The sequence below is a fragment of the Sciurus carolinensis genome, chromosome 11 (genome assembly GCF_902686445.1).
Source record: "Sciurus carolinensis chromosome 11, mSciCar1.2, whole genome shotgun sequence".
Lineage (NCBI taxonomy): Eukaryota > Metazoa > Chordata > Mammalia > Rodentia > Sciuridae > Sciurus > Sciurus carolinensis.
The window spans coordinates 64280636-64789007 of record NC_062223.1 but is presented as its reverse complement, the minus strand read 5'-3'; the positions used below and the strand labels follow the sequence as shown (position 1 = coordinate 64789007).

At 46.2% G+C, this 508372-nt stretch overlaps 3 protein-coding genes and 2 long non-coding RNA genes across 11 annotated transcripts; 2 read left to right on the top strand and 3 right to left on the bottom strand.

Annotated features, from left to right (window-relative positions):
• Positions 1-6789: 6789 nt before the first annotated feature.
• Dkk3 (dickkopf WNT signaling pathway inhibitor 3) lies at positions 6790-56266 on the bottom strand. The gene is made up of 8 exons (XM_047518564.1): positions 56109-56266; positions 55314-55546; positions 48903-49040; positions 46437-46520; positions 11368-11460; positions 10081-10225; positions 9079-9235; positions 6790-8257 (listed from the first exon to the last, which is right to left on the bottom strand). The coding sequence occupies exons 2-8, from the start codon at positions 55518-55520 to the stop codon at positions 8041-8043; spliced, it is 1041 nt and encodes a 346-aa protein (XP_047374520.1). The 5' UTR covers positions 55521-55546; positions 56109-56266; the 3' UTR covers positions 6790-8040.
• Positions 56267-134914: 78648 nt separating this feature from the next.
• Positions 134915-343856, top strand: Mical2 (microtubule associated monooxygenase, calponin and LIM domain containing 2). Of its 3 annotated transcripts, XM_047516541.1 has the most exons (36): positions 134915-135073; positions 158810-158880; positions 178811-179151; positions 215430-215637; positions 217970-218086; positions 219578-219679; positions 222655-222810; positions 225716-225816; positions 230032-230289; positions 231586-231701; positions 232504-232630; positions 233272-233362; positions 234437-234584; positions 235675-235874; positions 236219-236325; positions 243856-243924; positions 247005-247154; positions 248530-248652; positions 249634-249825; positions 250010-250111; positions 251273-251398; positions 262709-262816; positions 263724-263910; positions 265134-265222; positions 266523-266625; positions 281797-281977; positions 285762-285943; positions 291834-291908; positions 296445-296602; positions 297823-299146; positions 315100-315215; positions 319269-319361; positions 322388-322481; positions 336730-336829; positions 339185-339258; positions 341964-343856. In XM_047516541.1, exons 3-36 carry the CDS (start codon positions 178888-178890, stop codon positions 342146-342148), a joined length of 5826 nt encoding a protein of 1941 aa, XP_047372497.1. In that variant the 5' UTR covers positions 134915-135073; positions 158810-158880; positions 178811-178887; the 3' UTR covers positions 342149-343856. The 3 variants fall into 3 exon arrangements, with proteins under 3 accessions (XP_047372497.1, XP_047372496.1, XP_047372498.1); XM_047516542.1 differs by lacking the exons at positions 281797-281977; positions 285762-285943; positions 291834-291908; ... (6 more) ...; positions 339185-339258; positions 341964-343856 and adding exons at positions 269122-269179; positions 270222-270438 and having other exon boundaries at positions 134924-135073; XM_047516540.1 differs by lacking the exons at positions 248530-248652; positions 249634-249825; positions 250010-250111; ... (11 more) ...; positions 339185-339258; positions 341964-343856 and having other exon boundaries at positions 134920-135073; positions 266523-270438.
• On the bottom strand, positions 220910-227594 carry LOC124958486 (uncharacterized). Of its 5 annotated transcripts, XR_007103899.1 has the most exons (7): positions 226595-227594; positions 226069-226263; positions 225272-225497; positions 224077-224186; positions 223868-223961; positions 222901-222959; positions 220910-222794 (listed from the first exon to the last, which is right to left on the bottom strand). It is a non-coding gene; the product is annotated as an uncharacterized LOC124958486 (long non-coding RNA). The 5 variants fall into 5 exon arrangements; XR_007103895.1 differs by having other exon boundaries at positions 223868-224186; XR_007103896.1 differs by having other exon boundaries at positions 223868-224186; positions 225272-225481; positions 226595-227593.
• Positions 335658-357430, bottom strand: LOC124958487 (uncharacterized). The gene is made up of 3 exons (XR_007103900.1): positions 357274-357430; positions 341751-341957; positions 335658-335752 (listed from the first exon to the last, which is right to left on the bottom strand). It is a non-coding gene; the product is annotated as an uncharacterized LOC124958487 (long non-coding RNA).
• On the top strand, positions 356573-507032 carry Parva (parvin alpha). Its single transcript, XM_047516544.1, has 13 exons — positions 356573-356881; positions 451169-451258; positions 451340-451410; positions 454700-454802; positions 475040-475180; positions 479841-479956; positions 484044-484102; positions 486496-486515; positions 487635-487696; positions 488221-488289; positions 490699-490800; positions 491420-491492; positions 505166-507032. Exons 1-13 carry the CDS (start codon positions 356746-356748, stop codon positions 505240-505242), a joined length of 1119 nt encoding a protein of 372 aa, XP_047372500.1. The 5' UTR covers positions 356573-356745; the 3' UTR covers positions 505243-507032.
• The last annotated feature ends 1340 nt before the right edge of the window (positions 507033-508372 follow it).

Sequence of the window (508372 nt, the reverse complement as noted above, 5' to 3'; positions counted from 1 at the left end):
TAGTTGTAGTTCAGCTATTTCCCATGGTTATTCTTTTCACATATCATTCATTATGTACATTTGTGTACATTGAGAAGTTAGCAGTCTGTGTAAATGTAATCCTCAGTGAGGTTCCTCAGTGCTGGGTCCCATAGGATTGTATTTCCCTTTGTTAATGAGGTTTTTATGTTAAGTGGCTTCAGTTTTTTTTTTCTTTGTACATTTATTTTTAAAGATTTGCTTCAATCTTCTAGAATGCTTGTAAGTCCCATTTTAATTTTTAGAGTCAGTTTATAGTTCCATGTAGTTTAACTTTGGGGAAATGTCTTAACATACTGAGTAAACTTGCTAGTAAGGTCATCATCGTATAGACTGATGCAGTCAGGGGTTTCATTGAAAAGTCTATTAGAAGCAGCAAATTTTTGCTTTGCTAAATAAAACTATACAGTGACCACAATTCTACATAAATTTTGAAATACCATCTAATTTATAAAAATAAAAAGGTTTTGGTAAAACTTTTTCACGCAAGATGCTGTTTACAACAATGAACATGCCAATAAAACATTTGTTCATTCTGTTGTGTTATTTTAGTCATTAAGCTTTTGTGGATGATGAATCTGAGTTAAGAATAGATTGGTTATCTTTAAATATAATACTTCAAACATGTTGATATTTCATTGACAAGGTATAGTTACAGGTGAAGTTCTCGTAAGAGAGATGAAAAGATGCTAATACCTAACTTTGGGAATCCTACCAATATTTCAAAATCATATTTCGTACCCCTTTTTCCTTTTAAGAAAGATAAAATTAGAAAACAGTACTGGCACATGTTGGCTTCACAGTTTGAATATAATCACTGAGAATTCTAAAATGTCTCTTAGAATCCACAAAGGGAAAAATTTTTTTTCTAAGGTAGTTTTCTGGCTAGTTTTTATTCCATGTAAACTGTGTAGCATTCCGCTTACATTTAAAGTAATTTTCTGAGTTTGCCTTAGAGGGATTGGTGATGTTTCAGAGAAAAGTTTGAAGCATTTATGATAAAGTGTCTTTCAGGTCACTTGGATTTTCAGATATAAGGGGGCAAATTGGTTCTGAGCCAGGCCTGTTTACTTGGCACATGGAGTTAATAAATGGGGTGTCTGCTTTCAAGGACTGACTCCTGGTCAGCAGGGGGAGGCACCTTGAAAGCAAAATGGGCTTCAGAGTTGGGTTTGGTTTTGTTTGGCCTAGTGTTCATCAAAGAGTCAATGGTGAAATTCTTATTTTTCTGCTCCTCAGTCTGTGCCTTCTGCTCTGGTTTTGTTATCTGTTTTGTGTTTAACTGCTGCTTCTAATTGCAGGTATATTGCAAATACCAAGAGTAGAGAAAATGTTTTTCATTATAGAAAAAGAAAATAAAAGCTTGCTTTTCGGTGCCTGAAAGAGTGAGTGAAAACACAGTGTTGCACTTTAATAATTTCAGTAAAGAAGGTGGTGAAATTTTCAAAGTGAATTTGTGGAGGTAGGAAGAGTAGTTTACTTGAGGGTTGTCATTGGGCATCAGTCTCCCTCGGCTTCAGAGTCAGGTGAGCATCTGCAACCTATACCAGCACTGATGGTATAGATTGAGTACCAGAGTCTGTCTGGTGACGCTCATCTCCCGAGGCTGAGGCTTGTGAGAAGGTGTGATCCTGCTGCCACAGGTCATACAGATGTTTTGAAGAGCTTTTACATGGGATAGATGAGTGTCATCTGCCCTGCACCTACATGCACACCCTCTGAGATCCAAGTGTCTGCATTTCTGAGGCAGGTGCTTACGTTAGAGGTACATTCTGGCCAAAGAAACCAAAGCTGTGGTTTCAGGACCATGCCATATTTAGCTGGTCTGTACAGAAATTTGCCAGGCCCACTTTGCAAACTAAGGAAGTGTATGCAGGGACAGTAATCATGCTAGATAAAAATAGTGTGTGAAGGAGCTCTTTGTTAGAGTGTTTGTTGATCTCTTATAACACAAGGTACTTACGATTCAGAGAAGTTAGGCAGAACCTGTGCCCCAGCTAGATAATAATCCAACTATGTAGCCATTGGCTACCAGCAGTACTGTGGTACCCCGAGACTGAGGGGGCTGCAGCTGCACACTGTGATCCAAGCCAAATGAGCGCACAGCACTTCAGCATTGCGGTGTTTTTACTAGATCTGGAAGTGACCTGTGAATGTATGGAATACAATAAAATCTTTTGTTCTGGCTCATTTGCTAGTATTTCCTTTTCAATTGGATGTCATAGCTCTTCCTCTGAATGTGGTCCCTTTGTTCAGCATCAAAGCCCTAACCAACTCGTGCACACTTGTGATTGCAAATTGTAGTCTAGAGTACAGTATGTGGAATAGGAGATACTAATAATTAGCAGGTTTTTTTGTTGGCAAATAAAACTATTCCATCCAAACAATTCTGTGTAATTTTTGAAAAACAAATCACTATTGGGTCACAGATGAAAGCCTTATAAGGAGGCCATAAATTCTGAAGTCAAACTCAAAATTATGTGTGTGATATTCTAGGATGCTAGCAAATGGTTTTTATCAGATATTCAAAGGAGTTCATGGCCCAGAGGAAGCTCCTAGCCACCTAGGTGTAGAGTGAAAGAATACGCTTCTCCTGTGCAGTGCACGTGGGGAAGAGGAGGGCTCTCACCATTTGGTTAGACTCAGCCCGGTGTTAATTTTCATAACTTGGCTTTCAGACAAGAAAGCATTAAAGTGTGTGTGACCATGTGGAAACATGCAGCTTCCAGTAGGGCCCAATCTAGGAAGGCAAAAAAAACCCGTGACAGGAGCATGCTGCCTCCTTCCACCCTCAGCTGCCAGTCCTGTGAGAGAAGTCAATCTACGATTGGTTGGAACTTGAGAACTCAGCAGGCCCAGATTATTGGTGGACCCTATGGGCCAGCCTTAAAGGGAGGGACCACATACCACCTTCCTTCTGCTTTCTGTGCTCCTTACGTCCCCTTTCCCACACAGGGCCTCTGTTTAACCATTTAGCCTGCTCAGCATCAACTTGTGGAGGTGTGAATAAGCAAGCAGGGGTGGTTTTCCTGTCAACTGTACCAACTATCTTCTGTGAAATGCTCTCATCAAGGTCTTGGTGCAATCCTGTAACTTCGTTAACATTCCAGTGAGTCATTTGATTCACTTAACCCTTGTAGACTTGAAGACGGGTGCCCCACAGGTCGTGTCAGCAAAGGACTCGACTCCAAGCAACATGGCAGTCCCTTATGAAGCGACCATTTTTGCCAGTTTTCCAGCAATAGACCCTCCCTCGGACATACACCATTATCCCATGCTGCGTGGGTGCTACCAAGTCTTCCACCCCAAATGTCACCATTCTGACAAAACGATCTGTCAGAAGTCACTGGAGGGTCAAAAAGTGGTCCTTTCCCCTCTGCCTGGATGCTCTTCTGATGGCTGCTCCTTGCTCTCTGTGGGAGACGGGTGGTAGTCCTCAAGTCCCTCACAGCTTCTCCTCTATTAGGGGCCAGTAGCTCCCATACAAGGTTTCAGAGTGTTCCCCTTAGCGTTCTCAGAGGTTTCAGCTAAGGGAACAAGCCTCACTCCTCCCCCATGGGAAGTCGGGAGGGGAATCATCTGTTTCCCAAACACTGCACCTCCTAAAAGCATGCTGCACACGCGCTCTAGGCTTCTTCACACAGGGCCACTGTTGTGCTGTGGTGGCAGCTCAGCAAGCCCCAAGTGAAGGTGCCTCCCTCCCCAGCTGTTGACACAGAAACTCTGCCTGGCTATTAAAAAACTATCTTGAGGGCACAGTGGTACACGCCTGTAATTCCAGTGGCTTGGGTGGGCTGAGGCAGGAGGATCGCAAGTTCAAGTCCAGCCTCAGCAATTCCACAAGATCCTGTCTCAAAAAAAAAAAAAGTTTTTAAGGTAATCTCAAAATAAGCCACTTTCCACGGCAATCTGGAGACTACACAGATCACAGGAATCCTTGCTCCTTTCCTCATCCTGCCCTGTCCCCTTACACCACGACAGGCCCTTCACTTCTCTCACTCTCATCCAACTGCCCTAAAGCCCTTTCTCAGCTGTGTGGAAAGCCCCATGAACCCAGCTGCTGGGACTTTGTTTCCCTTGGTTGTTATGCACCATGCAAACAGCTCCTGCATCAGGAATGCCCTGGCCTTCAACAAGAGTCAAACAGCAGCTTTATATGTAACACAGAGATGGTTCACTTAAAAAGGTATCTAAAATGGTTGAGACTGGAACTGGTTTGTTCCTTAACATCAAGGACTCAGATTCTCCTGCCTCTGTGGTAGGCAGAACAATCTCCCCAAAATGCCCATGGCTTAATCTTTGGATCCTGTGAATATTTACATGGCAAGAGACACTGCAGAAGTGATTATGGTTAAGGACCTTGGCATGGGAAGATTATTCAGGTATGTCCTTAAAGTGAGACCCTTTCATTGCAGACAACCCGAGTGATAGCACTCAAGAAAGAGGGACCTGATATTGCTGGCTCTGAAGGACCCTGAGCCAAGGAGTCTGAGCCACCTGTAAGGACTACAGAAGCAAGGAAATGGATGGTTCCAAGGGCCTTCAGGGAGGATTGCAGCCCTCCTGATCACAGATCCCCAGACAACTGCGGCAAGCCAAATGCCACATTCTGAGTACCTGTTCTAGAAAGCAGAGAATGGGGGGGACTGGAAAGGGGAACTCCTTGTTTGCCACTTTCCTTTAGTCAGAACAAAAAATCCTAGAATTTCTTTGACAACTTTGCCTTTCAATTTCCTCACGCAGAAGAGCAGGCAGTGAGAGTTAAGAGCCACGCTCCACTCCACTCTTAACACATCTGTGAGTAGGCAGCACATCTACACCAAATGTAGACCTGTATATTGCAGTCTCTCATGTTCTATTTCAGTGGCTATGATAACAAAGTGGAGCAGGATTGTAACCAATATAAGAGCTCCAAGAGAGAAGACCTAGTTGTATCTCATTTACCACTGCCTCTTTGGCACCTAATATGGTAGGTGCTCAACACATTTTATTATTGGTCAAAATCATTTTCAGCCTCTTCTGCAAGCATGTCAGCCACTGCAAATGACGTGCAGTTTTTCCCTACTTGGGACTTCTCCCTCTTGCCATCTTCCTTCTGCCCATGGCCTGGAATGCCTTTCCTGTCCTCTCTGGCATCCTGATAAATTCTGACCAAGCCAAGCGCTCCACTAGCGCTCCTACAACACACCGATATTGGGTTGGCGCTCTTTGCTGTTTGGTTGCTTAGTTCAGCTGTATCTCTCTGTCCTTAGGCTGTGAGACTTTCAGAGTGGGAGGCTGTCTGGGTCAACTTGGCACCCCCAACACATGTCACAGCAGCTATTTCTGGGCAGGCATAGTACAGACCTACTGATCAGTACATAAAGAGTGATACCAATGACTTTTGACACTGAATAGAGAATAGCTCTGTATTTGATTTTAATAATCAGTATATTGTGATGTACTGTATTAGATGCTATTTTGACTGGGGGTGGTACCAGGGATTGAACTCAGGGGCACTTGACCACTGAGCCACATCTCCAGCCCTATTTTATATTTTATTTAGAGGCAGGGTCTCACTGGGTTGCTTAGCATCTCGTTTTATTTATTTATTTATTTATTTAGCTGAGGCTGGCTTGGAACTTGCGATACTCCGTCTCAGCTTCCTGAGCCATTGGGATTACAGGCATGTGCCACCTCGCCCAGCTCTAGATGCTATGTTTATCAGACTTGTAACTCCCCACTTGAATCATTTGGCAACTCCATTTTTTCGTTCATCAAATGAAGAAAATACATTGAAGAGGGAAAGAGATGATATAGGTGGACTGTCTAATCTAGCACCCGTCACCTATGACCTAAATGTATATACAGTGCCTTCACTCTTAGTCCTTGGAGATCTGATTGCTACGGCCTTGCTACAGATGGGTGTCCCCCAAAGGTCCATGTGCTAAAAAGGCTTGGTCCCAGGATGGCACTGCTGGGAAGCAGGGGAACCTTTCACCTTTAGGAGACGGGGCCTAGTGGGAGGACTTAGGTCACTGGGACGGGGGCTATGCCCTTGAAGGGGATTATAGGACTCCAGTCTCTGCCTCTCTTTCTCTTTCCAGCCATGAGATGAGCAGTTTGGCTCTACCACATGCTCCTACCATGATGTGCTTCCTCTCTACAGATCCAAAGTCAAACGACCGGGACTAGAACTTTCAAAACTGTGAACCAAAATAAAGTTAATTATCTCAGGAATTTTTTATAGTGATAAAAAGCTTATTAGCCTGCATTTGATCACAGGAAGCTTCTAAGAAAAAGACATTTCCAGGCTCAGCGGCACATGCTTATAATCCCAGTGACTTGGGAGACTGAGGCAAGAGGAGGACCTCAAGTTTGAGGCCAGCCTCAGTAATTTAGTGAGATCATGTCTCAAAAAAAAAAAAAGAAAAAATGTAAAAGGATTTGGAATGTAGCTCAGCATTAGAGTACCCCTGGGTTCAATCTGCAGTACCCCTCCCCGCCCCCTCCCCCCCCACACACAGACTCATATTCCATTTGTTCTTTCAGGAGACAGTGAAGCATTTACACTTCTAAGCCTAATTCTGATCCAAAAATGGTTAAGATCTCTTAAAATATCTGGATGTTAAAAGAGGTGTGCTTCAGATGTCTGGAAAATTTGCATCTATGGAAGAAAGCTTTTTTGTTTTGTATAGTACAAGTCATTTCTATTTTATTGTTTAAGGCTGAAAGGGTTTTATATTTATTCAACATCAGAAAGAAAAAAAGAAGTCCAAGAACACACAGAAGAGTAGTCGAAGTGATTATACTTGATTTCTAAATGTGATGTATTTATACATAATTTGAAACTCAAAGAAAGCATGCTTATACAATCATGTGCAACTTTAAAATTTAATAACTCTGGACAAATACATGATGGAAACAATTCCTGGCACCTGAAAATATCATTTGTGGAATGACATCCAGTTCAGTGTTCTCAGTTTGGATATTACAACCATATTTCACAGACCTGGCTTGGTCTGATTTTCTCCATGTGGTTGATAATGGCCTTCAGCTGCTGCTAAGTAATTTTTCAAATTTCATTAATTGTCTTGGCCATACCATTATCCGAGTGTTTTCTGCAAGTTAAATACTATAACTTCAAAATGACTAATGCAAATGCCCTAGGGGAATGTCCACACCACTGGTCTCCACCAGAATGATGGCTACCCCACATGGCCATTTCTAACAGAATTTCAATCTTAGAGAGCTATCAGATGTGCCCTAAAAGAAAAAGACCTCGTTCTCCTTCCTTTTGGAAGTACTGTTGGTGGCACTGAAGCTGGAGTGGGGTAGAGTAACTGGGAGAACACTGGGCTTGGAGTCACCCTTGGGTGAAACCCCACTCTGGTCTTCACTAGCTGTGTGACTTGGATAAGTAACTTGTGGTCTCTGAGTCTCCAAGATCCTTAAGAGACCAGGAGGACAATGCCCCCCTCCCTAGGCTGCGGTGAGAGGGAGTCGGTTGTGGGTATGAGAATGCTGTCCTGACACCGAGGTAGGAGCTGAGTGAAGCAGCCGCGTGGACGAGCACGTAAGCGGAGCGAGCTGAGCATCCCACCTGCAGCAGCTGCCTCTGCCCGTGGAAAAACTACACGAGACGTCACTTGTTGCATTTTTGCCACGTTGGTGTTTGCAAAAGCAGGGTGCCCTTCTCCACGTTTCCCCAAACCCATCAAGGGCAGACCCTACCTCATTTTTCATCTTCTCCCTTCCAACAGTTCTCAAATCAAATGATGCCTGCCAACCCGCAAGGGCCAAGGGGCCGGGTTCTGCCCTCAGCCTGCCAGGCCCCGTCTTTCTCAAGCACCAGAACCATGATGCATGGAGAGCAGCTGCGGGCAGCTGGACAAACACACAGCACCTCATTTTGTCAAGCCAGAGGGGAAGTTTACTGGGAAGAAGCCGTGGGGGAAAGCCTGGCCAGCCCACACCTAGGGGACACACCTGGGAAATAAATTAGCTATGTCTATTGCACGTCTACCCGCAACGCAGGAGCATCTAGATCTCCTCTCCCCCCAGCAGCTCAGCAGCAGCGGGCTCCCCGAGCACCATCTCCTGGGTCAGGCTCCTCTCCAGGTCCTCCAGCTCCTGGCGCACCTCCTCCATGAAGCCGCCGTCCGCATACTCATCAGGGGCCTCCCTGGGCAGCAGGCTCTCCCCGTCTTGGCTGCGGCTACCAACGAAGGCCGGCTGGCACACATAGACCAGGCTGTGGCTGGGGAAAGATGGGACTGGGCCTCAGCCGAGATTCTCCTCATGGGGGCAAAGCTGGGCTCTGAGCACGGGGGCCTCCATTTCTGTGCACCTTCCAGCCTCACCTGCACACCTCCTCTTCTCAGGGCTCCTCAACAGTCTCCACTTCATACCAACCTCTTACTTTAATCACGATGGCTGAAGTAAGGTCAACTGGGAGGCTGTCCTTGAGTGGCAGAAAACCCCACTCCAGCTGCAGGACTACCTTCCTGTGGCTGACTCTTGGATCGAGCAGCCCAGGGGCAGCCCCAAGGACGACAGGGTTTGGGAGACCCCAGCCACGGGGTGCCCTCTCAGGCAGGAGGCAGCCAGGCAGCACAGCATGGTTTGACTCCATGTCTGATACCCGCCTGGACCTCTGGAGGGGTTGTCTGCCCTGCCACCCTGGATTCTATGGAAGAAGGGGTTGAGTAGAGGCTGCTCGGAGGAAGGAAGGTGGGCAAGACGCCACGTCCGAGCCCTGGTGCATCAGTCTCTCCACAGTCTGACACTGCTGGTGTCCTCCACCGGGTGCCCACTCCTGCTGCCCCTCTGCCAGCACCTCTCTCCTTGTCCGTCACTGCAATGGGCCTGGGCTCCCTCCTCAGCCCTCAACTCTTCTCCACACCCTCTCCCGGGTCATCCATCTGTGAAGCTTCGGTGGCCATGGAGACCAGCCCATCTGTGCCTCCTGGACCTCCAACCTACTGCGTCCTCCCTCCGGATGACCCGAGGACACCTCGAGTTAAACCTGCTCCTGCCCCGAGTGCCCATTTCCCCTTCCCAGCCCGAGGGGATCCTCACCTGTGGGGCTGGCAGAGGAGGCCGCTGGCACATGGGCATCGGTCCAACGCTCCCTCGGGCTCCAGCTCCCAGGTGATGAGGTCCAGGAGCCGGCTGGCCGGGTCATGGCAGAGCTCGCCCTCCACGGGCAGGGGCGTGCACACAGGGAACAGCAGGCCTGGAACCAGCCAAGAGTAACCACAGGGAGGGACAGAGGTGGGGTCCCGTCGACCCCCAAAGTGAGCTTAGGATTGAAGAAGTGGAATGAGAGGAAGCAAGATGGCAATACGGGCTCAGGAGGAGTGAAGGGTGAGGACCAGGGGGGTTAGGGGAGTCTACCTGGAAAAGGCGAGCTGGGTTTTGAGGAAGAAAAGCTGGAGAAATTAAGTGGGGAACAGTGACATTCAGCCTGGGTATAGCACCTACAAAGGCCTGGGGTCAGTTCAGAGTGAAAAGGTGGCAGGGCAGCGGAGTGGGGGGTGGGAGGGGGCCATGAGCCTGTGAGTCCACCCGCTGTGGGAGGCGACAGAGCTACTGTGGCTCCCAGAGCAGCAATCCCCATAAGGCAGCCCTTCCAGAAAACCAGAGGCAGTAGGTGCTTGGCAGCCACGTGGGCTGGGGGAGGCAGAGCTGGGGAGGTGGCTCAGGAGGCTTCTGGCCCCACGTGTGAGAGCACAGGGAGCCTGAGCAGGCCTCACCCGGGAGGGACGCTGCAGATGGCTACCTTCAGGGCCTGGAGGGTGAGTGGGTGGGGAGGGGCTGCTGGGATCCAGCCTGCCTGGGGACTCCCTCTGCCTTGGGATCATGTGTCCTGAAAGAATTTAACTTTTCGAGGCATCAGCAGGGTGGAAAAAATGGTTCCCACTCAGGCTGAGTTTGTGGGGCTGGGCCGCACTGCACATTTGACAGCCTGCCCAGGAGGCAGGACGCTGAGAAGGTGTGGGGGGCATGGCCGTGGCCCCAGCAGGCGGGGCAGGTGGAATCTGGAACAAGCCCCCTGTCCCCGGAGGGGAACCCACCCACCTCTCTGGAAGGCACAGCACAGCCCAGGCTGGCAGTCCCTCTGGTTGTCACAGATAGTTCCGTTGCCGCCTCTGGTGGCCTTTTTGTTGCAGTGACCCCAGACGCAAAGCTGGTCTCCACAGCACTCACTGTCCCGGGTGCAGAGCTGTAGAGAGGTGGGAAAAAACAGGTGTGGTAGCTCACAGACCTTAGGGGCCTGGCTGAGAGACCAGCGTGTCGCAGAAGCCCAGCCTGCCCAAAGATGCCTCAGATGGGCCAAGCCCCCTACTCCCACTAAGGGAGGAGACTGTGGTCCCAGGTGGGTGGGCTTCAGAGAAAGTCAAGGAGCTGGCGTGGGAGTGTGGCTGTCAAGACACCAGGGGTCTAAACATTGGGAAAACAGCACCTAAGGAGTCACGTATGAGTCCTTCACAGCTTGAGACTCCGCCAGGGACAGTCAGCATTGTTGAGGTTCCTTCCCTGAGAGACCTGTGCCTTCGCCCTTTTAGTTAGGCCCCTAGGGCAGGAAGGAGGCTGGCTCCAGGCCTGCAGATGCAGCAGCTGCAAGATGCTAACAGGCTGAGTCCAAAGGCCCCGGTGGAGATGGCCAGGGATGCCAGGGGCTTGGAGCCACACACAGAGGGGCAGCTGGGGAGCAGTGTGGGGTGTGCGCTGTGCCAATGGTGTGGGGTGGGCGGGAGGAACAGCAGCAGCTGCCTCACCACGGATGGGCTGAGCAGGGTCATCGCAAAGGCCTATTTTCCAAATTATCATGCTGTGTACTGGAGAAGTGACGGGAGTCTGAGCCCCAGCTTTGTCTGAACGCCTGCAGGTGAGAGGAGAGTGTCTTTGCCGGGCCTCATATTTCTCAGTGGACCCTCCATGGGGGAACGCTGTGGCCTCATGGCTCCTCCTTCTCTCCTCTTACAATCTGGGGGTGGACTGCAAGAGACAGAGAGAGGCTGCCTCTCCCCTGCCCCGGGGTGTTGCTTGTGTCTACTAGGGTGAGTCATCCCAGGGGAAGGGCGCAGGGCCTCCTCTTCTCCCCTCCCGCCCCTTCTCTGCCATTCATGGGACAATGTGAGCAGAGATCCTGGGGCGGGGTAGGGGTGGCAGTAGGCCTGCAGATGACTTCCTGCCATCCCAGCCTGGTCACTTCCTGGTCATTCCGGAGTCAGCTCCTCTGGGATCCGTCCCCACCATCAAAAGGCTCTTCTGGACAGCCTGAGAGCCCCTGGGCCCCTGGCCTTACCCACCAGGCCCCAGGACCCTGGTGCTACAGCCCTGGAGACCCCTGGGCATGCTCACCGTCTGCTGCTCCCGGCACGGCTGGCAGGTGTACTGGAAGCTAGCGAACTGGCAGTACCTGGAGGGCCCGCAGTCCTCGTCAATGATACACTCCTGGGGAGAGCAGGGGGCCTCATCAGCGAGATGCAGGGCAGCAACCCTACAGAGCCCGGGAAGGCAGATGCCCCATTTTATCCCAGTCTTGGACGAAATAGGTCCAGGATGCTCAGGAAAGGTCTGCAGGCCTCAGTCACTCCTGAGCTTGCTGGCTGCTCTTCACCATCTGCCCTTTCGAGGTCCCCTGGAGCCCAGGATCCCACACCCAATTCACTCACTGCCTGCGTGCAGTCTCCGCCCACACGCCCAGGGCAGAGCTGAGACTCAGGCTGGCCTTCCACATGGAGCAGATGGGTTTAATAAAAAAGTGCTAATGAGTTCCAGGCCCTGGGTGGCTGCACAGGAAGGGCTGGAGGCCAGGCCCAGCAGGCCCTGCTGCCTGTGAAGTCGAGCAGAGACTGCGCCACTGGCCACCTGCCCTGGAGGCTGCAGCCCTGCCTGCGGAGCCCTGGTGGTGACCTGGGCCTCGGGTTCTGGCAAGAGGCAGAGGCAGCCGCCAGCTTGGACACCAGAGGGGGAGGGCTGGGGTCCTGCCTCCCAGGGCAGGTGCTCTCTCCTCGTGACTGGCAGCTCCGAGAGGCGGAGAGACGAGCTGGAGGAGGAGGAAGGGCACCTGCCTGCCCCTGATCAGGCTCTGCTCTCATCTTCAAAGCATAGAAAGGAGGGCAGGAAAAGGGGTAGTATGGTGCCAAGAACAACCAGCAAGCGCCAGTGCCACGCTGCATTCCACGGGTGACTCCTCCCAGCAGGTGGCAGGTAGAAATTGCCTCCCCTATGTTGCCAACTGGGAAACGGAGGCTCAGAGAGGCCAAGGGTTTCCCCCAGAGCACACAGCTGGTACAGGGTCCAGGGACACTGCCCACCAGCAGCTCTTGAGCAGAAGGGGCTCAGGGCTCCAGATGTTGCATCCAGAGGGCAGCAAGGCTCCCCCGAGGCCTAGAGTTCTGGGACCCCAGCACACCATCTGGAAAGGCCTTGGCAGAGAGTGGGACCTGCCTCCCCTCCGTTTCAGTGTGTCCCCCATCCTGTAAGCAGGTAGGGAGTGCATCTTGGAGAAGCCTGGATGGGCAGGCCTGGATCTAAGTGCCTGAAGCTGGTCCTGTCTACCCTCTGAGCTGAGGTGGCACTACCAATGGGCATGGACAGGCTCTCTAGATACCAGGCTCTCTAGATACCAGGGACCTAAACATACGTGCAGATTGGGGGTAAGCAGAGAGGTCATGGCCAAGTGGTCAAGGAAATGGGGTCCTATCATTGGGAAGGAGTTCTTGCCATTGGTCCAGGCCTGGAGGTCCCCTGGTCAACACTGCAAAGTCTGAAAAGGCAGGGTTTTGGTTCAGGGCAGCAGCATATGCTACAACCCCTGGCACCGACGCCCAGTGTAGCACACCTGGGCACGCCCTGCAGGCAAGGCTCGCCCAGCCGGGAAGACCACCAGACCACTGCACACCACCTTCCCACAGCCCCCCGGAGGATGGCAGGAGGAGGACAGAGCAAAGGCACCTAGGCTTGTTGGCGTGTCCAAGTCACCACCGTACACCAGAGGGTACTCACCAGGAGCTTCAGACTGACCTCCAGCATGGCTAAGAAGCAATTCTTTACTGCAATTTTTTAAAAAGTCAAAGGAGAACACACTGCCTAACAGTCTAAAAATGACCTAAAATTACTCTTCTGGACATCTCCCGTAGGTCCCGGTTATCTCAGCCCATCAGCTGCCACCAGTCCCCTCTGCCGCTCTGCTGCCGCTGATCAATGCTGCTGGCAGCTCAGCAACCAGGACTCTCCCTCCCAAACGGAGCAGGTGAGGCTTTGTGCCTGCTACTGTCTCAGCAGCCCTCAAATGGCAGGAATGACGCCATCGCTGATTTTACTGTGAGAAGCAGGCTTTGAGCAGGTGGCCCAAGTTAAGCCGCTGCACTGGGGACCGGACATTAGACTGCTGGACCCAGAGCCCCATAGCGGCAAGAGAAGTCCATGTGACTGTAAGTACAATCATCCCTTGGTATCCACGGGGGGATCAGTTTCAGGAACCCCACAGATACCAAAATCCACAGATGCACAAGCCCTTTAGATAAAACATGCAGAATTTGCATATAACCTGCACAAATCCTCCTGTGTACTTTCAATCATCTGGAGATTACTTATAGCACCTAATACAAGGTGAATGCTATGTAAGGAACAGGTTTACTATCAGGTTTAGGGGATCGCGCATGACAAGGAGGAAAGTCTGTACAAGTTCAGTGCAAACACAATTTTTAAAAATACTTTCCATCTGAGGTTGGTTGAATCTGCGGATGTGGAACCAGGGATTCAGAGGGCTGAGTGTAAGTCACAAGACACTCCTTGTCTCAGTCCACCACACCCTCCCTTACAGACTCAACGCAGGCAGTTCAGCAGGAAGCTTCCTGACATTTTCTCCAAAGAAGAACAGCAAGAGAATGGAGTAGGAAGGAGGATGACATTTGGGAGGAAGGAAGGACCAATAGGCTTTGAAGCCCTTTTGTGAATCTGGTTACATTTTGAGGCACTGGAGACATAAAGGGGGATGTGAAAAAGTCCCTGCTCTTAAAGAATTCATAATTCAACTGGAAAAGTGGGGGAAGGCAACATGGTAGAAAAGGAGACAAAGGGTGCAACAAGAAAATTTAAAGTAACAGAAATGTTTTTCCAGCCAGAAGCCGAAGTACATGCCTGTAAAGGCAGTGGCTCGGGAGGCTAAGGCAGGAGGATGGAAGAGTTCAAAGCCAGCCTCAGCAATGGTGAGGCACTAAGCAACTCAGTGAGATTCTCTCTCTAAATGAAATACAAAAAAGGACTGGGGATGTGGCTCAGTGGTTGAGTGCCCTGGGTTCAATCCCTAGTACCAAAAATTTTTTAAAAAAGAATTTTTTTCCCTCTCCAAGACACAGAAAAAGATGCTAAACTTCACCAACAGTCAAAAAGTGCAGTTGAAAAGAGCAAAATATCATTTTTTCACTTAGGACAGAAAATTTTAAAAGGTTGATCTCTGCAGGAAGCAGAATGTTCTGGAATCTGTGGATTGAGTGTTCTTTTTTTTTTTTTTTTTTGTACTTAGAATTGAAGCCAAGGGCACTTAACCACTGAGCCACATCCCCAGTCCCTTTTTAAAAATATCTTATTTAGAGATAGGGTCTTGCTGATTTCCTTAGGGCCTCACTAAGTTGCTGAGGTTGGCTTTGAACTCATGATCCTCCTGCCTCAGCCTCCCAAGCCGCTGGGATTATGGAATCTGTGATTGATCTGGGGAAAGATGGAATTGAGGTTGCTAAATAGCCAACCTGAAGACAGGGACTATATCCTGGGTTGTGAACAATTATAAAGGACTTTAGATGTGGGAAAGGGCGAGAGAAGAACAATCAGTGTCAGAGTGATGTTATGTGAGATGTCCCGGACGCTCCACTGGTCACTGCTGGGTTTGCAGATAGAAAGGGCCATGGTCCAGAACAGAATCTCTCTTACAGCCCCCAAAAATAAATGCAGCCCTGCCCATCCTGTGGGCTTAGCCCAGTGAGACCAGGTTAGAATGCTGACCTACAGAAATGTAACATAATAAATCTGTGTTGTTTTAAACCATCAAGGTTGTGGTAGTTTGTTACAACGTCAACAGGAACTAATATAATACCCAGGATTGGCAGTGGTTTCAGGGAATGAGTATTGCCAGGTGCTTTGAAGGTACTTAACATTGAACTAGATTGGGGGGGGGGGGCAGGCAATTCATCAGCATCTACCAACAAAGCTAATGCATGCTGTAATGTACAAAGCTGCTCCCCGCCCTTTCCATTGCAGCCATTTCCCCGCCTCCCAACTACTGTCAGTCTGTGAACATCGTGGCTAGCTATTGGTGCATCAGTCAGCTTGCAAGTATCCTTCTCTGTTATTGGTTCCCTGTTAGCCCAGTGGAATTCAACTGCTTAAGGGTAGCTACCCCGCCATCTTTTCTCTTGCTTTTCTCTCCTACACACTTGCTTACTTTCTCCTCCTCACTTTTTACACTCTTTCTTGTGCATGCCCTTTCTCTTTCCCTTTCTTTTCCTCTCATTTTCTCTCTTACCCTGCAGGGAGACTCTGTTTGCTTAATAAACCCCCTTATGTGATTTCCCATGTTCGGTGTGGTTTTCGTGGGATTCCTTACACATGCAATCAAGGTAATTTTCCGTCCAGGTGTCCACTCTAAGAACCAATGCAAATATCTGAATACAAAGATGTTTGAGGCCACACTATTGTATTCTTTATAATCCAGAACTAACAGAAATGCCCAATAAAAGGGAACTGATTATTCCAGAGTCATTTGTATGGAGAAGTGTCTCCAGGTTGACCTTAAAAATAATGGAGTAGCCTCTTTGCATAGTGATTTCTACAATACATCAGAAAGCATGCCCGTATGAGAATTGTTTAATCCCACTTTTCCAAAGCAGAATAGAATACCACCTGTGTGCCTGTGCCCAGCATGGCACCTGGCACATAATGGGTGCACAGTAAGAGGGTGCTGCATGGACGAGACCACGTGCCGCCACTGTGGCAAACAGGGCCTGTATGCGCATCCCTAGCAATGATTTGGAAACCAAAGCAAAGAACAGAAGCATTCCTCTTTGGCTTCCTCTTCCCCAAAACTCTTTGTAGACTTGGAACGCTCACCATGTACTATATGCTTCCTTTTCTAGGTCTTTAATCAAAAACTCAGGGGCTGGGGAGATAGCTCAGTCGGTAGAGTGCTTGCCTTGCAAGCACAAGGCCCTGGGTAGGCCCTGGGTTCGATCCCCAGCACCACAAAAAAAAAAAAAAAAAAAACTCGGAACTGCGACCCTTCCTATACCAGTCCCTGAGAGCCTGCTGTTCACAGTTACCCATCAGGACAAGTGCACGGTCATCCCCAGGAATAGCTTCCTTTCCCCAATGGGCCTCTGTGCGCAGCAAGGCATCCCCTGCAAAGCCACAGCGAGGCGATTGACTGTTCTCAAAGAATGGAAAAACTGGAGGCATGGAAGCTTGCCAGAGTCCTCTGAAAAATCCACACGCACTAAAGCCACTGGCTTCCTTAGCTGACACACGTGTGAGAGCGCCATAGGCGGGTCATGTGTGACATTCCCTCTAGAAAAGCCAGCGTTTGTTATGAGATAGCCTAGCAGCTTGCCTGCAGGAAGAATTATGAGGAATTTCTTTTCAAAGAATTATGCTCACACTAGAAACCTTGGAAAAGCCCAGATGCACAAACTTTGAATCCTGGTTTTGCCCTTAAGAGCTGCGTGAGCCTGGGCTGCTGATTCTCTCTCTCATACAAAAACAGGGCGATAGCAGGAGCTATTTCCAGAGCTGTTGTGTTGACGGAGGGCTCGGTGAATGGTGGTCATGGCAACAGTCGCTGCTCATCCTCCCTCGCCCCTAAGGGGTCTGAGTCCCTGGCACAGCCCTGCAGGGGCCCAGCTTGTGGCAGAAAGGCAGGTCTAAAACATCAGGGGCCTGAGGCTTCCTTCCACAGCTCTCCAGCTCTGTCCCTGTCAACACTGAGGACTGCACAACTCGCCCTGACTTCTTCCCAGAGGGGTCAAACGGGGGCAGCGGCCTGTTCGCCCGCAGGAGGAAAGTCCTGGGGCACAGTGGCCTCTCGCTGTCGAAGACAGGCTTTTCCTCCTGTAAGGTTGTTCCTACTGGTCTCTCTCGAGGCCTCCTTAGCAGCAGGGGCAGGTCCTGCCATTCCTGGTATAACCAATCTAGGGAAGACGCCAGGTCCTCCAACCTTAGCAGAACTGAGTAGGTGGGGGGGCGGAGGGCAGTGAGGAGCACAGCCAGGCCCAGAGCTTGGTAATCCAGTTCCTTTACCTGTGCTCAGGAGTGGTGACCACCTTTGAGCCGAGGTACTAAATAGGCCAGCACCCAGCTGGGCCCAGGCTGGCTGCTGGGCCGAGCTCTGAGGGGAGGGGCCTGGAGGCTCAAAGCCAGGTGGGCTGGGGCCGAGGGGGTGGAGCTCTGCATTCAGTGCCTCAGTCACCACAGCCTCCCAGGCCCTGGGACTGGAGGAGGGGCTCCACTCCACAGGAGCAGAGCCTGAACTAAAGGCTCTCACCAGGGGCTTCCAGGAGCTGACTGCAGAGGGAGGCAGCACAGGGAGCGTCTGCTCCCCAGAGGCTACAGCAGCCCTCCAGAACAACCGCACAGCATGGACACCGGTTCCCATCAAGTGGCAGATTCCCTCCCATCACCTCGACATGGTTATTATCCCACTTCGCAGATGCAGAAACTGAGGCTTAAGGAGAAGGGTCTGCCCAGACACCTGGCTTGTCAGAGGTGGCATGGGAAGTCCCTAAAGGCAGGCCTTGGGCTCCTACCTGACTTAGACGCTGTGGACGGCGGTGCCCTCCAGGAGCCGAGGGGCTGCAGGCACCATGCACATTCTCTCTTCAAACCTGCTCAACGGCTTCGTGAGGGGCCCCATTCTACAGATAACGGAATTGAGGCACACATGCTTAGAATTTTCCCAGGATCAGCTGGCTAGTAAATGAACCTAGATTTGAATCATGGACCCCAGAGCCTGTCTCACCCCCATGTGGCCTCAGGGACACTAATGTCACGCAGCCTCAAGTGACCCTGCAGTCTGGCAAGTGTGGCACTCATAGGGACAGGTGGGGGCCTAGTGGGGAGAGGTACATTCCTTCAACTCTTGTGATGTTGGCACTGAGTCCCCCCAACCGCCAGTGTGCCCTCAGTCCTGGGAGAATCTGGACCTCGTTCACTCCTCCCCTGCATCCCATCTGCTCGTCCTGCTCTCCAGTGCAGAGCAACCTCTTGCTCAGTCCCAGCTTAGCAGAGCCTGCTGGGCCCCACACATCCCCAGAGACAGAAGGCCAAGGCCATAGCCCCTGGGTGTCTGGGCCTACATGTCACTAGGGCTAGATGACAAAAGCCAGCCGCCGGGGTTTCAGGGCTGCTCTGCAGTCCCAGCCACTCCCTCCCTGACAGACAGCCCAGAAGCTGGTCATGGGGACTGCAGCCATTCCAGGGATGGCTGTTTTGTCCCAGGGAAGGAGCTATATTTAGTAAGTTCAGAAGAGAAGCCAGCGGGGGAGGGGGGCTGGGAAGGCAGCGTGGACTTGGCAGGGACCCTGGGCCTGGACACTGCCCCGGTGCTGCAGCACCATCACAAAATAGTGGAAAATGGCAAAGGAGCGGTTCTGCACCTTTGGTTTTCCAGCTCGGGGTTTATCAGAGGAGAGAGACTCCCAGGAAGCAGAAGCAAATTTGGGGGAGCTGGAGGGACCACAACCAAATCCCTCAAGGTTTTCCAAGGCATCTGTGGGGGCCACAGGCACAGGGCTTCTACGGGCCAGTCTCCACTTTGCAGATGAGGAAACCGCCTCAGAGCCCAAGATCACTGATGGAAGAAAAGCCAAGATTAAGCACAAGTCCATCAGACGCCCAAGCACTTGCTCTTTCCACTGCTCCTATTCCTTGAAATGCCCTGACATGGACTTTTGTCTCCCAAAATTCCTATCCTGAAATCCTACCACCTGATACTTAAGAAAGTGACCTTATTTGGAGACAGGGTCATTGCAGATGCAGTTAGTTACCATGAGGTCTGATATGACTGTTGTCCTTGTAAAACAAAGAAATTTGGACACAGACATGCACAGATGGTGGACAAGGTAAACAGACCCAGAGAAAAGAAGCCATCTAGAAGCCAAGGGGAGAGGCCTGGATACATCCTGCCCTCACAAGGAAACAACCTGCTAAAAACTTGATTTGGGGCTTCTGGTCTCCAGAACTGTGAGAGGGTAAATTTCTGCTCAGTGACCAGTGTGTGGTGTTTTGTTACAGCAGCCTCAGCACACTAATACACACTAATACATGCCCCTTCCCTCAAACAAGCCCATCACCCACACCGTCACACACATCCAGCTTGGCTCCTAAGTATCTAGCATCCTCCTGCTGGGACAGAGAACAGGCTAGTGGGGAACCATGAGCATATCTGTAAAGATGCTGAACCTCAGGGACAGAACGGGTTCCCTGGTGGAGACCTCAGTCAATCAGGAAGCCCTAGCTTCGGCAGTGACTCAAGGATTGGGTGGGGCTGGTTTTCTGTGGCTGGCCATTTCCTGGTGGGGAGGTAGCGCTAGGCCATAAATGCTCCCAGGACGAGCAGATGGGATGCAGGGGTGGAGTGAACGAGGTCCAGATTCTCCCAGGACTGAGGGCACACTGGCGGTTGGGGGGACTCAGTGCCAACATCACAAGAGTTGAAGGAATGTACCTCTCCCCACTAGTCCCCCACCTGTCCCTATGAGTGCCACACTTGCCAGACTGCAGGGTCACTTGAGGCTGCGTGACATTAGTGTCCCTGAGGCCACATGGGGGTGAGACAGGCTCTGGGGTCCATGATTCAAATCTAGGTTCATTTACTAGCCAGCTGATCCTGGGAAAATTCTAAGCACGTGTGCCTCAATTCCGTTATCTGTAGAATGGGGCCCCTCACGAAGCCGTTGAGCAGGTTTGAAGAGAGAATGTGCATGGTACCTGCAGCCCCTCGGCTCCTGGAGGGCACCACCGTCCACAGCGTCTAAGTCAGGTAGGAGCCCAAGGCCGGCCTCAGGAAGGCTGCGTGGGCCGGCGGAGCCCAGGCTGGGCCACTGGATCACACTCAGCTGAACGGGCTGGAGCTTGACTCAGGGCTCTCTCCCTCCTCACCACCAACTCCTGCTTCACCCCACAGCCCTCTGTTGTGGGGTGGAGACGAAAGGGAGGAGGAGAGTTGCACATAAGTGCAGGAGGGCCCAGGACTGGCCAATGCTGGAGGCTAGCCTCTAGATGGAGGCTAGATCCACCATCTCCATCTCATCCTCGGACCATCTCATCTTCTCAAGTGAGTAAAAGAAGCCCCACCTTCGTATCCTCATGGATTGTTGATGGGACTGCACATTGGTGCAATCACTCTGGAAAGCAGTAAGAAGATTCCTCAGAAAACTTTGGAATGGAACCATCATTTGACCCAGTTATCCCACTCCTCAGCATACACCCACAGGACTTAAAATCAGCATACTACAGTGACACAGCCACATCAATGTTTATTAGCTCAATTCACAATAGCTAAGCTATGGAACCAACGTAGGTGCCTCCAGTAGATGAATGGATAAAGAAAATGCGGTACATATACACAATGGAATAATACTCAGCCATAAAGAAGAATGAAATTATGACATCTGCCAGTAAATGCATGGAACTGGAGACTATCATGCTAAGTGAAATAAACCAATTCCAAAAAACCAAGGGCCATATGTCCTCTCTAATATGTGGATGCTGACTCACAGTCAAGGGGGGTTCACCAGATCAGACAAGGGGGAGTGGGGGGAAGGGAGGGAGGACTGGAGCAGGAAAGACAGTAAAATAAATCAGACATAACTTTCCTATGAAAGTTATGAATACGTGACCAGTATAACTCCACATTATGCACAACCACAAAAATGGGAAGTTACACTCCATGTATATATGATAAGTCCAAATATATTCTACTGTCATGTATAACTAAACAGAACCAATTAAAAATTTTTAAAAAAGGAAGCCCCACTTTCAGACAAAAAAAACAGTCAGAGAGGTGAAGTTGCTTGCCAAAGTCACGGTTAAGGGCAGAGCTCCAGCTGACCCCCAGCCAAGGCTCTCTGGAGATGAAGGCAGACTGGGGGATGGGTGGGCTGGGCTAGGGACCCAGGGAGGGAATAGGAGGTGGCATGTGAGGCTGGAAGGAGCTCTGGAGCTCCCGGGGAGAGGGCTGCCGGCCCCGCCCGGTATGGGAAGGCAGGGACCACCCGGCTGACCCTGGTGCACGGTGACTGGAAGGCGAGGGAGGGTGCCCTGAGGTGGGGTGGGAGGTGGCCTCCCCTTTATTCTAGGGACTTCTAAGTCAGATTCTCCCCGTTCCTGGGAGTCTGTTTTGTTTTCTTTTTTACCTTCAAACAAAGCCAGCTGCAGGCGCCTGTAAAATGCACGTGTCTGGAACTTGGCTGGGCGCCAGTCTTTCTGGACACCACACTGGAAACGGTCAGTCACTCGGGTGGCAGGCAACCTCCCCAGGCTTCTGGCCCACCCTGCACTGCAGAGGCTGTCTCGTGGAAACCTCCCGGAGGGCGCTGGGAAGGAGGCTGCTCTCATCCCAAAGTGCCAGCGTCCACAGAAGCCTGGGCGGCTCCGCCCCAATCTTTGTTCCTCAAGTCACACAAGCCAGGGAAGAGAATGGGCCCCGCTTAGGGACGGAGCATGTCCCCTTCCCAGCCCTTTAGGGCCTGGTCACTCGGGAAACACCCCTGAAGCTCTCTCCTCCTCCTCCTCTCCTCCCACCCCACGATATAGCAGTTCCTGCCCGGGCTCCCCTGAGGGCCTCCGCTCTCCATGCTCGGGGGCCCTTCAGGCCCAGGAGCTTCAGGGCTGGAGAGCAGCCTGCTCCCCACTCCAGGGCCCTGTCCTGCCGCCAGGCCACAGAGGGCCGCCCAGGCTCACAGGGCGTCCCAGCACATTCTTTGGATATTCCCCTGGAGAACTGAGCTCCTTCCAAGGGGGACTTCTTCACGTGCCCCAGTCTACCCAGCTGTGTGCCTGTCACCCTGCCTGGGCGGAAGCGGTGCAGAGAGGCCGCCCCGCTGGCTCCCCGACACTTTTCCCGGGTCTTTGAAGCTGCACAGCCTCAGCCCCCAATCCAGAGGCATATGGTGGGGGCTGCTGTGCCCTGCGTGGCTCCATCCTGCCCAGCTCACCGAGCACACAGGCCGAAGAGCAGGCTGGGACAGAACTTCAGGTCCAGACACAGGGGCCCTGCCCTGCAGCCCCGCCAGCACCCACTGGGCTGGAGTAAGGAAGGACACAGTCCCGCCCAGTCCCCACCCAACATCTGGTCTTGTGATGCATGGCACCTTAGTTTGGGAGCCTCCAAGTAGGATTGCCAGATTTCACAAAAAAAATATCAGACACCCAGTGAAATCTGAATTCCAGATTAAAAAAATGAAATGAATATTTCAGTATAGTATCCCCTAATTTTTACATGGACTTACAGTAAAGATCATTTCAGTATCACACAGTATGTTACCTGCCCACCCAGGTAAGCAGGGGAAGGTACTGCAGTGATATTTCTTGGAAGCCTTGGGCAGGAGGACAAGGAAGAGCCAGTGGCCACAGGAAAAAGGGCAGCCTCCAAAACAGCCATGGACCTAGTCACAAGGACACTGGGGAGCCCCCTCCTGACCTTGGGCCTTTGGCTAGGCAAGGAAGACCCAGCATTCCAAGGGAGGAGGCCCAGAAGGGTTGTCCCAGACTCTGGCCTATTCCTCAGGGGGCTTTCTTCAGTCACAGCTCCTGCATTTGGAGAAATTCTCTGATTCTGTTATGGCAGTGACAATCACGAAGCAATCAGTATCACAGCAGCCAATGTTTACTCCACGCTTCCTGTACACCAGAGCTGTCCAACAGCCTGATCCCCAATTCATGTAGACTTCAAAACAATCCAGGGATATAATTTGCTACTACTATTATTATTCCTTTTTGTTTTACAGATGAGAAAACTAGGTTCAGAAAGGCTAAGTAACTTGTCCAAATTCACACAGCTCGTGAGAAGTAGAGCTCAGAGGTGAACCCAGAGCTGCTGGCTCTTAACACCAGATCAGACAGCACATGAGGACCATAGGCCAGGGAGGGATGCCAGTCTGAGTGTCCCTGATGACTTTGCCTTCCCCATCAGACCTCTGTCCATGAGCTATTCCCTCTAGGGCAAAAATGATCAAGGGCACAAGCAACAATAAGTGTTGGCGAGGATGTGGGGAAAAGGTACGCTCACACACTGCTGGTGGGACTGCACATTGGTGCAAGCACTATGAAAAGCAGTATGGAGATTCCTCAGAAAACCTAGAATGGAACCATCATTTGATCCAGCTATTTCACTCTTTGGTTTATGTCCAAAGGACTTAAAATCAGCATACTACAGTGACACAGCCACATCAGTGTTTATAGCAGCTCAATTCACAATAGCTAAGCTGTGGAACCAACCTAGGTGCCCTTCACCACATTAATGGATAAAGATAATTGTGGTATATGTACATAATGGAATATTACTCAGTCATAAAGAAGAATGAAATTATGGCATTTGCTGGTAAATAGATGGAACTGGAGAATATCATGCTAAGTGAAATAAGCCAATCCCCATAGAGCAAATGCTGAATGTTCTCTCTGATATGTGGATGCTAACTCACCATAAGTGGGGAGGGGAGGGAAGAATAGAAGGTCACTGGATTCGACAAAGGGTAATAAAGGGAAGGGAAAGGGATAGGAATAGGAAAGACAGTAGAATGAATCGGGCAAAAGTTTCCTATGCTCATATATGAATACACGACCATGAAACTCCACATCATGTACAACCACAGGAACAGGAAGTTGGAAGTTACACTCCATGTATGTATGATAGGTCAAAATACATTCTACTGTCACACAAAACTAAAAAGAAAAAATATAAATTAATTTTTAAAAGCGCAGCCTCAGACGTGAGAAGCAAAATCCCCATCAGGGGTGCTTATAGTTTGGTTCTGGAATTTCCCCCAAGGCCCACATGCTAAAGGCCTGGTCACCAGCCTATGGCCGCTTTGGGGAGGTGGGGCCTAGTGGAGATGATAAGTCATTCGGTGTGTGCCCTTGAGGGGGACATTGGGACCCGGTCCCCACCCTGTCCCTTTTTCCTTCCCAGCCGCCATGAGGTGACTGACTTTGCTCCACCACGCCGTCCGGGCCATGATGCTCTGCCTCCTCACTGGCCCCAAAACAATGGAGCCAAGTGAACCTTTCCTGCTTATAAGTTGATCTCACAGCAACAGAAGGCTCACTGCCACCCAGCGAAGGACAGATTGTGAAAGAGAGAACCTGACTTTCCTCAGCTAGCAGGGCGCCCCTCCCCCACCGCACCCCTCCCCCACTGGTCTCCCTCCCCCACCAGCAAGCAGGTGCTGCCCCTCTGACACTGGGGTTCTCTTCAGGCACTGCAGGTCTATAGGGTGCTGCAAGCCCCCAGGCCTCCAGCGCAGCACGGAGGGTCACGCCCAGGGTGCCCACAGTTCCCCAGGTGACTTGCGTAGCAGTGAAGGCAGGTTTCCAGAGAACGCCTCTGGACCTGGGTCCCTGGAGAAGGTGCTGAGTGCCAGAGACAGCTGGCCTGGCTGCTTTTCTCCTCCACCCTCCGGGGGAGTCTCCCTGTCCCCGCGGAGGCCAGCTCCTGCTAGAGGTGGAGCTTGGGGGGGAGGTCTGCTGATTTGGGGGTCTGCCCTAAGCTCAGAAGTAGAGTGGGGCTTCCCTGAGGCAGCAGAGAGCTTTGTGCCCTCACAGACACCCTGCAACCCCCAAAACACACAACGTGGCAGTGGAGACTGGTCTCCAGCCACCGGCCTCCTCCCTGTAGCCCCAATTAGCGTGGACAGCACAAACCTGATTAGGCCCCTCCCTGACCTAACTGTTCCGACAGCCGGCGGCTGAGGGGCCCTGGGAAGGCTGAGGCTGGACTGATTCAATCAACACAAAACTGGAGGAGGCAGGCTGCCTTCCAGGCCCTGGGAACAGTCGGGTGGCATCTGTGATGGGGACATAATAAAATAACGTGACAGGAGGGAGCAAGTTAAAAACAGGCCTGTCCCCCAGGGACCAGTTCTGTCACTGGGGGATCCCCTGCCCTGACTGCCCCAAGCAGTGCCCGGAACCCCTGAGTGTCCTTCAACAATTTCCTCCCTTGGCTTTGATTCTCACCTATCCAGCAACCTTCAGAGCGACCTCACTTCCCGAGGATCTTGACGCCACGTAGGGGCATCCCGGATGGGATCGCCACATTCCTCCCCGGAAAAAGATGCTCCTCGCCTCTGCAGATTACTCACCCGGCTTTCTGGTTCCACGTTAGTGAAGTCTGAATCTACTTCGTGAGAGGGGCTGAGAATGTCCTGTCTCTGGATCTGCAGGGCTCAAGGGTCCTGGACTCCAGTAGATTCACCAAGGCTCTGAGTCCCCATACCATCTTCTTTCTGAGGGTGTCCCACTACCTGCTCCACCAGCCAGAACCTGGAGTTAACTCTGCATGGCCCACAGAGCTTTATAAGGTCAGTTCCCAAATGCTGACCCACCTGATTTTCTGACCCCTGTGAGGTCCAGATGGCAGCCCTTACTGCCTCGTCTGCTGATGCGACTTCAGGGAGCAGCACAAGTGTCTCCTCCAATCTGAAACCTCCCGTCTCCCTGCCCCGGGCAGCTGTGCCTTTCCCCTTGGTGCCTCCCTGGCCTGCTGGAACTACCCCGGGAAAAATGGGTGAAGGGAGACGTCAGAGATCGACAGGTGTTTATAAGCCTTGCCAAGACTCACCGTGGGGAAGCCCACATCCGGGTTGGGGACGGGGAGTGACTAAAGTGGCTATGCTCTCCGAGGAGTGACCCGTCCAGCAGCAGTCAGTACGACCTGTGGATGGCTGCTCAACCCAAGGCAGGATGTGCTCAGTCCCCAAAGCCCCCAGACTTTCCCTTAAGCCCCGGCCCCTTCTCTACCCAGAGCACTTTGCTAAGTGACCTTCTTTGAACCCAGTGACCTTCTCCAGAACAGGAGGCAGGAGGGGACTGGAAGGGCAGCATACCACCCCGGCCATCCTGTCCCTATCCCAGGAGGCACTTGGCGCTCATGACCCGCTCCTAACACACGGCATGTGGAGCAGGCGACGCAGCTGGACTTGCAAGGTCAGGTCACGAGGCAGTTCAGCTCGGCTGGCTCTCTCCCTCCTCAGGTGCTCCCCCTGAACCAAGGAACCAGGTCATGAGGGGGTCCAGGCCACATGGAGAGGCCAGCAGCCCTCCATAAGAACCTAGGCAGTGGCCAGCGGCTGGTGTGGCAGGAGCCTCCAGGTGACAGTCCTGGTCATGAGTCTCCCCTGGCTTCAGGTCTGAGGTCTCAGAGACAAACCATCCCAGGGCACCTTGTCCAGATTCCTGACCTGCAGAGCCCAGGAGCACAATGAGTGGATGAGGTTTTGGGGGAGCAGACCACCAGAACACAGCGCACCCCAGCTGGCCCTTTGCTCCTGTCTTCCTGCAGGGCACTGTGAAGGTGCCAATCTTAGGGCTCCACGGACTGTCAGTGCCGATGAGCAGGGATGGCTTCCCTGCAGGAGGCTGAGGAGAAGTGACCGGAACACGGCCATGGTGGGTTATGTGTCCTCAGCAACCTCAGCGCTCATTCAGAGAGAGGAATCTCTCTAGGCCACATTAGCGAGATGCCATTTTCCCTGACCGGGCACCTCGCCTCGCTGTTCAGGTTTAGGATGCACTAGGTTCCTATGAACCCCAGGGAGTCTCACAGGGGCCAAGCCCTGCTGATGGCCAGCTGACGGGGTCAGGGACTGAAGGTGGCTCCCTGGGGCCACGATGGTCTCAGGCACAGGCACCAACCCCCAGGCTGCAAGCCCATGGTGAGGGTCTTCATGCTTCTCAACAAAAACATTCCGGGCAATGGACAGTGGCCCTCAGAAGCCACATCCAGGGAGTGACACAGGCCCTCCACGGTTATCCCATATCTAAGGAGTCACGAGTGGCCCTTGGCTGCAGTGACTTGGGGATGTGGAAGGAGACACAGGAGGAGTCACATCCAGGGGATGGTGACAAGCTTCTGGAGTGTCACGGGAAGTCTCCAAGGAGTTGGCTCTGGGAAGTCACAGTGGGAGTGTCTCCCACGAGCTGCCATGTGGCTCTGGCTGGCGGGCTGCCCCTGATCTGCCCCTACACTCCCATCCACACGCAGGCACCCGGGCTGGTCTCCACCACCCTCCCCTTCCTCCTGTTCTGGTTTAGGGGAGAAAATAGCCTGGCGCGCGTCTTCATCCAGGTCCCGCGCCCCTCCCCCAGTCCTGCAGGTCTGGGCCACTCTGCGCATCACTGACGCCCAGAACAGTGGGTACACCCGCGTGGGCATCTGCCCCAGGCAAGCCAGGCTCAGCCGTGGACAGCAGCAGAAACTCCCTCCTGGCAGGGGTGTCCCAGGCTGTCACACTCTCGTGGTCTAGGAAGACCCAGGCTGACCTCTGGGCATGGGTCAGGAGGACGCCCTGACGTGGCAGGTGCAGGCATTCAGGGCCACCTGGGTAGCACAGCCCTGTGCCTCCTCCCTCAGAAAACCCCATATACCCTAATGAGTCACCTTTCTTTCACACCCAGCAAACCGTGGGGTGAGGCTGGACTCACACTGCTGACCTGAACCCGGCTAAGCCTGGAGTCGCTCACGCGACTGGTCCTGTGATCCCTTCATCCTTCATTTAAGGAAAGAATAAAGGGGAGCTGAAGGTTCAGGGATGGTGAAAGCCCTGCATGTGCTGTTCAGTAGTGACAAGAGCCAGGCAGAGGGCTCTGTGGTCAGTCACATGCTGGACTCGGGGCACTCCCACCACCTTGAGGTTGGACACAATTTCTCCACATTCACTCATCTGGTTTCTTGTTTACTGCTTTGATGAGTCAGTGAGCCGATGTGGCCTAACCCAAAGCCTTAATCTATTTTTCCTTGCCTCAGGAAGAAAGTAATAAATGTGTCATGCCCCTACATGCTCTGAGTACTTGGAGACAGTGTCTACCTAATATCGAGTTTCTCAGAGTGTGTACAGCTAGACTCGGTCACTAGAGAACCAAGGGGGAATGAGGACTAGCTCATCTTTCTCATCTTCATCCATCCCAAAGGCTTGGGGCTGCAGTCTTTGGTAGGGCAGGCGAATCTTCTCTAAGGACAAACAAGACCCCAGCAAGGGTGGCATGTGGTCCCCCAGACACATCAGTAACCTCCCCTGCATGTCACATATGCATCCTGGAGCTGGACTGTCAGGGAGACAGAGGCAGGAGATGCTTTGTGAGTTAGGTGCTGCAGCCAGAAGCCTGGGCCTTTGAGAGGTAGGTTAGTCCTCACTGAGGTTCCTGAGTAGCAAGTCTGTATGGCTCACCAGCTGGGCTACCTGGGTCTTGAAGACTCCTACATCTGAAATGGATCCCAACCCCAACACTCTCCAGGTCCCCCACAAGGTCAGTGGTCAGGAGTTTTTCAAAATTCAGCTTCCTGCAAATTGTCCTTTAGGATTCAAAGCACCTCAGTGGAGAAACTGGCTTTACTCAGGGAAACGGGTTAAGTCCGGTCCCCAGAAACAGGAGTCCACTCCAGTGAGAGAACCAGATAGACCCCCTCAACAACCTCTCTGCCACCCATGAAGCCACGTCTCAGTGACCAAGAGGCCCTTGGCAGCCAGAGGAAGGCCATGGGCCCCTTCTCAGAATAAAGCATTTGGATAGATAAAATGAAGTGCACAAGATTACAAAGAAAAATGATTGCATCAATGACAAGCAAAATATTTTGAGCTACAGTATTTTACAGGCTTCTTTATTTGTACACTGGAGAGTAAGATCTAGTGACAGGTTGACACTGTCTTAATTTCTAAGTAGTGATGAGCATACACACTATTTCAAGAATGCAAAAACATTAAGAGAATGCAAAAATATTTGTGATTAATATTGGCATAAAGGTAGAGCTGAAAGTACTGTGGTTTGTGGCCTATATTTAAATGTAATATATATAATTTAAAAGTTAGTGAAAAATTCTGAGTAGACAAGGAAAGCCATTCTGATGTATACCCAGGGTTAAGAACCACTGGTCTAGTGCTGCCAATCTAGCATCTTCTTTAAAAACACATTCCAAAGAAGGCTGGGGATGTAACACAGTGGTAGAGCTCTTGCTGAGCAAGTTCAAAGCCCTGAGTTTACCAGCAACACACACACACACACACACACACACACACACACACACACAAATACAAAAATTAATTTAAAAATATACATTCCAAATAATTCCCTCAATTTTCTTAAAAAAAAAAAAAAAAACTAGTCCTACACCTAGAAGATCCTAAAACTCCACCAAAAGACTGCTAGCACTAATAAACAAATCTGAAAAAGTAGCAGGTTACAAAATCAACACCCAAAAGTCAATTGCTTTCCTATAGACCAATGATGAACCTATTGAGAAAGAAATCAGGAAAACAATTCCATTCACAATAGCCTCAAAAAATCATAAAATACATATGATTAAATCTAACCAAGGAGGTGGAAGATTTTTACAATTAAAACTATAAAACACTGAAGAAAGAAACTGAAGAAGATCTCAGAAGATGAAAAGACCTCCCATGTTTATGGATAAGCAGAATTACTATTATTAAAATAGCCATACTACCCAAATGGATGAAAATGGAGAATATCATGCTAAGTAAGATAAGCCAATCTCAAAAAACCAAAGGAAGAATGATCTCGCTGATAAGCGGATGATGACACATAATGGGGGGAAGAGGGCAAGAATGGAGGAAGGAGGGACTATATAGAGGGAAAAGAGGGGTGGGAGGGGAGGGGGGGAAGGGAAAAAATAACAGAATGAATCAAACACCATTACCCTATGTAAATTTATGATTATACAAATGGTATGCCTTTACTCCATGTACAGAGAAACAACATGTATCCCATTTGTTTATAATAAAAATAAATTTAAGAAAATAGCCATACTACCAAAAACAATATACAGATTCAATGCAATCCCCATCAAAATACCAATGACATTCTTCACAGAACTAGAAAAAAATAACAAGTCTTAAAATTCATTTGGAAGAATAAAAGACCCAGAATAGCCAAAGCATTTTTAAGCCAAAATAGCAATGCTGAAGACATCACAATAACTTCAAATTATACTATAGAGCTATAGTAACAAAAACTGCACGGTACTGGCATAAAAACAGACACATAGACCAATGGTACAGAATAGAAGATACAGAGACAAACCCACACATCTACAGTCATCTGATCCTTGACAAAGGTGCCAAAAGCATACAATGGAGAAACAGGCTTTTAACATATGGTACTGGGACAACCAGTTATCCATATGTAGAAAAATGAAACTAGACCCTTATCTCTCGCCCTGCACCAAAATCAACTCAAAATGGATCAAAAACCTCAGAATCAGACCAGAAAGTAGGCAACTTCAACACTCCAGCTTTTAGGCACAGGCAACGATTTTCTCATCAGGACCCCTAACGCTCAGGAAATAATGCCAAGAATTGATAAATGGGACTGCATCAAATTAAAAAGCGTCTCCGCAGCAAAGGAAACAATTAAGAATGTGCAGAGAAAACCCAAAGAATGAAAGAAAATCTTTGCTAGCTACTCTTCTAACAGAGAATTAACATCTAGAACTTTACACCAAAAAAATCAAATAACCCAATTAATAAGTGGGCAGATAAACTCGAGAGACACTCCTCAAAAGAAGAAATACAAATGGTCAACAAATACAGGAAAAAATGTTCAACATCATTAGCAATTAGGGAAATGCAAATCATAAGTTCACTGAGATTTCATCTCACACCAGTCAGAGTGGCAGTCATCAAAAATACAAATAATAATAAGTCCTGGAGAGGATGTGAAGGAAAAGGAACACTTTTACACTCTTGGTGGGACTTTAAATTAGTACAATCACTGTGGAAATCAGTATGGAGGTTCCTCAAAAGACTGGGTATGGACCCCATTATACCACTCCTCAGTATTTATCCTGAAGAGCTGAAGTCACCTAACTACAGTGACAGGCGCACACCCATGTTTACAGCAGCGCAATCACAACAGCCAAACCATGGAACCAGCCTGGGTGCCCATCATGGATGAACAGATAAAGAAGATGTGGTGTATATACACAATAGAACTTTATCCATCTACAGAGAAAGGAAACGACGGCATTTGTAGGAAAATGGATGAAGCGAGAGACCTCAGGTTAAGCAAAATAAGTCAGACTCAGAAGGTCCTATTTTTCTCTCCTACACAGAAGCCAGAGAGGAAAAAGGAAAACATAGGTGGGGCTGGATCTCCTAAAAATCAAAGGGAGATCAGCAGAGGAAAGGGACCAAGGGGAGGGAAGAGGGGAGGGAGTGGAAGTGCCACATTGCATTGTTACATTGCGTTCACAGAGGACTACATAACAACACGCCCCATCCATCTGTGCGACTAGGAAGCACCAACAAGCAGTGTGAAAAGAACGACCACCTGTGGGCTCCTAAGGCTCCTCCTGCTCCTCTCAGGCAGGTGGACCTCTTCTCAAACGTTCTCCTTTTAATCACACTCTGCTCAGGAAGCTTCTCTTAAAATCTTCCAACGTCTCTCTCTCCTGTGTTTATCCAATCTCAAATTCCTACTGCTCATTTTCTTTCCTTGGTCTCCTCTCTCCATATTTTCACACTGAGATTCCAGTGTTTTTATTTCTTTCTTATTCCCACTTCAAGTCAACCAGAATAGCCACTCGGCTCACACCTCTGAGTATCATTTGACTTTTAACATGGCTAGCTTATCTGCTCCACCCGCCAGAGAGCAGACTTGACAAGAACGGGAACAACATCTACTTCCTCTTTGGATAACCCGTGCCTTCTGAGCACAGAGCCTAGCATATACTAGATGCTTAACAAATGTCTGCCAAGTGAATAAACAGATAAAATAATTTAATTAAATTTATTCTGTGCTAAGTTCTAAATAAAACTTTGTAAAGTGTTTTTTTTAAAAAAGTAGTAAGAGATGAAGAAAATGTAAAAGCAACAGAAGAAAAAAACCAAAGTTGTTTTCCTCTGTATAGAAGGATGTATGTTGGCAGGGCTCAGGGAGCGGAGCAGCCTGGCATAGACCCCAGGCCTCTCGTGAGCTTCCAAACCCCTCAGGCGTCTTTCCCGCCTTTAGCCATTATTCTTTCTCTTCCCTAACATTACCCATACAGTGAGGACCAAAAAGGGGAATTTTCAAACTTTTCAAGTTGAGCCATTTATGTTAATGAGCCTGGAAAAAGCCTAAATGTATTTCATTGGTGGATAAATATGTGCTTTGACCTCATTTGCTCCTAAGTGGCTACTTCATACTTGCTTCGGTTACATGGGCTGACAGAGAACATGGGGAGCTTTGGCTCCAAGAGGAAGGCCACATGCAGATGGTCCTGCCCGGGCGCTGGAGCCACTCTCCTTGGCTGCCCCTGGGGCTCGTGGACTGCAGCCAGGACCAAGGAAACCAGCCCCACCACCCTGGCTGTCCCCACTCTCCAGGGGTCTAGGGCCTCTCCCCTCACAGGGAGCTTCCCAGGTCTGCTTCCTCCCTGGGTTCTCCCTGGAGGCAAGCCTGGGCAAGCCACTGACCCCTCAGGCCACAGTTTCCTCATCTGTAAAATGGGAATGATAAACCCTAAGCAGTCCTGTTGCTAGAAAGACAAAGGCTAATAGTATGTCTAGAGAGGGTGGGTGCCAGGCATCCCACAGTTGTCATGACTGACCCATCCAACCCTTCGTACTGCAGTGCTGTGCACTTGGAGCAGGACAGGCTTACCTACAAATCCCACTCTGTCACCTCCTAGTTGAAAGTCACTGGGCTCCTGTTCTGTACAGTGGGGCCGTCTTAACCTGTCTTTGGGGGCTTGAAAGAAGTGAAGGATAGTGCCTGGCACACAGCAGGAGCAGCGGGTGTCAGCTCTCAAAGCTGGGGCAGGAGGAAGCTGCTCTGCCCGGGGCAGACTGAGCCTGAACTCTTGCTTCGACTTGGCCTTTGTTTGCCCTGGGGAAGGAAGTCCCCAGAGATGTCTTCGGGAGAGACCTGGCACTGAAAGCAATGGAGAAGGCACAGGCTGATAGGCTGGGACAAGTGACGTAGGGCCAAGCCTAAGCCCTGCTGCTTCACAGGCTTGGGACGGATGGAGTCTGCTGGCCTCTGCACACCTTAGCCCCAGGACCCCTGGCCTGGGGTGCAGGCCCTCTTCCATCTTTGAGCCTGGACGTTCTTCCATCCTGATAGCTACTCTCTCTGCCTCACTAGCTTTCTCTTCTGAGAGGCCCAGAACTATGAGATGATGGAAAATCCCTGTGGTTCTCCCTGTGGCTAGATTTTCCACATCACATCACTGAAATGTCAATGGCTAATGCCTCAGACACGGGCACATGCCACCCACTCATAACGCCCTGTGGCTGTGGTTGAGAATGTTCGCCCATAGCGGCAGCAAGTCTGATGCCCCATCCGTGCAGAACGACAGAGAGGGGTGAGAGATCCCACAGCCTCCTGACCATTTTCCTCTGATGCTTCCTCCCACCATCCCAAGGGGCTCTGTCACCCCTGGGAGGAAGACCCCATGTGCACAGCCATGAGGTGTCCTTTTGTGACTGTGGTTTCCCGTTTCAGGCATGGGGGATGAGTATTGTTCAATGACACTTGGTATAAATGACAGTCATTAACAGGTAGTACAAGACTAGTGACAACTCTTCAGAACCACCCAAAATTATGACTGTAAACCCATATGACCTCTTTCATCAGAAATATATTCTTTTATTGAAATAATCAAAATTTTTATCTGGGTTCATTTTCTAGTGCTACCACTTAACCATCTGCCATGACTTTTGATATTTTAAATTTCTCCAAACTCCAGTGTACTCGCCTGTAAAAATAATTTCTACTTCAAAGTGTTATAAGAATTAGAGAATAAACAGGAAAGACAGTAGAATGAATCAGACATTACTTTCCTATGTTCATATATGAATACACAACCAGTGTAACTCCACATCATGGACAACCACAAGAATGGGATCCTAATTAGAATAAGTTATCTTCCAAGTATATATAATCTTTCAAAATACACTGTACTATCATGTGTATCTAAAAAGAACAAATAAAAAAAGAATTAGAGAATGAAACATGTAAAAATACCTGGTACATGGTCCAACACATGGTGGGTGATTGGGAATGTAGATGAGTAAATGCAGGCAAGAGAAACTTTTTCATTCAGGAGAGAACCATTTTTTCAAACAAATAAAACTCATTTATATATTTGCAGCTCAAGAATTTTCACTTCTGTTTATATTTCCCAGTTAACTCCTGGGTCATATAGCTTTCGACTATTAAAAGTTTGTTTTTCTTTTTTAAAGCTGAGTAATATTCCATTGTGTATATATATATACCACATTTTCTTTATCCATTCATCTGTTGAAGGGCATCTAGGTTGGTTCCATATTTTAGCTAGGGTGAACTGAGCTGCTGTATATGCCCAAGTTCTAACCATGCTTTTGAGTTACCCATCACTGAATTTCTCCTGTATGTATATATAGCAATCAACTCCATTTTCCCTTGTTAAAAAAAAAAAAAAAGTTTGTTTAATTACTGGGCACCTATCCCACACCAAACTCAGAAATACAGAGGTCACACTCGAGGCAGCTCACTATCTGGTCACCAACTTACTTGACACCTCTCACCACAGAGGCTTGACAAGACCCTTTCCCCATTCCTCTTTGCCATCTTCCTCACACTAGGCAGCCCACCTTCCTGCCACTAATCCTCGGAGGTATGACAAAACAGGGGCACCTGAACCCTGCTTCCTCCAGCAGGAGACTCCAGGTCCACATGTATTGAAATCTGAGGTTCCAGTTCTGATTGCTGCATGATTTGGAGAAAAACTATACCTCCCACCCAGTTGTTTTCTCATCTGTAAAAACAGGGGTGGGAAATGTTCAAGTACAGTCCTGTTCCTGTTGATTGTCAGTGGCTTGTAGTGTAATGTTGCCTCAAGTGCTGAGGCTCTGTCTGGGCTTGTAAGGAAGGATTCTGCAGTTGATTAGTAATGTCTGCCACAGGTGTGGCAATCTGGGAATGGTGGTATGTGCACCTCTTGTTTTTGTTCCTGGTCTAGGGGAGCTCAATAGAACCTGTGAATTCTGCCATTTATAACTGCACAACACCCAGTGAATACTGCATTATCTTTGGTATAGGCCTGTCTTTCACATACATGAGCTTCTTCATCTGTTTGGGTCATCTCGGCTACTGTGTCACCTTCCGGAAACTTTCTCAGTTACTATGGTCAAAGCAACAAAACCTTGGCAACAAAATAAATATTTTTACTGATTTATGACACTCATATTAGTAAACTACTACTTCCTACCCCAATGGGTTCAGGAAATTAAATCAGAAAGGAGAATTTATACTTATGCAGCACCTCTTTCTTAACTGCCAGATACTTCCAAGCCATTGCCTCCTTTAAAAATACCTTCTTGGCCTGGGACAAGGCTGAGTGGTAGAGTGCTTGCCTAGCATGCAGGAGGCCCTGGGTTCCATTCCCAACACTGCAATATATACAAATAAAACACAGTTCTCCTCCTCTCAGAGCAGAATCCAGTGCTCAGAGAGGTGAGGGAAGCACCCACAGAGGATTCTAACAGGTGGCAGTTGGAATTCCAAATCCCGCTGTGCTGTGCTCCTCTGAAACATAGCCAGATGTCTCACTCATTCTCCTCCAGGAGGGGGAGGTGAAAAATGGGCAGTAGGTCTAGACAGAGCAATGAGATCTGGGCAAACACTTAGATGACTCAGTCTCCATCCATCATTGTCCCTTTAGTCTGCTGGGGATGTGATCGGGGTAGATATTTCCTGTCCGATTTGGGAGAACAGCTCAGCTTGTCAGATACGGGGCATGACTGTGAATCTCTGAGAGCATTCAGCATGTCCTTTGCATCCCAGATCCCCATCCTGACCCAGTTCCCTTCCACTATCCTTATGTCTGGTCCTAGAGGACAAGACATGACCCAGGCCTCTGCTGGCACTGTCCCCAGTCCACCTCCCAGGAATCTCTCCCTCCTGCTGGTGGGAATCCAAACACCATCACCACCACAAGACTTCTCCTTGGGGGCCTGAGGCCCTAACTGAGCCCCCAGAGCCTCAAGTCCCTGACAGGGAAGTGGGAAGGCCCAAAGCCGTGGGATTCTTTTAGGAGGCCCTGAGTGTGGGGTAGTGGTCTCATAATGGAGGGTGTGAAGGTGGCTCCAATTCCTAAATGGCCTGAAGAACAGGTCTTTGGATCGCAGAGGATATCCCTGAGGTGCAGCCTGATCCTGCCTATGCCCAGGCCTGAATTTCACCACACTGACAAGAGGCCTGGAGTGTGGGCCAGAGAAGCTCAGGTCTGTGGTCTCGGTCAGGCCTCAGACCTGACCACTGAGACAGACTGTCACACTGTGGGTGACCACTAGACTAGGGAAGGCGTTGCTTTATCCAAGGGCAGCAGAGACCAGGACGTTTTAGACAATTCTTCAGCTCACATTAGGCCCTGTGTCCCTAGAGCCTACAGTCATGAAAACTGAGCGGTAAAACAACGTTCCACGTTGTACAAGGGTCTAAGATAATGCAGCCACGGAGAGCAACAGTAGGGTGGTTTCTCGACAAAATCAGAGTAGGCTGACCACATGATCCAGAAATTCCACTTCTGGTCTACATCCCAAAGAACTGGAAGCAGCGTGTTATGGTTTGGATGTGAGGTGTCCCTCAAATGCTCACATGTGAGACAATGCAAGAAGGTTCAGAGGAGAAATGATTGGGTTGTGAGAGTCTTCACTCAATCAGCGAATTAATCCCTGAGGAGATTGATTGAAGTGGCAGAGTGTGGCTGGAGGAGTGGGAATTGGGGTGTGGCTTTGGGGTATATATTTTGTATCTGGAGAGTGGAGTCTCTCACTGTTTCCTAATCACCGTGATGTGAGCTGCTTCCCTCCGCCACCCTCTCCCGCCACAATGTTCAGCCTCACCTCAAGACCTGAGGGATGGAGCCAGCCTCCTATGGACTAAGACCTCTGAAACCCGAGTCCTTAAATAAACTTTTCCTCCTCTACAGTTGTGCTGGTCAGGTCACTGAGTCACAGTGTCTGGAAGAGACATTTGCACCTGGATGACACCGTGTTAAGTGAAATGCACCAGTCACAAAAAGACAAGGTGTGACTCCACCAGTAAGAGGAGCCTGGAGGAGCCGTAGTCACCGAGGTGGAAAGTAGAATATTGGTGGTCAGAGGCTGGAGGGAGGGGGACGGGGAAGCTGCTGTTTAACAAGTACAGAGTTTAAGTTTTACAGGATGGATCGAGTTGTGGAGATTGGCCTCACAACCGTGTGGATGTAGTTATCACCTACTTGATCACACCCTTAATGACTCAGATGGTAAATTTTGTTTATAAATAAATAAATAAATATATATATATATATATATATATATATATATATATATGTTTTTGTTGTTGTTGTTGTTTTGCTTTTTTGCGGTGCTGGGGATAGAACCCAGGGCCCTATGCTTGTAAGGCAAGCACTTTACCAACTGAGCTATCTCCCCAGCCCTATATATATGTTTTTAATCACACTTTTTAAAAATGTACCATGAAGAACCTGGGTTTTGGAAATTCTGGAGTGAATTAAGACCTCAGTGTTTTGTCTTTTTATTTCAGTAGCAGTTCTGCCACCTTCCAGTTCTGTTGTATAATTTTTCTGAGACTCAGTCTCTCCTCCCTGGGTGACTGTCATGAGGATTATGGGAGCAGATGATGGAGATCCCTAGCGCAGGGCCTGGCACCGAGGCAGGGGCCCCATAAAGAGCAGCTTTTACTTTTATCATCATCTATTACTATCGTTGTCTTTATGGTCATTAATCATTATTGAGGATTCAATCACATCACCAAACTAGGAGTTGGTGCAAACTGTTACCAGGATTTACCCTGAAAATGAGCAATGGGAGAATTTGGAGAGGGACTGGTTCATCTGGTCAGTTTCTGAATCCTAGTTATATAAATAATGGAATATTGGGGAATGTTGTGACCCTGGATGTTATTTTAAAACCAAACCAAAATGAATTCACGAGTTTTTTAGAATGAGGCCAAGGGGAAGGAAGGGCAGGGATCCACCTACCTGACAGTTAAGATGTAAAGGACCTTTGGTGAATGTTGTCCAGACTGGTCTGGAAGAATTCCCAGGCCCTGATGGCAGTGTGTCCCTCTTGTCTGCTCAGAGGAGCTGCCATGCTCAGCCTAGTCACAGGCAACAGAAATCTGCTTGCTCCTGCAGCTGACACCGTCAGCCTAATGAGATTTCAAGTTCAATCACTGTCACTTATCTGGCCTGTCCACTGGTACCAAACAAAATTAGAGTGCCCCATGTCTAAGTAAAGGTTTCCAGATTTCCAGGCCTGAAGTCAGGATTTTGCAAGGGTACAGGCTTTGCAGCCCAAAGGAGACCCAGGCCTCAAGCTTCAGCAGGATTGAGCCAAACTCTGTCCCCAGCAACATCTCTTTCATCCAAACCACATCTTCCTGGCTCTTTCCTCTGGAGCTTGCATGGTGTCTCATAACACTATGCAGTAAAGCACTTCAGATGCAGGACAGATTCCTAACTCAGCAAGTACTCCTAACTCCTTGGTTTGGTTCTCGAAGCTCTTGGTATCCAAGTCCCACCCCTCCCCAGCTTCAGTTCCTTCTCTCCGAGCATACCTCTAACTCTGGCACTCTAAACTAGTGTTCCTCAAATGTGTTCTAATTCCTGCATGCCTCCTTGATTTAAATGAAGAGTGTTTTTTCAAAGAATGCCCTTCCTTTCCACAACCGAGAATTCCTAGGCACCATTCAAAATCCAGCTCAACTGCCGCTTCTTCCAGGAAGGCTTTTGAGAGTTCAAAGGATTTGAGATTCCACTGACTTGCAAGGTGCCAAGCGAACCCACCAATTTCATAATGCTAGTAGAAGACACGAGCCTCCTGTGTCAGAGACAAAGGACTTTATTGGAGCAGTATGAGCTTCACGTCTGTGTCAGTTCCCCTAGCTCCCCAAGTTCCACATATGCACACAGAAGCCAAATTAGATGCTGCACATGTAGCAGGTTTACATCACACCTAAGAAATCTGAAGCTTAGCCAACCCAAATCTTTCAAAATGCACTGTAAGCACTCCATGAAGAAACAGTCTGAAATGAAAGGTCAGTTAGTGCCTCTGCTTACAGAAGGAGCAGGAACATGAGCAACCCATGAAGAATGGTCTCCCACCAAAGTCTTCCCTGGATCCCTGGCCTGCCCTAGCGCCATGTTCCCACCAGGCCCTGTACAACCTCTGCCTTAGAAATTACACATCCATATCGCAATGATCCGTCTAGGGTTTTTTGGCCCACCATTTGCCAGGGTACCTTTTGATGTTAGAGACTACCTTTTACTCTTACATTCCAGAAACATAATAGTAGTCAAAAGAACATGCAAGTGAATGAGTCAATACTGGGAATTTTGATAGGCATGGATTGGGGGTAAACAATAACGATGACAAATGGCTGACATTTTGCATTCCGGGCACTGTAGAGTGGTTTTAACCTGGATTATTTTATTTTATCCTCATGAAAATATCATATGAAAGGAACTTGGTTAACCCCATTTGACAGGGGGGAAACTAAGACACAGAGCAATTAAGGAACTTAATCAAAACCATACAACTGGTGAGTAACAAGGGTGCTGTTTGAAGTGGACCTGCCTGTGCCAGTCCTTAACTGCATCACTGAAGTGCTACTCCTGCCAGAGGCATCTAAACATCTGTTTGGAGGAGTCCGTGGAGATATAGGAAGGTGGAAGGAGGAAGTATCTGCCTTTTTTGTATTTACAGGGGTAGAGGCAGTCACCAGGCAAGTCACTGTCACCCTCCTCTGTGTGACTCATCAGCTCCCACAGACCCCGGACACTTGGCTACTTCCTGCTGGGACCTCCCACCTCTCTGATCCGCCCCATACCTGGGTAGGTGGTATTTGGTCTTGGGAACAGCCTGGAGTGCAAAACTGACCTTTCTCCCAGCTGCATGCCTTAGTGTCCCCCCATGTTAAATGTGGTTAACACAAGTTCCTTTCATATGGTATTGTCATGTGGATAAAATGAAGTAAGGTTAGCTTAAAGACGCCTCTGTATTGGCTACGACATGCAATTCCCAAACAGCCGGTCCCCTGGACCTGACTCAGAATAAAAAACATGAGTACAAAGAGGCTCTCCTTTGCTCCTGGACTCCCAGGTGATCACCATTACGGTCCCACTGCAGGTGAGGCTGGGGAAATAAGCCTCCAAAATTGCTGCAAAGAGTAAAAACCTAGAGCGAGTGATCTTCCGGTAGAAAATTGGGGAGGATCTCTCAAAATCGGATACAGGCTCGCCATTTGACATGTAGCAATATAACCCCTAGAATTTACACAATGAAATACTAGCAAAATTGGTTATATATATATATATATATATGTATATATATACACATATATATATACATATTTATTTTATATATATTTACATATTTACATATTTTATATATATATTTATACACATGTATATGTAAGTGTTTATATCAAACTTGTAAATACTTCATAAGATCTTTTAAAAATATCTTCAAAATACTGAAATCTATAAAGGAAAAATCTCTACAAATTTAAGATCCTCCAGAGATTCATAATATTCATGATTTAGCATATATTTTAGCAAGCTTTTATGCATACTTTTTTCTAAAAATGATATATTTTTAAACCTCACGTGTATATTTTGTTACCTCTATACTGTTCTTTTTTACTTAATGTTTTGTTAAAGATGTCCTTTTATACCAACTTATATGAAACTTATCTATTAATTCTATAATATTTAGATTTTGGTTGTGGAACCATTTATATTTAATGGATTTCTTTGAAGGATATTTAAATTGAGGAGTATACAACTTAATATCCCAGATTATAACTCAGAAAGAAATATCTTATCCCACAAAATTGCTCACTTACGTTAACTTTATTTGGGGATTATTGATCCATTTCTCAGAATGATATCTCATCCTTCAATTTTCCCCTGTAAGTTTTTTTTTTCTTCTTGATTAAGGAATGAAGTCCTTTTGGCTAGAAATCACGAAGTCAACTCAAAATATGAATCTAGAACCATAAGTATACTTGTTAGGTTATAGTTAGTAATGAGCAATGGAATGCTGATCGATAGTAAAGCAAGGTCACGGGGTTTCTTGGAATTGCTTCAAATGAACAATCAAGTGACTTATAGAACAACAGGTGTACTAACCCTGAGAATAAACCCGTGGAAACAAAGGAAATGATTAAGAAATAGGTCAGGAAAGAAAGATCAATGGGGCTAACTGCTCCTGACAGGATCTATTAGGGTCACTGTAAAATTAAGATTTATGGCCACAGGTTTCTTAATGTATTTCAGGAGAGAAATATCATTAACAACACAGGGCACAAAGATGAAGTCTGCCCCGTCATTGACCCCAGCACCCACATTAACACAGGATTGACTTGAAGATGAAGCCCCCCTGAGTAGCATGGCTACCATGTCAGTTCTGGAGAGGACCACCTAGGGTCAAAAACTCGCCCATCCAATGTGGAGGAGTTAAACATGTGACTGGTGAGGACTGCAGATGGTGAACCCCAGTTCTCCTGGCAGACATCAAAGTCCTAAATTTGGAAGTAACATTACATTTCCTTTGTCATTCTCTGCTTGGAGATGACCCACTCTCTCTCTTAAGAGGGTTCTTTACTTGAGCCTTACTTTCACTTATAATAAAATCCTCTTGCTTGGTTTTTCTATGTCTGACTTTAAATTTTCTTTCATCAGCACACAAAATCCAAAGCTTGGAGCTTTAGCTCCTCACTCACCATGACACATCCACATTCTTTGTGTGATTATGGGACCATGGAAACTGGACATTCACATAAGACTAACCACTACCCTGTTTTCTCCTACAGAAATGGGCACACACCCTGCCAAACCAGGACCTCAACCTAGGACCTGTCAGCTCTGGACCATCAGCACCTCTTGACATTCACACAGTCCTTCCTTCTTTCCATCTGTATTCCCCACAGCTGCCCCCTGCATACATCATGGGCACAAAGGAACAGCAGCAGGATGAGTCAACCCTGTGGCCAGGAGCATGTGGTTCCTGCAAAGCACTTACCCAAAGGGTGAGGCTGGGTACTGTCGAATGAAATGAGCCCAAGGCTACAGCATCAGGGGAAGAGGCCAGCAGAGGCTCACACAGCCTCAACATCCTGCCTAATCCATTCTTTAGCAGGAGATTGGTGGGAACCAAGGAAGAAGCCAATTAGAGCCCAGTTTTAATTACTTTTTGATAATAATGAGGCTCACACAAAAGCCTTTGTAAACCTTGCCACACACTTGGATTCTCGCTGGATCTTATGAAAGGGAAATGATCAGTCCATTTGACTGACAAAAGGAGGACAAAGCTCATAAGGGCCAAGCCAGGTCTGCCTCACTCCTTCAGACTTCTTCATCCCACCTCAAGATTGACAGGAAGAGAAAAGCTGCAATTCTGGGGACTTCCACCCAGTTCTCCTGGGCCCAGCAGGACCCCCCAGGAAGCAGTGCCTCTGGGAACTGACTCAGTTCCCTAGATGGTCTGCACCTGCCCCTGGTGCAATTCTGTAAAAATAACCTCCAGTGACTAGACATCACAGTACCTCTGACATGCATTAACTTGATAGACCGCAGGGTCAGAAACAGGGCACAGGGAGGAAAGAAAGCCAGCATCCACCTGTGTCTTCCCTCTGTGAGGAGTGAACAAGCTGGGGGGCAGGGAGGAACCTAGGGCCTGATGGGGAGAAAGGTCCTCAGATAAGCCTTCCCCTCCCACATTCCAGCTTGGTCTCTCTGTGCCTCCAGGGAATGGAATGCTTACTGCTCCATGGGAAGCAAACAAACAAAAAACCCTTCCAAAAGTTCTTCCGGTTTCCCATCCCACTCCGGCCAGGTGCCCACGTGATAACAAGCCAAGGATTCTCATAACAGGGAAAGCACTGGCTTCAGACTTGCAGAGAATTCCATGGGCACTGTTCACAGTCTGTCTCCAGTCAAAAGGGCAGATCACTGCTGGTCACTCTGGAACAGGGAAGTCACTGAGTCACTCAAACTTATACAGCTTGGTAATGAAATCCGTCCCCCTCTGTCTGCCTGGGAGCCAACGACCAGTATCTTGGAGTTGGCTGTACCTGAGAAAACTAGGCTGGAGCTTCAAACTAGGTGTGTTCTGGGTGGACAAAATAACTCAGTCTGTTATACCACCTTAGAAGGAGAACTCAGAAGCGCAACAAATACAAAATGTTGCTGTGAGCTGCATTTTAATTAGAGGGTGCATCCTTTCAAAGTGGTGCCTTGGGTAATTGGGCCGGACTCTTTTATAAATAAAAGCTTCCTATTCATGCATAATGGCCTGTCCACTCTCTAGCTAACACTCCACTTTCCTCCTAATCCCCTGCACAAAAGTAGCACAACACTGGTCGGCCTCTCCACTGACCCGTGAAAGGGACCCAGCTGAAGGCTCAGCACAAAAGTCCCCCAAAAAGGACGTCAGACCACATCACCATTGCAGACGCACCCAGGTGAACTAACAAGCCGGGGTGGCCTTCCCCCTCCCGTTTGAGTGTAAAACCAGACCAGCACCTTGCACAGACTGTGTGAAATTTCTAGACAGGCATATAGTGTTACTGTCTGTAACTTTCCATGAGCCTCCTCAGGTTACCATACATATTAATACACATACTGGCATTTAAAACAAGGAAAATATGGGTGCTTGGTGACTATTTTTAATCAAATTCCACTGGGAATATTAAATCCTAAACACCAAGCCCCTGTTTATGGTATTTTAAGGTTTGCATTGCATATGATTTTTGTCCTTTGGAATGGTGAACTTCCCTTTCCCCTTTAAGAGACAGCTTCTGCAGTGTGAAGGGTAGTTCAGAACCAACTGTGAAAATCATTAACCTGCAAAGCTGAGGAACAGGACAGCAGCGATAGTGCATGACCCTCTGCAATTCTTTGAAGGCAGTCTGATCTTCACAGCTCCCTGCTCAGTAAAAGGAGCTCCACGTTTCCCTAAAGACGGCACTTGAGCCCCAGCTCAACTGTATTAGGACAGCAGGGAGCCCAGAAATGGAAAGGTGGGTGAACGGAAGCATGCTGTGGACACACTGGGAGCTGGACAGGCCAGGTCCCTCTGACAATGAGCCAGGCTGGGCAGGGAGATTCACACGCCATCTCGGCCACACGCCAATCCCTTCACAAACTGCTTGAAGTCTCCAGTCTGTTCTCTAAAGCCCTGTGGGATTCGCCAAACACTGTTCGGTCAAGCATCAGCTCCTCAGGTCTCCCTCCTACACCATCAAACCTGCATTTCTTCTCACAGAGAAACTCAGTGAACTCACAGTTTGAGGGTTTGGGCAGAAATCAAGAAAAACTTGAGGAGTCTGTGCCTTCGAGATTTCTTGAATATATCACTCATCAGCATCCTGCATTCTCAGACTGTGGTGGAGAGAGGTTCGGACTATGTACCACACAAGGGTGCTGCGTTGGTGTCCCCATCACCATGAACATGAGACTGAGTGGGCAGGTGTGCAGATTCTGGACCCGCAGCTGAAGCCTGAAGCAGGGACACATACAGGCATGCAAGGCCAGGGGCACTTGGGAAACTGGCACAAACTCATGGTACACAGAACAATAGTGGAGACAGCTGTCACCTGTCCCAAGCACGCTCTTAGCATCTTTGAGATCTCGTCTCTTACCTACCCACCACTACCAGAATCTCAATTGCCCCTCACAGGGCTCAAAACCTGACACTCAGGGGCTGGAGCAAGAGTATGGGATGTGCCTATTGCTTCCCCATGCACACCTGGGTCTCCAGCAGGTGCAGCTAGGCTCACGTGCAGGCTGCCGCCCAGGGCTCTAAGAACTTCCTGGAGCAAAACTGAACCATCATGCAATATGTATTAACTTTTAGAAGACGTGAGAACAAAGGCTTTTTTCCTAATGCACAGCTCTGTGAACTCTGTTTGCCTAGCCTTTTCCACTCCATGGCCTCTGCACAGGCCCTCTCTCCCTCATCAAGGCCTAGCCCCAGATTCAGACCAGAAGTCCACTACAGCTTCCCCTGTAGGAGCCCTGATCACATCCTGAGGCCAGCTGCCTGGTTTTTGTTCTGCTTCCTTCTTAGAAAACTGGCCCCTCTTCCTTCCAGTCTAATTAAACCCATCTTTGTTTCATAGACCTCTGTACTTTCAGGGTTAAGAGATGCTGCAATCATACCTCACTTGTAGGCGAGGTGACTGAGGTGCCCCAGCTTGGACATGATAAACTCATGCTTCCAGCTTCCACAGCTAGTGAATAGTTCCAGCTACTGCCCACCAGACTGCCTTAAATGGCGGGTTACCACCCTCACACAGCCAACCAGACCCCCAGCCCACAGGTCAGCCCCTGACATTTGAGCACCATGACAAAAACAAAATTCCAACTACCAACCAAGACAACACCACCTTCTCCACCATTACCAGTCTACTAGCTCTCTTTCAGCAATAAGGCCAAGAGAGGTGGGCAAAACCCCCATGTCCTTGGAAAGCAAGGGGTGCATAGGGCATCTGGACACAGAGAGGCAATGGTCTTAGCAATAGGAGTCTCATTGTTGCTATTGACCATGTTCAAATCACAGTCTGCCATCTCAGAGACAAAGTGCAGTCAAGTCTCCGCTGGCCTGGAGGTCAGACCAGTGGCTCATCTCCTGACCTAGGTGAAATCACTTCCCTTTCAACTTTAGGACTTTGAAATTCTACAAAATCCATTCCACCTTTGAAACAAGCAAAAGGCAACCCACAGTGGAGCCAGAGCCTGAAGCCAGGAGCAGACAGGCAGCATTTGTCCTATAGGCCACTGGGTTTCATTTAATGCACTTTTACTCCCAAACTGCCTGGCCAGGGCAGGGATCATACAAGGCCTGAACCATTCCAGAGGCTCTGGGCATTTCACTGTTGGATGCACCAGGTCTGTCACCAGGGTCCTCAAGCAATATACCTGGTACTTGCTTGTTTTCCTTCCAACACTGAGATGTAAATGACAACTGAGTTTAGCTTCTCTGCCATTTCTGACATCAACTGCATGGAGGCCTGGCCTGTTACCAGACTGCACGGTCTGGTCAGGAACACAGGAACTGGGGAATCTGGGTAGAAATGAGGCAGGAGAGGTGCCCAGGAGTCAGCTCCCTTCAGGCAGGCTGACCACAGGCATGTGTGCCTTGGGGTGAGGGGAAAGCATGACTTACGTGGCTCCTTTTGCCTTCTTCATCTCCCACAGACGTAATCACTGTCTCCGAAAAGACCGTCTGTCCAGTTTGGTTGTTGGTTACCTATGGGAGAATAAGTGCAGTGAACATGAAATTGAAGGACGTCTGAGCAAATCCCACCCGTCTGTCTGTTTCATTCACTGAAGCAGGAGCACCAGGGAAAGCGGCCAGGAGACCCACCCCGCTGCTTTCTGAGCTCCTCAGTAGCCTGCCCTTGCCAGCTGCTAGGAGATGCTCACAGCAGCCTGGGTGGGTCACTAAAAGGAGGGCAGGACGTGATGCATGCCAGACCCTCAGCAGTGCCCTGAATGGCAGCACGTTCACTATTCTTGGTGCTTATCACTTGAAACTCAATGTCAACTTTCTTTTGACAAACTTCAAATCTGGGTGTCTACTCAAATGTCTTTCATGAGAAGCAAGCAAGTCTGGCCACAGCAGCCATGCTCCTGAAACTGAGAATGGCTTTCAGTTCATCAAGAAAGTGTTTAAGCCCAAGGAGGACTTGATCCTTATCCCTCTGTCTGTCATCTGCCTCTGATTCTGTGCCCAAGTGCAGGCATCCCAAAGCCCAGCACCACATGGAACCCAGGCCCTTCCTGCCCCAACGAAGGCCCTATGGACTAATAGCTGGGAGATCTGTGTTCTTTGCTGACAACCATCTAGTATGTGGCCTGGAACAAGTCAATTCTTTTCTCTGATTCATAGTCTCATTTCTACATCATCTTTAATGTCCCTGCCAGCTCTAATATTACAGAAGTCTGTCACCAGGACAAAGTAGAAACTCTTGGCCTTATGTGCAGTAAGGGATCAAATTCCAGTTCTGAGGAGTGAAGGACCATGTCTTCCCTGCCATGCTTTTACATTTTTACCTAAATAATTCCTGTCCACAGAAATGGCATGATGTCTTCTTTATCTATACCATTTTTAGCTATGGATTAACCAATATCATATTTTTTAAAAATTCTAGTCCTGTATATATGTATTGTAAGACTTCTCAGAGCTTTTATTATACCAACATGTATTTTTTTTTCTTCATTTCTAGGAGTATAAAGTGCATTCCAAATATATTTCACCCCTACTGAGCTCCTCTATCATAAGGAGTGCACAGGATGGGTGCTCCCCAGAACCTACTGGAGGACCACTGCACTGTGCTGGTAACACAACTTCACTATAAAATAACAACAATAATAAATAACTTTACAGTTTACAGTAAACTGTCATATACTTTAGGTCATCTGATCCTCACAGTACTATACTGCAGATGTAGATATTTTATAAATGTCATTAGGATAAATTTAATTTTTTTTTAAAAATCACTCTAGTTACTGGAAGGACTCAACATGCAGGTATTCTGAGATCTACAAGGAGTAACTTTAAGATGCAACTGAACCTATGGCCCTATTGTCATTCCTTCTGAATGACAGTATTGGTTTTAACAAGAATAAAATGATCAGTCTTCGATGAGCAATACCTAGGGATTCTGTTCCACTGGGGGGCTTGTTCATTTGCATGAGGATCATGCTCCATAGCTGATCCATCTAGCTGGGCCCATCTATATGCAGCAGGAGAAGAACCCCACAAAAGTCACTGTATAGTCAAGGCAATAACATTGACCCTGTTATGCTCTCTGGGATAGAAACCCATTGTTTCAACCACGTAATTACCTGGGCATTTCAATAAATGCAAGACTCTTTCATGGGAACTATCATGACCTTGCCTACAGGAATTGAGATGAGATGAGAGGTCAAGCTCCTTGATATTCACGACAGAATGTCAACTCTAGGGCCTCCAACAATGACCCTAAATATCTGCACAGCATCCTCTTCAGGAGAACACAGGTCAACATAGTTTGCTCACATCAACTTGGAGACCTCTCACTCTGTGAACAGGTGAATACTACATCCCTCTAGATTTGCAAAGCTTTCTTCCAGATCAGATGGGAAATGCATCTGCTTGTTCCTCATGCAAGATATTAGACCAAGAGACACTGAGGCAGGTGTTCAGATGGAAAAAAATCAGTTGCATTTTGAATGGAAAACCAGTAAATGAACAAATGTTTAAACTCATTGCAGCAGAGTGTTCACCTTCTGAAGGTGGAGTATCACAGCTGAGCCCCTCCTAGGGAAAGAGTGAGGATCCATTCATCATAACGGGTCTCTATTTCTACCCCACTGAGACATACACAAAACCTAAGAGATAAACTCCTCCTTCTGAACTGGTAGGAAGCCTAGCGTCAAATCTATTGCTTAAATGCAAAAGCAATTTAGGTCCCTGATACCTATCTCTTTCCTTTAAACAGTATTCTCACTCCTTCTGGTTTTTAATCTGCACTTTACTATTCCCATTTTCATCTTTGGCTGTGTCTCAAATATGTAAATAAGACCTCAGTTCTCTGACAGGACTGGGTGCTGCAGAAAGGAAGCAGTGCTGGCCACGCCCCCTTACCTTGTGAATTTCTCGGTGCACATGGATGGTGTTATTTCCCACCTTAGTGTCTGTGTTGGTCTCATTGTGATAGCTGGCAGGTAGGCTTGCCAGGTTCACTTCTGATGATGTCTTAGCAGCAGCTTCTTCTGCCTCCATCTGTTGAACCAATTAATTTAGTGAGCAAAATTGTTTTCTCTAATTACAAATAGGAAGACCATTAGGAAAAAAGAACCACCTCGTTCCCTCTTCTGCCATCACAAAGGATGATGACAATGACAGGTACTGAGTAACCCATTAGGACAAGACATTGCACCAAATGCCTTACCTGTACCACAGGTACCCTAGGTCATGGGGGTTCCCCATTTTACAAATGGGGAAACTGAGGCTCAGAGTGGTTAGAGGAATTCCCCAGACTCCCAGGGAAGGGTGGAGCTGGAAGGTGAGCATGCTTCCATTAAGCAATCTTGGCCCCTTGCTGGTGGTGCCTTGCCCATCTCCTGGTGGTCTAACCTGGAGTCCCCTGTGTTCAGTTCCCAGGCATGCCTACAGTCAACCCTCTCTCTCCCTGAGGGCATTCTCTGAACACAGAAGTGTGCTTGGTTTGCACAGACCCAATTGCTATGGAATTAACACGCCAGCAATAGGGACAGGCTATGGGGTAAATACCCCAGCTTTTCCCTGTGTAAGACAATTCTAAGGTATATAGAATCGAGTCTCTCTGAGGACCCTCAGTGGGATTGAACTCTAAATGCTCATAGCAGTAATCTGCTCAGGGCATGTCCTTTATTACCATTCTCTTTTCCAACTCACTTTCCCACTTCCTGCTAGTGGTTTTCTAGGATCACCAAATAAGTTATTTGCTCCCAAATCCTTGTTGCAGCGTCTGCTGGGGCTAGTGGTAATGATGGTGGAGACCCAAAATAAGCTAGTACTATATCTCCTGAAGGTAAGGCCACACCTGTGTCTCCTCCTCCATCCCACCTCTTGGGTACATACATAGGCTACCTTTGCAGGGGGACAGTCAGTTGACTAATTCCCCAGGATCCACACCTCCCTTGGCTCTTCTTGAACATTTAGTTGTCCTCTGGTATCACACTTCCAAGGTCATGTCATCAAATCCTCCAGTCTATGAGCTTCCATGACATCTTCATCAGGTATAACAGCCAACACATGTCTGTACCCAACTTCCCCTTCCAGATTTATCATCCTGTCCCAGCCCTGCCTGACAAGTGGGCAGGTGACAAGGTGACCCATTCACAGATGACTGGGTCTAAAGGCAGGCCACATCATGGACTAGTTGAGCCAATCAGGCACTCTCTAGGAATTTCAAATGACAGGCACAATGAGGAGTTCTGGTGGGTGGGGAGTAATCTATGACTCTGGGCTATTTTTATTCCTTAAAACTGATCCTCAAAATATATTTTCCTATTAATAAAAATCTGTACTCTCTCTCCTTAAGTACTGGATGAACCCCTTCTTTTCCTACCTCCTCCAGCCAGATTTGCCAAGCTGGACTAGACATGCAAAGAGATCTGCTGGGCACCGAAGCTCAACTAATCAGAGCAGAACCTGGGGGTGCCTGCTGTGTCGTAGTGCTGCGCTGACACTGAGATTATGCAGACATCTAACACTTGATCACTGGCTTCATTACAACAACTGTCATAATAACTACCTCCACATTTGGGGTATGGGCCACGTCTAAGCCATTGTACAAGACACCTTGAACAGGCCAACGTTCACAGTGACCCTATCACAGTCGTGCTATTTACCCCCAAGATGCAGGGAGAAAAAATGAAGTTCACAGAGGACATCACATCCTTAGGAAGTGGCAAAGCTTGAATTAGAACTCAGGTCTGTTTGACTCCAGATGATGCGTCCTACTGGAAGATAAGAGGATCTCATCGGAAGATGACTACAACCTTTCTTGTGTGGCTCTGCAAGCAAGTCAGGGGTCCGAAGAAAGGCGAAGCAAGGCTTCCAGGAGGAGGAGGCATATTTGGACTGGTTTAAGAGTGAGTAGGATTTGGACAGGAGAGGTGTGAAAGTGCTGCCGATCGCACGGGCAAAGCTGTGGCGGCCTAGACAGCACTGTGTTCTGTGGGCACAGGAGAAAGTGGTGGCTAAAGAAGTGGAGGGGTCCACAGGCAGATCCAAGGAGCAGCTAAGGCAGAGGATGTTGGCCTGGTTCTCAACCAAATGGGTACTTGAGTCATTCCCCAAGCTTTTATAAACATGCATACCTGTGCAACTATAAGGCACCAATAGATAAATGTGGGAAAAATACATATCAAAATACAAACAAACAGACATGCATACCTGGATCCCTTCCCAGACCTGCAAAATTGTAATTTCTGGAGATGGGACCTCAGATATCAATGAGTTTCTAAGATGATTCTGAGGATTCCCTTCCTCTCCAGCTGCCCCCAGTTAAGAATCTCTGTTTCAGGCAATAGGGAGCTACAGCAAGTTCCAGGCTAGTTGGAAAAAAATACAAAAACCAGGAAAGGAAGAAAGTAGAGTCAGGGCACTGGCTAGAATTAGGTCTCGAAGAAGGGAGCTCTATCTGCAGAAAGGACTTCTACATGGTAAAAGCTCCAAATAAGTCTAGAAGTACCAAGCCACCGAAAGATGGCCACAGGACTAAGCAAGCAGTTTTCTCCAGCATCATCAGACAGCAGTACAGTAGGAAATGTCAGAATTTTTGAGTTGTACAAGGTGGGTTCAAGTTCACACCTCTGCCCCAAAGTAGCCATGTGACCTTGGCAAAGACACCAAATCACTCCAAACATCAGTTTGCACATTTGTAGAATGAGGATGATCCTATTTTGTTGAGTAGATGTGATTATTAAGGATCATGAAATCTAAGTACTGGTACAGTACCTCTCACATGACAAATATGTAATATGTAGCTGCTTTTGTAATATTGCCCTGTGAGCAGCCTCAAAAGAAGCTAGTCTGCCAGAAATGGGAGGAGCAGGCAGTAGATACGATGTGTTTGAAGAGTTGCCCAACAAAATAGAGAAGAAATAGAGGAGAGCTAGCTGGGAGGGGAGACAGGATGGGCAAGAAATGACATTTTTTCCCCCTAAGCAAGAGACTCTGGCATATTTAGTGATGGAAAAGATATAGCTGAAAAGAGAAGGAGCCTAAAGATGCCAGACAGGATATACCCAGAAGGAGAAAGGAATATTTTAATGTTTTTAAAATTCTCACTGGAATCTGAATCATACAGTTTGGCTTGCAAATAATTGACAAGTTCCCAAATCTTGAGTTTGCTGTGAGCTGAGCTGACAGTCTTTTCATAAAACCTTCCCCCTCAGCTAGTGGTTGTTTCAACAGACTGAGCTAACGGTTCTTTAATGGCACCATGAACGAAAAGTACAGTTTACAATGGAAATTTCAACCACAACCATTACTGCCACCAGCAAGAGAAACCTAAGCCTGAAGCAATAGTTGTTTCATAGAGGAGGAATGTGAGCGCTGTTAAAAATGGCATTTACAGTTGGTTGAATCTGTGTCTGTTAAAGGGGCACAGTAGGCAAAACTGGACAGATAAAAACCCAGACTTGGCACTGGGGTTCTCCCTGAGGTGGTGAGGCAATAAGAACACTCGAAAACCTACCAGTTACGGATGTTGTAACGGGGGCAGGAGAAATGGAGTGGTTTTATCCTTAAAATGCATTTATTGGTAACATATACAATTACACAGGAAGACAAGAACTTCACAAATTGAAGCCATTCGAAGACTTGCTTCTCCAAATAATGATGCTTCGAGGAGAACGACTTTGCTTTTTCCCTTAAGGGTCATCAACAGCTCGAGGCAGCTGGACTATTTAAAACGCCAGGAAGTTACTTGAAAGCAGATTCACCATGCAACTATGTAAACAATTAATGCATTGGATTCAGGTCCTTTTTGTTTCTTTCCTTGGACAACTAAATAGAAAAGATCCTGTGTTTATGGGATTTAAGGGGCTTTCTGGTAGTTTCTTAGAAAAAAAAAAAAACAACAACTATTAGCTATTAGCCACAATCCATTTAATATTTATAATTTTCTGGGCTAGGGATATAGCTGAATGGTAACGGGCCTGCCTAGCATGCATGAAGCTCTAGGTTCATTCCCTAGTTCTGAAAAACAAGAAGAGTATTTGAGAATTATATTATTTTATTTTGGAATATTTTTTAAATGTTTTAAGAAATTAATATATATAAATATTCCTTAAATTTTTTTTAATATTTTAGGATTGATTTGATTTTTAATACTTTACATTTTCCTTTTTCTTTTTTGTAGCACTAGGAACAAAACCCAGGGCCTCAAGCATGCTAGGCGAAGCACTTTACCAGTAAGCTATACCCACAGTCCAAGATATTTTAAAAGATATTTCTAAGACAGATCTACTGAGAATCTATCAGACACTGATAGTATTTCCTACTATTTACACTACTTCTATTAGTATGACAATAATGATGCCCATTATTCACTGAGAAATGAGAATCTTTCATAATTCTTACAATGACCTCATGAGGAAGACACTTGTATTAGAGCTATGATATTTATCCTCATTTAAGATGATTGGGTAATCTGTTTCACTTAAATTCTCTTTTAATCTTCCTTTAGCCTAGGGTTAGACATTTTCCCCATTCAGACCCTGGATCCCACCACTAGGAAGTGGCAGAGCTGGGTCTGGATGAAGAAAGATTGGTCTCCATTTCTCATACGCCCACCATGAAAGTGTTCCAACTCTCATCCTGTCCCCACAGCCTGCAAGGACATTCTTTGGGAAATGACCATTGACTGGGGTAGATGTGACAGTCAGATCTCCTCTGGTGGAAACTTTTAGACTGCCAATCTGTACAACTCAAGCAGAAACAGGTCTGGAGGGAGGAAGATGGGAGTCCTGGCAAAACCCACTGTGGTTAACTACCACGGAGAAGACACAGCGTTAAGGTCCCACTGGACCCCACACTGCTCTGGATAAATGAAGATATGAAAGAGGCCTTGGTCCCATCAGGAGTGCATATCAGAGCACCATGCTGCAAACTTATTGAATGGTGGTGGGCATTTTTACACTGAATAAAAACGTGGAGATGACCTAATCGGTGTTATCAGAAATCTGTGTGCAGGAGGAAAAATCCTAAAACCTTGATAAGGAAAGTCCCACCCTGGAACCAGAAGGATCACAAGTTCAATTTGCTTTGTAGTTGTAGAGTAATTAGTCATTTGGCCTACCTGACTCCTCTCACCCTTTAATTGTTCCATGTCATGACTGTTTGACTGTTTTGTAATCAGAGAAAACAGAAAACCCCTGGGTCTTGGGATCTGGGTCTGTCCAGTAGATACTCAGGAGCCAGCATTTAAGACTGCACAAGGGAGCCAGCACACTGGAGATAGTAGGGATGTGGGAAAGCCTGATCCACCAGCCTAAACACCTGGTCTCTCACTGACTCCTTCATTGGGATGGCTGGTCTCTCTCCAAAGATAGGCTACAGTCAGATCTGGGCCCATCAGTGACCATGCCTACCTCCTCAGGCACCAGGGACAGCTCCCCACACCTGGATCAGGAAGGAAGGCCCAGGCAGCCTTCCCCATGCTTGGAGCCCACCATACAGGACAGAACAAGATTCCATCCACAGTGTCTGGATATGGAAGGTGATGGAAGAAAGAAGCCAAGCAAAGCTCTGCCAGGGTATTTGGTGTCTGATAGTACCTATTATTTGCCAGATGCCCAAATTAACATCATGGCATCTAATTCTCACAGGAAACTGAGGTTTAGTTTGTTAAATGATCTACACAATGTCACCCTACTAGTGAGTGGCAGAGGAAGACCCTGTTTGGTGGAGATGTGGTTGCATTCTTATCCATTATCTTCTAAGAATTTTCACAGTTGGGACTGGGAATTTCCATCTTTTTCTTCCCCACTGTAGATTAAAGGAGGCAAGGCAGGCCAGACAGACTGCCAGCAAAGCTCAGGCCCCTTTGTCTCTTTGTCCCCACATGCATCCTACCTGTATCTTGGGAAGATGACACAAGCTCAAAGCCCAACAGACAAGCTAGAACTTGGAGCTGCCTGAAACTGCCTGAGCCTCGCTACAAAACCACAGCGCTGAAATACCAGGGGCCTTGCGGGCATTGCTTCCAAATGGGAACTGCATACTGGACGACTGCAGCAGCCTGCAGCCAGGTGGGGACCCCAGGTAGGGTCCGGACTCCTTGGACAAGCTCAGACCCAGACCTTCTGGCAGGAAGGCAGAACGAGAGAGCGGGGAAGGAGAAGGTAAGAATCACCCTACCCTACGCAGCTCGGTGTCTGCAATCGGCCCTTTCCAGTGTCTTCGCCTGACGCCAGGTCCCTGGTCAGAGCACCGCCTCCCCTAAGCCCGCACCACGCAGCCTCACGCGTCCTCAGCCCGGCGCCCTCAGGGAGCACCCACCTCCTCCACCGCGCTGCGCAGTTTGTGCTGCGTGTCCTCCATCAGTTCCTCGACCTCGCGGAACATCTCATTGAGGGTGGCCTCCTCCTGAGGGTAGCTGAGAGCCGGGCCGGGCTCAATTGGAGCCGAAGTCGTCGTCGGTGCGGGAGCCGTGGGGACCGCCACTGCCAGCAGTAGGCAGAGCAGGGTGCCTCCGAGCCGCTGCATCTTTGCTTTGCGCCGGCCGCAGCCGCCTGTGTGTCGCGGAACGCGGTCAGGGGAGCGCGCAGACCACCCCCTCGCCAGTCCCGCCCCCGGCTCTGCCCGCGCTGGGGGCCCCTCTTCCCGCACCCGCACCCAGATAGGAAGAAACCTAGCCCCCTTTCAGGCGCAGCTCCTCTGGGACAGTGGCGCCCCCACCCACTCTAGCCCTGTGCTCTCTCAACCTCGCGCCTGGATCTCTACCGCACCCCTTGTTCCAGCACCTGGCGTGAGCTCTGCTCGCCGCCCCGGTGCTAGCCCTCTCTTCCGAGAAAAAGAACCTGGGTCCCCTACGGTAATAGCCGCCCCCCGCCCCGCATCACCCCAGCTTGGTCCCAATTTCGAGCCCCGTCCCCTCCTGGACTAGGTCTGAGCGCAGTTCAAACGACGGGACCCCCCGTCCCTCCCCAACTCTCCCAGTCTCCATCTAGAGTGGGCTGAGAGCACAGGTCAGCTTCCTCCCCTGGGGTCTTAACGAGTCGCACGCCCCGCCCCGCACCCACCCTGCGAGACTAAGCCGGGCCATCTCCACTCCCGCCGCCGCCCCTCACCCACCTCGACTGCACCGAGCTGCGACGCGGGAGGATCTGCTTGCGCCGGGCCGCGAGGCCGCCACTGAGCTGCGTGAGCCGGAGCGGTGCGGCTGGCTGGCGGCTGGTGCGTACACGCAGCGGGGATGCGGCAGCAATGGTACCGGAGCAAGCTGGCGCTCGGCCTGCCCACCAGGCCCCCGCCCCGCGGGAGGAGCCGCCGCCCAGCGATTGGCCGGCCTGGGCGCCAGCTACCCCACGCCCCAAGCCCGCCTCTTCAGCCTCCAAGACCCACTCCGCAGGAAGCCATCCCCTTCCCTGGAGACCTCTGCACCCCGCAGCATCCCAGGCTGCTGTCATCTCTGGTCTCAGGTCTTGCAACAGCTTTCCTTAGTCACATCTTACTGTCTTAAGTCTCCAAGATAACCTCCGCCCAGTGCACAATCCTGCAGGATGGAATTCCAGCCCCGGAGCTATCACAATCTAACCTTAGTTTGTCTGCATCTGTCGACGCCATGCTCCAGAGTAACTCACTTGTAGCTCCCGGAATGGGTCACCAGAATGTCAGCAAGCTCCCGGGGGAGATATGGCAATATTAAAACCAGAAGCCTACTGCCATCTCTGCTCCTTCTCGCCTTCCAACCGCGGAGGCCAAGTCTGTGCAAACCATATTTCTCTGTGACCAGTTAGCCTAATGTAAACGGGGTTATAGTAGTATGTGCACCCCCTAATTAACATGTACGATGCACTTAGAGAAGTATGGTAATGGGATATCTTAATGAGAGCAGAACTTTGTCTTTTTCACAGGACTCCTCCCTGTCTCTTCAGATGCAGTCACCCAAAACTCCCCATTTCTCCCCATCTCTCCTCTAGATTGGCCAGCACCCTAGGTTTCCATTTCACAGACCTGACTTGCCATTTTTGGCCCCTTTACCCACAGGGACCAGGAACTCCTTGAAGACATGAACTGACGCACTTTGTGACACCAGTTCCTCAGCCACAGATACTTGGTCCCTAAGATGTGAATGGGCTGATCATTATATCAACAGCTACTGATGTGTCAACAGCTAATGATGTGTGCATTATTATTGAATGTTATGTGCCAGGGGCAGGAATGAACTCATTGAATTCTCAACAACAGATCAAGGTTGCTGTGGCTACTTTCACTTCTGGTTTACAAATGAGGAAACTCTGCGAAGGTCCCACAGTTAGCACATGGTTGAACCAGGATTTGAACACAGGAATCTGGTTCTGGTGACTTCACCTTTACCTGACACCCTATTCTACACATCTGACTGGGAGGAGTCAGAGGTGACTTGAGCATATCAAAAGAGCAATTTCTATAGGTAACCATGTAGAATATGTTTGGGGACCATATTCCTGAATCCACAGCAAAGTGTCAATTGAGGAGAAAGCTCATATGGACATCCTTGGCACCTGGTACTGTGCTCACCACAATTCTATGAGAGAGGTACTCCCTCATCTCATAGGTGATGGCTCTGACTCAGAGCAGTCAGCCCAAGAGCTGGTGAGCAGCAGTCTAGAAGTAGACCCCAAGCACAGCCCACTCTAAAACTAATACTTAGAGGATTTGCTCCTTGGACCACCACACCTTGAAGAACTTTTTGTCAAATTAGGATTTCCAGCCACTCTCTTCAACTGTCGGGCCTCACAGCAGGGCCCTCCTGAATCCAAGGAAAGTCCCCTCGACAAACCAGCATCTCCTGCTGTATTCCCTGGGTATTTGGCAACCCTGGCTTGACTGTTAGTTTTTTGGGTGGCTGAGCCCACGAGAGGGACCTGGAGCTGAGTCTCCAGATGCCCACCTCATCCCCTGGGCACAGTGTTCTCTAAGAGGCTAAAGCTGCTCTGGAGGGTGTGAGTGGGGACACACTTAGGGTCAGACAAGGACTGGCAGCAGCACACATTTACAGAGCATAACACATGTTTCCAGTCCTCCATGTAGCTGGCCTAAAAAACAGGGAATTTTCCCAGATAAGGCTTTTATCTTCTGCTTCAGATCTTTTGCCATGAGGTCCAGTCTGAACATAGAGAGACATTGCTGAGCTGCCCAAAGTGCTGGCTGACCACTTGTATGTCTTATCATACAGAGTCTAAATTTTGTATTTCCAAATACAGGAATGTATCAGTAGTTCCATTAATAAGTGAAAGTAGCAGAAGGAAGGAAGGCAGGAAGGAAGGAAGGAAGGAAGGAAGGAAGGAAGGAAGGAAGGAAAAAGCAAATCTGCAAGCTCTCCCTACCAGTTTCATGTCAGTCCTACCAACAGCCTAAGATGATCCCAAGCAGACAGGAAAAGCATTGGGTCAATTGCAGAGATGTATCGCAATCAGATCCAGACATGGTCTGGGCTCCAAAGAACTTGGGGCAAGGGTAAGTGGAGCCTGGTACAATGGGGGACTGTATGCAGAAAGAGATCCAGTTCAGATGACTTTTATGAAATGAGGGTCCCAAGGGCACAAAGGAGAAAGGGGCCCGAGCTGTCCAAATCAATCACCTTCAGAGTAAAGAACATGCTAAAATTCCACAATTTCCGTCATATCACCTCTGACTAAGCTTTGCATCTATGAGGGACCTTTATTTTCTTTAGGGTATTAGAAGCATTTTTGAGAATCATTATTTTAAAATTCTAAGTTCTCACATTTTCTCTATGAGGAAGCTACCAAGTCATAAATGGGTCCCATTCATGGTTGAGGAAGTGCCAGCAGGGTAGTTGTCAATTGCCAGAAACAGCCTAAAAATTAGTGGCCACAAGCAATTTCATACCTAGCTGTTCATCCTCCAGAAACTCCTGACCATATGCCTAATATGACATGTATAAAGATGTTCACTGAAGCAATATTTGTAATAATAAAAATGTGAGGACTACTTAATGGTGTTTTCCAGCAGGAGAATGGATGAAATGGAATTCCTACAAACAGTAGAATACCCTGTAACAGTAAAAGTAATAAACAATATTTATAGGCAATGACATTGCCAGATCTCATAAGGTGGAGTGGAAAAGGCAATTTGCAAAATGAAACATACAGAATACTATCTACACCTATTTTTAAAACACAAAACAATACCATATATTATTTATGAATACTACACATACAACAAAAATTACAGACACGTGTGGGCTGCCTCTGAGGGGGAGATGGGGAGACATGGGGAACATCTGTGGTAGCATTAAGACATTTTATTTCTTTAAGAAAGAGAGTGTCCCAGCGTGGAGGATGCTGAGTCCAAATATTCACATCTGTTTGATCATCACATTTGATTTGCTGCATGTGGGTTACATGGGCATGTCTGCTTTATTATTTTCAGTATATTTGAAATATTTTGTGAATTAATTGGTCAACAAAAAAAAAAAAAAAAAAAAAAGAAAGAAAAGAAAAGAAAAACACCACCAAAGGAATCCTCTCACAGCAGAGCCAATTTCTTGTAGATCTGTTCTCGACAGAGTCACTAACGCTCCCAAGGCTCAGCAGTGGGTTCCATTGCTGTGTGGTGTGAGGGTCTACATGAGATGAGTGGAGGGGTGTTTTCCTTGCATAGAAGGCCCTTCTGTCTGCTTGAATGGTTGGGTGACTTCCTGCCAAAAGGAGGGGGAAGTTGGAGCTGAGTAGTGGCTCTATGCAGCAGAGGGGGCTCACCTGAGGATTTCCCCTCAGCCCCCCAGGGGAGGGAAGAGTGCTCAAACCAAGAAGCCTCAGGTACCAGGACACATAGACAGTCTAGCTACATGACTATTATTGACTGATTTTTAAAACTAAGCATTCCGTATACACATGGAAGGGTTTATCACACAGTTCCTTCTCTTTTCCCCCTTCTCCCTTCCATCTTAAATAGATCATTCTGAATACAATTTGGAACAAAAGTGGGAAGAGCTGTGATCAGAGATAACACATCCACCAGCTCTTTAGTGTCTGTTTTCCCTGCTGGAAGGCAAGTCACGTGAGAGTGCACATGGCGCTTGTCACCCCCACCATCTACAGCCTCACCCTGGGCCTTGACAGGGATGTGCTGAATAAATGCAGATCTGCTAAGCCACAGTGCATCAAAGAAACACGGGACAGTGACAAGATAGTACAATGGAGGAAAACCCAAGGAAAAATTGACAACTGAAGGAAGGTAGAATGGAGACAACAGTAAAAACCAACTCTTCAGAACACCTGTGAAGAATGTCCATTCCTGATTCAATCAACTGTGGTAGGATTAGGGGTCAGACAACATCAGCAGGGTGACCACCCTACTTAATAGGAGGCCAAGGATGGGCATCTGACTAAAGTTGGACCCTTCAGATTCTTGCTTGGATTAGAGGCTGGAGAAACCATTCAACTGAGGAAGAGAGAAACAGAGAAGAGTCCTGAGCCTGAGGGAGAATAGAGAAAGGTGACAGAAAGAGAGTAGCTACTCCATTCCACGATGCCTCTCTGGTTCTTGGTTCTAGTCTTTTCTGAGTCCTTCTGAGATCAAGCTGTACCATCTGTGCTTAGATTCTGTAAGATGTCTTTGTGTTCTTCCCAAATACCATCGACCTTCAGTATCTTTGGGGGATGGCTTCCAGGCCTCCCACAGTTACCAAAATCTTTGGATGTTCAAGTGCCATATATAAAATGGCATTTATTTGCATGTAATCTATGCACATCATCCTGTATACATTGTGGTTTCTTTCTCTTTTGTTTTTTGTTGTGTTGGGAATACAACTTAGGACTTCACACATGCTAGGCAAATGCTGTACCACTGAACTACACTCCCAGCCCCCACCTGAGTAAGATAAATCATCTCTAGATTAGTTATAATACCTAATACAGTGTAAATGTTATATAAATCATTGTTATACCTTGTTGTTTAGGGAATAGTGACAAGAAAGAAGTGTCTACATTTTCAATAAAGATACAATTCGGGGGACAGATTTTAGATCTGTGGTTGGTTGACTCCATTGATGCAGAACCACAGATATGAAGGGTCAACTATAACCCCCCTTTTTGGAGCTACTTAGTGACTTTCCATTACTGTTTATCAAACTACCTTAACTTAGACACCCATAATTCTTATAAAGCTCTGGGATGGGGCTGCCTATATGTTAATAAAGCAATTCTCTTGGAGGAACATTTGCTTTAAAGGAGGTTTTCCCTTTTGAGTTCCCTCAGAAACAGAGCCATCTGGTCTGCTGAACAGGGACAAGTCACCAGGAACACCTCCCCTTTGATAGCCAACTTCGGAACCGTGGTGCCAGTTACCAATTTCACAGAGCCTCCTCAGGACCTGCCTGTAACTTGTTATTGTTCTGAAGAAATTGGTGCCAAGATTTTTCTGAAAGGAAACTCCATCTGCCTTTGGAAAGACTGTCCACGTGGATTCAGGATTTCCATGAGTAACAGCCACGAATATCCAAAACATACATTTAATTTGCCAAGTTTCCATGGGTGGGTGCAAAAGAGACCCAGAGGGCCCAATTCCTGGCCATCATCCCTGGAATGCAGCGTGGTGGTGGGGTGAGCTTGAGCCTCGCTGTCTTGCTTTTCCACTTAGCAGGTGGATCTGTGTTCTCTGTATTCTTCTATGTGTCTGGAGTGGAGGATGACTAAGGAGCAGAGAATTTGGGTGGAACCATCACCAAAAGAGGAAAAACGAAGAATTGGTATTAGGAAACTATGGAGGGAGAATGTCTAGAAATGTGCTTCTTCCCAATTCTCTCCACTGCCCAGGGATAGAATGATGTGTTTATTTCTTCTGGAGAGCAGTTTTTGATGGTGGCTGCCTAATGGAGTCACATCTACATAAGTTTGTTTTAAAATGCAGATGCCTGGGGACTGCTTTTAGAGATACTGACCAGTAGGTGTGAGTTAGGGTCCCCATGGTGCTGTTGACCCAGTCCTGGCTCTGCAGGCCACAGGGAAAATCTTTGCTAAGGTTTTTGTTATCATCAGGCCTCTCTACAAAGCTCTCCACCCATGCAGTCAACCTCCTTGCCTTTGGAGCCATTTGGCCAGGCTCAGCACTGCTTGCTTCCCTATGGATACAGTTTGAAGCTGCTGGAGTCTTAGGGAGAAGACTGGACTTGGACTAGGTAGCACTGGGTTTGGATTCTGGCTCTGACCCTTACTGACATAACTTGACTCTCCCAGGGTTCTCTTACCTATTGGCAAGTTAGTGCCCAAACCCCTAGGTTCCTAGCTCCCACCAACTGACATTCAGATCATGCGGGAGGTTTCCAAGGGTCAAGCGTGCACCGGAGATTCAATCCTGCTTCCCATGACCTTTGCTACCACCATCTCCAGGACAGCCGTGCTGTCTTAAACATAGTAAACCACGACCTGACAGGTACCACTCTCAACAGCCTGGCAGGAATTTCCAGTGAAGTGGGGCAGCTCCTGTTGGATTTTGTTGCTTTAAGATCCTTGCTGGTCAGCAGTAAAAAGGAATGAGCTGCTTATATCCACAACAATACGATGTGTCTCAATGCATTTTGCTAAGTGAAAGAAGTTGGCTTCAAAAGGTTACCTACTGTTTCCATTTATATAATGTTCTAGAAAAGGCAAAACTGTCAGGACTGAAAACAGACCATTGACTGCCCGAGGCTGAGGGCGGGTTGGGGGCAGTGACAATAAAGGAACTCAGGAACATTGGGAGGAGTCTATGCCTTTATCCAGTTGGGTAGGTCCATGGCACTGGTATATATTTATCAAGTCTGAATTTTAAAAGACTAATTTTATGTATGTAGTTTATATCAAAATTAAAAGAAAATGGGGAGAAAGAGGTAAAATAACTTGACCAAGGTCAAAGGGATTCAAACACGTGTGTTTAACTCCTGAATCCTGATTTTTCAACTGCAACACATTGTAGCCACTCCAAAGCCTCAGCCAGCTCCAGAGGTGAGGAGGAGCACTTCTCAGGGAATGGGGCTTCGTCTGGACCAGGTGTACCAGACAAAGCAGCAAGCAGTGGGGGCGGTACGTAGTCAGAGCAGAATGGGGGTTACTGCCTCCGACATGTAATCTTGACTAAGCTAGTGCGTCTCTCTAAACTTTTCTCATCTTTTATGTAGTTTCTCCTTTGTTAAGAGAGTAACGAAAACTTACCTTTACCAAAAAAGAAAAAAAAAAATCCTCGTTGGGAGGCATGGCAATTACATCATAAAATCAGAGGCTGGGGCAATAGCAGTTCTGCATCACTCTCCTGGTGACTCCTGAGAACCTCTTTCTCACTCCTCTGAGCTCCATTCTCCTCATCTATAACAGGAAGGCAGAGATTTGTATCTATCTCATGGGACAGTTAGGAGTCTCAGAAGAAATAGTTCCTCAAAGCATTTAACGAAGTGCCTGGTGTGTGCTTTGCATCAGGAAACGGTAGCCCCTATTATACAATCTCGCTGTGGACACATTACCATGAGGCTCTGCGAAGTGGGCAGGGAACAGAGCCCCTTTGTGTGTGCTCAGCGGAGATGGGGGAAGGCAGGGTGAGGGGGTGTCCACAGCAAATGTGCTTAGACCACAGAGGGCTGTGGAGGGTTGGTGCCACCGCTCTTTCTGTTTACGCAGGCAAAACTTTTATTTGCCTCCTGCACAGAGCTGCCAGGATGAATGGGTCAGAAGTTCACATGGTTAGCAAGCTCCACCCCCAAATATGCTCGGTCCCCTTCTAGGGCCTGTCACTGGGACTGGCACATTTTAGGCAGCTTTTCTTTTTTCATGACCTCAGCATCTCCACATCTCCTTCTGCAATTTTATTTTCACTTAATGTGAGTAAGATTCCAAAGAAGGGACTTGTCTAGTGTCCCACTGTTAACTAAGGACAGATTTACCACAATCAGAGCCATTTGGATAGTTATTGCTACAACTGTGTCTTCCCATTTTGATTCCTCTGTCATTGTCATGCTCGGCCTGCTCCTTCTAGATTGGAAGCAGACTCTACAAGGGGTCTATGTACTTAATGTCTCAGCAAGACCATAGCCCCTTGCCCATTTGGTGGGGTTGCTTTGGGTGTCCACCCATTGGCCCTGAGGTTGATTAACATTGCCAGGAGCACGACCCAGCTTCTGGCATCTTCTAGCCCTGTGGTTCTCAAACTTCAGCAGGCATTAGAATGAGCTGGGTTCCCCGGGGCTGGTGGGTATTATATACAGGTTTCTGGATGAGGTCCTAGACTTGGCAGAGCTAAAAAGGTCCCTGTTTATTTATGATCCTGACAAGATTGTTCCAGGGCTCAAACCTTTAGAACCTCTATTCTTTTTTTTTTTTTTTTTTTTTAGTTCTTGTTCTTTTTAGATATACAGTAGAGTATATTTTGACATATTATGCATACATGGAGTGTAACTTAGGATCCCATTCTTGTGGTTGTACATAATATGGAGTTTCACCTATGGTGTATTCACATATGAACATAGGAAGAATCTCTATTCTTAACTGCTGGGGAGATTACAAACTTCACCTGGTGGTGAGACGCTGTGGATGGCATTGCTAGTAGAAGCTCCCCAGCTCAAGTAGAGATGGCAACCATAGATAAAATGGAAAGGAAAATTGAGTTCCTTTCTAAGTTTTGCATTCTGCTCTCAACCAGTTATCCCTGCACATTCTTGATGGGTCCAAATTATAGGACCAAGAAAGGAGGAATCAGTGACAAATCTACTAAAATGGACTGGCATAAAGGTTCCAGAAAACTGGTGAACAAGGAGTGATATTTACAGAACATAATTGATAATGCAGGGGGAGAGCTGAAGAAGCAATGCTGAATGTCACATCCGAGGCAAGCAAGGGAGACCATAAAACGCATCAGATTAGAAACTAGTTTGGAGATATTCCTGACAAAGTTAGAACAAGCAGTTCAGGCCCAGGTGTGCAAAGGGTGGACAGGTGGTGGGCAGTAGCTATCTATATGAGCTGATGGCTAGATGCACCCTAGAGTGGACTGCTGATAGGTTGGGGGTCAACTAGGATTGAGCATCACTTAACACTTGAACATTAGATAAGCAGAGAAATTGGGTAATTTTGTAAAACCCCAATGAGGTATTATTTTCACCTATGAGAAGAATTAGGCAAATCTCTGTATTCTCATTTATATATGCTACAAGGATTTATTAGGGATTCTATGTGCTGGGCTCTGCTGTAGAATCTGGAAAAGAGGTGAACATATTTTCATAGAGTTTACGTTCTATGGATTAGAGAAAGACTGCCAAACCACTACCAAAACTACTGTGGGAAGAGAAATAAATAACATTTGAGATAGTGATAAGTGTTATGAAAACAGCACAAAGAGAAGGATGTAGGAAAGTTGCTTCTAATATGAACCATGTTAGAAAACCTTTGGATAAAGTGATATTGAAGTGGAGACAAAGTGAGGGATGGTATCTGATAGGGTCTGGAAGCCTCAACAAGTAAAGAGCTCTTAAAATCCAAAATCAAAAACCCCCCAAAAAAAAAAAAATCAAAAAAAAAAAAAAATAGGCAGAGGATCTGAAGAGATGTTTCTCCAGAGAAAATAAATGAATGGTCAACATGCACAAGGAAAGATGCCAAATATCATTAGTCAAGAGAAAATGCAAATCAAAAACACAATGAGACACTACTTCATATTTGTGAGGATGTGTTCACAATCATAACAGGGTTGGTGAAAATGTGGAGAAATTAGAGCACTCATACATCATTGATGGGAATGTAAAATGGTCTACTCAATGTAGAAAACAGAAAATTCCTCCAAAAGCTAAACATTGAATTACCATAAGACTACAAGTTCTACCTTTAGAATTGGAAATAGGTCTCTGGAAGTTGAACTGGGAAACTCATGACTTAGCAAGACAATATCTAAATCATAAAAAAAGCAGGAGATGTAGCTCAATGGTACAGAGCCAATATTAATAATAAAAAAAAACTAACACTAAACCTATACCTAAACCAAATGCTACCACTATCACTACCACTAACCATAAAACCCTAACCTAAAATACTAACACAAATCATGACCTTAATTGTAAACACTAACCCAAAACACTGGTCTAAATCCTAATCTATCAAAATGAAACCCTAAAGCCAAACCCCTAACCCTATCTATAAATGTAACACAAACTGAACCCAAACCTTAGCCTGAATACTAACAATAACAAAGCATGGGCACTAATGAAATACTGTACATTAACACAAACACTAAACAGAAAACCTACCTCAAACCCAAAACCTTACAAAACCCTGAACCATGACCCTTTACCCGAACTCCAACTCTAACCACTAATCCCAAACCTAAACTTAACCATAACCAAACCATAAAGCAAAACTAACCCTAAGGCAAAACTAAAACTAACGCTAACACTAAGTCTATCCCAAAACCATAACCCTAACCATAGAACTAGACCCTAACCATAAACCACAAACCTAAAAAATAACACTAAAACCCTAACACTAGTTCACTACTAATACTAAAACAAATAACCCCAAATCCTAAACCCTTTAAAACAAACCCTAACACTAACCCTTGAAGTATAACCCTAAATTTGAAACACTAAATCCTAAAGATAACCCTAACCCCAATCAAAACATTAACTATAACTAACACTAAGCATGAATCTAACAGTAAATCAAACCCTAAGCCCAATAACAAAATTAACTTTAACCTTAATACAAATTTAAGTATAAACAAAACTCTAGCTTTAAACCAAACATCTTCACTCTAAATTTAAGGAGAAAACTAAACCCTAAACATAATCTAAAAAACATAAAGCTGAGATTTAACCTAAATCTAAACACTAAGCATAAGTCCTAACTCAAAACCCTAACACTAAACCTTAACACTAACTTTAATGCTAAACTTGAACACTGATCCTCATCCTAAGCCCTAATCCCTAACCAAAACACTAACCCTATTCCTCTACCCCTAGCCCCCTTGCCCTAACCCTAACCCTAACCCTGAAACTCTTACCCTAACCTTAACCCTAATTCTAACCCTAACCCTAGTCCTCACCTATACCTAACCATCTAACACTCTAACCTTTCCCCTAACTCAACCCCAACCCCTTCCCCAAATGTCACCTTTAACCCAACCTCTAACCTCAATCCTAAAATCAACTCTCACCATAACACTACCTAACTGCGGATGGCAGCAGCTCTCACAGCCTAGGGACGTAGGCCCTCAAGACAGACTCCTCTTCACTTGCCAAAACAAGTGGATATATAACATACTCATAGTATGTGCCAAAAGGTAGAAATAGCTCAGATGTTCACCCACTGATTATATATACAGTAATAGACATGTATACTATATACATACAATGTAATATTTTCCAGCCACAGAATGAATGAAGTATTGTACGTGCTACAATGAGGGTGAAAACACATACATGCATAAAAGGACAGATGTTATATGATTCCATTTATATGAAATATCCATAATAGATACCTTTGTCATAATTGCCAGAGGCTGAGGAAGGGAATAAACTGCTTCTTGGATGTGGGATTTTACTTTGAAGTGGGACTGTTCCAGAAGTCAATAGAGGTGGTGGGTAGACAGCATTGTGAATGTACTAGGTGCCTTCAAACTTCAAAATGGTTGGTTTATGTTATGTAAATTTCACTTCAATAAATTATTAGGAAAAAAAGAAGAAAGTATAGAATGGAATGATGCCCAAGATAAATTTCTAAGGCAAGAAATTAATAATAATAATAAAAGAAAAGAGAGAGAAAGGAAAAAAGAGAAAGCAAGAAGAAGGTGTGTTATGGGGTGCAACTTAAGAACAGACTGATCACCACTGAAAAGTCCAAATTTGAGAGTCTTTATTAAGCCGGCCGGCTGTCTGTCTCACACAATGCCCCCAAAAATGGCTATTGGGAGAACAGCCCCGACCACAGGGTTGTAGGGGTTCTTATACCAAAAATTACATTAATCATAAGTGTCTGTTGCTATGATTTGAAATTACACATTAACCTCATGAGATCATCGACAGAGGGGGAAGTGGGTCAAAATGACCCTTACCTGGGTACAAACTAAAGAATGGTTACTAACATCCACACAATCACTGTTCACGTGGTACATTGTTTAGGAGCAATAGGAATCAAAAGAGAGCAATTTTTCTTTACTGTATTGTTAAACATGTCACACTAAGTAACTGATGATGGGTACAGAGGTGGGGCGTTCCCATGGGAGAAGCTTATTTCCTACATAACATGGAGTCTCAGAGCAAAATGGAGTCTGTTCAGTCATTTCCCTTAGAGTCTGGCTTATAACATTCTCATGGAGCCAGATCTGTCAGCCCATCCCAGGTGCAAACAGTATGTGCAGTGATTGCTAGGTCTCTATCAGCATGGAGTCTCTACTGCTTACTATTTACTTTTCTGTACCTGATGAAATTTGTAAAATGTGCAGGTATTACTGTGGAGAACATCAGAAGTGCATTAATAAATTATTTTTGAACCCAGTGCTGATTGCTGAGTCAGACCTAGGTTGAAATCCTGGCTCTGCCCCACCCCACCACTCCCACCCAGCTGGTAACTTTGTGTTCCTCTGGTTCCCTTGGCCTTGGGTTCCAGGCCACCTGTAAGTGGAGATGTTATCTTGACCTGTTCCCCAGGGCTGTCAAGTCCATTAATAAGATAATGCGTGTGAAGAACACTGGACTGGGGTTTGGCAAGTGCTCAGCCGTGTTCATTCTTGACACTTCTGATAACAACTGTGTGACGTTTTCCACAGTAGCAACCAGTTTTCCACCACCCTGGACACCTACTGGGTGTCCTGCAATCTAACTTAATGCTGACATTGAAAACCTGGAGTTGCTGCAGACCCCACAGGTTCTGAGCTCAGTCTTACAGGACTGGCCCCCACTTCAGATGCCTGTTCAAAATTCTAGGTTGTCACCTGTGCTTCTAACCTTTGACCCACCTGCTGTAATTAAGGGTCCGGTGAACCCCTCCTCAGGTTTGATAAGTTTGCCAAAGTGGCTCACAGAAAAGCACTTATTTTGACCCATTTGTCTTACTTATTAGTACCAGGAAAATACTTTCCTTGCTGTTGCCAGTTTCTATGAAGGATACGACTCAGGAACAAAGAGGTGCAGAGGGCAAGTTTAGGGTATGGAACTTCCACGCCTTCTCTGGGCGTATCATTCTCCCAGAACAATTGTTTGCCAATCATTACAGTTTGGATCTTAAATGTCCCCCAAAGGACCATATATATATATATATTTTTTTTTTTTTTTTTTTGTATTGAGAACCGGAATGCTCTACCAATGAGCTACATCCTGGGCTTTTTTATATTGATTTATTTAATTTTGAGACAGAGTCTCACTAAGTTGTCCAGTCTGGTTTCAAACTTAACAATACTCCAGCTTTGGCCTCATGAGTGGCTGTAATTACAGGTATGTGTCACCTTGCCCAACTCAAAGGCCCATTTGCTAAAGACTTGGTCACCAACCTGTGGCACTGTGGGAGGTGGTAGAACATTTAGGAGGTGGGATGATAGCAGGAAGTAAAGTCATTGGATATGTTTTATTCAGCTTTGCTTTGCTGTGACCAAGATACCAGACAAGAACAACTTAAAGGAGGAAATTTATATTCGGGGCTCACAGTTATAGAGGTCTCAGTCCATTGATGGCCAATCTCATGACTCTGGGCCCAAGGTAAGACACCCCATCATGGTGGAAACCCAGTGGAGGAAACCCGCTCTTCTTGTGGTGGGTTCAGGAAGCACAGAGAAGAAGAGAGGGAAAAGAAGGAGAGAGGTGGGCATGTCTCAGTGACCCCCTCCAGCCATGCCCCACCTGCCTGTAGGTACCACGTAGTCAGTCCATTCAAACTAGGATTATAGCTCTCAAAATCTAAACATTTCAACCCTAAATATTCCTGCATTAACAGGAGATTTTGGGGGACACCTCATATCCAAACCATAATAGGAGGATGTCCTTGAAGGGTATGATATTGGGCCACAGCACTTTCTTTCTCTCTTTGCCTCCAAGCCACCATGAGATAAGCTGCTTTGCTCTCCCCTACGCTTCCTGCCATGATGTTCTGCCTCACCCCAGGCCTAAAATGCAATGGAGCCAAGTGACAACAGACTGAAACCATGAGTCAAAATAAACCTTTCCTCCACAGAGTCGATTACCTAATATATCTTGTCACATGGACAGAAAGCTACCTCATGGACCAACCCAGAAGTTCCCCACACTCTGTTTTTGAGGTTTTGATGGAGGTTCAACTACATACACATTATTAATTAAATCACTGACCATTGGTGAGTGACTCAATCTCCAGTCCTTCCTTTCTCCCTTGAGGCCAGGTTGGGCTCAGTCACCTTTGGTCTTCCTGTTGACCAGGCCTGCAACTGTCTTATGGTTCTGGTCACCAGTCACCTTATTATTATAAAAAACACTCTTGTCACTTTGGAGAGTCTGAAGATTTTAGGAGCTGTGTGCCAGGGACCAAGTTCTTAAACCAAATTTATACTTCCATGGTAACATAGGTTGTTATTAACCAGACCCTAAAGAAAGAAAAAAGCATGAAAAACACCATGTACACCCTGCTCCCCAAATTCACCATGCTTTTTCACTTTGATGGTGGAAAAGCCCTTGAAGTTTTGAAAAGACAAGGCCATGCATCCAGACTGCCCAGTCCTACATGCCAAGACTGAGTGGGGTGACTTCAGCTGGGTACTGAGCTGCCAGTGTAGGCTGGAGCAGGGCCACACCACAGCTGGGTGGATATGAATGATTTTTAAGAGACACTGAGAGAACCAGCCAATATTGCTCTAAAATCAACTCCATTTTAAGGGCATGCCCTTCTTTGCTGACCAGCTGGCAGCATCCTTGATGTCCGAGGAGGTGCCTATTGAGGCCAACCTGGGAAACTTAGCCAGATCCTGTCTCAAAATAAAAAAATAAAAAGGACTGGAGATGTGGCTCAGTGGTAAAGTGCCCCTGGGTTCAATCCCCTGTACCAAAAATAAATAAAATAAAGTAAAATAAAATAAAAAAGTCTGAGGAAGCTGCAGGTGGACTCAGGGGCCATCCTCTACTGCTGGATGTGCCCACAGCTTCCCAGCCACTGTTGCATGCTAAATCAGTTTCCCAGGGGTCACTAGGAAGAATTTAGCCTGTCCCTCCCTCCTGCTACCTGCTGCCATGTTCTGCTCTTGCTTCAAATGAAATGTCTGGGACAGGTTGACACATTTGACTCTATGGAAATGTTATAGGCCAGACTATATGGGCAATCACTAAACAGATTTCATTTTACCCTGAGACTCCATGTTATATAGGAAATGCTTCTCCCATGGGAACACCCCGTCTCTGTACCCATCAACAGTTGCATAGCATAACATGTTGGCAACACAAAATGGCAGTTCTTACAAAATGTAAAATTGTTCTCTTTTTGATTCCTATTTTTCTTAGATAATGTACCATGTCAACAGTGATTGTCTAGATGTTAGTAACCATTCTTTAGCTTGTACCCAACTAAGGTCCTTTTGACCCACTTCCCCTTCTGCTTATGATTTTAGATCTCATCATGTTAGTCTGTAGTTTTGAATCATAGCAACAGACACTTATGACTGATGTACTGACTTATGGTATAAAAACCCCTGCAACCCTATGGATGGGGCTGTTCTCCCAAGAGCCCCTTTGGGGCATTGTGTGAGACAGTCAGCCGGCTGGCTAATAGAGACTCTCAAATTTGGTGTTCTCAGTGGTGATGGGTCTGTTCTTAAGCTGCACCCCACAACTTGACTACTCCTCTTTTTGTGTTTTGGTGCTTAGCATTTTTTCCTTTGGTTTGTAACTCGATTTGTTCTATCACCCATGCTGGACTGTGAGCTTTCAGAGGGCAGGTGCCTTACCTTACCACTCAGAGACTCCTGAGCGGCACGGAGACCTTCGCCTCAGGGCAGCGTCGCCCTTGATGGGCAAGGATTCTCTGTTTCATATCTTACGTTGTATGTTGACAGCACACATGTACTACAGCATCACATAGTGTACCTGTGGCACTAAAATCACATGGGTGGCAGGTTGGAAATGTCTGAAAAGCCTCCTAGGGAAAAGATTTAAAAAACAAAACAACAACAACAACAAAGAAACACTGGAGCAGATAAAACTGTCAGAGTCTCAGTCAAGTTGGGTCACCCCTGAGGATGATCACAGTGCTTATGTCTTGGCCTGCGGTAACCATTAAATGCGACCATGGGTGTGTTCTGCTTGGGGGCTGTAGCATATGCAGGCATGCAATAGAGGCCAGATCCTTCCAGACTGGGTATTGCCTCAGAGGACCATCCTGCTAGAACTTGGCCCTACCCAGTCTCTTATGCAACTCTATCAGCTACCAGTCTGTCTCGGCTCACTACAAGCACAGGCAGGGTCCCATCACTGGGGCTTAATGGATTCACATAATTCACAGGAGAGGTATTGGTGAGAATGCAGAAAATATTAAATCCTCATACCCTGCTGGTGTGAATGTGAAATGGCACAGATGCTTTGGGAAAGTCTTGCAGTTATTCAAATGACTAAATACTGAGTTACCATATGAACCAGCAATTCCATTCCTAGGTATCTATCAGAAAGAAAGGTAAAACTCCACCCAAAACTTTGGAGTTGAGTTTTCATCATAGTATTGCTCCTAAGAGTCAAAATGTGGGAAAAAACCCAAATGTCTGCCAACTGCTGGATGGATAAAAAAGTGTGGTACGTCCTTACGATGGGACATCACTGGATGGTAAAGGAGATGGGTCTTGATACACACATAAATAAACATTATATGGAGCAAAATATCATGCTGCCATTTATACTAAGCAAAACATTTTGCAAAGGGAAAGAAGCCCATAAGAAAGAATCACTTCTTATATAATTCCACTTATACAAAATGTCCAGACTGGGCAAATCCAGACAGCAGAAGGTAGGTGAGTCATTGTTTATTGCTAAGAGCAGAGATTTGGAGGGAAATGAGGTATGACTGCTAATGCATGTGTGATTTCTTTGGGGGATGATGAAAATGTTCTAAAATTGATTATGGTGGTGGTTGTACAGTTAGTTCCACATTGCCGTCATTTGCCAAGCTCAGAAATCACTGAACTGCATACTTTATTTTTTAATTTTTATTATTATTTTTTGGGTACCAGGGATTGAACTCAGGGGCACTCAACCACTGAGACACATCCCTAACCTTATTTTGTATTTTTGATTTAGAGACAAAGTCTCACTGAATTGCTTAGTGCCTTGCTTTTGCTGAGGCTGGCTTTGAACTCACAATCCTCCTGTCTCGGCCTCCTGAGCCACTGGGATTACAGGCATGTACCACCGTGCCCAGCAAGCTACATACGTTAAATAGATGAATTGAATGATAAGTGAGTTGTATCTCAAAAAAGCTATTATAAAAGAGCAGGAAGCCATGTGGTGGCACATGCCAATAATCCCAGCTACTTAGGAGGAAGATCACAAGTTTAAGGTCAGCCCAGGCAACTTAGTGAGAAGCTGTATCAAAATTTAAAAAAATATATACATTTTTAAAGAACTGGTTGTGGGCTGGGGTTGTGGCTCAGTGGAAGGAACTGTGGATGATGTAGAGGAAAGTGGGGTGGGAGGGGGAGGAGGACAGAAAGATAGTAGAATGAAACAGTATTACCCTATGTATATGTATGATTACATGAATGGTGTGAATCTACATTGTGTACAACCATAGAAATGAAAAGTTGTACCCCATTTGTGCACAATGAATCAAAACGCAGTCTGTAAAAATAAAAAAGATTTTAATAAATTTAAAAAAATAAATAAAGGACTGGGAATGTAACTTAGTGGCAGAGAACTTGCCTAGCATGCACATATCCCCAGCACTGGAAAGAAGAAGAAAAAAAATAAAAATAAAAAAAGTAGGAGGAGGAGGAGAAGAGGGAGACGGGGCAGGCCCTGTGCAGCTGTCCTGGTCTCTAGAGACAAGTATACTTTAGCTTGGCTTCAGGTCAGCATTTGACTGACTTCTCTGGGGGCTGACTGACGCCTCTGGAGTGACGTCGAGTGTGAGGGTGTCTCCCCTGCTCTCTGCTTGCTGAGCAGAGCTGCCCTGGCAGCCCTGGTAGTATTCTGTGACCCTCCTCTCTGCCATTGCTCAGTGGCTCAGGGCAGGTACTGACCCCAACCAGGCTGAGTTCATTATCTTTCTAAAATTCAGGGAACTCCTGTGTGTGGCCGTGAAATCCTGTTTCCCCAGGTGCCCAGAGAAAGACAAAGCTAAAACCCTTGAGTGCCGGGAAGCAGAGCCAGACCCAGAGATGGCGCCCCTGGGTCTCGTTCCCATCTTCTGAGGTTCACCTGCCTCCCTGTCTCCTTGGAGTCTGTGAGGCAGTCCTGCCACTTATAATTCTCCTTTTTGCTTAAACTAGTTTCAAATAGGTTATACCATTTACAACTTAAGAGTCCTAGCTACACTTATGAAGAAAAAATAAATTATGTCATTTGCAGGAAAATGGATGGAACTGGAAAACATCGTGCTAAGTGAGATAAGCCAGACTCAGAAAGTCAGGGGTCATATGTTTTCTCTCACATGCAGAAGCTAGAGAGGAAAAAGGAAAGAAAAGTGACCTCAAGAGAATAGAAACCAGCCCAGTGGAGTAGAGAAGGGTGGGGGTGAGGAAGACAGAAGGTGGGGGATGAAATAGACCAATGAACGCGATGTGTGTTGCAGGTAGATCACAGCGAATCCCACTATTATGCAGAATTATAATGCACCAATAAATTTCTTTGAAAAAGTCCTAGCTAACAAAGAAAAAACCTTTGGCGACTTCTTTCCTTGTTCTGCTTAACCAAGGGGAGGGAAAGTGTCATGCAAGCTGGGACGGGCCAGGGAGTGGAGACAGGCATGTAGATCTGAAGGCTTCCAAATATCCACTTGGAGAGGCAGGGCTGGGTGGAGATTACTGGGGCCTCCAAATGCCAATCAAATAAAAATAAGACCAAGCTATTGAAAAAGAACTGGGAAGGGCAGGGAAGTTTCGATTCTTCCCATGACAGTACTCCAAAGCTCTAGAAAGTTCTTTGTTTTCTTTTTCTGACGCCTTCCTTCAGCCTCCCTGGCTTCTTGCCAAGGTTTGGGAGCCCTTGATGTGCCAGTGTGGGTCCTTCGTCTGGGTGTTTCAGGACCATCTCTTTGTCTGAGCCCCTGGATGTCCAGGGCACTGTCTAATTAATCTCTGTGATGCTGGTGCTGAGCTGAAAGGCTGGCACAGAGTACGCCCAGTAACTGTGGAATAAATGAATAAATTTGGTTCTGTGCTCCATCCCTCCATGTCAGAGCTCAGGCAAAACAAACTACCTTCTGCAGCCTGGCTCTGTCACATGTCCCTCCTCCCCACAATTTTCCCTCCTCTCTAGTCATGGGATAAGACATTGCCAGATGTGCTGCCAAGAGGTGACTTGGGTGAGAGAAGTGAGTGAGATGTTCTCCAGCACCCTGGCTGATGTCTGGTCACTTTAGCCTGCTTTCAGCAAGAGAGCTGTAGGTCATTTCAGCCAGAATCCCCTTTACCCTTGAGGTTTCCTGGTAGTAATTTTCCATTCATGACCTCCACTCTGCTCCTTGACTCTAAATCCCACTTGACCACGCTCACTTCAAAATCATGTGCACTTTGTCTCCCCCACTTCAGGACCCTGTCACAATGTCCCTGCACCTATTGCAATAGTTCTCCAGAATGCGGTCTGCCTTTCTGTTCTTTAAGAAGAGTCGTGAATCATTTCTTCTATAATAACTCCTAAGCCCTTCCCCAAATCAAAATAGTGCTCTTAGACATAGGCAACTGATCTTTCCACAGTCTCTTTAAAGTATAAATAAAGCCTCTTTAATAGCTTTCTTGGTGTTATTGCTCTAAGCCCACCACTAAGATGGCAGGTACAGTCCTTCACTGCTTCTGGGCTGCCTGGAGCCCTGGGAATGGACTGGGACATGGGAGATAGGTTCATCTTCCCTGTGGCCCCTTCCTCCCTCCCTCTCTCTAATTTCCTGCTGCCAGGAATGGAGCAGCACCCCTCCATCATGCCCTTCTGCCATGATGTTCTGCCTCACCTTGGGCCCAGAGCAATGAACTCTGCCAACCATGGACTACACCTGGAACTGTGAGCCAAAACAAACTCTCCATCCTCTGAGTTGTTCTCGTTGGCCACTTTGGTTACAGAGATGTAGAACTGACAGCACAGTTAAGGAGGTTTCATCCAAAATTCTGGTGATATGTATGAAGTGGCCATGGTTGTTGATATCAATTAATCAACCCTGGATGCATAATAGAATTTTCTAGACAGCTTTTAAACTATTCATGTCTGGCCTTAACACCCAGAAATTCTGTTGTAATAGTCCACAGCCTAGACTCTAGGCTCTCATTGTTCTCCACTCCCTTTTTTCATACTAACTCTTCAAAATCAAATGTGTGATTTACACTTATTCCACATCCCAATTTGGGCTCACCACATTTCAAGGGCTCAGGAGCCACATGTGGCTGGTGACTGCTATTCTGGACTGCACAGGCCTAATTGGTCACCAAAATGATGGTTCAACAAGGCAAAATAAATCTTTTTAGTTTTCCATTAAGATATTTAAAATATTTGTATACCCTTTGGCAAATGAATTCCAAGAATCCATTCTTCAGAAATATTCACATAAATGTCAAAAAGCACATGAACAACTATATTCATTGTAACCTTGCTGCTGAAAGAGTTCTGACTCTGAAGCCAAATGACCTGACTCTGGAATTCTGTCTCTGCCACTTTAAGAGATGCAAGACCTCAGTGAATTAGCAAATGCTTACCTTCTATTTCCTCATCTACGGTAGACATGCAGCAGTGGAATATTTGTAAAGATTAAAGGAGATAATCTACATAAAAGTGCTTTTCATTATTCCTGGCTCATAGTAGATGCTCATTAAATCTCAGCTATCATGTTACCAAGAGAGCAAATGTTACAACTGAATGGCCCAAAAATAGGAAAATGATTTATTAAATTATGGTACATTCATATGATTTAAGCTACCTGAGAGCACAGACTATGCTTTATTTCCTATTACATGATACTTAGCATCATGTCCAGTAGAGGGTAGTCACTCAGGTAGTATTTGAAGGATAGATGGCATAGTAAGTCTTTAGATTAAAAAGCTGTTCACTGTGCATTAATGTGGAAAGATTCTAGGAAATGTGTATAACATGATTACATTTCTATATGGGAGAAAAGGATGTATATGTAAAGAGAATGTGTTTGATTATGTAATCATTAAGTAAAAGATTGGATACATGGCAAACCATTAATGACTCTGAAAGAGCAGGTTTGCAATACTTCTTTTTAATTGTAAGTTACCTCATATTTCATTTATTTATGAGCTTATCTTGTATCATCTATCTGCCAAGATCTTTGGTGTGTCTTATTTGTTCTCATTTCCCCACTATTAGTCTATTTTGTGTCGCTATAACAAAGTACCTGAACCTGGGTGTTTTAAAAAGTAGAGGTTTATTTGGCTTGCAATTCTGATGGTTGGAGGGTCCAAATGGCATAGCACTGTCATCTCGGCAAGGGTTCCCTGGTGGCATCACAACATGGTAGAGAAATGAAAAGGGAATATGCAGAGGGGGCTAAGCACCTTTGGTGGCCTCTCTTTAGAACAGTCTGTCCCCACTAGAGCATTAGTCCCTTCTGGTGGTGCCCCCATGACCTAATTACTTTTCATAGGCCTCACCTTTAAAAGGATTCACCATGGCAACACTGCCACATGGGGACCCAAGCTTGCAGCACAGTGTGTCGCTGGGGTCACACTCAACCCCCATCCACAGCACAGCACGCACTTGCCCAGCACCTGTTCTCGAGCACACTGGGGTGCAGCAAATCAAGGTATTGAACTGCCAACCAGTGCTTCCTCCGCCTCGCCCACCTACCCGAGCTACTGCCTGTTCCGATCATACAGTCACTTTTCAATGTTCTCCTTTGACATCTACGTGTTTAAACATTATACCATCAAATGCTCTCTCTGACTTGTCTATTTACACCCTCCTCAAGACCTAACGCACAGCAGTCCTTAGGAGGTGGAAAGAAAATGTCAGCTAAATGAAAACTTCGAAAAACAAAATCGCGGCAGGAGCCCGGCCCTGTTGGCAGTCTGCCTTTTCCCAGAGGGACACTGCTCAGAAAGACAGGAGGGAAAGACCAACGAATCCCCACGCCGTGGAGCCGTCCATCACAAATGTCTATGTGGGTGATGGAGGTGGCATTAACTTGGGCAGAATTTCAGTGACAAGTCTCTGGAACCAAATGTCCTTCTTTATGCATCTTTGTCATTCGGTGAACCCTCAGCAGCCTGCCACCAACCAACTCTCCCCGGAGACAGAAAAACAAAGACAGGGTCCTGGCTGCAAGGAGGAGCAACTCTCTTTGTCTCTGTCCCTGAGGACCAGTACCTAACAGCATCCTCTTTTTTCTTTCTTCTCCCAGAGCATGACATTTTTTCCCTCATATTTTTTATTGCTGCATCATCTTTTTTTAAAAAACGTTTTCCATGAAGCTGAGCAGAAACTCAGCTCCAGACCATTGGACGGAACTGTCACGGGAGACATGTGCTTGTCTTCTGTTTGAGTTTCATTTTTATGGATGCACATGCTGTGTGTTCCAAAGTGAGTGTGCTTCTCTCTCTGGGCTTTGGTTCTCTTCAGGCAAGTGGGGTACTGACTTGTCCTGCCAAACTCTGGGGGGCACCGTGAGGGTCATGTGACTACAGGTGCTGAAAGGGCGTGGAATGAACTGAGCTGGGTACGAGTGCTGTGTTCTGCTGTTCCGCCCTGGGTCACAGTGATCTAAAGAGAATCTGGATCTGTGTCACAGAAAAGAGAAACTGTTTTTGGAAGCACCTACTTTTGGGGACTTTGATTTAAAAATAAAAATGTTTCAGAGTAGGATGTGCTCGTAAACAAGTCATCCTTGTCTCTGAGTCTCACTTTATTCTCCTATGAAGCAAGCCGAAGGACGAGGTCAGTGATTTTCAAATCACATTCCAAAGACTGCCTGGGGAAGAGATCCTTTCTACCCTCCTCTGTGAGCAGAGCAGCCGTAATATTTACCCTCTTCATTAGATTAATTTAAAAAAATACTGCAGTTAAAACAAAACCAAAAGCCAGACACTGCTGAATGACTGTCGGGCCGTCCTGCTCTGCCCTTTGTGTCGACGCACTGAGGCCCCGTGTGTGTTTGCTGGGTGTGTCTGCTCTTTGTTGTGTGTGTCAGGCGTGCACAGGGCCTCTAGGTGCAGAATTCCTTTGGGGTGAAGGTTTGGCCATGAGTCGACAACCTGCTTAACTGGGCGCACTCAGAGATGACCATGTTTCATGGCAGAATTCCTGAGTCTGAACAACCTTTGGCAACTGAAGGCGAGAAAGAAATTCACCAACCAGTCCAGGGAAAAACCTCTTCTTCCTAAGACTGGAATATTTTTGTTGGCAGCAGATTAAATGTGACCTGAGGTCTGGGAGTGGGTCAGGGTGTGTTGGGGGAGGGTGGAGGGCTATGGGAACAGCGCCATCTTGTGGTTCCTGTGATGGCTTCCCAGAGCTAAGAGCTCCTAGGTGGCTGCGCTCCTGGGACAGTGCCTGGATGGGAAGGAGAGCGCAGAGCCCAGGAGGAGTGTGGACAGATTTCATAGCAGATATGGCTGAGGTCAGGTGGGATAGATGGTGAACCAGGAAGTCCACAGAGAGAGGGCCGTATGGTAGCATCTCCTGTCCAGGAACTGCAGGACACGTGCAAGGAAGAGAAGACTCCACCCCTTACCTTATGCCCTACCCTAACCTGAGGGCCCAGTAAGCCCTCCTGCTGAGAGCAGTCCCACTGCCTCTTCCACCAGCACAGAGTCACCGGGAAGACACGATGTCAGAGACTAAGTACAGGGAAGGCCTCAGAGTCGCCTGTGTCTGTCCCCTCCCTTTCCTACTCTGTTGGCTTGACACCATTGAACTCAGGGCCCCGAGGAGCTGTGAGGTGATGTGTGCGGTAGATATGAGTCATTTACATGATTTTTATTTTCTAGTGTCCACTTTCAAAGAAGTAAAAAAAATAGATGAAATTGATTTAATAACATATTTTATTCCACCCAATATAACCAGTGTCTTGGCATGTTAACATGTAATTACAATAAAATTCAGAAATGAGATATTGTACCCAGTATTCTTTTTTTCCCTACATTTTTTCTTTGAAATTCTGTGTTTATTTTCTACTTACAGCACCTTTTTATTTGGACTTGCTACATTTCAAGGGCTCAAAAGCTAAGTGCTCAATATCTGCACAATCCAAGAGCTAAGAATAGTTTTCACATTTTTAAATAGTTGAAAAAGAATCAAAAGGATAATATTTCTCGACACAAGAAAATGATAGCTTTCCCTGTGCACAAGGAGTTCTGTTGGCACATGGCATTCCTTTGTGCTGTAAGAAATAGCATGAACTGAAGTCTGATCGAGAGTCCCCCACTGCATAAGCCTCCAGTCCAGCAACATATCTAACCCTCTGTGGGGCCCTGCATCACCTGTTCTGTGACTGAGAACCCCAGATTCTGCCAGGTGAAGAAGTCCATTTAACATGCGCTTGTCACTGGAGCCTGGTGGGACAGTTCTCACCCTGGGCAGGGGAACTTTTACCAAATGGCTTCATATCTCACTTTCTTCTTGTACCTGAGGCTCCGAACTGGTTAAGTCGGAACTGATGGAGACCGTAAGTCCACCACTTTATCAATGGGGAAACTGAGGCCCCCAAACAGAAGGAACATGCCAGATCACAAAGCAAGTCTCTCATCTTCATCCTGGGCCTCTCTCCTCCCTGTGCCCCACCAGACCATGTGGCCTATGCCCTGTGCTCTATGCAGGCTGCTCCAGATCTGTCACAGGCAGCCACGGACTCAGGAGCCCTGTAGACTTGACCCTGGGGTCTGCTGCATAAAGCAAGAGCCTGGAAAAATAGACTCTGCCCCTCTACCGGCTCGTCTGGGCTGCTTCACACCCCCCACTCCATTCGCCACTTTCTGGCCACCGTGAGCCACTTCACTGGACAGTGGACCGTCCTCCTGCTCACCTCCAGGGCTTTGCCTGCAGGGAGGAGGGCTGGTCCCTGCACACATGGCAACTGCCCTCTCCCCAGCACAGCCACTCTCCCCGCCCTCGGAGACAAGCCTGAAGGTCACACTGCCACCTCTGTAACAGCCACCACCAAGAACCACATCTGGCTTCCTGTTGTAAATGCAGAGCTTGGCACAGTGTGTATGTGAGAAATGAATGAGGGGCAGAGGCTAGAAGATCCAGACTGGGGAATGTCTCCATTCCAGACTCACAGTGCTTGGGCTGCCTCCCCTTGCCCTTCCTCAGCGCTGCTGGGAAAGTGCCTTTTCCTTGCAGGGAAGGGAGCTGACCCTGCTCCGAACCCCAACTGGGCTGGGGCAGGGGACTAGGCAGTCCCTTCTAGGCAGTCCCCTCTAGGCAGTTGGCAATGGCAGGTCCTCAAGGTTTCCTGGCTGATTTGTACTCACCAGAGCTCTGCAAGGTGACCAGGAGGTGGCGCCAAAGTGCTGCCAACAAGAACAGTCTCCCTGGTGGAGTCAGATCAAAGACTAGGGGTTGGCAGATCCCGTGTATCAGGGTCAGAATGGGTCTTGGTCTTCCATTAGTTCTCCTGCTGTGATGAGCATCCTGCTCTCCAACATTAACCAGGCAGTGGGATCCTTGGAGGTGAAGGTCAGGAAGGCTCCATAGTCACTACCAGCCTTCAGCGGGTCAGCCTTGGTCAGCCACAGATCTGCCCAGGACCAGGCACTGATTGTGTGGGGAGTTGACAAATGATGCCATGCAGAAACTGCCAAGGGCCTGTGCACTTCCCATGCTGGATTCTCACCATCTCCTTGACCTTGGTGTTCTAGGCTCAAAGGCTGGAAGCCAGCAGGAAACCTGGCCATGGTTAAGAGCTGGTATGCTCAAATGGTCTACAAGTCTTTTGAGACATTGAATCCTCTTCCCCTTGGGGAGGCTGGGTGAAGCCAGGAAGGTAGGACCCTTGAGCCAGTTGCCTTCAGCAGCAAGTAGCCCCAATATTATGCAATTTCTATTATTTTTCATGTTGACTTAACACAAACAAGTTTGGAAAGCACTGTCCAATATGGTGGCCACTTGCTTCCTGCTACAATTTGAATTTAAATTAATTTAAATAAAATAAAATTTAAAATCTAGTTCATTAGTTTCATTAGCCACATTTCAGGCATTCAATGACCCCAGGTGGATAGTGGCTACCATATCAGACACATTTCTGTCACGGCAAGCTCTTTTGGGCAGCAGGAATCTAGAGCTTACTGGGATCTCTTCTGCAAAGGTTATGCTTCAGAATTCCAGAGAGTCCTTGACCCTCTAGTGAACTGCTTTCCATGGACAGTTATCTCAAGGCTGAGAGGTAAAATCGTATCTCGGATTAGGCCCTGACTTTGCATCTCAGTACCATGTGGCCTTGGAGAAGTCACTCAACCTCGCTCCATCTCCATTTCCTCACCTATGAACTGAGGAGGGTCCCATGGTTATTATTTAGTGTGGCAGGGCAGATGCCTCACCAAATGCAGTGCTGGTCTGGTCTCATGGCCTCAGGCGCCCGCCAGTCTACCTGCATCCACACCTGTGTCAGGTTCTGCTGCTCACGCCAAGGGGGCACAGGTTTTTATTCATGGTGGAAACAGCAATGGAGGTGGGAAGGCAAGATAAATGCAGCCCAAAGCCACTCCGGGGCAATGCAGAGGGCAGCCTAGTATCGGGTGCTGCAGGTCCCCTGGGGAGCACTTAGTTTCTAAGGGGGTTCCACTGAGCAGGCCTCACAGAGAAGCAGGTGAGAACAGAACTGGTCCTGGAGGCAGTAGAGGGTTTGGATCAGCAGAGACAATGGGGAAAGCTAGCAGTGGGGAACAGGGTCGGCAGAGGAGCAGCATGAGCAGAGAAATGTGCCGCTGTTGGGAGGGAGGGGCTGAGCCAATGCAGCTCTCAAGGAGGGGAGAAACAGGGGAGTGCTTAAGGACAGCAGTCAGGCGAAGAAGCCAGGCCTGTTGCCTGAGGTGGATGAGGCAAGTGGTCTCCAGGCAGGTGGGAACCGGAGCCTGGAAAGAGGCAGAACTTGGGAAGATGGTGCTCAGAGCACAAGCAGGGAGGCCCATGGGGGAGATGTGGCAGTGACAGCAGCACCGGGGGCTTCCAGGGCCGCACACAACACCACCCAGAGAGCTGGTCACACCTTGAGCTCGAATTGCTGGTCCCAGCACTCCAGTGGAAACTGACTCAACTGTCCTGTGCAGCAAGTCCATGTGGAATCAGGAAGTGCTGAGGCCAGGCACCGAGAGGAAACGGGCAAAGGGCATGTGTGTCACAGTTGGTCAGCCCCTCAGTCGGTGAAGGCAAAGGACAGGATGAGGACTGAGACCAAGGGTGCAGGAGGAGCCAAGGGGAGTATCTACGGAGAGGACTGAATGTCTGTGAAACAAGGCTGAGTGTCAAATTCCATTCACACTTATATGAACATGTCTGTGCAAATAAACACACGAAAGTGCACACGGATAATCTTTCCAACTTACGTACTCAGGCCAACCAGGCCCAGAGACCCTTAGGGATGCGTACACACACACTCCCGTGCAAACGCATGTGCATTGCGGGCACAGGTCAGCACACATGTGCACATGCACGTGTTCTCCCTCCAGCCACCTTCCAAGGCCTGGAGCTGGGGTTGGCTCTGGACTCGCAGAAATCAAGCCAGAAAGCGTCTGTCCTGCCCCGAGTCCATTTCTGATGCAGGCTTCTCCAGACTTTGCTTGTAAACACGATTTATTTTGGAAAGCAACTTCTCCGTTTTCAAATAAAACGTTAGGACATGCAGTATTGGATTTCCCTGATCTGACATTGACCTAGAAAAATGTGCTGGCAGGAACAGAAAATGCGATGCCCCACTGTGTTGGCAGGCACAAGTGAGTCTCACTGCTCTTGGCTTTGACTGCAAAGATTAGGATGCAAGTGAGAGGGGACAGTGCAGCCTCCCCCAGCAGGACGCCCCTGCCGGGGTGCGAGAAGCTAAGGGCCCTGTTTGGAGGCTTCCTGTGACATGTGCTCCTGGCCTTGAAGGTGAGGGTGATCAGAGCAGCTGGGAGAGACCTCTGTATGGGGCAGCTTGTCATGGAGGCTGGAGACCAGGCCAGCATCCAGAGAGGGAGCAGCTCCAGGACATGCACAAGGTAGAGAGGGCCCAGCAAGGGGGTCCCCACAGTGGTCCTCAGGGAAATGGGCCATATGACTTGAGCCCTGGAGAGGTTTGAAGCTGGTTCCTAGCTCTTGAAGGACTGGTTTCTAGGAGGCAGAGCTCCAGGGTCCAGGTTTAGATGAAGGGCATAGCCCACTGCATGCTGGCGGGGGTCCTGAACACTAGTTGCCAGGGGTTGGGGCAGAACCAGGAAGCAGGGTCTGAGGCAGAAGTCATGGTGGAAACATGGGTACGTGTGGTCTCCTGGGGTGGAGAAGCACAGGGTCCTGGGCTCCTTGGCAGCAGAGGAGCACACTCAATGTCTTTCCCCACTGGGCCACAGCATCTCCAGAATCCCCTCGCTGACCCACCGCCTGAATGCTGTGCCTGTTAAGACCAGGGTCTTTATGTAGCCTCCTTCGTGGCCTCTGGTGAGGATGAAATGAGATCAGAAATGTCAAGTGCCCCACTGGGGCCTGGGCGTCTAGTACGCTCAATAAACTTGAGATCAAATCCTGGCTTTGCCAGTGACTAGCTGAGTAATTGGGGCATGCCCTAATTCCCTCATTTGTAGAACAAAACAGATAATAATAAAATGGGTCACATGGACCTGTCTGGGATTAAATGAGTTAATACACGCCAAGCGCTTTGACCAGCGCATGGTAACACTTGGTCATGATGTTAAACATTATCTCAGTGATGGAGTCAAGCTTTTCTTCACTTAAGTATTTGATGTGTCTTTATTTAGAGTGTACTATGTGCCGGGCACCTGGGTGCAGCAGTGAACAAGCAACACTGTGGTACGTAGAATGGTGACTCCCAGGTAGGCCGGTCTCCATCCCTGGAGTCACTGGATGTGCTATGCACGTGGCTGGGGGACCTAAGGCTGCAGGTGGAATCAAGGTTGCCAGTCAGCTGGCCAGGATGGGGAGACCTGCTCACACCTACCCAGGTGTGGTCAGTGTAATCACAAAGCTCCTTGTAAGATGAGCCGGGGGGAGGATGTGGTGACAGAAGCAGAGGGAGGTCTGAGTGAGTGACTGTGACTTTGAGGACGGAAGGGTCCTGAGCCAAGGTATGAGGTGGTCCTGGAGCTTGAAGAGGGCTAGAAACCATCCCCGGCAGCTCCAGAAAGGAAACAGCCCTGCCCTCCATCTTAGCCCAGTGAGAACTTCAGAACCGTAAGATGACCAATTTCTGTTGCTTTGAGCTACTAAGTTTGTGGGAATTTGTCATAGCAGCCATAGGAAGTAATATCAACCCTTCCGTGAGGAGCGTCCTTTCTTCATAGGGTCGGAGGGCAGGGGGCAGGGGTCGACCTGGCTAGACCCTGGAGGTCTGCCACCCCTCTAGCTGTGGCCATCCCCACGCCCCATGGCCCTCTGCTTGCACAGGGCTGAAGGGTGGGGCTACTCTCTCCAGGAGCTTCCAGGCTCTGGCAGGAAGCACACACCTCAGGCTCACAGGCTCCAGTGTGGGGAGAGGGTAGGTGTGCAGCGTCTGGCCCAGGTATGGGTATGGCTGTGCTAACTAGCAGGTCCCCAGATACCTGCTGGTGGGGAGAAGGGAAGTTGTGATTTGTCAAAGCCAAGAGAGAAGGCTGAGGTGAGCAGGGTGCCCCTGTGAGAGACTCCCCAGGTTTCTGTAATTACAAGCTCTTGATTGCACATAATAAGGAAAACCTAGACTCCTCCCATTTGGCCCTGAAACACCACTGGGCTTGGCTTTCATCTTTCATCTGCTGGGCTGCTTAGAGAAGCCTTCTTCTTTCATCTTCTAGGCCTTTAATTGGCAGGTCTGAGCCCAGGGAGCCACCTCGGGAGAGGGCTGAGGCCAGAGTTAGATTGCGCCTTCCCGACCCCTCCCTGTTCAAGTCACTGAAGTCTCTGCTCCATCCCTGAACTAGGCTGGAGGTCTTGAACAGCTCAGTTTACCAGCAGGTGGGGTCTGCTTCTCAGGGTGGAGCTCAGGATGGTGCCTTTTGGTCCTTGTTCAGGAATTCAGGTTGTACACTGCTTAAGGGCACTACATCTAAGGGGTGTTATCCTTGTGGTAGATATATTAATTTAGGTGAGAGAGCACTGGATGGCAGGCAAACTCTGGGCCTCCAGGTAGGTGACTTGGCAGATTTCCCTTGGACCTAAATTCACAGTGGCCCACAAGGCTGTGCACACTCTGGCTTACATGTGGGCACCCTGACCCCTGCGCTTCAGGAGCCTGATGTCCTTTAAGGCTTGATTCCCAGGACTGCAAGACTTAGAACCTGTCACCTGACTGGCACTTGTCAGGGAGTGGAACTGGGAACGAGTGTGTGAGTGTGCATCATGGCATGTGTTCTGTGGAGTCGGGATGGTTTACACTAACTTGACCTAGATTTTTCTTAATTTGCACAAAGGCCATCCGTGTGGCGAGAACTGAGCCTTGGTTTCTCTTGGTAAAATTTCTATTCTCCAGTAGCTGAAGTCCTGCTCCCAGGGTCAGCTGGATCTGACCCCTACTCACCTCTGGCTCCTACCCCAGGGCTGGACCCAGGGCTGGACCCAGAGCGGTTCCACTGCCTGGTGCCCACTGTGAACTAGCCAACCAGCTCAGCCTGCCTGCCTTGCAGCGTCCTCCGCCGGGGCTGGGCAGGAGAGGATCAAGTTGAGGAAGGCTCTCTGACGGCAGGCCTGGGAAGCTGGGGGGCAGGACGGCCTTCCTGGGGAGCAGCTGGCAGTATAAGTGGACATCCTCGGACACAGTGACCTCCCTCTTTGGAATCTGTGCTTAAGAGGAACCGTGCTCAGATTTTGCTGGAAGGATGTTCGTGGCCGCGCTGTTTGTGCTTACAGCAGTAAGGGTGACCTAATGTCCATGAAGGGGAGGGACGCTGACCCCCAGCAGCCTTCTGCCGTCACTCGGGTGTTCCTAGAAATCTGTCCCAGAGTCAGATGTTTGAAAATTGGACAGCAGTTTATTTTTAAAAACTGATGATAGCTTTTAAAATCATGAGAGATGTTTATATCCTGCCTACCGAAATACAAACATGATTAAATCACCAATTGATGGTTTTCCAGTTTTGTTTTTTGAGGTATAATTGCCAAATAAAAATTGTATATATTTGAGGTGGATAGCACTGGGTCTCCACAGACATCTAACTGTGGGATGATCACCACGGTGAGGCTAATGCACAAGCCCATCAGCTCCTCACAGAGCTGTCTTTGTGTATGTGCCGTGAGAATGTTTATGATCCCCTGAGCAAATTTCAAGGGATGGATACAGTACTGTTAATTGTGTTCACCATGTTCTCCAGACCTCTTCATCCAGCACACTGAAACTTTGTACCCTTTGACTGACATCTCCCCATTCTTCCAACACGGCCTCTGGCAACCCCCATCCTTCTAACTTTTTGACTTTTTCTTATGTTCCACGTATAAGTGAGATCATGCTGTGCCTGTCTTTCTGTACCTGGCAAGGTTCGTTTGGCATAATGTCCTCAAGGGTCATTTACATTGTCGCAGATCGCAGGGTAAAATCACTAACTGTTCATTTCTAATGAATTAATGAAATTACTAACTGTGCCTAACCTTTTAGATACAGTCGTTAACAATGCGTGTCTTGGTTTGCAGTTTACTCAGAAGTAACACCTGATACAAAAATTCAAATGCCCATCGTTGTTTTTTTTTTTTTAATTGTTAAAGATGTGTATTTTGATTTAAACTAAGAGACACAATAATTTCGTAATAACTATACAGGCTTATTTTGAACACCCCAACCCATCAAGAAAAACAGTCCCAGAGAAAAGCAGAAAAAAACTACTTAAAATTTTATTCTCCAGAAGTAACCATTCATAATTTTTGGTGATATATCTTTATGTACACATACATCAGAATGATGGATATGATAGTTGAATAAATAACTAAATAGAAATAATTAAGAATACAATTATTCTTTACATAAAATTTTACATTATAAAATATCCAATTTAACTTTTTTAACTTAAAGAAAAGCCACAAACACAAATTAAAGGAATTTCTCACTTTTCAATATGAGCTTATTCTTTCTAAGAACCATAGGTTTTAAAGATCTTTTAAAATAATAGACTACAAATTTAAGAACTCACAGTATTTACTTTTCTAAAACATGAGCATTAAAGTCTGGGTTGCAATCCAGTGCTATGAAAAATGGACAAATGAGTACCCAGACACTGTCTCTGACTTCCCCCCTTATTTTGTTGTTGTTTTCATTATTATACTGTTAATGGTTGTAACATTGTTTGAGGTGACCCCCAAATTCTGGTCGGGGCTGGGTGCAGTGTCGAATGCCTATGATCCCAGCAGCTCAGGAGGCTAAGGCAGGAGGATTCCAAGTCTGAGGCCAGCTTTAGCAATTTAGACCCTTAGCAATTTAAGGAGAACAGGTCCCAAAATAAAAAAATATATAAAAGACTGGGATGTAGCTCGGTAAAGCGGCCCCGTGATCAATTTCCAGTAAAAGAAAAGAAAAAGAAAGAAATGCTGAGAGGATATAGTGGAGATAGAGTAGGGAGAGAAGGAAAGAAGGCTAAGCTAATGAAAGACGGCTTACCAAGCAAGTTGCCTCCGTGGGCGGCAGGAGCCTGGCTCCACCGGGAACTCTGGGAAAGAGCGCAGAACACACCTGCCTGCCGGGGAGGGAGCTGGGGTATTTATCCACTGCCTCCCATCGCTCATGGTCGTGGGCTATTCCTGAGGGGGCTGGTGTCCCAGCACTTCCTGCCTGTCCTGCAGAGCAGGCTCCTCTGCCCAGAGGAGGACCTGAGGCAGAGTCCCCAGTGTAAGCCTGCGGGATAGGCTTTCTCACTGTGTGCCCCACGAGTACTCAGGAGCAGGTTGGCCAGGAAAGCACGTATTCAAAGCTGGCTCTGAGGAAGACAGAGGAGACCTTTCTGTCTCAATTTCCATCTTCGGGGACTCAGGGGTGTGGAGAGTTTTATAGAAAAGCAGGCCCGGTGGAACAAAAGGGGGAAAATACGCAGATAGATTTAACTAGCCAGGGAATATGTCAGAGCTAATTTCCTTGGTACCTGGAGGAAGTTTTTAAACATTTTCAGTATGAGGAAGTTCAGGAGTTAAAGCAAATTGGAACTTTTCGTTTTAGAGGAGGTGTGTTTCCCCAGGGTGTTGCACTCAGCAGCCAGGCGGGGTGCAGGGATGTGGTGTGAGGGTGGGGGGGCGGGGCACTGATAGTGCGGGTCACATCGTGCCACCAAATTTTAGGTCTTTAATCTGGTTCTTTTCCTGAATACTGACCCTACAAATGGCAGACAAATCCGAGGGTAGTGATTTGAGAGTGAAGGTTCCTTGCCTCTGATGTGCAGAGTTTTATCTTTGTCACAATGCAATTATCTCAGGCATCAGCAGTTTTGCATTTCTATTTTCTGCTACTTTTAATGAAACAATAGCAACCAAATGACGTCAAATGAGGTCTCTAAGTGAGTACTTGAAGAAAAACAATGAAGGCTAACTTTTACCAAAGCACGAGATGGGCCAGAGTTACTTCATCCTAGAAGCAATGCTGTGGGATACATATTGTTACTGTTCTTGCTATTTTACAACTAAAGAGATGGAGGCCCAAGGGGCTTAAGTGAGTTACTGGAGGACGCACAGCCATTAGGTAGCAGAACCTGGAAGTCTAACTCTAAAATGTATGGGCTTTTGTTGGTTGGTTTGTTTTTGCAATATTGGGGGCCGAATCCAGGGTCTTGTGTGTGGTAGGCAAGTACATTACCCTTGAGAGAACACTACCAAACCTTTGCAGCAGGTTCTCACTAAGTTGTTCAGGCTGGCCTTGAACTCTGGACCCTCCTGCCTCAGCCTCCTGAGTTTCTGCTGTGACAGGCAAGCACCACGATCCAGTCAGAGTTTCTGTTCTTAATCAGCCTGCCCAAGAGGCTGCGTGACTACTCAAGATGGTCTCTCCACTGACTTTGAGAGTTCGAACAAGGCGAGTGAAAGGGAGTTTAGGAGTATCCTATAATAATGTACAAAAATGTCAGTTTTTCAAATTTGGATATGTCTACAATAGTGTCGTATAAAGAGGTTAGTGTTTGAGCAGGCACACGTTTTAATTTGTGAACTTGGTTTGGAAAGAAACCTAACGTTTGTATTTTCTCTGACTTGAAATGAGTTCTTAAGGCACGCCTCTAAGAATGAGGGGAATTCATAACCTTGACCTTCTCCCCAGGGCTGAGAGAGGTGTTCAGTGCCAGATGCTGGGGTCAGGGAGAAGAGGTGAGGTGGTGGGCGTGGGTTCACACTGAGGGCCGCCTTGCCCCCATTGCTGGGTTGCCTGTCCACGCCATCTCCCGCATGCTGACCACGTGTCCTCTGTGGGCCCGCTGGCTCCGAGGAATCCCCAGAACTCTCAGAAGGCAAGAACATCACCCTAAGGTCCCTGGCCACGCTGAAAGCAAAGGCCCAGGGCTGTGTTTCAAAGTGTTCCCAGAAACTTAATCCCCAATGCAATGGTGTTGGGGGGTGGAGCCTAATGGGAGTTGAATTGGTCACCAGGGCTCCTCCCTCCCTGGTGGATTAATGCCGACTGTGAAAGGACTCTTTCTTGTTCTACCTTTATGTCAGGGGATGACATAGTAAAAAGGCCCTCACCAAATGCAGGCACCTTGATCTTGTACATCCTAGCCTTCAGAACTGTGCATCAAATAAACTTGTGTTCAATATAAATCACCCACTTTCAGGTAAATTGTTACAGTAGCACAAAATAAACTAAGACACCAGTTACCCCTGCTTTCTGTGTTCAATCCGTCTGCCTCTGGGTACCCCTTGTTGTGTCCCCAACTCCAGCCCACATGTAGGACTTGGTCGCAGGGGTGGGGAAGAAGCGGACAAGGTGGAACCATACACCAAGAGTAAGTCAGCTCCTGTCCTGGCCTCTCTCCTCCTCTGCCCTCATCAGGAAGTCTTGGAGTTTTTTGTTTGTTTGCTTATTTGTTTTTGCTTTTAATGATGAGAAAAAGCTTTTGTTTAGTGACCGTATACCTCCAAATCTGGTGGATGGTTCATCCCAAATTCCTTTCTGTCCCCGGTGTTCTGGCTATCTCCTATGGCATGACAAACTATACCCTGAGACTTAGTGGTATAACACATTTTATTTTGGTCTGGACTTGCTAGATAAAACATTGCAGATATTTACCTATAAATACTCTTATATCTTCAAATGAAAACATTTAATTTTATCTTTAACACAGTACAGATGGAAATTCAAGGTTTCATAGTCTAAGTATGTCCCATGCAATATTTGGGACATACTGAGATTTAAAAAAAAAAATTCATCATGTGATCTAAAATTCAAATTTAACTAGTCTTTCTATGGTTTCATTTGTTGAATCCAGCAGCAACCCTAGTGAGGAGTTGGGGAAGGGTTTGGTGAGTGCTGAAAGACCCACTTCCGAGGGGGTTCTTCATGCCTGTGTCTGGTGCCTGGTGATCCTTGGCTCTGCATGTCATCTGAAGTGACATCCTCCAGGGTCTCTCAGCATGGCAGCCTTATGGTAGTCAGCCTTCCTACCTGGTGGCTCAGGAAACTGCCTCTGGGAACAGGAAGTGTCAGCAGCCATTCTCTTCAATCTGGGACCTGGTGATGTGGCCAGCATCACTTCTGCCTTATTCTATTGCTCAAGTATCATGGAGCCCACCAGCTTCAGTACGGGGGAGCAAGACCCCATCTCTCGGTGCAGCAGGTAGAGTTTGTAGTTATCTTTCATCTATCTCCATCCACCAAGGAGGAGTGGATTGTCTTCTACCCCAAAGCTTGGCGGTCACCAATTCTCTTATATCATCCCTTCCGTGAGGTGTCTCCACGGCAGGTTTTGGGGGGAGTGTCGCCCTGCCGACACCTTGCCGTTGGACGTCTAGCCCCCAGAATGGAAACATGTGTTTCTGTGGTCTTGAGCTGTTCAGACCATGGGGGTTTTTTACAGCAGCCATGAGGAACTAATACAGCCCTTTATTCCTTGAATCCTAGCCAGGGATTAGGCGCCTCTTTGGAATGGGCAATTTCATTGCCTCACTCTACTAATGTGGAAACTGAGATTCTAACCTGGGCCCCACAGCGGAGTAGAACTCAAACCCAGATCCCTGTGTCCCCGGTGTCTGAACCCTCTCCAGGAGGCCACAGCTGCATCCTATAGCCCCAGGTTTCCAGCAATTTCTGTCAGGCCTCATGTATCTGCTTCCAAAGTCAATTGCTCCCTATCCTGTCTGTCCAGGGCCAGTCCCCAGGGCCTTCCTGTGGCAGGAGCTCTCTTCCTCTTGGACCCGCCCTGCATCAGACCCCATGCTGACCCTCATCCCTAACAGCACGTAAGTGCAAACTGGATGAATGGAACTTGGCAGCTGAGTCCAGGTGTGCTTTCTGCCGTTTATGTCTGCAGCTGCTGATAAGCCACCATGTCACCTCACTGAGCCAGGGTGTGCCTCTCCCCTGGTCAGGAGAGGGGCTACCTACCACCACTTTCCTTTCTTCAGATTCTTTGTTTCTGATTTTAAAATGAAAACATGCTCTTTGAAATAAAAAATTAGAAAGGATAATGAAGGACAAAGAAGAAAACAGAATTTATGTAGCCTGTAGCATTTGACTATTTATATATGCACAGAAGGGAAAAAACAGATGCATTCATATGCTTCTGGTTATATCATATATATAGGATTCATCCATTGATAGCACATATTCAGGTATATTTAAAAATAAATATTTATATAGAAACTCATTTTACTTTTGAAAAATCTGGCCCTAAGAACAATTTTGTACATTATTCTAAGCACTAACCCAGGTCTTTAGAAATTCTTTCTAAATATTGCTTTTCATGACTATATACTATTTTATCAAATGACTTATCATTCCTTAATCATTTATTTTTCTATTACTAAGTATTCAGGTCATTTCCAGTTTTTGATTACAACTCTGAAAATGACATGATCATTTTTGATGATGCCATTAACATGTATCTGGGTTCAAGGTTACAAATACAATTTTTTTAGAACTTTGAAGTATAATTTACATAACATAAAAAATCACACATGTGTAAACCTACAATGTGATGATTTTTAATAAGTCTATGCAAGTAGGAAGCCACTCCCCAATTCAGTTTTAGAATTTTTTTTTACCATCCCTAAATGTTTCCTTGTGCTCATTTGTAGTCAAATTCATACCACACTAACCCCAGGCAACCATGGACCTACTTTCTGTCTCTACAGATTTGCTTTTTTGGGAACATTTCATATGCACAAAAGAGTGCAATATGTATTTTGCATGCGCTGACTTCGTGGCCCATGTGTCGTAGCATGGACTGTTTCTGTGTTCCTTTACCACCAGTGGCATCTCCTTGCACACACGGTAGGTGCCACAGTTGTTTTATTCACCTGTGAAGGACTTTTGATCATTGCCAGTTCCCGACTATGAAGAATGGGGCCGCGTGCTCTCTCCATGTGAGCCTTCGTGAGGACAAAGTTTCCATCTGTCTTGTTAGATACCCAGGAGTGGGTGGAATGATGAGCTTACACTTGACATTTTAAGAAACTGTCCCACTGGGTTCCAAAGGGGCTGCTCCATTTTATTTTTCCACCAGAGCCAACACTTGTCACTTTAATTGCGGTCGTTCTAATAAAATATATATCAGCATCTCTTGTGGCTTGAATTCACATTTTTCTAATAGCTAGTAATATTGAATTTTTTTTCAGGTGCTTATTGACCATTCATGGATCTTCTTTGGAGAAATGTCTGATATGTCTTTAGACAGTTTTTGCTCATTTTTAAATTGGGTTGTCTGTCTCATTATTGCAAGAGTTCTTTATTTTGCAAACAAATTCCTTGTCAGGCATATGATTTGCAAATTTTTTCTCCCAATCTGAGGGTGATCTATTTATATTTGTGTTCTCATTTTATTTTTGAGATAAAAATGTTGCCCAGGCTGGCCTTGAATTCTTGGGCTCAAGCAATCCTCTTGCCTCAGACTCCCAAATAACTGGGGCTAACTGTGCCTGTCTGTGTGCCCAGCTTCTTCATTTTTTCTTTTTTTTGTACCAGGGATTGAACCCAGGAGCACTTAACTACTGAGCCACACCCCCCAGCCCTTTTTAAAGTGTATTTTATTTAGAGACAGGGTCTCACTAAGTTGCTTAGGTCCTTGCTAATTTGCTGAGGCTGGCTTTGATCTCACGATTCTCCTGCATTTGCCTCCCAAGTCACTGGGTTTACAGGCCATACCACTGTGCTCGGGTGTCTGCATATTTTTAATGTTGCTTTTTGAAGAGCTAAAGTTTATAATTTTCATAAAGTCAAAAAATTTTAATTATGCTTTTTGATGACTTGTCCATGAAAGTTTTACCTAACAGGAAGTCACAGATGTTTCTATTGTGTGTTCCTGAAGTTTTTTTTTTTTTTAACACAACTTAAAAGTGATTTTTGTTCCCTTTTCCATTTTGAAAATAATCTGTTACATGATAAAAAATTAGAAACTATAGATGAGCAAAAGGAAGAAAATATAGATCACTCATTACTCACTACCCAGAGATAAGTCACTATTTTTCACTTGTTCTAATTAGTTATATATGACAATAGAATGCACTTTGACACATCATACATAAATGGAGTATAATTTCTCATTCTTCTGATTGTACATGATGTAGAATCACACCAAGCATGTAACCACATATGCACATAGGGTAATAATGTCTGATTTATTCTACTGTCCTTCCTACCCCCATACCTCTCCCCTCCTTCACTTCCCTCTATCTAATCCAAAGTACCTCTATTCTTCCCTAGCACCACCCTCCTTATTGTGAATCAGCATCTGCATATCAGAAAAAAACATTCAGGCTTTGGTTCTTTGGGATTGGCTTATTTCACTTAACATGATATTTTCCAGCTCCATCCATTTACTGACAAATGCCATAATTTCACTCTTCTTTAAGGCTGAGTAATATTCCATTGTGTATATATACCACATTGTTTTTTATCCATTCATCTGTTGAGGGGCACCTATGTTGGTTCCATAGTTTAGTTATTGTGAGTTGAGCTGCTATAAACATTGATGTGGCTGGGTCACCATAGTATGCTGATTTTAAGTCCTTTGGGTATATGCTGAGGAGAGGGAAAACTGGGTCAAATGGTGGTTCCATTCCAAATTTTCTGAGGAATCTCCCTACTGCTTTCCATAGTGGTTACAATAATTTGCAGTCCCACTGCAATGTATGAGTGTACCTTTTTCTCCACATCCTCACCAACATTTATTGTTGCTTGTATTCTTGATAATTGCCATCTAACTGGAGTGAGATGAAATCTTAGAGTAGTTTTGATTTGCATTTCTCTAATTGCTAGAGATGTTGAACATGTTTTTCATATATTTGTCGGTCCATTGTATTTCTTCTTCTGTGAAGTGTTTGTTCAATTCCTTAGTCCATTTATTGATTGGCTTATTTGTTTTTATGGTGTAAAGTTTTTTAAGCATTTTATAAATTTTGGAGATTACTGCTCTATCTTAAATGCATATGGCAAAGATTTTCTCCCACTCTGTAGGCTCTTTTCACATTGTCGATTGTTTCCTTTGCTAAGAAAAAGCTTTTTAGTTTGAGTCCATCCCATTTATTGATTCTTGCTTTCATTTCTTGTGCTTTAGGAGTCTTGTTAAAGAAGCCAGCGTGGTGAGGATTTGGGCCTATTTTTTCTTCTATTAGGCGCGGGGACTCTGTTCTAGAACCTAAGTCTTTGATCCACTTTGAGTTGAGTTTCATGCAGGGTGAGAGATAGAGGTTTAATTTCATTGCCACATCTGGATTTCCAATTTTCCCAGCACCATTTGTTGAATAGGATATCTTTTCTCCTTTGTGTTTTTGGCACCTTTGTCTAGGATGAGGTAATTGTATTTATGTGGGTTTGTCTCTGTGTCCTCTATTCTGTACCATTGGTCTACCTGTCTATTTTGGGCCAATACCATGCTACTTTTTTTTTTTTTTGGTGCTGGGGATCGAACCCAGGGCCTTGTGCTTACAAGGCAAGTACTCTACTGACTGAGCTATCTCCCCAGCCCCACCATGCTACTTTTGTTACTATTGCTCTGCAGTATAGTTTAAGGTCTGGTATTGTAATGCCTCCTGCTTCACTCTTCTTGCTAAGGATTTCTTTGGCTATTCTGGGTCTCTTATTTTTCCAAATAAATTTCATGATTGCTTTTTCTAGTTCTACAAAGAATGTTATTGGGATTTTAATAGGAATATCAGCCACTATTAATGTTTGTCGTATTCATTACCTTGTACTATATAACAAATTATCCCCCAGATGTAACAGCTAAAATAGCACTCATTTATTATCTCAAAGTTTCTGTGGAAGGAAAGCGGGCCTGTTTGTCTGTGTGCCCTTGGCCCAGGGACACTCACAAGGCTGTGGTCAAGGTGTTGGCCAAAGCAGCAGGCATCTCAAGGCTTGACCGGGAGAGAATGTGTCCCCAGGTTCACTCATGGGGCTGTTGGCTGGGTGCATCAATTTCTTGCCCTGTGGGTGTCTCCATCGGACATTGCAGGCTTCCCTGAAAGTAAGCAAGAGAAGTCATGTAACCTAGTCTTAGAGGTAACGTTCATTCGATTTGTGCCCTATTGTATTTGTAGGACTTGGTCATGAGGTCCAGCTCCCTTTCACACAGTGTCCTTCCTGTTGGTCATTGTTTTTCTTGTGAATTAGGTGTCAAGTCTTTACCTGTGCCACTTTGTACTGATGCAGGATCCCTTTTCGGATTCTAGACTCTGCTGGATCAGGATCTTTGCAGGTGAACTGTGGCTCTCCATGTACCTATCTCCTAGAAACTGTAGATCATCCTAGTGGGAGCTGTTAAGAGTTACGATAGGTGGCTACTGCCCCATGTGAATGACAACTGCACATATGGCTTAGAAGTATGCTTTTCCCCCCTCAAATAGTGTTCAGTACCAATATGTTCCAGCTCCTCATTCCCGGTGTGGGGACACCATTTTCGTCTTGTACTCTTCAGGGAGCCCTGTTTAAGGGTCCTGTGTAGGCAGAGCCCCAGCAACAGGGCCTGGCGGGCATGTTCTTCCCTCCTGGGTACTGCAGGGGCCTCTCCTTTGAGGGAACCTGGAGGCTGCCTACCCTGCGTTTGCTCCAGAGCAGCTCTGACATCAATCTGTCAGTCAGGAGGCCACTTTTAGATGCAAGTCTGCTGGTGTGGGGACTTTATGAGAACAGGAATCCCTGGCTGTGAAATTGCTGGCATTTCATGATGTGAGAGAAGATTTACAAGCTCTGTGCTGAGCTGGGCTCTAAATACAGGCCAAGCAGTTATGCAATCAAGACAGCGAGGCTGGCGGAACCTGAGGGGGTGGCAGGTGGAAGGAAGGGGAAGCCACCATCCCACTGTGCCTCGGACCTCTGCCCTATCCAGACACCCACTGTGGGTGAATGCCTTCAGCCACATCCACCTCTGGGAGAGGTCACCTGCATGATTAGTGAGTCAATGGGCAAATTGCAGCATGCAATATGGTGGACTCTGAGTGGATGGGTCTCAAAGGTGGCTCCCTCCCTTCCTCACTAAGGGCCCCTCTGCTTGGACCTGATATTCATCCCTACCACCCACTCACAAGGAGATGCAAGCACAGCCTTTTCCATAATCCCACTGAACTGTTTTGCATACATATATGCATTTTTTGTGTGTGTACTTTAGATATTTCTGCAGTCCATCTCCTCCACTAGAATGTAAATTCCCTGAAAGCAGGAATCACGCCTACATGGTACTGTTTCACATCCACACACAGCTGATTGGCTGGAAGCTCCTGAGCTCCTTGGGTCTGGGAGTATCCAAACATCTATTCATTCACTGAGTGGACGGTTCTACCTCTGCCTGCTCAGGTGTCCTAAGCTTCCTGGTGGCCTTGTCATGCTGACATTCAACTTGACTTGTCAATTCAGTGAATGAATGGCTGTGTGTGTGCTTCCAGAGGTGGGACCTCAGGACCTTACAGGCCAGCCCAGCTCGTTGGGATGGCCTCCCTTGGATTGTGCTGCCACTACCTCCATGTGGCTTTCTTCATTGTCCTCACCTGGAAGTCACTCTGCCCAAGCCCACTCCTCCTCTCCATTGTACCCAGGAACTTAAAATAGAGTCACATTCTTCCAAGATGAGTGTTCCCATGTCTGTTGGCTGTCTCCTCTGTGAAATCACCACCCTAGTTGCTGCCTGCACAGGGCCCTAGGGAGTCACTGTCCCTCAATAAGTTGGTGATGCTTGGAGACTCTCCGTGAGTCTTGGCAGCATGCAATGAACATTTAGGTCACATTTTCACACACAGGCTTTTTGACTAGAAACAGAGCCAGTGGATTTAACTGAGAAGCCACATTTTTAACCAATTCTCACTCTGCTTTGCCCAAATTTTCCAGTATACAACAGTTAAAAGAAGGAACCCTGGATCTTGGGAGCTAAATGGCCCTATAGACCATGTCCCCTCAGACCTCGTATGGTCAGGGTGAGGGGTGTGGAAGTGAAGGCAGAGTGTCTTGCAGGGTCCCACCCCAGAGGCCAAGGCACTGGCCCCTCTCTTAGGCAAGGGCAGACTTGGCAGAGAAGGAGGACATGGGGGTCTCAGAGCTCTAGGGCATGCAAGAGGGTCTGTGATAAAGGGAATATGCTGTTGAAAAGTGGGTATGCAATATTCTTATTGTTCTCATAATCTATAAATTCAATGCAATTTTTAAATTATTTTTATTTTTTGGCATGGTGGGGAGAGAAAATGTGGAGCACAGTGTACACAGGTTGGGACACTGACTGTGGCTGCACTCGGATCCGTGTGTCACACCTGCAGCATCCTCACCACCAGAGGCCCAGCTCGACATGTTGACTCTGATGCCCTGCCCCATGACCACTCAAGCACCCGCTCGCTCAGCTCACCCACTCTCTGTCCCCGCTGCAGCCAGGCCCTGACAGACTTCTTGTCTGTCCTTCCCTTTGCCGCAGCCTCATCTCCCATGCTAAGGAATTTGTGGATATTTTTAAAATGTTCAACTATAATACACTAAATGCCCCAGAAAATTCAATCTTAAATGCTGTTTTAAGGCTGTTAAAATTAAATGCTGTTTCATTTTCATGACAAAAATTTAAAGAAAGTACAAAAATGAGTTGTATCGAAATGTTCACATTTCTATCAATTTCCAGTCTAATAAATGGCTCCCAAGTCATTTTTCATTGCAAGTATGTGCACTTTTGTTTCATTCGGAAAATAATCATGGCTTGGGATATTTTTTGATGGAGAGTTGAGGGGGAAGGCGTTTGGCTGACACTGGCCGTCTTTTTTTTTTTTTTTTTCCAATAAAAGAAATAAAGAAAAATGAGTTTCATCATCCCATGGAACCCCAGTGAACAGCTGGGATTCAGATAACTGTCAATGTCACTTAGGAAAGGCAACTTAAAGCAACACACTGTCACAAAACAAATATTAAAAACTTTAAAAGGTAGATGCTTAAGGAGATTACAAAAGGCTGGATCTGTCATCCAAAGAAGGAGGGGTGCCCTGTTCCGTGGGTGTGGGTGGGCAGCTCTCTGGGGTCTATTTTGGCAGAAAAGCCAGTAACTTTGGGGAGCAAATGAGAGCTGCTTCTGTTGCCATCAATCCCTGGAGTCCAGGACTCTGATCATAGCTATCCACTCTGCTCATCCGGTCCACACGGAGGTGAAGTCAAAGTTTTATTTGGAGTTCCTACTCCTCCTCCTACTACAAATTAATTGGATCTCACATTAGAGCATCAGACACTTAATGGACACACTTGGGATCTACAAGCCACAGGCCTACCAGCCCTCACCAGACTGTGAACCCCCAACCCAGGTGCAAACTGTTCCGTGTCTCAGTTTCCCCTTTCTAATATGCGTGGTTGAACCAGGACTGAGCGTGGGAGGCTCATAGCAGCCACTGTTGTGTAAACAATGAGAGGTTCAGAGTGTCCCGAGGGCCCTCTGTGTCATCGGGCTGTGAAATCTGAGGACCAAAGGGCTGATGAAGACGGAGCACCTTGTCCCCTGCCACCCTGGTGCGCACGCCCTGTACCTTGGCTTTGCGGCTCCCTGAGGCGATGTGCCACTCTCAGCCAAAGTCGGCAGCTTCGCCTGGTAACATTATAACTTTAATTGTGGCACTGAGTACCACGGTGCCTCTGGTCTATTTCAGTCTGAGCCGAGTCAAAAGGGGGTGACTGACTGCCGTGGAATGTGCGCAGCCTGAGGGTGCAGCGGGAGCCCTTGGAACAGGTGTCTGAGCACATGGATGTCGGCTCTGGGCAGCCTGAGCTCGAATCCCAGCTCTGCCCCGAATGGCTGCTTGCTGGTCTGGCTAACTTCCCTAATGTTGTTAAGACTCAGCCCCCATCTCTACACGGGGAATTAAAAGTTACTACCACACACAGAAGGTGGCTTTTCCAGCAGAGTTGTGTGCCAGGGACACAGCCCAGGGCTTGACCCTGGCATGTCCACTGGGTTCCTCTGGGCAAGGCAGACTGGCAGTGGGTTGGGGGCAGGGTGCTGCCCTGGCCAGTCTGAGAGAAGCTGCTTCTTCGGCAGCCCTGTTCCGCACAGTGGGACTTCTTCTTAGACTTGCCTTGCCCTACTTATAAGCAGACCTTCCAGAATCTTCTACCACTTTTGGTGCCAGAGGAAATGGGGGCTCTTCAGGACTCCCCTTCCACCTAATTCCTATACAAATCCCTTTCTGGAAGTAACTGCTCCGGAGTCCCAAGTTTTCCCAGCCTTTCTTCCAATGTTCACACATACCAGTGCTGGGGGTTCTAGACTGTCCTCTGAGAGGAACCGTGCCTTCTATTATAGGAGTGTTTGGCTTCTAGTCTGACCAGGTGCATGGTCATCTGGGCCCAGGACGGGTTCATCATTTGCTTACAAGGATTATTTCAGAGAATAGGTCACAAGTTTCCAAGACCACAGGGTCCTTCTGCCTGTCCTCTCTTGCTATGGTTTGGATGTGAAGTGTCCCCCAAAAGTTCATGTGTGAGACAACTGAAGAAGGTTTAAAGGAGAAATATTAGATTTTGAAAGACTTAACCCAATCAGTGAATTAATTCCCTGATGGGATTAACTGAGTGATAACTGAAGGGGCGTAGGTAGGTCACTAGGGGCATGCCTTTGGTGAGTGGAGTCTCTCTCTCTCTCTCTCTCTCTACTTTCTGATCATCATATGAGTTGCTTCCCTCCATCATACTTTTCTTCCATGATGCTCTGCCTCATCTTGAGCCCTGAGAGATGAAACTGGCTATGGACTGAGAATTCTGAAACTGTGAGCCCCCAAATAAACTTTTCCTCCTCTAAAATTGTTCTTGACAGGTCTTTTAGTAATAGTAACATAAGAGCTGACTAAAACATCTCCTGAGCTCCCCAACACACACACACACACACACACACACACACACACACACACACACAAGTGCTCTCCTCTCCCCTGCCCCTTTCTCTTTCTTTCTCTATTTTCCATTCTCCCTCGCTTTCTGGCTCATGAAATTCCTCACTCTAGTCGCTTGACCACTGGGCTTATACCTCACTGTTCTTGTTTGCCTGATTTGGTTTCATTTCTTCTGCAGGTTTTGGGGTAAATCATCTTTGATCTTTTTGAAAGTTAACAATGAGTAAAGGCATTTACCTAGAAGTTCTTCAAAACACGAACTCTCGTTGCCCAGTTATGTGGTTTCTGAGTCAACCTCAGAATCCAGCTTTCATGGAGACGTCTGCCTGTTGAGAAGTGAGGAAGGAAGGACTGTATAGATGGAGGGGAGGGGTGGGAGGGGAGGGGGGGAAGGGAAAAAATGGCAGAATGAATCAAACAACATTACCCTATGTAAATTTATGATTACACAAATGGTATGCCTTTACGCCATGTACAGACAGAGAAACAACATGTATCCCATTTGTTTACAATAAAAAAAAAAAAAAAAAAAAAAAAACAGGCACAAATCAGACGCAGAGGACCAGTGTGGCCAGCAGCATCCCAAATCTCGGTTGTTGAGCATCAGGTAACCGCATTCACATGGGGTGGTGTCATAAGGAAATGCTGTACTCACTCATAAAGTGTAAAACTTGTGAAATACATTTATACAAATTATTTTAAAGTCCACTTTCATAGTTGTAGATTGCTGGTGTTGCCAGCAACTTTTAAATTTCAAGTCAGAACACAATGTGAGTCGGCAGGCTGACAGCTTCCATGTCATACAGGGTCTCTGACTTCTGCCACCCCATGGTCCAACTTCCTTTATGTCCTCGGAGTCCTCTTCACTGAGTGCACTGATGAGCAGCATGAAGAGCCCATGGAGGGTGTTTGTGTGGGCCAGGCCCCTGGGTGGTGCTCATCACTTCTGTCCCCACTCCATGGACCAGAATTTGATTGATGATTGTCACACTTGACCACAAGGAAAGGAAGTGTGTGCCCAGAGAAGAAGAACAGAATAGTGGTGAAGAGCAGCAGTTTCTGCTGTCAATATATAACCTTGGGGCTGGGGAGATAGCTCAGTTGATAAAGTGCTTGCCTTGCAATCACAAGGCTGTGGGTTCGATTCCCAGCACCACACACACACACACACACACACACACGCACACACACACACAATATATATATATGTGTGTGTGTGTGTGTATATATATACATAAAACCTTGCTCAAGTGTGAACTCCGTCTGAGAGCTTGTGGCTGGTGGAATGATGGAACCCCCAAAGATGTGCACGTCCTAATCCCAGAACCTGAGACTATGTGACCTTTTGTGCAGAAGGGACCTTGCAAATGAGATCAAGAAGCTTGAGATGAAGTTTTCCTGGATGATCTGGGTGACTCACAGCCACAAGGGTCCTGATGTGTGGATGAAGAACTCAGAGAGTCCGAGAGACCTGAAGATGCTCTGTGGGTGGCATTGGAGATAGAGTCAGGGCCATGAGGCAAGGAATGCAGGCAGCGGCCAGGCTGGAAAAGGTAGATGAAAGGACGCAGCCCTGCTGGCACCTTGATTCTAGCCCAGGTAGGCCTGTTTTGGGAACTTTTGGAGTGTAAGACAATAAATCTGTGCTGTTTGAAGCTACCACATTTGTGACAGTTTGTTGCAGCAGCAATAGAAACTTGATCAAGACCTCGTTCCACCTTGTGTCCCATACTGTGTGCCTGACTGCCAGAGGTTCACAAGGTAGGTGCATTTTTCAACTCATCTGCAGTGGGGAGCAAGTCCCCCTTGTGAAGCAGAGACTGAAGTATTGAGGAAACTGGGGCCGTGTTAAGGGTTGGGAGAGGATGTCATAGAGTGAAGGTAAGGAAGTCTGATGGTACAAAGGAAAAACAGACTCAGGTTTCCCTCTTAGACACAACAGATCACTTCTGTGATCTGCAGAATTTGTTCTGCATTGCATGCCAACCAGGCATCCTATAATCTGGTTCAACTCTGGCACTGTCTACTTGGAGATAGCATCAGATCCTGCAGGTGGAGAACTCAGGACTGCTCCCACTTCAGACGTCAGTTGCCAATCCAGGTCTCTGGAACCTGTAGAGGCTAGAAGTTGAGGTCCCCACGATCTCATCTTTAGGCTCAATAAATTTGCTAGAGAGGCTCACAGATCTCAGGGAAAACACATATATTTATTTTTTTTATAAAGGTTATTTGAAGTATAAAAATAAACATCCAGTTGAAGAGATACCTAGGTGAGGTCTGGAAGGGCTCTGAGGCAGGATCTTCCCCCACTGTGGAGCTGGGGGGCCCCTTCCCAGTGTGGGATGAGCTCATGCCCACCCTCCTTATAACCTCCGCTTGTCCGACTGTCCAGAAGTTCCAGAACCTTGTCCTTTCAGGGTTTTATGGAGACTTCACTGCATAAGCATGACAAATTTAAGGGTAATAGACCGAGTGGGGAACCCAACAAGGCCTATCTGTTCAGATTCTTCTGGGCCTTTCCCCTTTATGGCTCTGAACTAGATCCAAAGATGCTTCAGGAATTAAGGACGAATGGCCAAATATTTAAACAAAAGATAGGCTTATTATTCCAGTCATTTAGGAAACAACAAGGACTATGGGAGTTATAAACTAGGAACTGTGGATGAAAACCAAAATATTTAAATCTCATAATGATACTGGGGAAGTGACTAAACTTGGAGAAAGGAGGAGTCATGGAGGGTGGTAGCCTGGAAATAGCAGAGTCAGAAGTATGTGGTTCCTTTCCTCCTGGCTCTTGGAGTCCCACATGTAGGGAATGGAGTGTTTTCTAAGGATGTGGTGGTGTCAGGGAATCCAGGTTTGGTTACTGGTAACGACCTGAGGAGAAAGAGGAAGTGGTCAAGAGTTCTGCAGGGTCTGGATTCAAACTGCCAGGGTTCAAACTGCCTCAGCCCACTTCCTGTATCCAGTTGTGTAACCTTAGATGTGATTAACCACCCCAAAATGTAATGGAAAGCAGCATTTTGTTATGCTCATACATTCTGTGGGGTGGTCAGGGGTTGGTCTGGAGAGCTTTCCTCTAATCTGTGCTATCTGGGCCTTAGTGGGGGAGCTTTGAAGTCTGGGGTGACTCCATAGCTGGGGCTAGAAGCATCTGGAATTCCTTGTGGGCTGTCGACTGGGCCCTCCAGTGTTCTTAGAGAACACTCATATGTGGCCTCCCATGTGTCCTAGGGCTCTTCACTACCTGGTGACCTCAGTAGTTGGACATCTTATGTGAAAGTTGGGTTTTCACAGGCAAATGCTTGGGTTCATACAGTCGAGCCTGTAGCTTCATGTACAGCTTACCTAAGAAGTCCCCTGTGTCACTTCTGCCCCATCCTGTTAGTTCATCATCAAAACTCACCAGACTCAAGAAGGAAATTGGTGTCTGCCTCCTGGCAAAGCGTTATCAGATTGCAGATATTGTTGCAACCGTCTTTGGAAAATATAATGAGCCACGTATGCTGATTTCTTTACTTTCTCTGAGATTCAATTTCTTCCTCAGGCAGATAGTGGGTGTGATGTTAATGCATTGGAAGCCTTTGGCCCAGCATCTAGTGCATGATGATATCCTATGTTCCTGAGACAGCAGGGACCACATCTGCTCTTTCTCTAGTTGCATACAAGATGCCTCACACAGTTTCAGTATGTGACTGAACCCAAGAGGATTGTCCCAGATTGTCAAAGTATTGATTATCTATTGCCATGTAACAACCACACCAAAATGTAGTGATTTAAAACAATAGCGGTTTTATTTGCCCATGATTCTGTGAGTGTGCTACTGGTTTCAACTGGGATCATTTATGTGACTTTACTTACACATCTGGCAGTTAGTGCTGGTTGTCAGTTGGAGAGCCTCAGTTCCCTCCATATGGCCTTTCCAGCAGGCTAGCTCAGGCCCACTTGCATGATGGTCTCGGAGTTCCAACTGCAGCCAAAATAAGCAAGTCCTAATGAGCTTATGTGTCATTAGCACATTTCTGTTGGCTGTGTGTCTTAGTCACTTTGGAGCTGCTACAACAGAATACCAAAGACTGGGTGGTTCATAATGAACAGTTAAAGACTGAGAAGCACATCTGATGAGAGTCTTCTTGCTGCATCATAACATGGCAGAAGGTATCATTTGAGCAAGAGAGAGTGAGAGAAGGGGCCAAACTTGGCTTTCATAAAGACACTATTCTCACAATAATGAATCCATCATGATAGCGGTGTTAGTCTATTCATGAGAAGAGAGCCTTTGACCTAATCACCTCTTAAAGATTCCACCTCTCAACACTGTTGCATTGGGGATTAAGTTTCCAATACATGAACTTTAGGAAGACATTCAAATCATAGCAACAGGGCCAAGCCTGCATTCAAGGGATGGAGAAAGAAACTCCACCTTTTCATAGGAGAAATGGCAAAGTCACATTGCAAAGTATTCAGAGATAGGAGGAATCACTGTAGCTTTCTTTGCAAACAATCTGATAGAATCAATAACTGAGATAAAGGATAGCAGTTGGGAGGAACTGGAGAAAGCATGAGAGAGAGAAGTGTTGAGTGTGTGTGGCAGTTGGTCCACACATGTGCCAATCAGAGGATTTACTCCAACTTCTGGATTAAACAACAGGGGAATAAGTTATTTCACATAACAAAGTTCAGAGATGGGGTAAGCTGCAGCTCGGCTGACCCGGCAGCTCAGCAAGGTCACCTGTGACCAGATTCTTTCCATTCACTTTCTGCCCTCAGGGTGAGAACTTTGCCTTTAGGCTCCTAAAAGATGACAGCAGCAAACCCCAGAGTCCCATCTAGGCACGTGTAGAGGAAAAAGTGGACACCCTTTTTCAGGATCCAGCCCTGGGAGGCTTAAGGAAGGAAACCAATGTCTTTCCCATACCTCAGCAGGCTGGAAGACCAAAATGAAGGTGCCGCAGGGCATGTTCCTTCTTCCTACAGAGGAAGGATCCTTCTGTAGGGGATCCTTCCTCGTCTCTTCCTAGCTTCTGGTGGTTTGCTGGGTATCCTGGGCATTTCTTGGCTTGTAGATGCGTTACCCAATCCTCCATCTTCAAATGCCATCCTCCTGTGTCTTCACATAATCTTCCCTGAGTGCATGTCTGTGTCCAAATTCCCCCTTTTTATAAGGACACCAGTCAAACTAAGCCCCACCTTAATGACCTCATTTGATTACTTGATTACTGTTGTAAAAAAAAAAAAAAACCAAAAAACAAAAGCACGAACAAAAAACAAATCCCATTACTTCCAGAAAAGATGACCTTCCAAAGTACCAGAAGTTAGGATGCTGATGTATCTTTCAGGCGAACACAATTCAGTCCATGACACCTGCTCAGAAGACTCATTATCTGAGGGGACACTGGAGTGAGTCACAAAGACCCCACAGCCCTCAGACAAATAAGTGTGTGAGTGAATAAATGAACAGGGCACAGGATGGGAGGCCACTGCTAGCTTTGAAGCTGGAGCCTAATTTTAGCCTGGAAACTCTGTGAGGCTCTTTGGGCATTCATGCCTTCTGCTTATGACAGATTGTTGATCACAGTTATGACTTATCTCCAGCTGTGTCTTTGGTCAGGAACAGAGAACAAATGTTGTTCCTCCAGGAAATTTTGATGCTACACGTTTTGACATGGTTTCAAGGAATGCATCATGAGGGAAAGTGCAGCCTGGCAAGTAAGCACCTCATGTGCACAAACCATCGTCACCATGGCAACCGCCGGACAGCAGCAGCTACCTAGCAACACCGCCTCCTAGGCCCACCTTCCCTCTCCCTTCTGCTGTGTAGGGCCTTTGGGAACTTGCTCCCCTTTAAAGCAGCTGCCGTGGGTGGAACAATGGGAGGTGGTGGGGAGGAAGAGGGCAGTCTTGGAGGCCCCGCTCCTAGAGCTTGCTGGTGTTGCCTTCTCATTTTAGCATCTGTTTATGTCTACTGCTTCCCCAAAAGTACTGCCCACTGTCTGCTTCCGAGCAGCTAAACTCGAAAATTGCACCCACAAGTCCTGAATAATCGGTGAAGCCAGATCAGAGGTTGCTGCACTTCAGAACAGGCACAGAACTGCCCGCCCGAGTTCTTTGGAGAAAGTGGGGAAACAGGGTGGAGTGGTGTTTCAAAGTACCCCCAAGAAAAGTTAAAAATAAAAGTCTCCCTCTTCGAGATGAACCTCAATACAGAGCCTCTAAAATAGGCATTCACTCCATAGATGACTAGTGGACCATCACTTTTTATTGTGACTTTGAGGACAGGTTTTTTTTTTTTTTTTTTTTTTTTTTAATTGGTGGACAGGGGAGACAACTTGAGACAGAGAAATCAAATCGTTTTGCAGCCGGGGTACTTTGAGGATGCAACACACACTAAAGTGGGTGTTTGAGAAGGTAAGTGGGAGAGAAAAGGGCACAGACCCGGGAGGAGAAAAACACCAGGAACTGCCACACTGTTGCCCCGAGCAGGGACACAGGGAGCCAGCGGTCTTCCCCCCATAGTCGGCTTTATCCACTGGAAAAGAGGCACTTCTTTTGGTCCAGTAGCTGCTCCTTCTCTTAGTCTCCCTCCCTCGCCTAATTAATGGTGTCACCACCTGCCCTCCCTGTCCCTCACACCTGTCCTCAGGTCGTGAGTCTTTCTTTTCCTCCCCATTGCCATCCTTCCCACCCTCCTCGAACCTCCAGCTTTCTTCCTGTGCCCCTCCCTGGGCCTCCACTTCACCCTCCACCCTGCTGAGAAGGCCCTGCTGAATCTCTCATCTGATGACACCTCTCTTGCACAGGACATGCCTCTGCCTTCATCTAGCCCACTGCCTTTGAGAGGCTGGCCTGCGGGGACCATGACAATGGCCTCCTTTGACCTCTGGCTTCTGACTGGGTTTGGCTAATGGGGAGCACCAAAGGGGGATCAGGGACAGGAGAGTGAGGTTGGGTATTTAAGCTCTGGCTCCCTCAGTGTGGAGAAGCCTGGCCCAAATGCCACAGCTCCTTTCAAGGTGACCTTCACAGAACCCTCTCAGCAACTGCTCCTTCCCTCAGTTCTTCACCCCGATGTTACTTGTTCTGCAGTTGGCATTATACCTAGTAGTTTTACTGCCCACTGCTCAAACTTTAGTCCCTTGTTTAACAGTCCACCAGTTACCCCAGCTGAGTGGCCATCTCTTTGTGCTGGGTCCCCAGTGATTCAGTTCTCCTACTCCAAACTCTCAATGGTTCCCACTGTCTTAAAGGAGAAGTCTAAATGGAGGTCCACGGGATCGGAGGACCTTCATTGTCCAGCCCCACTGTGCCTTTCCAGCCTGATGCTCGCTGTGCCTGGACTCACTCTAGAATCTGATCATCAGGAGTCGTTTGCTTTTGTTTTCAAACGCTTGCCTGCCTGCACACTGTTCCTTGTGTCTGCACTGCCTCTCTTCCTTCCTCAGCCTCGGGAACACTTGGCTGCATTTTAAGGTCTCACACAGGTGCTAATGGTCTAGCACAGTGCCTGGGGACTGGTAGATTCTTAGTGAATATTTATGAATGCTGATGAGGAGTAAATCTATGATAAATGAGAATGTTTGAGAGCCTTGCACTTTTCTTCCGGGTCTTATGTCAGGCAAGGACATGTTTATGGATACATATGATTGGATGCTTAAGGAAAAGGTTTTCCTGCTAATGTAACCCCCAGGCACTATCCAGTTCTCTTCCCTATACTCTGGGGACCAGCAGCAAAGGGAAAGCAAGGTTTCTGAGCACAAACCAGCACAGGTTATATAACCCTGATCAAAGCTAGGAAGGGAGCCCCAGCATAGTCCCCGGCAGGCTGTCTTTCATGATTCCTGCATGAATCACTGTTGGGAAAAATAGTGGAGATGTTCTAAGGCACCAGACGGGTAATCGGTGCGAAAATCCTTCCTTCAGGCCATTCTTGCTCAGCAAATGTTCCCCGGCTGTGGGCCTCTCCAGGAGCTGGTGCCTGGTGAGTGGTAATGCAGCCCACACCCACCTAGAGGTCTCCGCAGGAGCCAGGACTGGAGAGCTTCCATTCATTCACTGGCCCCTGCTCATTCAGGTGCCACAGCCAAGAGACTAATTCCCCAATCCTCCTTTGCTCAGGGCCTGGCTACTGAAAAATAATTTTCTGGAAAGTGCATAAGACACTCTGACTTGTGGGTCCCTGCGGGAAGAGGTTTGGCTTTTTCCTTTTGTGCCTTTCTGTATAAATAACATGCAAAGGCATTATTTTGAAATATGCCCAGGAGGTTATCCTATCACTGGAATATTGAGCCACTTGATTTTTCCTTTTTTTTTTCTGTATTAAAACAAAAAAAAACACTTAGGGGTTGGCGGTATAGCTCAGTGGCAGGGCACTTGCTTAGCATGCTATGTGTGAGATCCTGGGTTCAATCCTCAGCACCAAAACACAAAGCAAACAAAAACCTTAAAAGATGTTATTAAAAATCAATGCAGCTACTATGCCTCTAGGATTTTTCAAGACAGTCATGAGTTCAAATGTTCTGTCTTTCTGGTCTCATGCACCACAGAAATGTCCCAGTAATTCCAACAGCACCTTACTAGAAATGGTGCCAAATCTTAAATCAGACCTCAGTTCCAAATTTCTAGTACAAAAAAATGTACTCAAGTTTTTCTTGTTAGGAAAAGCATTCATTTTCCCCTTTCCTCTCTAGGAGTCCCCTCCCAGATGCTCAGAATAATAATAGACTAATATTTTTAGGAATCTGAAGATGTAAACATGCCTTTTTAGGGTTACATGACTCTTGCAATTCCCAAGCCTACGAATGTGGTTCACAAGGCACTAGGAACCTTCAGAGGTTCCACTGTGTTCAGATATGGGGGATTACTCCATGAGTTGCCCCTGGTTATAGATCCTGCTGATGCCTGTTCTAGAATCTTATCTTTTCTATACAGCTTCATCTGACCCCTTCTTAGCAACTGCCAACTCTCCTAAAGTAGAGGTCACATATTCCATGAACCTGAGTCTGATAATATTATTTGAGCTTCTGGATAAAGTATCTCCTAAAGGCAGGCCTACTATTGTATTTTACAACCACCTCATAAACTCTCCCTTTTTCTTTAATTCTATTCGTGATGGATTTGGGGTCTTAATATAAAGATTCCTAAAGAATATACTATGCTAAAGACTAGAGTCCTCCAGTTCTCTGGGACTAGTGATGGTCCTACTATCTCCCAGGCTTGACCCAGGTTGCCACGAGGAACCATCCTGCCCCATGTCCCAGATTTGGCAGTGCCACCCTGCAGTAGCTCTGCTGGAGCCCCCACCCTGAGTAATCTCTAACTTCCTGTCTGATGGCTGGAGTCCCACTACTCTTGGACTAACCTTCAGATTAAATCTGACCACCATGTCCTTGACCATCTGTGTCTAGGATTCACAGTGAAATGAGGCTGAGATAGGAGGCACACCAGGCTTGGCCCTGGGGAGTTGCAACAGCCAGGCTGAACAAGGATCAGGGTCTGACAAGCCCATTAGTGAGACAGGGAAGGAGCAGAGGCACACGCAGATTGACTTGGGAACAGGAGTGAGCCCTTCTGAAGCATCTCTGTGGGACCAGCAATCCCAGACTGAGGGTCTGCCTCCCCAACATAGCTTCCTCAGGTCCAGCAGAGAGCAAGAGATGATACAACTCCTTGACAAACCACTTGTCATCTAGATGGTCCGGCAACTCCAATCTTAGGCTTGAACCCTAGAGAAATGCTTGCCGATTTGTACCAGGATACACATACCAAACATGCTCTTGGTGGCATTGTTCAAAATAACCCGGGAACACCCAAATAAACAAATCTAGCATATTTATCCAGTGAAATACTAATATAGCCATAAAAATGAAATGAATGTCCTGAAGCTATATATAACAACATGGGTGAATCTCATAAATATAAGTGAACCAAAGAACCAAGATATGTAGAAATCCCATAATATTCATATAAATATTAATATAATTTCATATAAGGTTTAAAACAGGTAAAAAGTCAACTTTTTCTTTCAGGGTGCAAAGTCAGGTGGTAAAAGTATAGGAAAAGGAAGTCAACTCCATAGAAGTCTACAAGGGAGGGAGAGGAGTGTGAGCAGGTGTATGTGTGCAACGTGGGTGAAATGCTGGCAGGGTTTCCTTTCCTGATGTGTGTGATGAGCTTTAGTTTTGCTTTAGTTATTGCTCCATGCACTTTTCTATATATGTATTGATTTTTTTTTTTGTACCAGGGATGGAATTCAGGGGGTTCAACCACCATTTTTTTTATTGTTTATTTTGAGACAGGGTCTCCCTAATTTGCTTAGGGTAAGTTGAGCCACCGAGGCTGGCTTTGAACTTGCGATCCTCCTGTCTCAGCCTCCTGAATTGCTGGGATTACAGGCATGCACCACTGTTCCAAGCTCACTTTTAAAATGGAAGTGGGAGAGAATCTCATTGAAAGAGGAGCCTGAATAAGGGTGTCACTCTCAGATGCTCTTGGTTTCAAACCTACTGGAGGTTCCCAAGAGGGGCAGTCCCTCGTGGGTGCTCACATTCCACCCTGCTCCTGGATCACCCATCCCCTGGGAAAGAACCTCGAGGCCTCCAGCACTGGCAGAAGCAAGCTCATCTCAGACTAAGCATGACTCAGCCATCCCTGATGGCATCTTCTGGGCCTGTGCCCTCCCAAGGATGTAATTGAGTTTGCTCTGCGGGGAGACAGTCTGTAATGAATTTCCTAGGATAGAAACCAAATGGAAATAAAAATAGTTGGGCAGATTGTTGGTGTTCATCACAGCTCAGGAGAGGGCTGAGATGCCTGGGCCCGTGCTAGTGCCTGGCTCACACACCTCATGGCCCATTTCTCCCACATCCTCCGCTCAGGATGCTGGTGTGCCTGCCAGCTCCCTGAGTGGGATAGGAGGGTGGCATTAGCTCATGCACCTTCTCACCAAGGCCATTTCTGAGCATTTGGTCCTGTAGCACCTGTCAGATACCCTGGCACAGAGCTGTGCTCTCCTACCAGCTGCCAGTAGGTGATCCCTCCTTGCTCTGAGTTGGGCAACTCTGAGGTTGGGGCTGAGATCACTTCCACCCAAGAAGAACCCAGAATCAGTCATCTCTGAGACCATCAGAAGTGCCCTTGTTTGGGGCCCAGGGAGTGGTGAGGTAGTTTGAGGCCTGCACTTCGTCCTCCGGAATGTGGGCCACCCGGTGACAAGCTGGGCAAATAGAACTTCGGACTCCCCTCCACCTTTCTCTCCTTTGTCTCCAGGAAGTTCAGGGTTAGAAAACATGCCCTCAAAGCCTTCACTAGGGATTTGTCAAGGTTGATCAGAGTGATCGAGGTGGCCAGGAGTTATCAAGTAGATGGATCCCTTGATGCATTTCAGTCCAGAAAACCACTTGAGCAAAGGTGCAGGAAGGTGAAAGGGTACGGATGGCTGTTTGCTGCCCTGTTGGCCATCCCCTGGCCTGAAGTCTCCTCTTTCTCCCCTCAGCTGCAGAGCTCACTGCTTCGTGGGCCTGTGAGTACAAGAACTCAGCTCAGATCCCTTGGTCCCTTCCATCAGATGAGGTTGGTAAATTTCTAGGATCAACCACATGTGGAGAGAACTGAGCTTGAAGGAAGTTCAGAGCAGCCTAGGCAAACTCAGGGAAGGATGTATAGAGCTAGAAGGAGGAAGGCAGGAAGGGACCTTGGTCACTGATAGCAGATGGAAGACTCAGTTTGTGGTGCAATGAAATCACCGTATATGGCTTGGGAGGAAATTTTCTGCAAGGAGCTGCATTGCAAATAGGTCATCAAGTAATAGCGAAAGTATGCAGCAAGACAGAGGTGCCTGTGCAGTTTCTGTGTTTCCAAGGGCTAAGCAAACTCCAGGAAACCATGGGGCTCACAGCTTTATGCAACCAAGGATGGGGATGAGAGACTTTCCCCTCTGCCTCCCTAGCCAGCCTCCTGCCCCTTCCCACCTCCCCTCTGGGATCTGCCAGTCTGACCAGCATCCCTGTGTTCCTTGGGACTGGGATCAGGCAGGGACGGGAGGTTGCCTGAGATGCTTGCTGGTGACTAATGCAGTACTTGAACAGGAAACAGACTGAAAAGGACTTAGGAGGATCTATAAATAGCTCATGTCCTAAAAAAATGTACTTGGGAAGAAATGGAATTAACACATTGGGAGGAGAACAAGTAGATCACAGCCTTCAAGCAAACCTAGCCCTTCTCCTGGGAAATGAACTGTCCTTCCAGATGGAGCTCCATCTGCCCTTGTAGAATCAGCTGCACCCGGTACGCCCTGCTTTTTCCCTGAGTTGACCAGCCAGTCCAACCTGCTGCCAATATGGTGTCCTGAACTGTTCTGGGATCAAGCCTTGTGGAGCCCATCACGTGAAGGAGTGTGCATAAGAGATGAGAGTTTACTGAGGCTCAGGGTGCAAGGCTGTGGCGGGTCTTCCTTGGTAGGGAAGTGGACAATTGAGGCAGGCAAGTGTCAGGAACATTCCTTTTGATTGCCTCAGATTCCCTCCATCCACCAGCTAGACCCTTGGCCATCTTGAACCCAGTAAAGGAGGTGGAAAGAAAGGTAGGAGAACTGGCCTTGGATAAAATGGTGGATCAGCAGAGGGAGTTCTAATACCAGCCAGGATGCCCAACTGTGGAGTCACTTCTAAGACTTTCCTTTCCTAGATGTTGCTCTAGCCTGGAGGATTTCAAATTTTTTTTTCTTTGTCCAAAGGAAATTTGAAGAGACAACAGAGCTACCCTGGTTATTGTGGGGACCCAGATTTCCTCAGGCATATGCACACCCTCTTCCCTGCCTCCCTGAGGGACACCTCAGTGCTCAAGGGCTTCCGAAATGCTGTTTGAAGAACACAGCACTAGAGGACTCAAAGGGTAGGGCTGGCCACCAAAACTTCTCTGCACAGTCCCTTTTCTCCTTTATCACCCTTTGCACAGTCTGGAAAGCTAAAATAATGGAAAGTAATCTTAAGTAATGGAGAGCTAACTAGCAATGGGAGCCAAAACAGAGGAGGGAATCATATCTCCTGACTTGTCTGCAAACCTGTTAATGTTCATATTAACTATTGTGATAGGCTGTTTACAAAAATGGACACAACACTCCCTCTCTTCCAGTATGCACACCCTCTGCCATGTGACTCATAGCACTTCCATCAAGAAATAGAATCCATTTTCCTAACCTTTGAATACAGGCTGGCCTTGAGATTTGCTTTGAACAATGTTTAGTCACAGTGACAAGATGCCAACTCAAGTTTAGGTCTTAAGAGTTTAGGTATTTCTCTCCTTCCCCACCCACATCTCTCTCAAACCGCTGCTTCTGCCGGGACAGCAGTTTTGGGTTGGTCTGCAGGAGAACGAGGAAACACTCAGAGCACAGCAGAGTTGTCTTGTTGGAGGCCAAACCCGATCAGTCAGTCCCCGGCCAACCTGCCAGCTGCTGAAGATTCATGAGCAACTAGAGGAGAAGTCATAATGGTGGCTGTTCTAGTGCTTATGTCTTGGGCAGTCTATTTCTGCTCCAGGTATCTCTTGCTGAGTTCCAAACCAACCCAGCACTTAATGGCTTACAATGACTTATTATATTCTCACTTCTTATGGGCTTCCATGGTCCTGTGCATCGATTAGTCTCAACTGGGTGATGCCCACTTAGGTTCTTTCATGTGATTACAGGCACAGGTCCCCTGAGGTTTCAGCTGGGCTGGGGGTCTGAGACGGCTCACTCAGGCGCCCTGCACCTGATGTCGGCTGCTGTCGTGGCTGAGCTGGGCTGCTACCTGCTCAAGACTTCTCCCTGTTGTGTGAGCTTCTCACGGCATGACACCTGGGTTCCAAGCGGCAGGCAAGAAGCTGCCAGCCAGGGAGGGGGGTGGCAGCACTGGCACAGCTACTCTTTCTCCACATTCCAGTGGCCAAGCATCCACAGCATCCTACTCTTAAGGGGATCAAGAAGCAGATGTCACCTTTTGACAGGGACATGGTGAGGTTACGCTGAAAAAGCACTTAGGATGAGAGATATTGGGACTATCTTTAAGAAATAAGATCTCTGGCTCCTCACTCAATCCCACAGGGAGTGGCAAGCGCTGAACAGTTGGAGATAAAGGTGAAAAGGGCCTTGCTGAGCACTGTCAGCTGCTCTGGGCCCAAAGGGAAGAATGCAGTGACTGAACAGTGACAACGGCCTGCCAGGGTAGGAGGGCAGGAGGTGGCCCCTGGAATGTATTAATTTGTACTCTTTACCTCTTGGTTTCCTCTTTTCCATTTTTCTAAGGGCTCTTCAGTATGGGTATGAAGAAAGGCAATTGTTTAATTTCAAAATGAACTGACAACAGTCAGCACCAGCCAAGTGCTTTGTCAACACAGTAAGGGGAAACATCAAACTCTCCACAGGTTCAAGTTAAGATTTCCACCTTAGACCTGTAAGTGGGAGTGAAGGCACCCATCTCTGCTTGCCCCAGCCAGGCCCATCTTCAAGGGCTGGAGATCCTGAACTGTTCTGTTTAGCTTGTCCCAGGCCCATGAGCCAGTGAAGCCAGACTTGCTCCTAGAGTGGAACCCCATCTGGGCGGTGGGAGAGAGAGAGAGAGCTCGGTTCATCACCAAAGCTTTCCTGACAAAGCTCCCCTCCTTGGGCCCCACCTGTCTTTGCAGCTCTGGCCTTTCCCTAGCCCAGTCTGGTGACTGAGCTTCTGTTCCAGTTCTCACAGGTTTCCCAGTGAGCAGGGAATCCCATGGACCCCATTTAACTGGGATCCCAAGGTTTTGCTAACTTCCGCTCTCTTTTCCTCTTAAGGGCCAGACCTTGTTCCTGAATCCAAAACCACTTCCTATATCAAGTTAGAAGTCCCCTCAGAAGATTGATGCTGCTGCCCACCTGAGGACAAGTCTCCTTGGCAAATGCCAGAGACTCTCAAGCTCTACCCATCTACCCAAGAGCCCCCCAGGTCTGAAGCCTGTCTGTTAACTCCCATGTAGGCCCCAGGCCCCCATACTCCTGTCCTGGCAACCTTGTAGCTGAGCCCAGAGGGTTTCAACAGGAAGCTGGCGGATGCCTCCCATACTGAGTTGGTTTTTGGCTTGCTTTGGCACCAACATCCTGTCTGCCTTGTTTCCTATGGAGGGGCAAACTAGACTGGTTTTTAATTAAGTCCATACCCCTGAGAGTTTGTGGGGCATGTTGGCCTCACAGAACTCCTTCAGTAGCTATCAGAAAAGGGAGGTGCCCCAGGGAGCTGGGGATAGGAGAGAGAGAGGGGAAAGTAAAGTTAAAAGTCCACAGTGGCTCCTTCTTGGCTGAGGTCATGCCGTAGCAATGCGCCTTCTGTAATGGGTTGCTCACCTGAGCGACTGAGCTCAGGAGTGGCGGCCCCTCCCTGCAGTGGCCTCCCCAAGCCCACAGCTCCACCCTGGGCATGTATAGCTCCTTCCTGTCCATCCAGATACTGAAGGGAATCTCTGAACAATTTCTTCAAATTAGTGCATGTGATACATGCAGGTCTGAGAACACTTGAACAGTGGAAATTGTCCAGAGTTCCACCCGAGAGAGAAATAGTTCCTGTGTTCTAGGGAAATTTCGATTTTTATTTAAACTTAACCAAATTACACATTTCAGATCATCTCTCTGGTGCTTCCTTTGGTCTTGAGTTGAGTCCCTCTGCTAGGCTACAGGAGCCATAGGGCTGCTGTGGCTTTTCAGTTCCCATCACAAAGGGCAAGAGTCCCTTGGTAATGGGTGTCAGGATTCTCTCCTACACTCACCAGGCTTCAAAGAACTGTGCCTACCCTCAGAGAGGATTCTCAGTTGTGAAAATCTACCTGCCTTTTCCTTCTCCTCCTCTCCTTTCTCCTTCAAAGGACTCACAAACTCTCCCTGGAAAGATCAGATCACTCTTGAATGGGTGCTCACAAAGACCCTGACCAGGAGGTCCTCCTTTCCAGGATAGTCCTGGAAACTCAGCTGCCCCCATCCTCCTTCCCTTCCTGCTCTCTCTCTCTCCCTTCTCTGACTCACCTTCCTCCTTCCTTTTTCTTCCTTCCATGGTCTCTCCTTGGCCCTCTTTCTCCTCTCTCCCTCTCCTTTCCTCCCTTCTGTGAGAGGTAGCGATGGCACATTGCTGGACTCAGATCCCAGTCAATGGTTGACACACATTCCTTCCTCCACTAGCTGCATGATCCTTATGGGGTGAGTCCCTTCAGCTCCCTGAGCCTTCCTTTCTCCTGTGCAAAATGGAGAGGACCCCTCCTGTCCCTGTGGTGAGGACTGGTGCAGGGGGCGGGGTTCCTAATGTTTTAAGCACTTAACCTGGGGTCACGTGAAGGCTCTTAGTGAGTGTTCACTGACTCTAATCCACTCTGGGATGTGGGAAGTGTCCACTGTGTGCTGGGTGCAAAAGGTACAGAGGGCAGGGAGGCAGAGAGCTTTAAACAAACCCCTGCTGGAATCTCTGCTGTAATATATGGCAATTATTTGTTTCCAGAAGCAGCGGAAGGAGATATAAATAGCTCCCCTGCTAAGTACTCAGGGACTGGATTTTTAAGGACTTCTGAACACTTAAACACAGAGTCGCCTGGTGGCTGGGAGGAAAAGCTAAACCTTGATCCTGCAGCAAAACCCTTCTGCATGCAGTCTAAAATCAAATCCCCGCTCCCACCTGGGAAGCAACATTTCAACGAGGAGGAAGTTTTAGGTCTGATGCACCTGCCCTTTGCTTGTGGAGCAGGGGAGGCTGAGAACCCTGTGCAGGCCTGTGTGGCCCCTTGAAGCCCCCCAGGTTGAGTTGTCACAGAGTCCCTCTCTGCTTACATTCAGGCTGGGTGTCTCAGTGGTCTCCGATGGTGTGCCAGCTCTGACTGATTTGGGGAGCTTGGAAGTTGAGAGCCCCAGGCTGGAGGAAGAGGGCACTATGGAGGACAGCAATAACTGCCACGCTGGCATTCGGAGGCCATAGCAGTGGGGCGTTCAGTGTACTTGCCATCTCTGGGCGAGTCCATCTGGGCGGCCTGTTTGAGCAGCATGTCTTCTGTTACTGTGGCTGCTCTCTGCTCTGACCCAGCAACAGCTCAAAGCTCTTTCCTCCACCACTGAGATTCCTTTGAGAGCATTGCTCTGGTTCATTGCTGCACCTCACATAGGAGACCTGAGCAGCCCCGATGGAGGGCTGAGCCTGGCTCAGGGGTGGCCAGGCTCAAAACCATAAAGGTAGCACTGCTCTCAGATTACTAGAAAAATTAAGCAATTTCCTAAATCTTTACAAGTCGTTCTTAAGAACCACATGAAAGACAGAAGTACAAAGAATAGCTTTAATGATTTTGAAGAAGGGGGACTTAACCCTGCCAGCTAGTAATTAAAGACACTGATATTAAAGAATTAGTGCCAGAATAGACAATAAACAATGGAATAGAACAGAGAGCCCAGAAAGTGGCCCACATGTACCTGGATAATGTTGAGAGAAAAAAACAAATTGTAATTTCATTATATATGTGTATATATGTGTATGTGTACATACACATAGATGTAGTATGCATATATAAAGTTAACATGTTTAAAAACACGAAAAACAGTACATGTTTTAGAAATATTTGTTTTTGTAGTATATTGTTTAGAAATATATGCTTTTGTAGTAAACATTAAAACATGCATTTGAATAATAAAACCCAATTCAGAAGGAGAGGGACTGACTCCCTTTGGGGTAAAAAGCATATATTAACTATAAAGTTTATATCTTTAAAAAGACAAAAAGAAAAAATGTCAGAAGCAAATATGGTAAATGGTAAGATTTTTTTCAAAGCTGGATGGTGGATACCTGAGTGTTTGCTGTTTCAGGCTTTGTTACCTTTATTTGAAATAATAAAGGAAAAAATGCCCACACCTTGGTCTCAGGGATTCCCCCAAAGCATGGTTACAGCCTGGGAGGGCAAAGGCAGAGATGGTTTTGCATATTTCTCACATGTGATATTTAATGATGCCATGATTATTAATTCAGTACCAGTTAAGTGTGGGGCATTGAGGAAACAAAAATAATTAAGGTCTGTCCCTTCCCAATGTTGGAGACAGGCCTTACCATGATATGTGCTAAAACAGGTGTGTTTCAGAGTGGGAAGAGCACAGGGGGAGGCAGCCATTCATTCTGCCAAGGGTGTGGGTACAGGGAAAGCATGGAGATGGACCTGGAAGCGGAGTGGGAGTGTGCAAGACCTAGAGATGAAGAGATTAGAGCCCGAGAGAGGGAGAAAGCTTGGGGGTGACTTCATGTCGCAGGGCTGGAGGGCAGCTTGCAGAGGACCATGTGCTTCAGGGGGAACCTTCTGGCAATAGTGCAGGGCAGGGGAAATGATTGAAGGCAGGGAGACATTAGGAAGCCCCTGAAAGTGTTTAAAGGAAAGGTGTTGAAAAGCTTAACTGCAGTTGGGGTTATACCCTCTTTGTCTGTGGATTTGATAGGGACGTGAGCAGTGGCAACATGAGGCTAAGGGCACAATTCTGTAAACTGGGCCCACTGGGCTGATCCCCACATGCTTGCTTTTTTAAAATAGCCATTTACCTGCAGCTCTGCCTGGCTTAAGTGGACAGGATATGCTACATTCCTCAGTAAACTACCTCTTATCTGCAGAAGAAATGCTGGCCTGAAATGCCAATAAAAAGAACTCAGGTTACCCTAAAGTGCGGGGACTTTTGTGGCCCTTACACAGACCAGGTCCCATAACTCAAGGAGATAAGGATAATTCCCTCAACCATAAAATGTAAGAACAGGTGCCAATTAGAATGGATCAGCATGGACCAAAGTGACCTAGAGTTGTTATGTGCCATGGGGACTTGAAAGTCTGATGTCATCCTGCTGCCAGTCAAAAGTCAAGAAGTAGACCCGGGTAGGACTCTGGAAACCCATCTGGTCCCTGTGTCCTCCACTAACACTGGAGGGCATTGTTCTCCTCCCTGAGAGGACCCACTCTCTCCTTTGAGAGTGTCCCCTTCCCTTTTCCTATCTCTCCTAATAAACTCATGCCTGTTATTCTGAGCAACATGTCTGAAATCTTTCTGGCATGACCACAAGAATCTGAGTGAAGAGGGGACCTCTGTGGTTGCCTTGGCTTTGTGGGAGGCCTCTGCTCCTTAAGAGGTTTCAACCAACCTTAGATGGAATTATTAGAAAAAAAAAACTGTGCTTGTACTGAATATGTATAAGTTTTTGTCATAATTTCCTAAACAATACAGTGTAACAACGCTATGCATAGCATTTACTTTATATCTGGTATTATAAGTAATCTAGAGATGATTTAAAGTATACCAGAGGATGTGCAGAGGTCATAGGCAATGGTAGCCATTTTATAGAAGAGACTTGAGCATCCTCAGATTTGGGTAGCTGTGGATGTCCTAGAATCAATCCTCAGGGAGGACTGTATGTAGTTTTCCTGCGAAATTGCAAATCAACAGAGGGAGGGGACGATGGCTCAATCAAGTTTTATCTGTATGGAGTTTTGTTTAATCCAGTTTTGTTTATCTCCCCACAGCACCCACGGGAGTTCCCTGCCTGCGATAGGAGCTGGGTATGTAAAGTGGATTGAAGGAAGGGAGGCAGGAAGGAGCCCAGCAGTCCTGAGGCCTAACCCCCTTGTCTTCCAGATAAGGAAACAACTAGAGAGGGGAGTGATGTTTTCCAGGACATCCTTCACTGGAAGCTTGCTATCTCTGAAACAGCAAAGAACCCTCTAACTATTCTGCTGACAGATTTATAAGCACGTGCACTTTTGATGAAGAGACACTACAGGTATAGTCCAGTACCCTAAGTGAACAGATTAAACAGATTAAAGTTGTGTTCTCTATAAGCAAGTTCTTTCTGTTCCCTGAAGGCAGAAAAAAACAGAGTTCCTTTAAAAGAGACTGAATTCTCCATGATGAATAATACAAAACAATAAGCCCTTCACCTGGCCTCTCTCCAATTAACAGACTCTATTCAGGTGAATCTAGAAGCACCTGATTGTGTGCCATTTGACTCTGTGGGCAGGGCAAGGCCAGCAGTACCTGAAGACTTTACAAGTCTTTTGTTCTGCCACCAAGCAGTAAATGAGTCTCCACCCCGACAGAGTAAACTTCCAGTCTCCTGAACAAAATTCACCTAAATTAACAAACTGCATACAGCAGAACGCCCCTGAAGCACACTCAAGTGTGAACATACGGGCATTCTGCCATTCTTCTCACGCATGCCCCTCGGGTCCAAGGTTCCTCTGCCTGCTGAGGCTCCAGACCCCATCTCCTCCCATCCCCTGTGGGATCCAGCTCCATCTGTCATTGACTCTGCTTCTCTTCTCCCCCTCACCTGACTCTCTTCCAGCATCTGAACATGCTCAAGGTCTAAAAATGAAAATACCAGAAGCCACCCTCTCTTCTGCTTCCTCCCACATTGAGTGTCCCCTTCCAATCATGTGAGATTCCACAGAGAGCCACCTATCCTGACTATCTCACATCCAGTTCACCAACCCCATACCCATCTCTGCATGAATGAATGAAGGAAGTTAGAGGCTGACATTTGGTGTTTACCACGAACCAAGCGAAGTTCTAAAACTATTACCAGTATTAATTAATGTTGTCCCAACGGCATCGCTGCCAGGTAAGTGCTATTGTTATTTACACTTCATAGAGGGGGGAAGGGAGGCAGGGAGCAGGTGAGTATTTGCCCTGGGCCACCAGGATTTGGGCAACAGTAGTGGGTTCCAGAGACTGCGCTCTAATCTTTATGTTTTCCCGTTTCTTACCCCTGCATCCAGAACCACTTGTCTTGAAGGGAAAAATATGCATTCACTGCACATTTTAGCAAAAGAGAGGATCCACGGGTGACTGAAAATTCAAATGAATGTCTCATTTATTTGTTTATTCATTTGTTCATTATTTTATTGTTTCTGAGGTTCTACCAGGTGCAAGGTAGAAAAAGACATGAATCTGCCATTAAGATGCTCAGAGTTTAAAAGGGGAGCCGAGCAGCAACATGGCACGAAAAGAGCGCTGGTAAATCGGGAGCAGGGAGTTAGTGAAGTCCGGAGGGAGTTGCTTATACTGTTTGTAGCAGTGGTTTTGCTATGCATTGGAATCATCATGATCTTTGAAAACTACTGACACCTGCTCCTGTCCCCAGATGTTATCACGTCGTTGGCACTGGGAGTTTTTAAAAAATTTTCCAGATGAATCTAAAGTTCAGTAAAATTTTGGAAATCTTGGTTGAAAGGGTGATGCATAGGGAGTTTGGTTTACAAGTGACACAAAGCCAAACTCTAATGAGATTAAGAATAAAATAAAAACAAAAAAACCAGGGTTGGGAGTGCCATGTTTTGGATTGTTAAAAAAATATTGACCAAGAGTATATCCCTCTGGGTAGGGATTGATGCAGATCTCAATAGATGTCACTAGGATGAAGTCCCCCAATGGTGGCTCTAATCTTGGGTTCCCCTTGTTTGCAAGAAACAGCAGTTCAATCTCTGTGCTTCTTTCTTCACTTCCAGTGCAAAGAAGAGGTCTGATGTCCTCAGAGCTCAAACCAAGCCCAGAACTGCCTTAGTCCTGGACCTATTCCTAGGGCTGAGAGGCGGAGAAGGCTGATTGGCTTACTGTGACCCCATAAATGGGGTCAGGATGGAGGCTGCTCCACCTGGAAGCCCCCAGTGGAGAGTGGAACATTTGTGACAGATCCTATTTGTTCTGGGAGATGAGGGTAAGGAGGTGGTCAGGCCAGATGGAGGAGTTTAACTGTATTTTCCAGAAGGTAGAGGTATTTAAATAGCAGAATAACATGAACACTTTTATATTTTAAGATATAATTCTGCAAGTTATGGAAAGGATATCTACAAATAAAAAGAAAGGCAGTCATTCATAGAAGAGATACCGTGGATCTAAGTTAAGACAGTGTCAATAGAGGTGGACAGGAAGGTAAAGATGTTTCTGAATTATAATTGATAGGATTTGTTATCCAGTTGAAAAAGAAGATTTAGAAAGAGAGAGGAACCACAAGTAATTGAAAATTTACATTCGGAAAAATTGGGTGGATGATGATACCATTAGTGGGATTAGGAGCATAAATCATCAGTCCAGTCTGGATGATTCACTTTGGACATGCCAACCTCGAGATGTCATCTTAGTCCATTTGGTATCACCATAATATCACAAACTGAGTCACTTACAAAGATAAGGAATTGATTTCACATAGTTCTAGAGACTGGGAAATCCAATATCAAGGTGCCACCATCAGTGAGGATCTTCTTGCCTTCATCCCATGGCAGAAGGTAACAGAAACCTGCTCTGAAGACAACAAACCCACTGCTGGGACGGTGATATCAATCCATTTATGAGGGCGGAGCCCTAGGAGCTACACATCTCAACTGTCCCACCTCTCAACACTGTTCATTAGGGTTTAAATTTCCAACACATCAACTTTGGGGAGACCTTTGAAACATGGCAAATGTCTTTGAATACAACCAGGAAGCAATGTCCAGACACAGATGAACAGAAGAATTTGGGGAGAGCAGGAAGACCCTGAGGTCTTTCTGACAGCAGAAGCTGGGTGGTAGGTATGATCGCCCATGGAGACGTGGAGAGGAAGGAGCAGGAAGAGGGCTCGCACAGCCGGAAGCTAAGGTGGACAGGTGGTGTTTGTAAACAAAGCAAAGAGAGTTTCAACAAGGGAAGGTCAGCAGCATCTATGGAGCAAAGCCATGAAGGAGGACAGAAGGTGAAATGGACCATGGCTTTGACCACTAGGAGGGCTTACCACCCCAGCAAGAGCCAGGGTACAGGGTTTGGGGAGGGTGAGAACCAAGATGCAGGGCAAGTATGGATGGATCATTCTTCAAGAAGTCTGATGGCAAGAGGCAGGGCAGTGCCTCAGGGGGAGTCAGGTAATTTGTATATGCTTGTTTTGTAGCTTTTGTTATTGTTTTTGTTTCTATTTGTTTTCTTTTTAAAGTTTGATTTGGTTTGTTTGAGGAGAGAAACTTGACCATGATAAAAGCTACCAGGATAAATTAAAGAAAGAGAAAAGCTGAAGATAGAAAATAGTGGTTTTCCAGATAGACAGAAAGCAGATTAGCAGCTGCTAGAGGCAGGGAGGAAGGGGGAAAGGGAGTGAACTGCTTAGTGGGGGTGGAGTTTCCTTAGGGGAAGATAAAAATGTTGTGAAACTCGATAATGGTGATGGTTGCACAACCCTATGCATTCACTAAATGCCACTGGATTTTACACTTCAAAATGGTGAATTTTTGTGTGTGGCCTTAGCATGCACACACAAAAATAGTCTTGCCATATGCTGCACTTAGTGGGTTTTGTGTAGTTCACTTATTTAATGTAACTTTATAACAACATTACTACCCCCATTTTACATAAGAGAAAGCTAAATTTATGAAAGACTATTTTATTCAACTAGATTGGATACAACTTAATCGATGATTAATTTAATTTCATCATCAATTAATTTAACTACAAAACCCAAACTAAACCATTTTCTCATACCGCCATTATCACTAAAAGATGTCTTAGGATGTACACTGATGCTGTGAGTTGATTTATATCTACCAATGTGTTAGTCAGCCTTGTGTTACTGTAACAAAATATCTGAGATAATCAACTTAAAAAGGGGAAAGGTTTATTTTGACTCATAGTTTTGGGAATTTCAGGTCATGGTTGGTTGGCCCCCTTGCTTCCGGACCTGTAGTAAATAAAGAAGTACCTCATGGTGGGAGTGTGTAGCAGAGGCAACTTCTCCCTTCATGGCAGTCAGGAAGCAAAGAGAGAGAGAAGAGGGGTGGGATTCCCACCATTTCCTTTGAGGGCACACCCCAAGTGACCTAGGACCTTCCACTAGGCCCCACCTCTTGAAAGTCCCGCCATTTCCTAATAGTGCCAAGCTGAGAACCAAGCCTTTAACATGTGGGTCTTTCAGAGTATTCTAGATCCAAACCATAGCAACCAAAGTGTTAATGGTTCAAATACCTGGGTGATAAGGTTATCTATGTTTTTAGAAATTTTTTCTTTTCGATTGGGGACAGCATCGATTTAAAAAATGTTAAGGTTTAATTTTAATGCAAGGAGGAAGAAGATTTTAAAGGTAGGGTATTTCTTTGAAAGGAAATGTCACAGGCATGCAAGAAACAACTGGAGGGGATGTGGACCCACATAGGCACGCGGGAGAGTCTGTGTGCAGAGTGTGGAGGGGGTAGGAACAGAGGCAAAAAGAGGCAAACAGAGGCAACCTGTAGCACAGCCCATAGCTCAGCCTGCAAGGCAGTGACGCTCATCACTGGTGGACATGGGGAGGGAGGGCTCCTGGAAGGGGAACCACAATAACACACTCCCTGAGCCCAGGAGGGCTGGAGAGGAATGGACAGAGGCTGCGCCCGTGGGTATGCTCCATGCCATCTCTCTCCGGCTCCTCCCTCTGCTCCTCCTCCAGGGCCATTCCTCCTTCTCTGTCTGGAAAGAAACACACAACATGAATTTGCTTGCTCCATGCTGTCTGAGGGGCAGCCACAGCCTCATTCCCAGAAGCTTCCCTTGGTCCTCAGAGAAGCAGAAAGCCTCAAGGGAAGACCTCTCAGTATCCTTAGAAGTCACTGAGGCCCGTGCCTTCCTGCTTTGTTCTGGGAGCCTGTGACTCTTGGGCACACACCCAGAACCCTCGTTCAATGGCTTCTTTGATTTCCTCCCAGTTGGACTGTCCAGAATTGTTGGCCAGTGGGAGGTGCCGAGTGGTAGACTGTGCAGAGAAATGGTATTGCCGTTCTCTCTCTCTTGCCTGTGTGCCAAGGGATCAGCACCCCTCGCTGGAGGCATTGCTCAAACCAGTTTGCCTAATGAGCCACTGTCCCGTGGAGCAGCAGGTCACCGTTCATTCCCTCTCCTCAGTGTTTACCCTCTTTTGGGGAATGGCCTACTCTATTACTGTTGTTGTTATTATTGTTATTTTGTCACTTCTTTGACATCTTAAACTGAAATGGCTAAGAGTATTTCCTATTTCTAATAAGCACTTATCATAGTTATAGTACTTTTACACTTAATGGGATATCGTGCTGGTCATCTGTTTCAAAGCGGTCAAGTGACGACTGCTTAGGTTCAGGAGAGAGACAGACAGCTTTGCATTCTAGTTCTGCTAGGTCTCTAACCTCTTTGGTCTTTGATTTTCCCACATGTAAAATGGGGTTAATATTCCTGACCTGCTTTGTGGGTGTCATGAAGATAAGGGCCCATGTAGGCTCTCAAGAAGGGGCACTTTTTATTCACCTATTTTATCAGTTAGGGTTTTCAGGAAGCAGGATCATCAATATGATGTGGAATATGGGATTATTATAGGTCCCAGAGTTCCCATAATTGTGGGAGTTGACCAAGAGGTCCATCGAAGGCTACTGTTGAGATGTCTACTGGGGTCTCTGAAGTTGCTCTAGGTCAAAGGCTTGGCGGATGAGAGGAAACCCAGATGTGAAGTGGAGCAAATCAAAAGCAAACTGGAACACAGACAAACTGAATCCTGGAAGCCAAAGTGGAATTCACATGATTTCTCACAACCTTCAACCTTGATAGCATGGTGACCCTTAGAAGCAGCAGATTAGTGCATATTCCCTGGCTTGGTCTCAGGGGAGTTGAAGGAGGAGAATCTGCAGGACTGGAGGAGCGGAAAACCAGGCTGCACCCCCCATGCCACTGATGCGTGTGAGCTGTAGTCATGCTGTGCTGACCTTCTGTGCAAAGGCAGTTTCCCAGTCTCACACAAATGTTCCTGTGGCCAGTCCTAACTCAGAACTGTTCTGGAAAGGGAATCCTGGGAAGTAGTTCTAGCTCAGTAAGTTGCTACTACATCAAAGCTTCACAGTGAAAAGTGGTTGTCATTTATTGAGAGTCAATGGTATGTCTTCACATAACGAACATCGTCTGAATTGACCTACACTCTGATCACACAAGGAAGAGGGCATGTTCATTAACTAGATTGCTCCAAGTCACACCCAGGTTTGGAACCCAGGTTATTGTAGTCTGAGCTCTTTCTCCCAGAATGTTACTTGTGCAGCTAGCTTGGGTTCCCCTCCCCTTGGCCCCTGCCTAGTCCTCAACATGCTAGGCAAGTGCTTTACCACTGAGTTACATCCCTAGCCCCAAATTAAGGCTTTTCTATTCAGAGACTCAGCTCTATCAGCATAACCGTTGGAATGCCCCTATAGGTCTCACTGATCTCTCAAGGGCGAGGACAGCCCCCCTGAGGCCCCCAGAGCCAGGCTGTCTCAGGTAGTCTTCTGTCACTTGAGTTGCACCTAGGAAAAGATTTTCAGAGAAAAGCAGTAAGGTAGCAGGAATATAATTAAAATTAAAAAGTATTCATCCACTACAAAATGCACCCAATTTAGAGCAAAGTTTGATGGGGGTGGAGGGGAGGTGTGCAGAGTGGATGACGAGGGGCACATCAGGATGACGTGACTTTCTGAGAGGTAAGAAGCACATATTGCTTCCAGGAATCCATATTTGCAGGGGGTTAGGGGGGCATGCGGGTCTATGGCAAGGGTCTAGGCCGGTTAGAGAGGCAGTTGTTGGATAGTGCAGACACCTTGCTTAGTAGGTATATTTTGTTTGTTTTTACATAGATTCTCTCTTAGTCCTTCAGTTAACATTCACTGTCACCCCCACGTGCCAGGTGCTGTTTAAGTGACATGCACTGAGATCTCAACATTGGCTATCACACTGGGGCTCCTCCCAAGGGCTTGGTGAGGGGGACTCAGAGGAGCTTTGGGTTGCCTCAAAAGGAGACCCTGGAATAAGAAATCGAATGTGAGCAGTTTATTGGAAGTAATCCCAGGGAACACTAGTGAGGGCCTGGGCAAGGGTGGAAGGGGAGCGACCGGAAGGAAGTCACTTTAGGCTGTGCAGATGAGCAGGCTGTGGGCACCTGCCACCTTGTCTTACTGGGGACATCTGGGACAGACAGAGAGGTTCAGAACACATCTTCAAGATGTTCTCTGTGAGGAGTGATAAATTTGGGATGTATGCCCCCCATGCTGGCCATCCTTGTTGGCAAGCTGATCATCTCCAGTACTTCAGGTCACCCCTGTGCATTTACTGAGCTTGTTGCAGAGGCTAGAGGAGACCCCCAGGCAGAGCTACAGGTGTCTGCATTAGAAAGCCATGGCAAATATGGAAACCAATGGCATCTGCTCTACCTGTCTGACAGACACTGATTTCTCTCTGTCCCTTCCCAGCTACTCTTGACTTTCACCCAGTTGTTCCCTCCCTCCCATGCAGACTGTGCATGGCAGGAGAAGCTCAGCCCACCCAGCTCTAGGAAGGGCCCCTGACTGCACAGGCAATCTGCACATTCCATTCCTCTGGTTGTGGTGCAGGTTCAAGTGGCCTGTGACCCAATCCAAGCAGAGAGGCTGTCAGGACTCTGCTTGGAATGTCGGGTCAGAAATTCTCCCTTTTGGATAAGGAGGCTGGTGGCAACGAGAGCTGTTGGCACTTGCCCTGTGAGAAAAACCAGCCTAAAGGAGAAGCCAGCAGACCCAGGAAACCTGCAAAGAAAGGTAGCCGGAGTTTCACCTCTGTCCTCCTCAGTTACAGGATCTCCTCTCCTATTGTAATCAGGTCTCCATGGTGGCTCATGGAGCGTGTTTATTGGTAGCCCTAACTTCTATGGAAGGAGAGAACTCCTCTCACTGTGCATCTAGACACTGGTCCTAAAGAAGAATTCTGCTTGGACCATGCATGTGCCTGTTTGCAGCGACCATCGCTGAGGCTCTGTGGCTAACCAGGCCTGGGAGCTATGCCTAGTCCCATGCCAGAAGGGCAGGAGATGATACTGCAATAAGGGGAAATGGAGGAGCTAGCCAATTCCCTCTCCTCACACAGACACTAGCTACGCATCCCCTAAATGGTTCTTGCCCACCCCTTGGCTTCATCTTGAGCTATTTTCATGCTTTATCCACTGTGGCATCCCGCCCAGCCTCCAACAGTGCAGGGAGTATGGCAGGCACTCAGCAAGCACCTGCTCGGTGAGTGGGTGGAGGAAGCCCTTGCAGTTCCTGGCTCTGCACCCCAACTCTGATTGTTTCCGTTGTTCCTCACCCGCCGCCCCCGAGTGCTCGCCACAGCCTGCCATGCATCCCTCGCGGTTCAGTCATGTCTCACAGCTCAGCCAAAGGGCTGTCTCCTCCATGAAGTCTTTCCACTCCTTCCTTCAGTCCCTAGAGAACAGGTGACTCTCTCCTTGCACCCCACAGAAGTTCAGGTTTGGAGGTCAGCCAGTCAGATTCACTCTGTCATATGTTGGAGATGGGCCAGGGACTCTTGTTTCTCTGAGATGCTGTCCTCTCATCTCTGAGGTGCAGATGATAAGGGTACCTGCCTCAAAATGTGGCTGAGAGATATAACATGAGCACAGATTTGATGCTGGGAATCAGCCAGGTCCCCGACCTGGAGTTGCTTATAGAATCTGTACCTCTTACAGAGTCAGAAACCCCTTGTATATCATTTACTGAATGCTTGGCACTGCTCTATGCATGTATCTCCCCATTGCTATTACCCTATTACAGGTAAGAAAACTGCTGGACAGACAGAGGTTAAGTTACTTGCCCAAGGGCACACAGGTAATAATCAGCAGAACTGGGATTCAAACCCAAGCATCTTGACTTCAGAATTTGTGCTATTAACTGCTTGGCTGCGATGCCTGTTGGTCTAACCAACTGTACATATTTGTGGGATGGACATATGATGATGGACAGATGAATATGAGTAAGTCCCTGTGTTAGACAGCTTTTTCACTTCTTTGACAAAAGACCTGATAAGAACAATTTTTGAGGAGGATTAGTTTACTTGGGGGCTCATGGTTTCAGAGTTCTCAGTCCTTAGACAGCTGGCCCCATTCCCTGGGACTCTAAGTGGGACTGGATATCAGGGCGGAAGTGTTTCAGAGGGAAACAGCTCAAGACATCACACCAGGAAGCAGAGAGGGCAACTCCACTTACAGATACAAAATATATACCCCAAAGGCATGCCCCCGATGGCCCACCTCTTCCAGCCACACCCAACCGGCCTTCAGTTACCTCTCAGTTAATCCCTATCAGAGGATTAATTCACAGATTGGGTTCAGGCTCTCCTAACTCAATCATTACCCCTCTAAGCCTTTTTGTATTGTCTCACACATGAACTTTTTGGGGATACCTCACATCCAAATCATAAAGGTCCCCTCCACAGACTGAAACAGAGAAGATTCCTGTCCTGGCCCTTACCCAGCTTCTGTGTGGAAGGTTTGGGAATACAAATTGAGAGCTGTCTCCTTAGCTCCATTCAGTTACAGCAGTGTGTCCTGGGCTTCAGGTTTACCTCAGTGGGAATTTTCCTGGGCTATAGGTGTGGCCCAGCCTGCCATGCAGGTACACTGGGTTTTCTGGCATCACTTGGTCTCTAGGGAAAAGAATTATGCCATTGGACTTCACAGTTGACTTCGAAAATATGTATCCAGCTCCCCAGTCTGTTTAGGACTGGGCTGGTTCTCTCAGGACCCTGTTTCTTCCCCTCTCCACTGTCTACCTCTTTGTCTCTATTGGCTCTGGTCAGTGTGTCTGGTTGGGACATCGCCTCCTGCCTGTAGCTGTAGCTCTCAGCTCTCCAGGCCCGACTTCCTCACATTGCTGGCAATGTGTACACATTCCCCAAAGTGCTGTGGTGTCTCCAAGGGCATTACTGATTCTGGCAGGTTCCAGACAAGTGCCATTTCTTCCCTAAACTGTCTCTGGGAAATCCACTGGAGGTGGGGTAGGCCTGATGAATTCCTAGTGACCTTGAAAACTTTTCTATGTCATAACCATGAACAACGGGTGCCTTCTGAGGCCTATCAGGATGATAAGGGGCTGGAACAAGGCCTCGGTGATTTTACTTCTCACACACCCCTGAGTCTTTGGAGGGAGTTACCAATGTTTCTATTTCCTGGCTTAGAAAGTCCTTCCTGAAGATAGTTCCCAAGATGGCCTGGGGTTAAGTAGCCTCTACTCATCTTTTAATGGTGTTAGAGGACTCTGTAGATAGCAGCCTTCCTCTTCCTCCTCCTGAAAGACCAAAGCACTCTGATAGTAGCCTGGGAGGAAGCCAGTGAGCACCACACTCACTATTTTACCCCTTGCTAGAATGCGTGGAAAGGAGGTCAGGAAGATGGCCAGGAGCACCCGTAAAACTCTCCCTTGCCATTCAAAGACCTTAATGGCCTCTCTACGGAAAATCTCCCAATGGGGAATTCACCCAGTTCCACGCTGACCTTTATTCAAGCACAGTGCTAGGCTGGAAATAAAGGGAAGCCAGACCAGAGGCTCTGCAGCCCTCTCAGAACACAGTCAGGTGGATGCTGATGAGGACAGGGACTGCCAGCTGGAGTTCCTTCAGAGGCGGGCATGCGTGGGGCTGCAGAGACCCGTTGCTTCAGTCAGAGATGAAGATATTTTTAGGGATGAATCTGGGCCTTCCTTTTCTCCCTCCTTCTGATGCTAAGTAGCCATCTGCATCTCCCAGACAACCTCACAGGCAGCATTCTAGAAAAGCAGGCTAGGGAAGTGGTTGTGATTATATATAGAACCCAGAACTGCTACATCAGGAGGTCGAATTTGCCTGGTGTACCAAGAGTGAGAAAGGCTGTGGGAGACCCAGAACCCACTCACTTTCTCTGGGACCCTCGCAAGTGCCTCCTTATGTCTGAGCCTCCATTCATTCATTCAGTCTAACAAGGAGTTAGATAATATTTCTTCTAAGGGTCACCCTTACATTGTGTAACCTTTCCTTTGAAGAACTGAGTTGTATAAACTTCCAGAAAATTCCAGTCCAGCAGGACATTCACTGATCCTGATCATTTTGAGGTTTCACGTCTTCAACCCACTCCTCTGCTCCTCCTCTCCTTTGGTCAGCAATGTCGGTTTGTATGAGGTGACAAGAGGCTCTGAGCCAAGAAGCCCCAAGGTGTGTCTCCCTCTATCCAGTGAGCCCCCCTCAGTTCCCAGCTTGTCATATATCTGAGGAAAACCACAGCTCCCAGACTAATCTAGTGAGGGTCTTTCTCATTTGAGTTCCTGAGATAAAGATTGGGAGTGGGGGAGAGGAGGCAGAGTCCTGGGAATGCACTGGCGAGTTCTCTTTTTAAGCTGCTAGAACTTCTGTGCTGAGTAATACTATCTCTGTTAAAAACTTCATTGGCCCACAGTGTTCCTGAAATAATGACAAATTTGTTTTAATCTGAAGTGAAAGCATTGTGCTGTAGATAAAGCAATGGGAATTATTTTAAAAATTGAACAATAAATAACACAATAATACAGTTCCCATAGCATCATGTGTTTCTGGTTATTCATCTGCTGCCTTATAAGTTACATGAGTACAGGAACCACATCTAGGATTTGTTAAATGAATGCATGATTGTCTACGTTCCCATCCCCAACTTGGGTGTCTCAGGTCCAGGTCAATAGCAACAGGTCTTTTCCAGTGAAGTCAAGCTGGAAACAGAGATAAAGGTGTTTCCTAAAGCTCCTCACTGTCTTGAGTTTGCTATAGCACTCTGCAAATAAGATAGGGCCAGGCCAGCCATGTCTCCTTTCCCTTACAACAGTCCTGAGCTCAACAGAATGCTTGAATGGACTGGCAGTGGTCAGGCTAGAGCAGTTCTTTCAGGAACAGACCTGACCTATCTAGTGCCCTACAGACAGCTATAGAGGTTCAAGATGCAATGGTTAGGCCACTCATAGTTATGCCAATTCCGGAATCAGATAGATCTGGGCTCAAATTCACTTACTAACCATGATAAGTTGCTTTACCTCATTGATCTCTGTTTCCACATCTGTGAAACAGGATGATAATAGAAATGTATTCCTGTAGATCATGTGTAGGGGACAACCCATCAACTGATGTCACAGGCAGAGTTTCATCAGATGGAATACTGCCCCTCTGAGTTGGTGCTGTGCAAACTAAGTGGGAACAGCTTTTTGGAAAAAATCATCTGTATGATGTTGATAAGATTCTGAGGATGCTAAGGGAGCTGTCAGGTGGAGCAACACCTGGGAGTATCCAAAAGGCCAGGAGTAGGATCACATAGTAAAGAATAGAGAAAAAATAGGCCCCAGGTTTTGGGGGCAAACTGTTTTGTTTGCACTTTCCTGGCAAGGGAAAGTGGTCTTTCCTGAAGGTGGTCTTATGCTGGGAAATTCCAGCAGCCCGGAGCCATAGTACTCTTTGCTCATTACCTGAACCTGCCTGTTTTCCTCCCTCTGGGTCATCTCAGTTCCAGGAACGTTTATGGATGCTTAGGTTGGGTAAAGCCCCATGATGGCGCTGGGCCCCAGAGGTGAGTCGGCCATTGTATCTGCCCATGAGGTTGCTCGGCTCATGGTCACAGCTTCAGCAGTATTTTCCAGGTGTTTTGCAGTACTTACACTGTTTAAAGTGCTGCCTGTCTCTTCCTAGACCCCATATTATTTACACTATTTTCTGTCAAGGTTTTTCTTTGGAGGTGTGGTGTGGTCTTTGGGCAACAGGGAAAGGTGGGCAGGACAGAGACTAAGGTGACACCCAAGAAAGAAGGTGTTTAGGTAATTCGACTGAGGTAACACAGATGGTCTGCACCACCACCTGTCTTCCTACAAGTTTTATCCAAATCAAGGCTAGTTCGAATGAAGGCCTATTAACTAGCAGAGCAGTTTGCTGATGCTTGGGGTGGTCACCAACCAACGCAAAGAAGGAGATTGACAGGGTGTACACAGTACAGGAAGTCCTATACTGCTCCCTCATGTCCAAAAGGGGACAGTGAGTCGCTTTCCAGCTGCCTAGGCCAAGGACCTTGAGGCTCAGTCCTTGCCTCTCCCTTGACACTAGAATACCAACACCTGGGTTTTCATCTTGCAGCACTACCGCACCCTGCTCCCATCAGCCCTAGTCTGGTCTCAGACCTGCGCTGGTCAGGGTGGGAGAGCCTGGCCGCTCCTTGTGCTCTGGGCCGGGCTTCGGCCCACGTGCGCCAGCGGCAGCAGTGGTGACAGCCGGCCCCACGAGGGCGGGGTGGGCGCGGGGGTGGACTCCGCGCCGCACTGCCATTGGCCGTGCACCTCGGTTTGGAGGCGGGGCCTCGCCCCCGGATGCTCTGTCATTGGCCGCCCCGCCAATGGGGGCGTTTCCCAGTCCGTACAGCCGCACAGCGCAGAACTGCAGGCGCCCGGCCGGCTAAGCCTGCGCGCGGCCGCCTCGCTAGCTCTCGGCTCCGCAGGCGGCCCCCAGGTCCGGACCGCTGCGCCCACAGCCTGAGGCGGAGGCAGGAGCTGACCCGAGGCCAGGCTGCCCAAGAGTCTTTCGGTAAGGCGGAGGCGGCGTGAGCCTAGGGCGGGCGGGTGAGGGTGGGAGCTGTGCCAGCTCTGTCTGGACTCTGAGCCCTGCCCTGCGCCCGGGAGGGTCAGGTGCGGTCGCCGCATCCCGGGTCTCAAACCCACCCGGTGAAGCGCGCAGCTAGCAGGTGGCACTGCCGATGGAGCCCAAGGCGTCCCTGGTCAAGTCTCAGAACCAATTAGAACGTAATAGAAACCTACTGGTACTCCGAGCTGTCTCTTACTCCTCTCTCCAACACCCAAACCCTGCGATTCTAATCCTAAACGTTAGAGCGTGGTGGGCGCTACTCGCCGGCAGTGCCATCTGTCATTCAGCAGATCATTCCCAAACTTAGCTTCCTAGGATTTGGGTTTCGCGCCCCTCCTTTCGGCTCTTCACTGGGCACCCCCCACCCCCATTCCTCTCCCTCCTTAATAACAGGAAGTTAAGTTGGGCCAAATGTCAGTGGCGAGGCCGGCTGCGGACTGGGACCCGAGCTGGGGCCGGGTCCGCGGCACTGCCCCCTAGGCATCTCGTGCCCGGAGCAGTCCGCTTTCACCACAGGCCCAGGAGCACCCGGGTCCGGGCGTCCCGACGCCCGCCCTGTGGTTGTCTGACTGGCCCTTAGGAAAAGTGGGGTCTTGCTCGCAAGCCCTACCGCGGTTGTCTCGGTTGCCAGTCGGAGCAAGTGGGGTTAACTTTATTCCAGGTCAGCCTCATCTGTCAGAGCTGGGAACGGCTTTTACTGGATAGGGAAGAGGCGTGTTGAAACCAGAGTAAACGTGTGTCTCCTTCCACATTGTTTGTTCTGGAGCCTGGGTTCTTAAAGCGGAAAGAGCTTTCATTTGTAAGCCCATAGGACCTATGGGTCTACAGCGGTGTGCTGGCCCTCTTGCTGACAGTCTGGTCTGCTCATTACAGTCTTCAGTGGTTTGGGTGAAGGATGAAGTCACTAACCAGCCCCCTTGTGGGCAGATCCTGGGGGCGGGGGAAGCCAAGCGATCAGTTGGCCCTCTACATTTGCCTATCTGGGTTCCCTGGCACCAGTGCCCTCTGTGCTGGTTTCTTCTGCAGGGGCAGAGGACCCAACAAGTGGGCCTTGAGTCCCCAGGACAGCCTGAACTGATGTTCTGGAGACTTTAATTGCAGTAAGAACTAGCCTTTTTCAGGCAGAGGGAAGATGGATTTATTAAGCACCTCCTGGGCAGCAGTTCCTGTCCTGGGGCATTTGTGCAGCTGATTTCTTGGTTATTCTCCAAAATGTCTGAGTGTTGCCCCCCACCCCCAACCCATTTTAGAGATGGGGAAAGAGAAAGTGTCTGAGCCAGGTCATGGCTCTGTCCATGCTAAGTCCAGGGCCTTTTCTGCTACCTGTAGGCTATGCACGCAACTGTGGCTCCTCTGAGGCTGACTGAAGCTTCCTGGCCTCCAGAGGCTTCTGTCGACCAGGATTTCAGGAGATATTTCTTTAGCAAAACACTTGGACTGACCCAGGTCAGCCCAGGTTGTTCAACCTGCAAACCCGTTGCTTGCCCTGTCCTCTGGTCACGGGTGATGGATAGTGCTGGCCATGGTGTGATAAGGAGGGATTGACTGCTGATGTTAGGGCACTGTTCCCCCCCCCCCCCGGGTGGTGACAGGACCACCAAAAAAAATGACTTCATGAGGTCATTGACTTGACCTCAATTTTGAGAGCTGACTTTTCCATTCATCTGGAAGGATTGTTTTAGGTGAAATAACCTTGACCTTAAGACAGATTCTTCAGTTTTATGAATTTTCTTTTCATTTTCTTTCCTTCTTTCCTCTTTTTCTTTCTTCTTTGGAGGGGGAAGGCAGGTGTTGAGTATGCCAGTTGTGGTTGTGGGCTGATTGAAATTCAGTTTGACATACCTTTATGAAAATATGCATCACTTTTAACTCTGCCCACTTTCTTCTTCAGGCCTAGGGCTTTGACTTTCTGTTCATCCCTTCTTGCAAAATAAAATTGCTATTTGCTGGAAAATCAATTATACTTTAGTACAAATTAGCTTAAGGACTATGACTGGTTGTGGCTGTGAAGTTCCATTCCCAGGAGCTGCAAGGAGCATCCAGATAATCCCCATTCCTTTTTGCCTGTGATTGGGGTGTATCTCTATTCTCTCTGCCAATGCTCATATCCCTGCCTGGGTTTGCTTTCCAGCCATGGGCCTGCTCCCTTCTCTCCCCTCTGCTGAAAAATAGAGGTCCTGCTTTCTTGGTGTAGAGGCTTGGCCAAAGAATTGGGCTAAACATTGCTGAACATCATTAGCCCTCAGAGGACTAAAGAGCCAGGGAAGAGAATACTGTTCATCATGCTGTGACATTTCATTCTTTGTATGATTAGAGCCCTGCATTAGCCCTCTGAAGAAGTAGATGGGGCTGTTCCCATTTTACAGACCAGGAAACTGAGACCCAGAAAGGTTGCCACTTGCCCCCCTAAACAGCTAGTAAGATAAGATAGGATTCCAGCCTTGGTCTGTTGGGGGGAAGGATAAAAACACTAGGGAAGCAGGAAAACCTTGTGGCTGTCCTCTGAACTCTGGAGCTTGGCATGGAGAATTCCTCTGCTGGACTGACTACTCCCTACCTTATATTGTAATTAAGTGTGAACACATCTTCTCACCCCACTATAAAATGGTTTTTAAAACCCTCATAAACTTGGCAGATTTATTTTCTGGTTTTCTCAAGTCCTTCTTGCTCTGTAGTTTCATAGCCTTTCACACTGGTCTCTTTTAGGGCATCTACCATGATGTGTTACAGTCCTGTATTAAAAAAATATTATGAACATTTTCAAACACTTAAAACTTGAATAGTCTAATGAGACCCATATACTCATTACCCAGCTTTATTAGTCATCAAGATTGTCAGATTATGCTAGTTTAATGTCCTTTTCCTTTCCCTCTGTTCTTTCTTCCTGAAGTATTTTAAAGCAAATCTCTGATGTCATGTCATTTTGCACCTATATAATCCAGTACTCATCTTTTTGAAAAAGAATCTTTTCTTGCAAAGACACACTGTCATTACTGCACAAAACAAAATCAACAATATTTCTTTGGGATCACCTGTCTTATTTGGATATTCTTCATTGCCAGAAATGATCTTTATAGCTGGTTTATTGGAGTCAGGAGCCAGTGTGCATGCTGCATTTGGCTGTTAGTCCTTTCATGCCTGTTTTAATCAGGAGAAGTTCCACTCTGTTTTAAGGGCCTGTCTCTACTCCCAGAGGACAGCAAGCCCCTTGAGACCGGAGTCCTCTTCTGTGCCATGCCATGCACAGAGTGAAGTCCTGTGTGTGGGACCTGGCAGAGACTCAGTGGGCATCTGTCCAGTTGTATCATGGCCACTCAAGAAATGTATTTGGAATGAGTGAACCCTGTTGGGGTTGTGTGACTGCCATGCATGTATTTGGATAAGAGGTTTAAAAAAAATTGACTTGCTCACATGTGGCTGTTTCCTCAGCAAGCATCAGTCTATAGACATCCTGAAGCAGTAGCTTGGCCTTGCTGACTGGTTTGTGGAGGGGAGCCCCAGACAGCCCCATCAGTGCCCTGAGAGCAGCTGGTCTCTGCAGATCAAAGGTGGGCTGATGGGACTGAGGTCGTTTTTACCCAAACTTTGAACTCTGCCACAGTTATGACTATGCTATGACCTAGGTCCTTGGTGCTGGGCTTGGTGAAAAACACCACATGGCTTTTCCTCCTTCTCTGAGCAGTGCTTTTCTTCCCTGTACCTTCTAGAGCTTTCTTGAACCTGCTTCACACTTGGGTAAGTTATGGAGCATTTCTCCAATCACCATTCATCTGCAAATGTGGAGGAGGCAGGGCACCACAGAAAATAAGGAATTTTTTCTGTAGAGATGGTGTCACCCCTGGCTCCTTGCAGGAGACCCGAGGCTCAGGAGGGAGGGAAAGGATGAACCTATCGTCCTTGACGATGCACTTCAGTCAGGCATCTCCTTCTGGGTTCTGGTGCTTTGGGACATGTCTTCTTATCCCACCCCTACCCTGTTGAGGCGCCTCTCTGCAACAGCCCTCAAAATGAAAAGCTAAATTTTTGTTTGATTTTGTTTCCTGTTGATTTTTTTTTTAACACAGTCTTTTCCAGCAGGAAGAAATATAACAAAATTTTAAGCCTCTCTCTGAATGGCAGTGCCAGCGTTGATTTTTCCCCTTTATTGTTCATTTCTCAGTATTTTTTCCAAAATTTTCGGAGTAGAAATTTTCATAATGAAAAATATTCAAAATATTCAAATATTCAAAAATTTTTTTTTCTCCTCAAAAACAGGACTCCAACTGATTTGGAGTGGATAGACATAATTATACATGTATTTGGTGTAGCTATATATGTCCACAGGGCTATTGGGATTTTGGTATTTGCTTGGATCATTATTTTGAAGAACATCCCTGATCTTGCCAAAAGTTAGGAAATAAAGGAAGCTGGGACACAGGAGATAGAAAAATGTGAAAGACACCATGAAACTCACCCTCCCTCCCATTGCGCTTCCTGAGAATATCATTTTGCTGTTCTGCAAAGGAGAGCTTTCTAATGTTAGGCTCTCCGTTTTGATTTTCTTATTCCAGGAGGTTGAGCCATCAGCTGAGATAAAATGACACAGTGTGTTAGGAAAAGCAGGCAGGGCCGAGCTGCTGGCTCCAGGGACCATCTTGTTCTCTTGGGAAAACGCCTGATGGCTAAACACCCTGCGCAGCTCACTCGGGTGCCCTGGCCCTCCCTCCTCCTGCTTCTGTTTTCCTCCCTGCACCCTCCCCAGATGTGGAAAGCATGGCTGGTTGGGGCTGATAAGGCTCCTCTTTCTAGAGCATTGATCATCTTGTCTCAGAATTCAGTGCTGGGGGGAGTGATAGGTGACATGGGCCCTTAAGTCACAAAGCCTCACTGTAGGATCGGACCCACCATGGGTCTGATTCTGAGGGTCTTTCAAGGAATATCCATCTCTGCGTCCCAAATACAGTCTTTGGTGGTGGCCATGTGTGGCATGGTTTCTTCAATGTGCTTGCTCTGCACCTGCCCAAGCATGCAAATATGACGGTTGTTATCACGGGAAACGTGCTTCTGTCTCGGTGGGGCCTGGCAGGCAGCTGTGTATATTGGATAGCGTTGTGTTTCTAGGGTTAGAATTGTTAGGGTGTTCTCTATTTGTCTCTCTCCCCTGAGGTCAGGGTCATTTCCCTGCTTTCCTCTCCACCCCAAATCTCCACTTCCCAGCAGCTCTCTGGATACCTCGCAATACCTGCATTTCACCAAGGCTTGCTCAGATTTCTTTTGGGGGAACAGAGGTAAGGGTGGGCCCAAGAACAGGGACTGTTTCCAGCTGGTTTGTGACTCAGGTTTCTCTCCTTCCCTGAGCAATGGGGGACATCCATTGCAAATGCCCTTTGTGCTGGCAGCAGGAAGAGGGCCACAGAAGTTGGACAGGGGCTACTGGTGTCCCTGAGCTGCTGCAACAGCAGGTTTGTGGGACGTCTGTGGCCCAAGCTCCTGACGCACCCTGTTCAGAAGCCTAGCACATGCCAGAGACAGGAGCAGGTCTGAGAACTCCCCGTGCTGACCTTGCCACCATAGCATCCACATGCCGAGGTGCCTCTCAGACCCTGAATGACTGACGTTGGCCGCTTATCAGAGTACTGACTGTATTTGGCAATGACTTGTGAGATCTCAGCATATTGCTGAGAGCTGGGGAAATGGGTGTAGGGAAGGTTGGAGAGATGCCTGGAGAACAAGTCAGTTGGACCTTTTGGTTACTAAAGAAAGCTGCTCCTGGAGCAGAGTGGGCCCAGGGTCTGTGGGGCGGTCTGTCTGCAGACACCTCTGCTGGATGCCTATTCATCCTAGGGGAGAAGAATGTAGGTGGAGGTGCCATAGGCAGTGTTCATGGCTGCCACAAAGTCAGGGCACTGTCGGTACCACCAGCAGGACAGCTGGGATTTGCACAATCTGACACACAGAGCCAGGAGCACCCTGCTTGAAGAAAGGAGGTCTCTGATAGCTGGATGAAAGGGCAAACAGGAGAGGAGAATAAGCAGGGGCACCAGGGAAGCCTCTTTCCAAACTCCCAGGGACAGGGTTCCGTCTGTCTCTTTTCCTTAGGAAATGTCCTGTGGGGCCTTGGGGACTGTGGATCCCACGTTGGGAGAGCTTCCTGGCCATCTGCCCAGACGTTATTGTTTGGAAGGAGAGAGGAAGCACTGGATAAAAATCTCAGGCTGCTTCTGGAGTCTAGGTGCACCTCAACCAGGGGACCCAGCTGTTCTTCATGACCCCAGTGTCCATCTCCAGCTTGGGTATATCTGTTGTTTTGTATTTGGTAGCTTGAGCTCTCTTAAGAGCAGTTTCCTGCTCCCTTCCCCAATGACACTTACGTAAATACACGGTACTCACCTACACACATACATAGGTGCAAAGTTCTCACCGCCACCCATACGTATATGAACAGTACTTGCCCCACATGCACAAAGATTCTTGGTTAATATTCACACAAAGGGAACACAGTGAATAAGTAAGTCTCCCTTCTGTCCTTGCCCTGCAGCCCTCTGTTCTCTTCTCATTGGCAGTTGTCATCCCCAGTCTTCTGGTGGATCCTCCCAAATATGTTTTAGAGACATCCTCGTGCCTGTTTCACCCTTGGCTTTTCCATGGGCCTGCTGGGATGGACAGTATGTGAAGACACCAGGGCCCACAGGGCTGCAGAGAGTTGGCAACTATTACATTAACAGAAGCCTAACTATTGCCCCCTCCACCCTATTTTGCCACCTCTCCCCTTTAGGGTTCTGGGAATGTGGAGAACCTGGGCACTGAGAATAGACCTCAGGGCATGTTCTCAATGCAGGTGATAGAACAAAACAAACGAAAAACAAGTTCAGACAGACCTGGGTTCCAATCCTAGCCACATGGCCTCGGGCAAGTTCATGAGCCCTAGTATTTAGTTTATAAAAAGGAGGTAATTACGTCTATCTCAAGGGATGGATGTAAAGATGAAATTAAAATATTTGTGAAGTGGCTTGCATAGGGACACATTCAGAATGTCAGTTTTCTTCTAGTTCTAAGAGTGACCCATTTTTAGAGTGCAAGACTCTGGCGTGGGGTCCACCGTATGACTTCCCAGAAGTCCTGTGGGTGGGTTGTGAGCCTTGGTTTCCCTCATAAGGCAGCCAGGTCTCCATTTTCTAGCATACTGGATTCCCTCTGCCCCCTTTCCCCTGCCATGGGGACCCCACCTTCACCCCACCCAACCTCTGGACCCCACCTCCTCTAGCCCTCCACCCCGCGGTCCTCCTCCCCACTCCACATCTCTGGGTCCCTCCTCCTCCCTCTGGCAGCCAGATGCTGCCTGGAGAGGGCTTCAGGCTGTTTATGTTGTATCTCTTTAGAAGCTTCTAGCAGATGTCTGTTTATTGCTGAAACTTCATCTTCATCTTCAGCATGAGAGAAGTGAGAGGCTATTTTTAAAGGCCTTTCATTGGCATGGCCACATAATACCACTTAGCCTGCCTCCAAGTTTAATTCTTCATTGCTCTCCAGCTCTACCCATTATGAAACCCTTCAGATCCAGGCGGAGAGACCTTATATGTCCTGATTTGAGAGCAGCACTTAAATTTAGCCGGCAGTTGTAAGCTCTTAAAAAGGTAGGCCAGGGAGGGAAGGCCACCAACTGACTGTCTTTCCCCCCCGCCCCAGTTCAAACAGATGGTATGAATGAGAGGAGCATTTCTGTGTCCATAGCAACCACTGCCTTCCTCCACCTGTGCCCCATCCTGCCACCTGCAGGGTTGAGACTCTGCCCTCACAGTAGGCCTGAGGACTGACTTGGAGATCTTCAGCTTTACCATGCCCTTTGCCCTTGGGTGGGGCTTAAGGGGAGGAGAGAGTGGAACTGGGGGTCACTTCACTGACCTCCCAGGAAGGAAGAGAGCAGACTATGAGTCATAGAACCTTGGGATGTCAGGTTGAAAGGGTCATCTGAGATGATCTGCCTCTCATTCCTGCTTACTTACTTAGTCTTGGAGAAACTGAGGCTCAGAAGCTTCTTAATGCTGAGCAGAGGCCAGAGAGGTGCGTTCCTTGCTCAAGGTCATGCAGCCAGGTCAGTGTCTCATCACCCACCGTTTCCCACAGGTGTGACCCTTGATCAGTCTATGGCAGCTGTTTTTGTTTTTGCAGTTGCTCTTCCTTAATGACGGGCAGCCTTGCTGCCCCACCTGCTCTCACTCTACCACTTTGAATTTAAGATGTGTACCCTGTGACACTGGTTAGCCTGGCTCTCAAGGTCCTCCCTTATCAAAGCATCTCCTCAGAGCCTTCGGGCTTCAAATTCTTACCTTTATTTTCAATCCTCGTCTGCAGAGGACCTTTGTCAAAAATACAGAATAACAGGGAAGGGCACCATGTTGACGGAGATTCATTTATCTCCAATTAGCCGCCTGCTGAACCTTGAGAGAATGGGGTGCGTGCGGGATGAGTCAGCTGGGAGGAGGAAGAGGAGGGAATCCAGAAAGGAATGTAAATAGGATGCCGGTGGGGGGCATTGAGAGCCATTGGCAAGGCCAGTTAGTGGCAGTGTTGTGCCAGAGGCCCCAGAGGACCACCGAGAGCTGAGCTCCTTCCTGCCGCCTGGAGGTGGGTGCATTCAGCAAGCTAGCTGATGCCTGCATAAGAGACAGGGTGTGGAATGTGCATGGAGCCACACACGGGCCTGTGGGAACTTCCTGGAGGAGGTGGGGCTTGTTGGAAGATGGATGGGATTTCCACAGGCCGAGGCGGAGCACTGGGAGATGTGGAACACTGAAGGCACGTCCCTGGGGGAATCTGGGTAGGCCTGGGGGTGCCGAGGCTGGGATCAGCACAGAGGGCCCTGAGTGCTGGGGGTGAGTGGCAGGGCCATTGATAGGGATGGTGGGAGCGAATCCTTCAGGCAGATGGGCTTCCCCGGGGCAAGCTTGGGAGGCCTGCGCTGCCTTCCAGCACTGGAAGTGCACACTGACCAGATGGTCATTTGCCTGGATGGAGGAGGGGAATGGGGCAGGGGATGGCTTAAGGCCAGGGCCCCAAGATGAAGTTAGGCTTCATCTTGCCTTTGCCTTAGTCTTTGTGTGCACAGGCCTTTCTGTTTCAAGGGAGTGCAGCCCGTTTTGGAACTCCCCGGTTGCCATCTCAGAACAAGGCTGTCCCCTTCTGTGACTTGTGCCACCACATGGGCCTGTCTGTGCTTTGGCAGCTCTGCACTCTGTGGAAACAGTAACTGTTCACTTTCTCCTCTGACTGCTGGCAAGCCTTGTCCACTGATCATTCCCCTTCCTCAGGGTCAGTTTGAGGGGAGTAAATAGGGAATGAGGGGTTTGAGCCCTCAGGGGTGGGTACCCATGGGTCAGGAGCAGGAGTTCCCTGCTTCCCCATGGGGAGGCAGTAACGCTGGGGTGGGGCGGGAACAGCCTGTGTAAGAATGGCAGCCTGCCATCACCTGGAAGGATACCATTCTCTCCCATGACCTCACTGTGCCCTGACTCCCCACTTCAGGTGAGCCCTGGCCATGATGGGTAAAGATTGGGCTGGTCCTCCACCTGTTCCAGGGTTGACCTGGCAGGTGGGAGGCATGGCAACCTAGTGTGTTTACAGCCTTGACATTTTAGCAGGACTACTTGCACCTGTTGTCTGATATATATGTCTCAAGGACACCCTTGCTTTATGCAATGGAATAATTTGCTTCTGCAAGCAAGTAGAATAAGTTTAATACCCGTGGTAGCTGTTGATGGCAATTCTGGAGGTACCACTAAAATTGACTTTCTTTTATTTATTTATTTTTCTCTCGGTTCTCCCAATAGGAGGCCAAGTTGGCTCTTCATTGATTGACCAATTGATCACTGGATGCATTCATTTACAACCAAGACTTTTGGAATACCCTTTTATTGAAAGTATGTTGTCACAGACAGACCATGGGTTTTCAGAGTCAGGGTTCTCTGCTGTTAGGTGGGATAGATACTACTTATGTCACAGTGGTAAAATGCTCCTCGGTTCACTCCCAACACCAGAAAAGAAAAGAAAAAAAAAGACTCCATCAAAGAGCCTGCATATGCAATGAAGAAATATTGTAGAAAGACCTTCTCTCTGGTGAGAAGGTCTTCTCATCAAACTTGGAACTGCAGGGCTGGGAGAGCCTTATCAACCCCATCACTCCTCTACTGGTATGGTCTAGCCTGAGGTTGCACACTGGAGTAACCCGTTTCACCTTTAGACAGCTCCTCCTGATGTCTCCCTATAGCTTCTGGCATTTCATCCCATTTCTTCCTCCAGGAAGCCACAGAGAACAAATCTAATCTCTCCACCACATGCTAGCTCTTCAGGTATTATGTTTTTGTAAGGATCAAAATGGACGCCATCAATCAACTATAAGATGAACCATTATTTGTGTACCACAGGAAAGAGAGAGTCCTGCCAATGAAATATGGGTACAGTGCCTTGAAAGTTTTTTTAGACTTTAGGTGTGTTTTTTTTTTTCATATTGCTCTCACATATATATAAAGGAAACAAAATTGATGAAGGCATTTCTTAGACTTCTTCACTTTCAGAATCCAACTATTGTTTTTATTGTTTCACTCCAAGACATCAATGTTGGTGTTTTTCTAACATGTTATTATCTTCTGGTCAGGTGGGGATGTATTTCTTCATCTCTGTTGTCTTTGGAGTTTTTCCAGCTGCCAACACCCATTCTGTAAGTTTTGATGTTGTTTTCTTGATTTTACCAGAAGGAGTCAATGAAAGTTTTGTGTCAACAACCAGGACTCAAATGGTCCTTCAGTGTTTCAGCTCCTGAAATATTGAAGTTGCAGATGTGCGGTGATGCCTGCAGGAATAACAGCCAGATTCCTGTCCATGAGGCCATGACAGCTGCTACAGCTGGATCCTGAGGGCAGTTGTTAGATGCTGGGAATTGTAAGATACATCCTGCTGTCAGGCATTTTATAATTGAAATAACTGGAAACAAGCACATCTTCTAATCAATGAGAAATGGTATTGACAGACAGTGCTCTTGACCACTCTGGAGTCTTCTCCGAGATTAACTACCCAGGAGGTGGGTTCAGATCTTTTCGTCTTCCCTATGATTCTCTTCTGAACATGCTCCAGTGTGTCCTTATCTTTTTATTCAGTGAAGACAGAGCCCAGAATTATACATCATATTCATGCTCTGACTACAGCAGAGAAAGGAAGCCACCACCTCCCTGGTTCAGGACTTCCTGCTCCCCTTCATGCAGTCCAACTCTGAACTGGCCTTTCCGCAGCTAGGGTGCACACTGACTCACTGTCACTGCCGCCGAGGGTTGTTTTTTAACATTTGCTGTTGCCCAGTTGCTTCTCCCCATCTTCGACTTGCGTGGCTTTAGAATTTAAACACAGCCTCCTCTTTTGTCCCCACCTGATTCAGAACAATCATTCTGGTTAAATTTCAACTCGAATTTGGCGCGTACTTGTTCTGCTGTGCTTTCAGGATTGTGTGTTAAGTGTGCGCTCTGCTGCGTCACCAGGTCTCTTTGTTCTTACCAGGAGGAGCCTCCAGCACATCGCCAGAGATCTCCCTTCAGAGACATCACACTTTAACCAGCTTCCTTGGGGAACCCTGGTTCCAGCTGCCTCTTACCTAATCTTGGTCCTTTGCTTCTGACCTGTGACCAGATGCCTCCTGGAACCTGAGATGACATGTCTATAGCAACTCTCCATCTACCATTAAGTATCCCCTTGGAAAAAGGAGACACAGCTACCTTCTGAGTGATCTGAGTTCCCAGAGGACTCTGGGACTATTTCCAGGTGTTCCTGGGACACCCTATGAAATCAATTGCATCAATTTTGCAATGGATTTAGCATCTCATCTGAAAACTTTGTGCTCTGGGATAAGCAGTCCTTCCCCAAGGACTCGAGGTCATTGAAAGTATCAAAATATCTATTAAAAACTAAACCAAACCGAGTCCTATCTCACGAGAGCCATCTCTCTCCTCCAGTGTAGGTTCTTCATTGTCCTCTGCCTGCCCTCCAGATCCTCCCCTTTTCCCTCCATGTGCGTGGCTGGAAGTGCATTTCAGAGACTCTGAGTCATTTACTTCCACAATCTCAGTCTGTTGTCTTAGAGTCTCTGGCACCAACTTCCCCTTCTTGGTCTCCCAAATCTCACAGGAAATGATTGGTTTTCCTCTGTAGCTCCCGTGTCCTCCTGGTCACTGGCCCATTCCACCACTGCTGTGGGAATTAGGGAATTAGGTTAGTCCCTGTTTCCATGGATGCTTCCTCCCTCTTCTGAAGATGGAATTCTCAGTGAAGCCAGGCAGCACTTTTAGCCAGTGGGGCTTTCAGCAGGGTTGAGGGTCAATCCCACCCATCGGTGCTCTTGGCTGTCAGTGCTAGCCCAGGGCTTGGGCTCCATGGCAGCTTCATGCCTAAGTCCTTGTCACCCACCGGTCGTGCAGGATTATTCTCTTTTTTCCATGGGCATTTCATAGGGATGTACAGTGTTTGGGTTGTGCAGAGATACCCTATATCCATACCCTACTCCAAGTCTATTTCTTTAAAAGATAAAAGTGGTCACAGAGCAGTGTGTGCAGTCTGCAATCAGTTATGCAAAGAAAATAACACATATTTCTATTGATACACAGAGGCGAAACACTGTTGGGAAGGAGGCAGGCGGCGAGGAGCCGGCGACTGGCTTAGGAGTTGGTCACACTGGTGGAGTGGTCAGGAGTGGTGGGAAACTTCCTGTGGGCTCCTGGGCTTTTGGATTTGGGAACCCAGTGAGTCTATTTTCTCTTCAAAATTTAAAGAAAATCACAGATAGTCTGGGAGTCCTGACAGGCTCATTTAGACCTGGCGAGGCCCCATGGAAGGAGTGTGACTCACCCTCCTGAATCAGGGCCGTGACACTTCCGGCTCACCTCGGCCTGGCTCCCCAGGTGTGGCACAGGCAGAGCCTGGCCCTGGGCCCGTAGAGGAGGGTCTGTAGGAAGCTGCCCTCCTCCCTGCCTCCTGAGCTCGGAAGGAGCTGGAGATCTGACCACCACTGGTGACAATCCCCGTGTCCTGAGAGGCAGTGCTCAGTGGCAAGCTCGAGCCTCCAGGTTGGTTTCCTGCTATGAATTGCCTAAAACTTAAGCCTTGACTTTTCCCTCTGGTGGACTCCAGTGTCTGAGGAAAGGGGAACACGCTGAACCTCTGGGTTTGCTTAGGAGGCCACGTACTTCCTTTCCCAGACCTGAAGTGCTTCATGAACCATCTGGTCTGCCCTGTCGGGGGACGAGGTTAGAACGGAATGGCCTGGAGGCACGCTGGCCTCTGACTTGCCAGTACTCCTGTCACTCAGTTTGCAGGAACTGGTTCGGAGCAGAAGCTCTAAAGAGAAAATGCAGAGGTTGGGGAAGCTCATCCAGGTACTGATGTTGATTGGGAAGGTGGTTTGTTTACATTGGGCAGTTGAGAAGCGTTTATTAAACACCCAGTGTGTACTAGGTACTGTGCTGTGGAGATGACAAGATGGATAAAGCTCAGCCTCTTCTCCCAAAGCATTTATAGGGTGCTTGGGAAAACAAGACATATGGTGTTAAAATATTAAGTAGCAGGAGACGTGGTAAGAGTTCAGTTCAGTCATAGAAGGCCAGTCACAAGGTAGTTCATGACTAATGACCATATGAGTGGAGGAGACAGCAGTGGGTGTGGGGACTGTTTTCTACGGGCTGGAGAAGGCTGGAAAGCTTCCTGGAGGAGGCAGCAGCCGTGGTGAAGGTGATGGCATTGGCTCTGGTGGCATCAGCATTTGATCTAGATCCTGAAGGGTAGGTGACATGAGGACAGGGAAGTGGAAGGAAGATGAATATCTCTTCTGCACATCAGGGCCAGGAGGAGTGGAAAGGGCCCATGTGAAGGTGGGTCTGGGGAGAGGAGGTGGCAGGTGAGCCGTTTACAGTACGGCCTTCAATGAGAGGCAGACAGGTTGTGTAAATCCAGAACAGGATGGGAGATGAAGGCCTGGGGACCCACAGGAGCATTAGTAATTGGGGAAGGATGGGCAAAAGAGGGTTTGGCTTCCAGACCTTTCCATCGGGCCTGCCCAGCCTGTCCTCTGGAGGAGGTGGAGGCACGCTGGCCGCGCTCTCGCCCTTGCTGCCCTGGACATTTTCTTGGATCTTGGTAACGTCTGCTCGCTGCTTCATTCAGCAGATGTTCACTGCCGGGCACTGTTCTTGGTGCTGGGTTTGTAGCAGGGAAAAAACCAAAACAAAACAGGCAACATCCTTGCCACCTGGCACTCAGACTCCAGGAGGGAGACAACGGAGCCTGTTTGTTTATTGTCTCCCTCCCCCCAGAACATGTGGAGGAGGCCAGGGGATGAGAGGTGCGGTAGAGAGAACAGGTGTGGGCAGGCCGTGTGAGTGTGGAGCATGGTCATCTTACACGCGGCCAGGGAAGGCCTCCTGACTTGCTCTGACACTGGGGCTTGTAAACCAGCAAGTGAAATGTCTGGGGTCATGGGAATGGAGACAAGGCCACACCCTGCAGGGACCTCGAGGCCCCAGTTTATCTTTGACCTATTGGGGTCTTTGGTTCTAGAAAGTAGGGAGCATTTGAGCAAAGGAAAATTTTCCCCATGCATGGGAAAATGTCCATTGTGACTTTGTGAAGGATGGAGTCCAGGAAGGAGGTAGAGACTGGAGGGCTGAGGTCTCAGGAGGAGATGATCTGAAAAAGTCTACTCCTTTGACACTTTTATCTCAGTACCTCAAGCTCCTCATCTGTGCAATGGGCATAAAGCGGTACTTACTTTATAGGAACACTTTTTTAAAAAAATTTAGTACCTATATTTTATTTTTCTGTGATGGTGAGGAATAAACCCAGGGCCTCACACATGCTTGGTGAGTGTGCTACCACTGAGCCACAACCCAGCCCTAGGAACACTTTTGGGAGGATGAAATGGGTTATTTAATGTAGAATACTGACAATAGTACTTGGTATATGTTAAGTGCCTGGTGAATAGCAGCTTGCTTGACTGTCCTCTCTCTCCATGTATGTGCCTGTGGGAGTAAAATTCACATGTGGGACAGTCCCTTTCTAGACGTCCTAATGCGAAGTCCAGTGAAGAAAATAATGATACTTTTAAGGATTAAATGAGGTGATGCATGTAACGGATTTAGCACAGCGGTGGACGAAGGCACAACAAAGTGCTGCTCACACCTCTAGAGATCATTGTGGAGAAGATGCTTCTGAAGTGGGAGCACTTTGTAAAGTCTTCTGGTCCGGCCATCGTCGATGGAGCCTGCGGAGCACCAGGTGCCGCAGCAAACATTATTTCATCTTTGTGACCGCAGCTGAATAATCAGCATGCACTGCATCTCTCTCTTTCTATTTATTTTCTTGTGTGTATTAATTATATAGAATGATGGGTTTCACTGAGGCACACTGGTCCAGGCATAGAGCATCATTTAATCAGTTTTTCTGCCCAGGACCCCTCCTCTGCTCCCCTGCCCGCTGCTCCCCTCTTCTAGCCCGTTGTTCTCCCTTCTGCCTTGGTAAGCCATAGCTTACAGATGAGGAGGCTGAGGCTCAGAGAGGCCAAAACTTGCCAAGGTCACACAGCCAGCACGTGGCAGAGCTGGGATAATCCCGTGAGTGTTCTGTTGAGAAAACGTAGACATTGACACACAGGTTCTTACATCAGTCTGCCTTGGTCTTACCTACCCACAGGGAGCCTCGGAGGAGGCAGAGGTGGGGCCAACTTTCAGGACAGACCAGGGCAATGTTGTGGGGTGAGGAGGCCCTGGGCATGGAGGCGGGAGCTGCTCATGGGTGGGAAAGGCAGGGAGGCTTGGGAGAGCCGGTGCCTTCCTTCAGTGACTCAGTCCTGCAGGCCTTATCAGAGCCTTCAGCCACATAGAGAGTTTATCTGAGACCCTTCTCGGTTGACCTGTCCCTCCATCTGCTGAAGGAGTAGAGCCTGATGGGTTCTGATCCTGGCTCCACCACTTGCCAGCCCTGTAAGGCCAAGGTGGGAATCAGTATGCTTGTGCCTCAGTTTTACCAACTGTGAAGCTGCTCTGTAGGGTTGCTGGGAGTTAAGAGAGACTTACAAACACTCAGAACAGTAGCTGGCCCGCAGCCAGGAGGAGTTATTATGCTAATAATCATTATATTACTGTAATAGCCTCTCGTGACCTCTGAGGTCAGAATAAGATGCTGGATCACTCCTGCGGCACATCCTGTCTTGCCTTATGATGTAACCGTGGATCCCAGACTGCTGGTGGGTCTCATTAGTGTGTTGGCTTTTGCGTCTTTGGAGACTCGTGCACTATATTGAAGGTATTAAAGGCACTGGCCGAAAGAAGTGGAGTCCCAGTTTTCCTGTTTCCTCCAGCCACATCCGACCTAAAGACCCCACCTCCCAGGATTATGGAAGAGGTCAGATAATCCTGAGAACACTGCACTGTTTGCCAAGCATGTTAACTTTCGTATTTCACTTGTTCTTCGTGATCCTCTGTGGGTTACTGGTTATCATCCCTGTTTATCAACCCTGCAGTGCAATCATCTGCTCAAAGACCCAGCGTGCAAGGTGATGGATGGATCAGGTGTTTATCCCAGGAAGCATCGTTCTGGACTCTCAGATAGGCTGCACCCCAAAGCCATCTCATCTTCTCCCCTTTAGTCTGTTCCCTGAAGAGGGTTGGGAGGAGGCCCTGTGACTGACAGTTGTTGATGCAGCTTTGCTTTCTGCCCCTCCGCCCTCTGGGGCTGTTGGTTCCAAAGCAAGCACGTATTGGTGGGTTTGGGCTGAGTGGATCTTCAGAGTTGCTCAAATCATCTCCACTCCCATTTCCTCTGTGGGTCTAGGGTCTGGGCTGGGACTTGGTGTCTAGGGTTAGGTGGGAGTTGGAGACAGTGGAGAAACCATTGTAGCTTTAAGCATTTGCAGCAGTAGCTGAGCACATGCCCCAAGGGACCCTATAATTGAAGGTAGAGGGGGCAGGTGGTTGCCACAGCTTCACCCAGGAGGAGAGCCAGGTGCCGAGGTTCAGTGGATCCAGAATCACATCCAGGGTGCAGAGAATGCTGGGAGTGCTGAAGCAGAGGCACTTCTTCCCTGGAAGCAAATGGGGCAATGATCCTCAGGGCTTAAGGACAGGCTTTAATGCAGACTTCTGAAGCTCCATAGACATATGGAAATCCTCAGAGATCTTAGGCGGAAGAATCTTCTGTTTAGTTCTGTTCAACAAAAGGCTATTGAGGGAATGTCTACATAGCCCAGCAGGGACCTGCCAGGAGGCACTCAGGCCCTACGGCCTTGCCGCTGGTCCCCTTCGCCCTCCTGGAAGCCCTGGGTGCTGAGGGGGGGCTGCTGTCATGTGCACATGGTGTGGCAGCATCTTAGGTGCCTGAGACCCAGAGGATGAGCTAGAATGTGGGTCTGGCAGGTCAGCAGGGCCTCGCAGACCAGGACTTGGTTGCTCCTTCTGCTGATGGAGTTGAGTTCTCAGGCTGCAGTGGGAAGAGAGATTATTAGGGCTTTGCAAGCCTATGCTTCTTGATGTCACCAGGATTGTGCGGGACTAAAGGAGCAGACTCAGGTGAAAGGCCCCAGTAGAACTGCCCCAAAGGAACAGCTCAGGCAGCCCTTCCCTCCCTCATCCTCCAACCTGGCCCATCTCACTGCTGTCCTCTGCCTCGCCACGGGGCTCATCCCTGCCTCAGCTCTGGGCTCAAGCTCAGCAGTGTTTCTCCTCCTCCTCCTTCTCCAAGGCTTGGAGCCAGCCCTGCCTGCTTTGCAAAGCTCCCCTTGCTTTCTCCATCTGCCTCCTGGGTGGCGAGCCAACAGTCCCCCCGTTCACATTCCCCAGCTTCCTGGGTGTTCTTTCCGGCACCCTCTTTACTTCCTACCGTGTACTAGGCAGCAGGATGGAGGCTAGGACTTCAGAGCCCACCAGCCTAAGTGCATGTTGTAACTCTGCTTCTTTATGAGCTGTGCAACTTTGAGCAGGTGCTTTAGTTTCCTGAGCCTGTTTCAATATTGAGGCTGTGGTGCCTACCTCACAAGGGAGTTGGGAGAATTGGATGAAATAATCCATGCCATGTACTTGGCACACAGTTCTAGGCTCATGGTAAATGGCTACATAAGAAAGTTTTGACTGTTCCTGGATATGTAGTATCTTATTTAATGCTCACCCTAGCTTTCTAAGCAGACATCCCCCAAAGGGATGCAAATGAGCTCAGAGTGGAAATGACTTGCCCAAGGTCTCACGATGGCAGGCACAAGGTCTAAGAGCTGGCTGAGTCCTGAGCAGCCATCCTACTTCTGCCTCTGTGTTCTGAGTCTGTGGTCCCTGTTTTCTGTGCTTTTTAGCATTCCTCACAGTTTCTGCCAGGGCACACAGCAAAGGCTTCCTGAATAATCTTTCCTGGATAGTTCATAGGGAAGCAGGTTGGGTGGGGGCAGGAGTGGGGACCTCACGAGCTTTCCGTTCCCTTTTAGGTTTCTGGCTGGTCCAAATGCCTGTGGACCCCTGCAGTGTGCTGCTCCAACACCAGGCAGTGGGAGCGAACAGGGTTGTACACCAAGGAAAGCCTGCCTGTCACTTTTATTTTTTAAATAGCAGAGAATAAAGCTATGGAAAAAAAAAAAAAGAAATAGAAGTAAGGGAAACTCTTGCCTGTATAATCCCTGTGACTAAGGCCACCACTGCCTATAAGGGGCTGCTAGAAAGCAGAGGAAGGCCCTCAGCTGCCAGGGGGCTCTGGATGGGGTGTGTCCTATGGGGTCAGCAGACAAGGCCCCCTCACATTGCTTCCTGACAGTCCCCACATCCACAGGCGCAGCCCAGGTGCCGCTAGGAGTTGCTCCTCTTGACGTTATTGTGAGGATTTCTAGCTTGCTCCAGATCATGGTTTCCAGTTTTGCTCTCCAGCGGACGTTGGAAGCTGGCAGCGTCCCCTTTTAAGCCAGCCCAGGCCTTGCCTGGAGAGGCCTTCCTCACAGCTTGCCTGGGTTACTGTGCCACCGTGGGCAGGGCCGTGCGGGGCCTGGGAGAGGCCGTGTGTGCCCACCTCGTGGTTGAAGCTACAGCAGGGTGAGAGGTCGGTAGGGTTGGCTTCTTAGTTTTTGCTCCCAGACCAAGATTTTTATATTTTTCTAAAAGCTTTTAAAAATACATCTGAAGGTGGAATTTCTTTTCCAACAAACATGAGAAGGCCTGGGTGTACAGAAATAGGTTAGCTGTGGCCCTGACCCAGACGGTGGTGAGGAAATGAGACAAAGCAGAGAGAACCTTGTTGAGCACAGTGTGATGTGACGGGGACTGCAGTCCTACCTGTGAGGTCAGAGGCTCTTGGGTCAGGTGACAGAAAAAACAAACTCCCTGTGGGATTCCGCTGGGCACATCCCGGCTAAAACTCTCTGATCAATGCCATCTCATTAATGTCACCCTGGAGCTCTTTGAGATTAATCAGACTCGGGTCCAAAGATGAAACCTACCCAAGGATGCTCCCGTCCTGTCTGCCCTCAGGCAGCCCCTTCCTCTGATGGGTGGTCAGGGGTGAGGGAGCAGCAGGACAGCACCATCACCCCGTGGCAGCCTGAGCACAGGGCTGAGTGACAGAGGAAATGACCACGTGAGGAGGAGACCCCAGGCTCTGGGTCAGAGCCAGGCCAGCACATTGGGAAGAAGGGGTGTGAGGCATTAGCAGTGTGACCTTGCCCATTAGTTATTGATCTCTCTGAGCCTCCGTTTCTTCACCAGGGAAGGAGTGGGATGATCACCCAGGTCCCCGGGCTGTGCTGAGGTTGGGTAAGATCATACAAAAGAAAGAGCCAGACACCCAGTGCACGTGCATTTAAGTGTTCCTACAGGGCAGTTTCTCTCCCTTCCCTGCCCTCCATCTTGTCTCCCGTAATCTCCCTCTAGATAGAACTGTATTAAATAACTGGATTTTTTTCTGCTTTGTCTTCATTTGAAGTCAATGAAAATCAGCTCCAGCTTCCTACTTTCTCCTCCTTTGCTAATGTTCTTGGCAAAGAAGCCCAGGTCCCACCAGGAACCACAGGACCAGGCTGCTTCCTTTTGGTTTCAGCATCTTCCCCCATGGGGAGGGCACCAGTCCAGGGCTGGTAGCAGCCTCCCTTGCTCCAGTTTTCAGCCGCCTCACTGTACGTGTTTGCTTTGCCCTGGCCGCCTGGGTCTCGCTGAGGGTGGACAGCTGGCTTTTCCTCCTGGGCAGGATTTGGTGGTGACAAAGCAGTGCTGTTGTTTGTCAGGACTCTTGGTTTCAAGGGACAGGAGCCAAGCCTAAATGAGTTTATGTAAAAGTTGGACATGTTAGGAGGTTTCAGGGAGGCTGGGAGAGTCAAGAGGACACTGAAGAATCCAGCCCCAAGAAGAGAACAGGTGATCTCCAGCATCCCTGGACCGAGTCGCCTGCTGGGTGGTCCATAGCCACGGGCAGCTCCCTGCTGACCCCACTCAGCCCTCCACCCAACCCAAGAGGACCAGGCAAACCCAGGCCTCTTCAGATTGGAGGCTTTGTACACATACAGCCTTTGTACCAGGGGCCATGCCAAGGAGAAAGGACTCTCGGACCTACCTTGAGTCCTGTGTCCATCTTTTTTGCTGGGAGTGGGAGATGAGGGGGTTATATCAAGAGAAGAAAAGGAGAAGAATACTAACTCACTTTTATAGTGAGATTACTTTGTGCCAGCCATTATTCTAACATCTTAACCTGCAAAACTCATTTGATCTTCACAGTTGTCCCAAGGAGACTGAGGCACAGAGAGGTGAAGCAGTTCACCCAAAGTGACTTCACGAGGAGAGCTGGGATTGAACCCAGCTGTTTGTTCATTTTGTAGTATTGAGGATGGAAGCCAGGGATGCTTTACCATTGAGCTACATTCCCAGTCCTTTTAATTTTTTATTTTGAGGCAGGATCTTATTGGGTCGTGAAGGCTAGCCTCAAACTTGTGATCCTCCTGCCTCAGCCTCCTGAGTCACTGGGATGACAGGTGTTCACCACTGTGCCCAGCAGTGCTCTAAACCACCACTGACATAGACAGTAGGAACCAATGCCATCTCCAAGTACTTGCTATGAACATGAGCTGGGCTAAGTCCTTTACAGAATTATCTCATTTAATCTTTAGAGTAGCCCAATGAAGTGGGTACCAACATCATTTCCATTTTAGATAAGAACCTGAGGTTTACAGGGATTATGTGAGTTGCCCAGGGTCTCTTAACTGCCACCAAGCCTTTGTCCTCTGTCAGGGAAGTTGGGTTGTGGACCTCTGCTTGGTGTGTACTGATTGGTGGTTTGTGCTGGTCTTGGTGTGTCTCCCACTAGCTACACCAAATGATTCTTGAATAAGACTTCAAAGTATCAAACTTCAGGATTCGTTTTTATTGACTGTCCAGGGTGTGCCAGGCCCTGCCTAACTGCTTGGAGTACCTCAGGGGTGCCCCTGCCTCTATGCAGTTAGTCTTGGAGAGTGTCAGAGAAGAAGGATTCCCCAAGTTGCCCTCCACTGGGCCTCTCATGTTCCTTGAGACCATGAGGGCACTCAGACTCACAGGGAGGCTTTTCAGGATCAAAGCAGGCTCACAGGGGACTGGAGACCTCGTGCCTCTTGGCTTGGATGTGGCATGGTGGCAAGTCCACAAGGAGACAGACTTTCTTCATTTGGATTGATGATGGAGGGAGGCATTGGATCAGGAACAAGCAGGGGGTGGACTCAGGAGAGCCCCACCCGAGTCCCAGGCTGCTGTGATCAGTGCTGGTGGGGACTATGAGCCATGCCTGCTTCCTCTTCTGCAGTGGAATACCACAGCCTCCTTCCAGGGCTGCCGGGAGGATTCGCTGAAGCAGCACGTGTTAATGGCCCCACCTAAATCCTATGCACAGCCTTTAACCTCTACTAGTTTTGTACATGTCTCTAAAAGTCAGGATCTGTGGAAAGGGACAGCAGAAAGGGTCCTTGGTGAGGAAATCACCAATTACATCTAGTGCCTCATAGATGAAGAAATAGGCCTGGGCAGTGCTGGGCGCGGGGACTGTCTGGTTTAGTGCAGTCACAGGGAGTGCAAAGCACGCTGGCTATTGGTCCGTAGAGGGTGTGCAGTGGTTGGCCCCTTGAGTGACTGGATCCATGTGTTCGGGCCTCTGTGGGAATCTGACCAGTGGTCAGCCCTATGACCTAGCCTGGTTGTGTCCACTTCCATCCCATTATGAAGACAACCCAAACTTAGAAAGCCCCTGTTGGCCTCAATAATAATAACGTCACTAGGTGCATAGGGCCTTCTGTCCTGAGATCTAGGGAGCAGGAGGCCATGACTGGTTTCTTGAATTCTGCATCAGGGTGTCCAGCTCTCCCACTCTCAGCTCCTGGAGCCTTCCTGTGAGAAGCAGGGACAGATAAGTTAAGGCCTTCAGCCGCTCTGTCTTCTGCCTTGGGACAGCAGCACGGGGCCTACAGCTCATGCTGATAGAATGTGGCCCAGGCGGGCCAGCCTGTTTGTCCGCCGGCACAGGCCCCGAGGGGTGTGGGCTTGATCATGGGGATGGTGGTGGGCAGGATTGTAGCTCCTGCCCAGGTGACTGCTCTGGGAGCTTGCCAGGCTCACAGTGGCACTAGGCTTTCACATTGAGGACACCTCAGCTTGGAGGGAAGGACCCTGAACACTGGGTCAGTCAGGTCTGGGCACAAATCCTGCCATGCTGTGGGACCTTGGCAAGTGCCATCGCTCTCCAGGCCTCTGTTCCTTGTCTGTGTGAAGTCACTGAGACGACGCACATCTAGACCTAGCGGTGCTGATTCCATGCATGACCCGTGCTCAACAAGTAGTGGGTTCTGTCCCACTAAGGGTCTGAAGACTTGGGGCCCCTCCCAGTACCCTCACATGGCTCTGTGTGTGTGTGTTCCTGTGGACAAGCAGCCCAGCTGCTTGCCAAGCCAAGTGTGCGTGCTTCCCCGGAGTGTGGACATGGCCCCTTTTAAAGCTCAAATTTCACATCTGTGTTAGGTTTTGTCCTCTCGAGGCTACCTCTTAGACATTTGGATTTTTTTTTTTTTAATGTGAAAGTAAATCATTAGAAATATTTTGTTACTCCGGGACCCCTTTTCTAAACAGGTGTAGAGGTATTTTTTTACAACAGCCATAGAATGTAACCAAATAATGTGGGTGGTCCCTGTAAGCCAAAATAATAATTTGTTTAGGAATCAGTCATGATCAGATGGCCCTCTTCTGCAGCTTCCTAGTTCATCGAGCATTCTCCTTTCCACTAGAGGCAACCTGAAACTTTTCACCCTGGTGACCTGTTAGCAAGTTTTACACCAGCTTTATTTACTTCCATTCTGTCTCAACCTTAGAAATTCTGCCACTCTCTGTTTTTAAAATCTTAGTGTAGACATAGGGTAAGGCCTTAGGGTGCCCCACAACGGGTAAACGATAGGACCTGCTTAGCAGTGTTTCTTCACATGCAAAGACTGGAGCACAGAGAGAGATTCTCTGTCCATTTCCTCTTGCTGGGGTAAGTGTTACTAGGAGAAAAAAATGTACAAAATAAGGATTTATTTAGGAAACTCCGCTATGACCAGAGCCCTGTGCAAACTCTTGTAGGGGAGCAGATAGGAGGCTACAATGTCAGATCACAAGGCTGACATTAATTATTGGGTTCTTTTTTTTTTTTTTTTTAAAGGAACATGGCAACCTGTGTGGGGCTCGTCCCAGAAGGAGAAGTCTTTAGCCCTTGTGATGCCTGAGAACCAAGTAAGTCACAGTGGGGTCTTTTTTACACATTGAGTAGCTCCTGGTGGGGATCTGGTTTCAGGCTTAGGAAAGTGTGGGATCTCTCGGGTTTTCCAAGTTCATGTGACCCACTAAAGATGCCGTGGTTGGTGAAACCTTCCATCCCTCCTCAGCTCTCTGTCCTCGTCCAAGACTCCAGGGCTGCACAGCCTCCCCAGCTGTCAGAGGGGGAGGGCTGAGGCTGACATTCAGGAGGCGGGAGACCCATCTAACTGGGCCAGGGATGCAGCACTTCAGACCCCAGTCCAGCCCTCTGCGGGTGCTCCAGCCTCTTGTCTGCCCAGGTCTGGGCAAGGGAGAGATTGGCCAGGTAGCCTCTAGGGAGTGACTCAGAACATCCTAGACCACTGGTCCACAATTCATAGCGTCCTCATCTGCATGGAGAACAGGCCTGTTTATTTCTTTCTGTGGCTTCTGAGGTCTGGATATGTCTTCCTGCTGCCCTCCCAGCTCCACTTGCTCTTCCCTGTGCTCTGTGCTCTGCAGTTCTGCCAGAGACCCTCCTCAGAGCCACATCTGACTGTCTCTCCTGTTGGCCTTCAAGGCCCCTCCAGTTGGACCTCAGTCTCCCTGTTCTGCCTCGTTTTCTCTTCCCTGGCTCCAGTCCCACCATCCTGGAATAGCTTGCCATGTCCTGGACGTACTGTTTCTCTGAGGAGCTTCCCTTTCTCCCCAAGCCATGTTGGTACCTCCTCCTCAGTGCTGCCATGATCTTTGTCCCTCAGATATACCTCTGAATTAAGGGGGGCCTCTGGGCAGGGAGCCATCCTCCAACCTTCCTATCTGAGGCAGGAGCCCCTCCCCACAGGCACAGACAGTCAACAGCTATTTGTTGCCCCAAGGAGTCTGAGCCCCGAGTTAGGTCAGGGGTCCTAGAAGCTGTCACAGATGTAACTGTCTTGACAGAGCCTTGAACCCTGGGATAGGCGGTTGTGTTAGCCTCCCTTATTTGATTGACATGTAGGCTGAGCATTGAGAGGCCTGATTACTTGCCCCAGATTGTAGGCTATTATGGCCCAGGTCTCACATCCTGTGTCCTAGGCTAGTCTGGTTTCTATAATGCCAACCTTTATAATTAGAGAGGTTATTTAGAGCACAGCCCTCATTATGGAATAGGGAAACTGAGGCCTTGCCTGGACAGACTTTCTCAAGGTTGCAGAGCTATCTGGAGTGTCAGAATACAAGCCCTGGGCTTCTAGCCTTCCCCCACCTCCACTCTCCTCTGCCTGCCTCCTGTGTGCTATAGTTTGAGGGCATTTCTAAAAAGAAGGTCTGTGTTCATTGGAGGGCAAAGAACTTAAAGGACACCCTGAGTTGGAGGGGACACAGAGATGAAGACAACTGGCTCCTTGCCCCAGCAGCTCCCCCAACTGTGAGCCTGGGGCAGGCTTCGTAGGAACTGTTCGGTGCAGGAGGAGGAGGGAAGACCCGAGGGCCCAATACAAGAGAGGCCAGGGTCCTGAGGGCAGCTGGCAGCATATCTAGACATTCAGAGTTGGCTGGTGGGTACCAAGGATCCACCTGGGGACAGGATGAAAAGGGGTTGACTGGACCCAAGGGAAAGCTGCTCAGGAGTTCTGATTCTTAGTGCCTGGGCAAGACCCAGGCAAAGAGGCCCAGATTGGCCAGTCTGCAGCAGGCTGCGAATCCCTCCCCTTCCCTGCAGAAACAGCATGCTGGGGGTGTCCACAGAGGAGGCACGCAGCAAACAGTGAATTCTAGTGTTGTCTGAAATGTGCGTGGGGAGGACGTGTGTGCTGTTCTGGCTGGCTCACTTCTATTGTGCGCAGATGAATTTTGAGTTGTGTTTTTGAAGGACCACGTGACCGGTTGTTGCCATCCTCCTTTGGATCTCGGCTCTCTCCCAGTTCATTCATTCAGTGCAGACTTGACACAGGGCCAGGTGAGTCCTGGTGCTCACTCCAGCCCTTCTTACAATGTCTCGGGCACTCAGACTGGAGACTGGCGCTGACCGCCAACTCCGTCTCCATTGGCAAGTTGAAACATACAATTTGCCCAAATTACAGAGAATGTGATGTTTGCCAAATAGGTACCTTGGATTGTTTTCCAAAACATTACCAGATTATATATTTCTCTAGGGCAGAGAAAGTGTGTCATGTTATATCATTATTGTTTATACCTCATATTTACATTGTACTTCACATTTTTTAAAGATCATTACATCTTCACGATCAGGCAGGTGAATATACTCCCATTTTCCAGATGGGAAATTTGTCTTAGACAGGCTGGAATCCACTCAAAATGAAGTTGTTGTGCAAGGACTGAGCTCCTGTTTGAAAATTCTGTAGTCTCTCTCCTCTACTAAGCTCCAACCATATGTAAGTCCCTAGAAGACCAGGACATAAGAAGAGCTCATTAAGTATTTGTTGAATGAGTGAACTTTTTTTGTTGTTTGTTTTGGCCACTTAATCATAAATGGATCTTCTCTGGCAGCAAGGAGATCACTGCCCCATGAAGTATTTGAGTTTCTTGCCATGATAAGGGACTGGTGAGTTCTCTTCTCACCCAGGCTCACCTCCTTGAACTGGGTCACGCACACTGAATAATTAATTCCTTGAGTCTTTTACTATTCCTGAGTCAGGAGCTTCCTCTTCCTGATGCAGAGGTGATCTGACAGACATTGATGTTTGAGCAGATCGGGCCTGACAGGCAGATGCTATGGCCTGCTGTAAACCTTCAGATGGCCCATTAGATGCACTCTCAGCCTAAACAGGTCGGACTGCCAGTGCACTGTTTCATCCTCTCCTGCCATCCTTTCCCAGTGACTTTCTCTAGTCTGCGGGAGAGGGGCAGCTGTGGGTTATCTCACCTATTTAGGGTACAGGGAAGCCTGCCTCTCTCTTCTCACTGACCTCTGAACTTTCAAAGATTCAGCAAGGGCTGGAGAGAGGACAAAAGAGCATGTCAAGCCAGGAAGGAATGCACAGGCTGGGGAGGCTGTCAGGATAACATCTCCTGGGCCCGCTCTCAACCTAAGTGACATGAGGGTCATGTTTCTTAGAGTCTGCAGGGCATCTACTGACCTCATTAGACATTTAAGGTCAACTGAGTGGAGTGGAAAAAAGAGTGAACAGAGACCCAGAGATAGGCGTTCTAGGGTGGACTGTGCACAACTTAGCTGGGTGGCCTTGGGCAAGGACCTTCTGTCGTCCTTGGATCTCTTAATTAGCAGACAAAGGAGGTGTGGGAAGCTGAATAGCATCTTAAAGGAGCCTTCTGGACTCCTGTGGTCCTTAGGGTGTGCTCTGAGTTTGTCCTTGTGATTGGCACTGCATTCTCTCTGGTTGCCTCCTCCTCATGTAGCCAAAGCTTGCTCCTGTAAGCATTGTCCCTTGGCCTGTGCAGCTCTGCCACCCCACCGCCATGCCAGAGCACAGATAATAACCGCCTATTGATGTCCTCAACTCCCGCCAAGCAGCATGGGAACACATCTAATTGTACAAGAGTGTTGGAGACCTGAAAAGGAGAGTTCGGTTGCTCTAAAAGGCAATGGGATTATGGGGTGTTGATATAGCCAAGTTCTTGGTGCCCCAAGGTTCCTAAGCACTATTGAGCAGAAGGTAATTAATATATTCTTAAGAATGTGGCCCTGCATGGCCTGGTTAGGGGTGGCCGGACATTTTGGAGCAGTAAAGAAAGTAGCATTGGTAGAAGGCTGCTCAGTGAGAAACAGACAGCTAACACAGAAAGGAGAGGGGCAGGGAAGGTGGGTTCATCACTGAGTTGGACAGTTGGAGAATACTGCAACTGAAGAGAACTTATAGAGTTCACGTTTGTAAGTCTTCATGTTTGTAAGTCAAGCTACTGAGGTCCAGAGGTGTGATTTAAACCAACCCGTAAAGCAAGCCAGTCGTGGGGGGGAGATGGAAGCCAAGTCTGATTGCCAGCACGTGGCTCCCTCCCTCGGCCACATTGCCTCCTGAGTTCAGCTGCCACACCTTCCACTTCTCTTTCTGACCCTGAACTGGAATGGCTGAGGTGTTAGCAAGGCCCCCACCTTGCCGTTTATCAGGCCCAATAAAACTTGGGTGCAGCAGCAAGGAGTGGTCTGCAGTCTGTCTGATCTGTACTTCGAACTTGACAGTGTTGAGTCAGCACTATCGTGTTTTATGGTGTGTCGTGGGGTAAAGATCAATTTAAGACGGGAAGAAGGAGGTGATGGTCCAGCATCCACAGTGGGATTTCCCACGGCCAGGCCCCAGGTTTGCTTCTTGAGATGCAAAGGTGAGTAAGAAGCAGTCCCTTGACTTCCAGGAGCTTGTGGCCTGGCTGGTGGCCAGACAGATGTTTATAGTCATAGTTATCTAAGCATTAGCGACACCCCCACTCTGGAAGCACTGAGAGGAGAGCAGCACCCAGGGAAGGGTGCACCTAGGAGGTCCTGCAGGGCTTGGGTATTAAGGATGAACAGGAGATTGTCAGGCAGAGAAGGAAGCAGAAGGTTTTGCAAGAAAAACGTTTGGAGCTAAGAAAGGGCCTGACTTGGCATTTGGAAGTAAGGAGGGGTTGCTTGCATGTTTTCTTCTTAGCCCAGAGTACAAGGAATGGAACATTCAGTTGAGAGATCAGCCCCGGGAAGAAGATGGGATTTGGAGCCAGACTGTGCAAGGCCTTTGCAAAACACTTGCTACTATGGGAGATTCATTCACACAAACATCGGGAGGCCCACAAAGACCCTCCAGATGTGAATTCTCCAGGCTCTGAAGTGCTACCTGCTTGTGTGGGGAGTTGTTTTCAGATAGTTTGTGTTCATTTTCTACATTTTCTGTCACACACCAGTGGAGGTGATTTTTGGTGGGGCAAAAAGGGAGTGGGATGGGATAGGCCCCGCCGACAGTTCATATTTAAAATGTCTCAGATTCCTTTTGCCAAATAAGCTGATAGCAAACACCCTTGTGAGTTCATGTGCAGACTGTCTCTCCAGGGACTGCTTTGCATTCCAGACAGGACCACACAATAATTCTGCAGGAATTGAGGGTATGGGGTGAGAAAGCCACTTAAAAAAAAAGACCAATGACAATATATAGCTGCTTTTAAGGATGATATTTGCAAAATATCCAGGAAGTGAATTATTTGTCATGAGGAGGAACCAGAAATTTAAAAAAAAAATTAGATCTTTAGAGTAGAAAAAGGAATGGATGAAGAGAGAAAGAGCCCTCCTGCAACTTGTCCCCTAAACATGTTGCCCCCATTTAGTAAAATACCTTACTGAGTTCCATCCCAGGAGATCTGTTTTGGAAACTGAACTTTGAACCTGAATTGTCCTCTGTGGAGAGGAGTAGACTGATAAACTCAAGGGTGACTTGGAGTCCGGCTTCTTGGTCATGGATCAGCAGTCTACTAGTCACCCTGGGTTTCATTTTTGAGGAAAGAGAAAATCTTTTTGGGATAGTTGCTGCTTGCTTTAGTGAATGTGGTTTAAGTCGCCATGCCTAAATGCCAAGTGGAGAGTCTAGCACCTTCATTCAACCCCTAGTGTACACTGGAAATGGGGAGATTGTCTCCAACCCCTGGGAAAATTCCCTGACTTGGTCGTACCTCCTACAGTCCTCTCCCCTGGGGCTGCTGGATGTTGGAACTTGGGGCTAGTTAAAAAGCATTTTGACCCACTCCATGGTCAAGGCACTTGCTGGGTCCTGAGCTTCTGTCTCAGCATCTCTGAGCTCAGAGTACTTCCCGAGAGTTGGCCTCCTGAGACCTCTGCCTCTTGTGTGTAGTCTGTCTTGCTCTCTGCTGCCAGCATCACCAAGTGGGCAAAAATTCCAGGATATTTAAACCCCAGTTCTGGAAGGTGAAATAAGCCTGTCAAAGCAATAACGTCCTCAGTGCTCAGTTCAGCAATGGAGTGTATTTTAGGGATGATGGATGCTACCTTATCTGATCAGAGAAACTTTCTGCGTTTACTTAACTGGCTTTATGGATCTTTGGGGGAAACAGTTCCCAGGAGTCTTCAGTTCCTCTGTACAGTAATCGGGTGGGCCAGAGCTGTCTTCATCCCTCACTTCTACCCAGACCTCCAAACCGCCACTGGACAGCTGCGTTTTCCCCAGCGACAGCACTCCCGGAGAAGTGAGGAAGGGCTTCCTCAGAGCTGTCTCCCCCTGTCAGTTTCTGGTCTCTCGCTCTCCTGAGGTGGCATCTGGGGACTGTTAAGCTGTGTTCAGGCACATTTCCTGGCCCAGAGTCATCCAGGTCTGTAAAATGAATATACGAGTGAATGGATAAGCAGCAGGCAAGTCCTGTCTCCCAGCAGAAGTGAAAAGGAAGTGAATAGGTCTCTGTCCGAGTTGCCTGCGTGCCATGCAGGATCCAGCATGCACTGCAGAAAAGACCCCTTTGGCCCTGGGAGCCAAAGGGTTGCCTGATAAACTGTCTCCTGGGTGGGGCCTTGGGGGCAGCTGACTTTTGATCCACATCACCTCAAGATTATGAACCTTATTTTCAGGAATTCAAACAAATACCAGTAGCAACTTCAAGGTACTGGGAAAGCTTGACCCTGGTAGAAGCAGTGTGGAGTCCACTCCCCTGTTTCTGCTTGCCCAACCCACCCCCACCTGACTGAACATCCCATTCCAGTACCCATGCTGTGAGTCCTTGCTCTGTCATGCTGCTTCTCTGCAACATGGGGAATCTTATGTTAAACCCTAGCTCCTGGCTTCCCAAGTGTGTTGACATGTTGGTAGGCTTATAAACAGGCCTTAGTCCTTTCTGACTCAGGCAGGACTCATCTGTCCATGCAGGTGGACACACCTGCTCATAAAGACTGAATGACATTTATAGGTCTGTGTGCGGAGACTAGGGTGAGGGCATGAGCAGCTGCCCTGTGGGCTGCATGAATGGCCCAATAGAAGGAACAGACAAGCACCCACCTTCCATGGCCTTGGCACGTCTACGTGGAGAGCCCACTGCTGAGCCCCAGGAAGGCATTATTCATATTATCAATAACATTGATGGCAACATAGACCACAATGCTTGTGTAACTGCATGTTAGGAAATTAATGCTGAAGTTTAAGGTCTGTAATTCAACTTGAAAAACTTCAAGGTGGAGGCAGTTTCCTCCCTTCTGGAGACAGATTTTTACTGGCAAACATTCTTTCATTTGATGAACATAGGTACCAACCACCTCCTGGGAGCAGGAATAGCACCATCCCTGGGTTACAGAGACAGAGTCGGCAGGCAACCCATCAGCAACCAAAAGAGGATGTCGTAGGCAAAGCTGAATTATTTGATTCTTAAATATTGAGAACAGACCAGGTACCTAGAACTGAGGCAAATACTCTGGGAATTAGAAAGGAAACTAAAGACCTTGACCTTTTCCTTAAGAAGTTCACACATTTGTTGACCAGACGAGATTAATGCACAAAAAAAATGATGGGTTCAAGACTAGATGAAGTGCCGATGACCCAGTCGATGGCCTTTGTGACCCTGGTATTACAACCGTTTGTCTCCCCCAGCAGGTCACAGTTCTGTTGTTCACCTGGTACCCCAGCCTAACAGGGGAGGATCTGTGGACGGTGCAGGTTGTCAGAGGATGAAGGGATAGAAGCGATGGAGTGTGGCCACTGTTTTCCAAACAGACAGAACTCTGTGTGTGTGTGTGTGTGTGTGTGTGTGTGTGTGTTGTGTGCATGCATGTGTGTGTTGTTAGAGACTAAACCCAGAGATACTCTACCCTTGAGCTATATCCCCAGCTCTTTTAAAAAAATTTTTAGTTTTGAGACAGGATCTTGCTAAGTTGCCGAGGTTGGCCTTGAACTTGTGATCCTCCTGCCTCAGCCTCCCCAGTTGCTGGCATTGCAGGTGTGCCTCACAACTCCTGGCTTCATGGGAAGTTAAAAGTGCTTTTCCTCTTGGACTTTAGGCTGCAGGAAGTGGGCCTAGGAAGATGAATGTTTGGACACTTCTTGGTGAATTTTCTGTGCAGTCAGGTTTGGTGGCCTCTGGCAAAGACCCCAGGAATTTAGAATGATGCAAGAGAAAGAAAGGTGGGTAAGAAACGGGCAGCTTCCACACCTGCATGCTGCAGCTCACCCTGGAGACCCAGCTGTGGCCAGCTTCCCCAGGAGCTTCTCCCTGGCTCTCAGGCTCTCCGTCTCCCCACTCTGGGTCTGCAAGTCTGGGTGTCCATCTCTGCTGCAGGGAATTGGGACTTTTATTCCCTCAGTAGACTGAGGCTCCTAGCAGGTCTTCCGTGAGTACTGTGGCTGACTTGGCTTCAGAGGACGGTGAGATCCAAGCAGGATGGGAGAAGAAAGGCAGAGAGCTGATGCGACCCAGAAGACACAGCCACTGGCAGAGCCTGAGCGCCTTTGGGAACTGAGCCTAAGAAGAGGGGGCTACACCATGTGGTGGCCCCAGGGAGCCAGGCAGGAAGTTTGAACTGGTTCAGGGGTATAGGTACCCCTGAAACTTTATGAATAGTCACAGTCCAAGCTACCATGTGTCCTGAATTTCATGTGATGCTCTTGATTTGATTTATCCACAAGCAGTTGTTAGCGAACATCTAACATTGCCAGAGGCACAGGTGCAGCCTCTGACCTCAGGGAGCTCATAGTTTGAGGCAGACAAGCTCATAAGTAGATCAGTGTGTGTGAGAAATCATCATACAAACCTCCACAGATGCAGTGTGGGAAGAGGGGCTGGGAGGGCAAGGGAGGCTTCAAAGAAGCACTGTCCAACGGAGAGCCCTGCCTAACTAGGCGGCCTTGTGTTTCATCCTCAAGTAACCCAATGGGACAGGACTATTATTATCCCCACTTTATGGATGAGAAAACTGAGGTTCAAAGAGGTTAGGTAACTCATATGGGCTCACACACCTAGTAAGTGGTGGGTCAGGATTTGTAGCCAGTCTGCCTGACTCCAGAGTCCAAACTGGGATCTGTGACAATCGCTGCCATGGTGGTTTCGGCTGTAAAGTTAACTGGGGTTTCACTAATGACCAGAGCCTGGCTGGGTTTTTCAGACATGGACGGGCACAAGCCAGGACACAGTGTACCCAGGGAACTGGGGATGGTTCAATGGGTCTTGAGGACCAGGGGAGGATGGGAGGGGAGGCTGGAGGGGCGGACAGGGGCCGGGCCGTGAAGGCAGTGTTTGCCTTGCTCCACTGAAATGTCTCGACTTGGCCCTGCCCACTGTGGAAGGGCTGTGAACAGGAACCTGACCAGACCAAGTGTGTGTTTCTTATACGAAGATGTCTCCAGCTGCACTTTGAGGGTTAGGTTGGGGGATTGGAGGAAGGCGAATCAGGAGGCAGGAAAGGCACCGGTGAGCAGGCTTTGGGAGTTCCGGTGAGAGCAGATGGAGACCGGCACCTCCGAGTAAGAATGGGAGACCAGTAACCAGGGCTACTGGGGAGGCAGGATGTGGTGACCAGCCGGCTCAGCGAGGTGAAGGAAGGGGGTCCAACAGCATAGACTCCGAGGATGAGACAGGAGCGCCTGACCGTGGGGGCTGGACTGCAGGAGGAGCAGAGGAGCAGGCCAAGGCAAAGAGACCACGAGCAAGGTCTCTGCAGGGGAGCGGGAAATGTCTCATGGCAGGTGACACCTGGCCTGGAATGTGGCGGAGAGACATGCGTGATGCTGGTTGAGCCATGGAGGTGCTGAGTTCCTGGAGGGTGGAGATCAGAACCTTCACTTTCAGGAGAGTGAGGAGTCTACAAAAGACCAGAAATGCTGAGACCACTAGCAAGATAAGGCTGGGTTAGTGACAACTAGGCTTAGCAACACAGAGTGGGAGATGATGCAGAGCCTGTGCCCTGGGGGCGTGTGAGTGGAAGCCAGATTGTGGTCACTGAAGTATGAGTGGGAGGTGAGGAAGGGGGGCGTTGCGAGGGCAGAGTCTCTTTGGGGGACCTCGGCTGCGAAGGGAAGGAACCAGAGCTGACGTGTGATTTTGTTTCCTCCACTAAAAGCAAACTCAGGTCTTGCTGTGGTTGAAATTGTGTCCAGGTCTGGGAGTGACTTAATGATCAGTTCACAAGTCAGAAAACAGCAAAGAGGGGCTGGGGTTGTGGCTCAGTGGTAGAGCACTTGCCTGGCACGTGTGAGGCCCTGGGTTCCATCCTCAGCACCACATAAAAATAATTAATTAAATAAATAAATAAAACAAAGGTATTGTGTTCATCCATAACTAAAAAAGAATTTTTTAATTAAAAAAAAAAAAGAAAACAGCAAAGAACTTATTGGATGATGAATCCTTTTAGAGGGTGAAAAATGCAGTCAGGTGGCAGTTCTTCAAACCAGGGGAACCTGTGGAGGACAGACCATCAGACACCCAGTGGGTGTCCAGTGGCTGGGGGTGGGGTCAGCTCTGTGCTCACCCTAGGTTCCCTGATGCCGTGCTATGCACACCATGAGCAGGCATCGATGAGAAGCCCCGTCAAGTGTGCTTTGCCATGACTTCTCCCCCTCTTCCCCAGCATCCCTCTCTATATTCAGACTAATTATGAGGATTCAAGTTTCCGACACCTAATTTCAGCAAATCAGGAAGAGTAGTGCCACCCGAATACAAACAGTCACCTGGGGCATGACTTTATGGGCATGCTAGGCAGAGATTTGGTAGATAGTATGGCCGTAGCTGTGCCACCTTGGCAGAAGGTTGGTTAAGGGGAGAATAAGCCACCTCCACCCTCTGCCTTGGCTGGGCTTGGGCAACCCGGAGCTGGGTAGTGGTGTTCCCATGCCCTATGCCACTGCTGACACTTACCTGGTATGTCTGGGAGCCTGATGCTGTGAGAGGCACCTCCATTTAATTTCCACAGGAACACTGTGCTGTTATGACTTGCTCAAGAGAGCTTGTGACTCAGAGAACCACGTTCCTTCCCTCACATCACATGGTTCGCAGGACCGCAGGAGCCTTCCAAAATGCTCAGGCTGGAAGGGAGAGCAAGGGAGTGAACTAGTGTGTCTGTCCCAGTCTCTGGTCAAATAGGGAAAGGATGTGTTTTTTCAGATTGGGTGTGGAGGTGGCGGCGCCTAGGAACTTCTCCAGGATGCTGAGGTACTCATGGAAAGTCGGACATAGACTGACAGTGGGGTTGTTACCAGAAGTGGGTACAGCTGTGGTAGCTCAAGTAAGATGTGGATTCCCACGTGACCAAGCTTCTGGTTGGAGGGACTACCTTGTGACACAGGCCAAACGTGACATGCCCACCACAAATCCCTACTGGCTTCATCAAGGTGATGTTTGCTGCCTCACAGATGAATCCCAGATTCTCGCAGCTTCACAGATTTCAAGTTTATTTCCCACACATGTGAAGGGCTCTCTGCCAAGTGGGTGTCTAGGGAACCCGGCTCCTTTCTCCCTGTGGCTCTGCCATCTTTGTCCCATGGTTTTTAGCCACTGTGCTCTGGAGGAGGGGAAGAGCACAAAGGGCCTCATGGGAGGTTTGATGGGTCAGTCCTCGAGGTGGCGCAAGTCCCTCCTGCTTGTGTTCCATGACCCAGAAGTTGATCACCTGGGCTCATACAGCTGCAGGGAAGGGCTGAGGAGGAAGGAGCAAGTCACCTGGGGCCAGCTATCCTGTCTCTGCCATGCTTCCCCACCATGACAGGAGGGTCACTTCTTAGTGTAGTGTTTATTGGTGGATTAGTTACTGTCCTCATTTCGTATTGCATGACATCTCATGACTACACATCCTGGCAGTTTGGAGTTTGAGGACCAGAGGCCATGATTTGGTGTGCAAGGCAGTGGCTCCATCCACTGTGTGGAGCAGTGTGGGAATGAATGGTGGTTTAGAGTGTCCTCTGGCCTCTGGCTGTGGGAAGTTGAATCACAGATTCACCTTCTGGCCCTGTGACTTTGGACAAGTTGCTGACTTCTTTAATTTTTTAAAAAACGAGGATGATACTAACATCCAACAATGCCTTTGTTATGATGATTAACTACTTCCACCTGTATAAAGCTGTAACACATTGCCTGAGACTTCACAGATGCTCATTAAATGGAACAGTTATGTTCTCAAGATCATATGTTGCTTTAATCCTTCAGCACATGCTTGGTAGAGAGGGCCTCACGCCAGAATGGCTGTGATCACAGTCAGTACAGGGTGCTGTGGGAACACTGGGGAAGGGGTTGGGGTGAGAGGCAAGGTGACCTTGGGAAAAGGAGGCTGGAAGGTGGATTAGGGGTTATGGGATGAAGGTGTGCTCAGGTTAGTGTGCCCTGACAGAGAACAGCAAGAATGGTACATGATCGTTCTGACACTGTTTTTATAAGTGGAAACATTTTGTTGCATGACAGTGGTGTTTTCTGATGAATCAAAAGCATTCATAGGTAGGATCCTCGAAGTTGACATTAGTCAAAAAAAAGGTAGGCCAAGCCCTGATTTTGAGGGATGGGGCTTGTCCCCTCACACAGCTGTCATTTGCACTCATTCAAGCCAAAGTGAGTCCAGCAGACCAGGGCTGACCCAGACCTGTCTTCAAGGAGCTTTTAGGGAACCTGCTATCTGCAGAGAAGAGTGCTTTCTGTGTTCAGGGACCATGGTCTGCCAGCAGTACTGTGCAGGGACCATCAGCACCCGGGGTAAGAAGTGTTCTCCCAGGTGAGGCAATGTGTGGTGGGCCCCAGGAACTAAGTCCAAGGTGCTGGTACCAGAACTTCCCTGGAACTTGAAGGAGACCTTGCAGGTGCCTGTGGATGTGTGTGTGGCAGTGGTGGGGGCCTGGAGAAGACTGGATAAAAGATAAATATTGGGGACTTGGCAGGGTTGAGCTTCAAGGGGCTTCCTGTACTCAAATGAGATTTGGAGGGAAGGGTAAGAAAAGCATTGATAAGGTTGAAAAAAAAAAAAGACAAGTTGAAAACTATTTCACTGAACCAAATTAAAAACCAGCAAGTTTCTTTCATTAGTGTAATGACTTCTTATTACCTTTTTTTTTTTTTGGTACCAGGCATTGAACCCAGGAGAACTTAACCACTGAGCTACATCCCCAGTCCTTTTATTTTTTTATTTTGAAACAGGGCCTGACTAAGTTGCTGAGGCTGGCTTTGAACTTGCAATTCTCCTGCCTCAGCCTCCTAAGTTGCTGGGATTACAGGTGTGCACCACCGCACTTGGCACTTACTATACCGTAACGCAGTAGTATTGTAGAAATGGACTTCATTGTTAATCAGGGAACACACTCTGAACTCAAGCCTTGGGCAACTCCCATTCTTGGGTGGTGGTCTTGTTTTGTATGCATTTTATTATTGTTTTTGTGGTAAAATATGGTCGACATGGAATTTGCCATTTTAACATTTCAGTGTGCATCAGCCCCATTAAGCACATTGACATTGCTCAGCAGCCAACCCACCGTCTATCCACCCAACTTTCTCCTCATCCCTCCCTGAGGCTGCACCCCTTTAGCACTCACCCCCCCCGCCCCGCCAGGCCCTGGCAACTGCTATTCTGCTTTCTGTCTGTGATCCTGCTTACGGTGGCCACCTCCCACTATCCATGTTAAGATACGTTGGCTTCCTGGAAACTGGAACTATGAGTTCACAGTTTTCCCCGTTACCCAATGTATGATCCAGGTGGCTCAGGGCACCCACAGAATTGTCTGCCAAGTTTCTATAGGTAGTGAGATCTATGTTATTTTGTTTATTTTGTCAACCAGATAAACAGGTGTCCATCTTGGGGGCCACTGGCAGGGGTCCTGTGGGCACAGCTAAGACTTGGGTGGAAGGTGCTGTCATTCACAGTCTACACTGGTACGGGGAGGGCGTGGTTCTTTGGAAGGGGGACGCCACACTGGACCTGAGGGTTGTGCTCTGGAGAGTAGAGCTGCTGGGAGGGAACTTGTCCCTGACCTGTTAGAATTTAAGTTAGGTGGCTTAGCATCAGGGCTTCAGGCAGGAGGGCCCTTTCTTTTCTGGAGAAGAATAGCATTGCTAGTGCTGCCGAGTCTCGCAGGCCTAGGAGGCCATCCCTGTCAGACCTGAGTGAGTTGAGAAGTCTGCACAAGGCCTACTTTCTAATGCTGGGACTGATGGTCAGGGAGAGGAGACTCCTAGACGTGGAACCTGTCTAAAGCAACAAGCTTCAACAATCACACATCCTCTGGGTGGAAAATCAGGGAAATACAGAGAACAGCCTGAGACTCTATTGTTAGGTCACCCCATGACTTAAGAAAGTGTCCTGCAGTTGACACTTGCACTCTCCAGGCCCGGAACTGCCAGAGACCATGAACTTAACTGATATAATTCACACCGTGCCTTCAGAAAGGGCCAGTTTGTCTCTGCTACATATTGACAGGATCCATATCAGTGTCCTTAGGAGGGCAATGGGAGGGTCAGGCCAGAGCTCAAGCTGAGGTCTCCTCATGCCTGGGTCAGAGTTCTTTCTTTTTCTAGGAGGTCCTGAAGAGAGGTTTAGTAGTATGGGCAGAGATGTGAAGCATGGATAGAAATCTTGAGGAAAAATTTGAAAATGCATTCATATATAAATATGCATGTGTATACATCCATCATATAGAGACAGGTACACATAGATACATATATATATATATATATATATATATATATATATATATATATATACACACACACACACACACAAAGGAGATTGTACTCACATACGGCAAAATTGTAGATGCATTACAGAAAAGAGATGGCAAGTTCTGAGATGACTGTTTAAGACCCATACTTTTGAGAGGGAAAGTGCGCTTACCAGCCCACAAGTCTGTTGCAAGAACTACTTAGGGTAAGGCAGGCAAAAGGGCCCGGCTGGCAGTGGCCCCTGAGATGTTACCTCCCCTCCTTCCTGGCACTGTGCTTGGTCAGCATCTGGGTGTCTCCTAGCACTGGGCAGTGAGATCCTGGAGGGTGGGGACTGACTCATGGGTCGTCCCGGGGTCTGGCACCGTGAGTGGCTCCAAGAGGGAGTGGATGGAGGGGTGGAAGTAGGGATGTGTGAGGCCGGCGGAGTTTGCGCACTGTTGTAGAGTGTGGGAGGGTGGGAGCCAGAAGGACAGGAGCAAAATGAACTGGGGCTCACAGTGGGGGAGCAGGCATGGAAGGCCAGGCTTGCAGTTGACTTGTAGCCTCTTCCAGAGTTCCTGCCATGGGCAGCGGGGTGACAGGGACGGGGGGTTGTGTCTGGGCCCCTGTTGCAGTCTGGGACCCTGTTAGGGCTTTCACGGTGGGTGCCTGCATGCCTTCCTTTTCACTTTTCTGGAGTGGCTCCAGCAGGTGTGGGTGTAGCCTATGTGAGAAGGCCTTCAACTTCCTGTGGGTGATCTCAGGGCTACGACTAGGAAGTAGAGAGAGATCTTTGGAGACACAGACCTCCTCTCTCTGGAGAATGACAAAGAAGACTTCCTAAGGCCATCTTACCGGCCCAGCAGGCGGCCTCGGAGGCAATGCCTTCTCCACTGTGGAGATGATAGAGGGAAGGCTGGAAGGAGACCACAAGCAGGGCGAGCAGTCTCTTCCCAACCCTGGAGTTGCTCCTTTTGGTTCAAGTTGGCTACCTCGTGGGAGATGGAAAAGAGGGAGGGAAGATGGGGTCTGCAGGCCCCACCTGTGAATCAGACCCAGGGGTCTGCAGAGAGATAGGTGCATTACAGACATTTACCACTGCCAAGTCCCTGACTGGCTCCTGCCTCTTCTCGGGTGGGCTCATGTATGCTCAGAGCGAGCTGTCAGTCCCTGCTCCACCCCCTGTGGGTACAGAATGGACACCCCATTCCCTTGCTGAGCCTTCCCAAGGTCCTTTAGTGAGGCAGACCTGAGAGACAGCAGGTGTGAATAGGCAAGAGGACTTTGTTCTTAGATTGCATTGACCTTGAAACAGATCTTGTCTGTGTCCCTCAAGGGATTGAGGGTTGAGCTTTCTCCTCATGGAAAAGTTCTGCCCAGTGTCCCTCCCCAGAACTCCTTGAGGTTTTATGGAACTCTATAATTTTCCCAAGGCCTTGTCACACTGTTTGCTGCTGTTTGGCAGATGATGAGGCTCAGGTGGAGCAGAAGGTATAATCCTAAATGTGAGTGCAGAGGTAAACTGGGGTCCAGAGACCCCATCACTCCCTTTGAGAGAGGCTCAGGGACTCTGCACAAACCTTGAACTTGTCTCCCAGATGCCATAGGCTGAGCCCATCACCAGTACTGTCACCTGCAGTTTGAGGCCTTGAATCTTATTTGTAGTGGCTAGAGGCAGGGGCAGGGAATAGCTTTGTGACTCATGATGTCACATAGGCAGGGGAACAGAAAAACCACAAATAAGGGACTCCAGTTGGCAAAACCCAAACTGTTTCAAACCTATTCTTGGAAACTACAGCATCACATCTTGTTTCTTCCCAGAAAATGCAGAACCTTTCATCCTTCTGCCTAATTGCTTCTATTTCTAAGACATATCAAACTCCAAAAAGGCAGCAGCCGATTGGTGATAAACAAGACTTGTCCACCCACAGCTAGCCACCCAGGGTCCTCTGAGCTAACACACTCTTGACCTCCTTCTTCTGGGGGCAGGGGAAGGGTACCCACCAGAAGCAGTACCCTAGGTCTCTGGAAACTTGACGCTCAGGCCCACCGAGTCCTCCTGAGCCTTTTCAGTTCCTTAGTGGCACCACCCTGCACCCTGTGTGTCTTTAGCTCCTCACCAAGGCCACACTGCATGGGGTTCCCCCCTTGACATACGGGGAACTTAAAGCTCCCAAGTTCAGTGACTTGCCCAGAGCTACAGGGTGAGGAAACAAGTTTGAACTCAGGTCTTAGGATTGAAAGCACTTGTCCTGTGGGTTTAAAGTCGATCAAATTCCTTGACCTGGGAAACAGTGAAGTTATCATGAATCATATTCCCTTTTCCCCTTCCTTTTGGTTTGAGTGTGTTTGGGCCACTTGAAGAATAGTAATGAGTACTTGTTGTCATGTAGCAGCCAGGAGCTCAATACTCTGTGTGCCTTACCTCATCGATTCCTTACCACCCTAGAAAGCAAATAGTATTGTTCCCATTTTACACATGAGAAAACTGAGGCTGAGAAGGTGAGAGAACTCCCCTACAGTCACACATGTGCTTGAAATCAGATTCCCACCCAGGTTTTTCTGAGTCTAAATGTTCTGTTTTCCCACAGGGAAAGCTACCCACTGTGGATGTCAGCATCATCTTTAAATTCTCTGACTTAAACTGGCAAGCTGATTTTAAAGGTTGAGATTTGACTCTTTGAATCAAGGGAGGCAGGTCTGAGCCTGGTGCGGGCTGTGGGGGTACATGTCCAAGGCTGCCTTTATCTCCTCCTGTCAGGCCATCTCCCTGCACCTCTCCTTATCTCATCCTAGATAAGAGCAGGTTCCCGGAGCTCTCACGCCCACCCGGAGCCCTCAGCACCACCTTTGGCTCTTTCTCCACTGGAGCCCTGAGATTAAGTTGTGCATTTTTCTTTGGAGGGAGGAGACAAGTTCTTCCAGTTTGTAAATTATTGTCTGGGAGTCAGATCGGGCTCCATCCCTCCCAACAGGGCATGATTTTAGACCACGGAGGAGCTGGCAACTTGAGGAGTTGACTTACACACTTTGTTTTTCAGCCTGGTGCATCCCCCAGATACTAGTCTGCCTGTGAAGCTGCAGCAGGCCCGAGTGCACAGCTGAGCCTCTAGGCCCAGGCTCTGCCAGCTTCTCCATTTCTTTCTTCCTCTTCACAGCGACCATCGAGGTGGAGATCATCATCCACCTCTTATAAAAGAAGACACTGAGGCTCAAAGCCTGCGCAGCTTGTGCGAGGCTGCGTGGGCAGCCAAGGGCCATGCCAGGCCGTGGGCCCCGGCTCCCAAAGCCCCAGAGCCACCTGGCCATCCTTGGAAAGGACCGCAGGGGAGCAGTTGAATGCAGGCGGCCTTGTAGCTCTCAGCCAGCCACTGTGTCCTTTGTTCCTGCTGGCACAGAAGTAGATCCAAAGATAGATAAAGCCTGAGAATGTTAATATGCCGAGAAAAGCAAACGAGTCTGGCTTTCCATTTATGCGTTCTGGGTGGCAAGTGCAGCACGTGGGGGAAAATCGAGACACCAGAGGTGGCAGTGTTTATACGAGGGGTGCCAAAGGGAGCTCAGTGGACATTAAAGGAGCTGGGGTAGCATCCACAGAGGAATCCAGGTCTCATCTGGGCCAGGCGGAGTGCTGCAGAGCCAGCCCTCCCAGCCTGTGGAACTTGTCGAGTGGCATGGGCCAGGACCCTCAGGTTGGGCCTGGAGCCTGGTCGAGGTGGGCCAGCCAGCCAGGAGCGTGTGCTGGTCTGCCTTCAGCTGAGCACAGTGCCAGGCATACTGGACGTTCCCTGGGGAAGCTGGAAGGGAGGGCAGGGTCCCACATCAGCTGTTGGTGCTCCTAGGCCTAGAGGGGACGCACTCCATGACCTGTCCTGGACGTTCTCAACACTCACCTTCTCTGGGCTGCCTACCCCTGGAACTTGCTGTCATTCTGCAACTGTACAGCTCTTTCCAGACTTGGGGAGTTGACTTACACACTTCGTTTTTCCTTTGTCTGGAATGTCACTCCCTAGTCTTCAAGTGAAATCCTCCCAGTCTCAGGACTGGAGCTTCTTGGGCCCCTCTGGACTCCTCGAGCTCTGTTGGACACCTGCTGCTCTGGCTCCTGAGCACCTGCCTGTAGTCTTGTCATCATCTCTCTGGTCCTGTCTTCTTGCCAGGTCGGGTCTGAACCTGCATTGGCCACCCCTCTATCCCCAGCCCCAAGCATGTTGCCTGAGCCTCCAGCAGTGGTTGCCGAATGAATGAGTCAGAGATGAGGGAAGATGAGAAGCACTTTCCTCTACTCTTAGCATTGTAAACCAACCTATGATCCAAATGTACCCGTATAAATGTTCTGGGGAGTGTGAAGCCCTATTGGAGAGCTCAGTCTGGCAAGCCCTCTTGTTTACAGACCCCACAAGCCCTCCTGACCACTGTCCAGCCCAGGCCCTGCCCCTCCACACTGGCCAGTTTGCACTAGCTTTGGATTCCAAAAAAATAGCTAGTATTTTGGAAAATCAGCTCTACTTTATTTTCGTTCCTTTGAAACTTCAGTGACTTTCCTAAGAAATGCCTGAGGTTAGAGTGGTACAGAGAAAGGTGCCTGTGCCAAAACCCAGGCAAGCTATTTTTGTGAAGTGAGTGAACAAACAACCATCGAATTTTCCCTTCCATCAGCCTGAGCACTTGTCCCAGCCAGTTCAGCCCGGCCTTACAAAGCACAGACTCCTTTTGTCCATTGGAAAGGGGAGGCCCATGTGTCTGTCTTCTGTGTTTCCGACTAAGGTGAACGGTGTGCTTCCAGCAGATTTCAGAAACAGGTTTGGGAAATTGCAATTGGTAACTTGTCTGGGGGAAAACACCTGCCCGTGGGTAACTTATGAGGAAAGATTTTAAAGTTTCATGTCTGAGCCCAAGTGGGACTTTCACGAGGCCTGGAGAGGACCATGCTCTGGGATTTTACTTGTGCACTGATGTCATGGGGCTAGATTGGATTCCTGTTAGCCAATCAACTTGCTGCACCAAGAACAGTAGGTTTTCCATGGTATTAAACCTAGTGCATTTTTCTGGCTTTTTCCTTTCACTAGTCACTATTTCCAGAGCCATCTGGCTTGTAGCAAGATTGACCAGGTACTGTTGACATGAGTCAGGGTATATATAGCTTTGCGCAATCTGTTTCTTTTCAGCCAGGGAGAAGAGTGAGCAGGTACTGGGGAGAGAGATTGGCCGCAAGACATCATTGCTGGGTTAGGGGGTATGATGTACACCTTCCAAAGATGGTCCAGGCTGAACACTAAGTATAATGAATGAAGATGAGTGTTTTAGTATCTTAAAGGAATTTCATCGCTTCCTCTCGGTGCCTATCACCCACTCTCCCCTCATTGCCCATGCGCCTCACCTCTGTCTCCACCCACCTTTGCAGGTGTGACGCTTCTCCGGGTGTTTCATGGTGATCCCCTCTGTCCTGTCCACACCACTGCTCCGCGTGGCTCCTGAACCATGGGGGAGAATGAGGATGAGAAGCAGAGCCAGGCCGGGCAGGTGTTTGAGAACTTTGTCCAGGCTTCCACATGCAAAGGGACCCTCCAAGCCTTCAACATCCTCACCCAACACTTGGACCTGGACCCTCTGGACCACAGAAACTTCTACTCCAAGCTCAAGTCCAAGGTGACCACCTGGAAGGCCAAAGCCCTGTGGTACAAACTGGACAAGCGTGGCTCCCACAAAGAATACAAGCGAGGGAAGTCGTGCATGAACACCAAGGTAAGGGTGACCTGGGGGTTGACATTTGGGAGTTAAGGAGCAGTGGCCATTCTGCTGTTTTGAAGTTCTGGATAGATGTGGGCGTGAATGTTGTATTGTTCTGCTCTGCTGAAGGTTTCCTTTGTCTGCTGTGCTTAGCTTGTCCTGGTTGGGAGTTTCCACATTATTCTGGTGGCCTCAGCCACCCTGTGGTACCCTTTCCAAGGGAGAGAAACCAAAGGCCAGGTGAGGGACTGAAGCAAATCTTTGCTTTTATCCAACTTCTGCTGCCACTATGGCCACAGTCACCTCTAACAGCCACTAATTATGGAACAACTCCCGTGTGCTCGGTGCTTAAATCCATGATCACACTGCACACTTGCAGGAGTCCTTTGGGCCATTTTAGAGATGTGGAAACTGAGAAGCCAATTCCATTGGTCACACAACTAGAAGGCAACTTTGTTTCAGTTGATTCCAGGGCTTAAGCCCTAAATTCCATGGAGAGGCTTAATTAAAGAGGTGTTCCCCAGGAGCATAAAAAGATCCCCTGGTTTTTAAGGAGCTGGCTAAGAAGTAGGTCTGTGGTCCTTACCTCCTTTTCCTCCCTCTTCTTTCCCTCCCTCCTGACACCTCTGTATTCTCTCCCTCCTTTCCCTGCATGCATTCTCTGCTCAGGATTGCACTCGCAGTTAACCCTCACAAATAATAGTGTCCCTTATCATTTGACTTTAGGTTGCACCCATGAATGCAGGGCTGACCCTACAGCATCACGTCTCTGGCATCTCCGAAATGCCCACCACCCAACAGGCAGCTCGAAGTCAAGACTTGCCAGCTGGCCCTGGGTGGGGCGGCGGGGGCTCTCAGCCCTGGGCACTAGTCCAGCCCGTGTGTTTGGGTTGAGATTGGATGTGCCATATTTAGACCTCTCAGGAGGTAGCTCCGTCAGAGCCCTTGGAATTCCAGTCAGTGCCAATCCCAGGACAAGGGGATTGAACTCTCCATGGCAATCAGAACTGTTGTGTTTTTGTTTTGGTGACGAGGAGTTGTTGAGTCCACCGTTGCTTTCCGTTGCCCTGGGGAGACATCTGCCAAGCTCCCCCGAGCCTGGGCACACTGACTGTCCAGGACATAGGAAGAGCATCCCATCAGGCTGAAGCAGCAAACATACTAGCCACCAGGTAGTGTCTGCCATGCTCCAGCCTCAGGCGGAGACACGGCCGTGGTAGGGAAGTAGGAGGGGAGAAGAGGTGGGACCAGGGTCCTGGGCGAACTTCCACCCAGGCTTCCCTTCCTCGTTGTGCCTTTATGGTTCCCATTCCCAGGCAGCCCTTCAAGGTTCAAGGAGGGGAAAGTTTTTAGCTTTCAGAGTTACTCTTCTCAGTAATTGTATGCGGCAGCTTTCTTTTTTAAAAAAAAAAATTTGACATGCAACTCTCCTCCAAGATAAAATTAAACAAACAAATTAAGTAATTACAAAGGTTCCATAGAAAGAAGTCAAGTGGCCCAACTGCGTGGCGCTGTCCCAGGAGGGTTTTCAGAACAGTTTTATTAGGAAATATTATGGCCTCACACCCCGAGCCCTTTGTGGGTCTGCCTAGGTGATCTGAAGGTGGCTCCTCCCAGGCAGTCAGCCGGCAGGGGGATGAGCAGAAGCTTGGCCACCATGAGAATGTCCTCTTCAAAAATCACCAGCAGGGTGTTGCCTGGCTTGTCTGGCCAGCCCCCGTTTTATAAGCTTTGATGGCTTGAAGTGGTGGAGTCCTAGCATCTTGTGGTTGGCACCTGAGATACAAAGGGAAAGGAAAAGTCTTCTCGTTTGTGATGTTGAGTAAGAGTGGTTCTTGCCTCCGAATGTTTATGCCTTTCTTATGAGGAAGAACAAAGACATTTCAAAGGGTGATAGTCTGTCTCATTAAAACCCGGGCTGCTGAGAGTGGGAGATACATTTGGAAATGCACCGTCAGTATGGATAGTGTCTGTGGAGGTCACTGGAGCGGCACACTTCAGAAACCCAGCTCAAACTAACCGGACAAAACGAGAAAATCGTTAACTCACGGGAGGGGCGGCCCAGACACAAAGTCACTCCCATCCCCCCTCCTCCCATCTGTGTCTCTCAACGTTTTGCTCTGTGTTGGTTCCATTCCTTCCTGCTGTAGACAGGAAGCCTCATTGGTAGGCTCTGCTTCATATATTTGTAGGTTCATGACCCAAAGAGACTGGGAATCTTTATCTTCCAGCTCAAAGTTGAAAAAAATCTCAGGGAGCGTTGTGATTGACCCACTGCTGGTTTTATGATGGTCAAAGTCAGAGGAACTGGCTACTGTGATTAGCAGACCATTCATGAATCATAATTGAGGTGAGGGAGGATCAGGTCCCCGAGGATGTGGAGGTACAGATCCCCAAGGATGTAGGGGTGTGGGATAGGCACAGACATCCTCTATAGTGACTGCTTATTCTGGTTGTGGTCCAGTCCTGCCCCATATTGAATTCATGTGTGGATAATTAATGCCCAGCTCTCCAAAGCCAGTGCTTATCTTTCTTCTTGTGAGGCACAACCCCAGAAGAGGGATTCGGTCTCTCTTCACACAAACAGACACTGTCTTGTTTATACACGAGGTTTAGGTTTCCTCTGGTGTAGTGGCGTATGATTAGCATTAGCCAAACAAGAAATGCTGGGCATTAGCATACATGTGGCTGATCATAAATGCTAAGCCAGATACTGCAGGTGTGGCAGGCGTGGGGCATAAAGCCAAGCTTCTGGTTAGCCACAGGTTGGGTGGGAATACTGAAATGCAATCCAACCAGACCCCTACCTCCGCACCCAGGTGGACACTTCTCGACACCATCTGGAGGGTATCTGGGCTTTGGCATTTCACAAGCATTCATCAGGCCACTGGCGTTCACACCATCAGTGAGTGTATATGTGCTCACAAGTACCTGTGCTAATGGTGGTGGTGGGAGACTGGGGACCAGCATCTATTCAGGGAAGCAGGGCTCTGGTAGAGGGGCCAGGAGACAAGAGAATAACTTAGGAGGTCTCTCGAACCTGGCCAGTTGCATAATCCAGCTGGGGATCATTGTTCTTTATTGATTTTTATTTATGAGAGTTTCATCAGGCACTTAATAATTCTTTCCCTGGCTTCTGTCTTCCCACATAAACAGAGCTGTCTTGTTCACACCCCGCATTTACGTTTCTTGGGTGTGACTCGATAAGAATGGGGTGAACCAAGGATCAAGCTAAATTAACTCTTTCAGGACAGATATTGGCTCTGCCTTCGAGTAACACGTGGATCAGTTGTCACATCCAAGCAGGAAATGTTACCTGGGGAAGCAACCCAGAAGAACCTGTGAGACGTCTTTTGGTGTAGGATTGCCCTATCACAAAATCTCAGTCTTCATTTTTCCTAGAAACTTTTAGTGCTAGGAGGAACTTAGGAGGATGTACCTTCTCTGCATTTGACAGGTGACAAAAAGGGCCCCAGGAAGCTAAAGCTCCTTAACTGGAGTCAGCAAGCAACTCTACTGGGGTTTGGACTCTCTTCCTTGGTTTGCTCTTGGGTTCTTTTGCTCATTCATCCAGTAGCAGTGCCCGAAACCTTAACAAGTCATCGGGCAGGAAGGATGGTTTGTGAGATGAACAAGGAGCGGTTCCCAAGTGAGCTTTCTGTAATGGAAACAGAAATCCACTTATTTTCACATTTATTCACTGATTTAGTAATTTCCCAGATGAATAATTATTCAAGGCTAAGTAGCCACTATGTACCAGGCCCTAGGTATCTAGCAGGCAATTAATAGCTCTGTGGCCTCTGGCAGGTTACTTAATATCTCTGTGGCATTCTCTGAAGATAAGAATGGTACTTACTTTAGAGTTATGGTGAGGATTAAATCAGGTCATCTTCATAAAGTGCTTAGGATGTTGCCTATCACATAATAAGTGATCAGCAAACATGTAGCCATTATTATTCTTAATAATACATGTGCGGTAAGAGGTGTGCACACTGGTGTGCGGGAGTAGAGAAAAACAAGTGACTAACCATGACTGGGGTAGTCTGGGAGTGCTTCCTGGAAGAGGAGGAGTGATGTGGGGCTTGACAGACCAGTCGGATTTCGCCTTGCAGAGCTGACGGAACACAGGCAGAGAGGTCTATCTTAGGAAGGGTGTTGCTTGTGTAATGGGAAAGCAGGGGTGTGGGTGTGGGGAGCGGGCGAGAGCGTGAGACCAGAATGCAAGGACAGGAGAATGCCAAGGACAAAGGGCTCTTGGGGCCTGGCTGAGAGGAGAGAGGGTCCTGGACTGGACAAAAGGAGGAACCCCATCATCAGCACGGAGCCCCAGTTCTTCCTGGAGTGGCCACTCCCACCAGTCCAGGCCAGGCTGCCACGTTCCATGGCATTGCTCAGTGATCACAGGTGATCATTAAACCAGGAGGCTTTGCACATCACTGCCATAAAGGGGCACTTGCAGGAAGTGACTCATGGACTCTTGTCACCGTCGGGGTTGGGGCCTGCCAACGTGATGGAGACCCGTAGCTGTCTCTTTAGAAGGGTGTGTCTGTGTTTGTGAGCATCCTGCGGGCTCACGCCACACCTTTGGCTCCTGAACATCCCCTCGCCCAGCTTTGCCTCTGCAGTACCTCCACATGTGGTCCGTGCTCACGGCCCAACTGGTCACGGAGCTCCAGAGCTGCCTTTGAGCAAAGCAGGAGGTGGAGAGTTAGGGTGAGAGGGTGTTGGGGAGGAAGGGGTGAAACTGGGAGTGGAAGACAGCAGCTCTCTGGGCCTGGAGAAGCCTATCTGACATTCCTGGCCTCTGAGGTCACCTGCTGAGGCTGTGCTGGTCCAGGCAGGTCAAGTACCACTTTGCCTAATATGGACCGTGGTACTCACAACCGACAGAGCAGAGGTTGGTCTCTGGGGTGTGGAGTCTGTATTCATGGAACAATAAGAGGAGATGAACTCTGGGTTATCCACCTACCTGACGGCGGATTGCCGACCACTGCATTAAGCAAGGCTGGCTCCCAACGAGGCTGGAGTCTCTACTGGTCTGCCTCCGCAGCTCCATGGGGAGTGTGGGTTTGCACGAGTGCGGGCGCTGGGCATTACCCAGGAGCCCCAGTGAGTCCAAGTCCTAACAGTACCACCCTGAGGAGGAAAAAACTCTCATCTGGCTGTCTTCATAGACTGGAGTTCATCCAGGTCCACTGTGGTTCATTTTGTGAATATACGACCAGCCCTCTGTGTCCCTGGGTTCTACGAAGGGGTTCAACCAACCCTGGATCAAAAATACTTGAAGAAAATTTTCATCTGTCCTGAACATGTACACACTTTCTTCCTTGTATTTATTCCCTAAATAATACAGTATAACAACTATTTGCATGGCATTACATTTTTTAAGGTATCATAAGTCATCGAGAGATGTTTAAAGCATGCAGGAAGATGTGCATAGGTTATATGCAAACACTGTGCCACCTAATATTAGTGACCTGGGCATCTGTGAGTTTTGGTATATATGGGGAAGAAAGTGGATTACAATAACAATTGCATTTTTGAATATTGTATGCATGCGTGTGTGTGTGTGTGTGTGTGTGTGTGTGTGTGTGTGTGTGTTACTGGAGGTTGAACCCAGGACCTTATGCATGCTAGGAAAGTGCTCTACCACTGAGCTATATCCTTAACTCTTTTTAAATTCTTATTATTTTATTTTGAGACAGGATCTTACTACATTGCTGAGAGTCTTGCTAAGCTGCTAAGGCTGGCCTTGCACTTGCCATCCTCCTGCCTCAGCCTCCCCAGAGTTGCTGGGATTATAGGTGTGCGTCACCACGCCCCACACCCAACTACTTTTTCACTTTTGTAAACAAACTAAATAAAAATGAAATGCTGCCTTGTGGGGTGTCTCACACCTATAATCCCAGCAACTTGGGAGACTGAGGCAAAAGGATTCCAAGTTCAAAGCCAGCCTCAGTAATTCAGTGAGACCCTCAGCAATGTAGCAAGTCCCTATCTCAAAATAAAAAATAAAAAGGGCTAAGGATATGCCCCAGTGGTTGAAGGCCACTGGATTCAATCCCTGACACTAAAACAAACAAACCAACCCAGAGCAAAACAAAACAAAATCCTCCAAAATGCATGCTGAGGATTAAAAGTCATTCAAGTAGAATAAGAAAATATAGAGTGAAAAGAAGCCTCTTTCCCCATTCCCCATCCTCCCTTGTGGCAGCTGCTACATCATTTCCTGGCCTTCCTCCAGGTCTCTCTATGTGTTTATTTATGTGTGTTTATAAATGCCCCCCCGGTTTTGAGATGGGGTCTCACATGTTGCCCAGTCTGGTCTTGAACTGCTGGACTTAAGCAAGCCTCCTACCTCAGTCTCCTAAGCAGCTGGGACTACAGATGCCCCCGCCAGACCTGGCTTTAGTGGGAAATATCTATCTACATTTGTTCTGCACATTAGTTTTTTGACTCAAAAATTTGTCTTGGAGCTTGTTTCAGTCTGTATCACTCTTACCCTTTTATTCATGGCTTTTATGGTTTTCCATTTTGTGATTCTGCCACAACTTACTTAACTGCTTGGACTGCTTCCGGCCTCAGGCCCTCTTCGACAGCCTGCTGGAGGCTTCCTCACCATGCTTCTTTACCTGCCAGGAAGCGTGTCTAGACACACTGTGGGCATTCTGAGTCGACGTGAGCCCACGTTGGAGTCAACGGTTCTGCGCACTCTGAAGTTCTCCCTGGGGTGGACGCTCCCTCCAACTGTGCAGGGGAGTGCCAAGAGTCCTCTAGAAGGCAGGAACCGCAACACTGCCTCTTGGATGTCCTTGACCTCGTGAGTGGGCGTGGATGGACCCCCTCTGAGGCCTGGAGCCTGGGTGGATGGCCTCGAATGGGCCCCTGAGGACAAAGCAGGCCAGCAGCAGCAGCAACGTGTGACTTCTGTCACCACCCAAGATTTGCAGAGTGCTTTATGCTTCACAAGGTGGCTTGAGATACATGCTTTTGTGAAGAAGCTTGCTTTATCAGTCAAGGAGAGTGCTCTTTAAAAGAAATGGAGCTGTGTCACATTGAATGCAATTATATTCTTCTTCAAAATTCCATCAGCTAATGGGAGCTGTTAGGGCCTGGCCACAGAGCCTGTGGGTGGCTTGTTCTGAACAGGAGCCTGGTTTGGCTGGCTTGTTCTCTTCGTGATTCAGCTTCAGAGAGTGTTACCTCCCCCCCCTTCTCCTGTCCCATCTTCAGTCTGGGTCTGGGGACACAGTGGACTCACAAGCTCCTTAGCCTTATGGCTAACGGGCTGGTCAGTGCCCACAGGGATGACTGTGGGCTTCCTGAGGACAGGGACCATGTCTGGCCCATGCTGGCACAGGGAGTGGCCCTGCAGGCAAGGTGCTCCTGTGCTAGAGGAACGAACTTGGTCAGTCGGGGACTTCTTTCTGGAGCTGTCCTGGCTAAGCCCTGCTGCTCCCAGGGCCTGCTAGTGGGCTTGCAGGACATGGAACCCACCCGTCCTCTTCTCCTTGCATAAGATCGTCCACATTTGCCCCTGAGTGTTGGTCCCTGAGCATCCTTCCCTGTGGGGTAGGGATGGTGACCACAGCCTTGCCTGGGACTGGACTAGCATCTGGCAGCTCATGGAACTTTCAAGAGGGCTGGGAAGTCAGCCAGTGGGCCTCTGAGGCTGGAAACCCAGGTTTCCTTTTTCTTGGAGAAAAACAAAAACCCTCTTGCAGTTCCTGGCCCACCCAGGATTGCACAAGGCCCCTGGGAATCTCTGGCCGGGATTATCCAAATAAATGTGTGCTGCTGGGCAGGGCTAAAGGAGGCCATGAAGCAGTTTAACACTCTGCTCGCCACGGAAGGCAGACCCTGGCTTCCCTCCCTTCCCACTGGAGGCTCTTGCTCTGCTGTCTTTGGTTTTTGTTCTTTTGTTTTCCACAATTAAAAAAAAAAAAAAAAAAAACAGTCTTGAAGATCAGTTTATTCCATGGCAGGGAGTTCTTCCGCTTGGTGTGAACACATCTGTTTACCTCCCCAGCTGGATGACTTCAGCTTCTTGCCACAGGGCAGGTCCTGGGCAGTCCATCTGGTCTAACTGTGAGGTTGTTCCCCTTTGCTGCATTAGCAAGGATTGCATTCGGCTGCAAGTAACTGAAAATTTGACCTAAAACAAATAGGGACTTTTTTTTTTTAAGAGGTCAGGAGAGAGATGGTGGCTAGAGGTTTGGCAACTATATCTTCTGATTCTCTAGGCCGGTACTGTCTAATAAAAATGTAATGTGAGCTACATAAATTATTTAGAATTTTCTAGAAGTCACATGTTAAAGAATACAAAGAAATGATGAAATAAATTTTAAGCATGTATTTTATTTAACCTAATATATCACACAATGTTATAAGTTCAACATGTTGTAGATATAAAAGATGATTACTGAGGTATATCACATTTTTAATATTAAGTCTTTGAAATACTCTGTGTGTTTTATAGCTCACCTCAATTCAGACTAGCCAGACTTCAAGTGCTCAATACTTCATGTGGCTAGTGACTGTTGAATTAGACAACTTTTCCTCTCATGCTTGTCACTCTGGTTACAAGGCAGCTGCTGTAGCTCCAGTTATCACATTTGCCTTTTGAGACCGGAATAAGGTGGAAGGGGCTGCACTAGCTTCATAACATCTTCTTACCATTTAGGCAAAAGTATTTCTAGAAATTCCATAAAAATATAAGCTTCATAGGGGCAGGAGTTCTTGTTTTGCTGATTCCCCAACACCTAGGATAATGCCTTATACAAAATAGGTATTTGTCACAGGCTGAGTTCTTCAAAAGCAGAAGCTTAGGTGTTTGGAGTACAAATGTTCATTAGCAGTCAACATCTGTGAAAGGAATGGGGAGGAGGCAGAATAAGGGTTGAGAAAGAGATCAAACTGTGTTCAAGAGAACCAAATGCCCACAGGTTCAAACAATTGGGTCTTTTCATATTTGACCTTTCAGCAAATGAGTTTTGCAAAAGATATGTGTGGGAGACCCCGTGATTCTCAGTTCATGTAAGATGTTCTGCTGTGAGTTACCAACTTTTTATATAATGTGTTAACATATACCAATAAAAAAACCTATAACGTATGTGTAGTTATAGAAGTATGTTCATAAGGGGAGAGGTGTAAATATGATAGTACAGAGGCTGCTCAACCCATGAAGCGTTTGAATCCCTATAAAGTCATAGCTAAGGTGAAATTACCCTAAGTGGAAAATGGATTTAATACACCTAACCTACTGAACCTAGCTTAGCAACATAGTAGTGTTTGTGTGTGATCTTTTATGTAGCGCATATCAAATGATGTTACATGAAAAGTTATTCACTGCAGGTTCACATGCAACTTCTTGGAAAGTAAGCCAAGTGCACTCGCCCTTCAGAGCCTGCTCAGAGTCCTCAATGGCAGGTACCGTATTTCAGGCCACCTGGTCTACCGCCTGCTCTCCTCCATGGTCCTACAACACATAAATACAGTGAGCTAGCACCAAAAGCCCGTCCAGGGAATTCTGCAGTGGAAGACTTTATTCTCAGGACCCTTTCTCCAGGGAAGAGTTGTCTAGATCTGAGGAACACACCTGGGAAACCTCCTTCAGATCCAGAAATTCAGAACAAACCCAGGAGAAGGGTCCTTGTCCTTCCAACCACACAGGGTTTATCACTTAGTTCTTTGTTTCTTCTCTTACACTATTAAAAAATGATCTTTTGCATTTTACTCATTTATTTTTTCATTCCTGGTGTGTTTTTATAAAAATTGTGGTAAAATACATATGACTTAAAATTTGTCATCAGTGACGTTAATAGCACACACAGTATTATTCAATCAGCACCACTTTCTATTTCTAACATTTTCCATCCCTCCAAATAGAAACTCACCCTCTGTCCTTTTTTTCTCTATGAATTTGCCTATTCTGGATATTTTTGCACAAGTAGAATCATATAGTATTTGTCTTTTTGTGTTTGATTTATTTCAACTAGCAAGGTCTCCAAGGCCTGTCTATGTGACAGTATGGGTCAGAACTCTACGCCTTTTGCTTCAATTTTGATAATATATTTCATTTAACCCCAATATATCCAAAATATCATTTTAGCATATAATAACTATAAAGTTATTTATAATCTAGTTTACATTTTTGGTACTAAGTCTTCAAACTCTGGTGTGTATTTTCCTCTTGTAAGACCTCTCAATTCAGATGCTAAATTCTAATCAGAAATACCGTATGTCTTTGATTTCATAAGAGTTACTGTCGAAAAGTAGATTTACATATTCAGCTTATTCCAATTAAAAACTTTTCCAGTGATTGAGTTGAGTATGAGGGACTTTTAAATTATAATAATAATATATATCTAACATGGAATCTGTCGTTTCAACCATTTTAAGTGTGTGGTTCCGTGTCCTTGAGAACATTCACATTGTTGTGCCACTGTTACCGTCACACATCCCAGCACTTATTTCATCTTGCTAAAAGGAAACTCTGTACCATCAAAGAACTCCCACTGCTCCCCAGGCCCTGCCCCTGGCTGCCATCATTTTCCTGTGATTGACAGTAGGGTCGACTCCCCTCAGCACCTCCCACAAGTGGATGCCCAGTATCTGATCCTCTTGTGACTGCATTGTTCACTCAGCATGATGTCTTCAAGGTTCATCCATGTCCTAACGAATGTCAGCATCTCCTTATTTAGGACTGAATAATATTCTCTTGTGTGTAATATCACATGTGTTTATCCATTCACCTCTGGGAGGTTAGATTTTCCACTTTGGGGGTATCATGAATAATGTCTGGGATACAGGTAACAGTTTGAGCTCTTGTTTTCAGTTCCTCGGGTTACATACCTTAGAGTGGAATCCATTCCATTTTTTACTTTCTGAGGAAACATGCATTACTTATATTTACTGCTATTTTTTCTTGGGCATTATGTATTCATTTGTGGTGCTGGGGATGGAACCCAGGGCCTCATGCATGCGAGGCAAGTGCTCCACAACTGAGCTAACCCCCAGCCTTTAACGTTTATTTTTTAAATTGTCACCCCTGAGATAATTTGTTACAGTTTTTAATTTGCTGAAAATTATTTTGGGTATCTGCTCTGTGCCAGGCACTGGGGATAGAAGGATCTACAAAATCCCTGTCCTCTTGGAGTCTGCGTTCTCGTCAGTGAGAGGCTGACTTGGTACCTGCGTGTGCATGGAGGGCGGTGGGAGGTGCAGGGAGAAGCAAAGCAGGAGCCTGGGCAGCCTGCAGGCGTGGCTGGCTGCTCTCAGGGATGTCCTGGGAAGGCCTCTAGGAGGCCCTGAGGGGAGGACAGTCGCGAGCAAGCGGCTCTCAGAAGGAGAGATTCTAGGCAGAGGGACAACAGCAGGTGCAGAGGCCCCGAGGAACAAGCGGCTGTGTGTGTGAGGAGGCTGTGTGTGTGAGGAGGCTGTGTGTGTGAGGAGGCTGTGTGTGTGAGGAGGCCAGGGGCTGGAGGAGCCAGGCCAGTGGGCAGAGCGTGGGCACCCAGAGGTCAGGCCTGAGACCACTGGAGGGCTTTGTCTTTCACTCTGCGTGAGAGGCAGAGACACGGGAGGTTTGCTCTGGGTTGTGGAATGTCAGGGATGAAAGGTGAAAGTAGATCAGGGTCCCTCCTGTCAGGCCTAAAGAATGCACGGTGTCCTGCGCCCTCTGTGTGACAGAGGAGCTGTGTGCTCCTTCACCACGGGCCAGCAGATCAGGGCCAGGGTGAAACCAGCCTCGCTGCCAGTCAGGACAGGTCTGGGCGCTCCGGTTTAAAGTCTTGAAGAAGAAGCAGCAGCAACACTGACCACACTCCAAGAACAGGTTCATTCCTTCATTTACTCACAGGTATTGTCTACTAAGGGCCATTTCTCCATATTCGGCCCCAGAGAAGAGGATGGAGACAGTGGAAAAGGCCCTTCTACTCATGGAGCTTTCCTCCTAGTCTGGAGAGAACAGAGATGCAACAGACAATTTTATCATTGTGTCCCTAGGACCTAATTGGGGTCCTTCCCCAGTTGATCCTGGATGAGCTATCAGGGAAATCTTTTCTGGGAGGTGAGAAGCAACAGCATTCAGGCAATAAGCTGGGCATTCAGACAGAACAGCAAGTGCAAAGGCCCTGAGGCAGGAAAGTTCCTCATCAGTTGTAGGTAGCATCAAGGTAGCCAAGAGGGGCTGGAGTGGAGTGAGCAAAGGAGAGAGGGGTATAAGGTGAAGTGGGGAGGGGTAGGCAGGAGTCAGTTCATTGAAAGTTCTTTTGTTTAGTCCTCTGTCAGGAGTTGAGATATTACTATAAGATTTTCTCATTGAAATGAGAAATGGCTTATGTGCTAGTTAGACCCTCTGTTTCCTTGTTTATGAAAAACAGATGATAAGAAGAGTTACTATCTCCTAGGGCTAGAGTAAAGATTTTATATGAGAAAATCTACACAAAGCATTTGAAGAGCCTGGAGCCTTCCTGTTGGTCTCATTCTTCTCCTGGAAACCATCCTATGGCTTTGGTGACAGGACAATGGCTACATTTACATTTTTGTGCCTCCATCATCACTACTCTCTCCAGAACTTCTTCATCTTGTAAAACTGGAACTCTGTGTCCATTAAAGACTAGCTCCCCATTCCTCCTCCCTAGCCCCTGGCAACCCCAGCCTTCTTTCCATCTCTATGAGTTTGACGACTATAAGCACCTCATATGAGCAGACTCATAGGTATTCGTCCTTATTTCACTAGCATAACAGCCTCAAGGCTCAGCCAGGTTGTAGTATGTGTCAGAATTTCCTTCCTTTTTAGGGCTAAATAATGTTCCATTGTATGGACACACCACATTTTGTTTTTCCATTCACCCGTCAATACACACAGGTTAATGCAACTTTCAGCTCTTGTGAATAATGGCTGTGAATAATGGCTATTTATATGGCAGTGTAAACATCTTTCCCAAGATCCTGATTTCAATTATTCAGGAATGGAATTGCTGGATCCTGTGTAATTCTATTTTAAACATTTTGGGGAACTGTCATAATGTTTTTTGAGGTGGCCATACCACTTTCCATTCCCACCCAGAGGGCTCAAGGGTTCCAATTTCTTCACATCCTCAACAATACTTGCTTTTTGTTTTAGTTGGGTATTAACCATCCTAATGGATGTGAGGTCAAGCCTCCTCGTGGTTTGGTTTGCATTTCCTGATCATCGGTGTCATTGAGCACCTTCTCGTGGGCTCCCTGCCTGTTCCTGTATCTTCTATGGAGAGATGTCGACTCCAGTCTTTTGTCTATTTTTGAATCTGGTTGTGTTTTTGTTGTTGACTCTCAAGAATTCTCTGTATAGCACCCACTTCATCTCAGATAAGTAATTCGCAAATATTTTCTCCCATTCTGTGGGTTCCTCTTTTTACCAGGTGGATAGTATGCTTTGCTGCCCAAAAGTTTCAGACTTCACTGTGGTCCGAGTGTCCACTTGGTCTTTTGTCGCCTACCTTTGGGGTTCTGTCAAAGAAAAATGGCCAAATTTAATATCATGGAACTTTTGTTCTATGTCTTCTTCTAGAAGTCTTAAGTTTCAGCTCTTGCATTTAGTTCTTTGGTCCATCTTGAGTACATTTTTGCCCAGGGTGTTAGGTGAAGGTGTGACACAGTTTTTTAGACTAGTTTTTAAGTCTTGACGTTCTTTCTCCCTTGCCAGAGCACATCCTTTGCATCCTCCAGGGGTTTGTCTGTGACCCCTTTTGCTTCTGCAGGGTGTGCTTTCTCAGGGGCAATCTCAGCCACGCTGGCCTGTTACCTCCATGAAGATGACTCCCTGTTCCTAGCTCTGACCACAGTTTCCTCTCATGTCCCATGGTGCCATCAAAGCACATTCTGTGTATGATTCGGAAGTTCCCCCGTTTTTTTTTTTTTTTTTTCTTTTGTTTTGTTTTTGTTGTTTGGTACCAAGGACTGAACCCAGGGGCGCTTAACCACTCAGCCACATTCCAGCCCTTTTTTTTTGTTTTATTTGGAGACAAGGTCTCATTAAGTTGCTCAGGGCCTCCCTAAGTTGCCGAGGCTGGCTTTGAACTTGTGCTCCTCCTGCCTCAGCCTCCTGAGCTGCTGGGATTCCAGGCATGTGCCAGTGCACCTGGCTTCCTCCTGTTCTCTTGAAATATGTCCACCACCTTCTTTCTGGAACTCTCTTCTCTTCCTCTTTCTTCAAAGCCCTGCAGGCTCAGAGCTCTGCAGTCGTGGTAGACTCCAGCTCCTATCTGCCCCCATCTGTCAGGGTCTGCTGCGTGGCTGCCTTTGTGATTTCGTCCCCGCGGGCCCCTGCTCCCTTGCTCACTGCCCCTCCTCTGGTCTAGGGACTGAGCTCCCCTCCAGCTGATCCTGGTCTGATCCCTCTTCCCCTCTAGCCAGCCACGGCCCCTGGGGAGTCCCTTCCCTAACCCAACTCTGACTGTGACAGTTCAAATCCAGCGGCTCCAGTGCCTGTGGCTAAAGCTCCCGCCGCATGGTGCCCAGTCCCCTCGCGGTCTCCTGCCTCGCCAGCCTCATCCCCACCGCTCCCTCACAAGCCCACCTGGCTGCCCTCCTCTCCCGCCTCAGCCTGTCCCCCACCCCTCCCGTGGCCCGCATGGTGGGCAGTTCCAGGATCCAGCCTGCTCACGCCCTTCCTCACAGATCCACCGCCCACTGCCACCTCAGCAGCCCATTCCCGGGGCCACCGCTGAGAGTTCGCCACCCCCAGAAAGGTTCCACCCAACCCTCTTGTGTACACCCCTCTCTAACCACAGCCTGGGCTGCTGCTTCTCTTTCTGCATCCCTCCCACGAAACCTGCTGCAAACCGGGATCTCCCTCTGGGCTCTTCCCTCTGCTGTTGGGCTGCCGGCTCTGCAGGCTTCACTGGCTTGTCCCTCTGGGGCCGGGTCTGCCTCCGCGGTGGTGTGCCGCAGCTTCTCAGTGCCCCTGACTTTGGGCCCACCCCACCTTGGGGTGCCGCTGCTCTGCCTGTGGGAGGAGGGAGCCAAGCCACCATTGGCCCCCTTCCTGGTGACCTAGTGCTGAGCATCTTAGTGCCGCAGGGACAGCCTGGCACGCCAGCCTAGCCGCCTGAGGTCTGTGGCGACTCCCCGGCACCCCCCTCCCCCCCACTGCCCTCCCTCCAGCCCCTTCCCTTAAGCAGCCACCTGAAGCGTCATCACTTCCCCTTTACCCCTGGTCCACTGTCACCCATGTCATTCCCCCGTGCTAGGAGCAAGGCCTCTATCAGAGTCACCAGGGGCCTTGGAGTGAGCAAAAACATGAATCGCCATTTATCCTCGTGCAGGTGACCTCTTTTGAACCTGGACTGGTGGGCCACCCTCTCCCTAAAAGTATGCCTAGGTATATACGGCGGCCACCGGAGGGAGGGAAGGTGGGCCGTGCTCCTTTTCAAAGAGCGGCAGAGCCCTGCGTCATCAGGGCCAGGCTCCACCAGCCTTTTCCTACTTCTGTGGCAGGAGGGTTTCCATGAAGAGCACCCAAGGCCCTTCTGGTGTTGCCGAGCTCGGCAACAGGTGAGGGGCACATGGATTGCTGACCCCTCTGGTGCTGCAGGAGCCTCTTGTGTTTCGGTCCCTCAGATCTGAAGCTCCCGATCATGCCGAGTGACTTGTCACTCATTAGACTTTAATGACATGTCCCAGAAGCACGAAGTTTTTCTGTTGGCAAAGCGGTCCTGCATCCGGCATCTCATTCGATGCTCACAATAACTCTGTGAGGTAAGACGGGCTGCTTTATAGACGAGGAACTGAGGCATCACTGAGCTAAAGGACTTGCCCAGGATTTCACAGGGACAGATGGAAGAACAAGAGAATGTTCAAAACCAGGAGTCCCAGGTTTTGGTATCCAGTTGATCAACATTTGCTTTGGTCTCCAATGGAGAGTGACTCCCAGAAAGACACGAAATCAGCAGGGGAGTGAGGCCCGGCTGTAATCCCAAGGATTAGGGAGTCTGAGGCAAGAGGATTGCAAGGTCGAGGCTGGCCTCAGCAACTTAGCAAAAGTGTGTCTTAGAGTTAAATAAAAAATGATGGGGAAAGGGACCCTGTGGTAGAGCACCCTTGGGTTTAATCCCCAGTATTGAAAAATTAAAGTAAGAATTGTATTCCATCTCCATCCATACTCTTCCTTCAGCCTGGGGCTCAGAGAGGGCTCAGATGTCACTCTTGCCTTTATCTCCAAAAGAAATTCCTGCTGAAATAGTTAAGAGGAACGGCAGCATTATTGGTTTTGAGTTAACAATTGAATGGATGAATTTCTGACTTTAAAATTTCACATTTGAGTGTTTGCTTAGACGTCCTCCGTTCACGTTCACGTCCTGGTACTGTGGAGCTGTTCTGATGGATTTTGGTAGTGAGCAATTTGGGTTCAGGATGGCATTTGTGACTTCAGATCAGCTTCAGTGTCCACATTGTTTTATTTATGTTCATTCAAAATTCACACAGCCAAGAGGCTGGGGATATATCTCAGTTGGTAGAGTGCTTGCTTTGCAAGCACAAGGCCCTGGGTTCAATCCCCAGCACCACAAAAAAAAAAATTCACACAGCTAAATGGGGCGTTTCAAGTAGCATAATTGTTAGCAGCTTGCTTCACAATCTCTTCTGTTATAATAAACCAGTAATGGGCACATGTGATTGGTGTGTCTAACTTACCTTAAGAATTTATCTTTGAAATCAAAAATTTTCTGCTCTACGAGGTGAAGACAGTGTTACCCAGAATGGTCCTGAGCGGGGAGTGAGCTGGCTCAGCGGGGTCCTGTAGCACGGTAACAATCCGAAGATGGTAACTGCCACTGTTTGTCCTACAGGTTTAAGGAAAAGGCTGACAACGGTCCCCCACTCTGGGGGTGCCTAGCAGTGCTGGTCTGGGACAGGGACTGTGACTCTCAGGGTCTGTGAACCTGAGTGAGGAAGGACCCTCGTTTTCACTGACCCCTAACTGAAATGTGACTTGTTCCCCAGTTGTGAAAGTAGGCAGCCAAGCTTCGGCAGGAGCGTCCGACTTCACCAGGAACATCGCTTCTCTCTCCTTGACGTCGGTGCCCGTGTCTCCACCCACGGCCCACCCTTACTGCATCTGGAAATTATGTAAGGTGTGAGAGCTGCCGCTGGATCTAATTTATTATTAGATATGTGTTGACAGTATGTTTTCTTTCAAATTTTATTTATATATATATATATACACACCTGTTTTTAGTTGTCAATGGATCTTCTATTTTATTTATTTATTTATATGCAGTGCTGAGGATGGAACCCAGGGCCTCACACCTGCCAGGCAAGTGCTCTACCACTGAGCCACAGCCCAGCCCGACAGTATGTTTCACGCATTTCCCGTTAATGTCCTGAGGTGTCCGTAGGCTTCACTAGGTTGCTGCAGTGGTCTGTGGCATCCAGATGGAGGGCCCTGGGCTGATGCAGCTGGGAGGAGGGGCAGGAGCTCCATGTGGCCCCACTGTGTGCGCAGCGGAGCCCTCTGGGAAGAGCCCGCGTGGGCCTTGGGGGCAAATCTCAGCTCTCCGCTTCGCTCTGTGGCCCTGGGCAGGTCAGTCGGCTGGATTGAACTCCTGTTTCTTCATCTGTAAAGCAGCAATATTCAAGCACACACATCGCACCAGCTTTAGCACGCGTGTAACCAGTCGTTCCCAGCAGGGGGAAGCCCGGGGGGACATAAATCCCCCTTCCCTTCCTGCGACTCTGTCCTGCCTCCCCTCTGTCCTCCACGGCCTCTCTTCTTTCTCTGGGGCCCCCAGCGGTGCCCGGCGGTGCAGGTGGAGCTGCTCTAGGCGGGCCTCCAGGGACGGTCAGGCGTTCCTTCCCAGCGCAGCAGGAGAACCAGGCCCTCAGGCTCTCCTGACCCTTCCTCCGTCCACCTTGGCCTTCCTGGCTCACCTCCAGCCTGATCTCATGAGGTGGGAACGCGCAGGCCGCTCCTTGCTCCCTGCAGCCTGGGAGAGGCCCCGGGGTAGCACGCTCTTAGACCAACCAGGCCCTAGGCCCGCGTCTGGACCAGCCGATAGTGAGCCTGGGAAACCCATTAATCATTGTCCTCGGTGGCCCTGCAGACCCAGGTCCAGGCTGGCCGCCTCTCCATCTGTGTGTCAAGCCAACGCACAGATGGAAAACCGGAGCCCATTGTCTTGTTGAAAGGTGCTAAGATGATGGAATGCTTTCTTTGTCCAGGATGTTGGGAGCTGGCGGGTGGGGGAAATGGCGCCCTGCCTTCGTGAAACTGTATCCTGACTCCTTTTTGTTTTCCTTAATTAAGCTCCGAATCAAAAATGCCTTTGTGGTCACTGGGTTCAGAGGACTTGCATTGTGGTTTTGTTTTTTGGTCACTTAACTGTCCTGGCCTTTGGAACCTTGCTCCGTTTCAACTCGGTATTCGGAGTCTGTGAACACATATGGTAAACCCCGCTGACCACCGCGCCATTCCTTAAAAGGAGGACGTAGGTCTCAGTCTGGTGGGCGTTCCCCTTCCTCTGCCAGCCTCGCCCCCCAGCCTCCCTCCCCAGCCTCCCTCCAGCTCCGAGCCGGAGCTCAATGTCCTCTGTTTCTAGGGGGCTTGTGGGAGCGTGGAGTGTGAATAGGCCAATGCTTCTGAGCCTGGGTTGGGCAGAGGGAGGTTGCTGGTGTGCCTTCCGTCTTAAGCGTCACTGGCAGGATGCTGGCTGGGGACGGAGGAGGTGAGAGGGACCTCCCTCCCCAGGACATAGGAGAGGGAGGTGTGTCAAGGGCTCTGTTGAGTAGTTCTTGAAGCTTTCACTTCTCAATGCCAGAAAGTGAAGTAGTGGAGTGGCTATGGGACTGTGCCAGACAGCATGGTCTTCGGGGTCAGAGCAACCTGGGTTCACATCTCACATGTAACTGTGTGACCTTAGGCATGTTACTTAACTTCTCTGTTCCTCAATCTCCTTAATTATAAAATGAGAATAATAATCGTGCCCATCTCAGAGGGTTTTTTTTTTTTATTGTAAACAAATGGGATACATGTTGTTTCTCTGTACATGGCGTAAAGGCATACCATTTGTGTAATCATAAATTTACATAGGGTAATGTTGTTTGATTCATTCTGCCATTTTTTCCCTTCTCCCCCACCCCTCCCACCCCTCCCCTCCCTCTATACAGTCCTTCCTTCCTCCATTCTTGCCCCCCTCCCTAACCCTAACGCTAACCCCAACACTAACCCCTCCCACCCCCCATTATGTGTCATCATCCACTTATTAGTGATATCATTCTTCCTTTGGTTTTTTGAGATTGGCTTATCTCACTTAGCATGATATTCTCCAGTTTCATCCATTTGCCTGCAAATGCCATAATTTTATCATTCTTCATTGCGGAGTAATATTCCATTGTATAAATATGCCACAGTTTCTTTATCCATTCATCAACTGAAGGGCATCTAGGTTGGTTCCACAATCTGGCTATGGTGAATTGAGCAGCAATGAACATTGATGTGGCTGTATCTCTGTAGTATGCTGATTTTAAGTCCTTTGGGTATAGGCCAAGGAGTGGGATAGCTGGGTCAAATGGTGGTTCCATTCCAAGTTTTCTAAGGAGTCTCCACACTGCTTTCCAGAGTGGCTGCACTAATTTGCAGCCCCACCAGCAATGTATGAGTGTACCTTTCTCCCCACATCCTCGCCAACACCTGTTGTTGCTTGTATTCTTGATAATCGCCATTCTAATTGGGGTGAGATGGAATCTTAGGGTGGTTTTGATTTGCATTTCAGAGGGGGGTTTTGAGGACTGGATAAATTATTATGTGTAAAACATTTAGAACGATGCTCAGCACAAGGTGAGCTTATTATCTTTGTTGTTATTGTTTTGGGGGTAGGAGGAATCTGAACTATGGGGCTGTTTCTTGCCCCCCCTCCCCACCTCTCCTGCAAGCAGCTCCTTGACGACCATTTCCCTGGGGGTTAAGGGCGGGTATCTGTGCCCAGAGGAGGTCTCTGCTGTGGACCCTGCATGCAGCTGCTCTTGCCCATGGAGGCTACAGAGCGGTGGTTTGACTGCTTCTCTGAAGTTCCAGCCCAGTAGAGGTAACAGGAAGACCCAGACTTACTTTCTGCAGCATGTGTAGTTCCTGAGTGTCCCAAGTCATCCTCTGCCCCTGAGAATGTCTGACATCCGGGTTTGTGATGAAATGGTCTGGGCTTTTATAAAAGGTTCCATAAATGGATTCCAGACACTCACTATTCAACCAAGCCTGCCCCAGGGCCTTTGCATATTTTTGCTTAGATGAGAATAAGCTGGGGATCCATCACTTCAGGGTGAGGGGTTTTGGTGAGTTTAGCTTGATGGTGAATAGCAGCAGCAGTGACTCACCCATGCTGCCTCACTGTTTCCCACTCCCCGTCAAGCCCCAGGTGGGGTGCCCCTGGCACACAGTTGTGGAAGGAACTCTTAGCTCAGCCTCTTGGTGCCCCAGTCTCCCTAGTTTTCTCTGCCCGAGGAGTTTGCATCGCAGGAGGGGAGAAAGGACTTAGAGTAACCACTTTGACTCAACAAATACAGATGGCAGGAGAAAGGAAGGAGGGAGGAAATGGCCACCGTCACCCTGTTCCAGATACTGGTGAGAAAGGAGCAAGCTCTCAATGGCTGAGCCATGGTTCAGTGCTAGAGGACGTGTCCTCCATGGGCCCCGCTGGGTGCCTTCCCACACGGATGAGCATCTGCCTGCCTCCTTTCTTCTTGGTCCAAGCCACTCGTGCTTCCTTCTCATCCCCCCAAGCAGCCTGGCCTTCTCCAAGTCATCTCCAGCTGGACTGACCAGGGCAGGAGCCTGGGTCTCCTAGAAGCTCTCCGGTGTGGGCAGGTGTTACCGTGAGCACTCATGGATGAGCAGACTGAGGCCTCAGGAGACCAGGTGCCTGGCTGGAGGAGCCTGCTGGCTTGGCGTTCTTAGTTCTCCATTCAGTTCTAGTTCTTGGGGTTCTCTGCCCTGTGCTGCCTGCTCTGCTGTTCATGGCAGGCAGCAAAGATGCCCAAGCCCGTGAAGAGGGTACAAACGTAGCATCAGGGGTCTGAGAAGGAACTGAGTTCACACCATTATACTGTTTCACTTCCTGTAGCCCCAAACTTTGAGATTCTATGCCATCTTCTCCATATATCACATGTCTCCCAGACACAAACCAGGTGCTCAGAAAATGAGTCCCGAAACTAGAAGTTGCTCTCACTGGGCTCCCTGAACCTGGGGCCAAGGGGTTTCCCTTCCTCCCCACTGAGGCAAAGAGATGGGAACCCTGCAGCCAGCTTGGGGAGTGACCTTCCTTTATAGAATTAAGAGGAGCCTGCCTTGTTGCTGGAACTCGTGGGAAGTGGCTGAGAGCCCTCCAGTGCTTAAGAAGTGGGTTTGGAAAACAAACAAGGCCTTGCCTACGTGGGATGAAGCAGAGGTTAGATGTGGCTTGGGGAGCAATTTTTCTTTTTTAGTTGAAAACAGACTGGAAGGAACTCTCTTAGTGAGACTTCATCCCTTTGAAAGGAGGGAGTTTAGTAGTAAGCTTGTTTAAGAGAACAACGAGTTCTCTGTAGTAAGAGCAAATTTAATAACAATTCTCATTTGTAAACAGCCTTATCATGTACAAATCCCATGCACATGCATTATGAGTGTGCACATATTATCTGTAACTTTCCCCTTTCAGGTTATTATATTAAAAAAAAAATCCATAGACTCCCAACCTGCCTGTAATGAGTAGAAAGGACACCAGTAAGCTGGGCCTCAGTTTGCCCATCTGCAAATGAGGCGGATGGAGAGGTACAGGGGAAAGGGTCCAGGCAACCAGTGGAGTGTGGAGAGCCATTACTGAACTGCCTCTGAAGGTCTGGGGACGTTAGTCAAAAGGGGTTTCCTTCAGGAGTAGCCGGCTCAGAAGTGGGGATGTCCAGGTCCCAGAGCCAAGTGGGCAGGAGCAGGACCCCAGCGAGGCCAAGCTCCCTGCCCACCATTCAGAGTGCCAGGGACTTGGGTGGTCCCTCTCTCGGCCTTCTGCCTGACTCAAGCCAGCAAGGTCCCGCCTCTGCTGTCCCCCTTCCCCTTGGGGTCTGCCTCTGCCCCCTTCTCTGTCTGTTTGTCTTCCTCAGTCCTCTTCCTGTCCCCATCTGTCATTCCTTTATCTTCTTCCCACTCTCTTCAATTCCATGGAGCTCTTTGGTATTTAATTATCCAGGTTTCCTGTTTCTTGCTCTCTATATAAAACATTGAATCATTAAATGATTTCATATTCAAGAGGACATCTCTCAAATATTATTTTATTTTTAAATTGTGTGCTTTCAGTTAAGTTTTTTTTTTTCTTTTCTTCTCTTAAAATAATTAGTTGGCCCAGGCACTTCTCGGGGTGTGGCCCTGTGCTTCCCTCTGCACAATGAGGAATCGTCCAGATGAGTGTAGAAATGACGTCCAGGCGGCAGCAAGCCCCTGCCCTTCACTGAATGACCCGAGGCCCTGCTGATGTGTGGAGTGGTCCTAGGCGAGGGTCTTGGCTCTTCTGAAACTGGCTGGAGTCTGACTCAGACCCTGTGGTTTCGAAGGCTTTGTTTCTGTGGTTCCCTGGGCTGGAATCAGCCCTGTGTCAGCAGCTGCTGGTCCGGAGGACTGATGGGTGTTCCCCAGCCTGGACGAGTCGTCTCCATCTTTCCAACTCCTGACTCTCTGCAATCTGGGGGATGCTTTCCTCAAAGTTTACAGTGACCCCTTATTGTCTGGGTGGGCTTCCCCGGCCCCCTTTATAGGGCTTTTCCACACTTGCACCCCCATCCCTTGGGGTGGGTGATTGTTGGGGGGCGGTTCACATCTGTTGGTTGGTGTTGCTTTTACGCCTCCTCCACTTACCCTCACAGATGTGCAAGTCCCTTCTTCTGCCTCCAGCTCCTCACTGTCCCATGTGGGACCCACTAACCATACAACGAGGGCTCTTGAAACACAGCCGGTCCACACTGAGCTGTGCTCTGAGTGTGAAATACTGACCTGATTTCAAACACTCAATATGGGGTGGGGGGATGATGGTAAAATACCTCATTAATGCTTTTATATTCCATACATGTTAAAATGATAACATTTCAGATATGCAGGATTATATAAAGTATTTAATTTTACCTGTTGCCTTTTACTTTTTTAGAAAAACGTGGCTACTAGATAATTTTAAATGGCATGTTTGACTGGCATAATATTTCTACTGCAGGGATTCTTGACCAGTTGTAGTCTTGCCTCCAGGGCCATGTCACAATATTGGAGACTTTTTTGATCGTCACGCTAGGGGTGAGGGGTTGCTCCTAACATCTAGTGGGTAGAGACCAGGGATGCTGCTAAACATCCTCCCAGGCACAGGATAGCCCTCCATAACTTATGGTGTGTCCCAAACTGTCAACGGTGCTAAGGTTGAGAGATCTGATTCTGAAAGCCAGCTCAGCTAATCTTTTGCTGGCAATGGCTGCTCTGGAGATCTGAGGGCACAGGAGAAAGAACTTAATGGCCCGAGTCAGACACATGTATCCATGGGCAGATTATTTAACATTTCAGAGCCTCCATTTCCTCATCTATGATATGGGACTAATGCTCCCTACTTTATAGGATTCTAATTAGGAGTAAATGAGATTGACATGTAGCATACCAGATGCATAGTGACCCCCCACTAGGCAGAAGTTAGAAATCTGTATTATTGTTAAAAAAATTGTATGTTGTACTCTGTTGGCTCTCTGGATCGACTATTGGGATTTCTATGTGCCACCCAGATTTTCTATGAGTACCTTGACACTCAACAAATCGAAAGCCAAATTTATAATTTCGCACTTCCTCTCCCTTCCCACTCCCTCTCCCTTCCCACTCCCTTAATTTATTCTTCTTTCCGGCTTTCAGTCTTAGTGCACAGTGCCGCCATCCTCCCACTCTGAGAATCTGAGTCAGTTTGACTTCCTCCTCCCAGCCCCCCACCCCAGCTTTGTGAGCTCTCAATCTCTGTCGTCCAAGTATGTCTCCCCAACCCCTCCTTTCCAGTCCCACCTGGTGGGACCCCTTCACCTGCTCTTTCCCAGTACCTCTGTGAGTGAGGAGGAGCTCCTTCCTGCTCAGGAAGCGTCAGCATCTTCATTTGCTTAAGTGTGGGTACCTGTGGGCAGGAAATGTGACGTGTCCATCTCTGTTTCCCTAGCACCCCGCATGGTGCCTAGAAGAGAGCTGATCACTGAATGTTTTTAAAATGAATGAATGACTGACTGAACGAATGAATGAAATCCTTTCTACCTTATCTCATGGGGATAAATCAGGCATTATAGGAGCTAAGGGTCGTGGCTCTAAAAGCCCTGTTTTCCTTTAGTAGTTCAGCAGACATAGTTAAAACACCCCCTTCCTGCCTTATCACCCACCCCTCCCTGAGGTTGAGCTGAGGGGCATTTCCTGAAGGGTTACAGTGATGATGCAATAGACCTGGATCCCGGAAGTCCCGCCTCCTGCATGTGGACTTCCTCAGCCAGCCCGCGGGTGATGCCAAAGCCATGGCTCATGCTCTGCTGGCCCAGGCCTGCCTCCAGAAGGCAGGTGCTCTGAATGCCCAGGCATGCCTTCCTCTCGATGGCACGAAGAGCTCCCAGCAGCTCGCAGCAGGCTGTGAGGAGAGGCTTTCCAGAAATGTGCCCTTTAAGATGCTCTGACAAAGAAAACATCATGTGTTCTTTGGCAGGTTGTAGGCATCTATCACGTGGCAGTGGTGGGTGGGCAGGGTGATGCAGGATTGGAGTCTGCTGATGTCTAGACACTGTGGTCTAGTCACAGTTTTGAAAACATTTTAATTACAAGCCACTTTATGGTGTAAGGTGACCCACTTGGAGTTATTAAGAAATTCTGAGTAAGTTTGTTCACGTCTTTCGTGGCAGCCGCAAGTTGAGTCAAAACTACATTCCACTGGTGAGTTCTTGGGCCTGGAGAGCTCATGTGAGATGCCAGGAGGGCCTCGCCTTCCTCCTGTCGCCTGTAAAGCCTGCCCGCTCCTTGTATGGGAAAGGCCTCTGCAGACATACTGGCTCCTAAGGCATCAGGGTCCACATTTCTTCTTTGGGTGGGGTACCTGAGGTATATCCCAGCCCCAAAGATGGATCAAGGTGCAATGGACCAAATGACCAATTGACCAAATGACTTTATCCTGGGGAAACTTGAGGATTTGTGTCACTTCTGTCTGGCTTTGTGACATTTTCTTTCCCTGTCTAATCTGAGGTATTGCATTGGTAAGATGTGAGAAACTACCCACCATTTTTGTGACTTTACTCCTCTCTTTTCCTCCCAAACCTGTGCTTTGAAGCAAATTGTTAAACAAATGGGCTTATGGATGTTAGGTAACAGTAACTTTCACTTTTTGCAAAGTCTAGAGACACAGTACTGCCCATCAACATTTTTAATCAACCATGAATAACAAAAAAAAATTAAAAATTAATAAAATTTCAGGTAAAATTCAACAAAATCAGTGGTTACTAGGTTGGGTTCAGAATTTGACAGATCTGGTTTTAAAACTTAGAAAGAAAGGAGAGAGGAAAGGAGTTCCTTGCTACCACTTATTGACCGCTCACCATGTGCTAGTCTAGGCTCTTTAATGAATGATTCTACAATTTTTTTGTCTCCATCCCCAGAAGAACTCTAGTTGGTAGGTATGATGCTTATCAAGACACATGGGCTGCCTGCTTCACTTCTCCACCCTGCCTGCTGTTTCTGGGGCTGTTCAGTCCAGGGCAGGTTTGTCTCGTCCTGTCTACATGCCTGAATTACATCTGCAGAGACCCCTGAGCTGTGTTCATTCAGCCCCTGACCATGGGACAAGAAGCTTCAGAGAAGGGGGAGGTGAGGAGGACGGCTTCTCTATAGGGAGTTCTCAGAGCACGTTCTTACCTGCTGCCTCCTTCTCAGGGATCACTAGGCTCTTGGTAGGTGGTTGGCTTTGGACCTAAGTACTGGTCCCGATCCAGCTGCGGAATGGCAGGGCTGGCCTTGTTCTCCTTGGCCGTAGCATGAATAGCTGCTGACCTTAGGTAGGTAGTCTCTCCTTTGTTGACCTGAGAGGAACAGGAGTTGGTGACAGTTGACAGAATGCTGGCCTTGTCCCACGTGGAGCCATCAGCAGGTTGCATGGTGGCCTTTCTTCAGAGGCCAACCTGGGACAAAGCTGTTGGGCCAGCCTTGCTGGTGGCTACGAGTGGTTACAGGATAAGGTGGTGCCAATGGAAGGTTCAAGTCCCCACTAGGGAGAAGAAAGGGACCAGCAAGGAAAAGTGGGACTTAACACTTTGGAGAAAGGTGACAGCCAGGGCAATGAAGAGGAAAGAGCCAGATGCCGGCATCTGAAGGACCTGGTGGTGGCTCCCACTCTGCCCGTCCTCAGCTGCACAGTTTGAGGCCAGCGAGACTTGGTGGAGGGGAGCTGTGTTGGGAGCTGGACCGCCTGGGTTCAAAGGCCAGCCCCTCCATTACCCACCGTGCGATGAGACCGCAGCCTGCTGCCTGGCCATCGCGTGCCTCGGTTTCCTAATCTTGGGTTGTTGGGAGGTGCAAGTGCATTGACACACGACCCTCAGCACCGTGCTAGACCCAGAGCAGAGCTCAACAGAGGCTAGCTGTGTTAAGTCACTTCACCTCTGAGCCCTGGTTTCTCACCTGTGAAATGGGAACCACAGTGCCACTTTCACCTTATGGGACCAACTGAGCACTCAGGCAGGTTTGGCCACAGATACATGACACACTCAGAGTGCCTGCCTTCACCTCAAGTGGCCCCCGGCTGCGGCACCTGTTGAGTGGAAATGTGTGTCATCAGGCAGATTGACAGCTGCTGGTCTTGGTGCTGGCGGAGTTCTCTGGACTGGGCAAGTGCAGGGTGTGGATGCTCAGCCTGTGTTCTGCCTTTAACACTGGATTAAGTGACCCATGTCGTTGGCTCCTTAGGAGAGCTACCGAGTTTTCCTGCAGGAACCTGCCAGGGTCTGCTGCTCTCACAGCCACCAAGCCAGACTGTCCCCAGTGGTGCTGGTCCACTAGGCCCTCCTGAGCACTCCCCTTTCTCCTTCCATCCCTCTTCATTGTGGTTGTAGTTGTCCTTGTCATAGTCACGATCTTGTTGTCATTGTCCTCCCCCTCCTCCTCCTTTTCTCTCTCTCTCTCTCTCTCTCTTTTGGAGGGCATTGCAGCATTATTTACTAAAATTTTGATATTTATAAATCTTATCACCTAATAATTCCATTTCAAACAATGTGTCCAGCAGAGATACAGCTGTGCAAAAACAGTAGCAATAAGAATATTCATTGCAGTATTGTAGTATGAGCAGGGCGGGGAATCAAGATGGGAGGAATCAAGGTAAGAAGGTGATAGAGAATCCTGAGCAATTCAGGACCCTGATTCCAGCAGCTACTGAATCCTGATCTGCCACCTGCTTCTTCTGGTTCTTCATGGAAGTCTCTGTGCATGCTGGTTAAATGCAGGGTCTCAGGCCCAAAGGCCCCAGTGTGCATCGTGGGTCCATCAGCTATAAAATACTAATGATGGACATATGCTGTGAATGGACTCAAATGAGCCCGGAACATGCTTACAAGCTTGGCTCTTATGGGGGTAATGTGGGAACACCTCCAAGACAGAATTAGGGATTTTAAGAGTTACTAAGCAAAAAAAAACAAGGAGAAAATGATAAAAATGAACTGGTCTATTTCTGGATGCCAGATTGTTTATGTATTTTAGCTCTTTTTTTCCCCTCACATGTGGATTATAACTGGCCCTAAATATTTTAGCTTTGAATATATCTTGACTCAACCCATCTCAGAAGGCTGTGAGATTCTTGTGCCACCCATTGTAGGATCTTGAAAGAACCCATGACTTCTACTCCCCTGAGAGGAGAAAGGCAGCCGCCAGCCCAGGGCCCCAACAGAGCTCATAGGAGAAAAGACTATTGATGCAGAGAAAAGCCAGGCTCTAAGAAGCAAAATATGTTATAATTTATCATATCATGTGATGCATTTAGGATATATACATTTCATTCTATGTAAATTTTACCTTAAAAAATCTGGTCAGAAGAAATAAATGGTTTAGAGATTTAAAAAAAGAAAATAAAAGACACTGAATAAATGTCAACTCTAGTCAATGAAATGCACCCTAAAGTATTTGGGAGGAAATGTACTAATTCTGCAATTTAGTCTGAAATGTACCAAAAAACATGAAAATATGATAAGTAGACTAATTAATGGACAGAGGGATGAATGGGAAAACAGAAATGTGATAAAGCAACGAGAGTAAAATCTAATGCTAGTATCCAGGTGGCAAGTATTTTAGTGTTTGCTAAGATCCTTGAAACATTTCTGTATGTTCAAAAACTTGTATTATAAAATGTTGCAGAAAATGTTGTAAAGTTACTAGAATAAAAATGAGGGGAAAAGTCAGGAAAATAAAAAAGTAGATGCTGGAAATATTTACAAACAATGTAAATGCTGTTTGAAAACATGGATGTTGAGATGAAGAAGAAGGAAACGACCTGTGTATTTTCCTGCAGTAGATTCCTTTTTTCAAAATATTAGAAATGTCGTGGATTAGTTTTAGAGGAAGACTGTTTCAGGCAAGGGTGGAGCAGGTGAAAAGTCCCTGCCTGCCCCGGGAGGCCTTTACAGCTGGGGTCAGGGAGGAAGGAGTGTGGCAGCCGCTGCAGGCAGCGGAAAGGAGGTCAAGGTCGTCTGAGGATGTGAGGCCATGGCGAAGTCTTCTGGTGTTTGAGCTCTGAGTGCCACAGGAAGCAGGAGAGGTCCTGAGTTGCGTGGGGCGTGACCTGCTTCAGAAGGACTGCTGCGGCTGCGGTGTGGGGAGACTGGACCGCACAGGGTGGGGGCGGGGAGGCCAGGAGGAGCACTAACAGCAGATGGGGCAGCAATGTGGTGACTTGGTAAGCTGGCAGTATGGAGGAGGCAAAAACTGGCTGGATTCGGGGTCTGTTCTGAAGGGAGAGTCAAAGGGTTTACTGGTGGGTGACCGTAAGGTAAAAGAGGAGAGGACCAGATTTTTTATCTAGGCAGCTAGAACATAGGATATGCAGTTACCAAGACAGTGACGGTGGGTGAGGCACAGGTGGGTGGGTTCGAGAGCTTGATCGCAGATCTGTTGCTGCGAGATGCTTATTAGACCAGCTGGAGGGTAAGGCTGTGGGAATCTGGTGTCCAGGGGAGCTTCCGGGTCAGGCATGATCGTGAGCACCATCAGCATGCAAGTGGTACGTAGAGTCATCGAGGTAGATGGTGTCAAGGTTAAGAAGAAAAGAAGAACAAGACTGAGCCCCAGATGTTCCCAAGAGTCAGGAGGATGAGGGGAGCAGCGTTGCCTGAGCACCCCTGAGGCAGGGTAGAAGAGTCAAGAGCGTGGACCTGATGTTCCAAACACGGCTGTCATCCAGGCACAGTGACATGCACCTGTAACCCCAGCCACTCAGGAGGCTGAAGCAGAAGGATCGCAAGTTTGAGGCCAGTCTCAGTGACTTAGCAAGACCCTGCCTCAAAATGAAAAATCAGAAGTGCTGGGGATGTGGTTCAGTGCCACTGGGTTTAATCCCTGGTACCAAACAACAAACAGACAGAAAACACTGCTGTGATGACTTCTGTACTGCTAGCCTCTTTCCTCTTTTCTCACCATCCTGGGCTTTCCTCTGGAACCATTTTCCTAAGGTAGCCCTTTCATTCTATTCCAAATCCCCATTATAGCCAGGGGCACCGGGAGAAAAAAGCCCAACTCATTGATCTGACCTGCAAGACCCTCCATGATCGGGCCCATTCTCCCTCATCTGCCCATTCTGCCTTCCCATCATCCCCACCGGCCCCAGCCCCACACTCACTTCAGCTCAGCTGGGCTCTCACTGTCTTTTGCTCTTCCCAATAAGATACACAGAAGGCTTGCACGGTCTGAGCCCAACTCCGCTGCAGTGGCACCTGCTAGTGTGGCTTCTCAGGGCTCGCACAGGCTCCAGCTCCATTCGGCCAGTGAACTTACACCCTGGGGAAGCTCAGGATTCTATTCTCAGCATTCTATTTCTCAGCTATTCTCAGCTATTTCTCAGCATTCTATTTCTCCTGTCTAAGTCCCAGCCACAATTTCCACTCATGACCCATCTTCTGGAGGGATCCTTTCTTGACCAAAGTTGCCCATCTATTCCTTCTCCAACTTTCTATAGCAGTCACAGGTAGTACTAGGCAATCTAGCATCATAGTTTCTAATTTTCTTCTTCTCTAGTCCCCAGTTTCCCCAGGTGTGGGAACATGAGCCTAAAGAATTGTGGCTTTTAGCTGGGACTCTGGAATCAGAGGTTAGGTTCTAACCCTAGTTCTAATACCATGGTCAAATCGTTGAATCTTCCAGAGCTTCAGTTTTCTCATTTTCCAAATGGTCACAAAGTCATTTTATAAGCAGACAATAAGTGGTAGCTCCACTTTTTATTGCTGTCATCAATACCATCATTTCTTTTGCTCTTCCCAATAAGATACACGAGTTTCAGCAAAATTAGGATTGGGTTGGCACTTTGAGATCTCTCTGCGGGCAGGGACTGGGCCGGGGCAGTGCTCAGGCCCTGCCTGGGAATGCAGGCTGTAACAGGGGACATGCTGTAAAGTGTGAACAGTACCCAGAGGTGATATAGACCTTGAGGGTTGTGCTCAGAACTTCCAGACCAGGCATCCAATATAAGCACGCTCATGAGATCAAGGGGCAGAATGTTCACAAATGAATTTGTCCCTATATCCACACCCTGTGGTCCCAAGTTATAGTTGCTCATAAGAGGCAGAGGGTACCAGTTCAGGTGAGAAGAGAGGGATGAAGTGGAATGAAAGATTTCTCAAAGGAATTGGAGTTATTTTCTTGAGGGGAAGCATGGAGAATAAGGTCTTTTTTCCCATTTCCTTTCTGTAAATTTCTGAGGTTAGGAAGTGGCATGTAATCATTACTCAGGAATAACTGGATGTGATCAAAAAACAGGTCAGAATGGGGACCTGGGCAGGGTTATGTCCAGCGGGTGAGATTTAGCTCCCTGCCCAGAGAGGCCCAGGAAGAGCCCTGCCTGGCCAACCCCCTCTTAGAGACTCCTCTTGGGCTGGAGTCTTAGTGGCCATATCTCTCTGAGTCCCTCTTAGCGCTGCCCTGCAAGGTGAGGCTGTGCAACCAGGCCCCATCGCAAGCCCCCTCCCTGCAGGCACATGGGTAGCATCTTGGATTTGAGAGCTCTCCACCCCACAATTCTTGAGCAAGCTGTTTTGCTCATGGTAACCCAGTAACAGTCAGGGACTTCCTGCCTGGGTTTAGGAAAATGGCTCATCCTGAGAGCCAGGGAGACTGCAGGGCCACTCAGGGAGTCCAGTAGCATGATCCTGGCACCAGAGCACTGGCCTGGGGAACTGGCCTGCAGGTCAGCATGCCAGGAGGGCTGCTGCTACCACGGAGATAGCTCCATGCCTGCCACCCTCATGCACAGCTTGCTGCCAGGGCAAGGCTCACCACAGAAGGCTTGCACGGTCTGAGCCCAACTCAGCTGCAGTGGCACCTGCTAGTGTGGCTTCTCAGGGCTCGCACAGGCTCCAGCTCCATCCGGCCAGTGAACTTACACCCTGGGGAAGCTCAGGAAGCTCAGCCCAGGCACAACCCTGTCTCTGTGCAGAGACCCAGTGAACTCAGTCTGAACTCTGGCTCCGTTCAGAAGGCCGCCATGTACTTCAAGCAGGGAAGGGGTAAAATCCCCTCACTTCATCCTCACTACCTCCTGTAAGCCCGGGCTTTACTCTCGGATAAGCTGTTAATACAGTGTAGATGTTCTAATCACTCCTCTCAGATGAGGGGCAGGCAGAGGAAAGCAGGGTGGCATACAGCGGGCCCCATCTGCAGGCCCCCTCTGCTTGCTGGAGTCCTGCACACTGCCTCTCTGTAGCCTCTGCACACAATGCTCAAGGAGAGCAGAGGCAGAAGTCAAGCAGAAACGAAGGCTGCAAACTAAAGAGCCCCTGACCGCTCTGCAACTGAATCTGCTGCGCGTTCAGACCTGATCCCTGCACACCCTCTCACTTGTGGGTTGGGAAGAGGGACAGTTGGAAGGTGTGCCAGGTCACCAGGAAGTAGATTGTGCTTGCTGGGCCCCTTTGAAGTGGAGCCAGAGTCCTGTATGAGCTGGGGCCTCTGCAGCCCTTGCGTCCTAACTGGGCGAGATGGCCATCATCTCCACTCCACCCCTTGAGAAGTAAGGAGTTGGCATTGTCTCTCCTCTTCACTAACATGGAGGCCTACGCTCTGCTGAGCTTATCTATACAACGGATTTCCTGCTGGTGTTGGATCATCCCCTGTCCCCAGTGAGTAATAATTCATGTCACTTGAGCACACAGACATGCCGACGTCCATGATGCTGGTGGCCTTGGCAGACCCCAATTCCCTCAGTCTGGGTAGGGATCTACAGACATTAACCCCGCCTGAGCTGACATGCACTGAACATCCCCGTGACAGAGAGGACAGAATGGAGAGGGCTGAGAGAGCCTGCAGAGTTCAGCCTCCACCAGCCTTGGATCGAGGCCTGCACATCGGGCCCGGGTCGGGTTCTGGGTGTTCAGAAATACAGAGACGCAGAGTGGGGAGCATTCCAACCCACTCTGGATCAGACTCGGGTGATTATGACACAGAACTTAGTTCTGGGACAGCAGTAAGGACAGCGCTGATGGGAGCATTGAGGAGGGGTAGAGAGTACAGGGAACTCAAGGAAACTCGGTTCTGAGTTTTAATGAAAAGCTTTCCTTTCCTGGAAGTTGGTCCTCAGCAGCAATGACCTGGAGGAGTTGGGAAAGGGAAGTGCCTTTTGGGTTGCGTTGGCGCCACGCTTTGCCTCTGTAGTCTACTCGGGCCATCAGCTGTGGGTCCTCTTCTCTGCTGCTCCTCCACCAGGCATGTGGGTATTCAGCCTCTTGTCAGAATACCAAGTCCCCATGCGGGTCATAACAAGCATGTTTGAAGGGGAACTGGCCTGGCCCCTGCCAACAGCCCTTCTTCCCAACCTTGATAACATCTGTGTGGAATTTTTTTCCTTTATAGAGTTAGGCCCGTTGGTATTTGCTTTTGATTTTAGATTTTGGTATGATTGGCATCTCTGAAATTTCAGGCCCAAAATGTGTACTGGGGCCTAGAACTGTGGGAAAGCTGGACTTTTGGTAATGGGATTTCAGGTGTGTCCAGGTGGAGCAGAAACAGTGCACTGGGAACTGCACACAAATTGCAGAGCCGCCCCAGCCAGTGGGGAAGGGTCTTCTGCCAGGGAGCAGTGATGGGTCAGGCCTGGTGGCAGGAAGCCTTCCGTGGGGTAAGGGGAGGCCTCCTCCCCTTCCTGCCCTTCCTCACCCCACATCCTCCATCACCCTCCCCCATGTTCCTGGCCCTGGAGTGACCAAACTTGCAAACAGGAAAAGATGTACTAACTGCAAAGAAATGCGATGGGTCCAGACTTAACCCCAAAGCAAACCTCACAAGCGTGGGGTTTGGAGCCATGCTTTAAAATGACCGTCATTGTCTGGCTATTTGCAGCGAGGAGCTGCCTGGGGGGTGAGATCAGGATGGAGCTGGGCTTGGGGAGTGGGTCCCCTCCAGGCGCCTCCAACCAGAGAGGAAGCCTGTACCCTGCACACCCACTCACTCCCAGTGTCGCTGGGGGTGAGACGTATCTCAGCGGTGACTTCATTTCCCCTAGCTGGGTGTTCACAACTCTCTGGAAGGTTCCAACCAGTAAACCACACTGATTGTGGTGTGGGAGCTTCTGACATGCTTGATTGCGCTGTCCCTTTGGGACCCTGGCGGTCCAACCGAGTGATAACTGGAGGATGGAGGATTTGCCGGGAAAGGGGAATGTGTTTTTTTAAGATAAGGTTTGTTCCTGAGCAGAAGGCAGTTTCCAGATGGCTCTGCAAAACTGGAGGAGTGAGGGTATGAGTCTTGCGGTTGCCCTGCTGGCAGCCCCTGGCTCAAGAGGTGTTCTGTGCTCCTCTGGTTTTAGACACCCCTGGGGCACCTCATAAAACCTGGTTTGGATGGATGGCTTTTGCCCAGTACAGCTATCTAGGTAATCATGTATCTTACCTTCTGTCCTAATAGGCTTCTTCCCTCCGAGTACCTTGTCTTGTTCAAAATGCAGAGCCCACCAAGGGCCTGGTGTGGGGTTAGGACATGGCCCTGTTTGCCACGTCTCCCACATGGCCCCAGGGCCCATAGGACCCAGGCCACACTCCTTCCCTTGGCACTTAAACCTTCAGCATCTGGCTCCAGACTAACTCTCCTCTCTTTTATCTCCTTCCCTTCTCCCCTCCCACCCTGAACAGTCTTTCTCTTAGAACAGTCTGTCCCCTGGGCTGAAATGTTCCTCTTATTCTTATTACTCCTGGTGAGCTAGAAGCAGTTCAGCATGGTTGGCTCTGGAATGAGACCACCGGAGTTCGAATCCTGGTGCTGTCCCTTTCAATCTGTGAAACCAGGGACCAGGAACCTACTTGCTTTGTGCCTTGCTTTCCCTCATCTATGAAATGGGTGTAATAATAGTTCCTTCATATGAGCAATAACAGGTCCTTAGTGTTGTCATGAGGATGAAAAGCTAAAAATTCTTGAAATGTCTGGCACATAGTAAGAATTCGACACATATAGGCACCATGATTGATAATAACTTTTAAAGACCCTTCTCTGTGAAGCCATCTCCAGGACACTAGGCAGGATGAGCTTTTCCCCTTCTGGGCTCCAGAAAGAACTAACCCAATGAGGTTCCAGGTATTGATTCCAAAGTCTGACTTCACCTCTGACCTGAGATTTCCTAGGACACAGGGACTAGATTTCAGCAATAGCAACATTTACATCAGGGTGTGCCAGTCTCTCTACCAGAGGCTTTTTCTCATGCAATTTTTATCAAGACATAAACATTCACCCAATTAAACTACACAAGCCAGTGCTTTTCTTATATTCACAAGGATGTGCAAATATCCCAGGAAGAAGCCCTGCATCCGTTAGTAGTCCCTATCCTCCCCTCCCCCTATCCCCTGTGCTCTCTGTCTCCGCAGATTTGCCTATTCTGGATATTTCATATAAGTAGAAGCATATAATACACAGTCATTTGCCTCAAATCTCTTTCACTTAAGCCCAATGTTTTAAAGATTCAGTCATGCCTTAGAAGTTCATTCCTTTTTGAAGCTGAATGATATTGTGTTATAGGGGTGGATACATCAGATTTTGTTTATTCATCAACTAATGGACAATTGCATTGTTCCCATTTGGGGGCTATTGTGACGAATGCTGCCGTGTACACTCATGCACTGGTTTTCATGTGGACATGTTTTCATTTCTCTTGGGTATACTCCAAGGAGTTGAACTGCCAGCTCACATGGTAACCCTAAGTTTGACTATTCACATCTGTGCTACTTTGCATTCCCACCGGTGATGTACGAGGGTTTGAATTTCTCCATCTCCTCACAAACACTTTTTATTCTCTTTTTCATGACAGTCATCCTAGTGGGTGTGAAGTGACATCTTGTTGTGGTTTTGGTTCACATTCTTCTAGTGACTAAGGGTATTGGGCATCTTTTCATGTACTTACCAACCATTTGTACATGTTCTTTGAAGAAATGTCTACACAAATCCTTTGCCCATTCTTTAATTAGACTGTTTGTATTTTTGTTGTTGAGTTGTAAAGACTGTTTGCATATTTTGGATCCGAGTCTCTTATCAGATATATATGATTGACACATATTTTCTCCCATCTGTGGGAATGTCTTTTCACTTTTTTTGACAGTATCCTTAGAAGCAACAAAGTTTTTAATTTTGATGAAGTCCAATGTATCAATTTTTCCTTCTGCTTGTGCCCTTGGTGTTATATCAAATAAACTATTGCTTAATTCAAGATCACAAAGGTGTACTTTATATTTTTTTAAAAATTACCTTCTTTACAATAGCCCTGTATGGAAAAATGACTCTTCAGACACCTACTTTATAAATAAGGAAACCTCAGGGCCACGTGCCAGATCTGGGATGAAAACTTGGTTCAACCTCACTCTGAACCTCATGCACATCTTGCCGTGCCTTTTCCCCAAGTCTCTATACCTCTGCATCCCCACAGGCTTGCAAAGGGACGGGTCATGTGCTCTGGCTGGAGGGATGCCAGGCCCGGGCAGGTGTGTGCGAGCCTTTGCTGGTTGGTTTGGGTAGGTGGGGTTTGCTCCTCAGTCACGCTACTGACAAGACGCCAGAGGTCACCAACATCTCTCTCTCACCCCTGCAGTGTCTCATCGTTGGGGGAGGACCCTGTGGTTTGCGCACTGCCATCGAGCTTGCCTACCTGGGAGCCAAAGTGGTCGTGGTGGAGAAGAGGGACACCTTCTCCCGGAACAATGTGCTGCACCTCTGGCCTTTCACCATCCATGACCTTCGGGGCCTGGGAGCCAAGAAGTTCTATGGGAAGTTCTGCGCAGGCTCCATCGACCACATCAGTGAGTAGAGCCTGTGGTGGTGCCCCACGAAGGCCAAGATCCTCCCTGGGTGTGATTCTGGGCTTGGGAGGCCCGGGCAGTTCCCTCTGGAAAATCTCTGGAGGTTCCATACTTCCAACGGGCATTTGGCAAAGGCCTTCACACTAGGCTTGGCAGAGTTGGTCCTCAGGAAAATGCTTTGCCTTCAGTGGTGGACAGTGAGGCAGAGCGGCCACAGTCTCCAGACTCGAACTCCAGAGCTGCCTTCTCTGACCTAGGGCTTGCTGTGGGGGTGGGTGAGAAGCCAACCCTGAGAGCCACGTCCCTATGAGGACAAGGACGTGTGGGGAAGGGGAGCAGAGTGTGGGCGAGAATGACTGGAGAGAAATGTCAGCCGCCCAGGGCGTGATTTATTTGGACCCAGGAGAATTTGCCAGCAGTGGCCCCAGAGTTTATTCCCTCTTTGGGATGTGAAAATTCCAAGAGTCTAGTGGAAAGAAATTTGGATTTGCCCAGAAAGTTGCAGCGTCAGTGTTCAGGATGTTCTGCCCCACCCTTGGAAGAATGCGTGGTGTTCTACCCACACGGAGCAATGACACCGAACACCCCCCCCCCCCGTGGGGCCCTCCTGGGAGGCAGCACAGCACAGCAGGCCTCGTGGGCCCTGGGGCTGTGGGCCTGACTTCCTGGTCCGGGAGCCCCTCCTGCCCACACTCATAGGCTCTCTCTCGCCCTAGACCTTGGAAAGAAGTGCTGTAAAGTCTCTGGGAATGAGCTCAAAACATTCAGAACCATCTTTGTCAAGGGGAGCACTGGTCCTTGTGAAAAGAGAGGCAGGAGGAATTTATTGAGCACCTACTGTGTACTGGAACCAGAGAGACCAGGAACCTTGACCCTGTGCGGAGAGGCCAGGCCTCCCCTGAAGGAGTTTTATAGCAGGAGGTGGCCAGGGCTCTTCCCAGCCCACTGATTGGCTTCTGTTCAGACCATCGGTGGTCTCCAACCCCAGCTGCGTCCTCGGGCTCAGCCTTGCTCAGCAGTTCCTGGCAGGTCCTGTGTTAGCAGCCTCCTCCACTTCCCACTGAGGTGGTTCCAGCCCTCACCGCAGCCTCTTGCTCTCAGCAGATGGCCTCCCTCCCGCACTCTGGGGAAGAGAGGCCACGCTCTGTTCCAGCCCCTGTGCTTCCCCCTACCCACTCCCGCACTCCTTGCTTGCATCTGCAGTGCAGAGGTAGACCTGGGCGTCTCCTCTCAGACCATGACCCCTTGGCTCCTCCCCTCCGTTCACCTGCCCCTCTCACAGGCCTTTCCACTCCTCACATCTCGCTGGCCCTCCAGGTCTCTGTATGTGCTCCATGATCACCCTTACCTCAGAGTATCCACTCTGGAAAAAGGAGGTGTGGGCTGTTCCACCATCTACTCCTGCCGCCTCCCATGACACCCACCACCCAAGTCTGCAGAAGACTCCTGCTCCCAACTGCCCAGACCTCCTGTGGGATTTGATAGTCTTGGTTCCTCTTCTCTTGGCCTCCAGGACCCCAGCTCAGGCTCTGTTTGCCAATACACCATCACCCACAATCATGCCCAGCTCCATTCTGTTTACCTGTATTTCCTCCATTAGAGGGCGTGTTCCCCACCTCCTGTGCCTTGCCTGGTACCTGACGCATTGTAGATGCTCAAGAAATATTAAGTGAGCTAAACCTGTGAAATCTAGAGAGGCCCGTGAGAGTTTAAAACTTCTCACTCTGCAGAAAAATACCCGGAGGGATGCCCATTGGTACAGAATCGCAGGAGTCAAAATAGGGGAATGAGGTTCTACCCCCTGGGGCAGTGAGCAGGAGGTGGAGGACCATGAGCACTTCCCACCCTGACCCTTACCATGGGAGGGCGAAGAGCTGAGACACAGCCTCCCCACAGGAGCCATTTGATCCCTGTCTTCACTTGTTGCCCTTCACGGTCTGTCTGTCTGCTCCTCTTTCCATCTTTACCTTACCAAGCCCAGAGCCCAGCTCAGGAAGGAGGCAGGAAAGGTGGAGTCCCTCTTCCCTCTGGTGTCATCCAGTGCTAGCACAGGGACTGCGAATCAAACAGATCCAGGCCCGCATTCTAATTTTGCTCCTGTGTGACCTCAGGCAAACACCATCAGTTTCTCATCTATAAAATGAGAATAACGATGGTCCCAAAGGACTGCTGTAAAACTGAGTGTGTGGCGCAAAAATCCGCACTCAGTGATGATCATGGTTGGTGTATTAGCACGCTCTGACCGCTGACCGGTGATTCAGTGGCGTTCTGCATACAGGAGGCACTCGGTCTTGCTACCAACGGCTCATCTCCGCCCCTCCCTCCCTAACAGGTATTCGTCAACTGCAGCTCATCCTCTTCAAGGTGGCCCTGATGTTGGGAGTTGAAATCCATGTGAATGTGGAGTTTGTGAAGGTTCTAGAGCCTCCTGAAGATCAAGAGAATCAAAGTAAAGTATAGTTTTCCTTTTCTGTCTCCACATCAGACATTGCAAACCAGAAACCACACTTGGAGCAGTTGGAGGTTTCTTCTGCGAGAGTGATTTTTATTAGGAGCTGTCTGGCACACTTCCATCCATGGACAGCTTACCTTTTTTGATCATTGCTATTGCTTTAGATTTTTCCCTTCATTTCCCGGGTGGGGTGGGTGGGGATTATTATTAAGCCATCACTCCTATGATTTGGTGGCCTTGTGACTAGGAGATGCTATTTTGACAAATTAAGTCCAATCAATAGAAGAAAAGAGGACATAGATTTGGTGGTTTGGCGAAGTTCATTCACATGCACTCCAAGTTATGCATGTGAATTCACATGGGTGTGTGGATGCACCTGTTGGACCCACAAGATATTTCAAAATCCAGTACAGAAAATGAGTCTTGTAGAACAACTATGAAATAAAGGGTCAATGGATATTTTGGTAAATAATATTTTTTCTCAAAGCTATTATTTATTCTGTACAAGATTCCTCTGTATAGTAGATAGTCTTCTACTCTTGCTAAAACAGTAAATAAGTGTCCACCATCCCTTGGGCTCAGATTCACAGGTCTTCCCCAGAAAAGGGTATCAGGCCAGGTAAACTCAGGGTGTCTTTCTCGGGTGCCTGGTCCAGATTGAGATTTAACTTATAAGTCATAAAATTCGCCCATATAGGTATGCCCTTTTCAGTAATGTTTCTCTTTTTCCTTTTAGTATGTTTATTTAATTCAGATCCCTTGGACTCACCATGGTCAGGGAGGTTGTTCATAAAACCTCTGCATCCTTTTGACTATCAACACCTGCCTGGGAAGGGCTTAGAGTTTTGAGCCAGCTTGGTGTTGGAAACCTCATAGTTTCCATAATATACCTCATTTCTCATTTCCTCTGCCCAGCATTTGTGAGAAGTTATCTTATTTACAATAGGGGGACTTTGTTGGCTTTTGTAGCAGGACAATATTTATTTCCTGGCACTCAGAGACATGAGCACTCCTGACTACTGTCTCTACTAGACACACAGGCTGTACCTGAAAATGTTTTTTGCCAAGGCAGCAGACTTCACAGTAGAATATTTTGAGCAAGAAATAGAAATTCAAATTGTTTTTGTTCTTTGGGGTCTGTTTAGCAATAAGAAGGTACTGAGTCACGTGGGAGAATGTGAGAACACAGTAGAATCTGTTAGGAAAAATACTGTGCAAAGAGACTAGTTTGGGAATCATGTAGGATAAACTTCCAGTAAAGACCAGTGAAGCTAGGCCCGGAGCTGGTATTGCTGGCTTACTTTGTCCTGGACAGAACTGATACCGAAGCCAGCAGATGCCAGACAGAGTATGACTGGACTGCCTTGTCCCTTCCCCTGGGGGCTCTGCCTGGGCTGCATTGTCCATTTCTCATGGCCAACATACAGGGCTGCCCCACTCTCTCCTCCCCCCTCTCCCTGTGGCTCATCTCCCCTTCGTGTCCTGCAGAAATTGGCTGGCGGGCAGAATTCCTCCCTGCAGGCCACGCCCTATCGGAGTTTGAGTTTGACGTCATCATTGGTGCGGATGGCCGCAGGAATACCCTGGAAGGTAAGGGTTCTTCCTCTTGGGACAGGGATGGGGAGACTGGGAGGGATGAGAGAAGGGAGGGCAAGATGGCAGGTACCAAAGCTAGGGGAGCTTCTCAGAGGGCAGATGTCCTGTCCTACCTGAGGCAGCGGGGGCTGGGCTCCATGGGGCTGAGAGTGAGAGGGCCACCATTTCATTCTCTCTGGACCTTGGTTTTCCCAGATCTAGAAGGAGGGTAGCCGAACCCACTCAGAGCATTGTGCTGAGGATTGGACACTCACTCGTTCTGTGATTCCCAGACTCACTTATATGCAAAAATGCTCTATAAAGGTTAAGTGCTGTGGGAAAAATCAACATGCATCTATTGAGCACCTGCTGATGTGCGAGCCAGGGTGCTGAGCACTTTAACACTTCATCTGAGATAAACACTTCATGCCTTTAATGGCGTTTGTTCACGTTCAAGTGCACTAGGAACGGAAGGAGTTAGAAAAGGAGCCCCTCTGTTTCCACAACTCTTAAGCACACCCACTGCTGGGCAGTTAGATAAGCTCTGCCAAACTGTCCTGTACAAAACCATGCTTCACTGGGTCCTAAAGTGGGATGCCCATTGTGCTTTCCTGGGGTGAGATCCAGCGTTGGTTAAGAGAGAAACCCATCACTAGGAAATGCACAAGTCATGTCCATCCCAGATCTGGGATCAATTAGGCTACTAGGTGTCCTGATTTATAGTAGCAGTACCAATTTGAAACCACGAGTTGTAATTAATATGGCCCCCCAATGGCATCTCTTAGACTAGGGACAATTCTGCTTTTTGAGCTTGCCCCCCTGGAGGGCCACAGGCTGTGAATATCTGACAGGGAGGGCACCCCGGAGGACAGGGCGCATGCCCTGAAATAGGCTGATAGAAAATTCAGGATGTCTGCTGCTTCTGGCTCAGGCCCTTCCCTGAGTGCTCTTTACCACCACCACCTTCTGACCTCACTTCCATACCCTCACAATCAATAACCAATATCTGACAAGGTATTTTAAACAGTTCTGGCTTCCAATCTGGATGTCGTACTCTTAGGACTTCGTATGTTGTTTTGGTGATTTAGTAAATAACCATTCCTGTTACTTTGACAAAGATCTAATGAGGAACAACTTGAAGAAGGGGTTCTAAGTAGAAACCTAAGATTTCAGTCAAAGGAATTTTGGACAGAGGATTGGGTACCAGCATGAGGCTGGAGTACGTGGTGAGAGGATGTACAGAGAATTCCCAAGGTTATGCTGAGCAGGTCTGTACCTGTATGACTAGTGTCTTAGTCTGTTTTCTGATGCTATAATAGAATATCTGAGTCTGGGAAATTTATTAAGAATAAAGGTTTATTTAGCTCATGATTCTGGAAGTTAGAAGTCCAAAAGACTGGCACCAGCATCTGGTGAGGGCTTTCTTGCTGCATCATAACATGACAGAGGGCATCCCCAGGCAACATAGAACAAGCTTGCCAAGAGAGCTCCCTTTTACAACAAAGCCACACCTGAGATGGCCCATTAATCCATGAATTCATGAGTGAATGAATCCAATCTTGAGGGCAGAACACTTGGACACAATCATTTCCCTAAGGTCCCTCTCCAACTACCATGACATATGAATTTGGGGATTAAGCTTCCAACACAGGAATTCAGGGGACACATTCAAACCATAGGTACTGGGGCCTGGAATCAAGCAGGTAAGCAGCATGTCTGGGGCAGGAGTGGGAGAATTCAGGACCACAGATGCCTAGAAAAAGGAAGGTCAGGAGAAGGCTCCATTGAGATGTGACCACCTGCTGTGATCCCGCATCACTGCCAATCAAAATAAATGTTCATATAAGCCATTGAAAGCCAAGCCCCCTGAGGATGTACTCCTATGTCCCACTGCACAGTTGGCTGTGATAAACGTTTCAGGATAGCTAGAAGAGGGCTGGGGCTGGGGCTGGGGCTCAGCAGGAGAGTGCTTGCCTAGCATGTGTGAGGCCCTGGGTTCGATCCCCAGCACCACATTAAAAAAAACTAAATAAACAAAATAAAGGTATTGTGTACATCTACAACTAAGAATATTTTTCTTAGATAGCTAGAAGAGGGAATTTTGAATGGTCTCTGCCTAAAGAAATAATGAATGTTTGAGGAGATGTGCTAATTACCCTGATTTGATTATTGCTTATTACATACATGTATCAAGTACCACATTGTATGCCATAAGCATGTACAATTATTTTGTGTCAATTTAAACAAAAAAGTAAAAATTAATAAGAACCCTAAGGAATTAGAGTACTAAATTATGCAAGTTAGAATTCTGTCTATTCATTATACATTTATTCGATATGTACTAAGTACCTGTTACTAGGAATCAGTGTATTAGTTTCTGGGGGCTGTTCTAATGAAGTACCACAAACTGCATGCTATTGTCTCATAGTTATGGAGGCTGGAAGTCCACCATCAAGTTGTCCCCAGGGTTCATTCCTTTTGAGGACTGTGGGAAGAATGGGTTTCCTGCCCCTCTCTGAGCTGCTGGTGTTTGCTTCAGTCTCGGTGTTCCTTGGGTTATAGAAGCACACCTAATCTTCATCTTCACAGGACAATCTGTCTCTCTCTGGGCACAAGTGTGCCCTGCTTTCCCGTGTCTATAAGAACATCAATCATACTGGAGTAGGGGAGCGTCTCTGTAGAAGGGTGAGCTCTGTGACTAGTCGCCTGCTGGAGAAGATCACTTGGGCCATTTGCCAAGCCTAACTCACCAGGGTATTGGTCGCACAGGTTTTAGGGAGGGACAGAGTCCCACTGACTTTGCAAGCCTCTGGTGACATGTTGCTTCCTCTTGGGAGCAAACCAGTCATTTCTGCAGACTCCTGGCCTCCAGAGGCCTACAGGCCTGGTTTCACTGGCCTGCGGGCACTGAGAAGGCCTTTCTCAGTAATGACTTTCAGTGTTCATGCCAAACCCAGAAGACTGACTCAGTTGTCTCTCTCCCCTCACAGGGTTCAGGAGAAAGGAGTTCCGTGGGAAGCTGGCTATTGCCATCACTGCCAACTTCATAAACAGAAATAGCACAGCTGAGGCCAAGGTAGAAGAGATTAGTGGCGTGGCCTTCATCTTCAACCAGAAATTTTTTCAGGACCTGAAAGAAGAAACAGGTGAGACCTTCACTTCTCTCTCAACCAGCTCTTATCCATATTTTCTAAGGGACTCATACTGAGAGGGTGGAGGCAGAGATTTCTCCTTACGGTGATAAGTGGGCAGTGTTCCTTCAAAGGATTCTTGATGAACATTCTGGATATTTTACCTGAAAATAGAAAACAGATAGAGCCTTTATTCTATTGACCTTTACTGAGTGCCTGCTGTACGCCATTGCTCAGTATTGTGGGGTACAAGGTCAAGGTTGACGTGATCTATACCTCCTGCTGACACACCTCCCTGACCTTCAAGGATACCCACATAAAGTGCCCTAATGCAAGATGATCAGCACTGCACCTGGGAGGCAGCATGAAACACAGGGGTGCTCTGGGAGCCAGGAATCCACAGGTGGCACCTGAAGGAGCCCACATGCTGCACACCAGCTGCTGCTGTCCCCAAAGGATGTCTAGGGGTGCCACTCTCTGGCAGCACATGCCATCCAGCCACAGGTGGAGAGGACAGAGGTGCTGATTCACTCACTCACTGGCTGCTACATGCCAGATGCAGCTTTGGGGCCTGAGCTAGACCAGTGAACAAGACAGAATTCCTCCCCCAGGACCTGTGTTCATGCTATGGAGGTAGATAGCCAAAGAACAGAAAAGGGACACGCTGGGTAGTCGTAAGGATGGCAGAGAAAACAAAGTGAGCAGAAAGCAAGGATGAATCGCCTGTTTTCAATTAAGTAAATTCCAGATGTTTTCTTCCTTCTTTTTTGATACTGAGGATTGAACACAGGGCTGCTTAGCCACTGAGCCACATCCCCAGCCCTTTTTATATTTTTTATATTTTATTTTGAGACAGGATCTTGCTAAATTGCTTAGGACCTCGCTAAGTTGCTGAGGCTGACTTTGAACTTGCAATCCTCCTGCCTCAGCCTCCTGAGCTGCTGAGATTACAGGTGTGTGCCACCACACCAGGCTTGCTTTCTTTTTTACTTGACTAAAAATGTGTATTTTCCCTTGAAAAGGCAGTATAATAACAATTTTAAATATAATCTTTGTGCTGGAGGTCAGTTACCTGCTATTTGACCACCGGGTATAGCACCTTCAGTCATGAGCTCCTTCTATTTTCCGCCTGCATACTTGCTTTATCCATGGCTCCACCTCTCCACCTTGAATCATATGACTCGGCGTCATATTTAAAATATCGTCCACATTTCTCATTCAACGTCATCTTTCCAACATAGACCTCCTGATGGTCAGTTTGGGAGCTGTGGAACATCTTACCAAGTAGGTGTCGCCGCTTAAGCTTTTAAGCCAGGGATTGGCAAACCAGAGCTGGCCACATGTTTTTATATTGCCTTTGAGCCAAGAATGGTTTTGTATTTTGAAAGTGGCTAAAGAAAAAAAAATCAAAAGGGTAATATTTTTTAATGCATGAAAATTATATGAAATTTAAATTTTGATGTCCATTGTAAACATGGGTGATAACACAACCATGCCTGTTTATTTTCATTGCCATTGATGGCTGACTATACCATGGGCCCTTACAACAGGGACCATATGGCTCACAAAGTCAAAAATGTTTACCATCTGGCCCTTTGAAAAATATTTGCTGACCTCTGATTTAGACCTTTCACTAATTTACTGTTGCAGATAAGACTGTTTCTGTTGAATCATATCTTTAAACTTGTTTTCTAGGAATGAGATTAATTGTGGAGCCAGACTCTGCCTCTCGCTGTCCACAATGAAACGCATCCATTAAGTGACCCTTTGAGTTTCCCCACAATTGCATAATTTTATTGAGTTTTAATATTTCCTTCCAGCATTTATGTCCTTTTGAATTATTTAAAAGTTCTCCAATACTTCCTTTCCCTCAAAGCCAAGAAAACAAATATTTAGACCACCGGTTATAAATTCTGACAGGACATTGAATATGTTTTTCTAAACGTTTCAATGCGTTTCCTTTAAACTTTGCTGAGGTTGTCACCTTAGGCTGTTGTTTCACAAAGTGCCCTCACACAGTGACAGCGACATTTCCTCTGTTCTCTTGGGGGCCTCTGCATTCTTGGCTGTTCCCTACTGAACTGCAGTAAAGGTTCCTGTGGTTCCCCAGCCCAGCTCCCTTGTGTGGAATGCTGATGGGTCTCCAGGTGTCTGTTCCTTCCTCTCCCTTCAAATAAACTAGGCCAGTCATTCTCAAACTCAAATATGCACCAGAATTACCCAGACGGCTTGTTAGAACCCTGGGTGCTGGCCCTATCCCCAGAGTTTCTGATGAAGTAAGTCTTGGATAAGCTGCTGATAAGCTGCATTTTTAATAAGTTCTCAGAGGGCCCCTGGCCAGGGACCACCCTTTGAGAACAACTGACTAAGCTCACATCTCTCAGTGTGGTTTTTGCAGAAACCCAGAGTGCAAAAAGATATATTCCAGGTCTCTAATCTGAGTTCTTCCTACCACTGCTCTTGGGTTTTCACTCACCAGCAGGGAAATAGTAGAAGCATCTGTTGGTGTAGGCTTTGGAGAATTTCCACAGCTCTGACCACAGGGAGGGCACAGTGGATAGCACTCAGAGCCGTACAGGCTTGGGTTCAAATCCTGGCTGTGTTGCTGTTTAGCTTCCAAGGTCAGGTCCTACGGTTTTTATGACATCTTACCCAGCTCCACCTTAGAAACACTGGCTCACAACCCCTGCAGACATTGTGAACTCAAACAACAACGTCTTGCTGTGAATATAAATGCTAGCTCTTCTGACTCAGGTCACTTCAAGTCCTCTCTTATCTTTCCCAACCTCGCATCTTAAACTCTTGTCTCACATAATATTCTGCAGATAAATAATGAGACCTGCAATGAGGCAAAGTACAGTTCCTGGCACACAGCTGGCTCTGGGGAAGTAACCGTGGGCCTGAACACTTCTCTTTTCAGGGATCGATCTCGAGAACATTGTTTACTACAAGGACAGCACCCACTATTTTGTCATGACTGCCAAGAAGCAGAGTCTGCTGGACAAAGGTGTCATCATTAACGTATGTACCTTGGCTCATTTCTCACCTGCCTTTCCCTTTATGACCTGGGCCGGCAGCACCAGCAGGTGTGGGAGAAGACGCTGTCCTGCCAGAAACTGAGCCCAGGGAGGAGACAGAAGGGGCCACCCACCTCCCCCATTCCTTGCCCTTGTTATTGAATGAGTGCCGGTAAAGGAGCCGCGCCCAGGCCTGGAGAGGCTTCTGCAGAGAAGTGTGCTGGCGTTAGTGTGGATCAGCCAAGTCTTCACCTACCCTGCTCCTTCTCTGGGAGGTCACGTGGAGACAGATGGGGGCTCCTTGTCCTGGTGGAACACAGAGATGCCTTCCCCTGGAGAACTTCATGCTGTGTCCCCTTATTGTGGTATGGGGGACAGATCACTCTTCGCCACATACTAACTCAGAATCATGGGCGAGCTGTTTATTCTTTCTGAAACTCAGTCTTCATGTCTGCAAAATAAGAATGATTTCTGTGGGAAAGGGTTCTGGAGAGGGGTGTGTGTTTTTGTATGTATACACACGTCTGTACACACACACACACACACACACACACACACACACACACAGCGGCCTGGCTTGGGATGAGTTTGCAGATTCCCTCCCTAACTTCTCAGTCTTACTTGGACACCCACTCTTTTGTCCTGCTGGCTTCCTGGCTTCTGCTCTGTGGCTTTGCATCTTCCAGGAACAGGGTAGGAAGGGGGAAGCACATGGAGTGGCGGGCCCTGGACTGGCAGCCCCTCTGGTCAGGTTTCAGCCCTCCCCGAGCCCCTGTTCTCACCTCTGCTGCCACCACTGCATGCTAAGATAAGCATCGTGCGCTCCCAGGTCAGCCTGCTCCCCGGTGCCGGCCTGGAGCCCGGGAAGCATGGTGACCATTGGTTGCTGCTTGTTAGAGAAGAATGTGCCTCTCTTCTTGCCAGCCTGTGCTGGCAGCCGGCCGGGTGGCATTAGTAACCCAGCCCTCCCCTGGGTCTCCTCCACATTGGCTCAGGTCTTTGCTGAGAGCCTGGGTTGTGGGTGGCGGCTGCGGGGAGCCGCTGGTGAAGCTGGCTGAGCGCGCCTGCGGAGGTGTGAGCGCGGGGCCTCAATGGCTGGCGTCCAGTGCCCGTGGGTCCTTCTGGGGAGGCAGCATACCCCTGCTGCTGCCCTGCAGCCGGCCCTCCTGAGGTTGCTGCTGAGTCTGGAGATGGCTGTCAGTGCAGGGCAGTTCCGGCACGCAGGGCCGCAGGTGCAGGAGAGGGCCCGGGCTCCGGGAAGAGTGTGACGTGGGTTTTCTGTTTCACTGTCTGAGTCCGCCACCCTCCTGGGACACTAAGGGCACCCTCAGGTCATCCCAGGGCATTTGTCCAGGCCATGACACGTTGTTCAAGGTGGCTCTATTCCTCGGCTTTGTCAGAGCCCCTCCACGTTCCCATCTTGAGCTCTCTCTCATGGTGCAGGTCAGTAAGCACGATGTGCTCTGGTGGTGACTTTGGGGAGTTGGAATGAATCCCAGACCTGTGATCACCTCACCAAAGCCTCTCCTCCCCAGAGGACTCCTTGATCTCCTGAGCTGGAGCGAGGGGCCTTGAGGGCCATGACACAAACTCACGTCTAGAAATCGGAGGCCGTAGGCTGGACACAGGAGAACTCTATAGCGTGCGTCTGGCCCATCTACCCTGAACCACTTAAATTTACATTCTTCTCTTGCCCCCAGAGGAACGGCAAGCCCTCTCAGTTATCCTCTCCCTACGTAGGTCAGTATCTTCCTACAGATGCTACCTTAAATGTTTGTTGAATGACTGACAGACCTCTGGACAAGAGGTTTCCCTTACCTGCTTCCCCATCTATTCCAGCTGATCCCTGGATTTCTCTTCATGTTCTTGAAGGGAAAATAAAATTTCTCCTCTAGAAACCCTGCCTCTGGGCTCCCAGCTGTGTCCAGCTTTCTCTTCCCTCAAGGAGTGCACCCATCCCAGAGCCTCCCTGGGCCCTTCTTCCCCTGGCCCAGGCCCACTCAGCCTGGGATTCCTGGTCACCGCAGGCATTTCTCACTCCATGTGTTGTGGATCCCCATTCAGCTGCCTCAGTACTGAGCCCTGCCTCCTGTGAAGCTTTGGGTGGACCTTGCCCCACCTTCCCTTAAGCCCAGCCCAGCACTAGGGCAAGTCTTCTTCCTATTGGATCCCTCACCCTTCACTCATTTTTGTGGCTTCCCTGCCCACAGACCCACCTCTCTATTTAGTATCCAGTCCCACTTCAGCACTACAGGCCCGTGGAAAATCAGGCCTGAATTTATCCTCCTGCCCCGCTTTTATCTCTATTTAAAACAACTTCCCCAGGCCTGCCCACTTTACCTAAAACCGTTCCCTGCCTCTCTGCCCTGCTTTTCCTTATTGTCCTCGTTCTCACCTCCTTTGGATGGTTCTGCCACCCACCCACTTGCCCAGGACTCCCCATAGCAGCACCAGGCTGCGTGGACTCTCACCAGGTCCAGCCCGAAGTCTGCTCCCCCTGTCAGGTCCCACACTGACCCAGGAAGAGGTGTCCAAAGGAAAACCAGGTAACAGGAACTCCATCCCAACTCCAGGACCCGACAAAGGACTCTCGGACCAATGCTAGAAGCAACTTGAGAATTGTGGTTCGGGTGTGGAAATATTAGAATTTCTCCAACAAAGTGTTTGAAATCATGGCTCTTCTGAGGACTGAGACAGGAGGTCACTGTGGGTGCAGGTGAAGCTGAGCCTCTTGAGACCTGCAAATGCTCATGCCAGCACCTTGGGTGGGTCTGGGTTGCCCTTCACCACATGCCGCCTTTCGTGCCCTTGTGAATTACTGGGGACAGGCATTCCCATCCATTTCCACCCACTTCCCACATGCCAGGCTCAGGGCTGGCGATTTCACAGGCACAGTCTCATTCAATCTTCACGTGGCTCTGTGCCGTAGATTTTGTTACTCGCATTTTACAAATGAGAAAACAGACTCAGTATTGAGTTAAACAACTTGCTCGATATAGTTAATGAACACAGAGGTGGAATTTGACCCATTGCCCTTGCTGACCGTAAAGCCTGTGTCTGTCCTCTGTGCCACTTCTTCCACCCCATGAGGCATGTATGATTTATTTTTTCCTTTCATTCTTTTTTCCTGTTTTTTTTTTTTTTGTTGTTGTTTGTTTGTTTGTTTGTTTTGGTACTGGGGATTGAACCCAGAGGCACTTAACCACGGAGCTACCTCTCCAACCCTTTTTTATATTTTATTTAGAGAAAGGGTCTCACTGAGTTGCTTAAGGCCTCACTAAGTTGCTGAGGCTGGCTCTGAACGTAAAACCCTCCAGCCTCATTCTTCCAAGCTGCTGGGATTACCAGCATATTCTACCATGCCCAGCCATGATTTTTGTGTCATCTTTGGGAATGTGGCCTTTTAGTTTGCCACATGATGAGCACATTAGACTCTGGGTCTGGTCTGCTCTTCTTCCTTCCTTCTCTGCCATCCTGTGGTGCACCATCAGGATGAATGGAGGGTCCTCTACGCTCGGGGTGCCCCGCCCCCACGCAGGGAAGTAGAACAATGAACACCCTGAGAGCAGAGCCAAGCCACGAGAGCCCTCAGCCTCTCAGGAAAGGAGTAGCTGATTCTGGAACGAAAGTTTGAGAGTTATGTTGAGCACCTTTATTTCCCTCCGGTCTTGTTTGACTACTCAACGCAAAGCATCTGGACCACATTAGCTCAGCTAATTCCATTATTAAATCACACTTACTGACTTGCTCCATTGTCTTTTAATTGTGTTAAAAGTTATCGCAAGAGCCGGTCATGTGAAATGTGTTTCTTGTTTGCTGTAAGAACATTATCAAGTACACTGTTCATTAAATCTCTCAGCGTTTGCTGTCAAAATTCCTACGTGAGACAGATCTTTTAGAATTTAGTGCCAGGAAAAAATTACCTCCCCTGAGGAATGGCTGTGCTTCCTTCTTTCTGATAAGGAAAGTCCTGTAACATATCACATTTCCCTTTTGCCTTGGATGCCAGGAAGCTCAAAGCCAAATTTGAAGCTTAATCACAACCGTGTTAACCCTCACAGCTGGCTGATTGGCTTCCTCTTTATTCCCCCGGTGCTGGCTGTCTATTTCTGTTTTGATTAGCCTCACTGTGTAGACCATGCCAAGTCCTTTTGCCTAGAGAGGATACAACTCCTCCCCTGCAGAGGGTCAGGCTCCACGCTGTTCTGATCTTCCCCAGGACTACATCGACACAGAGATGCTGCTGTGTGCGGAGAACGTGAACCAGGACAACCTGCTCTCCTACGCCAGGGAAGCTGCAGACTTCGCCACCAATTACCAGCTGCCGTCCTTAGACTTTGCCATGAACCACTACGGGCAGCCTGATGTGGCCATGTTCGACTTCACCTCCATGTACGCTTCAGAGAACGCAGCCCTGGTGCGAGAACGTCAGTCGCACCAGCTGCTGGTGGCCCTTGTGGGTGACAGCTTGCTTGAGGTAATGCCTGCGTGTGGAGCCCCTCATTCCTGTGAAGAGACAGATCCCTGCATTTAACTCACTGGCAGCATCTGCTGTCACATAGCTCTGGGAAGGACAGGCACAGCTAGTTTCGGGACTCTGCCAAGGCTGGCTTGGCCCCAAGCCTGCCCTTTCACAGAATCCCAAAGAACCCTCCTGCCTGCATGGAGGTGGGAGAGCTTTCTCTCTCATCTTGTCTTCTTCCATGTTTTTGGGTATTTTTTGTTTTTGTTTTTGTTTTTTTTGTATTGGGGACTGAACCCAAGGGCACTTAACCACTGAGCCACATCTCCAGTCCTTTATTTAGATCCTGCTAGGTTGCTTAGAGCCTCACTAAATTGCTGAGGCTAGCCTTGAACTCATCATCCTCCTGCTTCAGCCTCCCAAGCTGCTGGATTACAGGCATGCACCACCACGCCCAGCTAGGCGGACTTCTTTGTTGAAGTACAAAATCAGGCAGTCCTGGTCTGAACCACTGGGCTGTCCTTCTCAGAGCATGTAGGCCCTGAACTGGGTGGACACTCCTTCCCCATGTGGTGGCCCTTTATGACCTTTCAGAGTGGAGAAGACCTTACAGGGTACAGGAGAGGCCTGGGTCCCAGTGTGCAGTTTTCCAGTCATTTTCCCTGCTCAAACCTGCCAGGTACACAAGAATTCTTAGATTAAATGGATGTTTTCAGAAGGGATCAAATTTTATCTTACTATAAGTACTGACCAAACAATGTATATGTGTTTATCCCAGGTGAAGAGTCTGTGTTTGAACTCTGTGTTAGATGCTCATAAACAAGTTTCCTGGGCTCAGCTTGGCTGAACTGGTCCTCGCTCACCATGTGCGTGGACGTTCTCTTCAGTTCCTTATTGGAGCATCCAGCACCCACTGTCCCAATCTCCCTCCCAGCCTTCCTGCTCCCCAGTCCTGCCATGCTCTGTGCTATACCCAACCGTGTGGGCTCTTCTTCCATCAGCACTTTCCAGCTACTGAGTTTTGTCCACATTATTTCCAGAGGGATCAAGATCAGAATCCCGGTGCATGGGCAGCTCTTTTATGACGTGTTCCCTCTCCCAGAGCCCTCAAGCTGTTTTGCTGGCTTGCGAACTAGTACCCTTTGCAGTTGAGTTTGTGCTGCCGCTGTCTGTGATTAGGGTGGCCTGCTACAGACAGCAGGGCTGCTGCTCTGTCCTCTGTCTGTCCCACCATTGCCTTACTCAGGCTGAGTGGGATAGAAGCTGGGAGTGGTTAGAATCAACCAGAATCTTGCTTGTGTTCTTTTGCAGCCATTTTGGCCCATGGGCACAGGCTGTGCCCGTGGCTTCCTGGCAGCCTTTGACACAGCCTGGATGGTGAGGAGCTGGGACCAGGGCACCCCTCCCCTGGAGCTGCTGGCAGAAAGGTGAGGTGTACAGCAGAACTCCTCGCAGGGGGAGTGCTAGGTCAGCGGCTCGGGCAGGAGAGGGAGCAGGACTGGCTGCACCCTCATTCGCCTTCCCACGTGTGGCCTGATTTAATCATCAGGGTCCCCATCATTTATCCATCATCATCTCCCTTCTTCGGTGACTTTTCCTGGTGGCCAAGGTCTTAGGCCCTGGATGTCAAAGGAGACTCTTCATCTAGGGTAACGCTGGAGTTGGGGCTCCCCCGTGCTGCTCGTTCAGCCAACACTCAGGGAGGTTTACTTAAGGGCATCTTCCAGAACAGTTCCGGAGGGCCCGTCCTGTTGGGGTTCTCCGGCCTCCCCGGCCCTTCCCGTGGCCGAGGCATTGGGCTTTCTCCCAGTGTGCTGGTCACGTGGCTGTGACAGCTGGAGAACTGGGAGAAGTCAGGGCTGGCAGGAAGACAGGCTGCTGATGGTCTTGGTGTGGAAAGCTGTGGCCTTGGGGAGCAGGCCACAGCAGGCAGCGGGGCTAAGTGGTGGTCATAGCCAAACCACAGGTTGCTGTGCTGCCAGCCCGGAGTCCCAGCCTTCTCGGGGAGGAGGCCAGCACCCCGCCACCCAGATATTCCTTCCTCTTGGCCCCTTTGGCCTTCCTACTTTGCAGATCTCAAAACTGTGAGCATCAGGCATTTCAGGGAAGGGTTACACACTCCCACCTGGAAACGCTGGGACAGGGGGATGGAAGAGGTGGGAGCAGGTGGGGACAAGGGTCCGAGGGGGCCAGAGCAATGCCTGACCTCTGGGCTCTGCCTCCCTCCAGGGAAAGTCTTTACCGGCTGTTACCTCAAACGACCCCAGAGAACATCAACAAGAACTTTGAGCAGTACACATTGGACCCAGGGACACGGTACCCAAACCTCAACTCACACTGTGTCAGGCCTCATCAGGTAAGTCCACTCCTGGGCCCTGTCTGGGTCAGTCTGGGGAGTGCGGGAGAGGGTCTCATAAAAGCTTAGCACATTCCTGGGACTGAGGCCAATAAGGTCTCTTGGCCCAAGGGTGGGACCAGTTGTTCTCCCCAGGAGACACAGGAGAGCAATATAGACAGCATTTTCTCAGCCCACAGAAAAGAACTGGAAAAGTGTACCGTGTGTGTTTGCATATTTATTCACGTATGTGCATCTATTTACATGTGTTAATTTGTCACTGTGTACTTGCAATACTGCTCATATTTTTCTCAAATAATCTGCTAGACCAAATATCTTCTCTTCCTCACCACCCAGGGTCCTAGAGTCCACTTCCCCCATTGATTCACATCCATGCAACCCCCAACCTCAGTCAATAGGACGGAGAACAGTGTGGATGTTTTAAATTAACCAATTAGCTATACTCACTTCCCTCTCCCAGCATTTGGGGAAAAACTGAGGTCCCTGTCTAGGACTCAGTTTGCCTGGGTTCCCTTGTGGAAAGTCCTGCCATTCAGCAATGGAGGGAAGCAGGGGCAGGCAGGGGCGAGGCTGTGTGCAGAGGCCCTGGGATGGGGATTTGGGGGAGATGGTGGCAAGCGTGCAGCCTCTTTTGCTCGTAGGTGAAGCATCTGTACATCACCAAGGAGCTGGACAGCTACCCGCTCAAGAGACTGGGCTCAGTGAGGAGGTCCATCAGCCTCTCCAGGCGGGGTGAGCAATCCTGGCCAGGTTACCCGGGTGGGCTTTGTGGGGAGGAGGCCTGCTCAGTGTCTGTCTGTGGTGACCAATTCTGCCTCTGTCACCCAAGTATGTGACCTTGGGCAGGTGCCTCTCCTCTCTGTCTTTCAGCTTCTTCATCAGGTTGACCAAGAACAGGATGGGCAGGGCCCTTGCAAGGGTTGGAGTTCATGAGTAGAGCCCTTAGCAGAGGAATATGAACTGAGGGGTCATTTCACAGGTCTCGTTCTTACTTCCCTTTTGTTTCCAGCGTGGGCTCTTATCTCCCCAACTGACAAGCTCCGTGGGCTTCATGGTTCCGATTGCCCTGGGCCTGGCACAGTGTATGGGCTGGTGCTTATGTCAGGGAAGGAATGATTCAGGAAGAGCTTCCCCAGCGTCCAGCTTCGCTCAGGTCCCTCCTGCCTAGAGACACTCTGGCTGCCTCTGCCTGCCCAGACCTTGCTGCCTCTCCTTCGTTAGGCAAACCCGGCCCTCCACAAACCCCATGTGCTGCTGTCAGTACACTGTTGACTGTAATAAACTCTTTTGCTGTTGCACAGACATGGCAGTGTTTTCCAGATTCTTTGCTACTACACAGTCCTGTTTTCCTTGAATGACTTCTGTCTGGTGAATTCCTAGACACTCTTCAAGAGCCAGGCCAAGGGCACATCCCTGGACACAAAATCTTTGCAGATTTGCTGGGCCCCACAGGCCCACCCACTTGCACATTCCCATGCCACCATGCTTCTCCCTCCATTGTAGTACCACGTCGTCACCTACTAGAGGAGCATGTTGTTGGCAGGGTCTGTGTTCTAGCCTCCAATCTGGGGCCTGGCAACAGTGGGCCCTAGGGACTCTGCTGGAGGATGACTTCCTGTCCCGGCCTCTTGCCCTCCATCTACTCCCTTGATCAGGCCTCCAGGCAGCAGCCCACAGGGGATTGCACCCCATCTGGCCCCTTGATGCAGCTCTTCCTGCTTCCCAGCCCTGGTGGCAGAGGGAGGGAAGCAGAGTGAACTGGCGAGGTCACCCCAGGTCTCACTGCCTGTGCTCCCCTCCCTGCAGAGTCAGACATCCGGCCCAGCAAGCTCTTAACCTGGTGCCAGCAGCAGACTGAGGGTTACCGGCACGTCAATGTCACCAACCTGACCACATCCTGGCGCAGTGGCCTGGCCCTGTGTGCCATCATCCACCGATTCCGGCCAGAACTGATGTGAGTCTGGGGCCCATGCTGGACGGTGGAGATGAGGGACACTAAGGCCACTTGGCTGGATGCTGGCTGCCCACTACCTGGTTCAATAGTTCCTGGTTCAATAGTTTTCAATTTGAGTTTTCTCTTATACTTGCTCTTTTCCCTTCTCTCCATCAATAACGGGTTGGACCTGTGACCCTAATACATAAGGATAAAAATTGGCTCAGCCTCCATGGTTGCCTTCTCCCCTGCCTTCACCTCAGTTGGCCCATATTGGTAATTTAAACAATTAGAGCTCTAAGTCCAGGAGAGGAGGGAGGGGCAAGGTCTGGGGACCAGTGTGAGGGGCTTACAGTCAAAAGAAGTGTGCTTGACACCCAGGTCTATTCGCTGACTGTGGTGGGCCACCACTTTGTTTCTTGGAGCTTTAGTCTTCATCTATAAGGTGAGAACAAGGGCAAGGTCATTGTGAAGAGCAGATTACCTTGTGGAAACACTCTGTGATATCCAAGGCAGGACGTGTTTATGTTGACGGCAGCACAGCCTCACACCCAATACAAGTCCATCCAAAGAGGCGATGGAAACCTGCTGAGTGGCATCAGTCTGCTCCTTTAGGAAGCAAGATTGTGGGCTGGGACTATAACTCAGTTGGTAGAGTGCTTGCCTCACATGCACAAGGCCCTGGGTTCAATCCTCATACCACACACACACAAACAACAACAGAAAGCAAGATTGCCATGAGAAAGAAATGGGAATTCCACTTTTTACTTCATATGGTGTATGTAACTTGGTTTCTAAAACAACCCCAAATGCTTTTTTAATTAAAAAGTAAAAACATAAGAGAAAAGATAAAAAGTAAAGTAGCTCTTGAATTTTCCATTTTCTTATGGTTGCAGCTCAGGCCCAATGCATGATCATGGCCCCTGTCTGATTGGATTTCTCCCAATCAGAAGGGTGGGGCCAGCCTCTTCAGGTCTGAGGTGGTGGTTGGGGTTCTGGGGCAGGGACTGGGGTCACTGGAACCTGGCAGAGTGTCAGCCTACAGAGCTCCTCACAGGCTAGACACCCCCCTACCTCTCCCTGACTTCTCCACCTTGTATTGATTCTCCAGCAATTTTGACTCTCTGAATGAAGATGACGCTGTAGAGAACAACCAGCTGGCATTTGACGTGGCTGAGCGTGAATTTGGGATCCCTCCAGTGACCACGGGAAAGGAGATGGCATCAGCCCAGGAGCCAGACAAGCTCAGCATGGTCATGTACCTTTCCAAGTTCTACGAGCTCTTCCAGGGCTCCCCGCTGAGGCCCATGGGTAAGCACCTGTGCGGGGTATTACCCAGCCCCTTGGGCCACCTCTACCCTGGAGCCAGAGTCTGCCTTCTAACACTGCTGTCTCTGCCCCGGAGCTGTCTGATGCCTTCTCTTTGACTCCGAGGCCAACAGGGGTGACCCCAGCCCCGGGACCCTGTGTGTATCAGCAAGTCTGTATGATAGGTACCAATTCCAACATGGGAGGTCGCTGATAGGAGCCACAACAGCCCCCTTCTCAGGCTTCCTACAGCTTCAGTCCTGGACCTTGATATGACAGCACCCCCTGGTTATAACACCTCCTGGGCCCAGGATCCAAATCTCAGTTGTGCTTGTATTTTCCAACAGATTCTTGGCGCAAAAACTATGGAGAAAATACGGACCTCAGCTCGGTCAAATGCTCCATTTCCAATAACTATCTCAACCTCACGTTTCCAAGGAAGAGGACTCCACGGGTAAGTTCTGGCCTGGTTTTTATTTTCTTTCACATTGCACGTGTGTGGGGTAAAAGGAAGAACAATTTTATGCCCTTGGTCTGTTTATGCTGGTAAGTTACACAGATCAAGCACTCATGGAAGATGTGCATAAAACTCAGTTGGGTAATTGAGTGTTTTTGGAAGTTCTCCCTGGCAGCTAGTTTCATGGACTTAGTAGTTATAGGAAGGGGTTGGTGGAGAGCAGAGAGGACATGCTGGTGAAATGTTTTCTTTGTTTTGAGCAGTACTGGCATTGAACCCATGGGTGTTCTACTGCTGAACTACATCCCCAGTCCTTTTTCTTATTTTGAGACTGGATCTCCTTAAGTTGCCCAGGCTGGTCTTGAACTTGTGATTCACCTGGCTTAGTCACTGGGATTATAGGTGTGAACTACTGTGCCAGGCTTTGGTGAATATTTTTAAAAAACAAACCAGATTAATGACTCAGGCACCTTTTAGGGGTTGGGGTGAGGTGATTTCTCACTTTGTCCAACGGTTACTATCAGGGACCTGATGGCAGAAGTGTGGCAGGGGTACTACATGTGCACGACTTTTCCATTCATTTTATTTTGTTCATCCATTCAACAAATGTTCAGCTCTACTGGATGCCAACTGCCCTGGGTAGTTTTTAGTCATGGTGCTGCTAGATCAAAAAAAATATCTAATAGTTCTGTTGATATAGTAAGTCCAGGTAAATCAGAGTATTTTGCAAGCTGTCTGGCAGATATTGTTGTGTTTCTCTAGAAAATTTAAAATATTCCATGGTCCCTCTGTGAGTTCCCGATGGTGCACAGGTGCCTTGGTACACAGTTTGGGAACCACAGGCCTAATGAGCAATTGTGATGTTATTTGAATGATAGCATCTCAATGGGAGATAGAATAAAACTTTTCTTGCTTAATTTGCTTGTTTTACTGATAGGAATAGGGACCCCAGGAGGCCGGGTGCCCTGACCAAGGTTACACACTGCTTAGTTGTAACTTGATTGCTTTGCCCATATGCCACATGTCCTTTGCCACTCATTAGCTCATTCATTAAGAGGCATTTCTCATGTATCCAGTGGTAGGACATGCAGAAGTGATGTGACCCTTGACCTTAGAGTCCAGCTGGAGAGATAAGGAGAAGTCCAAGACCAAGGTCAGAACCTCCGGGAACATGAGAATTTAAGGGTCTGGGAATGGGGTCAGAAAGCCCAGGGTGGAAAGCATTTCTACAAGAGAGGCCCCGGGGGACAGTGTTGGGCAACAGAGAAGCCAGGCAGAGTGAGGACAGAGGGCAGGTGACAGAATCTGGATGTGTCGGGGCATAAGGCTCATGTCAGAGGACTAGGACTGGATTGTGGAGTTGATGAGATGGCTGTGGGAAAGAGGAGAGAAGAGGAGAGAATGGGCCAGAGCGAGGCCCCTGGCGGGAGCAGGGAGGCTGGGGTGCGGCAGTTGAAGTGCCCCGCCAGGAGCTGGCTGTCTGCTCTTGGAGGCAGCAGGCCTCCGAATGTCTCTAAGCTCTCCAGGCCTGTCCTGCCTTCTCCTGCCAGTCCATCCCCCAGGGTACAGTGGGGCTGCCCAGCCTTTCTTCCCCTGATATGTGAGTAGCGGTCACTTTTTCCACCAAGGCCCGTCCCCTGCTCCCTGGAATGCTGCAGCAGCTGTTTGGCTAACCTCAGGAGCAGGAGGCTTCATGCCTCTGCCCCTCCCGGGCCCTAAGGAAGGATGGGCCAGTGGGGCCAGGGCTGCTGAAAGGAGGATTGGGGGTCTGCTGGGCTTTTCAGCAGAGCCCTGAAATGACGAACTTCACCAGCTGCTCTCCCCACGCTGCCTGAGCTGCCCTGACTCACAGCTCTCTGTGACCCCATCCCCAACTCCGTGTGCCCCACTGAGCCAGTGCTCTGCTCTAGCCCAGCCAATTCTCCTTGGGAGCCCAAGGACCCCTGCTTCAGGCTGCCCCTTCTGAGCAAGCCAGAGCCATCTTCCTGGAAGCTCTGAGTGCTTGCTCCATGCACCAGGATTCTCCCACAGAGGGAACTACAGAGGGATATGTAAACCTTTCAGTCACCACACCTTAGTTTGCAGAGTGACACACTTGAACAGCTGGTCTGGTGCTGGCTCAGGAGGTTGGGGGTGGTCACAAGGCCAAGTCCTGGATGGCTGTTGGGGCCCCCTTCCACCTCCTTCAGACTCTGCTCAGAATTACTGGGGAAGCTGGGGGGCTCTGCCCAGCCCAGCCCTGGCTCCTTGTCAACTGTCCAGCCTCCTGCAGGGTGTGTCCTTTGGCTGCCCAACTTGAGAAGGGTCAAGCCTCACACATCTGATCCTTCCCATCGCCACATTTAATGTCTGAAACTTGCCCCACTCTTTGGATAGGTAGAGAAATTTGGCTATTGAAGTAAGCGCCGGCCTGGGATTTCTCTGTTCCCTCTCTCCTCAGATCAGTGGACTGCTTCTGGGTGGCTGGGTGGATTGGCAAGTCTCCTAGGTCACACTGTGCCTTGGTCACCAATGAAACACCCTAACCTATTGATTACACAGGGAAGTACCTTCTCTCTGTCCTACCAGGTGTTGTCTTCTTATATCTGGATATTTTACTGGTAGGGGAACCTGTTTGCAAAAATCTTTGGCCTTAACTTCTGTTACAAGCAAAGATGCTGAGTTTACCCCAGAAGGATCCTGAATCGGCAGAGAAATGTCAGCACACATAACACTGAAAACCACACGTGCATCTTTGTCTGTGAATCAGGGCCCCAAGGTATTGGTGTAGCTAGACATGCAGAACTCACGTGCCTTTATGGAACAGAGATTATAGAATAGGTCACATCTGTGTGATTCTGTGCCAGGGGGCTCTACCCACACCATAGTACAAAGAAGCACATCTGTATTCAGCCACCCTCCATGCCCTCCTCCCCACCTTCCAGAGGAACATCCCGACATGGGAATTGAGCAGCATGTGCACATCTATTTACAGTGTGGCATCTTATTCTGAAGAGGATTCACTGTTGCCCCCCTGAGCCAGTCTTAAGAACCTCTCTCCCTCCTGATTTTCACTATTGATATGAAATTCTTCTTTCTTTCCTAATCTTATCTTCCTGGTACCTTCCAAATCCCAGCAAGACTTACCAACTTCACAAAGTAAGATTTTATCCACTGAGCATCTTGTTCACTTAGGGGAGTAACTTCCGCATCCCACCAAGAGTGGCATCCATTGAGTTGACTGGTTCTGAAGACTGGCTGGCCACAGCTGGGAAAAGAAGAGGAGCCTGGGGATATATTTTTCTCTTTAAAATCTTTTGGTCTGCTTCTATAAATCTGCCTGTGATCTGGTCAGCATTTAAAGGCTACTTAGCATGAAACAATTCCACGCATGCAGGTGACACCTGGACATACGTGCTTGGCCTCTGTCCTTCCTGTGTTCAAATATCACGCACCTACTCACACACTCACGCTGTCAGTACTCTGTCCACCCTAGACCTAATCACACATGGTTGATGCCTGTTTTTGTGGCCACTATAGTCATTATGCACATTATATTACATGCATATGCAGGGTACCTAGGTTTTGTCCCATTCGAACTCACTTTTTGGAGGACAACACAAAAGTTGTCACCTGTCCTGGAAGGTCCCTCCCAAAAGCCAGGTATGTAGCCTGAGGATTTATTCTGATCAGTCAGGTCTTTTTCTTTCAGCACTGATCCCAAGTACAGAGAAGTTCACGCAGCATGTTTCTCTCATATATCCACATCTGGTCTGAGTGGTCCTGGTGCCCTTTCCAGCCCTCCTCTTCTTGACCCTCTTGCATAGGCACTTTCCAAAGAACCAAAGATGTTATTTAAGAAAGTACCTCCTCTTTCCATCCATCCATTTAACAACTCAGAGCACCTGAGCTCTCTTCTCTGTCCTAGGGATAGAGCAGTGAACAAGACAAGCAAGGACCCTGCCCTAGGGAGCTTACCTTCCAGTGGGACTTACAAAGTTGTCAGTTCCCTTCTCTCAATTCTCCCACAGGATCTCCCCACCCACCCACCCAGCAGCCAAAACTCCCACTAGGTTTCTAGTCTTGTTTCAGACCTTTGGAAGCTTGTGCAAGTCAGGAGCTCCAGCTTCCAGGCTGGTAGCCCAGGGTTCTGAGCTGGTTTACAGATTGAGAAAACAATTTGAAGCCAAGCAAACAAACACATATTTAGGAAAGCTGAGGACTCAGTCAATATTCCAACCTCTCAAAAAGCTCCCATGTGCATCTGCAAAATGACAGTAATCACATAGATATCACAGCATTGCTGCAAAGATGCGTGAGCAAGTGCATGCTGTGGGTCCAGCCTAGGGGAGAGGCTCAGTCTGATATCTCACCACTCTTAGGGATCCTGAGGATGCTTATTTTCTGAAAAGATGAACAAAACTGTTTGGACTGAACACTTGGTTCTGTCCTGCAACCATTTTACAGCACACCAAACTTTTCATATGCATCTCCTTTGCTCCTCATGTGAGTTGGAAAGCTGGAATTATATTCTCATCCCAGTTTTACAGGTGGGGAAACTTGGACTTGGGGAGAATAAATTTTAATAAGTCATATATGTTGTAAATGTCAAGGCCAGAACTAGAATTCAGATGTTGAAAACCCTTCTACTAAAACTAAACCCCACTAACAATGTCTAACAACAGTGTTTGGTTTTGTGGTACTGGGGATAGAATTCAGGGCCTCGCACATAATAGGCAAGAGCTCTGTCACCGAGCTACATCCAAAGCTGCACTCTAGTTTAAGAAGTATTTTACATCTGTGATCATTAATCCTCAAAATAGTTTATGTGCTAGATACTATCAGATTCCTCCTTATAAGAGTAGTTAGGCGATTTCTCAAAGATCACACAGCCAGGAAGCAATTAGTTCCAAAACCCAAATCTGTGATTTCTTAAAGAAAGAGTTCTTCTGCTAGTGCTCCTGCCCATCTTTGACGCATCATAGCTACTCCCCAACTCCACCAGACCATAGTCTGCAATGGCCAATCTCTCATCCTTTGATCCAGATCTGACTTTCTCCACATTTGGGCTACACCAGCTAACTAAATATATAGTTTGCTTGCTTTAAGCCAAAATCACATTAACACAGGCAGTATGGGAACATGGTTATCTCATGCTAATCAAACAAATAATCAGATTGGCAGATATATGCCTTAATTTTTTTTTTTAAAGAGGGAAACCCATTAGTTTAATAAATGCCTTTTGGCATAGAGACTCTTTTGAATCCTTGGGAAACCATGATAAGAAAATGTTCTTAGCGTAAAAGAGCTGGAAAAATTAATAGGAAAAAGAAAGTAAGCTGTTAGTTTATTCTCACACTGTCTGACTGGCATGATAAGTGTTTACATGCCCCTGGTACTTCCAGTTCTTTGTAGAATAAGATAGGTTCAAGGGGATGGGCGTACTGAGTCAATTTTGGCTTTCCAAATTAGATAGACAGATAAGAACAAAATTAGATAAATCTCTGGGTTTGATTTTCTTAAGCTTTTTAATGTTCTGACCTAGGCCTTAATTGAGAATCCATGCTTCAGTGATAAATCCATAAGGGAAAGTAGACACCCTCGGGTATGTGTTGCTAACTTTTCCATGTAAACTGCATTTTATTGTCCCAGGATCAGGATAGATAGGGCTAAGGAGTGGAGTCTCCCCCTTTCCACTTTCCCCTAGAAGGATTTAGGGTCTTCTTGGGAACTGCTGGCTGGGCACCCTCTTCTAGGAATGGTTTTTGTGAGCTTGTGGATAACAGGGTTGAATCAGATATACACGGGTCCTGATTGATGGAATAATCCCACCCTGGACTGTTGAGTATAAAGGAGTAGGATGTGTTGCTCTTTGGGGAGAAAGTCAGCTTTTCATTTAAGGTGGGGAGAAAAAAAAAAAAAAAAAGAAAAAAAAAAACAGAAATCCTCAAGTCAATGAAGGGTTCCTGTTGGAGAACGTTCTGTACTTTCAGGGACTCCAGTATCAGGCCAGACTGACATTTGCAGGCTGTGAAGCTGGAGACCCAGCCAGCCTGTGCCTCTAAGACCCAATGCTGTTGCAAATAAGGTCATCTGTTTCTCTTGGTGTTCACCCAAAGGCTTGGGTTGAAATTATTCCCATTCACAGAATGATGATTTATGAGAAGTTTGAGCAAAATGTTGAAGGAAAGGCAGGGCCCTTTGATCTGTTATTTTATGCTCCCTGGGTCAAATTTTTGAACAAATATCAATGACTAAACTGTGGTTGATCTTTTTTTTCTAAAAAAAAAAAAAAAAAAAAATGGTGCTGTAAACAAGGGAAGAGGAGGGGCCCCGGGGAATGTTTGTTGGAAGCCAGTGGGTACAGAGTGCCTGGAGCTGGGGTACCCACAGCCATTGCTCTTTTAGGGCTGGTGGGGCGTGTACCTGGATTCAAGGTGAGCAGGTGGCCTGCAGCCAGCCCTTCCTCCTACATCCACAGTGGAGGGACGGCTACAATGTGATCTGGGCCCACAATGTAGGACTCTGTGAAAGCGTAGGGGACTTCCCGCAGAAGGGACAGTCGGTCGGTGGGGCATGGCTCTGTGGTCCTGAGGGAACTAACCACTGGAGGAGGCCCCAGAGCCTGGAGGGGCCTGGTGGAGAGGTCCAGCCCCAGGAGGCCCGTGCGGAAGACAGGCTTCCCAGCAGGATGCAGAGGAGGCTGCGCCCAACCTCTCCACCCAGCCTCCTCATTCCCTCACAGACAACTGACAGTGCCATGCCCTTTGGTGGCCTTGCAGATGTAAATGTTTAGATTCAGGCAGCAGCTGCAAGGGGTTGTCAGTTGGGCAACCATGCTCTCTATCGTGTAAACCAGAGATTCTTGTGAGAGTAAAGGGGTTCTACTAACAACTATGCTGGAGAGGGCAAGCAAAGGACAACTGTCAGGCAAACCGGGCTACATGGCCACTCTAACCCTCAGGCTATATCTAATGCTTATTTGAAATTTAAAAAAATATATCATGATGGAGACTGAATTGCAAACCTAATTTGCCAACAAATCCCTGGACAGTTCGTTCAAGTCCTAAGAATAATCCCAACGAGGCAAACCAGTGTTGCCTCTTGTAGGAGAAGCTCCTAAGGATCAGAAAAAGACCCAAGGATGTCTCTATAAGGAGTACAAAGGGCTATGACCCCAAGGTCACATTTTAATAGGACAGTCCCTGCCCTGCCTGTCACAGGGATTCTGTTTGCCTTAGAATGTCTTATCATGATCATTTGGGATGCAATTCCTAACCATTCTGAGCAAACCTGACTCCCTGGGTCAGGGTGGGGGACAGGAAAGGCTCCCTCCTCCATGCCTGAACATACCTCTGTGATAGCATTTGTCATGGTACAAGGTCACTTATTGCTGTGTCTACTTTCAGGCTGGCGGGCAGCTGTTTATAGGCAGGGATACTTCTATGTGCACTTTTAGTTCAAGGCCAGGCGTGTGACCTTAGGGATATTAGTGGAACCCAACCCCTCGACAGTCCTGAGCTCACCATGCTTTTTTGATCTTTGCAGGTAGATGGTCAAACTGAAGAGAATGACATGAATAAGCGGAGGCGGAGAGGCTTCAATAACCTGGACGAGGTTTGTGAGCACAGGGTCAGTTTAAACACAGGCCTGTTTCCTGACCACCAGTGGCTCAGGCCTGCCCCACCGTGACAGTAGCCCTGGCCTTTCTTTTGTTCTCATGAACCAGTTGGTTCCAGGCTTGGCTTGATGGAATCACAGCTGGGGTTCTGGTCCTCGCTTCACCACTTACTGGCTACATAACCTTGAGAAACATAATTTCCCATGGTGTGGGTCCTGTCTTTAAAATGTGATGGTACATCTGAAGTGTATGAAGCTTTGCAGGATTGTTAAAGATTAATACGAGGCATAGATAGATCTGAATGTGGAATCTGACACATACGTTAATCAATATTGAATCACTACTAATAAGTAGGAAGGAGGCACCAGCAGGCCTACTTTGCTCTTAGTCTTTATATTCTTGTGTTTTCTGCACTTTTAGTCTTTAATGCAAAAGTCCTGGAGCTCGCTAGTGCCACCTTCTGGTGAGAGGGAAAATTGCAGTCAATTTTGTTAAAAGAAATCTAATTTCTCATCTGTTTTTGAAAAATTGGTCAGTGGAAAAAGTACCAGTTCCTGCTCCTCAGGCAGCAATTTAAAGAGAACTGAGCTATACACTTCATTTTTTGAAAAGTCATCCTAATTCTAGAAAAGCAAGCATGCATATGTTGATGAAGTGTAGGGTGCCAGCGTTAGCAAGTCTACTGGCCGATGTCAAAGTCATGGCTAGAGGCGTGGCATTTAACTTGAATAGTACATTGACACCTGATTTATAGGACTTAAAGAGACTTTTCTATTTTGTACGGTTGAGGAGGTTTTGTTGCTGTATTTTTTAGGACATTGTTGTTCATGTCTGTGGCTTGCCCGTCTCAGGACAGTGAGCTATATAACGAATAGAGCCAGGAGGCTCACCTCTGGGGAGTGCAGCTGCCTGTTAACCCATTTTCTCACAAAAGAAGCCCGGAGTTAGTTCAGCTCACATCTTAAAGCCCTGTCCACAGATGTTCAAATCACCTCTGTCTGAAGCCTTTCCAGGGCTTCTCCAAGCTGTGGCTTCCCACTCTCAGCTGCAGTGTTAGTGAAAAGGCAGCCAACAGGGAAGTAACCCAGAGAAGGAGGGGTTGAGCTGTTCACAGGGCTGAGGCGTGCTCCTCCCAGGTCTCAGGTGACTTTTCACCTTCCTGCCGGTGGCTGGCCCTTGCCTGCTCCCCAGAAGCTTCTCAGGTTCACTTTGTCTTCGGGAGTCTTTTCCTGCCTTTCACACTTGACCTCTTGAGGGGTTGTTTATGCTGCTTCTGCTACTGGCATCACGAGATCTGGAGTGGGAAGAAATCTGCTTTGCATCCGTCCCTCTGAGATGGCTCTGGCCTGTTTTCAGAAGCAGCTGTTTGGTTTAAAGTCAGTTTTATCAAATCCATAATTCTTTCTAAATTCTTACTACTCAAAGCGTGGTCCCAAGATCCAGCAGCATCAGCATCACTTGGAGCTTGTTAGAAATTCAGGGTCTGGGACACAACCCAGACCTGGAATTGTATCTGCCTTTGATGCTCTGTCCTGGGTCATTTGTTGCACATTGATGTCTGAACGTGCTGACCTATGTCCACTGTGTTGACTGACTTTGATCTACACATAGTGATCGCCCAGTAAATACCCTTTTCCCCCTCCACCTTGTACTGGTGTGCATGGTCACATTTCACAGTTCAAAATGGGGGTGCCCACATGGTTTCCTATGCAGCTGTCACTCTTAGGGATCCTTCTAAAAAGCAATTGAGTCTAGCTTCTTTCTGTGAATTTCTTCTAAATGAACACATGTTCATTGTCATGAGAATGCTACTTCTGTGGGGAAGAGCCCTTGTCTCCTTGAGAACACACCCACTGCCCAATGGCATGGTAGTACCATTTGTTTCCTTGGTGTGTGGGAAGAGATCCTTCAGGAAGGGGGAGCAGACATTCTCATGAAGCCCTGATAATTTTCAAAATTTTATTGGTAGAGGATGACCTTACTTGGAACTCTATTTTACAAAAGAGCTTAACTAAGCAATCGAGGTCTACATCATCACTTATGAGTCATACACTCCAAAAGGACAGAATGAGGACAGCCCTTTGGATGCCACAGAGGCATCCTTCCCCAAAACCCATTGCCCCAGTCTAACCACAAGAAAACATCAGACCAACTAAATTGAGGGACTTTCTATAAATAGCTGCCCAATACCCTTCAAAAGTATCAAGGCCACAAATGACAAGGAAAGATGGAGAAAGTATCACAGCTTGGAGGAGACTAAGGAGACTAAGGATGACCAAATGCAGCATGGGATCCTGGATTGAAGCCTGGAACAGAAAAACAGCCTTAATGGAAAAACTGATGCAATCCAAATAATGCCTGTGGTTTAGTTAACAGTAACATGCCCATGTTAATTTCTCAGTTTTGATAACAGTACTGTGATTGTTCTAGATGTTACATTAAAGGCAGCTGGGTGACGGGTATGCAGGATCAAGCTGTGCGGTCTTTGCAACTTTTGTGTAAATCTAAAATTATTTCTAAATTAAATGTTTTTTTAAAGACAACAAACACTAAGCAGTCCTGGTTGATGTTGGGAAGCAGGTACAGAAAAGAAAGGAGAAGGAAGCTAGGAGCCTGTGTTTTGCTTGACTGACACCACCTCTTGCTTTCTTTGTCCCTGCTACGCTTTACTTCTCAGCCTCATGGCATATTTTGAAAAATAACTTATGTGACGCTTCTGTATTATATTTGATTTTTGCAATAACTGCTTGAATTGAGTTACTCCTTCCAGTTTATAGATAAGGAAACTTCAGAGAAGCTAAGTAGATTGCCAAGGTCGCAGGGAAAGTCAGAATTCAAATCCTAACTGTCTAACTCCAAGCCCACTGCATCCTTCTTCCAAATGAAGATGTATTCATTTAGAAGAAACTCACGTGAGACTTGTCTCAGGGTTGCTGGCTGCGTCTGCCTTGCTTTCTCAACCCATGAAGAAAGCCCTGCTTTGAGAAACCAGTGGCCTGTCCAGAGTCCCCAGACACCTCCCAGATAACCAGGGTTCCAGGATCCAACCTCCAATATGCCGTTTTGACTTTTGCAGCCGTCAACCTTCTCCAGCCGTAGATTGGGCACCAATCAAGAGTACAGCAGCACTAAGGAAGGTGGAAATCAGAACAAAGTCAAGTCCATGGCAAATCAGCTGCTGGCTAAGTTTGAGGAGAGCACTCGGAACCCCTCGGTCCTGAAGCAGGTGAGTCATGTCAGTAGACCTGCCCTCCTAGTAACCATTAACCTGCTGGGAAGCCAGCAGTAATGTTCAGGCTAGGGATGGACTGAGCTATGCCAGCCCGGCCTAGTGCAAAGGAATCTTGAGCTGCCACAGACATTTCCATGAAGCCAGATGGCAACTGTTTTACACCTTGAAGATCATGCTATCCTGCTGCAGGAATGCAGCTCTGCCCCTGCAGCATGAAAGCTACTATACATGATGCCTGAACAAATGAGCATGACCATGTTTCAATAAAACTTTATTTATAACCAGCCAGATTTGGCCTGTGAGCCATAGTTTGCAGATACCCATTCTCCATGAAAGAAATCCATTCCCTAATTTGGTTTAGCTTTAAAACCATGACTTGATTTGCAGCTCGTTTTGAAATGTTACAGCTTGAGGGAGCTTTTGAGATGCTGGTGTGTGGGAGTGGGCTATCTCAGTCCATGGTGAGAAGACTCCTCCAAACCAGAGGAACTGACTCAGACACCTACAGGGATTTGAGCCAACTCCCCAGTGTTCCCTGGTACTCTCTTCTCCCTGCACCCTGGTCAGCTGGCAGGGCCACTGCGTCTGTCCAGGATTAGTCTGGACTGGAGCAGGTTGAATGCTGCGGGTCACACTGCAGGCTTCACTGTGACTCTGGCTCCGGGTCTGTGCTTATGGTTCAGATCCCCCACTGACTTTCATTTGGGATGTTGTCATATTTCAAAAACCTTGGGGAAAGAGCTTCAGTTTGTCTATGGAGAATACTTGTGCCATGACAGAATTAGGCTCCTCTCAGGAGGACAGTTTCTTGGCTAATTAGCATTAGAGGCAAATAACCTCTTGGTCTTGGTGTGGACCATGCCCCTCCCGGACTAACCAACCTTCTCCAGAAAGGGGATTATTATAAGGGACATTTCTCTGAGACCACTAATTCTCTACAACTTCTTGAATGCCCTTGCTGGAGGCTTGGCCTCCTGGAATCCCCAGGTGTTGGTGAGTGTTTGGTTCCTCCAGAAGGACTGGATTGTCCCTATCCTGGAATGGGCAGAAAGCTCTCCTGTCTCCAGGACTCTGGGACTGATTTTGACCAGAACCAGAGCCCAGTGTCTGAGCCAGAAGCAAGGCCTGTGGGATTCACACATTGTCCAAGAGGAGGGGACTCCAGGCTCTCTGTTCACATGGACAGAGAGCCAGGCCTCCAGTATCCCAGCTGGGCCTGGCTTATAGAAGCCTGGCTAGTTCTCTCTCTGCCCTTGCAAACTGCACCTCCCTGCTCATCTTCTCGCTTCCTTCCAAGTGTCTCATTCTGATTCACCTTTTCCTCCATGTCTCCTGTGGCTGCTTTTCGGACTCACCTTTCTCCTCCCAGGAACACCGTGTTTCAGGGATAGGTAAGCCTGTCCCATGCTCTTCCTCCGACCCTCCTGTAAACTCCCACTGCCCCAAGCCAGAGGAGCCCACTCGAAGCCCATCACCACCTCTGAAAAGGCAGGTAGGGCTCCCTCCAGCAGATGCTGTTTGGCTAAAGGCAGAGGGGACTTTGATCTGAGGGGTGGGATCAGTGGCTCCCTCCACCCACCACATAGGACTGATTATAGATTCTTTGGATAAGTAGACATAGCTTAAGGTGACCACCCTTATATATAAGATTAACCATGAATGTAGCACTTGAAATAGATGCCATTGATTCCTCGACCAGTCAAGGGTATCGACTGACCAACTCTTGGTGTTGCTGCTTATGGAAAACAAACTGCACCATGTGGGATATTTTATGGACTGCCCAGTGACACTAAGCTGTAGGCCCAGCCTGACTGAGTGAACAGGCTAATTTCCAAATCAATGAGCTGTGGTTGGAATGGGCATGGGTGGCCACGTGGCTGCACCCATTGAAGGAATGAGGCTGGGGTGTGGTCAGCCCTTCCCATGCAGGACCTGTTAGTGATCCAACAGAATCACTATGAGGGACCACAGACTCCAAAGACATCTGGTCAGCATTAGGTATTTTATGCTGCTTCTGATGGTAAATTTGGAGTGGAGTAGGTGTGGATCTGACTCAGCGATTTTATGTCTGTGCCACAAGGACCGCCTAGGGAACTTTTTAAAAAATGTAGTGATGCTCACTCAGACCAATCATTCAGCATCTCTGGGCTTTGGGCCTAGACTTGGGTATTTTTTTTTTAAGATGATGATAAGAATAGGTGATTTTGATGTACAGCTAGGGCTAAGAACCAGGTTTTGGCTCCAGGGTCAGGGGTGAGGCCCAGGATGTGTTTTGTTAATGAGGGCACCAGGTAATTCTGAGCAGGTGGCAGAAAGGCCACCCCAAGACCCATTGGGAATCTTTCTTAGGGTGTGCCTGGTATGTCCTGTCTCGGGTACTCCTGGGGTTGCTGGTCTGTAGGAGGGTCACAGGAGGGAAGGAGGCTTCTTCTTCCCTCTCTCCCAGTTCTCCTCTGTGCTTTTGACGGGGCAGGTGCTCAGAGAGCTCAAGCAAGTGCCTGCTGGCGGGGAGTATCCTAGCAGGCCATGGAGGGCCAGGGCCAAGTCCGACCTGCAGCTGGGTGGGCCAGAAAATCTCGGCACCCTGCCTCCTACCTGCCAGGGAGCCCTGGCCCTTTCTGGGGTGCTGCGGCGACTGCAACAAGTGGAAGAAAAGATTCTCCAGGTGAAAGATCACTCCTCGCTCTGCCTGCATCCCCATCTGTTGACTTCCTGTCCTCCCTCCACCTTGTCCTGATCACTCCCTGTCCTGCTGAGTGTGGAGAGTCTCCTTCACCTCTCCCCAGGAGGTCACCCTCAGAGTCTCTGTCACTATCTCTTTTCTTTCTCCTTTCCCACCTTGACTGCAGAAGAGGGCTCAGAACTTGGCCAACAGAGAGTTTCACAAAAAGAACATTAAGGAGAAGGCGGCTCACCTCGCCTCCATGTTTGGACATGAGGATTCCCCACAGGTAAACCCGGGGCTTACAGAGCCTGCAGGAACCCAGGTGCTGGACATCCAGCCAGGCGACTATGAACCAGCCTCTGGAGCTTGGTTTCCTCCTTCCTCTTTCTCATAGTACAGTGGCTATTCAATTTTCAAGCCACTAAATAGTTTGAGCTGGCATTTAAAAAACCCCCAAATGCAAAGATTCAAAGTATTCAAAGTCAATACATCATGACAAGGAGAAAGTCAAGGCAGGAAAATAAGCTCAAGTCCATGGAAAATGTTACCAAGCAGAAACACAGGCTGATATAGCCTAGAGAGTTTTGAAACAGACTCTGAGCTTCCTAAGGGCCACTGCAAAAAGGGAATGCTGGTCAGTTGCAAGACTCACAGTGCCTTTAAGGTGAAACCAAACCAGGTGCTTGTGCCTGAGTGATAAGACCAAAGACATGCCATAATCTGGGGTCTCCTTTTCAAAGGGCAGCATCAAACTAGGATGAAAATCCTTGCATTACATAGGATTATACAGCTCCCTCCAAACCAGTTACTTATTTTGGAAACCTGTAGAAAAGAAGGTAGTTGGAAGAGTTGATAATGAGGCCCATGATGGGTGCATGTGTGAAGCCCTCTCCTCACAATCAGCCTGTCTCTAGAACATTCTCCTCTGCTGCTTTCACTCAGTCTCCTCCAGTCCCATGACCTCTGCTACTTGGGATCGATACTTCACATGTAGTTCAATTTTAGGGCTCCACGTGGCTGCCAGGAGGCCAGCACAGTTGTCTACCCACAGCTGCAGAGGTCCCTGCTGTGTCCATCTGCCCCAGAGAGGGCCAAGGTTCTCCCTTCCTAAGCTTGCAGCTGCTACTTTATACCAAGCTCCAGGGTGAGGGCTTCAGGAATTAGCTGGTGTCTGCAGCAGATGTAGGCAGGAACAGAACAGATCTGCCTGAGCTATTTTAATGTGAAAAAGGAGCTGGAATAGTTGCAGCCAAATGCAGTGTAAACCAGGAGCCACATAATCCTGCTTGGCTCCAAAGACAGGTTTCTGTTTAGTCTTGAGAGACTTGAGAGACAGGCCCAATGTCTTCCCCCACATGAAGCACAGATAGGGCTGCATGAGCGAGGCATGCAGGGCTGTGCACGCCCCGGGGATAATCCTAGTTTCCTCTATCTCTGTTCTGTGCAGAACAAACTACTCTCTAAAGGCCTGTCTCATACTCATCCTCCGTCTTCTCCCTCTTGCCTTCCGTCTCCTGATCCAGCTGCTACTTCCTCTCCACCGACTGTTGACTCTGCTTCTCCTGCCAGAAAGGTAGTTGTCGTGAATCATATGCTGCCCCACCCCTTGCATGTTCCAAGATGTTCCCATGCTCTGCTTGGCCTGCACAGACAAACATCTGGAGCTTGGCTTGGCTGGGATGAAATTTTGTAGGCCGTTTGACTGCAGTCCTGGATTAGGTTTTGGTTTTGTATTAGAGCACACAACACAGTACAGGCCATGTGCAGAACACCTGCCAGACCGTGCTCATTCATCCAGGACTTAGCCAGGGACCCATCAGATGCCAAGCACTGTGCCAGATGCTGAGAAAACAAAAAAGGGGGAGGTCTAGTTCCCTGACTAGTTTGGAAGAAAACAGTACGTTATCATAGAAATAAGTCATTATTTTCCCTTTTCCTTTCCCCCCACCTTTTGCAGTCCTGGGGATTGAACCCAGTGCCTTGCACATGCTAGACAAACGCTCTGCCACTGAGTTTCATCCCCAACCCAGAAGTCATAATTTTACTATATGCAATTGCTGATATTTGACTGGTTTGACTTAACAAAATGACAATTCCACATTGTAAACCTTTTACTATTAATTCTATAAGAGGTATAAAGGGCAAGATTGTAGGAACGTGAGAAGCCTTGGAAAGATTCACAGAGGACATAATATGGAACTGGGTGCTGAAAGTCACACAGGAGGATTTTGCTAGAGAGAAGTGTAGGGCTAGGATGTGTTAGAGTGGAACTAGCCTGTGCAAAAGCAGGCAGGCAGAACTGGCAATAACTAGAAAGACAGAACGTTTGAGGTGGCCTGGATTTGGGACTGAAAGTATTTGGGGAGCCGTGGAGAGCAAGGGTGAAGAGGAGCATGCTCTCTGTGTGAAGGAATCTCACTTCTCCCCTCTGGGTTATAGCAGTCATGGAAGGACCTGCTCTGTGTTCTAGAAGAATGATTGAGGTAGCCATGCAGAGGTTGGCTTGGAGGCAGGGAGCTGACTTTGGTGAAGAGGAGGCAGGGAGCTGACTTTGGTGAAGTACATAATGAAGCTCATCCGTGAACAGCGATTACATTTGGGTCTGAGCACTATTTCACCTCTGGGCTGATGAGTCCCCAGCCGGACTGTGCTCCTCTGGACACACCCAAGCTGTCCAGTGCCCACCGAGGCTCAGTGTGCAGTGCTGAATGTCCCCCTGTTCCTGGAACTGCTGGTCTGCTTCTGTACTGTCAGACTGATGCACAAGCCAGTTGTGCTATTACATAAGGGAAAAATTAGAGGCCACCTCCTGGTGTGTACCTGGGGGTTCCACCCCAGTGACACCCCTCTGTGGAGAGAAGGTAGGGTTCTCAAGAAAGGGGAAAGAGTATTACTTGCTCCACTTGCTGAAAGGTCCCCAATGTGGGTGTGAAGCACCCCCAGAAGAGCAGTAGGAGGTGACACGGAAACACACACTTGCAGTCTTAGTAGCCATGGTTGAGATACCCAGCATCCTGTTCCAGGATAGCCCTGGGTCAGCTGTGTGTGTGTAAGTCCCCCACCATTTTCTCCCAATATAAGAATGTTCCTGACTGTCATGATAGTGAGCTACATGGATGGAGACGGGCCTTTCTGTTATCACCATCCACAAGGTTTCAGGACAGCCTTTTTGTCCAGCTAGGCAGGGGAGCATGACCCCAGGGATACTTCCTGCTGTGGGAAAAGGTCATTGGCATCCTCAACTGAATGGAACAGGCAAGGACACCTGGCCACACACTGGGGTATGGCCTATTCTAGCTGCTGGCCAGCCCACACCTTATTCTCCCTGGCTGGGTCCCTCTGCCTGCCTGGGCCCTTCTGAGTAGAGCCTCTCTGATCCCTGTTTTTCTTCCACCCCCAGGAAGGCCTGGCTTGGTCATTGTCCTTCACGGCTGAAGGCAGTGCTGGGCAAGAGCAGCCCCCTTTCTTCTCAAGCTCCTGCCTTGGCTCCCAGTGGCACTGGCTCCCCTAAGCGATGGCAGGCTGGGAACAGGGGGAGACAGGCTGGTCTGCTTCTGTACTGTCAGGCTGATGCACAAGCTAGTTGTGCTATTACATAAGGGAAAAATTAGAGGCCACCTCCTGGTGTGTACCTGGGGGTTCCACCCCAGTGACACCCCTCTGTGGAGAGAAGGTAGGCCAGCCAGGGTCGGACAGAGACTTGCTGAGAATAAGCTTATCTCCCGCCGCATCCTCAGCAGTCCCTGTCGAGGCCTTCCCCTGGAGCTCTGCAGACAGCTTAAACCAGTGTCACTCGTTCAGCCAATGAGTGGACATTCATTCACTCAACAGCTGTTTATCGAGTGGCGCTGTAGTATTGGGTGCTTGGGGCCCTCGGGACAGGCCCCAATGAGTCAGAGTCGATTCCTGCCCTCACGAGGTTTTCATTCAAAAACAACATGACCTATAAGTAAATTCTACTGTAATATGTCAGAAGATAAGATGATCCTTCCTATGGAGATAGGAGAGCCAGTAACAGGGACCCAGAACCCTGGGGGAGGGGTCTTCCTGTGCCTGTGAGAACTGAGCAGGAGCAGAACCATAGAGAGGACAACAGAGGTTCAGGTCTGAACCACAGGGCCAAGAGTGCATGCAGGCCTTGTCAGAGGGACCCGTCCACAGACTGTCCACGTGAAGTCCCACACCCAGGGCCATGGAGGGTGCCAGTGGAACTGTCTTTGGGTTGGCCAACCCCAGGACCTCTGGCCTCTGCCTCTGCAATTTTGTTCCTTGTATCTCCAAGGTCGTGGTGCATAATCATCCCCTCTTTCTTCTTCTCCTATCTCCCAACCCAACCTTGGCCATCAGATGATGGTACAATTAGGCTATTTTAACAGCTTCCACCTTATTAATTAAAGGCTGAGGTACCTTTCGAGTGTGGCAGGGAGTGATCAGGGGCTCTTAGAAAGGGCTAATCTGGGACACTGGGCAACTCACAGAATCTCTCTGTGCCTTAGTTTCTCCAAGTGCCCACACTCACGGTCCCTGCAGGTCTCACTGCATGTCCACTGTAGGCAGTCAGGGAAGGAGTATTGAACCTCAGTGGCAAGCAGTCCTGGAAAGGGTCTTGGTAGCACCCCCCACCACACACACATACACAGGTACTTTCTTTTCTGCCTCTCCCAACCCTACTCCACCATTGATTCAACACCGGGCTTTGCATATGCTGAGTATGCAAAGCCCCCTCTGAGGAAAGAACTGACTGTTCCTTAAAGCAGATGATGACTTGGTGACAAACATCTTTATTTCATCTTGATGGAGCTCAGGGTGTCTCTCCCCAGGAGAGGGCCTAGAGCCTTCATGCCTCTTCCAAACAGACCTCGAGCTGCTGTGATTGCCCAGTGACCCAAGGTCGTCTCAATTCAGGAGAGCCCATGGAGGAAAAATGCACTCGAAGCTGGTTCTTAGTCCTTGGCAACCTCCTGGCAGGCAGCATGTTCTGTTCCTGCCTTGGAGCCTACACCCAGCTCTGAGGATCCAGGACTAATCCGCCCTTGGGGGAGCAGACTGGACCAAACCTATCATGAGGAATGTGTTACCCTAGGGATCAAACACCAGCCATCAGCTCCAAGAGAACCAGCCAGGACACTGCCTGCAGACTGCACTTGACCCTCAGCTGATGCTCTGCTTTACAATTCAGAGTGGTCCTTTTGGTTTCCTGGCCTGAACAGTCACAGGAAGTCCTGAGGCCCTCTCGTGTAGGACCCAGACCTGTCTTTCAAAGCCTTGGGCTATGGGATCCACATCCAGTTTTGTGTCCCCAACATTTTTTCTCATCCATCCATCAAGCCAGCCTCCACTGGCGGCCTCTGCTCCCTATCAACCATTCATTTCTCTCTTAGAGAAGGGAGGCAGTGCTGACATAGCCAGACACATACTGCTGCCTTTTGCCCAAGGCTGCAAAGATAAGATGGTGGCCAAGTATTTGCACAGCTGAGCAGGGAAACTCTTCACTGGGCTGGGAACTGTGGTTTAGTCCTCTTGGGTCAGGAGATCAATTAGCATTGCAGAAAGAGCTTTCTCTACCTTAAGGGTATTTGGTTTTAAACTGGATCTGCAGGGTTTACTCTAGAGATTTGCATATTACAGGGAAATGGAATTGCTGGACAAGTTTTGGCTGGGCAGTCTGACTTTATTGCATCAGGTACAGGGATAAATCAAGGCCACCTTCAACCTCACCATCCCTCTGTCCTAGTGTTAGAGCTAGGCAACTTCTTGGAGGTCTTCATTGTGCATTCCAGCCTAGAGGATTTGATTTTGCCCGGTGCCTTTTATGTGTCAGGGAGGCAGGGTACTGTAGAAAGAATATGAGCTTGGAATCAGACTTGAGTTTAAAGTACCAGTTACTCACTGTGTGACCAGTATGCCTCTCTGAGCCTTAGTTCCCTAACCCATAAAGTGGAGACATCAATAGCTACTCCAGAGTGTGATTTTGGAATACTTCAGTGACCTAACATGTAAAATGCCAGAAGTAAATGTTCTCTTTCCCAGTAGAAGAAACTTCTAGAATAAAACCTGTTTATCTAAACTGCATGCCAATTCCTCTCTTTCTAAAGGAGGGGAACTCGCCTTCAGGTTTCCATTTCCTTGCCAGTCACTTATAAGCAGTGCCACCCTCACTGTGTTAGCCTCCCTGAGCCTCAGTTGCCTCACCTGCCAGGGGGCTTATGAGCTCCCCTTCAAGGGCCAGTTAAATGCATATTACCAGCAGCACCATGCCTGGTACTGGGGTGAAGGTGGCAGATATGGGCTCCCACTGAGAGATCAGAGCCCCAAAGGCTGTAATTTATGAACCCCCTCAAAAAAGATGGTTTTGGTTTCTTGCTCTCCCCTCCCCTAGCCTTGATCAGACAGCAGAGGAGTCAAGTCCAGCAGACTGTCCTCAGATATTTTCTCTTCCAGAGATTCCTCAGTGAGGATGTCCTTGCCCAAGTGGACCCAGGATCCTTCCTCTGTCCCTACCTGTTGAATTCTCTCCTTCCCACAAGCCTTCAGCTCCTGGGCCCTGGCAGCTCGACTCCTATCCCTGCTTGACCTGGATGGGCTTGCCTGGTGCCCAGAACAGCCACACAGCCACAGTGAATCAGCTCTGTGGGGAGGCAGCCTGGACACCTGGTACTCTTGGCTGAGTTCCTGGCCCAAGGAGGGAAGTTGCCATTATTTGGACACAAAGGACCCAGAAGTCTGCTTCCTCCTTCTTTCCAAGTAGCTTTCCTGTGCCAGGAATGTAGAAATGAACAAGACAGGGCTGCTGACATCAGGGCGTGCAAACTGGAGTGAGAGAAGGGCCCACTTGGGCAGTGTGAGAAGTGTTAAAATATCCAGGCAGAGACCGGCGTGCTCTGAACTGGGGTCACAGGATTGCCTCAAGGGGGAGGTCCAGCTTTCTTCTCTAGCCTCTGGCATTGGCACACGTGACGACCATTATGTCCCCATGTGTGAATCCAGGTTGACTCGAAAGGAAGGCAGCATGCTTGTCCTGGCTCGACCACATCATTCTTGCTTGTTCAGAGGAGACTGAAAGTCTTTTAGGGAGGAGAGAGGAAGTCCCAGGTTGTAGAAATGCAAAACTGCACAAACGCTGTGCTTCAGACTCGCTCTGAGTAGCCACCAAGGGCCTTCTGGCACAGACTCTTTTGCAACCCTTTGAGTTTCGTGGTGCTCTCCATTTTACAGATGAGGAAACTGGGGCTCACAGAAGAGAAATGGCATCTGTGAGTCTAAAGGAACATAATGTGAGAAGAGGGCCTGCATGAAATGTCCAATCATTCTAGCTTGTTCTGATTAGCTGAAAAACAATTTGAATTGAAAAGGGGGGAAAAGTGACGAAAAATACTTAACTCCTCATAAAATTGCAAGAATATTGGAAGATAAATAAAGAGTTGCAAAAGCTGTCCCATGAGACTTTAAAATTGCTAATTCTTAAATAAACTAGTGAATGGAAGAAGATCATCTTTTGGCCACATCATCAGATTACCCAATTCCACATTTAGATATATTATTTCCAGGCAAATTTAAGTTCCTCCTGACCAGCCCTCCCTGGGAACATATGTGGCACACCATTCATGTGGTCATCTCCTTGCTGAGAACTTATGACTCTTACTCTGAGGTCAACACCAGGATGAGTTCTCTGGAAGTTTCTCTGCAAGTTAAGCATTTCTTTATGTCTTGGAAGACAGATACCCTGGTCATTCCCCAGCTGACTAGAGCAGGACTACTCAAGGTTGTGGTCCATAGACAGAGACTGGTCTGTGATCCAGGGAGTACAGCAAGTGAGCGTGACCATCAGAAACTCATGGAGCAACTTGACACTGCCACATAGGCAAATGTCTGATTGTACACCTAGTAATTTATTTTTATGGTAACCAGAGGATCTAACCACAGTGGATCAGAGATTTAAAAAAAAAAAAAAAAAACCCTGATGATTATGTATCAATAGTTTGAGGAACACTGAGCTAGCAGAAGCCAGGAACTTATCTCCTTACTCCCATGGAACAAATAAAGACATCCAGGAAGTAGATGACAGCCTTTGATCCTGGGGGCAAAGTCCACCTTCACAGTAGTCTTTGGGGTGGTCTTCAAGAGCTCCTCTCATCCCTTGAGACAAATTCTCTGACAACTAACTGGTTTCCTTGTCACCACTCCTAGGTTACATCTTGGTGTTTCTGGGGTGGGTTCCAGCAGGTTGGGAAGGACAAATGGGAAACCCAGTGCCAAGATCCCTAAGGATGCTTTCATGTCCAGTCTTTTTATAATGTCACTCTCAGAGTGTATGTGTGGATGTCACTGGGAGAAAGAAGCCTTTTGGCCCAGCCTGGAGGGTGACCTGGACAGTGTGCTGGGAGAACAACTGAGCATGCTGTGACTACACAGGCCTGTTTTGGTGACACCCCCAGCAGCTTCCCAGCCCCCTGCCTGCTTCAGTAATTGCTTCCTAAGTCAGGATTGCTCAGAAGCTCAGTGACACAAAGTGCTTATTAGCTAAGTGGCTAATAAGGTCTCATTAGGGATTTGTATTTAAAGCCTTAGAAAGTATAGCCTCAACCTCTGCCACATGGTGGGGGGTTGCGATCATCGTGCGTGGGTGTCATGGCCTCGCCTGGTGTCTTTCTGGGAGAGTACCCTGGAGCAGTTCACACACTGGGTCCGTGGAGACAGCCACCCACTAGGCTGGGTGGGCAAGGCTGAAGGGGACCCCCTCTGCCTTCCCTCTTTATTTTGATAGGGGCTCTATCCTCAGCCTCTATCTGAGTGGCAGAGTTAGGGGCCCCATCTGGGATGAAACACCAGGTCAGCAATGGCTTATCATCCTGAGCCAATGCACCTGAGCCTTCCTAAAAGCAGGAGTCAAGTTCCTTCGCATCTGTAGCTCTCTGAGAATGGCAGAAAGCATGCTTAGAGCAAAATTCTAATCTCTCCCAGGCCAGGCCAGCATCATGGGGGCAGGGCCTTCAGTGGAGCAGCCTGGCAGCTGCTGCTCTTAAGAAGTGGCAGGCTCTGTAAGTCTGATGAGACCCCATCTGCCTAAGCCCGAGAAATCAGACACCCCTCCCCACCCCCAGCAGGCCCGCAGTCACTTCAGTGCAGTCCCCAAGAGTCGCACACGTGTGTCATGGAGTGACTGTACCAAAGTTGCTCTTAGCACTGACTTTCTTAATCAGGACGGGAGTGAAGGTCTCCTGGGTCTTGCCATTCTCGCCAGCCTGCTTGGCATCCCTGTCCTTTGTTCATCCCAAGAGCACCTGTGCTTTTGCTGGAATCCAAAGAGTTAGCCTGAGGTGCAGAAGGGGCTCCCAGCCAGGAACCGGGGAGCTGTACAGACTGCTGTCCTTTGCTTCTCTGATTCTGCTTTGTATTTGAGGCTAACTGTTATGGGATGAGATGTGACCTCCCAAGAGCAGTCTTGGGTATAGATGGAGAGAGTCATTTCACCCACATTTGAGTCAATGTTACTTGTGGACTTGAAGGCTACCAACCTTTGCCCAGAGGTCCTGCAGCTTATGGTGCTACTTGATATGCTCCTTCCTTCCAGAAACTGGATTTGGAGACTAGGCAGGGTCTGGATCCCCTCTCCCTCCAGAGTCTCGCAGTCAGAAAGCGTATTTCCAAAATCACAGGCTTTGTATGCTTGACTCCCCTGAGGAGAGGGCAGTGTCCCCAGACTGGGCTTTCAGAGTTGAAGGGGAGAAGGGGAGCAAGTTGTGGTTTGCTGAGGGCTGAACGCGTGATAGCACCATGTCCTGCTCTGGCCATCCGCCTTACCCTTTCCCCAGCTCCTCAACACACCGGGGGATCCAGACATCTGTGGGTTCAGGACCACGTTGCTCAGATGAGGGGTGCTCCAGACCCATGTGGAACTGCTACCTTCCCCACTCCGGGCTGGCCTTGCCCAGCACCAACTTTGGGACCCATGTGACCCTACCACAGAGCCCTCAACTGTGCTCTCCAACCAGCCCAGAGTGGCCCAGCCACCCCTTCACTCCAACCACTGCTTGTTGGCAAAGTGTTCCATGGTCTTGTCGGGAGGGACTCAGACACAGGTGTAGCTCTGTAGGTACCCGGGGGGGCGGGGGGGGCTCAGCCCAGAGGAGGGGGAGGGAGGATCCAAGCTTATCTTAGCCCAGCCCTGCCCAGTGTCCCTCTTTCACTCAGTCCTTCCCATGAATCCATGGGCAGGTGCAACTACCCCATTTGACTAAATGAGGACACAGCTCAGAACCCATCAGAGGTGAAGCTGGGCCCTGTCCTGTCCCCAGGTCTCTTAGACCCCAAGGTCCACTCAGCTGCAGCCACAGCCCTCCAGTGAGGTGGACTCTGGAAAGGGAGGACTGTAGATTTGCCTTCTGTCTGTGAGGGCACAGTTCCTGGTTTCTTTCTCTCCTTTGCTCACAGATTTTGCAGGGTGTGGTCACACAGGTGTGACACAGGCATTAGGGGTAGTTATTGGCCCCAAAGAGCACAATTCCCCCAGCCCGTGATGAGACAGGCTTGGCGGCCCTAGCTGGGGTCAGGAGACCTGAGAACAGTTCTGAATCTTGCACTTATATGCTAGATGACCTCAAGGAGATCCCGTCCCCTCTCTGGAATTCATTTTTTTTAATAGTTGATATAATTTCTTTTAAGATGATTTGACAATCTCAAAAGATGGGAAAAAATAATTGATATGTTGAAGGTACATTGATTTGGGTGTCTTTTATTCTTTTAGTTACACGTGACAGTAGAATCCATTTTTATATGATTATACAAGCATGGAATATAACTTCTTCTAATTAGGATCCCAGGCTTGTGGATGTATACAATGGTGAAATTCACTGTGGTGTATTCATATACATACATAGAAAAATTTTGTCAGATTCATTCCACTGTCTTTCCTTTTCCTATTCCCTCTCCCTTCCCTTCATTCCCCTTTGTCTAATCTCCTGACTTGTCATTCTTCTCTTTCCCCCACTTATTGTGGATTAGCTTCTACATATCAGAGAAAACATTCAACCTTTGGTTTTTTGGGCTGGGCTTATTTCACTTAGCATGATAGTCTCCAGATCCATCCATTTACTGGCACATGTCATAAAATCATTCTTCTTAATACTGAGTAAAACTCCATTGTGTATGTATGTGAGTGTGTGTGACATTTTCTTTATCCACTTATCTGCTGAAGGGCACTTAGGTTGGCTCCATAGCTTAGATACTGTGAATAGAACTGCTATAAACATTGATGAGGGTGTGTCACTGTAGTATGCTGATTTTAAATCCTTTGGATATATATACCAAGGATAGCTGGGTCAAATGATGGTTCCATTCCTAGTTTTATGAGGAATTTCCATACTTCTTTCCAGAGTGGTTGCATCAATTTGCAGTCCCACCAGCAATGTGTGAGTGTACCTTTTCCCCCACATCCTTGCCAATGGTTATTGTTGTATTCTTGATAATTGCCATTCTGACTGGAGTGAGATGAAGTGAGAAAAGACAGCCTTTACAACAAATGGTGCTGGGAAAACTGGAAATCCGTATGTAGTAGAATAAAATTTAACCCCCACCTTGCACAAAACTCAACTCAGAGTGGATTAAAACCTAGGAATTAGACCAGAGACCCTGCACCTACTAGAAGAAAATGTAGGCCCAACACTCCAACATATTGACTCATGAACTGACTTCTTTAACAAGAGTCCTAAAGTGCAAGAAATAAAATAAAAAAAATCAATAAATGGGATGGCATCAAACTAAAAAGTTTCTTCATAGCAAAGGAAACAATCAAGAATATGAAAAGCCAGGCTTGGTGGCGCATGCCTGTAATCCCAGCAGTTTGGGAGGCTGAGGCAGGAGAATTGTGAATTCAAAACCAGCCTCAGCAACTTAGCTATGCTCTAAGCAACTCAGCAAGACCCTGTCTCTAAATAAAATATTTTTAAAAGGTCTGGGGAATGTGTCTCAATGGTTAAGTGCTCCTGGATTAAATTCCTGGTACAAAAAAAAAAAAAAAAAAAAAAAGTGTGAAGAGTGATCCTACAGAATGTGAGAAAATCTTTGCCACCTGCACCTTAGATAGGGAATTAATTTCCAGGATTTACAAAGAACTCAAAAAACTTAATACTAAAACAACAAGTACCCTAATCAATAAATGGGCAAAGGTACTAAACAAACTCTTCTCAAAAGAAGAAATATGAATGGTCAATAAATGTATTTAAAAATGTTCAGCATCACTAGTAATTAGAGAAATGTAAGTTAAAATTACTCTGGGATTCATTTGCCCCATTTGTGCCAACAGAGACTCAGTGAACCCCCGAAGGCATGGCACCCCCAGTGGATGTGGTTCTGCCAGTCACTTGGCTCACCCAGGGCTGTGGGCCTTTTGTTAATGTTTTTCCAGTTATTTTCTGTGTTAAAATACAATTGGCATAAAGCCATCTGAAGCATTTTCCAGTGTATACTTCAGTGTTACAAAGTACATTCATAAAGTTGCATAACCATCACCACCATCCATCTCCAGAATTCTTTTTATCTTATAAAACTAAAACTGCACCTGTTAAAAACAACTCCCTGTTCCCCTGGCAACCACTATACTGTCTATCTCAGTGATTTTGATGACCCCAGGTACCCCGTAGAAGCGGAACCTGTGTGTGGGTGTGGGTGTGCGCGCGTGCACATATCTCCAGTCTTCTTCCTTCCCTTCTCTCCATCTCCAGATGCCCACCTCCTGCTCCTGGGTGGCTTGTCTCTCTGGGACGTTGGGTGCTGTTTGCATGTGGGCTTGGAGTGCTCTCCCACCTCCAGCCTTGCTACGTTTTCCTTCTGGGTGCTAACTGGCCTCTCTTTTGTCTCTGTCCCTTCCATCTCTGCTATTGGTTAGCTGACGGTAGGGAAAGTGTCCAGCGGAATAGGGGCTGCAGCTGAAGTCCTGGTCAATCTGTACTTGAATGATCACAGACGTAAGACCCAGGCCACCTCTCCAGACCTGGTAAGGACATGCCCCCTCAGCCTTCACCTGCAGACACTGGCCCTGGCCTCCTAGGGGGAAGCATGGGCTGTGGAGAGGACAGCCCAGCCCTCTGAAAGCGCCTCTTCTCTGGGCTGGACCTGAGCACAGGCCAGAGGGAAGCTGTGTTTCCTTAAAGACAAACCTCACTCAGGTCCTTTGTGGGGCTGTCTGTGGCTCTGGAGAACTGACCAGTGTACAGGCCCCATGAGAGTCCGTGTTGTCAGTGTTTGTTGTCCAACCTAAATGGCCCTGTGTGTCAGATGGGGAACTGAGTAATGGAGAGAACACGGGAATGTCCCTCTCGTTCTCCCTCCTCACACCACACTGCTTGCTGCCATCACCAGCCACACACGGTAACAATGTGTTTCCCCGTGGCACGTTGCCCTGGAACTACCTGGGACTGGGCAGTCCTGGCCCTGTCCCCCGTCCATTTTTGCCTGTGGTGATTTGACTGGTGGCCTCGGGGCTGTTAGACTCAAGTTCTCCCTCAGCGACACTCTCTTGAGCAGACTTGAGGCCACCAGCTTTCCTTGTCTGACCAAGTCACTGCAGGGCTCAAGGACAGGTAAAACATCCTCAGCAGGGTCATGTCAGTGACCCTCCTCTAGGGCCCAGTGTGTTTAACTCGGGTAGAGAGCACCACTGGACGGGCATGTTTGTGAGTGGCGCCGTGACAACCACTCCGTCAGACCCTCCCACCGCGAGCCAGAGTAGCCAGTCTGGGGACAACCCTGTCTGTCCCCAGGGTCTCAGGAGCCTATATCTTTGCAGCGAAGATGTGAGCAGCAAACTAGAGTCCCAAGTTCAGTTCGGAATTTCTCAGCACCCAGGCCTGTCCCCTGAAGACTCACTGGACCTCACACGCTGCTCCTCTCTCCCACCCCAGGAATCCATACGGAAGGCGTTCCCGCTGAACCTGGGTGGCAGCGACACCTGCTACTTCTGCAAGAAGCGTGTGTACGTGATGGAGCGGCTGAGTGCCGAGGGCCACTTCTTCCACCGCGAGTGCTTCCGCTGCAGCGTCTGTGCCACCACCCTGCACCTGGCCGCCTACACCTTCGACTGCGATGAAGGTAACTCCTCAGGGCCAGGACAGCACTGGCTGTGGCCTCAGCCCCGACCTTGCTCTGGGTGCCCAGCCACATGGAGGTTCTGGAACACCCAACGCTTCCCAGCGGGGAGTGTAAGTTGTCAAGAAAGCTGTTTAGAGAAGCTGGGAGCTCCTGCTGCAGAGGCCACCTGTGTTGTGAGGAACCAGGCAGCCATGGGCACTGCAGTATGCCAGGCCCTGGTGGCACCGGGTGCTGAGGGCTGTATGTGAACCTCCTCATTTAACCATACCACCTCCTGTGGTCCCCGTGTGCCCAAGGAAATCAGCCCTGGTGACTTGCAAGGTGCCCAGCAGCACCCCTGGCACGTAACAGGATTTACTACATGATGTTCTATTGGTAGTATTTATAAAGTATGTGTTATAAATAAATTGATCTTAATAATGATGTCTCCTCTGATAAGTGGCCTACCAGAGACCATCAAAGAAGGAGCTCCACTCAGTGGATGGCGATGGATCCGTGATTCCCAGCACTGCTGAGGCACTGTCCAGTACAGCATAGTGCTGAGGATGACATACCCTCCAACTCAAATTCAGATCACACCTGCCAGCCACATGACCTGGGCCTGTGATTTAACCTCTTGGTCTCTCAGATTCCTTGTCTGCAAAATGAGGATGATAATAGTCCTGATGGCTGTGAGTTACTTATGTGAAGCATTTAGATGAGTGCCTGGCATGCAGGAAGTCCTGCGCCAGGTCTTGCCATTGTTGTTCTTGTGGCCATCACTATTGCTACTATTGTAGCAGAGAGAAGGAAGACTTTTTCTGGAAGGTACCCGGTGGTCCCGGGCAGTGACCAGTTACCCAGCGTGTACCCCATCTGCATCTTTTCTTGCCTGACACAGCTTCCATTTGTTCTCAGCCTTCCCCACCCCCCAGGGATCCCAGAAAAAAGGACCAAGAGTGCTCAGAGTACTCAGAGCTGCCATTTTGCTCCCTGGGAGCCCCCATTGCTGGAGTCTTCTGTGAAGCAGCAAAGAGTACAGCTGCCTCATCTCAGGGCCACATTTTTAGGGCAGGTGACAGAAGCCATTTCTCAAATTTGAGCTGTCCTGGGCTTATTTCCATTATGGGTGTATTCTAATTTGGATAGCCATGGGACCTGGGCTTATGTCTACTGTGACTGTTTCACAGGAGAAAAACCGTGTGTATGTGCATGTGTGTGTGTGTGTCTTTGTCTTTTTACAGGCAAATTTTACTGCAAGCCTCATTTCATTCACTGTAAAACCAATAGCAAACAACGGAAGAGGCGGGCGGAGTTGAAGCAACAAAGAGAGGTATGTTCTGTCTCAAGAGTTGGCGGGACAGGGAAAACCCCTCAAGAGGAGTATTTCTCAATGTTAGGCCAACTTTTCTGGCCCGGAGGGACACTACTCTCAGATAAAGAAGAGAGCCTCCACTTCCTGGTGTGGGTGGTTCCTGTGCTTGGTCTGTACAGTCAGCCTCTGGGGTTTACTCCATTCCAGATACCAGCTCCCAGGTGAGTGGCTGGCTGGCTGGCTTCTCCTGAAAGCAAGGATAGTCTATGCTCAGTCACTTAAAAGCCACATGGTCTCTCTGTGCCTGGGGCCCACCTGGCCACAGGTGCTGCTTGCAGGAGGAACACCTGATATGGGGTCAGCCTTCCACTTTCCAGATCCTTCCCCAGGCCCTTGAATGTCAGCAAAATGACCAGTCCACTGAATTTATAGATGAGGCAGCACCCCTTCTGGCAGCTCTTAGCACATACCTTTTCTCTGGATTGATGAATCACCCACCACCATAAAAACCTACATCTACATCGTGCACAACCATAGAAAGGAAAAGATGTACCCCATTTGTGTACAATAAACCAAAATACAGTCTGTAAAAATAAAAAAATAATAAAAAGTCCACAACTTGAATTTTTTCCTAATGATAAAAGTAATATGGGGTCAGCATAAAAAAAAGGAGAGGGGAATTTTTAAAAAGTATATAGAAGAAAAGTTAATCACTCTACCCTGAGAACACTCCAATTGACATTTTATAACAACCCCTTCTAGACTTTTTCCTAGGTTAATATATCATAAACTAGTTGGAATCCTATCTCCAGTTTCATTTCCTTCTTTTTTTTTAATCAACCATGTATCAAGAACTGTATTTCATGATGTTAAAAATTCTTTGGGAGTATAATCTTTAATGCTTATAACAAATCCTATTTTATGCATGGTCAATAATCTATTTCACTAGCCCCATAGTTGGACTTATACTTTGGTATTTTTATCTTATCAATGTTTTTTACAATGAGCCTCTTTGTATGCAAATCCTTACCTGTGTTTCAAAATATTTCTTAGTATAAGTCACTACCAGCTGGGTTGCTGATCAAAGGACAGCCCTTTATTTTGAAGCCTCATGAACTATGTGGTCAGTTTATCCCCCACAAAAGTTGTGCCCACATTCAGCATCATGAGCTGGGGGCTGAGACTATTTGGGGGGGTGAGTCGTGGAACCCACAGTCTGCCAAGTTAGAGTTTCTCTGGCCCTTCTCAGTCTGCTTTGTTGGAGGAGTCCTCTGTGAGAGTCGTGAACTAAATGCCCTCATTTTGGTCTCTTTCTCAGAAGGAGGGGACGTGGCAGGAGCAAGAAGTCCCTCAGCGAGACTCTCCCACCGAAAGTTCTTGTGCAGTGGCTGCCATCAGCACACCGGAAGGTAGCCCCCCAGGTATCTCCACCTCCTTCTTTAGGAGAGCCCTGAGCTGGCCTCTCAGGCTGCAGAGGGACCTGCTCCGCCTCCCCTGGGGCCTGCTTAACTGGATGCAGGGACTCCTGCAAGCCGCCGGCCTCCATTTCAGGGACAATGCTTACAACTACTGCTACATGTACGAGCTCCTGAGCCTTGGGCTGCCGCTCCTCTGGGTCTTTGCTGAGGTTCTGGCAACCATGTACCGGGAGTCTGAGGACTCCCTCGAGAGCATTCGCACCTGGGTGCTCAGGTGCATCCCCATCAAGCTCCAGTGAAGCACCGGCCTTCCTGAAGTGCCTTAACATTTCCATAGTTTAGATGGCAGTGTGTTTGTAGTTTGCTAAGGCTCTGGCCAGGAAGTCTAGCGTCTATAACCAATTAGCTCCAAGCCAAAGAGTTTCACATTGGCCACTCTGCCTGGCCTTGACAGGATGAACATCTAGCCATGGTGCTAGGGCCAGGGATGACATGAAGGATGTGTTTTATAACTTTGTACTGTTTTTTTTTTATATCAAAGTGAGCCATATTTCTGGGTTTACATTTCAATTTTTAACTTTCAATAAGCCAAGAAAAAGCATTTTTTTTTCTATAAGTGTCACTTTTTTTAAACATGGGTTTGAAGTTTATAACCGGTTTTACAAGTCCCTTCCACGTTCTAGTGAGCTGTAATAGTCCCTACCTGCAAAGTTAACAGACCGGGATTTTATATACACAAAAGTGAATGTGGTATCTCCTGACCAGTGCCTTTTGACTTATGTAACTGGATGCCCCTTGTCAACAGTGGGCATGTTTTGTTTTGTTTTTTTGCAATATGAAAGCATAATGCTTTTAGAAGAAAAGAGTTATAGAATGAATGTGCTTCTACAAAAGCACACAGCAGTGTGTACTTGGCTCTCTGTCCTCCAGAGGGAGGACCGTGTTCCTCTTTTGTTTTGATACAAAATAGAAGCTTAAGGGCTCTTTCCCACACCAAATCATAAGCAAATGATGCAGAACCACAGGGTTTCAGATTATTGCAAACATACATTTTTCCTTCCCACTAATGGGCACTGCAGGGAAATCCCAGTGGCACTTGACCCCAGGGATCCATCAAGCTGATGCAATACTAAGGACAAGCTATTTCAGAGGCTGGCATTTGGGCCTCTAAAAGATAAGGACGCTCAGGGAGAGGAAGAAGCCGCCCCCTCCTGTGATGTTCTTTGAGCCTGAGGGTGCTTGTGAGCCCTTGGGAAGCATGGCCTACCCAATGATCCTTGCTTGCAGATGCCCAGTCACGTGGTCCTAACCCTTAGGGACCAAGTTCATGTGACCCTAGCAAAAAAAGGGTGTTTGCCCTCCAGGGGAGCTCTGCTGCATCTTGACTGGCAGGGAGGGCCAAGAATGGACCCATTCAAGGAAATAGGTCCCGTCAGAGCAAAAAAAGAGCATGAGGCCCACCTGCATTCTTTCCTCAGGGTATCTAGTAGAGTCCCAGCTGTCCCCACCCCAAATCTGCCTGGACAGGCACAGCTACCGAATCTGGTTGAGCAGTGGAGGGGCTGATAGAGAAAGGCCTTCTAGGGTTCAGTATATCTAGAGTCTCTGGGCTCAAGAGGCCTCTGAGTAACTGTGGCCTCTAGAGATTTCTTAGATCAAGGTGGCGAGGAGCCAGAGTTCTTGAAAGCATGAGATGACAAGTTTTTGTGGGGTGGGAAGGAAGAGGGGTTGCGTTTCTACAAACACTTCCCTGAAATCCTTTGGAGAAACAGGAACACAACTGTAGCCAAGCCTGTGGGAAGTGGCTCCTCTGACTCGCATTGTATTTTTCTCATTTTTTGCTGGGATTTAATGTTATGCATGATGGTGGGACCCTCAACTCCTTTTATGTTGATTTAAATTCTTGAGGTCATGATGCAGACATGTTATTGTGATTGCCACCAACTCAGGGTGGACTGATCCCCTTTGTGGGATACTCTGTGAAGCCAGGGTAGAATTTCTAAGAATGTCATTTCTGGTCATAAGGAGACTGGTTTGAATTACTTTGGTAGACAGGGTGTGCCTGTCACAAGTCTGAGATGTTTGTGTGTTCTGAGACCTTGAACCTTCCTGGTGAGCAGCACCAACACATGGGTGGATCCTGGGGTGGGAGGAAAACTCCTTGAGACCTCTGCTACATATTCAGAGTAAGAGGGGGACAGAAAAGATATGGAGGTGGGAGGTCCTGAGGGCATCAGTGGCTCTCGGTAGGGTAGAGCAGAGCATTGGCTACGAAGACCACTTGTGTCCACTCCTGTCAATCAGCAGCTGGTCACCACCAGAAAGGTTCATCTCTCTTAATTGAACAGTGACTCATTGGGAGAAGTTTCCCTTTTTTAACGGTTGCCTGACTTTCAACTTCAGTGCCTTCTCCTGTTGTCATTCATTTCTTCTTTGCCCCGCGCTAAGATCTCTTTTCTGTCTTTCTCTCTCTTTCCAACCTCACACTGTGGCCGTCAGTTCATTTCAGCCTTCCAGTGCTACACCCACTTCTTGGCTGACACACTTCTGCTCTAAGGTGACTGATTTTCTTGGCAATTTTCAGAGTGGTGCTAACCCCTAACCTGCTTTTTGCACCCCGTCTTCCCCGCCAGTGGTACTGGTTGTGCTAACTGTGATTGTCTTGCATACTAACGGATGCGTTTGGTGGCATGGGCGGTTAACAGCGTGGGGTGGTGTTCAGCTCAAAAGTTACATTCTAATTCCACTTCCCTTGAAGCCAGCAGCCTGTTCCACACCAAGTGCATGCCCCACCTCCCCTCTGTTCCCTGGGCCAGTTTGAGTGCATGCCTTTCCAATGGCACCTGCAAAACCACTTGCCTTCTTGGGAGGGTTAACCCTGATTGTGAGACAGTACCATATAGGGAGTACTCTGTCACCCTTGAAAAGAATACTTTTGTCTAGCAACCTCTGAAAAATGTCATGCATAGCAGCATCTTTTTATATGGGGTCTAACATCAAGATTACTAAATGCCATTGGCCAAAATCATAGGTGATTCCTTTTGTAGGGATTTTTAAAAATATTTGCTCCCAGGCTTCATCACAAGTTTGACCATGTTCTGTATTGTGAACATGTCATCACCTCTATTCTTGCAAATCCTTCCTCTGTGGCATCCTGAACCATAGATTCAAGGGGCTTGCTGGGGCTCTCCTTATCCCTGTGGCTCCTTAAGCCCCAATAATTCAGGAACTTCAACCAAGGTAGTCACTGTCACAGGAGGGGAATGGCTTTGAGAAATGACCGAGGTCAGCCCCAGGCCTGGAGCACCAAGTTTAAATGCTCCTGTGACTCCTCTTAAAGCACATGTTCCTGCTGCCTCATTTACCTGGAGCAGCAGGACAATCAAAGTGCTCCTCAGAGAACCAGCGCATCTTGTGCCATGGAGCTGTTGAGGCCAGGCCTCACAGTCTCAAGCTGCAGTCGGTGTCTGTCCCGCATGTAGCCAGAGTCCCCCTAACCTCTCAGCCTCTGCCCAGTCCTGCATGCTGCATCCCTTGCTGCATTGGTACAGAGCCTGGCCAGTACAAAGTCGTTGCTCTTGTCTTATCTTCTCTTGCAGAGTCTCCCTCCCTTTCTAGAATGTCTACCAAAGAGAGCCCTCCTCCCTCTCAGCCTCTCTTTAGCTAGCCTCCCCATCTCATTGCAAGGCATGTCTGTGACCTTTGGTAATCATTTACAGTGCCACGTGGAACCCTGTATTTTGCACACAGCAAACAATGTTTAGCTTTATTTATGGTATTTGATGCTGTAAATGAAAATAAATATGGTTCTTTATAAAGCTCATTGTTTCCTCTCTTCTTTGCCATGGAAGCTTCTAAAAACTCAAATACAGGGATAGGTTTAGGGAGTCTGTCTTCCCTAAACCGCTGGTGGGACTTGCACTTGTGGTGACAGGGGACTCTCTGGGGCTGCGCTGAGACACTCTAAAATATTACCCAGGGGTAATATTTGGAAAATGTCACCAACACTCTGGGGCCAAGCTTTGGGATCTCTTCCTTGAAAACTCATGGTACTTGCTGTTCTAGATGCTGGGCAGAGGAGGTGAGGGTCGGTGTGACCTCCACTCTTAGGAACAGACTATTGACTGCTACCTGCACCCACTTCACCCACATTTCCAAGCCAGAGCCCAATAGGAGAGCTTTACCAATGAACCTTACAGGATTTAAGCTCCTATAGAGCACAGGTTGGGTCTTGAATATATCATGCTGGTCCAGCTGAGTGATGGGTGAAAGGTAAAGAGGAAAGAATGGACACCAGTCAGGATGGCAGGGAGCACCACAGGTGCGTTCTCATCAGATGGAGAGCCATTCGCCATCCTGAGAGACCTCCCCTACCCACAAAAGTTCGGGTCATTCAACACCTTTGGCTATGAGGCCTGCCCACAGGGCCACTGAGTTCAGCTCCCCTGGCAGTCTCCACCCAACTGCAGGCTGTGTTCAGGGGAAGGATTTGGAGTCTCACTCAGCCAGCCTCCGTGGAGCCCCTGGGAAGAGGACTGCCATTGCCAGGCCTGCTGTAGCTGGGCTTCCAACACTGGTATGACAAGCCACCTGCGCACTTCATGAGGGCTCCTACGCCTCCAAAGGGGTAGATTTGGTGCCCTGGTCTCCAGCTCAGCTACTGGTGTCTGGATCTGCCTTCAGAGCCACCCTGGGTAATGACCAAGGGCCCTGTACTCTTTCCCTTCCATTCAAGGAAGGATGTGAGGGACAGGAAGCCAGCTGGTAGCTTTCGCCAGTGTCTCATTCCTTTACTCACCTATTCAACAATTATCTATCCTAGACATCACTCTAGATTCTAGGGATGCAGCAGGGGATGACACAAAATCCCTGTATCTCCCTGCATTTTAGAGATAGGCATCTCAGTACTGCTGTCCTAGATCTGATTTGTCTTATTTGTTTATCTGTGTCCGTTCAGTTATGGACTAATAATTACTGAGCATCTACTGTGTGCTGGGAATACAGCAGGGAATGAAACAGACAAAAATCTTCCACTCTGTAGAGCTTATGGTTTGGTTTTAATTTTTCTTTGGAGTTGGATTAAAGCAACATTCTTCCAAGTGTGGTACCCCAAGAGTTGCTGCACAAATAAAGGGTTCCATAGTCACAAAGTTTGAGAAATGTTTTATCCAGATCTTGCCAGTCCTTCCAAACCTTGGGGATGCCCAGGATTCATTAGCATGTTAAGTCTCTGAGGAATCCTCTAGTGAACAAGCTTAATTAATTGTTCATACTGGATTCCCATACATACTTGGAAATTTTATTGTTTTTTTGGTTTGGATATTACAATCTCTAGAAATAGCATTTGATAGAATATTCTTTATCCAGAAATATAAAGACAACATTCTAAAAGAAAAATAATACAATAAATATTAAATTAGAATTTCCCACCACCACAGAATAAATATATACACATGTGTATTTGTGTATGTGTACATATATATGTGTTTGTATATACATGTAATAGAAACATTCGATCATAGGGTGATAATTCTCTAAGTTTTAAAACCTGTAACAGAAAAAAAAATATGTAGACAAACCTGACTATGAGTATTTTTTAAAAACAGCATATAATACTAAAATTTAAAATCTTAAATAGGCAGACTGAGGAAAAATCTGAATTAAATGGAATAACAAAGAAGTTCAATGCCATGGTACTCTAAGAGTTCTTTGACTGCTGGCGTTCCTGGGTACCTTCCCCAGTAGAAGTGACCCATTCATATTTATTTATGACAAGAAGATAAATGGGCAAAAGTTGAGAACAAATAATTTCCACTTAAGCAGATTAAAAAGGTAAACACTAAAAAGAAAAAAGAAAGCATTTACAGAAATGTTCTTTCTTGGCTTCCAAAGGAATGTAAATTACTTATGCTGTACCCACTGACTTAGCAAAAAGAAAAAAGTGAAGTAGATTTTAAGAGAAAATATGAACTTAGTATCAAGTTAACAGTATCCTGGGGCAGTCTTTTTTGGAAAGCAATATGGCAATAATTGTTAAGATTCAGAAGCTGGACTTGGCGGCTCATGCCTATAATCCTAGCAACTCTGGAGGCTGAGGCAGGAGGATCACAAATATAAAGCCAGCCTTAGTAACTTAGCAAGGCCCCAAGCAACTTAGTAAGACCCCGTCTCTAAATAAAATGTTTTTAAAAGGGCTGGAGAAATGGCTCAGTGGTTAAGCACGACTGGGTTCAATCTCTGGTACAAAAAAAAGAAAGAAAGAAAAGAAAAAGATCCAGAAAAGGGCTATGACCTCTCAGCCCAGTAATTCTACCCCAGGGAATCTATTCTGAAGAAATAACCCAGCAGAAGGAATACATCTGTGCAGTTTGAATATTAAGAAGAGTAAGTAGGTCAACCAGAGTGGGGGAGCTCTCCTTTATTTCTGTGAGCACATTCATTTTTACTACTTTTGTTTTTCATTTGCTAAATAAGTAAAAGAAAGTTACTGCACCCTCCACTGGCCCAGCTGTTACTTGTCCAGCATTTTCTCTGTGAGGTGCTGGGCCAGGTACTTAATACAAAACTCCTCATTAGAGCTCCTGGTGGAAACCTGGAGATCAGTCCTGATAGTAAGATGACCCTATTAAAGTAGCTCACTGGTACCAGGAAGTGAGTCCTCAGTGACCTCTTCAACTGTGAAGGCACAGAGAGGCCTCCAGGGCCCTGGCTCAGAGCTGGGTGCCTGTTCTAGGGGTCCTTGGTGTGTGATAAGAGCTCTGGACTTGGCCGAAGCCCTGGCTTTGACTCCTGGCACTTGGTTCTGATTTGGCAGCATTGGGCAAGCTCCCTCTGCAAACTGGGACCAACAAAACCTCAGCATAGCGTTTGGTGAAGGCAGAACCCATGAGCCGGGCACTCAGCCGGAGCCACAGCACTTGGTAATGAGCCCAGGAAGACTTTCTTCAGACACTATAGATCAGCAGGGGCTTAGAACACCTGACGGGGCATCTTCAGGTTGAGGACTAAATAGAGGCCCCAGTGCTCACTGGGCGACCCCATCTATTTCTCTCTAGTTTTCTAGATTCCCCAGCCACCTCCCTTCAGATCCTCAGGCTTCAGCCCTGGACCCCCCTTCTGTCCCTCCACAGCCAGCAGAACTCGAGTTTGCTTTAGAGAACACCTGAGTCACAGTGAGAGGGAGCTCAGTCCTGGCTCTGTTTCCAGCCATCCACCCACCACCTCCCTACCCACACCTCCACCTGGACTCTACCAGGGCATCACCTGGCATCTCCAGCTCAGATGTCCTCCTCCAATCCTGATTTCCCCTGAAATGGGCTCCACTTTTGGCAAACAGCAATTCCTGTCTTCTTGTTGCTCATCCCCAAGTGCTTGGGGTTGTTCTTAATTCTGCTTTCTCTTGGCCCCACAACCAATCCATCAGCACATTCCAACAACAGCAGAATCTGTCTTCTCCTCACCACCTCCACGCTACCTGGCCTCAGCCACTGTTGTCCCTTCCTGGGTTTTGGCAGTGGCCTCCTAAGAGGCCCCCCTGCTTCTGCCTCTGCCCCTCACCCTATTTTCTACACACATAGGGAGTGATCTTCTAAGTCAGGTCTCCTCTGCTCAGAGCTCCCCCCAGTTCCCCAGCTCCTGCCTGTAAACACCAAAGGCAAATATGGGATCGAGAGTCTCTATGTGGCCTGGCCTTGAACTCTGACCTACTTCTCTCCACCACATTCTCTATTCCAGACACAATGGTCTCCTACACCAGGTACATTCTGCTTTAAAGCCTTTGCTCTGGCTGTTCTCTCTGCCAAGAATACCCTTCCCAGTATTGATACGGAGGACCCTGTCCTTTTGCACAGGTCTGTTCACACTCTCCCTCTCAGGGAGGTGCACTTTTAGCGCTGCAAACTGCACTCCTGGGCAATCCTACTCACCTAACCCACTAGTTTTTCCCACAGTATTTGTTGCCTTCAGCCCTACCATGCAATTCAATATTTGCAATGTGTATTGCTTATGTTTTCCTCCGTGCTGAAACAGAAGCTCCATGAGGCTGGGAACCTTTGGTTCTTTTGAGTACTTATGTGACCCCAATAGGTAGAGCACACGGTGGCCCTTGAGAAACGCTTGTGGAGTATAGGCTCTCTGTCTGGGAGCTATAGGCTGGGGAGCTTGCCTGAGCCAGGGAAGGTCTTACTGGCTTCCCACTGCAGCTCAGGAGGGAGGCCTGGAGGAGGAGGAGGTCATCGTGTATCCTGCTGCCTCTGCAGAGCCCTCGATTGTGATGGGAGTTTTGGTTTTGCCTTCTGAGGGGCATCGTCCCCATCTCTTGGCAGATCTGGATCTACATAGTGACAGATGGGCTTGGGTGGCCTCTGGCAGGGGCAAACCAGAGGCTGGCAGTAGAGAGCAGTTCCAGTTCGGGGCATGATAGCGCAGGCCACCAGGCCATACGCATCCTTCCCCCTCCTCACTGTCCCCTGCTCTGGGGTCCTGACACGGAAATCCAAATGACAGGAGGAAACAAGGGTTGGGGGGATGCTCCACCTACCACCACCTGGGCCGGGGTGGAGCTAAAGCTGCCACTGGAGCCCCCACGCCAAGACATGTGGGTAGCTCAACCTGACTTTGACCTCATAAACCTAGTCATCCTGCATGAGTAACCAAGGTCAAGGGAGGTTGCTGCCCAGCAGCAACTCCTCAAGCATGGGGGGCCTAGAAGCACCAGAAGATGAGGTGTCCTTTCTCCCCACCAGCAACCCACATCAGGCCTAGTCAGGCCTGGGCATGATCCTGGGTGTGGGGACCCCACAGGAGCTGTTGGCCTTCTTACCTGAGGGAGCTGGAAGGGTACCATCTATTTAGTCCTGGGACTGGCAGCTTCCCTGGCCAGGGGACATGAGCAGGAGGAAAGGACAAAGATTCCTTCCCTTCCTGTCTGAGTTCCTGCAGAACTGACTTCCCAGAGACTTAGAATTCCCTGTTTCTCTCAGAGAAATGTGAGTGTGGATGCCAGCTATCCTCAGCTGTCCTCTGAGCTGGAGGCCTCGCTAGCCAGGCATTGGGGAAGGGTGAGAAGGAGAGTCAGGGTCCCAGAATTAAGGCCCCACACCTGCTGCTGTTGCCCACACCATCTGGCTCCCTTGCTGCTCTGTAGCCCACAGAGCTGTGGGGAAGACACTGCGTGTACCCCCAACCCTCCCACCAGAGGAGGGTGGTTCAGAGGGAGGCTCTTCTGAAGGCAGTGCCTATTGTGGGCCCACCCACAGTGTCTGGCCCAGTGTCCAGGATGAGGGTTCTGGGGTAGGAGCAGGTCATCCCTGGGTTTCCAGGGAAGTTCCTGGCCTCGTCTTCTTCCCCCATCAAATGTCGTGGCTTCCTCTTGTTTGCCTTTAGTCTAATGTATCGGTCTCTGCACAAAGGCCGTTGCTACGGCCAGGCAGGGCCCTCTGAGTAACCTTACCTGCCCTGGTTTCAGGACAGTAGAGGGTGTGCCTGTGAATCAACAACCAGGCCCACTCATTGGACCTGGAACACCTGGCAAGAGTATAGCCAAGCCCAGCAGCCAAGCCCCAGGTGGAGGGAGGGCCACAGGCCCAGCACTGCCACCATTGCTCTTTCCTGAAGCTCCATGGGTACTCCCTCAGTATGTTCAGAGGAGTCATCTCAAAAGACCCCAGGATGGCAGCAGCTGTCTTCGGACAAGTGCACCTTTAATCTCTAAAGGACCACACACAGCAAAGAACATTAGTGCTAGCATGGGCGAATCTTTCTCCCAGAGTGCTTGTAGCATCCCCTGAAGTGGAGAGGGGCTGCCAGCTCAGGCCCGGCCCACAGCCCTCCCCGTTCTGCTGAGTCCACCTTAAAGTGCTTTGTGCCTATTAGGCCAGACATCTGCCTAGTCAGGCTCAGAGGCACTCTAGCAACCCCCGACCCGCTCTGCTCTGTAGTGGAGAGGTGTGGTCCCTGCACACTGTATCTTCCAGTGTCCCTTGCAACTGGCTTCCTGTTAGGTTTGACTGCTGGATGCCCTGGTGGGAGGTTGAGGGCAAGGTCAAGGGAGAAACCAGGGAAGTCTTCCTGCCTCTCTGCATTGCAGCAGTGGCTGTGGTCCCTGGGCTTTGGTAACCCCAGCTCTTCCCCCATCCCACTCTCTGGTGGCTTCTCACTATGCTCATCTCTGAATTCCTGCACTGTCCCCATCTGGCCATTCAGCTGCTCCAACACTGTGTGACTCCTTACCTTTCCTCTGTTGAACTCCCTGGTTTCTGCTCCATTTTCCTGGCTGGATCCTGCTGATACACTTAATTATGCCACTTTATTTCTCAACTTTTATCTACAGAGAGAACAGGGGACACTATGGCAGGGGAAGTTTCTCCAAGCCTAGAGCCAGAAGTGACTGGCAATTGGGATTGTGGCTCTGACAGTGGCCCTGGACAACTCCTCTGAACCTCAGTTTCCTATAAAATGGAGTTAATCATGGGGGAATGTGTTGCTTTATTATCTTCGTGGGTTCTAGGGTGAGTGGAAGAGTCCCCAGACTGGGGTGGAAAACAGGAGTGCTTTCTGCTGCAGAACTAGTGCAGATCAGAACCCTGTGCCGGGCACAGGCAGAAAAGGGCCTGGGGACTTGGCTGCTGGGGTGGTAGGTGAGCTCAGGCATTTCCCAGGTGTTGATGGCAATGCCTTTCCCAAGAACTAGAAGTCCTGAGTCTCCTCTGTCACTAGGAGCAGGAATCTGGTCAGAGTACTGAGAGGAGAGTGAGGTGCTCAGTCCTGAGCAGACCTGCTTCCCGCCAGGAGGCCCAGCTGGCTACTACACTGGAGGTGCAGATCCTTCTCCCCCACCCACTCCCCACCCACCATCCTTGTCCCCCAATGCCACCTCCCCCTTATAGTCCTGGATTCTCCCTGAGCTGAAAGGACATCAGGCACAGTCTAAGATGAAGAGCAGTCTGCAGCGAGGGGCTGGTCACATGCACGTGTGGCACAGGTGAGCACCTGTCCCCTCACCTGGGCAGGCTGCAGACACGGCTGCCCTGGTGAGCGCAGGCCACCAGCTGCCGGGGCTCCGAGGCTGCAGTCCCATGCTGCCCTGGCGAGGTGCTCTCCCTGGGCTCTGCTTTCTTCCACTCTTCCACTGGTGCAATGATGACGCCTACCTCTTAGGGTTGTCGCAGTGTCAGAGATGGTGGACCCAGAGTGCTGAACAAGCACGGGTGCTGGATAAGGAGTTGCACGGCGCTCAGTGTGGTTAACAGTACCCCCGTCGCTGGCCCAGTTCCACCAGTCCTTCTGTGACCCCTGGGTTCATGCGAACAGGACCCCAAGGCCTCTGGAAACAAAAACTTGACTGGAAAAGTTGACTCCTGGCATGGAAATGAGCCCCAGAGCCCAAGGCACCGGTGGCGGAATGGAAACGAGAGGGGCGTGTCCTCCTTTGGGGTTTGCCCTGCCTAGTTGGGAAGGGGGCCCCAAAGGAAGCACTAGCTTCTAGTCCACAGTCTCTGTGTCCCAGTGCCCCACCCTCGGCCCTGCTGTGAGACACTGGCCCTGCCCTTGCAGTACTGAGGGACCATCAGTCAGCCAAGCCCTCGCCCCTCCAGGAGCCCAGGGAGCCAGAAGCACCTGTTCCACCCTGAGTCCTGCTGGCAAAGCCAAAGCTCTCTGGAAGGAAGCAAGAGAAGCAGGACCCAGGGTACCCTGCAGTTTGGGCTCGGTGCCACCACAGTCTGGCTCGGTCATCCTCAACTGCCTGCCGCCAGGCCACCCCCACCGCCCTCCCTCTCCTCCCCTCCTGTGGGTCCCCCAGTCTGCCTTCCACTGACACAGGTCTTTCTGTGCAGCTAATCTGATGATGCCAGTCCCCTGCTTACAACTCTGCAGTGAAACCCACCCTTAACTGGCCACTCACGGCCTTTCATGGTTGGAAGTCTAAGGACTCACTTCCCACTGTTTTGTTTGTTTATTTGTTTGTTTGTTTGTTTGTTTTGACATGCCCTCATGTCCTCCAGCCACATGGACTTATTTTCCACTCCCATGCAGATGGCAGCTCTTTCCCACCTCACTCTTGTTCCAAAGGCCGCTAGAAGTACCAGCTGTGCTTCTGTTGGTCAAATCTTGCCCATCCCCAAGCCCAGTTAAAATGGCTCCTTTGACCTAGTACCTACTACATGGAAGGCAGACTGCCCCCGCTTCTCCCTCTTCACGGCCCCCCTCTTAGATGGTTTGCCTTACAATGTAGATGCCTATGGACATATCTCTTCTCTGTGGGACGAAAAGAGGTCCTTGAAGGCAAGGACCATGGTGACTGATTCATCTTATAGTCCCGAGCTGGGCCTTGGTCAGAGGAGGGCACAGGAGTGCCTGTTAGGTACGTGAGTATCAGGCATATGGTTCAAGGCACATAAACACACGTGTTCGCAGATAAATCAGGTATACAGCCAGATCTCTGCCACAATAATTCTGTATAACAAACCTTTCAGATCTTAGTATCTTATGACCTCTGTTTTCATGCTTGTGAGTCTGTGGGTTGGCTGGACCTCTGCAGCTCTAAGGGTGGGCTGGGTTCCCATGGGATTGGCCAGGTGGTGTTCCTGGCTATAGGTTTGGCTCCAGGTCTGTTCCATGTGCCCTCAACCAGGGACTCAGGCTGAAGGGGCAGCAACCATCTGGAACAAGCTCCTTTTATGGCAATCTAACAGGAGTCTGTGTGACAAGGAGTCTGTGTGACAAACCAAACCAGCGAGTCCACCTAGAGTCCCTGCTCACACCACATCCAAGCATTTCCACTGGTCCAAGCAAGTCTTACAGCCAAACTTCCTGTCAGTGGGACAGGGAGATGTGCCCCACCTACTCTACTGAGAAGGACTACCAACACTCCTGTGTCCCAGAGAGCCAGTGAGGAATTGTGGGCATATTCTAATCCAAACTTACAGAATAAAGGCCACATGCATGCGTGTCTAGTTGGGGATCTGTTGTGCTCATGGACACACAGACTAGTTCCCGTCCTCTGAAGCAATGTGTGGCCATGTGCTTGCATCGTAATCTCTCCAGTCTTCAGTTTTCTCCTCAGAAAAATGGAGCTAACAATGCTGCTTTCCTCAGAGGATCACATGAGCTTAACAGGCTGAGCACATGTAGAATGCTCAAATGATTAGTGGGTTATCCTGAGCACCCAAAAAGAAAGCTGCTAGGATACTGGATGGCTGAGATGGAACAGGCAGAGGGACAAGAAGAGGAAGCATCCCTCCGAGCAGCAAGGAGCCAGGGAGTCAAGGGTCACAGGAGGACCCCAAAGCCCTGGGAGTTGGATTTCACAATAGTGGGGGGTTCCAGGGACTTTGCAGGGGGCAGTTTGGGGTAGGGGCATAAGCAGGATGAAAGGGTATTGATAAAGAAGTAGAGAACATGAGTGCAGCAAAGCCCACCAAGAAGATGGGCCAGAAAGGAGGAAGAAGAGAGAAAGGGCTGCCGGGTGGGGTCTGAGGTTGGAAAGTGGTTTCTTCAAACAGGAGAGCCTTCAGTGTGTTTAAATCGCGGTAGGCAAAAAAGTTAAGATGGCGGGAAAGAAAAGACAATGGCGGGTATTGGGGGGTGATGAGGGGTGAGATCAAGCCAAGATCAGCCGAGGTCTTTACCTTGGAAAGGAAAAAGAACACCTGAGCAGAGAAGGGTTACTCGGCTGATCAGGAGCCAAGATGGATTCATTCACTCCTTCAACAGGTACTCATTGATCACCTACTGTTAGGTAAACTCTAACAACAAACTGGACAAGCATCACTGTTTACATTTCTAGTCCTGGAGAGAGACGATAAACGAAATAAGAAAACTGTATGGTCTATTGGGAGTTGAGACGTGTGATGAGTGAAACTTCAGGGTGAGTTCAACAGGCCTGTCGGTGCAGGCTCTGGAAGGTGGCGAGAGAGCCAGCCCTGCACGCAAGTGTCTAGGGACAGCGTCTTCTAGCAGTGATAGCAGTGCAAGTGATAGCTTTGGTGGGCACCTGCCCAGGGTGCCGGGAACAGCAAGGAGGTCAGAGCAAATGGAACCAGGGGGGCAGTAGAGGAGATAGGACCCAGGGGCCACTGGGGGTCCAGTTAGGTATGACTCTTCAGCTTTGCCTCTGTGTGAAAAGAGGAGCCAATGGGTTTTGAGCAGAAGGTGGCGGTGTCTGACTTGCGCTTCCACAGGGTCACTCTGGCTGCTGTGTTGAGAAAGGCTGAGGGGGTGAGGCGTGGCAGGGGGAAGCTGGAAGGCCAGGTAGGGGCTGTTTCTGTCATCCAGGCAAGAGGCCATGGGGCTGGGACCAGGTGATAAAGAGCAGGACTGTGTTCCTGATGGATTTTGATGGGAGAGCCACGATTAGCGGATGGCTTGAGTGAAGATTGAAAGGAAGAGAGAAGTCAGGGATGCTGCTGAGGTGCTGACCTGACCCAGGGGCTCTGCTGCCTTTTGCCAAGATGGAGAGAGCTGTGGGTGCAGCAGGTTGTGGAGAGGTGGAGATGAAGCATTCGGTTTGGACAAGTTGAGTTTGACGGGTACGTTAGATGTCCATGTGAAGATGCCAAGTGAGCACAGCATGCTTGTCAAGATTCCTGGATGGAGATGTAAGCCTGGGAGGGTTACTTAAAGCCATGAGATCCGCAGGGACGTGAGTATAGACAAAGAGGTTCAGAACCTGAGCCCTGTCACTCTTCAGCATTCTCATGCCAAGGAGAGAAGGTGGGACCAGCAAAGGAGACCAGAAAGGAGATTGGCAGTGGGGAGGAGGGGGTCGGGCTGAGAGGAGAGTTGTTTCTGCAAGTGAGCATGATGGGCTGGGTCAGACACTGCCGGTGTGTCAATAAGATGAGAACTGAGACGTCACCCCTGGGCTTAGCAATAGATTGGGGCTTGTGATTTTTGACACCAGCAGCCAGTGAGCCTGCAGTGGGCCCTCTGAACATGTTGGGACCCTCCCTCCAGATTAAATGGGATGACCAATGTGTCTATGCCCTGCACACAGGAGGTGTGCCCGAAAGGCTGTGCATCTGTCAGGCTGAGGGATGGGCCCAGCAATGGCAGCGCCCCTGCGTCCGCCCCAGGCATGCACCCTCCCAGCATCCGCCCAGACCCCAGGGAGTCGAGGCCCTGCTGGAGTTGCCCATTCCACCATCTCTCTAGACCCTGTTTTCCTCTCAGCAGATGAGCCCACCTCCCCCAAGAAGCCGAAGAGTGTTCCTGAGCCAGAGCCCAGTGATGTAGAAGGTGGAGCTGCCTCTCCCCTGCCCTCTGAGTGGACCTCTGTGAGGATCAGCCCTGGGGAGGATGCGGTTGGTCAGGACGTGTTGGCTGTGTGTGTCCTGGTCACCAGTGAGGACAGCAGGTATGCCCAGGTTGCTGCAGGATGGGGACCACATGAGGGTTGGAGGAGGGGGAGCTGGTCTCTCCACCCCCTTGCAGAAAGGGACATCTCTGGGCCTCAGTTTCCCCATCCATCAAATGGAGACAATCATAGTGCCTACCTCAGAAGGACTTGTAAGGATCAAAACGTTAACATGTGTGTGTGTAACAACGCTCAGGGTGTAATAAATCCTGAAAATGTTAGCAATTATCTTCTCAGGGAATGGAAAGGCCCGGCATGACCATCTTCTCCCAGGAGGTGACTGTCACATGGTCTGCAGCAAGGGGTGCAGATGGGCATCACGTGTCACAGGGCCCCAGGAGCCCCTCCCACCCTGAGATGGTAGTGCAAGGTGATGGGGAGGCCACCAGGGGAAATGAAGCCTGGTGACTCGACGACTTTCTGAGGGTGCCATCTCACTCCTGCATCAGATCCGCACCAGGGTGATCATGAGGAATGCAGATCCAGGCCTCCCCCCAGACACGCCCAAATCATTCAGCTCACTCAACAAGAAGTATCAGCTGCTCCTCATCCACTAGACTGAGCTCAGGGAAGTGCCCAACCCAAGGCCAAGTCCCTGCTCTCACCTCCCTTCACCAAGTTGGACAGACAGTCAGCAAGTGAGGAAATAAAACATGCACCAGGTGGAGAAGCAAAGTAGGGGTAGAGAGCAACAGGTCAGCTTTCTAGACTGGGTGACCAGATGAGGCCTCCGTGTCCCTTATTGACTACCAAAACCATGCTTGGTAACAAGCCAGTCCCAGGTGAGTGAGTGAGCCCTCAGCTCAGCAGGCCCTGGGGGCAGCCCTGGTCTTGGTGACCTGGCCCAGCAGGGTTCTTCTGCATTTGAGTTAGTTGTCAGCTGTGATGACAGCAGGTAACCGTGCCCTGAGTCTTCATCCTCCGTCCAGCAGCTGAGACTTGCTCACAAGGGGAGCAGCACAAGGTCTCTGGAGACCCAGGCTTGGCCCTGCCCAGTACAGTTCCCAAGACATCTGATTGGCCACCGCAAGTCACATGGCCAGCCCAGATTCAAGGCACAAGGAAGTGGGCTCCACCCCTTCTGGGAGGAGCTGCAAAGTTTCCCTGCAGAGGGGTGTGGCTCCAAGGAGAAGGAAGGCAGCCATTTTGGCAGAGGACCTACCATGGCCTCCCTGAGGAGGTGACTTTGAAGCTAAGAATGGGTTCACGAGAAGGGATGGCCAAGGAAGAGGAGCAGTCCGGCCTGACGACAGCTAGTGAACAGGCCCCGGAGTGGGAGCCAGCCTGATGCGGGAGAGGTGGTGGAAGGCAGGCAGGAGCGGGCTCAGGGGCCCGAGAAGGGCTTGCATGCCACGCCGGAGATAATTGAAAGAGAATTTGCGAGCTGAAGAGTGACGTCTCAGTCACAGTTTTCAAAAGTCAGCAGGCCCTGCCTTGGGGAGTGGATGGGTCAGGAGGACCAGAGCAAAGGCAGGGAGATCAGGGAGGAGAACAGAGATGGGTTTGCTGATTGGCTGAACCTGAGGGAAAGAAGAATTCAAGGGCAACTCCCAGGTTTTGACTCCATCACTGAACAGAGGGTACGATCATTTCTTGAAGTCAAAAGGTTCAGGGGATATAGGTCGTGGGGAAAAACCAAGAGTTCTACCTGGACCATAGGGTTTGAGATGCCCATGTCTTTGTGCAGATATCAAGTCAGCAGTCAAACATGCACATTTAACATCTTTGGGGAAGGCAGGGCTGTAGATGGTGAATCCAGAGGACTTTAAACCAAAGGACCTGAGGGATCCTGAATGGAGTAGGATTATCTTCCTGTCGATATTGGGGAGCTGGGCCTGGAAGAGAGCCCCAGGACATTTGCACATTCAGAAAGCAAGCAGGGAAGGAGCTTGGGGAGGAGGAAAACCAAGAGAGGGCTGCTGAGGTGATAAGAGGAGAGAGTTTCAAGAAGGGAATTGAGGGCAGGGGTGGCTCAGTGGCAGAGTGCTGGTCCTGAAGGAAGGCGTGGTTTGCCACATTGGGAAGCTGTGGGGCCCAGTCAATAGGATAAACAGAGAAGGGAGCTTTGGGCTTTCCAACAGGAGATGCCTTATTAACATCCATGACCTGGTCTTAGTGGAGTTGGTGGGCAGAGCCTGACTGAAATCTGTGGGGAGAACAGGAGGGAGAAAATGGAGACAGTGGTTACAGACGTCTAGTATATTACATCTTGATCATTTAGCCTCTGGAATGGGGCCTGGGAACACACATTTCAGCAAGTCCCTCAGGTGATCTGATGTTTCATCTGCCTGGGAACCACTCCCCTAGAGTGCCCTAAGATAGAAAACCTGGGCCCAGGGGAGGGAAGGCACCTGCCCTAGGTCACACAGCCTTCTAGTCTCCTAGGCTTCACTTAGGACAGTTCCCACTGTAAGAGGCAGACATCCAACTCAAGGTAGCTCAGTAACAAAGGCAAATAAATTGGTTGGTGTGGACCTGGAAGGCCAAGGGTGGCCCTCATTTCAGGCCTCCTTGGGGAGGTGACAGTGAAGCCAGAGGCTCACAGCGGCTCTCCCTTGCTGCCTCTGCACAGGTCAGCCTTGCAGCAATTCACGGAGAGGTTGTCCCCACCTGGGTGACCCTCACTGCTGAGGGCCTCGGCCCATATCCATAAATTAATGTCCACAGAAGGAGATCCAGGGAGGCCCCGACTTGGTATTATCTGGCCATACACCCACCTCTGGGACTGATCAGTGTGCAGGTGGGCTGCCAGGACTGGGCAGGCCTGGGTACTATGAAGGGCTCACCAGGCACGCAGGTAGACCTAGTAGAAAGAACCATGCTGGATGGACAGATGATAGATGGACAGGTAAATAGATAGACAGATAGGGAACTTCATGAAATGGCTCTGCCTGCCGGGCTTTGTGCCCTCCCACTCTGGACGTGTGCACGGGCTGTCCCCTCTGCCTGTGTCCCACTCTGCCTCCACTTCTCTGCCACTTGAATTCCTGCCACGTTAAACTCCACCTCCTCCTACTCCAGAAAGGCTTTTCTACAACCACCTCCACCCCATGCTGGGGGAGGAAAGCAGCATTTCAGGGCCTGAAGTTTTAGGACCAAGTCCCGGTCGAGGAGCTCCTTTGGCCCCTGAGAGCTTAGGAGTTATGTCCAGGGCTGGGCGAAGGTGAGACCCTCCTTCAGGTGAGTCGTTGGTCAGATGTTTGCTGGGAACTTTCTCCTGCTGTGATCCGAGCCTGTATCAGTCAGCATGGACTATGTCACCAAGCACCACAGCCCGGCAACCTAAGCAACAGGAATTCCCTACTCAGTTCTGCAGGCTGGAGGTCCGATATCAAGGCGCTGGTAGGGTTGGCTTCTACTAGGGCCAGAGGGACACGTCTGTTCCAGGCCTCTCTCCTGGGCTCATAGATGCCTGTCTCCTGGTAGTGTGGTGGCATTTTCCTACTGTACACATCTGTGTCCAAATTCCCTGTTCTCATGAGGACACCAGCCATATAGGATGGGAGCCTACCCAATAACCCCATTTTTAATTAATTACCTCTTTAATGACCCTGTCTCTAAATGCAGTCACATTCTGAGGTACTGGGGATTAGGAATTCAACACAGGAATTTGGGGTTTCATACCTCAGACCATGATGAAGTCCAAGGCTGGGGACTGGGCACAGAGGAACTAAACCCCTGATCTTGCCCCAGGACTCCAAGGTCTGCGGGACACAACGTGGGTGTGTGCTGAGGGTGGGTTCCAGAGCAACTGGCTCACCCCCTTCCTCCTTCCTCCTTCCAGCTCCGATGCAGAATCTGACTATGGCAGCAGCGAGGCCCCCAGTGCAAAGGCCTATGAAGAGAGAGCCTGGCGGCCAGAGTCCCCACCTCTACCAAAGCCCCTAACACGGCACATCTCCCTGAGGGAGCCCCTGACCAGGGCAGATTCTCCACAGAGCCGGGAGGAGCTGCAAGCCGCACACGGTGAGCAGAGGGTACATCATGCTGCATTCTGGAAGCCTGGGAGGGAGCAGAGGCCCTCAGGCCAGCCTTTCCTCCTGGAGGCCAGGTGACAGTAGTACTCACAGGCAGTGGGGTGGCAGCTTTGAGGAGGGAGGCGCGAGTGAGGCCGAGGGTTGCACCGGGGCTGGTGTGCTTCTCCATGAGCATCTTTGAAGTTGTTCAGCTGTTGTATGTCACAGGCTGGCAGAGATAAGGGACCCCAGGTCCCTCTTGCCTGGAACAGCTTCTCTGGTGCCACCTGTGTGGGTATTGCCTCAGAGGTCCCTCCAGCAACCTTTAACCCCAGGGCAGCACAGGGGCCACTATTGGGGCACTCCTCTCTCGCAAAATGCACCCAAACTGTACCTATGCAATAATAAATGAACCTTCAGTGAGCACCTGGACTTTTCCCACACATGGCTGCATTTCATCCCAGGTGGACCCTGTATGTAGGTAAATAGTATAAAGCCCAGTTTGCAGGTGGGAAAGAGACCATGAGTTCTCCCCAGCCAGAGAATTGAGCCTCCGGTACCGGGGGACCGCCCTCTAAGCTCTAGCCTACTTACAAGGAGTTGTCTTTAGCAACCCAGTTTGATTTAATTAATAAAGATGACCTCAAATTGAGTGCTTTGACTCAGTCAACATCAAGCTGTGACCAAGTCATCTGACTTACAGGAGAGCCAGGGAAGAAACAGGCTAACAAACTTGCCACCTTCCTTTAGGACCAATAGCCTTTTCTGTCCTTTAAGACCAACTTGTCCTGCACCGCCCTCTGGTGGCTAAGATTAGAATTTCCACCTGGTCCTCAGAAGCACTGGTTTCCCAGGAAAAACAGGGTGGGAACCAAAAAGAATTGATACAGATATTTTTAACTTTGAACTTCCCCTTCCATGTGGGTCTTTTTTTTTTAAGAAAAGGAAGATTGTTATCAAAATGAATTTTTAAAGTACCATTTGTAGTGACATCCAGAAAAGCCGAGCACAGGCAGTGAACCAAGTACCGTCCTATACCCTGAACATCCTGCCTTGCCTCTGGTTACTGCTGACTCCCCACCTCTTCCATTGCCCTGGGCTCCAGCCTCCAATTTGCAGATCCAAAGCCTGCCTTTCATTTTTTTCCTTTCGTTTCTCCTCTCTCCTCAACTGCCATGGGATTTTAGGTCACTTATGAAAAAGACATAATGCAAAGTTATGACCGTATACATGACAAATGAAGCCTCAGAGTAAGCTTAACAAAGCTAATTTAGGAAGTATACATTCCAGAGAGACAGAACATAGTTCTAAACAGACAGTATTAAAAAGGGAACACAGACAATTGTTCTCCATGTCCAAGAGAAAAAAATATATTGATTTGCACTTTTCTCAGAGTGGGCATAACTTTTCTTAATGCTGTACTTTATAGAAAGTTTCTGCTCATGTCAAATAGATGATATCAAGAGTAGTATTAGCTCCTATCTTAATGACGCCTCAGAAAATTTAGCCGAGGTTATTTCTCAGTGCCCCCTGCTGGCAGGTGAGGGTAGAATAGTGAGTCATGGACCAGTTTGAGAGACTAAGGCAGTTGGCCAAAGCATTTTGTTTCTAACAGTCTAATTTAACTCTAGAAAAAAATACCAAGCAGATAGAGGAGTGGATAGAGGAGTGTTAAGACAATCCTTTATTGACTTAGTTTTCATCAATTTTGGCTCTGATCATTGATAGACACATTGTAACATCTCTGACATTTTTCTCAATGCTGATTTGGGAAGCTCATCACTCCCAGATAATGTAGGGTTGGCCTCATGAGTGGATGTTACTGAACTCCCCTGGATTCTCCCCTGGATAAATGCCTCTAAGGCAAGTTCAGAGAAGGCTGGACAAGACCAGAATATTTGCTTTTGAAAGATTCCTGGTTTGTGTACTCAAGCTCATGGCCAAAAGGGAGAAACAAACCAAAGTCATCGACAGATGAATGGATAAGCAAAATGCAGCACATCCATTCAAAGGAATGTTACTCAACCTTAAAAAGGAACAAAATTCTGATGTATGATATAATACGGATGAAACCTGAGGACATACGCTAAGTGAAGTAAGCCAGTCATTACAAAGGGTTTCATTGTGGGATGAGGAAAAGTTTTGGAAGTGGATAGTAGTGGTTGATGGTTGTACAGAAAATAGATGTACTCAATGCCACTGAATTAGATGCTTGAAAAAAACTTTTTTTTTAACTAAACAATAGAACAGCTTGGAAGAGCTTAAGGGTCGATGAGCACATAAAGGTCCTGGGAGAGTGGTGGGTCTGGAGAGAACATGCAAGTCCCTTACCCCTTCCTCTTCCCTTGTTTCAAGCATCACTCCCATCTGTTTGGAATTGTATTTTTTTTTCTTTTTCTTTTTTTGGTACTGAGGATTGAATCCAAGGGTACTTAACCACTGAGCCACATCCCCAGCCCTTTTTTGTATTTTTATTTAGAGACAGGGTCTCGCTGAGTTGCTGAGGCTGGCTTTGAACTCCTGATCCTCCTGCCTCAGCCTCCCAAGCCACTAGGATTATAGGCATGTTCCACCGTGCCCAGCTGAGTTGTATTCTTTTATAACACATTAGTAAATGTTTAAGAAATGATGCTTTAAAAGGTATTTTTATGTTATGTACATTGTGCTACCATTTAACAAGAGATTTCCAGGATCACCTCAGCTTGTCAAGGAAGCTGTCATATCCACAAAGTTCTTTTACACACAGCCTGTCCCACATGAGGGCATGAAATATAACTTACACACACCCTGTGTTATGAAAACCATAGAAGACACTCCCCTAAAGCATCTGTGTGTTAGTCAGATTTTCATCACTCTGACAAAAATACCTGAGATAGATGACCTATAAGGAGAAAAGATTGATTTTGGCTCATGTTTTCCGAGGTCCATTTTTGCTTGGCTCTGTTGCCTTTGGTCCTGTAGTAAGGCAGACCATCATGGTGAGAGCACATGGCCATGGAAATTGCTCACCTAGTGGCAACTGGGAAGCAAAAAGAAAAAGAGAAAAAGGCCAGAGTCCCAGTATCTCCTTCAAGGGCACATCCTGCAGTAACCTGACTTCCTTCCATTAGGTACCATGTCCTAAATGTTCTACCACCTCCCAGTAGCACCAAACCAAGCCTTAAACACAGTGGGCTTTGCAGGGACATTTAAAATCCCAACCATAATAATTTAGTCCAGTGATTCATATAAATATTGTCAAGAAGGCATATCCCCAGATCCCCACCATCAGAACGTCAAATTCCACAGGTCTAAAATGAGGCACAGTGTCTACATTTGGTATAAGCACCCCAGGTACTTCAATGCAGGTGGGCATGACCCATACTTTGGGAATAACAGAAAGGCAGCTTCCTGGGGGGCCTGCCTGGATAAATTAATTGTGAAATGCATGCCCAAGCAACTAAATGGGCTGATCTAGTGCATTGGATTTTTGGACAGAAACCAAGTAGATTTAGGAGGGCAATCTGCCCCAAAATTATTCTGGCATAGAAGCATTGATATTTATCCATTTTTTTCCTGGCAATCATTTGATAACAGGATGGTCCAATGGCATATGGAGGACACCACTAGTTTGTAACAATAAAATGAGATCATCAGCACCATATGGTAAAATTCTTACCCTCTTACTCCTTTTTCTGCAGATCATACACTCGGATGCCCAAAATTAAAGTGCTCCTTTAAAATAAGAACTATATGCAGACATTAAACACACATAAAACAGGCTAAAAAGAAGAGAACCAGCCATTCTTTATGCTGCTTAGAGATACTACACCTAATCATTGCTATCCACACTGTTGTTCCTGTTGTGATAAAAAAAATGTGTGCATGTGTGTCCCATAAATACTAGTGTTGGAAAAATCTCTCAGGAATTTTATCCATTTTTTTCTTTCTTTTTTCAATGCTAGAGATTGAACTCAGAGCCTTGCTAGACAATTGCTCTACCCCTGAGCTACAGCCCCTGAATTTTAACCGTTTCTAATAGGTTCCATTCCACAATGTTAAAAGTGGAAGAGAAACAATCAGAGTTTTTAGTTGTGGTTTGGATCTGAAACGTCCCCCAAGAGCTCACGTGTTGAAGGCAGTGCAGCAATGTCCAGAGCTGGGGCTATAGGACATGATTGGATCATGATGGTTCTAACCTCATCAGTGGATTAGTCCACTTGAAGGTTTAATAATGTGAATGGATGCTAGGCAGGAACTGTAAGCAGGTGGGGCATGTTTGGAGGAAGCAGGTCTCTGGGGCTGTGCCTTGGCCTCTCTCCCTCTTTCCTAGTTGCCATGAACTGAGCAGTTTTCTTCCACCAGGCCCTTCTACCATTATGTTCCTGCCTTGCAGCCAACTGATCATGGACTGAAACGTCTGAAATCATGAGCCAAAATAAATCTTTCCTCCTCTAAGCTCTTCTTGGCAGGCATTTTGGTCACAACAATGAAGAGCTAACACAAGAAGTCTTAAATTTTTCTTGGGTGGTCTCTTCCTGAGGGGTCTGCAGGATGCAACTGTGCTTAACCTGCTTGCTCCTCATGCAAAACATCCAATCTGGAAAACCTAAGCAGCTGCATTTGGACTATCCATCTGGCAAAGGGGCGTGGGGGCTTCTCAGCATCCATCCCCACTGGCTCCTCCTCAGACCCATGGACTTCATTTTGAGGGCAGGCTTGGGGGATTGGAAACCTACTAGACAAGGGAGGCACAAAGCATTTCCAAATGGGGAAAAGGAGGAGAGGAGCCAAGGATCTAAGGAGCCCAAGAAACTTGTCCTGAGAAAAGGAAGCCCCAAGGTAGTGGCTCACACCTGCACTCCACAGCCTAGCTGGTAACAAAGAGCTGAGGCCCAACCAGAACTGGTAGGGAGTGGAGTGTCTAAGACTGTTGAGAAAGAGACGGAGAACGCCCACACTGGCTAGGCCCTGGATCCTGGGAGGTCTGTATTCAGACTTTCCCTGCCTCCATCCTCCCATCCCCAGCTCCCTTCAAAGGCTTCCTTTCCTCTCATGCCCACAGTCCAGCTCTGTGAGCCTTCAGGTGTGCCTTGTACCCATTCTTGCTCGCTGGCTGTGATGGAAATACTGGTAGCTGAGACAGCATCTGAGGGTCCTATATGGGAACCAGGGTCATTTGGATCCCTCTCCCCACTTTCATGCCCCAAATGGCCAAGACCCCCTTTCTTCTGCATGTGGTGTTCATTTTGCCCAGCTGATTCTCAAGGCCCAGCTAGGCAGAGTGTCTTCGGTAGGAAGGACACTGTGTCCTGCAAATGTGTTTCCATTGGAACCAGGCCACGAGAAGCGGGGTGGAGGGGTCACAGCAATGACTTGCCCAGAGATTCTGTTAAAACTGGTTTCCAGGATTTGGGGTGCTCTGTGGGTAAAGGGTAGGCAGGGGCTAAAACTTTCTGCAGGTTCCTGGCTCCAAAGGAGCTCCAGTTTTCTTCTACTACTCCTGCGGAACATTGATATAAAGCCTCAGCTGTAAAGATCTCTGATATAAATGAAGAATGTAGGCGTGCTCATACATACCTGTAGGCATGTTTGTGTCTCCTTGTGTTTCCACATGTGCATGCGGGCAGGTTTACTAACCGTCCCTGACGTGGACCGATGGCTCATACCTGGAGGCATTCTCTGACAGGGGCCGGGCCTGCCCTAAAGCCAGTTCTCAGTGAATATTTGATGAGTAAACCAATGACAGACAGGGTGTGGGGGTGGGGAAGCATGGTATGGGGAAAGGAGAGGTTGGGTCAATTAGAGCCACTTGTCTGCTAATTTGGGGTAAATGGGCTAGAGGAGCAAATCCTTCTACACATCTGACGGACTCTTGCTCTCTCCCCTTCCTCCCTGCCCCTTTCTCTTTCCCACCACAGCTCTGCAACGGGCCAATAGCTTCCAGTCTCCAACTCCAAGCAAACACCAAAACTGGAGAAGAAAATTCCAGTCCAGTGAGTCATATCAGGAGCTCTCTGCGGGTGGGGTGGTCTGGGCAGGCGTTCTCGTTGATTCCCAGGCAGCCGCTCTCTCATTCCTTACATGGTGCCTGTCTTCTCTGCCACGGCCTGGGGGGTATGAGGGGTAAGAAAAACAATACAAAGTTGACCTGATTTCCACTATTGACAAAGGAAGAATTCTCCAAGGGATCTGGGACTTTCCCATCCCTCTCTGCCCCCTACTCTAGAAGTATGGAGACTTGAGATTCCAGAATTTTACCCAGAAGAAGCCTTAGCAAGGATCGACTTCAAAATTTTTGAAACATGAATAAGGAAGCTGAGGCCCAGGGATGATGTACGATTTGATTCTGTGCATGGGAGTAGGGCCACACTGTCAGCTTTTTGACCCGTGTAATTGTGGGCAAAGCGAGAAAGGAAGCAACACCGATGCACACACAGCCCTGCTCCTTTTTCTGAGCACCTTAGTCCCAGGGAAGAGCAGGGCTGGGTGAGGTCAGGGAACCCACCAGGGGGCGCAGTGGCCACGTACACAGTCAGCCCAAGCTGGCCCACAATCCCAGCTGCAGCAGGGACAGAGCAGGCACTCCACCACCATCCCCCCTTCCCCAGGGGCCCTCCTCAAGGGGCTGGGACTCCATCCTATTCACATCCACTGGTGACTTCCTCTCCACATTCTCTCTCCAGCCTCACAGTGGGAGAGGTGGGTGCAGGAAGGCCGCAAGTCTGGCAGGGTTTATGCAAGGAAGCACAGCAATTGGAAGGGAGCCCTAGCTCCTTCCTTCTGAGTCAGCACTGACTTCTGGCCAGTGAGTCACTCTCCAGCAACCCAAGACCCACCAGCCCTCACTGGGTCAGGCTGGGACAGGGACCACCTTTGGAGCTGGACCAGGACTACACATTTTGCAAGCTGCTTCATCTGGGGACAATCTAAAATGATGCTTGAATTATTGACAGCCCCAAGTCCGGAGGATGGAGGGAATTAAAGCCTTCCACATGTCCTCATCTCATTCCTAACCCCAAACCTTCCAAGGGCACTGGGATCCTTCTCTTGAGCAGGTAGGTCCTCATGGGTGCAGAGTTCATTCCAAAGCTTCTAAGTGGTGCCTCAGGGAGCTCCCAGTCTGGGGTGAAAGCCAGGAGACTGGTGGAGAGCCTCACAGCAGTGTCAGGGTTGGAGGAGGCACAGACAGAGACAACTGCCACACAGCAGCAAGATGCCTGGCATGGACCGGGGGACTCAGTTGTTAGTTATTGAGGAGCATCAAGTACTGATTCTCATGTGGGTATAGTGTCCAGTACAGTCCAGCTCAGAGGAGGTAACTGATCCTTGTTTTCTCAATGAATGAATGCTTTTTTGCATGGGAGAGATTCTAGGGCTGGAATCTAGGGCCTTGCACATGCTAGGCAAGCACCCCACCACTGAGCAATACCCTCAGCCTGCCAACTGAATGAATGAACCATGGAGCTGATTGGACTCAGTGCAAAACACAGGGCTTCAGGTTTTGAGGCTGCAGCCCCTAGAGGGCGCTCCCAGACTTTGAGAGGGAATTGAGGCATTCGTACGTAGCCTCCAAATTCTCAGAAGCTGCATCCTGAAATCCCAGTTCTCACAAAAATCCCAAGCTGAAAGCCACGACAGTCATCTTTTTGGTAGGAAGCAGAATAGGGCACTCTCCCCAGATGACCATCATGCCAGAATGTCCTCTAGGATCCAGCAAAAAGATCACTACTGCCAGAGGGCTCAAAAAAGCATGGCATTTGATCCAGGGGGTCAGAAACTGTGATCCAGACCCTGGTTTGCTCATCAACCCCTTTTACAAAAAGGGACACTGAGGGGCAGTAGCACCCAGGACCAAGACCCTTGCAGAGGGCAAGACAGCCACAATCTCCAGGAAAGAACCAGAGAGGAGGGTCTGAATTGGCAAATGAGGAAACGCAGAAGAGTTGGAGAAATCGTGGCTGGGGTGGGTGCATGGCTTCCTCTGGGATGGGTCAGGCCTTCAGCCATGTCTTTACTAGACACCATTTGAGGGCATGAGAGGAGGGGAGGGGGGTGGAACTCGTATTAAGCTAACAGTGGCATTTGTGTCCTGTACTGCTAGGCACTTCTTTGTGTCCCATTTTTCCCTTCAACCACCCCCTGAAGCAGCACTAGGTTTGAGGAAGCTCAGGGACTAGTAACCTGCTCAGTGTCCAGCAGCTGGTGTGAGTGTGAAGGGGTTGGGGTCCCAGCTCCCCTTTACCACATTCTGAGTAAACTCGAAGGCACAGCCAGCCTCCAGCAGATGACATTCTCCATCGTCACTCAGCTGGCTCTGCCTCCACTTCCCCTCCCCAGGCTGTGTCCCTCCCAGGCAGTGGCTTAAATGGCAGTACAGGAATCAGGGCTTGGCCTAAGTGGGGACCCTGCTCCCCAACTCCTCAAACCCTCCCCAAACTCTGTCTCAAAGATGAGCACCGTGTGAGGGTGAGGACTGTGTATGGAGAGAAACCCCACTGGCCAGGTGGGCTGGGGGAAGCTGCTTCCAGGTCATGACCTTGGGAACCCCAAGGCTTTTCTGCTGGGCTCCTGTGCCCAGGTGTCCCTGGCTGTGTGTCATAAGGTCCCCTGAGACTCCATGAAGGAACAAAAAGGCAGTGTGTGGAGCCAAGACAACTTTTGAAACGCGTTAAGGAGTTTGATTCAGAAGATGGCAGGGAGGAGAATGAGGGGGCGAGGAAGAGGGGGAGAAGGAATTTGGCAGGAATTTGGCAAGCTGAGGACAGGAAGCAAGGCAACAACTGACTCACGACTTTTGCCTTTTTAGGCTCGAACCATCTCGTTGTGGGCTGAGGTGGGGGTGCCGGTGATGGGAGGCAGGCCAGGCGCCTCCCCCGCGTCAGCTCCTGGCAGCCTGTGGCCTTCCTCCCAGCAGCTCCTTCTTGCCCACCTCACATCAGCCACGTCCCCTGGGGTTACCTCTTCCCTTGGAAGCTTTCTGGAAGGCTTCCCTTTGGGGGCTCGTTGACCATGTGTGTGAGGTAACCATCTTTTCAGAACCCAAATCTGGGATACGCCATCTGGTGTGCTTGTGTTTGTGTATGAGGAAAGCAGGGCAGAATGCTGAACACCACCCCTGTGGCCACTTCCCCTAAAAGAATGGGACTGGGTGGAACTCTTGGGGGTGGTTAGATATGACCTGGTCTCTGTGGGTCCCTGAGGACCCAGAGCTTTGGGGAAACTGAGCTTTGTGTTGAGCTAAGAAGGGAGCTAAAATCCAAAGCCTGGACACTCAGAGGGAAATCTCAATGGGTCATCTGAGCAGCCATCAGCAGGCAGTGAGACATGGGAGTGGCCAGTAGGCAGCAGTCCTGGGCAGTGTCTGGGGGACACCAGTATGTGCCACCATGGCTCATGGGAGACCTGGGTGTGCTGAGAATCCAGTACTGAAGGGGGACGTCTGCCAACTGTGTGGCATTCTGAACCTATGTGAGCACCACTTATCTGAAATAGTCCAATATGGAGAAAAAATACTTGAGATTTCAGACTTAGGGCTGCTATACTCAAAGGATAGGGGTAAGAGAGAAAGAGAAAGCACGTGCGAGCCCGGAAGAACTTCTAGGCCACAACTGTCACAATTCTGCTTTCGTGAGACCAGATGATTTCAGCTGCCGACAATGTGATCAGGCTGCTCCCCAGGGCCCAGCCACACTCCTTTCTCACGCATCTCTGAGCAGATACACTGCTTTCCTGTTTGTTCCCTGACCAACAGAAGCTTGGCAGAGGCCTCACTCTGTGTGCTTCAAATGATTCGATATGACTGTAACATCCCTCCCTTGTGTTCCCTTGATATCTCAGGCTAGCCACCTGTCTGAGAGCCTCTTGGGTGCTTGTGAGGAAGAGCCATTTCATTAGTAGTGAATGTCTACCCTTTGTGTGCCACGGCCAATGCTTCAGCACCTCGTGGGCTGAAACCTAGGATGGTTTATTGATGAGTGACAATGTAGCCCCAGCTCCTAACCACCATAGCTTAGGGAAACTTAGGGTTTCCAATAAGCACTCTGAAAAATCTGTGTCACCTGTCTCAAGAGCACCCTCAGGAGTTTGAAACACTATGGTCCTTTGACTTCTCATCTTGGGGTCCCCTTTCCCCTATAGGACTGTGCCTCTCCTGGATCCATTCCTCCAAGTCCCAAGCTGTGGGCACCAGGAACTTCTGAGTCCGTCTCCAACCTTTCCTTTCCCTGGCTCTGCTTATAGAACTGGAGCTTCATAGCGGGGCACTATGGCACATGCCTGTAATCTCAGCAGCTTGGGAGGCTGAGGCCAGCCTCAGCAAAAGCTAGGCACCAAGCAACTCAGTGAGATCCTGTCTCTAAATAAAATACAAAATAGGGCTGGGGATGTGGCTCAGTGGTCAAGTGCCCCTCAGCTCAATGCCCGGTACCCCGCCCCCCCAAAAAAATAACTGGAGTGTCACTGCAAGTCTCCTCTTATTGCAATAGAAGGAGACAACAGCTTTGTAACAGAGAATGTTCTTTCCCTGGTAGATTTGTTGCCAATGAACAAAAGAACTCCATCACCTCCAAAGGAGCCTTCTCTTCCTCTTTCTTCATGGTCTTCTCCTTCATCTTCCCTGCCATCTTCTTCTTCTTCTTCTTCAGCCAGTGTCCTTGGACATACCCCAGATGACTCCTCCCCATCTCAGGTGAGTACTGCCAGGGTCCTGCACAGGCCTAGGAAGGTGAGCCCCACCCACCTTCCACACTTAACTCTGGATGCTGTGTGCTCTTAAGTGCCCCCTAGTGCAAGGCCAGGACCAGAGAGAAACTTGTCAAGGGTCCACTCCAGGCCTTCTTCACATGTACCTTTCATGAAAGTTCATTCACTCCAAGGACAAAGATGCCCCCTCAGCAACCTCTTGGGGTGTGGACTCTGTGCCAGGTATTGGATGGACCATGGGATACAGAGATGCTGGGACATGTGCTCTGCCCTTGGGGAACTCCAGAGGGTGTTAAGGAGCTTACAACAGAAGGAAGACCGACACAGAGGGAGCCTTTGCTAGCATCTAAGGACCTTGGAAGCAGCATCCTTCTTGCATAGGAGATGTCATTTTTGATAAGCATGACTGGGACTTTCTTTCTATAGGCAATAGAAAGCCTCTGTACCTGCCAGCCCTGTTCTAGATGCCAGGAAGCCAAGCACACAAGACAGAAAAAATGCCCTTGTGAAGACCCCAGTTCTGTGACCTGCCCCAAGCCCTTGCCTGGGCACAGCCACTCCTTGCAGAGTCTACTTATGTTCTTCCTTTGCCAAAGGCCGAGTTCCCCATGCTGGAAGTGGCTACTTTTCTCAGTGGTTCAAGGTGTGCAATTTAGAAGGGTCACTGGGAGATCAGAGAGCTCATAGTTTTGCCACCACAGCTCCAACCCAGAAGGGAAACTGTTACTTCCTCACCTCAAAAGGCTCCAAGGAAGAAGTCTTGGTTCCATGGTTGTTAGAGGAACAGATTCTGTGGGAAGGAGGCCTTCAGTAGGACAATGTTTGAGTAAGCCATCGGGGATCTGGCCTTCCACCATGTGCCTGGCCACCCTTGGGGGCCAGCCAGCCCTGTCTCACTGGCCCAGGAACTCATCAAGGGCCACGTGTTGGTCTTCCCTTCTGACTTCCTACCCACCCAATCTAGGACCCCGAATGACCTTTTATCAGTGTAGATTTAGGAGTTCCAGGTAGATCCCAACAGGTTCCAAGAAGCCTCTTAGAACAAAGAGCAGCCCCATGATATTTTCTTAGGCAAAACCATTTTTTACTTTGGTGTCTGAGGTCTAAAGAAAGGAAGGAAGTAGAACATGGGTGGGTTTTGCCTTTTCCATATAAATAAATGCTGTAAATTATTAAATAACTGCTATTTCTGCCCATCCCCTCTAGGTGACAGCTTACAACCCCAACTCTCAGGTCCCCAGAGGTCATTTCAGTTCATCTACCCCAATCTTTCTGAGACGAGCCAGAGCCCAAGGGGCACCCATGGAAACTCCCCTCTATCTGCCTCATGGTGAAGTGCTGGAACGGGCAGAATACTGTCTGGTGAGCCCTGGCGGAGACAGCATCACAAGCCCTATGGAGATGGCTTCTGAGGGGTGCCAGGAAGCAGAGGGCCCTCTTGGGGGTACCAAAAGCATCCACAAAGACCCATACCCCATTGGGCAGAAGGACAGGTGCCTCACAGATCAAGAGCAATCTCTCAGGGGTAGAGAAGAACCAGGAGAGGAGAGTATCAGACCCAGGAGGCGACAGGAGGGCAGGTCAGAGTTGGCAGAGGAGAGGAAGTCAGGCTTGAAGAAGTTAGTCCTCACTCAGGAACAGAAGACCAAGCTGCTGGATTGGAATGACTTCGTCCCTGAGAGAGTGCACCTCAAGACTGAGGAGCGACTTTCCCAGGGGAGTCCTGAGAGTGAGAGACCAGGCCGTGTGCTGAAGCCAGTGCACCCCTTCACCCTCCCTCGGGCAGGGAAACAGACACTGCCAGCCCAGAGAGAGGCCCAGGAGGAGACACGGGCTCCAGCTGTACGGACTCCAGCAGAGCAAGGTGCCCCACCCAAGTCTCCCCTGCGGCTCATAGCCAATGCCATCCGAAAGTCCCTGGGAAACTTCTTTCCAAATTCTGAAGGTGGAAAGAAGGCCGGGGCTAAGCCAGAATCAAAAACTTTGCCCTTGGGTCAGCCACACACCTGTACTCGCTCATTCAGCCTTCGGAAAACCAGTTCCAATAAGGAGGGGGACCCACAGTCCCATGGGACACATATGGCAAACAGTACCTCTGCTTTCTTCTCCTTCGGTTCGCAAGCTGCCCAATCCTTGAGCCTTAGCCCTCCTGACCCTGCCCTCCGTGCTCATAGTTTGCCCAATCGGCTATCTAAGAGGTTCCCTGCACTAGCACCCCCACCCTGCAGCAAGATGGAAGATGTTCCCATACTCCTGGAGAAAGTGAGCTTGCAAGAGACCTTACCAGATGCTGCTAGGGTTCCAAAGAAAGGAACCTCAGTTTTTTCCTCCCTCAAATTCAAAGACAAATCTTTTGAAAGTTTCCTCCAAGAGTCTAAACAAAGGAAGGACATCAGAAACCTCTTTAGTAGCCACAAGGGGAAGGTGCTGCCCAACGACAATGTCCCATCCTTGGAGAAGCTGGCACGGCCTTTCAGAAGCACCTCCCTGGAGCAGGTGGCCCATCCTTCTCCTCCAGCGGGAGATGCAAGTAAGTGGCTCTTTCCTTATAAAAGTCCACAGTTCACGCTGGTCAGTTAGTTATCCTTGCTTAATTAGCAAACAGGCATCTTTCGCTTCGGTTTGTTTCTCAAATTAAATTCTAAATTCGCTTCTCAAACATAAAAGTAGGGAAATTTGAAGTTGAAATTTTGGAAAAAAAATCTGTAAAAATTAAAATTTTGAAATTATGTTTTAGAAAGTGTTGAATCAACTAAAATTTCATCCCTTTCCTGCTCATTGACTATTTTTACTATGGGGTACATAAAATTTTGGATCTTTTTAAAAATCAGCATTATGCCTTGGGTATTATGCCAATTACCATATAATTTACATAAATGTAATTTAATAGACTATTCTATTTTGTGGACACCTTGTCATTTAATGAATTGTTTTCTTATTGTTTAATTTATAGGTATACATGAATATTTGAATTATAGATTAATATATTTTTATTTTATTATGGTGTTGAATGAACGTTTTATGCAGAACTTTTTCTTTCTTTTGCATTACTAGATTAAATGCTTTTCTATATAGTTGGTTACCTATGGAAATGTAGACTTTTTATATTTAAATCTGATTTTTTAAAATTCTAAATTAATATATCAAAGAGAGTAATCAAACAACATGAGAATATCTAATAAAAAGCTATATTTATTATCTCATCACTTCTGTACCTGCAAAAGATTTGGTACATTCCCTTAGTAACAATTTAGTTGTTGATTGATTGCTTTAAACAAATGGTGATCTTACTATTTCTATTGTCAAATGACTGTTCTTTTGTTATTTTTTCTTCTCTTTTTAATTTTCTCATACAACTTTTATTGTGGAACTTTAGTTTCAAGTAAAAAAATTATTTGTCTTCTTTTGTTCCTAATCAAATATCTATATAGATTAACAAGAGGCTTTATTTGCAGCCAAGTTTAGGATAAGCATAGACAGGTTAGGGTATCACTATATCCCTTACATCATCTATCAAAATTTCACGGGTCACGAACATTTTGTAGAGAATATATTCACATGGTTTAAAAATCAAAGGGTACAAAAGACCCAAGGTGAAAGTTCCTCCCTCCTGTTCTTATCAGTGAAGCATCTAGACTTTATCTTGATGAGAGATATTATTATCAGTTTCTTGGGCATTCTTCCAGGCAGAGTTTATGCATTAAGAGAAAATTTACATATGCTTTATTTTTCTTACACAAAGTGGTAGCATGATAGTATGCTGCACACACTTTTTTCTGCACTTTTAATTTTATTTTGGAGGTCATTCCACGTTAGTACAAGAGAACTTTCTCTGTCAGGAGAAGGTGGTGCACACCTGTAATCTCAGCTACTCAGGAGACCCAGCAAGATTGAAGGTTTGAGGCCAGCCTCAGCAACTTAGTGAGACCCTGTCTCAAAATAAAAAAAAAAATGAAAAGGGCTGAGGATGTAGCTCAGTGATAGAGCTACCCTGATTCAATCCTCAGTACCAAAAATATAAGGAACTTACTCCTTTGCTTTATAGCTGTCCCGTATTTCACAGTATTGATGTACCTTAATTTATGCAGCTGGTCCGTAACTATGCAAGGCTTGTTATTTCAAATCTTATCACCAGCAGTGCTACATTGATTAACTGAGAACTTAAGCCATTTGGCATATGTGTGAATTTGTCTGTAGGATAATAAATTCCTAAACGTGGAAGTGCCTGAGCAAAGGACATTGAATTGGGAACTTTGATATTGATTTCCCAGTTTGTCCTCCATCCTGGTGTGCAGATCACATTCCCAACAGCCAAGTAGGATTAACCAGAGTGTTCCCCATCTTCCTAATTTTAACCTTTTCCAATCAATAAACATAAAATAGTTGAAATTCCAATGAAGTAATTGAGTATCTTTTCATTTGTTAGACATTCATGTTTCTTTTCCTTGTACTATTGTTTCTGACTTTTGTCCAGTTTTTTGTTGGCTTTTTGGTATTTTCTTTTTTTTTAATATTAGTTTTTAGATGTTGATAGACCTTTATTTTATTCATTTATTTATATGTAGTGCTGAGACTCAAACCCAGTGCCTCACACATGCTAGGCAATCACTCTACCACTGAGCCACAACCCAAGCCTGGTATTTTCTTAATGGCAGGTAGGAACTCTATTTAAAAGGAAAGAACCTTTCTTGTGACGTTACGAATGTGCTTTTTCCAGTTTCTCATTTGTGTTTAACTTGTTTTATGGTGGGTTTTGTTGCCTATAATTTTTATTTTTATATAGTAGTTACAACTTCTCATTTTATGGAAGAAGAAAGAGCTTCTTTAAAGTTTATAGAATTTTCTTACAGTTTCTTTGAGTCTTTTTGTTTCATCTTTATATTTTTGCATTTCAATATTTATATCAAGAAATTATCCTACTATAAAATGTAAATTATGGATCCAACCTTTTTTAGATGTCTCCTTGTTTATCCTAAAATAATTCAGTGAATAATCCATCTTTTCCTCTTTTATGTGAAATGATACCTTTATCTAATCTAAATATTAGATTCATGTAGTTGTATCATTTAGGCTTTCCTAGACTATATGCTGAGAATGTAGATTGTACCAATGTCTTTTTAGCACCTTTTAAAATGTTTCAGTATTCCAATGAGTTGTCTGTTATGTATTAATACGGCACTATTCTAATTATCTCTATTTATTTTGGTGTGTGTTTAAAACATTATTTTACATATTTTACTATTTGCAGAGAAAGTATTCCATTACTGGTCTTCTTTTTCTAGTGTCCTGGATTTTCATACTTGTTTGATAATCTATATGAATTTAATATCAGCTTGTCTATATATCCAAAAAATATCTGTGAGTACCTTTATTGGATTGAGCTAAATTTATAAACTACCTTGATAAGAAATTACAAATTTTTTATATGATTTGTCTTTTCAGCTGTTCATCTCTTTTTCATGACCCTCAGGAATATTTTAATCTTTGTATCAAATAAATCTTGCATATTTACTAAGTTTACTATTAGGTACATTTGTTCTTGCTACTACTTTAAACAAGATCTTTCCAATTTATATTCCTACTGTTTATATATACAAAAGTTCTTGATTTCTGTATAGTAATTTCATACCCATTTGTCTTACTACATTCTCTTAAGTGTCAAGATTCTCTAGTTTATTTCTATACATTTAACATCAGCAAATAATCATTTTCCCTCCTGCTTTCAAATTGTGTGTCTCTTATTTTGTTCCCCTAGTTTATTTTGTTACAGAATCTCCAGAAAAATATTAAATAAAAGTAGTAATAATGATCTCCTTATTACATTCCTAAACTTAATGAGAATACTGCTAGTATTTTCTCATTTAAACATGATACTGGCTTCTGGGTTGACTGATATATCTTACCCTTTTGAGGACATAGCCTTCCTATTCTAATTAAAGTCACACATAAATGTTCAATTTTATCAAATTCAATACCTTTTCAGAACCTTTAAAGATGTTTGTATGATTTTTCTCCTTAGTTTGATATCATAAATTACATAATAGATTCATGGATATTGAACCATCCTTGCATTGGTGAACCACTTTGTCATGAGTTCTTATTTTAACATACTTTCCAATCTGTTTACTAACATTTTATTTAAGATTTTTGCAGTCATTTAGATAAGATAGGTCTACAGTTCATTGACATCACATTTACATGACTTCTATATGTATTGATTACAATAAGATGGGTAATATATTTTCCTGATTTCCATGGAAATACGTGTTCATTTATATTCATTGTGTAATAGTGTGACTCCCTTGACTTAGAACAGAATGGGAGTTCTGTTCTAGAGAAGAGAATTAGATCTGGGCTGGCCAGCTCTGGAAACAGGACCGGGGCTCTCTCTTAGAAGGTATTCCTCACCTTGAAGGTATTCCTAGACTACATGCTAAGAATGTAAAGATTTTACCAAGCCTGACAGATTAGGCCCATCAGTCTTTTATTTCCTGCCCATTCTAGCAAATGTGCACGGTGGTACTGCTGTCTCCACATTTACCTTGTGAGCACACAATTCTGTGCAAAGGAGGAAGAGTCAGTTTGAAGTTTAATTTTTTTAAATCTTTACAAGAAAACCTTCAAAGTAAATTAAAGGTATACATAAACTTATCAGGATATTTAAATGGCTTAGGGGTATAAACTAATTTCAAGTACATACCAGTGCCCATTTTATACAATTGTAATGCTAGCCATCATTTTTATGTATAATTAAAGAAGACCCCCTGAAAACTTTTCTGTTTATATAAACTTATTACAGTATAACATAAAGTTCATAAATATAATGGCTACAACTGAGGAGTCTTTACAAAGTACCCCAATGTGTTGTTATCTCTGAGGTCAAGCTACAGAACATTCCCAGCACACAGATACCTCCTCATGCTTCCTCCCCTCTATACACCCCACCCAACAAAGGGATTGCCACCTGACTCCTATCAGCTTAGATCATTTTTGCAGTTTTTTTGTTTTTTCACTTTAAAAAAAAGAAATAATTCAATATTGTGGTAGGAAGAATTCTATATAATCTTGTCCCCTGGAGTATGGTGGAAACGTGAAGATGATGAATATCACCCCATCCTGTGATTAGGTTAGGGAATTTTTATGAACACAGTTAAGTCCCAAACAATTGACTTGGAGTTAATAAAAAGGGAGATCATCCTGGGTGGGCCTAACTTAATCAAGTGATCCCTTATCAAGGACTTTCCAAGGTTAGGGACTGGACTCTAAGCCTGAGAGACACGATCTTGCTGGCCTAGAAGAAGCAGTAAACTGTCATGTTGTGAGAGGGCCATGAAGAGATGGCCTTTAGGAGCTAAGATTGCCACCAGCTGACAGTCACCAAGAAAAAAGACCCTGTGCCCTACAACCAATAGGAATTTTGACAACAGACTGAATGAATTTGAAAGAGGACCTTGAGCTACAGATGAGAACTGAACCCTGGCTGATACCTTGATGTCAGCCTTGTGAGACCCTGGGCAGAGGATTGGTGGAGTCACACCCAGACTTCTGACCTACAGAGCCCTGAAAAATAAAAGGCTGTTCTTGTAAAGCTACTATGAGGTAATTGGTTGTACAGTAGGAAACCATACAAATATATACTCTTTTGTGCCTATTTTCATTGATCATTATGGGGTGGTAGATTTTTGCATGTTGTTATGTGCAGAATGGGTTTATTCTTTTTAGTTTCTGTATTTCTTCCCATTATATGAATATGGCACAATTTATTTGTGCATTCTGTTGCTGGGCATTGAGGTTGTTTTCAGTTGTTTTTATTATGAATGATGCTGCTTTGAACAAGCTTGTACATACCTTTGGTGCATATATGTACTCATTACTATTGGATGTTGCCAAAGATAAATGAAGCTAGACACTGAGGTAGCAAGGACAGATTTTAATCAGTAATATACTATTGCAATAGGAAAAGGTTTCAGTATGAACTGAAATCAACTTTGATATCTATGGAAGTCGATTGTGTACCTTACAGGGAGAATGAGGTAAGTGATAGGGGCTCAATAGAGTCAAGGAAGTAAAAATTTACAAGGGCTCATCAGTGTAAAGAGAGATTAAACTAGTTGTGGCAATTAACTGGCAATTAAAGAATCTGTCTTCCAACAGACTGGGAGACAGTAACTATATCCTTTGTGGTGATTACACTTTAAAGGAATGGCTTTCAGGCCCTTGAGAAAGATGCTCTTGAGTTGAAGGAAACAGACATCTCAAAGGGTCAGAGGAAGGATTCACATTTGCAAGTCCTTTTTAGTAAGTGGTCTAAGAACAGGGCAGGGGGTATCAACAGGTGTTAGCTAAAACAAACAGAAAAGTATTTTGGCAACTGAGCTTTTTCAGGTATTTTAAGGGTCATCCCTAAGGGTATGATCTTGAACTGTCAGAAACTATAAGTCTTTTAATGTGTGTTTGGCGGGGGGTGGAGGTGCACAATCATTTGTGTTGAGAGTCTATACATTTTTATAGACTGAGGTTGAGGACCAGTGAAGAAGAGGGTTCAGAGGTTTCTGGCTAGAGTTTGACCAAGGAGAGAATCTTCATGAGCATCCATCTAGCACTTGAATTGCTAGGTCATGGAGTAGGCAGAAGAGTTGTTTTAATTGTTGAAGTAGGGTCAGTTTCTCTAAGTGATTGTTATAATCTGTATGCCCTCCAGCAGTCAGGAGACCTCCCCTCGCTCCACATCCTTGGTAGTTTTGTTTTGCTTTCCTGTTAATATTGCTGTATATGGGGGTGTGTGGTAGCATCTCATTATGGCTTTAATTTTCATTTACCTGTGTTGTGTGATTTTCAATAGGCTCATTTACATATTGCCTTGTATGAAGTCTTTAAATCTTCAGCTCATACTCTCATTATGTTGTCAGTCTTTTCCTTATTGATTGGTAATCTGTGTAGATTCTGGTTATCAGTCCTTTGTCAGATATTTGTATTGCAAATATCTTCTATCAGTTTTTGATTCACTTGATCACTCTCTAAAAGTGTCTTTTGATAAACTGGAAGTACCTACTTTTATAAAGCCAAATTTATAGTATCTTCCTTTATTATTAATTTTTGCATTTTTGTTTATGAAATCTTTCCCTACTCCAAGGTCATGTTGATGATCTACATTACATTCTAGAAATGTGCTGTCCAAATACAGCAACCACTATTTCACAATTGAGACATAGCTAGTATGAGTAAGGAACTATATTTCCAAGTTTTTAAATTTTAATGAATTTCTTTCAAAATGGAAGCAGTGTATAATGTTTTTCTGTAAAGCAGCTTTATTTTTGATAGGATTATATTTCATATTAACCATTAAAAATGTAGCACCTGAACTACAATATGCTATTGATGTATTCACCAAATCTTAAAGATTTAGTATGAAAGAAGTAATATAAAATAGCTTATTCATAGTTTTTGCATAAATTACAAGTTGAAATGATAATATTTTTGAAATTTGGGGTAAAATAACATATGTTAATTAAGTTCGTCTATTCCTTTTTACATTTTGGAGGGGGGGACCTGGGAATTGAACTCAGGGGCACTTGACCACTGAGCCATATCCCCAAATGTATAAATTACACATGTGGCTTGTATTTCTACTGGACAAGACACTTATAGGAGCTTTATTAGTTTACTTTTCACAGTTAAGTCTGTTCATTGTTCCCTTACTTTTATTTAATTGAAGTTCAATTTGCAGCTCTTTTTCTAGCTTCTTGAGATGGATCTTAGAGCATTCAGGCTCAGATTTTCTTCAGTGTAATGTATACCTTATTAAAAGCCCTGAATTTACCTCTAATCACTGCTGTAACTGCATCAGAGCCATTTTATTATGACTTGCTTTTATCATCAAATTTAGTGTAAAAGTATTGTTTAATTTCTATATCATTTTACAATTTCTAGCTTAATTTCACAATTGTCATAATATGTACTACATATGAATTAATCTTTTGAGATTTGTTGATGCCTGCATATGGTTTGGCTTATCACAGTTTTGATAAATGTTCTGCATTTGCTTAAAAAAATGTATATTCTCTACTTTTGGGATGTGAAGTTCTATATACTTAGAAATTGGGTCAAATTTATGGTAGTGTTTACTCCTATCTTTTATATCCTTATTGATATTTTGGTCTGATTTTTCTATCACCTGATTAGAGAGCTAAGTTTAAAGTTATCTAAAAATGATTGAGGTTTTGATTATTTTTGCTTTATATATTTTGAAGCTATGCTACTAGCTGCCAGATTTATGATTGCTATAATATACTTTTGCATAGACACTGTGATTATCATCTCTTATTTTTGCAATATTTTTGACCTTGATGTCTTTGTCTGATGTTTAATGTAGCTAGGCTAGCTTTCTCTAGTTTTTTTTTAATTTACATATCTTCTTTCTCTTTTCATTTTAAACTTACTTTGTTCTTATACTTAAAGTGTCTTTCTTATAAGTAGCATATAGTTTGAGGTTTTTAAAATCTGATTTGATAGTCTTTGCCCTTTATTTGTTATTTAGTCCACTTACAGTAACATAATTATTATATATGTAGATTTAAATCTATCAGCTTACTCTTTGTTTTTCATTAGTCTAATCTCATCTTTTCTTGCTTTCTTTTGCTTTTCTTGTATTTTTGAATGCATTTTTTAATTTTATCTTTACAGTAATCATAATATATATAGTACATATAATTATACATAGTTTATTCATTAGTATTTTGGTGGTTATCCAGAAGGTTATAATGTTAATTGATTACTAAAATGAATCTATGTTGAATTAGTTTTCTTATCTGCTCCTGAATAGCTTAAGGACTTTAAAAACTTTAAACTCCACTTACCTTCTTCCAACTTTTGTGATGTTGCTGTAATGTATTGTCAGAAGACGTGTATAAATCATAGGTTTGTTTGAGCCAACATAAGGCAGGGAAACTGCTTTTCTGGGAACTCCTGGGTGAAATTCCTTCTGTTCAAGAAAGCCCAGATTCATGCTGGTGCCCTGTCTTAGCTCACAGCCTTAGGATCAAACATAACCACTCAGAGATGTGCATAACCTGCCAACCTGTTTACTGCAAGACCCCTGCCACATTGAAACCTTATCCCTGCCACACTGAAAGTTTTGATGTACCTCCCCTTAAACAAAGGATTGGGACCTTTTTCAGTTGTTCACTTCCAGTTCCTATCAGGGCTGGAAGACCCATCAGGTGCCTCCCTTTTAAATCTAATCTCTGACTTTGTCTTTGTTTCTTACTGATTATTTCAGTCTTTTTGTTTTCCCAGGTGGCTCACACCTCCTAGCAGGACTCTGCTCTACTGGGGTGGTTACCCCAGCAATGTATTCTAATTTTAGACATTTTTTTTAAGGCCATGGAGATTATAATTATGGTTTTAAACAATCGGTGTTCCTTTGGATTTGCACATATATTTTCTCTTTGGGAAGGAGATCTTTTATCTCTCTCTTCTCCATTTGAACTTCCACAGTGAATTGATTTTCTTTTGCATAAAGAACCCCCTTTTAGGATTTCTTTTAACATGAAGAAATTCTCTCAGGTTTCATTTCCCTGAAATCTGTACTTTTGCCTTCACTTTTAAAGGATATTTCTTCAGGATATAGATTACAAATTAGCAGTTAGTATCTTCCATTATTTAATACTATCATTCCATTGTTTACATGAAAGCCAGTTTGACATCATCTTGTCCTTCTTTGAACATAAGTCATATTTTTTGTATGTACATTTTTATTTGAATAGATATAGAGAATTGTTTGCAAAGACAAGTGCTGGTACAATAGTATGGTTATTTCAGGAGTCAGAAAAAATGGAGGGTTTGTATGAGTGCTGATTATTAATATTTTCTTTTACAACTTTGGAATGCATACCTGTAATAACAAATCATCATGCACTAAAATTTTCAAATTATCAAAATTAAATATTAAAATATTAAATACTATTAAAAATCTAATAGTACCAGTGATTTATAATGAACCCTGCTCTCATTCTCCTTACTGGCCCAGCCATTGTCCACAGGTTCTCACTCTTAATTTCTTCAGCTGTGTCTTTCAGTTGTTATTTCTATATTTGTAAATAATATTCTTGTGTTAGTCAGCTTTCCATTACTGTCACAAATACCTGAGATGATCAAGTTACAAAGAGACAAGATTTATTCTGGCTCACAGTTTTGAAGGTTGCAGGCCACAACTGACTGATCTCATTGCTTTTGTCCTTACAGCAAAGCAGCATATCATGGTGGCAGTGCAGGGAAATACTGCTCACCATGTGCCCAGGGAACAAAAGACATGAGGAAGGGACTGGGATTCTGCATGCTCTATTTACCTAAGGGCCTTTCACTAGGGAACATAAGTCATATTTTCCAACTTCTTACAACATAAATTTGTCATTGACTTTCAGCCTTTCTTTTCTTTTAATATAAACATTTAAAGCTATACATTTCCACCTAAGCACATCTTTAGCTGTATCCTACAAATGTTGATTTTTTTGTTTAGTTCAAATTGCTCTTAATTTTCTTTGTAATTTTTTTCTTCGATCTATAAGTTATTGAGAAAAATGTTCTCTAATTTAAAAATACTTAGGAATTTTCCCAGGTATCTTTCAATTTTTGATTTCTATTTTTTTTGTTTGTTTTTTTTCCTCTGTATTCAGTGTAATACACTTAATTTGTTGGTTCCTTAGTGCTGATGCCTCTGTTCCTGAGCTTTCCTGGGATGTGGCCCACTCATTGAGATTCTTCTCTATAAGCACTTCTATTTCTACTTTTCTCTGATCTGCAATGTCAGCTAACACCCATCTATCCTCTCTCCATTTTCCAAATTTTGCCAATGAATCTGAACTACAGTTTCCACTCCATTTATCTCTGTTCTTGTTGGACTTTCTGGTTAAGTTTGGGTGGCAATGGTGATATATACGTGTGTTTGATTTTCAGTGTTCTATTAACCCCACTTGACCTTTGTGGTAGGCCATGTTCAAGTTGGGTATAGGTCAGATAATGCTGTTAGGAAATGTGTAATTTCAGTCCAGCAAGAATTTCTCATATGATAAATTGGGGGACTCATGGGTGATCTAATTTCTAATTTAATTCCTTTATGGTCAGAATATAGTTTTTGTTATTTCCATTTCCTTAACTTTATTGAGATGATGTGATAGTGCAGCACAGAGTCTATCTTAGCAAATGTTTCATGTACACTTGTAAAGAATCTACTGCTGTTTGGTAAAGTTTCCATAATATGAAGTAGGTTAAGTTGTTCAATAGTGCTCCCAAGCCATATACTCTTTTGTTACTTATGCTATCAATTACTGAGAGGAGAGTTAATACCCCCAACTGTAATTTTGGAATATATTCATCCTTTCTGTTCAACCAAGTTTGCTTCATATATTTTGAAGTTCTGTAATTTAGTACATCCACATTTAATATTTTGGTTTTTTGACATATTTACATTTTTATAATGGAATATTATTTCTGTTCTTATTTCTTATCCTAAAACTACTTTGATATAACCACATGAACTTCATTATGATTAGTGTTTTCATACTACATTTTTTCTATCTTTTGACTTTTAACTTCTCCTTATATTTAAAATAGATTTACTGTATAGAGTATATAGTAAGTTCTTGCTTTATTAAAATCTAATCCCATAATCTATACTTTTAAAATAATAAAGCTTAGACCATCTACCTTTAGTGAATATATAATATAGTTAATTTTGAGTCTACTATCTTGCTATTCATTCTCCATTTGTCTCATCTAATTGTATTTCCTTTCCATTCCTTCTTTCAGATTAATTGACATTTTTAGCATATTTTGCTTCTTATTAGTTATATCAATATATGTTTAAGGGAGTTATGTGTGTATTTATAGTAGGTTATTTATGGTTTGTAATTTGAATTATTGATTTATCATAGCATACCTGAAATAATACTATACCACTGTAGGTATAGAATACTTCAACTTTATACTTTAGTTTCTTCTATTATTTTTGTTGTTTTTGTAATGCATTTTGCTTCAATGCATGTTTTTAAAAAATTTCTTCTTTCTTCCTCTCCTAATATCTATATTTCCATCTAAGTCACATGAAATGGTAAAGAACTAAGGAGAGAAACTATTTTATGTTTACTATTTCTGGAATAATTCATTTCATATAGCACCTAGAACTTTTTCACATTTTATATGTATGTCTGCTAACAATAGATCCTAGCTTTTGTTTTCAAAAAAAAAGGAAAAAAGATTTTTAAAACACCTTCATTTTGCCTTCAATTTTACGGGGGGCACAGAGCATACTGGGGATTGAACCCGGGGCACTTGGCCACTGAGCTACATCCCCAGTCCTGTTTTGTATTTTATTTAGAGAGAGGGTCTCACTGAGTTGCTTAGTGCCTCACTCTTGCTGGGTCTGGCTTTGAACTTGCCATCCTCCTGTCTCAGCCTCCCGAGCCGCTGGGGTTATAGGGGTGTGCACCACGGCCAGCTTCTTTCAACCCTTTAATGACATTGTTGCATTCTCTTTCGACCTATTTCGATTCTGACTGGACATACAAGAACATTCTTATCCTTGTTTCTCTTGCTGCAATGTATCATTTTTCTTTGTATGCTTTTAAGAGTTTCTCTGTCTCTGATTTTCAATAATTTTATCATCATGAACCTTGCTGTGATTTTCTTTCTTTTTATCCTGATTGTGGTTTATTGAGTTTCTTGGAACTGTGGATTCATAATTTTCATTCAATTTGGATGGTTTTCAACAATATTGCATCAACTACCTTTTTGGTTCCCACTTTTCCCATTTCCTGGCGCTACAAACATGTATTTTAGACTACTCAATTTTGTCACTGAGGTTCTGGTCATCTTTTCAGTTCATCCTGTTCATTTTCTCCCCTGTGCTTCATTTTGAATACTTCTTATTGCTGTTGTGTAATCCACTGATTATTTTTTCCTTTGCAATGCTTAATCTACTGTTAAAATGATCCAGTGAAATTTTCATTTCAGTATAGGTTCTGTTTGGTTCTTTTTAAAACATTTGACTTCTGATCTCACTAAGTTCATGGACCATTTTTAAATTCTTTTTAAAATCAGTTGATTATTTTAATGGATAAAAATTTTATATATTTGTCCTGTATAGCATGATGCTTTACAGTGTACACATCATGGAATGACTCCATGGAACTAATTAACATATGAATTTCCTCACATACTTATAATATTTTGTGAGGAGAATACTTTAAATCTATTCTTTTAGCAATTTTCAAGAATATGAAACATTACTATTAACTGTCATCACTATGTTATATGACAGAGTTCTTAAAATTATTCCATTTAACTGAAAATTTAAATCCTTTGACCAATATCTTCCTATCCCCCATCTCCTAGTACATGATATCCATCATTCTACTCTCTGCTTCTTCAATTTTTTTCAGATAGTTTGTTGTTAATATATTTTTAAAATCCTTAGATTTTAATATGTAGATTTTGTATCCTACTACTTTACTAAATTAATTTATTAGCTCTTTGGGGGTAGCATTCTTTTAAAATTCTTGAGCACATTTATAATAGCTATTTTAAAATAATAGTCTCTTGATTCCAGCCGAACTGTCATTTCTGGGTCTGCTTTTATTGATTGATTTTTCTCTTACCTTATCCTGCTTTTTTAAGTACCTACTAATTGTTTGCCAGCGGCTAGACATTATGAATATTGCTTCGTATGGTGTCTAGATTTTGTTTATTTAAATAATATTAAATAAGGAGTAAAGAATGTATGGTGGGCAGTAAAGTAACTTGCAGATCACTTTGTTCCCTTCAAGACTTGTTTTTAAGCTTTACTCAAGTGAGTCTATAATAATTTTACTTTAGGCTAATTTATTCTTATTAATAAGCGTGACTCTTCTGTGGTCTCTAATGTCTCAAGTGTCTGTTCAACCTTGGCTAGGCAGAATTTGAACATGACTGTTCTATAAAAGCTCCAGAGACTGCTTAGCCTACAACATCCTAGCAGTTATTTGCCCAACCTAATGGAATTTCTCTCTATGCATCTGTAGTTCACTATTAAGCAATAGTTGCAAAGGAACATCTGCTTATTTCTGGAGTTTGTTTGTTTTTTTGTTTTGTTTTGTTTTGTTTTTGTTTTTGTTTTTTTGCATAGCTCCCTCTCTCTAGTGCTCTGTCCTACACATTCCAGCTGCCTCAATCTGTCCAGATTCTGATTTCTGTCTTTTCAACTCATTAAATATGTTTTCTGTAGGTTCTTCCTATCTGCACTGTAGTCTGGAAAGGGTCTTTAGGCAGAAAGTTGCTGTGATAGCTGGGGCTTTCCTCATTTGCTTCTGTTCTTGCCTTTAACATAATTCTGTACTGCCTGTTGTCCAATTTTTGGAAACAGATGCTTTATGTATTTTGTCCTGATTTCTAGTGCTTTGTGGCTGAGAAATCAATTCCAGAGTCACTTACTCTAACACAGCCAGAATGGAACAATGCTGCAAAGTTTTAAAAACTCTGCAAATGAAAAGTGAATTCCAGAATGCCTCATTCTATGATGGAGGGAGCGAAGAAGGAAAGACACAGAGGCAACTCTTTAACTTCTTTCTTGCTAGAGTTTAAGAAATGCATTATATCTGAAAATATTTTTGCCTCCCATTTCAAAATGGAATTCAGTGGAAATATTTATTTTTTGAAAGTTAGAAAAAGTTACCAGTTCAAGTTTATGCTCTTCCTATAAATGATGATTAATTAGGCAGTTTTGCACATTCTGAAGTGTTGTTAATTTTGAATCAATGATGATGAAGGGGCAGCTGCTGCTGCTCAAAATGCTGACTACATGGACTCAAGCACCTCCAGTCAGTACCAGGCACTGTATTGGGTACTTTGCATTGCTTAATTTTACTCCACAACAATCCTGCAAGTTAGACATCATGATCCTGAGAAACTCAAGGAAGTTAAGTTAGTTCCTCAAGTTCACACACTAAGAAATAAAATGCCCAGTGACCGAATTACTCCATGGTAACTTAGTAGCTGGAACTGGGAAACAGTCTCTACTCACCACTAACAATGCCTCCTTCATATCATGCTGCTCTCTGATTCTGTCTTTACCTGAGCTTTCCCATCTGGCAAATTAAAGTGGAAAACAGTGAACTCCCTCCCCAGAGAGGCTGTGTTATTATATACATGTTTTGCATTATTTTACTCTGAATAACAGCATATGTAAATGTGCTCCTGGAGATTAAAATTACCCTTATTTTGTAAAACTTGGCCTCTTCCACTAGGGTGAATAGTTGAAAATTATGGGGAGGAGAAGGCAGGCTGGAGAGAATGTTAACTGGCTTGGAATTGCTTCTCCTCCTTTCTCCCCACCCATACATAGTTGTGTTCAGACACAGCTGCCATTTGCAGAGTGAAGAGAAGTTTCCCATCATGGAGGTCTTGCTGGTTCTGATGTTTGGTGTCCAAAGTGGATTAATTCAAATATTAACGACTCTGCTCCAGGTTGATACGTAGGTGCAGATGTTCTTGCTGAGAAGAATGAATGCCTCCTGTAGCACCTGGAAGCCCTTATCACACCTGGTCCCCAGCTGGGTCACAAAGAGATTCTGGTTTACACCGGCACATGGTTGCTGCCAACCACCTTCTTCTTATGCAGAGGCTGACATGGTCCCATGACTTGGGCTCTCCGTGGACCCTGCATTGTTGAGCCATCCCTATCTTAAACTGCCTTTCCTGGCATTTGAATCACTTCGATGATGTGATAATATCTGCAAGTTGGAAAAATAAAAGTGGCATTTGTTTAGCTATAATTAATGAAATATTTATGTTGCATGAGACTATGTGATAAAACCTTAGGCTTAGAGTCCTTTTGCTTCTGATTACATTTGGGATTTTTTTTTCTGTGACCAGACATTCTGACGCCAGCTCTTTTACACTGAGCAGATGTCATGTAGTAAAAATGGGTGCCAGATGCTGTGAGCCGCAGAAGGGCGATTTGTTTAAGAGCTGGCTCCGACTTTTTTTTGCATTCAATTACTCTGCAGAAAGAACCTTACACAAGTGTTTAGGTAACTAACTCAGCTAACTTCAGACATGCATTTTAATCATAGATTTCATCTCCGAATGCATTGTAAGCAACATACCATATAAATGGTGTTTAAGGAATTAATTGATTTCTGCATAATACCTTGCTTTTTGGTTTTCATGTGTGTGCGTTTTTTTGTTTTGTTTTGTTTTGTTTTGTTTTGTTTTTAATATGAGAAGAGAGCTGCAAAGCTCTTGGCAGGGATCCAGAAATGTAATTAACATGGAGGGCCAAATTTTCAGTTGCCCTTAGGTACTGCCTCCTCGAGCTCCTGGCAGGTGCAGTGCCGGGAAGGCAGGGAGGGAGGACGTAGGGTAAGTGGCAAGGAGGGAGAGGCAACTTTGGTGCATGAAGCAGAGAAACAGAAGCTAACAGGTCAGTAAGTTCTTCTCTTCCCATTTCAGGCTCCAAGCACATCCCTACTGGAGCCCAGGTGACAGAGGCTGCCTCTTCAGCTTCCTCTACCACCTCCTCTTCGGCAGATGAAGAGTTTGAGTCCCCGTTTTCCTTGAGGTCAAAGGTAACTTCACTTAGAAAACCAAACAAGGTGTTGGTTAGCATCAGATTTCAGACTCAAGGTGGGCTCTAGCAGCAGCAGATCCATTAGGTGGACCATGGTACTTTGCCTCTGACAGCGACCCTTCTTTTTTACTTGGAATACCCCAAAAATTACCTCTATAAAAAAACTTTCTCAGGGACTCTAATTGGGGAAGGGAGAGAAAGAGGCATATTTACTTGAAACCATTTGGTAACTGCAGCTCTTAAAAGCTGGTTTAATATGTGGTCCAACAAGCAAACCATTGAAAAAATTACACCAAGCAGATGCATATTTCCCCGAGGGAAGCACAACTTCATTTAAGAAGCACTAGAGGCAGATTGCATGGAAAATGTTATGTTTATTCTAATCAGAACTATGAAATGCATCTAGACATGGACCCTCTGAGGATCCGACGGTGGAAGGGGCTAGCCATGTGCCCACGGGGAGGCGGCAGTCTTCTTCATTTAGGGAACATTATTATTTCTAGAGAATACTTTAAACAACTCTCGTGCCCATAGATAAAGAACACCGCCATGTGTCAGTAGATGTTTCTGTACGTCACAGACACGGGGACGAGCATCCGAAACCAAAGCCCACTGTTGCTTTCTTTATCCGCTGCGGCTGGAGCCTTTCCACTGGGACCAGAGAGGGGTGATAAATGTCTAGACCTAAAACGTTTCCTGGGTGGACAGAGAAGCAGTTCACTGCTATGGTACTGTTTATTTTTTGGAACAGTGTGGGGGAGGGAGGGAGAGAACCAAATTTATTTACTGAGACTCAGCTTTTCCATATCTGGCATTAGGAGCTTTGGCATCACCTCAAGTCACTCGGGGGTTCCAACTCCCTGTGGCTTGGCTTGGAACAGTCAGGAGGGGGCTGGGATGGGAGAGACAGACAGACAGACAGAGAGAGAGAGAGAGAAAGTTGAGATTGAGAGAGCATGTATGGATTTCTCTTTTCTAAACATGGGGCTTCTCTGATTAACTTAATGTGCAACACAATGGTTTGTGCATTGTGTTGATTTCTGGAGTTTCCTGTTATCCCCTTGAGCGACTCTAAGTCAATTCTGTATTCAAATGAGACAGAAATCCCAGCTTTGACCATTTCCACACTCACGGAGAATAGAAGATTGGAGTGGCCAAAACACATGGAAGTAGCAGGATCGTGGTATCTAGGACCAGCCTCACAAATAGCTCCTTGTCCTCCTGCTGGCCCAGCACAGAGTTAGTTGTCACTTATGCTGGACGGGTGGTAAAAGCATGCCTTCTTTGCCTGGCTTCTGATGCATCCTGCTCTTACAGGAAGAAAACTGGCAGGAGGATTCCTTACTCATAAGGACTCATACTGAAGGAACAAGGGGAAGTTTATGTCTTCTAGTTTCTTCATCTCTTCTGTCCCATGTAGGTGTGCCCCCGGCCAAGTGGCATAGAGCCCAGGCAGCTCAAATGACCCTTTGTACAGGAAACTGGAGACTGGATATGTCCTCTGTGCATCTTCCTTTTGCTTCCCCCACCCTGGCCTCTGCCTTTCCTCCCAAACCCACACCTGGTCTGAGACAGACAGGAGACCACGTGGCAGCTCCTCCTTGGTTCCTCCAGTCTTCTCCCCTTTCCCTCTACTGTCTCCTTCCTTTCCTAGCCCTCAGCCTCTTTCCTTGCCTCTCTGCATCAGCACTGTATTGAGAATATAAGAACCGAGCCAGGTGTATCATAAGGCTGTACGACTGCGTGTTAATAAAGCATCCTTCCTTTCTGCATCAACATACTTTTAATAAGAGACAATAAACTTTTATCAGGCACGTAGCACTCAATAAAATGTTAGGATTTATCATGTTGGTCAGTAGGATGGACACTCCAGAGATACTTGTTAAGTCAATGAATTGATTCTCCATGCAGATTGAGTTAGGTCATCTCTGGAGAGCAACTCGTTGATCCCTACCACCTCTCCCCCTGCCCTAGCCTCACCCCAATGATCCTAGCTACCAACTGAAAGGTCTACCATGCAAAAGCCCCAAGACCCCTTTCAGGCTGATTGACAGTCATCTAGAGGTCTTCCTGTAGAAACAAAGATGATGCAGTATGGAAAAAGTTGGGTTCTGAGAACCAAAATTTTCTTCCGAGCATGAAGAGCTTCAGGATTTAGGTCTTAAGGAGAATTCAAGAAAATCAAATCTCATTATTAAAATGAATGTTTTCACTGATGATGGGTAAAGTTTCCAAATGCATTAAAACTGGATGCTCATGATGGTTTCTCCATCTGTATCCCCAGGAGGGTGACAGAGACAAGGAACTACGAGGCCCTGAAGCATACGTGCTTTCAAAGTACAGTCTCTGACCTCTGGTTTGACCCAAATTGCTTTTAGATCTCTAATCCCCACTTGTGGATTTATAAGCATTTAATGAGAAAATAATCAACGTCATCGCGGTTTTTGAGTGCCCAGATATGAGGATAGCTGTAGCAATTTTCAAATCCCCTATTTGTTGTCCGAGGTGATAGATATGCCAGTTGCCCTGATCTGGTCATTTTACCTTTTATAAATGCATTGAAATATCACACTAGACCCCATAAATATGTATAACCATTACACATTGATTAAACTATAAAAAATAAATTCCATATTTGTTTCTTCTGGTACTAAAAAGTAATGTCCACTATGCTCTAATCCTCATTCTAATATGTCTAAATTTTTGATGTGTTTGTTCAGAGAAGGTAAACTCATAGTAAAACTAGCCCCAATTTGAACATTTATCTTATCTATACAGGGTGTGTGTGTGTGTGTGTGTGTGTGTGTGTGTGATTTAAAACATATCCTCCTACTCCCCCAAAATAATAGATTTTAGTAGAATGTAATCATGCTGATTTATAATATAATACAACATAATATGCTGGTAATGAAAATCATGCTATTGATTATTTGTCTGATCTCTTTTCCAAGCATTCTGCAAAGCGCTTGCCCACATCTCCTTGCTTCACCCTTGTTGTATCCCTGTGAGGTAGGCATTGAATCCTCCTCCACACTCGGAAGAGGACTATGAAGATCAGAAAGTTGAGGGACATTCTGAAGCTCACACAGCTCAGTTGGGAATTGATGGCAGCTTTTCCTGGCTCTTGGGCCCAGGGCTCGGCCATTGCTCTGCTGCTTCTCTGGGAATATCTCTGAAGTTTCCAATCGGTAGATCTGACCACATCACCACTTCTCCTTTCTTCGGTATCTCAAACCTTGGAAGTGACACCACCGAGAGTCAGACATCTCTTTTATGTGTATCAATTTTGGATATTCTTTTTTTTCTCTCTTTCTTTCTTTTAACAAGTCCAGGCACACGCAGAACCTAGTGATGATAATGCTGTATTTGTACAAGCAAAGCGAGGTGTGGATGGGAAGTGATCTTAGGCCAAGTGTTTCAAAGCAAGAAACACTTTACTTTGAATTATATAGATACATTCTCCCATTCATAAGTTTATTTATATATTGTAGACCCAACTTGAGTACTATTTAAAGTTTTTAACTGGTTTTCATGGTGTGCGTGTGTTTGTGTGTATGCATACCTGTCTGTCGGTCTGTCTGAGCCCATCATCCCTGGGCAGTATGGTAACACCCATATAAAGTCTGATTTCTCTATTATTTCTTTCCTCAACTGAACCTAGTCAGTACTTGATTAAAGCCTCTCCCACCTACACACACACACACACACACACACACACACACACACACTTCCATTCTGACACCCACTAGCCACATGTGGCTACTTAAATTTAAATTCATTAAAATTAAATTTAAAATTCAGTTTCTTCTTCACATTCATCTCACTTCCAGTGTCCAATAGGCACACAGGGCTGGCAGTGTTCATATTTTATACAGCATAGAGACGTATTATTTCCATCATTGCAGGAAGTTGTATAGGATGCTATCATTCTAGAAGCTAAGCAATGGCTGGGAGTCATTGGAAGGAGAGGAAAGAACACTGTGAGGACAATTTGTAAATTTCAGCCCTGTTTTTATCAGTCATCTTTTTTCTTCTCTTTTGGTTTTCTTAGGAAGAGAAGACACTCAGAAGAAGAAGGAAGCTGGAAAAGGCAACAAGACAGTTGGTTAAGCAAGAAGAATTGAAAAGACTTTATAAAGCTCAGGTCAGAAAACAAACATGAGATGAGCAAGTAGGCCTGGTGCTGGATGGGAAGGCCCCTCCAGAGTCTGTGCTGTGCTGGGGAGGCGGGCATTCTGGGAAAGGCCAGTCTCCTCTGAGGGATGAGGTCTATGACTGTTCTAAATGCCCTGGCCCAATCCCTAGTGGGACCCTGGGTCAGGTATTGAGCTGGTTCACTCTCAGCCACCTTTCCATCTGCAGACATGTGTTCTACAAAGCAAAGCTGAGACAAGAAACTGCACATGGCCTTGGGAATCACCCTGGGTCCCGACTCCCTTATAACAGTAACCTTAGCTTTGTCCACTGAGGACACATATCTTCCAACAACTCCCTGACTGTTTGCTAACTCCCAGTTAATGGGAGTTGTCTCTATTTCAGGATTAGTTGAAAGCATATGTATCCAGTATTCCAATATGGATTTCCTGGCCTGATGGTTTACTCCAAACATTTCTGCCTCTGTCACTGATAGGCAAAATAAAGCAGAAAGTCTAGGGATCCTCCATCTCCCTGAAGACCCCAAGAACTTAGAATGTCCACTTATGTTGATTTATGTACCCTTCCATCACTTTTTTCAGTTATACTTTTAGCTGGCCATGTAATCCTGTATTAGTCAACTTCCCATTACTGTAACAAAATACCTGAAATAATCCACTAAAAAAGAGAAAAGGTTTATTTTGGCTCATAGTTTCAGAGGTTCTAGTCCATGATTAGTGCTTTGAGCCAGTGGTGAGGCAGTCATCGTGGCGGGAGTGTGCACTGGAACAACCTGCTTATCTCATGGTGGCTGGGAAGCAGAGAGAAAAAGGAGGAGCTGGGGCCCCAATGTCTCCTTCAAGGGCATACCCCAATGACCCAACTTTCATCTACTAGGCCCCACCTCCTAGAGGTTTCACCACCTCCAAATAGTACCATGGGCTGGTGGCTAAGCCTTTGATACATGGGCCTTTGGGGAACATTACAGATCCAAACTATAGCATCCATAAATAGCTCCTGCCAAGAACGAAGTCCTTTAACCAAAACTCTATGACCCTTCCCAGCAACTGACTCAGGGCCACTTCTACATGATGGACAAAAGTGACTCCATAAACTCCCCTCTTTCTACTCTCAACTCCTAAAACAGGTTTCTTTAAAATGTTTCCACTTGTCCTTCTAAGAATAAGACATGCTGTATGACACTAGCAGGTTTTACAATTCCTCACTTCAGGCAGCAGGTGGTAGGAAGAATTACAGTGGCCTTTGAGTCCTCACCTGCTAGCACCCATGGTGGCCCTCTGATCTCTGAGGAGTTCACCCTTCATTTCTAAAGACTCACCACTGCGTATGCCTGCTTGGACTGCCCTAGCCAAATGCCACAGATTGGTGGCTTAAACAACAGAATGGATCTTCTCACACTTCTGGAGACTGAAAGTCCACCATTCAGCTTGGTGTGTGGCGAAGTCCCTTCCTGGCCATGTGACAGCTGCCCTGGCTGTGGTGTCCTCACATGGTTTTCCGCATGTATACAGGTGGAGAAAGAGACCTCTGTTGTCTCTTCCTCTTCTTATCAGATCAGGGGCCCATCCTTGTGACCTCACTTAACTTATTACCTCCTTATAGACCCTGTCTCCAAATATAGTCACATTGGGAGTTAGGGCCTCATGAATTTGGGGAAAACAGAATTTAGTCCCTAACAACCCTATAGCTATAACTGCACATTCATCAGTAATAAAGTCATTTAAATGTTCCCTTCTTAGTAATTGTACACCACACCTGAAGAGATGGATTAATAAAGATACAATAATGTCATTAAAAGAGAGACAGAAAGGAAGAGGGCATGAAATTCTAAGTAATTATGAATAGAATTTCTATCTACTTCAGACTTTATGTTTTGATCTGAATACTCATAGCTGGGACAAGAGAGCCCAGTGGCTGCTCAGAACCTGCCCCTGCTTGGGTCTCTTCATGGGATTAGAGGTGCCTTGGCTACTGTGACCATGATTCCAAGCGAGAAGGAAAAGCCTGTGAGAAGGGTGGAGACAGTGCTGAAGCACAGTATAAAAAGAGTACAGGGGTCCTGCCTGCCCAGGAAACTGACAGTCTTCAGCTGTGTTCCTGCAAAGTACCTCTTCTGACAGGTGCAAAATCTGTTTTGCCAAAGGACATCCCTTTGGGTAGCGTGGGCCTGGTGTGAGAAAGCAGAGAAAACTGATGAGGATGAAGAAAAACCTATATAGGAAAGGCTCTCCCTAACTTTCCTTCCCAGCAGACCCCAAGGAGTAATAGCTAGCAAGGAAAATAAATGTATAAATGCAAGCCCATTCGTGACCCCAAACCTTAATGGGTGCTACAAAGAGTCTAAAGAGAGTATGAATTTTCCCTTAATGTGTTAAATAAACATCACGTGTCTTGTCTTAATAACTTGCTTGTAACAAAGTTGCAGTACCCTTGTACAGTGACAGAACCCTGGGCATCAATCTGTGATGCAAGAAAAGCATAGGTGCCATTGGTGGCTAAGGACACTAGCAGGACAGTCCTAAAAAGAAACAGCACATCCCAGGAGCTGACCAGGTGTCCTGCCCATATCTGGAGAGGTGTCTGCTGGCTCTTCTTGGGAAAATAGAACATGGACATGCTTCTCTGAGCCCATACTCTGGGTCATGGCTACGGCCCTGGTCACTGTGCTGTGGCCGTAGTCAGAGGCTGTGGGCTCCAAGGAACCCAGGAACCATGAGGACCACCCACTATCCCTGCAGCCTTGTCCTTGAGGACTCCAGTGTGATTACCTTGTCAGGAGACTGTTGCAATACTGTACTTGGTGGCGGATTGAAAACAGATCCTTGCTTTATGTCTCCTACTAAAGGAGGCAGCATCAAGATCTGGTTGTTTGGGGATTCAGAGGCCTTGCCCAGTTCTTCAAGGCAGTAGGATCACTAGTGACAGTGCCTCTTGCTCCTGGAGAGCCAGTGGCAAAATCAGCCCCCTCACTGTGTGTCCAGAGTCCCCTTGTGATATGTGATCCTGGCATTGCAGGCCATCCAGAGGCAGCTGGAGGAGGTGGAGGAGCGGCAGAGGGCTTCTGAGATCCAGGGCGTGAGGCTGGAGAAGGCGCTGCGAGGAGAAGCAGGTATGGCACCCAGGCGGCTGCTGTGGAGCAGGGGTGCGGGTCTGAGCCTGTGGTCTGAGAATGGAGCTGGTCCTATCATGGGCAAAGCAAAGAGAACATGTCCCCCACAGGAGATCTGTCGACATGGACAGGTAGTGCTAAGTCCGCAGCTGCTTCACACTTGAAAAATCACCTAGGGGCTGTACTCGGTGGTACGTGCCTGTAATCCCAGCAACTTGGCAGGAGGATTCCAAGTTTGAGGACAGTCTCAACAACTTAGTGAGGTCCTGAGAAACTTAGCTAGACTGGTTCAAAACAAATAAGAAACTGGGGGGTCAAGGGGGACCCTGTCTGGTGGTTCAGTTTGAAGTTCCTCTGGGCATTGGTGCTGGTGGGCCTTGTAACTGGTTTTTGATACACCCAGCCTCTGTTCCGGCTAGAATGAATGTTCTTTGAAATGCAGGAATTAAGATAAATGCAGGAGAAATATTTGGGTATTCAAGCAATTTTGGAAATGATTCAAAGCTCCATTAAAGTCCTGGTTTCTCCCTTTTCCTTCTATAACACCTTGGGTTAGTCATGTTATAAACCTCTATAAACTTTTGTTTTCTCATCTAAAACTGACAGGATAGGGCTTTTTTTACCTTATAAACTGAAATAATAATTAAAGAAGTTGCATGTGATGTTGAATTGAATTAGCACATTGCCTGGTCCAAGGTTAAGCAAGAAATGGGAGCAGTCCTACGGAGGGATTCAGACTCCTACATTCAAACAGCCCTCATCTCTGAATTCTGGCCACGTTCTGGACATGAAGACACTGGGGCTATGTTGATGGGTGTGATAATGTTTCTGCCTTGAGAAGTTTATAGCCCACTGGTCTACTAAGGGATAGAGGTGTGGAAACAGATGGAGCCCAGTACAGTATGGGAGCCGTAACAGCATGTGAGTGCTGAGTCAGTGAACCAAGGTCTTAGAGGGAGAAGCATTATCAGGCCAGGCTTCCTTGAAAAGGTGGTATGTGAGATGAGAATCACGAGGAAAAACAGGACTTCACCAGGGAGGTTCTCAGTTTCCTTGTTGTGAAGTGGGAGTGATGATCAGACCTGTTTCTTGAACTTGCACCGAGGATTAACTAAAACAACTTACACAGAACCCCTAGCTCAGTGCCTGGCATAGAGTGAGTGATTAATTAAGTTTTTTCCTTTTCTTACTAAATTACACTGAATTTCTTTGTAAAGAGAACCTGTGTGTGCTCATCAGACTTCATTATAAAAGGCTTCATTATAAAAGTGAACATTCTTTCTCCCACTTCACCCCCAGTACTGGGGATTGAACCCAGGACCTCACACGTGCTAGGCAAATCCCAGCCTTTTATTACGAAATGATGACCATTTCTTGCTTCTTGAACTCAGCACCACAGTCTGTCTCCACAGTCGCTGCTGGGATTTTTGGTATAATTAATTGCCCTTGTTTGGCGTTTGGTAATATTCGCAGTTAAGGAGGCTCTAATATTTGTCTTCAGGAATCTCCTGGTTGCAGCAAAAGCCTTAGAAATGAAAAGGACACACCAGCAAAACTGGGGCATGTTTCAGTTTGCCATTAGTAATACATGCCAGTGTGTAACATGGTAGGAAAAACAGAGTGGTAGACATTAAAAAGAACTGTTTTCAAACTCTGCTCCACTCCATTTAGGCTGGGCAGTCCTGGGAAAATAGCTTAATGTTTCTGGCCCCAGATTCTTATCTGAAAGATGGAGGTAATAATCCCTGTATTATCACATCATTTTGAGAATTAAGAAGTTGATGGGCAAGGCCGGGGATATAGCTCAGTTGGTAGAGTGCTTGCCTAGCAAGCACAAGGCCGTGGGTTCGATCCCCAGCACTGCAAAAAATAAAGTTGATGGGCAAACATCTACCAGAGTGTTTACTATAGTGTTGGCATCCAATAAATACTATATAATATTGTTCTGTAAAATATTAAGTCTCTACACACATACCCATTTAAAGAACTGTCTCTCTAGTCTTTACTGTTTGAAATTTAAATTATAGATGCTTCTTTTGAAAATTTCCTTCATACCAGATATAAAATAAAGTGAAAAAGCAAAACAAGCTAGCTAGCTAGTTATTTAGAATTTCACCTAAAGAAATCTGGTCAGTTGATAATGTTTTCAAAGGCGTGCCAAGCCAGCCAGAAGATGGATTCCATTCATTCCCTCTATGTCCTTGTTAATTTAATTCCCCTGTTAAGTTTATGGGTCTTTTTGTCCTTGAATGTCCTTGTGGGGGTGACAGATCAACAGGAGTTGGAGACAAAAGAGTCAAGTCATGGAGAGTGGCCTCCAAGGAGACCCAGTGGAAGAGTTGTAAGCCAGATCATCACAATTAATACACCGTAACTCATAATAACATTTGTGTAATAATAATATTCCTTTGCAGTTCAATATTCTATCCAGTCCCTTTAAGAGATTGCCCTGTTGCTTAATGAATGACCAATGCTTATTAGGTTAAGTTGTATTTGAGCTGGCCTCTGCTGCTCTGGTTCAAGTGATTTAATGGGAATTATTTAATAGGTATTATTAGGATAATTAGAAAATGATCACAGTTAGGCAATAATATTGAGCTGTAAAGGTTGTGAATAACCAAATTTAGAGACAGGCCTGAAAACAGGAGTAGCCTGCGACAGTCAGGCCAGGCTCCTCTTATAATTATGTGAGCCAGCCTGAAAGGGCCTTTTGTTCCTGGGAGTTATTCATTAGGCGGGCGTTGAATTAGAGGACCGTGCGGGGGTGTGGGGGTGCAGGATGGAGTGATGGCCGATGGCCGATGAGCAAAACGAGGCTTTGATGAGCTCCTAATTGTCCTGACAACAATTCCTGCTTTCTTTTCCTCCATCAGTCAGAAATAAGCTCCTCCACCCCCAGGACGGGTTTTTCCCCATTTTGTGGAGAAAAGGGAAACAAAGAAAAACAGAAATCTGGCAATCCACCCTAGATGACAAATCATTATGACTCACAGGGTGTGTGTGCATCTGTCTTTGACAGAGGCGATGGCGTCCCCCATGGTCCTGGCTGCACAGGTAATGGACCAGGACGAGCAATGCCCTGATTCCTGGGGGCTGCCTTCAGTGAGGAGGCCACCCTGACTCTGCCAGCCACTTCGCCCCTTCTCAGCTGAGGCACTGTGTCAACATGGTGGTCAGGGTGCTTACCCCCAATTTATCAAGAGACCACCATTCAAACCTAGACGGCCTGGATGTCTGAATCCATGCTTTCTCTCCATACCCAGAAAGAGGTGAAATCTGAGGAAAGCTGAGCAGCTTCAATGGAGGAAGGATTTGTCCCCAGGGAAGGTGGATGACTTATTCCTCCCTTATTGCTATACTCACTTTCTCAGCTGGTTGTCTGCATTCAGCTCCTTGCCTTTTTTAGAGCCAGATGGCTTCACTTGTTTAAGGGGTTTACAAAGACAAGGTAGGAGGAGTGAGGCTGCCAGCAGGTGGCAGCAGGAGCTCACATTATAAGGAGAAAACTCAAGGACAATCTAGCCAGGAAGAGGGAAGTAGTTTGGCTTATACTCTGTGGTTTTCATCTTGACTGCTGCTAAGGAACAGAAGAAATAATAATTTCCTGCACCATGTAACTGTGAGTCCTGGAAAAAACCCAGGTATTAGACACTCCTGAGTTTGAATCTTAGTGTCACTTTTATAAAGCTATTACCTCTGACAAATTCTCATCTGTAAAATGGAACTAATAACCTCCACCTACTGGGGTAGTATGAAGGAACTATTATATAATATGATATTGGTAAAGCATCTGAAAAGGAGCCTGGCATATAATAGGTGTTCAAAAAAGATTAATTCCTTCTCTTTTCTTTTACATCCCTACCATTTGAAAACCCAGCTGGATGGTCAGTTTTCTCAAATTGTGTTCATTTACTTATGCATTCACTCAATTAACTTATAACTATATTCCATAGAGGAGATTTAAGCTGGTTTCTGTAAATGCAAATAATACATGCAGTTCACATGTTTGGTCCCTGTGAGAATCTCATTACAGATTCATTGTTACGCCCCACAAAACAGCACCAATTCCATAAAAGCAGTTCAACAATGAGAGCAGACCTGCCTCTTTGATAGCCCGCCATCATTTGGGAATGGATCTGGGGACTGGGTATTCCTTAGGAAGCATTCCAGAACTATTTCTTCTTTAAATGTACCAAACATCAGTCAGTTCAAGGTTATACACTCTTGTCAGTTGTGATACACACACAGTGACTGTGTTTGCAAAGGTCAGCTGAACAGGGGAAGGGTTGAGGACCCTCCATGTTTAAGGAGTCTGACTGTCTGAATACAGGTGACCATGAAGTAGAACCACAGATAATATTTTACCACATAATAAAATAGGATATCATCAGAAAATGACTCAAACTTTATAGAGAATGGCAGGAGTAACAAGAATCCAAAGCTAATGAAGCCAAGAGTTTGAGTGGGTTTGCTTTAGCTTTATAGGTTCTGGATACTTCTAGTGAAATTGAGTGAGTCAGAGGAAGGGAGTTTGATACTCACAGCACAGTGTACAGCAGGAGCATCAGCATGGTGGCACAAGTGGCTTCTCCCCAAGTTCTAGGGTGTGGCATGAAAGGTGTCGATGGCCCCTACGCATACCAAGGGTTGTACCACAGCTAAGGAGCCAGGATGAAGAATTCAGCAGCCCTTGTATTAATACTAAGTGAGCCTGTCACTCTTTTCCAGGAAGCAGACCGTTGTGAGTGGTCAGGCTATGGTGTAGTGACCTACTTTTCAGAATCATCTACCTGACCAGTTTCAGGAGTGGCTCAGGGTCAGAGACTGGCTAGGCCTTGCAGTTTGACACACTCAGCAAAGGCATGCAAGGATGTTCACAGTTCATGAAAGACTTCCCTGCGCAACAAATACGCACAATCCATCTACTGGGTGTTCACCTGTGTTTCCAGCTTCACTGGGCACTGGAAGAAGTCAGTGTCTTCTTTGTAGGGCAAATGTTGAAAAGATTTAAAAGACCAAAGGCAATCCTCTTAAACTGATTTTTTTAAATATTAGAGAAAAATAAGGAATGAAAAGGACAGACTAGACCAAAGATACAGCAAAAATTCAAAGAGATAAAAGAATTCCATGAACACTAATCCCACTAATTTCAAAATTTGGCAATCCAAGTGTGATTTAACAGTCTCCATATTGAAAGATTAAAGAGGAAAGTTATATGATCGTTTCAATACAATATGGAAAATCATGACAAAATTCAACACCCATTTGGGATGTAAAAAACTTTTGGTAAAAGAAGCAATAGAATTTTCTTAATTTGAAGAACATCTTTCAAAACCCTGCAGCAACACTGTTGAATACAAGCATTCTTTTTAAAATCAGTAATAGATGAGATTGCCTACCGTGGCATCTTCTATTCAATGTGGTGCATGCGATTCTAACTAGTTCAGTAAGACAAGTGGGGAGGGGAACATAAAGTCTGGAAAGGAAGAGACACATTTTTATTCCTTCCAGATGATAGCATTGCCCACATGGAAAACCCAAGTGGCTGAATAAAGAAATTATTAAAAATAATAAGATCCAATATCATAGTCACTAGATGCAAGATCAAACTGACAAAATCAGTCGCATTTCTATATCTCCTCATTAAGCACCTAGAAAATGAAATAACAAAGATGAGAGCAATCACAGTAACCAAAACAATAAGGTACCTGGGAATAAACCCAACAAAAAATGTGTACCACCTTTATGGAGCTAATTTTAATGCTTTACTGAAAGTCACCAAAGGCACCAAACATAATCTCACATGTCTAAAAACTTGATATAAATGAGCATTGGCATTGGACATTACAAGAAATAAATGATTCTAAGACAATTGGTTTTCCATACAGGAAGAAAATTGAAATGAGGTCTTAGGTTCACATAAGCATATCGATTCCATGTAGATTAAAACTTTAATGTGAAAATGAAATTTCAGAAGAAAAATCTCTTTTGTCCTCAAACCGGTAGTTAATAGACACTATAAAGGAACTGAAAAGAAAAACCACTAATTCAGAAAATATGTCTGTAACTGAACAAATTTAAACCAAAATAAAAATTAGTATTCTTGTTATGTTTTGGATAGGAGGTATCCCCCATTAACCTCTCATGATAGACAGTGAAGCAATGTTTAGAGGTGAAATGATTAGATTATAAGAGCTGTAACCTAATCAGTGGGTTAATCCATTTGATGGATTAATCATTTGAATGGCTTACTGAGTAGTAACTCCAGGCAGATGGGGTGTGGTTAAAGGAAGTAGGTCACTATTGGGGGGTGTGCCTTTGGAATTATATTTTGTCCCTACTCCTTGCATGTGTGTGCTTGCGTTCTCTCTCTCTCTCCCTCCCTCCTTCTCCCCCCCCCCCCTCCTTCCTGGCTGCCTCTGCCACATCCTTCCACCATGATGTTCTGCCTCACCTCAGGGCCAGAGCAATGGAATCAGTCAACCTCTGCAACCATGAGCCAAAATTAACTTTTCCTTTTTTAAGTTGTTTTTGTCAGGTATTTTGGTCACAATGACAAAAAAATTAACTAACACAATTCTCAAATTCTTGCATATCAATAAGAAATAGGCACACAATCCAAAATGAAAATAGACAAATGATATAAATATACATTTCACAAAACAATAAATGACCAATAAACACATGAAAAAGACACTGATATTATAAATATTTAGGAAAATACAAATTCAGACTATAAGAAACTATTTTAAAATAATAAATTATCAAACTTTAAAAATCTGATATTATCGAGTGCTGGAAAAAGATGAGGCATAAAGATGCTTTTATTCAATGTCAGCACCAATTGTCAGACTTTGGAAGATGAGTCAGCTTTATACTGTTAAGCTGAACACTTGCATACCCTACCATTCCAGCACTTCGTTCCTAAACGCATCTTCCAGAGAAACTCTTGCCACACGGACCACAGGACATGTACAAAATTGCTCATGGTGGCATCATTTCTACGAACAGAAGTCTAGGGGCAACTTACAAATCTATTAACAGGAAAATGGATCATTTGTGGCATTGTGTGAATAGTAGACCTACAGCGGTAAAGATGAACAAGAACATGAATGCATTTGTGCAATGGAATATTGAATTTAAAACGAGCAAGTTATAGAAGACTACATACAGTGTGGTACCATTTCAATCACGCTTAGTAGCAAGAAAAACTAATGTTTTTAAAATGATAAATAGAAATATAATTAAAAACAGAACTAAAAAGTAATTTAAGAAGGAAGGATTAGAATTGTTTTTCACTGACAGTCTCTGGTCCCCAAAGTGGAATCATGAGCTGGGTAGTAGATTGTTGGGTTTGTCAAGACTGAATCAGTCCAGACCCATAGACTGACTTCCAGGGTTATCATAAAGGAGCCTGCAAGAGGCAGGTGTTCCCAGAGCTCTGGGTCCTGAAGTCTGTTGAATATTTCAATGAAATCGGTCCATGGATGAGCTGAGAGCTGACCAGAAGTTAGAACAAAAGTCAGGGGCTGAACCGCAGTCATTCTGGGGGAAATGCCCCAACCAGTGTGACTAAGAGTCCTAGCTACAATTGCTCTAATTCACCCACCTCCCGCCTACTGCATTTGTTATAATACCAACTGCATTATAACAAAATTGCAGTAAACACTGATTTAGAACTTCTCACAGATTCTAAGGAGGTAGAAAATCACATCCAAAGAATTTGAGTTATGAACCAGACAGCAAACAATATTCAATTTGGAAAACCACACACCAATATCCAATCAGAGAAATACTCAGCAGTACCTATGAAAGAAAATGGTTTTAAAAATCATACTTTAAAGAATAGATTGCCCATCTGTTCTGGTATTATTATTCATTCAGAAAAAAGTTATTGACCATTCATGCCAATCACCTAAGGTAAGCAGGGACTAAGAAGTACCAGGTTTGGTGATTTAACTTGATTGTGGAGAGTTACTGGAGAAATTTTTCAGTAGGGAATGACATGATTTGCTTTGCGTTTTTGAGAGCACTCTTGGGCAAAAGTGGGTCAATATAAATGTCTCTACTAATAATAAAAAATTGTTTTGTGTTGAGTTTTGATTATTTCGCCATACCAAATGGAATACTGACATTCTGTTCAGGAAGAGGCATGTGAATAGCAGGTGGATAATTAGCATTGCCCTTCATTGGAAATGCAGAGGGCAAGAGGAAGGGTTAGATGACCAGGCCATCCTATGTGTAGCCAGAGGCCACCTGCCTTCTGGTCACCTTGTTAGAGCTGTAACCTAATTCCTTGATGAAGGAGTCATAGTCCTGCTCTGAAAGGACTCTCAATGTCACAACAGCAGCCTCAGGACCAGTTGGAGATACGGTGAGACAGGAATCTGCATAGGCGCAGGGCACTCAAGCCTTGTGGTCCACCCCACCATGTGACCTTTGCATTTACATGAGTCCAAAAACATCATTGTTGTTGTTATCATCATCATTATTATTTTAGTACTAGGGATTGAACCCTGGGGTGCTTTACCACTGAGCTACAGTTCCAGTACTTTTTATTTTGACACAGGGTCCCATTAAGTTGTTGAGGCTCTTGCTAAGTTGCTGGGGCTGGCCTCAAACTTGCAATCCTCCTGCCTCAGCCTCCTGAGTTGCTGGAATTACAGGCATGCACCATTGTTCCAGTTTATTATTTAAGATTTTTTTGTTAACCTCAAGTTGTCACAAGACAAGGTTTAACCATGAATAACCAAGTGAGTGGCTGCCTTCTAACCAAAGTTTTAAAGGTGAACAGAAAGTAATCCTTATGGAACTACAAAACTGGAAGAAATGACAAGGTAGTAATAACAATGGTACAATTGACTGAAGGTTTACTGGGTGCCAAGCAGCACTATGCTAAGCATTTTCTTACATTACCTCATTTAATACTCCTAACCAAAGTATGAGGTATTTCTGTCAACATCCTCATTTTCCACAGCGGGAGGCCAAGGCCAAAAGACATGAGGTTACTTGCCCAATGTCACACATTCATAAGTGGCAGGACCAGGCCTGACTGATCTCAAAACCCATGGCCTCCTCACTCTACTGCATCTTAAGTAAGAGGCAGTGCTATCTAGACTTCATCAGAACTCACAAAGACGGAATCCAATGGGTGACAGTGAGCTGAAGGAAATCATGGAGGGATGGCTCAGGGCTTTGTTGGAATTAAGAGCAAGGCCCTCCCATATCCAGTGCTTTGGGTCAGGGGACAGATTCCCTAGAGACCTGCACAGAATTCCATGTCCCAAGATCTCTCAGTGACTTCAACTACTGAAGAAAGGAAAACACTAAAAAATGAAGTACAGCCAATAAAACTGCAAGCTATACTATTGATAAAAAAAAATCAAATTGAATGATTCAGTTCAACTTGGGTTTGTTCAGTGCAGTGTCAATGGAGGTTGGTGAGCTGCGCAGGGCACTTCTCTAATGCACTAGATTTTAGAAGGATACATAAGATTGAAAAAGGGACATGTAATCCAGGAGAAAAAATCTGGCTAGAACTGGTGGGTATAATGCCGCAAAGAGGCTGAATTTGAAAAACAACAACAAAAAGTACTCTAAAGATGGTAAAATAGTTCTTTAAAGCTGTTTCTTTTGGATTGCACACAAGGAAAGGGATAGGCCCAGGCTTGTGGCAGATGGTATCATGTTAGATGATGAGAAAAGGCAGAATTTTCATTTCTCAGCTTTTCTGTTTTCTCTGTCAAAGAAAATGGTTCCTAATCTAGAAACATTAAACAAATATCTAGAAGAAATTGAATCTGGATAGATGATGAAATGGGAGAGCTGTGAATCTGGGTCCCCAAACCCAGGGGAACACTGGTTCATGTAGACAAGTGTCTAGATGTGGCATTGTTCAGTCAGAATTTTCTGGATAAAACAAATTAAGCTTCTGCTATGGAAATAACTTACGGATGTAGCCTCAGACTTTGAAAACTTATGGAGAATCCCAAAACCAAAAGACTAGAGATAAGTATACTTTCCACTTTTCATATGTTAAAGAAACATGAACTCTGATTCTTATCAAAATTCTAGAAAATATTATTAAAGAAATTGTGAGACTTTAGAAAAAAATTAGAGATTATTAGGAACCATTGGTATTTACTGATATTCTGGGGAAAGTAAATGTCATTTCATTTTCTAGGTGGAGTTTCAAGATTTGTGTAAGTGCCAGAACATGGCAGATGCTATAGAACTTGATTTGGGAAATTGTTTTGTTATATAAGTTTCCCGTAACAGTCTCATGGACAAGATATAACCATGTGGTTTGGATGATAACAGTTTGGTACAGTTAAAGTCAGCTTCACCCAAGGGTTGAGAAAGGTCTCTGATAATGTCATTCCCATCTGACATTTTGTTTTTCAATGAATATAAAGGTACAGGATGCTCATTTTTAATTCTTCAGAAGCATAATACCAAAAAAAGTTTGTCAATTGTATCAAATATTTAAAAGATTACCCTATAATGGGAAAAATAAAGAAGATATATGTTAACTTTTCAACACTGTGACCAAAATAACTGACAAAAACAACTTGAAAGAGGAAAAGTTTATTTATGTCCATAATTGCAAAGGTTTCAGTCCCTGGTTGACTGGTTCCATTGCTTTGGGCCTGAGGTAAGCCATGACATCATGGCAGAAGGACATGCAGAAGGAAGCTTCTCAGCTTATAGCAGCCAGGAAGATGGGGGAGAGAGAGACAGACAAACAGAGATTAGAGACAAGATATATTTCCCAAGAGCATGCCCCCAGTGACCTACATCCTCCAACCATGATCCACCTGCCTATTATTTATACTTTCTCCCACTGGTCCATTCAGATTATTAATCTATCAAATGGATTAATCCACTGATGAGGTTACAGCCCTCGTGATCCAATTATTTCCAGAAGCCCCACCTCTGGACATTGCTGCACTGGAGACCAAGTCTTTAACACATGAGTTTTTAAGGAATATTCCAGATCTAAACCATAAGCTGGTACTTATTATTATATGGTACTTATTATTACATATAAAGTCTTGAATTAGGTTAAGGATCAGTTGCACAAATAAAACATGAACCACTTCTTCACCACATTGGAAGACCAGAGTTCATTTGCAAGTTAATAAGAGTTACAATGGAGAGGGATGCTAAAACATTCTATAATCTTGGATCACAGGATGAAAGTGCAAGAGGGTTTCTCTGTTTGCAATGTTGATATTTTATTTGATTCTTTACTCTTTTTTAAGACATATCCTGCAAAATTAGAAGAAAAATGATGTGGGCAGTCCTCAAATGACAAAATGATAACAATTCAGAGGTACCAACTATGAAAAAAGTCAACTTCAGTGAATTGTGACACCTGTCTTCAAATAACTGAAGGTGTCTCATGTAAAATATATAGTTATGTTTCTCTATGTCCCTACAAGTGGAAAATCTTATATCAGTGACTAGGAGCCAACCCACTGAAGGCCAATAGAAGGAGGTTTTTGGTACTTACCAAAATAGTCATGCAGTGAGCTCCCAGACAGCATGGAACTCCCTCATTATGTGGAGAAATATGGTAGACACTGGAGTGATCACCTGCCAGGAAGTAGGTAGAAGGAATTCCTATATCACCTCCATGGCTGGACTACCTGACCCTGAGGGTTCTTCTACCATATACATTTTATGATTTAATAATTTCTGTTACCATTTATAGAGCTTAAAGTACATGCCAGGACTGCATCAAGGGCATTGTGTGCATAATCCCACTGCATCTTTGCAACAGATTAGGAATCTGAGACTCAGAGAGGCTATAATAATTACTCAAGCCCACACAGTGGTAGGTAGGAGAATAAAAGTTTGATCCCAAGTCTGAGTCTAAAAGTATATACTCTTGGCCTCAAGGTTATATATAATTTCTGGTTTATGCATTTCATTCTTTCATTCATACTGCCTTTGAACACCCTGTTCTCCACCTTCTTTTTTCCCTGGCAAATTCTTACTCATGCATTTAGACTGAGCCTATTGGTTGTCTTCTCTCTGAAGCCTTCTCTCATTTCTTCTATACAAGATATCACTTCCCCCTGTGTTTCCATAGCAAGGAGCAGGTATCATCTACTTAGGTATGTAGTGTTGGTTTTCTCCATGGAAGGAAAGCTCTCAGTTTTCTGAGGAGCTGGAGCCAATGTTTATCCATTCATGTCTCCAAGCACCACATATAATGCCTAGGAGATCTTGGCCCTCAGTATGTTTATAAGTTTGTTCATTCATTCAAGATACCTAAGAAAGAATAACATCACATTTCTCTCCCTCCTCTCCCTTTCTCCCCTTTAATCCTTCCTGGATAAAGCTCCACATAGCATTCCTTTACTCACCATCTTCGGTGTTCCTTGGTGTACTACAGTCTACCATACACCCCAGGCCTCATCGTTCACTCCTCCTGTCCTCTTACCTTCCCCAGTCTGCATCTTCACCATCTTCTTTCTCCTCTCCTTGTCTTTCCTCATGCTGTTTCCTCTGCTTGAAAATGTCCTCCTCCATCCTCATTATTTCCTCCCCAAAGTAATGCCAGCTCAGACCCCAGCTCATGCCCTGACCATGATGGACCTACCTCTATATGTCCAGAGTGCTTTTATTGCTTTGTTGTGACCATTTTCTAATATTCTACCTTATTCTAGTTCTTAGAGCCCATCTGATCCAAAAGATTGTCTAATAAGAGTTTTTTTGGCAGGCATTATGCCTTAGTACCTCCAAACTTCTTGTGACATGTAGCATATCACTGAATCCCCATCATCAAGGCAGAACCTGATACATAGAAGGTATCTGACAAACAGGTATGAATGGATGGATGGATGGATGGATGGATGGATGGATGGATGGGTGGATGGACCAGAAATCAAATTCTGCATTCTAGTTCCAGTTTGTTCATAAGATAAATGATTTGTGTATTGTATCTACATCTTTTTGGGCCCCCATTTCTTTATCAGTAAGAAAGTGGTCAAAAAGACAGGGAGAAAAGGGAACCATGTTTTATGAATTACTTGCTGTAGGCAGGGCAAAGTGCCAGGGGCATATGACTTCAGGGACATACATAGCAGTGAAAAGCCCTGGCTTAGGTTAAAAGTCACTGGCGTACCAGTCCTTTGCCACCTGCTGACTATAAACTTGGGCAACTTGCCTCAGTCTTCTGAACCTCTATTTCTTCAGCTATCCAAGTGGTGATGCTGAGTCTCCACGGCTGAGTTTATCATGAGGGTTGAATGAGGTGTTGCCTGTAAAGCACAGAGTCCATCAACTGTCATTGATCACTGCAAATAAATGAAAGCTCATTATTATTATATTACACCCGCATCTTATTATTCCACTTTAGCCAAAGGAGTAGCAGAGGCTCCAAGATGTTGAACAACATGGCCAAGGCCACACAAATCCTCTGTCTGCATTGTTTTTCCCTCAGCCTACAGGACCCTCCAATATAAATCCTAGAATAGCCATGAGTTTTGCCATGCAGCATGTGTTCTCATTTCAGGGAACAATATTAAAATGCCACTTCTCAACACTGACCAGCTTCTAACATTGCAGTATCTCAACATTTAGTGTCTAACACTGAGAATCTAAGAAGCAATGCTGACCTAATTATCCTTTTGTTGAATGAGGGTCATAGGTCATAGTCTAAGCTGTAAGAATGTATGAATATAACTTTATCCACATGAGACTCAAAATCAATACCATTTTTTTTTATCACTTAGCTTATCTTTGGGCAAAATATCAAAATGCCAGTCACCACTCCAACTATCAATTGTGATATGAGTTTCCCTGCTGACGAAAGGAGCCACGCGCCACCTAGGCACTCAGAAGGCAGTTGATTTGGGGGAAGAAAAAGAGAGGAGACAGCAACCAGCACTAGGGGTCTTTGGTGGAGGTGTGATGTACATACACACATCAGTTTTAGGGAGGACAGGCGAGTAGGCAGGAGAAGCAGCCTTTGTGGTAGGACTTTATCAAGGGCATATGACCCTGGAAGCTAGAGCAATCATGCCCTAGATGTCCGAGGGACCCTCCCCCCAGAGCCTGCACAAGTAGGTTTTATTTGTTATGCCCATGACCTCGAAGCATCAACAGGGTGCCAGGGAGCTGCTGCCTGCAGAGCCCTTCTCGCTACAAACATGGCCCGCTAAAGTGGCTCCAAAGCAGTTTGCTCATGGGGAGAGAAACGCCAATCTAACCCATTTGCCATTGATTTCTTAAGCAGATTCAGGGACACAGGATGAAGCACAGCTTTTGCAGGAATGGTTTAAGCTGGTTCTGGAGAAGAATAAATTAATGCGATATGAGTCGGAGCTGCTCATCATGTAAGTAAGGCAACATTGATAACAGCGAGTCCTAAAAGCAGAGGGCTGGGGGGTGGCTCCCCCTCCTCTGTGGAAGTCCCGGGATTTTTTCTCTTTGTGCATAAAGAGTAGTGATTGAGGCAAATTGATATTTTATGTCTTGCATATCATGCTGGCATTAGCGCGAAGAATCTTCAGTTTTCTGTTCTCTCCATGGAGTCCTATAGCTGAAATAGGTTTCTTCCTCCGTAAGGAGCTGGAGGCTATTCGCTCCATCCCTGTCCCCCAAGCCCATGTACTAGGGGCAGTCATGCCTGGCCTCTGAGTGTGAATTGTGGAAAAGGCTCAGTGAACTCAGTGAGCCACTTCCTGTGGCTTTAACACAGTGAAGGGCTGGACTCTGTCAGGCTGGCCTCTCTGAAGGAGGGCTTGTAGCCTGGTTAGGAGGTCAGAAAGCAGAGAGATGTCTCACCACACTCTGCTGCAAAAGTTGGTCACTCTACCGGCACCATTCTGGAGGGAAAGAAAGTAACACTTAATACAAACCAACCAAGCACCACGAGTGGTGTGGGAGCTTTCCTCTATGCTGTCTGGGTTCATTTTCACCCCTACCCTGAGAGGTCCCTGGGGGTCTTTTGAGGGAACCTAATAAATACTACCTCTTTTCCCTGCCTGAGTTCTGAACCAGGTGGGAAATAAGACAACTGAGTCAATAGATGGAACATTAAAACATCACCTTCTGACAACAGCTAGTGTGACCAAGTAGGAGAGTCCAGATGCATTTGTAACTGTGTTGGTTTCTCAAGGCCACAGTAGTACGTGCTCACAAAGCAGAGGACTGACAGCAAAAGAAACTTATTCTCTCACAGCTCTGGAAACCAGAAGTCCAAACAGAGGTTTCGATGGGCCCATGTTCCCTCCAAAGCCTCTAGGAGAGACCCTTCCTTGCCTTTCCCACCTCCTGTGGCTCCAGGCTTTCTTGGCTTGTGGCCGTATCCCTACACTGTTTCCATCTTCACGAGGCCTTCTTGGTGTATCTGGGTCTTCTCTTCTGCCTTATATAAGAAGAATTGTCCTTAGGTTTGGGACTCACTGGGATAATCCAGAGGGTACTCATTTCAAGATCCTTAATTACATCTGCAAAGATCCTGTATCAAATAAGGGCACATTCACACTTCCAGGGGATAGGACACAGATACATCTTGGGCCGGGGTGGAGGTTGATCACCATTCAACCCCATACACTAACCAAACCCCAGAATTATACAGATCTTTCTACCTGATCACAAAGGGTAGCGGACTTATTTACTCCTTAGGGGAAAGGTTTTTATCCCTGACCCCGGGGGTCCCAACCAGGGACGATATCTGGAGACATTTTTAGTTGTCATTCCTGGGGGTAGCTACTGATGCTCTGTGAATAGGGGACAAGGATGCTAAACATCCCACAATGCACAGGACAGCCCCTTCCCCACAAATGAAGAATTATCTGTCCCATAATGTCAATAGTGTCAACATTGAGAAATCTCACCCAAGACCTACAGTGAGGCTCAGAGAAACAAGAACACATATTTGCCGAACAGGCTGGGCCTGGGACAGAAAAGAAGTACACTGAGGACCCTCAACTCTTCTTTCTCTATAGTCTCTCTTTTAGAGATCACATGACTTCAACTAGGGTCTCTTAGCCTGGGTCCTTGTTTGTCCTGAGAGCTCTAGAGCAGCATTTGGGAGCCTTTCTGGTACGTGGGAACCTTCACAACCACTCGGCTATCAGTAGGTGTCCCCAGGCACTGAAAAGTTGAGCTCCCAGCTGGCCTTTACCAAGGACACACTCTGCTTCTGGGCTCAGTTATTCGTGCAGTAGAAAGACTGAGTTCCCAGCTCTCCAGCATGGCCATTCCAAAGCCTCATTGACTCTTCTTTAGCTGCCTAGGTTTGATCTCCTCTTCCTGGACTGAATAGCTCACTGCTTACTTCTTTTGGTTTTCTTATTGACAATAGTCAGAGACCTGAAAGTTCTTAGAGGTGATTCTTGAAATCTAAAGGAGACAAAAGTTCTAAATAGTCATTGTTTCTTCCACATACCATTCTAAGCACTTCTTTGCTGTTCTCCCTGCGTCCTGTTCTTCCTTACAGGGTGTCCGATGGCCTTCCAGGAGCATCCTGAGAGTCCATCACAACTTTCAGCTGCTCCCCACGTCAGGTCCAGCATATCCCCAGACCCTTGTGGACACCTCAGGTGATCCCAGCAGCAGTCAGAATTCCAATTTAGAGACATTCAAAGACCCCGTTTTAATAAGGTTGATCAATGAGTAGCTATTATCAGTGAGCATTTTTGCCAGTGTTTCTACCATCTGAACATTTTTTCATTCCTACCCAGGGCCCAAGAACTGGAATTAGAAGATCACCAAAGCAGACTGGAGCAAAAACTAAGGGAGAAAATGCTCAAGGAGGGTGAGTGTAGTGATACGTTTTGGGCACTTATTAAAGACATCTTTGTCCCCTGAGGGACGTCAAGTGCATCAAGAGCACACTGCAAACCCCAGAGTAGAGTGCTCTCCCTGCCCTGCACCACCATGCAACCTCAGAGGCAGAGGTGAATGCAAAGCCAGCCCACCTTGTGCCCACCCCCACCCCCACAGAGCAAGTCCCCATTGGACTTCATCCTGCTGGGCTGAGAAGGCAGCACTTTTCCCCATGCCAAATGCCAGTAGAAACAAAATCATTCATGCACCTCTGTTCACGTATACATTCACCCACTAAGCAAATGTACCGAGAACCTAGTGTGGACCTGGCATGGTGAGAGCAACCCCTGCCCTCTAGGAGTTATGAGCTCACTGGGGAGACCAACGTCCAGACCAGTCATTACAGCTCAGGACAGTGCAGCAGGAGCCAGAGCAGGTGCTTTGGGAGCACAAAGGAAGGCAGGTCTTGTTCTGCCAGGCACTAGAGACAGTAAAGGAAACATTCCCTCAGCATGGGCCAGGCTGGGGCGTGGCACATGAGGAAACCATTCTACAAGTTGAGGTAAACTCAATTGGCATGATACATTGCAAAAAAAAAAAAAAAGTATATACCTTTTATTTGTCAGAAGGGGCTCAAATATGTCCAAGACAAGCCTCAGCTGAGAGGAATTATTTTATTTTTCTATGCTGTTTCTTAAATAAGGAACATCAACACATGAAATACTAAGTTAACATGCCAGAGCGTGCAGTCTGATTTATACATCTGCTAAAAAAATTTTTAATTTTTCTATTTCAAAATAGTAAAACAAATACCACCAAAGGCTCCATTAGCCACCTTTGATGCATTTTTCCTTATCTTACTAAGAAACGGAGGTCATAATCCCTGCGACTCAGGAGAGGAGGCAAGAGGATGACAAATTTGAGCCAGCCTCAGCAACTTAGTGAGATTTTTAAAAATTTTAAAAAGTGAAGGTCAGGTATTTTCTCATTCCTCTCATATAAAATCCACTATGGATTTTGTCCATAGCTAAGCGCATCTTCCATGCAAGCTTCCTCCTACTACTTAGCAAAGAGTGAAATGATAGTTTCCCTCTCTGATAAACTAGGTCTGATGCAATCATTTGAACGATCCTGGTAGGAAATGCTCGGTCTCTCTGGGATGAAATGCTAAGTCTTAAGATGGCTTCCTCTTCCTCCTGGGTTTCTCCCCAGGGTGAGTGCTGCCATAAGAGGAGAGGCAGCTTTATGCCCTGGTGGCATAAGCATCTGTGTGGGGTGCTCTAAGTCCCCACAGAGCTGCTTCCTGTCATCGGGTGCCACTCTCTTGCTGGCACTTGCAGCTAAGCTGTATGGCTGTATCACCCACGGCCTGGTCATTCTCTGGGTGTGCTCTGGAGCTCAGTGACATTCCCTGGCTCACTGGGCCTCATCTGGGTACATCCTCCATCTGGCGTGGTCCGGCAGTCTACCATCATCTCTAGTGTCAAGTCACTTTTCTCTCTCCTGGGAGAGTCTGTGGCAGGCCCACTGGCCAGCTACCTTTGGCCACTTTAAGGTACGCAGTTGCTTCTCTGCTCTGCCGCTCTGCTTACACCGTACATAGGAGAGATCTGGGAGCCATACCCTTCCTCTGCCCTGTGTTTATCCATATCCTAAGGTGGACCGAGGGGCAAGGCAAGAGTCCTTCCACCCCAGTGTTCCAGTAAATGACATTCCCTGCCCACTGTGGGCCCAGAATGAAGAGCTGGAGACACAGAGCTCTCACCTTCTGCCTCTCCTGTCTCTTCTCCCTCCCATAGAACATGAGGCACAAGGGAATGGCGCTTCTCTACTTCCCTCTCATCACATCCGCCTGCTCCCTGACCCAGCGTGAAGCCCCACGAGAGACAGTGACACCTTCTCCCCCTGTCCTCAGTGCATAAGTGGGAGGGGCTGGAGGAATTTAGAAAGGTTTCTCCCATGGCAATAATCCAGTTGGCAGGTCTTAAATCTGGCTTTAAAATCCTCTATTGAGTCTCAGAAAGTCATTACCACCTGCTTTTTAATTTGGTCTCTTCTCTAACAATCCTATGTCCCCTGGGGATTGGAGGCTTCAGGCAATTAGGGACAAGGTTGCCACTCCAAAAGGCTGTAGGAGAAAGCAGAGTCCATCTGGAAACCTGGTCCTAGGACATCAGGACAGTTCAACCTTACTTGGCTTCTGTGTGGTCTCTGCTCAAAAGGCTGCAATTTGTCGTTAAGTGCAAACGACAAAAGGATTCTCATCTCTGAAAGAAACAGCAGACACTGACACACACTATTCATTAGGAGACTTCTCTCAAGGATTTCTTTGCTGTGGCTCAGATATGTTTATGGAAAACAGACCTTTCATTGTTTTGTTGGTTTCTTTTTTAGGCAGGAGAGGAAGTTTGGGGACTTGGTGGGCAAGGCATACTAACTGCTTTTTTTCACAAATGTTATTCCCCTGGGCCACATACATACCCTCAAGATGAAATCCGAGCTGGCTACTGCACAAAGCACCCTCCTTTCTAATCAGTGACTTTAAGGGCAGTTTTTCGGTGTTAAATTAGTCTCCTTGTTTTCTCCATTGAAATTAAAGGGCAGAACAAGCGTATAACAATCGAGAGTGTCATGCCAAGAGCTCTCCAGAGTCCAATCTTCCTGAGGCCTGATGGTTTTCTTTTTTTTCTGTAGAGAGCCAGAAAGATGAGAATGATCGAAATGAGGAACAAAAAATACTCACCGAGATGATGCAAGTGATTGAGCAAAGGGACAAACTCGTGGACTCCTTAGAGGAACAGCGCCTCAAAGAGAAGGCGGAAGACCAGCACTTTGAAAGCTTCATCTCCTCCAGGGGCTGTCAGCTGAGCAGGACGTGAGGCACCATCTCTCTCTCTGAAGCCAGCCCAGCCCACCACACTTTCCCATTCTGGAATCAAAGTTATACCCTAGTGCATTTTTTTTCTTCTAATTAAAATTCTCTCATATGAACTACAGCTTCCCAAGGTTTTCCCAGAGACTACAATGGAAAAACCAAAACCAAAACCAGACTTTTGAAACTGGTAGTCAATGTCAGCCAGGCTCTCGGATTGGAGATGTTCTTGGCAAATGACCAGTATCATTTTCCTTAGAAAGTGACACAAAGACCTGACTTTACAGGTGCTTTTACCATTTTTCTCCCAATTCATTGAGTTACATGTTTTAAGATTTTTAAGAAGCTGCCTTTCATTAATACATCCATATTTGCCCTTTTTGCATGGATGACCAGTTTCCAAATGTCAGAAAGAAGCAGCAGCAGTTTAAAGATTAGGTTAATATTTAAATTGTGTTTCCAGAGAAGAAGAAGAAACCTTGAGATTACTGATTACAAAAAGCAAATAACTCATATAGCAGGTGTTAATTCAATCCAGGGCGAATTTAATTTACCAGGTGTATTTATAAGCCTTAATATAATATACATAAGCAATGAGAGTTTAATAGAACATTTGAGCTTTAATTTTATTTTTTTTTAAAGAAGGAAATAAAACTTTAACTTGATGCCAGCAACATTGTTAGTTCTCACCAAATCCTGTTGGCTTAGAAAAGCTTTTCGTTTCCCCAGTCCTCTGCTTGTGGCCTCTGGGACATAATGATAAGCGCTTTTAGGAAATGGGTGGTTTTTGAAGTGCTTTTTAAATAAGTGTTGGTGATGGCAAAGAGGGAAACCCATTTGTTGATAAAACATTGGTGAGATTGGCGCTGCTACTAAAAACACACTAGTAGTGGTAGCAGGACAGGCGTGCTTCTTAGTGGGGCTGTCTCGGGTCCAGACAGTGGAGTGTTTCTGATTTTCTCAGGGATTGCCCAGGAGCTTGACAGACACTTCTAGGTAGAGCGAGGGCAGACACTTAATTTATCCAATCCCAAATTGGGTCATGGATTTTTTTTTTGTATGATATTTTCTATATACAAAAAAAGCTGGTAGATGGTTTATGCACTGCCATGCTGGGATTCCTGGGACATTTTGACAGTACGTATGGGAACCAAGAAGTGGGAGGTTTAAAATGGTGATGTGTCATGAAATAATTGATTCTTTTCCCTCGGTGAAACTGTTTGAAGATTTAGATGGTTATTGACAAGACAGAGACTGAAGAAACCTTTGTATTTCTAGCCACTTGCTTCTGTGAATGTTTAGATGTGTCATTAGACCAAAGGTGCTTTACAATGGTTGGTTCTGACTCAAGACCAGATTCTTCTCACCATAAGCTGACCCATGAACCACTTCTGTCTGAGATGCTGTCTGTGCGCACCAGTCTGGTCAGTTGACAAACCAGAAATGAAATGTGTACAGACTTCCTAAGTCAGCCAACATTTTGGATGGTATTTAAATGCAACCTTTCCATGGTATACCAAATTCCAAAGGTTGTATTTCTTTTTTCTTGTGTTTTCTTCTTTTCCTTTTTCTTTTCTTTTTCAAGAATCTCATCTTCTAGTGTCTTGAATTATATTATTAGGGAATATGTGGGGGCATCTTTCTATCAATCATTCATACTTCTGGCTATTTATTGTATTTATTTGTATATTTAGTAAACACATAATATGATTGCCTCCTAAGTCTGGTTTTCTTATGTTATAATTTGGAGAAGACCTCTGAGTACTAAGCTATTAGTATATAAGCTACTGAATATACAAATAACCCAGATATTTGGGGCAATGAGTTGTATAGTATTAAAGGTATAAGAAGATCATCGAAATAATATTTTCAGCCACCAGGCATTTAAGAATATGGATACATAGGAATGTTTACTCATTTTAAGAAAAATGTATACTTTCTCTTTTCATCCTAGAATATGCAGCAATACTTAAGCATCAACTTTCCCACCAGTTCAATAAAAATGTACAATTTGACGCTTGCATGCATTTAACAGAGAACACCAAAATGTGTAGTGTCTGGGTTATTATGCAAAAGAATTAATTATTTTAATTTGCTATAGTTCCATCCAAAAGCAAGATTCTCCCAAGAGTGCTAGGAAAGGTGGTTCTTGGCCTGATCATGAAAGCAGCAAGTTGTTCACTTTTTTCCACAGACTGTGTTCTGTGCTTTACAGCTTAACCTTATCTGGCCTAGTTTAAGACCCAAACCTCATAGCAAACAGTTTTCTACTTAGGCTGGCTTTCTCCATGCCAATTACATTTCCAAAAGGACACAACTATCTTGGCTGTTGAACTACTTAAAGTAATTCCATTCCTTATCCACAATGGAGAATGTTCTAAGACCCTCAAAATGTCAAATGTTGTACATTGTGAAGGCAGTTTCTTTTATGCCACATGAGCAGGGTTATTTTGAAAATGCACAGAACTCACTGTCCTGTAAAAGAGCAGCACTAGTGGAGATGTCAAGGCTGAACAGTTTAGGACTCTGAATGGGACATCAAGCCCCAGCCTCAGGTTATATTTCACAGTCAATCTCCCACAGCTTCTAAATTAAGCCAAAGACTCTAGTTATAAGCTTAGAATTTTATGTAAGTTGGATCAAGAGGACAGTTCTTAGGTATGCTCTCCCAAAACATTCGTTCATTTATTTTTAAGTTTTAAAAATTCTTTGTGGTGCTGGGACTCAAACCCAAGGCCACACACATGCTAGCCAAGTGCTCTATGACTGAGTTAAACCTCACACCACCAAACCATTCATTTATTGACCTACTTATTTAACATTCTCTGAATGAATGCCCACGGGGTTCTGCAGCCCTATGCGAAATGCAGAGATACAAAAAGAATATTAATCCCCCTCTCTACTTCCAAATAAATACAAAGATCAGGAAATAACTACCACCGCCCAAATACAAACAAATATTTTTTTATAAGCACCAATCTAGTCTACACACGTTTATTTCGAGCACAAAGGTTTATATCCCCCACTATCCTAGTGCTTCTTTGGCAATAAAAATAAGTTCGTGTTTCTAAAACTGTGAAAAATAATATCAGGTTGTACTGTTTCATTTAAACCTTGACTTTGGCAGTGTTAGGCTGCTTGGAATCAATCAATGCCGAGATGCAGCACGTTAATTGCAACTGAGAAAGGAAGTGGCAGGTGTTTCCAACTCTGATGAGCTACAATGAAATTGATGTTTTCTGCATTCTGGAGGCAAATGACAATTCAGCAATGTCTTTCTCTTCCCAGGAAGCAGATTTACAGGCTTTTCCTTCCAAACTGAAAATGGCAGCATGCCCCACCCAGGTGGTTGTTCAGAGAACAACCTTCACAGGGCAGAGATGGCAGGGGGCAGCTGGGACCGCCACATGAACAGAGAGAGTGGCAGTCACTGGATGTGGGGAGCTCAAATGTAGGGGTTGATTGTCATCAGTAGGTTCATGTACAGGGGAAAGTGTACAATTTCACCTACTGTTTATCTTCTTACCTCACTGCTGAGTAGCTTGTAAAAGATTAATTCACCCCAACAATTGGGAACTATTCATGTGGATGGAAAAGTGTTATATGTTCGCTGCTCTAAATACTGAAATGAACCAAAAATAAATGGTTTTGTGTCTCATGAATCAAAACAAGTTCATATAGGCTTGGTCTGACCCCTCTGTGGGCAGCATCCATTTCATCTCTTTTTTCTCAGTGAAAGAACCGGGACAAAGCTTTGATCCCATGTGGGAGTCAATGAATTAACGTTGGACATTCAATTACACTGGGGCACCTGGAAGGATTTAAGCTGAGTCCCTTTCTACTGGACTCAAATGGGAGGAGGAGCAAAGTGACTGGCCTCAGGTACATTCTCTCAACAAAGAAAGCTATTCTGCGGGCTGGGACCTGTCCTTGCCAGCCTCCCTGTCCCTCTCCTTACCTGGTGGAGCCTGGTTTTGAATTCCACTCACTCATCAGGAACACTCCCTTCTGCACAGAGCTGGCCTCGACCTTCAGCTCACACTCTTTCAGGACCAAGTTTGTTTGGTTTTCTTCTGTTCTTTCTTAATCCAGCACAGTTATAGAAGACAAGCAGGTAATGCACTGAAATCACTACATCAGTCACTCAAAGGCTCATTCTACTTAAGTTCCCCTCCTCTGGTTGGAAGCTTTTGATCAAATATTTGATGGGATTCACTTTTCCATTGAATATCGATGGAAAATGTACACAGTTGTTTCTGTTTTGCAAACACTGACCTCCCATCTCCTTTGATGGAACTTTATAAGTTTTTCTTGGGGCTCATCTGCCCTCTTTCTGCTCAGGAGCTGCAGAGGCTCAGATTGCTACAGCTGAAGCTGCAGCTGGCCACCCCTGAGCCTTCTGGACATACTGAGTAATTTCATGCTCACACCTTTTCCAGCTCATTTCTAGAAATAAAGAAAAGTAGGCACGAATGAGGCCCTGGTTCAGTTCCAGAAGCTGGAGGAAAGAAAAGAAGAAAGAGAGAGAAGAAAGGAAAGGAAGGAAGGAAGGAAGAAGAAAAAAGGGAGGAAGGGAGGGAGGGAGGAAAGAGAGAAAAAGGAAGGAATGAAGGAAGGAAGGAGGAAGGAAGGAAGGAAAGAAGGAAGGAAGAAGGAAAGAAGGAGGAAGGAAGGTAGAAGGAAAGAAGGGATGGAGGGAGGAAAGAGAGAAAAAGGAAGGAAGGAAGGAAGGAAAGAAAAAGAAAGGGAAAGGAAAGAAAATAAAGAAAAACCAGTGGCATAACAGGCGTGATGCACACGCCTGTAATCCCAGCAACTTGGGAGGCTGAGGCAGGAAGATCGCGAGTTCAAAGCCAGTCTCAGCAACTTAGTGAGGCCCTAAGTAACTCAGCAAGACCCTGTTTCTACCAAATAAAATATACGTATGGCTTAGTGGTTAAGCACTAGTGCCAAACAAACAGAACAAAACAAAAGCAGTGGCATCACAGCTCCTCCAGGAAGCCCCTGGATCTCGATCATAGTAATGGCTGCAGAGAATTCAGTTCTGACCTGCGGGGTGCTGTAATAAATTCCACAAGTGCATGTATCCCACGTAATCTTGAAAGCAAAATCTTTAAGATAGGCATTATCCCCATTTTTTACACAAAGATGGTCAGGCACTTGTAAAGATAGTCAGAGTCTCCCAGGTCTACTAGACCCGGCTGTCAGCCTCTGGAGCCTGGGTCCTTGATCACCAGGCTGCACAGCTTGGCTGTGTCTCCTCCTAGACTCGTGCCTTGTGCTTACCTGCTCCTTCCCTTCCTGTCTTTGATGGGTTCCCGTCATCCCCCCCCCACCCCAGCACCATACTCCAGGGAGATGCCTCTCGGGTGATCAAACACTCTGGTCAGAGTCATGAACTTTGGGGATACTTCAGCCTAAAATTAAGACACAGGTACTACATCATCAAATCTCCAGTCCCAAGGCCAAGAACACAGGGCCAAGGACATGTGAGAGGAAAGGCAGGAAGGGAGTGTTTGAGGCATCTGCTGAGAGCAAGGTGAGGTGGCTTTTGCCAGCCCTTAGGAGACTATGCAGAGGAGGAAGAGGAGCCCAGAGGGTGAGGGTGGGGGAAATAGCCCTCCAGGTCTGGTGTGCCGCTAGAGCAAACAGCCTGATACTGGGCAGTCGCTCTAAAACCACCAGTGGATTAAGACTTCAGTTCCCTTCCCATCCCCAGAATGCAGGATGAGTCCATGATAATTTGGGACAGTATATGGAAACAAAATAAATGTGTAGTTTAAAAATGAATCAGCAGCTCCAGGAAAAAAACCAACAAGTATGCTCCTTCTAAACAGTCACCCTGGCTAGTCACGTTAATTACTCCAGGCTCTCAGTCCAGCAGGGACGCTGCTCCCCGGGTGGCACTGGACCACTCAGTGGAGCTTCGGTGTCTTCGCTGTGAAGGGCGCTGGTCCTGCCCTCCTCCCACAGTCCTGCCCTCCCTCGAGGGTTCCTCACAAGAGGCAGCCTGCTGTGTGTAGACTCCAATCTTAAAATGGGAAAGGCTAGAATATAAATTTATAATTGGAATAGTCAGGGTGAGTTGTGAGCAATTCAGATCCCAACAGCAGAAACAGAAAATGGCACTAGCATCTCAGTGGATCAGGTCAGAATGGGCAGTTTCCATGGGAGGCGATGTAAATGGTAAGCCAGGCCGGGAGGTACCATTCCTCCAGTACTGTCCCCTCTATGATGTCACCTGATGCACCACTCTGTATGTGAATCTCTCAAGGGACGGTCTCTCTGAACTGGCCTCCGCTGACCAGATACCCAGCCTCTTGCATGCCCATTGACCAAGAGTGTTTTTCAAGTCTTCAAGTCTTGGTTCCAGCTCATTGCTAGAGGTGCTTCTAACTTTCTTCTCTTAAAGAAACCATCTGAGAGGTCTGAATAGCTTTAATATCTCTCCCTGCAAAGATGAGAATATAGAATCTTGCAGGTCACGTAAGTCTGGAGGTGGGGTGCAGGTGGATATGGCAAGCCATTAAGAAGACCTGGCTCCCAGCTCACACTGACCTGGGGAGGCTCAGGGTAGAGGACAGATAAGACTTCAGGTGTAATCTCAGTAGCCAGTGACAGGAACCACACACCAATAGAATCACTGGGGCCCAGGTGTTCTTCCTTGCCTGGCTGGGTCTGAAGTGTGTCACAAATGCTTTCTTCTGTCCCTAAAATCTTAGCCCCTACTGTTGCTCCCTGATGTGTTCTCCGTTCCTCTGTTAGATGACTCAGGTAGGAGCTACTGATCTGACCTCTATGGCTGGTACTCAGCTATCATGCTAATGGGAAGAAATCCTTCTACTAACAACTACAGTTCATTAGGAGACTCTTGAAGGGTAGATAAGTAGGTCATCTGTTTCGAAGTATTTGGGATGCATCCCTCCATGGCTGGATCAGAGGCTGTCTGACATCATCCTGTGTGACCGTCGAAAACATCCCACCTTCTGTCCACCATGTTGCCAACTAAAGTCAAGGTCTTCTGACTTCCTCCTGGCCCATGCCCTCCCTGCCCACCAAGAGAAGCCCTTGCTCCTCTACCCCACCCTCACCATCCAGGTCGCCTTCGCCCAGACAAGTAGGACTCCCAGAGGGCATGCTCGCTGACTGGCCTTCAAAGGCCACTGCTAATATCCCAGAATCCCCAGGGGGAATGTTCCACCACAAGGTTGTCACTTAAGACCCCTCCGCTCCAGGGCCTTTCATCTCTCACACACTGCTTTCATCCTGAAAGCACACCTCGCTTTCAGTGATCAAAGAAGTCCCCGAGAGGCTGTGGCACGCTTCTCTCTCCTGTTCCTGCTTTGATGTGGTCAAACAACCTCTGATTATTGATTGGGATCCAGAGCTTTTGTAAAATCCTCATAATTGGAGGGATCCCATTTTGTCCCTTAGATGGCGTGTTGGTTTCCTATGGCTGCTGTAACAAAGGACACAAACTAGGTGGCTTCAAACAGCAGAAATTAATTTTCTCACAGTTCTGGAGGCTAGAAGTCCAAAACCCAGGTGTCTGTCATATTTTCTCAAGACTCTAGGGAAGGATCCTACCTTGCTCCTTCCAAGCATTTCCTTGACTTGTGGTCACATAACTCCAATGGCCATGTCCTTCCTTCCGGTATAGCTTCCTATTGTCTTCCCTCTGCATGTCTGTGTCCAAATTTTCCTCTCATAAGGACACCAGTGTTACTGGGTTCAGTGCTCACCATACTTCAGTATGACTTGACTTGCTATTATATCCAGCGATTACATCTTCAATGACGTGGTTTCTGAATAAGTTTGTACTTTGAGGTACAGGAGTTAGGACCTAACTTATTGTTTTTTGTTTGTTTGTTTTGTGGTGCTGGGGATTGAACTCAGGGCCTTATGCTTGCCAGGCAAGCACTCTACCAGCTGAGCTATCCCCAGCCCAACTCACTGTTTTTTAGGGGACACAGTTTGACTCATAGCAGAAGGTATTCATATTCAGAAAAGATATTTTTCCTAAAGTGACCGCCTCTTTCGGTTTGAGTTTTACCTTAGTTTGTTTTGAGAGGATTGTTTTACCTCTACCCCTAACTTTTAACTATATGACAACAACAAAATCACAATAAAATAAAAACAGAATGCAAAAGAAAAGCCGACACATATATGACAAATAGCAACTACAGACACATTATGAAATCTGCCTAAATGGAGCACCTAGATGCCAATTTTCTCTCCATTATCTTGCACTAAGAGTTAGTCTTTTACTATTCCTTTAATGGTTACCCTAGAGATTGCAGCAAGCTTCTTGGTTTATCAAAGTCCAATTGCAATTGTTCTTTCACTTCTTCATAGACAAAGCCTCTACTTTAAAACAATTAATTTCATTACTCACTTATTTGAATGCTTGTTTTTGTGTATTTTAATTTTATTTATATATTTAAAAACCTTATAAGATTTTATTTCTGTTATTTCATAAAGTTACTATGCTGTTAGATTTCCCCACGTATTACCCTTTCATTTGTCCTTTATTCTTCCCAATGTCACCAAGCTTCCACCTAGGATGATTTTCATTCTGCCATATGCTTTAGTGTTTCTTTTTGTTTGGGTCAGCTAATAACAAATGTTATCAGTATATTTTTAAAAACTGAAAATGTCCTACTTTTCCCTTCATCTACTAGAGTGTACTCTTTTTAAGAGTCCCAAACCAAAGTGAGAGGGCTCTTCCTGGGAGCCCCTTGGCGTGGCAGTGTCTGAACTTTTGCCTACTTGGTGAGGGTGGCAGCTGCCCTGCTTGCCCTCTCTGCTGCCTCCCCTTAAACTGGTAGACGACTCTGGGGGAAATTGTCCCCATATGATAGATTCACCTCTCTGGGGTTTCCCCTTGGCCCTGTAAATCTCACTGCTTTCTAATGCTCCCAAGTTGATTTATTTTACATGTTGTCCAGTTTTTCCAGTCATTCTCAATGGGCTGGTGGGTCTGTGTGACAGTCTGGTAATACCAGAAGTCAAATACCCATTTCCCATCTATCTTTTTAGGACTATCTTTGGAAGCTGCCCCACAACTTTTGCTTACATCCCATTGGTCAGAAGGTGGTCACGTGAAGTGAGTAAACCTAGCTGGAAAACATAGTCTTTATTCTAATACAGTCTGAGACTATCATCTCAATGAAAAATCGTGGATTCTATGGATAGCTGGAAGGACAGACCCTAAGGGACCTGTATTAGGATTTCAATTATTGGCTATGATGTAAACCCTTGCAAGTTATTTAAACTTTCCAAGTTTCCAATTATTTGTCCATATAAATGGAAGTGATGATAACATCATTTATGAGACTCAAATGAGATACTTGTAACCAATATCTATTGAGCTGAGACTTATGTGCCAGGCATTGAGCTAAGTAACTTATTTATACTAAATCTCTTGGTCCACCCGACAACTGTATGAGGTAAGTATTCATTTTCTGATTAGAAAACTGAGCTGCAGAGAGGATAAGGAACTTACACACGTGGATACAGATGTTCAGCTGAAGAATGGTGATTTGAACCCACACCCAGCACTACCACGTGCTCCTGCCTTGTGAACCACAAAGCCTGACTGTTGGAATTATTGAGGGAAGATGACAAGGTCAGAACAGGAACAGAACAGGAACATTGCTTGGTGGTTGAAGGCAGCAAAATCTCCTAAAGTAAGGGCTGGTGACAGGACTGACCTAGGTTAGGACCTATGGACTTTTGAGTGACATAGAACACCCAGGGAGTTAGAAAAGGAGACCACAGAGTTAAAAGGGATCCTATGGGGCTTCATTTTAAAATATTAATATTTTTGTGATAAATTAGTAAATTTTTATTAAAGTACAATATGCATACAGGAAGTTGCTCAAATTATCAAATGTGAAGTCCATTAATTTTTAAAATGAATAAATCTCTGCAACCAGTAGTCAGATCAAGAAACAGAATATTAGCTCCAATAGCTTCCCTCATGCCCCACACTCCATCACTATCCCAACTTCTAATGTAGATTTGTTTTGCCCATTTTAGAATTTATAAATAAAATGATAGTCTGTGCTCTTTGGTGTCTGGTTTTGTTTTTGTTTTTTTTTCTTTCACTCAATGTTATATTGTAAGATACATTCTATTGCTGCAAATTATTCATTCTCATTACTGTGACTATTACCATAATTCAACTTGAATGGTGTTACAATGAACTTACTAAAATACGTATCTGGGTTCACAAATAGACTAATTTTTATGTCTATAACCTAGAATTGAAATTGTTGTGCACAAGGAAGTTGTGATGTTCAACATTACATTGTGTGTGTGTATGTGCTAGGAATCCAGCCCACGGCAGGGCACATTCTAGGCAATTGCTCTACTGCTAAGCTACATCCCTAGGCCTCCCTAGACCCCCAATGTTCAGCTTTAGCAGTTACTGTCTTGACTTCTTACTGATGATGGAAAGGAAAGTATAGAAAGGGAAGCAGTATATTCCAGATCACCTAGTTATGGAACTAGGATTGGAACCTGGGATTATTCTCTCCCAGAGCAATTTGTCTAAGCCTAGGTTCCAAGAGTAACTGGTCTTGAGATTCAGAAGAACTTCACAGCATCAAACATTTAATGCATAAACTGTCTTTGTAAATTTATCTAACCCTTGGGTAGGATGAAACCAGTGATCAAGCACAAGAGCCCAGCTAATTGGTGGAAGCCATAATTGGAAACATCTATTTAGAAGAGAGAAAACCAGTGCAGGTTCTCCTCTACATGTTATGGAAGAACAACGTGTGGTATGTATCTCTAAATAAGATTTGGTGCCAGGCCCTGTGCAAGGCACTTTTCCATATACTCTTTCACTTAATCTTCTGCACCAAATCCACATCAAGTCATATCCATAAAGATTCTAAAAGAGTTATGTCAAGGGGCTAGGATTGTAGCTCAGTGGTGGAGCACTTGCCTTGCAAGTACGAGGCACTGGGTTCAATCCTCAGCACCACATAATAAATAAATAAATAAAGAAAGAAAGAAAGAAAGAAAGAAAGAAAGAAAGAAAGAAAGAAAGGTATCGTGTCCATCTACAACTAAAAAAGAAATTAAAAAGAAAAAGAATTATGCCAAAGAGAGTATAAGAACTCTAAGCAAACAGGAGTAACTTAGAACACTGCACATCAAAGGATGTGTGGTAAAGAACCAATCTGGCAAAGACAAATATTTTTGTAAAAGAATTACTGGAAAAATAACATGAAAAGACATTCAGAATGTAAGCTTCCAGTTTTTATTCTTAGATTAAACAGATATAGAATTGTATTGTTAAATTGCTATCAAAGTTTCTAAAACTACAATTTCTGCATTTATATCTTTTCAAGACCAATAATAGGCTCTGGATCAACACTGGCTTATGGACTGCACTTCAAGTAACACAGATGTACAATTCCCCATGCATTTCCCATCAGGCTTTCAAGAGATTAATAATTATCTTAGAGGCAGAAATGTTTAGAAGGCAAGATACATGCATAGTACTGAGACCTGGGGAACCACTCATATTCATACAGTTTACTGCCTACATTATGGATCTTTATTCTAAAAACCCCTTGCCCAGAAAGACAAAATTTGCAAAAAACTTAATTGTTCTTTTCACGAACTTCCCCCTAGTCCTCATTGAAATCAACATAAAATCCTTAGACTTTTCAATAGATACCATTAAAACGACTGTTTACTCTCTAAGACTCTTTGAAAGCTTCACCTTGTGTCCACTGATCCTAAACAATCTTATCATGATCCCTGGCCAAACCCACTGCAAGGCCAGTTTTAAAACCTGGTGCATATCCCAATTTGTCTTCCTCTGGAGTTACCACGAAGGCTGCCAAGGAGGAGCTCCCCTTATCACTGTGCACAGGAAGGTTAGCTTTGCCTTTTCCACAGTTTGTTTTGCTGGTATTTTCTGGGAGCCAGGTTTCAACGATCAAGACTGTTCTTCCTTTCAGTTTTGTTCTGTGGTTTTCAAAGTTTAGTGAAAATCATAACAATTAGCAAGGAAAGTTGTGTAAGCAAGAGCTCTGGTGGGCAACTTAAAGGATCTCCATGGGTAATCTTGATCATACCATATTTAGGACCTAAGCTCTGCGTGCAGATCTCAGCAATTTGTGAAAGAGAAGTTTAGTACCATAAGATTCCCTAAGTGCCCAAACATCAGTGCGTGAATCAGCTACGCTGAAATCGCCCTATGTAATCTATTTTTAAAAATACATATCCTTTGATTTCTCCACAGATTTAATAAATCAGAATTTCTGGAGATTAACTTTTTAATGTTTGTAGTAAACTCCCAGAGGATTGTGATGGCCAGTCAGGTTGGAGAGCCACTGTTCTGTTCCAATTACTTCATTTCATAGAGGAAGAAATGGAGTCTCAGCAAAGGGAATGAGCTTTTCACCAAGATGAAAAAGCCAAAAGCTAAGAAGGAAGCTCCTGACCCTCTCAAAGATGAAGCAAAAGCAAAAGCTTTGAAGGCCAAGAAGGCAGAGTTGAAGGGCGTCCACAGTCATAAAAAGAAGATCTGCATGTCACCTACCTTCTGTTGGTCCAAGACATTGTGACCCTGGAGGCAGCCCAAATATCCTTGGAAGAGTACCCCCAGGAGAAACAAGTGTGACCACCATGCTATCATCAAGTTCCCCCTGATCACCGAGTCAGCCATGAAGAAGACAGAAGACAACAACACACTTGTGTTCATTGTGGATGTCAAGGCCAACAAACACCAGATCAAACAAGATGTAAAGAAGCTCTATGACATTGACGTCATAAAAGGGATATGTTTGACTAGCTCCTAATTATGATGCTTTGGACATTGCCGACACAATTGGGATCATCTAAACAGAGTCCAGCTGTCTAATTCTAAATATACCCTTTATTTTTCAACATTAAAAAAAAAGCTATTGTACTGCATGTCTTGTAATTAAGAAGTGCTTCTAGGGCTGGAGGTCAGATTTTGAAGACATCCTTATGTGTCTGATAACCTGGACAAAAACGATTAATGATGTAATCAAAATTCAATTTCATTGCCGCTTCCCACCATCTCTAAGATTGCGGGGAAGGGATGTAGGCATTTTCCCAGGTCAGCAGACATCCCGACTCTTCCACTTTCTGCTAGGTAAGAGGCACCAATTAAATGTAATTTTCAAAAAAGGTAAAATTATGACTCTCAAGCAAAAATAAAATGAACCTATACTCTGCTGAGGCTCTACTGACCATCTTGTTGTTAGATATTGGTTCTACTCAGGAATTACTGCTTGTCACTTTGCTGATTAGGCCAGGTTAAATGGGTTTGCTATTAGAAGGTTTTACTAAACCTCTTGGGAAGGAAGTACAGCTGGTTCTGGGGGGACTGAAACCTGGGACTGGAGAGAGATTTAGGTTCAGGCAGTCACTAGGACCCCATGGCCTCCTGAGCACCCTGCTTTGCTCCCTTCTTCTGTGTGTTCACTCATTTCCATGTGTGTGACTAAAAACCAATCCCGACTCTAGACTGCATGATCATCTACCATGCTCAACTTCTGACAATAGTTATCCAGCTTAGAGTCTTGATTCAGTTTATGTAACCTCAAGCCAGGCCCCTCTGGGTCAGAAGGTCACCCAGGTATAATCAACAGTAGCTTAAGGGATGGGGAGGAAACAGCTGCTAAGTGCCACCTGAGTAAGTGTATGTGAGAGGCAAAAACAAGAACCCAAGCTAGAACTTAAGGTGGACAAATGCAATAGTGTGCCTTTGAATCATTTCCAATAGGAGTCCTTGAAACATCATGTTTTGTGTGACTACTACTACCCTGTTATTCCAAATGAGCGTGGGAGTCCCCCTGTTTGGTAGGATACCTGACCCGAAGGACATGGTGTCTGAGAAGCCCATGGTTGTTTTCCCCTGCCGGTTCCCAGCAACATTGGGATTCTCCTTTGTACAAGCCATTGAGCTGCTAGAAACATGGATGTCTTGCAAGAATAAGCCTGGGCCTTACCCTCATGTACTTCAAAGTTATTGGATGGAAGAAGAGGAGGGTGATGGCCATGGATAAATGCAGGGAAAATGGTGGTGCCCAGTTTGATGCGGCCTGAACACATTTTGGTTCGCTTTCTTTCATGAGGACAAGACATGGGCTAATTTTATAAGCAATTCAGGAGAAGAACAAGCTCCTCCAAGCAGCTGGGAGAGAGTAACAGAGCAGGTTCGGTTCAGATCCTGATTTGTGCTAGGGTATGCGCCGGGTGCAGTCTTCCAGGTTCCGGCGCTCCCAGCCAGGAGGGTTATACATACACCCAAACTGATTAGGCCGCGTGTCCTGCTCGCGGGGCAGATTCGGGGCATCCTCCCTGCTCCGGCCAGCCCAGGGGCGCAGGCCGGGCCGGGGCTCGGGCCCCAGCGCACAGCTCCTTCCAGGGCGGAGGGCGGCGCGAGGGAGGGAGCGAGGGAAGGGAAAGGCGAGCGTGAGCTGCCTCAAATGCTTGGAATAATTCCGCTTCCGTTTGGAAAGCCGCAGCCTCAGTCCCGCCGCCGCCCGCCGCGTCCGCCCAGCTCCAGCTCGGCGTCCCGCTCGGCCCGCGGCTGCCCGCTCCGCCGCCATGGCTACCTCCCCTCAGAAGTCGCCCTCTGTCCCCAAGTCCCCCACTCCTAAGTCGCCCCCGTCCCGCAAGAAAGATGACTCCTTCTTGGGGAAACTCGGAGGGACCTTGGCCCGGAGGAAGAAAGCCAAGGAAGGTAAGTGCGGTGGAGCCCGACGGCCTGCAGGGGCCGGGGGCCTGGGGCCCAGGGCGCCGGGGCTGCGCGGGAGCGCGCGGCGGGTGCCCGGCGCGGTTGGGCGCGCGGCGGGTGCGTGCGCGCGCTGCCTGGAGTCGGAGGAGCTTGAAGCGCCCCGCACTGCGGCCCCGCGCGGGTGGGCCACCGAGGCCGCCCTTCCCGCTGCCGCCCGGATGCTGCTCTCCTGGGCCCCGGACCAGGCCGACGCCTCCGCTGGGCCGAGGGCGGGCGCCGCGTGGCTCCGGGAGGCGGCGGGACCTGGAGCCCGGGCCGGGACCCAGCCCAGCCCGTAGGCAGCGTCCTCCAGTGGGCCCGTGTCCCCGCCCTCCCAGCGCCCGAGGGCTGGCATTTACCAAGTTTCTACGGAAACTTTCCGGGCGCCGTCACTCTCTCTCCCTTTGCCTTCATTGGTCTTTAAAATCGGGTCGTTTGGACTTACTGAAGTCCTCTTGAAGCAGCGTTGGCCTCTTTGAATCTTTTGTGCATCCCTAAGGCTCCCAATGGAGTTGATCAATATCAAATGTTTGTTGAATGAATGAGTGAAGAACTGGCTGTCCTAGCGGTACCGCGGGCTAGTAAATGATCAACTCTGAACGCTCACCCAACAATACCCGGGTTAGATACAAACTTGGCATCTTGAACCATGACCCTGCTGTGAACTCAGACATTCAGGGCTTTTACAAAGCACATTTCTTTTTTCCCACTATAGTGAAATTAAGGCCATCTTGTTTTTTTCTAGGACGTACAATAATTTTGTCCTGTGGGTAGGATTTGCATCCTAGATTTTGATTTGAAAAATGAGACCGCGTTTCTCAAGAGCCACACTAGTGATTGACAAATGGGTGGGTAGAAGTTGCCGGGTTAAAATGTTTTGAATAGATTGCTCAGTGGACTGGAAATGACCCTTTGGAAAGCTGTGATACTGAGATGTAAAATGAGTTATGTTCTTAAGTTTTCTTAAAGCATGAACAACAATTTCGGTGTTGGGAATTAGAAAGCTGGACACAAAAACTATCCCTCCGTTCCCTAGATGAAAGTAAGAAGCAGCAAAACACATCCCCAAATTTTTCCTCAATTTTATCATATTCTCCCTTATCTACAGGTGGTATGTTCCAGTGGATGTCTGAAATCTCTGATAGTACAAAGCCCTATATCAGCTTTTTTCCTATATATACATGCCTTGATAAAGTTTATAGGCTAGGCACAGTAAGAGGTTAACAGTTATAACTAAAACAGAACAGTTATTTATATTGTAATAAAAGTTATATGAATGTGATCTTTCTCAAAAAGTCTTATATATATACCCGCCCTTCTTGTGATGAGGTGAGAAGATACACTGCCTATATGATGAGATGAAGTGAGGTCAGTGATATAGTTAGACTACTATATGGATCTAATAACTGAGCCAGTAGCCACAGCGACTACTAAGTGACTAATGGTGGGTAGCATATGCAATGTGGATACACTGGATGAAGAGATGATACATGTCCCAGGCAGGAGGGGGTGGGGTGGCATAAGATTTCATCATGCTACTCAGAATGGTGTGCAGTTTCAAACTTATGAATTGTGTATTTGGAATTTTCCACTCATGGTGTGCAATTTAAAGCTTATGAACTATTTCTAGAATTTTCCATGTAATGTTTTCTGACTGAAGTTGACCACGGATAATTAAAACCACAGAAAGTGAAACTAAGGCTAAGAGGGGACTGCTGTGTTTTGGCAGACCTTTGATTAGTGTACAGTTGGTGGCAAGTCACGAAATCCTGGCTTGGAAAGCCCTTTTCTAGGCTGTGCTTCTAATGTTTTCCTACAGTGTTCCAAATATGGACTCATCCAGCTTCAGACTGGACAACTCAGAATTACTGAACCTCATGACCTGCCAGGGGTACTCACCCTACCTTTACCAACTATGGGAAAAGTTTACATTTATCTAAAAGGTGGTTTTTCTGTACCTATTGTTGTCTGTGGAGCCAGGATGGTAAATTCAATGGTGTTCAGTTACCCTTAAATAGGCTGTGCTTTCTGGAGTCTTCTCTTGGCCAGGCCAAGCATCCTCTGTTCTTGGAGTTGTTCTGCATAGACACGACTTTACGACTTTCTGGCATCCTATCTCTTCATTTGGATTCAGGGTCCCTGCAGGAAACAGAAGGCCCACTTAGTTGGGATTTTGAAAATAATTAGTGAAGGGATTATTTGTAGAGCTGTGGGCAGGTTAAAGGAATCAAGAAGGGATGCTGAGGTGCTGTGGGGCTAGCAAGAGGAGGAAGCTATTACCACCTCAAAGCCTGAAGGGACAAGGGAAGCAAACTGGAACCTGCAAAAAGCTGGAGCTATGGAAGAGAGGTTGCCCAATAGTGACTGGCATTGTGAAAGGACATAGCTACTGCCAGAAAGGTGCAGAGGGAGAGAATGGTACAAAAAGGACATGTTCTCTTTCTTTTTGCCCTTGAGTCTTCTAGCTGAATCTAAGAAGCTGCCAGGGCAAGGGAATTTGGGTGCAGCAATTTGTAGGGACCAGCTCCTGCATATTCTTCAGTAAAGAATAGACCACAGAGGTAAGCAGAGGGAAATGGTAAATACCTAGCAGACCCTGTCAAAGTGAACTACCCAGAAGTCTGCATAGTACAGTAGTCAAAGCCACCCAGTTCAGAATGGAACAGGACTGTTGCCTCCCTTATTCTAGCATAGACAGTGTTCTATTAATGCAACTAAGGGTGCTTTTTCTTTACTCTGGCAGCTACATCCCACAATCTCTTACTGAGTGTTATCAGCTTACTCAAAGGCATTTTTATATTTGTTGCTTCTAAACCATGCCCTTCCCTATCATGGATTCACTCAGTTGGGTTTTTGAAACCAAGTACAAGATCTTTGTTTTATCCCTGTTACTCTTAACTGTAACAACCTTTTAGGTAATACAGAGGCCTTAAATGGGTGAATGGGAGAGCAAAGGGCTTTTAATGGGGCTGGTCACCATCCAGCTGTAGCTGCTTGCTGCCATGTGGGGGTGGGTCTGTGAACCAGTCAAAGAAAGCAGTAGAACTGGTGTGAAATGACTGTTCTTAGTGTGTGCTGGGTCTCCACGATCAGGCCTGCCCCTGTGCAGGGCCCATAGCATCACTGCAGTAACAGTTAAGGCTGGCTCTTGCTCTGCCTCTGCATAAGTTCACAGTTCTGTGATTTGACAGATATATCTTCCATTTTCTCCTTAGTATTCTAGAACCTCTCATTCGTCATGATTCTTTAAGATCATTGATATCCTTATGTCCACCAGTTATCCCAGTGCTTTGACATAGAATTCTCCTGGGCCCAAGAACTCCCTTTCACTCATTTGATGCCTGCTGTGTTCCATCAGTATAAGAAACAAAGGTTGGAAAGAAATAATACATGTTAGAATATTTAGGTCCGTAATTTCATGTGAAATATGTGTTTCTATGGATATTTAATACACATATAAAATAATTTTGCCTCATAAGAATACACTTTTTAAAAATTTTTTAATTCATTAATTTTTTCGGTGCTTTGGATGGAACCCAGGGCATTGCCCATATTAGGCAAGCGCTTTATCACTGAGTTACACCTCCTAACCTTCTTATAAAAACTCCTTAAACAAATCCGGACTCTTGCATTTTTGTAAGAAAAAGTAGTGCTAGGAAAGAAAGAATTGGTAATTCAGAGCATAGTCTTTAGGATCAGCCATGTTTGGGTTGATTTCTGCTCTAGCCCCTTAGTTATTTCTGTGACTTAGGACAAGTTCCATCAAACCTTTAAGCTTCTGTTTCTTCACCTGTAACATGAAAATAAAAATGGCTTCTTTACATAGAAATTGTTTTTGCTAAAACAAGAGTATGCAGTGTACGTTGCGTGGCAAAATAGTGGTAGCTGATAAAATTGAGAACTCAATTTTAAAGAGTCTTCGGAATTTGAAATAGTCTTTTTATTATGGACTGCAGAAAGGTTTACAGGCTTTATAAATAGCCAAGGAGCCCGTGACTGTATGGAACCTGCGTGGCACTGTTTTGGTCCCTTTAGAAACGAAGGGGCCTTTCTTTGCAAATCATATTCTCCCCTTAGCTGATATGTCGCATTTTTGGTTTTCAAAGGATCGGTGCTCACTCTCCTGAGTTGTAGGATGTGGGTTTCCAGTCTCCATTTATGTTTTCCCTGGCCCTCCTGTGTTGGTGCCTAGATTGGTCACTCCAATTCAACTTGCCAGAGGGCCACTTTTTATCTTTCTTCCTCCAGTGTGTCTCTGATACTTGGTCTTTCAGGACACCATCTTGATTAATCTGCCAGTTGAATGTGTCCCAAATTAGTTCAGCAGCAGTGGGCATTGTCTTTACCCATTTACCATAAGTATGTTCTTATTCCCAGAGTTTTGCATTTTGTTCAGTGCCTAAAGTACCCAATGAGGGCTTTAATGTAGTAGTATTATTATTAGTAGTAGTAATAATAATAATAATGATAATAATTTTTATTTCAGTTCTGGAATCAAACCTAGAGCCTCACATATACTCGGCCACACCCCCAGCCCTAAAGTCATAATTCTTTCAATAATACTGGCATCTACTCCTGGATTCTGGCTGTGGAGCGTTGCTGGGGAAACGCCCCAGTCCCTGCAATGGATGTTTGGTTTCTCAACACCGTACAGCAGTCCATGTCTTCTTTCCTGCTCAACTTGATTCTCATTTTCCAAAGTGCCTTCTCCAAGCCCTCCACACTCAAGCCCTTCCCTGGACCTTGTGACAGAAAATTGAGGGTCAGGCATGAGTGACTTCATGCTCCCTTCTCTCTGCCCAGTCCCACCCAGATCTACAACTCTACTTTCGTGCTTCCTTTCTGTCCAGACCCTTCTGAGGAGATCCCTTCTCCCTTCCTTTCAGCCTCCTCCTGGACTGGGAATAGCCAGATGCCCTGTTTCTCTTATCCCCAGCCTTTTTCTTGCTGCTCTGCCCTCCAACATTTAATTTTATTAACATGCTTTCCCATTCAACGAAAACTGATGCTGGCTTCCTCTTCAGCTGTACCTCAGAGATCTCTAAGGGCCGTCTGTACTCGTTTCTCCTTTTTCATCTCCAAATCCCCTTCTAATCCAGTATTCCCATTTTTCCCCCTCCAGTTACTTCGGCCAGACACTGTGTTGGGTGCTGAAAGGAAAACAGAACACTAATCCCTGTCCTCACGGAGCTTACATTCTAGTGGAGAAGACATAACAAGTTGGTGAAACATGTGCATTTTATCAGAGTGGTGATAAGTGCTCTAGAGCAAAATGAGGCAGGAGAAAGAAGAAGTGCTGTGGGAGGAAAGCGGTGGGGATTTGAAATAGGATGGCTTGCAAAGGCCTCCCTGGAAAGGGTGTGCCTGAGTCAAGTCCTAAAGGATTTATGGGGAGTCTATGCATCGTGGACATGAACCTTGCAAGGAGTGGCAGATTCAAAAACCCTGAGCCAGGAGGTTTTGAATCATATCCTCCCCTTAGCTGATATGTCGCTAAGGACCAGCAAGGAGGTCCTTGTGACTGGAGGAGAGAGGAAGCACACTTGTGGAAGGCAGGGAGGTCCCCATGGAATGAGGGTGATATTGTGCAGGGTCCCAGAGGCCAGCGTAAGGGATGGGCCTCTGCTCAGAGTGGGATGGGAAGGCTTGGGAGGGTTCACACAGAGTAGAGACGTGACCTTGCTTCTGTTGCATCAGGCTCTCACTGATGGTGTTAAGTGACTGAAAGCAAGCAGGGGTGGAAGCAGGAAGATGAGTCAGGGGACTCGACAGTGGCGGTCTGGAGCAGGGTGGTACCCATGGAGGGGGTAAGCATTGAATTCTGGAAGTAGTTTGAAGATACAAAAGATAGTAGTTACTGAAAGATTGGGTGGAAGATGAGAGAGTGGAATCAAGATGATTCCAGTTCGAACACCCGGAAAAGTGGAATTAATTTTAACTGTGGTGCAGGATCCTGATGGACAGGGTGGTTTGGGGAGGAAGAGATGAAGCTGGCTTTTGGATCTATCTGGTTAGGGACCTGTTTGACTTCCAAGCGCAGGCAATGGGTTTGCAGTTGGTTCTGCAAGTTGAATTCAGGGGACGGTCTTGGTGATGATATGACTGTGCATAGGCGTATTTAAACCCACAACACTGGGATCACTGAGGGTAGATAGAAAATAGAAGGGTGTGTGCCTGTAATCCCAGCTGCTGGGGAGGTTGCGGCAGGAGAATCCAAGTTTTAGGCCAGCCTGGCAACCCGGAGAGACCTGGTCTCAAAATTTAAAAAATATTAATAAAAATAAAAAAGAAGTAGAGGTGTAGTTCAGTGATAAGAGTGCCCCAGGGTGCAGTCCCCAGTACGAGAGAGAGAGAGAGAGAGAGAGAGAGAGAGAGAGAGAGAAAAGAAGATGTCTAAGAATGGAACCAGGTAATTTTTCCATATTTAAAAGCTAGGAGATGAGGAACCTGTGAGTGAGATTAAAAAGGACAGGCGTCAGAGTGACAGGAGGGACATGGGGAGAATGTGGAGTCTGGGGAGTCCCCTGGAGAACTGATGCAGTTCCAGTGTTTAAGTGACTTCCTGATTGAGCTCTCCAAAATTCTGTCCCCTTTTCAATGATGATTCTATTTGGGCTCGTGAAGGCATTTGGCAACTTCCTCTTTTCCTTAAAAGCATCTTAAGCAATTAAAAAAAAAAAAAAATCATCTCCTCCCTTGACTTTTTCCACCATGAATTTGTTCCCATTGTTCCCTGATTTTTCTTCTGTTTGCTGCTCAGCAGCCTTTCCTGGTCTTCTACCTCCCCTGCCTGCCCTCAGCCTGGTTTTCTCCCTGAGCTGTCTCACCTGCTCCCACAGCTTCCACCGCGGCCTTCCCATTGATGACCTTCCCATTGACAGTTCCCAAATCCTTGCCTCAGAACTTGACCTTTCACCTACTGCCCAGGTACATCTTCCCATGATCTCCCTGTGCCACAGGATTCTATACTCAACATGCCTTCAGTGGAATTACCATGATTTCCCTAAGGCTGAAACGTTGTGGATGTCTTCAATTTCAGAGGTCACAGACTTTCTCAATGTCCTCATTTATAGCCATCCAGTGCTGCCTTGTCACCATAGATAGCAGACACATGCACAAGTGTGGCTGTGTTCTGATAGAATCGTAGTTATGGACACTTAAATTTGAATTTCACATAATTTTCAAGCATCATGGAATAGTTTCCTGTGTTCTTTTTCAGCCATTTAGAAACTGGGAAAGCCATCCTCAGCTCCGGGGCTGTATAAAACGGACAGCGGGCTGGTTGTGGCCTGTGGGCAGGGGTTAGCTCCACTTCATCTCCCTCATCCAACCATCACTCGGGAAGTCCTGCTGTCCCTGCCTTCTAAATCTCACTGCTTTAATTCAGTCCTCATGAGTGCTCTCTGTCTTCTTTTAGGTTACTTGTTTATTTTTAAAGTTCTATCCTCTTCATTTTCTACCTGAAGTAGTGCAGTGTCCACCCCCCTGGTCTCCCTGTCTCCAGCCCCTTGTTGTTCAATCTGGTCCTTCTGCCTTTTGCTAATATGTCATTTTTTTAAAAAACAAAAGTTAACATCTCTCCAAGACAAACTTAGCATAGCATTCAAGGCCTGCATCACTACTCCGTCCTTTACATTATCCGTCCTGCCCCCTCTGTTTTCCTTTCAAGAAATCTCCATGTTCACCAGCAAATCACCATTCATCCCCCAAACACATCCTGTTCTTCCACCTGTTCTCACATGCTGGTCCATATTTCTAGACCTTCTTCCCTTCTCTGTTTAACAAACTCTATTCTTTCATTAAGACCCAGCCCAGATCTCCCTGAGCTTCTGCATACCGCCTTCCATGGTGTCCCTGGGAAGGGTCAGACACTTCCTTCTCTGTGACCCACGGCACCTTGTGCCCACTCTGTTGTGGCACCGGTCACCTTGCATTACAGCCACGTGTGACTGTGTGTGCCACACACCGTGGGGAGACTTCTTCCGGCCCCTCCTGCCTCGCATAATATTTAACACACAGACTCTGGAATCTCCATGGAGTGTATTTCCCATATTTATCTTGGTGGAAATAGCTCACCACTCACGGGTTGTATAATTTTAGACAAGTCTCTTCCCCTTTCTGGTGTTATTTGCCCATTTCTAATATTAGGGGATTAGACTAAATAACCTCTCGGGGCCCTGGCAACCCTGCTCCTCTATGATTTCTGAGCTCTTGTTTCACCAGGCTTCTCTCAAATTTAGTTTTATTGTCCATGTAGGGTGGTCTGGGAATTACATCATCACAAAGACCTCTTTTCTTTCCTCCACTAATGAAGGCACCTCTGTGTCGGGCTGAGGAGATGGATACCAGGATAAGTGGGCCCTGGCCCAAGGACACCTCCATATTAGGAATCGGTCTCCTTGTCTCATGGAATATCTCTATTTGGTTAACAAGCACAGTTCATAATTATGTTTTAGCCATTAGTGCAGGAGGAGAGATGAAATACTCATGTAAACATTTGTAAAGCGTCTAAGATCTCTACTCACTGTCTTGGAAAAAGCAACATTTGAGGAAAGTCCCACAACAATTTCAATAACCAAACACTTTGGAAAATAAAATAAAATACTTTAAAAATGGATGTCAAGTTTTCACTGTGGGCAGCCTGAAATCAATAGGAAATCCAAATGAGGGCTTTGCTTGAGGACCAGCACCCCCGGCCAGGGCCCTGGGTCACCCTCGCCTTTCATTTCCACTGCAGATGCTGTGGGCAGGAGTTGTGTCTGCTATCCCAGGTGCCTAGCTTAGCACCTGGTACTTAACAAGTGCTCTGTAAACTGTTTCTTGACTAACTGCCCAGATCATCAGTGGTGTCTTATTTTCCTTGAGGGAATCCCCAGGTTACTCACCTCAGGTAGCTTTTCTGGTCCTTGGACTCCATTTAGGTCTCAACTTCTACCCCCTCCCCTCAGAGAGAGAGAGAGAGAGAGAGAAAAGAAGGAGGAGGAGGAGGAGGGTGAGGGTGGTGAGGGGGTGAGGGAGGGAGCGAGGGAGGGAGGGAGAGAGGAGAGAGAGTGTACTTATAAAAATGCCTCCTCTTTCCATCCAGGAATCTCTTTGCTTTGTATGGAAAGATATTATCAACCAGTCACTAATTTGGCCAACACACAAGGGCCACTGGGACGAGAGGTTTGGGTCCTAGAATCTGTGGGTGCTGATGTGGGTGCTGACTGAGCAGCCATGGCAGCGAATGTGCAAGGAGGCCCATTGCCAGGGCGGGGACGAGGTGGTGCAGAGGCCAGAAAGCTTGCTCTGCAGAAATGGCTTTGCACAGATTCACAATAAACTGCTTAAATGAAGAAGGATGACGATGAAACAGCTCATTGGCAAGGTTTGGTGGAGAGAGGAGACATGTGCAGACCAAAACACCCCAAGAGAGAGTCAGAATTCCTTTAAATCCCCAGAATCCTGTCCCATTCCCCAACCCCATCCTGTCTTGCTCATCTCACTTTATTTCCTCACCAAAGTGCACAGCTAAGGCAACTGGAAGTCAACCAGAAGCAGGACCAGGCATTCCTTCTCAGCAAGAAAGCCCCTCCTGCCCCAAACACAGAAAACAAAAGACAAAACAAAAACAACTGCCCTCCCCACCAGAAAAAAAAAAAAAAGAGAGAAAAAGAGAGAATCAATTAAAAGGAGATAATGATTTAATGTTTCAGTCCTTCCCTGAGCTTCACCTTGAATTTGTTAATTGCAGCTGTATGATTTTTATTCAGGCCTGGGATAATTGTTTACATGATATGTCTGTCACTCACCTAAAATCTAGTTCTGTTTCTATCCTAAGTGGTAATTCTACATGCTTGGACAGGCCAGGCTGCCAAAGTCTTGGTAAAATTTGGTGACCAATGTCATTGTCTTCACTTTATACCAGCCCTTGCAAAATGTTACACCGTGGGTGGAACAAACAGTGAATTTTATCAGTTTGCATGGAAATAGTCTTAGTTATTGCACATTCTCTTGGAAGAAAGAAAAATAAACCAAATCACTTAGCATCTGATTTCCTTAAAGTTTTTTCTTCTCCATTATAAAATTAACCCATGGTTATGGGATTTATGGAAATATAGACAAAATAATCATGCAGAGTTCTACTCCCAAAGACAAGCACTCCTAGCATTTTGGTTTATTTCTTTCTGTTCTTTTTCTTTATTCTAACTGTCCTCTATTTATAATTGTGATTATACTATATGTGTTTTATAGATAAAAATTCTCTATCTTTGTTCTTCTTTTACTATTATAATTGTTAATATAAATCTTATTTAAATTGTTATAGGCACATAATATTCCATTAAGTGACTGACTTATTAACCATTTCTTTTGGTCCTCTTTTTTTAAAATTTTCTTTCTTGAATTAATGCTTTAAAATTTTTTTCGGAATAATTTCCTGTGAATAGAGCTCCAGAGATGCAATTGGAAGGCCAAGGATTAGAGTTGACTTGTTTACATCAATACTTAGAACTGATCATCAAGGAGAAATTACTGCTATTGGGTCTGGTGGTGTGTGTGGTAGGTTGTTTGAGGGTTAAACCAATGTTGCTAGGCTGAAATTTGTTTCCATCTAACTGGCAGGACCAAGTCACCAGAGATGAGGTAGTAGTATGGTGACAGGTCAGGGGACAGCTAGTGTCCAGCCTGGCCGAAACATGCTCAGAGTAAGGCTCTAGTACAGGCATCCCTGGAATTTAGAACCTTCTCTTATGGCCATCCTTCCATCCATTTGTTGCCCTGGGTATTACCCTGGTGTCCACTCCCTTCTGACAGAGCCGAGGGTGTGGCTGCCCTGGGAATAGGCAACCAGGAGGTAGCCCTGGGAGTTGCAGCCACCATGGACAGGACAGGTCCTGTGTGTTCTGGCCATTCCCACATGAGACCTGGTGGAGGTTTGGTCTAGGAGTCCCTCTTTCTCTTGCATACTTCCTCTCCATCTCCCAACGCCGGAATTGTTGGACTTCCCACCTTGGTGACCACAGCTGCATGTGATGTAATTCCAGGACAGTGGACCAGTCTGCTGTAGACATATTTAGGGCCACTCTGGGGGTGAAACCCACAGGTAAAGTGGTGCTTTAGGCTGGGTCTTGAAGCCAGAGGAGGGCCCCCTCCGGACCCCAAGGCCACAGGGGAGGGGACAGGCTTGAGAGGGGATCCTGCTGGGTTTCTGTTGGCTTTTGACAGAATAAGTCAGGCTGGTGCCTCAGGGCTCAGTTTCTTCCACCTGCAGCCAGAGTTAGTCATCAGGTGTCTCAGTTCTTTGCAGGATGGAATCGAGCCAGCTGGAGTTGTCATTGCCACACCCCACACCTCTGGAACTGTTTCCTTGAGCCACGCAGGAGGCAGACATTCTCCCTGGGAGGGATGTGTCTGAGTGGAGGGCATTTGTTCCATCCATGAATCATATTCCATCCTTCTCTCGTTTTCTTATCTTTTTTAAAATCCAGAGGCAACTCCCCTCTTCTTTGCTGTGGAAAACAGCCTGACTCTGAGGAGCCCTGAATGAAGCTCTGCAGGAAAATACAGCTCAGTTCTTGTGGGTGATGGTGTTGTGCTATGAAGGGGCAAGCCTGTTGGCCTCTTTCTGCTACCGCAGTGACATGAACCCAAATAGGACTGCCAATAACTCCAAGGAGCTCAGTGGAGACTTCTAGGGTACATTCCTTGGTAGGATAATGAATCTGCCCATTGCAGTATTACATCGACTTTTCAATTCGAAATAATTATTCCACATGAAGTTTTTGTCTTGGCCAGCATGGCTTTAGCTACAAGGCCTGTGAAGAGCTCTGTTGGGGAGGGGATAGGAGAGAGGAGTAGTCCCACTCCCAAATTTAGAGGGTAGTGCATATCAGGTTCATTGAGGTGGGCACCAAATTGGCAGGGTACAGAGATTCTGAGTGGAGAATTCTTGGCTTCTGTCTAGTGCCTGAGTCTTCAGTCAGGGTTACTTATCTGAGTCCAGGTTGCGGGTCTCAGATTGAGTTGTGGGGACAGAAGTTGGCAGGCAGGTTTGGACCCTCACTGAGTAGGTGAGGGGCAGGGCAGCTGTAGTCTTGCTGTAGAATCAGGACTTGCTGGCAGTGCAGAGTAGAGGTTGATGCTCACTGAGGGACCCTAGTTCTGGACTTTCTCAACTTGGAAATAAACTTAGCTCTGTATTAAGAAGAATATTCTTACTTCTCCATAAGGCCTATCTAACCCCTGGCTTCCAGTCCTGGTAGGGCAGATCTGCAGATGACAGGTAGTTAATAATGACATGGGAGAAGCCTGGGCAGCAGGAACAGTTTTGATGCTGTTTGCAAAACACAGGAGGAGGATAACAATTACATTTTAAAAGAACTCTCAGGATATAGGCAAGTCCTGAAATCTCCCCTTGCAAGGAGTTATAGCTGCTTCTTGGCTAAGGGTTGTAAGGTCTGTCTTACTGGACTCTGTAGCACTTGTAGCACAAACCCAAATTCCCGTAGAATGGAATGATACTGTCCCCTGCATTTCCTCCATGGCTGTCATTATGGCAAATTGCAAGGCTCCCATGATGACTATGGAGAGGCAGATTGATTTGTTCCTTCTGATTGTTGCTGTGCTGAGCATGGCTGGGGTGATGGGCACCCAGATTTCACACCTTGTAATGGCCCTGTCAGGGGTGGATGTTAGCACAATTGGGACCTGACACTTCAATAATTCTGAGACATTCTGCCACGTAGATCAAAGTTCAGAATTGCTTAAATTGGTGTTAGAGCAGGTGGGAAACAGGAGTCCAGGGCCATGAATTGCATGGATGGCAATTGCCATTCAGTTTGTAAGGCTTGAATGTCAGCTTTTCAAATGCTGTGACATCAATTTAAGTAATTCAGGCTCCTAACTACCCAGCCTGTTCAGCATTACTAGTTCTGGGAAGTATGATTCATGATCTAGCATATGCTCTTGTGTAGGAAAAAAAAAAAAAAAAAAAAAAAACAGCCCTGCTTGGATCTCTGGGTGGGAAGCCTGTGCTTGTGCGGGGTCGGTGTATCAGTTTTCAAGGGAGCCTACCTGGCTGCACTGACTCCTCAGCCAAGACGTCTTGCTTTGACTTCAGACTCATTAGCATGTGTGGTGGGTCTTAGCATTGTCACTAGCACTCAGAGACGGATCTGGATTTTAACAGGGCATGTAGTTCACAAGGGCTTTGATGAGGAAGGATTGTGCCCTAGTTTCTGATGGAAGCACAAGACCAGAGGAAAGGTAATCTGATCCATTGAGAGGAGTAGGCACTTTTTTTTTTTAATATAGCAGTTTTATTGAGATATAATACATCTATTTAAATGGCATAATTCAGTGATATTTTGTATGTTCACAGTATGCAAACCTTGTCCTAATCAATTTTGGAACATTTTTGTGATTTAACAGAAAGAAACCATGTACCCATTAACATTTGCTTCCCTTTCCCTACCCATTCTCTACCATAAATAACCACTAATCTACTTTCAGTTTCTATGGCTTTGCCTACTCTAGACATTTTGTATAAATGGAATCATACAATATGGAATCTTGTATCTGGTCTCTTTTACTTCGTGTAATATTTTCAAGGTTCATCCATGTCATAGCATGTATCAGTACTTATTTCTTTTATGGCTGAAAAAATCCTGTCATATAGATATACCACATTTGGCTTATGCACTCATTCATTTATGGGCATTTGGATTGTTTGCATTTTGGGGCTATTACTATTAAGCACTATGAATTTTCATGTATGTTTTTATGTGGACATGTGTTTTCATTTCTCATGTGTAAAAATACCTAGGAGTGGCATTGCAGGGCCAGGTGGTAAGTCTGTGTTTGACATTCTGAGGAGCTGTCGCACTGTGTTCTAAAGCAGCTGCACCAGTCTACATTCTAACCAGCAATGTACAAGAGGTCCAATTTCTTCACTTCCTTGCCAACACTTGTTATCGTTGCCCTTCTAATAGTAACCATCCTAGTGTGGGTTAAATATATCTCATTTTGCTTTTTGCTTGTACTTCCCTGATGGCCAACCTTGAGCATCTTTTCAAGTGCTTTTTGGCCGTTTGTATATCTAATTGAGTACCAGTTTGTAAAATCCCATAGAGTTTAGCACATAGCTCCATCTTGATTGTTATGCCTGTTGGGGCTATTAACCCAGAAAGGTACATGTTGAGGGTATCTTTTTCTCTTATTATTTTTTTAAATTCCTATACCACTGGATTTTGGCATTAAATTGGAAATTGCCTAGAATACAATTTGTTGCCCCAAAATTATTTTAAAAAAAGTAAAAGAAAGAAGAAAAAAAAAAAAAAAAAGAATGAAAGAAACGCAAAAAAGTCATACTATGAAAATACCAAAGACTTAAAATTTGTGTGTCTAAGTGATGTGGAAAATTTTGATAATGTATTCTGTTAGCTTCCTACTGCTATAACAAAATACCTGACCTGATACATTTATTTTTTAAAAACATTATTTTTATCATAGTTTTGGAGGTTCATGTCTAATATGGAGTAGGCCCATTGCTTTGGGCTGTTGGTAGGTGTGCCACATGGCAATGGTGGGGAGCATATGACAGAACAAATAGCTCATCTCATGGCCAGGAAGCAAAAGGGAGAGGACTGACTGGGTTTCCACAGTCCCCCTTGAGGGCACACCCCAGTGACCTAGGCCCCACCTCCTAAAGGTCCTACTATCTCCCAGTAGCACCACCCTGGGGTTCAAGCCTTTAACACATAGACCTTTGGGGGACACTTATTTAAACCATAGATATACCGTATGCCTTATATGCATTAACTTATTCAATTTTCCTGATAACCCCATGGAAAAGGTATCATCCCCTTTACAGATGAAGAAACTAAGGTACAGAGAGACCAGATGACTTACCCAAGGTCAAGGCTAATGTCTTGATTAAGGCAATACCAGCTGCTTTTAAGAGATAAGCTCCAAAATTCCAAAGCTGAATGTAATAAAAGTTTACGTCTTATTTTCAGCAGAACCTAGAGGAACTGTTCTTGACTGGATTGCCCTCCACATGGTCTTTCAGGGATCCAGGCCTCTTTCATCTTAAGGCTCTGCCACCTTCTAGATTCTTTCAGTCCTCACCACTCAACCAGTGGGTGTAAAACAGATCAAGGACTGCAGGGCAAGGTTTTGGGACCCAGCCCTGGATGTGGTGCTTATCACTTTTGCCCCTTAACCACTGCCAGCACTCAACTATGTGACTGCACTTAAGTGCCAGAAAGGCTGAGAAATGTAATTTCCGTGTGCATCTATTTGCTATTGTTGACAAGTGGAACACGGGGTTTGAACCCAAGCAGCCTGGCCCCAAGCTTGCTGTTAACCCGCATACCCTCCCACCTCACTCTGAGCGGTATAGGTTTTTACTCAGTTGTCTTTCCACGTGTAACTGTATTTGGTTCCCTGGATGCTGTTGAAGTCCCTGATTTTCAAACAGAAAATAACAGTTAAGAACTACTTGTTATTGTTTAAATGTGGTGTTTGCCAAAATCTCACAAGAGAGACAATGAAGGAAGGTTCAGAGGAGAAATGATTGGGTTTTGAGAGTCTTAATCCAATCAGTGATTTAATCCCCTGATAGGGATTAACTGAGTGGTAACTGAAGTGGTGGGGTGTGGCTGGAGGAGGGGGGAATTGAGGCGTGGCTTTGGGTATATATTTGTATCTGCTTCCTGGTCACAATGTAAGCTGCTTCCCTCTGTCACCCTCTCCCACCATGATGTTCAACCTCACCTCAAGCCCCAAGGAATGGAACCTACTGTCTATGGGTGGAAACCTCTGAAACCACGAGCCCCTGAATGAACCTTTTCTCTTCTACATTTGTACTGGTTGGGACATTTAGCTGCAGCAGTGAAAAAACTGACCAAAATAGTACTATTAATTGATTGTTTGCCGGGCACTGTTCTAAGCATTTTTACATGTTCTGTTTCATTTAATCCTCACAGTAACTCCATACAATGTTAGTTGTGTATCCCTCATCTGAAATGTTTGGAACCAGCAATGTTTCAGGTTTGGGGGTGTTGTGGATTTTGAAATATTTGCAAAGATTTCATTGTGAAATCTGAAATACTTCAAATTCTGAAACCTTTTGAGTGCCCACTGTCTATTTTCAGGTGAGGAAGCTAAGGCAGAGAGTTTTGTTCCCTGTCCAAATCCACATTATTAAGTGGTGCTGACTTGGACATAGGATTGAAGGAAGAGGACAGGAGACAAGAAAGCCAGGGTTACTATGATTGCAATCAAAATATAGCCTGAACCTTAATGGGTCTCCCTTCAAACAAATCCATGTCTACAAGGAATTTATGAGACAGTCAGGAAAATGTAAAGACTCATGGGAGATCTGATGATATTAAAGGACCTTGATTAACTTAGAGAGTGTGAAATGGTGCAGTGGTTATGTTAACAACTCCTTTGCTGCGAAGAAGCTTTTTAGTTTAATACCGTCCCACTTATCGATTCTTGATTTTATGTCTTGAGCTTTAGGAGTCTTATTGAGGGAGTTGGTTCCTAAGCCAACATGGTGGGGAGTTGGGCCTACTTTTTCTTGCAGTAGGGGCAGAGTCTCTGGTCTAATGCCCAAGTCCTTGATTCACTTTGAGTTGGGTTTTGTGCAGGCTGGGGTTAAATTTCATTCTACTATATATGGATCTCCAGTTTTCTCAGCACCATTTGTTGAACAGGCCAGCTTTTCTCCAACGTATGTTTGTGGGACCTTTGTCTAGTATAAAATAACTGTGTTTATGTGGGTTTGACTCTGTGTCTTCTAATCTGTTCCATTGGTCTTCATGTCTGTTTTTGTACAAACAACAATAAATGTTGGCAAGGATGTGGGAAAAGAGCTTCACTTATGCATTACTGATGGGGCTGTAAATTTGTGTAACCACTCTGGAAAGCAGTATGGTAATTCCTTAGAAAACTTGGAATGGACCCACCTTTTGGTTATCTCACTCCTCGTTTTATATCCAAAGAACTTAAAATCAGCATACTACAGTGATAGCCACGTCAATCTTCACAGCAACTCAATTCACAATAACCAAGCTATGGAACCAACCTAGGTGCCCTTCAACAGATGAATGGATAAAGAAAATGTGGTATATACACACAATGGAATATTACTCAATCATAAAGAAGAATGAAATTTTGGCATTTGCTGTAAATGGATGGAACTGGAGAATATCATGCTAAGTGAAATAAGCCAGTCCCAAAAAACCAAAGACTGAATATTCTCTCTGATACATGAATTCACAACAAGGGAGGGGAAGATTAGAAATTCACTGGACTAAACAAAGGGGAATAAAGGGAAGGGAGAGGGGATGGTAATATGAAAAACAGAATGAATCAGACTTAAGTTTCCTATCCTCATGTATAAATACACTACCAGTGTAACTCCACATCATGTACAACCTCAATAATGGAATCCTAATTGGAACAAGTTATACTAATTCTGTGTATGTATAATATTTCTAAATATACTCTACTGTCATGTAGAAAATAATAATAAAAATGGAAAAAAATCCTTATCTTTTTGAGGTATATACTGAAGTGTTTGTGGAGAACACGATAAAATATCTAGGATTTGCTTCAAACAGTGCAGGGTAGGGGGGACTGAGGCATACATGGAAGTGGGAGTGGTGGTTATAGAAAGGGGTGGTGTGTGGAGAGTTGTGCTTCTCTTTCTTCTTTGGGGTACATTTGAAAATTTCCATTTTAATTATGATAAAGAAGACTTTAGTGAGTGACAAGGGTAGACTTTTGTGTGACTCCTATGATAAATGAAGTGATGGGTGGCTCAGGGTCAGCAGCTTTGTCCGGTGGTCTCTGGGGATTCTCTGTGAGCCACTGGCCACTTTTTGAATTCGATTCTGAGATCCTCCAGAAGGAAGGGCTTACTGCCTGGAGAATTCGGCTCCTAGAGGTGAGCCTGGAGCCTCCCAGAGGTAGAAGGATGGGCTTCCTTGGCAAGGGAGAGACCAGTCGAAATCTAGGCTGTGCTCTGGCCACGTGGCCTCAGCAAGGCTAGTTGAGCAACCTGTGACAAATACCTTGCTGAAAGGTACAGTGCAGCCCAGGCCCCAGCTGCGCTCTAATGAAGCCCCCACCGCTGGCCAGTTCTCCTGAGCCCCAGGTGAAGCCAGCTCACGACTTGGCTACGGGCCAGGAGGAAGGTGATGAAATCAACAGCAGTGCTCAGCACCCTGGCTTCCGACCCGATGCAAATTAAGCCTGGCATTTGGAGATAGTATTAAATGTTCTAAATCAATATTCTAGAGGCAGGATCAGAACAATTAAAACACTTCTTTCCTACCCAGATCATTGGAATATGTGTGAATGTAAGTTTTTCTGTTCACTTTTAAAATATAGCAGGTGCAAAGTGAAGGGCTCTTCCCAGTCATGTTCTGGGTGTAGTCTACTCCATCCTCAGCATCTTTTGCTTTATTGTGCATATGTCCACCACATGTTAATCAGCTAGGGGCTCTCCTGTGTGATGCCACATTTAACTCCTATAGGAACCCCGGGTGGTCCTGTCATCCTCATTTAAGGAAACTGAGGCTCAGAAGGTTGAAGTGACTTTGCCTAAGGCCTCTTTGCTATCAAATGGTAGAACAAGGACCTCAGTTTCTGAAACTGAAGTCGATCTCTTTGCCCACTATGACGTCACTGGCATTTCTGATTAGCATGTGTTCATTCATCAATAATAATGAACCAAGATAAATCAACAGTATCAATAGTAACTGTTTAATAATTTAGAGTCTTTAAAAGTGTTGGCAGTTTTTATAGCTTGTTCATTTGTTCAACAAATGGGTATTGAGATGCAAACCCGGGAGGGATGTTTCTGGTCCCAGGAAACCGTGGCTGTGGAACCTAGGGCAAGTGCGTCCTCCTCTCTCTGCTTCAGTCCCCTCATCTGCAGTATGGGGCCTCACTAGCACCCACCTCACAAGGTGAACTTGAAAGGAATCGGTACCTGTCAAGTGCTGGCCCTTGGGGGCATTCCCTCAGTACCTGTCTCTGCTGGACCCATTCAGGCTCTGTCTTTGCTCTTGTGAAACTTTCCTCTTATTCACAGCACATTTAGCTGGTTGATAATATTACTTATATTATTATTAAACAAGCTAAAAGTGTTCATGGTTAAAAAAAAAAAAAAAAAAAAAAAACACAAAAACAAAATAAAACAAAGTGACCAGAGACATAAACTGAGAAGTCAGAAGCCCTTGGTATTGCCTCACTCCCAGGCTTAGAGACAAGAGCACCCTGTGTCAGAAAAGCTCTGTGTTGGAAGCATATGTACTTGTTTGTTTTTATACAACTGAAATACCATTGTTAAGAGTGTTCGACTATTCTTTTCCTTTTATTTATTTGTCTTGGTATCTTTCACGTGTGGATTTGCTTATTTGCTTTTTTTTAAAATTCCTTCTTCTTTTTTGGTACACAGGATTGAACCCAGGGGCACTCAACCACTGAGCCACATCCCCAGCCCTATTTTGTATTTTATTTAGAGTCAGGGTCCACTGAGTTGCTTAGGGCCTCACCAAGTTTCTGAGGCTGGCTTTGAACTTGTGATCCTCCTGCCTTAGCCTCCAGAGCTGCTGGGATTCCAGGTGTGCACCATCATGCCTGCTTGCCTCCTTTTTGTTAGCTGCTTTCTGCACTGCATGGATGTACTACTCAGTGCATACAGGTGTTTAACCAGTTCCCTCTCCATGAACATTTACATTTTTTGAAATGTTTGGCTACCCCAAACAATGCTGCATCAAATGTGCTTGCAGCCAAGCAAGAGCATTCTGATCCATTTTATCTGTACAATAAATTCTTAGAGGCAGATCCATTTTATCTCTACAATAAATTCTTAGAGGCAGAATTACTGAGTCAAAAATTTGTTAGTTCTCAAACTTTGCTGGGTATTACCGAATTGGTCTCCAAAAAGGAAATGCTAAAAAAGAAAAGTTCCTACTCAAATTTTTAAATTCTTATTTCTTGTTAAGAATTTAGTCTTGAGCCCAGCGTACTGTAATCCTAGTAGCTCAGGAGAGTGAGGCTGGAGCATTACAAGTTCGAGACCAGTCTGAGCAATTTAGCGAGACCCTGTATCAAAAATAAAAAGTGCTGGGAATATAGCTCGGGGGTAAAGCACCCCTGGGTTCAATCCCCAGCCCTCACTCCCACCAAAAAAAGAATTCAATCTTGAAAACGGGTTGGAAACTCAAAATTATCTGATCTCTTAATTTTGTAGGAAATGCTGCTTCTCCTTGGCTTCACATTTTTAACAAGAAATTCGCAGGCTCCTTCCCTTCACGCTTGGTGCTGTCAGGATGTTCTGGAGTTCAAGGCAAAATCCCGTGTGTTCTTCACCATCCATCCTCTCCCAGGCCCTCTATGTCCATTTTCTAGGGAAAGGCATTTTATTTTCCTCCTTCAGCTTTCAGGATAAATATTTAGAAGCTTCGCACTGTGCTGGAAGTCTCGCCCTTTGATGCAGAGGGCCCAGATCTCTACTGGGAGGAGGAGGTCAGCGAAGAGCATTTCCAGGCAGAGGTCTGAAGCCAGTGTGCTCAGTATTCACTAGCCCAATAGAGGCCTCTCCGCCCTGTGGGCCCCTCCAGACCAGGAGGCAGCTGGGCCCTTGCCAGTGTCCCTCCTCGTGCCTCTAGTTCACTTGGCGGGGAGAGATGGGACTTGCTAATGCACTGATTTCCTTTTAGGGATAACTGTTCCACCAACCCCCAGCCAACCAGGAGCAGAAATCCCAGTGACAAAGATAATACATTACATGCAGGGCCGTGGCAAGCGGGGGAAGAGTGACTCATGAGCCCCAGCATCCTCCCTGACATTCCAAGAATTGCCTCTCTCTGGCTTATGCCACTCCCTGAGAGCCACACTCCTACTAGAAGGTCAGCTGCTGTTGTTGCCCAGGGTGAGGGGACCAGGTGAGGTCCCTGGCTGAAACAAGCCCTGGACTTTTCTTCGGCCTAGTCTTTTGCATAGGCAACCCTGGCTCCCTGTGGCATGAGATGCAGGTCATTTCTGCTCTTAAGAGGCTTGCAGTCTACCCTCCAGGGACCCCTGTGCTCTGTGCCTAGCCCAGAGGGAGACAGAGCAAATAGTCTGGTGACTCTGAGCCGATCACTTCATTTCTCTGAATCTTGGTTTTTCCATCTGTAGAATGGGGATAAAAAGAACTTAGTACCAGTTTCTACTGTTGCTAATAATTAAGGTTCATGTCAAGTGCTTAACATAGAACCTGGCACATATTAAGCACTTAATATTACTTGTTATTGTTACTATTACTTGTACCACTCCTTTTAACCCATTTTGCAAATGAAACACTGGGAAATGTGTTTGATGATGCCTCTACCCCTTCACAGGACTAGTAATGATAGAACTTGTAGAGTTACTGTGTCCTAAGACATCATATATATATCTATGTATATATATATATGTGTGTGTGTGTGTGTATGCATAAATCGCTATAGGTTCTACTTTTATCCCCTTTTTATTCATGAATAAACTGAGGCACAGAAAGATTGAACAACCAACCAACCCATAGTTAGTAAGTGGTGGAGCCAGCGTTCAAACCAAAATTACTGGTTCCTGAATCTGCTTTCCTAACCATTATATCATTCTGCCTGTCTATATTTGGGCATTTCTGTACAAAAGTTTTCCAAAGATACAAGATACAGCAGTCAAGGACATTTACTTTTCTCTTCTTTCTTGTATTATGATAAAAAAAAAGTTGGTCTTTCTTACAGGAGCAATAATAGGATCATGAACAATTGGGGATGTAGGGAAGAGGATTGCAAGTCTTTCCTGGGCCAGTTCTTTCCAGTGCTTTGTGGACCTGGGTGCCCTGTGTGTGTGACTGCTGCACAGCTGTGGAACTCTCCACTTGAATCTGACAGCGGTCAAGCTGGTCTGTACCCTCTTCAGCTAGGCGACTCCCTGGTACAGGCATGTGGGTGTCAAGACAGTGTCAACATGCTGGAAGTTTCTAGCTGCTTACTCTAGAATTCTTGCCTTCTCTTGTCATGGACATATAACCCCCGTTCCCAGGCTGGTGCTGATCTGTGCTTCATACCCTGAGTCACCCTGACTTGACAGTTACCATCAACTTACTTCTTTCCAGTATTTTTCCTATGTATTTTGTTTTTGTCATTTTTATCTGTATACACATATCTCTTTCTCCTCACTACATTTCTTGTTATAATGTTGCTGTGAACAATTCCTTTTTTTTATGATTATAAAAAGGGGATTTATTAGATTGGCTTACACAATACTGTGAACAATTCTTGAGTATAGTTTTTAATGACTATGATAGAATAATTACATTCCATCTGGAAGATGTACCATAGATTACCAACCATTCTCTTAATAGCAAGGTTTAGGGATGTTTTCAATTATTTGCCATTTAAAAAATAAAGTGGTATTTTTTTTTTAGAAATATTTTTTCATATTTAAGATGACTTCAGTAGGATAGATTTCATAGAATAGAATTACCGGGTCAAACATTATGAAGGCTTTTAAGTTTCTTGATAGATATTACCAAATTATTTTCTAAAAGGAAGGAGCCAACACATGTTCTCCCCAGTAGTCTACCCCAGTGCCTGTTTAATAATAGCCCTTTCTGCATTTACTCTTATGGTTTCTTTAATGAAAACAACCTTAAATGTCTTTATTTGAATTTCTTTGATTACCAGTGAGGTCGAAACTTTTCTGAGCATGTGACTATTTCTGTCTCCTGGTTCAAACTCAGTTGAGTGCCAAAATAAAAATTTATCACTTTGAACCGATTTCAAACTACTTCAGATTGTAGGCCAAGTAAATCTGCCCAGAAAGTCTGTGCATACTGATGCATGTTATCTCCACTCTCTAGGTCCTTCCCTTTTACTCTGTTGCCGGAATTGGGACCTGCTCTTACATGACCTTGATGGTCCTCTCCTTTAGATAACCCCATCTGAATTCACACCAGATACTGGGCATCCACACTGTAGCAAGTGTCTGGGACTTGACTTGAGTATTTCCAGTGATTTCCCCAGCCATATATACTTTTCTCTTCCTTTCCTCTTTTTCCTTTCCCTCTCTTTTATGTGATTTGGGCCTGTTTTATAAGAATTAATTGCCAGTTTGAATGAATTAAATTTTGCAACTACTTATCCATTGGCATTTCTGAGATAGTTTTGTCAATTTTTGGAAAAGGGTTGCTTTGAGCTCTAGCCATGCAGCTTTTAAAATACAACCTTTCTTTCTGTCCAGGGGCCGAGAAGCCATCTTGAGAGGGCAGTCAGGTTGGGAAACCATGATTACAGGTCAGTCTTTAGTGGCACTTAAAATGGTTTTTCTTTTGCTCCAGTACAACATCAAGGCAGCTTGGCAAGCTGAGGCATTTCACACAGCCATGTCCAGGGACAACACTGCACAGTGATGCCTTTCTTATTTTGTGATTCAGAATTGTTGACTCTCTTTTCTGGACCTCAACTCGGTCCCAGAAACCCAAACAAGTTTTTTTTTTTTTCTGATCCTATGGAGATTTCTCTGTAATGTGCTTGGCACAGCTGGACAGTCCTTTGCAGTCCCTCTCTGTAACCCGTGGTTAGCTCTACTGGTTAAACCTTTAGCTAAAGCACAGGTCATCAACCTGACAGCACATATCTCAGTGGCCCACCTCCACAAAGGCCAGCTCGGGGCTGCTCTGAGGTCCACTTTTCTGTTTCCTTTCTCTCCTTTTGTTCTTCCAAGGTCTTGTTGGAAGACCCCTGCCCCACTCTGCCTTCTACTTCGTTCACTTCTGTCCATCTCCATCCACCATTTCTGTTTGCCAAATGATGGGAGGAGAAGGAGATAGAAACCTCTTGCTTTTCTGGTTTTGCTATGAGCAGACTGGAATCCTTGGATTCGAGGTTACCAGGATGGCAAGCAGGTGTCCTGATTAGTCCCCTGGCAGGCACTGGGCACCTACATGACCCTCTGGGGAGCTGATTCTCAGAGGCTCCCTCAATGACAGTCAGAACCCTGAGCACCTCTACTGTGGACCTGGTTTCTGATGCATTGGGACCCAGAGAGTATCTGGCCAAATACTTGAGGTATGTGTTCAACATTTATCCATGGGAAGAAACTGCTATTTACATTAACTAGGCTAGTAAGCCTGGTCCTTCATGATTACGTGTGTTTATTTCATGATTTTTCTGCCGTAAGCAACATCTTAGGAAATATAGTAAAGGAGTTAGAATTTAACTACTCAGAAAAACCACTTATTCTCAGTAAACACTTCTACTGTTTCTGGTTAGTTTGATTTCAAAACATCAGCTGACCTAGATCTGTTGAATTCAAATCCAGTGAACTAGTTTCTGGGTTGGTGGTGTGGCCTCTAGTTCTATCTTACAACTTGTGCATTTGGTAAATATGTTCATCTGAAATAGCTTTCGAAGAGGACTGAGCCTCTTGTACCCTCTCACCAAATAATAAAAATAATAATAATCTTCTTTAGCAGAAGTGGGATCAATTTATATATATTTTATCAGTTATGAAAGAAGCAATGTGTGGGGCTGGGGATATAGCTCAGTTGGTAGAGAACTTGCCTCGCATGCACAAGGCCCTGGGTTCAATCCCCAGCACTAGAAGAAAAAAGAAGCAGTATGTGGAAACCTGAGTTAACTGGTGCCATATTTCCAGTTTATTCCGTGGATGTTTTAGCATTTCTTATAAACATGCACCCCACACAGCCACCCTGCCAGCTCACCATTTAATATGGCCCTGCTTTATCATTGGGAATTGTTTGGAGAGGGAGCTTGCCAGCACCTTGCATGCCCTGAATGTAATCTGGTCTAATCATTCATTCACAAACAGTGGGTATTACTCCAGCCTGCATTAATATTGGGTTGTAGGGTGGCAGGTTCCAGTAGGGAACCCTGCTAGCCAGGGTGCTTGGAAGTAAAGGGCTCATGATTTGGGGGAGATCAGCCCATTTGTTGCAGGAATGCTCATACAAAGGGACCCAGGTCCCTGAGGATACAAAGGAGAGTACCAAAGCCCTAGGAAAGGGATCCAGTCCTAAAGGGACTCAAGAGTACCCTCAGTCTAGGAGGGCCAGTAGGAGGGAAGACAGAAAGACCTTGGTGCCTGAGCCAATCCAGTGTTCACAGAGGCAAAATTTGAAGTGACCAGCAGTGGGCATTGCTGTCTTTAGCAGTGAGGCTGTCTTCGGGGGCACGGGGGTGGCTGCTAGCCAGGATCTTGTGCCAATACTTAGGTAGGGACTGAAGAGGCTGAGAATGGAAAGAGCGGTGAGTTGGGCCCCATTTGGGGCAGTGTGGGTGGCCTTGCTTACTTCCAGCTGTGGAGCTTGAGTCATCAGGAGCCCTGGCCAGTATGCTTTGGACATGTGGCACAGCCCTGAGCCTCTTTGGACCTGGCACCCGATTCCAACCATCCTTATCCTTACTGGAGCTTAGTGACCCACTGTCTGCAGTCACTGAAGGTGGCTGTGGAAGGCTGGGGAGAAGACCCTGTAATGTAATTGACATGGTTCTCCCACGGTCCATATGGGGACAGTAATGAAAATCACATGTGTCTAGTATTACAGTTTACGAAGAAAGGAATTTGGGCTGTGTCAACTACCAGCTGGGGATCTTAGTGCTGCTCTCTTAAACCTTATTAGCCTCAGTTTCCTTATTTATAAAACCCAGGTAATGAAAGTTGCTGCCTTGCCCATCTAACTGGTTTTTCATTTGAGAGAGGAGGCTTTTTCCTTTTGGGCAAGAAGGAAGAGGCAGGAGGCAGAAGGGAGAAAAAGAAAGCAGAGCTGCTGGAACAGATCTGGAGGAAAGGCCAAGAATAGCAGGTGAGATGGTAAAGAAGGGGGTTCTCTCCTTCAGGTTGCCTAAAATCACACAAAATACCTTTGAATGGACCTTGAAGTTGCTTCACTGAATGCAAATTACATTGTAAGTATGTTTTCCCTGATGATAAAAGTCACACACTCTCCTAGGGAAAAATTTAGAAAAAAAATGTTAAATATAAACATCAAAATAAATCATAATCTTTATACTGTTAATATTTGGATGTTTTCTTCCCTCTCATTGTCCATACATGTAGTATTTTAAAAACAGAATAGTCTTATCATGTATTCAGTTATAGGACCCAACCATGCTATGTATCATTCAGGATTCTTCAGAACAGAACCTGTAAAGGATAAAACTGAAGAGATTTGTTCCAAGGAGTTGGCTCAGGTGGTCATGAGGTTGGCAGGTCCCAAACCTATAGGGAAGTCAACCTACTGAGTTGGAAGCACAAGCAGCAGTCAACACCACCATCTTGAGACAGAATTCCATCTTCTCTGACAAGCTTGACTTTCTCTTAGGGCCTTCAACTGAACGATTGGATGAGGTCCGGCCTTGTTATAGAGGGTCATGTCTTTTACTTCAAGTCAGCTGAGTGCAGATGTTAATCACATCTACAAAGTACCTTAACAGTAACTTCTAGATCAGCATCTTAAGTTACCAGGTGCTAGAGCCTGGCCAGGTTGACACAGAAAACTAACCACCACACACTACATACTCCAATTTTGTATTTTGATCTTTTTTTTTTTTTTTTAATTTTGCATGTCATGAACATTTTCCCCACAGCACCAAACATTCTAATAGATCTTGATACTTAAAGGACTGTATTATCTTCTCCCCAAATGACTTTACCATGACTTACTCAGAAATTTTCATGTTGTTAGATATGGAGGGTGTATCTGATCTTTACTGTAGGTGTAATATTTTCATAAACATCATTGCATGTGTCGTGTTTTTATGCATTCCTCATTGGCCCCTAGAATGTACTCATTAGCGTGGAATTGCTGGGGCAAAAAGTATAAAGAGCTGAAGAGTTTAAGCTTTTGATATACATTGTTGAATTCTCTCTGGGACGTTGCTTCTCAAAGTGTGATCCTTAGACTGATACCATCAATTGTACCTGCATTGTGAGTAATGCAGATTCTTGGGCTTCGCCCTAAACCCAGTGAATCAGAGTCTGCATCTTAGCAAGATCCCCAGGCAACGTGTAAATACGTTGAAGTTTGAGATACTGGCCAAGAAAATTCCTACCCATGTATAGCTCTGCCTGAAGAATAGAGAGACACACTCGAGTACACTCATCGGAACTGGCATTATTTTGCTTTTCATCTTTGCTTATTTGATAGTCAAGCCATGATTGTCTATTGTTCTTTTGATTTTTATTTTATAGTACATGTATCAGAAAACTGACTTCTACAGGTGTTCAGTCAGGGACAGCTTTAGTTTTTATATTCCCAGCACAACTTAAATCATCTGTGACCTCTCAGGCAGATCTCAGACTTTCCTTCTCGTTTAGGTCATTATAACTTACTTATAGGTAAAAAGTTTTAGTCCAGTCTGAAATCAAAACTTTTACACCCAATTCCACAATCTTGCCTGCTCCCAGCTCAGCCTGCCAGTGTCTCAGGCACCTGCAGTGGGGCTGGGCTGGGACGGTGACCCACTGTGGGCTTTTATCCCTTTTGCTTTCTTCTACTGCGTCTCAGTCTGTTCTGGCTGCTATAACGAAAATGCCATAGACTGGATGGTTTATAAACACCAGAAATTAATTTTTTTATGGTTCAAGGGGCTGGATGGCCCAAGATCAAGATCCTACAGCCTTGGTGTTGGATGAGGGCCCATGTCCTCAGATGGAACCATCTAGCTGTGTCCTTGCTTGGTGCGAAGCAGGAAGGATCTCTCTTGAGTCACTTGTAAGGGCACTAATCCACTCATGAGGGCTCCACCCTCATGACCTAGTCCCTCCTCTCAATGCCACCACCTTGGAGATGAGGTTTTAACCTATGAATTTGCAGGGAATGTGGACATTCAGATCACAGCATCCTGTTTCTCTCATTTGCAGCAAGGGCTGTAAGGAACATGGTGATAAGGAACAAAGTCTTCCCAGGTTGTTCCTTGTCATCGTTGCCTCCTGCTTGCTGCTGGCATTCTGGCTCTCTGCCAGTGCTCCATATTTGGTTCTTCAGAGGCCCCGTGGGGAATTTTTGGAGAGTTCTTCCATGTGGTTAGCTTGGTTGAGCTTTCAGTCCCTGGAATCCATGATGCAACGGCCTCAGTCACACATTAAAATAATGTCCCTGCAGGGCTGCCTGGAGAAAAACAGGATGGCTTCTTCTAAATTTCCCCAAAAAGTTAGCAAAGTGGACCCAAAATTCTGATGTTTAAAATGTGTAAATCTGATTATTAGAATCTGGAAGGATCCATTCCTTAGGAGACTGGAACCATCTTCTTTTTTAATGCTCATTTCTGAAGCCTCAATTCTACCTTGGATGTCTTCAGGAAAAATGTAAAAGTATGATTTTCTACCACAGGCATCATAGGCAGAATGGGTGCTCAGGGAGAGGCCATAGGACTAGACGGTGTTATTTTTTGGAGTTGTAGCATAGAGAAGATAAACCATGGTGAGACGTTTTAAAATATTTCATTTAAAATGTTCTTAGTAATGAGATTCTTTCCAGCCCACTTTTTAAGATGTTTTCTAAGGCCAGGAAACTGTAAACACTGACTTTGGGGAGGGGGGTGTTGCTCAGGCTCTAGTTACATGTCACAATCCCATATTTCTCCTCTTGGTCTCTTCTTACACCCTCCCAGGTGTCCCCAGCTGCTCAAGTGATCCCCAGCACAGAGGGAAGCAGTCTGGAGTGCACTGGAAGCCAGGAAGGGTTTGGTTCTCCCTGCAGTGCCTCTGGGATGCGGCACAGCCCTCTTGAAGGCCTTAGCACAAAGGCAGTGCTTCACGCACGGAAGCAGAGGCCTGACAAATAGCTGTAGGTGCAGAGGTTATTTTGAGATTGGAGGCCTTTTCGGCACCTACTCTGCCTGATAAGGAAGAAATCTTCTTGCCGTCCAATCCATGTGGACTTATAAAATAAGTGTTCCTAAAACACAGGTTCCTCTCCTGCTCTAGACCCTACCATGAATCCCCATCTTTTCAAAACTAACGTGTAAACTCCTGAGTTCAGCTTCCAGAGCCTGGTCCTACCTTGACTTTGCTTTCCTCTGCTTCTTAATATGTGCCTTTTGCTGGTTGCCTGTCACATATGTCCTGCCAGTGCTAGGGTCTGCCCCTCTGCTTGGACATTTTCCTATTGTCACCACATGCAACACTCCCAGCCCTACTTACTAAACCGAGCTACTGTGGCCGCCATTGTACGGCCCTGTCACAGCAGTGAACCCTGGGTCATTTGCCTCTGGTGCCTGTGTTTTGGATGGGTTTCCCCAACTTGGTTACAGATGCTTGGTCTGCAGTGGCCATGCCTCTCCTTTATCCCAGTCCTCCTGGCAGAGAATGACAATCAGGCCTAGTGGTCCTGCTGTTTGATTGGGGCCTACTCTGTCACTCCACTAAGCAGGGGACTGCAGGTGGGCTGGACCAAGGCTTCCATCCCTCATCTCTCAGCCATGTTCTCTGATGAAGAGGTAAGGGTGGTTCCTTGAGAGGCCAGGGTATAGAGTACATCTGGCATTGGAATCCCAGTTGACTAACTTCCCCATTTACACAATTCAGATTTGCTCATTTAAAAAATATTTATTGAGTGCCTACTATATACTAAGCCCTATTTTTAGGAGTTGGGGATATAGCCTTGAATAGGATGGACTGTGTCTCTGGTCTCATGGGTCAGATGGGCAGTATAAAACAAATTATTAGAATTTTATCTAGTAGTGGCCTGGTAGGGAGGGAGATGGTGACTTCAGAGGAGATGGCTAAAGGAGTCCTCCCTAAGGTTGGGACATTTGAACTGAGATCTGAATAATGAGGTGGGCCAACTGTGTGAAGATCTTAGAGATGAATATTCCAGAGGAGAGGTCAGCAGGCACTGACACACAAGTTGCAGGAACCCCAAGGGGGCCCACATGGCTGAAGCCTGCAGGTCCATGGAGAGGCTGGTGGGAGGTCTGCCGGGAGTTGGGCCAAGACTGGATACCATAGGGACTTTCAGGAATTTTCCCAAGGACCCATGCAAGCTCATGAGAGGATTTTAGCAGGTGAGTGGCATGGTCTGGACTGTTAATAGTGCTTACCTCATTGGTATTGAATATAATTAAATAGGATAATGTATATAAAGTGTGTAAGGATGATGCACAGCAGGTTCTTGGTATGAGATAATTATTTCTTTCATATATTGGAGACAGAATGTTTATCTCCTGTGTTTTACCTTTTAAAAAATGTGTTGGTTGTAGGCTGAATAATGGCATCCCATGTCCTAAGGCCTGGAGCCTGTGGATATGTTACCTTCCATGGCAAAGGGGAATTAAATGTGCAAATAGACTTAAAGTTGCTGATGAACTGGCCATAAAATAGGGAAATGATCCTGAATTACCCAGGATGGCCAGTATCCTCATAGGAGTCCTTAAAAAGGGAAGAGAAGGCAGAAGAAAAAGCCTGAGGGAGATGGGACCATGAGGAAAGGGCAAATGAGGATGAGGGAAGGGACCACTAATCAAGCAATGCAGGTAGCCACTAGCAGCTGGAAAAGACGAGGAAGGAACTGTCCTCTAGAAGGGACAATCTGCCAACATCTTGATTTTAGCCTGGTCAGAGCCATTTTGACTTGTGACCTCCAGAATTGTGAAATAATAAATGTGTGTTGTTTCAAGTCACTAAGTATGTGGTAATTTGTTACAGCAGCAATAGAAAAGGAAAACAAGGTTTCTGCACCCGACATTCTAAACTCTAGTTCAGTACATTCCAGTACATTCCAGCATGGCCTGTGACCCATGAATTTTTTAGCCTCTATCCCTTGCATGGGGGCCTGCTGGGTGCTAGGCTGTGTAAGATGGCATTGTTGCTTTTGGGGACTTACTGGTATTTTCCACATCCCTAAAGGTGCCAGATTCTAAATGTGCCTCCAGGTAGCACACAGTAGACTGTCAAGCACACTGGTGAAATGTGTTCTGCTGGCCTGGGAAGGCAGAGGAGACTACAGAGCTTGTGAGACTTTGGGCTGTCAACCTGGATCCTCTGGCCGGGTGGCCCATGCACAAGGACTCTGGGGTAGGAGTGGTATGTGCCTCTTGATGGCCTGGACTCTGCCTGAAGTCCCAGTCTTCAGGGCAAATACCCCGGGCTTCCTCCATGAAGCACCCCTGCTGGCCCCAGCCCACAGGAAGCACCCCTTCTGAGAGCTGCCTTTCTACGTATGGGGGGGGTCTCAGGCCACCTGCTCTCTCTCTTGCTCTGCTGTTACTTTCCCTTTACTAACTGCCAGGTCCTGTCTGGGGAGGCCATTCCAGGCACACGTTTGGAGCTCAGCAATGCCTCTGCTGAGGCTGGTGGGGGCTGGATCTGATAGGGGCTTGCGCAGCGGCTTTTGCTTTATCCTTTTAGGGAAGTTCATTCTCTCTGGTCGCTTCTCCTCCTCTCTTTGGACACATCACTAGAAAATCTCAGCAGCAGGGCCCAGTGCCGGTACGAGTTCATGGTTCACACTGCAGTTGCCAGAATGTTCACTCCAAAATCTGTCCCTTCTCCACAGGAAACTGCCGAGGGCCACCCTTCCCCACCTTGCCATTTGTTTTAATGTTAAAACAAATAAAATCAGTATAGAACCTTCTTTTTCAATGAAATGTCACATGGAACCTTAGTATATAAAACAAGTCAGGAGGCAATAAAAGTGGATCCTAATTGGAACAAGTTATACTTATTCTATATATGTATAATATTTCAAAATAAACTCTACTGTCATGTAAAAAAAATTGTTTTTTAAAGTGCAGAGTCATCTTTAAGCATCAGAACTCTGCATCACAGACAGAGGCTCTCAAATCCAGGCTCTTCCCCTTCCTTTTATGACCTCAGGTAAAGCGACTAACCTCTCTGTGCCATGCTTTCCTCCTCTGTAAGATGGGGATATAATGCTGGCAGTTCCTAGTCCCCAGGGCCACTGTGCAAAGCAAACGTGATAGGTAACATGCAGCGCTGGGCAAGAGGCCTGGCCTTGCATAGCTGCTCAGCCAATGGTGGCTAATGTTACCAGTGTATACATTAATACTGTAAGTTCTAGTTTATAACATTTAATTATCACAAAGCCCACAAGTGATAATAGTTTGACTCTTTGGATGAACAAAGAAATTTTTAAAGTGGCTTTATTTTTAAAACAGTTTTAGATTTATAGAAAAAATGTAGGGATAATACAAAGTTTCCATACCAAGCACCCAGTTCCCCTGGTTATTAATATCATACGCCGCTGTGGTATGCTTGTTACAATAATGGGTTGACATTGATGCCTAAGAATTCACTAAAACCCACACTTTACTCAGATATGCTTAGTTTTTACCTTATAGGTCCTTTTCTCTGCTCCAGGATCCCTCCAGGGTACTGCTGTACCTTAGGTCATCGTATCTTCTTAGTCTCTTCTGGGCTGTGACCGACTTTCAGACTTTCCTTGTTTTTGATGAGCTTTCGTGGTTTTCATAAGGATTGTTCAGGTACTTTGTAGAATGTTCCATTCTTGGAACTTGTTGTTCTTTCACAGTTTAAGTTTACAGTTGAACACTGAAATTTGAAGTCACTGGAGTCTTCTCTTCCTTAGACTCAGAATCCATGAAATTAGAGTCAGCTATCTACAGCAAGCCTAAGGTATGGTTCGGAAAATCACTGATGGAGAAGATCAAGTCCATGCTCCTTGTGGCCTACAAGGTCCTCCATCCAGCCCCTGCAGTGTCACCAGCCCCCTCTCTCCTGCCTGCCTATTGTGAGCTCCCCCAGCTTCCTGACCTTCCCCTAATAAGTCTGGTTTGGAGCATATTGATTCCTCTCCCTGGGTCATCTCCCCTCCTTTCTCTGCCTGCCTCACTTCTAGTCTCAAGAAGAAGTCCAAGATCCAGTTGAGCCTTTATCTCCTCCCTGATTTCTTTCCCACTGCCCCTGAGCTGACTGGCACTTTCCCCAGGGCTCCCTTGGCACATCTCTTTGTGCTGTTCTTCTCAGTCCCCTGTATGCCTCCTTCTGGGCACTGGAAGCTTCTGTGAACAGGAGCTGAGTCCTATTCCTCTTTCTCATGGCCTCGTGAGCCTGGCACATAGTAGGCATTTGAGAGATGTGTGGTCAGTGGCTGTGAGAGGCGCTGTTTCCAGACCGGTCTCAGCACAGGGCACATGGGGTGCGCAGTGGTTGCAAGATGCTGGAAGGCCATTTTTCTCTCTGCCCCAAAGGGTGTGAGAAAATGGTGTGATTATGGAAAGAGCCGCCAGGGGGCTCCAGGAGGCAGTTCACCAACTGGCCCAGGAGGCAGGCTCTGGGTGGCCTCAAGTAGCAAGTCTTGGTCAGGCAGAATCCTCAAAAGAAAGTGTGTCAAAAGAGAGGTCTGTTTTGCCACTGATGTGCCAGGCTATGTAGCAAGGACAGGATGTACCAGCCTGTTCTGCAAACATGTGTGGGCCTCAAATGTCCTTTACCCCAAAGGTCTCTGCCTACAGAGAAAAGGACAAAAGATACAGAGAGCCAAGAAATAATATTTGTAGGAGCAAATGACTCCTTATATGCATGAGCAGACCTTTACTTCATTTGGACTTCCTAGTTTCCCTCCACTTTAGTGTTAATAGTTCTCCTTGGATCAGAAACCCTTAAGGGATATTCCTAAAGCCAAGATTACCACTGAGAAGTTGGAGTCAGAATCTCAGGGTTTTATTTTGGGTTCTGTGAAGAAGGAAAAATAGCTGAGTTAATTTGAAATAGTGGAGCGTGAATTAGGAATCGCTCTCTGGAGTCAACAGCATTTATTATTTTGCTTTCGTCCTTGATATTATTAATGGTAATAATAACAATAGCTCTCATGTATTGGATGCCCACTCCATGCCAGGCATTGGGATGGAGGCATCTGCATATGCCAGGCATTTGCCTTTGGGCATACAGGGGAAAGTAGACCTACATAATCCCTGCCCATTCTGCTCCATAGATGTCATCTTCCTTTCATAGAGAGGAAACTGATGCTTAGGAACATGATGTGGCTTGTTGAGGCCACAAATCAGATTCTGGCTTCAAGACCCGAACTCTTTCCAGTCATCCAAACATACTATAAAAGGATATAATACAGCTGGGTATGGTGGCACACACCTGAAATCCCAGTAATTTGGGAAGCTGAGGCAGGAGGATCACAAGTTCAAGGCCAGCCTCAGCAACTTAGTGAGACCCTGTCTCAAAATAAAAAAATAAAAAGAGCTGAGGATGTAGCTCAGTGGTAAAGTAACCCTGGGTTCCATCCCAAGTACTAAAAAAAAAAAAAAAAAAAGGATAAAATAGTCACCAGTCATAAAACATACCCATGCCAGGGGAAGGGAAAGGGAAGTGTATAAACTTGACAAGTAAACCCATTTTTTTAATAATGATAGAAATAATGATAATATCTTACCTTCTCAGGGCCATGAGTTTTCTAGCATTTATGACAGACAAATTAGAAGACAGAGGGATATTACTTAGAATTTAGTGCTATTTGTATTCAAATACTTTTTTGTAGTTTACTATGAAAGCAAAGTTAGGATAACCTCAAAACTTCCAGCTTCGTATAATCTTGCCCACTCTTCTCCCCAGTCCCAATGTGCAGGGGTGACGTGGTCGGGTAAGATGTCCCAGGCAGGCTCCAGGAGGTTGGCATCACGGTTCCCTGCCCTGAAGGGTGTCTTGCCATGTATTCTCAGCATGAGAATTCTACATGGAAGAACCCAGATTCAAACTTGGAGAATACTCTCCCCCAGCTGAAAGACATTACTCGCCCATGGACAGCTTTCTTAAACAGGAGAAAGTTTACAATCAAAACACAAAGCAATTTCTGCACAAATTGGCGACTTGAGGAGGATGTTCAGAAACCTCCTGGACTCTGTCCTGCACAATAGCTTGTGTCCATCTCAAAGCAAAAGTGGACCTCAGAGCCAGCCATACGCCCTGCTCCTGGCTAAGCCCCCGGATCCAAGGGCCAGACGGTGGCCGAGCCTGGCATGTCTTCAAGGTCACTTAGCTGAGCTGGAGGCTCACCCTGTGCCAGCATGCAGCTATTAATGATTTTTCTTTGTCAAACCTTTGTTAGCAACTTCATCCCAAAAGAAGTGGTTTATGTTCCCTGCAGCAGTGTTTGTGACTCTAGTAAATAAGAGATAATTACATTCCAGTTTTTAAATTAAAACAACAACAACAAAAAAAAGCTAGAGATGCCAGTTAGGAAGTATTTACATTTTATGACAGCCCACTTTCCTGGTCAAAGATTCAACACACTTAATTTACTTTGTTTCATGCATGCTTTGAGCAGTTTGAGTGGTTATATATGAAATTTCTTTTTAGAGGCCCCAAAGTCCTTCTCTTTTGCTCCAAGTTAGTATTAAGTAATGCTTTAAATTCTTTTGTCTTTTAGTACAACTGGAGGGATTTCAGGCTCAGAAACAGCAATTATAATGTGAGCATTAAGGAATTGTAAGATTAAATGAAAGACTGGATCAGAAAGCATTTGGAGTTTTTTTTCTTTTTTTTTTTCATACTGTTGTTTATATGAGTATCACTTGGCAGGGGGAGAAAGACATTCTTGTGGCTGCCGAAATTTCACTTTTTTTTTTTCTTATTTCTCAGTTTGTACTCAGAAAGTGAAGATATATTCAAATGAGTCCTTATAAACATTTGCTTTTGTTTTCCTTAGAAGCAAAAAGAATTATGCAAAGTAATTTTTAAAATGAAGTTCAGTTCTTACACCGTTTCTCTTGTGAGGTCATCTGCAGTGGGCGGTAGGCAAGGAAATCTGGACTGTGGCTGCCCTAGGTCGATGTTAACTAACATCTGATTGGTGGGCCTGGAGAGAACTGGGAAGCCCTGTGACTCCGAGGCTTTTGGGATGAGAAGACTTTTTCCTTCCAAGGGAGGAAGTAGTACTGCAGAGTAAGGGGCAGTCGATCCTGGCAGAAGGGAGGGCCCGACAGATGCATTGGGTTGGCTGGCTTAGCCCTGGCTGCCCACCCCCATGCCGCCTCCCTCCCTCACACCTTGATGGAGCCATGTGTTGAGGGTGGAAAGGGCAGTGTCGAGGACTTCAGGACTTAGTCCACGGTGGGCAAGTCAGCTGCTGGCCAGATCTACAGAGATGGGTGTGGAAACTGAAAATCCATGAATACCCCCAAAAGACATGGTAGGACTCACGGGAGCAAGGTGGAAGGAGAAACTTGAAACTAGGATCCCAGCATGGCAGGGGGCAGAGGATCAAGTGTTGTGTGCTATGTACTAAGTCTGCTCACAGGTCTTTCGTTGTAAATCACAGGTGGAAGCTGTGTTTTGACAACTCTGCCTGGAAGATATACCAACCGCTTGGCCTGTTGAGTGGCACCGCCTTGCCTTCCCCACCCCACCTCCAGATGTGCTTTGATAACCAGGCAGCACTCCCTAATGTCATCAATGCTCAGATTTATTTGAAGGGGACCAGGAGAGCTTTAGCTGATGAGAAACAACAGCCAGTGTTTATTCTCAGGAGGAATCAGCCTTTACATCATCTGAACCCAAGACATTCTCTGGACTGCAATATATATTATCACAGATCTTATTTTGAGGTATAGATGTTAGAATAATTTCTTTTTGAAATATGGTGGCAGTAAAATTCAGCATTAACATGAGTAGTCAATAATTCAAATTTTATTTGCTCTGATATCAAAGAGATATCTTTCTGCTTCCACTAGCCAGAAATAGAGAGAGATTTAGCGTTTTGCTGATAACAGTACTTTTTTAGCCCAATTTTATTTTATTTTTTCTTAAAGAAGAAGACTTGTAATGGATTTGTTTGGTCTCTGAAACCCAAAAGTCCTCCCCAGATCTTCATAAAAAAGCACAGTGCCTGTCCACTTTGCTGCTGGTGCTAATCTTTGTCAGCCTTATTAAGGGCGGAAAGTTTGGAAACTTCAGAAAACTGTTTATGGTCTCTATTTGTTTTCCCTTTCAATATCATAATGCCACGGTGAACTGACTGTTTTGGCAAAGAGGTCTTAAATGGAATGATTGAGGGGGAATTTTCCCCCTTGGTGAAACTGATTGACTAGCCTGTGTGACGAGCTTTAGAAAAATTTTCATCTGTAGAATAATTGTGGCCATTATGAACATAAATGGCTTTGTCACCCCATAGCAGGCAAGCGGAGCATGTGTTTCACATTATTAATTCGAGGCTGCATTAGGGCTGGTCGCAGCAACTTTTAAGAAAGCAAAGTCCACGAGTCCTCATGCACTCCTGCTGCACTTCAAAAAGGCCGTGTCCAGACTGTGCAGGGTCCAGAAGAGCTCTCTGATGGAAATGCGTGTGACATGAACCTCACCAAACGTAAATGGAGCGTTTACAGGATCGTGAAGGAGGAGGATGAGTCAGGAGACTTGAAAGCAAACCCATTTCTGTAGAATGTAAATAGTGAATGCCAAAGATGGAAGGCTCCACAGGCCGCCCGCATGCTCTCTGTGCGGCTGGAGCATTCACTCAGCTCTCGCACTGTCTGCCCTGATGCAGGGTCCCCATTGCTTCAGGAAGAGGCAAGGAGGAAGGAAGAAGGGGAGAAAGAAAAGAGAGGGCACGGAAAAGAAGTGATTTTTAAGAACAAAAAGAAAGGCTGGTGCCTTGGTGCACAGCAGCTATTCAGAAGGTCACTTGAACCCAGCAGTTCAAGGTCAACCTGGGCAAGAGTGAAACCCCTTTCAAAAAAAAAAAAAAAAAAAAAAAAGAGAGAGAGAGAGAGAGAGAGGAGGAGAGAAAGGAAAGATGGAAGGAAGGAGGGCAGAGGGCAGAAAAATAAAAAGTTAGAAGATGAGGGACATCAGCAAGAGGGGAGTTAAATCTAATCTTGTACAAATTTTGCATGGCAATTGTCCTTCCTGGTACATCTGTCATGTGGGTCTCTGTTTAGCAGATTACTAAAGTCAAAACAAATTGTGTAGCTTTTAAATGCCACTGTGAGTCATTTGTGAGCTCATGGACAAGAAGCTTAAGGAGGTTTTTTTTTTTTTTTTTTTTTTGAATCTACTTATAATGGAGAACTGTGTTAAAAAGAAAAAAAAAAAAAAAAAAAAAAAAAAAAGCCAAGGGTTGCACAATACCAGGGCCTCTCTTTAAGGAAGCTTGTATATCAGTGAAGCAGGTTGATTAGGGAGATTTATGCGTATTATAAAAACATTATGATCCAGCCATTCCACATTTGGGAATTTATTCTTAAGAAATATTTGGACAAGGGTGTTAACCCTGTGTAGATAACAGCACTGTTCACACTTGTGAAAAACTTGAAATAAAGTATGTCTAATAAGAAGAAACTGGTCAAATAAATTGTGGTGCATAATAATAAATACCATAATGTCATTAAAAATAAAGTGGAGTGTTCTGTATTATTGATGTAGAGTGGTTTTCAGAGTATATTACCTGAAACACTTTTCCAAAGAGTACTTATATACTTATATGTGTATATATGTTAAGATATATATTTATTTTGCATTAAACAAAGTCTGGAAATGTACACCCCTAAAACATTAAGAGTAATTAAATCTGGAAGGTAGGATTTGGAGTGATTCTAACTTTTCTGTCTGCATTTTCCTAACTTATTTTTTTACCATGAATATATATTACTTGCCTAATATATTTTTAAAAAATCAGTAGGAAAGAAGACATTTTACTCTGAGAGAGGTTTTACTTAAGTTCTTTTTCCACAGAAAAGGGCCCAAGTTCAGTTTGGGTTTACAGAGCCCCACCCAGGGTTGGGAGGGAAAAACTTTCCCCAAATGTCAGATCCTGTTTCTGGATCACTTTTGTCCCAGGCCCCCTGGTGCCAAACCTTCTGTCTTGCTTATGGCCTGAGCTAGGTGTTCTAGAGCTGGCAGATGGCCTTCCAGGGTGCAGCTCCCAGGGCAAGGCACCTGTGGGCAAGTGGCAGCCCCTGCAGGGCACCCTTTCCTCCAGACTAAACCCCCACCATATCAGCTTCTGAAAGGAAGTGACCATGCCCCTTGAGGCCAACTTGGGTATTTTAAATAACTTGGAGTGGCATAGGGTGGAGAAATCCTTTATTGGAAAGAAAATAAACCAAAGTGCAAGTCATTAGAAGGTTTCTGCTGGCACCACCTCGGGCCCTGAGGAGACCAAGATCCAAAGCCCTGTCAGCAAGGTGACAGGGCTATGAGAGTCCAAGGTGGGAGCTGGTAATTGGAGCTCAGGCCACCTACCTGGGTTTCTGTTCTCCATGTTGGAGGCCCTGCCCAGAGACCTCTGCCATCTCCTCTGTCTGCCTTGCTCTCCCATCTGCTCTTGGCCGTGGTGACCTCTGGATAGAACTTTCAGCTTGTGTTCTCTTTGTTGGATCCAGCTGGTCTCATCCCTGGGGCAGGATGGGTGTGGGAGGAGGATGAAAACAGTTGGGATTCTTTAGCTGGTGGGTTGTTGGCCTGGAGCTGAGCCGAGCTTCTCAGCCATCCCTACCACAGCCTCCCCCACCCCAGTTCTTGGTGGGGACACCAAATCCAGTTCTGACTCAACTTAAGGTCTGTGTGATGATTACTTGCTTCTTTCATCAGGCAACTTCACATCGCTGAAGCCAAATTTGATCTTTATCCTGCCACTCACTGGCTTTGTGACCCAAACCTCTCTGAGCTTCTGTTTCCTCATCTGTAAAATTTCAGCTTTCTTGAGAGCAGAGGTGGGGGTCAGAGACTATCTGCCTCTGCACAGGGAAGTGCTTCTGGTGGCGCTGTGCACACAGCCAGTACTGACCATTTTCACTCTGATAACTAACCTACTGACCAATGCTTTGTGCCCAGCACTCTTATAAACACTTTGCATGTATTAGTTCATTTAATCCCCACAATGGCTATTAACTAGCAGGTACTAACTAGTTTCATTTACAGATGAGGAAATTGAACCATGGAGAGATTAAATAACTTGCCCAATGTATTAAGTGGTTGAATTTGTGAAGTAGCCAGGTTGCCACCAAGGGGTTCTTTAAAAAAAAAAAAGAAGAAGAAGAAGAAGAAAAAGAAAAATAGCTATAAGACACATATAATTTAAAATTTACCATCATAACCATTTTTAACTGTACATTTCAGTAGTTTTAAGTACATTCAGACTGTCGTGCAGCCAGCCTCCGGAACTCTTTTCATCTTGCAAAACAAACTCCATACCCATTAAACAGTGCCCATTCCTCCTGCCCACAACCCCTGGCAACCAATGTTCCTACTTTCTGTCTCTGTGAATCTGATACCTCATATAAGATACCTCATATAAGTGGAACCATATAGTATTTGTCTTTTTATGATGGGCTTATTTCTGTAGCATGCACCAGAATTTCTGTTTTAAAAAATAAAGCTGAATGATATTTCATTGTACGTATTTACCATATTTGGTTTATCTACTCATCTGCAGTTGAACACTTGGGTCACTTCTACCTTCGGGCTATGATTAGTAATGCTGCTGTGAACGTGGACATGCGAAATCTCTGCGTGCCTGCGTTCATCCTTTTGAGTGCGTACCTCCGATTGCCGGATCACATGGGTGATCCTAGGTTTAATATTTTTGAGAAATGGCCATACTGGTTTCCATAGCAGCTGCCTCATTTTACTTTCCCATACCAGGATGGAAGACTTCCCGTTCCTCCACATCCTCACCAGTACTTATTTTTTTCTTTTTTGATAGTCGCCATCCTACTGGACATGAGGTAGGGGTCTCATTGTGGTCTTGACTTGCATCACCCTAATGATCAGTGGCTGGAACATCTTTTCATGTCCATTGTCCATTTGTGTATTTTATGTGGAAAAGTATCAAGTCCTTTTCCATATTTAAAACTGAGTTGCTTTTCTGTGGTTGAGTGGTAAGAATTCTTTACATATTCCAATATTAACCCCTTATCCAATATATAATTTGCAAATATGTTGTCTCCCATCTCTGGGTTACCTTTTCATTCTGTTGATTAGGTCCTTTGCTGTACAGAGGTTTTTAATTTTGATGTGTTCTACCTATATGTATTTTTGTTGCCTCGATTTTGGTGATACATCTAACCAAGGAGATTTTTCAAGGTGCTTTATAGAGGAGGTAAAATGAGGAAAGCAGCAAATTTTTACCCATTTTGTTTGGAAAAGTAAGACATGAAGACAGAAGCCAGTGCTGAGCAGTTCAGAAAGACTTAATAAAAAAGTAAGAAAGTATAACTGAGGGAAGGCAATTTGAGATTGGATCTCAGCCCACAATCAAGAGAAAGAGTCAGAAAAGACCGTATTACTAGACACCACGTGAGGCAGACAAAGAAAGGTCCTAAAGGGCTGAGAGCCAGAGAGTCCAAATAATAAAAAATGAGAAGATGGGAAAGATGGGCCATTGGCAGTCCAAGGGGAAAGAGGTGGCATGTGTTAGGGTAGGAATTATTTGGTGGAAATTTGATTGGTGAGGTTGACAGATTCTCCCAGCTGGGGCAAAGGGAGATTCTACTGACTGGGATAAAATGGAGTGTATAGAAGAAAGGACCTGAAGGCAGGAAGCTGAGGCTGCTAATTAAGAGAGAGGGAGGGCTTTTCAGAGACCCAAGGAAATGACTGCAGAGCCAAATTCTTAGTCCCTTTCATCCATCCCTGTCAGGGGGTCTAGGAACAATGAATCCCCACAGCCAGAGTAAGGGAAGGAACCCTAGGAGAGGGATGTGAGGAACAAGGGAAGGGATCTTGGTTCTTTTCTTAGAAAACAGACTGCTGCTTGGTAGGAGGGACCCTGGCCAGTTGCTGCTACAAACTCCTGAAAGGCAGGGGAAGTGAGTGTCTGAGGCAAGCAAACTCCAACAGCAACAGCATTGCCTGGGGACCATCCAACCAGCCAGAGGCCACCGCAGCCTGGCTGGGAGCTGCTCTGCTTCCTCGTTCCTCACATCCTCGTCTAGCGACAAAGGCCACACCTAGTCAGTGCTAGTTTCAGAGAGGCAGAGTCTTATTCAAATTGTTCAAGAAATGGAGGTCTGATTTAAGAATGAATATAGGCAGTAATTGGAAAAGTAGAACCGTCAGGCCATGGGTTGAGTAGCTACCAAGGGAGGACTGGATCTTAATGAGGGAGGGGCTGGAAGGACCCACGTGACCCAAGGCAGCAGGAGGGGCCTCTGCAAAGTGGGAGTTTGTGCATTTTCAGTCTGAGGTGCCACCACTGAAGTGACTCTGCCCTATTGTCTGGCTCCTGGATGGCTTCCTCACTTCTGCTCCATCTTTTGTCTCCAACTCTGCTTCTGCCTTCTTGACATTTCTGCCCTCCTCTTGCACTTCAAGGCCTCTGCCGGTATCCATTGACCTCCAGACGTTTCAGCAGTATCTCTCATTGCCCACCACCTTGTTGTCTTGATATTTTCTAAGTCAGCATCCTAGGAGAAATGATCTGATTGGCTCTGTTCATCTTTAAGGGCCACGCCTCGCGATCAGCCACAGGCAAGCCTGTTGCTTGGCAATCTTATCTGAACAGCAGAGTGTGGGCCTGTGGGATTGTATGGTACAGATCAGGCCACCCAAGGTTTCCATCCTCAACAGAGCTGGAATCGAGACTCTGACAGCAACATAATCAACCTTTGTCGTAGAGTTTTGTAGGGTCTCTGTTTCTAACCATCAGTGATTGGACAGTTTTGACGACAGAGGAGAGTAAAGAACTAAGGAATTTCTTTTTTTAATCCTTAAAATCTTACCATCCTAACTTGCAGAACGTAGACCATACATTTATTTAGAGTGAGGGACGGGGATGTTACCATGAGTTTAACTGACAGCCACAGAGCTTACCAATTTTTCGGGTTAGACCAGGAAACTGGCTAAGGGTCTTTCTTTCCCAAGATTGTGTGTACACATCGTTCCTCTGGGGAGGGAGAAGCCAGGGTTTGACTTACCAAGGACAGAGTTTCCTGGCCCAGCTCCAGTGGGGCTAGTGAGAGAGGAGAAAGGCTACCCTAAGGGGAAAGTGGCAGACAGCCTGGATCCCCGGACTCGTTCTGAGCCAGCTGAGGGACTGGGGAAGGGAACAGGTCTTTTGGAGGAAATTTCTTCTTCACTATTTTAGATACCCTGCTTTCAGTGCTGGAAAAGTTCCCATTAGAAGTGATCTTGCCTGGCCATCATGTTTTGGAATCTGAGTGGAATCAGAGTGGAATCTGAGTTTGAGAGAAGGGCAGTACATTTACCTAAGGCCACAGCTGTCATAGGTCTCTTATGAGTGGAGGCTAACTCTCCATGGAGGTCAAGATGAATTCTTCTTAGGTTATTTCTGTGGGGAATATGGCAATACCTGGATAAATGCTGGCAAACATACTTCTAAGGTTCAAAGTTACCGCTCTTCAGAATGTCTCCCATCATTATGGAGAAAGGTTCATTTTTTTTTTTTTTTTTGGCAAATGTTAAATCCATGATATTGCTATTTCTACAATTGCATACACTAGTCTGATGTTCCAAATACATATGGAGCTAGTTTACAAAATGCATTTCTTGAAGTCTTTGAGTTTCCACTAGTAAAGAAAACTAAGGGAAGCAAGCATTCATGGGTCTAGGCAGGAATGAGGACTTTATTCCTGGGAGTGAAAGGATAAGTTCTGGGAGGCTCTTCTAATATTGACCCATTAAAAATAACTAAAAAGCCAGGGGGTGCAGCTCAGTGGTAGAGCATTTGTCTAGCGTGCACAAGGCCCTAGGCTTCATCCCCAGTACTGTTCCCCCTCAAAAAAAAAGTTAGAAATGACTAATAAACTTTTACTTTATAAATCATTCATTCTCCTTTTGGAGAACCTGGTTCCACAAATCCACAACGGACAGTGTGGATTTTGAAAAAAACATTTATGTTGTGTGTGTGTGTGTGTGTGTGTGTGTGTGTGTGTGTGTGTGTGTTTAATTTGGGAACTTCATGATTGAGATGTCTCCCAAGTACAGCAAGCAGGAGCAAGGAAGCTTAAGTGTGAGTCCTTTGTTTTATTTGGAAGTGTAGACAGTGTATTCAAATTTTTAAACAGGGAGAAGACCTAGAGCTAGGCATGGTGGCACATGCCTGTAATCCCAGTGGCTTGGAAGACTGAGGCAAGAGGATCTCAAGTTCAAGGCCAGCCTGAGCAACTTAGTGAGGCCCTAAGTAACTTAGTGAAACCTTGTCTCAAAATCAAAAATAAGGGCTGGGGATGCCAGGCACGGTGGCACATGCCTGTAATCACAGCAATTTGGGACCTGAGACAGGAGGATTGTGAGTTCGAAGTCAGCCTCAGCAGATTAGCGAGGCACTTGCAACTCAGTGAGACCCTGTCTCTAAATAAAATACAAAATAGGGCTGGGGATGTGGTTCAGTGGTTAAGTGTCCCTGGGTTTAATCCTCAGAACCAAGAAAGAAAGGGAGGGAGGGAGGAGGGAAGGAAGGAAGGAAAAGATGGGACTGAACTTCAGGTTGATGGTGCTAAAGGGAGTTGGTGGACATTAATGCCACAAGGATGAATGGAGAATTTACAAGGTGGTGACCCCATTTTTAAATTTCTTTCCTGGAAGCATAAATTCCAGAAGAATCCCAGGAAAGATTATTTTTCTCTTTTAATCTGCCTCTTAAAAATGTCCTAGTTTAGCCAGGTGTGTGAGACACACCTGTAATCCCAGCTACTCAGAAGGCCGAGTCAGGAGGATTGCAAGCTCCAGGCCCTGCCTCAAAATAAAAAGGGCTGAGGAAGTAGCTCAGTGATAGAGTGCTTACCTAGCATGCACAAGGCCCTGTGTTCAATTGCCAATACTGCAAAAATTTTTTTAAAAAATTAATTGATTATCTACTGCCAAAAAATTTTAATTCACAATCACACCTCTGTAGGAATTGTGGAGCGCAGTGTTGTTGGAATGGACCTCACATGGTCTTAGGATGTCCAGCAGGGCACGTGGCCACCGCCTACCTGGTGTCCCATAACTGTCCAGGCCACGCTCAGTGGTCAGATTGGCAATCCTTGCAAGGGCTCCCACAAACCAGACTCTCACTGGCAGCGTTCCAGTTGTACTTTTAGTAGTTTATGTGCTTCAGTGGGAAACAATGGCTTAGAGTCTTGAACTGAAATTGCGGATATTTGTACACTCCATTCCTTAATCCACACAATGAAAGGAAAAACCAAAAGGATGTATTCAAAAAATACTGGGGCTGATCGTATCTTGTTCTGATTATGTTTTTCTGGAATTAAACCATCTAAGCTCTAGAAATATCAGAATAAGTGAAGGCTGGAGCTTTTTTTTTTTTTTTTTTTTGCGGTGCTGGGGATTGAATCCAGGGCCTTGCACATGCAAAGCAAGCACTCTACCGACTGAGCTATCTCCCCAGCCCGAGGCTGGAGCATTCTTGATTGGGCAGTTCGAGGTCTACTGGAAGAATTTGAAGCCTCAGTTGGTGTCTATGCCAGTTACTGATCTTTAATTTGACTTCTTCCCACATAAGGGTGGAAGGGCTTTGACTCATAATCATCTTCTGTGTTTAATTTGATCTGTTTTGCAGTGTTCTCCTTTTTTGGGGGGGTTGTTTTATGTTTGTATTTAAAATAGTTTCATATTCATATATCTATTCACATGATCACTTACAGTTTTTAATAACTTCATAGAATCCCATTGAATTGTATCAAATTTACTTAACTCTCTCTGTTGTGGTTGGACATTTGGATGGATTGAATTCTAGTTCTTATTAAGATGCAGTTAGAAACTGTTCACCTTGCCTACTTTTCAGTTTCTCTGTTGAGCATTTCCTTGGGACATAGCATTCAAAGGGGAATTAAGGATCAAAAGACAAGGATGGTCTCTGGCTTACTGTCAGGTAGCCAGCAGACCCTGGACCTTGCAGGGTGAAGGAGGTGTGTTCCCCTGCTGCCCTGCTCAGTCTTATTCTATCCTTGCGCCTCTTACTGTTTTAAACTACGTGAACAGTCACAGATGCTTCTCGAGTGATAATGGGGTTGTGTCCTGATGACCCATCTAAACTGAAAGTGGGGTGAGTCAAAAAGCATGTAATAACCTAATTTACAGAACTTTCTAGCTTCGCAGCATAGTACGCTGTGGAGCACGGGTTGTTTGCTGCACCGCTGGAGAATATCAGTTGTACTCTACATCACTCACCTGGGAAGGGATGGAGATTCAAAACTCCAAGTACAGTTTTGGCACCAACACAATGTCCAAAAAAGCTTAAGCTGAGGACCGTCTGTCTTTCGGTTCATGCTTCTTTGGTTGTTAGTGAGACTAAACTCTGCGTGTTGGCTGTTCCCGTACATTTCCCAGTGTGCATGATGCATAAGTGAAGCGCTGCCACAGGGCTGCCACTTGGTAGTGTCCTTCTCTTTCCTGCTCTTCAACCTTCACTCTTGAGCCATTTGTCAAATGGGGTCATGTTACCAATGATGACACATGAATATGTCATAACACAAGATTTTATTACTATTTTGGATTGTAACTATCCATTATATTTGTCATAACTTAAAATGTTATTTTACTCCCTTTGTATTTGCTTTGTTACTTTAAAATATTTAAATCCACCTACCATGGCCTTATGATACTGGTCAGTCTTTTAAATGTCCTGAATTTATCTTTCTGCTACAGCTGGAATAAATACACTGTCTTTTCTTTTTTATTGCTTTTTCTGTTTAATTAGTTCATTGACCAATTTGGAAAGGATTATCATACTTGGTGAGTTATGGACATAATATACTTTTCTTCAAATTGATATCAGGTTGTTCTACCAGCATTTATTAAGTACTAATTCCTTCATCCATTACTGTGATTTTTCGTTGTGTTTTGTTGGCTATATCCTAAGGACTTACAAGTGTTTAAATCTATCTCTGGAATCACTATTTTATTAGAGTCTTTGTCCTGGCTTTGATCCAGCAAAATTCAGTTTTGATGAAGATCACTTTATAATATGTCTTAAAATTTGATTATTACATCCTCCTCCAATCTTCTTTGGTATTATTGTGTATTTATTTTTCCTTATTAATTTTGCTAGTGATTTATCACATCCTAGAGTATCCTAGCAGGAATGTAATTATTATCATGTTAATCTATTTTTGCTTTATGGACTAATGTTACTGACATCACTGTGAATTTTTTAAATTAGGAGCAATGGCTATAACTTTGTTTACTTAGGGGTTCTTTTATTTTTCCCATTATAATTTGTGTGTGTGTGTGTGTATGTGTGTGACTGAACCCAGGGATACTTAACCACTGAGCCACATCCCCCGCCCTTTTCAATTTTTTATTTTGAGACAGGGTCTCCCTAAGTTGTTTAGGACCTTGCTAAGTTGCTGAGGCTGTCTGAACTTGTGATCCTCCTGTCTCAGCCTTCTGAGATACTAGGATTTCAGGCATGGCCACCATGCCCAGCTCCCATTATAATTTTTTATCTTGCTCAATATCTTATTTAGGTATTTAAATTTTCAATTTTTTCTCAGAATTGAGAATAGCACCACTTATTATCTTTTCTTTTTATTTTTTGTTATTTTTTTATTTTTTTCTAATTAGTTGTACATGACAGTAGAATGTATCTGTATATTTTTAATTTATTGCCTTTTCTAACTTTATATCTCGGGCATATGTTTGGTTTCGTTTTCTGTTTACCTAATTGAATCATCTAAAAAAAAGTGAAGTTCTATTACTGCCTTTCTTATATTTATTCTCTCTTTCCTTTTCATCTTATCCTGAAGTATTTTCTATGGCAAAGTGAAACACTAAGATGATGCTGTCTACTAAGTGTCTAACTAATAGCCACTTGTGATTTGTTGAAATTTTGTGCAAAAATAAATATTTTCATTATTGCAAAAAATCCTAATGGTTAGCCCTGCTCTAGGATTTCTTGTGAAATGTTGCTATGGCACCCCCAATTCATATGTTGTAAATGTTAGGCCAAAACTCTTAAGGCTAGGTGAATGCTGAAATAAAGTGTTTGTTGAACTGTTACAGGTGCCAGCCAGAGAGGGACCAGGTCCTGAGACAACTTCCCACAACTACCAGCAGCAGTAGCAACAGGGCTAGAGAGCCGTTAAAAAAATATCTGCTCGGCTAGAGCTAAGAGTGTTTTTATAGTGAAAGTTTGGAGAAAGAAAGCCTATGTTGTTTACATGGAACCGCTGTAGATAAGAGGGGTGGGATAATGTGAAGCAGGGCCAGCTTTGGGCCAACTTTGGGATTGATTGGGGTTAACAGTCCAGAAAGTGTAAAGAGGGCAGGATGGTTCCTGGTGGTCACCATGATGAGATTTAAGTCAGGATTTCAACATACATTCAAGGAACACGAAATAGTCTTTTGTTGGTTTGCCTGGAAGCTGTTAGCTAGTTAACTTTTCTTCTCTCTTCCTCTCCAACCGCTGGTCCTCATAATTTAGTTCATCTCAGAATTTTTTTCTTATCAAAAACTTACTCTCCAAATCATATGTTGATGATATTTGGAGGTGGTTATTTGGGAGGTAATTAGGATTAGATAAGGTCATAAGAGTGCCCTCCCATGCGATTAGTGGTTATGTAATAAGAGGAAGAGAGGCCCAGTATGTACACACCTGCCCTCCCACCATGTGATACATGCCACCATGTTCCATTCTAGCAAGAAGACCCTCACCAAATGTTAGCACCTTCAGCCTGGATTTCCCAGCTTCCCTAACTGAGAGAAGCAATTTCTTTATAAATTACCCAGTCTGTGATATTCTGTTATAGCAACAGAAAATACACTCAGACATACATTAAAAATAATATTAAAACTCAAACTTAAATCTATAATTTTCTTTATCTTATAGAATAATCTTCTCTTCTTGTTTTAAAGCATTCTTATAAAGAATTAATGTTGATTCCAACACTGCAACAAGAGAATTAATGTTGAAATATTATTGATGGCCTTCTCAGTATCCACCAAAATAATTCTTACATTTAAAAATATTTTTTCTGTCAAAGTTTAGAACCACCCTGATGATTTCCCTGTGTGGAGCTAGCACTCTGTTTAGGACTACTGTTTTCAAAATAGTTCCCTTTCCTTTATAAAGAATTTTATTTATGATTTTTAAACTATATTTTTAGTAAGATAATTTACATTCTCTTGGTGTTTAGACCAGGATCTTATTTACTTCCCTTTTATAATACAGCATAACATACACTCTTGTCTACATCTTACAGTCATTTACGTAATTAGAATTTGAAAATTTGGAGACTCCATTGGGGACTGTCTTTAGATGTATTTGGAGGGAATAGAATTTTTCTCTAACAGTTCCTTTGACATGAGTCTAACATGTTTTAAATTTTTTATCAACTTATTTAATTCAGCAAGCACTGTTGAATATAAACCATCTATAAAACATTAGGCAAAGTGCTGAATGACAAGAAGAACACACTGTTGGCCATCAGAGAATGAGAATTCTCAGAGCCCCCTTTCCTTTGGTTTTCCCCACTGTATTTCCTAGCACAAGTCACCAGATCAGCCCTCTCATTGCCCCAATACCTTGGCCCCATTGTCCTTCCCAGCACCTTGTAGAGGACGCCCCTTTTCTCTCCACCGGTTGCTCATCCCAAGGACCCACCCAGAGTTCTTGTCTTTGTGATTCTCCCCAAGAGATGTCCCCCTGCTTGCCTCTTTATGTTTTCCTTAGGTGTATCATGCATTTTGACAAATAATTATCATAGCCTTGTCATATTATCTCACAACCTCCTATGTCATTATGTACACCTCATATGTCTGACATCCTTGTAGGGGTGGGTGGTGGGAGATCTCAGGTCTTCTGTCTGTTTTGTTTCGTAAGCACTATCTACTATATGGTGCTAAGTATGTGGCAGATATTAAATAATACTTATTGAATACATATGTTGGTGGATTAATAATTCTCAGTTCATTTCTAGGCAAAGCCAGGAGAATCTATGGTCAAAGTCAGTTTTTATTATCTTTAGTAAATTAGTATAACCTGTTTGGAGAAAAAGGCAGAAGGGTTTCCCCAGGGGATCATACTCATCTTCCAAGCTGGTTGCTTCAGTCATCCATCCCCATTCTTTCAGCAGATGTTGACTGAGTACCTTCCCTGTGCTAGCTAGGTGTGGGCAGCAGGGGGTTGAACAAAGTAAACTTCTTCCCTGGCTTCATGCTGTCCACAGTCTAATAGGGAGACTGGATTTAAACCTGTAAACCAACAAATTTATTATTACAAATTGTGCCAAGTGCTATAAAGGAAGGAGAATAACATGCACAACTAATGTTAGCCTGGACTTTGAACAGGACCTCTGTCAGATTAGGAAGTGACATTTAAGCTGAGAACTGAAGAATGCATCATTAACCAAGCAAAGCCAGGTGAAGAAGCCAGTCAGAAACCACACATTCAAAGATCCTGAGGTATGAAATTGCTTAGTGGCTTTGAGAAACAACCAAAAGTCAGTGTATGACTGGGGCATGGTGAGTTAGCAGTAAGTGGCATGGGATGAAGCAGGTCCTGATCCCAAGGACTCTTATGGTCCAGGACTGGGCATTTGGGTTTTAAACAGTCAGATATATATTTTCAAAGATTTTTGTAAGTTGTCTTATGTGCTTAGTAGTGGTCCAAGCAATCTCACTTTGTACAGAGAGCATCCATATGCCTTAGGAGCTGTAAATATGCCCATTTCCCGGTTGAGGAAACCAAGGCTGAGAGATGATATGCTGCTAGCCTCAGGGCACATAGTGCGTTTGTGAAGGGTCCAGGATATATCCAGGTTGTCTTGAACCTCCTGAACCTGCACTCTGGCCACCGCCTGGCCTTACCACAAGGTCCTTTGGCCCTTGTATGTTTGGTGGAGCTGGGCACATGTGGGAATAGGCAGACAAGTTAGGAGGCTCTGTCAGCTACTCAGGTAACAGGTGACAGGTCACAGCTTAGACCAGGGCTGCTGACTGGGGGGAAGTGGATATTCTGGGGCAACCAGGGGTCAGAGAACTATATGTGGGAATGAATATGCATGGTTCACTTAATCCAAAGTAAAAGGTTTCAAAGTTGCATTTTAAAGAATTTAGAAAAGGAAATACTAAGCTAAAGCACAGCATGAAAAAAGGAAATAAAAGAGGATCAGAAATGTAGTAAGAACCAGACTATAAGACAAGCTTTTTCATTTTAATTAATACAGTAGAAAAACTGAATGAGAAAGGAAATATAATTTTTATTAAAAATTTTGTCATTTGTGTGGAACATTATTTATAGCTCCTTGCTGCATTAGCTAAGCAAGTTGAAACAGATACTCAGATAGCATGAGATAATGAAATTGGTCAACAATTTATTGCCATTAAATCTGATGTGAGATCTACTGCCCTCTGTGTGGCCTACTCTTTAGCTTTCCTCCCTGCCTGTTCAAGTCTGATCAGTCTTCGTGACCCTGCTCAAATCCCTTCCTGAAACAGAAAAATAAAACCATCACTATGAATATATCATTATTTTGGCTCAAACAGCAGTAAAGATGGCCTTGCAGGAGTTGTGGCCAAGGGTTGGTTATGCTCAGCTGTCCTTGCTGATGAAGACAAGAATGGGCTTAATCTGTTTTAGACTCGTTTTTGAAAAGTGAGCTTGGGCTAAAAGCATAAAAATTTGGTTGTCTAGAAAATGTTGTCAGGTGGCTCATCATCAGGGTGAGATAAAGTTAGAATGAAGCATCTGTTAGCAAACATAAGCCCTTAGGTTAAAACTTTCAGTTGCTAACTTCTGTTTTCTTGAGAAAGGCGAAGGATTGATGCTTAGAAGTGAACTGCCATCAGGGTCTCAAACTGAGAGATGACAGAAGCTGTTGCCAGTTTCTAGGGCACGCCCCTGGGAAGCTCGCACAGTGACAAGGACAGAACAGTACAACCAAAGAGCAGACCCCCGTGCCCCTCTTCTCCAAGCCACCCTTATCCTAGAAGTCTCGCCAGCTGTGGAAAGCTTAACAGTTGAGACAGGATTCCCCGCCAGCTAGTGGGGCCTCCCTTGGAGAGCGAGCAACCCTTTTAAATGTTCTCCAGGAGGGGACAGAGCAGTTTCCAGAGCAATGGCCAAAGGCAGGCAGAGAAGTTGGGTATACGTGGAGTCTTCAGCTGTGTGTATTGGCACCGCCAGGGTGTAAGTCTTGGGAAAGCATTCTTGCTTTTATATACCGTGTTCAAGCTACTCCAGTTATAGAATTCCTCATACATAAGAAAGGAAGGAAAGTTAGAAAGTTGGAGAAGAGACAGAGGAAGGATAACTGAACGCTCAGCCCAGGCCGCTGAGTGCCTCTCGCATGCACACAGGGGTGCATCACCATTACTAAGCCAAGTCAGGCTGGGACCCAAGGACTGAGATGACCAAGGCACAGCCTCGGGTTCCTTCTTTGAACAGGCAGTCTAACATTCACAGTTACGGGTGTGTCTGAGTATCGGATGCAGAGTCCCTGGCCTAACATCTGGCATGTTTTTAGAACTCAGCAAATCCTGGCCTTCACATTAACCTCACAGTCATCATTGTGAAATGTCCGTGTGTCTTGGTTGGTCCAGGGTCTGGCTCAGAGGACAGATTCTCTGAACGCAAATTGATCAATTGACTAACTGAATGAATACATTTTTGAGTGCCTACTCAGACACCTTTAAAAGTTTCAGAGAAAGCTTCTGCTATGACCTTTGTCTAAACCAAGATGGGGCATCAGTAAAAAGTATTATAAATTGAAAAGCCAGCACGGGAGTATTTTATTTGCTAAGTGAATAAAAATGGAAGGGAACTCCATACCAGGGATTTGGAGGAGTGGGAAATCCCACAGGTTGGTAGGGTGAGCATGCTGTCTATTAATCTAGCATCTGATAGGTTTAGAGTTTAAAAAATACCTTTGGAAGAAGAAACCCCTGCCAGAGATTTGAGTTTCCTGACAGTCATTCATGTTAACATGTTAAGTTCATGTTTAACTGCCTCTTTTAAAAAAAAAATGTATAGGAATGCATATATGATTTTATTATTTTACTGGTATAAAAGATGTATGGCACATAATTCACAAATAGTAATAAAACACCCAATACTCTTCATTGTAAATTCTACATAGGCAGCTGATTCTCACCGTGCTTTTGTTGATTTTTGTTGAGCTCTTGTTCCCATGGCTAACCTAAGGTTGCCATTTAGCCATGATCTGACAAGGGGAATTTCATCCCAATCCACAAACTTGTCCCCAAGACATTGATTGTCATTAAATCTGATCTGTGATCCTCTAAGCTCCCTTTCCCATTTGTGCACATGATATGCATTAAACTGAAACCTCCTTCAGCTTCAGCCCTGACTGTGGTTAGAGCGTCGCTTGTTCACCTGAGGCTTGAGCACTTTCTGTGTTTTCAAGTACTGGAGGAATTGTTTCCTCTTCTTTAAATGTTATTCACAATGTAGTGGCTACAGACATGACTCACTTTTAAGTTTAATCTGCCCTGACATTTCCTCATTACTTTCTTAAGACTAAGGTAATCAACATGGCAAGAAATCAAACCCTGATGTTGCAGTGTCTGCCAATTTCTAAGGTGTAAATACTTCCACTGTTGTCAATTTTGTGGTTGCCCTGGGTGTATAATGGAAGAGGTGTACCATAACCCACCATTATGTGATACTTCTTCCATGTAGACACAATAATATACTCTCACAATCACAGATGATAATAAAAGTAGTGTAAGTAAAGTTTTGAGTATTCATTACATTTTTGTTTTAAGTATACAGTAGTCTGTCCCCATCAGCAATTTTGATTTTTACCCTTTTAGGTATTTATGGTCAACCATTGTCTGAAAATATTAAGTGGAAAATTCCAAAAATAAACAATTCATAAGTTTTAAATTGCATGCCATTCTGAGTAGCAGGATGAAATTAGTTCTGTCTTGCTCAGTCCTGCCCAGCATGTGAATCATCCCTTTGTCCAGAGTATACATGATGTATACATTGCCCACTCATTAAGCATTTAGTAAATGTCTTGGTTATCAGACTGACTATCACAGTATACTGTGCTTGTATATAGGGTTCAGTACCCTATGTGGTTTTAGGTATCCTCTGGAGGTCTTGGAATATAAACATATCCCTTATGGATAAGGGAGGGAGTACCTTACTATAAGTTATTTACTTGAAAGTCAATATTTTAAGTATTAATAATGACTGTGTTTTAAAATTGGTAACTGAATTTCTGAACATTTGATATTTGAGCTGCCAGGAGACAGCTTTGACTCAACCATTGCCTTTATTACTCATGAAGGTAAAAGTGTCCTCTGTGGGTGAAGAACTCTGTGCCTCCCCTCTCCTTGCTTCTCCTGCGTATGCAGGTCTTAGCTGCTGCCCTGCCTGCATGCACAGAGGCTCACTTCTTTCCTGAATCTGATACTGAGTATGCTGGCGGGGGAGGTGGCTTTGGCAGGGATCTTGCCTAAACTTCATTACTTACCCTATTTATTTAAAGTATTCCCTAATAACTACAGTTCACTCTTATTTTCTTGTATCTTTCTTTAGAAAGAAAGAAGGGGCCTGTATGACTGCAGTGGGGGTTATTTACGAACAGATACTTAGGCAGCAGTCCAATGAGTTACCCTAAAGTGTTCTTCAAAAGCTCCCTCCTGACCTCACCTAAAAGAAATCCAAACCTGTTGGACAGGTTGGAGAAGTTTGCAACCTCTTTTTCCTTTCAGCCATGCCACAAGAACAAAGAGGCACACTTCCTAATCGCAAATGCACACACTTTTATCAGCAGAGCAAATATTTATTGAGAAATTTGACCAAAACAAGCTCCTCCTGGCTCCACCCTCAGCCTTATTTTCCTTTCTTAAGCAATATCCCTTTCACACAGATGTGGAAAACCGTCAACTGGGAGGGGGAGTTGCAGTCCGTCCCTCTCCCAGCCCTGACTCACAGCAGTTTATTTTTGTACTGGTTGGTAAATAATCAATTCCCAGCCCTCCTGCCAGAGCCCCCCACCCTCTACAGGCAGCCTGCCCCTCCCAGAGCCCTACTAGACACCCCCAAAATCAGGCATAGCAGGTGCTTCTAGACCCTGCTCTGGCGTCTGACTGGCCGGTGCCCAGGCGTCACCCATGGTTAAATTTCTGCTTATATCTTCCCAGGCATGGGCTTGGGCCACTTACCACCTGTATACTGAGCCCTCACTACTGACCAAGCCAGAGCTCAGGCCCACCTTGCAGCTGAGGGAACCATCTTGTTTTTAATAGAGAGGACCAGGCTCGAGTCTCCAGAATCGAAGGCCCCTCCTCTGATGTGTCTGCCCCATCCCCACGCCCAGTGCCTTCAGTCACACCTCCCCACACCCCCGTTCCTTTAAACAGGTCTCGTGTTCTCACCCAACCTGGCAGGCAAACCTGTCCCATGCTAGGCTGTTACCATCTGTTGAACCTTCCAGAAGCTCATCCTCTGCCCAGCCAGGCTTCCTGCCTGTGTCCAGGTGCCCCTGAGACTGGTGCCACCTTGAGCCCCACCTCGATCCCCATTGATGTACCCAACTTGCTCCTCCCTGTGCTGTCCTCAGAGCTCAGCCACTGTGCTTTCTTGCTCTTTGGGACTATTTCCCATCTTCTGCTGTTGGTTCCAAATCTAATCAATCACTCAAACCCAGCAGTTGGAAATTCCCAACTTTCCCTGCTCGAGCTATAGCCTTGGTCCTCATAGAGGTAGGGATACTAGTTTACATTAAGGTCACCTGTCCATTTGACCAAAATCACAAAAGAAGTGGAACCTCCTTCTCCAAAGGATGGGGCTCTGGGAAAAGGGCTGTAATGTGATCAATAGCCAATCAGAGGATCATAATAAAATCACATTTCCAATTAACATGAAATTTTACCTGCTTTGTTTTAGGTCGTGAAACTGCAGCTGAATAATAATTGAGTCTTTTTTCCCCCTCATTTTCTTTCTTGCCTATCTCTAAAAATATTGCTCACAGATGTTTAAGAATTTATAGTAAAAGTAAATTCTAGTAAAAGACCTACTAATTAAATTATTTAGCCTGGTTAGCCCTTAAAAAAAAAAAAAAAAAGATGTGCCTGTTTAGGACAGGAGTGTTTCCCAGTTATCATTCCACGAGATAAATATGTTGGTAAATGAAGGGAGTACAAATAGACATGAATGTCATTTTATCTAATTGAAGATGAATGCTAAATTTGGGGAGCTGAAGTAGAATGAGTTCCACTTGCTTTGAAAGAGATTTATGATCATGGGCTATGATGTCTCCCAAGGGCTCTGCTGGTGACCATTAACTCCTTCAACTCCACGTTCCATCTTGTGCATCTAGAAGAGACAACTTGCAGGGTGGATGGAAGGAAGGATGTTGAAGTTTATTTGGCAAGTCAACAAAAGAAAACAAAAAAAAAGCAACTGCTCATCTGGGCCTCTGGAATTTAAACTAGTTTGACAAACTAGAGCCACATCCTACATTCTACGATGTGTATCTTGTGCCAGCTGGTCTTCCATTGGGCTTTCATGCTGTCGGTTTATATCATCAAGGTTTTCTAGAATATCTTTAAAAGGAGATACTTAGTCAAAGTTCTAGGCAGTTGAATTTAAATATCCTCATTGAAACTAGGAACAGCCACTGTATTTGAGCATCTTTTCCACCATGACCTCTGAAAACCCATTCTCAGAACGCTGACGGCTCAAGTGTGCTCTGTGGTTACAAAAAAGATCATGGCTGAAAATGAGGGCTCCGTTACAGATGTGTTACAGATGTGATGCTGGAAGATGCACCCCTGATGGAGGATGGCAAGGCCTGGTTTAAAAAATTACAAGGTGTATTAATTTGAACTGTTTTGATGGTTTTAATCCCCGTACAGGGAGCTGGGGCAAGCTGCAGTTCTTAATGGCCTACTTGAAGAATAACTACACTTGAACTTCCGGGTCAGATGCTGAATTCCTTCTGCAGGTGGGAATGCTGCACCTCTGAGAAAGGTCACGTTCCATTTGGGGGATGACCTTACCCATCTGAATCTTTCCCGGAATCTCTTATCATTAGCTCCCCACCCAAAGGATGAAAAACACCATCTGATTTGCAATTCTCCCATCTCTTATTTGAGTTTGCAACTTTCTTGGATAACAGATGGCCCGAAAATGTGTAAGCCCAAATAGAAGCAAAGCATGGGCTTTGCTGCTTCTTCAACTGGTGCCAGTTGCTTTTGGAAATTAAAATTATGTAAATGATCCCTTGGCTTGAAGTGGGAGAATCAGCAATGAAGGAAACAACCCTAGCCCTTGAGAGTATTTTAGTCTGGGTTGTGTATAGGATTTTTTTTTTTTTTTTTTAAGCTTTTAATGTTTCCTTTTAAAGAGAAAGAAGAGAAGAGTCATTTGGTAAAAAACATTTGAAAAGTTGCTCATTCACAAAGCTTGCAAGTTTCACCAGCAGCCAGCCTGGAATCTGGGAGAACGTTAGATTGCTAGAGATCTTAGAGGCACTAGTCTAACTGACTTGAAGAGGGAGGAAAGGATTCCGAAGTTAGAGACCAGAGCAAGACCTGGACTTCTCTGGGTTTGGCATCTTTCTTACCTTAAGGAGTTAAAAGTCTGGGCCTGGGCGTGATCAGCCAGATGGTCTTTAACAGTAACAGGGTTCATATTGTTTAGATTATCCTGTTGCAAGTACCGTGCCTCGTTTACCTTTTATGGAATAAAGTGTGGAAAATTGACCACAGATGTAAGTAACCAAGAATGACGAGGAAGCTGTTGTTACCAGGCCTCTCCTTTTCTCTCCAACACGCCTGATCCCGCAGATAAAAATAAAGAGAAATGTGAAGCAGGCCGAGAACTAGCTCGCCTTACCCTCCAGAGCTCAGCTCTGAGCTCCCCTCACACGCTGTTCTACGGGGGCATCCATCTGAAGCTGGCCCAGGCTCGTGAGCAGCCCACTCTCACATTTTGGTTTTGCAAGTGCCCTCGAGTTAAAACATCATACCACATCAGCAGTTTTCCCATCCGGGCTTGAAAGGCTGGGGGGCAAGGCCCACATCCACAGGGGGCAGTTTTGTGGCCTTGCATTCTCTAACAAAGAAGGGAGTAACATTTTGGAGTCTGAGGAGCATGGATAAACTCTGCATTCCTGTTGCCTTGATCGCTATCTCAGCTGCAGGACCGGCCAGATTAATTAGAACTAGGCCCTTGTTGTTCCCAGAGTGTGTTTCTGAGCTTTACAAAAGAGTTGACTACCCAGACCTGGGGAGGACAGGAAGACGTGTGGAGACAGGCCTGCGCCCTCCTTCACGGCAGCCTTTTTAGGATTAGGAAGGCATAAATGCCTTTTTAAATCCTCAGAGGAAAGTGATAAACTAGGCTTTATGAAGTCCCTTTGTTTTCTCTCACTTCCTCTTCTCCTCCTTCTGCCGCTCTGTTCTCTGTTGACAAGGTCAGGGATTTTCGCCTCCTACCCTTCTTGGTGGCACTGGCTGTCTCTGCCCATAGCCCAGTGATCGCTTCTTGCTTTCAGGTCTGCTGGAGGCAGTGAGGACCCGAGGTACCCACTGAGATAACAGTGGGCTTTCCTGGACAGTGGGTGCTGTTTCTCAGGGTGGGCTGCTGGCTTGCCTTCTGTCTTTGCAGCATCCAGCGTGAGATGGGATCCCTCCCCTGACCACATGTGGTTTGTCTTCTCGTTCCCATCTAACTCAGCTCCCTTCCTTCCTGCCAGGCCCCCTACTAATCTATATCACCCCAGGCGCTCTCTGGAGTTCTGGCTCCACTGCCAAAAAACTCCCCAACATCCAACATCTGTAACCCACTCCTGTTCAGAGCCTGGGCCTGACCCCGGACGCCACTGTCTTCTCAGGTGTCCCTGCTTTTCCATGCACACACAGCCAACTGCTCCCCATGTCCTTTGAAGCTACTCTCCCTTGAAGCCGAGGTGCCTGGTGCACCCATGCCTTTGCCAGGGTCCCCAACAGCTCTTGGTGCTCACTGAGGACTTCCTCTGCATCAAGCACGCCTCTTCTCTCCCTTGTGAATTCAATAAGCACCCTGCTGACCTGGCATGAGCCACACAGTTCCTTCACCTTCTCAGCTTCCCTGGCCACCACAGCCACTGGCACCAGTGACTCTGCTCCCGTGGCTCACACCTGGATCTCGCTGCGTCCGAACACATGCCCTCCCTTACCGCTGCCTTCCATTTCACTATTTCTCCTACTCTGCAGTTCTCCGGAAGCCTTGCTCTTCAGCCTCCAGTGTGACCCTCCACCCTCCCAAGCCCTCAGTTCCCTCCCAGTCCAGCTTGGTCGACTGTTGGTTCTTCTAGCTGTTCTCACCAACACTTTAAGTTTCCCCCACACCACCTGAAACCCTTTCGTCTAACTGAGCAGTCCCCACGGGAATCAGCTCGACAGGCTCTCTTCCTGAGCCTACGCCCTATCTGCCAAATGCTGCCCCAGCACCCAACATCACCAGCCTGCAGGGCCTCCAGCTCCCCCGTCCCTTCTCAGTCAGCTCCCTTTTCACCCCATGCTCAGCGAGTGGTTTGAAAACTCATCTGTAGCCCCTAGTGCTTTGCTGCCAGTAATACACCAAGTCTGACTCAACTTCCTTTGAAATTGCTCTGGCCAAGATTACCTGTGACCCCAATTTCCAAATTTCTCCCTTCATTTTACTTGAGCTCTATTTAACCGTATTTTTCTTGAAGCCCTCCTTTTCTGCAGCTGTGACAGGTGTTTCTTAGGGTTCTCTCTGCCTACTTGTTCCATTTTCCCTAATGCTCTTTTCTTCTTCTTCTTCTTCTTCTTCTTCTTCTTCTTCTCCTCCTCCTCCTCCTCCTCCTCCTGCTTCCCTCTTCTTCCTCTTCTTCCTCTCCTTCCTCTCCTTCCTCTCCTTCCTCTTCTTCCTCTCCTTCTTCTCCTTCTTCCTTCTTCCTTCTTCTTCTTCTTCTTCTTTCTTCTTTCTTCTTCTTTCTTGTTTTTGCTCCCTTAATTTCCAGGCCTCTTTCTTCTTCCTCCGCCAAGATCCTGGTCTGTGATATGGGGACAGTACAGAGGGTTGTCCATTCCAAAGGCTACTTCTGAAAACATGCTTCTTGTTCAACACACATGAGAAGAGAAACACCCCAGGCGACTGATAGTACTCAACAGTGCTTCTGAGGTCAAGGGCGTGAGTCCCAGGACCAAAAAGTACTCATGTTGGTGATAATAGCAAGGGCCAGTGTCCCTGGCTCTGAGTGGCAAGCTGTGGGGTTGGAGGAGGGTTTGAGCTACTGTGTTGGATGTTCAAATTCTCCCAGGCCACTGGAGATGCCTGGTGGGTGGTTCCAGAAGCCTGGAAAAGAGCTGTCATTTCAAAAGCTGGCTTGGCTTGGAATCAGCCTGGGGTGTGGAGTCAATAATTGTATTCCAAGCCCACTCTTCTCCCACTACTGTGTGACTTTGAACAACTGGCTTCTCCTGACATGCCTCTGTTTTTCTTTGCAAAATAGATACAGTATCTTTCTTTTGTAAGGATTGGAGATAATGTATTTATTGGGAAGACAGAGACATGATTTAGTAGGACACCAGTGGAACTGGTATGGTGATATTGTCTTAAACGCAACAACCCTGCCAACTCATCAAAAATTATTTGTGAACCTTTTCTCATGCCTGCAAGCCCAAGTATCAGAGTTGAGAAAGAATTGCCAAAACGCAGCACCATTGAAACCACATACAGCAATCTGAGCCTGTTCAGTAACAATCTCTCATCAAGGTCTCAGTGACACTGGACAATAAGAGTTTTGGAAACCAGGTGTGGTGGCACATACCTGTAATCCCAGCAGCTTGGGAAACTGAGACAGGAAGATCGTGAGCTCAAAGCCAGCCTCAGTAACTTAGTGAGGACCTAAGAAACTTAATGAGACCCTGTCTCGAAATAAAAAAGACTGGGATGTGGCTCAGTAGTTCAACACCCCTGGGTTCAATCCCTGGCACCAATAAATAAATAAATAAATAAATAAATAAATAAATAAATAAGTAAGTTTTAGAACTGGAGAGATGGGTACACAGTTCAGGGTGGATGGGACAAATGGTCTGGAGGTCTTTTGGCTGCCTAGAATAGAAATGTCACTTTTGTATAAAGGGAGAACTCAGTGATACAGGCTTCTGTGAAAGTTAGGTGTGGAAGCTCAGATTGATACCAGAGGCCCTATGGAGCCATTGAATATTTTTGAGTGAAAACATAATGAAATGGTATTTTAGGAAGACTAGTTTATCTCCCTTATAAATAAGACATGTTTTATTAGAGGATGGGGCAGGGAGGGGCACCATGACAGGAATCAGACACTATTTCAAAAGAAAATATTGAAGATAGTGGTGAAGAATTTAATATTGGAGATGAAAACAAGAAAATGACTTTAAAATGACTCTAGAGTTTCTACTGATAAGTCTCAAAATGAAAGGGAAACTTTTTTGTACATGTGGGAACATATAAAACTTTTTCTTCATCCTAACCTTCCCATGTTCATTTTAGCCTCAAGTGCTCAGCTCAGGGCATTTGACTTGTCCACATGGTTGCAGTACCGTCATTACCAGAGGGCACACTTTCCAGCAACTTGACATTGCTGCAACATCTAAGCGTGTGACCACTTTGCTTGTATTTTATATACTGTAAGAGTTCAGGATTTTCTAATAGTTTGCTTGATTTTGCAATGCATCAATCTGCAATGATTTAGAAATAAGAAACAGAAAAGAAACCAGTTCTTTACTTCAAATAGCTTGGGAAACACTTTCCGGGAAGGATAAGAAAGGCAGGGGGTTGCACTTCTCTGAGGAAGAAGAGGTGAGGCTGGAAAGAAGGTGCCCTCTCCCCACCCCACCAGTTCCTGTCCATTCTGCAGAGCTCACCTCCTGGGGCCCTCCTTTGGAAAAGTCTCTCTTCCTTTCCTCACCACCCCCCACACCTCACTAGGGGTTCAGCAGCATTCCTGTTGCTGCTGTGCTCTGGATGTATCCCCACTGCCACCGTCATCACGGTGTGTGAACTGGCCATCTGAGTGTTTGCTCCCACTAGATCCGAGCTCTGGGAGTGGAGACTGTAGCCATGTCATATCTGTATCCTGTTGCCTCGAACACCTGAGGTGCGCAGTGAAGGCTTGTTGAATTGAATTGAAAGAGCAGGCTTGGAGAGTGGACGCAGAGACGATGATACGTGGGGGTGAAGTAAAGAACAGGACGGCTGCGCTTGGCATCCAGAGCTCCTTCAAGAAGGAGGAGGCGTTCAGGCCGGGGTCGTGGCTCAGTGGTAGAGCCCTTGTCTAGCACACGGGAGTCACTGGGTTCGATTCTCAGCACCACTTACAAATAAATAAATTAAATAAAGGTATTGTGTTCATCTGCAACTAAAAAAAGTTTAAAGAAGAAAGAGGAGGCATTCATCAGCTGAGAGTCAGAACTGTGGGTCAGACATGGGGACTGAAGTGGCTTCTGTGTGGGGACTGTGCAGGGGAGGCAAGAGAGTAAAGGAGGAGATGGTAGCCTGGACTCTGCTTCTGTGGACCTTGATTCCTCTGCTGAAGTATTCAACCTAGTTTTCCATCAATGTCCATGTATCAAATATACTTCAAAGCTTGTTATTCTTTAATTCAACAAAAATTCAGAGGATCTACTTCCTGCCAGAGACTTTACTTACATTATCCATAAACACGCCCTCAGGAAGGTATTATGGTGCCCATTTCATGGATGAGGCTCAGGGAGGCTATTTGTCCAAATTAAGGCAACCAGTCAGTGGCAGAATTAGGCTTTGAACCCAGGGCTTGAATCCCCCCACCCGCTGCCTTGCACAGTGCCATGAAACTGGTGCTCAAAAAATGTTTGTTGGATTAATTTTGGATACCAGGACGCAAAGCAAAAGGAGGGAAGAGATGGTTTAGGGCTAGGGATTGACCCAACCAGTCCAGAGGAAGAATGGGGTTAGAGTAGGTACTGTGGAACTTAGGATGACTCATGTCTTCAGGAGGGCCAGATGACCTAGGAAGGAGAGGGTGCGTGAATAAGATGGAGAGTGGGCAGGCTGGGGCATGCAGCAGAGGATACCACTGAACACTTAATGAACCAGTGAGTCTGCTCATTCTTCCCAAAGCTGCATGGCAGGAAAGATGGAAAGAGGGCCCAACTGTCTCTAGGAAGGAGCCTTTGGGACAGACACACTCTGTTTCCCAGTGACTTTCCATTGTAACCCATGGACCTCTCCCTTCTTGATTCAGCCCTTAAGCTTCCACACTGGAGATGATGGAGGCACTGTCGAGTTACCAAAGTTGGTCTTAGGTACAGTGGGAGTCGATGACTGGCCCAACATTGATGGTGCCCAGCAGCCCCGCTGAAGGGCCAGGCCTGAGAGGCCGTGTTTTAGACCTTTTTTGGATGTCTGGCTGATCATCAGCCAATCCACACCACAACCTTGTAGTCAACCCCCTAAGGGTTTTCTAAAACCATACGATGACCTGCAGGCCCTATTCTATTGGTCCCCTGACACTTTTCGCACCTCTTTCCCTATCATTCTCTTGCTTTCTCCGCTCCAGCCCTGCAGCCTCCTTGCTGTTCCCCATACCTGCCAAGTACCTTTCTGCCCCAAAACCTTTGCACTTTCTGCTTCCTCTTCTAGAATGTTCCTACCCTGTGTATTTGCGTAACAGGCTCCTTTGCTTCACTCAAATCTTCGTTCCAGTCCTTTTCCCCTTGCAGCCCCACCCCCACCTACAGAGAGGCCTGCAACCACCTATTTAAAAATAGCACTTCCTGTTTCCCTGTATTCCCTTGGCCTGCTCTGTTTTCCTTTATAACCTGTCACAGCTGGCATCACATATGTGTTTCTTTGTGTTTTCATTGTCTCTCACCTTTGCTAGAATGTAGCTTCCTGTGACAAACTTTTTCTCCTTCACTGCTATATCCCCAGCCCGTAGAGCAATTCTTAACACATTATATGTGCTCAGTTAATAGTTACTAGATGAACGAATGACAAGAGCCAGCTTCTGTCTCAGGAATTTGAACTAAGGGCACAGTAACTTCTTGGTTAACGATAATTACTGGCCCTGTGGGGATAGTTAGGTGCAGGGCCAGCAACCATGTGTGAGCACATGGAAGCACAGAAAGCTGGTCAAGATCGAAAGAGAAGTTGTGGGACAAGAGTCTGGGTGTCTCCTGAGAGACAGAAAGAAAGTTCTGCTTCCTGGGGGCTTCTCCTTCCCACTGCGGTCTGACTGTATTTGGATTCCTATATCCATGAACTTGTCTAAGTGTCTATATTCGGTTTGTTTCTGTAGCTGCGTAACAAATGGTCACAGACTTGTCAACTTACAACAACGCCCACATCTTATTTCTTGTGAGGACTGGAAGTCCAGGTGGGCCCAGCGGTGCCCTCAGGTTAGAACCCCAGGTGTTGACTGGGCAGGGCTCTTACCTAGAGATGCTGGGGAAGAAACTGCTTCTAAGCTCATTCAGGTGATTGGCACAATTCTGTTCCTTGCGGTTGTGGGACTGGTCCCTTTTATTTTGCTGACTTTTGGCCAGGGGCTGCCCTTTCTGATCAGAGGCCACTCCCAGCCCTTGCCCCTTGACCTTCTCCATGTCAACCACAGAACATGGGCACAGGGACTTCTCTCACCTGAGCCTGTGGGATTCCCTCTTCTACTGACAGCAGGAGGAAGCTCTGCTCTCAAGGGCTCCTGTGATTAGGTTAGGCTTAACTGGATAATCTCCGCAAAATCAAAACTAGTACCCCTACTGACCTCTGACCAGATAACCAACCTAACCTAGTCAGGACGTGGCTTCCCGTCACTGTCAGGGACCTGGGATTAGAGCAGGGACTCTCAAGGGGCCATTTTAGGATTTGGTCTGCCACAGAATTTTTTTTTTAATCCCCTTTATGTAATTAGCTCGGGGGGAGGGGAGTTCTATTGCTTGTAACCCAAGAGTAATGGCTTCACTCCACAGAGGCCCCAGCCTTGGCAGGGTGGAGGGAAGACTGCAGTTATAAACTTGGCCTTCCCGACCTCTACTAAATTGTGGTTCTTTATTTTTCCTCTGGAATAGAGTTCAGAATAGAGAGATGTGAAAGATTAGACCATCTGCCAGACTTCATATGCCAAAAATAATGAAAATAGCCCCTTGCCTCTCAACTCTCTGGTAGAAAACTTTTTTAAAAACTGCTTTTCCTTGAGGAGCACTCTCCAAGTGAGATCATTGGTGATCCTGAGCCTTTCCCATGACTTAACTGCCGAGCAGACAGCCCAGCTAAATCTCACAGAATACACCCGGGTGACTGCCTAACAACCTCCAGGCCCGGGGTTGAAATGAGTGGTTTGGGTTAATCTGCACCATGAAGCTGAAAAGCTATTATGTATGTATATTTTCATCCTGAGGTATTATCAAGAAATTCCATATAGAAAGGAATAAACTATGGTTTGGGAATGAAAGAAAAAAACCTAAAAGAAAAATGCAAAACAGAGTAAGCTCTGTTTCCTACAGATGTAAATCAGAGCAAGTTTTGAAGGCTTTTCATGACTCAGAGAGAGGTCACTGACTAAATCTGCTGAGGGAGGCAGGATGAAACAAAAATGACCACATTTTTATGATTTTTCCCCCTCCTGCTGCCATTCGTTCTTTCATTTGGCTGATGTAACACAATTTTCCACAGTACTATAGGAAATCCGAGATACGGAATTGCTATCAAGTTCACTGCTCTTGCTTCAAAAAATGTATAGTAATCGTGGAGTAGCAAGGAATAGCATGTGGTAAGTTGGGGGGAGTTGAGGGGAGAAGCTTGCTTTGTGCAGAATTGCCTGCAGGTTGCAGCATTATGAGATGAGAGAATCAGCTCCACCCCCACTGCCAGCTACCTCCAACGTTAGCTGATGCATGGACCAGTCAGTAGCACGGAGACAGGCCATCAGAACCAGTGAGGAGAAATAAGGAGGTGGCCACTGGGATTGAGGGTAAAGTGTCCCAGGTCTTGCATGGTGCCCAGGTTGTTGCTGTAGAACCAGACGAGTTTCTTAACTCTTTGGAGCCTAAGGGTCTAATGGAGATCCTGATACCTACTTAGCAGGGTTGTTACAGAATTAAATAAGATCCATGTGCAAGCTCTGTAGCAACCCTGAAGCAAATGTAAGTTACTGTATTGCATTCTTCCTACTAATAGGATTGAATTGAGACTCTGACCCAGGATGGCGGGTGATCAGTGTCTGGCACAAAGGTATGTGAAACCCAAGAGAGAGATTAAAAATACAGAAAGACACTTGTCAAGGTCAGTAAATGTAACCCTAAGAGCTTGAGACTCCTTTTAAAAGGCAGGAGGAGGCAGCCACTGTGTAGGGTAGAAACCTTAGGCCCAGACAGAAAGCCACTCTGCTCAGATGTGCATAGGCACACTGTTACACTCGCAGTAGCACAGCCCAGGGGCAGAGCCCTCATGAGGTACGCACCAGGGTCACCAAGAAACCAGGGACCAAGCTCAAGTTTGAGAACCTGGGGCTGTGGGGAAAGTGCCTGCCCCTGAAGTTTCAGGAAGGTAGAAGGCAGAAGCTGCCATAGCCCCTAAGTGAATGAAAGGCAAATTCCAAAAGTCATCAGGCAACTTGGGAAGCTGCATTCAGCTGTTCAGGGATGCTTGTTGTGTTGATTTCTTAAAAGCGACCATCTCAGACTGCTTCCTGACTTGGGTGACTCTTCCCACAGATGTAGGTTCAAAGGTAGAAAACTGAACTCTTGACTCTTGGTAATAAGAGGGTGAAGTATGTTCGTTCATTTTTGTATTTGACAGGCATTTGCTGATGCTTGCTCTAGGCCCTGGGGATTCAGAGGTGCAGTCTAGTGGATATGGGACAGAGACACATAGGTGCTTGGATGGAAGCAAGAGAAGCATCATGTGTGTTTTTCCTCACAGTGATTGATGTCGTTACCATTGCCTATCCCCAGCCCTGAGGCCTTGCTTCTGAACTTGCTTCCTCTCTTCAACCTTCAAGGTCTAGGTGGTATTCTGTGTTTTCTCCAAAGCCTTACAAGCCCTCTCACCACTTGCTAACTGCCTGTGTGCCCTTTTTCTTGTCTCAGTCTCTCATTCCTGTTGGCCATGGTTTGGCAGTACTGAGCCTGGCTCTGTGGATGTCTGTGAACTGAACTTTGAGGTCCTCTTCTAGTCTGTGTGTCCCAAACCTGCTTCAGAGGCAGGTTTGGGCTTCCTGCTTTTTGGTGTCTCCTGGCTTGTGGTTTCCTCATAGAGGGGGGCTCATCAGTGTTACCTGAGTGATAAGAGGTAGAAGTAGAATCCTGGTTGTTTACAGGAACATGCAGTTGGACATCAGGCAGGGCTGAGAGTCAAAGGTCAGTCAGCAAAGAGAAGAGGCACTGCACACTGTTCCAAAGAGCACCCCGAGTCAGTGCCATGGAGAAATGGGTAGCCACTAAGGACAGGTGTGGATGACCAGGAACAGGAGGACAGATGATACGCACCCAGTGCTTGTGTTGACTCAACTGATCTCCATGGATGACGGCAGCCCCCTATGTCTCTCTTCCCACTGAGATGAACCTGAGGCAGGCTGGGACCCCAGTCCTGTCCTGGGAAACAGAGAGCAACTGGAATGGGAGTAGAACCAGGAGAGGAAGTTCAGGATTTCAAAGTGGTGGAGCAGCTGGACCACAGCACTTGAAGGTTTATCCAGAGTGTAGCAATTCTGCAGTCAGAGGGTGGAGTTGAGCAGTCCCATCCTCCAAAGAAGGGGCTGGCAAAGTTGCCAAGTGGGCTGGGGGCTGGGGGAGGGTTCTATTTCTAGAAGAAACTAGGTTTTTAACTATCATTTGCCCAGATCCAGTTTAGTGATACTGTTTGGGGTTGACTGACTCTGATTGCATACATGCTTGTTCACTGAGGCAGCCCGGACGCTACATATATCAGTCAGGGTCCCTGCTGGCAAAGATGCCACATCAAAATGCATACCTTGAGTGCAGTTTAATAAAGGGCTTGTTATGAAGACTTGGACTGAATACTCCATGTTGGGACTGATGACCTTGGGGAGCTGTGACCACTCCTAGATCGGAAGGGGCGAGGACAGGAACGTACCCAATTCCAGACATCAAGAAAAGTGGTATGGGAGCGCCTCCCGAAAGTCAGGACCAGTGGCCTTTACTCATGATGACCCTGTAACAAAGGGATCTGGAAATAAATACCCCAACTGCCTCTCGCTGTCTCCCAGATTTCGTGGGCTACTTTCCCTTGATCAACTTTCTCTGAAGGCAGCCGACACGTGTACCCACTGATGCCTCCATTCCTGAGCAGGGAGCAGGGAAGGCAAGAAGAGATGGGTTTAGAGGGCAAACACTGGGCTTCCTGCATCATCACGAATTCTGGATCCTACCTCCTCATGGGATTGGACCTACTGACATCCCACCTGCCCTAGTGAGGTTGGTCTTAGGAAACGGGTGAGACTGGGACTTAGGCTAAAAACCTCTGTTGCTTAAAGTTGACAGGAGCTAAGAAAAGCAGAGCCTGGCACTGTACCTTTAAAATAACAGCTTGCTCCATACATATGGGGGCCATATGTCCTCAATTTTCCAGCACAGTCTCAATTTCAAATATTCTGTCCCACTTTACCCATAAGAACACTGGCATTTGTCAGATCACATGTTCCAATTTTTGATTCAGAAAATATGGTCACTGTATCCCTATACCACAACAAATGCCAGATGGTTTAAAGAGCTAATTTTTTTAATGGTATACTTATCCCAATTGTTGAGGAAAGACAATTTTCTGACTATTGAAGCAATTGAAGAAATTATCAGTGACAAGTTTGATGGGTTCGATTACTTTTTTTAAAAAAACATCTTTGGGGGTACAAAGAAAATCAACAAAAGGGAAAAAGAGAGGCAATGAATTGGGTAAATGGTTGCAATAAACCTGACAGCTAAAATCTTGATGTCCAGATACTTTGGGGGAGTTTTATAAAAGTCCAAAAGGGTACAATTAAGATTTTATTGGACAGATGGGTAAAGGATATGAGTAGACAATTCACACAAGAGAAATATTCACTATAAACAAATCCTGGGGAGGTAAGTTAATAAATTTAAGTTAAGTCAACTGGAGGTTGCCATATCACACCTATTACATTATCAGAAATAAATAAAAGTCATAAAACCCAACATGGACAGAGTTTTGTGGAAACAGATATATTCGTACATTGAAGAAGGCATTATAAATTATCTTTTTATTTTTCCTCCTAGAGAACAGTTTGATGGTATGCAAAAAGATCAGGAAATCAATCTTCTACTCTGACTCAACAATTACACTTTTGGGAGTATATTCCAAAGGAATAGCATCTGAGATATATGTACATAGAGAAATATTTAATTTTACCTACACTAGACAGCTCCATTGACCAACAATTGTGTGATGGTGTAAATGTAGCTTAGGATAAATGACTATTTTATTTATAAAATATCAAATAGGTTCATGTTGTAAACATGCAGAGGGACATATTTAAATGGTAAGTGACAAGAATGCAAGGAGACCGTGTAGCAGTGATGACTATGGTGATGTGAAATCTAGTCTTGTCCAATTGTAAGGATCAGGTAAGAATCTAAATTCTGCAGTAGATTGGTTTCCTATGGTAAAGTGTGTTCTGTGGTCTCTGGCCCATTGTTTCATTATTGCTGGTTTCAGACATTCTAACTGGAGCCAAGTTTTCCATAAAACTGGAGAAAAATAAGAATTTGACTGTGACTTCTATGGGTCTGTAGAATATGTATCAGAGGTGAATTCTGGCTGCGTCTTTAGACAGGTCCCCTAATGGAATGGGGAGCGGCTTCCAGCACTGTGTTGTTTGTGTTGTCTCTCTGCCTCTGTTCAGTCTTAGAGGTGACACAAGAATGCCCAGGAACCTGGCTGTAACAGGTAATGAGGTTCATTGTCTGTGCTACTAAACCCAATAATGTAACTGTTTATACTTGACTATAAAATTGCTTCAGTTCCATCCGTGTAAAGATCAATCTAATGACATCCCTCACTGCAGGGAAAAGCCAATACAATCTCTAATGTATAGTTTTTGTGGTATTTTAAAAGCCTTAAATACTAATCTGTTAAAAATAAAAGTGGAGGTGGGTGGAGACAGTACTTTATGCAAATGTGAACTTTGCAAACATCTACCCCATGTCCCTCTTTAAAAAATGCAGCCAGTGAGGGCTGGCGTGCAGCCCACCGTGGGCCATCTCTGGCATGCCTGGTGTCCGCTGCAGGGAACCAGAGGCAGCGTCTCAGAACACAATGCCAAGCCCCAAGCCCTGCAGACAGTTTGCCAGTCTTTTCGAGGCATTGACTTCCTTCCGGAAAATCCAGGTCCCGCTGGTATCTTGCTCACGGGACAGCGGTTCCTCTAAAGTTATAGTAATTATTTGGATCCACATCCCTTGAGAGAGTTTGTAGAATTCCACATTTCATCTTGTGTGACCCGAGTTCTCATAGCAGAAGAAACGGGGAGGGAAGGCTGTGAGGATGTTTTTAGGAGCACTGAGTGCAGTCACTGGCTCTGGAGGTGGATGCCATGTATACACTCAAAATTTATCAAAGGAAAAATGGAAGGAAGGAAAAAAAGATAAAAACACTCTAGCATTCCAGTTAGCCATCAAAAAACCCTCTCCAATGCAGGGAATGAGCACAAGTTTGAAGTGGTGGGACCACTGTGCAGTGCCCTACCTGATGTTCCGTTGGCTTTTTGGACTTTATCTCCTGGTATGAAAAATGTGAGTGATGATACTTCCCTCTTAGGACTGTTGTGAATTGAAATTAAATAATCATGTGAAGCACTAAAATTAATATTGAGCTCACATTAAACCTTTAGTAAGCATTAGTTCTCTCCTACCCTCCCCTGCCAGAGCAACTTGCATAGGGGAGGTGTCAGTTTATAATGAGGACACATTGTGATTGAGTCACATATGTAGGGTTGCAGTTCGAATTAACTACCACACAACAGTGATAACCAAAACTCAGAGCCTGGCATCTGCAATGATCATGTTTCAGCATGGCCAGTTACCCACAATGGACAGGGGATACAGGAAGGAAGGAAGGAAGGGACGTGGGTCAGACTTCCTCCAGGATAGGAGTGCACCAAAATTGCTGACCCACATGTTCATGTGGAGATGCAGTTTTGCCAGCAAGGGACACCGCAGGGTCTGATTGCCATGCTGAAATTCAACAGCAGCAAACAATGGGCCCAAAGTGATAGGATGTGTCAATGGGCAGATAGTGTGCACAGCAGGAACTGAGGGTGGGACGGTAGGCGCACAGCAACCTCGGACACTGGGCGAGGTTCTTGCACAGGGCTCTGGGCTTCCATACCCAGCAGATTCTTGGACAAGAGTTCATTCACAGGGACCAAGGCAGGAGCTCCACAAGAAGAAACTGGGTAATGGACTGGTCTAGGCATCTGTCCATTTTTTGAATGGGACACTGTATTGTAGTCAGATGCTACTGCTACTGCTGCTGAGCCTAAGACAGCCTCAGGCCAAGATGGTTCTTGGAAACTGAGGCAGGACTGAGTTACAGCTGAGGGTCAGATGGTTCCTATCATGGAGAGGAGAGGGCATAGAATGCAGCAGCTGGAAGCCAGGGTGAATCAGACCCTGTCTGTCTTGAAGGCAGACTCTCTTGCCACTTGGCTAACAGTTGGACTCATCTCCACAGATGTCAGTGGACATCGCTCTAATGTTCTTCGGGGGTGACCCAGAGGTTTCCTTTCCTGCTCCCTGCTCTTTTTTCTATTTTTTTCTTTTTTATCTCCTTCCCAGCCTATCCAAATTAGTGTGAGTTGACATTTAGCTAAAAAGCTTTACTGGAATTTGGGTGAGAGGAGCCGTACATAACTGAAAGCTATATTCCACGCTTTATCGTTGCTCTGAGTTTAGTCATGATGTTTAGTTTGTTTTGATTGCAAATCTCAATAAAGAGATGTTTAGATTTGAAATGGTCGTGAAGTGCCATTTAAGGCCATTTCTTCTAAGCCACCTGCCCTGGCTTTTTAGCGACGGGTTGCCTTCATTGACTTACTGTTGCTTAAGACCCCAGATCCTAGCTCTCATTTTTTATTTTTTCTCTTGGAACTTTCTACTTGCCAACCAGATCAGCAGTTCTCTATGGGGGCATTATGTTCTCTAGGGGGCATCAGGCAGTGTCTGGAGACATTTTTGGCTGTCAGGACTGGAAGAAGAGGGGGTTGCTAGGAGCATTTAGCCAGCTGATACCAGGGATGCTATGAAACATCCTACAAGGTACGGGACACTCCCTGCACCAAAGAATTATCCAGGCTGAAGGCCAGTAATGCATCTGCTGATGCCTCCGCTGAGAAGCTCTGAGCTAGACTGGAAGTGTATTGTGAGCTGACGTGATGTCTTAACAGACTACTCTCCAGATTTTTGCAAAATAATAACCACCACTAGCAACTAACTTTATCAAGCACTTACTGTGTGGTGGGCAGCATTCCAAACCCTTTCTGCATATTTACTTATTTAATCTTTTTCATTGGGGAGTATTGTTATCTCATTTTACTAAAACTGATCAGTATGGGAAAACTTGAACATGAGAAAACTGAGATGTGAGAAAGTTAAGTAAACTTGCCCAAAGTCGCACACTGGGGAAGCCATTCCTTAGAAATAGGAATAGTAGTCACTGAATTTTCCTTAATTTGTATTAAACTGAGAGCTTTACATGTGTTCACTCATTTCATCTTTGCCATGACCTCATGGAAAAGGTATTCTCTAATGCCCGTCTCAGAGATGCAGAAACTAGGACACGGTGGAACTTGGCTTACATTTATGAATTCATGTAATTTTAAATTAATGTTTGTCTCTCTCAGTGCACTGTAATCCTAAGAATGCAAGGACCTTGCTGCTTTCTTGCCCCTCATAGTAATCCCACTATTTAGTTCTTAATTATTCTATAACTAAAGGAAAATAGATGGAAATGTCAGGATGTTGGGTGCCTATGGATGAACCAGTGGGACCTGGCTATGGCTTGACCAGTGGGCTATGCTTTCTTTTCACTGTTGCTTTCCTGTGGTTCCTTCACCCCACTGAACCTCAAACTTATCCCATCCCATGAGAAGATCTGACTCCTAGCCCTATTCAGAGCTCACTGAGTGCTCTCTGACAGTTCCTGGGGCTTATCAAGCCAAGCAAGGCATCTACTCTGTAGTAGCTAAAAACTTAGGACCACATTAAGCCCCAGAGTTTTAGGCATGTATGAAAGTCTTTACAACCTGCCCCCTGAGGAAGGATGGATGTTCATGTCCCCACTTAATAAAATTTGATGACACAGGAGGCTAGGTAGAGATACTTGTTTTCTTGTCTGATATCTGGATATTTTCAGAACCTAGATAATTTTATACTATTTACATCAAACATGCAGGTAACTCTAGACTTTTATATATCTGTATTATTTCTGGGGAAGTATAATATGATTATGAATGACAGTAATTGACATTATAGGCTTTAATTAAATTTCCTTTGCTGTGAATCAGAACCTTTTAGTTCAGTCCTACAGTGCTATTTCTAGATTCCTCTTTTACATACTCTAATGCATTAGGCAGTAGGTATGACACAAATTCGTTTTGGTAAGTTCTGTATCCCATAGATTAAATGAAATCAGGTGTATGAGGGGCTCAAGTTAATGCCAGTCACCTAATAGTAATCAAAAACATGTTAGCTGAATTTGCATACATTGTGCCTTTTAGCTATTGACTATTTTGAAGAATATTGGGCTTCTTAGATAACAATGAAGTTAGTGGTTATGAAACGAGTCCCTTTTCAAATGATCATAGCTAGCATAGTAATTATATTCCAGGATTTCTCCTTCTAGGATTTTTGGGGGTCTGTGGGGGCTTGGAGTTTTCTCTTTTTCCAAAAGGAAAAAGTACCCTAGAAGGCACCCTGCTGCTACCAACCTCCTCCACCCAACTCCAACAAAACAAACCCCTCATCTATCATTTGAAGCTATCAACAAACTATAGAGGACTAGAGAGGGTGGTGTAGGCATCAGTTCCCTCCCATCCTATGGGTGCACAAAGCACCTCACCTTAGAAAATGCACCTGCAGTTCATGGGTTCTAGAACACGTTTGAGCACAGCTGTAGCACCGTCTTCAAGAATCATCTACTATTGACCTTTAGTCAGATGGAGCAGGAAGTAAGAGTCCCCTGCTGGCTTCTTCTGTCCAGACTTTTCCTAGGACTGACTCTCAGCAAGACCATTTTTGTCCCCTTGCTCAGTCTCTCTCCACTCCTGGGCTAGGGTGACTTTGGTATATGATTCTGGAAAACAGACCACATCTCTAAGAGCCAGCATCTTGGTAACCAGTCCCCCATAGGGATACTGCATCAGCGTGCAAATAAACTGGTCCCGGTGTCTGAATAATCCATTTAGTTCAGTGCCAGTGCTGGGTCATCTCCTTGTTTCATCTGCAAGTGGAAACAGGCAAACAGTACCAGGGCCTGCCTCCCCTGGCAGGGTTTTGCATTAAACCAACAAAGCCCAAGGGCCAGCAAAGCCCAAGGGTCACAGTGATAAATATTTAAAAACAAGGTTTTTATTCTTTTCCTTAATCCATGCCTAAGATTACAAACTTGTGCTTACGAATGTGTATGTAGGCATGTTCATCTTTATTCTCTGTTAGGACATGTTGCCCACAACACCTGTGAAAAGACTTCAAGGGCACAGCATGGCTACTCTGTGCCCAGAGCTGCTTGGGTTCACCCAGCCATGCCCACAGGTGACCTCTGCCTAAGTAGATGCTCATGACCGTGAGTCTATGGGTGGGCTAAAAAATTTCAGAGGACCCGAGATGAGAGTCATTTCTAAGTGACTCCCAGCATTTGACCCCTTGAAAGTGCCCAGCTCAGCCCCACCCCTGCCTGTTTTGCCAGGTCACTTGAGGTATACCCCCTGACTGGGCAGAAGCAAGCAAGGCATCCAGATTTCGGGTTGCCAGAAGGCACAAGGCAGAATCCTGCTTGCTCTGCAGCAGGTCTGTGAGTCTCAAGTGGCATCATATTAAATTATATAGGCAGCCACTTGTTCTCAACTGATGCTCAGAGCTGAGAGTCATACGGAGCAGGCAGCAGTCTCCTCAGGAAACAGTGGAAAAGATCCTGTAGCTTTACAGACCTTCAGACCTCCGAAGATTATCCTGAAAGCAGAGGGTGTGGGATCCCACAGGCAGAAGCCAGCTCTGGGCAGAAGAGACCATGACTGTGGCTGCAGTCATAGACCATGGGCTGCGGGGCACTTTGCCCTAAAGGTAGGTCAGAGCCTGGGCAGAGCCGAGCATGCCTGGCACCCTGGCTGGCTGCTAGCTTGTCCCTGGGGTTAAGTTTCTGAGATGGGGTCCCTGGCCCCTGGCCTCGGAAGATTGTTTATAGCTACCTGACCTGCGTTAGCCTGGATGTGCTGTTAGACGAAGTTATGGAGGGACATGTGTGTAGGATGCTGGGGTGCAGGGTAGGGGAGATGAACAAAGAAAGGGGTGAAAGACTTAGGAAGGAAAGGCTCTGATTTCTCTGCTTGTCATCCTCTGTTCCTACATCACAGTGAATATAAGCATGGACTCTGAAACTGCACAAAGGAACATTTGGCCTTTATGAGTTGTTACCTGCTAAATGCTTTTCCTAAGACCTAACCACCAGCCCTCCTCCCTAGCGGGGGCATAGAGGGTGTCCAGAATTGTCACTGGTGGCAGGAATAGGAAAAGGACAAATATCTCGCTTTCAAGGCTCATAATCTTAATGCTTAAAGGGCTCTTCTCATTCTCTTATCTCGTTTGAAATAGATTAAAACGGGAACTGAAACAGGATTGATTGATGTACATCCAAGTTCTTGACAAGACTTTCCTCCTAGCTCCTACACATTGGTTAAACACAGTTTGAAAACCCACATCTGGGTGTGAGGCTGGGCTGAAACACCTCCTGGGAATTAAGGCAGGTTAAAGGTTACATCAATCTGAGCCCCTTGATTCAGGTTCTGAAAAGACTCCAGCTAATAAAGGAATGGAGGGAGGCGTGAGCAACTGTCAGCCACGTGGGGGCCTGAGGGACAACCACAGTGAGGGAGTTTGGGCTCCTTTGAAGATGTGTGGAGACTTGGCTTCCCCGGGGCTCTCTGTGCTTTCATTCAGCTAAGCATCCCCCACCCCTGAAATTCCCCCATCTGCCCCTTCCAGGAAGGCATTTGTGTGGAAGGTCCCTGAGAAGATGGCAACTCTAGGAAAACAGAGATTCCGGGGATCCAGAGGTTACAGCTAAGCCCTGGAAGCACCTAAGCAGAGCCAGTGTTTGCCTCAGGTTGGGGTGGCCAGTGCAGCTGCCTGGCAGGAAAGGCAGGAGGTGAGCTGCCATGATGGAGGAGCATCCAGTGCCATTTCACCCTGGTTTCACATACGTTTCTGTGGACACCAGTAAAGAGGGAGATTTCCCCAGTAGTTGCTACTTATTTATGATTTTTTTCTTTATAAAAATTGCATTTTTTTTTTTTTTTTTTTTTTGCGGTGCTGGGGATTGAACCCACGTCCCTGTGCTTGCAAGGCAAGCACTCTACCAACTAAGCTATATCCCCAGCCCAAATATTGCACTTTGATGTATTATTAACTTTCCTTAACAGAAGGAGATTGATAGACTAAGGCATTGGTAGATATTTACTACAAATTTTGATAATGAAGCCATTATATATTAAGAATATTAATTGGTACCTGGTATAGTAGTTGGATTTTTATTTTTAACTTAGCCCAACATTATTCTTAGTCTGAAAAGTTGCCTGCCCTGATCTGCCTCTTTATTTTATAAAACAAGCCTGTGGTTTACTTTAATGCTCCTCTTTCCCAGAATCCACTTCTGAAGTGCCACTTAAAAAAAAAAAAAAAGTCAAGAACTTCTGACTTTGGAAAACTTAGTATATACAAAGGTAGAAAACAAATTGTAATATATCCCAAGGAATCCATCAGCCCCTTCAACAGTGGTCAATCCATGACTAATCTTGTTTAATTGACACCTCCAGTTTGACCCTATCTGCTAGAAGATAATTTTGAAGTAAACCTCAGATAATTTTCATATATATATATATATATATATGAAAATTATATACATCTTAAAAATACATCTTATACATCTTAAAAAATAAGAATTTCTTAAGAACACAACTCTATTACATGTTAATAATTTCTTAAAATTTTCAGTTATTCAGTCTAACAATTTTGATGGTTCATTTTTTTTATTATTTTTACAGTTTGTTGGAATCAGCATCAAAGTAAGGCCCATGCATTGCAATTGGTGGATAGTTGCTCGTCTCTGTTTTATTCCTTAAAATATGTTTACTACAGAAACCTGGAGAACTTCCAACAACCTAGATTTTGCTAATCATGGGTTGATGGTGTCATTTAACATGTTCCTCTCTCCCTTCATTTCTCCCAAATCATTGGATCCAAGACGGAAGCAGTGGGTCTTTTGGGAAAAACTGTACTTGAGATTCTCTTTTTGTGATATTAGGAGCCATTGGTTATCATTGCCTAAATAATTAATTAATTGGGGGTTTCCAAATAGCACTGGGGGTTTCATTCATTAGCTGAAATGCCTTATAAACCTTCCCTCATTAAGGATTTGGTAAGCCAGAAGTTTTCAACCTGAATGGGTTTGCTAATGTCTTCCAGAGGTGACTAGAGAAGTGTTTTGTTTTTCTAGTGCCATTACTAAATCTTGAATTTAAATCTATTCGATGTGTTCCATCCAGTGTTTCAGTCCATTGCTGTTATTATCTTTCTTGATCCTTAAATTTTTCCATCTTCGGCTGGTGGAAGCCTCTTTGATACTGTCCTACCTAGTAGAAGTCCACAGTTCATTAGTTTCTGGCAATAAGATGAACTAGGCTCATCTATTCTCTGCTCTGTATAATTTCAGATCTAGGGTCAGCCCTGATTCCTTTTTGTGGTAAGTGGCACTCCTGTTTAGAGCCCACAGTCCAGGTGTGCAGGTGTGAAGCAGGAATTCACTCCTAAAATGCATCACCCCAGAAAAATGCATTCAAACCGTAGTCTCCACTATTCGCAGCACCGCCGCCCATCAGAACCGCACAGCCGTCACCCCCCAGCCCTCACCTTCCAGGCTCCGTGACTCCCGTAAAATGTCCCCCTCCAACCTGCCCGAGTACTTTCATCATGCCACTTTTTCACAATACCCTTCTGCATTTAGAGCATCATGGGGGCTCTTTCTATTCCCTCTTTCACTGTCCTGTCACTTTTCATCCATTTGACACCCAAGACAAGGGGACAGATAATTTCTCAACATCTCCTCCAACTTGGTTTTTGAGCTTGGCTGGCTTGCCAGGTCATTCTTCCTCCATGAGACCATCTCTGGGCAGCCCCTCTATCTCTCCCAGCTGGCATCCCTGCCACACTGAGAGAGGGTGGTGAGCCGGTGAACAGTCGCCGCATGCTCACAGAGGAGACATGCACCACCATGCTGGGCGTTCCGTATGTGTTGTCATCAAAGCGTCGTTACAGACCCGAGAGAAGGTAGTAGGAGTCTTATTTGGGGGGGGGGGGGGGGGGGGGGAGAGCTGGGATGCATTCAAGGTCTGCCTTCCTCCCGAGCCCAGGCTGACCTGCCTTATCATGGTCTGTCCTGTCTGTGAAGCCTTCTGCTTGAATGGATTCATTAGGGAACCCTTCACAACCGTCCTACAAAGCTTGCAAAACCCTGCTTTCCTTATTCTGTAGTTCCCAGCTGCTTTAGGGATTAAACCCATACTTTTTATGTTCTGACTTGAGTGACCTTGGCTTAACTCTGTGACAGCACCCCATAGTTACGTTACCCTATGGCCAGTCTTCTCATAAATATGTTCTGTTCTGGTGTCTCCAGACTGTGTGTGTGTCTTCTCTCCCTTCACCTGGTGAACCCATTTCCCCTTAAGAGCCAACTGAAGGACCTCTTCCTTAAAGAAGCCCTCCCTGATTTCCACTCCCAGATGAGCTAAGTGGGACTGGGCTCCCACAGAGTGCTCTGCTATAGTCCAGCACCAGGTCTTATTCAGCCCCTAGACACCCAGGACCCAGCTTGGTGCCTGACTGAGAAAAGCTACTCAGCAGTACTGATAAGCACATGTTTAAATGCACAAATGGGTGTGTGGTACTAGCTAACCCACCCTTGCCCACGCAGGTAACATGTTCTTTGAAATGGTCTTCACGGTTTCCTGGGCCTTCGTCACACTGTGCTCCTGTTATACATGTTTATTTTTGTCTATAAGCTAAATTATGCCCTGAATTAGGCCTGGAAGATGCAATTGGAATGAAGCTCCCAACACATTGCCGTGCACGTAGTCAAGACTCGATAATTATGCATTGAATTGACTCAGATGGAAGGCTGTACAAAACAAAGGTCGGTGGAGGTGTGGGGCAGGCAATCAGCAAAATGCCAGACGACGGTTAACGTGTCTCTGATTTACTACAATTTCTTTTAATAGGCTCTCTTTACAGATTTGCTGTCAACATGGATTGTTGGTTAAGAAAAAAAAAAAAAAACAAGGAGTGGCTCTCGTGCAGCACAATGACTGGCAGCCTTTTGCCATTTCCAGTGTGACCGTCCATGGATTTCCAGGTCTGGACAGGACTTATTAGTATTGAGAAAGTCTAAATGACAAGCAAACATACTTCGAACCAAATGTCCTGAACCCCCACGCTCAGCACCAGCACACACTTGCCCTCTCTGTTCTCTCCATTGCTGCCTTGGCTCCTCATCCTCCCCATCCTGGCTTCCCTTCTTACAGCTCAGGCTGCCAGCCGTTGATGCTGTGGCTCCAAGGTGAAAGATGGAGCTGATCATTTGGCCGAGTGACTCTGCTGGAAGGGGAAGACAGCTCAGGGGCCTGCGTTGCCATCCTGTTCACTCACTCAGTAAATACACATTAAGCACTTCTGTGTGTCCAGTGTGGCAGACGGGGTGGGCAAGGCCTGGGTCCTCTTGGAGCACTGAGAATAACGCAGGAGACAGGTGTTTTTCAGATATGCCCACAGATGTATAATCACACACCATGGAGGGTGAGAGGGAGAAAGAACAGAGCTCTGTCCACGAAAAGCTCTGGCAGCACCTGTGCCATGAGCCCTCCCTGGTCCCTTCTGGAGGTGCCAGTCCCCCTTGGTGCTCCTCCACCACCTGAAGTCATGCCAAGGTCACCCTGACCCTCCTAGACATGGGTGTGCATGACCCTGAGTCTCAGGCAAGGGCTCCTTCTACCTGGAATGGTGTGCGGCATGCAGTAAGTGCACAGTCATTGTTTGATGGCAGGAGGGAGGAGTGAGCACAAGTTTCAAGCCCCTATTCCATCGGACAAGGGGTCACCAACTTCCTGCCCACTGTGATGCGACAGTGGGATGAACTAATCATGAAACTTCAGCTCTGTTTCCAGGAAGACGATGTCCCTTCCCCAGAGGGTTGTAAAGGGTGAAGCAATGCTCAGAAAGCCCAGCATGGGACCTCAGCACAGGTTAGCGCTCTTCCCCTGCCTCCAGAAGCTTCCTGGAATCTTGTTAGGCTCTGAGAACTAGCTGCTTGCCCAGTGCTACCTGTTATTGCCTGACAGGACAGGACTCGGGTCCTGAGCACCTCACAATCCACAGCACGGACACTTCAAAGAACCAGAGTCATTTGGCCGAGTGACCTTTTGAATGGCATTAGTATGGTGTCACAATACAAAGAACAGGATTTTGCTGCTGATCTGTTCCCGGTGCTTCTTCCTTAGAGGAAAAGAACATGCTTCTGCCCCAGATTTGTTCCTAAAACTATACTCTCTTAACTTCCACCTAGTTGCCCATGGTCTTCCTCCTGGGGAGAGAGCCCCTGAGCCCCTTGATGGTATAGCAGATGCTTTGGCACCCCACAGCCAACCCTCGGCCACCTGTGTCAGCCCAGCTATGAGAGACAGGGCCATCCACACAGCCAGGGTCCCATCTTAATCATACACCTCCACGTTTCTGCCCAGAGTTTCAACTTCTGAAACCCCCTCAGCCTGCACCCAATGCACCTTGGAAGTACAGAGAGGGAGCTGTTTGGGGGCAGCCTCAACCAATGGGGAAGTCTCTTCAAGGCACTTTCTGCAGGTCCTCAGGAGGCCTTCGTGGAGGCAGCCCCATGGGAGGCCAGCTGAGTAATGGACCTCGATCGGCTCTTCTGAGGCCTCAGTCTCACTCTCTTTGCTCCTCACCCCTTTTGGGATTTCTTCCCTGCTGTCAAGTGATATCAAACTAAGACATATGGGAAAGAAGATGGCCAGCACAGTCCTCTTGGGATCTTTCGCGAGAAGGCATGGAACTTTTCAAAACCTTAGCTTCCTTCTCCATGAGAGAAAGAGCGAGCGAGAACATAACATGTGCCCTGACTTACACGGGGCTATGCACATAGGTCCCCAGAGGCCCCACAGTGCTACACTGGCTGCTCTGCTGGCCTGAGTACTCACTCACCCTTCCCACTGGCCAGTTCCAGACTCGACCGCCTCCCTGCAAACCTGGAAACTACCTAAGTGTCCAACAGCTGAGGAGCAAGTAAGTCATGCGTGCCTTCAGCACAGAGCGAGGCCACACTCAGTGGTATTTTTGTGGCATAAGGATATGTGATGAGATTATGTGGTGTGAAAAAAAAGCAGGCTGTAGAACTGTGTGCGCCCAGTATGTTTAAAAAGAAATGTATGTGTGTATAAAACAGAAAAGCGTGTGAGAAAATATAACATGTTAAGGGAGTTTCTCTCTAAGCAGCAGGATTATTTTCACTCTGTTTTTTTCAAAGTTCTCTGAAGTAAGCAGAGAACTATTAAGCGGGAAATAAGTTAACCAATTATACTTAAAACAAGCAAAAGGACTACTCAAACATCACTTCCTCTTTAACCTGACCTCACAAAGACCAAGCCTCCCAGAACAACTAGATAACCCCTCGGCTTAGCATATGCAGGATTTATTCCTCTTTAAACTTTCTCTTGGCTTTACGTAGACGTGTAGAAGTGACCGTGTTCCTGCACCTTCACAAAAAAATGTAGTTTGCAAAAATGGTGCGATGTGTACTTTCAAGCCTTGTTTAAAGGTACACATTGTGTTTGAGGAGCACTTCATCTGCCTCAGCAAATGAACTATATGTTTTCATAGAAAAATAAAGGTGTTATATAAAACTGGGAAGCACAGTATAGTGTAAAGGATGTGTACTGTGGAGCCAACTGGCCTGGGATCAAATTCAGGCTCTCTTTCTAACTGTGTGGCCTCCATCAGGTTATATAACCTTTCTGAGCCTTATTTTCATCCTCCGTAAAATAGGGATAATTGTACATACTCATGGAATTATTGTGAAGATTAAATTTGTGTGTGTGTGTGTGTGTGTGTGTACATGACATCAACATGCCCAGTCTAAGGGAAATATGGTTGGTGCTCTCTGACCACCATCATCACTGTTCACACAAGAAGGAGTTTCCAAAAAGAGTCCTCCTTCAGAAGAAACCACCGACTGATGTTTAGACAAATCCAGAATTAGCCCACCTGCAAATTGACCCAATCAGAACCCAACTGTGCCATGTTTGCTTACCAGCACACTCAGAGCTATTGATTCCCAGGGAGGTTACTAGGGAGGAATTCAAGTGGACTCGTGGTTGATGTGGTGCTTTTTTAAGCAGCATGGAGCTGCCACAAAGATAAGTGACTAGCTATTCAGGATTAATGAATAAGAAGGACACAGACATGGTCAAAGAGCCTCCGAGAATGAGATAAGAAGAAAACTTACGCAGGTGATGCCCAAAGGCAAGAGGTGGAGTGTCTGCTCCAGTGCCTCTTGGGGCCCTGTGACACCTTGTCCCCTGGACTATGTGCCTGTGTAGGGTTTAACTATAACTCCCATGGCTTGCTTGGGACCTCAACCAATGTTTCCTTTCAGATTATTTTAACTGCCTGGAGCCAGCCAGTGGTGCCTCCATCTTTCTCCTCGCTTACTAGCTATTGGAGGGCAGCTGTAACACGTGCTTGGCTGAACAGTGAATTAATGCCCAGGGGCCATTGCTTGGCGGACTTCCAACTCCACAGAGACTATAAAACCATCCAAAACACAGACTCTGGTAGAAGCTGTGAGACTCCAGAATACAGATCCTCCTGTCAGTTCCCATCACAACACCAGCCTCTCCTTTTCCTTTTCTGTTGGCTGCGTTCCAAGAGCTGGACGTGACACCCTGGTGCTCGAACAGCTGTGTCAGGTAGAGGAGAGTGTGGCAAGACCCTGGAAGTCTGCTGAGCCTGTGAGGACTGTCTCCCATGCCATAAATTATGGCTGCTGAAGCGAGTATCGGTTTCATTAAAAGTAATAAAACTGCCCTTGGTTTAAGGGACCAAGTGGGTGGGGTTGGGAGTTTGCATTTTCTTTTGGCAATCTCACATGGCGGCAAAGTGAAGCCACATGTTATAGAGAAGGGTGTTAAGAACAGAACCTGTGCCCTCAATGGAAAAAGCTATTGTTGGCAGAATAATGCCCACCCCTGCAAGATATCCATGTCCTGATCCCTGGACTCTGTGAGCGGTACCTTATATGGCCAAAGGGAGTTAGGGTCATAGGGGAAATTTCAACTGCTAAGCATCTGATCCTAGAATAGGGGGATGATCCTGGATTATCCAGGTGGGCCTAGTGTGATCACAGGGGACTTGAAAGTAAAGAGGGAGGCAGAAGGGAGACAGTGTGAGGTGGACTCGACCCTTTCCCCTGCTGCTGGCTTCGAAGATGGTGGACAGGAATCACAAGCCAAGAAATGTGGGTGCCCTCTAGAAGCCAGAAAAGGAAAGAAAATGGGTTCCCCCCTAAAGCCTGCAGAAAGGAACACAGCCCTGCAGACACCTAGACTTCAGCCTGGTGAGATCCATATTGCACTTCTAACCTACAGACCCATAAGGATAATCACGTTTGTATTGTTTTAAGCCATCAAGTCTCTGACAGTTGGCTGCTACAGCAATACGAAACTAATACAAAAGCCCCTGGCATAAAGACCCCCATCAGGGACCATGGGTATAGAAAACTCTCTTAGGAAACCATTGAAGAGACCACCGAACCTTCAGGGATGGTTTTATTAGTAGGACAGACCCCCTCTAAGAAAGTAGAAATGATCCTGCCAGGCATCTTTAAGTTATAAGGAAGCTCTCTCTTCTTTCAGCCCTGGAAGCAATTTTTTAAAGGAACAACTGTGTACTTTCTTCCTGGAAAGCTGGGTTCTTATGTGGAAATGAGCACAGCTTGCACCGTGGGGCTTTGCAATGATCCCTGTGCTTTGTCTCCTGTAGGAGTGCTTCTTCAGCACTCAGCCAGCGATGGGCAAATTACCACTGTCTCCCCGCTGATGAGAGGAAGCCTGTGTCCCATAAAATCATAGATTTCCCTCTACCATTCCTCCATTGTGAACACTATGTATTTTTTGCAGAAGAGCAAATTCAGATTAATTTTTAAAAAATACTAGTTTTACCATAGTTTTAGACTTAAAGAAAAATGGCAAAGATAGTACAGTTTCCATATGACCCACACCCAGTGCCCCCACTTGTTAACATCTTAGGGTGGTATAGTATGTCCATGACAATTAATGACCATTAGGATAGATGTATTACTATGTTGTATGGTGCATAAGTGTTTATATATGTTGAAAAAAATAGATATATGATTATTAACCAAAGTTCACAATTGATTCAGGTGTCTTTTAGTTCTAGGATCCCACATTGTATTTTGCCATTATATCTTCTTAGGTGCCCCTTGGCAGCGTGTGACAGTTTCTCAGACTTATTTTTGATAACCTTGAGTTTTAAAAAATGTAGGTCAAGAACCTTTTAGGATCCTCTCCTGTTGGGATTTGTCTGTTTTTCTTATGATTAGGCAGGCTTTCTGGAAGGAGGACCACCGAGTTAGAGTGCCATTTCCATCACAGCCTTTGAAGGGTACACAGCATCAGCATGCTGTCTGACTGTGAGCCCTGATCACCTGGCTGAGGTAGTGTTTGCCAGGTTTCTTCACCATGAAGTTATGCGTTTATTCCTCCTTTTCATGCAGTTCTCTGAAAAGAAGGAAGTCACTGTGCACAGCCTGCTCTTATTGGTACATTATAATTATACACAATGGTGGCATTCATTGTGATACACTTGTACATGCATGTAGCATAAATTCATCTATTTCATTCCCCCCATACTTCCCCTCCCTCCCAGATCCCCCTTTTCTACTTTGCTGGTCTCCCTTCTATTTTCATGAGATCCCCCTCCCTTTTTCTCTCTACTTATGCATATGAGGTAAAACATATAACCCTTGATGCTCTTAGACTGGATTATCTCACTTAGCATGATGTTCTCTGGTTCCATCCATTTTCCTGCAAACCACATAACTTCATTCATTATGATTGAATAAAACCCCATTGTGTGTATATACCACATTTGAATATTATTTGCCATTTAAGAACATTTTATTTTTTAGTTTTTTAAATTTTTTAATTGTTCTTTTAGATACACATGACAGTAGAGTGTATTTTGATATATTATACATACATAGAGTATAACTTATTCTAATTAGATCCCATTCTTGTGGTTGAACATGATATGGAGTTTCATTGGTTGCGTATTCATATATGAACATAGGAAAGTTATGTCTGATTCATTCAGCTATCTTTCCTATTCCTATCCCTGTAAGAACCCAGAAAACCACACCAGACGTGGTAAGAGAGAAAATGAGAGAAAAAGAGAGCACGAACAAGAGAGTGTGAAAAGCAAGGAGGAGAGAGAAAGAGAGTAGGGGAGAGAAAGCATGAGAAAAGATGGCGGGGAAGCTATCCTTAAGCAGTTGAATTCCGCTGGGTTAACAGGGGACCAATAACGGAGAAGGATACCGCAAGCTGACTGATAAACCAATAGTTAGCCAGGATGTTCACACACTGACAAGTAGTTGGGAGTTGGGGAAATGGCTGCAGCGGAAAGGGCGGGGGAGCAGCTTTATATTACAATCCCCATTTCCCTTCATTCCACTTTGTCTAATACAATGAACTTCTATTCTCCTCCACCCCACTTATTGTGTGTTAACATTCGCATGTCAAAGAGAACATTTGGCCTTTGGGTTTTGGGGATTAGTTTATTTTATTTAGCATGATAGTCTCCACTTCCATCCATTTATTGACAAATGCCATCATCGCATTCTTCTTTATGACTGAGTAATATTCCATTGTGTTTATGTACCATCTTTTCTTTATCCATTCATCTGTTGAAGGGCACCTAGATTGGTTCCATAGTTTAGCTGTCGTGAATTGAGCTGCTATGTACATTGATGTGGCTGTGTCACTGTAGTATGCTGATTTTAAGTCCTTTGGGTATATACTGAGGAATGGGTCAAATGGTTCCATTCCAGGTTTTCTGAGGAATCTCCATACTGCTTTCCTGAGTGGTGTCTCCAACTCTAATCCATTCTCACATGGATCATCCTAGCCTTCCCCACTTCCTTGTCTGTAACTTCCCACTCTAACACTGAGAAACCTGGCTCCAACCATCCACCATCCATTTGTTTACCTGTTCAGTTCCAGCATATGTGGGAAATGACTTTATCAACTAGAGTTCAGTGTTTAGGTGCAGGTCCTTTTCCTTTAGGCTTATAAACTCTACTCATTTCAAAGAGGTTAGAACAATTCCCTCACCCTTTACAGAGAGGCTGTCATATACATTTGTCAGATAGATTCTTTTATCACGATCTAATTTCCATCTTTTTGTCCCTCAGCTTTCTAAATGAGTTTTAAATTTGCTTACATTTAGGTTTGCTCCTTGTGCATAAAGTTCACTGGGATGACAGATGCATAAAATGAGGTATCCACTGCACAGAATCATACAGGACAGTATCACCACCATAAAAAATTTTTTTTTAAATTAAAAAAAAAAAACTTCTATACTTTGCCTGTTCAGCTTTTCTCCCAAGTCCCTATAAGCCACCAACCTTTTTACTTCTTCCAGAATGCCATATAATTGAATCATACATTACATAATTTTTCCCAACTAACCTTTCTGATTTAGGAATATGCAGCTAAGATTCTTCCATGTCTCTTCACAGGTTTATAACTCATTTCTTTTCATCAACTGAACAGCTCATCATGTGAATGTACTACAGTTTATCCATTCATCTATTGAAAGATACCTTGGTTGCTTCCAGTTTTGTTGATTATGAATAAAGCTACTGTAAGTATTCACTTGCAGGGCTTTGTATGAAAATATTTTTAAATCAGTCGAATAAATACCTAGGAGCACAATTGCTGGCTTAGATGGTTAAGATTATAGCTTTGCAAGAAAGTACCAAATGGTATTCCTGAGCAGCTGTACCATTTTGTATTCCCACCAGCAATAGTTGAGAGTTTCTGTTGCTCCATTTCCTTGTCAGCATGTAGTGTGGTCAGTTTGGGATTTTAGCTATTCTAATAGGTGTATGATGATACCTCATTTTTATTTTAATTTGTCCTTCCCTAGTGACAAATGATGATGAGAGATCTTACATGCATATTTGCCAACTGCCCATCTTCTTTAGTGACATGTCTTTTCAGATCTTTTGCCCATTTTGTTTTCTTACTCAGTTTTAAGAGTTCTTTGTATATTTTGCTTACAAGCTTAACCAGATAGGTATCTTGCAAATATTTTCTCTCAGTCTATGGCTTTTCATTCTCTTTGTGCCTTTCACAAAGTAGAAATTTTAATAAAGTTCTATTTATCAGTATTTCTTTCATAGATTTTCCTTTTGGTGTTGTATCTAAAGATATTGCCAAACCCTAGGTCATGCAGATTCTTTCCCATTTTTTTAGAAGTTTTATAGCATTGTGTTTTATACTTAGGTCTCAAGTTTCAGGAAAGGCATATGGTCTGGTGAGTGTCTAGATTGATTTTTCTGCAAAAGGACATCCAGTTGTTCCAGCATCATTTGTTGAAAGACTGTCCTTTCTGCACTGAACTGCCTCCGCGCCTTTGTCAAAGATGAACTGACTGTGTGTGTGATGGGTCTGTTTCTGAGTTCTCTACCACATTCCATTGACTTATGTGTCCATTCTTACATCCTTACCATGCTGCTTCGCTTCACTATAGATCTTGAAGTCTGGTGGTATCTATTCTCCAACTTTGTTACCTGTCAGAAATGTGTTGGCTACTCTGTATGACTTTTCCATATAAACTTTAGAATCAGCTTGTTGATATCCACAAATGGCTTACTATTAGATTTTAACTGAAATTGGATCAGATCTGCACATGAAGTTAAAAAGAATTCACTTCTTAATAATATTTAAGTCTTCTCATTCACAAACATTGAATCTCTCTCCACTTATTTAGATCTTCTTTGATCTTTCATTAGGGTTTTATTATCTTTTGCAAATCAATCCTGTACATACTTTGTTAGATTTATACCCAAGTGTTGCATTTTCTTCCTACTGCAAATAATATGCTTTTAATATCCAACTCCAATCATTCATTGTTAATAAATAGGAAATGGTTGACTTTTGTATATTAACCCTATATCCTGCAACCTTGCCATGATTACATATGATTTCTAGGTGGGTTTTTTTGTTTGTTTGTTTTGTTTTTTTTTTTTTTTTTTTTTTTTTTTTTTTTTTTTGGTGGTACTGGGAATTGAACCCATGGCCTTGTGCTTGCGAGGCAAGCACTGTACCAATGAGCTACATCCCCAGCCCTGATGTCTAGTTTTCGAGCGTTGTTTGTATTTTCTTGTCGTGACTGAATCAGATCTTAGCCCTCCAGACCTCGCCTGCCGACATGCCCCTCGGTCCTTCCCCGCCCCCGGGCTCGCCCTGTATTCCCTGCGCTCGAAGGTGCTCACCACTCTTCCAACACCTGCCTGTTTGCCCATAGCTTGCTTTTTTCACACAGAAGCACCTTTTGTGGTGCACCTGAGTTGGATGAACATTTACATGTTTTAAGGTCCAACTCAAATGGTGCCTTTTCTGGGAATCCCTCCCAGTCTTCCTCATCCAAAATCAGTCTCGTTCCACCTGAGCTTCCATGCCCTCCAGTTACCCTCTAGCCCCTCCAGGTGCAGCACGCTGCTCACATGTTCAGGGGCCTGCCTCGCCCACCACCAGTGAGCAGATGGAGGCAGGACCATGTCCCCCTTCCGACTGTATTCCCATGCCGGGGAGGCTTGGGTTCTGCTTCAGTAAATTGGTTGAATGAATGAACTTGCTGGGTTTGTACCAGTGAACTTTTTTACCGTTAGAAATGTGTGTTCATTCTTTTCTCCATACTTGTTTTCCCCCTGGTATTAAATCTTTGGACATAGTCTGGAGTATAAGAGATCCTATAGCTACTCTGATCCTCCTGGGAAAAAAAGGTGGGGGACTACTTTTAATTGCTGACTTATTCTGTTTACCCATCAACTTCATAATCCTGGTGTCCCCATGTATCAATTAGGGAGGTTGGGTTCACGCCTCAGAGAACACCTACTTTTCTTGTTTATCAAGAAGGGTATTTTATTTTCTCTCTCATAACAAGACATACAGAACTGAGGTGACTCACTAGTATCAGCAGGTATGTAGGAATATACCCCTTCCTCCTTCCTTTATTCTCTGCCAACCTCCACATTTTAGCTTTCTCCATGACTTAACTTACCTCATGGTACAAAATAGCTGCCTCAGATTTGGTCATAACATCCTGATACAGTAATGATTAAAAGGGGAAAGATGGCTTCTCTTTCTTGGGCCTTTCTTTACAATAGAGGAAAACTACTCCTAAGAGCTTCTAGAAATTTCCTCCCACCACTTATTGACTGGAATTGTTTCATATGGCAAGGCTTGAGCCAGTCACTTCTACATGGATTGGGATGATCACAATTAATTTAAAGCACTCAGGATCTCACCTTGGAGCACAGGATGGAGGGGTGCGTATTGGAACAAAATGAAGGTTCTTTCAATAGACAAAATAAATACCGAGGAGGAAACCAGCTATCCTTTTGTTGTAGGGAGAATTGCTTTATACCGAATTTCAGGGAGATAAAGTCACATAAGGTCCTATGACTGATAAAAATAGAAGCAGAATTTGCATACAGCTCTTTCGTACTCCAAAATCTATCCATGTACTTTCTGATGGGCATCCAGACCCCGCATCAGGCTGCACTTCCCAGAAAATAAAAGCCCTGTTTCTCCGGGGTGAGCACTTTCGGGGTCGAGGCAATCTCCCTGCCTTCCCAAGCCCGACCTTCAGCTGGGCATTTAAGCTGTTTATTAAGTTACGACTAATGGCGCTGTAAGACACTGGAGGCTGTGCATTCAGACCTAGATTTAGATTGTTAGAGGAGGTTCAGGGGGGTAAACATCATATTCATATTCTGTGCCGAGAAAATTCAATCGCCGCTCTTTGTTTTCCATGTGCAGGGATTGGCAAAGGGTTTCTGCTGGGCCCTGCTCTGGTTTAATAGAAACGAAGCCTCCAAAGCAGGCGGGCTGTTTTGGCAAAGTGGCCACTAATAGGGCCCCATGGGGCGGGGACCAGGCCTGAACTGGGCAGTTTGCATATTCACTTTTACAAACAGTTGGCTCAGAGTCAGCAGTTAATGGAATGGGAATGATGTTCCTGTACCAAATCATTTCCTGAAAAAAACATTTCCAATTGCAAACATATCTCAGCCTTTCTTCTCGGGTTTGCTATGTCTCTGAGACTGAATTGAAGAGGCAGGGCGAGGCGGGGCTCTGGCTATGGATTTTTCATCTGAAGACCTTCTTAATAATGATCTTCATGTAGAAGGAGATCCCATTAGACCCACCTTTAGGAGACCTGGCTGTGAATATTGCTTTTCTTGTCACACTTTAGAGATGTTTAATACCTGCACGTAAACACATTGACTCTGGCTGCAGAATAGTCTTGGGATAGATGCAGCTTTTCCTCCTTTGCAAAATGTAAAGGGCCTCTCTTTCCAATAGAGGAAAACTACTCCTAAGAGCTACCCCAGAAAGGTACACCCCATACGTGCACATGCACACAGTGTAGACTAAAATGTAGAAGTGGTTTTCCCCCCCCTGGGGAAAAGGTGAAATCCTTTCCATCCCATAAACTACTCGGTAAATTCTGCCTCCACACACAACCTGTGCTGGTGAAGGGTGGGTGGTCTTGACGCTTTTAATTATTTACTCAGTGAATATTTCTTGAGCACCTACTGTGCTTGAGTCATTATTTTAAGTAGTAACAGCAGCAGCACGTATTTACTTGACTCTTACCAGGTACCAGGCACTCTTCTGAATACACGTTAACTCATTTAATCTTCCCAACAACTCTGTGCAGTAGCAGTAGTATTTCCACTTTGCAGATGAGGAAGCTGAGGCACAAGAGGCTGATGAACTTGCCCAGGGTCATAGAGCTAATAAGTGGCAGGTCTGGGATCTGAATCTTGTCAGTCTGGCTTCTATAACCACTCTTACCATGTGACCTTTCTGGAAATCTAATAGTGAACAGAATAGAAAAAGTGCCAGTCCTTGCCCAGCTCATAGGCTGCTGTGGGAAAAGTAGATGACATAATAATAATAATAATAATAATAATAATGATTGCAAATTTTCTATGAGTTCTATGAAGAAAATAAGACCTGAGAGGGAGGCCCAGGGCTGAGAGGGTCTTGTAAGTCTTGGTAAGAGTCGGGATTTATTCTGAGCATGATGAAAAGCCACAGGAAGGTTTTAAGCCAAAGAATGATTAGATCCTATCTATCTACATTTTCATAGAACATTCTGGCAGCACTGTGGCAAGTCAGGGGGTAGGTGGAGAAATGCAAAAGAAGAGTAATGGGCTGGTTAGAAGGTGGTTCTGGTGGTCCAGGTGAAAGATAACTGTGGCTAGAACTGGGAGGGTGGTGGGAGAGATGGTGAGAGGTGGCTGGAACCAGGTCCTGGTTTGGAGGTGGAACCTGGAAAGCTTGCTGATGCATTAGAGGCAAGAGGTGAGCAACAAGGAGAACTTCAACAGTGATGCCGTGGGTTTTGCCTCCAACCATTGTGTAAACAGTGGTGCCTTCTCCCGAAGAGTATTAAGTAGGGAAAGAACGGGTTGTTTATGTGCTGTTAGGGTGGTGTGAGGGTATTGGAAATTGCTAGTTTTGATTTGGATGTCTAAATTTGAGATCTCTATTAATAGACTGAAAAGGGGACATTGAGTGAGCAATTAGGTTCATAGCCATGAGGGGGTGAGACCTGGACTGGAGAATTAAATATGGACATCCTCAGCATTTGATAAGCGTGATCCCCTAGGATCACACCATCCTGTTGAACCTCCTGTGATATTGGAAGTGTTCTACTTCTATGCTGTCCACGAGAGTAGCACCAACCACGTGTAGACTGTTAAGCACTTAAAATAGGGTTGGTACAGCTGGGCACGGTGGCACACACCTGTAATCCCAGCAGCTTGGGAGGCTGAGGCAGGAGGATAGCAAGTTCAAAGCCAGCCTCAGCAACTTAGTGAGACCCTAAGCAACTCAGTGATACCCTGTCTCTAAATAAAATATTAAAAAGGGCTGGGGGTGTGGCTCAATGGTTGAGCACCCCTGGGTTCAATCCCTGGTACCCCCCAAAAAAAGGAGGGGTTGGTACAGCTAAGAAACTGAATATTGACTTGAATGAAAATTTAAGAAGCATAATCTGGGGATGTGGCTCAGTGATAAAGTGCTTGGCTAGTATGCCCAAGGCCCTGGGTTCCATCCCTAGCAATGCAAAAAGAAAAAGAACCTATGTAGCACACGTGGTTAGTGAGTATACTACATGAGACTGCGGAGACCTGGGGGAGACGGTAGCTAGAGGAGAGAAGGTCCAGAGCGGCCTCAAGTTCCTTCACTGGGCAACCTTGCATCTACATCTAAACATCTACATCTAAACTGCTGGATCTAAAGGCAGTATTAGGAGAGATTATAGAAGTCTAAGGAAGCAGCGGTACTTAACTAGAAAACAAATGAAATCCTGTACTTGCAGAATCATTAAGCTTTGAGGGTGTCACCTGTATTTTTATGCCATATTTTATGGAGAATTCTGGAATGATGAGACTCTATGAACTTGGAGGTTCAAGACAGTGACTGGGGAAAGTCCAATGTTAACCTCAAGGGCCCACTTGTCAGACTAAACACCTGCTTCCTAATGTGCGTGTCTCTTTAAGGGAGGGTCTGTTTCACTCTCTTTGCTAGGGGGTTCATTCCCTGTCCAACTACAGCCCTCAGTGAGTTTGCTGATGTGAAAGAACTCTTTGTAAGTGGCTGCCTTGTGCTTAAGCGTTCTTACAAGTCTATGCTGGCAATCAGGGAGGCCAGAGTCAATAAAAAATAAAATAAAATGGAAAGATGGGCTGCTGCTTTTATTAAGGTTGATGGCAGCAGCCAAATTAGCTCCTTAAGAACCTCTTGGTACCCAAAGCCTTCAGAGAAAATGGTCTTTCTGTGCTTAATTGGCAAAAAGTAAGGGATGTAAGTCATAGCATTTGCGGGGAGAGGGTGATCCAAGGTCAGCATTCAGCAAATGCTCATTGCACAACTGGTTTTGTGGTGGGAATTGGGTTTTTTATCCAGGCTCCATGAGGGGATTGGGTCCTTGGAGGGCAGACTGGTATGTCTTTAGTGGTCACTGACCCTTGTTAGTGTTTCTTGAAGAAAATGGAATTATAAATTTCTAGGATTTGAAATCTAGAAAGAACTTCCTGGTGATCTGGTGGCACTTTTCTTTTCTGGCTGAGGAAACAGGGCTGACCCTCGGTCCCACCTCTCCTTAGAGCTGAGAGCCAGAGCCCAGGGAAGAGGCTGGTACTGGAACCGTCGCTCAGCCCCTGGGTTAGGATGCAGGGTATGAGCAGAAGAGTGTCCCAGGGAAACCAGGCCAGGAGAGAGGCCTGGAGGGTGGAACTGAGGACAGAAAGATTCACAATATAAGTGTAACCTGAAATTGGTGACCTCGTTCATCAGTCAGCAGTTACTGGTACCCACTGTGCCCCCAACAGTAAGCCCTCGAGGGAGGAACAGGCAGGACGCAAAAGGCAGAGACCTAAGAAGCCCTGTTTCTCCTGAAATCTTTTCTGAGAAGTAGTGAGACCTCCTGATTTCTCAGGAAAGTGAAGGAGGCAACAGGCAGAAGAAGCAAGATTAAGGGGATAATTAGGTCCTTTTTAGCAGGGAGCAACCACGAATCAATCATGGGCTGGGTGACAGATGCTGTCTAACCTTAGTGGGGTTTTCTCAGTGTCAACATCACACATGAATCACAGAGGTCCAACCCCCTAACCTCCATCCCCCACCACCAGGCAGCGGGAATGTGACTAGGTTCTTCTTTGTCTTCCAGTGTCAGAGCTTCAAGAGGAGGGAATGAACGCCATCAATCTTCCCCTCAGCCCCATTCCCTTCGAACTGGACCCTGAGGATACCATGCTGGGTAACCTGCCTCTTGTCTCTTTGGACGAGCTTTTGTGCCCTCAAGTATAGCCATCCCACTCAATTCCTTTTCTTTTTATAGAGGAGAACGAAGTGCGGACCATGGTGGATCCAAACTCACGCAGCGACCCCAAGCTTCAGGAACTGATGAAGGTAAGAAGAAAATAGAAGAGGCTTCAGAACCTCTCAGACTCTACAGATACCTATAGACCAATGGTTCTGTTCGGGGACCACATGGGTCACTGCAGAGAGAATACACAGCACAGCTCCCTGCCCTCAGGCGCCTTGTGGTTAAGTAGGCGGACATCTGAACTGGTAAGACTGGGGCATGGCAAGTGTTTTAGTCAGCTTTTTTGCTGCTGTAACTGAAAGTCCGACCAGCACATATGCCGAGGAGGAAGAGTTTATTTGAGGGTTCATGGTTTCAAAGGTCTCAATCCATAGAGAGCCCTCTGTGTTCCTCAGGTCTCCAGTTGGGCAGAACAACATGGTGGAAGAGTGTGGCAGAGGGATGCAGCTCACATGATGATCAGGAAGCAGAGTCTCCACTCTCAGATACAAAATATATATCCCATAGCCACGCCCCCAATGAGCCACTACCTCCAGCCACACCCCACCTGCCTCCAGCCACCAGCCGTCAGTTAATCTCGTCAGGGATCAATTCGCTGATTATGTTAAGGCTATAACCCAATCATTTCTCCTCCAAACCTTCCGGCATTTTCTCACACATGAGCTTTTGGGGAATACCACATCTAAACCATGACAGCAAGGGCTCAATGTTGGTCCCAGGCACCAGAGAAGTCAGGACAAGTGAGCCCACAGTGGCCAGGATCTGAGGATTCACAAAGTCCTCCCACTGCTTTCCGCAAGGCCCCTCAAAAGGCTGAGGGTACAGCTCAGTGGTAGAGCACTTGTCTAGTTTGCACAAGGCCCTGGGTTCAAGCCTCCAATGTGGGGGAAAAAAAAAAATCACCCTGTGAGGTAGGAATTAGCATCACCCCCATTTTCCAGATGAGGAAACTGAGTCTCAGAAAAGTCAAGTAATTGCTTTGTTGCTCTAGCTGAGAGGCAGAAATGGAATTCAAGCAGAAATGAATGAGATTAAATGACATACCATGCGTCATGGACCTGGTACGGTGACCGGCATGTGATCACCCCTTCCAAACCATTCATTACTCCCCACTCCTCATTCCCTGCCCTGTGTCCTCTCTTCAACTCCCCCAAGCTGCCTTAAGACAGAAAGGCAAGTGAGTCACTGTCTTCTCCCTGCTCATAACCTGACTACCGTTCCCATCAACTGTGGAGTGAAGCCCACAGTCCTGCAGGTGGGATTTCGGGTCTGTGCTCTAGCTGGCTCTTCAGCCTCAGATCCTCCCTGCCTAGTGACGTGGGGCCGGCAGACCGTTCTTGCTTTCAGCACTCCCACCGCACACCTCTGTTGGTGCAGTTCCCTCCACGAAGCCTCCTCTGAGCGCCAGCCCTGGGGCTCAGCCGCTGTGTGCTGCAGTGGCCCCTGCTTTAGCTCTCCACACCAGCGTGCGGGCACATCCCTCCTTCGCCAAGTGGCGAGCATCTTGGGGTTAAGACTGCAGTTTTCCCCATCATTGTACCCCCAGGATCTAGCGCAGGATGCCACATGTAGCAATATTCAATAAGCACGGGATGGAAGGCCAGGCCAGGCTGTTCCGAAGTAGAATCAGGAATGTTGTTCCCATGGTTGCGGCTTCGTTGGTGGAACAAGACCTCGTGAAATTTGGGTTGTGTCATGAGATATTGGAGGACTAAGGACAATGTTCTCAAGAGAGATATATAAATATTTCTTCTGTCTACTTCTTACCTAAGTCTGTGCCTTACCCCAGAGTCCAGGGAACTAACAGAAAGAAGGTGGTCTGGACTGGGCACCAGGCAACCCCTTACATCCTGGGCCATAATCAGCTCCATGGGTGACCTGGGTTGTGAATGTTGGGTGTCTGTCCCTTTCTTGCTGCCATCTGTGTTGCACCCATGGATGGCCACCCAGTAGAACCTGGAACCCTTGTACTGTGCAGGGAAAAGGTAGAACAGCTGTGGGCTGAGGTTCCGCCTGTCGCTGGGCCTGTATGGGCAGGGATTCTGGAGAATGTCTGGCTCTGATCTATTTATGCCAGAGGGCACTCACCATGCTAGAATGGGCAATGCTCCTGCTTGCCCAGGAGACCTCCAAGAGGGCAGACACCGTCAGATGGGCTCTGAACAGTTCAGGCTTCAGCACTGATCCCAGACCTGGACCTGGGTTCAGTTTGAGGGAGAAGAAGATTGCAGATGCCCATTGCTGCACATAGGCCTGAGTTTGGGGGTACTATCCTATTAACCTGCAGGCCATCTCCTCACTTCTAGGAAAAGGTTTGATTTTTTTAGATCTAGGGACACTTTGATCACCTTGAATCCTAGTTTTAAGAGTGTCCTCAAACACAAGCCTTTCTAGAAACCTCCTCCAGTTCCTGCTGCCTCTTGTCCATCCCCAGCCCTGGTGGGACCCCTCCACTCCCCAGTGGCACCACAGACTCTCCTCTCCTTGGATTACAGCCTTTTATGTTATAATCATTTAGGTGACTGGTTCCCTGCCCACTGGGCAAGCCTCTCCTGAACAGATTGGGTCTCATAGTATTGGATATAGGCCATGCCTGGTATATACTAGGTGCTCAATAATTACCACCATCCTTCCATGAGACAAAACATGTGCTATGAAACCACCAAGCTCCATCACAGCATTTAAGGTGAGAGAACTGTTCTTCATCTTGATTGTGGTGGGGGTCACTCAACTATGTACAATGACCAAAACTCATCCCTATACCCTTAAAACTAGTTAATTTCATTCTATATGATCCACTCCTGTCTCCACCCCACAAGCTCTGTGACCTGGGCAAGTCTGCTTCCTTCCATGCTGATTAAGCCTCCTGGGCACAGAGATGAAGGAACCGTCTCTCCAGCTATCACATTGGGAGAGTGCCTATCCATTAGTAAGATCTGCCTTTAATCAAGTATTCAGCCCTTGTCATATGTCATTCTTTTCCACCCCCTGACCTAGCAGATACTTTCACTCTCACTTTTAGAGGTAGAGAACCAGAGGCTCAGAGAAGACAGCCAGCTTGCTTTAGGTCCATAGATGATGCAGATACACGCACACGTTCTTAGATGGAGAGTGCACTTGTGCCCAAATATCAGAGGAACACAAGCCTGTTCATGCACATGCACACGCACAGGCACACACGCGTGCGTGCGCGCGCACACATACACACACACACACACACACACACACACCTGTGGATGACAGCAGTACATAAACCAGTTAGTGGGTAGATCTGGGCTTTGCATAACTCCAGAGCCCATACCCAGGATAAGAAAGCTGATCTATAAGAAAATAACCCATTACTTTTCTCTTACTCTTGCTCTCTCCCTGTAGGTATTAATTGACTGGATTAATGATGTGTTGGTTGGAGAAAGAATCATTGTGAAAGACCTCGCTGAAGATTTATATGATGGACAAGTCCTGCAGAAGCTCTTTGGTAGGAGGCGAGCCGGGTGTTGCAGTGGGTGACTTTAGTCCCAGGAGTTGTGGAGATGGGCTTTGAATGCGTAGAGTGGGATAACAGCAGCGAGGGCTGTAGATGTTCTCTTGGGTGTTTTTAGACCTTTGTCATCCTTAGACCCACACTTGTGTGAGTCCCTCTGTCATCTACAGAAGTGGGCATGCATGTTCCTGTGTTGTCTGTGGACCTGTATGGGGGGGTGTGCATGTCTCTTTGTCATCTAGGACAGGTGAGTATGTGTCCCTCTCATCTCGGAAGTGTGCATGCATGGTTGTCTATGCACCTGTGTGTTTCCAGTCCTGTGTCCCTCTTTGGGCTGGGTGCCAGTGTGTGTGACTGTGTGTCCCTGTGCTGTTTGGCCTACATGTGTGGTCCAGGCCTATGTGTGTTGTCCTCCATCGCTTCACTGTTCATGTGAAAATTTAAGACCAAAGGGGAAGGAAAGAGAAATCCAGGAAGAATCTTACAAATTCAGCTTAAATGGCAGTGGGTCCCCCTCACTCTTCTTCCTTTGACCTCCAGCCCAAACCTTCACCCTTCAGTTCTAGTCTTGATACTTAGCTGCCCTCTAGCCCTTTCCCAAAGATGCTTCTTCCTGAGTGAGAATTCCTTCCTCTCCTCCTTGCCAGCCTGCTCCCATGTACAAGAGTGACCAGGGTTATTTCTTCTTGCTCAAAACCATCCCGATCCATCTTCTCACCATTTTTATATGGTTGATTTGGTCTGAACTATTGAAAAAGCTTCCAGACTCAGGTCCTCGCCTCCCATCTCATCTCTTCCAGTCCCTTGCCCACACAGCCAGCCTACAGCCCTTCCTAGATCACAGCCCTAATCTTATGAGTCCTCACTGAGAACTCTCAGTGTCTGTCTCTCCTACCAGAAAACTTCCCTCAGCCCAACCCTCAGAATCTATCATCCCCCAGCCATCTTTGCAGCCTCATTTCTGGCCACTCCCACACACACCTAACAAGTGCCAATGTCTCCATTATTGGTTTTACTGTTTGTGTTTGCCCTTGCTGCATTATCACATATGTCGTGCATAGTCACAGCCTGATGCGTTTCCCCATGCTCTTCTTTCTGTCTGAGGCCCTTCCTTTATTTACCCAAGCAAACCATCATTGCTCACTCTAATCTCATGTGATTCCCTTTTATGTCCTGTATAATACGGTCACATCTAAAAGAAATAGTCATGTATTCTTCTGCATTCATCCCCCTACATATACCTGAAGGAATGTATATATACTTACACATGTGTATTTACGTGCATGTGTATTTGTACCAAGTATATACCTGCAGGTTGAGCATCCTTAATCCGAAAATTGAAACGCTCCAAATTCTAAAATTTTTTGAGTGCCAGCACAAGTGGAAAATTCCATACCTGACCCCATGTGATAAGTTATGATCAAATCCCAGGTGCACTAAAAATATGGTATAAAACTACCCTTTGGGTTATGTATTAGCACCACAAATGCATGTCAACCATAAATGAATTTTGTGTTTTAGACTTGAGTCCCATCCCCATCTCCTTATGCAAATATTCCCAAATCTGAAAAATATCTGAAATCTGAAACACTTCTGGTGCCAAGCATTTTGGATATGGGAACTGAACTTGGAAAACTATGTATCTGTATATGCTCATGTTTGTATATGTACAGTTTGTGTATATACATGCCTTATTATAAGACTTTCCACATTGTCTGTAGCCATTGATAGAAATGTATGTGTGCCTCTTAAGGTCCAGAGCCATTTCTTCTTTATGTATTCAGGCTTCTCCAGCACTCTCAGGTTGCCTAGCACTTAATCAGTGTAATTCAATGTATATTGAATGAATGAATGGCTAATATAAAATCTAGTAATTTCTAGGAGCTAAACAGATTTGGTACTCAAACATCAATATTAATGAGTGTTAATATCTAAGGGTTGTAAACTCCTACTGAATACAGAATGGAAATGAAAAAGCTTTGGCACATGTACACGTGAGAAGCCCTGAGCCTCATTGAACATCTCTCCCAGTGACTGCAGCTGCTAACCCCTCCAGCAAATTTCTAATCAGGATCTGAAACTGCCTTGAAATGGTCTAGGCTAAGTTTTTAAAGCAAGGGTGTCGGGTGGCCACAGAGTAATGGGACGTCATCAGGGAGTAATCTTGCCTCCAGGAACAGTTACAGAGTAGTCCAGCGTCACATCCGTGCAACTGCAAGTCAGGGATCACGTCCAGATTAGATTCAGATTTCAACTCTCTCAAGGAGGGGATTCACTACAGAGGTCATGCTTCTTCTGTAAACTTAAGTTTAGACTTACAGGGGTCTAAGGCTGGATGTACACATTCCAAACCTCTAGGCAGAACACCCTGGTAGAGAGAACCAGTTCACAGTAAAAAATGTATAACTGGAGCTCCAGGGAGGAATTGGTCTGGAGGAGACAGAGTTCAGTGACCCCTACGACCTTGAGTTCCCCTCTGGCTATTTTTCTACCTCCCTTCTTCTCCAAACAAGTTTTTTAAAAGAGCATCTGGCACTCACTCTGTCTGCCTCCCCATGGCTACCCATTCCCTTCCATAGTAGAGCTGGCCACCTTCTGGTCTTTCCATGGACTTCTCCTGCCAAGATCATCAGTGCTAAGTCAGACTTCCTCCTCTGCTGGCATTTGACTGAACATCTCATCCCTTTGCCTGTGCCCTCGCACCCTCGGGTTCTCATCTACCTCTGATACCTTCTTAACCATCTTCTTTGCCTGCTGTTCCTTGATCAGTTGTGGTTGGGGTTTCTTGGTCTTCCATCTTGGCACATTTTTTCTTTCATAACCACTTCCTGGCTGATTCCATGCACTCTTAAGAGTTTCCACCATCACCTCTACCATAATTGCGCTCAGGTCTATACCTCCAGAACAATATTCTCCTTGAATCTGTTGAGGTCATTTTCCGTCTTCTAGTTCATCCCCACCTGGATGCCCCATAACTACCTTGCAACCAATCTGCACTAAACTGAGTTGCTTGTCTTCCTCCTCTGTACCAAGTCCACTCTTTTCCACATTGACGAATGATATTACCACCACACAGCCAGTTGCTCAAATGAAAAACTTAGGAGTCATCCTGGATTGCTCCTTCCCTGCATCCATCCTGTTGTTAGACCCAAGTCCTGACAACTGTATTCCCACATATAGTGCATCAAGTCCATCCCCTATCTGTATGCAGAGATCTTAGGGAAGTGCCCAGCATGCCAGGTAGGTAGCTTACACCACTATTCTCTAGCCCCACTATGGCTACCTTAGCTCAGAACCTCATTTTCTTAGCTTCTTTGAGTCTAAAATCCTTTTCTCTGTATTACTCTGATTCCTCCCTTGGTAATTCTGAATATTTTCCAGATCTTACTTATATTTCATGAATTGTCTTAATACTTAAATTCATGGGACATTTGTCACTGTTTTTTTTTTTTTCTTTTGACTTTGAACTAATTTTAGGCCTAGAGTTGCAAAGGTAGTCAAGAGTTCCCAAATGTTCTTCTCCCAAGTTCCCCTAATGTTCACGTCTTACCCACCATCAGATTAATATCAAAACTAGGATATAAACCTTAGAACAATGCTTAACTACGTGACAGACTCCACCAGTTTTTTTTATGTGACATCCTTTTTTTGGTTCTAGGATCAAATCCAGATTCCCACATTACTTTTAGTTGTCACATTTCCTTCATTCCCCTCAATCCACGACAGTTTCTCAATCTTCTCATGTCTTTCGTGACTTTGGCACTTTTGAAGAGTTACTCTGTAGAATGGCACCCAATTTAGATATCTCTGATACCCAGGGCCTCCCGTGTGCTAGGCAAGGGCTCTACCAAGCCACATCTTCAGTCCTTCCCTGATATTTTCTCATGATTCAATTAATGCTACGCATTGTGGCAAGGAATCCCACAGAAATGAGGAGCCCTTCTTAGTGGATCTCATCAGGGAGTGCACAATGTGGATGTGGCTTATCCCAGGTGATGTTCAATCACATGGTCAAGGTGCTGTCTGCCACATTTCATCTCTATAAAGTTACTATTCTTCTCTTTGTAATTAATTCATTTGAGGAGAGATACCTTGAGACCATGCAATATATTCTGTTTCTTCCTAAACTTCTCAATTTTAGCATCCTTTGGTACAGCGTGTCTGTGGTAGTTATCATATGGTGTTCTAATGATGATTTTTCTCTTTTCCTTGTTTCTTTCAAATTTAATTGGAATTCTTCTCTAAGGAAGAATTTTCATTTCCATTTATTTACTTTTTTAGTTATTTAATAATATCAATATGAGCATAAAGATATTTTATACTTTGAGTTATAATCTAATACTATCATCATTCACTTTGGTGGGGTGGGGGGGGTACCAGGAATTGAACCCAGGGTTGCTTAACCACTGAGCCATGTCCCCAACCCTTTTTATTTACTTTTTTAAATTTTGAGACAGGGTCTCTCTAAATTGCTTTGGGCCTCAGCAAGTTGCTAAGGCTCTCTTTGAACATGTGATCCTCCTGCCTCAGCTTCCCAAGATGCTGGGAGCAACTTAGTGAGATCCTGTCTCAAAATAAAATATAAAAGGGGCTGGGGTTGTGATTCAGTGGTAAAGGTACACCCCAGTAACACACACAAAAAAAAAAAAAAAAGAAAAAAAAAGAAAGAAAAGAAAAGAAAAAACGAAAGGAAGGAATTCAGCTTCCAATGTCCTGGGACTTGAGTGTCCTTTATATTGAGTTGCTTGGGCATGAAGAGTAGGAGGGACTGGAGTATGAGATTATTAAACTATGAAACACCAGTCCTTGGAAGAGAATGGAAGGGGCCAGCATAGTCCAGGAGCACACACACCTCAGACATCAGGATAAGGTTAGGGGACCAGGAAGCCATATTGTTGACATCATGGAGCAAAGACTCAGAGACTAGAAGTGAGTAGAGGGCTGAGTGTGCTCGGGGGCCTTGGGAAAGCCTGAACAGGCATGTATCCTTGAGATGGTGCGTGGACTCTGCTGACAAGGAGTGGCTGGTGTGCTTTGGTCAGGAACCCTGTGGGAAGCAGCATCAGACCTGGTGTACCTTCATGTGGCCAGGGGCTCCTTGTTCCACAGCAGTGTCTGGCCTGCTTGCAGGAAAACAGCCCTTTTCAGAGTCCCCAGGCATTTCTAATAGGTTCCCTGGGAATAACCTCTCCCCAGTCCTTTCCTAGCTACCCCATTGCTACCTGTGTTTTCTGGGTCTACACACTTTCCCTGACAGCAGATCTTCATTTAGATTTTTCTAAAAGCAGATGCTGAGACAAGGACCTGGTGGAGGAAGTTTCATGGAAGGGATCTTAGGAAGGACAGAAAATCAGGGACCAGGGATGTAGCTCAGCAGTAGAGAGCACAAGACCCAGGGTTCAATCCCCAGCCCCACACAAAAGAAGAAAGTACAGATAACTGAGTGAATAATAAGAAGGCAAGAGAGAAATGCCAGTTAAGAGTGCTTTAACAGGATCTGTTTGCAACCCAGGCCCCCTGAGGAACCAGGTAGCATTATACCTTAAAAGCACCCTTCCCAGGACAGAGAGGCAAGAGCATTTACCCTATGGCTCCCATCACCCTGAGATTGAGAGGAGGGTTGCTCATGCAGGAAATAAAACCTCCAGGCTGCACTCCTGTGGTGGCACAGGAGTGAACCTTGGGCTAGAGGTGGAAGCCAGCAATGTGTAGAAGCTATCTGCAGTTGCAGGCAAACACAGAGAAGGCCAGAGTGTTCTGGGAAGGGGCCTCATCATCATCCAGAGGCACCAGAGGGTACAACAGCCTCCACTGTGGAGGTTGCTCCTCCTGACATGAGCCATCTACTTGTACTTTCCATGTTACTACCAGGAAGACATCAGATGTGGGCCAGCTGGGTGGCCTCTTTATGATGCACACCCCATCCTCTTACAGGTTGAACTCCAGCCCTTTGCACCCTCAGAACAAGAGCTTCCAACCCCAAAATAAGGAGGAAGTGCCTCCCTACCCCATGCAAAGATTCATCTCATTCTTGTTCTAGGATTAAGGACTTTGGGGATGATTGACAGATGCAACATTCTGTTTCCTCAGAAGCTCTTCTTTCCCCATGAGAGAAGAAAGTCACAGAATCATTCAAAGTTGGGACATTTCCCAGTGTCTCAGTGATACAGCCCTGACCATGGTTACTTCATATTTGTATCCCCAACATGTAGTAAGAGACAGGAAATAACAATTCCAGGAATATGCCTACACAACCTAATTAATCAGCTCATTTGAACATGAGCCACAGCCTGTTCCTTATTGAGGTTTCCTGAGTTGGGGTGGCTATGTGAGTTTCCACTGATCCTTATCTTTGAATATGTGCATCTGCTAGGAACAGACAAGACCTGTTTTGAGAGATGAGAGTCCTAAGGTAACAGGGTTCTTCCTTCTGGTTTTCACAATAGCATATGACTGAAACAGGACATCTTCAGGTATGAGACCAAGAAGGCCCTTAGGCATAAAATTTCTATAGGAGGAGTTTTTGTTGTGTTTATGTGTATGGTTTTCTTTTTCCCTGATAGACCCACTTATCTTAACCTAGTCGAATAATATTACTGAGCAAACTCCATTTGCCTTGCCATATGTTCACTGCTGAGTTTAGGGATATAAAAGTAGACATGACACAGTGTAACTCACAACCCAAGTTGCCCCAAGGACTATGAAATATCAAGTATGTGTCAGGAAAGGCTTTCTGGAAGAGGCACATTTGAATAGAACCTTACAGAAGGAGAATTTCAACAGATGAAGAAGGAGACGAATATTCTAGCCAAAGGAGAAGAACATTCTAGCCAAAGGAGAAGAACATTCTAGCCAGTACCACAAAAGAGTTGTCAGGGAGCCCATCAGCTAACTTCACTGTGGGTAGAGGAAGGATGTTGAAGAGACAAGGGGCAAGTGGGTAGGTGCCCATCAGGATCAGCTGAGTGGAACGGATGCCTCACAATGAAGATGAGATTCCGCACCTAGATCTCAGTTCCTAACAGCGTCCTCCAATAACAGGAACCAGAGCGTCTTCCAAAATGGCTCATCCCAGAGCTGGGCAGGGACTATAAAAGATGAACCTACAACATTTGAAGTGCCAAAAGGAAGTGCTAAGAAAAAAAATACATATATGAGGCTGCTAGTTGAAAATGACCGAGACCAGTGTGAAAGAGGTCCCAATGGCCAGGGTTAGAATGAGTTGGGGAGAGGGAATAATAATAAAATTATAACCCAAAGTCCAAAACAAATATCTTTAATCTATACTGCTATAAGTAAATAACTGAGTAAATAAATGGGAGCAAAAAGACAATGCTTCCTTACAAGAGCATTCTAAATAATTTATGTAGAAATGACCCCTTCAGGGAGGTAGAGGTAACTCCCTTCCCTTGAGCGACTGGCTTCCAGTGATTAGGGTGGAGAAGTAGTGGGACTGGGAAGGGTGTGACAAAAGGGATGTCACCTCTGTGGTCTTGCTTCCCCAAACACACAACTCTAGTCTACCTATGAGAAAAACACTTCTCAAAGCTGTCAAGGTCACAAAAAACAAGAAAGTCTGAAAAACTCACAAAATAGAAAGGCCTAAGGAGACATGAACAGTGGCATCCTGGACAGTTTCCTGGGACAGGAAGAAGATATGGGCGGGGGGGGGGGGGGGGGGAGATAGTGAAATCAAAAAAAAAAAATATGGAGTTAATTGTCACATACCAAGGATACCCAGGACCAACTGTGACAAACATACTGTGTAATGGAAGCCATTAACAGCAAGGAGACAGGGTTCTGGGTAAGAACTGTCTGTACTGTCTTCTCAACTTTTCTATAAATCTGAAAACTATTGAAAAGTTTATTTAAAATAACAGTGATTCCCACCTAGTAGAGGACCTGGAACTAGGAATTTTGGACTATCGCTTGAGCAGTGGTAACTCCTGATGGCTTACGAGCAGAGGGACATGGTGAGGAAGGGGGCCTTAGGAAGATAACCTAAGGAGGCCTGCATAGAGGCACTGGAGGAAACGCCAGCAAAGTATCTCCCTGTGAGGCAGGAATGATGACGAACTAGAGCAGAGGCAGCGTGGATGGGGAGAAACTTAAGAAGTCCTAGTGACATAGGGCATGAGCGGCTAGAGGAAAACCAGGCTGACTCGATGTGGAGGTGTCGGGTGGCAGTGGCACCATAAAACCCAGGAGGCACAGCCTCTTGAAGAATTTGATCACACTGGCTTTGAGGGTTGCTTTCCATGCCCAGAAGTGCTTGAACTGAAGTGGCATCTGTGCTAAAATGGAGACAGGAATGAAGAGGCAGACAGGACATCTGAGTTCCAGTCTTGGTTCCACTACTAGCACGTATCTCTGCAGCTCAGATCTACTTTTGTGTAAAACCAGGAGGATGAATTATAAGCCTCTGTGGTCAAGCTGTTCAATATGATAACCACTAGCCATGTGCAGCTATTGAAAGTAATTAAAATTAAAAACCCATTTCCTCCATCACACTGGCTACATTTCAGGTTCTCAGTAACCAAATGGGGCTAGTGGCTGCCATATTGGACAGTGAAGAAATGAACATTTCCATCACAGCCAAAAGTTCTATTGGGTGGCACTGCCCTAAGGTGGTCTTGCAATAATAGTCATCGATTCTAGGGTTGTTGAAGACGACATATATTGCTGTTCTTAAACTGTAGGAAGCATTTCCTTGTTCCCCTGCCAAAACTCAAAAGCTTATTATTCTCCTTTCATCAGTAAATAGTAGAGAAGTTCTTAATTTGGGGGAGAGGGGGTACCATGGATTGAACCCAGGGGTCCTTAATCACTGAACTACATTCCCAGCCCTTTTTATTTTATATTTTGAGACAGAGTCTTGCTGATTTGCTTAGGGCCTTGCTAAATTGCTGAGGCTGGGATCCTACTGCCTCAACTTCCCAAGCCACTGGGATTACAGGTGTGCACCACTACACCCAGCTTAAAATATCTAAGTTTATTTATAAATAAACTTAGAAGGGAGAAAGGAAGGAAGGGAGGGAGGGAGGGAGGGAGGAAGGAAAGAAGGAAGGAAGGAAGGAAATGGCACAGACCATTGTGTCATGTCACTCTGTATGTGTGTGTGTATGTGAGGGACACAACGCACACATATGTGTATGTAGGTTATCTCTGGTAATTCTCCCCATGGAATGGGACCAGGAAATGTTGGGCTGCAATGAAATGAAGAGATAATTTTCACAGCTTGGATTTTTTCCATGCTCATAAAAAGTACTTGAGGGCAAATATATTTTAGAGTAAAACTGAATTAATCTATCAGTAGGTATTAAATAATATTTGATACATTTCAACAGCAGCTATCCCAAATAAAGCAGGAAGGAAAGGAAACTACCCAGATATGGTAAAGACCATCAAACAAAACCTAACAATAAAAATATTAAATAGTGGCATATCAAAGACATGGAATTAGGAGCAAGTCAGAAATAAGGACTGTTACCATAGTGTATTAGAGGTTCCAGCTAATGTAATAAGAGATGAAAGAAGATTTCTATTTTCAACATTACGAAGACTAGATGTTCAGACAAATCTTAGTACAGCACACTTTAAAAAGCCGGATAAGCCTTTATAAACATATTTTCATATGGCGTGACTAAACTGGTGCAAAAAGGGAACCAGAAGAATTTCTTCTGGTTCCAAAAGCAACAAGGAAGTGTAAATCCAGTGGGATAAGTGCTAATTCCTAATAGTTTGCAATCTGAGGTATAAAGGGTTACACATCCAGGGTCAGAAGACAAAGCCTGAGTCAAGTCAAAGCAGGAAAGGGGACTGGATCAGAGACCAGTGAATAAAACCAGTATTTGAAGGACAGCACTTTCAGTGAGAAGCAATAAGGATAAATGTCTGTCTCAGCCTTGGGTGTAAATGAAACAAACAAACAAAAAAAAAAGATGGGTAAGGTGGGGAGAGAAGTGGAGGAAAGGAGAAAGGAGAATCTGCCCCTGATAATTCTTTGTTAAAATCTGCATCCACACAGATGTAGGGCTAGGATTCACACTACAAATGTCGCTTTAAAAGTACAAAGCTAGATACTTTTCCAACAGGAGATTAATATAAAAAACTTAAAAGAAAAGTAAGCAAATGAACTAGACATTTCTCGAAAGAAGAAATGCAAATGGTCAATAATAAATATATGAAAATATGTTCAATATCCTTAGTAATTAGGAAAATGCAAATCAAAATTACCCTGAGATTTTCTCTTACTCCAGCTAGAATAGAAATTATCCAGAATTCAAATGACAATGAATGTGGGGAAGATATGGGGGAAAGGTATACACATACATTATTGGTGGGACTATATTACTCCACTTTGGAAAGCAGTATGGAGATTCCTCAAAAGACTAGGAATAGAACCATCATATGACCAGCTGTCCCCTTCTTGGTATTTATCCAAAAGGACTAAAATCAGCATACTGTAGTGATACACGCATACCATTGTTTATTGCAGCACAATTCACAATAGCCAAGTTATGGAACCAGCCTAGGTGTCCCTCAGTGGAAGAATGGATAAAGAAAATGTGAGATACACACACACACACACACACACACACACACACACACACACATATTCACCTACACACATACACAATGAAATTTTATTGTGTATAAGGAAGAATGAAATTATGTCATTTGCTGGCATGTGGGTAGAACCAGAGAACATCTTGCTAAGTGAAATAAACCAGACTCAGAAAGTCAAGGACTGAGTGTTTTCTCTCAGATGCAGAAGGTAGAGAGAACTAAGGAATTTTAAAAGGGGATCTCGTGAAAATAGAAGGAAGAACAGTGAATAGAGGAATAGGTTTTAGGGGGAGAAATGAGGAAGGGCAGGAACTGCAGAATGAAATTTACCAAACCATGTTATGTATGTGTATGAAGATAGCACAATAAATTTCACTTTTATGTATAACTGTAATGCACCAAATAAAATATTAATAGAGGACCAATGGAGAAAGGGGATTAGGAGAGGGAGAAGGGGAGGAGAGGGGGTAGTATCAGGGATTGAAATGGAGCTCATTATCTTATATGCATTTATGAATATTATGAAAGTGAACTCCATGATTATGTGTAACTATAATGCACTAATAAAAATATTATAATGAAAATAGTTGTTTTAAAAGTTCCAAGCTGGAGATATAGTTAAAAGTTATCCCAGGTTACCCGTGGCCCAAGCCAGAAGGAAATATAGTTCCTTCCTTTAAAGACAAATGAACTCTTAAGCCCAAAACCCAGACGACAAAGAACTCCCAGAGATAAAATTCCAAGGAAGATGAGCTCAACATCAGAAATCACCAAAGACATGAGTAGAAAGCTTCTATGAACATTGGCAACAGAAATGCTAAACCATAGTTATCCCACAAATACTATATTAGAAGCTGTTCAGTAATAAAATGCAAAATAATCATGTTCAGTTTGTTTTAAGAGCCTACTGAAAGGATGGTTAAAAAAAAAAAAAAGAAACAATCAAAACTGAACAGGTAGATGTGAAAAGGGACAAAATAGAATTTCTAGAAATGGAAAACCATGTAATAATGAAATTAGAAACTGCAATGAATCAGACACAAAAAGAATTAATGGACTGAAAGAAATCATCCAGAATGCAGTATAGCAAGCTACAGAGTGAAAAATGAGAAAGAAAATTTTAAAACATAGACATCATTCTAAGAATATCCAACCTATTACTAATTAGAATTCTACAAGGAAAAGGAGTATGGTAAATATCTGAGGACATAATGAATGGAAATTTTCTAGTATTAATAAAAAAATGTACAGTATAGCCAGGCACAGTGAATTGCGCCTGTAATCCCAGCAGTGCAGGAGGCTAAGGCAGGAGGATCTCAAGTTCAAGGCCAGCCCCAACAACTTAGCAAGTCTCTAAGAGACTTAACGAGACCCTGTCTCAAAATGAAAAGGGCTGGGGATGTAGCTCAGTGTCAAACACCCCTGGGTTCAATCCCCACTATCAAAAAAAAAAAAAAAGGGTATAGTAAGAGAGGAAGGAAGATGAACCCAAAAGAAATATGTGAAATGCAATTTAAAAAAAAAAGTAGCAAGCAAAGATGACTCTGGTGGATAGATAAAAGCCATACCTGAACAAATATAAAGTAATCACAGTAATGTCTGATTTGTTAATTAAAAAGTGAAAATAGAATTCCATACAACTGTAGCATGTACTTGAGGAAGCATGTGATTAGAGTCAGTGAGCTGAGATGGTTGTGCTGTTTAGCATATAGTTAAAGATTCTAGTTAAAACTTTAAATATGTATAATTTTTTTTTTTTTTTTTATGTAACCACTAAAATGGTAGAAAGAGAATGTGTAGCCTCCTTACCACTACTAGGGAGAGAAAGGAATGAGGAGTAAAAACCTTAATCCAAAAGAAGGCAAGGATGGTGAAGGGGGAGAGAACTGGAAAAACAAAATAAATAGAGAGTTCAAACAAGCTGGTAGAGATGAATCTGAATATATAGCAGAACCCAGTCAGTGTAAATTGACTTTATCCACTTCAAAGACAAAGATGATCAGACTACATAGCAAAACAAAATATTGCTAAATTCTCCTTACAAGAGACAGTTTTAATAAATGAGAACGCAAGAAGGTGGAAAGAAAAAGGGGGTGGACATAATGGCACATGCTAAACTAATACTGATAATGCAATATTGCCTTTAAATCAAAGCGTGTTATACTAATAAACAATTAAAATCAATAGAGAAATACCAAAAATTTAAGCTTAAGTGCACTTCTGTGTGTCAAATATATAAAAATTAAAAATGAACTAATAGCAATCCTCATCAAATTATTCTATGAAGTAGAAAGGGCAACACTCCCAAATTCATCCTATGAAACCAGTATCACCCTGATACCAAACCCAGATAACGACACACACACACACACACACACACACACACACACACACACACAGTATAGACCAATATCCCTGATGAACAGAGATGCAAAATTCTTTGATAAAATTTTAGCAATCCACATTAGAAAACACATTAAGAAGTCTGTAAACCTTGATCAAGTTGATTTCATTCCAGGAATATAAGGTTGGTTCGATATTCAAGAATCAATAAATGTGACTCATTGCATAAATAGGAGAAAATTATATAATCAACTCAATAGATGTAGAAAAAGCAACAAATTTCAGCACCCATTCATGTTAAAATCACTGAAAATACTAGGGTTAGAAGGAACTTAGTTCAACATGTCAGAGCTACATATGACAAACCCAAAGCCAACATCATACTGAATGGGAAAAAAACTAAAATTATTTCTTCTAAAATCAGGAACAAGACAAGGATGTTCACTCTTAGCACTCCTATTCATTGTATTTCTGGAAATTTTAGCCAGAGAAATTAGACAAGACAAGGAAATTAAAGGGATACAAACAGGACAAGAAGTCAAATTATCACTATTTGCTGATGATATGATTCTATACTTAGAAGACCCAAAAAACTCCATCAGAAGACTTTTAGAGTTGATAAATGCAGTCAAGTAGCAGGATATAAGATCAGCATGCAAAAATCAATAACAGTCCTCTACACCAATAACAAACCTGATGAAAGAGAAACCTGGAAAACAATTTCATTCATTCATGATAGCCTCAAAAAAAAAAAAAAAAAACCCACCTAGAAATAAATGTAACCAAGGAGATCAAAGACCTCTAAAATGAAAATTATAAAACAATCAGGAAAGAAATTGAAGATATTAGAAAATGGAAAGAGCTTCCATTTCTTGGATAAGCTGAATTAACATTGTTAAAATGGCCATACTACCAAAAGAAATGTACAGATTCAGTGCAATCCCTGTCAGAATTCTTCATAGAACTAGAAAAAAACAGACCCTAAAATTCACTTGAAGGATGAAATACTCCGAATATCTAAAGCAATCCCAAGCAACAAGAACAAGGCCAATGGCATCATGATTCCCAACCTCAAATTATACTAGAGGGCTGTAGTGACAAAACAGCATAGTACTGGCATAAAAACAGATAGGAAGACCAGTGACATAGAATGGAAGACGCAGAGACAAACCCACACATATATATGGCCATCTCGTCTTTGCACGGGTGGTGAAAGCAAAGTGAAAAAACAACCTTTTTAACAAATGGTGCTGGGAAAAGCAGACATCAATTTGTAGCATGAAACTAGACCCCTATCTGCCACCCTGCACAAAAGCCAACTCAAAGTGGATGAAAAGTCCTAGGAATTAGACCTTCTAGCAGAAACTGTACAACTGCTAGAAGAAAACAGGGTCAACACTCCAACATATTGGCAAAGGCATGAACTTCCTTAACAAGAACCTTAAAGCACAAGAAATAAAGTTAAGTGGGATGGCACCAAGTTTAAAAGCTTCTGCCACAGCAAAGGAAACAAGAACATGAAAAAAGAACTGTTTGAATGGGAGAAAATCTTTGCCAGTTACTCTTCTGACAGAGGCATAAAGAACTCAGAAAAACTTAACACCAAGAGAACAAATACCCCAGTCAATAAACAGGCAAATAAACTAAGCAGACATTTTTCAAAAGAAGAAATGAAAATGGCCAATGAATATGTGGGGAAATGTTCAGTATCCTTAGTAGGCAGGGAAATTAAAATCAAAACTACAAAAAAGAACTGAAGTCAGCACTATAGAGATGTGTGCATTCCAATATTTAATGCAATAGCCCAGTTTTAGAACTGTATGTCAGCAGATGAATGGATGAAGAAAATGTGATATATACACAATGGAATTCTACTCTGCTTTAAAGAAGAATGAACTTATGTCAGTTGCAGCAAAATTGATAGAACGGGAGAACATCATGCTAAATGAAATAAACAAGACCCAGAAAGTCAAGGATCAAACATTTTCCCTCCTGTGCAGAAACTAGAGAGGAAAAGAGGAATTAAAAAACAAAAAGTGATCTCAGAAGAAGAGAAAGGAGAGGAGAAGTAGGAGATCAAGGAGGAGGGAGGAAAGGAAGTAAAGGGAAACAACTATGGAATAAAATTGACCAAAATCATCCTATATGCATATGTGAATATATTGAAATAAATCCCATTATTATGTATAATGCACAATTATTTATTATAATGTCAATAAATAGAAGAGTAGATAAAGAGGGAAAAGGGAAGGACGAAGGAAGGAAAAGGGAAAGTACTGAAGAATCAGAGCAAATTATGCCATGTGTATATATGAATATATCATAATGAATTCCACTATTACATATAATTATAATACACTGATAAAAACAAAATTGTCCATAATTATTTCAAGAAGAACTTGACAAATTTGCCATCACAGTGGTAGATTTTTAACACATTTCTCTTAATATGTTAAGAAAAAGTTCATGAAGATAAAGAAATTTTGGACAACATAATGAACCGCTCTGGCCTACATACAGCACTTGCTACACCTACAAACTGGAGAATTCTCATTGTTTTCAACTGCACATGGATTAAATTAAAAATTTTAATTCAGGAGTCACTTATACTGGAAAGAGTATTTACATATTCTAATTGTTTGATAACATTAATACAGTGTGTATTAGGACAACTAAATAGTCACAAAATAATCTGAGAAAAATTTCTAAATCATTTTGTATTTTGAAATGGGCTGGGGAGATAGCTCAGCTGGTAGAGTGCTTGCTCAGAAACACAAGGCCCTAATATTTTGTTAAAAGCTAAAATTAATTATGAACAATTTGCAGAACTGTGGAAACATGCAAGAACAGTTTCCTGGGAAAATAAAACTCCAGCAGTAAAAAAAATCAAAAAGCTAGCTAATATTAACCTAACATAACTAAAGAGGGAAACTAGGAGTCTTGAAAAAGAAATCATCTTTAAATCCTTGGCAACGTTAAATGAAATTGCTGTTTCACTGTAGAAATGTTTGAGTGAACCTCTTAAAATTTGAGGGTTAAATATTTTAAAGTAAGGGATAGGAATAGCAGAAGAGGTTCTCAAATCTTTTATTTTAAAATGCCACTTTGAAATGTCTCATAAGCTTGCAAAATAGAGATGACTGTTTTGTCTTACTTGCATACCCAGAAAATGCTGAAGACTCAAGTAAGTAATAAAAGAAGTAATGAGGGGATTTGGTGAGATGACTAGATATGAGAAGAAAATCTGTAAAGAAATAGCTTGTATTTTTACCAACACTAATCAGTTAGTAATACATGCAGAATTATTGCAACTTTACTGCAAATAAGGAAAAGTGGGCTATAACTTCACTATACATCTGCAGGGGAATGGTCTAATATGTAATAAGCCCTGTGACATAGTAAGCAGTTTGTAAAAACAATGAGCATATACATATGTATTGACCTAGAAAGATACTATTGATGTGTTTGTATGGGGGAAAACCAGTGGCAAAAATATGTATTTTTGTTACACATGACAGTAGACTTCACTTTGGTATAATTATACAACCATGGAATATATCTTCTTCTAATTAGGACCCCAGTCTTGTGGTTGTACACAATGGTAAGATTCACTGTGGTGTATTCAGATATGCACATAAAAAAATTGTGTCATATTCATTCCGCTGTCTTTTCTTTTTCTATCCCCCTCCCTTCCCTTCATTCCTCTTTTTCTAATCTATTGAATTTCTTTTCTTCCCCTCCCCCACTTTATTGTGGTTTAGCTTCCACATATCAACAAAAACATTCAACCTGTGGTTTTTTGGGATTGGCTTATTTCACTTAGCATGATAGTCTCTAGATTCATCCACTTACTAGCAAATGTCATAAAATCATTCTTTATGACTGAGTAATGCTCCACTGTGTATGTATACCACAATTTCTTTATCCATTCATCTGTTGAAGGGCAACTAGATTGGCTCCATAACTTGGCTGTTGTGAATTGAGCTGCTATAAACATTGATATGACCACATCACTGTAGTATGCTGATTTTAAATCCTTTGGATAGATACTGGGGAGTCGAATTTCATTTTTTAAAAAAGGATGATGAAGAACTCTTCTGTGTCTGTTAATAAAGATTGCTTTGAGATATATTCTCTATGCAAATCCACTTAATACCAATATCAATGTCTAAATTAAAATATCCAACAAAAATTAAAGAAGATAAAGCCAAAATATAATGACTAAAGTGGAAAAAAGTAAAGCAGAATTACATTTTCTAAAATCTTCGTAATGCAAAAGAAATAAAGCCATAAAAACTCTTCTCCTAAATAAGCAATGACAGATGCTAAAAGATGGAATTCTAGGAAGAATACACTACAACTTTAGATCATATAATTTAGACTATCATAGATTAGTTAAAAACATTGGTGGAAACAGAAGAACAGTGAGTGCCCCAGCAGGTAAGGTGTCAAGTCAAATCCAGGAAGGCCCTATTTATTTCTCTATGCTTACAACGCTTCTGACACCAAATGCATGGGTTCTCCACACAAAGCAATTCTCTGAGGACACCTACAATTTAATTCTGACACTGAATAACCTGAATGAGTACAACCCCCACTGGCTAAGGGCTCAGTCCCCCAAGACTGGCCCCACCTCAGATGGCAATCCCTGTTGGGGCTGGGCCTCCTATACTTCTGACCAACCAGCTATAGATCAGAGCTTCCCATTACCCCTCCTCTGATTCAATAATTTGCTAAAATGGCTCATAAAACTCAGGAGGGCAGTTGAGTTTACCAGTTTATTACTAAAGATACAGGAACAGCCAAATTAAAGGAATACCCAGGGCAACATGTGGAAGAGGTGCCTGTGAGCCTCCCCCCTCCAGCTCCTTGATGTAGTCACCAACCCAGAAACTCTCTGAACCCCTTTGGTTAGGGATTGGGGAGGCTTCATTATGTAGGCACGATTGATTAAATCTTTGGCCACTGGTGTTGCCTCAGTCCTCAATCCTCCCACTCCCAAAGGTAGGGGGACTGAAAGTACCAATGCTTTCATCACATGGTTGGTTCCCCTGGCAACCTTCATCACTCCAGAGCTTTTTCAGGAACTGGGGACAAAAACAACAACAAACAAAACAAAAGATGCTTCCATTAGCCTTCCATTCAGGAAATCACAAGAGTTTTAGAAACTCCATGCCAGGAAGAGGGTGGGTGGGAAGACCAAATGTACATGTCCTGTTATGGCACACCAATTTTTTAAAAAACAAGAATGAAATGAACAACAATGCAAGAAAAAATTGTTGACCTAGAAAACAGAAACCTAAGCTATCCACTCTGAAGTCCAATGCCAACAGAGGCTTATGAATATGAAAATTCATAGACAATGATGTAATACAGCAGGGCCAGCAAATTAGTGGCTCTCATGCCACTCCTCTCCTCTTCGCCTACCCAGCCCACTCCCAAGACAGTCATCAGTAATCTGTCCCAGCAGTCTTCTCCTCCAAGCCAAGATAGGGCTTCAGAAGTTTCTCAGCCTAGCGTTTTGGGCAGCTTCTCCCCAGAGCTTGTCATTACAGTGTGCAATGAAAACAACTGGCTTTTATAGAGACAATCACATCATCTAAAAATAATGGGGGAAAACAGCTTATCTTCTTTAGTAGAAGGGGATCCGAGATAAGAATTCAGCCTGAAGATGGGAAAGGCAGCCAGGTTCTCTTCAAGGTTTACCCATCAAGAGAGAGACATTTAGATCTATGCTTGTTAAATCCCTGAACTTCAGGGATGAAGGATGACTTCAAACAACTGAAGAGAAAAGAAAGAGAGTCTTTCAGGCATCATAGATGGGCACCACCTGAGATCATTCTATCAGGGTGCTGAAAAGGATTGATAAATCACAGAACCACAGAAATTCCCCAGAGGGCAACCTCGTCTTCAAAGAATTACCCAAGGGGCACTTGGCTTGTATAAGCTACAATTTCCCAAAATAAATACTGTAAGGACTAAAGGAATCACTGATGTCAAGTTTAATTTGTTGGTATGGCAGCCCTCAAAACTACAGAGAAAAGCCATTTAAACACATTTTGGAGCATCAGTTCCATCAATCCCAAATGAGTTGTGTAGAATGGATTAGGTGAATCTAGAAGCAGGTGATGTATTTCCCATTAAGCAATCAAGGGGTTTTGTTTTGTTTTGTTCTTTGTAATATATTAAAGTACAGATTTAGATTAATAAAGTGATTAAGCTGTGTTTTATGTCACTGCATAAGAGAATCATTGCTTTGAAAGCACACCACTGTATAAACACCACTTAGAAGGAAACCCCGTTCGTTGAACTCTTCCCCAATGCTTTCTTCTTGCTTAGAATGTTTATTTTATACTTTCTGAAAGTGCCCTTGCAAGTTTATTGAGACATGGAAGCGGTCATCTTACAAAGAGCTATGGCCAAGTTCACGTGTGTGGAGGCAGTAATAACTCTCATGCCTCCCACCTGGCTGACAGCAGCAGCAGTCCGATGCCATCACTTGTAAGATACAGCCTGATTGTAGGGATGTTAAAATGTGAAAAGTGTGTGCCTTAGAACTGATGAAATATGACATGTCAAATACGTTACCTTCCAGGTGGGCACAAAAGGAAAAGAAATTGCTTAAATCAGATAAATATGATCAGGTGTGACACATGTCCTATAGAGGAATTAGACAGACTGTCCTGAATAAGGACCCAACTGATTCTGCCCAGGGGAAGCAGAGAGGCTGTCCAGTAGGCACAGAGATACCCAAGGATGATGGACCAGAGTTCAAATACAACAAAATAGGTTAAGTGCCCCACTTCTGTGGTCCTGGGTTGAAGACCCAGTCTAAAGGCTTTCATGGTAATGCTGCCACTAGTGGCAACATCACATGGGGAATAGTGTCCCTCCCCAGTAGGTGCCAATACAGTCAGCCCTCTGTATCTGTGCCTTCAACCCACCATGAATCCAAAATATCCAATAAAAATTACATCTACACTGACCACGTACAGATGTTTCTTCTTGTTATTAGTCCCCAAATAGCACAATATAACAACATATAACATTTACATTTTATTAGGTAATATAAGTAGCTTAGAGATGATTGAAGTGTACGAAAGGATGTACACAGGTTATATGCAAATATTATACCATTTTATATAGGGGACTGAGCTCTGCGGGCTTTGGTATATGTAGGAGGATCCCAGAACCAATTCCCTGCAGACGCTGGGGACCACTGTTTTGGTGAATCGGTGTGTAAATGAGTGAATAAGTACGTGAATTCAGGTTGTCTACCACCCAGGATAACAGCTGCTCTCTTTTCTTTTGTCACCCAGAGAAACTTGAGAGTGAGAAACTAAATGTCGCTGAGGTCACCCAGTCAGAGATTGCTCAAAAGCAAAAGCTGCAGACGGTCCTGGAGAAGATCAACGAAACCCTGAAGCTTCCTCCCAGGAGCATCAAGTGGAATGTAGACTGTGAGTTGTACCAAAAAAAGGGACCTGTTGGGGCTGGGGTTGTGCTCAGTGGTAGAGCATTCTCCCAGCACATGTGAGGCCCTGGGTTCGAGTCTCAACACCACATAAAAATAAATAAATAAAATAAAGGTAGTATGTCCATCTACAGCTAAATACACACACACACATATAAATATATATTAAAAAATAAATAAAAAGAAAAGGAACCCATTAAATAACACTGTGGTCCCTACCAGGGGTTTCTCTAAGAAGCCATCCTTAAACTGCCTGGCCCTGGGTACAAACCCATCTATCTTTGAGTGAGATACCCCTTTCCTTAGAGAATCTGTCAGACTTACCCCTGGTGGGGTGTAGGAGGGATGTCAAAACACAGTGTCCTTTGGTATAAAAGGCTTTCTGTAGAAACCTCACGTGAGATTGGGAGAAGGAAACAAACTTGGTGAACCACATCTGAGACACAGCATAGCCTCTTGAGAAAGCCATCTTCTTCAGTGTCAGAGCCCTTGGGACACTGCGGCCTGTACGTCCATGCAGCTGAGGACCAGTGAGCAAGGACTCGGCCGTGTCTGTGCACAGTGCACGCCCTGCCACTCCCCCTTCAAAGATACAGCTGAGGTTGCAGGACCTGGAAGGGGAGCTTTAAATTTAGCCTTTCACAGGTAGCGGGGCTCAAGGAACTCAGAAAGTGTCAATCATTAATACCTTTGCTGCCTTAAGGGCCTAAATATAGCTACTTCCATTTTTTTTCCTACTACAGGTCATGCCAATGCATATTTGTACTTGCTAAAGTCTGGCACCACTGTGTTGTTATTTTCTCTTAATATTTTATCCCACATATTTTTTTGGTGCCCTTGTGGTCTTCACAGTTATAATTTTGACAGTGCTTTTATCTCCTGGGGTAGATCTACAGTTAACTTAATCCCCAGGTCACTGCTGATCAGAGTGTTTTCCAACCTATGCTAATACCAGATAGCTTCAGGTTCAATGTCTGAGCTTGTGTCTCTGTTTGTTCTACTCCCCTTGGTAGAACTCCAGAACAGAGATGAACTAGTAGGTCAGAGGGAATGACCACCGGCTCAGTGGCTAGCTCCTTCCGGCACCTCAGGGCTTCCAGAAGATGAGGCGATGCTTGATTCCTTCCATAAGGAACATGCAGACTGGAGGAGAGAAAGGCTCCAGCCCTCCTCTCTGTTACCAGCCCTGGCTGTGTATCTGGGGATGTCTTGTCATTCTGCTCAGGACAAGGGTGGTAGGAAGGGGTTGCTAGTTACCAAGATCTTTGATCTAGAACTTTAAGAATTTCTTTTCTTCTGTTTACAACAGTAGTTTTCTTTTCTTTTTCTCATCACTCACATATTTAATACATATACAGAGAAAGAGACAATCTTTCTAAGTCCAGTCTCCAAATCACAATTCAAAGAAAGCAAGAGAAACAAGATACTACCGCTGGAAGTATACATTATGAGAACATCAGTCCTTTAAACATTAAATTGTTCAAGCAGTCAACTTGCTCTGTAGTTTTCATTATTGAAAATTTAGGAAATACAGGTCAATTAAAAGAAATTTAAATATTGACATCTAATATGTGCTGTGATGCTCATCGTGTTCCTCATGCTTTTCTAAAGTCTTGACATTTTAATCCTTGTAATAATCCTTTCTTGACCCTCTGAAGAACTTATCATCCCTCTTTCACAGATGGGGAAATCAAGGCATAAAGAGGTTAAGACATTATGAATATGAGCTTCGTGAGGACAGGGGTTTTGTTTATTCATTCCCTGGAATCAGGAAGAATGACTGGCACATATTAAGTACAATAAAAATTGCTAAAGGAATATAGCTGACCAAGTCATATGGGCGATGAACGATGGAGCCAGGAATCAGACCCAGAGAGTCCACTGCAGACGCTGGTACTGAGCTTGCACATCCAGCCCCATAAGCTGTCCACCCAAAGGCACTGTGAATACTATGGTGTTCCTTCAAGTAGTGTGTGTATCTGTGCAGAAAGTAATTAGTGTGCATAATATATGTGTGTATATTACACACACACACACACACACACACACACATACACATCAAAACAGAACTTCTCTCTTAACCAAGAAGGCTATGTTCCAAGACATTGGATGCCTGAAACCAGGATAGTATCAAATCTTATATATACTGTTTTTTCCTATACAAGCACAAAATTAATGTCTTTTCTATACTAACTAAGCACTTATCGTACACTCTGGCCATAACTTTTGTGGTTTGAGGTGCCACAAGAAACTTACAAGAATTTCTTTTTCCTTTTTCACAATTTCACAGAAAGAACATTCACTCTTACCGTAGATTTTAGCAACCTCAGCATGTACTTTTCTTGAGAACTTTTACCTTTTCACTCAAAGGAAACACTTCACAACTTCTCTTTGCCATATCTGAATTGCCATCATCACTATTCTTACACTCTCGGGCCATCAGTAAGAACAATAACACAAGTACTGTGATACCAAGACACTCGATCTCATAACTGAGGTGGCTCCCAAGGGACTAACGGGTGAGGAGCATAAACAGGGTGGACACGTTAGACAAAGGAATGATTCACATCTTGGACAGGACAGAGTAGCATAGCTCGAGATTCATCACAACTCAGAATGACACGCAATTAAAACTGATTATTTCTGGAATTTTCCTTTAATATTTTTGGACCACAGTTGACTGTGGGTAACTGAAACCGCAGAAAGTAAAACCATCCTCTTGCTGCTGGACATAAATGTCTTCCAGAGAGTTATGTTTTTAATGATATATTACACAATAGTGAACATCTTTGTCTATCTTGTGTGTATTAGAGAGATTCTTTCTTTTAGAAAAATTCCCAGGAGGGCAGAGCATTCATTGAAAGGGTCTGATGCTTTCGATATTGCTGTTACTCACCAAGATGGTCTAGATGACATATGTCACCAGGTGATAAGAGCAACTTCTCTGTCCACAACTTTTCCAGCATAATGTTTTGTCATTAAAAGCACATGTGCAGATGTGCTTACAACCCTCAGGATCAAGCCTGTGGGTAGCATGACAGTCATGACCAGAAGTACAAACCCAGATTTTTGACTCTGTCCCTCAGTGATCATATTCTTTCTGGGTCCTCAGTGACTGGTAATACCAATGCATCAGCCCCATACAGGAGCTTTTTGTTGGTTGGTTTTATTTGTTTGTATTTTGCAGCGCTAGGGATTGAACCCTGAGCCTCTTGCATACCGGGCAAGTACTCTACCACTGAGCTACATCCCCAGACAGGAGCCTTTTCTGAGGTTTTAACTCTAGGTAAAACTTAGTAGACAGTGCCCACAACTGAATCCTTCTAGAAGGCCAGGAGTCTGGAGCTATTGTCTGCTCTAAATGTTGAGTTGCCACTCATGGTCAGAAGAAAGCCTTCTTTGCAATAGCAGTGATAACCAGAAGCTCTAATGAGTGCCAAAGGGATGTCTGAATCATTTCCTTTTCTTGGTAATTTCTCAAAACTGCTGTTAAAGCAGACTCATTGCTCCTAAGGAAGACAGAATGACCCCTAATAATGGCCCCAGTGTATGCTAAGTGCACAAAATGGACATTTTGGGCTCTTCCCTTAAATGTTCTCTGTAATGAGGACCCTTGAATCTGGTAGGACCATGAAGACAGGTAAAGATCTGGTAAGTCTTCCTTTTATGAGAAAGGTGGGGGAGAAAGCTAATGTTTTAATTGCCGAGGTGCCAAGTACTTTCATATAAGTTATAATAAAAGCATACCTGCCATTCCTGGGTAACTTCTGTGTTCCAGGAACTTTATTTATCTTTGGAAATCTTTAAACAACTTGTGTATCCACATAAGTACTACCCACCCTAGGTCAGGTAACCAGTAGATAAATGGTAGAGTTAATGAAGTAGAATTTAAGGTGCCATCAGCCTGACCCTATGGGTGCCTAATTAAGTCAGTCTTTTTCTCCTTCTCTACTGAGAAAACTATAACCCAGGGGGACCAGCCTTCCCTAGTGGAAATGGCTTAACATCCAGCACCTGGCTCAGCATCTCTGGACGCCTGCTGGTTCATGAACATCCCTCCCAGCTGCTCCTCAGAGCATTGCCTACACTGACTATTCACCGGAGAGCCCCAGAGGTATTTGGATAGCTCTCTTGTCTTCCTCCAGGGATCTTCAAAGTCCCAAACAAAGGAAGGGACCTGAGTGTTCCTGACTCAGTGTCCATCTGTTTAGGTTCTGATTCATGTTCAGCCTAGGGACAGAGATACTGATGATAATCCAGATTTCAGAGTCACGTGGGAAGGGAGAGGGTGCAGAGCAGACATGCTCACATGCTCACGGTAATCCAAATGGAGTAAACAGGGACATGGGGCTGCTCTAACTGATCTGAGCTCAGAACTCAGCAGTTGTCAGGGTCCTGATGGGAACCTTGGATTAGTGTAAAGGTGACACATTGGAAATCCAGCAATAATACAATCTAAGAAGGCACTCTATGGGACCTGACCAAGAACTGAAGGGGTCCAGGGTGGGGCATGTGATGATCAGAGATGTCCCTTGACCTTTAGAGTGGGACAAGGGAGCCTTGGGTAGGGTACTGCTGTATTTTGAATCTCTGCTTATATTGCCTAGCCCCTGAAACTGTAATTTTTTAATCCTCTTCCATTTCAGCTGTTCACGCCAAGAGCCTGGTGGCCATCTTGCATCTGCTGGTTGCTCTGTCTCAGTATTTCCGGGCACCAATCCGACTCCCAGACCATGTTTCCATCCAAGTGGTCGTGGTCCAGGTAAGATGGACACAACCACAAGCATCTGTGCTACTGGAGAGTTGTGGAGGGTGAATTCCGATGACAGTGAAGGCACACTGTCACAGGAACTGTGGGTAGATGGGTGGAAGTACAGCTGAATGGATGCAAGCGTGTTGAGAAGCCCCAGAGTGAACTTTCCGATGCATGTTGGATACCCTGACAAGAGTGCAAAGGATCGGGGAAAGGTGCATATGTATAGTATAGCATTGTGTCAGGTGTGTGCCTGGCCTTTACTGTTTTGTTAGAGGGACTGTTTGTGCAATGTGTAGCTGAGGGTATGTGTTGTGTGTGTTTGTACAGTGTATGTAGTAGGGTCAGAAGGACATGTGCCTGTGTGCACATGTGTATATGTGCATTGTGTACAGGAGTGTGCAGAGTACCCTACTTGCCACAAAGAATTTTATGTATCTATATCTATATATGTATATATATATAAATATATATTTTTTTAAGTTAAACAAATGATGGACAGGTATTGGGAGAGGCAGGTGTGGTGCTTGTGAGGGACTGTAAAAGAGTGACACTGTGTGTCAGTCCTGGAGGCACTGCTCCTTCTTATCCGCCCAGCGAAGCACAGCTGGGACTTCAAGTCATCTTTTCCAGATTGTTGGATGGAATTTCCATTCACATATGGCTGTGTAATTTCCACAATGAGGGTGTGCTTGCTCCCCATGACTATCTCCCTCTGCTTCTAACCCTGTTAAGTATTCAAATGCAATTTTATTTTCCAACTTTATGCCCATTTAGCAAAAGGTCATCATTTTGTTTGCTCATTTCTGTTCTTTTCCAAATAAACATGCTATAAGGGAGAGCTCCCCATACAAGCAGCTCCCTAGAAATCCAGGACTAGCCAGAGTTCTGGAATAGAGAACAAGATGGCAATTCTGCCTTCCCTCAGTCAGGCAGACACTTGAGAGCTGGTAAGCTTTGCCTGATAAGGCCAGGTCAGTTTCCAGGACAAAAGAACTTAGAGGTGAACTGTCAGGGATCAAATGTTGACAGTAGGGAAGGACACCACTGTGCTCCTAACCAATTGATCAGTCGTGCCCTAAGGGAAAAGCATTTCTTCCACATCTTCTGGACTTAACTCTATGAAGAATCAATAGAAATATGTCAGCTTGGCCTTGTCTCTAGGGGACTAGACTCTAGATGGGAAGCAGAGAGGGCTGTGAGCAGCCAGCACAAAGCTGTGTGGCTCAGACCGGAAGTGCAGCTGACCACCAGGTACTCACTGTCTTTGTTTCTTGAGCTCCTCACCCGTGTCAGGCCTTGTGTTTGGCATTTTATGTATGCCGTGAGCATCCTGGGACTGGCATCCTCCAAGCGAACCAGGCCATCTCCATCGTGTTATCTTACCAGTCAATAATGCATGAACCCATCTCTTTCTCTTTTTAAAAACTACCTCTGGGGAAGGAGGGATGAGCGGGTCGCGCACAGAGGAGTTTTAGGGCAGCACAACTCTTCTGCACCATTCTGCCATGGTATGCCATGGACAAGTGCCACCACCACACTTGTCCAGACCCACAGGACATACGGCACCAAGGCTGGACCACACCATAAAGGATGGACTGTGGTCGAGGTGGATGTAGGGGTGCAGGCTCCTCATTTTGAACAGAATCCCACTGTTCTACAAGGTATCAGTAGTGGATAAAATAGGACCCATGAAGGGGTAAGAGGAGAGATGGGCAGTCTCTGCACCTTCCTCTCCATTTTACTGTGAACCTGCAATTGCTCTAAAAATAAAAGTCTATTTTTTTAAAACCATGATGCCTAGAGCAGTTCATGAGAGAGTACTTTGGTAGTGTGGTATCACTCACATTGAAAGAATTTTTTCATGAATATGCATACTGCCATTCTGTTCATGCCGAGGTCTTTCATGGATGGTAGAGATAAATACTTTTATGCAAACTGGCCTTTTTATTTATTTTGTGACAGTTCATCCCCATTCTCTAGCCATTAATATGTCGAACATCTTAGTATTTTTCTTACCAGCTTGAGTAAACAGACCTCTAATGGAAATAATAAAATCTGCCAGTTGGGATCACTACAGACAAAAATTAATAAATAATTAAATAACCCCCAAGAACAACTGAAGACTTGAGCAGGAGAGAGGGGCTCCTATTGTAAAACAGCCCCCTTCCCATGCCTAACTCTGACCCCAGTTATGGGCCACTGGAAGGCTGCTGTCGGTGTCACTTTCTCCCGCAGGCAGTTTAGCTAGCATGAGGACATGGGGGTGGGGGACTCATTACATAAAGTGGCATCGGTGCACGTGTGGCTCTACAGGATGTTTTGCTCTGTCAAGAAAATAAGCACACAAGCAAGACTCCGCCTCGGCAGAAAGTCGCTACTGAACCACAGGAGAACTCTCTAGGGGACAAGTCTGATGCCAGTGAGCCAGGGGGGCGTGAGAGGGGCTGTTGGACACACGTTTTCTTCTCCGTTTTGCATTTATTTCTGCATGAACTTGAAGCTGAGGTTCTGTGTCTGTGAATGGCTTCATGAGACACAGCATTCCACTAGATCCGTGTGAAAATCCGACATGTTTCAAAACGAAATTTGGGGAAAGTCCTGATTTATCTTCACCTGGTCCCTTTGGAGTACCTTTTTTCTTTCTTAACTTCCTATTGGCTTTGATAGTCCATTCTTCCTCATCTAATTCAGATAGAAGCTTGGCTTTGTCCAGCTCTGCCTTTCCCCTTGCAAAGGCCCTCCTGTCTGTGGCTACTGGGAACTCAAAGGGACGTCTCTGGAAGTTTTGGCGGGAGGCTCAGATAGGCAGCTGAGCCCCCTTCTCTCCCCACACCCTGAGGCCCCTTCTTAACACTCAGCCTTTGGGAAGATGAATTTGCTGTCAGTCCCGTGCCAGGCCCAGACTGTCCTTGGAGTATGCTGCTGGCTGTGTTAGGGATCCAGGAGAGTGACTGTCCCTCCCGATGCCCCTTCATTGACCCATTGTCCATAGGATGAGGGCTAACCTCTCCAAACAGGTACTCCAAGCTACTAACTGTGCCCGCCCCCCCAAACAGCCTCTGGAACACATTTGAGCTGTCCTAACTCTGCCTTTTGGCTGGGCCATTCCTGCCACTGGAATGACCTCTCCTCAGTGTCCAGCCACATCCCATCTTCCCTCAAAGTTCCCACTCCAGGACACCCTCCCCTTGGAAGGTTTCCCTGACCCTCTGACCTGAAAATGCTTGTTCCTGTCCTGCCACCAGCCCTTTCCGTCAGCACAGGGCAACCACATCCTTTATTACCCCCAACACTTTGGAGAGTAGAGAGGCCCCATCCATGGGACATGAACCAAGAACCATCCTCACCTGCCTCCTTCCCCCCACCCCATTACTCCGAGTTCCCCAAGGCCCAAAATCCCATCATACACTCCACAGTATTTGTTGACTCCAGCTCAGGGCCTCATATCTAGCAGGCACTGTTCAATGAGATAAAGAAGAAGATGGATTGGTGGGAGAGGGGCAGACAGGTGATGGACGGAGCACTGGCTGGCTGAGAGTCTCCAGGGTGCTTAAGCTTTTCTCAAAGGGTGAACTTGATACTTAGGTGAGGATCATACTACTTACTCAAAAGCTCCCCTATTCATCAGTTAAAAAATAAAACAAACAAAAACCCCAGCTGCCTCTGTGTGAAGTTTCGAGTTGGCCTCAGTTCCCCTTCCAGCCCTGCAGTGAAGTGTTTCTCAGCCTCCCCGCATGGCCTCAGCTGGAGGGCAGACACACCCTGGCCTTTATTTCCATTTGGTTTACTGTGTACTCCAGGAGGCAGTTTGCTTCCAGTAGAACGTCTTCCAATAAAGAAAAGGAAAGCCTCCCCATCCAAGAAACAGCCTACTTGTTTGGACTACACACTAATGCACTCACATCCTAATGGTACAGTCCAGTCCCCCGAAAACCAGGACCTCTTTTTGCTTCCAGCATTATTGCTTCTCCGGATGCATTTCTTAAACAGCAGTAACTTTCTCAGTGTCAGGAATGCCAATCAGTTTTTCTGTATTTTTCTAAAGTTCTTTTTTTTTCCCTCCTCCCAACCCCTCTCCCCACCCCCATTTCAGAAACGAGAAGGAATCCTCCAGTCTCGGCAAATCCAAGAGGAAATAACTGGTAACACAGAGTATGTCAACACCATTGTTGCCAGCGAGTCTGTAATGGAACACAGATGTTTCTCCGAAATTCATCCATTTGCTGATATTTAGTTTTCATTTATTGGGATTGCAGGAGGGATTAGCCTGCAGCCAATGATTATAGTTTAGCCTTTTCCATGCATTCAAAACATGCCTCTTGATGCTTAAGGTACAAACTTGGGTGGGGAAGTGGGGAGAGGGGAATTAGCAGTGATTGAAAAATTCTAATTTTGTGGCACTCCAGGAAAAAGTGTACCCAAAAAAGCCAACCAGCATGAAATCGTCATGCCATAAACACGGGGTGGAATTTAAATTGTTAACCTTCAAAAGGACATTTTTCTTCCTCTTCTGAATCTGATTTATTTGGTCACATGCCATGACCCAGAAAGTCCCTCTCTACCTTAGAGCTGTCTTTTGGTTTTTGTTATTTGTTTTTCAGTTTACTTTTAGAAATTAGAAATATCAGGACATTTAAAAGGATTGCTATTTGGAACCAGAACTTTGTTCTTAAGCAGAAAAAGCAGGTTGGTGTATGGGGTGGAGTGGGATCATTAGACAGGACTGAGCGGAGCCCAGCAAAGTCAGTCTCCAGCTGTCCCTGCTCCCCGTTTTTTCTCTGTTCCCCTTGGACATGAGCAGCAGAGAGGAAAGAACTGAGCCCTCTCAGCCTGTCTGACTTGAGCCCCTGAACCTCTCTGAGCTCAGTGTCTTCATCTCAGAGTGGGGAGCAGTTTCCTAACCCAGAGGCGTGATGAGGTTCAGTGTGTCCAGTTATACGCCACCCACCCGCCAGCCCAGAAGGCCATTCTTCCTGCATTTCCCCTCACAGCCGACCACATCTCCCAGGCTCCCTCCCACTCCAGTCGTGACTCAAGGCTCTGCCTGTCTAGACCACCCTGTGTGTGTTTAAAAAAGGCCTGGGGTACATTTCAGGCCAAGAGCAGGAGCAGGGATGTAGAGTGGCCCTTCCCAACAGGCCTAGTCCGTGGCCCACCAAGACATTGTCAAGGGGCCCCACATTGCTCCAAGGGCCAGTGGTGGTAGCGAAGTGTCACATGATCCACAGGACACCTGGAAGCCAGCCTTGGCTCTGAGGCAGAGCTGCCCAGGGTCAGGATCCTCCCTCCCTCCCCAGCTGGGTTTGTTTCTGCTCACTGTTTCACCTTCAGGAGAAGAGGAAGACAAAGTAGAGAGAAGCATGGCCTGTGAGAAAGTCCTGAGTCAGGTCCTGTGACATTTCAGATTCCAGAACAATCTCTCAGCCACATGTTGTGCTTCCTCTGGCCCCTCCCTCTCTGCCACATCTTCCACAGTACATAAACATGGGTGCAACTCCCAATAATGACAACACAGTGCAACTTTTGAAGCCCTTTGGTACCTACTGACGTTCATAATAGTCATGTGAAGTGATGGTTATGTGCCCTAAAGGCCCACTGCCCAAGGGTGAAGGAAATTGTATCACTGGTCTTTCCAGCAGTTATCCAAGTTCATTATTCTTTCTCCAGTCACTACATGCAAATGGTCGTTTAGCGGGTGATGGGTGCACAGGTGGATGAACCAATATCATAAGAATCCTAACGAGAACCAAAAATGTATTGAAAAAAATACATTTTTTGAGCATTTCCTATATACTAGAAATTATGCTAAAATCTTTCTCAATATTAAACACTCACAATATCCCACTGAGATATTTACCTTTATTCTCATTTTAGGGATACGAGACCTGAAGCCCAGAGAAGTTCAGTAGCTTGCTCGATTGAGATCACGTAGCAAAACAAAATGGCTTGAGGGAACTTAAAGTCTTAAGTCTTAAGTCTTATATCTCTGATGATTATGCTCTTAAGACTTTGCTGCTTCTCTGCTCTAAGTGATTCCAGTTGCTGCCCCGTTGGGAGAAATTTATCCTGCATCAATGGCAGGTGCAACTTGGGGCCATCACAGAATGAACAGGAGAGACACAGTTGACCTCCCCAGGCAGTTGCCCACAGCAACTTGGGCGGTGAACCTTCACATCAGAGGTGACTTGATCTCTGCTCCTAAGAGTCCTAAGATTCTCTCACTGGGACTCTCCAGCCTGAGCCCAGTGTTTGTTCCTAACTACAGGCAGCAAGGTGATTTTAGTTAAGACAAGAAATGGTCCTTTAAGCATCGTTCTGCCAGACTTAGCGTTACACCAGTAGATCCACGTAGCAGGAACAAAGTGAAGCCGCAGCAAGTGGAGACGGTGCACTATAAAATGGCAGTGGAGGGACGCTTTCGGAGTTCCTCAAGTATGGACAGGCTGGGTGACAGGCAGGGAGGAGCTGGATCCTCTCACAGGATTAGCCTCTCCTAAGGGGTCAAGAGAATAGTCACACTGCTTTCTTTCTCTTTTTTCCTCCAGGGCTCTTTCCGGAAGGCATGGTGAGTTGCATGAGATTGTCTGCCTGGATGTGTCTGTCTGCAATAGCCTGGTGGAGGAGGGCAGGCTGGCCAGGCAGGGAGGGACGCTGACAGGTGGGAAGACCAACGCTGGCAACATCTGCAGAGCCCCTGCACCCACGGCAGTCTTGCTCTGTGCGTGGGAAGAGGCATACGAACACCCTCGGAGACTAGCCCCTCTCCCTGCTCCCTCAGTGTAACTTCTACCTTCCCATTTCCCAGAACTTTGGGGTTTTTTGTTGGGGAATGTCGGAGATCACCTCTGTGGCAGTCTCAGATTGACCCTTCGGTGACAAGTGGGAAAAAGGCAGGCCTCAGGCCACAGACCTCTCAGCACTACACTTGCCTCGGAGACCCTTCTCTGTGCCTGCCTCTGATCCCCACCATCATTTCACCCCTGGGTTTAGAAAGTGGCAGCTGCAGCAAGAATCCCTGCGGGGAGCTTGACAGGCTGTGTGCTGTGGCCTGATGGTTACTCCGGATTGTACTGTGAAATGTTCCAGTCAGGCTAAAAGCAGTGCATTGTTCTGCATTGGCAGAACATGTCAGAGTTTATAGGGCGCTTCTGTCCTCATGACAAGCAGGGGCAGGTTCGTTTTAAAGATGACATTTTATAGAAGAGGAAACCGAGGCACAGAGAATTGACATGACCTAGGTCCCTCAAGGGGAGGCACCCATGTTCCATCCTGGAGCTCCCTCGGGGCCTGTCCTCTTGTCTGTGACCTCTGCCAGGGTGCCTGTCTTACTGTCCTGCTTTTGAAAGTTAGAGTGGACTGATTTGATATGTGGATAACATTCCACCTCCAGGTAGCTGCAGAAATGCTTTAGAACCATGACAACAGCATGATATGACTAATCCCAGGTCACAGCCTGGCAGAGCCCCCCCCCGCCCCACACTCAGCACACCAGGGTAGACACGCACCGAAAAGGCCCCAAGGGTAAATCAACGCAGCTCAGCCACAGCCCCAGAGTTCCCACAGCAGCCCGTACCTGGAGCCTTCCTGACGTGGCGGGTTGATCACATGACCCTTAAAGGCTCATGGATCTGGGACTGGGCAGACCCTTCCTCTAAGAAGAACGTTGTTATGTTCCCTCTTTCAGAACGCGATGCCTTCGACACCTTGTTCGACCACGCGCCTGACAAACTCAACGTGGTGAAGAAGGTGGGATGTGATGCCTTGAGGGAGGTGGGAGGCCCAGGACGCTAGGAAACCCCCTCCTGTGGCGGCAGTGTCACAGCCTCATCTCTGCAAACAGAGCTTCCCCGACATCCATTCACCTGTCATTCTCAGTAGTGCCTCCCCAGGCCCTTTCTTCTCCCATCACGCGCCCTTCCCGTCTTCCCGCCCACACTGACCCCAGCCTCCCTGCTCCTCATGTACAGTTCCCTGTCTCCCTGGGCACAGGCAGGTGCAGCAAAGAAGAGGCTGGAAGGAAGGACCCAGCAGCCTCATTTTATCTCTGGCCCCTTCCCAACTCCCCTTACTTCCCCCTCCCAAGGCTCAGACACCCCACTTGTCATCCTGCCTCTTGGGATGTCCCTGTTCCTCTCAGCCCACATCATTTGGAAGCCAAGCAGGGACTTGCACCTCTCCCTATGGGCCCAGGACCTTTGCACAGGCTGCCCATCCTCACGGGGAGTCCTGGGGCAGCCTCCTATCTTAGTGTCCCTACACTTCTCTTTTAGACACTCATCACTTTTGTGAACAAGCATCTGAATAAACTGAACCTGGAGGTCACGGAACTGGAAACCCAGGTGGGTGACAGCCCAGGCTTGGGTTGGGGAAGGGCCCTGGTTGACAGGCAGTGTTTTGAGTACCCCACACCTGGACCAGGAGGATTTTCCAGGCTGAGGCATGAGGACCTGTTTTCCTCAGAAGGCTGAACTGGATGGATTGCTCTGTGGATTTTCTTTTCCAGCTTTGTATTTTGAAAAGTTGCAAGAACAAATACCTGTATGCTCTTCGCTTGGACACACCTATTGTTGATATTTGGTCACATCTTTCTTTCCACCCCTAAGTATTTCACACACATCTCTTAAAAACAAATACACTCTCTTAGGTAACCACAGTACCATATTAGATGCAGGCAGCCATAGATTATCCCTCGATTGCGCCCCTTGTGATGAGATTCAGGGTGTTTCCTATAACAGCACCTCCTACGTGATGCTGTGTGCCTCTCTGTGCCTCTAGAGATGGCACTTGAGTCTGTTAGCCCCACGATGGGTGGTGACTGGAATCTCCTGGTGAAGGTGGTGTCCACCAGATTCCCAAACTAGAACCTACTAGAGAGTTCTTTATCTACCATCTGTACTCACTAACTCATCTTTAACATATTGTACCCTGATTCCCCACAGCCTCTCCTCCCAGGTGAACTTCTGCAGTGTGGCTTCCTCTTGCAGCCACCTCCCCTTATCTGCAAAGGCCATTGCTGGGTCTGTCTGAGTTCTCCCCATGTGGAATGAACTTCATCTACTCTTCCAGGAAATGAGGAACACTAGAAAAATGAAGCTTCCTCAAGGAGGCTAGAATGGGCTTCTGGAACTTTCACCTCTATTTTCGAGGGGAGGAAGTCACTGCCTAGTGCTCTGGGGTCTGTTGGGGGTTTCACCCACTGTTCCCACCAAGTAGGCAGCACCAGCCATCCCAGGTGGGAGCCATCCTTCCCCTAACCCAGGGTCCCTCCTGGGTGCACAGACGGAGATCTTTCATCCTCAACCTCTTCCAGCCACAGCAAGGACGAGGCCCAGTTGTCTGGCTCCCAGATGGAGGGCATTGACAGTTCTGAAATCTGCTCTCCAGTCTACCAAGGGTAGTGTGAGATGAGCCACGCTCAGACCCCGCCCACCTCAGCTGGTGGGGCGGAGCAGGGACACACCGCCCTAGTCAAGACCAGGCTCATTACTCCAACCCTCAGTGGAGGCTGAGCACAGGCCCAGGCCGGCCACCCTGCAGAGTTCAGTGGGACATGCACTGCCCTGGCCCACACTCCCATATCTCAGTCTCCCTATGGTGGTCCCAAAAAATTTGGCCTCTTTTGAAATCTAGCAAGTGTTATCGACACCATGAGCATGTGATGATCCAGCCCCCTTTGAAAGCTGCGAGAATATCAGATTGACCTCTGCTCAAGCCAGTTCCACACCTGGAACACCAACTCCTTCCTAAACATGCTCCACGCCCCCCCCAAAGCCCACCCTGATCCCCGTGCACACTGGCCTTGCTCCCTCCCCGGAGCAGGAGGCCTGCACTCTCAGCGCATAGACTGGGAAGCACTTATCCTGTGGACCAGGTTCCCCAATCCCTCTGACCTCCACGTCCTGGAAGGGCCCAGGCTCTAAGCCTTTTGTTTTGCCAACAAGAGCTAGGAAGTCAGCCCTGGCTGCTGCCGTTTCCCAGACAGCAATGGCATAATTAATATTTATCAGATGCTCCCAAAGCAGTTCACAGGCACCTTGCATGGGTCAGCTGGGTTAGTCCTCATCACAACCCCACAGAATGGATACTGTGCCATGGTCCTCCCCGTGTTACGGGTGAGAACGGTGAGATGCAGAGATGTTGCAAGTCCCATAGTGAGTAGTAGGACTGGAATTGGAACCCTGGAGGCCTGGCTGCAGAGCCCATAAGCTTCAGTGAGGAAGGGGACCCCCCAGGCCTGCCGGACACCAGAGTTCTTTCTCCATTCAGAAAGCAAGTGCTCTTCCCCTTGACCACCACCTTTCCCACCTCTTGTGCCCCACCCGCCCAGGCTCCTCCTCCTCCCTCGCATCTCCACGCAGGCAGTGCCCCTCCAGAACACCTCTCTGCCACCTTCATTAGGAGGGCGGCCTCCATGCAGTCTCCCATGGGACTGTGACCTTCTCAAGGGCAGGAGCCACACCCCATGGACTCTAGCCCCACGCCCAGATCAGGAGGGGTATGCTGTTAGTGTCTGTAAATACCAGTCAATTGAGATGGGTCTGGGCCTATGGCTCCTGTGTTGGCCCAGCCAGTTAGGGGGCAGGCCACTACAGAGCAGACTGCCAGCCCCGGGCCACCACCCTCACCCCCATTCACAGTCTGCATGGGGAGGTCGCCTTTGGGTGGAATGACGTGGCGGCTGATGAGCCCCTGGGTGGAGCTTGGTGGGGGACTCAGGCCAGCGCTATCACCTGCCCCTCTCCCTCCAGTTTGCAGATGGAGTGTACCTGGTGCTTCTCATGGGGCTCCTAGAGGGCTACTTTGTGCCTCTGCACAGCTTCTTCCTGACCCCAGACAGCTTTGAACAGAAGGTAAGGGGAAGGGGCATCAAGGGAAGCCCACAGCGCACATCCAGCTGATCTGCCCTCACCTTCGCTGGGGCTGTGGGTCTTCAGTGGTTGGCACGGGGCCCATTCTGCTGAGCTGCTGAGCTGGGAAGATGCTCCATGCAGATCCTGGGCATCCCAAACAGTCCTCCCCTTCCCCTAGCCACATGCCCCTGCCAAGTGCCCGTCTAGAGGTGACAGAAGGTGGCTGTGAGGCCAGGCAGACCTGAGGCCCATGCCCAGCCTGACTCAGCCTCTGCTTGCTGGCAAGGCATTTGGTCCAGAGACCCTCTTCAGCTTCTTGAATATGTCTTGCCCTCTGACCCGTCCCAGTGTATACAGAGGCATCCCCAGGCTTGATATCCTGGCAATTGACACAGGAACACAGTAGGACAGGAAGAGCGTCCTCCAACTGCAGGCTGGGATCAGCAAGCTCATCCTCCACGTGGCCCGCTTCCGTAGCCACATTGCTCCTTCAGATTAGCTCAGCCTCTGCCCCTCCAGCTATAGTGCTGCGCTCCTTCACTTCCCAGTGGCAGGTCTCAGGGCCCCAAGGGTCTAGAATGAGTGCGTGACAACACGTGCCCTGAATCTGTCTCACCAGGTCTTGAACGTCTCCTTCGCCTTTGAGCTTATGCAAGACGGAGGTTTGGAAAAGCCAAAACCGCGGCCAGAAGGTAATGTGGTTTTCTCTGGGTTTGTGACCCCAGAGCGCGACCTTCTCCCTACACACAAGTGTTCAGAACTCAGGGAAAGGCTCAGATTTTGTAGCAGGGGGAAGAGTCTCTTTTCTGAAGGCTTCTGTGTCATTTGCTGGGGAAGGAAGGACTGGGTATAGCCACTCAGCCCTGGAGACCCTGTGAGCTTTAAGTCACATGGCCATGGGAAGAAAGAACCTGAAATCCACAACTAGGATCAGGGCCCAAGTAGAAGTACTGCTGCAGGAACTACCCTGTGCCAGATTTCCAGATTTTTCTATCCCTGCAGAGTGCTGACCTGCTGGCACCAGTGGGGGTGAAGAGACAGCTCAGACAGCTCTGCGCTGACCCTCGTCGCCTCCCCTGTTCCAACAGATGGGGAGCTTTGCCCGCACCAACTCTACCCCAGAAGGAGGCTTAACTGCAGGGGTTTGGATGGCAAATAAAGTAGTCCCCCAGTATCCCTGGAGGATTGGTTCTAAGACTCCCCAAGGATACCAAGCTCAGAGGATGCTCAAGTCCTTCACATTAAATCATCTCTAGATTACTTAGAAGACTACTAATAGTTGGTATACAGAATTATTTAGGGAATAATGACAAGGAAGAAAAACTCCATATATGTTTGATATAGATGCAACCTTTGGTTTTGAATATTTTTGAACCATAGTTGGTTGAATCCTCAGATGTAGAACCCGCAGATACAGAGGGCTGGCTGGCTGAGACTGGAGGAAATGCAAAAGAAACAGATGTCCCCACCCTCGTGCTCCTGTGTGTGTCTAGAAGGCACATTCCTCTCAGCAGTCTTCTTGGTACAGATGTTTGTTTTCCTGCCACTGACTGTGGTGTTTTACCAGGACTGGCAAGTGAGCATTGCATTGCAGATAATGTCTGCTTATGTCCAGTTAGAACCTGAGAAGGCTGGTCCTGGCCCGTGTGCTTGCACCTTCCTGGGGACCAGTGGAGGTTGTGTGCTCATATCCCTTTGCTGCTCCTGCTCTGAGCTCCTCCCACAAAACTCCACACAGAGGCATTGGGCTCTCATCTAGTGGGCCAGAGACCCTGCAGATCATGACATGTCAAGAGGGGCAAGACCCTCCATGACCTCAAGGCTTTTGCAGCCAACCAGAGAAAAGATCTGGTCACCCAAATAAAATGATAGCCATATTGAGCTGCCAGGGTAGAGGTACAGCTAAGACTTGAGGACTGAGGCCATGGGACCACTTCAGTTGGGGTACAGTGAGGATGTGTGATGGAGATGGTGACAGCTGAACTGTAAGGATCGAGGCGGGTTCTGGCGTGTGGGAGTTAGGATGGAGCAGCGAGCCAAAACCAGGCCTGGGGAATGCGTACCCGCAGTACCGACCTTGGTAATTATCAGCTCCAGCCAACCAAGGTCCACCCTTACTCTCGTTCATTCCCACCTGGTCCCCAGCCCCTGCTCACCTCTAGGGGAGGAGCTCTAGCATGGCTTGTGTCCCCTGGGGCTGTCCCTGGCAAGGTAACTCAACATCCTAATGCCTTTAGGAACAGACTCGAGCGACAGTGAGCACCCTGCTTCTGAGGAGGAGAAGCACAGCAGAAGAGTGCTGGTCATTCCTTCTGCTGCCATTTTCTTGAGCTGCTTAATATGACACTCCCCAATTACAGATCAGAAACACTTTTTCTGATATTTGGGTATCCAGGCATTTGTTTTCCTCGGGACTGATTTTAGCAATGTCAGTCAATCTATAAGAATATTTCAGCATATAGAGGACGTTTCTTGTGCACTTATTGTCCTGCTTAATATGAAACTTCCTGAGCAACTCAAATGGAAAAACACATCTGTTTTATTTATTGTTACACTGGGCATGGTGCCCGTGCTGAAAATTTGCAGTGCGTAAAGGGGAATTGAAATGGTGTTTTATAAAGTTGTACTTTGTGAGAAGTGTCTCCCAGCATTCCCTGTAGTTTCTGGGCTTCTCCCTGGAAAGCAAGATTGCATAGTAAAGGCTGCAGACTTTACAAATGTGCCAACATGGGTGATTGTTTGGATCAGACTGGCTGTGGTGGAGCATCTTTCACGTAAAATGTTTGCAAGGTCAGGAAAATGCATTCTCTACCATGTTGTTGGATCTTGAACTCCCTAGAAGCCTTGGGTTCTGCATCTCCGATGACTCCCACGGCCCAGGCTTCACAACCTTTTAGTTACCTAACAACTGGAAGCCAAGGCAAGACACCAAGTATGTGACTGACAGAGCAGCTGAAATACTGGGATGAAGTTGGTGGCTTTTAATTTGGGGCTGCACGTCTTCAAGTGCACAGGCCTGCTCCACTCTCACCACTCAGGGAGACTCAGGGTGGGATATGGTTAAGGCCCAGCATGACGGGATGGTGGGGACCCGGAGTCATCTAGCACCAGGCAGGATTGAAGTCCCTAGGACAGCCAGCAGCCAATGGAATATCTAAAATTTAAGGAGTCTGGGAGCTGGGACTAGACTGTCAAGCAATTTTGATAAACCAGGCACATAGTAGTAGCCTGGTTCCAGGTGGCCCAGCTCACTTGGGGAGGATTTAGTCGATGGCTAGTATGTGGAAACCGTTCAACCCCTTTCCCATTTTCCTGGAAGGTAGTTTACAGAGGCCAACAGTGGCAGAAATTGTAAACTCTTATGATACCAATGGAAGAAGGCTACAAGTCAAAGAACACAGATTGCCCCTGAAAGCTGGGGAAAGTAAGTTTGCAGGAGTCTCTACTAGAACCTTACAAAGGAACCAGCCATGATGACACTTTGCATCCCAGAAACCAATCTTGAACTTTTGACCGCTAAAACTCTGAGATAATAAATTGGTGTCATTTTAAGACACCAGATCTGAGATAGTAATTACAGCAGAAATAGGAAGTTAATGTGCTCCATGGGCTGCCAGTCCACTCACGGGTAAGCAGGTCCACCCAGCAGAAGATTCCAAGAAGACCCGTGATAGCACTCTCACGTGTTGTTGATGGGAATGTAAATTGGTACAGCCATCTGGAAATCAGAATAGAAGGTCCTCAGAAAACGAAATGGAGAACTGCTGTGAGAGCCAGCAGTCCACTGGGGGTGTATATCTAAAGGAAGTGAAATGAGTATGTTGAAGAGACATCCACACTCCCACGCTCAGTCACAATCGCCTGGAAATGAGGTCCTACATGTCCATCAGTGGATGAATAAAGACCATGTATACACATACATCATGGAACACCATTAGCCATAGAAAGGATGAAAGCCTGTTATTTGTGGCAATGTGGATGAACCTGGAGATCATTATTTTAAATGAAATAAGCCAGGCACAAAAAGATACATACCGCATGATCTCACACATATGTGAATCTTAAAATGTTGATCTCATGGAGATCGAGAGTAGACTGGTGGCTACCAGAGGCTGCGGAATAGTGGGAGGACAGACTGGGGGGAGGCTGGTCCTCGGATACAAAGTTACTGTCAGATAGTGGGAATAAGTTCTGATACTATACTGCACAGTAGAGTGAAGATAGTTAAGAATGCACTGTACATTTTGAAATAACTACAAGAGGATTTTCAATGTTCTCACCACGAAGAAATGATAAATAATTAAGGCGATGGATCTGCTAGCTGCCCCGATCATTGCACGATATATACCTGAATGGCAGCATCACACTGTACCCAATAATTACATATAATTATTATGTGCCAATCAAAAATAACTTTTTTTAAAGGAGAAAAAAAAATATCCATGATAGCCTGAATATGGATGATTCTCAAATAGATAAAAGAATCACTAATGCCCGTGGGTGCCAGAGTCATTGACCAGAGGCTGTTTTGTCCTCAAACTGCCTTGGGCCTGATTTGTCTCTTTGCCCCAATCAGCCAGACAGCCTCTGCTGGTGGATCTGACAGGAGTCCATCATCCCCTGTGCTCTCAGGGGCCCAGGCCAGCACAGAGGCAATAAGCAGCACTAGTTGCTAATCACACAATTGACTAGGCCAGGGCTTTACGCAGGCTGTTTATATAGCATGGAGTCACTGTCCATTCCCAGCTGAGATAGCTCAGTCTCACACTGCTTTGCTGGTCTGCTGGGACTACCTGGATGGCCAGCTATTGACTTTCTTGACAAGAATAGATAAGCAGCATCTCTGAAGTCTCCCCTTCACCCAGCCCACCTGGTGTTGAAGGTGGCGATGGTGAAGAATCAACTTGGATTTCCTAAGAAGCAGGGCTTAGTCCATGTGAATGGTGAGCCCTGGCGTTGTGCAGTGCACACAATGCCCAACTACATAATAGTTCCACTAATGAAAGAAAATGGGAAAACAGGAAATTACTGTTTAAAGAACCCTTAATATGTTCCAGGTGTTTTTCAAAAAGTTATCACCCAGTTTTACCAGTGAGAAAACTGGGTCACACAGAGTTAATGGAGTTGTAGTATCCAAACCTTAGCAGTCATTAAAATTAAATAAAATGACCATGGAATGTTCTCCCATGTTGGATATTTTTTTCTCTAGCAGTCTCAGAATTCACCTGTCTTTTTAAAAGGGAAAACAAGCTAAGGATGTGGCTCAATGGTAGAGTGCTTGCCTGACATGTATAAGGGTTCAATTCCTGGCACCATTTAAAAAAAAAATTTTTTTTTTTTCTCTTAAAGGGCTCAGGGAAAACAAGTCCTCCAACTTCCTTCTATATCTGTCTTTCCTCAGGCCCCAAATTCCTCACTGTTTTTTTATTTTCCTCTGCCCCTTGCTTCTACCTCTTGCCTGCTGGTTCTCTGCTGATGCTTTACCTTCACCCACTCATGACCTTACTCTCTCCCAAGCCACCTGCTTGGGTCATGACCCTGTGAACCCACCCCGGTTCTATTCCTCCTCTTGGTAGCATGTGGCCCTGTTGCTCAGCCCCTCCTAGAATTTTCTTCCTTGGCACCCAAGTCACTGGGCATACATTTGTTCATGAGTCTATGAGCATCCTTGCAGGATCTGTACCTGCCACACTTTAGGCCAGGCATCCCAGCAAATGAGGCAGGCTTTCTCTGCTCAAGTCCAGGACTCGGGCAGAGGCAGATGCTCAAATATGCACGCAAGTCACTGATTGAGAACTGGAGGGAGCACTAGGAAGAAAGAACATGGAGAGCTAACAATATGAAACAGGGAACCATCCCCTGGCAGGGTTTTGGAAAGGCTTCCCTGAACTGCTGGTGCTTGGAGCCAAAGTTTGCAGGAGGATCAGTGGCCAGCTCATGTGGATGAATAACCTAGATATTACAACCACATGGGCAGAGACTAAGCACAGCTCAAGGGGAGGCAGTGAATAGAAGCCAATGTGGCAGTGGTGCATAATGAATGGGGAGGGGTGTGGCAGGAAATGTAGGCCCAGTCAGGTTACCCCTTGCAAAACCATGGTTAAGATTTTGGACCTCAAGTGAAATAACTGTTGGCTGCACAACTCCAAGGGGCACCATTTCTGCCATGGTCTGTAATAGAGCCCTGGGTTATTAGCATTCACGCTGCACAGCCTGATGGTCAGACTACACTGGGTGGAATGGATTGGATAGGGCCAGAGGAGCCTGGCTAGGAGCCTGCTGCTGGGGCCCTAGTGCACCTCTGCCTTCCCCTTCATGCTCCCCTGGTGAGCTCACTGTTGCCCCCTCTGCCTTTCCCCCCACCCCCAGAGTCATTTCCTAATGTCTGACTTGTATAAAAATGTTTAAAATGTGAGGTGAAGAACAAAGTAAGGAGTGATATCAGAGAGAAAATACAGGAAGTGAAAGATCACTTCAATAAAGAGATAGAGATTCTAAATAAAAAATGAGCAGAAATCCTCGAAACGGAGGAGTCAATAAACCAAATTAAAAATTCAATGGAAAGCATCACCAACAGACTAGACCACTTGGAAGACAGAATTTCAGACAGTGAACACAAAATAAAGTTGACCATGGAGAAAAGATGCTAAGAACCCATGACTAGAACTTCCAAAAAATATGGTATAACCTAAGAAGACCAAATTTAAGATTTATTGGGATAGATGAAGGCTCAGAGATGCAAACCAAAGGAATGCACAATCTTTTCAATGAAATAATATCAAAAAATTTCCCAAATCTAAAAAATGAAATGGAAAATCAGATACAGGAGGCTTACAGGACCCCAAATATACAACCCACACCAAGACATATACCAAGACACATTATTATGGAAAATGCCTAACACGGAGAATAAGGATAGAATTTTTAAAGGCTGCCAAAGAAAAACAAGTCATGTTTCTAGGAAAACCAACCTGGATCTCAGCTGATTTCTCAACCCAGACCCTGAAAGATAGGAGGTCTTGGAATAATATATATCAAGCCCTGAAAGAAAATGGGTGCCAGCCAAGAATATACCTACAAAAATAAGCTTCAGAATTGACAATGAAATAAAAACCTTCCATAATAAACAAAAGTTAAAAGAATTCACAGCTAGAGAGCCTGCACTATAAAACACACACGATAAACTATTTCATGAAGAAGAAATGAAAACTAGAAGTGAAAACCAGCAAAGGAACTACACTAGAAGAATAGTTAACCAAAGGAGAAAATAACTCAAATTAAAAACCAGAAATAAATCAAAATGACAGGGAGTAAAAGTCATATCTCAATAACAGTAAATGTAAACGGCCTAAATTCATCAATCAAAGACATAGACTAGCAGATTGGATTAAAAAGTAAGAACCAACAATATGCTGTCTCCAAGAGATTCACCTCATAGGCAAAGACATCCACAGACTGAAAGTAAAAGGATGGGAAAATACATATCATTCACATGGATCTCATAAGGATTTCTGTCCTCTTATCAGATAAACTTCAAGCCACAGTTAATCAGAAAGAACAAAGAAGGATATTTCATGCTGATTAAGGGAATTATATATCAACAAAGCATAAGAGTCATAAATATTTATGCCCCAAACAATGGAGCATCTATGTATATCAGACAAACCCTTCTCAACTTCAAGAATCAAATAGACCACAACACAGTAATACTGGGTGACATTAACACACCTCTCTCACCACTGGATAGTTCCTCCAAACAAAAATTAAATAAAAAAACTACAGAACTAAAAAATACAATTAATAATTCAGACTTAATAAACATATATAGACTATTTCATCCATCAATGACTGAATACACTTTCTTCTTAGGAACATATGGATCCCTCTCTAAAACAGATCAAATCTTAGGCCACAAAGCAACTCTTATCAAATACAAAAAAGAGAATACCTTGCATTCTATCAGATCATAATGGAATGAAATTAGAAATCAATGATAAAATAAAAAATAAAAGCTACTCTAACACCTAGAGACTAAATAATGTACTACTGAATGACCAATGAATAGCAGAAGTAGTCAGGGATGAAATTTTAAAAAGTACTTACAGGTAAATGAGAATAATGATATAACATATCAAAATGTCTGGGATACTATGAAGGCAGTGCTAAGAAAAAGTATATTGCATTTAGCTCATTCATTAAAAGAACAAAAAGTCAACAAATAAATGATCTAACATTACATATCAAAACCCTAGAAAAAGAAGAATAAATCAACACCAAAAACAGTAGAAGGCAGGCAATAATTAAAATCAGAGTTGAGATCAATGAGACTGAAACAAAAGAAACAATCCAAAAAATTGACAAAACAAAAAGTTGAGTCTTTGAAAAAAATAAATAAAATTGATAAACCCTTAGCCATGCTAATGAAGAGGGAAAACTCAAATTCCTAAAATTCACAATGAAAAAGGAAATATCACAACAGACACTACTGAAATACAGACAATAATCAGAAACTATTGTGAAAATGTATACTCTAATAAAATAGAAAATCTTGAAGACTTCACCATTTTCTAGAGACATGTGACTACCCAAATTGAATCAGGAGGACATAGAAAATGTAAGCACTGAAATTGAAAACACCATAAAAAGCTTACCACATTTTTTCATGTATCTGTTGATTACTTGTAGATCTTCTTCTGTGAAGTGTCTGCTCATTTCCTTAACCCATTTATTGATTGGGTTATTTGTATTCTTGGTGTAAAGTTTTTTGAGCTCTTTATAGATCCTGGAGATTAGTGCTTTATCTGAAGTGTGCATGGCAAAGATTTTCTCCAACTCTGTAGGCTCTCTCTTCACATTGTTGATTGTTTACTTTGCTGAGAAAAATCTTTTTAGTTTGAATCTATGCCAATTATTGATTCCTGCTTTTATTTCTTGTGCTTTGGGAGTCATGTTAAGGAAATGTGGTCCTAAGTCAATATGATGAAGATCTACTTTTTTTTCTATTAGGCACAGGGTCTCTGGTCTAATTCCAAGGTGCTTGATCCATTTTGAGTTGAGTTTTATTCAGGGTGAAAGATAGGGGTTTAGTTTCATTTTGCTGAAAAAATGTTCAACATCTTTAGTAATAAGAGAAATACAAATCAAAACTACCCTAAGATTTCATCTCATCCCAATTAGAATGGCGATTATCAAGAATACAAGCAACAATAGGTGTTGGTGAGGATGTGGGGATAAAGGTACACTCATACATTGCCGGTGGGGTTGCAAATTGGTGCAGCCAATTTCCAGTCACTCTGGAAAGCAGTATGGAGATTCCTTAGAAAACATGGAATGGAACCACCATTTGACCCAGCTATTCCACTCCTTGGCCTATACCCAAAGGACTTAAAATCAGCATACTACAGTGACATAGCCACATCAATGTTTATAGCAACTCAATTTGCAATAGCTAGATTGTGGACCCAACCTAGATACCCTTCAATTGATGAATGGATAAAGAAACTGTGGTATATATATACAATGGAATATTATTCAGCCATAAAGAAGAATAAAATTATGGCATTTGCAGGTAAATGGTTGGAGTTGAAGAATACATGCTAAGTGAAATAAATCAATCCCAGAAACCAAAGGCCAAATGATTTCTCTGATAGGTGGATGATGATACATAAAGGGGGTAGGGGGAGGCAAGGGAGGAATGGAGAAAGGATGGATTGTGTAGAGGGAAATGAGGGGTGGGGAGGGGCAGGGGGGAAGGAAAGATAATAGAATGAGATAAACATCATTACCCTATGTACATGTATGATTACACAAACAGTGTGACTCTACTTCTTGTACAACCAGAGAAACAAAAGTTGTACCCCATTTGTGTACAATGAATCAAAAAAGAATCATTTGAATGTATAGATATCAAATATAATCATAAAACACAACTTTTAAGAAATTTATGAAAAATTTTATTTTAAAACTAAAAATAAAGGAACACTAAAAATCTCTTCATAAAAAATACCAGTGACACAGCAATAAATAAAAGTATATCAAGAATAATTATTGTTCTGCTTATGTGAATTTTAGTATCAAATAATCTATTTAAATAAACTTTTTAAATTTCAACTTAATGAATACACTTTTTATATTTTAGAAAGAACTTTAAATTTGAAAACAATTTTGAATAGGACTATTTTGTAAGTCCACCTATAATATAACAAAACCAAGTTTTGGTCAATACATTTTTTAAAACCTACCACAAAAGAAAAGCCCAGGGCCAGATGAATTCTCAGCCAAATTCTGACTGTCAATGAAGAACTAACTCCAATCCTCCTCAAATTATTCCATGAAATAGAAAATGAGGGAACCCTTCCAAATTCATTCCATGAGGCTAGTATCACCCTGATACCAAACCAGACAAAGACACACCAAGGAAAGAAAACTTGAGACCAATATCCCTGATGAACATAGATGCAAAAATTCTTAACAAAATTCTGGCAAATCAGATACAAAAGCATATTAAAAAGTTAGTGCACCATGATCAAGTGGGGTTCATCCCAGGGATGCAAGGTTGGTTCAACATTGAGAAATCAATAAATGTAATTCATTACATCAATAGACTTAAAGTTAAGAATCATATGATCATTTCAACAGATGCAGAAAAAGCATTTGATAAAAACCAGTACCCCTTCAAGTTCAAAACACTAGAAAAACTAGGGATAGTAGGAACATACCTCAACATAGGAAAGGCTATCTATGCTAAGCCCAAGGCCACCATCATTCTAAATGGAGAAACATTGAAAGCATTCCCCCTAAAAACTGAAACAAGACAGGGATGCCCTCTTTTACACTTCTATTCAACATCGTCCTTGAAACTCTTGCCAGAGCAATCAGACAAACAAAAGAAATTAAAGGACTACAAGTAGGAAAAGAAGAACTCAAACTATCACTATTTGCCAAAAACATGATTCTATATTTAGAGGATCCAAAAAATTCTACCAGAAAACTTCTAGAACATATAAATGAATTCAGCAAAATAGCAGGATATAAAATCAGTACACATAAATCTAATGCATTTCTATTCATAAGTGATGAATCCTCTGAAAGAGAAATTAGGAAGACTACCCCATTCACAATAGCCTCAAAAAAAAAAAAAAAAAAAAAACTTGGGAATCAATCTAACAAAAGAGGTGAAAGATCTCTACAATGAAAACTACAGAGCACTAAGGAAAAATTAAAGAAAACCTTAGAAGATGCAATGATCTTCCAATTTCTTGGATAGGCAGAATTAATATTACCAAAATGGCCATACTACCAAAAGCATTATTCAATGCAATTCCACTTAAAATCCCAATGTCTTGTCTTATAGAAATAGAGAAAGCAATCATGAAATTCATTTGGAAAAATAAGAGACCCAGAATAGCCAAAGCAATACTTAGCAAGAAGAATGAGTCAGGAGGCATTGCAATACCAGACCTTAAACTATACTACAGAACTATAGGAACAAAAATGGCATGGTGTTGGCAGCAAAATAGACAGATAGACCAGTGGTACAGATTAGAAGACACAGAGACAAACCCACATAAATACAGTTTTCTCATACAATACAAAGGTGCCAAAAACATACGATGGAGAAATGGTGCTAGGAAAACTGGAAATCCATATATAGTAGAATGAAATTTAACCCCTATCTCTCACCCTGCACAAAACTCAACTCAAAAGTGGATCAAGTACCTTGGCATTAGACCAGAGACCCTGCACCTGCTAGAAGAAAAAGTAGGCCCAACTCTCCATCAATGTCAGCTTAGGAACAGAATTCCTCAACAAGACTCCTAAAGTGCAAAACATAAAATCAAGAATCAGTAAATGAACTGGGGTTGTGACTCAGTGGTAGAGTGCTTGCCTAGCACGTATGAGGCACTAGGTTGGATCCTCAGTACCACCTTAAAAAAATTAACTAAAAATAAAGTTATTTTAAAACTTTTTTTAAAAAGAATCAATAAACAGGATGGATTCAAACTAAAAAGCTTCTTCACAGCTCTATCAAGAACATGAAGAGAGATTACAGAGTGAGGGAAAATCTTTGCCACCTGCACCTCAAGAGAATTAAACTCTGGGATATATAAAAAACTCAAAAAATTTAACACCAAAAACAAATAACCCAATCGATAAATGGACAAAGAAACTGAACAAACACTTCACAAAAGAAGAAATACACTTGGTCAATAAATATATGAAAAAAATGTTCAACATCTCTAACAATTAGAGAAATGCAAATAAAAACTACACTGAGATTTCATCTCACTCCAATCAGAATGGCAATTTTCAAGAATACAAGTAACGATAAATGTTGGCAAGTGTATGGGGGAAAAGGTACACTCATACTTTGCTGGTGGGGTTGCAAATTTGTGCAACCACTCTGGAAAGCAGTATGAAGATTCCTCAGAAAACTAGGAATGGAACCACCATCTGATCCAGTTATTCCACTCCTTGGTATATACTCAAAAGATTTAAAATCAGCCATACTACAGGGACATAGCCACATAATGTTTGTAGCAGCTCACTTCACAATTGCTAAGCGATGGAACCAACCTAGGTGCCCTTGAACAGATGAATGGATAATGAAAATGTGGTGTATATATTCAATGGAATATTACCCAGCCATAAGGAAGAAATGAAATTATGGCATTTTCCAGTAAATGGATGGAACTGGAGACTATCATGCTAAGTAAAATAAGCCAATCCCAAAAAAATCAAAGGCCAAATGTTCTCTCTGATATGCAAATGCTGACTACAATAGGAGCGGGGTGGAGGAAGTTCACCAGACTGGACAGGGCAGAGTGCAGGGGAAGGAAGAGGGGATGGGAATAGGAAAGACTGTAGAAAGAATTGAACAGAACTTTCTATGTTCATAGATGACTACACGACCAGTGTAACTCCACATCACGCACAGCCACAAAAATGGGAAAATATACCGTGTATGCAACATGTCAAAATACATTCCACTGTCATGTATAACTAAAAAGAACAAATTAAACAATTTTTTTGAACTTTAAGAAATACCAACACCAAGCAGTCAGGGAAGGACAGGAAACAGCCCAGTGGTCATAGGATTCTACCTGGCAGACAGTGGTTCAGGGTGAGGCTGCAGGTGGAGACTCAGACACGTGGATGAACCAGCATGAGAGCCGACAGGGAAACTGAGCCCCAGGCCTCAGGAGGTTCCGGGGGCCCGTGGCCTCCCCATAAGAGAAACTGGCATAAGTCTGGACTCGGCTGGGACAGAGCAGGGTTGGTGTGTAAGCAGGATCTGGCCTGGGTGGGAGCAGGCAGGAGCAGGCACCGAGGCGAGAGGAGACAAGGAGGTTCTGTGCCTTCCTCAGAGAGCTCCTTTTCTATTTCTCTGTTTTAATTCTTTAAAGCATGGCCCTGTGAGGGAATGCAGAGGGATGACAGTGGAGAAGGAACCTTGTCACGGGGAGGGAGACAATGGAGGGGCCAGCAGAAGGTTAGAGGAGCAGCCAAAGGAACGGTGATGGATGGATGGATGGATGGGTGGATGGATGGATGGATGGATGGGGAAGGAACCATACAAAATGTGTCAGCGGGTCATGTCCAGCCTGGCAGCTGCCAGTCTTCACCCTCTAGCTTCCAGATCATTTAGCTCCACAGTTGGCAATTGGAAACCTCTCAGGAAGCAGCCCCCACCCGGAGCCCTTGGCCCGCTTCTTTGCCTGGCAAACTCCTATGGCTTTATGCCATCACTCAGGTATGGCCTTCTCTTCCAGGAAGGAAGGAAAGAAGTGGTTACCTAGAAGCTCGGGAACCCCTGAGGGAACTCTCCTGAAAGCACAGTCCAACACCAGTTTCCTCTAGTGCTTCAGACCCGTCTGTGGGACTAAGTCCTCCTGCCAGGCCTCCTAGGGAATCTGGGGCCCTCCCTGACGAAGGGAGAGGCAGCCTGGGGCCTGATACCCCAACTCTCTCCCACTGTAGCTCCAAGCATCCCCTTTTCGTGCCAAGTAGGCACAGTAGTGAATGCCAGAGGCAGAGGGAGGAGGGCCCCGGGGACAGGGAGACCCCGGGGAATGGTCAGCAGCTTCCCATCTGGAGGTGCTATTTCCAGGGCAGAGCCTGCTCGCTCTGGACTGCTTTACTTTAATGAGAGGTGAGACCCTTGTGCCTCAGTCCCTGTCCCTCGCTGTCCCCTGCTTTGAATTCTTACTGCATACTCCGTCCCTCCATCCACACCTGCCCGCCCTGGGGTTGTCACCCCCACGCTGGACAGACAGGGATGAGTGGTGACTGGAAGGGGACAGTGAGTGCCCCCGTGGAGTGTGTGGACCCCTGAGGCAGTGGGCATTTTGTGTTTTCTCCGCAGACATCGTCAACTGTGACCTGAAGTCCACACTGCGAGTGCTATACAACCTCTTCACCAAGTACCGGAACGTGGAGTGAAGGCCTGCGCTTCCGCTGCCCGCAGCTCTTGCCGCAGGCGGACTGGACCAGCCTCGGAACCGCCTTACCCTGCTTGTCCCCATCCCCTGCTGTGTGCTCTCCACAAGCCCAGCTACTGCCCAGAGATAGCGGGACTGGATGCCGGAAGGAAAAGACCAGCATCTCGGTGGGCTGAGCCACACCTCCCAGGCCATGGGCACTACCCAGCCATGAGCTGGGGGAGTGGACCCGGCCAGGTGCCAGGCCCACACTTCCCTGTGTGTGCGCTTCGGGAATCAGCCCCGGCAGTCCCCAGAAGACGCAAACAGAGATCGCGGCTCCCATTAATAGGCATCAAATATGCCAGGCCCGCACCAAGTGCCGTCCCGCATTCACATTCACTAGCCCTCACAACTCCTTTGGCGTAGGCGTTATAATCCCCTTTTACAGGTGAGGAAACTGAAGCTTGGAGGTTGAGGGACTCTCCAGAAGTTGGCATTTGTGTTTTCTCTTTGAACAACAATCTGGGCATTGTGTGTGTGCACGTGCACGTGTCCGCTCACACCTGAGCCTTCGAGAAGAGGGGAAGCACTGATCTCACCACTGAGGAAGGCTAGGTCAGGGCTTGGTGATTCACACTGAAATTGGCAAATTGAATCTAACCCAATTAATGGTGCGTGTGTGGCAGGAGTCATGTCCCTCAAATCCTTTGTACAAATGAAAATTACTCTTAATTCCTTCAGATTTATAATAACCCCATATTCTGGTTTCACAGTGACATTTGGGAAGGATTCTGTTTAGAATTAATGGAGTGGCACATTTTGCAGCCTTTTTGCTTGATTGCATGTAATGGAAATGCCCTATATTTTCCTGCAAAATAAGTACTCAATTCATTATCGTTAGGCAAATGTACAATATAGTCAGGCCCTGCAGAGAGCTGGGCGCAAGCCCGAGTAAGCAGCGCTTGGGAAGTAGGGCTCTTCAACAGGGACCCTTGAACTTTAAAGAAAGGAACTCCTTTCTGCTTTCTAATTGATCATTTAGACCATTCTGGCTAAGTCTGCCCACATGTAATTACCGGCTAATTCAGGCGAGGAAAAATGTAAGTCATTTAGACCAAAGCCGAGCAGTTTCCTTGCGTGGGTAACTCAAGGGCTTGTGGTTACTTGTATCTCCTCTATGTGAACCGGACCTAATTATAGAGCTCTGCTCATGCCAGGCTGCTGCTCAGTCCTGGCAGAAAAGGAAAGGGGCCAAGGCGGGGCAGGAGGGCAGGTCCAGGGGGAACGAGAAATGGGGAGATGCTTGCACACTTGGCATACAGGGAAATACCCTCAGAGGTAGAGAGGTGTGGTTTATGGTACTTAACACTTGTGCCCTTGAATTGACTGAGGCCTTGCAGTAATCACTTGTGCTGATATTACATCCTCATTATACAATTTTCATAAATGCATCAGACAGACACCAGCCTGTGTGGCCTCCTCCAGGAGTGTGTGACTGCCTTGTCATGCTTTACACCACCGCACAAGCCCACCTGGGGTTTGAGGAGTTCACTGTGATCTGTTTCTCCACCACCCGAAGTCGTGCCCCCCACTTGTCCAAGACATTCCTGCAGCCTTCTCCTTGTTGCTTACTCCACTGTCTATCTGCAGTAACTCAACCCCGAGATTTAGTTACACTGTGTATTTCTTTGGATATTTTGCTCGAAGAAAGAATTGTTACTCAGCATAATGAACATTCAAGGTGTAAAGGCAATGTACTGTCTTGTGTCAATTTATGTACAAGAATACAATTCTTTTTTACTTAACTAGTGGAAAAGCGTATTTTTCATTAGCAAGCACTAAATAGTGCAGTGTTTCTGTTGCTCTCTTTTAAATTCCTGGTAGCAAGTCAAGATAAATAATTGCCTTGTCTTCTTGAGCAATACTAAAGCAAGATGAAAGGAGAGAAATGCATTCATTTAAACATGCTTTGCTGTACGAATTTTGTCTCCTCTTTGGTCATTTTTCCCTTATATTCAAGTTGCAATCAAGTGCCCTTAGTAAGTACACCTCTTTTGGGGATTTTACTTATAAACAGTATGACAATACATGGGACCACTTGCCAAGTTTTTAAATAATAGGAATCACATCGGAAAATTATGTTTTGGGGCAGGTCTTCACCTCAGCCCAGAATCCTAGGACTTGGGTCTGGGTTTCTAACCCTGTCATCTCACTTAGCTGTTTTCCTTTAGATTCTGGAATCTCCAACTTAAGACATGACCATGCTTTTGAAGTGGGAAAGAAGCATCAGAAAATAAATAAGCCAGGGAGCTGGAGCTCAGTGGTGGAATACATGCTAAGCATGCACAAGGCCCTACGTTCAATCCCCAGGACTGGAAAAAAAAAAAAAAAAGGGAAGTAAGGAAAGAAGCCACACTTAACCTTCATCTCTTGCAAAAAAGAAACTGAGACTGGGGTGTCGCTCAGTGGGAGAGCACTTGCCTAGTATGTACAAGGCACTGGGTTCCATCACCAATGCTGTGACAGGGAAAAAAAATCAGTCCTCTGTAGTCTATGTTTCCCTCCTCTTTTCTAATTTAAATTCATCATTATTTTTAATAGTTAGTACATAAATACAAGATTTAAAAAGCATGAACTGGTATCTAACAAAAAGCCCACGTCTCCATCTCTCTTCTCTCCCAGCAGCCATGGTCCTCTGTGGACACAACTGTGTTGAACCATTTCTTGTGCATGCTTCAGAGATGCTCCTGTACATGGAGGATGCACATGCATATAAAATCTTTGGGTTCTTTAAAATATAAATAGCCTATTATACATACTGTCATACACTGTCATACCCATTGCTTTTTTTTTTTTTTTTTTTTCACTTCATAGTCTATCTTGGAGATTATTTTACACTGGGTATCAAAAGAAATACTTTTGCCGGGTACAGTAGCACACACCTGTAATTCCAGCAACTCAGCTCGGGAGGCTGAGGTAGGAAGATTAAGAGTTCAAGGCCAGCCTTAGCAACTTAGCAAGATCCTGTCTCAAATTTTAAAAATAACAAAAGTTCTCGGGAGGTAGCTCAGTAGTTAAACTTCCCTAGGATCAATCCCTGGTACCAAAAATTAAATAATTAAATAATTAAATCCTCTTGCATTTTAAAA

Excerpts from the sequence above, each read along its gene's own strand:
- Dkk3 (XM_047518564.1), bottom strand. The coding sequence starts at position 55,520 with ATGCAGCGGCTCGGAGGCACCCTGCTCTGCCTACTGCTGGCAGTGGCG. Across the intron at positions 11,461-46,436 it reads AAGAAGGCAAAAGGAGCCAC|GAGTGTATCATTGACGAGGA; the intron begins GTAAGTCATGCT and ends TGCTCTCCCCAG. Across the intron at positions 9,236-10,080 it reads GTGCTGTGCCTTCCAGAGAG|GCCTGCTGTTCCCTGTGTGC; the intron begins GTGGGTGGGTTC and ends GGCTGGTTCCAG.
- Mical2 (XM_047516541.1), top strand. The coding sequence starts at position 178,888 with ATGGGGGAGAATGAGGATGAGAAGCAGAGCCAGGCCGGGCAGGTGTTT. Across the intron at positions 235,875-236,218 it reads CTCCCCGCTGAGGCCCATGG|ATTCTTGGCGCAAAAACTAT; the intron begins GTAAGCACCTGT and ends ATTTTCCAACAG. Across the intron at positions 250,112-251,272 it reads GACATGAGGATTCCCCACAG|AACAAACTACTCTCTAAAGG; the intron begins GTAAACCCGGGG and ends TGTTCTGTGCAG.
- Parva (XM_047516544.1), top strand. The coding sequence starts at position 356,746 with ATGGCTACCTCCCCTCAGAAGTCGCCCTCTGTCCCCAAGTCCCCCACT. Across the intron at positions 451,411-454,699 it reads AGCTTCAGGAACTGATGAAG|GTATTAATTGACTGGATTAA; the intron begins GTAAGAAGAAAA and ends CTCTCCCTGTAG. Across the intron at positions 488,290-490,698 it reads TCACGGAACTGGAAACCCAG|TTTGCAGATGGAGTGTACCT; the intron begins GTGGGTGACAGC and ends CTCTCCCTCCAG.